This window comes from Lagenorhynchus albirostris, chromosome 2 (assembly GCF_949774975.1).
Source record: "Lagenorhynchus albirostris chromosome 2, mLagAlb1.1, whole genome shotgun sequence".
Taxonomy (NCBI): Eukaryota; Metazoa; Chordata; class Mammalia; order Artiodactyla; family Delphinidae; genus Lagenorhynchus; species Lagenorhynchus albirostris.
In genome coordinates this window covers 163840171-164396383 of record NC_083096.1, presented here as the reverse complement: position 1 = coordinate 164396383, position 556213 = coordinate 163840171, and the positions used below count along the sequence as shown (strand labels likewise).

Below are 556213 nucleotides of genomic sequence, written 5' to 3'. Positions count from 1 at the left end.
GTTGTGGCCTCTCCCATTGCGGAGCACAGGCTCCGGACGCGCAGGCTCAGCGGCCATGGCTCACGGGCCCAGCCGCTCTGCGGCATGTGGGATCTTCTCGGACCGGGGCACGAACCCGTATCCCCTGCATCGGCAGGCGGACTCTCAACCACTGTGCCACCAGGGAAACCCCAGCTAGGATTCTGGATGAAAGCTAGGTATTGCCAGTTAGATGCACTTGGGTAAGATTTACAAGGTGGAAATGAGGAAGAGACCATTTTCCTGCACTTTGGCCATTTCTACTGGCCAATAGGGTCATCACTGGAGACATGGGGTTTTCCTGCAGCAGTCTTTCCATTTCCAGTCTCCAGCTCCATGAGTTGGGAAGGCAGCTGTAGCAACAGTGGCCACCAATGGAGAGCTACCCAATCCTAGCTTTCTGACCCCTGAATCTTAATTGTAGAGAAGTATGACTATGTTCTTGAAATTAGTGATTCTTGAGTTGACCTCTGATTCTCTCTCCTCCAGATTTTCAATGATTTACAATGATTTTGTAAGCATTCAATTTCCTGAAATTAATTGCTTTCTGCTTTAAACATCTAGAAAGATTTCTGTTGCCTGTGCTGAAAACTGACTGAGAAGGTATGATATTAAAATTAAAATACTCAGTTCCCACTATCTCTGCCTTCTAGGTAGACCCTCTATATTCATCTGATGATTACATTAGAATCCCTCACATGGAAATCTGAGCATCTGATGTTCTTGCCTTTAGCCCCTCCCAGACAGCTCTGCAGCTTTCCAGGCACAGGGTGAACCCGACCAGGTCCCTGGTAGAGAGAAAGCCAAGTGTTAGACCAGAGAGCAAGTCCCGGGAATCACGTGAAGCTTGGAAAGTGCCATTGCAGCAACCAAGGGACCCAAGGTACCATCTCAGCATTAGCTCTTGAGAGACAGGACAGCCTAGTTCCTCCCCTGCTCATGGCAGTGTGCTTTAAAGCTCTGAAATGGGAGTAAGAATACTAGTCCTAATTCACAGAGTTTTGTAAACTATACAGTACTACACAAATATAAGAGGCTACATAGTATCTGGACTGGTTGTTCTTAAAGTATGGAGGTCTCTGAGCCACTATCAGGGAGTAAGTGAAATTAAAAATAATATTAATGCAGCATTTTATTTTTTTACCCTTATTCTCTCAGAAAGTGTGGTGTTTTCCAGAGACTCTGTGATGCCATCGTTGTTCTGATGGCTAACTGGAATATATGCTGGTGTATTCTTTATTTTTAAAATTTCTGTTTTAATTTCTAAAAGAGAAAATATTAATAGCTGTAATCCATATAAACAAAAGTTCTTTGGGGATCCTAAATAATTTTTAGGAGTGTTAAAGGATCCTGAAATAAAAACATTTGAGAACCGCTGACTTAGGCCCTTGTGTATAACCATTCTCGTACTATCTGTAATGGCCCCCACTCTAACCATTTCTGGTTGCCTGATTCCCACTCATGGTCATAACCCTGCCATGTCCAGCACTCTTCTACTAGGATGCCTTTCTATTTTGATTAACATACTTGAGACAGTATGTTCTTGCACAGATGTCTAGTAGCATTTGTCTTGGCACAGCCTTGGGACGCCATATAACTGTGACCTGTCTTCATGGGCAACACTAAACCCACAGCCCAGCCCCTTGCTTTACTTTCCTTTCTGGCTGGACTCATCTGGGATACCTGGTTTCTGCCCCTGCTTTCACCCTATTTAATATTAATCTCACCCACTTTGGCCCCCTGTTCCTACTTGTTGTTCCCCTCCTGTTCAAGTGGCCACCTGCTATGGGGATCATTGCCAGCTGCCCACAGCTAAACTGAGCCATCCCCACCCCTTAGCCCTGTCCAGTTGGGTAGCTTGAGCTGGGTCAGACTGAAGCCTCTTGGAAGTTTCCTGCCAACCACATAATGGATTAATACTTGCTTTTAATTTTGACTATAACTTCCACCAAAAATGTTGTTATCTGTGTATTTGTACTCTATAACTAGATTTAAAATTAAAACATAAACTGTTAGCACTGAATATTTCTTGTGGGTAGGATTAAAGAGACTTAGTTTCTATGTTGTATGTATCTGTAAAGTTTGCTTTTTTTTTTTTTTACTATAGTGAGAATATATACAGGTTAAGAACAAAGGCTCTGGAAAGAGATTGTGTCTGATCTCCCAGAACTCCCTGGCTATCCCACCACTGTGTGACACTGGACAGGTCAAGTACTTTCTCAGTGCCTCATTTTTCTCACCTTTAAAATGGAGATTTTTTTTTTGCAATACGCGGGCCTCTCACCGCTGCGGCCTCTCCCGTTACAGAGCACAGGCTCCTGACGCGCAGGCCCAGCAGCCATGGCTCACGGGCCCAGCTGCTCCGCAGCATGTGGGATCCTCCCGGACCAGGGCACGAACCCATGTCCCCTGCATCGGCAGGCGGACTCCCAACCACTGCGCCACCAGGGAAGCCCTAAAAAGGAGATTTTAAAAACCACTTATCGAAGAAGAAGGAGGAGGAGGGGGAGAGGGAAGGAGAGAAGGAGAAGAAAGCCCTTATAGGGTTGTATGAGCATTAAATATATGTAAAGTGCTTAGAATTATGTCAGATATCTATCTATATAAGTGATTAAAAATCAAAATAGAATGGAGAAATAGAAGGTACATTATGAAGCTTTCATGAGTTTAGAGATACAGAAAAACATTATAATAAACCATAGGTCTGATCTTTATCAGGAAACTTGAGAAGATGAGAAGCTATTAATCTAAGTGCTTTAGAGAATGCCAACACCGGATTATCCATCCTCCTTTGTTTAGAAAGATAAGGAAGAAGGCTAGTGAATTTTTACATAGGAGTTACTGTAAAATTTAAGACAGATCCAAATGGCTTCCAAATCATGTCATTATAAAAAGACTGTCTCAGTCTTTTAATTAAAAAGACAAAGAGCTTTTCTATAATGTTGGAGTGTTTGTTTTAATGATTCCAGGAAGTATTTACTTGTAACCCTGAGGCTAATAATTCTTATTATAGAAAACTACATTTTTTTTAGAAAGCTATATTTTAAAAAGAATGTTTGTTGTAGAAAACAGTGGTTATTCATTTAAAACTGTAAACTATTTTTGTTATAGAAGGTTAATTTTATTCCAGTTTGGTGATAAATTAACCCCCTATGACCTCACTGATCTAGATCTAATTAACTTGACAACTATAAAAGTCTAGGCAGAGTCTCTTAAATTTGATAATGCATGTAAATACTTTCCTTCATGTGAAAAAGTTATCTTATAAAAGATTAAATATAAAACTCTAACAGATTAACTTTAAAAAGCAATACAAAGAATGAAATTCTGATACATGCTACAACACGGATGAGCTTTGAAAACATTATGTCAACTGAAATAAGTCAAACACAAAGAACAAACACTGTATGATTCCACCTGGTGAGGTGCCTAGAATAGGCAAATTCACAGAGACAGAAAGAATAGAGGTTACCAAGGTTACCAGGAGCTGGGGGAAGGGAGAATGGGGACTTATTGTTTATTGGTACAGAGTTTCTGTTTGGGATGATGAAAAAGTTCTGGAAATAGATAGTGGTGATGGCATACAACCTTGACAATATACTTAATGCCACTGAATTCGTCACTTAAAAACAGTTAAAATGGCAACTTTTATGTTATGCATATTTTACCACAATAAAAAAATACTATGCAAAAAAAAGCAGTTCAAAGGAAACAATGTAATATTTTCTAAAAGACAACTAACCTGGATTAAAACATCAATGACATGAAAAATCCAAAAAGGTAGAGGAATTGCTCTAGATTTAAAGAAAATAGAGGGAATTCCTGGAGGTCCAGTGGTTAGGACTTGGCCCTTTCACTGCTGTGGGCCCAGGTTAAATCCCTGGTCGAGGAATTAAGATTCCACAAGCCACGCGGTGCAGCCAAAAACTAAATAAATAAAAGAGAATAGAGAGACCCCAAAACCAAGTGCAATGAGTGAACTTTAATTCAATTCTGATCCGGAAAAAAATCCATAAAATATATTCTTGTATCAATTGAGGAAATTTGAACATGAACTTGAAATTAGAAGATATTATAGAATATATATTAACTTTCTTAGATGTGGTAATAGTATTGCATTTATGTAGACGAGTGTTGTTATCCTCCGGAGATACATGAATTATTCACTATTTAAAGGCTAAAGGGCCATGATATCTATGGCTTTCAAATAGTTCATAAAATTTTTTAAATGCAGAGAGAAATTAAAGCAAATGTAGCAGGACTTTCCTGGTAGCGCAGTGGTTTAGAATCTGCCTGCCAACGCAGGGTGCACGGGTTCGATCCCTGGTCCGGGAAGATCCCACATACCACAGAGCAACTAAGCCTGCGCGCCACAACTACTGAAGCCAGCGCGCCTAGAGCCCGTGCTCCGCAACAAGAGAAGCCACCACAATGAGAAGCCCGCACACCACAACGAAGAATAGCCCCCACTCTCCACAGCTAGAGAAAGCCTGCGCAGCAACGAAGACCCAACGCAGCCAAAAATAAATAAATGAAATTTTTAAAAAATAAAGCAAATGTAGCAAAAGGTTAGCAGTTGTTGAATTTAGAGGAAGGGTAGATGTGTGCTCATTGTTTTATTCTTTCAACTATCGTGCATATTTGAGAATACTAGAAAAATCCAGAATCTTGATATTTCATCACAGGGAGAACAGTGTTTGTAGGGAACACTTGCTAGTTGTGTTCACCCAGCACACATAGCCCTCTTCCTGTAACAGCACTTCCATTTACCTTCTGGGCATTACCCTCCCCCAGTGTATGCCCACTTACTCTAAATTTCAGTCTAGGTGTCCTCTCCTTCCCTGAACCAAGGGGGTAGGTGCACAGCCCATGTCAGGTCAATCAAACGCTCCCTTGTAAGAATTTAACCCAGGGTAGATTAACACAAGGCACACCTGAGAGTGCCTGGAGGTACCGCTCAGCACTTCCTGCTTCCCAACTCCCTAGAGCTACCCTGTGTGCTTTTTCTGAGGCTTGCCATTTAGCTTTTGCCTCAGTGAGCTAACCCATTCTTTCCAATAAAATATTGTTGTTGTCATGAAGACCAGAATTGGTCACTGATTTTGACCAGTGAACCATTTTAACACCAATCCAATGTTTTTTTACAAAAAACAAACACACAAAAAGCAAACAAAAACAAAAAAACACCTACAGAAGAAAGAACACCTACAGAGAAAATGCCTAGCATGAAAAATCAATTGCTTTTATAGGAGGGTTAAAATCTTCCAGGCCGGAGACAAATTACAATTGTGAAGTGAGCTGTGAACCATAAAAACAATTTAAAAATTCAGAGTTTGAACAAGTGAAAGGTGAGAGACATATTAAATTTACTCTCTCCCTGGAATGCAGTCTCACTTTACTACCAAAGTAGGCAATGGGAGTGAAAGCAAGCGGAAAGCAGGAAAAGCTTCACCGCCTCAGCAGAGGATGGAATCTCGCGATAATATGGCTGCCGTTTACCAAGCGCCCACCGCCCTAGGCACCGAGTTAGTCCTTCATATCCGTCACCTCACTGAATTCTCCCAACGGCAAATTTATTATCTATTATTTGGCTGTATATACTCTGATTATCTGCACTACAAAAACCTGGGGCTCAAGATTGTTAAATCTCTAAGTCGTAGACCTAGAAGGAGGAGGGGCAGGATCCAAACTCAGACGTGTGACTACAGCACTGGGGCCGTAGCACCAGGAGGGCGAGCGAGCTCCAGCTTCCTGGTCCAGCCTCAGATCAGCATCCCAGCGGCCTAAGCCCCTCCCCTTCAAGTTCCTGAGCCAATCCAGAGAGCGGTCAATAGATGCTGAGAGACTCTGCTTCTCTCCACCCACTCTGGACCCAAGAGCCTCCTTTGCAGACACCTTCCACAGCACCCAGTTCCTGGCTCTCAAGGGTCTCCTGAGTCACCTCTGCTACCCGCAAGAACTGGGTCCGGGGGAGCCGTAGCCACCTCTGTGCCACACACTCCCAAGTTATGGCACCTGCTAACCCCCGCTTCGCCGTGTTAACTTCATCGACAGAAAGTAGATTTCTCCCACTCCCATTCGCCTTGACCTAGTAAAGCCTAAAGGATATAAGCATGGCTTTTGGAGCCAGATACACCTAGGTTCAAGTCCCTGCATCACCACTGCCTGCCCGTGTGTAAGTTTCTTCATCTTCAGGCTCCCAACCTAAAATTACGAATGATAACCCTATCTTTATAGCAGGCTTGTTGTGAGGATAAGATGCACTAACCTATAGAAAGCATCTAGCACAGTGCATGGCCCTTTGTAAGCACTTGATAAACAACAGTTCTTATTTTCTTACTTTCATTGTTATCCCCACACTGTAGTCTGTCCAGCCTTTCAACTCCGATTTTGTACTTTGGGGTCTAGATCTCCTGCCTTCTCTTGTCAATTTTTTTTTTCTTCTCTCTCTAGAAGTGAATCCAAACCCTGGGAGGGTTCCCAGTTCAATGGTGGGTCTTCTTCATTTAGACAGATCTTCCAGAAACAAGAATTTAGCTTGCCTGACGTTTTCATTTATAAAACTTATTTCCAGGTAAAGTTTTGCTGCAATGCCCACCAGTTTTCATCTAGAACTTGAATGTAGGTGATTATGACCCTGGGAGCACCAGTAAAGGATGGAGAGGTCACGAGGTGGGGCTGGAGCCTGGGCCTCAAGTCAGCTGGGCCTGACCCTGCTCTTGCTGGCTGTGAGGCGTGCACACTACTTCTCAACTCCGAACCTTAATTTCCTCAGCTATAACATGAAGAGTCTGGCTCTTAAGGAATCCACGAGATAGCAACTGGAAAGCCCATGTGCCTGGCACAGAGTAGGCAAGGGTAATGTCAGTTTCCTTTCCCCTAGCAGACCATCACTGTCCTGAAGTACTACCATTAGCATCCTAAAAGAGAGGTCCCACCCCTAAGGAAGCAAGGCTTCCCCTCTCCTATTGCATTTTCTGCCTTTTCCCTAGTCACTCCTTTTGCTTCTCTGAACCTTAGTCATTCTGCAGTTGGGGGTGGGGCAACACAGGAAAGAGAGGCGGTTCCTGGGACTCAGCCACCTGCAAAGTGGCCCTGCTCAGATGCCATCTGGTCAGGAGCCAGACTTGCTGCTTAGAAAAGCACATACGTTCTGAGCACTACTACCTAAGGGAAAACTCTGAGACACTTCAAAAACAGCAGTAAAGATGATTAAAGAGTTAGAGAAAAGGGCCTGTGAGGAAAGTCTATAGAACCTAGATTGTTAGGTTAAGGAAGTGAAGGCAGGAGGGGAAGCCTGGGCTTCTGAGAAACAAGTTTCCAAAGAGACGAAGCCAAACAAAATAAAATACGTACAGTGGTAGGTCAATGTTGTAGATTGGGAGGGGTGAGTGGTGGGTGACAGTGGAAGGGTCTTGGCAGGTCCACTGAGGCAGGACCTGAAGTCGGGGGATTTCTGTAAGAAAAAGAATGCAAAATTATTACCACAAAATAGCTAGGGCCCTTCCTGGGCTTTGAATGGTATATGCTGGTGAGGGACCCTGAAGCTCTGTTGATTTCACCTCTAATCAAGTAAATTTACTTCCAATCGATGGTGTGACAAGTGAGCTGGTAACAGATCTGAGAAACGGTCACAAAGCTTGATTGTTCTGCAAACTCTGCCTGGCAATGCCTTCTTCCCCTAACTAATGCCTTTTTAGCCTGCAAAACGCAATGCCAGCCTGCTCTCCTCTCAGACATCTTACCAGATGCAGCCCTTCCCCGCCACAGTGGTTCAGTGCCTCCCCTTCACGTGTGCACCGGTCGTCTGTCACACACTGCACTTATATTGACCACTCTACCTGTGCATTAGTTATCTAATGCTGCATAACACATGTCTCTAAAACGTAATGGCTTAGAACCATAGGCATTATCTCACCATTTCTGTGGATCAGGCGTCCGGGCATGGTTTGTCTTAAGGCTCAGCTGGAAGAGATCGGCTTCCCAGCTCACATGATTGTTGGCAGGATTCAGTTCCTCATAGGCTGTTGGACTGAGGCCTCAATTCCTCAAGAGCTGCTGGCCGGAGGCCTCCCTCAGTTCCTTGCCATGTAGACCTCTCCGTCAAGCAAGCATGGCAGCTGGCTTCATCAGAGTGAGCAGAGGAGAGGGCAAGAGACAGAGTGGCAGCAAAGTGACAGTCACAGTCCTTTGTAACCTAATCACAGAGGTGACATCCTATCACTTTGGTCATATTCCATTCATTAGAAACAACTCACTAGGTCCAGCTCACACTCACATGCAGGGAATTACACAAAGTCATAAATACCAGCAGGTGGGGGTCATTTGGAACCTTGTCCGAAGCTGCCTACTACAAATGTCACTCCTGCTCCATCTTGTCACTGCCTGTTGTCCTGCCTGTCCCTGCCAGTCCATTATGAGTGCTTTGAAGACAGGAACCACAATTTACTCACATCTTAGTGCCCCTTAGTGACTAGCACAGGCCTCTGGGGCTTGTTAAGTGAATGGATAATGAGTAAATGAATGACTGGTTATTCCCTGTAGCAGAAATGGAACCAAAGGCAAGAGTATCATTTTAATTAAGAGAGTGTGCTATTTATTACCTTTTCACCCAGTCACTGCATTTCTAGAAAATTAAGGAAATAATCAGGAAAGTAATTACAAGGATATATTTAGAAGTTTGTAAGTTAGTTGCAAGGATGGTCTATAGAATTGTTTATAACAGCAAACATCCCCCTCAAAAACAAAAACAACTAACCTGTAAACTACCTGAATGTCCAATAATAAAGGATTGATTAAATGCATTATGTTACAGTCCTACAATGGATATTCTGAAGTCATTAAGGTGAAAAATATTGAACAGTAGTAAATGACAGGGAAAGATGTACATATATATAGATGTAGGTATATATAATATTGTACATTATTTTAATATTGTATAATGCACATTATTTATTGTACATCTAGAAAGCAGTTTACAAAGCAGTGTATGTATTTCACATAGAAATATACACATAGAAAAAGTGTATAAAAAAATATATACACAAAAAAATATATATATACACATAGAAAAATATACACATAGAAAAAGTCTGGAAGGATTTAATCAGTTTTGAATGGCCATGAGGTTCAGATAAACTGATTTTAAATTGCTTAAACAAACAGGTATGTGTTGCTTTTTTTGTTTGTTTTTTTCACATAACAAGATGTCTGAAAGTAGGCAGCCTCTGGCCTTGGTTCTCTCTGGCTCAGTATCACCGCAGTTCTTTAGGCCTTCCCCTCATGCTTGCCACCTCATGGTCATAAGATGGCTGTCCCAGCTCCAGGAATCACATACACATTCAAAGAAGGAAGAACAGCTAAGGGGAAGCTCCAGTCATGACTAACTCTTTACTAGGAAAGCAAAAGTTTCTCCAGAAGTCCCCCACTATACTTCCCTAACTCTCTCATTGGCTGAGTGACATGGACATTCCCAGCTACAAGGGAGGCTGGTGACACTAGAAACAGAAATTTCATGATTGGCTTCAAAAGTCATGATGTATACCCTAGTTACACAACTACCTAAACAAACTTGAAGGTCTGTTAGCAAAGAAGGGAGCAGGGACATTGGGTAGGCAACTAGATCTTGCCCCCTTTAGATAGGACATGCTGTCCACTTTGTCACTGTCACTATCACCTCACTCCTTCTAGTCTTACACCTGGATTGCTCTACTCAGTTAATCATCTGCTAGTCCCTGAGGGCATCTGAGCTTTCAACACTTGAATATAAAACTCAAGATTAGGGGGCTTCCCTGGTGGCGCAGTGGTTGAGAATCTGCCTGCCAATGCAGGGGACACGGGCTCGAGCCCTGGTCTGGGAATATCCCACATGCTGTGGAGCAACTGGGCCCGTGAGCCACCATTACTGAGCCTGCGCATCTGGAGCCTGTGCTCCGCAACAAGAGAGGCCGCGATAGTGAGAGGCCCGCGCACCGTGATGAAGAGTGGCCCCGCTTGCCACAACTAGAGAAAGCCCTCACACAGAAATGAAGACACAACACAGCCATAACTAAATAAATAAATAGATTTAAATCATACGGGCTTCTAAGAAGACCTCTGCTTAAAAAAAAAATCCAAAAAAACCTCAAGATTAGAAAATGTGACAAAATTGCTAGCTGTCCTTCATTATTCATAACTTCCTTCTTTCTTCTGGTAACAAAGCAACCTTCAACCCAAGAACTAGCAGGGCATATGGCTGCCCAGCTCAAGATCATATCTTCCAGCCTCCCTTGTGGCTAGCTGGGTGTGACCATGCAAGTGCTCACCATTGGAAAGTGACTAGAATTGATATGAGCATCACTTCTTCTACATCATATCCTAAAAGGAAATGTTAGCCATCTATGCCCTCTTTTCCCCCTTTCCCACAGGCTGGGAATGTAGATGTACTGGTGGAGAGCTTGCTTCAACAATGTTCTAGGAGAAGGCAGAGCAACAAGATAGAGGGGACCCGTGTCCTTAAAATGACCACGTGGGGCAGAGCCACTTACTCACCACTGGACTCATGCTGACCCACTCATAGGCTTAAAGAGATAAAACAACAACAACAACAGCTATTAAACGAGATATGTATTTTTAGAGTATCCTGTGTTTTTTTTATCTCTTTATTAAAACAGCTATTCCGTTCCCCAACTAATATAGAAAACAAACCACATTATACTAATGTTTGTCGTTAATAGTTGAAAAGGGGGTTGGAGCTAAGTTGAAAAAAGAGAAGAATCAAATAAGTGCTGGAATAGGAGAAGATGTTTTTGTAAAGAGGTCTTGGAAAATACAAAGGCCTTCATTACCGGAGGAGGCACCTGAACTATTAACAGGCAGGACATTGATGGAGCTTGGTCAGAAGCCCTGCTGGGCTCTGCTTTGACCTAGAATGGAATTAATATGGTTGGGGCTGAACCTAAATAAATCTAAATAAAGACCAGGGTGAACCTGAACAGCCTGAATGGCACAAAGACCCATCGTTCAAGAAGGGTCTGTGCAGTTATGAATTAGGTGACAGGGTCATCAGTCAGGGTCTTTAGGTTGGAAGCAACAGAAGGCAACTGTGACTCTCTCAAATAAAACAAAACCAAAAAGGAATTTATTAGAAGGACACGGAGGAGGTCAAAGAATCTACAGAAGATCTTGAGAGCCAAGTTCCAGGAAAGAACAAGATCCAGGTAAGCTCTGGGAATCCCGCTGGCAGAAACTTCTAATTTCTCAGCATTAGAAGTCAGAATCACCTGGAGGGCTTGTTAAAACAGAGATTTCTGGGGCCTACCCCCAGAATTTCTGATTCAGCTGATCAAGTGTGGGACCCTGGAATCCGTATTTCTAACATTTTCCCAGATGCTGATGCTGGTGGGCCAGGGGTCGCATATGAGAACCATTTTTCTGGGTAAACACATCAAATGATTCAGCACCGACTGCCTTCCATCTCCGTGTCCCCACTCAAGATTCCAAAGTTCTGAGAAAGTCTAGTTGACTCAGAGTTGAGTCACTCCTGTGGTCAGAGGGATAGAGTCCTGTGACTGGCAGCCCTTTGAGTCTCACATGGGTTGGGGGCAGTGGGGGGCTGGGAGGGAAGTTCCCCAAAGGAAGTCTTGCTGGTCAGACAATAGAAGACAGCCAAGCTGAATGCACAACTCTCAACATCTGGAGCAAGATCTGCTGCAGCAACTTCTCTCAGCACAGACAGTTCCAGAGGAGAAAACTTTTTAAAAAGAAAAGAAAGAAGGGAAGGAAAATGTGGACTCTTGGACAGTTATCTTTATTCAAACTTCATTCTCTTTTCCAGCCCAAGATAGGAGACTCCTGCCCCCTAGAGGCCAGAAATCAATTCCACAGCCGTCTTGGTGACTTAGAGAAGCCCCGAGGAGGCAGTGGACTTTGCACTGGGGACAATTTTGACCAGTTAGGCCACGGCCCAGGACAATGTGTCATCATGCATGCTGTAGCTTTTCTCAGCCGCAGAGAGACTGACACCAACAGATATTTCCTTAAAAAGCCTAAACATATTTTTGCATTATATTTTATATGCTCACAATGAATTTTTTCCTTCAGAAAAACTTAGAGAAAAAAAATTTGTTAACCTAAGTAACCAAGCCTATACTTCCGTAAGTCTGTATTGCTGTCTATCAAATTTTCTTAAAATGAAGCTCACTTGAGCTTATAAACCAATATGATATGATGATTTAACATAGCAACATGGAGTGTGTTAAAAACATCATGTTTGTATTTACACAGCAATCAATGTCATATGCCATATTAACAGGATAAAGGACAAAAATACATGATTATCTCAATAGATGCATAAAAAACATTTGACAAAATCCAATACTCTTTCATGATAAAAACACTCAACAGACTAGGAAGAGAAGGGATCTTTCTCAACCTGATAAATGTCACCTACAAAAACCCCACAGATAACACCATACTTAATAGTGAAAAACTGAATATTTTCCCTTAAGATCAGTTGTAAAGATTAGTGGTTGCCAGGGGCTGGGGGAGGGGGAAACAGGAATTTACTAATGGGTACAGGGTTTCTTTTTGGGGTGATCTGAAATTAGATAGTAACAATGGTTGCACAACCTTGTGAATGAATGTACTAAAAACCACTGAATTATTCACTTTAAAATGGTAAGTTTTGTGATATGTGAATTATATCTCAAATAAAATTGTTATTAAAAATATATATTTACATGGGGGCAACTATTGATTGTGTAGCTAGAAGTGGGGAGAAATCCCATGATCCCTGGAAGCTTGTTTGGGACAGAAGGAGAATTATTTGTCATAATATTCTCTTTAACTTCCCAAAAACTGGTTACAAGGGAGCCCAGTTGAAGAATTTAGTTTTGTTAAAGAAAAAAAAAACAAACCCTATAATTGTCAGGTATACTTGCTCCTTTGTTTCAAAGGGCACTTTAGTGTTCCCTGGGTCAGTTTCAGCCTGAGGTTTAGCCTGGGGTCTAGAACAGAGAAGAAAATACTTCACCTTATAGAGTAAGAAGTTTTAGAACAGACTGCTGGAGACTAGAATGGAGCTGGAGGCTGGAGGAGATGGTAGCAAGCTGACTCCCAAGGAGGGATAGAGCCCGAAAGAAATTCCTCTTGGCAGTAATGGCCCATGAACTTTTAGGACAGTGATGTCTTATAGATAACTCTAAGTGGGTGCCTCTACTGTGCTGAAATTCTCCCTGTGTGTCACTAAAGCCTCAGTAGAACCTGCTAAATGTTAGGAATACTTGGAGAAATGAAGGAATCAACAGCTTGTCCAGAAGGGGCTGAGAAAGCCTGCCAGAAAAAAAAAAAATAGCACCAAAGGAAAAAGAGTAACAATGAGAAACAAACTATTTCTTGGGCTAGCCTGGGGGGTGCGGCTCCAAATCCACTGAATCCCTTGGCTAAAATCACAGGAATTATGGGGAGAGGCCTGGAGACCAAGTTAAGGATGGTTTTGGCTACATGTAAGAAAAAAACCAATTCATGATCACTTAACCAATAAGGAAATGTTATTGTTTCACAGAATGAGAAATCCTAGATTAGATTGGCTTCAGGGCTGGTTAATTCAGTAGTTTAATGATGTCATCAAGGGCCCAAAGTTCTTTGCCTCTTGCTGCTCTGCTATCCACAGCTGTTGGCTTATCTTCAGGCCATCATAGATCCAGCTACCCTGATTGCATATTAAAGTGAATCCATGTCTTGATTAGAACGCTTTTGATTACAAACATCAGAAATCCAACCTAGATGAGCTTAAGGAAAATAGGAATCCAAGGGGACTTCAGGCATATCTGAATCCAGGAGGGCATCAGAACTTTCTTTCTTTCCATCTTTCGGGCTTATTTGACTCTGCTTGGCGTCACTCTCAGACAGGAGATGGCTGCTGGCATGCCAAATCTTCAATGCCATGTATCTCATGCTGAGCGTGAGAGACAGAGACAGAGAGACCTTTTTTCTAATGTCCATTTGACAAATTTCATGAAGGGATTCTGATTAAGTCACTGGCCCATCCCTATCCCTGGATCAATCACTAGAGACACAGGACAAAAACCTTGGATTGGCCAGCCTTGGGTCTTCTGTCCACCCCTGGGACTTAGAGTCAGAACCACCCAAGCCACAAGGACTGAGCTGCATTTGGGGGAGGAGGAATGCTTCTCCATTGGAAGACAGTCTGAGCAATGAAAGTGTGTCTGCCATTTGCCAGAAGGCTGTCAGACATGAGTACGTGGGATTCCAATGCGAACTAAGGTTTAATACGCACCCTCCGAGAAACCAGAAGGGAAGGGTGAAAGGAACTGGAAATTTTGGGGGGCCTACCATGTGCTTTCCCAAGGTCGCAGAGCTAGGACATGGTGGAGCCTGGATTTAAATCCATGCCTTTTTAGTTCCAAAATCCATGCACTTAGCACTGGGGGGACTGAGCAAAGGCAGAGGGGCCACGACAGAGAAGAGCTGTGCTGTTGAGACAGAGAAAGCTGTCCAGCAGACACCATGGCGGAGCACTTAACCCAGCCTGGATATGAATCAGGGAAGTCTTTCTGGAGGAGGAGATATTTGAACCGAGGCTTAAGGGACAGTAGGTGTTTGTCAAAGGAATAAAGGAGAGAAGCAAGAAAAGAGGTTGTCTGGCTAGGCAGGGGAGGTCACAGAGGCCAGAGTTTCGGCTTTGGACACTGTCTCCATGAGATAGGGGCTTTCTTATCCTGTCTCCTCCCAGCTCTGCCCCCATGCCATCACACCACAACAAGCCATCCTTGTTCTGACAAACATAGTTATTCAAGTGGGGATTTCCAGAGATATTCTCATAGTGGTTGGGACAGTGGTCTGTGTTCTGCCATCTACATCCTGTGTGACGATTACCTAGTCATTTCCCCTCTCTGGGATAGAACTACCTTATCCATGGAGTTGTAGCGGGCAAATTGACTGTGGAGATGGTTGTACATATCTGTGACTATACTAGAAACCATTGAATTATACACTTTAAATAGGTGAATGTGAATTCTATCTCAATAAAGCTGGGAGTTGTTTTTTAATTGTAGTGGGCACGGTGATGGGGGAAGTTTGGCCTAAGGGCTGCAGAGCTGTTGCAGTCAAGGCTCTGTTACTTTATAGCCAGGTGGCTTTATGTACATTTTTCTTTTTACTTTATCTCTCGGCACCTCATTTTCCTCATTGTAAGAGGGGAATTATGTCGTTATCTTGTTTAGGTGGTGAAGGAACAGATGCAGTCGGGGGCTGGAATGCTTAGAATTCTGGCTCCATCACTGACAATCTCTCTGTGCCTGCACATCCTCATCTATTTAATGGAGATAATAGTGCCTCATTTATTGCATCGTTGGGAAGATTGTACACTTTGATACCTAGCGTTGATACCTATAAAGTTCTTAGACCTATGTCTGGCATGTGGGTCAATAGTTCATAAAAATGGTAGCTAGTTTATTATCTCTATTTCATAACCTGGATTCCACTTGGGATCTTCTAGACAAGGTTTAATTGCCCACCCAAACCTAGTACTGGACTCCCTGAGGACGGGGGATTCCCCATACCTGAGCCTTTTCCTAGAGGTAGTACACAATTCCGAGGGTGGTCTTCCAGCCCATGTTCCTCTTTTCTAAAAATGCCTTTCCCATAGAAGTGAGCTTCAGCAGTCCCCAGCCATAACTGAATGAATAGGGGTGGATCCCCTCATCCAAGCTGGACCAGTCAACTTCTCTCTTCCAGATATTTGGACTCTGGGATGTGTTAGCAGGTGATGCTGAAGCTGAGAGGTGACATTGGCTGGACAGCCATTTTGCACCATGTGAATGGGAATGGCAAGAACTCAGAGAGAGAACCGTGGAAGACTCACAAAGAGTGACAAGAAACCTCAGAGGGAGAAGGAGAGAATGGTTCTGCCAGGAATCCTGGTGCATTTCCATTCAGTCAATCAACAAATTTATTGAGCACCTACTATGTGCCATGCCCAGGGATATAGCAGTGAACAAGAGGACAAATTCCTGCCTTCAGGTACCATGGGACACTGCTGAAAGGTTTTGTACAGGGAAACAACACAATCTTATTACATTTTTAAAAGATTGCTCTGGCTGTTGTGTGAGGGGGACAAAGGAAGTGGGGGGGGACAAAGGAAGAAGCAGAGAGAATGTCGCAACCACCCAGGCAAGAGCTGAAGATGGCTAGGCTAGGGTGGTGTGGAGGGAGTGGTGAGCAAAAGTGGGAGTTTGGTTCTATTTAGAAGTTTCCAGTTCCTGGTTCTAGTTCCTCATGAGACCTGTCTACACCCTGCCCCCAAGTGTTCATCTAGATTTCCCCCTTCCTTCCTCCCCCATGATGTTTTTCTTGCTTTGGTTAGTGTGTGACAAGGATTCTGTTATTTGCAACTGAACCATTCCTGACTAAGACACCTTGGCTCTTCAGGCTGGTCTAATTCACCACTGTCTAGAACATGACCAGTTTCATTTTCCCTGTGTTAAGGAAAGTGTTTTCTCTTATAAGTAACCCACATAGGAATTAACAACCTCCTGAAGGAAACTTTTCTTCCAGAGAACTTTCAAAGGAAGCAAAGATTTATTTTATGATGTGAGAAAAATGCTTGTATCATATGCCGCCTCCAGTTATGCCCACAACATCAGATAAGGGGACAACAGTTGCTAAAATATGGAGCTGATTATACTCCAGGCCTTGTCCTAAAAGCTTTATACGTATTGGACTTCCCTGGTGGTGCAGTGGTTAAGAATACACCTGCCAATGCACAGGACACGGGTTCGAGCCCTGGTCAAGGAAGATCTCACATACTGCAGAGCAACTAAGCCCGTGAGCCACAACTACTGAGCCTGCGTGCCACAACTACTGAAGCCAGCATGCCTAGAGCCCGTGCTCCGCGACAAGAGAAGCCACCACAATGAGAAGCCTGAGTACCACAATGAAGAGTAGCTCCCGCTCAACACAACTAGAGAAAAGCCTGCACCCAGCAGCGAAGACCCAATGCAGCCATAAATAAATAAATAAATAATATTTTTAAAAATAATAATTATTTTTTAAAAAAGCTTTGTACATATTAACTCATTTAAGCCTCAGAGCAACCCTGTATAAGGTAGGCTGTCATTGTTCTTATTTTACAGATCTATCATTGCTCCCATTGTACAGATGGGAAAACTGAGGCACAGAAGGTTCAGTAAGTGTCTAAGATCACAAAACTAGTAAGTGATAGATCTGTGATTCAACCCAGGCATTCGAGTTCCATGCTCTTAGTCAGTGTTTCTTAACTAGGAGCACTGATGGCTTTTTAGGTGGGATGGTTCTTTGCTGTACAGAACTGTCCATCTCACTCTTGTGGTTAGTTTAGTGTCCCTGGCTTTGCATACATGAACTCAGTTTAATCCTCTTGATGACCCTATGAGTTAGGTATTGTTATTCTCATCCCCATTCTACAGAAAACTGAAACCCAGGGAGGTTCGTAGCTTACCCTGAGTTACCCAGCTCATAACAGGGGAAGCCAGCATTTGAACCCAAGCAGTCTGACTCCAGGTCCTGTGCTTTTAACCATCCTGCTATCCTGCCTCACTAAGAGTTAACAGACTAGACTAGGTATGGGGTGCCCTGGCCAGATAGGACCTCTAAGTAGAGTCCAGCAGGCCTTTTAGAGTGGGCTCGGCAGCTCAAAGGAGCCACTACAGGCTGGAAAGGCAAAGACTGGCAGGAACCAGTGACCCTTTCCTCATGCAGGACTGGCCAGCAGGTAAGGGGGAAAGTGGTATGATTAGAAAAAGTCTAACCTGTAAAGGACACAGTCCGGGAATGGGATAACCAAGGAGTCGGTATCAGGAATCCACAGCAGAGTGAGGCCAAAGGAATGTCAGGAACGCTGGACTGCTGGGTGAGTGCCTTGTCTTCCCCCACTTGTTTTTTCTTCAGCTCCTCCACCTGCAGCTGGTCCTTCCCTTAAAGGTATAAAGTTGCCAGGGACATCCTGGGCACTCCTTTGCCTGTAACTCTGTACTTTCAGACTCCCAGATATGCTCACACATGGTTCATGGCAGGGCTAATTAGTACCATTTTGGATAAAGCCACTGGTGACTAATACCAAGAATCAAATCTTCTGGCTCTATAATCCCACTCCAAAAATAACTTGACAAAAACCGAAAGCCAGGGGCCTGGAGATATTGGTGGCTGCCATCCCTGTCCTTGTACCTTTAAGCCAACTGCACATCACAAGCTACAGAGTCTGAAAAGCAAAATTGTGAAAAGCAGGACACCACCCAGGACACCCACTGTCCATTGCCCAGGACACCACCTCACTTTGTTTTGTTTGTTTGTTTTTGCGGTATGTGGGCCGCTCTGGACTCACAGGCTCAGCGGCCATGGCTCACGGGCCTAGCCGCTCCGCGGCATGTGAAAACTTCCCGGACCGGGGCACAAACCCGTGTCCCCTGCATCGGCAGGCGGACTCTCAACCACTGCGCCACCAGGGAAGCCCATTTTGAATTCAACCTTCTCCTCTTTAACTGAAGTTCAGCTCTGGGGCCTGGCCCTGACCCTTAACTCTGACTTCCATTTTCTGCCCTTTGAACTTTTGGGGATTTTAACTCAGACTCTCTGCTCTGGTTCCTCTTATTTCTGCCCGCTTCAGGAGGAATGCCCCATCCAAGCTCAGATCTTTAGGACCTATGCCTTGGTGAGCAATCACTTGTTTGCAAGTAGAAGAAACCCACTCAAACTAAAAAGAACGTATTATGAGAGCCCAGAGGTCTTACAGAACCCAAGGTCATAATTGCAGTCATGTAATAGGATGTTGAAATGGGGCCTTTCCCCACCTCTGTTTCTACAGAGAGGCCAGTACATGGATATCATATCCCAAAGTGAATGTGAGGCTACCTCCTACATAGAAGTTACAGAGGAAAAGTATAGAATCAGCTTTATTACCATTTTCAGACCTCTCAGCCAGATCAAAGATATTAAAAAGTGGTCCGAATGCAGAAAGGGGAGATTTGATGAAGAGATATCTTTGGAGAGAGCCGTTGTCTGTACTGTTGTTCCCACCATCTTACCAGCCCAGGGTGGAAGGGAGAGAGGTGGAGAGGAACAGCATACATTATTTCAAACCTAGGGAGGCAGTTCTTCAAGAGCAGGGTGCCTCTCCACACTGTGGCCTGGGGCCTGACTTCTCCCTAAGAAACCCTGAAGATGAGAGATGCCTCACCAACTACTTGGGCAACACTTATCAAGAACTTTCCATGTGCTAGGCACTGTTTTCTGTGCTTTCCCTATATTAACTCATTTAATCCTCCCAACAACCCTGGATGGTTAGTGCTGTATTTTGAAATGTGATGCTCTCACTCACCAACATATTGTGAATATTTTCCCATGTCAATAAATATTCTTCTGCCACATGGATTTAATGGCCACATGGTCTTCCTTTGCACAGCTGCAAGCCCTCATGGCTAAGCACATGGGTTCTGGAGTCAGCCTGCCTATTTTCAAATCCCATCTCTTCCAGTTACATATGGTAGAGGACCATTTTTAGAAAGGAAATGAATGTATGTAACCCGTGACTTGGCAGCCTGGATGTCCCCCACAACTCCAGCCCACTAGGGTCACCTGTCACTGCATTAATATTCCTTGAACATCTAGCATCTTCCAGAAACTAGAGATACAACAATGAATGAGACAGATGTATTCCCTAACTTCAGAGAGTTTATACTCTAGTAAGGGAGACAGGTAGTAGCCAGTAAAAATGCCAAAGAAGAATGCAAAATCATGTAAATGATAGATTCAATGAAGTGAAAAAAGCAAGGGGCTGCTGAGATGGAGCAAACAGTAATTCTTGGGAAGTTAAGTAAAATTGGCTTGAACTCCCAGATCCTGGAGTGTGGGCGACTCAAGAGTCCCTCTCAATATCGCTAACGATGTGATGGGGCATGGAGGACAGTGGATCTATGGCTTCTGGCCTACTCTAGCTCCACTTCCCTTCTCTTGGTTACTTAACTCCTTGTCATTTGATAATTTCCTGGGATGAACAAGCAGGACATCAAGAATCACGATGCTGTTTGTTCTTGGATTAAATCCTCCTCGTCTCAAGACATGTTTTGCCAACCAAGTCCTTGCAGGTCTTTGCAAACCCATGAAGCTTCTCTTTGGACATTATCTCATCCCAACCTCCCTCTCCCATTTTACAGATGGAGAAACTGAGTCTCATCATCTTCAATAATTTTCTAGAGAAATTTCAGCTTCTCCTCTGATTTGGAAAGTTTTCATGAGAAAATGCATATTCAAAGAGACATAGAAATTGATCTGAAAGTTCATCAAATGTTTATCTCAAGCTGTTAAATCATCATCATCATTCAGGGTACTTCCACATTCCAGATCTACAAGTGTCAAAGCCAAGGGAACTGAACAAGTTATATAGAAATCGATGTCTCAGAAAAGAGAAGTAGCTGCAGTGGACAGGAAGAACAACATCCTCAATTTTCAGGATATTTACAAAGTGTGTGTATGTGTTTTTCTTTCTAAGTTCCCTCTTCAAAGAAACGATCCCTCCTCAGTCCTGATGAACTTTTACTTATTGGCACACCCTGTTCACCTATGCTGTGAAAGGAACAAAAACTAAGTCAACTATGAGACACTTAGAATAATTATAATGGTCAGTGCTGGCAAAGATGTGACAAAACCAGTATTTACACAATTTGCTGGTGACATTGTAACTGACATAGCCCTTTTAAAAGCTTTTTTTTTTTTAAGATGGAGAGCACAATTTTATTCTAAAAATAGATCTCAGTAACAATGAAATACCAAAAGCTGGTCATTATAATAAAAAAGGTAACAGGAATTTGCTTTAATTTTTTTCCTGAAAAATACAAAATTATCACTATAATATACTGCCAACTCTCATTTATCTGTATTTGAATTATTCATTTTATAGATTATCCAAGGACATTTTAAAATCATAGATTGGATTCTGCCTAATATTTAGACATATACTTAGATTGATTTTATCCTCAAGTAAACACATTCTCAAAGAATGCAAACAAAATTGAACATTTGCTTAAATAAACATAATTAGGAAGATAAAGTGATGTTGAGGAAATGTTCTCCAAAGTGAAATTCTGGTTTGCATCACTGTTTTCCTCAATTTTTGCAGATAACCAAAAAAAAAAAAAATGGCTGCGTTGAAGTGCTGGTATTTGAAAGTAACAAATTATACAACTTACATGCAGAGGAAAGAGATAACTAAATTATTTCAAACCCAAAGCATAGGAAACTTTATAGGCAAATAACGACATTCAGTACTTAAAAAGTGGTTTTAGGGCTTCCCTGGTGGCGCAGTGGTTGAGAGTCCGCCTGCCGATTCAGGGGACACGGGTTCGTGCCCCACTCCGGGAAGATCCCACGTGCCGCGGAGCGGCTGGGCCCGTGAGTCATGGCTGCTGGGCCTGCGCGTCCGGAGCCTGTGCTCCGCAGCGGGAGAGGCCGCGACAGTGAGAGGCACGCGTACCGCAAAAAAAAAAAAAAAAAATGCTGTCTCCCCAAATCTTTGAGTAAAATGGACAGTGAAGCAGCCCCACAATCCCTGGCTTGATAAACACAGCATTCATCAGTAGCTCAGAATTCTAAGTGTTGTTTTGGAAATCATATGATGGGCTTTTTTTTTTTCTTTTAATTTAAGTGTGTTTCCATTACACCAAACATTTCCAGATATAGAAAGAAGCTCTACAGCTCTTAAAAATATTCACCAAATATGAAATTAACAGCTAAGTATGAAATGAAGCAGTGTGCAGTGGTGAGAATATTCTCATGGTACCAAATAATCCAACTTATTATTTAATACTGACAACTAAGTCTTTAAAACATTAGCATGTTAAATATTGCAATTCACTGAAATTATATCAACTGTCATGGAATGCTCAAAAGAAGTTATTAATAAAAATACAGCCTCTCCAACAGCTCTCTAACAGAGTTAAGCCCAGGTATTTTTTCTGGGTTTATCTGGTTTTTTTCTGGGGTTTTTGTTTTTGTTTTTGATATGTGTTTTGTTTCTAAACCAAGTACTAAGTTTTGGGAATTACCTGGTGGTCCAGTGGTGGTTAGGACTCTGCACTTCCACTGCAAGGGACACGGGTTCCATCCTGGTCAGGGAACTAAGATCCCACAAGCCTCGTGGCAAACACACACACACACACACACACACACACATCAAGTACTAAGCTTTAAAACATATAAAATACTGATGCATTCTGAAGAGACATTGAAACTAAAATTATGCTTAAAACCTGGTTTGGGGCTTCCCTGTTGGCACAGTGGTTAAGAATCCACCTGCCAATGCAGGGGACACGGGTTCAAGCCCTGGTCTGGGAAGATCCCACATGCCACGAAGCAACTAAGCCCATGCACCACAACTACTGAGCCTGAGCTCTAGAGCCCATGCGCCACAACTACTGAGCCCACATGCCACAACTACTGAAGCCTGCGTGCCTAGAGCCCATGCTCCGCAACAAGAGAAGCCACCACAATGAGAAGCCTGCGCACCGCAACGAAGAGTAGCCCCCACTCACCACAACTAGAGGAAGCCCGCTCACAGCAACGAAGGCCCAACACAGACAAAAAAAAAAGTCAAACCAGGGACTTTCTTGTCAGTCCAGTGGTTAAGACTCTGCGCTTCCACTGCAGGGGGCACGGGTTCCATCCCTGGTCGGGGAACTGGGATCCTGCATGTCGCGTGGCAAAAAAACCCAAAAAGCACCCACACACACAAAAAATCCAAATCCTTTTTGCCTTTAGTAATCGTGAGGAAGCTTTACACATTCATATAATACATTGTACATTACATGCACTGGCTCGTTAATACTATTTTCAAGAAGAGAATATTGTTTTAAACTAACAATAAAACAAAGTTAATTGACTGGGCTGCATCAATCTTTCTTCTTTCTGTTGGTTCTTGGATTTCCTTAAATGATGGCATCATGTTCACAGATGGGTCTATAACAAATGCCTCTTCTTGAATAGTACATTTTGCATCCAATGTAAAGCATAGATTAAATTCCATAATTTAATATAATACTACCAACAAAGCTGCCAGTATCAAATTTTGATCTTTTATTTTCTTTAGAGTTAAGAGTTGCTGTAATTGTTACCGATGAAGAAACAAATGTCACGTAACTACTGTGGGTTGTAGTCATTGTGGGTGTTGATTGACATCCGGGATGTTTTTCAAAACACTTGTTATTTTGGGTGTAGACTCTAAGGTGGTGGAAGTTATATCTGTTGAGACCCCTGTTGTCATTTTAGATGTTACTATGGGTTTCACCGGTGGTGACTGTCCCATTCTTTGAGACTGAGGAAACTGGAGTCGTTGATGGTTTCATAACGCGGTTGGAAGATTCATTTGCATGGCTGAAAGCCACCCGTGGGGTCTTCCCTGTTGAGTTAGCATTGGAGTTTTCTAGAGACAGCGCTCTTTGTGCTTCGCGACCCTCTGGGTCTGTGCGGTCCATGGCGGCCTGCGGCAGCGGCAGCGCTAACCTGCATCACCGCCCCAAGTTGCATCACCGCCCAGACACCTCGCACCAGTCCTGCTGTTCCGAGAGGACGACATGGCGCCCCACGTGTCCCCAACTGAGGTGGCCATTGCGCTGATGAGAGCAGCCGCTTTGCTCAACTGAGCCCCGCTGCGCGTTTCCTCTCGCAGCCTGTTCCCTCCCTCCCAGTACGCCCCCACTCCCCCGCTCCCCCAACCTCCCATTTCCCCTCACCTCCCCCCACCCCCAGGATCACCAAATAGGGCGCGGGTGCCGTTTTAAGAGAGCTGGGCCCTTTTAAAAGCAATTTGGCAATCTATTTTAGGAGGCGGTAATTCCTCCCCTGGAACTTTATCCTAATAAAATCATCTAAAGAGACAAAAACTAAAGTAGCAAAAACTTGAAAACAACTTACGTATCAAAGGTGTTTTGAGTGCTCACTTTGGAACAAACTCGTGTTATACACGAGACACAGATGATCTCATTTCGTTCTCAAAAAAATTCTAGGCAGCATATGCTATTTTACCCCTCATATACCAAATGGGGAAACTGAAGCTACAGGAAATACTGTGGTTTGGCCAGAGCTCAACAAAGTTAAAGCTGGGGTTGGCACCCAAGCCATCTGCCTCCAGAGTCACATGCTTCACCACTGCATTTTGCTGCCTCTGCCAGGTCTCTGTCTTTAGTGACCCTTTGCTTCACTGCAGTTTCCTGTTCCCAGACCCTTGCTGATATCTTGATCTGATAAGAGGCTCATGAAAAGCTTCCGCAAGGGATGACAGGTAGTTGAGGAGTGATAATGATACAGAGCTCCTTTCCCTTCTTCAGAGCTGTGTGGAGCAGGGGCAGTGAGCAGCCATTTCTGGAGCCTCCAAAAGGCGCTGGGGTCTGTAGATAGGTAATCTCATTAGAACCTCCCAGCTCCATTGCAGGGGATCATTAGGCTCTTTGACAGGTGTGGAAACTGAGGCTCAGAGAAGGGCGGTGACCAGCTCAAGGTCACACAGCAAGAAAGTGATAATGGATCCAGAATCCTAGCCCAGGGTGTCTGATTGTAGAACCCACCCTCCTTCTCCCGGCTGTCTCTTTGACAGAGACTCAAAACAAAATTACTGTAGTGGACTCGGCATGGGGAATGTTGGGCTGGTGCAGGTGGGGAGGATGTTTGGTAGATAGGTCTAGGGGACACTGACCCAGCTCCAGTAGCAGATCCAGGACAGGAAGTTAGGCAGTCCCAGGTCTGGGATCCAATGGGTCCCTCCTCGGATCCCAGACCTTGGCAGATGCTTGACTAGTGCAACTAAGAAGAAGGTCATATGCAAAGTCTGAAGCTACGTTCTTGTGCAAGTGGAGAACTACACAGGGAAACAGAGGCAGAATCCCAGTCAAGGACTGGGGTCAACACGGCAGAAGGAGAAGCCTGCAGCACCATGGGTCTAGGGGTCCCCCGAAGCATCTGCCAACTTTATGGCCTTTTCCAGTTCACAGCTTTTTTCCCCACAAGAGAGAAGGGGAAAGGGACAATGACAACAGCTGACTCATCTCAGGGAAATCACCCTCCTGCCTGCCCCCCCAACCCAGAGGCAAACGAATACAGAAGACAACTTTATGCACTGTTGGTGGGAATGTAAATTGGTGCAGCCACTATGGGAAACAGTATGGAGTTGCCTCAAAAAATTAAAAATGGATCTACCATATGGTCCAGTGATTCTACTCCTGGTGTTTACCCAAAGAAAACAAAAACAGTAATCCAAAAAGATGTATGCACCCCTAGGTTCATTGCAACATTATTTACAATAGCCAAGATATGGAAGCAACCTAAATGTCCATCAATAGAAGAATGGATAATAAAAGATGTGGTATATATATGCAATGGAATATTACTCAGCCATAAAAAAGAATGAAATTGTACCATTAACAACAACATTGGTGGACCTAGAGGGTACTATGCTAAGTGAAATAAGTCAGACAGAGAAAGACAAGTACTGTATGATCTCACTTATACAGTAACAAACACAGTAAAATAGAAACAGAGTTGTAGATACAGAGAGCAAACTGGTGGTTACCAGGAAGGAGTGGGGGGTTGGGCAAAAGAGGTGAAGGGGATTAAGAGATACAAACCTCCAGTTATAGAATAAACAAGCCATGGGGAGGTAATACACAGCATAAGGAACATAGTCAATAATATTGTTGTAATTTTGCATGGTAACAGATGGTTACTGGACTTGCGGTGATCATTTTGTAGTGGATTTAATTGTTGGATTACTATTTTCTTGACCAAAAACTAACATAATATTGTACATCGACTATGCTTCAATTAAAAAAAAAATGTTCCTAGAACCTCCCATCCCACTTACCCACACGCCCTGCCCTTGCTGGGCTTGGCCCGGGGGCTGAGCTGGGTGGTCATAGAGTAGGGGCCTCAAAGGGAGGAGCTAGGAGAGCTGAGGAAGCTGGTCAAGAGGAAGAAAACCTCCCTGTCATGGACTTATTCACCCCCGAATATTATCACATGAATCAAGAAGCTCTGTCCACATCTCCAAGCCTCTTGCCCCTGTTCTCTTAAGCCAGTGGCCCAGTTTTCTCCTTTCCTATATAGCTCTCAAGGACCAGGAAAAGGACTGTACCAGCAGGGGACAAATAAGGAAGGGGTAAGGTTCAGCTCTCTTACCCCTGTTGCCCACACCACCCCTGCCCCCACCAAGAGCTGCTGTGCCCTGGGTTACTTCCCCAGTAATGAGAAAATCTAGAGTGCCTCGGAGATGAAGTCTTCTCGGGGGGGAAGGCACCTCAGGATCAATGAGTCACTCCCCTGAGTGCAGAATGAAGTATTGAGACGTGTGGTTCTAAGAACCTTGTAAGAACAGATCAGACTCACCTTAGAAAGGAGCCAAACCAAGCTGTGGCCAAGACCGTCCACACCAGAAGCACTGTCTCCCATGCTTGGCCCCAGTTGGAGTCTGAGGAAGGCAGGGTAGGAAGGATGAGAAGCACGTAAATATTGAGTACCTACGGTGTGCCACGAGCTGTACTCATCTCATTTCATCCTTGCTGCTACTCCAAGAACTCAAGATTCTTAACTTTCCCCATTTCACAGGTGAAAATGGTATTAGTTCAGATTCTTTGCAGTGGAATCAACAATCCACTGAAGTGAGTGCTTCCGGAAAGGGGGTGGGTGGGGTGAAAAAGGGGTATTAATTTAAAGGATCGGAGACTATGACCTGGAAACACATGGATTAGTACTCACCATGCATTAGATATAGTTCTATGCACTTTTATTTAATCATTATGGCAACCCCATGAAGTAGGTATTAATGTCATTCCCACTTTACAGATGAGAATGAGGGCACAGAGAAGTTAAATAACTCAGCTAGTAAATGATAGGGCCAGAATCTGAACCAAGGTAACCGGGAACCAGAGACTATGCCCTTAGCCATTACACCAGTGGTTACCTAGCTGCCTAGCTAGCTGTCTGATAGCTGACTGGGCCTAAGAAATAATCTGGAATGAGGGCTTTATTCTTCTCTCTGGCTGTAGACCAGCTCTCTCTGGTGGAAAATGACCATAGCCAGCTCCTGATTTCCTAGCTCCTCCATTTAAGAGGCCAATCAGACTAAGACTGGAATTCCAAATTTCTGGAGAAGAGACTCTGATTGGCCCATTATGGTTCAGATCCATACCCCTGGTCCAATCAGTTGAGACAGGGTTGGGGGATGGGGACAGGGTCACGTAATACAGAAGCCCCATCACAGGAAATATGTGGAGATGGGAGGGACAATTACCAGAAAATGGGGAGGTTGCACTGAGAGGTCACCCAAAAGTTTTCCACTACAGGAAAATGAGACTCAGGAAGACTGGATAATTTGCCCAAGGTCACTGGTAGCAAAGGATGAAGCTCAGATTCGAGCCCAGGTTGATTTGTGTCCAAATTTAAGTCCTTTCCTCCACAGCATACAACCTCCCCACAAAAGTGAAAAATCTTGGTTAGATGCATAAGGTAAGTTCACAAGGGAATTTTCACTCAATCACTATTTGTTAAGCACCTGTTATGTATCCAGCACTGTTCTAGACAGTGGGGTTACATGGTGAGTAAAACAGACAAAAGTCCCTGTTCTCATGAACCTGACATTCAAAGTGATACAACTGAATAAGAATAGAGGCCTGTCTTGGAGAAAAGCTCCTTTGGTTGCTGCCCCAGGTGGTGTGGAACATGGAAAGAACTTGGAATTTGACATCTGTCACAGACATTGACTCCTTCTAGACATTTCCCCAGGGACTGCAAACATGAAACCAATTCTTCACCTTTCCCTGTACAGTCATCCCTTGTTATCTGCTGGGGATTTGGTTCTAGGACAACCACCACCCCACCCCTGCAACTCAAATACCAAAATCTGTAAAGTATTTGCATGTAACCTATGCGCATCCTCTGGTATACTTTAAATCATCTCTAGATTACTTATAATATCTAACACACTGTAAATGCTATTTAAATAATTGTAAATACAATGTAAATGCTATGTAACTAGTTTTTCTTTTTGGAACCTCCTGGAATTGTTTTTTTCGAATATGTTTGATCCATGGTCGGTTGAATCGGTGGATGTGGAACCTGCAGATATGGAGGGAGGGCCAACTGTATCCACACCCTTTGCTGTGATATTTCACAGTGCTCTCTCACTCTGATGCTGGCCTTGGTCATGTGACTTGCTTTGGACAATAGGGTATCAGCAGATGTGATGCAAGTTGGGCCTTAAAAAGCACTTGTGTGATAGGGTTTGCCCCCTCTTCTGCCTCTGCAATTACCCAGGAGAACATGCCAGAAGTAACCCACTGGAGGAGCAGAACCAGAGAGCCTAGTCCTCCCAGCCAAGGTTAGACTAGATCAGCCAAAAACCAGCCAATCTCCAGACATGTGAGCAAGTCCAACCAAAATCAGCAGAGCTGCCTAACTGACCACCAGATGTATGAGCTGATTGTTACATGCTTTGGAAGCATGTGATTGTTTGCTATGTACTATTATTTCGGCGATAGATAACTGATAAACACCCCCTAACACTGTATTAATTTCCTCTGTGGCCTTGATGGAAAGGTAACTCCAAATGACCCATCCCACTAAAAAAGCCATTTTCCTATCCTCACCCTGGAGGACAGGGCCATGATGGAAACTAACCCCATCAAACACCTTATGTCCTGAGAATTTGAATTTGGAGGCAGTACAGCCAAAATAGGAGATCTCGCTGGAGGTCATTCATCATGCTGGTGGTGGCAGCACTCAAGTGTAAATATGTCTCCAACATGATCCTGGACCCTCCATCTCTCCTTTGCTTCCTGTCTGTCCCCAGACTTGCTTCTACAGCTCCCCATAAATTCTTTGAGCCTTGCCCACATCCCTCCAATAAATTCTCTTTTGCTGAAAATTGACAGAGGTGGTGTCTGTTGCTTGTAGCCAAGAACTCTAACTGCTACTCTGCCAGCTAGACCCAAATTCAAGTCCCAGTCCTACTAATTAGCAGCAATCATTGTGCAGGGACTCGATGAATAGGTGACCTCTCAAGAGATCATTTAGCCCTGGTGTCACCCAAGAACCACAGGGAAATGAGAGCAGCAGTGTCAGGGGCTCTGAGTGCCAACCCCCATTCTGCAGTGGAAGGGAGCAATTATCTCCTCTCCCGACATCTAGGCAGCTGGAGTCTGACTAGGTGACTGACCCATGCTTGCTTCATGGGATGCTCCCACCTGGGTCTTTGAATCTTGGGGGACAGTCTCAAAGACAAGGGAACAGCTGGAACAGTCACAGTGGGGACAGTGCCGGTGGCATTGTCCTCACAAGCTAGTTCCTAGAGCATGGACTTGGCTCCATGAGCTGCCCACCCTCCTGTTTCCTGGGTCTGGTTCTCCTGCTTTTCTTTCAGCTCTGGGACCCATCCAATGCCCTTCCAATAAATTTCATTCCTAAGTCAGTTTCAGTTACTTGCATCCAAAAACTCTGGTGTAGTAAGGATGATGCCCATTTTACAGAGGAGGAAATGACACTGGCTTGGAATTTGTTTACTTGACCTAGACTTCTAACAGACTAGATTTTGAGCTCTTTGAGGACAGAGCTCTTTGATTCATCTTTATTTCACCATCTCCCAGAACAGAGTCTGGCAATGAGCAGGAACTTTGTGCATTTTTTGGAAAAGAGGAAGGAAGAAAGGAAAGGAAGGAGGAAAACAGAGAGAGGGAGGTAAGAAGGAAAGACAGATGTAAAAGGAAGAAAAGGAAAAAGAAAACTTCCCTCCCACCCCTATAAGTTCAGGCAAACTGTCAGCCTTTTCAGATCCATTTCCAAAGGCTTCCAAAGGAAGCAGTTGAGGTTTCTAGAACTGCACACCCAGAAATGGCACAATCCCAACACTTCCCCCATCTCAGAGGACAGCAGAGTGAAAGCAAGAAAGGGCAGGTTTTGGAGTCAGATTTGGAATTTATCTCCCTGCTGGTTGTATGACCTCGGAACAAACCTCAGTATTCTGATTCAAAAATGAGCATGTGCGTCTGTGGTTTTAAGAGACGTAAAGTGCCTACAGAACGAGGTGCAGGGATTTAATGGTGAACAGACACAGACAAAGCCCTTGCTCCCCTGGAGCTTACAGACTAATAGTGGTTGTGTTGGGGACAACAAGTATTAATCAAATGAATAGACAAGTAAACGGAAAATTGGAATTGTGTTAGCACTACCTAGGTGAAATGCAGAGTCTATAATGGAATTCACTGACAGTTTATAATGGGAGAATTCGATCTAGTCCAGGAGGTTGAATAGGGTCCGTGGGAAATATAAAAGATGAGTTAGAGGTCTGGCAGACTGCACAGAGTATGCCCTGGTTAAATGATGAGAAATAACATGGCAAGTTTGAGGAACAAAAAGAAGTAAAAGACCAATAGATTCTTGAAGGGAGGCAGGACTAGAGAAATAGACAGGGAGCAGACCCCACAAAGCCTTAGCTACCATGGGAAGGGTTTTGGTCTCTCTCATAAGAGCAATGGAAAGCCAGTGAAGTGTTCTGAGTGGGTGAGTTAAATGATCAGATTTGCATTTTGGAAAAATAACCCTGGCAATGGTATGGAGAACAAACTGGAGATAGGTCATAATGGACCCAAGAGACTGGTTTAGGTGGCCAATGCAGAAGTCCAGGCAAGAAGAGTTTACAGTTTAGACAGAGGTGGCGGCTTGGAGTGGAAGATGAGAAGACTGAGAGAAATCAATGAATTTAAGATCAAGAAGGTAAAATGGAAAAAACTCAGTCAAACTCCACTGAAAGGGTTTTGACAAATAATAGGTACCATTCCCATTCAGTGGAGGGTATTTTTGTTTTTGTTTGTTGCTTGGTTTTAATGATGGTTGTTGCTACAAATAAAATTCCATCAAATAAATAGAAAAGAAAAGACTCAGTCAAAGATTGGATTGAGAGGAGGGAGAGGATGGACATTAAGGATGATTGTCCAGGTTTCTGGCTGCCATAACTGGAGGGATGGTGGGGCCATTTACTGACTTGGGGCCTGGTTTGGAGAGAAGCTTTGAGACATCTTGAATTTGGAGGGCCATCAAGATAGCCAAGTGGAGATGTCAGGTGGGCATTTAGATAAATTGGTCTGGACTCAGAGGTGTTTGGGCTAGAGATGTGGATAGATAACCATAGTTAGTAATTATGCCTTGGACTCAGTGGGCTTGCCTGGGGAGAGAATATAGAGTGAGGATAGAAGAAGTCTAGAGCTGAAACTTGAGAAACAATATTTAAAGTCAAGTAAAGCAGAGAGGGGTGGGGGAGGGAAGGACTGGGAGTTTGGGATTAGCAAATGCAAGCTAGTGTATATAGGACGGATAAACAATGAGGTCCTACTGTATAGCACAGGGAACTATATTTGATATCCTATAATAAACCATAATGGAAAAGAATATGAAAAAGAATATGTATTTGTGTAACTGAATCACTTTTCTGTACAGCAGAAATTAACACAACATTGCAAACCAACTATACTTCAATAAAATGAAAGAAAGAAAGAAAGAAAGAAAGAAAGGAAGGAAGGAAGGAAGGAAGGAAGGAAGAAAGAAAGAAAGAAAGAAAGAAAGAAAGAAAGAAAGAAAGAAAGAAAGAAAGAAAGAAAGAAAGAAAGAAAGAAAGAAAGAAAGAAAGAAAGAAAGAAAGAGAAAGAAAGAAAGAAAAGCCATGGGACTTTCCTGGAGGTCCAGTGGTTAAAACTTCATGCTTCCACTGCAGGGGTGCAGGTTCAATCCCTGGTCAGGGAACTAGGAACCTACATGCTGCTTGCGTAGCCAAAAAAAAAGAAAGAAAGAAGAAAAGAAAAGCCAAGAAAAATACATAAATAAAGTCAGGTAAAGAAGGCTGAATCTGCAAAAGATACAAAAGAGTAGCCAGACAGATGGTGGACAAAGCAGAGAGAATAGATACTTACTGCCTTTGCCTTCCAGCATGCACTCCATGGTAGGCAGAATAAGGTCTCCCCCTTACCCCATTTCCCTGGCCCAAAGATGTCCATGTTCGAATTCCTGGACTCTGTGAATATGTTACCCTACATGGTGAAAGGAGCTGCACAGATATGCTTAAATTAAGGATTTTTGAATAGGGAGATTACCCTGGATTATCCAGGTGGACCCAATGAAATCACAAGGGTCCTTATATAAGGGAGGAAAGAGGGTCAGAGTCAGAGAAAGAAACTTAACAACAGAACCAGGAGCTGGAGTGATGTGGCCATAAGCCAAGGAGCTAGAAAAAGGAAGGGGAGGGATTCTCCCCTAGGAACACAACCTGCCAACACCTTGGTTTTAGCCCCATGAGACCCATTTCAGACTTCTGACCTCCAGAACTATAAGAGAATAAATTGTGTTGTGTGAAGCCACTGCGTTTGTGGTAACTTGTTACATACAGCAGGAAATCAATACGTGACCCCTCTTCTTTTGACAACAGTACCCCAATTTTGCTTTGGGGAAAGCAGCTCAATTCTAAGCCTATATACTCCAAAGAAGCTAACTCTAAGCTGGGGCTCCAATGGTGGGGTAGGTGACATAGCCTAAGCCAGTCTCCCATCCCACCCCCTCCCCCGCCAGCCACATCGATCAATCAGGCATATGATCCCAGCCAGCCCCATCAGAGCAAATCTCGGGATTTACGCTAGGGCTGCTGGGGGAAAGGGCCTCACTCCTCTTTGCTGAATGTGAAGGAGGAAGCACGCAGCCCTGGGAGCCACTGGCAGCCATCTCACAACCAGGGGAGAGAGACTGAGAACCGAGTCCATATGGAATAGTACGGCTGAGAGAGGGAAGAAAAAGAGTAACCGGATCCTAACACAGGGCTGCTGTTCACCTGGTACGCACTGGAATGGCTGGTTATTGTTGAAATATTTCTGTTGGTAAGTAAATGCTGCCCAGACCCCCCTGGGAATAGGAGTGACTTTGCCACTTCCTCCTAGCCACCCTTCTGCAATCCCTGAACTTCCCCATGATCCGGTAACTGAAGAATTAATGTCAGAACCAGCAGGGGACTTCCAGGACACTCCCTCTTACTGTTCTGAGGGTCAATGACAAAGCACGGCCAGTTGTTAAATATTTTGAATGTCATTCCAGTACTCATACTATGGTTTGAACCCCTCTATTCAACTGGGTCCAAACATCTACTCCTGGACTATTCTGGAGTTACTGAGACAATATGTTCTTTTGATGGTGTTGTTGAAACCAGTAGAAGTCAAGGTTTCTGTCACTTGGTAACCCAAAGAGACGCCACACTTTTCCAACCGCTCTCCACTCCCTGCCGTGCGCTGCTGCCCTGAGCTCTGGGCTCCTACTAAGCTAGTGCCGCCATCTCCTTCCCATCATGATCATCTACCGGGACCTCATCAACCATGATGAGATGATCTCTGATATCTACAAGATCCGGGAGGTCACGGGGGTGGGGTGGGGGGCTGTATCTGCAGGTGGAGGGGAAGATAGTAGGACAGAGGGTAACACTGATGACTTGCTCATTGGTGGAAATGCCTCCGCTGAAGGCTGGGAGGGCGAAGGTACCAAAAGCACAGTAATCACTGGTGTGGGTATTGTTATGAACCGTCACTTGTAGGAAACCAGCTTCACAAGAGAAGCCTACAAAAAGTACATCAGGGACTTCCCTGGTGGGTCAGTGGTTAAGAATCCGCCTGCCGATGCTAGGGACAGGGGTTCGAGCACTGGACCGGGAAGATCCCACATGCCACTGAGCAACTAAGCCCGTGCGCCACAACTACTGAGCCTGCACTCTAGAGCCCACGAGCCACAACTACTGAAGCCCACGCACCTAGAGCCTGTGCTCCACAACAAGAGAAGCCACCGCAATGAGAAGCCTGCGCACCACAACGAAGAGTAGCCCCCGCTCGCCTCAACTAGAGAAAGCCCACGCACAGCAACGAAGATCCAATGCAGCCAAAAATAAATAAATAAATTTATTTTTTTTAAAAAAAGTACATCAAAATTATATGAAGTCAATCAAAGGGAAACTTGAAGAACAGAGATCAGAAAGAGTAAAACCTTTACAACAGGGGCTACAGAACAAATCAAACACATCCTTGCTAATTTCAAAAACGATCAGTTCTTTACTGGTGAAAACATAAGTCCAGATGGCATGGCTGCTCTGCTGCACTACCGTGAGGATGGTGTGACCCCATGTATGATTTTCTTTAGGGAAGGCTTAGGGATGGAAAAATGTGAACAGATTTGGCTGTTACTTCAGATCTATCACCTATCGTCATAACTGGCTGGCTGCTGCCTTTCATCCACACAACACCAGGACTTAGACAAATGGGACTGATGTCACCTTGAACTCTTCATTTATTTTGACATTGTTTTATTTGGAGTAGAGGCATTGTTTTTGAGGAAGAAAACCACAAAACATGTCATGTAGGTTGTCTAAAAAACGAAATGCATTTAAACTAAACAAAAAACAAACAATAAAAGAGACCCCACAAACACCAGGAGATGTGAGGTCACAGAAGCCAGGTGATAAGAGTTTTAAGAAGAAAGGAATGGTTAACAGAGTCAAATGCTGCTGAGAAGTGGAAACACTGAAACCTCATAAACGTGTAAACCATTTGAGCCCAGGGCAAGTGCTCCCAGAGGTGGTTCCTCTCCCCTCTAGTCTCCTACAGCTCCATGCAGAAATATTCATATAGGTTAGATTTAGCTGCATGTAACAGGAAATCCAAAACAGCAGAGACTTAAACAAGAGAGAATTTTATTTCTCTCTCAAATAGAAGTGGCCCAGAAGTAGGCAATAGAGGGCGGGGATGGTACGCCACCAGTATCACGGGCCCAGGCTCCTTGTATCATTCTCTTCTACCATCACGGCAAAGAACTTCCATTTTCAAGGTCACTTCAAGGCCAAAGACAGCCGTTGGAGTACCAAATTCCAGGTGAGAAGAGAAAGGAGGCACAGGCAGAAGAGGCTCACTTAGCTGAGTCAACTCCCTTGAAGTAACATTTCCAGAAGTCCTATCAGCTCTTTCACTTACATCTCTAAAGTAAGTCAGAAAGAGAAAGACAAGTATCGTATATTACTTATATGTGGAATCTAGAAAAATGGTACAGATGAACTTATTTGCAAAGCAGAAATAGAGTCACAGATGTAGAACACAAACTTATGGTTACCAAGGGGGGAAGGAGGGGTGGGATGAACTGGGAGACTGAGACTGACATATACACAGTACTATATATAACATAGATAACTAATGAGAACCTACTGTATAGAATACTGTGTATACTGCACAGGGAACTCTGCTCAATACTCTGTAGTGACCTAAATGGGAAGGAAATCTAAAAAACAGTGGATATATGTATATGTATAACTGACTCACTTTGCTATACAGCAGAAACTAACACAACATTGTAAAGCAAGTACACTCCATAAAAACCTTTTACTTACATCTCATTAGCTGGAACTTAGTCACAAGGCTGGCTCCCCGAGGCTGTAAGGAAGTATAGTCTTTAAGCTGGATGCATTGTTACTGCCAATAACATAGGGGTTCTGGGACTTCCCTGGTGGTACAGTGGTTAAGAATCTGTCTGCCAATGCAGGGGACACGCGTTCGAGCCCTGGTCTGGGAAGATCCCACATGCAGCAGAGCAACTAAGCCCGTGCTCCACCACTACTGAGCCTGCGCTCCAAAGCCCGCGCGCCACACCACTGAGCCCACGTGCCACAACTACTGAAGCCCGCGTGCCTAGAGCCACCACACCGCAACGAAGAGTAGCCCCTGCTCGCCACAACTAGAGAAAGCATGCACGGCACCGAAGACCCAATGCAGCCAAAAATAAATAAATTTATTTTTTAAAAATAGGGGTTCTGTTTTGGAGTAGGGAGAGAATAGATATTAGGTAACCGGCAATATTGCCGCAATTAACTGCTCACATTCGATGGCCCATGTAATGGTCCTTGACAGGTTACAAAATGGTTTTGTCTCCATTGCCTCCCCCTCACCTTCTAACACATCGCTGCAGTAGTTGTCATCACCCCCATTTTTACAATTGGAGAAAATGAGGCTCAGAGATAGCCATTCAGTTACCTAAGGCCAAACAACTAGTGATGACAGAAGTGGGAGACAAATCTAGATCTAACTCCAAGGCCAGGGTTCTTTCGCATTCCCCATCTTGCCTTCCTGAACAATTTTTGGCTGCTGCTGTAATTAGAATTCATTCGTTGTGAAACATCCATAATGTTGCAGGCCGTGAGATCAAGTATTGCTATAAACAATGAAACAATGAACTGCAGAGAGCAATGACCATCTCCTCCGTTTCTAGTCTCCCCCTCCCTCTCCCTAGTGCCCACAGGGTACATAATAAGCCAGGGCACTATAAGTTACTGCCCTCCCTGGACAATGCCCAGCCTGGGGCAACATCAGTGCCAGTTGAGGAGATACGGTAGGGGTATCAGCAGTTAATCTGAGGAGAAATGGGCTTCCTGTCATCCAAGAACAACCGATTTGCATTCCAAGTGTCAAATCATCCTCTCCCTAGGAGAGAGAAAAGAACCAACATTTACTATATCCATTTTACAAATAAGGAAACCGAGGCTGGGGAGGTGAAGTGATTCACCCAGGATTGCACAGCCAGTGACGGAGCTGAGATTCAAAAGATTTGTAGCATTGGCTAATTTCTGTGGTGTAAATACTCAGTCAAGCTACCAACATGACATCTCTGAACACAGAGTTGGGAAGAGATGCTCACAGTAGACCCTCACAAGCCAGGATGACCCAGCTCTAGCACCACTGAATAGCAGACATAACATACTATTGCATTTTTAACACATCTGCCACTTGCTGGAGTGTGAAGGCAGAGACTTTATCTTTTTCTGTCCCCACAGCACATGGCAGAGTGCTACCTATGATGGGCAATCATTAAACATTGGGGAATGAAAGAAGGAAACCCATTCTCTTTTTTTGAAACTAATTTTTATTGGAGTATAGTTGATTTACACTGTGGTGTTAGTTTCTGCTGTGCAGCAAAGTGAATCAGTTATCCATATACATATATCCACTCTTTTTTAGATTCTAGTCCCATATAGGTCATTACAGAGTACTGAGTAGAGTTCCCTGTGCTATACAGTAGGTTCTCATTAGTTATCTATTTTATATATAGTAGTGTGTATATATCAAACCCAATCTCCCAATTTATCCCTCCCACCCCCCTTCCCCCACTTGGTAACCATAAGTTTGTTTTCTACATCTGTGACCCTACTTCTGTTTTGTAAATAGGTTCATTTGTGGCATTTTTTTAGATTCCACATATAAACGGTATCATATAATATTTATCTTTCTCTGACTTACTTCACTCAGTCTGACAATCTCTAGGTCTATCCATGTGGCTGCAGATGGCATTATTTCATTCTTTTTTGTGGCTGAGTACTATTCCATTGTGTATATACATATATATATGCCCACACCCATTTTCTTTTCACGAGGCCATGCTGCCTCAGACAGCCACATGTACCAAAAATATTACATACGTATAGAATATTACTGACTAAGCTCTTTCACACACAGTAACTCAGGCAGAGTTTGTTGACTCCATGGCAGGCAACCCCACCTTGAACATGCTGGACCCACTGTAAGTACAGCTCCTTTGGAAGTCTGAATTTCTCTCCCCTCACCTCACTTCTTCCTATCCCATCCTCCCCCCACTTTTTTCCAACTTTTGTGTGTGTGTGTTAACATAAAATTGACTATTGTAGCCATTTTTTTGGGTCATTTTGTAATTTGATTTATTAAGTTTTGCAAAGGAATTTTATTGCTTTTTATGGAAATTTAATCTTGATCTTCATACCTAGAATCTATTATAATTTTTAATACTTTTAAAATTATTAATATTAGTTTACTCAATCCCTCACTTTATTTCCTGCTGTTTTGCTGCTCGGACGTTTTGGACTTTTAAATTATTTTAGATAGCTCTTCTTCTCACTCCCAGAGGAAAATGACCTGCTCTTGCAATAATCCTCTGGCATTATTCTGATTTCTTTTAACTCAATAAGGGGTCTATTCAAAGGAAATTGAAGTCCTGACATTGAATTCTAAAACAATTCTCCCTTTGACACTTTATCCAATTCTTTTTTTTAAATTTTATTTTATTTATTTTTTTATACAGCAGGTCCTTATTAGTCATCCATTTTATACACATCAGTGTATACATGTCAATCCCAATCACCCAATTCATCACACCAACGCCCCCACCCCACTGCCGCTTTACATCCTTGGTGTCCATATGTTTGTTGTCTACATCTGTGTCTCAATTTCTGCCCTGCAAACAGGTTCATTTTTCTAGGTTCCACATACATGCGTTAATATACGATATTTATTTTTCTCTTTCTGACTTACTTCACTCTGAATGACAGTCTCTAGATCCATACACGTTTCTACAAATGACCCAATTTTGTTCCTTTTTATGGCTGAGTAATATTCCATTGTATATACTGCACCACATCTTCTTTATCCATTCGTCTGTCAATGGGCATCTGGGTTGCTTCCATGACCTGGCTATTGTAATTAGTGCTGCAATGAACATTGGGGTGTATGTATCTTTTTGAATTATGGTTTTCTCTGGGTATATGCCAAGTAGTGGGATTGCTGGATCATATGGTAATTCTATTTTTAGTTTTTTAAGGAACCTCCATACTGTTCTCCATAGTGGCTATATCAATTTACATTCCCACCAACAGTTCAAGAGGGTTCACTTTCTCCACACCCTCTCCAGCACTTGTTGTTTATAGCTCTTCTGATGATGCCCATTCTAACTGGTGTGAGGTGATACCTCATTGTAGTTTTGATTTGCATTTCTCTAATAATTAGTGATGTTGAGCAGCTTTTCATGTGCTTCTTGGCCATCTGTATGTCTTCTTTGGAGAAATGTTCATTTAGGTCTTCTGCCCATTTTTGGACTGCGTTGTTTGTTTTTTTAATATTGAGCTGCATGAGCTGTTGATATATTTTGGAGATTAATCCTTTGTCCATTGATTTGTTTGCAATTACTTTCTCCCATTCTGAGGGTTGTCTTTTTGTCTTGTTTATGGTTTCCTTTGCTGTGCAAAAGCTTAGAAGTTTCATTAGGTCTCATTTGTTTATTTTTGTTTTTATTTCCATTACTCTAGGAGGTGGATCAAGAAAGATCTTGCTGTGATTTATGTCAAAGAGTGTTCTTCCTGTGTTTTCCTCTAAGAGTTTTATAGGGTCCGGTCTTACATTTAGATCTCTAATCCATTTTGAGTTTATTTTTGTGTTTGGTGTTAGGGAGTGTTCTAATTTCATTCTTTTACATGTAGCTGTCCAGTTTTCCCAGCACCACTTATTGAAGAGACTGTCTTTTCTCCATTGTATATCCTTGCCTCCTTTGTCATAGATTAGTTGACCATAGGTGTGTGGGTTTATCTCTGGGCTTTCTATGCTGTTCCATTGATCTATGTTTCTGTTTTTGTGCCAGTACCATATTGTCTTGATTACTGTAGCTTTGTACTATAGTCTGAAGTCAGGGAGTCTGATTCCTCCAGCTCCGTTTTTTTCCCTCAAGACTGCTTTGACTATTTGGGGTCTTTTGTGTTTCCATACAAATTTTAAGATTTTTGGTTCTAGTTCCATTAAAAATGCCATTGGTATTTTGATAGGGATTGCAATGAATCTGTAGATTGCTTTGGGTAGTATAGTCATTTTCACAATATTGATTCTTCCAATCCAAGAACATGGTATACCTCTCCATCTGTTGGTATCATTTTTAATTTCTTTCAGCAGTGTCTGGTAGTTTTCTGCATACAGGTCTTTTGTCTCCCTAGGTAGGTTTATTCCTAGGTATTTTATTCTTATTGTTGCAATGGTAAATGGGAGTGGTTCCTTAATTTCTCTTTCAGATTTTTCATCATTAGTGTATAGGAATGCAGGAGATTTCTGTGCATTAATTTTGTATCCTGCAACTTTACCAAATTCATTGATTAGCTCTAGTAGTTTTCTGGTGGCATCTTCAGGATTCTCTATGTATAGTGTCAACTGCAAACAGTGACAGTTTTACTTCTTCTTTTCCAATTTGGATTCCTTTTATTTCTTTTTCTTCTCTGATTGCCATGGCTAGGACTTCCAAAACTATGTTGAATAATAGTGGCAAGAGTGGACGTCCTTGTCTTGTCCCTGATCTTAGAGGAAATGCTTTCAGTTTTTCACCATTGAGAATGATGTTGGCTGTGGGTTTGTCGTATATGGCCTTTATTATGTTGAAGTAGGTTCCCCCTATGCCCACTTTCTGGAGAGTTTTTATCATAAATGGGTGTTGAATTTTGTCAAAAGCTTTTTCTGCATCTCTTGAGACGATCATATGGTTTTTATTCTTCAGTCTGTTAATAAGGTTTATCACCTTGATCGATTTGCGTATATTGAAGAATCCTTGCATCACTGGGATAAATCCCACCTGATCATGGTGTATGATCCTTTTAATGTGTTGTTGGATTCTGTTTGCTAGTATTTTGTTGAGGATTTTTGTATCTATATCCATCAGTGATATTGGTCTGTAATTTTCTTTTTTTGTAGTATCTTTGCATGGTTTTTGTATCAGGGTGATAATGGCCTCATAGAATGAGTTCGAGAGTGTTCCTTCCTCTGCAATTTTTTGGAAGAGTTTGAGAAGGATGAGTGTTATCTCTTCTCTAAATGTTTGATAAAATTCACCTGTGAGGGCTTCCCTGGTGGCACAGTGGTTGAGAGTCCACCTGCTGATGCAGGGGACACGGGTTCGTGCCCCGGTCCGGTAAGATCCCACATGCCGCGGAGCAGCTGGGCCCGTGAGCCATGGCTGCTGAACCTGCGGGTCCAGAGCCTGTGCTCCACAATGGGAGGGGCCACAGCAGTGGGAGGCCCGCGTACCACAAAAAAAAAAAAAAAATTCACCTGTGAAGCTATCTGGTCCTGGACTTTTTTTTGTTGGAAGATTTTTAATCAAAGTTTCAATTAAATTACTTGTGATTGGTCTGTTCATAGTTTCTATTTCTTCCTGGTTCAGTCTTGGAACGTTATACCTTTCTAAGAATTTGTCCATTTCTTCCAGGTTGCCCATTTTATTGGCATAGGGTTGCTTGTAGTAGTCTCTTAGGATGCTTTGTATTTCTGCGGTGTCGTAATTTCTCCTTTTTCATTTCTAATTTTATTGATTTGAGTCCTCTCCCTCTTTTTCTTGATGAGTCTGGCTAATGGTTTATCAATTTTGTGTATCTTCTCAAAGAACCAACTTTTAGTTTTATTGATTTTTGCTATTGTTTTCTTTGTTTCTATTTCATTTATTTCTGCTCTGATCTTTATGATTTCTTTCCTTCTGCTAACTTTGGGCTTTGTTTGTTCTTTTTACTCTAATTCCTTTAGGTGTAAGGTTAGATTGTTTATTTGAAATTTTTCTTATTTCTTGAGGTAGGCTTGTATAGCTATAAACTTCCCTCTTAGAACTGCTTTTGCTGCATCCTATAGGTTTTGGATCGTTGTGTTTTCATTGTCATTTGTCTCTAGGTATCTTTTGATTTCCTCTTTGGTTTCTTCAGTGATCTCTTGGTTATTAGTAACATATTATTTAGCCTCCTTGTGTTTGTGTTTTTTACTTTTTTTCCCTGTAATTCATTTCTAATCCCATAGTGTTGTGGTCCAAAAAGATGCTTGATATGATTTCAATTTTCTTAAATTTACTGTGGCTTGATTTGTGACCCAAGATGTGATCTCTCCTGGAGAATGTTCCATGAAAACTTGAGAAGAAAGTGTAATCTGCTGTCTTTGGATGGAATGTCCTATAAATATCAATTAAATCTATCTGGTCGATTGTGTCTTTTAAAGCTTCTGTTTCCTTATTTATTTCCATTTTGGATGATCTGTCCATTGGTGTAAGTGAGGTGTTAAAATCCCCCACTATTATTGTGTTACTGTCGATTTCCTCTTTTATAGCTTTTAGCAGTTGCCTTATGTATTGTGGTGCGCCTATGTTGGGTGCATATATATTTATAATTGTTTTATCTTCTTCCTGGATTGATCCCTTGATCATTATGTAGTGTCCTTCCTTGTCTCTTGTAACATTCTTTATTTTAAAGTCTATTTTATCTGATATGAGTATTGCTACTCCAGCTTTCTTTTGATTTCCATTTGCATGGAATATCTTTTTCCATTTCACTTTCAGTCTGTATGTGTCCCTAGGTCTGAAGTGGGTCTCTTGTAGACAGCATATAGATGGGTCTTGTTTTTGTATCCATTCAGCAAGCCTGTGTCTTTTGGTTGGAGCCTTTAATCCATTCACATTTAAGGTAATTATCAATATGTATGTTCCTAGTACCATTTTCTTAATTGTTTTGGGTTTGTTTCTGTAGGTCCTTTTCTTCTCTTGTGTTTCCCACTTAGAGAAGTTCCTTTAGCATTTGTTGTAGAGCTGGTTTGGTGGTGCTGAATTCTCTTAGCTTTTGCTTGTCTGTAAAGCTTTTGATTTCTCCATCGAATCTGAATGAGATCCTTGCCAGGTGGAGTAATCTTGGTTGTAGGTTCTTCCCTTTCATCACTTTAAGTATATCATGCCACTCCCTTCTCGCTTGCAAAGTTTCTGCTGTGAAATCAGCTGTTAACCTTATGGGAGTTCCCTTGTGTGTTATTTGTTGTTTTTCCCTTGCTGCTTTCAATAATTTTTTCTGTCTTTACTTTTTGCCAGTTTGATTACTATGTGTCTCGGCATGTTTCTCTTTGGGTTTATCCTGCCTGGGACTCTCTGTGCTTCCTGGACTTGGGTGGCTATTTCCTTTCCCATGTTAGGGAAGTTTTTGACTAAAATCTCTTCAGATATTTTCTCGGGTCCTTTCTCTCTCTCTTCTCCTTCTGGGACCCCTATAATGCGAATGTTGTTGTGCTTAATGTTGTCCCAGAGGTCTCTTAGGCTGTCTTCATTTCTTTTCATTCTTTTTTCTTTATTCTGTTCCACGGCAGTGAATTCCACCATTCTGTCTTCCAGGTCACTTATCCGTTCTTCTGCCTCAGTTATTCTGCTATTGATTCCTTCTAATGTAGTTTTCATTTCAGTTATTGCATTTTTCATCTCTGTTTGTTTGTTCTTTAATTCTTCTAGGTCTTTGTTAAACATTTCTGGCATTTTCTTGATCTTTGCCTCCATTCTTTTTCCGAGGTCCTGGATCATCTTCACTATCATTATTCTGAATTTTTTTTCTGGAAGGTTGCCTATCTCCACTTCATTTAGTTGTTTTTCTGAGGTTTTATCTTGTTCCTTCATCTTGTACATAGCCCTCTGCCTTTTGATCTTGTTTATATTTCTGTGAATGTGGTTTTTGTTCCACAGGCTGCAGGATTGTATTTCTTGCTTCTGCTTTCTTCCCTCTGGTGGATGAGGCTATCTAAGAGGCTTGTGAAAGTTTCCTGATGGGAGGGACTGGTGTTGGGTAGAGCTGGCTGTTGCACTGGTGGGCATAGTTCAGTAAAACTTTAATCTGGTTGTCTGCTGATGGGTGGGGCTGGGTTCCCTCCCTGTTGGTTGTTTGGCCTGAGGCGACCCAACACTGAAGCCTACCTGGGCTCTTTGCTGGGCCTAATGGCGGACTCTGCGAGGGCTAATGCCAAGGAGTACTTCCCAGAACTTCTGCTGCCAGTGTCCTTGTCCCCACGGTGAGCCACAGCCACTGCCCACCTCTGCAGGAGACCCTCCAACACTAGCAAGTAGGTCTGGTTCAGTCTCCCCTGGAGTCACTGCTCCTTCCCCTGGGTCCTGATGCGTACACTACTTTGTGTGTGCCCTCCAAGAGTGGAGTCTCTGTTTCCCCCAGTCCTGTCGAAGTCCTGCAATCAAATCCCACTAGCCTTCAAAGTCTGATTCTCTAGGGATTCTTCCTCCCGTTGCCAGACCCCCAGGTTGGGAACCTGACGTGGGGCTCAGAACCTTCACTCTAATGGGTGGATTTCTGTGGTATAAGTGTTCTCCAGTTTGTGAGTCACCCACCCAGCAGTTATGGGATTTGCTTTTACTGTGATTGCACCCCTTGTACCATCTCATTGCAGCTTCTCCTTTGTCTCTGGATGTGGAGTATCTTTTTTGGTGAGTTCCAGTGTCCTCCTGTCGATGATTGTCCAGCAGCTAGCTGTGATTCTGGTGTTTTCACAAGAGGGAGTGAGAGCACGTCCTTCTACTCTGCCATCTTGGTTCCTAATCTCAGCCATTTTTAAAAAAATAACTTTTCTTTTTTTTCCTTTAATAAATTTATTTATTTATTTATTTTTGGTTGCGTTTGGTCTTTGTTGCTGTGCGTGGGCTTTCTCTAGTTGCAGCGAGAGGGGGCTACTCTTCGTTGTGGTGCACGGGCTTCTCATTGTGGTGGTTTCTCTTGTTGCGGACCATGGGCTTTACGTGTGTGGGCTTCAGTAGCTGTGGCACATGGGCTGAAGAGCGCAGGCTCAGTAGTTGTGGTGCATGGGCTTAGTTGCTCCATGGCATGTGGGATCTTCCTGGACCAGGGCTCGAACCCGTGTCCCCTGCATTGGCAGGCAGATTCTTAACCACTGTGCCACTAGGGAAGCCCTACTGTAACCATTTTTAAGTGTACAGTTTAGTGACACTTACAGATTATTGTGCACCGATCACCACCATCCAACTCTAAAACTTTTTCATCTTCCCAAACTGAAACTCCAAAGCCATTAAACACTAATTCCCCATTCCCCTCTCCCCCACCCTTTGTAACCACCATTCTACTTTCTGTTTCTATGAACTTACTGCTCTAGGCACCTCATACAAGTGGAATCATACAGTATATTTTTTTTGACTGGCTTATTTCACTTATTATAATGTCCTCAAGGTTCATCCACACTGTAGCATGTGTAAGAATTTCTTTCCTTTTATTTTTTAAGGAATTTTTTCTTTTTTTTAATTTTAATTTTTTAAATTTATTTATTTTTGGCTGCATTGGGTCTTCATCACTGCGTGCGGGCTCTCTCCAGTCGCGGCGAGGGGGGCCACTCTTCATTGTGGTGCACAGGCTTCTCATTGTGGTGGCCTCTCTCATCGCAGAGCACAGGCTCTAGGCGCGTGAGCTCAGCTGTAGTGGTTCACAGGCTCCAGAGCGCAGGCTCAGCAGCTGTGGCACATGGGCCCAGCTGCTCTGTGGCATGTGGGATCCTCCCGGACCAAGGCTCATACCCATGTCACCTGCATTGGCAGGCAGACTCCCAACCACTGTGCCACGGGGGAAGCCCAAGAATTTCCTTCCTTTTTACGGCTGAATAATATTCCATGGTATGTATACACTACATTTTGTTTACCCATTCATCCCTCAGTGGACACTGGGGTTGCTTCCATCTTTGGCTATTTTAAATATTGCTGCTATGAACCGTGGTGTTAAAGTCCCTGCTTTCAGTTCTTTTGGATATATAACCAGAAGTGGAATTACAGAGTCGTATGGTAATTCTGTGTTTACATTTTTGAGGAACTACATGCTGTTTTCCACAGCAGCTGCATTGTTTTACATTCCAACCAGCAATGCGCAGGATTCCATTTCTCCACAGCATTGCCAACTCTTGTTATCTTCTGTTTTCATCTCATCATGGTTTTGATTTGTATTTCCCTAGCGATCAGTGATAATGAGCATTTTTTCACGTGCTTGTTAGCCATCTGTATATATTCTATGGAGAAATGTCTATTCAAGTCCTTTAACCCATTTCTTAAATGACTTGTCTGTTTTTTATTGTTGAGTTGTAGGAGCTCTTTATATTCTGCATATAAATCTCTTATCAGATATATGATTTGCAAATAATTTCTCCCATTCAATGGGTTGCCTTTTAACACTGTTGATAGTGTCCTTTAATACCCCATCCTTTCTTTTAAGGAACTGATTCATCATTTCCTTCCCAAGGCCAAAATCCCCTGACTCACGCATGTGGCAGGTCTTCTTAAAACACTCTCTGAATGTATTTTATTTTATTTTATTTTTGTTTATTTATTTATTTATTTTTGGCTGCATTGGGTCTTCATTGCTGTGAGCGGGCTTTCTCTAGTTGTGGTGAGCAGGGGTTACTCTTCGTTGCAGTGCACTGGCTTGTTACTGCGGTGGCTTCTCTTGTTGTGGAGCACAGGCTCTAGGCACGTGGGCTTCAGTAGTTGTGGCTCACAGGCTCTAGAACGCAGGCTCAGTAGTTGTGGCACACAGACTTAGTTGCTCCACAGCATGTGGGATCTTCCCGGACCCGAGCTCGAACCCACGTCCCCTGCATTGGCAGGTGGATTCATAACCACTGCACCACCAGAGAAGCTCTCTGAATGTATTTTAGAATGACCTGGGAAGTTAAATAAAAAGAAAGCCAGGCTGGGCTTCCCTGGTGGCGCAGTGGTTGAGAGTCCGCCTGCCGATGCAGAGGACACGGGTTCGTGCCCCGGTCCGGGAGGATCCCACATGCCGCGGAGCGGCTGGTCCCGTGAGCCATGGCCGCTGAGCCTGCGCGTCCGGAGCCTGTGCTCCGCAACGGGAGAGGCCACGACAGTGAGAGGCCCCCCGCGTACCGCAAAAAAAAAAAGAAAGAAAGAAAGCCAGGCTAATCACACTCTGTTCCTCTTGTTAAAAAACGAAATTTAACTGAGTAGATTATAAAGATCTTGTTGGCTTTATTCAATGATTCATGAATCAGGCAGCACCCCATCTAACAGACAGAAAGGAGCTGTACAAAAAGAAAGATTTTTATAGGCAGAAGGGAGCAGGGACAAGGAAGTTTTACTACAGAAAGCAGATTGTTTGTGGCAAGGTCACCTTCCTTTAGGGGCCAGGGAAGGCAAGGGTGTATCAGGCAGATGACCTCGCTAGTGCTGTTTAGGTAATTTCAGATTGACTGGTTTAAGATTCCATTCCTGGGAGAGGTTGAAACTGCAATCAAGTTAGGTATTAAGTCTTGGTTTGGTGACTTGGGGTTTAACATAAGTTACTCCATTTTGGGTCTGTTGTCTTGTTTTTAACACTCTTTTTAACAGTTTCACAATTCTAAGGAAAATTCATATGAATATGCAATATGAACTTCATGAAAAGGTGTCAGGGAGGTGGGAGGAGATGGGGAGAGTGGAAAAGGAGGCTGCATGGAGAACAACACAATCTATCAGGACAGGATGTAGCGTTTACTAAGTACTTATTCTGTGCCAGGCACTGTTCTAAGCAATTTTAAATCCTCGAAACCACCCTATTTTGTTGACAGTAAAATTATTCCCATTTTACAGATGAAGAAACAGAGGCCCAAACAGGTTAAATCACAGACTAGGTGGAGCCAGGAATTGAACCCTGGCCCTGCAGACCCAGTGGCTACTTTACCGATCACAGTGTGACACTTTGTAGGCTTTGGAGTCGGAATTAATCTGCATTCAAACTCAAATGACTAACAAGAACATGATTACAAACCCATTAGTAATCTGACAGAAATTCAAACTGAAAACAAGTTTTCACTTTACACTTACCAGCAGTTTGAAAGTTGGACAACATCAAGTGTGGGTGAAGATTTGGGGAAATAGAAACTCATGTCATTATGGGTGGGAGCATAGCCTGGTGCAGCCGTTCCAGAAGAGAATCGGCAGCTCTTTACCCAGTTAAGTATAAGTGTCACCACTGGGTGTACATTCGGGGACATTCTTACACTGGTCCATAGGGGAACATCTGGAAGGCTCTCCTCACAGCATCATTTGTAGAAAAGGGAGTTGAAGGCAATCGAAGTGTCCATTGCCAGGGGAATAGGTAAGTAAAATGTAGATGCACATGATGGAGGACAAGACAGATGTTTACATCAATGAACCAGATGCACACACTTTAACATGGTTACATCGTAAAAGCAATGCTGAGTGGGAAAAAAAATGAGAAACAGAATGAGGTCCATAGCCCAATTTACGTAAATCATACCTTTTATGTAAATTTTAAATGAATATGCATGAAAAATAACACTACATTTTCCAAGGGTACATAAAAGTCAAAGATATTGAACGTGCTAGAGCTACCATGGAGGATGGGACTGGAGAATGGTGATGAAGGGAAATAACATGCGTTCAGATGGAAAAATGGATGTGAGAAGTGTCTTGCAAAATGGAGGTAAAAAAAGGATCTACGCATCTCAGTTCTACCAAGTTATTGCTATGTGGCCTTGGATAAGTCATTTCCCTCCTTGATACTTGTTTTTCTTATCTGGAAAATAGGAAGATATGAGCCTGCACATCCTATGTCATGAAGGATGTCTGCAGAGGAAGTCAATGTGATAGAATGGAAAGTGCATGCCCCTTGGACATGACCCAGCTGATTGCTGTGTGGCCTTGGGGAAGCACTTTACTCTCTCAGCTTCTGTTTTAAATGAGGTGGTCTCAGGCCTCACTGAGAAGGGGACATTTGAGAAAGGTCTTGGAGGCGAGGGAGTGAGTCGTAGGGATATGTGGGGGGAAGAGTAATTCAGGCAGAGGAAAGAGTCAGTTCCAACCACAGGAAAGGACACGACGTTCCTTTCACAGTGCCTGCCACGCGGTCTGTGCTCAGCAGCTGTTGACTATTCACTCACCCCTTCCCCTCCTCTTGCAGAAATGTCAGGATCCAGGTGACCTTCTAGCTTCAGTAACAATGGCACTCTGGCTTCAGAAGCTCTTTGTAACACTGCGTTCACATATACCATCCACTGCAGGAGTGCCCTCTCTAACTGACCACAGAAGCCTCAGCCTGGAAAAAAGTCATTGCTGCTGGGGCTTCGGCCTGCATGGGGAGCACAGGAGCCCTCAGACTGCAAGGCAGACCCTTCACCAACTGCTATTCCCCTCAAGAGACCCCTACCCCAGCACACATCAAAGCTAGGACAGTACCTAGAGGGGCTTGAGTGAGGGTACAGTCAAACAGGGAGAGGAAAGAAGGGAAGGGACCCATATTTACTGAGGCAGATCTGGGTTTGAATATTATTCTGCTGCTTGCTGGCTCATGTACACTTACAAATCACTGAAGCCCTCTAAGCCTCAATTCCCCCATCTGTAAAATGAGCATGAAAAATATCATTTCTGTACAGTAGTTGTGAGGACTCAGTGAGATAAGATTTGTGAAAGTGGCAAGCAAATATCTGGGGCTCACCAAAAAGGAAGCCCTTTCCTTCTGTACCAAGTACCTGGGAGGCATCCACTGCCTTATTCAGTCAGCTCAGGTCCTTATTTATTTTATTCATTTCTGTGGGGATTGAATCACTTAACTTTCAAGGAGGGTGTGAGGTTACAGTGAGGCAGTAGACAAAAACTGTGGTTAGCATAGTTACTGGACCAAAACAGGTACTCCATAGGTATTTGTTGGATACCTAGATGGACAGGTGGATGGATGGATGGATGGATGGATGGATGGATGGATAGATGACTGGGTAGATGGGATGATGGCTTGCTGATAGGGAAAACATGATTTGTATTACAGAAATACCAAGTCTGCACAAAAACCAGGTGTTTTAACAAGAGGGTTTTATTATATCTGTTTGTGGCCTCAGGTCTTAAGCACAGATATAGCATAGATGAGTAAAAATAGGCATAAATGTGCCCAGTTCTAGTCAGCTGTGACCTACACTTACCACTCTTGTGTCTACAATTCATCTGGATGAGGTAAGGGGCCAGGTCTTGCCTGAGAGAATGTTCTCTAAGTGAGATCACTGGTGGTTCCCCGGGGTCAAGGCTGAGATCAGGGGAAAATGCAGGGTGAGGACTTCGTGATGTCCAACATGGGTTGGAAATCCTGATTGGTGATGTTTCATTAAAAGAATTATAACTCAGCTTTTCCGGTAATCCTGTCACCGTTGCAAGAAGGGAGAGACACAAGTGCATTCCACGCTATGTAACTTCTGCAATCACATGGCCCCTCTGAGCCCCATGTTCCTCTTAGTAAGATGGAGGAACTGGACCCTACCAGCTTCAAAAGGTTCTGATTCTCTGAAAATCCCTGACATCTTTTTTTAAATATGGATGTAGAACTCCAGAAAAATATATATTAAATTCCTTCCTTGTCTGTCTGTAGAGAGTCCTCTTAAACCCTTTCACAATAAGTGCATGTATACGTCAATGTGTGCTTATGCTACTCCCTGGGGAAGCAGGAAGCTTTGGAGATAGACAGCTCATTTCTAGGCGTCACATGAGAAATGTGGATACACTGATTATGATTCAGTTCCTGCAACTATACTTCGATTAAAACAAAGAAAGATTCAGTTCCTGCCCCCAGGGTAGGAAAGAATACATTGAAATGGATAAACTTCAATAGTTTTTAGGGTATAAAAAAGTTGCACCCTCCCAGACCTAAAATGCTGCTAGGTCAATTAACCTGTCTAGAGGAATTCAGGAAGGCTGCCTCGAAGAGGTGTTCTGGGCTGGGTCAAAAAGAAGAGAAAGCATCTGAGAAGGTCACAACCAGGCAGAGGTCACAGGGGCAGTAAAGGTGGTTGTATTCAGAGTGGTGAGGCAATCATCAGAGCCGTAGCATGAGCTACAACCTAAAATTACTACCTCCCCTGGGCCTGGATGGGAGTGAGACCCTGGCTTGTGTGTTGGAGCAACATTCTGAGAGAAGCAAGGGGGCAATCACAAGATACCATCTCGGAACTGCCTGTCTCTTTATTGAGCACTTACTGAATGCAGATCCTGTGTACTTTATATACTTAGCAATGTTTCCTAAAGTGTGCTATGCAACTTGTGGGGCATATGAGGTGACTGTAAACAGGACACCAAGAGCATTTTGATTTTCATTTTTTCTTTTTTTTTAAATAAATTTATTTATTCTATTTTATTTATTTATTTTTGGCTGCGTTGGGTCTTCATTGCTGCACGCGGGCTTTCTCTTACTTGCGGCAAGCGGAGGTTACTCTTTGTTGCAGTGCACGGGCTTCTCATTGCAGTGGCTTCTCTTGTTGCAGAGCATGGGTTCTAGGTGCGCAGGCTTCAGTAATTGTGGCTTGCGGGCTCAGTAGTTGTGGCACGCGGGCTCTAGAGCGCAGGCTCAGTAGTTGTGACGCATGCTCTGCGGCATGTGAGATCTTCCCGGACCAGGGCTTGAACCTGTGTCGCCTGCATTGGCAGGCGGATTCTTAACCACTGCGCCACCAGGGAAGTCCCTTGATTTTAATATTTGTGTTTTGTGTTTATTTTTACCTTCTATGTGTGGCAGGTGGCATTTGTTTTCATTTACAATTTAGTTCTAAAGCATTCTTTTAAACAGGTGAAAGTTTTAAAAAGTGACTCGATTTAGAGAAATATATTTCTTGAGTAAACATACAGATGGTACATGGATATTGCAAAATTTACGAGGGGAGTACACAAACGGCTGAAATTCAAGAAACAATGTGCTTTAGCATACAAGCATTTATCTCATTCAGAACTCTTTCGGTTGCAAGTAATAGATAATCACTCAAATCAGCTTAAGCAAAATAAGAGAATGTATCCTAAAAGGGAATCTCACAAGGACCCGAAGGAAGCAGCGCAGATGTTGAGCTTCGAGAAGGGCTGGGCCTGCAGGAAGGGAGCCAGCAGGCCCCTGGAAGCACGGCCCCTCCTCGCTCCAGGCCCCTGCGGTTCCCCTGGTCTCTGCCTTGCTCTGCACACCTCTGTCTTCTCTCTGAGCAGAGCCGTTTTCTCTACTACATTCATGCAGGTGCCTCCCTCAACCCTGACCCGCTGGCCACACTCACACACCTCACACACACACACACGCACACCTCTCACACACACACACTCACACATACACGCAGACACACACCTCACACATACACACGCGCACACACACCTCACACACAAGCACACACATACACACGCGCACACACACCTCACACACAAACATGCAGACACACACCTCACACACTCACACATACACGCAGACACACACCTCACACATACACACGCGCGCGCACACCTCACACACACATACACGCACACACACCTCACACACATACACACGCGCACACACACCTCACACACAAACATGCAGACACACACCTCACACACACTCACACATACATGCAGACACACACACACACCTCACACAGACATGCAGACACACACCTCACACACTCACACATACATGCAGACACACACACACCTCACACACATACACATGCAGACACACACACCTCACACACACACCTCACACACACACGCACACACACCTCACACATACACACACACCCCTCACACACAGACATGCAGACACACACACCTCACACACACACGCAGACACACACACACACAGCTCCAGAGTTTAAATGTGTTCCGGTAAGTGGCCTGCAGAGCCTGAAAGAGCATCCCTGAATCTTGCTGCTTATTCCCAAGCGAGAACCTGACTGGCCCCACTAGAGACAGATGCTCACCTCTCATCCCTTCAGCTCCTATCGGAGGGTCGGGGGAACAAATTCTCAGAAGAAGGGAGAATCTGGGATGAGCAGTCAGCCTGACCTAGAGGTATCTGCTCCTCATAACTCTATGAGGTAGGAAACTCAGTTCACAGGCCCTGGGCAGGAAGTGACAAAGCCACAGCTTGAACCTGGGTCTGTGTGACACCGAAGTTCAAGTCCGCTGCACTATCCACCTAGTCACCACCTGCTAAGTCCAGCCCACAACTGCCACCCCAGACCCAAGCAGGTCTCTGGCCCATTGGGAGGCATTTATCAAAATCAGCCCAGTATGCGGGAAACGAGGATCCCAGCTTTGTGGGGTCACTGGCTGGAAGGGAAGACGATTTCTGGAAACCAGGGAAGGCTCCTCCTAGCCCCTGGGTCTGAGGCTGTCAGGTTCACACTGCAGGTGCTCAGGGTGCGAGAGGAGGCTCAGGTATCTAGAACTCCTCAAGAGAAGTTTTCACCTCTCTTCTGCACCCAGAACTCAAAGTGCCTGCCTGCCCTTGGGATTCTAGTTGCTCTTCTCAGCTCGTGGCAGCTAAGTCAGAGGGGCCTCTCAGAGGTGAGGTGGGGAGGGGAGCTACGGACTCCTTCCACTTGGAGGCCTTCCTGCAGGTACTTCTCAGCCTAACTGCCCTTTCCCACGGAAGCCTCTGGGCATCGCAGTGGCCTGGAGGGCCCCAATTTGGCTTTGAGGGGACTTTGCCCACCCACAGTGGGTGGCTGTGCTGCAGGAGTTACTTCTTCAGGGTCCCTTGTTGAGACAGAAGGTGGATGTGGGTGTTGTGTCTCTCCCGCTGCCCCAGAGCTGCCCCAGGCCTGAGGTGAGGCCTGTGCGGAAACACACATCTGCCCCAGGAGACAGGCTCCCCATCCTAGCTTTCGGTCTATGCATGTTTTATCTTCTCTGGTCATCACTCAATACAGGTTGTTGCATGACTCGGGAGAGGGTTCCACCAAGCCACTTCCCCTGAGAGTGCCACAAAGACCTTGTGCCTTTAGGTAGAGACTGGGCGGCACCATCCTAGCTTAAAAGTCTATCCCAAAGACGGTGCCACGCAGCGAGGGGAGCGTCCCTTTTCCAAAACCCCTTCTCTGACTTTTTAGTGATAAAGGGAGTGGTTGCCCAAAACTTTAGGACTTACTCATTTGGGACTGCTGTCCTGGTAGGATGAACTGGGTGGCTCAGTGTCAACCCCCAAGGACTGCCCCTGGCCCTGACATTCCTTCCAGAGCTGTCAGACTCAGGCGCTCGGGATGAGGTTACCAACCAAGGTTATTATGGCATGTGCCCAAAGGTGGCTGAAAGGGCTCATTCAAGTTCTGGATTTCCCAGCAGTCTGGCTCTACCCAGTATCGACACCTTGGTGAGGTAGCCTCCATACCTAATGGGCCACCAGTGCCCAGGGAGCAGATGCCAGGGCCGCATCAGATACCCCTTCCTCCCCCAGGTCCCTCCATGATGTCCATGGAGGATAAGCCTCTGGGCTCCAAACAATCTGGGCCTAATCTTTGAGGGAATTGACAGGGACCTGTTTGAGCGGCATGACCACTTCGGTGCCTGTCTCCGTGGTGAGCCGGGAGCATTTCCGGCTGCTGCGCATACTGTAAAACTTCTCCGTTAGGTGCTTACGGAACTTCTTGGTGAGGAAACAGTAGATGATGGGGTCTAAGACACAGTTGGTACTAAGGAGGCAGAGAGTGATCTGATGTGCATCGTTAATAGCCTGGTGGGAGTTGCTCTTCTGGAAGTCCAGCTCAGCCAGGGTCCAGGGCAGCTGTACAATGTGGTGGGGCACAAAGCAGATGATGAACACAGCCAGCACCGTGCAGACCATCCAGAGCGCCCGGCACTTGATCTCTGCATTGCGCTGCATCTGCATCGGCTGCGTGAGCAGCGTGACGATGATGACCAGGTTGCAAAAGAGGATGATGAGGAAGACGAGGAAGAAGCTGAACACGAGGAAGACGTGGATGATGAGGACTGGGATACTGCCCTTCTTGTAGTGCTCAAAGCAGCGTGTGATGTTGCCTGAGCCCGTCTTGTTGGGCACTGTGTTGGTGGAGTCCAGGATGAGGTAGTAGGATGCAGCGACCACAATGGCCACCCAGATGATCAGGGACAAAAGGATGCCACGCTTGCGGGTGGTGACCTGAACGGTCTTGATGGGCTGTGTTACAGCCTGGAAGCGGTTATAAGTGATGACGGCCAAAAAGGCCACTGAGCAGTAGGTGTTAATGAAGAAGAAGCAGCCAGCGAGGTTGCACAGGAATTCAGGAAGAATCCAGTTGCCCTCGTTGTAGTAGTAGAGGATCCACAGGGGCAGAGTGACCAGGAAGAGCAGGTCAGCCATGGTGAGATTCACCATGAAGATCTTTATCTCGTTGAATTTCTTGGAAGGGTACAGGTGGGCAAAGACCCACAGCACATAGCTGTTGGCGAGGACCCCCAACACAAAGATGATGCTGTAAAAAATTGGGAAGAGGGTGTATCGGAACTCAGAATCCACACGAGAGGAATCATTTGCCTCCATCACGGTGGGCTGGAGTGGGCAGCTGGTCATAGGATCCTACCTGTGCCTGGAAGACCACACAGAGATTCCGGTTAATGAAGGGCTAACAAGGGACTATCTGATTTACTCAGTTCCAAGACTCTCATTTTGCACATTTTAAACACTCTAAAATTGGTGGCATTTTCCAATTAATTGGCATTTTTTTCTTCCTACATAAAATAATGGTGTGTTTTTTAAATGAATGGCCTCTGACATTCAATAAAATCAGTGGCAGTTCAGTTTCTTTTCTCTTGTTCCATTTAAAAATATACTTTTTTATTCTTTAGCTTGTTTTGACTTAGAGTTTTAGATAATCTATTCCTGGTGATGAAACAGATGGAAATTAAATTTTTTTTAATTTAAATTCTATGGTTTTTAATTTCTGACAAAATTTGAATATTGGTCTAGTGATAAAATTTGAGATAAAAATTTTGATGGTAAAATGCCTTATGTTAAAAAATAATTCACATGCCCATACAAAATCTAGAAAGTACACAGATGTATATTAGAGTCACCCAGAGAATGAAATAGTAGCTATATATTAGAAAGAATGAGTTAGATCTGATTGTACTGCCATGTAAAGTTGTCCCTGGATAATATTGTTAAGTAAAACAAAACAAAACAAAAAAGTTGGTATGACCCCGTTATGTACTTGTATATGATATAGAAAATGATCTAGAAGGATACCCCTCAAAGCGATGACAGTGGTGAAACCTCTGGAAAGGTGAAGTGGGCTTGGTGGGAAGTATAATTACTTTACATTTTTTTTTTGTTTGTTTAAACTTTTTAGGAGTGTGCATTGCTTTAGTAATTAAAATTTTTTAAGTATAATTTTAAAAGAAAAGTATACAATGGAGAAGCCCAACAGACAATACTTTAACCAAGTAAACAAGAGTAGCATCATCATTAGTAAGACATGTCAACATCATGTACCCCTGGTACGATGTACTGACAACGACACAACACCACTTGTGGTATTCTTGCCAAAAATGCATAATCTCAATTTAGCCATGAGAAAACATCAGACAAAGCCAAATTGTGCAACATTCTACAAAATGACTGATCAATAGTGTCAAGGTCACGAAAGACAAGGAAAGACTGAGGAACTATCATAGATCAGAGGATATAAAGGAGACATAGGACAACTAAGTGCAAAGTGGGATGCTGGATTGTACCCGGGAACAGAAATATTGTTAGGGGAAAACTGGTGAAGTTCAAATAAGGTCTATAATTTAGATAATACTGTAAACATGTTCATTTCCTGGTTTTGATCATTGTACTATGGTTTTATAAATTGAGAATGCTGGGTAAAGGGCATATAATGAACTCTTTGTACTATTTTGCAACTTTTTTGAAGGCCTAATATTATTCCAAAACAAAAAGGTGTTTGTTTTAAGTACAGTTGACCCTTGAACAACACAGGTTTGAACTCTGTGGGTCCACTTATACATGGATTTTTTTTTTGATTAATACAATACAATACAATACAAAAATACAATACTACACGACCCATGGTTGGATGAATCCACAGATACGGAACCCCACAGAAGGAGAGACAACTGTAAAGTTATAAGAAGATTTTCAACTGCGGGGAGGGTGGCGCCCCTAATTCCTGTGTTGTTCAAGATTCAACTATATATGAAAGAAGATTAAAAGTAGCCATAATCGCACTACCCAAAGTCTGGTTCATTTTCAACAGTTCTTTGTCCCCATCCACTGTCCAGAAAAACCAGTTCCTCCCTCCCCGCTTGTCCCTCCCACTATGTTGCCATCACATGAGCCTGGAAGCCCCTCTTATGTTTGTGTTGCAGCTGAGGGGAATGGGATGGCAAGAGACTCGGGATTAAGCAAGGCCCAAGGCTCATCATATATCATAGTAGAGTGAAAAGAGCAGGGAATAGGCAGTGAGAAGCAAGGAAGACAATTAACACTTAAGAGCACCTCTTTTGGAGCCAGGCACCCTGCTCAGTGCTTCCACACACACTATCTTTGAGTCTCGCGAAAGCCCTTTGAGATAGGAAGTAAGATCCCCATTTTACAGAATAGGAAACGGAGTATAGGGTGGTTATGTGACTTGTCCAAGGTCACACAGCATTAAGGGATGGAGCCAGGATCTCAAATCTAGCTCTGTCTTCATATGTTCATTCATACATTCAACCAAAAATATTTCTGAGCACCAACTGCGTGTCAGGCTCACTGCCAAACACAGGAGACGCAGGGTGAACATGACCGACAGGACCCTGCCTTCAGGGAACTTAGAGTCTCGTGGGGGCGATAGACAAAAGCAGTGTAAACAAACATAGCTGCTATACAAAGAAAATAGGGTGCTGACATGGAGAAGAAAACAGAGATCTACTTTTTTAATATAAATTTATTTATTTATTTATTATTTATTTTTGGCTGCATTGGGTCTTTGTTGCTGCACACGGGCTTTCTCTAGTTGTGGCGAGCAGGGGCTACTCTTCTTTGCAGTGAGCGGGCTTCTCATTGCAGTGGCTACTCTTGTTGTGGAGTACGGGCTCTAGGCACATGGGCTTCAGTAATTGCAGCACATGGGCTCGGTAATTGTGGCTCACGGGCTCTCGAGCGCAGGGTCAGTAGTTGTGGCACATGGGCTTAGTTGCTTTGTGGCATGTGGGATCTTCCCCGACCAGGGATCAAACCCGTGTACCCTGCATTGGCAAGCAGATTCTTAACCACTGCGCCACCAGGGAAGTCCCAAGATATCCATTGAGGCCTGAAAGAAGAGCCTAGGAAGAGAGTTCCAGGCAGAGGGATCTGCATGAGTCTAGCACTATGGCAGGAAAGAGATTGGTAGGTTCCAGGAACTGGAAAAAAGGCCACCTGATGGTCCTTGCCCTGACCTCTGGCTGCCACTCCACCCTCATCTCATGCCACCTTCTCACCAGGTTCCAGCCAAAATGGACTTCCCAGGTGGGTCTTCAAACTCACCCAGAACTCTCCTGCTTCAGCCTGCACACATACCATGCCACTGCCTTGAACATGCTTCCCTATCCACACCCCACTGCCACCTGGCCAACTCCAACTCATGTTTCAGACCTTAGCTGAATTTCACTTCTTCAGGGAGGTCTTCAATGACCTCCAGGTCAGGTCAAGTCCCATCTCAAAGCTCCCTATACTTCTTAAATCTTAGCACAATTGTAATCGTATTCATGTTTGTATGATCGTTTCACACTCTCCCACTTGACTGTGAGCACTGGCAGATCAAGGACCTTGTCTGCCTAATCAACACTATTCCCAGCACCATGAATCAATAAATAAAAGGAATGGGTAATAAGCCTTGTTAATTACACCCACCCCTTAGGGAGCCCCAGAACAGTGGAAACACTTGAAGAAGTCTATAGATACTTACAGGTGAGTTTAAAGAAACCACTGGCTGTAATTTGAATTTTTCTCTTGATTGAGAAAAATTTTGTTCTTTGTTCTATTTAGTATATGGTGGTGGTTTGTCTATGTTAATTAAATAAATGTAGGTTCAATTATTCCAAGAAATCATTGCGATTCCTTTAAAAACAAAAAACTCACCCTCAAGTTGCATTGTGAATTACATAGTTGATTTGAATTACATACTTTTATTCTGCTTCCTCAGCAGCAAATTGCTAGCTTCTACTCAGCTGGGATCTTTTCCACTCCTAAAGGTGACCCTGCCATCTGATCCCAAAGGTGTAGGACAATAACTCTCAAAGGGTGGTCCATGTAAATGAGGGATGAGAGAGGAGGTCTATCCCTGAAAACTTTCAGGGAATCCATGAGGTCAAAATGATCATCATAATAATACCAAGACATTATTTGTCTTCTTCACTGAGTTGACTGACCTTTGCGCTGACAGTACAAAAGGGTGAGCAAAACTGCTGGCTCCTTAGCACCAGTCAAGGCAGGGACGCCAAACTATCATAGGAGTCATATTCTTAATAGCTACGCATTCAGCGTAAAAAAAAAAAAAAGCCAATTTCACTTTATTTTTTTATTATTTTTTTTTAATAAATTTTAAAATTCTTATTATTTTTGGCTGCATTAAGTCTTTGTTGCTGAACACAGGCTTTCTCTAGTTGTGGCAAGCGGGGGCTACTCTTTGTCGCAGTGAGCGGGCTTCTCATTGCGGTGGCTTCTCTTGTTGTGGACCATGGGCTCTAGGCACGTGGGCTTCAGTAGTTGTAGCACATGGGCTCAGTAGTTGCGGCTCGAGGGCTCTTCCCGGACCAGGGCTTGAACCCGTGTTCCCTGCATTGGCAGACAGATTCTTAACCGCTGTGCCACCAGGGAAGCCCAGTACACATCCTTTTAATAATCTGTGTATCGGAATGGGAAATACACGTGAAACATCTCTGCTGCAAACTGGAGTGGTTGTCTTCAGAAAAAGACCCAATGCCACTGTTTGAGCTGTGAGCTGAGCTGTTTTTTGGATCATCATTATCACTTGAAAAAATGACTGGCAAACTATGGCTTTTCAGAGACTTGGGTATCTGGCAGACTTTTTCTCAAAAAGTCACTATAGAAATAAAGCGATCCTGTCACTTCAAGTAAAACCGATGATGGGATTTTGCTGCCATGATTAAAATTTGAACTTCCAAGAAAAGATTAAAATGTTTGGAAAATCTGTATCTGCCAGCATGAGCTTGACAGCTTTCCAATAGCCAAAGAATTTTCTGATGTGATTGGTAGTGATATTAATTAATACAATTGTTTGATATCTTATAATGAAAAGTCAATATCTGGAAGACCTGTATATCTCAGTGAACCAATATTTTCCAAATGAGGAAAGCATGATGTTTCAAAATTACATAGAGGCAAAAGATTCAAAGGGCAAGATAGACCAATACATTGCCTTGTTCACGGATGACAAAAAGTTTGTTGATATGATTCAGTATACATTGCAACTAACTTTTAAGAAACTACCATTTGTGGAGTTCTGATGTAGAATCAAAGAAGAGTATCACCAATTATCTGAAAAAGCCATTAAAATATTCCTCCCTTTACAAATACACATACATCTGTGTGAGGGCAGATTTTCTTCATATACTTTAACCAAAACAACATATCATAATAGACTGAGTGCGGAAGTGAATATGAGAATCCAGCTGTCTTCTATTAAACCCAACATTAAAGAGATGGGCAAAAAAAAAATGTAAATCAGTGTTACTCTTCTCCCTAAATTGTTTATGTTTTGAAAACTTTAGTTATTTTCCACTAAAAACATTATTTATGTTAACATGAAACGAGTTTATTATTGGTTTTTACATTTAAAAACAAAAATTTTTAGAATGTCTTAGTTTTCATTTTGAAGACGGTAAATATTGTTAGGTATACCCATGTAAACAAAAGTTCTCTGGGGCCCTCAATAATTTTTAAGAATATAAAGAGATCCTGAGGCCAGAAAATTTGAAGATCAATGCTCCACAGTCTCAGTTCACCACCCCGCCCCGTCCCCCCATTTCCTTTGAGCCTAAGACGCCCATTCATCTGGGACTGGCCTTGTTTCTTTTTCCTGCTGGACCCTTGTGCCTTAGGGAACCCTGTTCCTGGGGCCTGAGAGGCGGGGGTGGGGAGCAGCCCACAGCTGGGAGGTGTGTGGTGCTCACTCTGGGTCTTTGAGGAAGTCACATCCCTATCTACCCCCAACACCCTATCCCCACCCCTAAGTAAGTCCTGTCCTCTTCTTGGGTTTAGGCTCCAGCACAGTGGAGTAGGGACAACTGTCCTCCAGAAACTATCCTTCTCCAGGCAAAGGACTCCACTCAGGACATCCTCCTGGTCCCTGCCCCTTATGCCACCCCTGCCCAGGCCTGTTGAGAAAGTCTTCCCATGAGGATCAGGATTTGAATAAGGCTCATGAGGTGCTCACCTGGGTACAAAATTTAAGGGAGCGCCCAAAACCTCAGTAATCAAGATAAATAATATTTGGATGCAATCATTTGAAGAATCAAAATCAGTATTACTGATGCTTCCTTTTGCCCCAGGCTCTAATACGGCCCTGCCTGGCACTATTATGATCCTGTCTTCATTTAAACTTTTGGTATTTTGTTCATCATGGATTTCGAGGGGTTTGGGAGGTTTTTTTTTGGTATTAATTGATTTAAAAAAAAAATAGTCTCACCATGTGAATGGGGCACACACAGAATAGCCCAGCTCACCCATTCAGTCACTCATTCATGCCTTCTCTGGACAAGCTCACTGCTGCTGGCCTGGGCAGAGTCCTGAGGCTTCTGAGAACAGACCTCGTCTTTGTCCTTCAGTGGCTCACAGGCCATTTTGCAAGAGAGAGATTCAGAAATAGATAGGTGCTTAGTGTTAGGATGGTGGAGGTTCTAGATGTCAGGGTCATTCTGAGTGTGCCCGTGACCCAGACTTGACGGTCAGGAACGACTCCTGCTTATGCTGAAGGAAGACAAGGAGTCAGCCAGATACAGCTGGGAGAGAGGAAGACGTCTGGAAGAACAGGAGAGGATGTGCCTTGTTCTCAGGGAACTTGAGAAGTTTGGTTTGGCTAAAACTTAAAAGGTGGGTGGGGTGGTGGTGAGGAGAGACAGGACCTACAAAGCAAGCATCAGTCAACTGAAGTAGAGTCTTGCATACTAGGCTAAAGGAGTTTGTATTTGATTCTGCTGGAAATGGGGAGTCATTGAAGGATGTGGAGTTTCAGGTTTATGGAATATGGCTTTGACTGTTGTGTACAGAATGAATTGGAGGGGCCTCAGGTCAGAGGCAGGGAGATAACAAAGAGATAACTGCAACTGTCCAGAGCACCAAAGGGAAGCTTGGAACATGGCAGAGAGGATGGAAATGGATGGCTGTGAGAATGATTTGGGAGATAGAATGGACAGAACTTAGAGATGCACGGGATAGTGGTTGAGAGAAAGGGAGGAGACACGGATGGCCAGGTTGTCTGGCCCAGATGAATGGAGCTGGGTGGCGTCTGTCTTCACGGAGATGACACTGAGGAGGAAGAGTGTGGGGTGTAGAGGATGAACTTCGTAGGGGCCATATCACAGGTGGAGTGCCTGAGAAACACCCAGGAGGATCCAGGGTTAAACCCTGAAGAGCCCAACATTAGAAGAGAATGGACATCCCTGGCAGTCCAATTGTTAATACTCTGCACTTCCCTTTCGACAAAATTCAACACCCATTTATGATAAAAACCCTCCAGAAAGTAGGCATAGAGGGAACCTACCTCAACATAATACAGGCCAAATATGACAAACCCACAGCCAACATCATTCTCAATGGTGAAAAACTGAAACCATTTCCTCTAAGATCAGGAAGAAGACAAGGTTGTCCACTCTCACTATTATTCAACATAGTTTTGGAAGTCCTAGCCATGGCAATCAGAGAAGAAAAAGAAATAAAAGGAATCCAAATTGGAAAAGAAGAAGTAAAACTGTCACTGTTTGCAGATGACATGATACAATACATAGAGACTCTTAAAGATGCCACCAGAAAACTACTAGAGCTTATCAATGAATTTAGTAAAGTAGCCGGATACAAAATTAATGCACAGAAATCTCTTGCATTCCTATACACTAATGATGAAAAATCTGAAAGAGAAATTAAGGAAACACTTCCATTTACCACTGCAACAAAAAGAATAAAATACCTAGGAATAAACCTACCTAAGGAGACAAAAGACCTGTATGCAGAAAACTATAAGACACTGATGAAAGAAATTAAAGATGATACAAACAGATGGAGAGATATACCACGTTCTTGGATTCTTGGAAGAATCAACATTGTGAAAATGACTATACTCCCCAAAGCAATCTACAGATTCAATTCAATCCCTAACAAACTACCAATGGCATTTTTCACAGAAATAGAACAAAAAATTTCACAATTTGTATGGAAACACAAAAGACCCCGAATAGCCAAAACAATCTTGAGAAAGAAAAACGGAGCTGGAGGAATCAGGCTCCCTGACTTCAGACTATACTACAAAGCTACAGTAATCAAGACAATATGGTACTGGCACAAAAACAGAAATATAGATCAATGGAACAGGATAGAAAGCCCAGAGATAAGCCCACGCACATATGGTCACCTTATTTTTGTTAAAGGAGGCAAGAATATACAATGGAGAAAAGACAGCCTCTTCAATAAGTGGTGCTGGGAAAACTGGACAGCTGCATGTAAAAGAATGAAATTAGAACACTCCCTAACACCATACACAAAAATAAACTCAAAATGGATTAAAGACCTAAATGTAAGGCCAGACACTATAAAACTCTTAGAGGAAAACATAGGCAGAACACTCTATGACATAAATCACAGCAAGATCCTTTTTGACCCACCTCCTTGAGAAATGAAAATAAAAACAAAAATAAACAAATGGGACCTAATGAAACTTCAAAACTTTTGCACAGCAAAGGAAACCATAAGCAAGATGAAAAGACAATCCTCAGAATGGGAGAAAATATTTGCAAATGAAGCAACTGACAAAGGATTAATCTCCAAAATTTACAGGCAGCTCATGCAGCTCAGTATCAAAAAAACAAACAACCTAATCCAAAAATGGGCAGCAGACCTAAATAGACATTTCTCCAAAGAAGATATACAGATTGCCAACAAACACATGAAAGAATGCTCAACATCACTAATCATTAGAGAAATGCAAACCAAAACACAATGAGGTATCACCTCACACCGGTCAGAATGACCATCATCAAAAAATCTACAAACAATAAATGCTAGAGAGGGTGTGGAGAAAAGGGAACCCTCTTGCACTGTTGGTGGGAATGTAAATTGATACAGCCACTATGGAGAACAGTATGGAGGTTCCTTAAAAATCTAAAAATAGAACTACCATACAACCCAGCAATCCCACTACTGGACATATACCCTGAGAAAACCATAATTCAAAAAGAGTCATGTACCACCATTTTCATTGCAGGTAGGAACAGGATGGTCAAGATGGAGGAGGAGGACCAGGGGACCACCACGCAAGACCCAACAGAAGAAAGTTTCAAGAGTGTGGCAGCAAGTGGCCAACGGTGTGAAAAGCCTCAGCGAGATCCAGCACAATGAAGACAGGAAAGCAAACATTGCACAGAGCCACTCAGAAATCTATCTCCCTGATCAGACGGACAGTAGTTTCCTAAGTATGCGTTCAGGAGTGAATGAGAGGCAAGGAAGTGGAATGTCAAATTCTCGTTTGAGAAGCTGAGTTAAGCAAATAAAGGCTGTGTGTGGACCTTGTGTGTATCTTGATTTAAACAACCTAACTGTAAAATATATATATATATATATATATATATATATATATATATTTGTTAGACAACTGGGAGAACTCAAACACAAAGTATTAGATGGATTTAAGAAATCGATGCTGGGAATTCCCTGGCAGTCCAGTGGTTAGGACTCAGCACTGGTCGGGGAACAAACATCCCGCAAGCTGCAAGGCACAGCCAGAAAAAAAAAGAGAAGAAATTGATGCTAATTTTGTGAGGCTGTGATCGTGATATATTGGTTATATACTTTTAGATTTTTAATTCCTTATCTATTATACACACATACTGAGGAATTTATAGGTAGGATTACACAATATCTCAGTTTTGCTCTAAAATATTCCAGGAAAAACATGCCAGTGTGCTAATCTCAAATGAGAAGCAGGAACCCAACCTGAGACAATGTGTACTCAGGTCCTTCCGAACCCAGGGCCTCCCCAGTCCACACGGCCCTCACAGGAGGCCCAGCAGAGGTAGGCCTCTTCCTTCCAGATACAGGACAAGAATCAGTGTGGACGTCTTGGGCGGAACCCCTGCCTTTGCCAGTAGCCTCGTCCTTGGCACCTCCGATACCCACTACTTCTGCTGCCTTCTCTCCAGTCACAGGTCCCACAGGTCTCTCCAGTCACAGGTCCCACAGGTGCCAAGTTGTCTCCCACTCCCTTGGCCTTCATCCTAAACATAATCCCTTTGAACCAACAGATCCTTGAAATCACCCAAAATGTAACCAGTCTAGTCTCCTCTGGGTCTGGGGGCTCATACATCCACGCCTTCATTCATGCTCCCCTCCCTCTCTCTGCCCAGCTGACTACTGATCATCCTTTAAAGCTGTTCAGGCCTCCTGTCCTCCAGGTAGTTTTTCCTAAGCCTCTCCGACTCTTTCACATCCTGCCTCTCCCCCAAGACCCGGTTAAGTGCCCATCCCCTGGGCTCCCAAAGCTCACTGAAATTGCCTGTGTGTGTCCTTCTGCCACTAGGCCTTAGCTTCTTGAGGAATGAGCCCATGTCCATTCATTCACCTGACATCCTTCTGACTGCCCAGCACTGTGTTGGGGACACTGTGGGAATAAAACAGGCAAGATTCTGGCCCTTGAGGAGCTTATACTCTAGTCATGGAAAACAGACAAAAATAAGTACAGAGATAAATGAACAAGGTAATTTCAAATTGTGATGAATTCAATAAAAGAAATAAAAATAGTGACATGATGAAGATTGGATAGAGGGCTACTTAAAATAGAGTGACCAGGGAAGGCTTCTCAGAGGAGGTGACATATAAATGAAACTAGAGGCAGATATACCATGAAGCCAAGGAATTAAGCTTTAAGACCCCTTCCTAGGCCTTGTTCCTAATTGTATATTTATAATTTTGTGTCTCTTAAAGAGGGGCCCACATATTGTATAAGCTTCAGAGTCCTACAAAACCTGTGTCTTCCCCTGGCTAAAATCTAAAACGTGAAAAGGAACAAGTCAAGAGAAAATCTAGAAGAAGCATATTCCAGGCACAGGGTGTCACGTGCAAAGGGCCTGCAGTGGGAATAAGTTCATCATATTCTGAGCTAAAAATAAATGTGTCACGTTCAGGGAACTGAAAGGTCACTGTCCCCAGAGAAATGGGAAGAGTAAGATGAGATCTGAGGGCAACAGACCCCAAATCACTCCTACGCCATGGTAAGGAGTTTGGGTTTTATTCTGTAAACATCAGAGGGCCTGGACTATGTCAAGCACATGAGCAGCAGGATCTCTCTCTCCAGCTGCTGGGCAGAGAATAGAGGGTAGGGGACAAGAGTGGAAGCAGAGAGACTATGTCAGAGGCAAGAGATGGTGGTGACGTGGACCAGAAAGTAGCATTTCCAATTCCTCTCTCCATCCCCAGCACCCAGCACAAGCTTGGCCAGAGTAGGAGCTTAACAAACATTTGTCTAGTGAACAAATATCTAGCAACTAGCAAGATTGACTCTTTTGTGAGGGCTGCAAGAGGGCTGACCCAAGAAGATGGTAGAGGCCTGATCTCTCCAGTGACAAGAGCACCAGTGGCTGCCTGCTCCCCAGAGCAGCCTCCAGGCAAGGCAGAGTGAGCCCTCTACAACCTCATTTACTCAAAGTGTGGTCCTTGCACCAGCAGCAGCAACATCACCTGTGAGCTTGTTAGAAATGTAGAACCTGACTCTACCTCAGGCCTGCTGTTCCAGCATCTGTATTTTAACAAGATTCCCCAGTGATTCACGCGCACACTGAATGTTGAGCAGTGCTGTGCCTCCACACGCTGTCAGCCACATACTTGCCTGTTCTAACACCTTCCATGGCTCCCCATTGCCTAGGACCAAGTGCAAGCTCCTTCCCCATCTCATCTCCCACCAGCCTCTACTACCACTCACCCTCTACTCCAGCCACAATGAACTTCTTGCTGCTTCTCTAAAAACTATTTCTCCTCAAACCTCTGTGCCTTTGCACATGCTGTGGCCCCTACTGAGAATGCCTTTTGCCTATTGCTTTACCTAGCAAAATCTTACTCATCTTTGAAGACCTAATCTAAAGAGTGCTTCCTCCGGGATGCCTTCTCTCTTTGCCCCAGGCAGAATGAGTTGCCTCCTTCTCTGGGTTGCCATGGTACTGGGCACATTCCTCAGCATAGCATCTGACACTGTATGTTGTAAATATTGATTTCTGTGCCCTTCCTCGCCAGGCTGAGAGCTTCTTGAGGGCAGAGACTAGATCATTTTTATCTCTTTATCTTCAGTGTCAGACATTAAAGACAAAATGAATGAATGACCAAGCCCTGACAATTATTCAGAGGAAACTAGTATGAAGGAAAGGGGTCCAGTCTCTCTGGGGAGAAAAGGCAGGGTAGGGAAAAGGCCTCTGGAGTCAGAAAGACCTGGGTTCTTAACTGGCTCTGCCATTTACTTGCTGTGTGACCTTGGGCAAGTGACTTCACCTCTCTGAGCCTCAGTTTCTTCATCTGCAAAATCTTATAAGCCAAACTATGTTTCCAAAGATAAGCATGCAAAGTAGCCACAAATGGCCAGGACTTCCTCTCACTATTGGCCCAGTCACTTGGAGCCAGGGGAGGGGACTGTGGATCACCAGTGACCCCAGGGACTCTAACCCACATACTGGCTTTCCTGCCAGCTCTGGACAGGGTGTTGGGCTAATGCCAACAAAGCTTTCAACGCCTCAGGAAGGGAAGGAGCATTCGGAGGGAGAAGGAAGAGGAGACTCAGACCACTCAACTTAACACGTGGGCAGGGCTCCCTGATTGATCAAGGCCAGGCAGCAGGCCCAGGCCCAGCATTTAGCTGGGGGGTGGGCTAGGGGGGCATAAATATTTATGGAGACAAGAAGAATTCTACCATCTGTATCTCCCACCCTCTGCCCTGCAGAGTATTCAGTCCCATCCCCCACTGACTGCCATTCCCATACTGTCTGCAAACAATCCCATCCCCTTAGGGGACCTAGAGAAAGGGCTCCCATCCTCAGCTGGACAGTCAGAGGGACCACTGAGATCTGGGCAGAAGGAATTACGTGCTGATGACTTCCCCAGTGTGGACTGTGGGTTGGGACGTTGGGTTTACCAGTCAGACTGGCTCCTAACATTTGTGGGGCCATTTGGGGTCAAGAGTACAAATGTCTAAATATTTATAAGCTATAAATCAGTCATATCTAACTTCATGCACATTCCATGAATCAGCAGCTCCTCGCAGCCTGGCAAGCCTGGGAGCATGGGAGGGACACTGGCTCCAAGTGGGCACTCCCTCCGGGATCCAAGGACTCCGTGCCCTGTGGGGGAGGGCATGACTGGAGGGGAGCCAGAGCCAGCCCACCTAAGCTCAGGGCACTGGGCATCATTCACTGATTAAATGAACAGACACCTCTTACCCATGATCGTATTTCCTCCTCAAATCAGCCTTGCAAGGTGAGTTTTACAAAATTTTTCCAGCAAAAAAAATGAGGTCAGAGAAGGAAACAGACTTGTCCACAGTCACATAGCTGGGAAGTGGCCAGTGAGATTTTGAACTCCAAGGCCCATCCTGTCTCTCCCAGGCCGAGCTGTGGCCCCTGGTAGAAGCAAACGACTCCTTGGCCAACTCATCCACTCACAGACCTGTCCTATTGCCTGAGAACAGGCGCTTCAGAGGCTGCAAGGCCCCGGGAAGAGTTGCCTTCGACCTGGGGCCCTGCTTTTACCTTTGCTCCCCAAAGTGGGGAATTGAACAGGGCAAAGGCAGGGGAGGGACTGCTCTGCATTCATCTAACTCCTGCCAGGCAGCGTTGAAGCTGGAATCAAATCCTTGTTCAAACATTAAACTCACCCCATGACTCTGTGTCTCTGTCTCTTCACTGGTAAAATGAGGATTTAAAAATGAGCCTAAGAGAAAAGGAAATTAAGAAAGTAATCCCATTTATGATACCATCAAAAAGAATAAAATACTTAGGAATAAACTTAACCAAGGAGGCAAAAAAGTTGTACACTGAAAACTGCAAAATATTGCTGAAAGGAATTAAAGAAGACACAAATAAATGGAAAGACATCCTGCGGTCATGGATTGGAAGATTTAATATTGCTAAAATGTCCATACTACCCAAAGTGATCTACAGATTCAATACCCTATTAAAATCCCAATGGCATTTTTTGTAGAAATAGAAAAAATAATCCTAAAATTCATAAGGAATCTCAAAGTACCCCCGGGAGTCAAAACAATCTTGAGAAAGAAAAACAAAGCTGGAGGCCTCACACTTAATGATTTCAAAACATATTACAAAGTACAATAATCAAAAGAGTGTGGTATTGACATAAAAACAGACATGAAGACCAACGGAACACAATAGAGAGCCCAGAAATGAATCCCTACATATATGGTCAAATGATCTTTGACAAAGGTGCCAAGACTACACAATGAGGAAAGGATAGTCTCTTCAACAAATGGTATTTGGAAAACTGAATATTCACATGCAAAAGCATGAAGATGGACCCTTATCTTAAACCACATACAAAAATTAACTCAAAATGGATTAAAGACCTAAACATAAGACTGGAAACTATAAGATTCCTAGAGGAAAACCTAGAGGGAAATCATCATGACATTGGAATTGGCAATGATTACTTGGGTATGATACCAAAAGCACAGGTAACAAAAGGAAAAATAAACATTTGGAACTATATCAAACTTAAAAACTTCTGTGTAGTAAAGGAAACAATCAACAGAGTAAAAGCCAACCTACCAAACTGTAGAAAATATTTGCAAATAATATAAGGGATTAATATTCAGAATATATAAAGAACTCTTACAACTCAATAACAACAAAAAAAATTTTAAATGGGCAAAGGACTTGAAGAAACATTTCTCCAAAGATATACAAATGGCCAACAAGCATATGAAAAGATGGGGAGGGATGGATTGCAAGTTTGGGATTAGCAGATGCAAACTATTATATATAGAATGGATAAACAACAAGGTCCTACTATATAGCACAGGGAACTATATTCAATATCCTGTGATAAACTATAATGGAAAATAATATGGAAAATAATGTATATATATATATATACATATATATGTATAACTAAATCACTGTGCTATAGAGCAGAAATCAACACAACATTATAAATCAACTATACTTCAATAAACTAAATTTTTTTTTAATTGCCAAGAGGCAGGGGGGAAAAAAAGCATATGAAAAGATGCTCAACATCACTAATCATCAGGGAAATGCAAATCAAAACCACAATAAGATATCACCCATTAGGATGGCCTCAATCATAAAAGTAGAAAATAACAAGTGTTAGTGAGGATGTGGAGAAATTGGAACACTTATGCACTCACTGTCGGTGGGAATATAAAATGATGCAGCCACTATGGAAAACAGTGTGGAGGTTCCACAAAAAATTAAAAATAGAACTCCCAAATGATCCAGAAATCTCACTTCTGGGTATATTTCCAAAAAAAAAGTGAAAACAGGATCTTGAAGAAGTATTTGTATACCCAGGTTCACAGCAGCACTAGTTACAATAGCCAGGAGATAGAAGCAACCTAAATGTCCATCAACAGATGAATGGATAAACAAAATGTGGTATAATGGAATACTATGCAGCCTTAAAAAGGAAGGAAATCCTGTCCTATGCTACAACATGGATGAAACTTGAGGATATTAATAAGTGAAATAAAACAATCACAAAAAGACAAATCCTGAATGATTCTACTTATATGAGGTTTCTAAAGTAATCAAACTCACAGAAACAGAAAATAGAACGGTGGTTGCCAGGGGCTGGAGGGAGGGAGAAACAGGGAGTTGATGTTCAATGTGTACAGAGATTCAGTCATGCAAGATGAAAAAGTTCCAGAGATCTGTGGTATAACATGCATATAGTTAACAATACTTTAAAATTGTTAAAAGGGCGAATCCCTCTTACATGTTTTTTACCACAATAAAAACAATTTTTAACGGGTCTCAGAGATGGCAGATTTGAAAATACATTGTATAATTTTAACTCGGAATCATATGGCTCAGCTTTTTTATTTAATAGTTGTGTGACATTTGGTAAAACTGCTTCCCCTCTTTGGGTCTCATCTATAAAATGAGGACAATAACACATCTACCCTATAGAGCTTTTTGTGAGCACCCAGCAAGATAAAGGATATAAAGTATTTGGGAAAGGACAGTGGTTAAGATCACAGACTCTGGCGTCAGACAAACCTCCGTTCAAATCCTGTCTCTGTCCTGGCTTCACGACCATGGTCAAGCTTATCCTTCTCTGAGCCTCAGGTCCTTCCCCTGTAAATGGAGCTGATAATATTTCAAGCACATAGCTCCCAGCATGGTGCGAAGATTCAATGAATAATGTAACACAATTTCAGGTATTCATGAGCAACAGCTCTAAAAAGCTGTATCTACAGGGAATCCAGAAAATCAGCTGATTAGATCAGATCAAACGTTTCTCAAAATAGCACCACTGTCATTGCAACCGTTCACATCTAGCTCATCCCAAGTTTACCCCAGCTTGAAGCCACCTATATCAAGCTTCCAGATATATCATTAACCCTGAAAACTTCTGGGAACCAGTCACATCTTTTTATGGCAGCTAGAGACAGTTGGCAAAATGCTATCAGCCGATTCTCGCCTAAGACAATTTCACCTCCATAAGCCTCTGTTCATTCATCTGTTTAAAAAAAAGAATCCTAACACCACATCATAGCATTTTTGTAAGGATTAAATGGAAAATGCCTGATCTATAATAAGAGCTCAGTGAATGCTAGCTACTGTTAGTCTTACTTCTCTTGCCCCAGAAAGGGTTAGAGGCGCCACCTTTGGTTCCCGTAACAAATCACACTGCATTATAATGGCTGTTGATTTCTCTTTCCGTTCTGGGCTGGGAACTCCCTGGGTACAGGTTCTCAGGCATTACACACACACACACACACACACACACACACACGCACACGCGCACACGCGCACACACACACACACATACACACAGAGTCACATTGTCCCTCATCCTTCACTTCCAAACCTCTCACACCAGCTTCAGCCACTCCCAGCCCTTAGATTCCCTGGGACCAATAACACACCATAGTTCAGGGACTTCCCTGACGGTCCAGTGGTTGGGACTCCGTGCTTCCACTGCAGGGGGCACGGGTTCAATCCTCGGGGAACTAGGATCCTGCATGCCATACGGCGGCCAAAAAGTATAAATAAATAAATAAATAAAATAAAGGTTTAAAACACCATAGTTTAATCATTTCCCTTCTGTGAGTCCTAGTTTTCACATCAATAAAACAGAAATGATATGAACATTGACCTCACAGTATAGCTTTGAGGTTGAAAGCAGGTAAACTTCTAACATGCTCAATAAGTGAGTTACCTCCTATTCTGGCCTCCCCTGATGCTTGACATTTGTGCCCTGGCTTGGCCATGCCTCTGTGCTTCTGGTCATATCCTCTAAAAATTCCCCTCATGGAGTGGTTTCACTACCATTTGTCCAGGAAACAGAAGGATTTGAGGGGCAAATAAAGGGAGCAAGTTTCCTGACCTCTGGGGAATTCTGCACTAGGCTCTACATGGTTTCCAGTACAAGGAGGCTAGCACCACGCTAGGTACATTTATTGGTGGATGAATGGAGCTCATTGTCCGGGAAGAGGTCAGGGACAGGGTCTAGGGCCCCAGAGATGGGGGATGGCCTGGGCATCAGAGTTTCCCAACTTTCTTTCTCACTTGGGGCCCACCTGATCCCAGGTTTATATATTATATTGATGAGACTCAGTCTCTGCTCATCTGATCTAGGACATCCCTGTGGAGTTGGGGGACCCTGAGCCTGGCCTGAGTCTCTCCTTCTGGATCCAAGATACCCAGGTAGTATCTGTCTGTGAGTCACCCTCCCCCACTTCTTGCCTCCTGGAAGTCAGCCAGGGCAGGGAAGAGGAAGCACCCAAGGAGGTGCTTCTTCCTCTGGGTTTCCCCAGCAAGGGCACACCTCTGTTATACCAGGAATCATTCTGACATCTTCAGGGGCTGGCCCAAGGGAAAATGTAGGTTGCAGGACACAGGCCCTGCGGTCACACAGACTCAGATCTGCACCTGGCTCTGCTCTTTCCTAGCTGATCTTCAGCCCTTGAAGCCTCTCTTTCTTCATTTGCAAAATGGTGATAATAGAACCTTCCTCATAGGGTAAGTTATAAGTGCAAAATGAAGCAACTGATGCACGAGGTTATTGATCAAAAACTGTGAGCTCCTCCCTCCCCCTCAGAAAATGTTTGTTGAATGAATGAATGAATGAGCAAACAAATCAGCAATGTACCAAAGCAGCCACATATCTCCTCCTTTGGAAGCAGCAACCAAGGGTGGCTGAAGAGAAATACGAATTACGATCAGGAATTACGATCAGAGGATCTGGGCTCTGATCTCACCCACCACCTAGAGTGAGTCTCTCCCCAGTTCTAAGCCTTGGGATCTTCATCTGCACACACCCCTCCCCAACCAAACCTCAAACACTATTGCGAAAAGGAAGATGGTTGGGTGTGGTAAAGGGTTTGGTCAAGAGTAAGGCATTTGGGGAATTGAAACGGACTTTATAAACTGAAGAGATCTGCAGAAATTTTTGACATGCTTCTCCCATCAGCCAGCTGAGCTCAGCTCCAAACTTAGACCCTGAAGGTCCCCTCCTGTAGAATTAAGAAGGGGGGAGGGGCTGCCGAGTGGTGGTCTTCCCCCCAGATAGTCTCCCCCACCACCATCTCATTCACACACACACACACACGCACACACACACACACACTCTAAGCACCTGGAACACAGCTGTGTATTCAGTCAAGAGCTAAATCAGAGCTTCCTGAATGCTTGGGGAGAGACTCCGCTGGTCCCCTCATTCTCTACAGATGAGCAAGTGTCTGGGCAGCAGCCTCCATTCACCACACCCACATCTGGACCTGCCAGTGAAGGACAGGGACTACCAGCCTGTGCTCTGTCCCTACCCCCTGGAACCTGCTGGGGAAGCAGGTTGTGAGCCAGGCACTTTGTACCAGCAACCTGGTTATCCTCTTCATCATCCCCCTGGAAAAACCCAGCAACTAGTGAATTCCTAAGTACGCAGCGCCGTACCAGACCCTTTACCTCTCCTGATCTTCAGGCTGGGGAGACAGCGTTATCCTTATTTGACAATTTGGGAAACGGAGGCACAGAGCGGGAATGTGACATGGTCAAGGCCACACAGCTAGTAAAGCAGATGGCTTCCAGCCCCTGAGATCTAGGTAGCCCCCTCTCATCACCTTCACCACTTCCAAGTGAGGTCTCTGAGGTCACTTCAGCACTGCCTTGGCCTTAGAGAACCAAAGAGGGAAGTAAATTCCCTGGGAAAGTTTGGTCACGAGGAATTCCTTTTAAGCAAGAGCCTCTGGGCCTGAAGAAGATGCCAAAACATTCCCTTAAAAGCAGAAACACTGGGACTTCCCTGGTGGTGCAGTGGCTAAGAATCTGCCTGTCAATGCAGGGGACAAGGGTTCAAGCCCTGGTCCGGGAAGATCCCAGTTGCCGCAGAGCAACTAAGCCCGAGCGCCACAACTACTGAGCCTGCGCTCTAGAGCCTGCGAGCCACAGCTACTGAGCCCGCGTGCCACAACTACTGAAACCCACGCGCCTAGAGTCCAAGCTCCACAACAAGAGAAGCCACCGCAGTGAGGAGCCTGTGGGCTGCAACAAAGAGTAGCCCCCGCTCACCGCAACTAGAGAAAGCCTTGCGCAGTAAGGAAGACCCAACGCAGCTAAAAATGAATTAATTAATTAATTTTAAAAATTAAAAATAAACTCCAAAACAGAAGCACTTGTTTGCTTAGACACAGTCTAGGGGCCATGACCTTGGTCTCCTGAGGACATTGTAACACACCTCCTCCTGGCCCTGCCAGGCCTGGGACGCCTCTTACCTGTCCCGGGGCAGCGGCCGCCTCTGTCAGGTCTGAGTATCTGTCTGCAGCCCCGGCCTCTGTGCTGTCTGGAATCGCAGAAGTGAGGAAACAGAGCACATCCCTGCCAAGTCACCCACAGGAGGAAACGTCATGACCCCAGGGCCCCTCCACAGAAACCTCAGAGTTGGGTCACCCAGGCCCTGGGCGCTGCTCAGACGTTTCTCGCAGAGAAAGGGGCAGGGTGGGGTGTGGGCAGCGGCCACCGAGCCGGGAGCTGGGGAGGAGGCAGAGAAGAAGCAGACAGGGAGAGAGCAAGAGGGGTGAGAGCGTGCATTCGAGACAGCACAAGTATGAGGGAGAGGGGAGAGGAGACGTGAGCGAGAAAACAGAATAAGAGAGAGAGTCAGGGGAAAGGAGAGATGGAGGAGACAGGCACACACAGAGAGACAAACGTAAACACAGAGAGAGAGCATGAGAGGAATGAGATTTGAGGACAAAAACCAAGGGAGTTACAGAGAAAAAGATGAGACAGTAAGAGCGCCTGTGTGTGTGTGTGTGTGTGTGTGTGTGTGTGTGTGCGCGCGCGCGCGTGCATGAGCATGAGAGAAAAGACAAAAGAAAGGGAGAGAAGGAGGAAAGGGAGAGGCAGCTGGAATATAAAGAGGATGAGGAGAAGGGAGGAACTCGGGACAGCTGCTGTGGTCAGTGCCATGGCCCGGCTGGGCTCCCCTGGCGACCAAGGAGCACCAAGGCCAAGGAACCGATGGGGACAGAGCCCTGCGGGGCTGGGATTGCCGGGGAGGAGGGCTCTCAAGACCCGGGGCAGGAGTTTGGCAGCGAGTGAGTTGGAGGGAATAGGTGAGGGTGAGTAGGTGTGGGCAACTGAGCAGGTGAACGCAGGTGAGTCTGTCAGTGAGCCTGTGCGTGTGTGAGTGTGCATGTGTGTGAGCGTGCGTGCGTGCGTGTGTGTGTGCATGTGTGAGAGCGTGTGTGTGAGTGTGTGTGAGCGTGCGTGTGTGTGAGCGTGCATGTGTGTGAGTGTGCGTGCGTGCGTGTGAGTGTGCATGCGTGTGTGTCTGTGAAATTCCGGTGGTGGAGGCTTTTTGTGTGAACAGAGGTGAGAGATGGGCCCAAGTTCCCTGCCTCAGTTTCCAGTCTATTTATCCACGCATTCATTTAACCAATAAACGTTTATTGAGCCCTGCAGGCACCGGGCACTGCAGAGGACACTGTCTAAGGAAGCAAGCCCCTCAGCTGAGAGCCAACCCAAAAGCCTCCCACTCAGGGCGGGAGACAGGTCTAGACAGGACCGGGGTCCCACAGCCGGGCAGGTGCAAAGCAGAGGTGGTAGTACGGGCTCCTGACGCCCCATGCAGGGTCCGGCCTCAGCTCTGCCCTGGGTGTCTGGACTGGCCCCCTCCTGCTCTTTGGGACCCCACTGCTGCTCCTTATCAAAGCCAAAAATGGACCTCAAAGGACAAACCACCTTTAACATGTGAAGAACTAGAGCCAAAATCTGCCCCCTCCCCCAGCTGCACCCCCATCACACACAGGTGGACACACTCAAACCACCTAAGCACACAACCCTTGCACACTCACGTACACTCAGTACACACCATCATGCAGAGATACCCAGTCATAATTACATCTCCCTACTCACCTGCACACTCACAAGCTCAGGTGTCACATCTGTCATGCCCTCACTCACAACTGCCCAGCGTCACCTCCTTCCTCGTGCTCATTCACACACTCTCCTCAGATCCTAAGATGTGGCCCAGGCCTCCTGGGAGGGACTTTGAAAAGGCCCAGTTTGGTCATCCTTTCTCATCTCCCTTGGAAGCATTTTGAGCCTTGAGCACCTGACACAGGAGAGAACGTGGTGGTCTGTTCATCACGTTCAACCTTCACACAAACTATCCACCAGAGCTGAGGCCCTAGCTCTGCTCCCCAACCCAGATCCTCTTCTCCCAAACTGGCTTCACCTTCTCAGCCATCCCCCAGCCACCACGTTCCAGAGGCACAGAGGGACCTCCAGGATCAACCTTGACCACAGACTGAAGGACACCTGGCTCAACTCCAGACTCACGCCTGGTTTTCAATAGTCCCTCATGTATGTGCACGGAGCAATCGCAGTTCAGCACTCTTTGAGATTATCAATAATCAGGGCAGGTAGGCAGAGGTTATTATCCGCATTTTACAGATGAGGAAACTGAGGTTGACTCCTCTCTCTCACACCCACGTCATTCTGTTACCAATTCTGTCAGTCCTACTTTAAAATATATCCAAATCTGAATCTAATAAAGCCTTTAGATCCAAACTTCAGTTTGTAGGAAATACAGGCACCAGAGGAACAAATTAAAGGGCATTTCAGGGAAGCAATCTGCCAAATCCAGAATGTGAGACCAGGACAATCTACAGGAGAACTGACCCAGTTCCTTCGACAACCACGGCGGGGGGAGGAATGGCGAGGGGGCTTTTAATCTAGGAATCCCTAGATTAAAAGAGACTTAAGAGATATAAAAATCAAATGCAGGGACTTCCCTGGCGGTCCAGTGGTTAAGACCATTCTTCCACCGCAGGGGACACGGGTTCCATCCCTGGTCAGGGAACTAAGATCCTGCATGCTGTGCAGCGCAGACAAAAAAAAAAAAAAAAAAAATCAAATGCAACCTGTGGGTCTTGTTTGGAACCCGGATCAGTCAAGTCAACTGTAAAAAGATACATGTATCAGTTAGGGTCCTGGAAAGAGATGGCACACTCAACGTGGGCAATCTGAGGAGAAAGGGATTACTTAAAGAGACGCGGGCAGGTCTAGAGAACCAAAAGGAATAGTGTAGTCGTCCAAGGCTGCCAAGAGTGGGGTGCCCTTTTCATCTGAAGGGCTGAGGAGAGGGGGCAGTTGCTGGAACACAAAGAGGGTAGCTATTTGGAAAAGGCTGCCTGACAAGAGTTGTGACCTTGCGTAGGCAGTTGTAGCTGGTCGTCAATGACCAGGCAGAGGGGGAACCAGGACATAAATACCCAAATCTCTCTCTTCTTCCACCCTCTGGTTTCTTACCAGTGCCTCCCATTGGCTGAGCCCAACCAGAAGCAAAGGAGATGGATAATGTTGTCCATACAGATCAGCCTCTGGGGGCACAGGGTTGGGTGGAGATGGGTGGAGAGTGGATCTGGAGGGGAAAACAGAAGATATCCAGGACAGACACATTTGAGAAAATCAGGGAGAATTTCATATGGGCAGGATTTTAGATGGTTCTAAGGGATTTAAAAAATTTTATTAGAGCATAATGGTGGTGTGGTTATATAAGGAAATGTTCATATATATGGAAATATTTAGGGATGAAATTACAGGGAAATGGTTTAAAATATTACAGTAAAATAAGGGGAGAGAGAGAGAGGAGGTGAAGGGAGGGAAGGGAAGGATGAAAGGAACGAAGGAAAGAAAAAGAGAAAGAGAGGCAAAATATTGAATCTAGAGAGTGGGTATTTTGTAGGCTGAATAATGGTCCTCAGAAATATCAGGTCCTAATCTCTGGAACCTGTACATGTTACCTTATGTGGCAAAGATTTTGCATGTACAATTGAATTACTGCTCTTGAAATGAGGAGATTATCCCAGATTATCCAACTGAGCCTTAATGCAATCACCAGCACCTGAGTAAGAGAGGAAAACTTGATACAGACAGAAAAGAAGGCAATGTGGCCACAGAGGCAGAGTGATATGGCCACTAGCCAGGAACACCAGCAGCTACCAGAAGCTGGAAGAGGCAAGGAATGGCCTCCGCCCTAGAGCCTCTGGAGAGAACGCCAAAAAGAAAAAAAAAAGAAACTGATTTTGGAATTCTGGCCTCCAGAATTGTAAGAGAATAAACGTGTGTTGTTTTAAGCTGCCAAGCTTGCAGTCATTTGTTACAGCAGCTGTAGGAAACTAATACAGGCGCACAGGGATTTATTATACTCTTCCCTCTCTTCTTGTGTGTTTGGAAACTTTTCTAATAAAGTTGTGTTTGTGCGTGCTCAATTCACAACACTACCTATGAAATAGTCTTGCCAAGGAAAAAGAAACAGAATCAGCAAGTTCAACCACCAGTTTACAGGAAATAGAGAAGAGGAACAGATCATAGGGTACCCTCAGCAAATTCAGACAGCAGTGAACGCACAGAACAAGCAACCTGGTTTCTTCAACAAATAAATTATAAGGGAAAAAAAAGATGATGGAAGAACCTATAGATTATGAGAATTAAGAGGCATAGCAACAAAATTGCTGTGTGTGAGCCTTTTTGGGATTCTGATTCAAACAAACTAGACAGAAAGTGAGAGAGAGAGAGAAGCAAAGAAAGAGAAACTTATGAGACAATCAGAAATTTGAACACATCAGATATTCAATTATATTAAGGAATTAATGTTGATGGTTAGGTTAATGACTTCACAGTTATGTTAAAAAGAATTCTTATCCTTTAGAGAAACATATGAAATATTTACCGATGAAATTAGGTATTTGGGATTTGCTTCAAAATAAAATGGGACGTACCTCAGCTGAAAAAAATGGGTTGATAATTGTTGAAGTTGGCTGATAGTACGTGGGGATCCATTACACCATTAAGTGCACTCTTGTATGTATTTGTAATTTTTTATAAGAAAAGGGGTTTTTTGTTGTTTGTTCTTTAAAGTAATTCAACACTTGTTTAGATTTTAGAGGTGAGAACAACAGTGAAAAAGAAAATTGTCTCAATGCTATATAATGAATAATTGTGTCTTGGGATGGACTTTTCTTATGATAGCATCTCATTAGGATGTTAGGTGCTGTATCTCATACAACATAAATGGAAGTAAAAACATTGTAACCTGGAAAATTCTGTTAAATGAAAGAAAAGAATAACAATAAAGATGCTGACGTCAATGATGTATAAACTGAGTGTGAATAAATTAGTCTCATGAAACTTGAGAGTGTAAAGAAGCACTCTCAAAATTATAAAATAGTAAATTATTGTCCAAAATGATTATGTCAGTAACCAAAAGAATAAATTAAACCGAATCACTTTGCTGCACACCTGAAACTAACACAACATTGTAAATCAACTATACTTCAATTTAAAAAATAAAATAAAATAATTTTTTAAAAGGATGAATTAAATGTTATAAGCAGGCATTTGACTCTAGCAGTCATTCTCACCAGGGGCTACTTTGCCCTCCAAGGACATTTGTCAATGTCTGGACGCATTTTTGGTTGTCACAAGTGGCAGGGGAGGAGGGGACTGGGGTGCTGCTGACATCTAGTGGGTAGAGACCAGCAAGGCTGCCAACCAACCTACAATGTACAGAACAGTCCCTACAACAAAAACATTTCTTTGGGTCAACATGTTAATAGTGCTGAGGTTGAGAAACTCAGGATTATATCATCTACATTCTAAAGAGTTTATATATTCAAGTAGGCCTAAAAAAACCTTTTGACGGAATTCCCTGCAGGCCAGTGGTTAGGACTCCAAGTTCTCACTGCCGAGGACCCAGATTCAGTCCCTGGTCGGGGAATTAAAATCCCACAAGACATGCAGCCAAAAAAATATATTTTGGGAATCTTATCATCAGGAAAATAAGGGATTGCTTATTTAAAGAGTGGCCTTGGGACTTCCCTGGTGGTCCAGTGGTAAAGAATCCACCTTCCAATGCAGGGGACACTGGTTCAATCCCTGCTCGGGGAACTAAGATCCCACATGCCGCAGGGCAACTAAGCCTGCGTGCCACAACTACTGAGCTCTCACGCCTCAACTAGAGAGCCCATGTGCAGCAAACTACAGAGCCCACGTGCCCTGGAGCCCACGTGCCACAACTAGAGAGAAGCCCAAGCGCCACAACGAAGAACCCGAGCGCCCCAATGAAAATATTCCTCGTGCCACAATGAGCCACTTGCCGCAACTAAGACCCGACACAGCCAAAAGAATTAATTGATTTTTTTTAAAGTTATGAAGATTGGAAAGGAAAAGCAGAACTGTCATTTTCACATGCAATATGATTTACAGAAAAATTAAAGCAATTCCATGGACAAATTATTAGAATCAACAAAAGACTTCAGCAAGATTTCTGGATATAAAATCAATAATAAAAATCAATCATGTTCCAGGAATTCCCTAGCGGTCCAGTGGTTAGGACTCGGTGTTTTCACTGCCATAGCCCAGGTTCAATTCCACAAGCTGCACGGCACAGCCAAACAAACAAACAAACGAAATCAATCATGTTCCTATAAACAAGCAATAAACAGAAAATGTCATTTTCAAGACACAATTTATGATACCAAGAAAACTGTCTTGGCCAAAGATACGTGTAAGGTCTTGATGGAGGAAATTATAAAATTATTGAAAAACAACTAAGAACTAGATGAATGGATAGATGTAAAATATTCATGCATGGGACTGTCAGTATCATAAAGATGGAAGTTCTTCCCGATTTAATCAATAAATTCAGTGCCAGTTCAATCAAAATCCCAATAGATGTTAATTAACTAGATGGTGGGAATCCTTTTACAATGTTAGGGTTAGGGTTAGGGTTTACTATGATGTACACCTTAAATATCTTACAATTGCATTTGTCAATTATACCTGAATAAAGCTAGGGAAAAAATAGCATATGTAAAGCACTCAAAAAAAAAATCCCAAAAGAGTTCTGCAAGGAACTTTACAAGCTGATCCTAAAACTCCAAGTGAAAAAGCACAGAGCCAAGAAATTTCTGAAGTACAATGAGAACATGCAAACAATAAGGACACATGATAGAATTTCCCCTATGATGTATCGAGTCTTATTATAAAGTTATAGTAGTAAGAGAGGGTAGTATTGAGTATTAACAAAGGGACAAGGAGATAGACCAAAGGAAGAGAATAGAGATCCCAGAAAGAGAGATCACAAATAGAGATCACATATATGGAACCTTGATACATATGACAGAGCTGCCATTACAGATCAATTAAAGAAGAGTAGATCTTGGTGCAAACCACTGGCTATCCATTAGGGGAAAAAAATAATAAAATTAGATTCCTACCTCGCACTATATCCAGAATTAAATTCCAACTGGCATAAAGACCTAACTATGAAAAGCAAAATATAAAAAGCTTTGGGAGAAAATAGGGGACAATACGAGCTAAGGGTCTGGGAAATTTTCTTAAATTAAGACATAGAAATTATAAATAACAAAGAAAACTTTGATAAATATGACCATATAAAGTTTAAAACTGTGTATATCAAAAGATACTATAAAAATAGTAAAGAGACAAGCCACAGACCAGGAGAAGATATTTGTATCATATATATCAAAGAATATTCAGGCATAACATAATATAAATTTCTAAAAATCAAAAACAAGACAAGCCCAATAGAAAAATGGGTAAAAGAAGAAGTAGGCAATTTACAGAAGAAAAAGACTGAAGGCTAAGAAACCATAAAAATATGGCTAACATTTCAAAAAATCAGGAGTTCAAATTAAAACAACCAACCACCAGATTGGAAAAAATGAAAGTCTGCCAAATCCAAGTATTGGGAAGGATGTAAAAAAAAAAAAATAGAAACCCTGGGCTTCCCTGGTGGCGCAGTGGTTGAGAGTCCGCCTGCTCATGCAGGGGACACGGTTTCGTGCCCCGGTCCGGGAAGATCCCACATGCCGCGGAGCGGCTGGGCCCGTGAGCCATGGCCACTGAGCCTGCGCGTCCGGAGCCTGTGCTCCGCAACGGGAGAGACCACAACAGTGAGAAGTCAGCGTACCGCAAAAAAAAAAAAAAAAGAAACCCTCATTACACTGATAAAAAGAAACTACAAATGGCACCACCATTTTGGAAATTAATTTCATAATAAAGTTGAAAATGCACATTATTCCTAGTTACATACTGGAAATATTAATATTTGTATGTTTCTCAATGTAATCCTATACATATGTAAAAATGAACAGAGCTACATGTAATAACCTGGACAATAAACATAATGCTTAACTAGAAAAGCAAGTTGCAGCAGGATGCATACAGCATGATACTATTTCCTAAGACTTTAAACATTATTATTATTAGTGGACACACTACATATGCATCAACATATAAAGACAAATTCAGGTTATGATTACCTCTGGGGAGAGAGGGAGGGAGCAGATTTAGTGAGGATACACAGGAGATTCCTATTATATCTGTAATATTCTAGTTAACTCAGCAGTAGGTGCACAGGAATTTGTAGTACGTATTTATACATATAACCTAAGTCTGAGATTTGCCTAGATAATTTGGAGAATAAGTCAAGAAAATGCCACATTGTATATCAAGATTCACTATAAAGTTGAAGTAATTAAGACAGGATGGGGAATTCCCTGGCGATCCGGTGGTTAGGAGTCTGCACTTTCACTGCGGAGGGCCCAGGTTCAATCCCTGCTCAGGGAACTAAGATTCTGCAAGTCAGCCATGCACGCACGGACAGAAAAAAAGCACAAAGATAGACAAATAGCGCAAATGAACAGAAGAGAGAAAGAATCACTGGAGGAGGGGGATTACTACAAAACCAGAGGCCTCAGAACCCATAAGTCACTTGGGCAGCAGGTTCACTATGAGAGCCCTCTCGGGGGTGGCCAGCCCTGATGCTTGGCAGCCCTGAATCCTCTTACTCCTCCTCATCATAACCTCAGTTTCTCTCTCTGACTCTCTCTCTCTCTTTCTCATTTACTCATCCTCCCTCAAACTCTGCCTCTTAACCACTGGGCCCCCTGAGCCTCAGATTCTTCATTTGTAAAGCAGGAATGACACCGCCAACCTCATCATGGCATTACGTCTGTAAAGGACAGTGCCAGGCAGCTAGTCCTCATTCTCCTCCCTCCTCTCCCCCTTCTTCTCCCTCATCCTCTCCCTCCTCTGGTCAGGGCTGAGTCCCACCTGCTCCCCCTTTTCAGCCTGGGCACACCTTTGACAGCAGTGAGAACTGCTCCCCTCCACCAGCTTGTAAGAGGGGTCACCTCATCCTGCACTGGATCCTGAAAGGAACACTCAGGGGTGTGGTGGGGCCCCCAGGAGTGAGATAAGGGGGAGAAGATCCAGGTCCAGCAGAATCAAGGGCAAGGGTCTCCCTGAGGATTTAGGGCAGGAGTGGACTTAGGTCTTAGGTTGGACGGAGCCTTAGACCTTCCGGCCCCACTCCTCACCCGGGCAGATAGAGGAGGGGGAGGACATGGGAAGCCCCCAGAGTCTGGGCACTGCACTTGGAACTCTTGCTGCTAGACTGCCCTGTGACTGTTGTTAAAAGAGAGGTCAGGGCTTCCCTGGTGGCGCAGTGGTTGAGAGTGTGCCTGCCGATGCAGGGGACACGGGTTCGTGCCCTGGTCCGGGAGGATCCCACATGCCGTGGAGCGGCTGGGTCCGTGAGCCATGGCCTCTGAACCTGCGTGTCCGGAGCCTGTGCCTCGCAACGGGAGAGGCCGCAGCAGTGAGAGGCCCGTGTACCGCAAAAAAAAAAAAAAAAAAAAAGAGAGGTCAGGAATTCCCTGGCAGTCCAGTGGTTAGGACTCCACACTTTCATGGCTGGGGCCCCAGGAACATGCGTACAATCCCGGGTCAGGGGAAAAACATCCCACAAGCCACAAGGGCAGCAAAAAAAAAGAGAGATCTCCAAGGGGCCACTCGGGGGGTTTCCTCCAGACAGCAAAATTGGGTGTTTTGAGAACAAGGATCAGAGGGAGTCTTTTCACTGTGTGTCCTTTTATATCTACTGAACTTTTGACTTGCTCATTTGTTACCTCTTTAAAAAAAATTTTTGTTTTTTAATAAATAATAAAGAAGTGGAGGGACTTCCCTGGTGGCGCAGCGGTTAAGAATCTGCCTGCCCCAGAGGGCAGACAGCAGAAGCAAGAAGAACTACAATCCTGCAGCTTGTGGAACAAAAACCACATTCACAGAAAGATAGACAAGATGAAAAGACAGAAGGCTATGTACCAGATGAAGGAACAAGATAAAACCCCAGAAAAACAACTAAATGAAGTGGAGATAGGCAACCTTCCAGAAAAAAATTCAGAATAATGATAGTGAAGATGATACAGGACCTCGGAAAAATAATGCAGGCAAAGATCAAGAGGATGCAAGAAACGTTTAACAAAGACCTAGAAGAATTAAAGAAAAAACACCTAGAAGAATTAAAGAACAAACAAACAGAGATGAACAATGCAATAACTGAAATGAAAAATACACTAGAAGGAATCAATAGCAGAAAAACTGAGGCAGAAGAACGGATAAGGGACCTGGAAGACAGAATGGTGGAATTCAATGCCGCGGAACAGAATAAAGAAAAAAGAATGAAAAGAAATGAAGACAGCCTAAGAGAATTTTGGGACAACATTAAACACAACAATATTCGCATTATAGGGGTCCCAGAAGGAGAAGAGAGAGAGAAAGACCCGAGAAAATATTGGAAGAGATTATAGTCGAAAACTTCTCTAACATGGGAAAGGAAATAGCCACCCAAGTCCAGGAAGCGCAGAGAGTCCCAGGCAGGATAAACTCAAAGAGAAACACGCCGAGACACATAGTAATCAAATTGACAAAAATTAAAGACAAAAAAATTATTGAAAACAGCAAGAGAAAATTGACAACTAACATACAAGGGAACTCCCATAAGGTTAACAGCTGATTTCTCAGCAGAATTGCTACAAGCCAAAAGGGAGTGGCATGATATATTTAAAGTGATGAAAGGAAAGAACCTACAACCAAGATTACTCTACCCGACAAGGATCTCATTCAGATTCAATGGAGAAATCAAAAACTTTACAGATAAGCAAAAGCTAAGAGAATTCAGCACCACCAAACCAGCTCTACAACAAATGCTAAAGGAACTTCTCTAAGTGGGAAACACAAGAGAAGAAAAGGACCTACAAAAACAAACCCAGAACAATTAAGAAAATGATAATAGGAACATACATATCAATAATACCTTAAACGTGAATGGATTAAATGCTTCAACCAAAAGACATGGGCTTGCTGAATGGATACAAAAACAGGACCCATATATATGTATGGGTATGTCTACAAGAGACCCACTACAGACCTAGGGACACTTACAGACTGAAAGTGAGGGGATGGAAAAAGATATTCCATGCAAATGGAAATCAAAAGAAAGCTGGAGTAGCAATACTCATATCAGATATAATAGACTTTAAAATAAAGAATGTTACAAGAGACAAGGAAGGAAAACCAGTCAAAGATACTACAAAAGAAGAAAATTGCAGACCAATCTCACTGATGAATATAGATGCAAAAATCCTCAACAAAATACTAGCAAACAGAATCCAACAACACATTAAAAGGATCATACACCATGATCAAATGGGATTTATCCCAGGGATGCAAGGATTCTTCAATATATGCAAATCAATCAATGTGATACACCATATTAACAAATTGAAGAATAAAAACCATATGATCATCTCACTAGATGCAGAAAAAGCTTTTGACAAAATTCAACACTGATTTATGATAAAAACTCTCCAGAAAGTGGGCATAGGGGGAACCTACTTCAACATAATAAAGGCCATATACGACAAACCCACAGCAAAAAAAAAAAAAAAAAGAATAAAATACCTAGGAATAAACCTACCTAGGGAGACAAAAGACCTGTATGCAGAAAACTACAAGACACTGATGAAAGAAATTAAAGATGATACAAACAGATGGAGAGACATCTTGGATTGGAAGAATCAACATTGTGAAAATGACTATACTACCCAAAGCAATATACAGATTCAGTGCAATCCCTATCAAATTACCAATCGCATATTTTACAGAACTAAAACAAAAAAATCTTAAAATTTGTATGGAGACATAAAAGACCCTGAATAGCCAAAGCGATCTTGAGGGAAAAGAAAGGAGCTGGAGGAATCAGACTCCCTGACTTCAGACTATAGTACAAAGCTACAGTAATCAAGACAATATGGTACTGGCACAAAAACAGAAACATAGATCAATGGAACAAGATAGAAAGCCCAGAGATAAACCCACACACCTATGGTCAACTAATCTATGACAAAGGAGGCAAGGATATACAATGGAGAAAAGACAGTCTCTTCAATAAGTGGTGCTGGGAAAACTAGACAGCTACATGTAAAAGAATGAAATTAGAACACTCCCTAACACCAGACACAAAAATAAAGTCAAAATGGATTAGAGACCTAAATGTAAGACCGGACACTATAAAACTCTTAGAGGAAAACATAGGAAGAACACTCTTTGACATAAATCACAGCAAGATCTTTTTTGATCTACCTCCTAGAGTAAAGGAAATAAAAACAAAAATAAACAAATGGAGAAAAAAAAAAAGAATCCGCTTGCCAGTGCAGGGGACATGGATTCAAGCCCTGGTCCGGGAACCGCAGAGCAACTAAGCCCGTGCACCACAACTACTGAGCCTGCACTCTAGAGCCTGTGAGCCACAACTACTGAGCCCATGTGCCACAACTACCGAAGTCTGTGCGCCTAGAGCCCGTGTGCTGCAACAAGAGAAGCCCCGCAATGAGAAGCCCACACACCCCAACAAAGAGTAGCCCCCGCTGGCCGTAACTAGAGAAAGTCCGCTCGCAGCAACAACGACCAACACAGCAATAATTAATTAATTTAAAAAGAAAGAAGAAGTGGAGTCTGAGGTCAGACTTACTTATGTCTAAATCCCGCTGCTGCCTCCTAGCTGTGGCATATCGGGGAAGTTTCTTAACCTCTCTGAGCCTATATCGAAACATAGCTGCAAAATGAGGATAATGGTATCTATCTACTTCATAAAGGTATCACATAATTAAATAAGAATAATACTTGCAAAATCAGTGAGCGGTATGTCTGACTCACAGTAGGCATGTGATAAATGCTAGCCAGTTTTTTTTTTATCATCAGCTTGTGTGGAGTCCCAGGGCCATCAGGAAGCTGCACTCAGACCGCTGGGAAAGGTGGCCCCTTGCATCATGCTCCATGATGTGACCCAGACCCCCAGCTCTGCTCCTGGCTGCCCCCCAGTACACAAACAGGGTCCAACGCAGGGGAGGTGAGAAGTGGGGAGAATGCTGCTGACTGGGCCCCAGCCCCTGCCCCAGCTGAGCAGTACCACCCAAGGATCTTGGGGACCTGTTTCGGGATGTGAGGAGTTTCTATGATATGTATGTGTGACCGCATGGGTGTGTGTGTGTGTGTGTGCGTGTGTGTGTGGAGAGGTTTGTTTGCCGTGAGTGAGTGGAGGGTCTTTCAAGTCTGGGCTTCTTGTGTCCTGCAAGGGTTCATGTGTTCTGTGCATCAGTGCTATCGTACATGTTGTATGTCTATAAGGATGTATATTTCATCCTGTGAGTTACAACATACATCCTACAAGGGACTATTGTGTCAATTGTGACTGTGTGTATTGCGTGTAGTGGGTGGGGTCAGTGGATGTCAAGGGTCTGTTGTATGACGTGTATTTGTGAGGGGCCATGAACGGTGTCTGCGGGTGATGAGGGTGTGTTTTCTGTGAAGTGTGTGAGGGAATGCCACGTCTGTTGGTGATTGTGTGTGTTAAATGTCTATGAGGGGTGAAAGGATGTGTGCTGTGTCTGTGAGTGATAAAGGGGGTTGTGTGTCCATGAGGGGTGCTGACGGCGGGGGGTGGGGGGGAGTCTGACATAACCCAGCTGGGCGGACCCCTCCGGAGCCTGACCCGCCTCAAGGATTATGCAGAGCAGCCAGACAAAGTAGCCAAACCTGACCCTGTCCCCCAGGCCACCAGCCTCTTACCTGAGGAACTGCAGGGACAGTGGTCTAGGAGGCGACAAGAGGCCGAGGGGGAGTTTGGGGCCGCCGAGAGCATGTTTCCTGCCGGCTTCTCAGGGAGCTCAGGAAGCGAGGAAGGAACAGGAAGGAGGCAGAAGGCGGGCCCAGACCCAGGTGCGTGACTCACTTGAGGCTGCAGTCCCCGGTTAGCAGTGGCGGATGAAGGATTAGGGAAGCCCTGCCTGTAGGCTCTGCTGGGTGAGCACAAGGCCAGGAAGCCAGCTCCTTGGGTGGGGCCCCAATTCCAAGGTCACCAAGAATACTCACACCCAGCCGGGACACGCGCTCTCTCTCTCGCTCTCTCTCTCTGCACATCAGCTCAGCCAGCAACACTGGGCTGGTCCATCTAATGCAGAGCCCCTCTGGGAGGAAGGGCCGGGCCTGGGCTGGTAGAGAAGGGAGGAACGGGGTTCCTGGTCTGAGGGGGAGATGGGCCCTGACCTAGGGAGGGCTCAGCCCTGTTTCAGGAGCCCGAGCTTCAGTGGGAGCTGCCCCAATCCAGCGAGCCCCACGGTGCTAGAAAACGCCCAAAGCTGCTTTCAGAAGATACCCCTGTCTGAGAGGACGCACAGCCAGTCTTGCCCACAGGAAGCCACGGTCCAATGGGTGTGACAACCTGCCCACAAGTGCCCCCAGCCAAGGAGGAGACGGCCTGCCCTCAGGGATGCCCAGTCTGTCAGGAAAGAGAAAATTCTGCCTCCTGAAGCCAGCCCCGTGTGAGGGGAGATGCAGCATCCCGGCTCTCCTGACCCCCAGTCTGAGAGGGAAGATAGATCCTTGCTCTGAGGAGTACCTAGTCTGACCATGGCAAAGCACCAGAGTTCTGTCAAAGCCTAGGACTGTGCCTGGACTCCGACTGCGCATTCTGCACTGAGAGCTACTCCTTATCTCCACCTCCATCTCCCTGAAATATCAGATTGGGCTTAGCAGGAAGCAGAGGTGTCAGGCCACAGAGAGAAGCAAACTGGACCCTGGCATAGGTGGACATTCTCAAACACCAACTCTAAGAATCTACGAGACCGGGCTTTGACTGCTGCCTCTGGTCTTCAGCTGTAGCCCGCTCAGAGCCTCAGCGTCCTGGGTCAGTAACAGCCACACATATTCCCTCTGTTAGACCTGGCATGACACCTGGGCACAAAATAGGAACTCGGTAAGTGAAAATCACTTTATTTACCCAAGTTCCTGCCTGGTGTCCCAGAACTGGAAGTCAAATCCTTTCTCCACATCAGACTCAGTCGGAGAACTTGTTAAAAATGAAGGTTTAAAACAAAAGCAGTGGCTTCCCTTGTGGCGCAGTGGTTGAGCCCACCTGCCGATGCAGGGGACACGGGTTCGTGCCCCAGTCCGGGAAGATCCCACATGCCGCAGAGCGGCTGGGCCCGTGAGCCATGGCCACTGAGCCTGCGCGTCCAGAGCCTGTGCTCCGCAACGGGAGAGGCCACAACAGTGAGAGGCCCGCGTACCGAAAAAGAAAAAAAGAAAAAAAAAAAAGCAGGTTCTCAGATTTTACTTCAAGAGAGATTCTGAATCAGCAGTGCTAGTCATGGGGCCAAGGAAATGAATTTTTAACAAGCACCCAGGTGATTCCAAGGTAGGACGTCAGAGCAGGCTTGGAGGGAGCCAGGGACTGGGCAAGGAGAGCCCCATTACCTAAGAGCTCTTTCTAGCCATGCTTACCTGCTCTGAGCCACAGGTGTAGGGCGAGGATTTTGGCATCTGTAGCAGAACCCAAGCTCTCCCCACCCCCTACCTCCCGGTGGACTGGCTGTCCCTGCCTGACGTTCCAGTGCTGGTGGGGTTAACCCAGGAGCTCGTTAAAGATCCAGCTGTCTGTCTCCTCCAGCCTGAATCCTGAATTAGAATCTTCAGGGAGACCAGAGAATGTTTTTTTGTGGGTTTTTTTAAATATTTATTTATTATTTATTTTATTTATTTATTTTGGTTGTGCCGGGTCTTAGTTGTGGCATGGCGGAACCTTCATTGTGGCACGCGGGCTTCTTAGTTGCGGCACGCATGTGGGATCTAGTTCTGCGACCAGGGATCAAACCCAGGTCCCCTGCGCTGGGATCGCGGAGTCTTCCCCACTGGACCACCAGGGAAGTCCCGAGAATGTTTTTTAACAAGTTTCCCAGGCGTCCTCCATTTTCTGCTCTTCCACCCAATCTTGGAGCAGGGACCACCCTGCCGGAGGAGGGGACGGAGAGGAGTACCCACTATGCACCCCGCTGTGCTGGGCAGAGGGTTCCCTAATCTTAACCCTCAGGGCAACAGATTTAAGAGATGATGGGAGCTGAGGCTCAGAGAAGTTTCAAGACTCCAGTCTACCTGACACCAAACACAGGCCTGTCACCTCCACTTGCAAGGTTTGTTCTTTCTACAATAGACAGAATCTTACTTGAGTTCACGGAACAGGGACAGAGGAGCTATTTTTACCCTCATTTCGCTAAAGAAGAGGAAGCTAAAGCCCACAGAGGCAAAATGACTGGCCAGGATTACAAAGCCAGTCAGGGGCAGAGCAGGCGCTTGGCAAGGTGACTCCCAGGCCCTTCTGAGCTCTTTCCTCAGGGCCGCCGGACGTTCCCACTATTCCTAAATCAAAGAATGAGGAGTGTGGATGACCTCCAGCAAGGGGACAGATGAAACAGATGTGCTAGGATGAATGCGGGGCTGCAGAAAGGGAGAAGGAAAGAGAGGGCGAACCCTGCTTCCCTGAGGTTCCAGCCAGTGCAGGCCCAGACTCAACCACGCCCCCGCCACCACACACACACACACACACACACACACACACACACACACACACACACACACACACACTCGCACTCCAACCTCCACTGGGGCCTGTGAGAAGGGCTGGAAGGGGGGGCCCAGCTGTGGTGGTCCCAGACTGACACTGAGAGGCCAGCCACGGGGGTGGGATGTCTGGACTGATGCGTTTGGTGATTATACCTCGTTTTAAAGGGACAATTCCCACTTGACACGTGAGGAAGCTGAGGCCTAAATGCCCGGCTGCTACCCCTACCCATCTGGCTCAGCCCACGGTAGCCCACAGGCAGCAATGAGCTGCCCTCTGGGAGGTGTGAGAGTGCTGGGATCGTCCCCATTATTCACAGCAAACCACAGGAAGAGGAGTGAAGTGTCTCATCCAGCCTTCCGCTCTTTCTGGGCCCTGGCGCTCCTCCAGCCAGCCTTCCCTGCCCGAGGAGCCCCTCAACCTTGAAGGGGGTGAACCAGTGGAGTCATCTTGAGCAACGCAGCTGGTTGTCATCTTGAGCACCCTGGAGTCATCTTGAGCAACGCAGCTGGTTCAATGCCCAATGTACATTGCCCAACGCACACCTCTCTCGCAGGCCAGGTCATCGCTGAAAAGATGGCTCTGAGCAGGGTTATGGGAATGGGCTGGGACCACTGCTGACTTTCCAAGTGGGTCTGTGGCTACCGTGTGCCAGAAAGGAAACGGGAAGGCGTTAGGCCGTCTGGGAAAAGGGGATGTCACGGCTGAAACCCAAATTCCTTATTATGACTTTCTCATCTCCCTGGTCTCACCTCACCCCACTTCTCTGCTCCAGGCGTGACAAAGGGCGTTCAGTTCCAAGAATGTGCTATGCTCTTACTTCCAGGTCTTTGCACACACTGTTCCCTCTGATGGGAACATCTTCCCCTCAAGTCCTAACTCACCTATGCTGGGCAATCTCCCTTTCTTCCTTCCTTGCCAACAAGACTTTACTGGAAACAGTTGGTGTCCAGTCCCAAGGGGCAAGTCCTGGTCTAGGGCCTGCCCATTAACCTTTGCTGTTTTCCCAAATTTACAGTTAGAGGTGGCCACGTCACGCATTTTGGGGCCAACGACACCTTTGGGGGAAAGTCTTGCTTCATGGATGACTCCTTTCGCTTGGCAATTGATATGGGGTGTGGTGCAAGCACCACCTTCTGAGACTCTACACCTGGAAGACGACAAGCCCTCCTGAGAGGAGGGAGAAGCTGAGTAAGAGCCTGGTTCCTCGGTGTCACCGTTGAGGTCATGAACAACACCTGAAACTGCCTGCCGCCAGACTTATGTGAGAAAACAGGCCCAAATCGTTTATGCTAGTTATTCCCTGCAGCTGAAAACATCCGACTTTGAAAAGGTCACCTCCTCCAGGAAACACTCCCTGGCCGCTAAGAACAGGATCAAAGGCCCCCTCCTCGAAGCGGTGGACGCATCGCGCCTCTCATGATCTTTGCACCGGTTCACCATCCACACACCCCAGTAGGATGTGGTCGGCAGCAGGGACCCGTGGTGTTCACCACTTTATCCCAAAGCCAGCGTATTTGTTGAGTGCCTAAGCATACCAGTAGCTGATCACTGGTACAACCTCCTGGAGGACAAAGACAGGGCCTGGCCCTCACGAGCTTGCAGAGCTCTAAGAAAGGGGTGGGTGTGTACACACACGCCCTGGAGGGAGGTGGGCGGCACCTCCCTGGCCAGGACGATCAGCATTCCCTCACGACAGGTGTCATTCCGCCACGGGTGACTAAACAGTTCCCTCTCTCTGCCTCGGTCAGGTTTTAGCTAGAACCCCTCCCACCCACCCGCTGTGGTCTAATCACCTGCAGTTTGGACTCGCTTAGCTGCACTGGGAAGGACAGTAAGACACCCAAGCTTCTGTCCCCTCCCATAGAAAAGCAAGTCAAAGTTGCAGGATCTCTTGATACAAGACATTGTACCTCTGTGATTACTGGACATCTTTACTCATCTACAAAACAATGCAAAAGTCTGGCTTCAAGTCACCCAGCTTCTCCTGTCTTCACATTTTAGGTGTCACCTTTCTAGTTTTCACCTTATGTCCCTCCCAAGGGCTGGTCCTGTCTCTCACAGCCAGCACGACACTGGAGTATACACCGTAAGCAGGATGCTTCCATACGTTATTTCATTTAATCCTCAAAATAATCAGTATTTTCATTTTGCACAGAAATAATCCTGGCAACACCCACTGAGCACTATGGTAGTTACCTTACATATGCTGTACCTAATCCTCCCTGAAAGCTGCCAGTGATCTATATTCCCATTTGCAGATGAAGAAATTAAGGTTCAGCAAGTAAGGGGTCAGAAGCCAGGTCCATGCAACTCCAAAGCATTTTGCGGATGGGCCAAGCCCGACAAGAGACTCACCCGTGGAAAACTACCTGAGCGACAGTACACCAGTGGTTCGGGTATAAAAATTTATTACACATACAGAATATTACCACTAACAAACGCAGACAGGCTGGGACACAGTGGTACTGCAGGGAGGATGGCTAGCTCTTTGGAAAGTGAACAGGTTTGGGTGGCTTGGAGCCTCATGCCACACGGATTGGCCAGTCAGACGGGAAAGCACATGCCAAACACCACGGGACGTCAGGACATCGAGTGACTGCTCTGTGTGTCCAATGCCTTCCCATCTGATCTGGGGCTTCGAAGGACGCCACACCCAGAAGCAAGCAACTGAAGGAAAGGGGCTTCCTAAGGTGGCCCAGGCTTGTCTCTGAAGTCATGGCAACACCATTTTAAGCAATATGTTTAATTGGATGATTTCCACAAACTATACACGAGGTTTCTAACCATCACAATTCAGTGAAGTACAAAACATTAAGTTACAGGCTGCGGGAAGAGAAGGCAGCACCAATGGTGGCACCTTCCAGATCCCGGTTGGTCTAGGGGTAGGGGTAGGTTTCTTTTTAAACCGAGCCCCTCATTTCAATGTACAAAAGAATTACTCTGATTGATATTAAATTGTATTGAAAACAAAATGGACTAAAAAGCAAATACTACTCTATGTTGGGGTGAAAATGGGAGGAAAGAATGAGTCCTTCAAAGCAGGAGGGGAGACAGGTGAGGGAAGGTTCTGTGGCTGTGACCCCAGGCGGTCACTCACGCTGCTCCATTTTTACTTTGGGTGGTCTCAGGAAGGTCCTGTTCTTCTTCTCTTTCTTTCCTTTTGTATTTGCTTGGAAGTTTCGCCAGCTGTCCACACGACCATCTCGACTTTCCTAAGCACAGAAGAGGTTTGAGGTGAGGAAACCAGTGAGGGAAAGGAAGGGCCTGCTCTGCCGTCCCCCTTGTAGCCCAGCTCGGCCCAGCCCAGTCCTCTGGAATAATCCAAGAGTAGAACAGAGCAAGAGCTTTTCTGCCCCTTCCATGGGCCCAGGAAAGGGTCATACCACCCCTAGAAGGCAAGATAAGCCACAGGCTGGAAAGGAGGATGAGACGAATAATACAACAAAGCCATCGTTTGCTGGGAGCCTCTGGGCTAGACACTTACTGCACGCTCTTTCTAACCCTCACAAAAAGCTGCGGTGTGTCGTGCCACTGGTATTTCACAAACGAAGACACCAGGGCTCAGAGGTTGCATCCTTTTCTCAAAGCCATCTGGCTTGCCAGCAGTACAGCCGCTCTTTCCCCCGCCCCTTCCTTCTGCCCCTTAAAATCTGGATGGAGGCGTGAGGCCAGCACAATGCCCGGCCAGCTGTGCTGGGAGGGCCACTGGGATCCCTCCCCCTCACCGAGGGGCCTACTCATTTTCTCTCTGTGCATTCACTCAGTGGGACAGAAACAAAGCCATCATCGTTGGTTAGCCAATCCTTACCCTGAGTCCTAAATCTTACAGAAGATAAGACCAAATGGTGCTCAATCCAGGAAACTGGTTGAGCCCCTGAAGGATATAACCAGGATGTCAAAGAGGAATCAAGCCTTAAGTCTCTCTGCAGGCAGGACACCGGGGTCACAAGAACCTCGGTTTCTACTAACAGACCTCTAAATAGGGCACTACTCCACGTTTACCCCCTAAATTAGAGGTGCCAACCACTGTTCCTGAGCCCACTTGCAGCTGTGCCTATCATGCCCTTGCCAAGCTACAGAGCGCAGAGGTGGCTGAGCCAGGACTCAGTCCCCAAAGCCCCCGCTCTTCCCCACATAAGCCATTTCCCCGACCGTCCACCCCAGTCAGTCCTGGCAATGCCCAGGAATCAAGCTTCCATGCTGGGAAGTTTTCTTACTCTGGAATAAGAGTCCCTGGCCACCTTGGAAACTTACCTCAAAATTTTTCTGCCACTCCCTTTCTCGTTTGGCTTTTTCTTGAGCTTCAATCTCTTCTTCCCTTTGTCGCTTCCTAGGAGGAAAACCAGGCCATAGGATTTACATGATACCTGGAGACTGTGTTAACCATACAAGTTAGGCATTTCCCCACAAAAGCAAGCGTATAAGGTAAAACAATTCCCTAGAGTTCTCCAAAGACGGCTGTCTGGAAAGGGCTCAAAGCACTGCACAAATGTCATTCTAAAACATGCAGATGAGACTGTGGGGCAAGATACAGATACCCCTGTCACAGAGAGAGACAGACAAGGTCGTCAAAGCCCAGCCAACAATAATCGGAGGTTCCAGGCCCAGTCCCTGCCATCTCAAGAACCCAGGCCACCTTACTTCAGTAGAGTGACCATGACAATAGCAGAGGTTCTTGTTCAAGAGGATCTCTGGACAAAACCCGACCCTAAAACAAGGCCATTTCACACAACCCCAGCTAGCAAAACCTAGTTATTGCTAAACACCAATCAGCAATACAAAATACATCAACTAAATTAACCCAAGATTTCTGATGAGCAAAGGGAAATCATACTTTCCAGCAACAAATATATTGTAAGTGATTACACTGTACAACACTACAAACTCACCAAAGCTGCAGCCACTAGTCACACAAAAGGCTCTGGCCTGAATAACTGCCTACTTCACTCCAGGAAATCAGGAAGAAAACACACAGCACTCTTGATTATAAACTCCCTAAGGACAGGCCTATTCAGTATTTCCCAAAAGTCAGAGAGAATTCCTTACCCTAGTGATTCAAAAGTTTGGCTGTTTCAGATAACTATTTTAGACAGTCTCTTAAACGATGTACTGTAACAATTCCCTCACCAGGAAAATCTCCGAAGACCATCTTGGTTAATCTAGGTATTCAGACATGGCTTAAACGAATATACTAATATATACCTTTCATGCATCTCTTTGGCTTCTCTCTCTTTCCTTTTAATTTCCAGCTCAGCAAAGAGTTTCATGGTCTGTTTGTATACTGCTTGTTTGAACTACAAAAAAATTAAGAAGAAAACAAAGTAAATATTTTACCAGCAATTTGAATCGAATATTTTTAGATGGAGCCCAGGACAAAAGCAGATTAGACCAGCAAGGAAAAAAGACTCTCCAGAGAGAACCACTTCAGGATGCTGGCTCTCTCCTGGGAGATAAATAACACATCCTCCTATGAGCTCTTTCCACTTTCACCATTCAGATGATACAGAGAAGCCTTGCTCTGGTAAAAAGCACCAATTAAGAGAAAAAAAAAATTTTACCCACTTATCACAACCATTGAAATTTTGGAGGTCCCTTTCTTCCAAAGAACTTCCAAAAATAACTTTCATTCTTTCTTTTCACGCATATTTTATAATTACTCTGAGCTAGGCACCAAGAGAGGTACTGGAGATATGCAGGTGCTATCAGACTAGTCTCAGGAGTCTCCCAACTGTGGCAGAGATACTAGTTGTCCCCTATCCTCGCCCCATGACGTGTTCTACCTTCTTGTACACTCCCTTATCTTAAAGCACATGGCCACCCAGCGCAAAAGCTTGTATTTCTCAGGCTTCTCTGTAGCTAGGCGTGGCCATGTAACTTGTGTTAGCTAATGAGCTATAAGGAAAAGTGATGTAGCAACTTTCTGGAGTGTTCTTAGAGGGAGCACACTTATCCCTCCCGCCCTATTCCTCTATCCTGCTGTTTGTACATGGGTGAGGTGATGACACATCCCGGACTGTGAGAATGGAGGCAACACACTTGTTGGCAGAGCCACAGAAAGGAGGACACTGAGTCCTTGAGTGACACGCAGTCCAGCAGCCATTTTCCCAAAGAATTACTACACAGGAGAGAAAAGTCACTGACTTGTTCAAACCACTGTCATCTGGGGCCTCAGTTGTATGCAGCTGAGCTTATATTCTGACTCTTACATTGGCAGAAACAGGTAACACAGCATTAGATAGAAAACAAAACTCTTATCTTTAAAACTTTTTCCCCCAAATATATTTTAAATATACAAAGAAATATAAAAAATAACCCATCATGCAGATTTCATATGATTTATATCCGAAAATCAGAGACAATGGAGCAAGAGTGACATATGAAAAAAGGGGAAGTAAAGGAATCCCCAAATTAATGTCACTTCTCTTTAATACTGTTACCTCCCAGGCACTGCTCAATGAAAGCAATGCTGACAAACTCCAGCCCCTAATGAGGACAAACATCAAAGAGATGAAGGAATCTGTAATGAATATTTCAATATTTTTAAAAGCTCCTGGATGAACAGTTTCTGGTGATTTTAATTTTTTATATTTTTCTGCTTTTTCCAAATTTTCTAGCATTAGCATGTGTTCCTTTATAAGCAGGAAAAAAAGACAACTAAAAAAAGTTAAGGTTCTTAACAACTTAGGAGGAGCAAGGAATATTTATAAGAGGGTCTTCAGAAAAGACTAAAAAGGATAATTAAAGGGAAGGGAAAGTAAGGCTGAGGAGAAAAAAAAACTACAATACTGGAATGGAGTAAACCCCAAACAAGTGGCTAGTGGAAAAGATGGCCTAACAGTTCTCAAGCAGTGTCACCAAACAAAGAGGGGACCAGCTGCTGTTAGTAAAATCACTGATGGAAGAAGTTGATAGGAAGTTTCCAGTGAGCAGTTTCCAGCAGCAGTAAGACAGCTGCTCCTCTATAAATCTTTTAAAATAAGCATGGGGATTAAGTTATTTACTGACCTAACTTGAGGCAAGATTAAGACGACTTAAAATTTTTCAGGCCAGTGAGGCAATCAGACACAAATACATAAGTAGAATCTCTCTCTTAACCAATCTCCACTGAAGAACCCACAGGATTAACAGATGCTCGGGACTTCCCTGGTGGTGCAGTGGTTAAAATCTGCACTCCCAACGCAGGGGGCCCAGGTTCAATCCCTGGTCAGGGAACTAGATCCCACATGCATGCCACAACTAAGAGTTTGCATGCCACAACTAAGGGGGCTGCAAGCCGCAACTAAGACCTGGCGCAACCAAATAAAAATTAAAAAAAAAAAACAACAGATGCTTGCCATTTCCCTGGAAGCACATTATTACCTGCAGCACAATGGGTACCCATGGCTGTAGACAGCTGTTTACCAAGAGTCATTTGTGGTTGCTCCCAAAGCTGTCTATCCCAGTTGCAATTACTACTGTACTTATGTGATTTAAACATCACAGAAATTGATGAGTGTGGTTATAAAAATAAATGCTTGTTGGTTCTTTTAAAACTAAGTGGAATGCTTTAGAAAGAGTCAAACACAGGTCCCTAAAAATAACCGCTGTGGAATTAGGTACAGGTGAGACATCTGGAAAAGACTGAAAAAACAATCTAGGATTCTGCTCTTGCTTTGCTTCACAGGTACCTAAGTTTTCAATGTTCTTCAAAAGAAATTAAAAGCAGAAACTATGGATAATGCTCTGTGTGTTTTATAAAATAAAGTCTACTGCGAACTCCAATGAGCACACAAACCCTCAAAGGAAAGGCCATAGCCCTATGTCCAAAAAAAGGTGGATTTTTCAAAAAGGAGAATGAATATACACTTTAATATTTTAAGTGAAAATGTTTCTAGCACGTATGCAACATTCCTTAAGCTTCCCTCTCTTTAACCCACCAATCAGTGAACCCATTCACACGAGATGAGGTGGTTTTTCCCATATTTAACTTACCAGCTCAGGATCATCCTCCTCCACATTTGTAGGCTTTCCTTCCTTCTTTAATTGCTTTTTTCGCTCTTTCACCTAAAAAGAATTTTTTTCCATCAAAAAATGAGCGCTCATACTTTGAGAATATCCATTAAGCTGCACACATAGAATATGTGCATTTTTCTACAGGTATAACAAAAAGTTTGCATTGAGAAAAGATGAGCCACTCCCCTCCCCTCCAAAACAGCAACGCAATCAAAGAACACTAGGAACCAGGGGTCCTTTCTCTAACCTCATCTAAAATCCAACACAAGGGGACCGGCTGGGGAGTTGTCCCCAACTTATCAGATCCTAGGCCAGATCCAAAGAGCCTCTGATACATTGAACAGATTATGCATTTATCTTTCATGGCTTGTGGTTATGTGTTTATAGCAAAAAAAAAAAAAAGTACATTTGTCAAGTTTTAAAGAAGCTACAGAATTTGCAGCATCCAATATGATTGTTTTCTGGCATTTCTGCAACGGCATTCTGGATACTTTTCAGTGAAACCTCCTTAAACCAATGATCTTCACAACACATTAACTGATGTTTTCATCACTTTGGCCACCATTGAGATTCCCCCCAAAAATAAATATATCCATTCACAAAAGAATGACATTACTCCATTAAATTACCATCCAGTCCGGCAAAAAGCCAAGTGCCTTCCAAGCTCAAAAAGGCCCTACTGCCACCCTGTGGTCAGAAAGCCTGAGGGTGGCTCCTTTACAGGTAAAATACAGAGGAAGGGTAACTATCACAATAATTCAGGGACAAATTGTCAGGTTCTTTTCTGGTTTCTACCGGAATTTGGCCCTCAAATTCCAACACAGGACCAGCAAGACACAGTTACGGCAGTCTGTCTCTTCTTTTTACTCATGTCCCTCATCTAAATTGGCCTCGTTACTATTATTGGTTATATAGTTGTTACAGATTCCAAAGCTCTTCAAAGAAAAGGTCACATCCATATTCACTCCCAATTGAAACTGCTCTTAAAGAACAGCCTCAAGATTCTTGCCCTAGCAAGTAAAAAAATACAACAAAGACCTTTCTTACCTCAAGGAAGCTATCTTAACATTTCCCACCACTCGGGAGATTTAGGTAATGGAAAAAAATAAAGACAGCTAAAACTGAATTTATTTCAATTGAGTCCTTCCCAACCCTATTATTAATACAGACATGTATCTCGTTCTATTTTTTTTTTAAATATTTACTCATATCCCCTTGCCAGCCTTTCTCAAGCCCTCGTTTCAACCCTTTCACAGAGACAAGAATAAAAGTCCAGGGTCAAGCAGCACCACGGCTGCTCCACTGTTCCACTTTCAGAATGGGGTACTGCGATGAGAGAGCAAGAAAAACCCTCTTTCCACAACAAGGGACTGCTAGGGAAAGAGGTAGGAGCAGCGTCCTGGCCACTTATCCTGAGCTCTAGGAGCGAATGCCAGATTCAGGCACGCACTGTTCACCACCACAGCAAAGTGGTGGAGACCACAGGAGCAATCAGGCCCATCAGGCCAGTCAGGCATTGCTATGTTAATGCTAACATTTACCCTCCTACAAGGCAAGGCGCCCAAGGCTTACTAATACTTCCTGTAAACACAGCAGCACTATAAATACTTACGGTGTGTTCCACGTATTCTTTTCCTGCCTGAATTACATCCAGGGCCCTCTTCTTTTGTTCCTGATCCAGTAGCAACTTGTAAGCTTTGTCCACAGCTAATGCAAAACATTGAAATTAACTGTTTCTGCAAACACCCTCTCAAAGTCTGAACTATACTCAGGCAGTGTAAATGGACTTGTGCCGTCTAAAAGCATTCCCTACTTTGTTAAATCATTTACTGTTGTTAAACTACTTTAAAAACATACAACTACAGCAATGATTTTCCTTGAGAGCCTTGGAAAAAAATTAAATATATGCTCAAGGTTAAATACACCACATCTAGATTTAACTCAGTGATCAAATTCTTCCAATTATTTTTTATGTTCAAAGGAAAAAAAATGATCCTATGCAGTAACAATCTTTGTTGGCACATAAAAGTTTTAACAAACCAAAGTTAAGGTCTATTTCTAAACAGCAACATTCTGCTTTGAATGACAACCGTTCTACTGAAAACCACAGCTTCTTCATGACCAGAAGACAAAACTGTAACATTCTTTTCTTGATCCAGGACTAGGAACAGTTAGTCCCGAGCACTGACAATATGTTACTCAGAAGCAGGTAAATATACAAATACCTTCAAAAGCCTTTTGTGCTCTGTCAGCATCATCTTGATTTTTGTCAGGATGCACCAATATGGATAACTAGAATAAGAGAAGATAAGCTTTGTCAATAAGAGGAACGTTTAGTAACTCTTCGCCTGCACTGTGCCTCTTTACAACCAAAAGCTCTTATTAGGGCAAAAACTGCCAGCCAGAAGCATTTTTAAAAAATTAATAAATATCATAAAATGCCCAGAAGTGTTAGTCCTTAATAAAATTCAAGTACCAACAGGTAACTGCACAGATGGAAAACATTTATTTGAGAACAAATGTAAGCCTAGCATTATGAAGATGTTGTGATAATTTGGGAGGGGGAAGGAAAGAACAAAAAGTACCAAGTTCCTTCTATGTTTCTTACATGGAGCACTAGAGAGGATTAAACAGGTCTGAGATATCACCTCTTTCCTAAAAGAACTTCTAATATCGAGCAGTGGCTCTCAGTTCTGGCTGCGTTCCAACCCTGTGCAGATTGTTAGGCATACAGAGGTCTACTTTCCAGCCTGAGACCTTCTGAATCAGTCTCTGGCATCTGTACTTTTCAAACCTCTACTAGACTGGATATCAGATGATGGTAAGGAATTAGTGTTAATTTGTTAGGTGTGACAAGTAGTTTTGCAAGAATATGTCCTTTTTTTACTTTGGTGGGATAACTGCTTAAGTACTTAGGGGTGAAGTATCATAGTGTCTGTAATTTACAGTTCTGCCAAAAATACATATATAGTTAACGAAGGGAACTAACTGTTGCATATAGATGGTGAATATATGGGCTTTCATTGTTTTATTCTTTCTTTTTAAAATATAACAAAAATTTCTTATAACAAAAAGTTAAGCAAAAACCTCCATAGGTGATCCTTTCAGACAGCCAGGGTTAAGGACCACTGACCTACTGTCACCGACAGCCAGGGCTAAGGACCACTGACCTACCGTCACTGACAGCCAGGGTTAAGAACCACTGACCTACTGTCACCGACAGACAGAAACAGTCTGAACAGAGGGACTGTCCTCGGGGATGACATCAAGTAGGGATCTACTGCTAAATCCAGCATTACTGGAGCCAAAATCCTGGGCTCCAATTTCAACTTCAATCACCTGCTAGCTGTGAGACCGTGAGCAATTCACTTGATCTATCTCCGCCTCAGTTTCTTCCTCTCTAAGTGGGACAATACTGTATACCTGTATCTCACTGGGTTGTTGTAAGGATGAAATGAGATAATGAGTAAAGAACTTAGCATACTAACACACAATGGCAACAGCTAGCACATGAAGAGGACATACCATAGGCCAAGACCTACTCTAAGTGCTTTAGGTGTGTTGCCTCATTCAAATCCTTATAAAAACCCCAGGGGCAGCCACCATCATTACATGCATTTTACAAATGAGGTAACAGGGCATAGGAAGGTTGAAAGTAACTTGCCAGAGCTCACACTGCTTGTAAGAGGTACAGCCAAGACAGAAACTCAAGTCATACAGCTCCAGCACCCACACTCTTAACTATTAGGCTCTATTAATGACTAAATAAGAACTCTTATTGAGTTCTTCATATAGCTACATAAATAGTCTAAAAGTTTTGGCTATGAATTTGAATGACTGCTTATTGAATTGGGAAAGACTTCTAATGCATTACATTAGAAAACTTGAAATTTTAGAAGGGGAAAAAGCTGAATATAAGTGCAGAGAAGAAGTCAGGAAGCAAAAAAGCTATGAAGTTATATAATGGGAAATGACTGAGTAGGCAAAGATAAAAACACCATGGCTTAATAGTAGATCAGAAGATGATCATGAGTCAGCAATGTGGGGGCAATGACTATTGAAAAAGCAAGCATAACACTGGATATTAACAAGTCTGTCATGCAGGAGCTGAGAATTATATTCAGCACTGGTCAGGCCCTATTAAAATATGAAGTATATAAAAGATATAAGTTGAGGAAAGTTAAAAAAAAAGACATGAAATATACAGAAAATCCAATTTGCAAAGACATTACAGGGAGTATGATTATTCAACTCATAGAAGAAAAGGCTGGGGGGTTATTCAGCTGTCAAAACTGGAAGGGTGTTTTAAAAGGCTACTATAAAACTCTGCAGCTTGAGTTATTAAATATTAGAATGGGCAAGAATCAGAGGTTGTGGATCTCCTTTCCCAGAGAACTTTCTGAAAGCACTCTATATTAAACCAAGTATCTTGAGTATTCACATAAGTTTGCAAAAGATAAAATTATTGAGGAATAGAACTTTAAAAATAAAATCATTTAACACTGTTAAATGAACTTAAAAATAAAACACTGTTATGAATCTCCTAGAAGCCAGGGGATTTGATAAGTATGACTCCATGTAAGCTCTACTACTCTACCTTGTACTTCTCTCTCTTAATTAAGGAACTGGAGAGATTCTATTTGGATGTAAAATTCATCCTATTCACAGGTAAGCTATGGTCATTAAATTATTTAAGATTTGTATGTCACTGTAAGATTTTTTTCAGAGTTACATAGCCTTAAAAAAAAAAAAAAGATTAAATTTTGGCCCAAAAGTCATAATAGAATGCCCTGATAATAACCCTCAAGTCCTAAGAGAATCATGCACTCAATACATTTTTAAAAGGTTCAAACTCCACCTATTACAGGAATATAGTATCATACCTGCCGAAACCTCTTTTTTATTTCTTCATCTGTCACTTCAGGATCTATCTGAAGAACCTGGAAGAATCAAAATCAAAACTGTAGGGCTTCCCTGGTGGCGCAGTGGTTGAGAGTCCACCTGCCGTTGCAGGGGACATGGGTTCGTGCCCGGGTCCAGGAGGATCCCACATGCCGCGGAGCGGCTGGGCCCGTGAGCCATGGCCGCTGAGCCTGCGCGTCCAGAGCCTGTGCTCCGCAACGGGAGAGGCCACAACAGTGAGAGGCCCACGTACCGCAAAACAAACAAACAACAACAACAACAAAATCAAAACTGTAAAAGAGATTAAAAGAATTTAGATTTAGATTTAAGAGATGCCCAATAATTATACATTTTATAATCAGCATCTAGAACAGTACTCAGCATTCTATAATAGTACCTGACATACAGTTCTAAAAAATGTTCAAGAAATATAAATGAGTAAACCAATAACAGAATAATAGCTGTAGTGTTTCAGGTTCTCAAATTAATTCAGTGGTTTCTTTCACTCCATCAGAAAAATAATAAATTACCCTACACCTAGGGACATGTTTACAGACCATGAGAAAAATGTTGCCTTTCTCCTTCATTCATTAAGAAAAGCACCCACCCTCTACTTACCTTTGCAAATGTGGAGAAAGTACAGCAACTCAACATGGAAATAATTAGGCTGGCTACCTGATTTTTTTTTTTTTTTAATGAGGGAGAACTGTAGATCTTCAAATAAAGCCCCCCCACAGCTGATTTTCATCTCAATCGAGAAATGTCCACGTGGCTCGACGTTATAATTTACATGGCTCAACAGTTCTCAACCCAGAGTGGAAATCTGAGAGCCATGCCAGGGGTTCACTCCAGGAAAGTCTGATTCCAGCTCAGTAGAACTTAGTAGAATTGGGTTCGGTCAAATGACAGCAAAGTCTGTATTTTTTGAGCAACACTGTTTTAAAGATAAGTTTTATCATTCTTCTCCAACCTGGGTATCCTGGTGTTGACATTCGTCATCAAGGATTCTGATTCCCTCACCACAAAAACACACATTCATTCAAACATTTACATAGCAGCTACTACCTGCTGAACATGCTGCTATACACTGGAAATGCAAAGATAAATAAGCAGGGGAAACATTTTTTAAATTACCATATAATAAGAGTTTTTCAAAGAAGGCTTTATTATAAGACATACAATTAAACCAGAGGATTTCATAGTGTAGTCCATGGATTCAACATAGCACCTAACTTTTATGTACTTAGTATTCAAGGTGTGAAGAAGGTGCTGAAGGGCAGAGGGTAAGAAGGTCTGATAGAAATTCAGAAGAGCAGGCCCCACTTCAGTGTGACTGAATCAGAATCAACATTTCAACAAGATCCCCAGGTGATCTCAATCATATTACAGTTTGAGATGCACTGGTAAGGAATGATGACAGAGGTCAGAAATAAGTGCACTTGAAGTTAATAGAACTGATGATCAGTTATTAAAGGGGGCAAAGAGGAAAAAAAAAAAGTAAGAAATCTTGAAAAATACATACCAGGGGCTTCCCTGGTGGCACAGTGGTTAAGAATACGCCTGCCAGTGCAGGGGACACGGGTTCGAACCCTGGTCCGGGAAGATCCCACATGCCGCGGAGCAACTAAGCCCATGCGCCACAACTACTGAGCCTGTGCTCTAAAACCCGCAAGCCAGAACTACTGAGCTGCATGCCACAACTACTGAAGCCCATGCCCCTAGAGCCTGTGCTCCGCAACGAGAAGCCACCGCAATGAGAAACCCGTGCACTGCAACAAAGAGTAGCCCCCACTTGCCACAACTAGAGAAAGCCCGTGCGCAGCAACAAAGACCCAACACAGCCAAAAATAAAATAAATTTATATAACAAAAAGAAAACTACATACCAGAGAAATTAAAACTGAAAAGTAATCTGCCAAGCTTAGTCAGATGTTTAGAGTCTTAGAAAAACTTGACAACAAGTAATGTCAAGATTTATAGCAAGCTTTCAACACATTCAAACAGCCCACCTACAGCCGCAGTTATTGGTAGGCAATGAAGCTGAATCACCCCTGCATTCAATAGACTTTTGAAGGTTACTACAAGAGCATACCCATTCTCAAATGTCAGGCATACAACTGGGGTGAGGGAAAAGGAAGAACTTTAAAACAAAGATTTTCAAGAGTGAGCGCGCCCCATCATACCTTCCCAAGGGAGAAAGGAACCGGGGAAAAGTCCCTCAAAAGAAAAAATGCAGCCACATTACGATTTACAGACAAAGGGAGGTAACTGTACACACACAAATATTCAGAGGAGAACCCTACCTTTCCTTGGTTCTGGGGAAAAGGAATGTGCTAGAGCAAACCGAAGTCCAACAAACCCAACAAGGTATTCAAAATGAATGTGAAAGGATGGAAATCATCCCACCTTCACACACAAAAAAAAGTCTCAATAAAGCTATAGCCTAGAACTGATCATGCCAAATGTAATTCATAAACCTTGACTGGTTCCCAGGTTAAAAAATAAAATAGCTATAATTGAGATTTTTTTTTTAGGACAATTGGAGTCATCTGAGTGTGGACTTTATGCCAGATGACGTTGCTGAACTGCAGTAATGTGGTTTTTCCTAGGTGTGGTAAGGCGTTGTGGTTATGTGGAAATGTGTTCTTGTTTTGAGGAGATGCATGCTAAAGTACTTAGGCATGAAGCATCAATGTCTGCAGCTTACTTTCAGATGATTTGGCAAAAATGAAGAGGGTATGTATAAATATACACAAACACACACACAACAAAAGTTATTTTTCCAAGGGTCATATCATATGTGTACTGATCACTAGCAACATATATTCACTGAGTGCCTTCAAAGCTAGCTAATCCGACTCCTCTTCTACCGTTAAGAGTTGGAGGTGCCATGTGTGGCCATGAAACACAGTGAAGACAATGGGCCTATACCTGCAGCCCAAACCCCTTTGAAGCCAGTTTTATACATTCAGTACAAACTTATGGAGCACCTGGGATTGCTAGATCCTGTGCTCACTATTGTCCTCATAGAATTTAAGGTCCACAAGGGAAAGAACAGACAAGTCACAAATAATTCTTACCAAAATGATAAATACCATATAACCAATATGGCTCTAAGGAAGCACACAGGTCTGTTCAGATTCTTGGAAGATTTTTCTGAACTCTCACTGTGTCTCAGGCTTTGGGGATACTGCAAAGGAAAATCCACAGTCTTGGACCTCAGAGAGTTAATAAATCATCACACAGAAACAAAAATGCTTGACTGTGGCATTTATATAAGTTCCTGAACTCAAATAAACCGCCATAGTCTCCTTTAGGATCTTCTGCTTGAAAGAGGAATCCAGTCTTGGGTCACATCTGAACTCTCTGACCTGTTAATAATGTGCAAGTTCCAGAATCCTGTGAGATAAACACCTTTCTTTCCAACGTGCTAAACAGAAAACCAAGTCTGTGGTGCTGCCTTCTGGGGCTTTAAAGTTAAATAGAAGGACTTCCCTGGTGGTCCAGTGGTAAAGGATCCACCTTACAATGCAGGGGACACAGGTTTGATCCCAGGTCAGGGAAATAAGATCCCACATGCTGCAGGGCAACTAAGTCCACGCGCCACAACTACTGAGCTCACGCACCTCAACTAGAGCCCGCGTGCCGCAAACTACAGAGCCCACTTGCCCTGGAGCCTGCGCGCCACAACTAGAGAGAGAAAACCTGCACTCCACAACTAGAGAGAAGCCTTCGCGCCGCATCCCGCCTGCTGCAAAAATAAATAAATAAATAAATAAATAAAATCTTTATAAAAAATAAAGTTAAACAGAAAAAAGCAACACGAAAAAGGCAGGGCTGAGCAGGCGCACAGGTTCATGCAAGCTTATGGAAGGAAGTAGGGGAGGGCCCTTAACCTAAGAACAATTGTAGAATGCATAAGAAAGATGTTTAGAAAATGGCTGAAGGTTAGAAATGCATCCAAATAGTGCAGTGATGGCAGGAAGCGGGGGAAAATGCCCCCTGGATTAGGATTCCTGTAATAAGACCCATCAGAGTCCCTTTTCTATCTGCTGCTCAGGAAGATGGTATATAGGACAACTACTCGCATTTCAATTTATAGCCAAGAGGACAGCTATTACTGCATCACTTCTCCTAGTAGGAAAAAACCAGTCTGCTTACCTCTGGAGAAAAGCCTGATTCATTTAGATGTCTCAGTAGTTGTTGCATGAAAAAACAGAAGTTACTTATTTCCTAAATTGCTAGGAACACCTAATCCTGACTTAGGGTCAAAAACCAACTTTGTAAGAAGACAACTGGCGGGGGCTTGGGGCTAAATTAGGAGTTTGGGATTAACAGATACACACTACCATATATAAAACAGATAAACAACAAGTACCTACTATATGGCACAAGGAACTATATTCAATATCTTGTAATAACCTAAAATGGAAAAGAATCTGAAAAAGAATACACACACACACACACGTATATATAGTATAACTGAATCACTTTGCTGTACACCTGAAACTAGCACAACATTGCATACCAACTATACTTCAATTAAAAAAAAGACAATGACACCCATCCTATAAAGTGGCCAGCAGATCTGTATGAAAGAGAAAAGACAAAAGTTCTAACGGACAGTCATGGATGGAGTCCTGCTCACTCAAACACAATGTGGCACCTCCCCAAGTTTGTCAACCTTACCATATTCTTTACACATTCAAACACACTTCCGGGAAATTCCCTGGTGGTCCAGTGGTTAGGACTCCGAGCTCTCACTGCCAACCGCCCAGGTTCAATGCCTGGTCAGGAAACTAAGACCCCACATGCCATGAGGTGAAAAAAATAAATAAAATTAAAAAACAAACACACTTCCTATAATCAGGACAGGAGCTATGGGGCAGTAAGTTCCAGACCACATTAACTGGTAGGACAGTAAAATCCTAGCATTCATACTGGTCCCAACAATCTGTTACTCCTCATCAACAGGTCTCCACAGGAAACACTAATTATCTTAAATAAACGGGTAAGTTATATGATCATGTGTCCCCTTTTCACAGTACATACTATCTCAATTTAAAAATATGACTAGGGACTTCCCTGGTGGTGCAGTGGATAAGACTCCATGCTCCCAATGCAGGGGGCCAGGGTTCGATCCCTGGTCTGGGAACTAGATCCCATATGCATGCTGCAACTAAGAGTTTGCATGCCACAACTAAGGAGCCCGCGTGCCTCAACTACAGACCCAGTGCAACCAAATAAATAAATATTAAAATATATATATATATATGACTAAACAGAAAGGACATACCATCAAATTCTTTATCACCTTTCAAACATATTATGTCCCCCTACGCCCTCCCCAAAATCATATCTAAATACTCTTTAAGCTTTTCGTCTTCCTCTTCCCTTTCAAATATGTTAAGTGGGGCCAGGCGAAGTAGACATCTACTTTGGGTGAGGAGTCAAGATGGCCCAGAGCAGAGTGTCAGAGCCCATCTGGGACAAAGAAGACAGTAACCACACGAGGAGTGTCGGCTAGTCATGTGGTGCTGGAGCCCCAACAGGGTGAGAAGAGCATCCACAGAGGGGTAACTTGACATAAAAGTGCCGAAGTGGGTTGAGGAGGGCACCTCCATGGACAGGTGGCCTGCCATAGGGTGTTAGAACCTAAGCAGAGTGAGACTGTCAATATGGGAGGGCACAGGGTGCAGGAGCCCAAGCAAGGACATCTCCACAAAGCCCAAGCCTAGCATGGGGTGTGGAAGCCTGTGCCTGGTGAGGTGGGTGCCCATGTAGGAGAGCATCCAATATAACAGGGCAGCCCAACTTGAGGGGTAGGAGCCCAAGTACAACTGGCACAGACAGTTGAACATGAGCAGAGCGAAGAGGACCTCCATGCAGGGGGGGACCTGGAATGTGGAGTCAGAACCCAATAAAGATGAGGAGGGTGTTCCCAGAGGAAGGTAGCCTGACACAGGGTGTCAAAACCAGAGCAGGGTAGGAAGGAAGCATGCCTGCTTGGTGGGGAGGATGCTGGAGCCCAAGAGGGACGAAGAGAGCTCTTGGGGGTGGAGGGCAGGCACAGGGAGGCAGAGCCAGGTGAGAAACATACCCACACCAAAGGGTGACCTGGCATTGGAGTTTAGAGTTCAGGTGTGGGGAGAAAGGTTTTTGCACAGTGAGGCAACCTGGTGTTGGTGTCAGAGTGAAGCAGGGTGAGGAGGTCATTCACATGAGGGAAGGAATGGCAATGGGAGATCGAGATCAGAGTCATACAGGAGGATCAATTAAGTAAATATATATATTAAAGACAGTGGGAGTCAGATTTCTCAGAGAAGGGAACTATGAACATGGAAAGGAAAAAAACCCTAGAATAAACCCTGTGATGTTGGATTGAACTTTTATGTAATACGTGTATGTGTATGTACACACACACACACTCCTTAGCTCTGTCTACCAATAGAGTCTGGGAGTAGTGACATCCCAATGGCAATGGGTATACCTAGCATCCAAATCTTGATTTCTAAATATCATTCTTCATTAAAAGGAATCAGAACTCCTCAAAGAAATGGTTAATTCCAGGCTGGGTCAGGAAAAGTACAAGAGTGCCTAGTAATCAAAGAATGATGAAGACATATCAAAAAGACAGGAAAGGCTTAAAAGTAACCTACTGGTCAAATTTGGGACATTTGAGCATCGAAATAAGTAATATCAAATTATAACCCACTGAATAAAATAGGAAACCCCAAGTCTATACTGACAAATGAATAAACTGAAACTTTGATAAGGACAGTATATTCACACATTCTCAAAGTACCTCCTCATAAAATACTTATCAATTACAAAGAGGAAAAAAGTTAACTTCATGAAGAAACCTAGTAGGCACCTCTTTAAGTGATCAAGTAATATCATTAATAACAGGATAAATCAAAATCACGTACCACTTTACAGGTTACAAAGAGAAAAATGCAGTACCACTTCTATGCTATTCCTGTCAACATTGCATAAACTGAATCTAATGTGAAGAAACATCAAACAAACTCAAGTTGAGAAAGATGCTACAAAATAACTGGCCTGTAATCTTCAGAAATGCCAAGGTCATGAAAGTCAAGGAAAGACTGAGGAACTGTTCCAGACTGAGGGAGACTAATGAGACATGACAACAAAATGTAACAGAGATTCCACACTGGATCGTTTTGCTATAAAGGACATCATTGAAACAATTAGCTAGTTTGAATGGGGTCTGAGGATCACATAGTAAAATAAATGCATCAACATGTATTTCCTAAAAAAAAAAAAAAAAAAAAACCTTTATTTCCTGGTTTTAATTGTGATATTGTGGTTCAGTAGGAGAACGTTGTTCGTTGGAAAATACACTAAAGTATTTCAGGGAGATGGGGTGTCATATTGACAACTTACTTGCAACCTTTCTGCAAATCTGAGATCGTTTTAAAATGAAAAATATTCTTCAAAAAAACAGAAACAATTGGTGAATCTTTTTTTTTTTTTTTTTGCGGTACGCGGGCCTCTCACTGTTGTGGCCTCTCCCGTTGCGGAGCACAGGCTCCAGACGCACAGGCTCAGCGGCCATGGCTCACAGGCCCAGCCACTCTGCGGCATGTGAGATCTTCCCAGTCCGGGACACGAACCCGTGTCCCCTGCATCGGCAGGTGGACTCTCAACCACTGCGCCACCAAGGAAGCTCCCAATTGGTGAATCTTGAAAATACTATACTAAGTGAAATAAGCCAGACATAAACAAATATTGTATTAGGCACCTGGAATAGGCATTCATGGACAAAAAGCAGAATAGAGCTTACCAGGGGTTGGGGGTAGGAGGACTGGAGAGTTATTATTTTATGGGTTTGAAGTTTCAGTTTGGAATGATGAAAAACTTCTAGAAATGGACAGGGATGATGATTGCACAACACTGTGAATGTACTTAATGCCACTTAACTGTATGCCTAGAAATGGTTCAAATGGTTAATTTTACGTTATGCATACTTTACCACAATAAAATGAAGTGGAGAAAAGGTTTTTTTTTTATAAGTGCTCAATAAGTGTTTTTTATAAGATGTAACAACATTCATTTCAAAGTTGTTTATAATTGTGACAATTAGAAACTAGTTTAATTATTGTACAATAAAGGAATTGTTGAAATAATAATTGAGACTTTAAAAAGTGTATAAAAATAGTTTATGTAACAATACAGCATTTAAAATAGCATGGGAATAGATAACTAATAAGAACCTGCTGTATAAAAATAAATAAATAAAATAAAATTCAAAAAAATAAATAAATAAAATAAAATAGCATGGGGCTTCCTGGGTGGTGCAGTGGTTTAGAATCCACCTGCCAATTCAGGGAACAGGAGTTCGAGCCCTGGTCTGGGAAGATCCCACATGCCTCGGAGCAACTAAGCCTGTGTGCCACAACTACTGAGCCTGCACTCTAGAGCCAGTGAGCCACAACTACTAAAGCCTGCACATCTAGAGCCCGCGCACCACAACAAGAGAAGCTCCCCCCCCACAAAAAAAGAGTAGCCCCAACTCACTGCAACTAGAGAAAGCCCACACGCAGCAATGAAGACCCAACACAGTCAAAAATTTAAATAAATAAAAATTTATATTTTTAAAAAATAAAATAAAATAAAACAGCATGAACTGCATGACCCTCTTTGTTTCTAAATAAAACTAAAAAGAGTTGGAGCATAAACAGGTGTTTTCTTAGGTACGATTATACATGATTTTTATTCTTGCTTTTTCTGTATTTCTAATTTTTATTAGAAATATGATTTACTTTTATAATCAGGAAATATTTAAAGTTATAAAACTAAGGAAGCTAAAAATTGTATTTGCTTGTCTATAATCTTGTGAACATTTTTGGGTTGTTAGGTTTTTTTTTATTGTGGTGAAACAGAAAAGTTTTAACTAACAAATTAAATCAAAGACCCTAAATTTACCAAGGCTAGCTATTCCTTCACATTTGAAAATAAATCCATATATATTTGGGATACTAAAAGATGAGAGCAAGCTCTGCTCACAATAAACCACCCAAGTTCAACTCCAACTATGCATAGTACAAATTAGGTGTGTGTTTTGAGGTAAGTCTGCCTGCAGTAAAGCTCCCTATCAAGGGCCACAGCAACATCAGATACCTCACCTCAAATGGGTTCAAATTGAAGTAGGAGGAACCAGGACGAGTCAATCTTTCAATCTGATTTTTGGACGTTAGAACTGAATCTCTCTTCTCTATTTGTTTCACCTAAAATAAAGGGGATAAAAACCTCATTAGTAAAGCTCAGTAATGAACTCTGAATTGTCATCTTAACAAGTTACTCACAGACATGTTCAGTAAACATTTATTTGCGTGTCTACACGTTCAAGGTATTTTGCTAAACACTTTGAGAAATAATTACAACAGCTACCATTTACTGAATTTTAATATAATGTAAAAACTTTACAGGTGTTTATTCCTCTCAACAATCCTATATGGTAAGTACCACTATTATCCCCGTTTCGCAGATAAGAAAACTGAGAGGTCAACTGACTTGTAACCAGCCAACCTGTAAGCCAGATTTTTTCCCAATCACCCAATTTATAAACCAGAATTTTAAGCCCAACAGTTTGACGCCACAGCAAGGCAGCAAGAAGATTCAAAAATAAATAAGTCACAGCCACTGCCTTCAAAGAGCTTCCCCTCTAATGATGAACGATGTACTTGTCAATGTTCACATTAATTTACAACTTTTTAAGACAATTACACTGAAATATACACCCAAAGCAGCACTAAAAAAGTGTGTGGGAGGGAGCAAATAACTCCGCCTTTCTAACTCTAATAGCTAGAAAAATCCCTGACCTGAACACAATGCTAAAGAGAACAAGCACCAGGTAGTCCCAGGAAAACATCCTTGGTGCCACTGTCAGAACTGAAATTTTAGTTGGAATGAATCTCTGGCATGTTATATATACCATCTTTATTTCTATGGCCAAAATGGATTTGGAAAGGATCTCAGTAACATAAAAAGCTAATCCATTTCAGCATCTTCCCTCTTCACTCTTTTGTAAAATAGCACGCCCCTCCCCCCACTCTCTTTTTCCCACTCATTTTTCCTCATAGCACTTATCACTACCTGACAGTATATTGTACATCTATTCATTATTTATCCTTCTCAATAGAATGAAAGCTCTATGAAGACAGGACTTTTCTCTCTGTTGTTCACTACCATTTCTCCAGGACCTAAACAGTACACTAGACCATATCAGATGCTCAATAAATATTATTAATGATGATTAAAGGGTCCTCCTTTAGACACTTTATCTCATTAAATTAAACAAAACAGGATTGCTTTTTTTTTTTTAACTAAGAGTAATTAAAACAAGTTCCACTATAACTGCTGAGTACTCATGAGAAGCCAGTAAACTGGTACTAGTGCATTAACACTTTCAAGTGAATTAGACATTCTGAAAGCACAGACTATAAATGGACATATTAATTTGTTTTTAAACTTAATATTTTGGAGAAACCACTATGTAACAAGCCCTGTCACAACTACCAGAGATAAAAGATGAAACGTGACATGGTGCTTTACTCTCAGTAACTCACAGCCAGGTGGGGAGCAACTCCATTCCTCAAATCCATGCCAACCTAAAGAGGTCCACTTTCAGCCTTATTTTAACTCTTACAAAGATGCTTCTGCTTTATATTTCATGAAACTTTCTTATACATTAAACCCTTTAACCCTCATTAAAACTCTTGTTTTAATATTAACTTTCGTTCTACAAACGTGGAAATTGAGGATTGCAAAATCAATGGCTTGAAAGAATTCTGTCACAGTCACGTTAACTGCCTTACACGAATCCAATCCGAGGTCCTCTGACTCCAAAAGCCATTCTTTTCTTCATTTATTCATTCATTCGTTTACTCAACAAATATTTATTAAGCAACTACTACGTTCTACGCGCTGGAGATGTGATAGTAAACGAGGCTCACACCAAACTCACTCCCTCCCAACATGATACCGAGCTGTCATCTGCTCTAAGACCCAGCACAAATTATTTCACCTCCCTAAACCTCAGGTTTGTCATCTGTAAAAGGGAGATAACGCCTACACGGCAAAATGCACAGTGCCTAGCGTTCGCTAATGGCAGAAATAACTACCAGGAAAACTCACTACAGATAACTAAGAGTAGAGAGTGCTTCCGTTGAGAATAAAAACGGGGGCCAACCCGGTTAAGCCGCCCCCAGGAAGGCCCAGCCTCCCAGCCGCTGCCAGCCCCCGACTACGCGGACCTGGGGAACTCTGCGCGCGCCCAAGCACTTGGTTGGCCACGATCGCCGCCTCCCCGCAGACGCCGGACCCCCGCCCCTTTCTGTCGTCCAGGGGATCTCCGCGCCGCAATATTAGGAAGAAATGCACACACACTCCCGAAGCCCCCACCGCCCCAAAGGCCAGAGAGGAGGAGCTGCCCAACGATCCACGCCAGAAGGACCACTGCCTTCGCCGGCTGGGAGCGTAGCTCCAGCGGGGTCGCCCCGTTGCCGCCATCCCTCACTCTGTGTTCACCTCACTGTAGAAGGTCATAAATGCCTCCTCCGTGCTACCGCCGCCACCCGAAGCCCCGCTCTCTCCTGGAGCCGCCATTTCCCCGGCCCAGCCACCATGTGACTCTTCTGCGCAAGCGCTACCTCACGTCTTCTTACAGGTCCGCCTCTCCCCCTTGTGACTCTTAAAGGGCTCGAAGCCCAGCCAGACGCCTCCAATCTAAGTAAACCGAGGTTTACTTTTCTTTAAACCGAGGTTAAATACACGTGACATACAATTAACCATTTTAAAGTGAACAATTCAGTGGCCTTTAGTGCATTCACAGTGTTGTGCAACCATCACCTCTATCTAGTTACAGAACAGTTGCATGGCCCCAAAAGGATACCCGGCACCTGATCAACATTTCGTACGCATATTTCCCAACCCCTGGCAACAACCAATCTGTGTATTGTCCTTATGGACTTACTTACTCTGGACATTTCATATAAATGCAGTCATACAACATGTGACCTTTTGTGTCTGGCTTCATTCGCTTTAACATAATGTTTTCCAGGTTCATTCAAGGCATAGCATACATTATTTCATTATTTTTTATGGCTTAATAGTATTCCATCACATGTGTATAACACTGTTTGTTCATTTGTCAGCTGATGGACATTTGGGTTGTTTCCATCTTTTGGCTACTGTGAATTGGTGCTGCTATGAACATGTGTTGAGTACCAGTTTTCTATTTGAGGGGTACAATTTCCTAGAAAGGAATTTGGTAATTCTATATTTAACTTTTTGAGCAACTGCCAAGCTGTTTTCCACAGCGGCTGAACAATTTTACATTCCTACCAGCGATGTAGGAGGTTTACAATTTCTCCACATCCTCACCAATGCTTGTTATTTTCCATTTTTTTAAATTACAGCCATCCTAGTACCTAGATGGATCTTTTGCACAAACTCAGCAAGACCCTCCACTGGATGTCCAGCCAGGACATAATCAAGAAACAATAGTATCTGAGAACTAGAAACAGTTTCTGAAATGGGAATGGCACTTAAATATCTAGAAACACAAAAAATTATTATTACTAGATAGTGGGCTTATGGGTGATTATTATTTCTAGCCTTCTGCTTTCGTGTTTTTCCAGCTTTTCTAAAATGAACATTTGAAAATACGCCCTGCAGCTATTTCCTCCCATTTAACTCATACAAACCAGGGCTGGTATTTTTCCAACCAAAAGATGATCAATAAAAACTGTTCAACAATTTCATGGAAAGCAAAGAAGATATTTTTATAATCATGAATAAGATCTGGCCCAACCCTCTCAACTGAAGGAGAAAAAGAGTGGGCCCAGAGGGAGAAAATGACCTAGGCAAAGGCTATAAACTACTATTATCTTGTTCACGTTTGTTAGATGGCTTAAGGAAGGTCAAGGCAAAGCCGTCCCTAGACTCCTGCCTATGCTCTTTTCCACTTCATTGCACCACATTGCCAAAAGTCCTGTTATCAAGCCCATTTGATAACATATCAATACATTTTGCAAATATTAATTCAGTGCCTACTTGATTGATCAAGGTCCTAATAACTTCGTAAGCTCAAAGGTGCAAGAACAAAACAGGGGGCTATGATAGAATGACGAAGGAGGTCAGAGAAGTTTTCTCTGAGCTGACGTTTAAGCTGAGACTTGAGAGTGAAATGTCAGTGCAACAAAAGAACATTGACCATATACACATACATTCCCAACCCTAAATGACTAAGTCAGGGCATCCTGGACATAGCCGCCCACCCCCACCCCCATATTACCCATCTTATTGATGCTAATAGTCCAGGAAAGGGAAAGCTTCCTTTGGGTGCTTAATAAAAACAACCTTAGGATTGGAATCGTGAGGTGGGGATGGACGTCACGCCTAATTCTCATAGACCCGAGAGCCAAAATCTTGACTTCTGCCCCTCTGTTCTAGCTTTTCTATCTCCTCCATTATTTTTCTCCAGTCCTTTGACCCTGGAGCCCTTGCTAGGGGTTGGCTAAGAATAGGCCCGCCTCTAGGCCAGGATTCGCTGCAAACTACAGAAACCCCGCCTCTCCCTCTCGTGATTCGCTACTCCCAGGTTCATCCCGCCTCTCCAGCGAAACGATTGGCGGCCTGGCCTGCAGCGCCCTTAGCTCCTGCGAAGCTTGCACCTCCGGTCACTGGAGGGGTGCTGCACTGACAGCAATGGCAGCCACGGCATTGGCGGCGCGGACGCGGTTCGGCGTGTGGAGCGTCTGGGCCATGCAGGGCCGGGGCTTCGGCTCGGAATCGGTACGCCGCCGGCGGTGCATGTTGCCCCAGCCCTGAGCGCAGATCCCCTCTCTGCCGCCCTCACCTTTACCAATACCCCCGTCGCTTTCCGCAGGCAGACAATCTCGGCTCCAGTGCGGGCGCGGTCCGGGACGCCGGTGGAGCCTTCGGAAAAAAAGAGCAGGCCGAAGAGGAGCGATACTTCCGGTGAGGCCCACGGGACCCCGAATCCAGCCCTATATCTCTCACGGCCTTCCAGTCCTTCAACTGTCAGTCGCCCCACCCATCCCTCCCTGGCGTCCTGGGGCGCCCCATCCCCCAGTAGAACTCCCGGCCCCTGAACCCATTACACCCAACACTTGAGGACCCGACTCTCGCCACCTGTAGGGCGCTTCCCGTGCGCTGCCGAATCCCAAGGCCTCCACGCCCAAGCCGTTTCCACCTGCGGGTCTTCAGAACTCGCCAACCACCGCTCATCTGTTCCTGAATCTTTTACCATCCCCACCCGTGGAGTTTACCCCGCATCATGCCAAACGCCCCCCAAATTCCTCCCAGAGTGTCTAGATCCGACGGTTCCAATACATGCAGACCCCCTGAGCCTGACTCCCTCGGCCCTCACCCACCCATCACCCCAGGCCTCAGCTTTGCTAGCCCCGCGTGGATGGATTCCCTGACTCCTCAGACCCTCTCAGCCATTTCTAGACACCCCCCCGCCCACCTCTCCAACTGGCCTGAGCGAGTGGGTCCTAGAGCATGTAGCAGCTGCTCATGGCTGAAACCCCATCCCCCACTCCTCGAAGACTTGGCCTGCTCCACCCAGCCCAGCTTTTAGGAGTATGGTGTGGACTGGGCCTACCTATCCTGTTTACCAACCTCGAGTTATCTTACAGTGACTTCTGTCCACAGTGAGGAGCAGCGTGGAACTAATCTAGCTTCTGCTTCTCCTTGACCTATCTTTTCTCTTCCACCCTCTCTTGCTCACTCTTAAGAATTACCACCATAGCACCTGCCATACCAGAGAGACAAGGTGCAGCCCTTAGAGATCATCTAATTGGCCTCCTGCATTGTACAGTTATGGAAAACAGAGGCCCATATGTGGCCGAACCAACATTTGAATCATCCCTTCTTGAGACCTAAACTTGGACTGCCAAGTACTGCGAGAGACCGCTTCTCCCCCCCCCCCCCACGCCTTCATTTTGGCCTTTACAGTGGGTCTTGCAGTTCTCAGGTAAAGAAAGCCCTAGATTAACTGGGATAGGACACATATATTTGTCCTTTAACTATGCCCCTTCGTATATCCCACCCCCACCTTTTGCTCTTTTTCCTCCCAAAAGGGATTCTGTTCTCTGGGTTGTTCCTCTAATAAGTCCCCCAGTTAGGGACTTAAGTCATACCTCTCTGGAGTTTTCTACTGAATCTGACAGGAATCCATCATTAGCGGTGGAATTTCAGGCACTAGCACCAGGAAGATGGAATCATTTTGGTCATCTCCTAAAAATGATACACCTTAAGGTGGAGTATTCTTAATATGGGGCTTGAGAGGGTAGAAGAGGATGACCAGCCAGACTCCCATGGGATTGGGACTCCTGTTCTTTGCCTTAGGTATTTCAGATTATGCTTAGAGGTCTCTTTGGGGTGAAGGATTGGGATTAAACCAAGAGCCACTATGTCCTTGTAGAGCTCGTGCTAAAGAACAGCTGGCAGCCTTGAAGAAACACCATGAAAATGAGATCTCTCATCACATGAAGGAGATTGAGCACCTGCAGAAAGAAATTGAGCGGCACAAGCAGTCAATCAAGAAACTAAAACGTGATGATGATTAAGTGCACACAGTTCCCTATAGCATGGCTACCTGTTATTGCCCACTTCTCTTAAACCAGACATAGTTCTGGTTTAATTAATATCTGTGTGCTTCCAACAAATTATAATAAATTGTCATCAGTGAACTGTGTCTAATGCCTTCTATCTGAAGAGGGGTAGGGGGATACACTACTGAACCACTAAAATGAATCAGACAGGGTACCAGCAGTAGGGAACTTGGAGACAAAGCACAGTGTGATAAGTGCTGTGCAACATGGGGGGACCAATGTGACATGGAGAATGGAAAGGCCCCTTTCCCTGTCGGACACTAGTCAAGAGGTCTTCAGAGAAAGCTTCTTAAGGAATAAACCTCAATCCAAAGCGTAAGGTCAAGAGCAGCCTGGAAAACAGGAGTGATTGCTTAAAAAGGTGTAATTCAAGGCACCATCAATAATCACACCATTTTGCATTTATAAAATGGAGTAAACAGCTCTTCATATGAACTAGTTATCCTTGTTCTAATTATCCTTGCGCAGGTTGAGAAGGCTGGAATTAGAAATCATGTGTTGCCTTGGCATCCAGGTGTTTTGACTCCTAATCAAATCTGTTAACAGCACAGAATCAGAATTATTTCTTAGGCTATATTTTGCTTTGCCGAGTATGCTCTTGATTCAAATTAGACTTTAAGGCCTTGTTTAGCTAAATTATTATACAAACTACTTGTGTAATTCGTCCAGACAAAAAACAAAACAAAACTTCAAGTGACCTATTGGCCATTGGCAAGACATTTTCAATTCTCCAGTTCAGTAGATCATTTGCCCCAGAATTGTGACGAGTCTTTTGTTGTAAGACCCTATTACACAAAAGCCTTTAGGGCCACTGAGTGATAACAGCTTGGATAAGTCATTGACCCTGCCCTTGCAGACCAGAAACAATGGCTGTTTCCAAAACTTGTCCATGATGCTACTGATGAAAAGCTTATTTATGGTACTCTTGAGGTATGAGTGCTGAGATTCTAGTGGCCAGCAACAAAATGACCTCAAAGATGAAGTGCAAGAAATGATTATATTAAGTCATATACCTTTTTTAAAATTTTAGAACACTACAAAATTTGAAAAGTTTAAGAATTGGTTGAGGAACAAGTAATATCTTCCATTTCGCATTTTTGTGACCAAAGAAAGGCATACAAAATCTCCTAAGTTTGGCGATTCCCTGGCAGTCTAGTGGTTAGTACTCCCTGCTTTCACTGCCATGGGCCCAGGTTCGATCCCTGATGGGGGAACTAAGATCCCGCAAGCGACGTGGCCAAAAACAAAACAAAACAACCTCTTAAGTTTGAAGATGACAGTGTTTTCATGACTTACAATCAATAATTTCCTTATTGGGAATGATGTTCCTGAGTTGATTCCTCAATAGCAGTGTACCATCTGCTCTTGTCCTATATTTTAAATAAAAATCAGTCTAATGATGATTGAAGCAAAAAGTTGGAACTTTAACGTGAAAATGAGGAATCGTGAGTTTGAATTCTTAAAAAGGTTAAATGAATTTTTGGAGCAGCCTAATTTAAGACTACCTGAGCTTTATGGGACTTCCTGGTGGTCCAGTGGGTAAGACTCTGCACTCCCAGTGCAGGAGCCTGGGTTCAATCCTTGTTCGGGGAACACATCCCATATGCATCCCGCAACTAAGAGTCCGCATGCCACAGCGAACATCCCGCATGCTGCAACTAAGACCCGGCAAAAACCTAAATAATTTTTTTTTTTTTAAACTGGGACTTCCTGGTGGCACAGTGGTTAAGAATCTGCCTGCTAATGCAGGGGACATGGGTTCAATCCCTGGTCCGGGAAGAGCCCACATGCCGCGGAGCAACTAAGCCCATGCACCACAACTACTGAGCCCGTGAGCAACAACTACGCTCATTTAATCTCATGATATTTCTGGTAAATAGGTTCATACCATTAGCTTAATTTTATAACCAAAGTAACAGAAGCAGGGAATAGTGAATAACTTTCTCAAGGTCACACAACCAGGTTTGTGCTGAGCAAGAACTTTACTTCAGAACTCCTGCTCCCACAGTCTTGAGTTGCAGTTCCAGTGTAGCGGTTCAGCTTCCTGTTAACTACCTCCTCACTGTGGGACAGGTTGGGGGTGGTGGGACTTGCCTGGACAATTGGGGACGACCCTGGGTTGTTCCACTATTCTTGAATATGCATTGCTGCATACCCTATGTATTCCATTTTCAGATTTCTGAAACGTATTTATTAAAAATTATATTTAGGGGACTTCCCTGGTGGCTCAGCGGTTAAGAATCCGCCTGCCGATGCAGGGGACACGGGTTCAATCCCTGGTCCGGGAAGATCCCACGTGCCGCACAGCAACTAAGCCCGTGCACCACAACTACTGAGCCTGAGCTCTGGAGCCCATGAGCCACAACTGCTGAGCCTGCATGCCACAACCACTGAAGCCTGCTTGCCTAGAACCTGTGCTTTGCAACAAGAGAAGCCACTGCAGTGAGAAGCCTGCACACCGCAAGGAAGAGTAGCCCCCGTTCGCTGCAACTAGAGAAAGCCCGTGCGCAGCAACGGAGACCCAATGTAGCCAAAAATAAATTAATTAAAAAAAAAAAAAGACTGAGTGACAGCATCCGAAGAAGCCTGGCATTGAGAGAGACCCTTGGTTCCTGGGGAACTGACAATACTTCAGCCTTTCTATCTGGAGCCTGGAGGGAGCAATGGGGGAGGAGGAGGAAGTGTGGTGAGTTCTATGAATCTTCCCAGGGCTGAGTTGGCCATTTGTAAGCTGAATCAGTCACCGTTTCCTACTTCTTAGTCCTTCCTTCCTCCTTCCTTCTTTCCAGCCTCTCTCCCTCCTTTGCTCCTTTCCCTCTTCTTTTTAGGTGCAGTCCTTTATTAGAGCAGAAAACTCCTAAACCACTTGTATCCTACTTGCAGGAATTGGAAACACTGGAAAGGAACAAAAAGCTTCAGAGCAGGCAAAGGAACAAAGAAGTACAAGGAGATGTACGCCAACACTTCACATGTTGGTGCCACCCGACACAACCTCTCAATTAGCAGATGCCACAGGTACCTCCTTGCTCATCAGTCTTTTTATTAACTTGAGGTAAAATTCACATAACATAAAATGAATCATTATCCATTTAAAGTGTAAAATTCAGTGGCATTTAGTATATTCACAGTGTTGTGCAAACATTGCCTCTATTTAGTTTGAGACACTTTCATCACCCCAAAAGGAAATTCCATACCCATTAAGCTGTCACTCTCCATTTACCCCTCCACCCAGCCCCTGGCAACCGCTAGTCTGATTTCTGTTTCCATAGACTTGACTTGCCTGTTCTGAATGTCACATGCAAATAGAATCATACAATGTGTGACATTTTGTGTCTAGCTTCTTTCACTTAGAATAAGGTTTTCAAGGTTCATCCATGTAGCATGTTTTAGTACTTCACTCCATTTTTTATTTCTTTTATTTTTTTTTTATTTTTTTGCGGTACGCGGGCCTCTCACTGTTGTGGCCTCTCCCGTTGCGGAGCACAGGCTCCGGATGCGCAGGCTCAGCGGCCATGGCTCACAGGCCCAGCAGCTCTGCGGCATGTGGGATCTTCCCGGACCGGAGCACGAACCCGTGTCCCCTGCATCGGCAGGCGGACTCTCAACCACTGCGCCACAGGGAAGCCCCTTCACTCCATTTTTTAAATGGCAGAATAATATTCCATTGTATGGATATACCACACTTTTGACTATCCATTCATCAATTGATAGACATTTGGCTTGTTTCCACCTTTTGGCTGTCGTGAATAGTGCTGCTAAAAACATTCCTGTACGAGTATTTGTTTGGACACCTGTTTTCAATTCTTTTGGATACATATCTAGGAGTGAAATTGCTGGGTCATAGGGTAATTCTATGTTTAACTTAGTGAGGAACTGCCAAGTTGTTTATCCACAGTGGTATTTTGCATCTCCACCAGCAATGTACAGAGTTCCAGTTTGTCCACATCTCTACTACCACTTGTTATATCTGACTTTTTGACTCTAGCTATCCTAATGTGTGTAAAGTGGTAGCTCATTGGGCTTCCCTGGTGGTGCAGTGATTGAGAGTCCGCCTGCCGATGCAGGGGACACAGGCTCGTGCCCCGGTCTGGGAAGATCCCACATGCTGTGGAGCGGCTAGGCCTGTGAGCCATGGCCGCTAAGCCTGCGTGTCAGGAGCCTGTGCTCCGCAACGGGAGAGGTCACAACAGTGAGAGGCCCGCGTACAGCAAAAAAAAAAAAAAAAAAAAAAGTGGTAGCTCATTGTGGTTTTGATTTGCATTTTCCTGATGACTAATGATATTGGCCAATAGGCTGTTTGTATATCTTCTTTGAATAAACACCCATTCAAGTCCTTTGCCTATTTTGAATTGGATTGTGTTCTTGTTCAGTTTCCAGAATTCTTTATTTTATTTATTTTTTATATAGATTTTACTTATTTATTTATTTATTGGCTGTGTTGGGTCTTCCGTTGCTGTGCATGGGCTGTCTCTAGTTGCGGCGAGCGGGGGCTACTCTTCGTTGCGGTTCGAGGGCTTCTCATTGCAGTGGCTTCTCTTGTTGCAGAGTACAGGCTCTAGGCACGCAGCCTTCAGTAGTTGTGGCACACGGGCTTCAGTAGTTGTGGCTCACGGGCTCTAGAGCGTGGGCTCAGTAGTTGTGGCACACAGGCTTAGTTGAACCGTGGCATGTGGGATCTTCCTGGACCAAGGCTCAAACCCGTGTCCCCTGCATTGGCAGGCGGATTCTTAACCACTGCGCCACCAGGGAAGCCCCCAGAATTCCTTATATACTCTGGATACTAGATATATAATTAGCAAAAATTTTCTCCCATTCTGTGATTTTAGATGAGGTCCTGGGAGTGGGACCCTCATGACGGGATTAGTGCCTTTATAAGAAGAGACACCAGAGAGCTTGCTTGCTCACTCTCTGCCATCTGTGGACACAGGGAGAAGACAGCCATTTGCAAGCCAGGAAGAGAGCTCTCCCCAGTACATGAACATGCTGGCACCTTATCTTGGACTTCCAGGCTCCAGAACTGTGACAAAATTAATTTCGGTTTTTTAAGCTACCCGGTCTATGATATTTTGTTATGGCAGCCCGGCCTAAGGAAGGCATCAATAACATTCACAGAAATAAACTTCTAAAAGTTTTTACAATTAGCATCAAGAGAAATGTATTTGTTTATAGCCTTTGACTCATGGATTTGCTTCTAGAAATTTAACCTGGGGAACTAATCAGGAATATAATGCAATATTTTGTATGTAAGAGTTTTATCTCATTTTGATATAAAGTAGTGAAAAATGTCCAGCAATAGGTATTAATGAACAAATTATATGACACATGAACATTCTGCAACCATTAAAAATTATGTTTAAGGGGAATTCCTTGGCAGTCCAGTGGCTAGGGCTTCGCACTTTCACTGCCATGGCCCGGGTTCAACTCCTGGTCAGGAAACAGATCCCGCAAGCCCCACAATGTGGTCAAAAAAAAAAGAAAGAAAGAAAGAAAGAAATGTTTAAGGACACTTATTTGAAAAGATATATGCACCTCTATGTTCATTGCAGCATTGTTTACAATAGCCAAGATATGGAAACAACCTCAGTGCCCGTCAATGGATGAATGGATAAAGATGTTGTATAAACATACAATGGAATACCATAAAAAAAGGAGAAAAAAAAAAGGAGAAATCTTGTTACTTGCAACAACATGGGTGGACATTGAGGGCATTATGCTAAGTGAAGTAAGTCAGATGGAGAAAGACAAATACCATATTATTTCACTTCTATGTGGAATATTAAAAAACAGAAATAAATGAACAAACAAAACAAACACATAGAGAACAGATTGGTGGTTACCAGAGGGGAAGGAGGGTGGGGGAAGGGACAAATGGGTAAAGGGGGTCAACTGTATGGTGACAGATGGAAACTACACTTTTGGTGGTGAGCATGCTATGGTATATGCAGAAGTCAAATTATAATGTTGTATGCATGAAACATAATGTTATAAACCAATTTTACCTCAATTTAAAAAAAAAAGAGGACTTCCCTGGTGGTGCAGTGGTTGAGAATCCGCCTGCTAATGCAGGGGACACGGGTTCGAGACCTGGTCCAGGAAGATCCCACATGCCACAGAACAACAAAGCCTGTGCGCCACAACTACTGAGCCTGTACTCTAGAGCCCGTGAGCCACAACTACTGAGCCCGCGTACCACAACTACTGAAGCCCGCGTGCCTAGAGCCAGTGCTCTGCAACAAGAGAAGCCACCACAATGAGAAGCTGGTGCACCGCAACGAAAAGTAGCCCCCACTCGCCGCAACTAAAGAAAGCCCGCGCGCAGCAACAAAGACCCAACAGCCAAAAATAAGTAAGTAAATAAATAAGTTTATTTTAAAAAATTACTAAAAACAACATGACCTATCAGTAAAATCACGTTATTATGAATTTTTTAAAAATTAAGGAATATTTAATATTTTGAAAATTATCACGAAATGTAGTAAGTGGAAAAAGCAGGCTACACAACCATACATAATTTATATACCGTAAATATAAGCATAGGTTAAAGAATAAATATATAATAGTAATATATTATATATAATAAATAAATATATGCAAAAAATAAAAGCCAATATGTTAACATTGATTCTCTCTTGGTAGTAGGATTAGAATTTCGAAGGGATTTCCCCCACCACCCCCCGCTCTTCAAAAGGATCTTTTTTTTTAAGTTACAAACGTAATACATCTTGGCTTTTAAACAATTATTAAACAAGTGTAGTGTATGAAGTCTTATAATTTCTCTATTATCCCTTTATCTCAGAGGTAACTGGACCCTAAAAGTTTGTTGCAAACTGCACATCCTTCCAGACTTTTGTTGCCTCTGTGTAATCACGAACATATCTATGACATCATTCTAAATGTATCACTGTGCAACTTGTTTTTTGTTTCTTTGTTTTAACCTAACATTAAATCCAGCACACCTGGGCTTCCCTGCTGGCACACTGGTTAAGAATCCGCCTGCCAGTGCAGGGGACACGGGTTAGTTCCCTGGTCCGGGAAGATCTCACATGCTGCAGAGCAAATAAGCCCGTGCGCCACAACTACTGAGCCTGCGCTCTAGAGCCCACAAGCCACAACTACTGAGCCTGCGTGCTGCAACTACTGAAGCCTGCGCCCCTAGAGCCCGTGCTCCTACAACAAGAGAAGCCATCGCAGTGAGAAGCCCGCGCACCGCAATGAAGAGTAGCCCCCGCTCGCCCGCCGCAACTAGAGAAAGCCCGCGTGCAGCAACGAAGACCCAACACAGCCCCCAAAAATAATTAATTAAAGAAATAGAAAAAAAAATTTTAAGCATATTTATAAAAAAATAAAATCCAGCACACCTTTTCATTTCACGTAGAGCACCTATTGAACACGTAGAGCACCTACAACAGAGCACGTAGAGCGGTCTCCTTCTGCTTCTTTGCCGCGTTATGTTCCACAAAAAAAAAAAAGGAGAGGTGGAGGAATATCATTTCGGGTTATTTGTTTGTGGTACGCAGGCCTCTCACTGTTGTAGCCTCTCCCGTTGCGGAGCACAGGCTCCGGACGCGCAGGCTCAGCGGCCATGGCCCACGGGCCCAGCCGCTCCGCGGCATGTGGGATCTTCCCAGACCGGGGCACGAACCCGTGTCTCCTGCATCGGCAGGCGGACTCTCAACCACTGCGCCACCAGGGAAGCGCTCGGGTTATTTCTTTTGTTTCTTTACACTTTTCTGTATTTTCCAATCTTCTGCAATAATGTGTGTCACATAATTTGGAAGGGAAAAACATGAACTAAAACCAAAAGTTCATTAAAAGAAGAAAAGGAAAGAGGAAAAAAAGAAATGGAAAGCGAATGGGGTAGTCCGCGCCCCCTCCCACAGGGGCGGTATCGGGCGGAGGGAGGGGCGGGCCGCCGCAGTCCTTACCAATCAGAGCCCGGTTGATAAGCAGAGCAAGGAGAATTTGTAGACACCCCCCGCCCAGCAATCAGCCTGGGGGTTTAGCTTCCCTAACCAGCCTGGAAACCAGCCTGGGCCTAGCCTGAGTGCCGCTGCGGGCTGCTATTGGCTGCCAGATAACCCCGCCCATCTTCCTGCTCATTGGCCGCCGTGGTTTTCATAAGAGGGGCCTGTTGCTGAGCAAAAAGAAGTAAGTGCCGCTGCTTTTGCTAAGGAAAGACTTTTAGGCTGCAAACGTACTGGGCGCCCTTGGGTCAAAAAAGCAACATTGCTAACCATCGTTTATTCAGTCCCCACTAAATGCCAGGCTTCCTGATCCAAATTTTTTAATTTAATGGTGATAACCACCTTTCTTGAACACCCAACAACCTACCAGTCACTGACCTAGGTACTTTAAAATAAGAACAACAGTAACAATTTAAACGATAATTACAGTTTACTGAACACTTAACCTGCATCAAGCCTTGTTAAGGGATTTGTATGTATCAACTCTCATCCTCACAATAGTCCCTGTGAAGGTAAATGTTATTGCCCCATTTTACATAACAGGAAGCAAGTTCAGAGAGGTGAAATGACTTGCCTAGGTTCACACAGCTATAAAGTATAAGAATTGGACCCTCAACTCTGATATCCTGCTTCCAAGTACAACTTTTGGGGGGGGGTAACGAAAGGCTTTTGAGGGTAGGAAGAGGTGGAACAGGTTGATGACAAGGTCCTGGGGCATTGCTCCAGTGACAGGCCTCAGGGTGATTGTCTGAGAATAGGATATCTGGAGCCTCTAGGCCTGGAGGAGAGGGGTAAAGAGGGTGAGCAAAACACCAGAGCAAGAACACTTCTTTCTGGAAATGTGAGACTCCTGGCGCAGTCTGTTGTGGCGCAGGTGGCCCTGGACTGGGGGCCCGGACCCCAAGGTTCTAAATACTGCTCTGTGGCCAACTGCCTGGGGAACCTTGGGCAAATGCCTTCTCTCTGGACCCCAGGATTCCTGCCTGTAAGATGAGAGTAAGCCAAAACAAGGGGATGTGTATTCGGGCTGGGGGTCTTTGGGGAGTCTGGTTCCTGGTGGCAGCAGGGGAACCCTCAGCAACCACACAATCTTTACCCAGCTGTTGCCTGACCTCTTTTCAGGACCTGACGATTCTGTGAACTGAAAAATCCACCTTTTTCCCCAGCCCGTTCTGAGCTATAGCAGAGTCCTGCCTGCAGGGTGCGCTGAGGGCTCACAGCCGACAAAACCAAACTGGAGCTCGTCGGGTTTTTTGTTTTATTTATTAAGAGGGGCGAATTTTTGAAACCTTTTTGAAGATTTCTGTCCTCAGGACACAATCGATGAACCTGAATTATATGTATTGCCCAACATCAGTTCTTTCCACAGTGGCTCTGGAGCTAATTTCAATTCCTTTGTTTTCCGGATGAGGAAAAAGATTCCAAGAGATGAAAAAAAATTCACTTTGGGTCACATAGCTAAAACCTAGCACCCTAGTTGCCTGACTCCTGGGCAGTGCTCTTAGGAGAGACTTGGCTCTGTTTTCAAGAGTCTGTGGCTGTTGTGCCCCCTAATGCACAACTCCTGGGTACAGTTTCAATTTTGGTTGTATAGCTTGACAGCTCAGGACCTGTCAGCCAGAAGGACCTCCCTCAGCACCTAGCAAAATGCCTGCTTAATGAGTAATTAAATGAATGAATGTATGAATGAGCCACAGAGGTTGAGTCTGCTTTGGTTTTATCAAATAAACCAGCTGGAGTTGGGTTTCTTTCCTGAAATTCCCCCAAGGCAGAAATTAAATTCTGTGATGGGAGGGGAGCGCGTGGCAAAACAATAAGAACTCAGAAAATTACATCTGGACTGATAAATCAAAGCCCCAGATCTGGTCAGGGTACAAGAATATTCTACTATAGTAAAGTGATCCCAGAATTGGGGATTCGAAAATTAATTTAGGAAGAATAAATACAGAACAGATGAGAATCCCATTAGGGTTAAAATCTGCGAGAGGGTCTGAAGCTAAAGAAACCTCAGAAACATTTCAAATCCAACCTAGATGTATCTTCAGGACTGGAATGTGATTGAGGAATAAAAAGAGCTTTGGCCAATCAGTGGCCTCAACACAGCTGATGCAAGAGTGGAGAGTATGGCAACAGGAGGTGGATCTTTCCGAGCCAAAAATACAAGGCATGGAGGAGGGGAGGAACAAACCCAGGCAATGTCACCTGGCCATGTCCTCCTGGGCTGAAAGCTTCCCCGCTGGACTTCCAGAGCCCAGCACAGTGCCTGGTACACACTAGATGGTCAATAAATGTTTAGTGAATGAAAGAGAGAGGGAAGAAGCCGGAGCCCTAACCAGCAGTTTTGCTCTGAGTGGAGTTAGTTCAGGGATTCATCTTTTCACTGGCTCCTTTTGCTCAGATTCCAACTGCCCTAGCCACCTTCAGATGATAATTTGGCTTTTCATGGAGGCTGTCCTATAAAGAGGGATGTACTGCCCCATCAATTATAGGCCACTTGACAATTATGTTTCTCACTCCCAATTAATATATTGGAATTCTGCTTTATGCATCAGTTCCTTGTGCCAGCCTGCTTCTTACATATTCAGGTCTTTCATCAGTGGTGCAGTGGAATTTCTGCTTTGGAGTCATCCCTAACTAGGTTTGAATCCTTACTCAACATATTACTAAGCCGTCTGAACTTTGTCAACACACCTCTTTAGCTTCAGTAACCTCATCTGTCAAATGGGCCATAATGCCTACTTCATGAGATTGTGGTGAGAGTTACATGAGATAACAGATGTATCCTGGACTGTTGTTGGAGCTCAGTAAATGGTAGTATCTGTGTCCCTTCTGAGCTTTCTTTCCAAGGAATTGTGGGTCACAAAATCTCATCCATTGAGAATATCAGTATCTCTTGCTTTTCACAAATTCACTAACTTTGTAAGTGAAGCCTTGGGAATGATTTAGTCGCTTCCTTGAAGGTTATAAAGGGTCATTCTACAAAGGAGAGCAACTCATATTCATTAATTCAAAAGTATTTCCTGAGGACTTACTACACGCCAGTGGGGGTAGAGAGACACAGTTCCTGCCTTAAAGGAGTTCTGACACAGTCTGATGCAGTCAAAAGAAGACATTGTATGACCTTGATACAAAGTTTTACTTTTCTGAACTCGAGCTTCCTCACTTTGCAAAAGTGGTCAATAACATATTCCATTGTTAGTTGGAGAGAAGGGGTAAGGCATTCAGACCCCATAACAATGCTGCTTCAAATTTGAAGGCCAGTGGTACAAAAAGGTAGAAACAATGTGTTGAGGAGTTGAACAGTGGGAGAGATTATTTTCAGCTGAGCTGAAGAAGCAATACTGTCTATAGGAAGTAGAATTTTGAAGCCTTCATTCAGGCCACAGTTACCAATAAAGGCATTGATTGCTGGGTTGGAGTTCAGTGGCCAGAGCTTTGCAGAGAAAGGCTTGAAGATCAAACAAGGAACATGAAGGTGGCCGTGATAGGGCTAGAAAGGTAAACTGAGGCAGATCTTGGCAGATATTGAATGTCAATCTACAGGTTTGACCTTTATTCTGTAGCTGATGAAATACCAGTAAAGCTGATCTAAACATTGACATTACAGAGTAGATTTTGAAAATAAAAGCTGAATCTGACATATTGGGGTGGGGGGGTGATTTCAAGGGGAATTCAATTCAAAGGAAGATTTAGTCAACAAGAACATGTTATTGGCAGGACATTGTGCTAGGTGGCATAGGGCAGAAGACAAAGATGTTAAGGTGTGGACCCTGTCCTCAAGAAGCTTATAATCAAAAGGGTCAGATAAGACATGTACACAGAATAATACAACCCAAGGTAGACTGTGTTAAGTGTTATAATAGAACCCCAGCCCAAGTGCCTGAGCTCAGCAGAGGGTGAGATTAATTTACTTCCCCCAAGAGACTGGAGGCAGGAGACCAAGTCAGAGGGTCGTCTTTGGAATCCTAAGCCTAGACCCAGGAAGTCTCAGAGGCGATGTCGGAGGTCATCCAGTCCACTTTTGCTCCTGTCGGGATTCTCTGTCCCAAGTAAACAGTAACTTTAAAACTGAAACAAAAAGTGGAGCTCTGAAGAAAAACTGTGAAGAGGCTGTGGGAAGGGAAAAGAAGAAGACGAATTCAGCTTTGAGGTGCTGAGGTGCTGGTAGAAGCGACTTACTTCCAAATGGAGAGTTGAAGGCCAGGAAATGGATGAGATCAGGGAGGGAGAGTGTGCCTGGAGAGAGGAAAGATGAAAACAGTAACTAGGGGAACACCCACGTTCCAGGAGTGGGGAGGAGAAAGAGGAGTCAGAGAAGGAGTGGCCAGAGAGAGGTGAGAAAAAAAAAACAACAGTAGAATACCTTGTTACAAAGTTTTTAGAAGAGGGGTATGGAAGACAGGGTGGGAGGCCCCAAGGGAGCAGAAGAGGGGAAACTGCAGCAATAGGGACTGAGGTTAGACCAGAGGTTGCCATGGACCTTTCAATGAATGAAGGCTTTTCCAGAGACTCCACAAATAAGCTGGATTCCCTGTGTCTGGTACATTTTAAGATGGAGTCTTCCCGGAGGCCAGAGGAACCGGGCTATGTGCTCTGATCTCCAAAGATCTGGCGGTCAGCTCTGTAATTAGCACTACCTCTCCTAACCCGAACCAGTCCCTCCAGGAACTGAAAAGCTGAAGAACATACTTGAGAGGGATTTCACACCCGGCTCTCTGGCCCAGCCCGGTGAAGTCCCCTTTCGTCATGCAGCTTTAATGACTCTCCGGATTGTCACTCTCGTCTGGTATTGCCAGCAATCTGACCAAACCCTCTTGCAAAAGTTTGCAGCATTCGTCCGGGGCGGACTACAGCAACCAGAGTTCCCGGGCGCTTCCTGGTGCCGATTGGCTGAGCCGTAGGCTCCAGAGGGAGGTGTCGCCCCGCCTCCCCAGGAAACAGGCATCTGATTGGCTGCGGCGCGGGGCTTTTGTGTCCCCGCCCTTCCCCAGGGACCGCGGCGGACAGAGCGGAGCTGCTGGTGTCAGACCCCGGAGAGCGCTGGCAGTTCCGCGGTGGGGATGCTGAGGAGCGCTGGGTTTGCGAGCAGCCGTGGCCACTGCGGACTTCCGAGGCGCTCCGGGCCGTGAAAACCCCTGCGCCGCGGCCAATCCCAGGCTCCCGAGGCCATTCACCATCCAGAAGCCAGACGAGCGGGGAGTCCAGCGCAGCGGCGGCCGTTCCCGGATCCTGGGCTTTCAGAGCCTTCTGGAACCCCGAGAGACACCGCGGGGCTCTAGAACCTCCCCAGCGGCCCGCAGTCCCGGCTTCCTGCGCGCGTCGGTCCGAAAGCCCCTCGGGTGCACGGGCGGTCGGCGAGCCGCGGCTGGGTCCTGGCGCACACCATGATCGTTGCGGACTCCGAGTGCCGCGCCGAGCTGAAGGGCTACCTACCCGGGGCCGGAGAGGTAAGCAGCGGTCGAGCGACGCCACTCTTCCCTTGAACCCAGAGCCGCGTCCGAGCTTTGGGCTGTCGCGAGCCAAGTCTGTGAGCTAACCCCCACCCGGCTCGGGGAGGGGGAGTGGAGCGCGCAAGCCGGAGTGGGGTTGCATCAACTGGCAGCTTCGGCTCCCTCCGCCTCCTGCCCCTACCCCCGGGGCTGTAGAGCCCTCCAAGGCTCCTTTGGACTCCTGGCCAACGAGAGGGGAGCCTTCTCGACGTTATCTTGGGTTTGGGCCCTAGTCGAGGGAGTCTTCAAGTCCAGGCAAATCCCGGCGCAGCGGCCCGACCACTCCTCCTCCCCGCCCCCTTCCGCAGATCCTTTCCTCTAGGCTGGGGCTAGAGGAACTGTTTCTAGGTAGGATATGTACCCGCTGCAGTGCCCCCGCTCGGGGATTGGAGCACTTGGGGCTGGCCAACGGAGGTCGACCTCGTCCCCCGCCCCCACCTGCACCCCCGATTTGGATTGGGGGCGTGGGCGCTTCGGGGCCTTGGCGGGCTGCCGGGTACGCCGCGGCCAAAGCACGGGGGAGAGGGGGAAAACCCTGGCCGCGACACCAGAAGCCAAGCGCCGATTTGGCTGTGCCCTACTAAGTGGTCTGACGTCCCAGAAGTTTGTTTTGGAGGGACTGTCTTTGCAGTGAGGCTGGGAATACGGCTGGACCCAATCTGACACCCCCTCCCCCATTACCACCGCCACGGACAATGGCCATCTTATTTATTACGCACCTACTGGATGCCAGGCTCCGGCTTTGCCTTTTCGCTGAGTCCTCAGGATTAAACTAGCAAAATATGAGCTATACCATTAATAGTAGCCCCAATCTACGGGATGAGAAAATTGACGCCCAGGAGGGGCTATAGAGAGGCTTCCTTCACTAACCCAGCAGAATAGCTCATTCTTTGGCTCGGGTGTCTCTAGGATTTCCAAGTGTGCTTCACACAACGGAGAGTTTTGCTTGTTTCTTGAGTTTACAGACATGGAGCCTGGCGCAAGTGTCTTACTGGGGTTGGGAGTCAGACAAGTGCTAGTCCTGAACTGTGACCCTGGGGAAAACAGCTGCACTTCTCTGAGCAGCACGGTTTCCGGGGGTCCCCGGTTTTCTGTTAGCTTGTCACCTTTCCCTATCATGGTTTAGGAGCCCGAAGTGGAGGGACGAATACTGCTCCTGCCACTTCTCAGTTGCGGGACTTTGACCAAGCTACCTTATTCTGTCTGTTTCCTTCTTTATGGAAATAATTTTATTTATTGGAGCACCTGGGCACTAGAGCAGGCATGCTCCGGGTTCATGTGGCAGCCTTCCCACTTACTTGCTGTGTGACCTTGGCCAAGTGATCACTTCTGTGATCAGCAACTTCCTCCTGTGGAGATTTGGACATATTTCCAAAGGACTGTTGGGAGAATTAACTGAGAATACATGCAAAGGCCAACGCACAGTGCCTAGAGCATAGCAACTACGTCCTGTATCAAACACGCTAGCTATTTTTAGATTGTGGCCACAGCACATATTTCCCTCTCCCCAGAGTGTCTCACAAGGGGGTGTCCGAGCCCACGCCTCCTGCCTGAGGTGAGAATTGGTCCATCCCTCTTTGGGACAGTGTCTGGGAAGTGACCTGGGGAGAAGAGTGTGCCCCTGGTGGACTGGGAAGGCTCTGAGGGTGTGGCCTTTAGGTGGAAGCCAGCTGTCAACAGCAGGCGGGGGTGGGGGGAAGCTGGTGATATCTGACCCCTTTCTACAGATTCTCTCTCAAGAAAAGAGGACCTTGGGAAAATTCTGTTTTAAGCAGGATCTTTAGAAGACAGTAGGGTGCTGAACTTACAGAGCTGGGTGCCCAAGGCCCAAGGGAAGTTGGACAAGTATGAACAAGGAATATACAGTCCCCTCAACTCCCATCACTTCGCCACACATGCTTTCACCGGGTCAAGGCCTTCAGATGCTTCACTCTAGTACTGGTGGTATGTTCTCAGAGCCCTCTTGGGCTCTAGAATCACTTCCTGAAACATCACTGCCTCAGGGAAGTCTTTCCTTCCCCACCAGATAATTCCCCTCTGCATACCTGCTTCCTGTTCCCCTTCTCCATTGCAGGAGCTATTATCCCAATTACAGTATAACAGTTGTGTAATCAGGAATTTCTTGTCTGTCTCCTTTGCTAGACTAGAAACACTCTGTAGGTCCCACCCCCAGCACTGTTCTTAGTACCTAATAGGTGCTGGTAACTATTTGCCCCTTGTTGGCTTAGCTGACCCTTGTGAACTGTGCAAGCTTTGAAGTCAGATCTGAGCTCCAAAAGAACCTCAGTGAGCTGTCTCTGAAAAAGGGATAAGAAGACGTATTTCCCTCCAGGTGGTTGTGAGAAATCGGCCAGATCATGGTGGGCATATGAGTTTATATGCACCACTCACACACCCCTCCCTGCAAGGCTGGAGATCAGAGGTTGCTTGGGCTCTGTCTCCCTCTCAGGTGTAAACCCAGGCAAGAATCTTGAGTTCAGCAGCCCACGGGGAGGGGAGTCTCTGCCCCTTCCCAGCTGGCAGAGTGACTTCGAAGGTCTCCGTAGCTGAGTCCTGGAGGTTGCAGGCTCTGGATAGGATACCAAGAATAAAGGCTGGGGCTACTCCAAGAGGCTGATCTGGGTGGTGGACAGGACCCTTGCAAGCCAGACTGAGCTGAATTCAAATCTCAGGTTGGCCTCTTGTCAGCTGGTGCTTAACCTTTGGAACCTTAATCTTTCCTTGTGTGCAGAAGAGACCCCCACCCCCACCCCCAAACTGATGAAGATTAGATGCAACCAGTGTGCTAGTGAAACGTAATATGGAAGCTGATATGAAAGGTAACTTTTAGTGAGCGCTTAAATCAAGAGCCAGGCACTGAGCTCTGAGGTGATTATCCTCTCTTTACAACTTGCCTGAAGCCCTCGCAGTTGAGTGGCCACCCAGACGGCTGTCTGACCTCAGTGTTCCTGCTGCCCTGTGTGGTCCCCTCAGTTGGAACTCATTGGTTTTCCCTCTGCCCCATCCTAGCTGTGTGTTGCCTGGGGTAGGTCACCCGCCCCCTCTGGTTTTCCTTTCTTTATCCACATAGTCAGGGTGGGGATCTTGCCTTTATCAGGTGTGCTGAACCTGCACTGTCCTATATGGTAGCCCTTAGCCACATGTGGCTATTGAAATGTAGATAAATCAGATTTTTTAAAATTAAAAATTCAGTTTTTTAGTTGCACTAGTCATACTTCAAATGCTCAGCCACTGTGGCTAGGGGCTACCATATTTATTGGACAGCGCAGATAAAGAATATTTCATCATAGCACAAAGTTTTATTGGACTCACTGTGCTAAACTCTGGGATAACAACAGAGAACTAGATCCAGTGTGTGCTCTCAAGGTAAGAAACAAGGCAGGATGACAAGGGCTGTGATTGGGGCAGTGGATCCCCTGGGAACGTAGACGGAGAAGGAGCTTCTCATTCCTGGTGAACCTCAGAGGCAAAGCCTTGGGGCTTCTGAGACCTTGAGAACTTTAGAGAATAGGAAGTTTCTGCAGTTGAGGAAACCTGATTTGTATCCTAACTCTGCTACCTCCTTCCTGGCTGAGTGACCGGAAGTGACTTGACCTCTCTGAACCTTATTCCCCATCTGTAAAATGGGAGCTCTGGTTGTAGAACTCCCTTAAAGTGCACATGAAATAAATGCTTCGCCAATGGTAATCAGCGTTGTTACCCACCATTATTATTATTGCCTTCCTACCCCAGGAAGTAGGGGAGGGCTGATTTGGAGGTGTCATCTTTTGGTGGTGGGCCCCTGCCCCGTCTGCTTCCTCTCAAGTTTTGGGTGTCTAGGTTGGGGAGGCATTCAGGGTACTGGAGCTCTGGATTAGAATCTGCTTGATCTTGCCTTCAGGGCTTTGCACTTTCTATTACATCTGACAGGAATGCTGGTTCCCTAGATCTTTACAGGCCCTTTACAGGCCCATCAACTCATTCAGATATTTGATATTTAGATATCAACTTAAAGGTTGTCTCCTCAGTGGCTTTCCCTGTCTACTAGGACTGAAATATTGCACACACTCCCCCACCCATTCATATAATCTATGATTTGACATCCTATTCATCATTTGTTTGATTGTCTTTCTCCTTTAGATCGTAAATTCTGGGAAAGCTAAGATTTTGTCTTTTCACTCCTGTACTCTTGCTACCTGCCATGTAGTCATCAAAAATATTTGTTGAGTGAACAGATTAATTCTGGTTTCGCCTGGAAAGCACTTAACACAGTGCCTTATAATTGAGAAAGTGATCAATAAATGGTGTGAAACAATGGCCCTCCCTCCCTGGCAAATTATGCTGGGCCGCACCCAATTAAATTAGAATTGCTGGGCCTTGGCATTGGTATTTTTTAAAAAGCTTCTCAAAGGGATTCTAAATGTGCAGCTTGGGTTGAGAGGCCCTTGTTTGAAATAACAATGAGGTTAATGATCTCTGACTTGTTAAGTGCTTGCTGTGACAGATGTACTGAGCTAAGGCCTATACAGGCAGTACCTCATTACATCCTCATGACTACCCAGTGACAGTAGGTACTATTACCCCGTAATCTGGTGAGGAAACTGAGGCTCACATAGCTAGCAGATAATAGGTGGTGGAGTTGTCATCTGAGCCCAGGCAGCTTGTGTCAAGAGCCCCTATCTTTTAACAGTATTCTATCATCATCATCATCTTCTTCATCAGGGCTGATAATGTTGGTAGATCCAGACCTATCATTTAGAGACCCACAGGCATCAGTTTCTTCCCTTGACAGCTCCTGGGGCAGATTTTAGAGTGGGAAGGGATTCCCAAAGCTGTTCACTGTCCCTCGCTAGTACCCTGGTGGGCCCTCCCTGTCCCACACCCCCCAACTCCCCCAGTTCCTTCCTGCCTTTCCCCACCACACCTGGCTGTGGTTTTCTATCTGTCCTTAGGTCCCCTGAGGGGGAGGCCCAGTTTGTGGAGTCAGCAATCCTTATCTCCCAGACAGAGCTGTTAGGTTTTTTTTCTCTTTGGTGAGGGAGGAGGGAAGGTGAAACGGGAGTGCTTGGGGACTGTGGTGGTTTCTATGCTGGACTTGGACCAGGCTGGCCTGGTAGATCCCAGAAGTATGGGCTGAAAGGGGCCTAAGCAGTCAGCCCAGCTACCTTCTTTGTCCAAGATTAAGGCCCAGAGAGCTTAGGTTACTTTCTCAGAGTCACACAGCAAGTTAGTGGCAGCAGAATTGGTACTCATGCCTGGGACTTTTGTACCCTTGTTCTTTCCTTTGTGGTCTTTCAGAGCCCCAGAGCTCTGCCTCCCTCAGGGGGTTTTTGGCTATGTGAAAAGGAAGGTTCAATTATAATCTTTAGTCCCTGGACACTTGAGGATTAGCAGGAAGTCTAAATTTGAATGAGGAGGGGAGAGTTAGGAGGACACCGTCTCTGTCCAGTGAGGGTATGACTCTGGTTTGGATAAACTGTTTCTAAGGCCAGTGCTGAGAGCCCCCTCTCAGGTAGCAAAACAAATGGATACAAAAAACTGGTGGTTTCCATAGAGTCTCCAATACAGCCACGTCAGAATAGCTGCTACCATCAGCGTTGTACCGCCCTGCCCTCCACGCCTCTCTGCTTTCTCTGTTTTCTTCATTCACAGACTAGTGTGAATGACCTGGTACCGTTCTCCACAGAATGTGATCTGGTAGTAGGGAGACCTATCTCAGACAATTAGAAGGCAACGTTTCCAGAAGCAAAAGCGTTGGGAATTGGGGGGTCACAGATGAGGATCAGAAGAAAGGTTCTTAGACCCTGGAAGACAGAGTTAGCTCTGCAAAAGGTGTGACCAGTGTGAGCACGGCGGGCCTGAGCCACTAATGGTCTGGGAGGCTACAGGAGGCAGAGGCAGGGTTTTAAGCCAGTGATGAGATTTGCACTTGAGGAAGTTCACTCTGGCTACAGCAAGTTTGCCCTCTTTAGAAACCACCAGTGTCATGTACTCACTAGATCTGCTCCTGGTCCCAGAGGTGGGGTTGGGGGAGAATGTTTTATTTATTCATTCGTTCTGTTAACTTGGTAGAGGATGGATAGGAGAGGGCGGGGCTGTGGAGGCAGGGATACCATCGGTGAGGCTGTGGGTTTGAGAGGGGCTGAAGCTGCATCATAGGAATCTAGGGGACTTGGTGACCTGGCTTCAGGATACGAACAAGGGGGCTTCTCCTATAGGTTCTCCAGGGCTGCCGAGAAGGTGGCCTCCTGGAAATGTGCAACACGGTGGCTGTATATTTCCCTTGGGGCTATATAGTGGGCTCCTGTGTCCCTTCCCAGTTCCTGAAGAACTCAGCCTGTGGGGTAAGCTCTCTTGGTCGCTTTACCCTTTCTTCACCCACCAAACTGGTATATATTTCCACCTGACTGCTTCATGCAAGGTGAGCCAGAAAGGTGATTTTAAAAGCTCAGTGTGGGGGACTTCTCTGGTGGTCCAGTGGTGAAGACTCTGCGCCCCCAATGCAGGGGGCCCGGGTTCGATCCCTGGTTGAGGAGCTAAGATCCTGGATTTCGCATGGTGCAGCCTAAAAAAAAAAAAAACTTAGTGTGACCCCTCGGATAGGAGGAGAAAACTGGAGAGAGAACTATCTTCTTAGTCCTCGCTTTTACCTCCATCTAACCATGATGTGCTTCCTTCTAGGAGCAGAGGGAGAGCCGGGTTCGGCGAGGCCCTCGAGGGCCCAGTGCCTTCATTCCAGTGGAGGAGGTAAGCTTGAAAGGGGTTAGGAATTGTTGTGGGTCCCTGGGAAGAAAGGACATGGGGCATTGAGTGTGTGTGGGGCTTTGCTGGTCTCTTGAAATTGCAGGTTTGAAACTACCCCTTCAGGTTCTTGACCCATTTAATCCACAAAACAGCTCTTTGAGGCAAGCATGTCAACCCCATCTTGCTGGGAAGAAACATGCTCAAAGAGATAAAGTGATAATAACACAGCCAGGTAATGAGCAAACTTGTGATTCCCAGAACAAGACTTGCATTTCCTTAAGAAGATAGAACTATGCATGTTTATCTTCTCATCCTTGACTGTGCGTGTATTAAAGTTTTTTTCGACTTCAAAAGTAATATGTGTTCATTATTTTTAAATTTCCAACGTTTCAGAAAGCTTTAGTCTCTTACAATCCCACTCCCACAGAGATAATCGCTGTTAACCATTTGCCACTGTTTTCCAGACTTTTTTTCATACGGAGCCAAGGTCATAGTTTATAACATGGTTCTGTTGTTGTTGTTTATTTGGGTTTTTGGTGTGGTTTTTTTTTTGGTTGTTATGTTTTATTTTTTCACTTAATGCAACAGAGACACCTTTCATCTACTGAGTCAGGTCATCCATTCATTTATTTAACAGATATCTATTGAATGATTAATGTGTGTCAGGCACTGTTCTAGGTGCTGGGGATACAGCAGAGAACAAGAAAGACAAAAATCCTTGCCATCGTGGAACTGACACTCCAGTGTGTGCCTGGTGGTGGGGGAAACTTCAAAACCCATGAACAGGCAAATTAAAAAATAATAGTTTCCTTCTTTTTCTTTGGCCTTCAGTGAACAAAGACAAATGTTTCCTTGTCCTCCTTGTTCTCCTAAATGTGTAGGCCAAGCAGTTAATGAGCTGTTAACAAACGTCTAAACCCTTCAGTTCCTTCCACCCTTTGTAAGTGGAAAACACACAACCACCCGCTGATTATTTACGTAGCCCAGAATTTTAAGCTCAAATATTGTTCTTATCTTTTATTTTTTCATTTATAAATAACCACTCCTCTTCTGTAATAAAGGAAAGAAATAGGCTTTGGGCTTAATCAGGAATTGAATCCTGGTTCTGTCATTTACCAGATCTGTAACCTTGAGCACAGAATGAAATCTCTCTGGGTCTTGATTCCCTCATGTGTCAGTGGGGGAAAATAATAGTATTCACCTCACAGGGTAACTGGGAAGAATCAGTGAGATAATGCAGGCGGGGAACGCTCCTAACTCAGACCTGGCACGGAGAAATCACTCAGGAAATGTGAACTATTTTGTACCCACCTCCAATGACTGCATGGATTTGCACTATTAGAATAGAAGCTCTGTGGGGAATTCCCTGGCAGTCCAGTGGTTAGGATCCTGCGCTTTCATTGCTGAGGGCCTGGGTTCAATCCCTGGTTGGGGAACTAAGAGCCCGCAAGCCACCCGGCACAGCCAAAAAAAGAATAGAAGCTCTATGAAAGCAGGAGAAGCCGTACTTTAATCTCTGTGCCTCCTATCTAAAATTGGAGAAAACAGGTCTCTAATTTCATAGTTGTGAGCAGTAAATAAGTTAATATATGTAAAGTGTTTGAACAGTGCTTGGCACTTAGCGAGCATTATATAAGTATCAACCAGTATTATATAAAGTGTCTAATAAGTATTTGTTTAATTATTTAATGCAATATCTTTTCCTCCCCTGTTCTCCTTTTTTTGGACATGGTGGTTGTCTTCAGTTCCTTGCTATTAAAATCCCAATGAATGCAATGAATATGTTGGTCTCTTTGGTGGGGAGGGCAGGAGGGGAAGCCATCCCTTCCTCACCTCTGCTTGGCAGGTCCTTCGGGAGGGAGCCGAGAGCCTCGAGCAACACCTGGGGCTGGAGGCGCTGATGTCCTCCGGGAGGGTGGACAACCTGGCAGTGGTGATGGGCCTGCACCCCGACTACTTTACCAGCTTTTGGCGCCTGCACTACCTGCTGCTGCACACGGATGGGCCCTTGGCCAATTCCTGGCGCCACTACATCGCCATCATGGTGAGCCTGTCTGAGCCTGGCTTTTGTAGGGGTGGACACATTGGGGGATTCGGTGCTCAGATCTCTCTGCTGGGGGCTTGATTCCACAAACAAGGAGGAGAGGCAGCATAAAGCAAAACCCTGGCTTTATCTGACCATCGATCGAATTTTAGATTTTGAAGAGAGGCCTATTTAATGCCTGCTTTGCAGATTGGGAAACTGAGGCACATAGGAGTCAGTTGACCTGCCCAAGGGAGGACAACAAACCAGGGGCAAAGCTGGGGTTAGAACCTAAGTTTCCTGCCTCTCAGGCGACAGTGAGGCTCGTGATGTTCCCTCCATGGGGTACCCACCGAGCAGGGCACAGAAAGAAGCGGGTGACCTGGGCTCTGTCCACCACCTCCAGGCCGCCGCCCGCCACCAGTGCTCCTACCTGGTGGGCTCCCACATGGCTGAGTTTCTGCAGACTGGCGGTGACCCTGAGTGGCTGCTTGGCCTCCACCGTGCCCCCGAGAAGCTGCGCAAGCTCAGCGAGATCAACAAGCTGCTGGCTCATCGGCCGTGGCTCATCACCAAGGAGCACATCCAGGTGCGGTGGGCAGAGAGGCGGGTCCCCGAGGGAGCACGGGGGCCGGGCTGGGGCATGGCAGGCAGCCCAGGGCAGGCACTGAGCAGGTCTGGCCTTTCCTTTTCTCTCCAGGCCTTGCTGAAGACAGGCGAGCACAGCTGGTCCCTGGCCGAGCTCATCCAGGCCCTGGTCCTGCTCACCCACTGCCACTCGCTAGCCTCCTTCGTGTTCGGCTGTGGCATCCTCCCTGAGGGGGACCCCGAGGGAAGCCCCGCCCCCCAGGCCCCTTCACCCCCCAGTGAGCAGAGCACGCCCCCCAGCAGGGACCCACTGAACCACTCTGGGGTAAGTCACGGGCTTCAGTCTTGGTGGGAGAGGAAGCTGGCATGGCCCCTGGTCCTTGGGTAGAAGACAGCGCCTCCCTATCTGAAGCTGCTTCCCTAACGCACGCTGAGAGGCCTTAGAAAAGTTATTTGATTTTGAAACCCAGTTTCCTCATCTGGGAAATGAGGATAAAGACTCGCACTTCATAAAGGGTTGTGAGGATGAGATGAAATAACCATGTGACTGGCCTCAGCATGGAGCCCCGTGGGCTTAAAGTCACTGACTTTTAGAACTTTAAAAATACGAAGTTTGCCTCTCATTCTATAAAGTGGCTTATTTGTTTGTATTTTAAAAATACAGATACTTTAAAAAGCCCTTTCCTGTGAGGGAAGTTGATGCTCAGAGAAGCCGTGTCTATTCTCTAGCTCTTAAACATCACTTTGGGAAGCACAGGCCATGTGAGCTGTCCAGTGCAGGGGCTGTCACAGAGGAGGCACGGGGCCTTTACGGTCGTTCAGGAAGGCCCGGCATGTGGGAAAGACGTGTGGGGTTTCTGGGGCCCAGGGAGGAAGAGTAGATGGCCACCACCAGGTCTCTCCTGCAGGGCTTTGAGGCTGCCCGCGACGTGGAAGCTTTGATGGAGCGCATGAGGCAGCTGCAGGAGAGCCTGCTGCGGGATGAGGGGGCCTCCCAGGAGGAGATGGAGAGCCGCTTTGAGCTGGAGAAGTCAGAGAGCCTGCTGGTGACCCCCTCAGGTACAGGGTCACAGGTGTCCAGGTTCAGGGGCCGCCCCCTCCTTACATCATCTCTGCTGGGAAGCAGGTACCTCCATGCGCTGCACCTCTGCAGCCACGTCCCAGCCACCACAGGCCTGATTTACCTCCTCCCCCAGGCCTGGCTCCTGCCGAAGTCCTGGTCCCACTCGATGTGGTGAGGGGCTTTCTCTGGCCCCCTACTCTGCATTTCCCAGCCCCCTAATGGTGATTAACCAGGAGTGGAGGCCACTGTGCTCCATGCCTTGGCCTCACCATGACCTCTTTCTGACGTCCTCAGCGGACATCCTGGAGCCCTCTCCAAACTCAGACATGCTATGCTTTGTGGAAGACCCCACTTTCGGATATGAGGACTTCACCCGGCGGGGGACTCAGGCGCCCCCCACCTTCCGCGCCCAGGTAGGCTCTCCCCACTGGTCTTACTATTGCTTTGCAAACAAGCAGGGGTGGGTGGTTTGTGTAGTTAGAGATTTGGGTACCTTCTCTCCCTCAGGATTGCACGAGGGAAGTGGGAGACCCTGGATGTGAAGGGACCCACCTGTGCCCTAAGCTCAGGGGGTCCTGATCACAAGGAGGAAGTCACCACCAAGCTGCATCCTCCTCAGCTTCTCGGGTCCAGACCAAGCAGCGGGTTAGATCTGTGGGGTGGAGAGACACATTATGGAGAGCCAAGGTGTGCTCCAGAGGATGGCGTCTCTCCGGCTAGCCTTGGGCCCCAAACATTCTCCTCACTGACCCCTTCCCACGTTCCTCAGGATTATACCTGGGAGGACCATGGCTATTCACTGATCCAGCGGCTCTACCCCGAGGGTGGGCAGCTGCTGGATGAGAAGTTCCAGGCAGCCTATAGCCTCACCTACAACACCATTGCCATGCACAGCGGAGTAGATACCTCCATGCTCCGCAGGGCCATCTGGAATTACATCCACTGCGTCTTTGGCATCAGGTGAGTGCAAGACCGGGGCATGAGTGTATTGCAAGCCCTCAATCTGAGCTCACAATTGTTTCCTTTTTCTGTTTGTTTTTCTTTCCCTTTCTTCCTGCCTATATTGTTTTTCAAAGCAAATGTATTTCTTTGCTGATTATAAAAGGTAATAGCCATGCTCACCTTTTGAAACTCTTTAATCCGACCCCCAGAGATAACTAGGGAGATTTTATATATATGTGTGTGTGTATGTATGTGTATGTGTATGTGTGTGTGTATATATATATATAGAGAGAGAGAGAGAGAGAGAGTTATATTTGTATTTTCATTCCAAGTAGCATTTCTTCTCATAATAAATAAAACAATAGAAATGCCAACAGTAGGGGATTTTAAATAATGACATATCCATTCAGTGAAATATTATGCAGCTATTAAAAATTATAATAGTGGCTTATTTATATTGCCATGGGAAAATGGTCAAAATGTATTGAAAGAAAAGAAAGCTGGCTACCAACCAGAATCTTCTTTTTGTTCCTTTTTTTTTTCTTTAAACTAAAAGTGTGTACATGCATGGAAAATGTGTGGAAGGCTGTACCGTAAAATGTTATTTGATAATGGCTGTCTCTGTATAGTGTATGATGGACTACATTTTCATTCTGTTACCTAAGTATTTTCTGATCTTTTTTGAGTAAGTTTTTTTTTAATTGATGGAATCATACTTGATATATTCTGCAACTTGCATTTTTTACCTAATAATCTATTGTGAACCACCTTCCTTGTTGGTGTGAATAGATCTTGCATGCTTTTTAGCCACTGTATAGTGTTGTTGTGGATGAAGTGTAACTATCCAACCATTTCCCTATTGTTGGATATTTAGGTGGTTTGCAGTTTTTCACTATTACAAATACCATGTGCAATGACTAGTTTTATACCTAAGTCCTTTTTTAAAAAAAAATTAATTAATGTATTTATTTTGGCTGCGTTGGGTCTTCGTTGCTGCACGTCGGCTTTCTCTAGTTGCAGCGAGTGGGAGCTATTCTTTGTTGCGATGTGCTGGCTTCTCACTGTGGTGGCTTCTCTTGTTGCGGAACACGGGCTCAGTAATTGCAGCATGTGGGCTAAGTAGTTGGGGCTCGCGGGCTCTAGAACTCAGGCTCAGTAGTTGTGACGCACGGGCTTAGTTGCTCCGCGGCATGTGGGATCTTCCCAGACCAGGGCTCGAACCCATGTCCCCTGCATTGGCAGGCGGATTCTTAACCACTGTGCCACCAGGGAAGCCCTATACCTAAGTCCTTGTAGGTAAACCCTAGATGTGAAATTACTTGTCAAAAATATACACAGAACAATTTTTTTATTTTTACAAACCTCACTCTGATAATGTTGTGGCAAATTTAAAGAATTAAAGAAAGAAACCATTTCCCAAAATTCTACTACTCCACAACCACATCCACATTCTGAGATGTTTTCCTCTATTGCTTTTTTTCTTTCTTATGTAGTTGCTTTTGTATAGTTGAAATTATAATTGTTATTTCGTTTTTTAAAAGATATGCTTGATGTTTGTAAAGAGCCAGATTTTTAGTAAATTTAGGAAACAGATAACAAAAAGAAGAAACTAAAAATCACCCATAATCCCACCTGCTCTTATTATTGTCAAATATTTCTTTCCTGTCTTTTTTCCATGCACAAATGACCAAAACACATATAATTTTACAAAAATAAGACTTTCTTGTCTACTGTATTTATTTTACTCAGTTTAATCAAATGAGAGCATGTTTTAGAGAACACGTGATTTTTTTTTCTTGCTTTTCTAGTTTAGCTATTATTCCAAGCATCAAAAAAAAAAATCCCCAAAGTTTTAAAAAGGTACATGTTCCTTGTAGAAAAATGTGCATTTCTGTGCATTACTAGCTGTAAATCATATTTCACTGAGTGGGTTGAGCTGTGCTTAATTGGCCAGCCTCCTTCTGGCCAACCTCCTTGGCAGGTTTCTAAGTCAGGGAAGGCCAAAGATGGACGGGCATCTTAGGGTGTGTGTGGCACAGGCTAGTTCCTGCCCAGCTGCCAGGTCCAGGCTCCTCCACTCTCCAACATGGCCCTCACTCCTAAACCTTTGTCTACCAAATCTGTCCTCTAGTCTAAAACTGGTCTTCTGGGACTTCCCTGGCGGTCCAGTAGTTAAAACTGTGCTTCTACCGCAGGGGGCACGGGTTCGATCCCTGGTCGGGGAACTAAGGGCCCACGTGCCGCGTGGCGTGGCCAAAAAAAAAAAATTTTTTTTTAATTTAAAAAAAAGTAAAGAAAAATTAAACCAGTCTTCCTCATCCACATTGATCTGTGATGACTCACTGGCTCACTGGACTAGGGAGTGACAAAGTGGCTTCTAGACTTGTCACCAACTTGCTCTTTGACTTTGAACAAGCTAATTGCCTTCCCCAGGCCTTAGTTTGCCCATCTGTAAAATGACTACCGGCTCCTTTTTCTCTTTCCCTCTTCCTTCTCCAGGGTAAATATTTGCATTGATCTCCTGCCCCATCTTCCAAGCATGGCCTCAGCTGTAAAGTAGTGACTATGACCTTGGAGTCAGGCAGAGCTGAGTTTGAATCCCATTCCCAGATGTGTGACCTAGGTGACTTCACTTCTCTGAACCTCAGTTTCATCTGTAAAATTGAGGCTGATGAAATACAATAAATTGTATGCAATAGTTTTGTATACAGTAGTGTACAGTAGTTTTGAGGATGCCATGAATACATGTTCACATGGTCAGTACAGCATGCTCACCCTCTGTGCATTCCCCTACGAGTCCAGTGGCCTGTGATAATATGACATCAGCTGTTTTTCTAAGAGGAATGAAGTTTCTAGTTGCTTCCTACCTTCTGCCTTTTCTTGCCACTCTCTGTTCCTCCTTCTGCAGGGTGGGACTGGGGAGAGGAGATACTTGTGGGAGCAGAGGGTAAGTGATGCTACTGGGGCCTTTCCATCCAGATATGACGACTATGACTACGGAGAGGTGAACCAGCTCCTGGAGCGGAACCTCAAGGTCTATATCAAGACAGTGGCCTGCTATCCAGAGAAGACCACCCGAAGAATGTACAACCACTTCTGGAGGCACTTCCGCCACTCAGAGAAGGTGAGGCTCTCAGGGTAGGAGCAGGACGGAAGCAGACAGCCTGGCCCATGGAGGAGGCAAGGGGTCGGGACCCAGTGAGGTGCCCCAGACTAAGTCTGTTCTGGGGCACCTGGGTGTATTGTCCTGGGTTCATGTCCTACTCCACTGTGTGGTTTCAGACTCCATTTACTCACCTGTAAAGTAGGAGTGTGCTTCCCAGGGTCCTCAGTGGCAGCCAGAAGGACCTGGGTTCAAATCATAACCCTGTTACCTGGTAGTCATGTGACCTTGGGCAGGTCATTTTGCCTCTCTGAGCTTGTTTTCTTTACAATAGGAATAAAAACTGCCTGCCTTTCCAGGTTGCTGGGAGGATGAAATAAGAAAATGAATGTAAACCTCTGATCCCAAATAGATGTCAGGGGTAGCTATTGTGTTTAGTTTCGGGGGATGAAGAGATTAGCCGTGATAGGGATAAATGTGCTTGAAATTCTAACACAGTCCTTGCACCAAGTTGCTTAGAGCCTTAGGAAAGGTCAAGGCATCTCTGTAGGAAAGGGGAGGATGAGGGACTTCCGTGACAGTCAGGTGGTTAAGACTCTGTGCTCCCAAGGCAGGGGGCACAGGTTCAATCCCTGGTCAGGGAACTAAGATCCTGCATGGCCAAAAAAAAAAAAAAAAGAATGGGGAAGGATGAGTGGTCAGGGATAGTGGCAGTCTGGGAGGGAAGGGGATGGCGAGGAGTGACATCAGTTGCCAACAAGCCCTTGTTCTGCGCCCCAGGTCCACGTGAACTTGCTGCTTCTGGAGGCCCGCATGCAAGCCGCCCTGCTCTATGCCCTCCGTGCCATCACCCGCTACATGACCTGACTCGTGTGCAGGACCTGGGCCTGGAGCAGCTGACCCTGGAGGCATCCTTCTCCCTGCAAGGACTTCTCTGTCTGGAGACAGACCCTAAGCCTGCCTGTCCCACGCCCACCCACCCTATTCTGGTGGTGGGCCTGTGTGTGATGTGCAGCCCCTGAGCCACACCCTCCTTCTCACTGGAATGGACAGGATCATTGCACTGACTCTGGGATCTCAGCTCTGCCCCTGGGAGCTGGAAGAGGACTAGCAAATCTCCAGGCGCCAAGGCCCTTCTTCCTGCCCCTACCCCCAGAGGCCAAGGGCACAGGAAGGAAAATGGGCTGAGCTCAGACTTGTGGGCCAGCAGGCAGGGGCCCGGGCAGCACAAGTACTTTGGCCTTCCTGGCCTGGGAAGTCCCTGGCTGGCCCCCAAGGGAGAGGGGCAAACACCTCCAGGGACTGACACTCCAAGCGGCTTTGCCTTTCCTCCTGCTTCCTCATTCTCAGACTTCATTACCTCCCACCTGCCATTCATCCATCAATGTGAAAGTCAGGGTCACAGCTGGTTTGTGCGTCTGGCTCCCCAAAAGCCTGTTCTGTTAGGCAGCCTGCAGGCCTCTCGTCCCCTGGTTGCCCCAGTCCTAGTTCAGTTCCTTTGACCTCCTTTGTTTGCCCTTTTACCCTTTTCTCCCACACCTGGTGGTATGAGGCCCCAGGAGAGAGACCAAGCACATCAAAAAGCAGATTATCTCTAGAGAGTCTGGACTCTCTGTTGGTCATTTTGCCTTTAGAAGAGGGAGTATTATATTATACATTCTCTGTATTTCGGTTTTTTATGGGTGAGGTTCTTCAGGGCCTCAACCCTAGAGCCATAGTCAGTGTCTGAGAGAAGGACAGGGAAAAATCTGTCCTCCCCAGAGCTGCACCTGCTCTGCAGAAGCTGGCATCCCACTTTGCTATCTCCCATGGCTCTGCCACAAACATTTGCCAAAAAAGCAAGCCTTTCTAGGTGGTTTAGGTGGTACATGGCTCAGGGGGAGAGGCAGGAGACCCCAGGGTTCTTGTGTGGGCCCTGGCACTGGCCAGGTGACCTCCATTTCCACAGTTGCAGACTGAGGGGTAGTTTCTGAGATATTTGAGCCTTCACTCAGATTCTGAGGGCAGCAGCCAACTGCAATCCTTGCAGGATCTTGAGGGCTTCTGGGGAGCCCCCCCCTCTTGTAGTCAGTCTCTCCAGGCTACCTACCAAGGACCTCCCCACCCCCATCCCAATTTCTGTCCCTTCTCCTCGGTTTTAGGTGGATTGCTTGAAGGCAGAAGCAGCCGAGGACTGATCCCAGGCACTTTCTGTAGCAAACGAGCTGTGAATTATGACTTCCCTTGCCCTTCTTCCGGCAGTATGTGCCTCCCCTCTGACCAGTTGGGAGGTGACTGAAGAAAGGCAAGGGCCAAGCTGCTGCTGCTTCTGACCCTCCCCTCTGGGGTGGGGCAGGAGAGGAGCCTGGTCATTGTGCCACATTTCATACCCGTGCAGGCATGGGCAAGCGGCTGGCACCCCCTTCAGGCCTCAAAGCCCTCCCTGCAATGAAGCTGGGCAGGAGAGAAGAGGCCCCAGCATTGGGGTTTGGATTCCAGAGGGGACAAGATGACTGTACGTGTCCCCGGGTGGGTGGGGAGGAGTATTCAGTGTTCAAGTGCAGAAATCTTTGCCTTTGCTACCAGTTCTGTATGATGAGAAATAAAAGTTCGCTGAGGTTTTGTTTTGTACTTCTTGTTAATGGGCTGTTTTTCCATTTCCTAAGGGTCATAGTTCACCTCTTGGCATAAGCAGGGAGCTGTGATTGCATCATGGACCTGACCTGCCAGCCCTTACCCTGCTAAGCACTTGTGCCCACGACCGTAGGGTTGGGAGTGGTTGGCACTAAAAGTCTACTTTTGTCCCTTGGGTGTCCAGCCCTGCCACTCATCTGTGGCTGGCCTGGCATTGTGGAATAATAATGGCCATCTTATTTTTCTCATTATGCCTGGCCCCGGGCTGGGTACTTGGAGTCATTTCTCTGAATCCGCAGCAAAATCCTGTAAGGGAATTGAGACTCAGAGGTCAAGTGACATTGCTGAGGCCACATCAGTGGTCCATGGTGGAACCAGGATTACAACTGGGGTCAACTTGATCCTGAGGCCTTGGCCTGTGGCAGAGGGAGGATGTTTGAGAATTTCTGGGGGACCCTTTGTTTCTCCTGCCTCATCACATTACTGTTACTTGCTTCTCATCCTTCCCTCCCCAGCACCAAGGAGACAGATCCAGGCATAAGGAGTTAGATGTGACTCCAAGTTGTACCAGTGCCATTTAGTAGCTGTGTGACCTTGGTCAAGCTTCTTAGCTTCTCTGGGCACTAGGAACTCTAGCAAGCTTATCAGAAAAACCACATCATGACTAAGAGCTAAGACCTCTCCTGCTGGCTTCCCACTTCCTCTAAGTACTGCTGTCATAAAATGAAAACTGGGTCTCCTCCAGGAAGCCTCCCCTGATTGACTCTCCTGTACCCTTCCCCTTAGATTCTGGTCCTGACTTAGTCATTTATTATCCCTGGGAGGGGGAGGGTTGATTAATTTCACTGTGTCTCAAGTTTGCCAAAAATAAAAACGAGGGCAAAACATTTTCTTTTCCAGGTAGCATCATTGAGTGACTGTTGCCAGATGTTTTCAAAAGTAATCTCTCCATCTTCACAGCAACCCTGTGAGAAAAGCGTGGTGGTCCCATTTTACAGATGTGGAAAAGGAACCTCAAGTGAGAGTCTAGGGAACACTAACATAACAGACAGACCCAGGTTCAAATTCCAACTTTGACATTTAATGTTTGACCGTAAGCAAGTTACTTCAATTCTCCTTCCTCAATTTCCTTATCTATGCAACAGAATTAATACTTAGGGTCACAGGAGAGTTGTGTGGATTAAATAATGCATGAAAAGCACCTCGCACAGTTCAGGTACCTTGAACTAGTGAGCCATTCGGTATTCAGACATCTGCCCAACATCATGAAAGTGAGATAGAATTTGAATCCTTGTTAGTCTGACTCCAGAGCATTACTCTTTTTTTTTTTTTTTTGGACATGCCGCACAGGATGTGGGATCTTAGTTCTCCAACCAGGGATTGAACCCATGCCCCCTGCAGTGGAAGCACAGAGTCTTAACTGCTGGACTGCCAGGGAAGTCCCATCCAGAGCATTACTCTTGTCCCCAAACTCCCTATGCCCTCAGTCTGTATTTCTAAAAATCATGTTCAAGCTGATTTGCATGTGGAATTGAAAACTCTTGGCTCCAGTTTGGATCCAGTGAATCTGTTTTAGACTTCTGCAACCTGCAATCCAGGACCTGGGCATGTCTACCCAGGTTGGAGTTAGTAGAAGTTTCTGGTGACTTGATTCTTGGTTGGTTTGACATTTGAAGCCATGCTTGGATTGAGGGCTGCTGAGAGTGGGTAGAAACAGGAGCTGGGTGAGTGAGTCTCCTCCATCAGGTTTCGAACATTCACCAGAGCCCTAGGACAAGTGGAACGGAGAAGTTGCTCACAAACTTTTTGTGCTTTAGAATCTCCTAGAGGACACGTGTTTAGGAGTAGAGCTCAGAAATGTGCAACTTCAACAGCTTCCCTGCTGTTCTGATGCCAAGGTCATTCTTCCATTTAACACCAGATGTTGTGCTCCTAATATGTAAATGCCCTGAATACAGAACAGTGAACATGACAGGCATGGCTCCTGCCTTCTTGGGATTTATTATCTAGTAAAGGAGTCAGACATTAGATCATTATACAACTAATTATTGCAATTATAATTGTGATCAGCACCTCAAAGGAGAGACGTGAGGTGCTGTCAGAGTATTTACAATGTAGCATCATCAGAGGCTTTTCTTCCAAAGAAATACGTTGGGCTTCTGCAGAAACTAAAACACATCGAAGAAGAGCAGTTTCCCACCCACTGAAGCACCTTTTTGGAACCTGAAGCCTCCATGGAACAGTTAGAAAACTGCTAATCTACATTCCTCTGTAACAGATTCTGTCGTGTGCAACCCAGACTGTAGCACGCATTCCTTCCCACACCCCCACTCCACTGGGAGTGTTGGTTGCTGAAGGATCTCAGCTGAGTGGCTCTCTGGGAACTGCCCAGTTGAAGGGAGCAGCCAAGCTCACAGTTATGCCCCTCCAGGCACTCTGGTCCGCCTCCAGTGACTCGTCAATGGGAGAGGAGTATGCAAAGACCTGACCCCTTTGCTTCCATTCAAAACAACTCAAGGATTGTCCCAGCTGTACTGCTCCCTTCATGATCAGCTGAGGCCAATGTTGCAGCTGCATTGCAGCCCAACTTCTGCCCAGTCCTGCTTCTCACTGTCCTATGATACTGATCCCCACTAAACCTCCCGTATGCAAATTTCCATCTGAGTCTGCTCACCAAGGATCCTAAGACACTCTTATTACAGATGGTGAAAATAAAGACCCGAGAGGAGAAATTTCTTGCTTGTGGTCTCACAAGCCTGAACCTTCAGATCCTCGTCATAGTTTGTCACCACCCTGTGTCAGAGGCCTACAACTTCCGGTCACAACTTTCTCTTCCTGAGGTTGGAGGCGACAGCTGCAATGCTGAAAAGGCCAGAAAAGGTCCTCACTCCCATCGCCACTCCCATGGCTGGAGACCTTGGGCAAGTCACTTGCCATCTCTGGGGAGAAGGTTAAGTACACTCACTGCCTGAATGCTTTACCTTCTCTTAAGTCAGCCTGTGTCATGGTTCTGAGAAAAACCATGTCTCAGCTGGTTATAGCAGAAGAATTTCTTTCCCCTCCTGTCTGAATCACCTCTGACCTCAATGTTGGTTCCTCTTCAGGGAAGCCTTGAGCTTCTGCCCCAATTCCGAGTTTGTAAACTCACATTCCAGGGAGGAACCCCTTTTCTTGGCTCATGCCAAAATTATCAAGTGTTTACTTTGTCACAGACCCTGCTGGATGCCGGCAGTTCAGCAATGAATAAGACAGATACAGTCCTGGCCCTCATGGACTTTAAAATCCAGTGTTAAAGACAAACATCATACAAATACTTGTGATGAGTCCTGGACAGGGGAAAAAACAGCACAGGAAGCCATGAGAGCGTGCGGCAGAGGAAACGTTCCCAGAGAAATACCTCGGACATGAAGGATGAGAGAGGACCGGGCAAGGATGGGAGGGGAGAAAGGCGTGCAGAGCAAAAAAGATTTCTGGCAGAGGAAACAGCATGGGAGAAAATTCGAAGCAGGAAGGCAGCCTGGCAGGGCAGAGGGAGCAGAGAGAATATGAGGAAGGGTGAGGTAAGAAGAAAGCCTAGGGCAGATCTGGCATATTAAGAATTCTGGACTTTACCCTGTTAGCAATGGGAAGTCTTCAAAGGAGATTTTATTTATTACAAAACAGATGTTGTGGACTGAATGTTCATGTCCTTCTCAAATTCATATGTTGAAATCCTAATCCTCAGTGTGATGTTATTTGAAGATGGGGCCTTTGGGAGGTAATTAGGTAATGAGTGTGTACCCCTCATGATGGGATTAGTGCCCTTTTAAGAAGAGACAGGAGAGAGCTTGTTTTCTCTCTCACTTTCACTCCACTGTGTGAGGACACAACGAGGATGAGGGCTCTCATCAGGAACCCAACTGGCTGGTACCTTGATCTTGGACTTCCCAGCCTCCAGAACTGTGAGAAATAAATGTTGTTTATGCCACTCAGTCTAAGATATTTTTGTTATAGCGGCCCAAACTAAGGCAATAGACAGCATTTATTAGAAGAAGGAGTGAAGAAAGTAGTAAGACTAATTTAGGACGGCCTACATGCCAGGTCCTCCACTAAGTAATTCACAAGCATGACATCATTTCATCCTCACAACAGCCCTATAGAGCCTAGTATTGTCTCCCTTTTACAGATGGACATGATGGAATGGAGACTAAAAATCCCCTCAACCGGACTTCCCTGGTGGTGTAGTGGTTGGGAATCCGCCTGCCAATGCAGGCAACACAGTTGGAGCCCTGGTCAGGGAGGATCCCACGTGCCATGGGGTGGTTGGGCCTGTGTGCCATGGCTACTGAGCCTGCGCTCTAGAGCCCACGAGTCACAACTACTGAGCCCGCGAGCCATAACTACTGAGCCCGCGTGCCACAACTGCTGAGGCCCCCACCCCACACTGAGAGGCCACCGTGGTGCGAGGCCCTCGCACCGCGGCAGGGAGTGGCTCCCACTCTCCACAACTAGAGAAAGCCTGCACGCAGCAATGAAGACCCAATGCAGCCAAAAAGAAAGAAAGAAAGAAATTTATTAAAAAGGAAAAAAATCCCCTCAACCAAAAATGTTTCTCTGGTTCCCCAAATCCACCCTGAGTATACATCTTCCTCCTTTGACCTAAGCTTACCTAGCGCCTCTGTTTTAGGAAGGCGTTTTTTATGTCTAATATTATAACCATTGTGGGGCTCACTCATCTCCCCACTCGACTGCAAGCCCCAAGAAGGCAGAGGATTTTTGTCTAGCATGTTCACTGCTTTATCTCCAGAGCCCAGAGCAGGACCTGGCATGTGGTAGGGGCTGAATAAATAAAATAGGTGTGAAATATATGTTCGTATCCACCAGGAGGCCTGGTCTAGTGCTGGATATGGGCAACAGTGCTACAGAAATAACAGCCTCCCCGTGTTTTGGACTCAGCCTCTGCTCTGGCTAGTTGTCTGTTCCGTAGCCAGCTCTCAGACTCTCAGCGTCAATCTGGTGTCGGGGAGAGAGCTTGGACTTTGGAACGAGTCAGACAAGGCTCAAATCTGAGTGCAAGTCCATCTGGAATGAGGCAGAGCGTAAGTAAACAGAACCAAGTACCTATATGACCTTTGATAACTTTCTTTAATTTCCTCATCTATAAAATGGGAACATTACCATCAAAAATTATTAGTGTCAAGATCAAATGAGAAAATGTTCATAGAGTACCTGTTTAGTTAATTTACTTCCACCCTTCAACGGAAGACAGGGATTGGGTCAATGTTATTATTTCAGATGAATAGCCTCAATTTCCTCATATGTGAAATGGGAGTTGTGAAATGCAAGATAATATAGAATTCCCACTACCTAGACTGCTCCTCTCCCAGGCCTGTGTGGGGGCTAGCTCTTTCTAAACCTTCAGTCCTTACCCTCCATATCATCTCGTCAGAGTTCTGACCTGATCCCTGTTTTTCAACCTAATTCCACCCCTTTTCTCTTCAGCACCTTTCATAATCTTTATTGCTTCTTGCCTGTCTCCTTGTTAGCTGTTGTACCCCCACTGTCTGCCATCGTGTTAGAGTTAAGTGCTCAATTTATGTGTGTTGATTGCATTAAATACTTATTGATCACTTATTCACCAACCAGGGACTGTTTTTGGCAATCCTAACCACAACCCTGGGACATAGGCAGGCAGGGATTTCACCCATTTTACAGCCGTGGAAGCTGAGGTCTAGCAATATTAATATTGCCCAGGAATCTGCCAAGCAAATTAGCAGGAGTTCTAGACTCTTCGACCCGTGCTCTTTCTACCCACTCCTCCAATGGGGAAGGAGCATTGGAGGCCTAGGAATTGGAGGCGGTAATATTTAGGTGAGTTACTTCCCTTCCTAAGCCTTAGTCTTCCCAACTCTAAAATGGGTAGAATAATCCTTGTCCTGACTGGTGGTTAAGGTGAGAATCAGCTGAAATAGTGGGCTGAAAGCATTTAAACTGAAAGCACTGTACTCATTTACGGAGGATTTTTGTTTTAATATGCAGAATCAATATTGACTTCAAAGATAAATCACTGTGGGCTGCGGAAGCCAGGGAACTTTCCTAGAAGTGGCAGCATTTCAGCTAGGACTTAAAGATAGGTAAGATTTGGGGAAGATTTGGGGGAAACAAAGCTCAGAGCCAAAGTCATAGACCAACAAAAGCAGGACCCTCCAGACTCTCTGGGTTTTACTTTCTTCCCTTCGAGGTTGGTATTCTCCTCTAATGTGCATTTCTTTACCCTGTTCTATTTTTCCTTTCAAATAAAACTCATTAAAGTATAAGTTGCATGCAATAAAATGCATACTTTCTAAATGCACACAGTTCCATGAGTTCTGACAAAAGTATACACCTACGTAACTGCCACCCAAATCAAATTCCCTTGTGGTGCTTTGCAGTGAGTCCCCCAATCCCCTATCTTGTGTCGCCCAGACACCTACTCTCTGCTTTCTGTCACTACAGGTTAGTTTGTCGTTGTTGTTCTTAATCACTCATTTCTTTATTAGTAAATCACGAAGTTTTGCATTCAAAAATTAGAACAAAAACATAAATGCAACAAAATGTATTACTTCACTAGGCTTAGGACAATATTTCATTCTAGGCATTTGCTAATGAATATAGTAGTCATTAGATAATTTGACAATAACTAACTGGAGAAAAGAATTAGTAATAGGGCTTCCCTGGTGACGCAGTTGTTGAGAGTCCGCCTGCCGATGCAGGGGACACGGGTTCGTGCCCCGGTCCGGGAAGATCCCACATGCCGCGGAGCGGCTGGGCCCGTGAACCATGGCCGCTGAGCCTGCGCGTCCGGAGCCTGTGCTCCGCAACGGGAGAGGCCACAATGGGAGAGGCCCGCGTACAGCAAAACAAAAAACAAAAAAACAAAAAAACTATACCTACAAAGTTACAAGAGGTACGTGGATAATTTGATTGCTCCTTGAGAGATGATGGCTTACATGTAAGGCAATATTTTAAATTTAGTTTAAGTATTTTTAAAGAAAAGACATTTTTAAGAAAAAGAATTGGACTTCCCTGGTTGTGCAGTGGTAAGAATCTGCCTGCCAATTCAGGGGACACGGGTTTGAGCCATGGTCCGGGAAGATCCACATGTCCCAGAGCAACTAAGCCCATGAGCCACAACTACTGAGCCCGGGTGCCACAACTACTGAAGCTCGCGTGCCTGGAGCTCGTGCTCTGCAAAAAAAAGAAGCCACCGCAACGAGAAGCCCGCGCACTACAGCGAAGAGTAGCCCCCACTCACTGCAACTAGAGAAAGCCCACGTGGAGCAACAAAGACCCAACACAGCCAAAAATAAAAATAAATTTATTTTTTTAAAAAGGAAGAAATGAGGGAAATGATAAAGTTTTGTTTCAGGGTCTCTTCTTGTTGAATAAGAAGAAAATCATTATATCAAAGAAAGAGTAAATCATCAGGAGAAGTGTCTGCTCTAAATTTAAGACAGTTAATGATGAAACAATACCTGGCCCATTTTATTGGGCTAAATTACAGCAACTCCTTGTTTAAAAAAATAATGGGCTTCCTTGGTGGCGCAGTGGTTGAGAGTCCGCCTGCCGTTGCAGGGGACATGGGTTCATGCGCCTGTCTGGGAAGATTCCACATGCCGCGGAGTGGCTGGGCCCGTGAGCCATGGCTGCTGGGCCTGCGCGTCCGGAGCCTGTGCTACGCAACGGGAGAGGCCACACAGTTAGAGGAAAAAACAAGATTTAAGGGACTTCCCTGGTGGTCCAGTGGCTAAGACTCCGTGCTCCCAATGCAGGGGGTCCAGGTTCTATCCCTGATCAGGGAACTAGATCCCACATGCCGCAACTAAATGATCCTGCATGCCACAACTAAAGATCCCACATGCCGCAACTGACACCCAGCACAGCCAAATAAATAAATAGGTAAATAAATAAATAAAATAAAATAAGATTTAGTACAGGGAATTAGATACATAGTTATATCCTAAAAGAGAATAAAGGTGAAAAAAGAAAGATGCTGAGGTAACCCAGAGACTAAAAAACTGTAGAAAGAAGTTACAACCTCTCAATTAGGAGGACAAAAGGCAAAAAGTGGTGTTCCCAGAACATTGGGGCTCAGAGGAGGGATGACCACATAACTGGCAGCAACTCTTTTTTTATTTTTTACTTTTGTATATTTATTTTATTGAAGTATAGTTGATGTAAAACATTGTGTTAATTTCTGCTGTACAGCAAAGTGATTCAGTTATACATAAATACCTATATGTATGTATACATTCTTTTTCATATTCTTTTCCTTTACGGTTTATCACAGGATATTGAATATAGTTCCCTGTGCTATACAGTAGGACCTCTTTTTTTCCCATAAGTTTATTTATTTATTTATTTATTTATTTATGGCTGTGTTGGGTCTTCGTTGCTACTCGCGGGCTTTCTCTAGTTGCAGCGAGCGGGGCCTACTCTTCCTTGTAGAGGGGGGCTACTCTTCCTTGCGGTACGTGGGCTTCTCATTGTGGTGGCTTCTCTTGTTGCAGAGCACGGGCTCTAGGCGTGCGGGCTTCAGTAGCCGTGGCACGCGGGCTCAGTAGTTGTGGCTCGCGGGCTCTGGAGCGCAGGCTCAGTAGTTGTGACGCACGGGCTTAGTTGCCCTGCGGCATGTGGGATCTTCTCGGACCAGGGCTCCAACCCTTGTGCCTTGCATTGGCAGGCAGATTCTTAACCACTGCGCCACCAAAGAAGTCCCAGGACCTTGTTGTTTATCCATTCTATATATAATAGTTTGCATCTGTTAACCCCAAACTCCCAGTCCATCCCTCTCGCTCCCACCTCCCCCTTGGCAACCACAAGTCTGTTCTCTATGTCTGAGGGTCTGTTTCTGTTTCGTAGATAAGTTCATTTGCGTCATATTTTAGATTCCGCATGTAAGTGATATCATATGGTATTTGTCTTTCTCTGACTGTGTTCACTTAGTATGATAATCTCTAGGTCCATCCATGTTGCTGAATAATGGCATTATTTCATTGTTTTTTATGGCTGAGTAATACAGCAACTCTTTTTTCTTTTTTTAGCTTTTTTTAATTTTTGAATTTTATTTATTTTTTTATACAGCAGGTTCAATTTTATACACATCAGTGTATACATGTCAATCCCAATCGCCCAATTCATCACACCACCTTTATTTTTAGTTTTTAAAATGTGAAAAATCAACAAATTACATAAGAAAGAAAACCAAATTGTCTTCTCATTGTTCTAATCACATCAAACAGGGGTTAAGTCATCTCCGCAAACATAGCCTTGTATATGTAATTCTCCTACTTGAACATCTTTGATGGACCTATTTTGCCATTCCTTTTAAAAAGTTTTGCATTCAAGTACAGATTAGTTGTGCCTGTTCTATAATTTCATATAAGTGGAATTATAGAGTATATATATTTTTGTGTATGGTTTCTTTTGTTCAGCCTAATGTTTTTAAAGTTTATTCATGAGTTTTCTATATTGGGAGGTCATTCCTTTTTATAGCTGAGTGCTACTTCATTGTATGAATATACCCCAGGCCGTTCCTCTGTTTTTCAGTTGAACATTTGCCTTATTTTCAGTTTGGAGCTACTTATATTAATCTGCTATGAATATTCAGTTATAAATCCTTTTGTGGACATAAATTTGCATTCCTCTTGGGTAAATACCTAGAAGTGGAATTGCTGGGTTGTATGACAAATGTATGTTTAACTTCACAAAAAACTGCCCAACTGTTTTCTAAAGAGTTTGTACTGTTTCACACTCTCACCAACAGTGTTCAAGAGCACGTGTTGCTCCACATCTACTATAACACTTGGTATAATTTGGTCTTTTTCATTTTAGTCATTCTAATAGGTCTGTCACGGCATCAAAACTTTTACAGTGAGCCATACTGAGGTAGAATTTGCATACAATAAAATTTACCCATTTAAAATGTACAGCTCATTGAGTTTTGACCAAGGTATACAGTCACCTAACCATCACCAACATCATGATATGGAATATTTTAATCTCCCCTCAAAAGTTCCTTGAGTTCTTTTAATATCAGTCCCTTCTCCCAATCCCATCCCCTAAGAACCACTGGTTTTGCTTTGCCACTATACTTTTGATTTTTCTAGAATTTCATATAAAAGGAAGTATTCATGATGCAAGCTTTTGTGGCCGGCTTCTTTCAGTTAGCATAATGCTTTTGAGATTCATCATGCTGTTGTGTGTATCAGTAGTTTATTCCTTTTTATTGCCAAATACAATATTATTGCATGAATACATCACAATTTGTTTACCTATTCACCAGTTAATGGATATTTGATTTGTTTGTAGTTTTGGCTATTATAAAATGAATAAAGCTACTATTTGTGTGGGCATAGATTTTTATTTCTCTTAGGTAAAACCATAGGCATGAAATTGTTGGGACATGTGGTAAATGTATATTTATTTATTCATTTATTTTTAATGGTAATAGCCACTATAGAGAACAGTATGGAAGTGCCTTTTTAATATATATATTTATTTATTTATTTATTTGGTTGCGCCATGTCTTAGCTGCGGCAGGCGGGCCCCTAGGTTGTGGCATGCGAAATTCTTAGTTGCTGCATGCACGTGGGACCTATTTCCCTGACCAGGGATTGAACCCAGGCCCCCTGCATTGGGAGCATGGAGTCCTATCCACTGCGCCACCAGGGAAGTCACTGTATATTTAATTTTATAAGAAATTTCTGGGGCTTCCCTGGTGGCACAGTGGTTAAGAATCCGCCTGCCAATGCAGGGCACACAGGTTCGAGCCCTGGTTGGGGAAGATCCCACATGTCGCAGAGCAACGAAGCCCGTGCACCACAACTACTGAGCCTGCGCTCTAGAGCCCACGAGACACAACTACTGAGCCCACGTGCCACAAGTACTGAAGCCTGCGTGCCTAGAGCCTGTGCTCTGCAACAAGGGAAGCCACTGCAATGAGAAGCCCGCGCACCACAATGAACAGTAGCCCCTGCTCGCCACAACTAGAGAAAGCCCTCACCCAGCAACGAAGACCCAACTCAGCCAAAAATAATAAATAAATAAATAAATTTATTTTTAAAAAATCCACCCCTAGAGAGTACTACTGTTATTCTTTTGTAGAATTTATCTTCTAGATCTTCCTTCTATGTCGAAATATGCTAACAAAATGGCAACATAGTAAACAGTCTGTTTTACAATCTGTTTCCCCCCTCCGCAGTATATTGTGGAGTCTGTTCCATTAAATCAGTGGTTCTCACCCTGGAATGACTTTGCCGCTCCCCCTGCCACCCCCCGGGCATCTGGCAAAGTCTGGAGACATGTTTCAGTTGTCACAAGTGGGCAGGTGCTACTAGCATCTGGTGGATAGAGGCCAGGGATGCTGCCCTACAAGGCACAGGACAGTCCTTTACAACAAAGAATTATCCAATCCAGAAAATCAATAGTCCCATGATTGAGAAATCCTGAATTAAATAATGTACATAACGTGTTCAATTCAACACTTGGCACATATCAACTGCTCAGTAAATGAAAAACAAATAACTTTGGGGAAAATATGTTTTCAGGAACAGGAATATGAATTTGGCAGATCCAGATTCCCCATGGTCCTTTTCCCAAATATCTAGCCACAAAGTTGCTACGAAGTGAGGAGTTTCACGATGAAGTGGTGTTATCTCCACAAATTCCCCAGAAACCAAAAGGTGAGGAATACGTCCAAGACAGGACACCGGAGGCCTTGGACATTGGACTCCTCTGCTGGGGGGAAGGAAGAGATGGTGCACACATTTCCCCTCCCCCACCAGGCAGCGTCTCCCTCGGTTGGAGTTCCAGCTGCTGTCTGGGTTGGTGCAAAGACCTCTGGGATGTCCCAGATCCAGAATTTACAGCCCATGGGCTCCTCCCAGTTTGCAGGAGTGCTGGGAAGACACATTCCAGGTCAGCAGAAATTAAGTGGGGCACCCCCCACCAGGGAGGTGTCACGTGTCTGATTACACAGGTAGGATAAACTGAAGAGGGGCAAACCACAGTCCAGGGGAAAGCGGGGCCAAAGCAGAATTTGATTCAATTCAACACAGCCAAGCATTTAGCAACGTTCACTGTATTCCTACTGTGTGCCAGGCACTGTCTTTCTCCAGTATGGGACGCTGTTTGGAATAGTGGTTAGGAGCATAGCCGATTTAGAAAAGCACATTTGAGTCCCAGATCTGCTAGCACTAGGTATTTGCACTTCATAAGGCACATCATGACACACATAGTATATGTTCAGTAAATTATGTAAGAGTATTTCAGGTCTCACAAAAAGCTGTGAGGTAAGGACCACCATCATCCCTATTTTACAAAAGAATAAATCAAAGCTCAAAGAGGGGAAGGGCTTTTCCTAATGTCACAGGACTGATTAAGTGGCAGGGGATTGCTGTGACAGACTTTCAGGAAATAGAAAGAGGAATAAGATGCAGTCCTTTTCTTCAAGAAGCTTAGAGTCTCATAGGGAGGTAAAGACAGGTAAAAGTCTAATTCCAAGCAAAGAGACGATAAGAGAAGTGCTAATAAAGAGCATTCAGGTGGGGTAGGGCAGGGCGGAGGTCAATTCCAGGTGGGGGCAATCAGGAAGACTTCATGGAGGAAATGGTAACTGAGTCGGTGTTCTTTGAAGATGAGTAAGCTTAAAAGTAGACAGCCAGACTCTTCCTTCAGAGTGAGGTCCTGAGATGTATAACTACTGGGTTGGGCCACAGGATGTGTGCCTTTGGGAGCAGGAACAGATGGTCTGGCTGAGAACATTAATAAATTGGGGCAAGACTGCTTGTTTGATGGAAATGGACAGCGGTATGTTCAAAATAGTTAAAAACTGGAAGTGCATGGCATCAACTGATCAGCATGGATACTGAGTTGTAAACAGCCCCCATGGCCACACTGTTGGGGACAAACTGAGTACCATGCTAAATATCCTGGAAAGGATGTCCGCATTTACCTACCCAGCCTCCTTTATACTTTTTGGAAACTGCACACTCCTATTATGCTTTAGAGATTCACTTATCCTACTCTGATTCTGTATAGTTCTGGTAGGCCCAACCCCACCTTTATATCTCCAGACGTGGGCACACAATGAAGTCTGGTCTAGCCAATTAGAGCGCAACAGTGACTGGTACAAAGATGGACATATAACCCAAGCTGGGTCAGTGAGAATCCTCCCCAGCACATTTGTTGGAACTCTTGGGAAAAAAGAAGCTGTGTTTCACTAGGGAGGCTAGGAGAAAGGAAAGGAAAGAGGGAGCCAGACAGACACGGAGGTAGAGTTAGAGAGAGAAATTCTTTTTTTTTTTTTTGCGGTCCGCGGGCCTCTCACTGTTGTGACCTCTCCCGTTGCGGAGCACAGGCTCCGGACGCGCAGGCCCAGTGGCCATGGCTCACGGGCCCAGCCGCTCCGGGCATGTGGGATCCTCCCGGACTGGGGCACGAACCCGTGTCCCCTGCATTGGCAGGCGGACTCTTAACCACTGCGCCACCAGGGAAGCCCGAGAAATTCTTTATGAATGTTTTTGAGTCTCTAGATCCAGAGATGCCTGAAGTCTTCACCTAATCCTCTTCAGTTACATGAGGTTGGTTTTTTGGCCCTTGCAACTAGAATTCTGACTGATACAGTTATAAGAGGTCTCAAATGTCATTCTCAGGAGTTCTACATAGACTCTAGAGAGACATGAAAGCGAGGGGAAAACAGCCAGCAAGAAAGTAAAAGAAGGCGATGTAACAATTACTGAAGGAAGCTCCCTAGAGGGTAAAGAGATTCCAAGTGTGGGAAGGGAGAGGGAGTGCCTCCCAATCCCTCTTCTCAGGGAAAGAGGGCACCTGAGTTCTTGCCTTGAGTTAAAGAGACAGAGAATCCAAGAAATTAGTTTGCCATCACCCATTGCTTTCTCTCTGAGCCAGAACTTAAATACTGCTATGAATCTGATTTTAAGCGGGCCAAGACAAACTAGAAAGGCTTCGGTATGTGGCAGAACTTAAAATGTCATTCAGCCATTAAAATCATGTTATGAATGAATGTGTATGATCATAGAAGGTATATTCAGTGTTTCATTAAGTGATAAATCAAGTTAAAAAACAGTATGTATAGTACAATATGATCTCATTTTTTTGTTTTGTTTAAAATATTTTCATAAGTTTGTAAGAAATAGACCTGAAAGACATTGTAACAGAATGTTGTTACTTACCCCAAATCTCTTTCTTCTTTCCTCTTTGTTCATTGAACTCCAAGTTTGTCCAGGTATTCACCTCCTAGGGAATGTGTCCCCATCCAGAACTGAGCTGAAGATTTAACTCTAAGGCAGTCAAGATAATGCTAGTGATAGTTTTAGGGGCAGCCATGCATCTGATCTTGTTCTGGCCAATAAGACAGGAAGGAGAGTCTGCTGGAGGGCTTCCGGGAACGGTTTCTAGAAAAGAAAAGAAAAGAAAAGAAAGAAGAAAGAAAGAAAGAAAGAATGAAAGAAAGAAAGAAAGGAAGGAAGGAAGGAAGAAAGGAAGGAAGAGAGAAAGAGAGAAAGAAAGAGAGAGAGAGAGAGAAAGAAAGAAAGAAAGAGAGAGAGAGAGAAAGAAAGAAAGAGAGAGAGAGAGAGAGAAAGAGAGAAAGAAAGGAAGGAAGGCAGGAAGGAAGGAAGGAAGGAAGGAAGGGAGAGAGGGAAAGAGAGAGAAAGAAAGAGGAAGGAAGGAAGGAAGAAAGGAAGAAAGAAAAGAAAGAAAGAAAGAAAAGAAAGGAAGGAAGGAAGAAAGAAAGAAAGGAAGAAAGAAAGAAAGAAGGAAGGAAGGAAGGAAGGAAGAAGGAAGGAAGGAAGGAAGGAAGGAAGGAAGGAAGGAAGGAAGAAGGAAGGAAGGAAGGAAGAAGGAAGGAAGGAAGAAGGAAGGAAGGAAGGAAGAAAGAAAGAAAGAAAGAAGGAAGGAAGGAAGGAAGGAAAGAAAGAAAAGAGGAGAATGTGGAAAAACTGGAACCCTCATATACAGCTGCTAGGAATGTAAAATGACGCTGCCACGTTGGAAAAGAGTCAGGCAATTCCTCAAAAGGTAAAACACAGAGTTACCATATGACCCAGAAATTCTACTTTTTGGTATATACCCAAGAGAGATGAAAACATCTGTTTACACAAAAAGTTATACACAAATGTTCACAGCAGCATTATGTATAATAGCCAAAACAACCCAAATATCCATCAACTAATGAAAGGATAAAGAAAATCCATATAATGGAAGATTATTCAGCAATATAAAGGAATAAAGTACTGACAAATTTTACATGAATGAACCTTGAAAACATTACACTAAGTGAAAGAAGTCAGTCACAAAAGAGCACATTTTTTATGATTCCATTTACATGAAATATCCCGAATAGGCAAATCTATAGGGACAGAAAGTAGATTTGTTGTTGTCTAGGGTGGGGACTGGGGAGCATATGGGGGGGAAATAGTGAGTGATGGCTAATAGGTGCTAAATTTCCTTTTGGGGTGATAAAATATTCTAAAATTGATTGTGGTGATGGTTGCAAAAATCTGTGAATATACTAAAAACCATTGACTTATTTATTTTAAATGGGTGAATTTAAAATAAAGCTCTCAATAAAGCTGCTATTTAAAAAAGAGAGAAAGAGATACTTAAAGGAATTCTTTCTTTGTTCCACTACAATCTTTTGGAGCTCGACATTATGTCTGGATGCAGTGCTTGGAACTGTGGAGCTAAAAACAGAAATTGATCTAAATGTTGAGAGCGGTGGAATTATTTATTAAGTTCTTACAATGTAGCAGGTACTGTACTTAACATTTTATATGCATAATATCATTTGTTTCTCACAAAAATATCTGTAAGGTGAGTAAAAACTGAGGGCAGAGAGGAAGAGTAACCTACTCTAAGACAGAGCTGATAAAAGGTGGAGGCGTGATTTGGATATAGGGCCCAGGATTTTTTTTTTTTTAGTAGTTATTTATTTATTTAGGTTGCGCCAGGTCTTAGTTGCGGCATGTGGAATCTTTAGTTGTGGCATGTGGGCTCATAGTTGCAGGCATGCGGACTTCTTAGTTGTGGCATGCATGCAGGATCTAGTTCCCTGACCAGGGATTGAACCCGGGCCCCCTGCATTGGGAGCTTGGAGTCTTAGCCAAGAGGACCACCAGGGAATTCCCTCACATGCGGTTTTAAGATACAGTACAAAGAGATCCTATGTACCCTTTACCTGGTTTCTCCCAGTAGTAACATTTTGCAAAACTATAGGAACACTATCACAACATTGATACAGCCAAGACACAGAACATTCCATCACCACAAGGATTCCTCACATTGCCTTTTTATAGCCACACACAGTTCCCTCCTGCCTCTATCCCCTCCTTAACCCCTGGCATTAGTAATCTGATCCCCATTTCTATAATTTTGTCATTTCAAGAGTGTTATACAAATGAATTGTACCAAGTGTAACCTTTTTATTGGCCGCGTGGCATGCGGGATCTTAGTTCCCCAATCAGGGATCGAACCCATGCCCCCTGCATTGGGAGCGTGGAGTCTTAACCACTGGACTGCCAGGGAAGTCCCAAATGTAACTTTTTGAGTTCGGCTTTTTCTACTTAGCATAATTCTCTGGAAGTCCATCCAGGGCATTGTGTGTATCAATATTTTATTTCCTTTCACTGTTGAGTAGTACTCCAAGCTGAGTGGTATTCCATAGATACACCATGGTTTAACTATTCACCTACTTAAGGACATCTGGGTGGTTTCCAGTTTTTAGCTACTACCAATAGAGCTGCTCTAAACATTCACGTACACGTTTCTGTCTTAGAAGTTTTCATTTCTCTGGGATAAATGCACAGGTTTGCAACTGCTGGGTTGTATAGTGGTTGTGAACTTAGTTTTTAAGAAACTGCCAAACTCTTTCCCAGAGTTCAGAGGCCAGGATTTTAATTACAATATTCTATTGCCTGTAAATGAGCTTTAGTAATAGTACCTTTTTTTAAAACCCCACAAGTTATTTTTAATTAAAAAACAATATTCACTGGGCCTTTACACATGGGAACACATGCAACAAAGACTGCTGAGCTGCTGGCCTGGGAGGGGCTGAAGTGCTTAGTCTTTTCTCCAGCACGTGGTCTCTGGGGGCCCCCAGGTGCCAGGGTCAGTAAAACATGCTCTGGGCTCACCAAGTCCACTGGAAGGCCCTGCTCTGCCCTGGTGTGGTTGGAATTTGCCCTTTTCTGAATCAGGGCCCTTTTGAGTGTAAGTAACAGAAATCTGCTAAGCTTTAGGCTAAAAAGGGGAGTCAATTATGAAGATACAGGAAGTGCAGCTGAGCAGTGCAGAGAACTGCTAGGAAATAGAAAGTTCCTTAGATCCAATCAACTAGTCTAGGGGCCAGGCCCATGGTGCAAGCGTGACTGCAGGCAAACAAAATCATTAAGATCTCCAGCTCAGGAGTCCATTGACTTGGACTGATTCTACCACTTACAAGCTGTGTGATTCTACCACTTACAAGCTGTGTGATTTGGGGCAAGTTATGTAACCTCTCAGTACCTCAGTCTTCTTATCTTAAATTGAGGTAATAATAGTATCTAAATTATTGGGTTGATATGGGGATTAAAGGAGCTAATCTCTGTAAAATGCTCTAAAATAGTGCCTGGCCTGTAGCCAGTGCTAAGGTTAGTTATTATATTATTATTATTCCAGTATTAAATGAGAAGGCTCTTAAACTATAGCACAGTGTCTGGCAAGAGTTCAATAAATGTTAGCTCTTAGTATTATTTTGGAACAATTTTACCGAGATACAATTCACATACCATACGAGCGTACAATTCAATGGTTTTCAGTATGTTCACAGAGTTGTGCAATCGTCACCACAATAAATTCTAGAACATTTTCACTACTCCCCCCACAAAAAACCCTGCATCATCTCTTAGCCATCACCCCCCAAGCCTCACATCCTCCCAATCCTAAGCAACCACTGATATAATTTCTGTCCCTCTAGATGTGCCTATTCCAATTATTTCATATAAATGGAACCATACAATATGTAGTCCTTTGTGATCAGCTTCTTTCACTTAGCATAATGTTTTCAAGGTTCATCCACATTGTAGCATGTGTCAATACTTTGTTTCTTTTTATTGTCAAGTAGTATTCCATTGTGTGGGTATATACCACAAGTATTCATTTTTATAATTAGTAAGACAACCACAGCCTTGGATTAGGTTCCTATTGCAATTGCAACAAATGACCACAAATTTAGTGACTTAAAAAAAAACAGAAATGTACTCTTTTACAGTTCTGGCAGCCAGAAGTCAGAAATGATGAGTCTTATAGGGCTAAAATCAAGGTTTGGCAGAGCTGATTTCTTTTGGAGGCTCCAGGGAAAAATTCATTCCTTGCCTCTTCCATCTTCTGGGGGCAGCTTGCATTCTTTGACCTGCTGTCACATCACTCAAATCTCTGCTTTTGTCATCACGTTGCCTACTCCTCTTTTTTTTTTTTTTTTTTTCTGCGGTACACAGGCCTCTCACTGTTGTGGCCTCTCCCGTTGCGGAGCACAGGCTCCGGACATGCAGGCTCAGCGGCCAGGGCTCACGGGCCCAGCCGCTCTGCAGCATGTGGGATCTTCCGGGACCGGGGCACGAACCCGTGTCCCCAGTATTGGCAGGCGGAGTCTCCAACCACTGCGCCACCAGGGAAGCCCGCCTACTCCTCTTTTGCAGTCAAATATTCCTCTATCTCCCTCTCATAAGGATACTTGTGTTTACATTTAAGGCATACCTGGATAATCTCTCCATCTCAGTATCCTTAACTTAATCACATCTACAAAGTCTCTTTGGCTATATATGGTAACATTCACAGGTTCCAGAGATTAGGATCTGCATGTCTTTGGGGACCAATTTTTGACCTACCACACCCCTTGGTTAAAAGTGTCTCTTTCGGGCTTCCCTGGTGGCACAGTGGTTGAGAGTCCGCCTGCCGATACAGGGGACACGGGTTCGTGCCCCGGTCCGGGAGGATCCCACATGCCGTGGAGCGGCTGGGCCTGTGAGCCATGGCCGCTGGGCCTGCGCGTCTGGAGCCTGTGCTCCGCAACGGGAGAGGCCACAGAAGTGAGAGGCCCACGTACCACAAAAAAAAAAAAAAAAAAGTGTCTCTTTCTCTTCTAATAGTAGGAAATAAATCCAGTAATCAACAGAATAGAAATGATACAACTGCCCTTGGGCATGTATCTGTGAGAGTGATACCGATTGCTTTTTCACCACTTCTGGCTGAGTGGAAAAGTGACACTATAGTGTAAACCCTCAGCTCCGGAGGGGCAATTTCAGTTTGAAGTGGAGAAAGAGGCAGATTGGGGGCAGGATCCTAATAACAACTTATGGAGTGTTTTCCATGTTTCAGGAAATTTACACCTTTTATCTTGAAAAGACAATTTTGTGAGGTGGGCATTACATAGAATAAGGACATTGAAACCTAGCGAGGGTAAGCCATCCGTCCAAGGTCACAAGGACAATAGGCAACAGAGTCAGAATCTGAACTCAGGTCTGTACAATGTGGACACCAAAAGCTCAGACCCTGGCCAAAATGTCAAGCTGCCTCTTGAGAAATAGAGGCTCCCCAGCCTCTATTTCCCTCTTCATGACATTGGCCCTGGGTGGTTGTTAGACCAGACTAACAACCAGGAGATGTTGTCTACAACTCAAGCACCCCAGTTCAGTCATCTGTGACGCCTCAGGGACCAGAGTTCACAGTCTGCGCTTGACACCGTCATCAGGGCTTTGACAAGCAACATGTTTGTCAGACATGATGTCCTTTCAAGGCTCAACCAAACAGCCCCAGCCTGTCTGCATTGACCAGCAGAACAGGCCCCGGGCTGAGTCACTGCCCAGGTTGTTTCACAACCTGTTTATGCACCGAGAGCTCAGAGGCAGGGAAGGTCACCATGGGTGGCTAATGTCTTCTTGAGCTCCTGAACAGAAGGGTGACTCCCACTGACAGGGGCAAGGAGAGCTTGGCTCACCCTGTGCAGCCCCAGTCCTCACCCAGAGGTTTCTTCAGTGTCTTCTAGGCTCACTCTTTGACCTTAGGTACAATCCTGAGCCAAGGGAAGTTTCAACAAGGCTCAATTCCTCATCTGTAAAATGGGAAATGTACACATGTTTAAATTATTGTGCACTCGACATGCACCATATAATTTAATATTTATAGCAAACCAGTGAGATGCTATTATTTCATTTTACAAATGCAGGTACTGAGCATCAGAGATGTTACAACCCACAGTTAGTTAGCGCAGGGTCAAGAATAGACCCCAGGGACTTCCCTGGTGGTCCGAGTTGATGAGATTCGCCTTCCAATGCAGGGGGTGCGGGTTCCATCCCTGGTCGAGGAGCTAAGATCCCACATGCCTCGCAGCCAAAAAACCAAAACATAAAACAGAAGCAATACTGTAACAAATTCAATAAAGACTTTAAAAAAAGACATATCAATACATCATACATATCATACATACATCATACATATCATACATACATCATACATATCATACATATCATACATACATCATACATACATCATACATATCATACATCAAAAAATATATATATTTAAAATAAAAATAAAAAATCGACCCCAAATCTGTATGACTAGAGAGCTTGGGTTCAGAAGGAAATAGCAAGAGTAAAGTCTGGCCACTGTTCAGGGATTGACATTCTATGCTGACTCGTTTAGGCAAGTCCCTTCTGCTCGCTGGGGCCTTGGCTTCCCCATCCATTCTGTGGGGTCGGGGAGAGGGAGCTGATCCCTTTTTCTGTTTTGGCTGCACCACTCAGCTTGCAGGATCTTAGTTCCCTGACCAGGGATCAAACCTGGGCCCTGGCAGTGAAAGCACTGAGTCCTAACCCCTGGGAATTCCTGGAGTTGATCACTTTTAAGTCTATGATCCTATGCTTTCATGTCAGCGGGGCTTTCCCTAAATCACCCCTTGGGCATGGTCTCTTTCCTGAACAGCCCATTCTGGGGGAAGAGCAGACAACAGTGGTGAAGGAGTCTTCCAACTTGGAGACTTCTCAGAAAGTCTCATCTCTTGCTTACAATTTTTTCATGGCTTCCATTGAGCCACGTCCACATCCGTAAGATTGGGATGACCATAGTACCAGCAATCCAGTCACAGTACATACCACTGTGCTAGGTGTGTCATATACATGTCTCTTTATCTTCATAGTGGCCATAGGAGAGGATGTCACTGCTTGAGGTCATCGGCTTTTGGAGGTGGAGTTGGCATCTCAGCCTAGGTGGGGTATGTCTGCCTCTTTCTCCTTTGCCGCACTGCCCCTCCTCTTACCTCTTACGCCTGATGGTGGGAGACTGGACTGAAATGAATGAAAAATACTTGGTGAACTTTACATTGCTGTGCACATGTGAACTATTAAGTGTCATTACTGGTTTTCTTTTTCCCACTGTAGTGGCGACTGGGATCTGAGTCTTCCACCATTTTTGCATCCACAAAGAATGCCAAGGTGGGACTTTCTATGGGTTCTTGGTGCGTAATTGCTGACTAATACAAGTCTATCCACGAAGGACAAATGGGGGAATCAATCAACGATACTGGCCAAGCAGGAAGGACAACAATGTCCTTGGGAATTAGCTCCCTGGTTGACTTGGTCATTACCAAGGACCTTGTGCCCACTTCCTCCTTCATTTATTCTCAGCTTTTCTCTGCCATCATGATTTTTGTCATTGTCACAGTCTCACTCTTTCCCCCAAGGGAATGGGAAGATAGAACCCTAAGAGCAAGTAGAAAAGCCAGTGACACACAATTCCTTATCAGTTCACCTATTCCGACCTCCATTCTCACTTCCTTCCCACCTGTGGGGGCGTGTCATTAGGGGTCACACACCTGTCTTGTCACCCCTGACGGCCTCATCCTCCAGCAGGGCTTCTCCTGGATTTCTGTTGTTCTTACTGGGTGTAACATTCTATTCACTCTTCTTTGCTTCCTCATGGGGTTAATTCTCTCTCCTACTCTGTTTTTTGATTTACCAATATTCACTGTGTACAAACCCTGTGGTTAAAGTTGCTTTGACTCCCCAATTTCTCAAAATGGAGAAAGTAACTTTTTCCTAAATATTTGAACTTTTTTCTAAAATATTAGAACTTCACACAATAAGCAGGAAATGCTCTTGTAACCAGAAAAAAACCCGAAATTTTGTTCATTATTTTAATCAATTTTATTGCGATAGATATACGTACAATTCGAATGCACCCATTTAAATGTACAGCCTGATGCGTTTTGACAAATATACACACCTCAGTAACCGCCACCACAGTTAAGATAAAGAATATTTCCATATTCCAAAAAAGTTCCCTTGTATCTCTTTGCAATCAATCCTTCCCGTTCCTTAATCCAGGCAAGCAGAGATCTCATTTATTTCACTATAGATTAGTTTTGTCTGTTTCAGAATATCTTATAAATGGAATCACAAATTATATATTCTTTTGTGTCCGGTTTCTTTCACTCAGAATGTTTTTAGATTTGTCTATCAGCACTTTTTTCTTTTTTCTTTTTTTTTTTGCGGTACGCGGGCCTCTCACTGTTGGGGCCTCTCCCGTTGCGGAGCACAGGCTCCGAATGCGCAGGCTCAGCGGCCATGGCTCACGGGCCCAGCGGCTCCGCGGCTGTGGGATCTTCCCAGACCGGGGCACAAACCCGTGTCCCCTGCATCGGCAGGCGGACTCTCAACCACTGCGCCAACAGGGAAGCCCTGTTCTTTTTTTTTTAATTGCTGAATACTATTGTGTTGTATGAATATATCCCAATTTGTTTATCCATTTACCTATGGATGGACGTTTGGTTTGTTTAAAGCTTTTTTTTCTTTTTAAGTAACACACGCTCATCAAAAATTGGGAAAACAGGGACAAATGGAGGGGAAAATAATCCCTGGTCTCATTAACCAAAACCAATTATTCTTAGCATTAGAGTGTTTTGGTTTTTTCCTCTGTGCACGGATGCTTTGGAGACTATATAGTTAAAAACATATCACACGTAGGATTTTGTAACTGCCCTTTTTTAGTTGACAATATAAGTATTTTTCACATTATTTCTTTTGTAACCATTTTTCATGGTATGTAATGTTTTATCACTAAAATGTAGGCTCTGTCGGGGTGTGGATTTAGGTTGTCTTGCATATATTCGTATTCTAAGAGCCCAGTACAATGCCCACCCGGCTTGCAGTGCACCCATAATAAGTATTGACTAAACTATGCCACAGCTTGCCTTGCTGTGTCAGTATAGAGACGTGCCAATTCTCCTTAACATTTTCATTTGTCCCATTTTTAATGTTTATGCCCTGCCTCCTCAACCAAACTATTTGAAGGCACTGTCTGAAAATATTTATTACACGCTCAGCACGTTGTATGTGCCATCTGTACTCTTCACAGCAATCCTGTCAAGTGGATCATCTCCCTGTTTTACAGATTAAGAAACAAACTCAGAGAAATTAAGTGACTGGCTCAAGGCCACACACCAGTATGCAGCTGAGTCCAGATATGACCCATGTTTATTTGGTTTTAACCCATATTTAATAGAGTCTGAATTCCACAATCATAATTGGAATAGTTAAAATTATTATTGATACTTGCTATTTGCCAAGTGAATCAGTCCATTCTCATGACAACCTTAAAGGGAAGTACTAGTTTCTCCCCATTGGAGAAATGAGAACACAAGCCTCACAGAGGCAAAGTACGTTGCCCAAGCTTACATGGCTAGACAGTGATAGGATTTTAACCCAAGTAGCCTGATGCCAAGGCCCATCTTAAATGCTAAGCACTAGTGTGTTAACCCAGGCCCTTTTGCTTCTCCATGGAACTCCCTTGGGCTTCTTTATCTCCTCTGGGCTGTACATAGAGTGTTCCCCCAGGAAAGGTTTGAGTTGATAGTGTATATGATGGCATATGATCCTCTGACCTAAAGAAGGGGTTAATGATGATGAATCTTAGGGGACCAGAAACAAAACCTTTTACTTCCAAAGATACCACGTGGCAGACTCACAATTCTCGCAGCTATGAGACTGGAAGGACACCACCTGCTTTAGAAGGCAGGTGTGAGGAGTAAATGAGTGATCCAGATTCACAGAAAGTGCTTACCCCAGAGCCTGGTACGGTACCCAGTAAGCCCACACTAAAGGTGAGCTGTTCAAGGGCCTCTGTCTAGGAAATTCGAGACCCAGTGGGTTAATTATCCTCAGATAGAAAACAACACTGACTTCCCCAGACAGACCTGAGAGGGGAGAAACCCAAACAGACAGTTACAGTTCAGCTAAAATAGAGCTAATCTTTAATCTTTTATGGATATGTGTAATACATTAACTATTATAACCTATCCCCTTGAGGCACCTCGACACCTGGTCAACCAGAGGCTGGGGTTGGGTTGGCTGGGCTAAGTGGAAAGGAGCAAGTAAATAGGACAATTACCCTTTTGCAACAGACTTTCTTAGGTCTCCGCCTTGAGATTAAGAGGATGAAATGGCTGATGCTGCCTGTCGTACGAGGGTGGGGTAGGAAGGTGAACCCTTGAGTCAGCAGCCAGTGAAGAATACTAGGCACAGAATAACCTGGGGTGTTTTACATGTCTCTCTGCAAACCAAACTCCGTAAGAGCCAGAATTGTATTATTTATTATTTGTCGTTGGGTGTTTGCTCATGATGGTTACTATTAATAATGGTGTTGGGGTTTTCATAATAGGAAAAAATCCAAAGGTGAAGAATTACTAAGGCTACGTGTCTCTATGAATTATGAAATTGTAAGTTTCAACTACCATATTTTTTCAACTCTAAGATGTACTTTGTGTCCATGTTTATCAGGCTTTGTCTTATAATACATATGTACATGTATATGGAGGTGTTTCTCAACCGCCTGGAACTCTGTTCTTAAGTAAATGCTGTGGCTTAAGAGTGGCTAGTGTTCAAGAATCGAGGCGATGTAACAGTTCAATCTCCCACTCCAGGCAAGAATTCTTTCTACCATAATCTCTGCTTCAATATTTCCACTGGAAAGGAGTTTACTTCTCATCCAAGCAGTCCTTTTCATTACTAGACATCATCACAATGACCAATTGCTCCTTACATGGAGCCGAAATCTGTCTCCCTATGACTTCTACCCAGCAGTTCTAGTCCTGTCCTCTGGAACTACTCAAAATTAGTTAAATTTTTCTTAGGATGCAGAGTGGCTTAGGACTGTAAGCAAAATCTCTGGAGGCAGACAGTCTGGGTTTTAATCCTGACTCTACCAGTTACGAGCAAGTAACTTGGTTTCTGTTCCCTCAAGCACCATTGTTGTGAGGTTTAAATGAGATAAATATGTACAAAGTATCTGGCACCTGATTCTCAATAAATGTAAACTATTCCTCTTCCCCCCTCTTCCCCTGGCTTTGTTATAATTTTATATACTTTAAGATAGATGTTATGTTCCACACTTCCAAGTCTTTTCCAAATTAAATATTTCCCAGTTCCTAAACCATTCTCCTCATGATAACTCTGATTCATTGCATACCAACAACATACAGTATGTGCCAGGCACTGCCGAAGGCCTAAGAGTTTAAATAACTTGCCTAGGGCCTCATAAGCAGTAGCCAGGATTCAAACCTAGATCTGTCTGGCTCTAAAGCCATACCTTCAAATCTAGATCCCATAGCAGTGCTGTTCAGTAGAATGTAATGTGAGCCACATATGCAATTTTACATATACTAGCCCCATTTTAAAAAATAATGAGAAACAGGTGAAATTAAATTTAATAATAATTTAATAATATTTTATTAAACCCTAGCTATCAAAATATCATTTCAACCTCTAATCAATATATAAAATTATCAAGATATTTCACATTTTTTTCATAGTAAGTCTTCAAAATCCGGTGTGTATCTTACACTGATAGCTTATCTCAGTTTGAACAAGCCACATTTCAAGTGCTCGTGGCTGTAAACTGGTAAGCAGGCAGTGTGTCACCTAGTCAAATGTGTTGTGAAGAAAAATACAGCACAGTATGGGGGAAGACAGGGCAGATAGTGGATTACAATTTGAAATACGTGATCACGGAAAGCCCCCCTAATAAAGATTTGAGCAGAGACCAAAAGGAAACAAGGGAGTGAATCCTGCAGTTCAGTGGAAAGGAGAGCTCCAGGCAGACTGCATAACAATTAAGATGGGAGCATCCTTGACATGTTCTAGTAAGAGCGGAGTAGAGTAGATGGGGCGGGGGCAGGCACAGATGGAGATGGTCAGAGAGGTAACAGGTGATGAGGGTGGATCGTGTAGCCATAATGAGGGCTTTGGCTTTTACTCTGACTGGAGGAATAGCATTAACTTATGAGGATGCTGGAGACAATTAGGTTGAAAAGAAACAGTCATACCTTTTCCAAAGGGCTATGCATATAGGAAGCAGCCATTCCTGGGGAAACACTAGTTTGTAACACTAAGGTTGATATCCTAGCATTGCAGATAACACAGGGGTAGATCTATTTAATTTCTATCAGGCCATTCTAGAAAGCTGAGTGTGTGCTACAAACCATGTTGATGGTCTGCAGGTCTGATGAAGACTGGCCAAGGGCTAGTCTTAATCCTTTGAGCCCAGCCTAGTGATGGGTTAGGAAACAATGTATGGACTTCTCTCCTCCTTTGTTGCCACTAATTGTAATAATTGGGGAACTTAACTGTGGAGAAAGAGCCCATGAATTCAGAAGGTAGCATGGTAGAGAGATAGGTTTCTGAATGAAAGAACTGAATTTGAACCTGAGTCCTGCCATTTGCTGGTGATTTGGCTTTGGGCAAGTCTCTTCACCTCTCTGAACCTCTTTTTCCTCCTCTGTAAAGTGGAGATGGTAATATCTACCTTTTAGCAGTATTTGACATATTTATACATATATAAAGTTGGGTATATTAACTGTTCAATAATTGGTAGTTATCGTGATGTGTTCAACAAGATTTCTGAACACCCACTACATGTAAAACACATTGTTATAGAATGTTTTTGTCCCCCTGCCAAATCCTTACATTGAAACCCTACTCCCCAATGTGACAGTATTAGGAGGTAGGGCCTTTGGGAGTGGTTAGGGTTAGATGAGGTCAAGAGGGAAGTGCCCTCGTAAATGGGATTAGCGCTCTTATAAGAGTCCTGAGGGAGTTTGCTTTGCTCTGGTTTTCACCATGTGAGGATACAAGAAGTTGGCAACCTGCAACCCAAAACAGGGCTCTCACCAGAACCCAACCATGTTGGCACCCCAATCTCAGACTTCCAGCCTCCAGAACTGTGAAAAATAAATTTCTGTGGTTTATAAGCCACCTTGTTTATGATATTTTGTTATAGCAGCCTGAGCTAAGATACACAGAAAATACATGATTCCTCCCTTCAAGATGTTTATAATCTATCTAGGGAGATGAGACATGCACAAAATATATTCAATAAGATAGAATGTGCTTGCTCAAATGAGAAATATAAAGTGGAATAATAATAGCTACCATTTATTGATTGCCTACAATAAGCCAGGAACTATGCTAAGTGTTTCATAAATATCTCATTTTATTTTTGCAACCTCCCTCTTAGAAAGTACTATTTTTAACTCTATTTTATAAAAAAGGAAGCTGAGGCTCAGAGAGGGGAAGTGCATTGCCCAAGGTTGCACAGCTGGGTACTGGCAAAAGACGGAAGTGAGTTCCATCCTAAGCTCCAGGCCTCACATCCTTATCACAGAAACCCATCCCTATAGCTCCTAAGCCTTGTCCAAGTTTTACCATATTGTTTGCCCATTTCTTACCCATTATTATTTTTTTAATTTGATTTAATGCTACTTTTCAAATGCCAGCTATAATTTGGGCAAATGTTATAGGAATGTTTTCAAAAATGTGAATGAGTGGGAGATATTGTGGGTTACAGCAGGGGAACTGGAGTAAGAAGGGGCTGTATAGTGTAGAAATTAAGAGCATGGGTTCTGAAGTCAGCGGCTTAAATTTGTATCCCAGCCTCTCAACTCCCTCTGGTGTTATTTTACATTTTGTTGCCTAAGTTTCGCCATCTATAAAATTACCGTAATTATACTCGGGTCATAGGGCTGTTATGAATATCAACTTTAAATTTCTGACACTTTGTTCATAAAGGATTTTTTTTTGCATTAAATTTGTAAAATATTGCATTAAAAATTTTTTGTTACTGAGTTTTTTGGTGCCCCCTTAAATTTTTTCCCTCCAGGAGAGTGCCTCAATCACCTCACTCTAGCTCACTCTTTGCCTGCATTTTATATGCTTGAACATAAGCAGGGTTCAATAAATATTCATTGAATTTACTTATCTCCCAATATTTTTAAATTGAGGTAAAATAAACACAGAACAGTGAACAAATACTAAATGTATTACTGAGCTCCCCAATTGTTCAGAACAGTTTGCTAAGCAGTAAAAGGTGTCTTTCCTTTTTATCTTCACGTACCCAACCAAAAGAAGTTTTGTTTTACAACAATCTCTTCTCTTTTTCTGCAGCTCTCATCCCCAAGCTCTCTTTTCCCCCTGTCAGTTCAAGAGATTTCCTGGACATCTCCAGGTCGTCACACCAGAAAAAAATAAATATTTTCCTGGAGGACGGCCTATGACGTCAAGGTTCCCTGTAACTCCCAGACGAACGTTCGAAAGCAAGCCGCCAGCTTCTCCGAAGCATCGCAGTTTGCGCATGCGCTTCTGCTTGCCGGACAGCAGAGCGGATTTTTATGCCCTCTCGGCACCCTTACGTCGCGGAGTGGTGGTGTTAGAGGTTTGAGCAACGAAACCTTATTTGCCGGAAGTGGGAAGAAGAGAGGGAAGTCTAACCCTCTCCCAGGGTCTTCAAGTTTAGGGCTGGGGGCTGATTGTCGCTAAAAAGCTCAGAGGTGCTCTGGTGGATACAATTCCTCGCTTTGCAAAAAGAGGCTAGAACGCGCGCTGAGGTGTGTGTGTGTTTTTTGTTTTTTAATTTATTTAATTTATTTTTGGCTGCGCTGGGTCCTCATTGCTGCGCATGGGCTTCTCTCCGTCGCAATGCGCAGGCTTCTAACTGCGGTGGCCCCTCCTTGCAGAGCACGGGCTCCAAGCGCTCGGGCCCCAGCAGTTGTGGCACACGGGCTCAGCAGCCGTGGCTTGTGGGCTCCAGAGCGCAGGCTTAGCAGCCGCGGCAAACAGACCCAGTTGCTCCGCGGCATGCGGGACCCCCCCCCGGACCAGGGATCGAACCCGCGTCCCCCGCATTGGCAGGCGGACCCCCAACCACTGCGCCACCAGGGAAGCCCTGAGGTGTGTTTTTGGTGTAAGTGGGCACGCGTTGACGCTGGCTTAAGAGGACCAAAACCATCAATTAAAAGAATTTCCGTTTGGCTAGCTTTAAAAGGCGTTTGATTCAGAGAGGTGGAACGCATAGATTTTAGTCTGGTCTAGGTTCGGCTACCGACCTACTGTGTGTCCTTGGGCTCCTCCCCAAGTCTCAATATCCTCATCTATAAATTGAGGGGTAGACAAGATTCTTTAAGTCACCTTTCAATCCGTCTATTATTGCAGGTCCGTTTTGTCGTCTGAGCAACAAAGCCTTGGGGGTTAAATATCGTTGGCCCCGTTTTAGAAGGAAGACATTGAGTTCCAGGGTGAGAGACTTAGTTATTGCACAGAAAACGGTTAGAGATTTTAGACCTGGAGACTAAAAGATTATGCTGTAACTCCATGATCAGGCCTCCTTTGTGTATTTCTGTATCATCAGTTCCTGAAACTGGCCTATAGCAGTTACTCAAAAAGTTTTGAATGGATGGATGAATGAATCTTTTCATGTCAAGGCCAATGACCCAAGCAGATCTGGTGTCTCTCCACCTCTCTGATGTATTAACAAGTATAACTCTTCTCCAGGTGTATCCTGTGTTTACTTGACAGGGGACTCCGAGTCCAGTTCTGTCGTTTTCAACTTAAACAGGTAACATGGAGGCACCTCCAGTCACCATGATGCCTGTCACCGGGGGCACCATTAACATGATGGAGTACCTGCTGCAGGGTGAGTGAACCAGGGAGCTTGTTTTCCTCTTTTCTGTTCAGCTTCCGCGGAGATGAGAAGCTGTTCTACAAAGGCAGCCTGCATAATTTCTGGCACCTTTTTTTTTTTTCAATTAACCCTTAATTATGGTCACAAATACATAACATTAAATTTACCATATTAAACATTTTTAAGCATACAGTTCAGTAGTGTTAAGTATTTCACATTGTTGTATAGCCGATCTCTGGAACTTTTTCATCTTGCAGAATTGAAATTCTATTCCCGTTAAACACTAATTCCTCCTTTCCCCTCCCTGCAGCCCTTGGCAACAACCTTTCTACTTTCTGTTTCTAATTTTGACTACTTTAGATAACCTCACATGAGTGGAATCATTACAGTATTTGTCGTTTTATCACTGGCTGATTTCACTTAGTATAATGTCCTCGATGTTAACCCATATTGTAGCATGTGACAGGATCTCCTTTTAAAGGCTGAATAATGTTCCATTGTATATATGTACCACATTTTCTTTATCCATTCATCTGTCAGACATTTGGGTTGCTTCCACCTCTTGGTTATCGTGGATAATGCTCAGTGAACATGGGTGTGCAAATATCTCTTCAAGATCCTGCTTCGAATTCTCTCAGATAAATACCCAGAAGTGAGATTAATGGATCATATGGTAATTCTATGATACTGTTAACTAGCTCCATTTTATAGATCAGGAAATAGAAGTGAAGTAACTTTCCCAGATGAGAAAACTCAAGACCCAGAGGGGGTAATGATTTTCAGGACGTCATACAATGTTTAGTGCAAGAGTTTAGACTTTAATTCAGATCATCCATTTAGTAACTTACTGTGAACAAAATAGGGTTGTTAATTTTCACTCCTCAGGCTGCACCTCCTTCAGGCTTTCCCATCTCAGTAAGTGCCACTGTCATTCACCAGTTGCTTGAGCCATACATTCAGGAGTCAATGTACATTTTTTACTTTACCCCCACATGTAGTCCATTTCTAATCCTATTCATTTTACTTCCAAAATATGTATTAAATAAGTCTTTTCTCAACCTGCAGTACCACACCCTGGTTTATCATCCTTTGCCTGAACTATTTTAGTAACCCTGTACTTATTACATTGCTTCCACTTTTTTTTTCATTGCTTCCACTTTTGATCGTCTTTCTCTTCTCACACAACAGCTAGTAGTCTTTTTTAAAAAATTGTTTTAGTATTAAAAATATTCAAACATAAAGAAAGTGGGGGCTTCCCTGGTGGCGCAGTGGTTGAGAGTCTGCCTGCCGATGCAGGGGACACGGGTTCGTGCCCCGGTCCGGGAAGATCCCGCGTGCCGCGGAGTGGCTGGGCCTGTGAGCCATGGCCTCTGAGCCTGCGCGCGTCCGGAGCCTGTGCTCCGCAACGGGAGGGGCCACAACAGTGGGAGGCCCGCATACCGCAAAAAAAAAAAAAAAAAAAAAAAAAAACACATAAAGAAAGTGGAGACTAATATAACGAACACGCCATTTCTGTCATCCAGATTTCAGTTTCTGTCATTTTGCCATATTTGCTTTCTCTTTTTTCTTTTGCTGTTTTTAAAGACAGTTTCAGGGACTTCCCTGGCGGTCCGGTGGTTAAGATTCTGCGCTTCCACTTCAGGGGGTGCGGGTTTGACCCCTGGTTGGGGAACTAAGCTCCCACATGCCTTGCAGCCAAAAAATTTTTTTAAAAAAACGACAGTTTCAGATATAACATTTTACCCCAAAACATTTTCAGTATGCATCTCTAAAAAATAAGAAACAAGGATATTTTCCTTCATAACCCCAATACCATCATTATTATCTAAAAAATTAATAATGTATTTTTAATATCATCTAATATCTAGTCCATATTCAAAAGTTTCCCCCTATCTTGCTCCCAAAATGTGTTTTGTATCCAGGATATAATCATGTTTCATGCATTACATTTGATAACTGTGTCTCTTAAGCCTCTTTTAACTTGGACCAGTCTCCCCTCACTCCCACTTTTTTTCCCATGACCACGTCTTGTTGAAGAGTCTATACCAGTTTTCCTGGAATGATCTTTTTAAAATGTAAATCCAGTCATCTCTTTCCCTGTTGTGTGGAGAATAAAATGTGGAGCTAATAGCTTCCCAATGGCCTTAGAATAGAATACAGCCTTTAGCATGAGCTGTTCATAAGACCTGTGTGCTTTGGCCCATCCCAAATCCTCAGTTCATTATCATCTTCCATCTTGCTTACCACACTTCAGCCACACTGATATCCCTTCATTTCTTTGAATTCCCCAGGCCCTTTCCTGGGCCTTTGCATTGTTTCCTCTGCCCTTATACTTTGTTCCAGCCCTTCAAATAGCCATTTTATTTTTATCCCTTAGTCCTCAGCTCAGTTGTCCTTCCCTTTGACAGACCTTCTCTGACTACTCCAAGCCCTCAGAGAGGTCTCCTCTTCTCCACCCCCATCAGTTCCTCTCTCCCATCTCCCTTTTATTTCCCTGTATTTCTGTTTAATTGTTTACGTATTCATTTTTTGTTTCCCCCACTAAACTGTAATCTCTGTGAGGGCTGGACCCCCTACTTCCTAGCATGATGCCTGGCACAGTATTCAGTAAGTATATGTTGAAGGAACCAGCACTTACAAAGCTCCTTAAATGTTTCAAGTATGAAAAAACACATGTCTGACACTGTCCTGAATGTAGGACACAACGTATCCAATGTAGGACCCATTCCTTGCTCCCGTCGTCATCTGTCCTATGATCACAGGGACCTGATCTGTTGCTTTCCCTCCAACACTACCCATTTCCAAAAATGTAGTCATTTGAGTCCCACTGTCAATATTTACCATAGTTACAGTAGTATATTTTTATTTACTTTAACAGATTTAGTCAATAAATGAATATGTTCCTAGCATTGGAGTAAGTATCAGCAGTAGAGGAAGAAATATGTTAAAAAGTCAGTACATAATTGATATATTGAAATATGACTAAAAAATTGAGGTGCTAATGCTAAAAAGTAAACAGGGAAGTGGAAAGAGATTGGAAGGAGATAATGCTATTTTATTTAGGGCAATGAGAAAAGTGATCTCTGATAAAGTGACATTTGAGCAAAGATCTGAACAAAGTGATGGGGTGAGATATGCAGGTGTCTGAGAGAAGAACATTCTAAGCGTAGGGACTAAGGGAAGGGTCTCTGAAGAGAAATACATTGTCAGACACTTGGCATTTTTAGGAAACAGCAGGAAAATCACTGTGGTTGGAGAGAGTGATCTGGGAGATAGTAGAAGGAAATAATCAACATCAGGTAGCAGAGATCACAATTTATAGGGCCTTGTAGACTGTGGTAAAGAATTTGGGATTTATTCTGAGTGACATGGGAAGCCATTGGAGGGTTCTGAGCAGAGAAGTGTCATTATCTGCCTTATGTCCTAAAAACCAGCTGGCTGTTGTATGGAGGAGAGAAGAAAAAAGCAAGGATAGAAGCAGGGTACTGCAAAGACCAAGCAAGAAATGATGGAGACTTGGACTAGGTGGAAATGATTGGGTAAACTGGATTCTGCATATATTTAAAAAATGCAGAGCGGATGTAGGATGTGAGAGAAAGAAAGGAGTCAAAGCTGATTATGTGGTTTTTGGTTGGGCATCTGGAAGCAGAGAGTTGCCATTTACTATGATGGGGAAAACTGCAGGAGGAGTAAGATTGTGGAGGAAAAATCAACAGGTTGATATTGAACATGTTAACATCTTAAGAGAAAGAAAGGAGTCAAAGCTGATTATGTGGTTTTTGGTTGGGCATCTGGAAGCAGAGAGTTGCCATTTACTATGATGGGGAAAACTGCAGGAGGAGTAAGATTGTGGAGGAAAAATCAACAGGTTGATATTGAACATGTTAAGATGAAGATGTCTTAGGCATCCAAGTGGAGAAGTTAGGTAGACAGTTGGATGTATGAGTCTGTAGTTCATGAGATATAAATATGGTAGTCCTCAGAGCATAAATGATACTTAAAACCATAGGGCTGGGCTTCCCTGGTGGCGCAGTGGTTGAGAGTCCGCCTGCCGATGCAGGGGACACGGGTTCGTGCCCCGGTCCGGGAAGATCCCACATGCCGCGGAGCAGCTGTGCCCGTGAGCCATGGCCGCTGAGCCTACGCGTCCGGAGCCTGTGCTCCGCGATGGGAGAGGCCACAACAGTGAGAGGCCCGCGTATCGCAAAAAAACCCCAAAAAAACAAACAAAAAAAAACCCATAGGGCTGAATTAGGTCACTGAGGGAGGAAGAGATTTTTGATAGAGACAAAGACCAGGATTGAGTCCTAGGATCCTCCAATATTTTGGGAAGATGAAGACCCAGCAGAGATGACTTAAAAGGAATGGTCAGTGAATTAGGTGAAGAACCAAGAGAGATTTGTGTCCCAGAGGCCAAGGGAAGAATAGATTTCAAAATAGGTATAATATAACAACCATGTGAAATGCTGCCAGGAGGAAGAATAAGATGAGAACAGAGGACAGTGTATTTCTCTGAAGCAGTTCATTCTCTTTTACTTAAATATATTACATAAAAAGGAAATGTTATATTTTTTCTATCAATGGAAAACTTTTGTTTTCTGAGATTAGAAGATAATTTTTAAAATAAATGACAGAACAGTATTATTTTTCTAGGTAGATACTGTTGCCTCTTAAGGCCCAAAGCCCACTGGAGGTTAGCATTGTTAGAGAAGGCCTAACTATTCTAGTACCAAATAAGACAATGGAAAAAATTGAAAAGGGATTAACTTGTTATATAATATCTTGGCAGTATAACCCCTCTAACATCTCATATATTGGGCCTGTGCACAAAACACTGCACTAAACTGTTCTGATTTTTCATTTAAGTTTTTTCAATCTTTTGCTATTTCCATTACCCAGAATGAAAGATGGGACTCAATGGTACTTTTTTCCTTCTTCAGGAAGTGTTTTAGATCACAGCTTGGAAAGCCTCATCCACCGCCTTCGTGGTTTGTGTGACAACATGGAACCGGAGACTTTCCTTGACCATGAGATGGTATTCCTCCTTAAGGGCCAGCAGGCCAGTCCGTTTGTTCTAAGGGCTCGACGCTCTATGGATAGGGCAGGGGCACCCTGGCATCTGCGCTACCTGGGACAGCCAGAAATGGGAGACAAGAACCGCCATGCCCTGGTGCGTAACTGCGTGGACATTGCAACATCTGAGAACCTTACTGACTTCCTGATGGAAATGGGTTTCCGCATGGACCATGAGTTTGTTGCCAGGGGACACCTGTTCCGTAAGGGCATCATGAAGATCGTGGTGTACAAGATCTTCCGCATCTTGACACCAGGGAACACAGACAACACTGAGGCCTTGTCACTCTCCTACCTTGTGGAACTAAGTGTTGTTGCACCAGCTGGGCAGGATGTGGTGTCTGATGACATGAGGAACTTTGCAGAGCAGCTGAAACCTCTGGTTCACCTAGAGAAAATAGACCCCAAAAGGCTCATGTGACAAGGCAGTCTGTCCACCACTGGGGCTTGTCCTCAGCTGTTAGAAAAAAAGAAGATGTTATAATTGCCCCATTTCACCACTGCTAGCCAGGCATTCTTCCCTCAGGAAGGAGGACAATGAGAACTTAGTTGGTTCTTTGCACTGTTTTCCTCATATGGCCAGTTCACTTTTGTGACAGCCTTTCTAAATTAAAGGCTAAGGATGACATGGAGAATCTAGATAATCCCTCTGCATAAAGAGGGGAAACTGGAATAAAATAGCTTTGGGGAATAAAAATCTTTTAATTGTTTTGCCATTTGTGTGTAAGGTTTGTAAAACAGAGACTGAGTTTGTATTGTGCAGTAATAAAGGCTATAAAGAGAAATGTCTATCATTCTGATTCTTTACCCCATTACCCTGCTAATTTGGGATAGACTCATCAACTGGAACAAAAATATGACAGTTTTTTGTTTTAATTTTGATAGAGGTGATAGTTTACCTTTCATAAAAGTAGCACATGGGCTTCCCTGGTGGCGCAGTGGTTGAGAGTCCGCCTGCCGATGCAGGGGACATGGGTTCGTGCCCCGGTCCGGGAAGATCCCACATGCCACGGAGCGGCTGGGCCCGTGACCCATGGCCGCTGAGCCTGTGCGTCTGGAGCCTGTGCTCCGCAACGGGAAAGACCGCAACAGTGAGAGGCCCGCGTACCGCAAAAGAAAAAAAAAAAAAGTAGCACATATTTGTTATTGAAAAAAATTTAAATTCTGACAAAAATAAGAAAAATAACCTGTAATCCTGTTATTCAAAGAGGTATACTATTTATTTTGTTTTATATCCTTCTAGTCTTTATTTTTGGAAATTTATGTATATGAGATATATTTATTTTAGAAAAATATTGTATATATACTGGTTTGTAATCTTTTTTTGTTTAATTTATCATTAACATCTTTCTGGGACATTAGGCATCTGGGACAATGTTTTTCTGAGGTTTTTTAAAATTAATTAATTAATTATTTGGTTGCTCCTGGTCTTAATTTCAGCAGGCGTGTTACTTAGTCGCAGTTCCAGGGCTCCTTAGTTGCGGCACATGGGCTCCTTAGTTGCAGCAGGCGGGCTCCTTAGTTGTGGCATGTGAACTCAGTTGCGGCATGCATGTGGGATCTAGTTCCCTGACCAGGGATTGAACCTGGGCCCCTTGCATTGGGAACATGGAGTTTTATCCGCTGTGCCACCAGGGAAGTCCCTCTTCTGTTAAAAAAACCTTTTTTTTCTTATTATTATGTGTCAGCGCTATCCTAAGTGCTTTAGGTATGTTTACTAATTTAATCCTCGCAACAGACCCATTTTTTACAGGGAAACTGAGGTACAGAGAGAGTAATTAGCTTTCCCTGAGCTATACAGCTACAAATTAGCAGAGCTTGTATTTAAATACTGATAATTGTAACTGCTATTTGTATCCTATCATTTGGATTTTCCGTAACTTAATTGATTCCCTACTTTGGGAATTTTAGTTTGATCCCAATTTTTTGCTTTTATAAACTGTCCTGTGATGCTAGTGTTTTTAATTAAATTTCTGTTGTCATCCATGATGATTCTTCAGGATAAATTCTAGGGAACTGCTGAGTCAAAGAGTGTGCCTTGTTTTAAGTCTTCCACCATGCATTGCCAGATGCCTTCCAGAAATGTCCCAGTTTTCACTCCTACCAGTTTTCCAACACAGTTGCCAAAGGTGGGTGTGACGGTGAAAACTTATTTTTCCCATTTGATGATAAATGGTGACTGGTTTTAATTTTCTTTTAAAAATACTCATCAGGGCTTCCCTGGTGGCGCAGTGGTTGAGAGTCCGCCTGCCGATGCAGGGGACACGGGTTCGTGCCCCGGTCTGGGAAGATCCCACATGCCGCGGAGCGGCTGGGCCCGTGAGCCATGGCCGCTGAGCCTGCGCGTCCGGAGCCTGTGCTCCGCTACGGGAGAGGCCACAGCAGTGAGAGGCCCGCGTACTGAAAGAAAAAAAAAAAAATACTCATCAATGAGGTTTAAATTTTTATATGTTTATTGGACATTTTTTTCTTATGTGAATTCCCTTTTCTTCATTGTCTTTATTAATTTGTAAACAGCTTTTATATAATTTCCCATTTATCATTTGACTTCTAATGGATTTTTAAAAATAATAGTTCTGAGTGGGATAAATGTTGATCATTTTAATACTTATAGAGTTTTTTTTTTAAATTTTTGGCTGCGTTGGGTCTTCGTTGCTGCATGCGGGCTTTCTCTAGTTGTGGCGAGTGGGGGCTACTCTTCGTTGCGGTGCACGGGCTTCTCATTTCGGAGCATGGGCTCTAGGCACACGGGCTTCAGTAGTTGTGGCACGCAGGCTCAGTAGTTGTGGCTCGAGGGCTCTAGAGCACAGGCTCAGTAGTTGTGGCACACGGGCTTAGTTGCTCTGCGGCATGTGGGATCTTCCCGGACTAGGGCTTGAACCCGTGTCCCCTGCATTGGCAGGTGGATTCTAAACCACTGTGCCACCAGGGAAGCCCACTTGTAGAGTTTGGCCTTTTAAAAATTGTTGGTCACTCAAAATTTTCATTTTCTTCTGGAACCTCCACTGAGATAATACCCCAGTTGAGGTATTACATTGGATAGATCAAAATTCTCTTTGGACCTCGGTTTGCCACTCGAAAGATCATATGAATACTCTGTTAAGAGGTTTTGGGCAAGTAACAGAAAACCTATCCAAAGCTGCCTTAAACGGTAAGGATGGTGTTATCTCATTTAAGGGTAAGTTCAAAGATAGGGTAGCTTCCAAGTTGGTTAGCTGGTTATTTCTCTGGCTCTGGGATCCTTTTCTTGGCTTTCCCTTGCATATTTTCAAGATAGCTTTTACGCCCTTCAGTTGCAGATTTCATGAGTAAGTCTTGTTCCTCCTTTCATAGCATATTAGTAGGATGATTCAAGTAAGGCCCCTTTCTTATTTTGTAGTCTTCCACTTTATTCCTAAACTCTACTCTCATTCTATCCTATAGGCACCCATTCTGATCTGTTCAATGTATGTCTGTCATGCTTGTCTTGTAAAATATGTAGAGTTATGTAAGTATGTTCAATCCACATAAATGATATTATGCCATAAATGTTCCATTTTGGGACTTCCCTGCTGGCTCAGCAGTTAATCTGCCTGCCAATGCACGGGACACTTGTTCAAGCCCTGGTCAGGGAAGATCCCACATGCTGTGGAGCAACTAAGCCCGCAAGCCACAACTACTGAGCCTGCGTGCCACAACTACTGAAGCCCGCGCACCTAGAGCCGATGCTCCACAACAAGAGAAGCCACGGCAATGAGAAGCCCATGCACCACAACGAAGAGTAGCCCTTGCTCGCCGCAACTAGAGAAAGCCCACGCACAGCAACAGACCCAACGCAGCCAAAAATAAATAAATGTTCTTTTTCTTACTTTTTAAAATTATTATTGCTTTTGTGATATTCTCTTATTGCTATACGTAAACCTAACTTACAACTTTGAACTTGCATATGCTTTCATGTTAACAGTAATATTAGTACTTAAATAGTGCTTAACTCTGTTTCAGATGGTTTAAATGTTTTAACTCATACTTCTCCCAACAACCCTATGAGGTAGATATTATTACTCCCATTTTGTAGATAAGAATGAGGCCTTGGGGCTTCCCTGGTGGCGCAGTGGTTGAGAGTCCGCCTGCCAATGCAGGGGACACGGGTTCGTGCCCCGGTCTGGGAAGATCCCACATGCCGCGGAGCAGCTGGGCCCGTGAGCCATGGCCGCTGAGCCTGCGCATCCAGAGCCTGTGCTCCGCAACGGGAGAGGCCACAAAAGTGAGAGGCCCGCGTATCTCAAAAAAAAAAAAAGGAATGAGGCGCAGATTACTCAAATTTTACTTCTATTGTAAGTGGTGGAGCCTGAATTTCAACTCCAGCGGCCTAGCTCCAGGTATATAACCACTGTTCATCCACCATGTTTTACTCATTCACTCTTTTGATGATAGAACTCTAGATTGCCTTCAACTCTCGATTACTATTAAAAATGCAAAAATAGGGACTTCCCTGGCGGTCCAGTGGTTAAGACTCCACGCTTCCACCGCAGGGGGCATGGGTTCGATCCCTGGTCAGAGAACTAAGGATCCCGCATGCCATGCTGCACAGTGGCAAAAAAAAAAAAAAGCAAAAATAAGCAAGTTTGTACACTGACGTGAATATTCCTCTGAACTATGCAATTGGGCGTGCTCAATTTGCCAAAAATGGCCAGGTTACTTTTCAGAATGGCTGTGCTAATCCCTGTCACCAGTACACAAGAACTCATAACCACCAATCTTCGGTGTTAGCATCTTTCTCATTTTTTCCAGTTTTCTTTTCCTTTTTTTATGTTTTTATATATGGCAAATTATTTAAGTCAATAAATTTTTAAGGAATTTCACACGTTCTGATTCCTTCCACTGCCGATCACCTTAGTTCCTCCAGTGTCTGAGTCATACTCTTCAAGATAGCCCTTTCAAAAAGAATTTTTCCTCAGTCCACAGTTGTCATGTCAGTCAGTCAGTCTCCCATTCTTTTAGTTGGGCTTCTTTGATCTCCAGTGGAATATGGACATACTTCAAAATTCCCCACCTGTGATCTTTGGGATCCAATTTCCTCAAGCAATTTACTTTTGGACCATGTTTAGGGTCAGAGGAAATGGATCTGCCTGCTTCTGAATTTTAGACACCCTCTAAACATGCATTAAGTTCAAATCATATTCACTCCTAAGCTATCATAGCTTAGAACAGTACAGATCGTTGGGATATGCCAATACCTTTTTGAAGTCCAGACACTGTGTTCTCAAGATAAAAACCTAAAAAAGGAAGTCATCTTTGTTTCATGTCAACATGAGAGTACTAAATCAGCGTAGCTGATAATTTCCCACATATCTTAAGCTTTTAAATTATCAATTCTATAGTCCTGGAAGCAACCTTTGTGTTTATCAATACCCCCACCACTTGAATCTGTTTCAGGTACCATGTTCCTTCTTATCTGTATCAAAACTCATGCTGAACAATGAGTTCTAGGTTGCAAAAGAGGATTTATTTTTGCACCCATCTATAAGTCTTTGTCTACAGATTAACAAAAACAAGCATAAGTGCTATTAATTTTTGCCAGTCTGGTGGAAGTAAAGTGGCAGCTCTTGGCTGTCTTGATTTGCATTTCTCTGATTATAATTAAATTTGAGCCTTTTTTTTCTTTTTTGTTTTTTTGTATGCTTAGTATGTGAAACTAAGGTATTTATATATCCTTTGCTTATTTTCCTATTTGATTTCCTGTCTTGTTGATTTGTAGGAATTCTTTGTATATTCTAGACCTTCTTTTATTTGTTTTAAACACTGCAAATACTTTCTCCCAGTGCCTATTTATATCCTTTGCCTACTTTTTTAAAATTTGATTTCCTCTCTTCTTAGTTTGTAGGAATTGTGTGTATATTCTAGACATTATTCCGTGTTTGTTTTAAACATTGCAAATACCTTCTCCCAGTCTGCAACCTTCGTGTTAACTTTGTGATGTCATTAATTAAGCAGATGTCCTAAATTTTGACCTTAGAATTTGGAGTCTTGTTTAGGAAGTCTTTATTTACACCTGGGTAACAGATTTTCCTGTATTTTCTAATATTAGCTTTATAGTTTTAACTTTCACATTTATGTCTTTAATCCATCTGGAGTCCACTTTTAACATAGTTTCAAGTAAAAATTCAGCTTTTTTCTCTATACAGTGAATTTGTTTTTATATAACTGTCAGAAAAACAATCTTTCCAGTGTTTTGTGATGCCACCTTTATCACATATTAAGTTCCCATGTATATACTTTATTTATAAGCTCTCCATTCTATTCCATTGATCCTTTTCTTTGTTTCAGTGCCAGCAACACAATATTTTTATTACTGTGGTTTCGTGGTAGAGCCAGTTCTACCAGTAGGGCAGGTCTCCCTACTTTTATTTCCCTCTGAAAATAGACTTAGCTTTCATAGACCTTTATTCTTTCATATTCATTTTAGAGTGGGTTTTAGTTTCTCAACATTACTACTGGAATTTTTATTGGAATTTCATTGAACACATATAGATTAATTTGGGGGAGAACTGACATCTTTGCATGGAACACTCCCTCACCAGAATTCAATGGGGCAGGCTTCCTTCACCTCTTTCAGGTCTTTGCTGAAACATCAGGAAGGCCTTCCCTGACCATCCTAAATTAAGTAGCACCCTCACTCCTCATCACTCTTTCTTTCTCTTATTTAATCTTTTTCATAGCATTTATTACTATCCAACTTTAGATTATTTAATCACTGCTTCTCTGCTAAAGATGTAAGATTCGTGAGGATAGGTGCCCTGTTTTGTTCTCTGCTGCACCCCTAGTACCCAGAACAATGCCTGGCGTATGGTGGCCACTCTGAATATTTGTTAAACAAATGAATAAAATCTTTACACTCCTGAAGTTATTTGAATTATGACATTTATTCAGGCCTTCTAATGTCCCTGAATGGAGTTTAGTTTTTTTTCCTTGATAAACTTCTTAGGCATTGCTTTGTGGTAAGGGAAGTTTGCCTGCCATTCCAGTAAACAATAAATGTTGCCTGCCATCAAGGCATCAGGCACTACAGCCACCTCCCCACACCCACAACAGTGCACCCTGAGGAGAATTCAGGATAGAGGAAAATAGGAAATATTCTGTGCTCTGGATACTGGCCCTAGAGAGTTAAGCTGCACATCTAAGGAAAAATTTCAGTGAGCCCAGAATCTTGCACCTTCCCATATGTAGAAAAGCTCTAAAATCACTAACTTGAGATGTTTGTCTTTTGTGATTAGCAGCAATCTTTTGATGTTCGTCTACATGGTTTTTCAGCAAAAACTCTCCTATATATCCTGGCTCCTTCCTTACCTCTTTGGAGTAGTTCCTCAGAGCTATCTGAGAGGCTGTCTCCCAGGCTCTAGTCCTCAGGTCCCGAATAAAACTTAACTTGCAACTTTTAGGTCGTGCGTTTTTCTTCAGTCCACAGTTTTTAGGCCAATTACTATAGACCAGGAGTTGGCAAACTACACCTGGGCATGTCAGCCTGTGCTCTGGTTTTGTAAATAAAATTTTATTGGAACATCCACATTCATTCATTTAACACTGTCTATGGCTGCTTTTGTTCAACAGTGACAGAGTTGAATGGCTGCGACAGAGACCACATGACCTGCCAAACAGAAACTATTTACTGTTTGCTCTTTACAGAAAGAGTTTGCAGATATTTGCTATAGACTTTAGTTGCTACTGTAGATTGTGTTATATTTTTTATTACATTTTTAAGGTGGTTATTCCTAATAGAGAAGAACACTATTGAATTTTGTAAGATGATTTCTATTCTTGCAAACTTGACAATAACTCTTTTATAGTTCTGATAGTTTGCCTGTTGATTATATTGTGTTTTCCATATAGACTATCATATCATTGGCAAGAATGGCAAGCAAAAGAGTACATACATCTTTCACTTTTTCTCATCTAAAAGAATTGGCCAGACTCTCCGAGACTCTAGCTAACACTAATAATGGGCATCCACGACTTAGTCCTGACCTTAATGCTACTGCATCAAGTTTCTCTAAGTATGAAAAAAAATCATAATTTTTACCCTTTGGTCCATCAATGTGGTGAGTTATATTGAGAGATTTTCTGCTGTTGGGCCACCCTAGTACTCCTGGGATAACTCCTATGCATCATGATTTTATCCTTTAAATGCCCTGTTGGTTTGAGCACCTATTATTTTGTTTAGGGTATTTGCTCCGTGGACTACCTTAATTGCCATCCAGAGATCTATGCAATGTGACTACTCCCTATTTTTCCAACCTCTCTGCTGGAACTACAAGCTAAGCATTATGCTAGACACTGGGTTACAGCACAGGCTAAGATACAGTCCCTGTCTTTAATAGCTCCCATTATAATGGCAGAAACAGACATTTATACAGTTTGTGTAGTCACCAAAGGTATGCAAACAAAGGGCTCCTTCCCAAAACAAATGAATCTTTAGCACTGAACAAGAAAGTCTGCTTCCTTTTTCTTGGATGTAACTCAATACTCTTGCTTATGTATTATCTTCCTTAATACCCTTTCACTTTTGCCTTTTCCACTCATCTCTGGCTATGTGACACCTACACAACCAAAAAGCAAGATCAAATAATGGAAAGCATGTAACACAGTGCTTAAGGGCTCAGATTTGAGAGACAAATAGGTTCCAGTCCTAGCTATGCCATTTACTAGCTATGTGACCTTGGACATATGCAGCACCTTCCAGAGAATCCATTTCCTCGCCTGTCAAATTTAGAATAATAATAATACATTCACAAAGAGGATACAATGAACAGACCTTTGTGAAGGCTTTCAACACAGGGCCTGACAAACCGCCAGGATTTTCCCTTTCTATCCTTCTGTGATCATTCCTGGAACACAAGAAGGTCACAAAGTCTCTTTCCTGTGACTTCTGAAATTTGATGGTAGCTAAGTAGCATCACTTGTTTTACATTTCATCATGTTCCCTATACAGTAATTCTTTGTATATCTTGGCTTCTAGTGCTACTATTTAAGAGCTATTTGTATATTGGGCAAGTTATTTAAACTCTCAGAATATCTAGTTTCTCATCTATAAAACAAGCATAATTACAAGAGTATTTCATAGAGTTGTCATATGAATTAAATGATCAATATGCATAAAGGCCTAGCACAGTGCTTGGCATATAAGTGCTTAACACTTGATAGCTGTTTTCAATTTTAGTAGTATTAATAAGGCTATATGCTTCTTAAGGGGAGAAATTGTGTTTTGTAATATAGTATAACGGCTAAGAGCACAGACTCTGGAGTCTTCAGTTCAAATCTGAACACCACAAATATGTTGCTCAAGCTGGGTAAATCTCTCTAGGCCTCAGTCTTCTTATCTGCAAAATGGGGATGATTTAAAAAAAAAACACAACCGTTCCTGGAGGTTGTTGTAGAGATTAAAGGAGATAATACACTTACTTGGCATTTAGCAGAGTGCCTGACATAAATACTGATTTATTGAGCAATTATTTTGTGCCAGGTTATGTGCTAAATGTTTTATTTAGCCTTGTTCTAAATATTTTTTTCTGTGAACCCCATAACCCCTGCTTAGTACTACTCACATACTAACCTTTCAAATATTTATTGAATGAATGAGTGAGTGAATTAGTGAATGCTGACTTGTAGACCATAAGAATCTTGCCTGCATTAGCTGGTTTGTCCCAGGTTAACACTCCTCATTCCTCTGCGATGAGTTAGTGTATAAGCCATGAGGTTCAGCATCTGTAAAAAGCAGGAGAGCATGGAAAGGGGGTAGATTTTAGACCCTGACTCTTTTACTCTAGAGAAATCACTCATCCTTTAGTGCTTGGATTTATTTCTCAGAACTGGTAAAATGAATTATAAAATGTTGCTGTAGGCAAAAGTGATAAAATTTACATTTAAGGTCATGGAGAACATAGAGAAAGGAACACCCCTTTGGAGGAAAGAAAAATCAATGCAACTGTTCTTGAGGGCAGTTAGCCTAAGGAAATAATTAAGGATTGTGCACAAAGGTATAGTATAAGGCATCTTATACTACATCACCATGTTAGTGATGTGTATAAATCAAACAATGGAAATAATCTAGATGTCTCATTAAAGGAAGTGGAATAATTAAATGATACTTCATCCACAAAATGGCTGCATGGATATCGTGCAGCCATTTAAAAAAAAGAAAGTGTGTGGAAAATGAATTTAGCAACATGGAAAAATGTGCCAGCTCGTTAACTTATTGACTTTGTGACCTGAGGCAAATTACTTCTCTGCTTCGGTCTCATCATTAAATGGGAGTACTAATATTGCCTTCCTTATAGAATTATCATGAGGACTAAATGAATCATTACTTGTAAAACTACTTGGGGGCTTCCCTGGTGGCGCAGTGGTTGAGAGTTCGCCTGCAGATGCAGGGGACACGGGTTCGTGCCCCAGTCTGGGAGGATCCCACGTGCCGCGGAGCGGCTGGGACCGTGGGCCGCTGAGCCTGCGCGTCCCGAGCCTGTGCTCCACAACGGGAGAGGCCACAACAGTGAGAGGACTGCGTACCGCAAAAAAAAAAAAAACTACTTGGAATTGTACCTGACCCATAGTAAACATTATGTAGACATGAGCTATAATTATTATGTGGGGGGAAAAAAAGTTTAAAAACAACGTGTATGGTATGCCATATATATATATATATATTTTTTTTTTTTTTTTTTTTTTTTTTTCCCCACACCTTGCAGGATCTTAGTTCCCCAACTGGGTATCGAAACTGTGTCCCGGGCGCAGGAACGTGGCGGCTCCGTGTCACCGGAGCCGGAGCGCGCAGCCCCATCCCGGCTGTCGGGGGGTCGGGCGGCCCGGGCGATGGCGCCACGTGGTTCATGTATGTGCTGAGCTGGCTGTCGCTCTTCAGCCAGGTGGCCTTCATCACGCTGGCCATTGCAGCCGGACTCTATTACCTGGCAGAATTGCTAGAAGAATACACGGCGGCCACCAGCAGGATCATAGAATATAGGGTCTGGTTCTCCACAGCTGTGCTGATTGGCCTCTGTGTTTTTGAGCGTTTCCCCACCTACATGATTGGCGTAGGCCTCTTCCTGGTCTACCTGGTCTACTTTGGCCTCCTCCAGACCTTCCCTTTCATCATGCTCACCTCGCCTAACTTCATCCTGTCCTGTGGGCTACTGGTGGTGAATCATTACCTAGCGTTTCAGTTTTTTGCAGAGGAATATTATCCTTTCTCAGAGGTCCTGGCCTATTTCACTTTCTGTCTGTGGATAATCCCGTTTGCGTTCTTTGTGTCACCGTCGGCTGGGGAGAACGTCCTGCCTGCCACCATGCAGCCTGGAGATGATGTGGTCTCCAATCACTTCGCCAAAGGCAAGCGGGGCAAACGCTTAGGGATCCTGGTTGTCTTCTCCTTCATCAAAGGGGCCATTCTACCCAGTCGGCAGAAGATATGCTGACCTTCTGCAGAGGGGATACCGGGGCAAGATCAGGAGAGTCAGGCCTCTGGGCCTCTGCACTAGGTGGGGGCCGGGAGCTGGAAGGCACCTTTCCCCAGCCCTGGCCCTCCTTCCCTCGACTGCCCCAGAAGCCCCCATCCCCACCGTCCTCAGGAGGCTCAGCTTAGCTCAGATCTGATACTGCCAGAGGCTGAGACCTCAGAGGGCGCCAGGGAGGATGTGGTGCCTGCTTAGCCAGGAGGCCATGGTCCACCTGGGTGTGCAGAAGCTGAGCTCCTGTGGCCCTCCCGCCCCCTCTTGTGATGGGTCAGGAGTTCTGGCTCAGCCAGGGCAGGCAGGGCAGGGGCTGTGAAGCTGGAGAGCAGACAGGGATAATTGCTATGGGCAGATGGCAGTGGGGAGGGGCCGTGGCTTAGCCTTTGCAAGAGAAAGTTTTTGCTGTTGAACTGTGATTTCTGTCCAAGTGCTGATTCCCGTTTGAATAGATTCTAGGTGACCCTGTTTGCCTTAATACCCTGAAAAAAAAAAAAAAAGAAAAGAAAGAAACTGTGTCCCCTGCAGTGGAAGCATGGAGTCCTAACCACTGGACCACCAGGGAATTCCCTGGTGTGCTATTTTTTATAAAACATGTCCTATAGAGAAAATGGTGTGAGGGTACGTACTTCAAAATGTAATGGTCTTTGTTTGGTGTTGGAAATAAGCTGTACTTTTTATTGTTTCTGCCTGTCTTTTTTTTTTTTTAAATGATGAATGCATATTTCTTATGTAACTGAAAAGTAATAATAGTTAAAAAAAAACAGTAAGAGATCATTGCTTTCGTAGGGGAGTAATGGGTATCTGGACTTTTTCACCCTGTCTGTGCTCTGCTTTTTTTTTTTTTTTTATTTGTGGCTGCATTGGGTCTTCGTTGCTGCGTGGGCTTTTCTCTGGTTGCGGCCAGCAGGGGGTCTACTCTTCCTTGCGGTGCGCGGGCTTCTCATTGCAATGGCTTCCCTTGTGGAGCACTAGCTCTAGGCATGCGGGCTCAGTAGTTGTGGCACTCAGGCTCAGTAGTTGTGGTTCGCAAGCTCAGTAGTTGTGGTGCACGGACTTAATTGCTCCACAGTATGTGGGATCTTCCCGGACCAGGGCTTGAACCCATGTCCCCTGCATTGGCAGGTGGATTCTTAACCACTGCACCACCAGGGAAGCCCCAAACCACTTGACTTTAAAATTGGTTCATATGAAATATTTTTCTAGCTCCTAAGTTATTAAAATTGTGATACCAAGTTCTTGTTTTAGATGCAGTGAAATGGGTATTCTACTGTTTCCTTGGCATTATAAATTAGTGAAAACCTACCGGAAAACAATTTGGAAGTAACTATCAAGAACCATCAAATCCTCATACCCTTTGATCCAACATTCCCACTTCTGGTAATCCAGGCTGAGGAAATAAGCAAAAATTTGAGGAAATGTACATATATTTCATAATAAAACACTTAAAACAACCTAAATGTTCAGCAAAAGAGAAGTGGTTAAGTAAATTCTGCCATATCCACTGGATGAAATATTATGCAGCCATTAAAAATATTATTATGAGGACTCTACAGCAACATGAAAATATGCTTATGACATAATTTAAATTAGGTTAGCATGTTACAAATGATATGTACACTATTACTACTATTTTTAAAACTGTATATTAAGGAAAGATAAGGAAAATGCACCAAAATGATAGCAGTTGTATTGTAAGCTATGGGTAATTTTCCTTTTTGTTTTAGTAGTCTAATTGGACTTTTCTAAAAATAATTTATTTCATTAATTAATTAATTTTATTTTTGGCTGCGTTGGGTCTTCGTTGCGTTGTGCGGGCTCCTCATTGTGGTGGCTTCTCTTGTTGCGGAGCACAGGCTCTAGGCGTGTGGGCTTCAGTAGTTGCGATTCATGGGCTCAGTGGTTGTGGCTCATGGGCTCTAGAGCGTAGGCTCAGTAGTTGTGGTGCACAGGCTTAGTTGCTCCGTGGCATGTGGGATCTTCCCGGACCGGGGCTCGAACCCGTGTCCCCTGCATTGGCAGGCAGATTCTTAACCACTGTGCCACCAGGGAAGCCCTAATTGGACTTTATTGCTTTTATCTTTTAAAAATTAGTTTATTTTAAATGGATAAAATCCTTGGGAATTCCCTGGCAGTCCAGTGGTTAAGACTCCACACTTTCACTGCTGAGGGCACAGGTTCAGTCCCTGGTGGGGGAGCTAAGATCCCGCAAGCCGCACTGCCAAAAATAAAATAAAAGGATAAAATCCATGTAAAAGCTATATAAGAAAGTTAGTCTTACTTCATCTTCCCCTGTACCCTGTTTATTCATCAACTTCTGATTATTTCAAACATTGAATTTATCTTTACAGAAGATGAAGATTTCCTACTGATGAGGATATTCAGAAGAATGTGTCATAGACCCTGAAGAAATTTCTAAATTGAGTACCCCAAAAATGTTCTGGAGAGTGGAAGCATCCTTGGAATAAGTGCACTGCCTCCAAGGTAATGACAACTTGAAGTAAACAACATTCATTTGTACGTATAAGGTGTGTCCTGTTTTTAAAGAACCAGGCATAATAGTGTTGTGGGCCCCAGACTGACCTTAAACTGGGACCACTCCTGAAATTCAGTCCTTATTAGATGTACCTGATAAGATAGGTGGCCTACAGGTAATAATCAATGTTAACCATTTATTAAGCACTTACTGTGTTCTGGGCACTGTGCTAAAAAAACGCAAAAACTGTCGCATCTTAAACTCCTTCAGCAATCTTTTGAGACAGACATTATTATCTTCATTTTACTGGTAAGGAAGCTGTGACTCATGGAGAAACATGGCCAAGGTCACAGCTGTGAGAGGTAGAACTAGATTTTAACCTAGGTTGTCTGACTCAAGGCTCACTTGCTATGCAGTCCTGCTCTTATTACTTGCATTAGTTTATCGGGGTGGGGATGGAGGGCTATAGTGATGAGGAAGAAGAGAAAAGCTTGCATAGGGAAGACAGCCTGATGTCTGTGTATGACATTAGTCCCAACGTGAGCCTTGAGGACATGTCTGTATCAGATTCATGTAGAGAAAGGGGTTGTAGGTTAAAGCTTTTTCCTGTTCCATTCCAGTTCTCATGCAGAGCTACTCTGGGGTCCAGGGGACAAATATGTGACAAAGTAGAGCAGGGTCTCTTCTACTCTTTTTTTTTCAGTATAGTTGATTTACAATATTGTGTTAATTTCAGGTATACAGCAAAGTGATTCAGTCATTTTATATATATATATATATATATATGTATGTATGTATTCTTTTTCAGATTCTTTTCCCTGTATATAGCAAAGAGATTCAGTCATATATACATATATATTCTTTTTCAGATTCTTTTCCGTTATAGGTTATTACAAAATATTGAGTATATTTCTCTGTGCTGTACAGTAGGTCCTCATTTGTTACCTATTTTATATATAGTAGTATGTATATATTAATTCCAGTCTCCTAATTTATTCCCCCCCTTTCCCCTTTAGTAACTATAAATTTGTTTTCTATGTCTCTGGGTCTATTTCTGTTTTGTATATAAGCTCATTTGTATCTTTTTTTTTTGTTAGATTCCACATATAAATGATATCATATGATATTTGTCTTCCTCTGTCTGGCTTACTTCACTTAGTATGATAATCTCTAGGTCCGTCCATGTTGCTGCAAATGGCATTATTTCATTCTTTTTATGGCTAAGTAATATATATATATATATATATATATATATATATATATATATCTCACATCATCTTCTACTCTTTGAAATACACTCCACTTTGTTACAACTTAGATTTTGAGGGATTGTTCTGTTACTTTGAGGTAGACACAAAAGAGGATACAAGAGCAGCAGAGTTCTTGAATGCAACAGTCTTCAGTGTGTCTCTCTCTTGAGTCATAGTGCTCCAGTCTGGATAGGTGGCATCCAGATGCTATGTCTGGAGCACAGTTGTCATCCTAGAATGTTCCTTACAGCCACTTGGGAATTCTCTTTGCTTCTCTCCTGTGTTGACTCTCCTGTTTCCTGAATCCCATAACTTTCTTTCTCTTTTCTAAAAAAAAAAAATGTAGATTTAACTGACATATGACATTGTATTAATTCAGGTATACAACATAATGATTCAATATATGTATACATTCAAAATGATCACAGTAAGTTTAGTTAACATCCATCACTGCACAATTTTTTTCCCTTGTGATGAGAACTTTTATCATCTACTCCATAACTTTCTCTATCTTTTTTTGCCCTCTAGTTTTGGTGGCCATGTTTTATGAAAGAATGCACTAGAAGTAAGTTCTTCTCTTGTTGCAGAGCACAGGCTCTAGGCATGTGGGCTTCAGTAGTTGTGGCACGCAGCCTCAGTAGTTGTGGCACACGAGCTTAGTTGCTCCGCGGCATGTGGGATCTTCCCGGACCAGGGATCGAACCCATGTCCCCTGCATTGGCAGGCAGATTCTCAACCACTATGCCACCAGAGAAGTCCGAAGTAAGGTTTTTTAACACTTTGTATATCTTTTTTTTTTTTTTTTTTTTTTTTGGCCAGGCCGTGCAGCTTGCAGGATCTTAGTTCCCAGACCAGGGATTGTACCAAGGCCCAAGCAGTGAAAGCGCCAAGTCCTAACCATCGAACCACTAGGGAATTCCCAACACCTTGTATATCTGATTTTGTCTTATCTATATGTTTTAATGATGGTATTGATAGTTTAACAGGGTATAGGATCCTAGGTTGAAAATCATCATCTTTCAGAAATTTTGAAGGTATTCTTCCCTTCTCTTCTACTTCTAGGTCTGAAGGTCTGAAGCCACTCTGATCCCTGAACCTCTATCTGGGACCAGTTTCTTATCTTCTTAGGAGATTACAGGATCTTGTCTTTGTCAACAGTGTTCTGATATTTCACAGTGTGTGGGTCTTAATGTGGGTCTATTCTCATTTATTGTCCTGGGTACTCCTTATTTTATGATTTCCTCAACTCTTTTTTTATATATTCTCTTTTTATGAAACTTTTATTCAACTGTTGCACTTCCTTGACTGGTTCTCTAATTTTCATATCTTTTTTCCTTCTAGTTTCCATATCTGTGTCTTTTTGCTCTACTTCTAGGCAATTTCCTCAACCTTATCTTCCATTCTTTCTATTGGGCTCTTGCTTCTGCTTTCATGTTTTTTTCATTTCAAAGAACTTTTTTTCCCTTCTGAATGTTCTTTATCATTGTTTATTGCTATTTTTTTCATATATTCAGATATCTTTTCTTCTAGTTGAGGCTATGCATGATAGTTTTAAAAATTTTATTTTCTCGGGCTTCCCTGGTGGCGCAGTGGTTGGGAGTCCGCCTGCCGATGCGGGGGACGCGGGTTCGTGCCCCGGTCCGGGAGGATCCCGCATGCCGCGGAGTGGCTGAGCCCGGGGGCTGTGGCCGCTGAGCCTGCGCGTCTGGAGCCTGTGCTCCGCAGCGGGAGAGGCCGCAGCAGTGAGAGGCCCGTGTACCGCAAAAAAAAAAAAAATTAGTTTTCTCTGCAATGTCTCAGTTTCTTTCAAGTTTCTTTCTTCTCTTTGTTTTCATCTCTTTCTTTCCTGTTAGAGGAAATCCTCGTGTCCCATAATCCTTGGCTTTCTGCTCATGAATAAAAGTAGGGGACTAAAAGCTGATTGGAAACTCTGTGCATGAAGGGGAGAATCATTGACCATGAGGTCATTTGTCCATGAACCAATGACCATGAGGGACCATTAGCTGGAAGACTTCAGTGTCATTATCTTTACATCTTTCATATTGGGCTTCATTTTCCCCAAAGAAGAAGATACATCTTCCCAGGAGGTAAAGGTTGGCTACCAGAATTCCGGGAGCAGAGTGTGGAAAAAGTCTACAGATTGCCTCTTTTTCGGTATGATGCTCTTAACTGTTCCTGGTGACCTGTATTACTCCAGAGATTGTTTTACTCTCTCAAGAGAATACCCCCCATACTTCTGCTGAGGTGGTGGAGGGGCAGTCACCTGGAGGGTACGGTGAGGGAAGCCAACTGACCTTCAACTAGTCCTTCTTAGTTTAGCTGTTCTTCACCCCCACCTCCAGGGATACCACTGGTTAATTCTTGAACATATCCAGGCTGCTTCTCAGCTTTCTCCAGTTTCTGGTCCAGGATTCCACATTCTTGGGTCTGCCGGGCCTTTTAACACTCATTCATTTGCTTTCTCACCTGCAAAATTCTGTTGTATTTATTACCCCCTCTCCCTTTCCTTATTCTTTAAAATAATCCTTTACTGAAGTTTTAGTGTGATGGGACTGGGAGGGGAGGAAGTGGAAAGGAAAATTACATGCATGAGAAATTATATTCACTGTCTTTATCCAGAACTCTTTAATTTTTTTGTTTTGTTTTTATGGAATTATACCACATTCTACTATTTACACACAGGCAATTTACTTGGATTTCTCTGTGCTTCATCAGCAAAATGGGAGAAATGATGGTATCTACTTTATACTATTGTGAAGATTAAGCAAAATACCATACTTAATTGTTTTTAAGAAACACATTCTTTCCAGATTTTTATATCTCTGGAGTCAGAATGTTAACACAGGTCCAAGTATCTTGTAAACATTCAGTAAACAATTATCTTAGGTTCAGTGAATATGGTAATACATGTAACACACTGCGCAGAGAGCCTGAAACAAGGTGTGCAATAAACATGGAAGACAGGATTATTATTATGCACACTAAACCATACTTAATATTCCAAAACCTGCTTGTCCTACTTAATACAATCTTGTGTCCATTCTTCTGCCTTAGTAGAAAGAGATCTACCTTACTCTCTTTAAAGTTACATGATATTCCATAGAATCGATGTTCCATTTAATCACTCTTCCATGGATGGACATTTTTTTTTTCAAATTTTTTCCTGAAATACCAATAGTAAGCACTCTAGTAATATATCCTTATAGACATGTGTTAGTATTTCTGTATGATAAAGACCTAGAAGTGGAATCACTCTATCACACTCATATGGAAAGTGTCTAATAGGAATTTCCAGAGTAAAAGAGGCATGTGAGTGATTAATCAGGATCCTGATTTAGGTAGGCATCTGTAATTGTGGAAAGCACACGAGACTTAAAGACAAAAGACCTAAATCCCAATGGTAGCTCTACCGCTTATCTGGGGAAATATTGTTTGTTCTTTCATTTATTCAAAAGTATGTACTGAATTCTACTTGCTCTGTGCCAGACACAGCGTTAGAGACTAGGAATACAGAGATGAGTAAGACACAGTCCTCGCCCTCAAGAAATTTACAGTAATCGGTGAGAAGATGGACAAAGAAACAGATGCCACTTGCTCTCTGTGTGACCTTGGGAAGTTGCTTAACCTCCTGAATGTCTGTTTCTTTTTCTGTAAAATGGGTGATAGTCCTTATACCATAGGGTTTTTGTGAAGATTACATGAAATAATGTATGAGTGCCCTGTACGGTTCCTGGCACAGAGTGTGCACTCAATAAATGGAAGCTATCATTATTGTTTTAGTAATATGATAATTGTAATAAATAATTTGTTATAGTTGCTGTGATAGAAGCTGCTATGTGTTCTACCTCTCTGAACTCACTTCAACAGTATTAAATGAATTGTTAAGAGACAGTAGCATAGCATATTCAAAGTGGCACTAGGTAGAGACTTCCCTGGCGATCCAGTGGTTAAGACTCCATGCTACCAATGCAGGGGGCTTGAGTTCTATCCTTGGTCAGGGAACTAAGATCCCACATGCCGCGGGGCGCAGCCAAAAAACCAAACAAACAAAAGTGGCACTAGGTGAATATTAGTTTCATTTTTGGCCTTTTATGTTGGGACAAAGGGTAAATAAGCAGATGGAAACGCAAACATCCATATGTTTGAACACAGCAATGATCTTCCCAGTCCCTGTGTCACAGAGCCAATTCTGGGCACTTCCTTAGCTACATAGATTTCACTTCTGGCTATATCTGAACGTCTGGAATGAGGCTGCATACCTCCCTGCCCACAGCCACAAATAATCACGGAGACAGGATGTTCATATGTCCCACAGATGATGGCTGCCTGCTGCAAGGGATTCTTTTCTCCCAGTTTACAAAGCACAGCACAGCTTGTGCCCCCATCCTTAATGGGGGTCACTTATTTGCTTGACACTGACTTTTATGAAATTGTTTCTTTTCTTTCGCACACAGACGTAAAACAAGAATTAAAGGAGGGACTTCCCTGGTGGCGCAGCAGTTGAGAATCCGCCTGCCAATGCAGCGGACACGGGTTTGAGCCTGGTCCGGGAAGATGCCGCGGAGCAACTAAGCCCATGCACCACAACCACTGAGTCTGCGCTCTAGAGCCTGTGAGCCACAACTACTGAGCCCGAATGCCACAACTACTGAAGCCCACGCGCCTAGAGCCCATGCTCCGCAACAAGAGAAGCCACCACAATGAGAAGCCCGCGCACCCCAAAGAAGAGTAGCCCCAGCTCACCACAACTAGAGAAAGCCCGCATGCAGCAACAAAGACCCAATGCAGCCAAAAATAAATAATTAATTAATTTTTAAAAAAAAGAATTAAAAGAGGTATATCTTGATACCAAAAATTCTCAGCTTTAGCTACTAATTAAATTTAAAGATAATTCTAGAGGCAAATTTAAGCACAATGAAATGATAGAAAAGAGCAGCATAAATATTTGGGGTGGACTCTCTATTTAGAGGTTAACTAGTGTTTAATGACTAGATACATTGTTTTGTTTTATTTTCTCCCCCTGTTTCTTTACTCCCCCTAGAGGGTTTTTAAAGCACCTATATTTATTTCTCCTGTCTGGATATGTACCTAGCTATGCAGATCATACCACATTCCCCTGGATTTTTACAAACTGACTCTCCTTGCAGAGGTGGTGTGGTGCAATGGTCTAGAGCCCAAGTTTTGGAGTCAGGCAGACCTGGGTTTGAATTATAGCTCTTCCATTTACTAGCGCTGGGATCTCAGGCAAAAATTTCTAAAGCTCAGTTTCCTCAGCTGTAAATGGGCAATATTAATATCAATACTATGATATTAGCTTTCTAGAATGAACATGGGTTAAAAGAGATAATACATGTAAACTCCTCTACACGGTCTCACAGTGTGGGCTTTTAGTTTGTAGTTACGATCATTTGTAATTTCATTAAGGTGCCTCATGCAGTGCTTGGCACGTAGTTAACGCTCAAAACCTGGCAGCTGTTATGATAAGTTACCTATGGTTTCTAACTGCCAGGATTATGGCTCTGTTACTTAACTTTTTTTGGTTTTTTTGGCTGTGTTGGGTCTTCGTTGCTGCGTGCGGGCTTTCTCTAGTTGTGGCGAGCGGGGACTACTCTCCTTTGTGGTGCGTGGGCTTCTCACTGTGGTGGCTTCTCTTGTTTCAGAGCTCAGGTTCTAGGCGCATGGGCTTCAGTAGTTGTGGCACGCGGGCTCTAGAGCGCAGGCTCAGTAGTTGTGGCGCACGGGCTTAGTTGCTCCGCGGCATGTGGGATCTTCCCAGACCAGGGCTCGAACCCTTGTCCCCTGCATTGGCAGGTGGATTCTTAACCACTGTGCCACCAGGGAAGCCCTGTTATTTACCTTTTTAAATTTGTTAGTGACTGGGACTTCCCTGGTGGTCCAGTGGTTAAGACTGTGTGCTTCCATTACAGGGGGCATGGGTTTGAACCCTGGTCAAGGAACTAAGACCCCACATGCCACGCGGCCACAAAAACAAATGAAACAAAACAAACAAACAAAAAACCTATAAATTTGTTAGTGATTAACATGATCTTTAGCCTAGTACCTGGAAACTTTTCTCATCATCTCTGTAACTCTGACAATGCCGCGCACCATTCCTAGCACACAGTAGGCACTCAGTACATCGCTGTCGAACCATATTCAGTTGAACTGAACATCTATTCAGACATTAGGACAGGAGCTGTGTCACTAAATAGCTGTCATTCCAAAACAGACAGCTAAACCTGACACAGACATGCTTGCATAGTTTGTAAGCCATTATTTCAACTTCCTGCATTGCAGGCATCTCAGTTAATATTCCATTCCACTCACATGACCCTTTGAAGGAACATAAAAACTAATAGAAATATCTAGTTTAGCAGCTAAGAGAATGAGCTTTGGTCTAGGGAGATCCAGGCTTACATCCTGGCTCCAGCACCGTCTAGTGGGTCAGTTACTTCATCTCTCTTAGAACCTCAGTTTTCTCATCTGTGAAAAGGGGATAATCATAGCGCCTGTTTCATCAGGTTATGGTGAGACTAGTGCCTTCCATGTGCTGTTCTCTTTCCTGGAACAGTGTTCCCCTGAGTTTCGCTCCTGCCTTTTCGGCTTGACTGTCACTTTTTCTGGAAAGCCTTCTCTGCCACCCATGATAGGTTGGGTTCACTGTTGTACTCTCACTCCAGTGTCTGCCAATTACCCTTTGTAATTACTTCTTCAGCTACTCAATTCCTTTCTGGGTTGTGAGCTTCCACAGGATAGGGATGGTGTCTGTCTCATTCATTCCTGTGTCTCCAGTGCCTAACAGTCCCTTGATACATAATATTTTGGGTGGACTATATTTGTTAACTGAATGAAATCATGAGATAATAATACACATAAACACAGAGCCTAACATTTAGCAAGCTCTCAATAAATGGCCCATATAATTATCAACAACACAGTATTGATGCTGAGTTTATTCACCTTGAGAAAACTAATATAGTGAGAAAAGCAGCAAATTAGAGATAGGTGTTGTGAATCTAGTTCTGTATCTCGTTTGACATATGTCCTTGGCCAAATCTTAATTCTTCTCATTTTTCCACTATTAAAATAAACATAAGAAATTCACCCTGGCGGGCTTCCCTGGTGGCGCAGTGGTTGAGAGTCCGCCTGCCGATGCAGGGGACACGGGTTCGTGCCCCGGTCCGGGAAGATCCCACATGCTGCGGAGCGGCTGGGCCCATGAGCCATGGCCGCTGAGCCTGCGCGTCCGGGGCCTGTGCTCCGCAACAGGAGAGGCCACAGCAGTGAGAGGCCTGAGTACCGCAACAGAAAAAAAAAAAAAAAAGGAAATTCACCCTGGCGTCCTGCTTAGCTTGGTCTTTGTAAAGTCTGCCCTTTGCCAGACCACACCTGACAGGCTATCCTATGTATGCCCAGAGTTTCTAGATAGGGATCCTATAATGCCCTAGCACTCCTCTGCTTTCTCAGCTGCTCACTGTTGACCCGTGACCCTAATCCATCTGACCCTGTCTAGCCCCTCAGTTTGTTGGCTACCAGCTACCTGTTGGCTACCTCCCAGCTTCCAGCCTTGAACTACATTCATCCTCACGATAAAGTCCAAAATCCTTAAGGTGCTAGCTGGAGCTTCATCTTCTTCCCACCTTTCCCTTCACTGTCCTCCAGCCACCAGACTTTCCTGAAGTGCCCTGGAGGCACTAATCTCCCTGAATCAGGCTTTTAGACCTGCCAGTTCCTCTGCTGGGAGCATCGTCCCCACTCTATTAGGCTAACCCCTACTCAACCTTCATGTTTCAGCTTCAATATCACTTCTTCAGGGAGCATTAAGTGGCTCCCTTGAAAGAAATTAGATTTCCCTGTTATATGCCATCTTCCTTGTAGATCTGGTGTGATATATAGTCAGAGCTTCACATTATAAAAACAGAAGTTAAGAATCGACTTACATGTGAAATTTCTGTTTTTAATGCTGGCAAGTAATTTAAAAATTGTAACACACTGAGGGCCAACCAAAATATCTGTAGGTTAGTGACCGCCTGTGGCCTGCCTGTTTGCAACCTGACCTGTTCAACCTTTGGCTATACTTGGTAACTATTCTTGTGTTAATCATCACTCTATTTATTAACTGTCCACTCCATGCCAGGCACTGTGGTTGGTGCTTTACATAGATGAGTTCATGTAATATCCAAAACCACCTGTGAGGCCAATAGAGTTCAGAGAGGTTAAGACACTTGCCCAAGGTCACAGTTTGTAAGTGGTGCAGCCAGGTATTAAAGGTCTTTTCTTGACACACAGTAGTTTCTTGCACTACCGTGTGTCGAGAAACAATTTGTCAGGGACTTCCCTGGTGGTGCAGTGGTTAAGAATCTGCCTGCCATTGCAGAGGACACGGGTTCGAACCCTGGTCCGGGAAGATCCCACATGCCTGGGAGCAACTAAGCCCATGCGCCACAACTACTGAGCCTGCGCTCTAGAGCCCGTTAGCCACAACTACTGAGCCCGCGTGCCACAACTACTGAAGCATGCGTGCCTAAAGCCCATGCTCCGCAACAAGAGAAGGCACCGCAATGAGAAGCCCGCGCACCACAATGAAGAATAGCCCCTGCTCGCTGCAACTAGAGAAAGCCCGTGTGCAGCAACGAAGACCCAATGCAGCCAAAAATAAACAAGTAAATAAATTTATTTTTAAAAAGTAATTATTTAAAAAAAAACCAATTTGTCAGTTTAGAATGGGAGAGGCTTCTGCAGGTTTGCCTAACAACAACTCTTAATATTGGTTGTGTGCTCACTAAGTGCCAGGCAGTGTGCTACACACTTTATAAATTTATTTTATAGTAGCGGGGACTACTCTTCGTTGCGGTGCACAGGCTTCTCATTGTGGTGGCTTCTCTTGTTGTGGAGCACGGGTTTTAGGCACGCGGGCTTCAGTAGTTGTGGCACGCAGGCTTTAGAGCACAGGCTCAGTAGTTGTGGCGCACGGGCTTAGTTACTCCACAGCATGTGGGATCTTCCCGGACCAGGGCTCGAACCCGTGTCCCATGAATCGGCAGGCGGATTCTTAACCACTGCGCAACCAGGGAAGCCCCAGCTACACACTTTAAATGATCCGATTCAATCCTCACATCTATTCAAAGGAGCTACTATTATCTCCACTTCATAGATGAGGAACCTGAGGTATAGACTGGTCTCTGATTTACCCAAGAGTCAGAATTCAAACCCAGACAATCTGAGACCACAGTCCCCACACTTAGGAACTCCTATCACCGGTTTGTGTTTGTAGCAGAGTAGTGGTCTGACGGGCAAAAAGAAAAATGTATAAGTCCCTGTTTCTCCAATCCAGAGTCCCACAGAGGACTCATTTGAGAGAGGGATCCGCGTGGGTTATTTCCATGAACCTGCTGTTGACAGATGTGGCCTGCAGGTGGCAGCAACATCCACAGCCTCAATTCTGCAATGTTCAAAGAAAGGTTAAGGAAGCTTTATATAGTCAGACTCACTCATTTGCATTTTACTGAGTGATTGGCCCAGTTAATTCTTTGCCAGTTAATTGGACTTGGTTCTCAGCCCAGTAAGGACTGTCAGGATTTGGGAGCCCTTCACAGTTTGTGAAAGAAAAGATCTCAGGATTTGAAACTATGGTGAAGTCATTCAGTCCAGCAACCATTGTGGTGATTTTAAACTGTGTTAGGTGGAACTGGGTTTCAGTAGTCCCCAACACATATTGAGATCTTAGCTTTTTTTTTTTCTTAATATTTATTTATCTATTTATTTAGCTGCATCAGGTCTTAGTTGAGGCACTCAGGATCTTTCATTAGGCATGTGGGATCTAGTTCCCTAACCAGGGATTGAACCCAGGCCCCCTGCATTGGGAGTGCAGAGTCTTAGCCACTGCACCACCAGGGAAGTCCTGAGATCTTAGCTTTTTAAAAAAATTCCCTATTTTGTTTTTGTTTTTAAGGTACAGTAATGTGTACATTTAAGGAAAAATTCAATAGCACAAAAGGGTATACAGTTTAGAGTCAGTTTCTCTATCACGTTCAAATCACATGATTTTCCCACCCCAGAGAAAAGCTTGTGTATTCTTCCAGGTATAGAATATGGATATAAGAGAATATGCATCTATCCTTTGAAAAAAATAAATGATAACCTAAAACTATAAAGTTCCAGAAGAAAACTTAGGGGGAACATTTTGTGATCTCAGGTTAGGCAAAGATTTCTCAGATATGACATGATTCACAAGGTGGGGGGGAAAGGACAAATTAGACTTTATCAAAATTTTAAAATTCTGCTCTGTGAAAGATATTGTTAAGAGAATGAAAAGACAAACCACAGACTGGGAGAAAACATTTGCAAATTGCATATCTGATAAAGGTCTTGTACCTAGAATATATGAAGAACTCTCACAACTCAATAATAAGAAAATAACCCAGTAAAAGAATGGGCACGGGACTTCCCTGGTGGTCCAGTGGTTAAGAATCCACCTTCCAATGCAGAGGACGTGGGTTTGATCCCTGGTCAGGGAACTAAGGTTCCCACGTGCCTCAGGGCAACTAAGCCCGTGTGCTCTAGAGCCGTTGCGCGCAGCCAGAGAGAAGTCTGCGCGCTGCAACAAAGATCCCGTGTGCCGCAACTAAGACCCAATGCAGCCAAATAAATAAATTTTAATAAGAAAGGCACAAGACTAATAAAAATACTTCGCTAAAGAAGATGTACAGATAGGGATTTCCCTGGTGATCCTGCCTGGCATGCTGCAAGGCCAAAAAAAAAAAAAAAGAGGCTGAATATTGTTATGCATTAGGGAAATGCATATTTTGCTGAGATACCACTACACACATGTTGGAATGGCTGAAAACAAATACTAATTATTTTCAAAAAAACTGACAATTCCAAATGCTGATAAGCATGCAGAGCAAGTGGCGCTCTCAGTTCTTGCTGGTGGAAATGCAAAATGGTGTGAACATTTTATTAAAGAGTTTGGTTGTTTTTTTAATAATGTTGGACATACATTTACCATACAACTCAGCAATCCCATGCCTAGTTCTTTACCTGAAAGAAATAAAAACCTATGTTTACACAAAAATCTGTATACAGATGTTTATAGGAGCTTTATTCACAGTCAACAAAAACTGAAAACCATCCCAATGCCCTAAAACTGGTAAATGGAAAAACAAACCATGGTACATCACTGCAATGGAATACTATTCAGCAGTAGAAAGGAACAAAATACTGAGACATGAGACAACATGGATGAATCACACACGCGTTATTCTAAGTGAAAGTACCCAGACTCAGAAAGCTATTTGTTTTTTATTACATTTATATGACTTTCTGGAAAAACCCAAATTATAGGAACAGAAAACAGATCAGTAGATGCCATGGGTTGGGTAAGGAGGAGAGGCTGACTACAAAAGATAGCACAAGGGGATATTCCGGGGTGATGGAACAGTTCTTACCTAAATGATTATGGTGGTGGTTACACAGGTATATGCATTTGTCTCATAGAGCTGAACACCAAAAAGAATGAAATTTACAGGGTCCAATCCCTGGTTGGGGTACTAAGATCCCATAAGCCGCATGGCGCCCCCCAAAAACCCCACAAACAAAACCCAATACTTCACTTCCCCACCAAAGCCATTGATTTCAGGTTGGCATAATAGTAGTTGTTGATATAAATAAATTGTTTTTCCTTACCGAAAAAAAGAGTATTTTGCACACTGCTCTGCCCCATGCTTGCTTTTTTTTTAATAGAGAACTATTTCAAGAAGCAGATAAAAAGAGGTTTATGTAACATCCAAGTACCTTTCACCAACTTTGTCAAATCTTAACCTTTTGCCTTATTTCCTTAGTTTTTTTTAAGAAAAAAAATAAGAGAGATGTGTTAAGCCCCAATGTATCCTCTCTTTCACCCAATCTTTTCCTTCCTCCTCAAGAAGTAATCACCTACCTGAATATTTTATTTCCACACATGATTTTATATTTTTACAATGTATATATGAACTTTTAAACAGTACATAGTGTTGCTTGGCACGTTGTAAAATTTTATATACATGGTATCAAGCTGTATCTATCTACAGCTTTCTTCTCCCCTCAACATTTTGTTTTATCCATGTTGATAACCAGTAGCTTGAGTTTATTCATTTTAACTGTTTTGAATTATTCTGTATTATGAATATATCACAATTAATTTGCCCATAATCCAGTAGATGGATATTTAGATTGTCTCCATTTTTTTTTCCATTTCAAACAGTGCTACAATGAACATTCCTGCACCTGCATCCTGTGTCAATGTTCATTGTTGAAAATTTGGAAGCTTAAAAAAACAAAAAGATGAAAACTAATATTGCCTTCCATAACAGTTATTATTAATATTTTTTGAGCATTAAACCAGGTACAATGCTGGGTACTTTATGGGTTACTTTAATTCTCACACCAACCTATATATTAGGTACTATTATGTTTCCTATGGTACAACGAGAAAACTGAATTTTTTTTTTTTTTTAGTAAAAGGTGAAAAATTTATTCGATCTGAAGAGAAACAGGAGTGTGGAGGCTGAATCTTAACAAGTTTAAATAACTTAGCCAATTGCACACAGAAAGGGACAGAACAACTCTCTATTGCCAAAGCCTGTGCTGTTAAATTAACATTATGTTCCAGTAGTGCCCCAAAGCCCCAAATCCAGAAATATTAATAGTTAGAAATAGTCTTTATGGTTAATTGGTCTCTCAGAAGACAAGAGAGGCCACCTTCCAGCTAAAAATTATATCAGGAGTATCATACATATGCAGAAAATTATACATACCCCACTGATTAATTTTTACAAACTGAATATATTCATGTAACCAGCACCCAGATCAAAAACCAGAGTATTACCAGCATTTAAAAAATGTCCTTTCACCCTCTTCCAGACACTGTTCTTCCACTTGGAAGGGTAGCTGCTGTCCCAACTTTCAACAGACTATTTTTGCCTGCTTTGTGTTTTATTTATGTGAAAGCATACAGTATACACTACTTGGTCTGGCTTCTTTCACTTAATATTATTTGTGAGAATCATCCATATGGTTGAGTATAGTGTTTATAGGGCACAAAAGGCATATGGCACAATGTACATTTTGCAAAGAATTATGAGCACCACTGAGATTGTAGCCAGCCATTACTGAAGACTAGGTGATAGACTGGATCGAATGTAGAGCATGGGCAAATCTGAGTCTTGCAGGGGATGGTGTGGGACCTCTTTTGCCTTCTGTCATCTCAGCCTTACCTTAGATTCTAGATGAAGCTGCAGAAAACAGTACAGTGGGAGCCTACCCAGAAGTGGGAGGGGAGTTGATGCCCCTGGGCCATCCTAAACAATGGGGGATGGGAGTCAATGGATAAATGCTTCTTCATGGCAGTCCTTAGGTGGACCATGCTGAGAAGCATTCTAGGAAATCCTCAGATGGCTTTGGTAGGATCTAGCCCCAGGTACCCACAGCAGTGAACACCTTGGTAATGCATCTTTTGTGTTGGCCTTTCTTCTTTCCCTATTTTACCCTGTACTTTCACATTAAATCCCTGGGATCACATTCCAAGTAAATTACCTGCAACTAGTAGTTGTCTTGGTTCTGTTTTCTGGCGGGAGTCCTAATTAAGACATATGTAAAATACCTGGTTCATGGTAGATGTTCAAGAAAAAGTAGCAGTTGTTTGTTATTTGTTTGTTTGTTTGTGGTTTTTTGGGATGCATTGGGTCTTAATTGCGGCACGTGGGATCTTTCATTGAAGCATGCGGGCTTCTCACTAGTTGTGGCAGGCAAGGGCTGCCAGAGTGCAAGGGCTCAGTAGTTGCACAGCACGGGCTTAGTTGCCCCATGGTATGTGAGATCTTAGTTCCCAGACCAGAGCTCGAACCCGCTTCCCCTGCATTGGAAGGCGGACTCTTAACCACTGGACCACCAGGGAAGTCCCAGCAGTTTTATTATTACTACTTTACTGCTACTACTACTGTTACCACCATTATTAGTTACCTGGAATTTCACAATTGCCATCCCTATTAGTTCCCTTCTTCATGGATGATACTGAAGCTTCACAGTTAGAGCTTCTATGCAGTGATTTTTGCTTTTTTCCTAGGGTACTAGGAAGCCATTGAAGAATTTTCTTTCTTTTTTTAAAACAATTTTTTAAAAATATTTATTTATTTATTTTGGCTGCACCAGGTCTTAGTTTCAGCACACTGGATCTTTGTTGCAGCATGCGGGATCTTTTAGCTGCAGCAGGCGAACTCTTAGTTGTGGCATGCAGGATCTAGTTCCCCGACCAGGGATGGAACCCAGGCCCCTTGCATTGGGAGCTCAGAGTCTTAATCACTGGACAATTTTTTGACTATATTATTTTTCAACTTTAGTGGAGTATCAATGGCAAACAATAAATAGCATATATTTAAAGTGTGTAGTTTGATGAGTTTTGATTTTTTTTTGTTTTTGCCGTGCTGCGGCAAAAACCATAAGCACAAACCTTGAAACCATAAGCACAGTCAAGATAATTAACACAATTAATTACTGTGTTATTGTGTGAATTAAAAATATTACTTGCCGTATCAGTAAACAAAGGGTGTTGCAGCCATCAAACCATCACATTACAGCCTCCTGGATGGTGAGCCCCAAGGGAACTCAGGATAGAAACAGGATGCCCGCCATCTAGCATGCTGAGGAAACTCAGGATGAGAAAGCACAGGATGCTGCCCCCAGATACCTGAGGTGCATACCAAAGGAATGATTTCAGTGAGCCCAGACTCTTTCATCTCTCCATATATAGAAAAATGCTAAATTCCTTAACTTGAGACATCTGGTTTTCTTTAATTAACCATAATCTTTTGATGTTCCTACTACCTGGTCTTTGTTGCAAAAACTCCTATATATCCTGGGTCTCCCCTTACCTCTTCAGAGCAGCCTCTCAGAGTTATCTGAGATGTTGTGTCCCGGGCATAAGTCCTCAGTTTTGTACACCAAATAAAACATAACTCTCAACTTTTAGGTTGTGTATTTCTTTTTTCAGTTGACATCTGTCACCCCAAAAGTTTCCTCATCCCTTTTATTTATTATTATTATTTTTACTTTGGGGGATCTTAGTTCCCCAGCTGGGAATGGAACCCACACTCCCTGTAGTGGAAGCGCAGAGTCTTAACCACTGGACCGCCAAGGAAGTTCCTCCTCATCCCCTTTATTATCCCTCCCTGTCATGCTTCTGCCTCGTTGGTCCCCAGGCAACCACTCGATCTGCTTTTGTCACGATAATTCCTAGAATTTATGTAAGTGCAATCATAGAGAATATACTCTTTTATGTCTGACTTCTTTCTTTCTTTTTTTTTTTAATATCTATCTATTTATTTATTTTTGGCTGCATTGGGTCTACGTTGCTGCGCACGGGCTTTCTCTAGTTGTGGCGAGCAGGGGCTACTCTTTGTCCTGGTGCTCGGGCTTCTCACTGTGGTGGTGCACGGGCTTTAGTAGTTGTGGCACGCGGGCTCTAGAGCGCAGGCTCAGTAGTTGTGGCACATGGGCTTAGTTGCTCCACGGCATGTTGGATCTTCCCGGACCAGGGCTCGAACCCGTGTCCCCTGCATTGGCAAGCTCATTCTTAACCACTGTGCCACCAGGGAGGTCCCTGTCTGACTTCTTTCACTCGGTATAATTATTTTAAGATTCATCATGATGTTACATGTATTAGTAGCTCATTCCTTTTTATTACCGAAGAGTATTCCATTGCGGAAATATCCATTTGCATTGTGAAGAACATTTGAGTTGTTTCCAGTCTTTGGCTAGTAACAAAGCTGCTATGAACATTCATGTTCAAGTCTTTGTGCAGATGTATGCTTTCATTTGTCTTGGGTAAATACCTATAGTCAGTAAATGGCTGGGCCATATGGTAGGTATATATTTAATTTTTAAAGAAACTGACAAACTGTTTCCCAGAGTGGTTGTAGCATCTTAACAATCCAGCCAGCAGTGAGTAAGAATTCCCATTGCTCTACATTCTCACTAACGCTTGATACTGCCAGTCTATTTTATGTTAGCCAATCCAGTGGGTGTGTAACGTTATCTTGCTGTGGTTTTAATTTGCATTTCCTTAACATCTTTTTTTTTTAATAAATTCATTTATTTTATTTTTGGCTGCGTTGGGTCTTCGTTGCTGCGCGCGGGCTTTCTCTAGTTGGGGCGAACGGGGGCTACTCTTCATTGCAGTGCGGGGGCTTCTCATTGCGGTGGCTTCTCTTGTCGCGGAGCACAGGCTGTAGGTGCACAGACTTCAGTAGTTGTGGCTCGTGGGCTCTAGAGCGCAGGCTCAGTAGTTGTGGTGCATGGGCCTAGCTGCTCCGTGGCACGTGGGATCTTCCAGGGCCAGGGCTCAAACCCATGTCCCCTACATTGGCAGGCGGATTCTTAACCACTGCGCCACCAGGGAAGCCCTCCTTAACATCTTTTATGTGTTTATTTGCCGTACATTTATCGTCTTTGGTAAAGTGTCTCTGTTCATTTTTTTTAAACTAGGTTGTTTGTCTTGAGTTGAAAGAGTTCTTTGTGTGTTCTAGATACTAGTCCTTTGTTGGCTATAGGTTTTGATGCTCTTTCATCCAGGTCTGCAGCTTGTCTTTTCATTTTCATTAACTGTGTTTTAAAGTGCAAAAGTGTTAATTTTGATGATGTGCAGCTTATCAGTTTTTCTCCTTTATGGATTGTGTGTTTGAAAGTCATATGGATTTCCTCCTGTGTTTTCCTCTAAAAGTTTTGTAGCTTTAGGTTTTACACTTAGGTCTAACTTGGGTTGTGACACAATGTGTTTGGCATTTAGAAAGATCCTCTGGCAGCAGGAAGGAAGGTGTTTGGACGGTGACTGCCTGGAGGCCTGAAACTAGAGAAACTTGGAAAGGTGATGGTACCTCCCCTTGGAAAGGTGGTAGTGGAAAAACTGGTAAGGAACTGGGATGTAAAATGACTGGACTTAATAGGCTGAAGGAGATAAAAATGATTCCTGGGTTTCTTCCTTATGCACAAAATTGAGGGTAACTTGCTTCTAAGTTTACTGCACTTCAGTAACTGGCCCTCAATAGCTTTTTCCTTTGCGGAGATTATAACTGAACTTTAGCCAGACAGGGACTGGGCACAGATTTCTATAACAGCACACCTTCATCAGCTCCCTCCTTAGGCACTCCCTGAAACCCAGCATTGAACTCTGTCCTCCCAAGTCCAAAGACCTTTGCCCTCCTGCATAGCAGGAAAGGTGTCCAAGCTCTTTTACAAGAAGGGGCGGCGCATGCCCAGAGAGGCCGTGTGGGGCCGGCCGCCCAGAACTAAGGGCGAGAGGTTCCCGCCATTTTGTCCGGCCCGCGGCACAGCTGGCTCCTCCTGGAACTACAAGTCCCATGAGCCCCCGCGGCGGCACTTCCTACCCCTCACTGTCCCGCCGGCTCCCTTCCCCCCCCCCACCCCCCCTCCCCGGGGGCCGAAGTCTCTGGCTGCAGCCTGGCGGCCGGCAGGCCAGGTAGGATTTCCGGGGGAAACCACTGAGGAGGCGGCGGCGACGCCCCGGGTGAGTTCGGCAGGCAAGGGAAAGTGAGCGGAAAGTGCACAGAGTCGGGCTGCGGGCGCCTGGTAGGCTCGGGCCACGCTTTCAGGTCCGCGAGAGGGTGGCGGTGCGGGCCGGGGTAACGGCCGGGCCGGGGTAACGGCCGGGCGGTGGTCGCTTCGAGCCAGGGCGGGGCGGGCGGTGGCCGCCGCCTCCTCCTCGGCCCTCCCACAACCGTCCGCCTTGGCTTCTCCGCCTGCGGCGCGCCTCGCTCAGGCTCGCCCTCTCCGCCCACCGCGACTTGGCTGGGCCCTTTTGTCTCGGCTGCTTTGCGCCCCTTTGTGCCCGGGCGTGGAGTCGCCTCCTCGGGGGAGCCCGCCGGGCCAGTCCCTGACAGGGTCCGGTCGCTGACAGGGGATCCGGTTACGATAACCAGATCGGGTCAAAGTCCACTTTTCAAACCTGTCTTCCCTCATACCTCTGCATCCCAGCTGGGCAGATCGGAGGCTTCGGAGCCAAGGCGAGGCGGACGGGGTTTCTATTGAAACCTCGAGGTTATTGTCCAACTCTTAAACGTTAGTCCCGGTTGGCTTCAGGGCACTAATCTCCAGGCATTTTTCTGGAGGGGGGATGGGCCTATGGGAAAGAAGTGAGCCCCCCTCCCCAGGAAACCGGGAAGGGATCGAATTTGCTTCGAAGTCCGTATGGGTCGCTGCTGTGATCGAGGAATCAGAACCGGTGCGGATGGTCAGAATGGTAGTTCACATACCGCTAGAATCTCGGAGGAGAGAAAGTGATTTATAGGGCGGCGAGCAGCCTCTTCATCCATTGCACGCAGAAAAAGACCACAGTACTTCATCCAGCCGCCCAGTTCCACGCCCTGTATTCCCCTCAAATCCATTTTCACTTCTGCTGAAAACGCAAAGTTGAAAGCAAATGTCCATTAATAGAAGGATCTGCTTTATAAAGAAACCAGAAACCTAGTGGCTTCTAGAAAGCTACAGAAGTAATCGAAATCAAGCCAGTTTGAGGGAGGAGAGGTAGTAGATCCTTACTGCAACTGGTGAATTTTGTGGGTTTGATCACATTTTGTTAGTGGCATCTTCGTGTATGTCCCGTTGGAAGACTAGGTTCAGCTTAAGGTAAAGCTTTTAAAATAAAAGCCATTGCAGATACTTCTCTTGAAAAATACGTTAGTCTTTCAAGTCTCTGAAATGAGGACAACCAGGTCCCTTTACATGAATCAGGGAAGGTTATTTAAGTTATATAGGTAAAATTCCCACCCTAGTCACGTAGGCAAATAAACCCCTTTGTACTTTATTACTTTGTTTGATATCTCTTAATGCAAGTGATTTACTCTGAGAATCTCTGATTGTGTTAGTAATATTGTGTAGGGATGATAGTGCTATCGGTGCTTTTTTTTTTTTTTTTTTTTTTTTGTGGTCTCCCTGCCTGGCTTGAGGGATCTTAGTTCCCGGATGAGGAATTGAACCTGTGCCCCCTGCAGTGGAAGTATGGAGTCCTAACCACTGGACCACCAGGGAATTCCCACAGTGCTATTTTTGAAAACTGTTCATATATGTTATATAATTGAATTTTCACTGTGCAGTTCTGTGAGGTGGTGGTTCTCTCATTTTACAGCTGTAAAATGTTAAATTGACAGCCTCTGAAATGTTAACTGACTTGCCGGGGGTCACACAGTTAACCTGGATAGGAAATAGTAGGGTAAACCGTATTCCAAATCCAGGGCTCTATCTGTTACCTCACGCCTATTGCAGTTATTTATCATAACACTATCAACAGCTTGTGATTCACTGAAATTTAAATATTGGAGAAAAGTATGGAAATATTTTCAGTCAGAGCCCCTGATTTATAAGGAACTGGACTTTCTAGGACCACAGACCATTGCCATACTGAACATCGGTTCCGTCACCTTGTCTTATGGTATGCTGTGTTACCTTGTGCCCAGGCAGAATGGCAACTTTATGGAGCCCTGGAGGTGGGGAAGGGTGGTGAGTTATTGGGCTGTGGTTTTGACTAATGGTTATTGAAAGTTTTATTTACTAAAAGGGTTTAACTAATCTTTGCTTAAAGGTATATTAAGAAATATATTGGAGAACGTATATACGGCAGCGTCAGCCGCTGAAAATAACAGAAGGAACTGATATTCAGACATTTTTCTAGCCAGAGAGTCAAAACTCAAGAAAATGCTTTCTTAGTTTTTGCTTTTAATAAAAACTTTTGATCAATTTCAAACTTGCAGTTTAAGCCTGGGTTTATGTCAGTACATGCCATGAATGTGACATCAGAAATAAAAACCTACTTCACCTCCCTTACTTAAATTCTTCTTAGGTAAAATGCATTACATGCCAGTGGAATTGAGTCAATACAATTAGTATAGCCTTTCTAACTAGTAGAAGCCTGTTTTAAATCTTTTATTATGCCATCATAATGGGAAGGAGCTTTTTTCCTTCGTGTTTTTTGCTGTTGATCTGCTGTATTTTCAAATCAATTCAGTCAACAAATATTTATTGAAAGCCTGTTGTGTGTTCTTTTTTTAAGAAGGGAAGTTATTTTAAGAAGGGAAGTTATTTATTTTATTTATTTATTTGTTTATGGCTGCGTTGGGGCTTTCTCTAGTTGTGTTGAGCTTCGTTGCCATGCACAAGCTACTCATTGCAGTGGCTTCTCTTGTTGCTGAGCACAGGCTCTAGGCACGCAGGCTTCGGTAGCTGTAGCTCGCGGGCCCTAGACCGCAGGCTCAGTAGTTGTGGCGCGCACGGGCTTAGTTGCTCCGCGGCATGTGGGATCTTCCCAGACCAGGGCTTGGACCCGTGTCCCCTGCATTGGCGGGAGGATTCTTAACCACTGAGCCACCAGGCAAACCCCACCTGTTGTGTTTTAAGCACCTTTGTAGTCCCTGAGGACAAAGCAGTGAGAACAAGTCTTTTTTCTCTGGGGCTTACAAACTGATTAGGTTTGAAAGGGAGGAGTAAGACTGTAAATAAGTACTAAATAAATCCCCTCTTATTTACTGTGCAATTTTGATCAGTAAGCTCTTTGAACTTTAGTTTTCTCATCTTTAACATGGGTGTAATGATTCCTGCTCTACCTAGCTTGTGGAATTGTTTCCAGAATCGAGTAGGATAAAAATTTGGTTGCACTGTACCCTTCACATTCCTGTGGTAAGTTATTGTTACTGCTCTTAGAAAAGGAAAAGGAACATTGGGGAAATGTTGTTTATAAAGAAAGACAAGGCTTCCCTGGTGGCTCAGTGGTTAAGAATCCGCCTGCCAATGCAGGGGACATGGGTTTGAGCCCTGGCCCTGGAAGATCCCACATGCTGCGGAGCAACTAGGCCCGTGCGCCACAACTACTGAGCCTGCGCTCTAGAGCCCGCGAGCCACAACTACTGAGCCTGCGTGCCACAATTACTGAAGCCCGCAGGCCTAGAGCCCGTGCTCTGCAACAAGAGAAGCCACAACAATGAAGGGTCTGCGCACTGCAGCGAAGAGTGGCCCCTGCTCGCCGCTACTAGAGAAAACCCGTGCACAGCAACGAAGACCTAACACAGCCAAAAATAAAAAACAAACAAATAATTAATTAATTTTTTAAAAAAAGAAAGACAGAGTAGTTGCATTCTCTGTTCTGAGAGAGTCTGATGTCCCATTGTTAAACCTTCTGTGAGTGTTAGTCACATCTTCACATGGGCTATCACAGCCCTTCATGTAGACCTTTTTAAATAGCACTTATCAAATAAGACCATTATTATTCTATATTGTCACAGTTAACTGCCTTAATGTCAGGGACCATGCCCTAGTCTACATCCTTACTGCTTGGCACACAGTTCCAGGTATTTCATTGGAACTTTATAAATGTTTGGTGAATGAGTGAATGAGTAACAGAAGTGGGCAGGAGCAGTTGAGTGCCAAAATTGTTCAGCACATTTTTTTGTTTTGCCCATCATGTGCTAGGACCTGGGTTATGTTCTGGCGGTACAAAGATGTGAAGGTATATAGCTCCCGCCTTAAAGCTTACAACATTACAACACCTAGTAGTCTGGTGAGTATTAAATAGGGATGTGTTATACTATAGGTAAGGGACTGAATGATTCTGTTTTGGTAGACAGTGAAGGAAGGCATTACAGAGGAAGTGATTTTGGAGCTTGTTCTTGAGGGATTAATAAGAGCAGTTACTATTAAGGTTATTCCAGCCAGAGGGGGCAGTTTGAGCATAGGAATGGAGATGCTGAAGTATAAGGTGTGTGTCTGGTGTGGCTAGAGGATATTGCAGTGGGTTTTTACATTTTTTGGTTCAGGTACCCCCTCTAGAAAATTTGAGAATAGCAATAGATTTTCACCCCAGAAAACTGCATATAAGGAGACATATGCTGGGACTTCCCTGGTGGTCCAGTGGTTAAGACTCCACACTCCCAATGCATGGGGCCTGGGTTCAATCCCTGGTCAGGGAACTAGATCCTGCATGCCGCAACTAAAAGCCTACATGCCACAACTAAAGATCCCACATGCCGCAACTGAAAGATCTCACATCCACAACTAAGACCGGTGCAGCCAAATAAATAAATACATAATTAAATATTTTTTAAGAAAGGAAACATATACATATCATTCTAGAAAGTTGTGGAATACTTAGGGATCTCTGGACCAGTGGGGCTGAGAAGTTGAAAAGTGCAATGGCCGGTGAAAGGAAAGATCGATGGCTGGGTGCTGAGAAGGATTCAGAATGCTTGTTAAAGACTTCAGGCTATGGGAATTCCCTGGCAGTCCAGTGGTTAGCAGTCGGCACTTTCACTGCTGTGGCCTGGGTTCAGTCCCTTGTTGGGGAACTAAGATCCCGCAAGCTGTGTGGTGGCACGGCCAAAAGAAGACTTCAGGCTTTATGTTTAAGGAATTGCTAAACCATCAAAAGTTTTTAAGCAGGAAATTGACATAAGCTGATCTGTTTTGAGGTAATTGCTTGCTACCTTAGAGGGTTTAGGAGCATATTTAGAGTAAGTGCTAAATAGGAGGCAGGATTGAGGGCCTTTTTTTGATTTTGTTTTGATTTTAAAGAATGGGAGAGACTTGACATGTTTGAAGGTAAAGGAAAAGGAGCCAGCAGAGAGCTAGATATTGAAGATCTGCGCAAAAGAAAAGGAAGATAATAGAGAAACATTGGGAGGAAATAAAATCAAAGCTCATAGAGAGGTGAGCCTTGAAAATGAAACATGAAGAAGGGATGGGAGAAGATATATTTGAAGTGACGGAGGTGGACATTGAAATTGGAGTAAGTTACCAACAGCCTATTTTGTACCCAGACACTGATCTAGGTACTTTTCTATGTGCTATTTCATTTAATTTTACAAAAATTCTGTAGATTGGGTGGGCATTCCCATTTGACAGCTGAAGGAGGTATGGCTCAGAGAGATTAAATTTCCCAAAGGCACTTTTAAGTAATTGAAGAGATCTGGAACCCAGATATATTTTGACTTCAAAGTTTAGAATAATAATTTCTGCCTTGTAGGGTCTGTTAATGCCTGATGACTTCTTTGTTTAAAATCTTTCTGAATGAATGAGTTAAGTTATCTGCAGAATGATCAAAGAATATAGTGGGCTAGAGGACTTCAGAGAGTGTTAAAAGTTTGGAATAGCAGTCATGGAAAATGTAAGGGAGCCCACCAGAGATGAGCAAAAGGGCTGCTGAACCTCAGTTAGGGCCCCACCAAGGTCAGACAAATTAGCCAGCCGGCCATCCATTCTGTCTCCTCCATTCTCAGACATTTCTTGAATACAGTACTGTTGATGTGGGCCTTAGAAAAAGACAAACTATGTTGTAATGGGAGGCTCGGAGCAAGTCACAAGTCTTATGCTTCAGTTTTCTCATCTCTAAAAGGGTCTGGTTTAGTTGATTTCTCAAATTCTAGGATTTTTATGGTATTCCGAGGAGTTCAGGAAAGGAAGTGTGTTTAGTGACTGATTTTTAGGGAAGAGATGATTGAAACCATACAGCTTTCAGATTCAAGCTTGGTTTTCAGTTGAACTTCTCTATTGTGTTAAAAGCACCAGGTGTTTGTTTTGACAATCTGAAAGTTCTGACATAGTTACTCAATGCAATGTATTTACTACCTTTGGAGTCTGAAAACCTGCGTTCTAGTTCCAGCTCCATCACTTCTTAGCTGTGACTCTCCAAGTCAGCTGACCTCCTTGAACTTTAAGTTTCCTCATTTATAAAACAGAGTTAGTAACTATTTCTTCAAAAGTGTCAGATGGGATAACGTATATGAGAAGTCTTTGTAGACTGTATAGTGTTTAGTAAATATGAGAAAAGATATGATTATAGCTGGCAAAGAAAAAGGGATTAGTACTGTGATCAGTGCTGTACAAGGGAGTGAGAACTGGTTTAAAGTGCATCCTTCACTTCCAGGGTACTGAGTGGTAAGGGAAACCTCTCAGGGTATGTACTATCAGTGCACTGAATTTAGAAATTTGTTTGTAGTATATGATGTTGCTGGATGTTTTTTCAGGTATACATTAAAATCAAATCTTGAATCATATCTGTGACTTAAAAAAAACCCCTCCATTGTTAAAGATTCTCTGCATTTATTCTCTCAAATGTGAACTTGTTAGCCAAATTTCCAGGAATATTTTTAAAATAGTTGTTGACTGTATTTTATTTAAGGGTAGATAACAATTTTATGATTATCTCACAGAACTTAAGTACATTGCTTCATTTGTTTGTTTCCTTTGTGCATGGCTAATTCTGATGGAACTCAACAAAATCTCTTATAGAGAACTGTCTTAGCCCGCCTTGACCCTGCAGATATCTAGCAGATAACCAACGTACTTGATTCTATCTACCCAGCTACCTGTTCTCTTCTTTGCACTTAGGTTGGAAGTACAGTGTCAAAAACTGGCTTAGAAGGTTAATGATTCATCCTTACCTTGAGTGATCCCAGAGCACTTTGTCCATGTCTTTGCAGGGCACTTTTCCCTCTGTAGCTTATTTACCTCTTTATTCTCCCCACTAAACAGTGTCTGTTTATGAAAATAAACTGAACTAAGGGAAATTCCCTGGCGGTCCAGTTGTCAGGACTTGGTGCTTTTACTGCAGTAGGCCCAGGTTCAATTCCTGGTCCAAGAACTAAGATCTGGCAAGCCACACAGCGCAGCCAAATTAAAAAAAAAAAATTAAAGAACAACTGAACAAAGGATTCCTATATTGTTGGCTTCAATTTATTTAACCATTGTGAATAATATTTCCACATAGGTCTCTGTACGTGTAACTTTTTTTTTAATGAAATTACTGCCATATTCAATATCCTGTGATAAGCCATAATGGAAAAGGATATGAAAAAGAATGTATATATATGTATAACTGAGTCACTTTTCTGTACAGCAGTAATTAACACAACGCTGTAATTCAAGTACACATCAATAAAAAATAAATTAAAAAAATGAAATTACTGGATCACCAGGTATGAACATTTACACAGTGCTTGATTTTTAAAATATTTTATTTATTTTTTTCATTTCATTTCATTTATTTATTTTGGCCACGCCGCACAGCTTGCGGCACAGCTTGTGGGAGTTCCCCGACGAGGGGTTGAACCTGGGCCACAGTAGTGAAAGCCCGGAATCCTAACCACTAGGCCAGCAGGGAACTCCTTTATTTTACTTCTTTAAAAAATCTTTTTTTTATTAAAATAGAATTGATTTAAAATATCTCATGTCAGATGTACAGCATATATATCCTTTTTCAGATTCTTTTACCTTATAAGTTATTACATAATATTGAGTATAGTTCCCTGTGCTATACAGTAGGTCCTTGTTGACTTTTTTTTTAAATTAATTAATTAATTTATTTTTGGCTGCGTTGGGTCTTCATTGCTGCACACAGGCTTTCTCTAGTTTGTGGTGAGCGGGGGCTACTCTTCGTTGCGGTGCGCAGGCTTCTTATTGTGGTGGCTTCTCTTGTTGCGATGCACAGGCTCTAGGCACACGGGCTTCAGTAGCTGTGGCACTTGGGCTCAGTAGTTGTGGCTCACGGGCTCTAGAGCGCAGGCTCAGTAGTTGTGGCACATGGGCTTAGTTGCTCCTTGGCATGTGGGATCTTCCCGGACCACGGCTCAAACCCATGTCCCCTGCATTGGCAAGCGGATTCTCAACCACTGTGCCACCAGGGAAGTCCATGAGATATTCATTTTTATTTTTGTTTTGTTTTGTACAGAAATCTAAATATTTCATGCCGTAGCTCTTCACTGGTTCCTTTGTAATTTCTTCCATCATTAGAAAATTGTTTCTCCATAGGTGGAGCAAATATTAATTTCTCAACTTCTGTTTCTCCCATTCTTTTTTCTTTTTTTTTTGAAAAATTAATTTTGAGGTGTGGGAAAAAACGTTTGTTTTTTTTTAATTTTTGAATTTTATTTTATTTATTTTTTTATACAGCAGGTTCTTATTAGTCATCCATTTTATACACATCAGTGTATACATGTCGATCCCAATCTCCCAATTCATCACACCAACACCAACACCACCCCGCCGCTTTCCCCCCTTGGTGTCCATACATTTGTTCTCTGCATCTGTGTCTCAATTTCTGCCCTGCAAACCGGTTCATCTGTACCATTTTTCTAGGTTCCACATATATGCGTTAATATACGGTATTTGTTTTTCTCTTTCTGACTTACTTCACTCTGTATGACAGTCTCTAGATCCATCCACGTCTCACCAAATGATCCAGTATCGTTCCTTTTTATGGCTGAGTAATATTCCTTTGTATATAATGTACTACATCTTCTTTATCCATTTGCTGTTGATGGGCATTTAGGTTGCTTCCATGACCTGGCTAATGTAAACAGTGCTGCAGTGAACATTGGGGTGCATGTGTCGTTTTGAATTATGGTTTTCTTAGGGTATATGCCCAGTAGTGGGATTGCTGGGTCATATGGTAGTTCTATTTTTAGTCTTTTTGTTGGTTTTTTTTTTTTTTTTTGGCGGTACGCGGGCCTCTCACTGCCGTGGCCCTCCCGTTGTGGAGCACAGGTTCCAGACGCACAGGCTCAGCACCCATGGCTTACGGGCCCAGCCGCTCCGCGGCATGTGGGATCCTCCCAGACAGGGGCAGAAACCCGTGTCCCCTGCATTGGCAGGCGGACTCTCAACCACAGCGCCACCAGGGAAGCCCCTATTTTTAGTTTTTTAAGGAACCTCCATACTGTTCTCCATAGTGGCTGTATCAATTTACATCCCCACCACCAGTGCAAGAGGGTTCCCTTTTCTCCACACCCTCTCCAGCGTTTATTGTTTGTAGATTTTTTGATGATGGCCATTCTGACCAGCGTGAAGTTAATTTTTTTCTTAATGCTATCCAGTTATTTCTTTTTTAAAAAATATTTATTTATTTATTTGGTTGTTCTGGGCCTTAGTTTCAGCATGCAGGATCTAGTTCCCTGACCAGGGATCAAACCCGGGCCCCCTGCCTTGGGAGCACAGAGTCTTAACCACTGGACCACCAGGGAAGTCCTGTATCCAGTTATTTCTAGTAGCATTGTTTCGTGAGGACATTTTAAGCTTTGGAGGACACTAAATTGAAGTGTTCTTATTAAACTTGCACTACTAATATCCACCTAGGTCACTAGAAATTAAAAATCTTTATAAGGGATCAAGGATATTAAAAAAAATATGAAGTATTTTTCTCACATTCGTGTTGATGATGTATTTTATTCTTATTTACCTCAGAATGGGTTTCATAGAAAATAGTAGTTCTTTGGGTGGGTTGATTGTCTATTAATCAAGGTTAAAAAGTAGAGCCCTGAAATACTTTTTCCCCTCTTCCTGTGGGTGACAGGTAGAAAGGAGGCGAGTTCCTAAGGAGGGTAGCCTTACCTGTCTTCCCCTCCCTCATGGATAAACCCCTTTTAAAAATACTGCCAGTAGAAACTAACACACCATTGTAAAGCAGTTATACTCCGATAAAGATGTTAAAAAAAAAAATACTGCCAGTAGATACCAAAGAATAACTGGATAGAACCAGTCAGAAGGTATGAAGAGTACTTTCCTTTTATTTGCACACACTTAGCTTAGCCTCCCGTCCCTTCCTCTGAATTTACATTTGAGGGAGAGCATTAGGATTCAGGATATGGGTGCATCTTTGCTGTATTTAAAAAAGACACAATTTTTTTAAAATTAATTTATTTATTTGGCTGCATTGGGTCTCAGTTGCGGCACATGGGATCTTTGTTGCAGCATGCAGGATCTTTCATTGTGGCGCGGGGGCTTCAGAGCATGCGGGCTCAGTAGTTGCAGCATGTGGGCTCCAGAACACACAGGCTTAGTTGCCCTGTGGCCTGTGGGATCTTATTTCCCAGACCAGGGATTGAACCCGCGTCTCCTACATCGGAAGGCAGATTCTTAACCACTGGACCACCAGGGAAGTCCCACAATGTTTCTTACCTATTGGTGATACCATTAAGATTGCCTATTTTACAAACAGTCTTTTACATGTTCTATGTGCTTACATAAAATCCCAGAGATAATTGGCTTCTGGGATATCTTTGTATAATTGGGAGAGGGGCTTTGTCCTTCCACTGTAGGCACAGACCACTAAGACCGTTCTGTTAAACAAATATGCATTTGCATATTATGGCATAAGATAAGTAAGAAGTCTGCTTCTCTGCAACTGCATTAATGATTGCAAACTTTTTCAAACTGTAAAATTTACCATTTTATCCTTTCTTTAGTGTATAATTCAGTGGTATTAAGTACATTCACAGTGTCGTGCAGCCATCACCAATATCCATTTCCAGAACTTTTTCGGCATCCCACACTCTGTACCCGTTAAATAACTCTCCATTGTCCTCCCCCCTCAACCCCGGTAACCTCTGTTCTGCTTTTTATTTTCTATGAATTTGCCTATTCTAGGTGCCACATATAAGTTGAATCATAATATTTGACCTTTTGTGTCTGTGTTTATTTATTTATTTATTTTGCGGTACGCGGGCCTCTCACTGTTGTGGCCTCTCCCGTTGCGGAGCACAGGCTCCGGACGCGCAGGCTCAGCGGGCATGGCTCACGGGCCCAGCCGCGCCGTGGCATGTGGGATCCTCCCAGACCGGCGCACGACCTGCGTCCCCTGCATTGGCAGGCGGACTCTCAACCACTGCACCACCAGGGAAGCCCTATTTCTTTATATTTTTAAAACTGTCTCCTCTTTGTGCTTACATTTGTTTTATTTTGTAGAAAATCAGAAGCTTCTCTCTAGCCTCTTAACTCTCTGGAGAAGAGCAAGCATTTAACTATCTTCAGGGTGCTTATATTAAGAATTATTAATAAAAGGTTTAGAGGATTTGGTAACTAAAATATTTTAGTATGTGCTAGTGCTTTTGGAGGGCAGAACAGAAAGGAAAATATTAAGGAGCAGTTGTTGAGCAACTTCTTCTTTTTAATTAAAAGAGATTAAAAGGGTTAACCTACTGGGACTTCCCTGGTGGTCCAGTGGGTAGGACTCCGTGCTCCCAATGCAGGGGGCCTGGGGTTCGATCCCTGGTCGGGGAACTAGATCCCTCATGCATGCTGCAACTAAGGAGTCCGCATGCCACAATGAAGATCCCGAATGCTGCAACTAAGACCCAGCACAGCCAAAATAAATTTTTTAAAAAAAGGGTTAACCTATTAAACATCAGTTATGCCACATTAAGTTCCTATAAATAGTGATCCTCAATATTATTTCATGAAAAAATATTCATACGTGATATCGTATGATCCAGGGATACATGAAACTTTTTTAAAAATTTTTTTGAAGTATAGTTGATTTACAATATTGTGTTAATTTCTTCTGTACAGCAGAGTGACTCAGTATATACATATATATCTTTTTCATATTCTTTTCCTTATGGTTTATCATAAGATATTGAATATAGTTTTCTATACAGTAGGACCTTGATGTAATCCATCCTGTATATAATAGTTTACATTTGCTAATCCCAAACTTCCGGTCTTTCCCTCCCCCACTCCCTCTCCCGCTTGGCAACCACAAGTCTGTTCTCTGTGTCTGTGAGTCTGTTTTTGTTTTGTAGATATGTTCATTTGTGTTGTATTTTAGATTCCACATATAAGTGATATTATATGGTATTTGTCTTTCTCCTTCTGACTGACTTTGTTTAGTATGATAATCTCTAGGTCCATCCATGTTGCTGCAAATGGCATTATTTCATTCTTTCTAATGGCTGAGTGATATTTCATTGTATATATGTACCACATCTTCTTTATCCATTCATCTGTCGATGGACATTTAGGTTGTTTCCATGTGTTGGCTGTTGGAAATAGTGCTGCTATGAACATAGGAGGTGCATGTATCTTATGAAACTATTTTTTAAAATTCATTTGTCAGTCTTTCCATTGACCATTTTTACTTCATTTCTAACACTGTATAGATATATTTAACCAAACTTCATCTATTAAAGGGAAACTTTTCTTGCCTAAAACACAACTTTAGTCTCAAGTATTCCAGGAGAAGAAATAAGATGATTAATTCTGATTCTGCAAATCTTAAAAATAATTTTTTTTTTTTTGGTCATGCTGTTCCGGATCTTAGTTCCCTGACCGGGGATCAGACCCATGCTCCCTCCAATGGAGGTGTGGAGTGCTAACCACTGGACCGCCAGGAAATTCCCTAAAAATAATTTATGATTGTAAAGGAAATATACAATAAAAATTCAGATAGTATATAAGTACATAAAATAAAAAGCAAAAGTCCTTATCACCCTACTCTCTCTCTCTTATTCCCACTCCTGTCCCCTCCAAACTTCCACTGAGAACCCTTTTGGTGTGTAGCCTTATAATCCTACCTTTCGTTATGCAACTTGTTTCTTTTTTTCATTCAACAATATGTTGAGTATATCCTTTAATGTCAGGACATAGTAGATCTTTGAATGTCTTCATGGTATTCAATGTATGAAGGTTTCATTCTTTAGCCATTTTCCTGTTGACAGACATTTCAGGTATCTCGAGTTTTTGCCATTATAAATAATACTGCCACAATATCTTTTTGAGTCTAGTATATCTGTACTTTAGAAGTGGAATTGCCGGGTCAAAGGTTTACAAATTTGATTGGTACTGCCAAAGTGTCCTCCAAAAAGACACATCAAATTACCTGTTAATTTATGAGAATACTTTTCTATGCATTAGTATTATTTTTCTCTTGAATTTTTGAATTTTATTTATTTTTTTATACAGCAGGTTCTTATTAGTCATCCATTTTATACATACTAGTGTATATATGTCAACCCCGATCTCCCAATTCATCCCACCACCGCCACCACCCACTGCCGCTTTTTTTTTTTTCCACTGCCGCTTTTGTTTCTTGAATACCATCAATACTGGATATTTTATTCTTTTTTTTTGCAGCTTTATTGAGATATGATTGACAAATAAATAGTGTATGTATTTAGGGTATACAGTGTGATATTTTGATGTACATATACTTTGTGAAATGGTTACCACATCAAGCTAATTAACATATCCATCACCTCACACAGTTACCAGCGTGCACACATGTGTGTTGAAAACATTTGAGATCTACTCTCAGCAAATTTAAAGTATACAATACATTATTATTAACTGTAGTCATCATGCTGTACTTTAGGTCTCCAGAACTTACTTATCTTATACCCTTTGATCAATATCTTTCCTTTTCTCCTTCCTCTCTCCGCCAAACTGAATAGTTTAAATCTTCAAATTTTTAGCCATTCTGATAGGCAAGAAAAATAAAAATAAAATTCACTTTACATTGGCATTTTCCTTATTAATAATCAGGTTGAACATATTTTCATCTTTATTAACCATTTGTATTTCTTCAATGAATTCCCTCTCATCATTCCCATTTATTTGTTCATGTGTCTTCATCACATAACTATTTTAAAAGTCAAATTGACAACAAATATGAATTTCATTTCTTTATATTTTCAGTTTGGGGATAAAGTTATTTTTGGAGATTTTATAAATAGTATTTTCATCATAGTTAATGTTCACTGCCAAAATTGTTTTTTAAGAAGATTTGATATATCACTGAATACTGTAGCTTTTAAAAATATGTTTTGTTCTGGGGGATTTTCTCAAAATGTGATATACATAATGCTAGTGCTACATTTTTCTGGGTGTAGATTTTGTCATGGCTATTTGAATTGCCCTTGCTGAGGTCTGTCCTTTATAACTCACTAATGATATTTCCTGAGAGTACTTTTGGTTATCAGTAAGCCACACCTCTGTTTCAAAGCTGATTCATACTGCTTAGTGTGAATGGACTTAGACAGAAGGACTGTTTAACTAGGAGGAGGTTACAGTTTTTGTTTTTTTTTAATACATTTATTTATTTGTTTATTTTTGCTGCATTGGGTCTTCATTGCTGCACGCGGGCTTTCTCTAGTTGCGGCGAGCGGGGGCTACACTTCATTGCAGTGCGCAAGCTTCTTGTTGCGGAGCGTGGGCTCTAGGGTGCGCAGGCTTCAGTGGTTGTGGCACTCAGGCTCAGTAATTGTGGCTCGCAGGCTCTAGAGCGCAGGCTCAGTAGTTGTGGCCCACGGGCTTACTTGCTCTGCGGCAATGTGGAATCTTCCCGGACCAGGGCTCGAACCCGTGTGCCCTGCATCAGGAGGCGGATTCTTAACCACTGCGCCACCAGGGAAGTCCCTACAGTTTTTCTTAAAAAGGGAAATTACCCCCATTTTTATGTCTTTACCCTTAAGTAATATGTTAGATGTTCATTATTTGTGCTTAAAATTAAGTAATCTTTTTGCAAGTGTAATTTTTATTGAACAGACCTTTTAAAAGACATTTGTAAAACTGTTGTACTGAGAGCATGATTGTAAATCTCTATTTTAAATTTTTCAATATTTTTTATTTCTGCTAAAATCCCATTTATATTTTTAACTTATCTGTAAATCTCTTTATAATGTTTCATTTTTCTGATAAGGCAAAAACAAATGAAGTTCTTTGTGAACCAACTATTTGTAGCTGCCAAATTTCTATGTAGTATTAACAAAAATAGTTAAGAAATGGCAAAGAAAGTTATTTTAAGGAACTAGAAGTTTTCCAATTTCCAGTCAAAGGGGTAGATTCTGTGGTGACAGATAATAATGGTACATGTAGATTACAGTGTTAATTCCTTACATTAAGGTAGTAGCATCTGTCTGAGCAATTGTAGATCACTCTGGAAGAGCAGTTGATACACTGTTTCTTAATTTTGTTTATTTCTGTAATGGTGTGCTTTCCGGTCAAGTCCAAGGAATAAATGGAAATGATACTTTAAATTGTCCCTTCTCTGCCAATGTAAATTGGTTTCACCATCTTGATAATATTTGTAGATATTATGTATTCTGGTCAAGCTTAGACTCATGACAGCTAAAATCTGCTTTGAGTTTTGATTTGGAACTAAAATCAAGGAGTGGGGTGAGCTTTAGCATTACATGGAAGTCCAGCCCTATTTCTCATGTGGTTAAAAAGGAAAGGGCGGGGGAACCCTTTTCTTTGCTATCTGTATTTACATTATTGCATGTATATTATATTAATACCTATTTGTTAACATGACCATCTCTTTTTCTTTACTGGTGTTGCTTTTTAAGTTTAAAGACCATAAACTTACTTCTCTTTGTACACTGTCTGGCACGGTACTTGGCATCTATCAATAATTGGTTCTTAATAGCCACTTGCTTAGCTGAACAGTTATTAAGTACTTACTGTATGCAGGCACAGCTCATTTTTTACTGTTTTTTTTTTTAACAAATACTATTTCATGATATTCTCACAACTCTTTGAGGTCAGGTATTATTAATCCCACTTGAAGCCAAAAGGACAAGGAGATTAAATTCTGCAGTATTATCTTTTGTGACCAAAATGACTAATCAGTTTTGTGTGAGTGAATGATATTTAAAACTAATTTATGCTGATTTGTTCAATGGAGAATAATCTGAGTTCTCTTAACCATCTACCCAGTAAATGTTTGTTCTTTAGTTTTTGCCTGAATAATTATATTCACTTGTTGTGCTTTCTCAGGAGGAAGAAGGTTATTTTGCAGAGCACGGGTCTAGCATTTTGGAAGTGCCATAAAAAGGAATAGAAAAGGCAGAAAGATAATCTTTTCATTCTTGATGGTTCATACATTGGTAGACTCATTTATATCTGTATTTACAACTTGTGGCTATCTTGGACACACAAAGTGAAACAAAGAATGAAGGCTATTACTAGGGTGATTGGGATAAAGAACCATTTTTGCTTTTAATATCAGAAGTTATTAGTCTACAGTACACGCTTATGTGTTTCTCTCACTAGATTGACCTAGCCATGGTTATTAAAGTTGAGGAAGCTGGTACACATGAACGGTTTTGCTAAAGCTGGGAAGGGGATAGTTGTATTTCACGATTTTCATACACTACTGTTAATACCATCAAGACTATGGCTACCATTAGCAACAGCAGCATTAAATATCTATTAGGTAAACTATAGATCAAGGCTTTTACTTTTGCAGATATAAAATAAAACTAAAATTACTTTTCTTATTATTTGCCCTAGATTTTATGGACATTGTCACAGATACAACTTAAATGTAAACCAAATTGACAAATCTGGTTTTCATATACCTCTAAAATTTTATTTTAAAATCTGCTTGATATTAAAAAAAAAAAAAGATGGTTTTGGCTCGGAAGTAGAAACATTATAGTCGATTGTCCTTTGTAAATCCACTTTTATCTATGTGTGGCCCAGCACATCCTTGTATTGATGAATGGCTGATGTTTAAAGCAGTGTTCATGCAAAACAAGATTTTTAGCATTTGATGAAGTAATTTAACTGATTTGTTGTTTGGCTAGTTTCATTTGTAATCAGTGCTTTCATGGAATAAAAAAATCCACCAATATATTTCTTACCCTTTTCTGAATATGCAGAACCAGAAGGGGACTTTGGAGGGATTTGTTAGAAGAATTTGGAGATGATGGTGGGGTGTGGAATAGTATTGGGAAGAGGATGAAGAGCATACAAGGATTCGTGAAAAGAGGGGTGGTGTCTTGGGATTTGACTGCCTTTCCTTCTTTCTTGTCCTGCCATTTTTTATGGCGGGAGCAACTTTCCAGTTTTTGCAAATTGAAATGAACCCATTCACGTATCAGGGGTTTGCCATATTTTTTAGAAACGTCCTGCTGTTAGTATGCATTTGTTCATAATCCCCTAGTTGAATTTTTATATGATGTTAAAACCACTTGGCGGGATTCCCCGGTGGAGCAGTGGTTAAGAATCTGCCTGCCAATGCAGGGGACACAGGTTCAAGCCCTGGTCCGGGAAGATCCCACATGCCGTGGAGCAACTAAGCCCGTGTTCCTAGAGCCTCTGCTCCACAACAAGAGAAGCCACCACAATGAGAAGCCCGCGCACTGCAACGAAGAATAGCCCCTGCTCGATGTGACTAGAGAAAACCTGCGTGCAGCAACGAAGACCCAACGTAGCCAAAAATAAATAAATAAATTTATCTATTAAAAAAAAAAAACACTTGGCAGTTTAGCTGGTGAAGAATCTTCTAAGACATATTAGACTAGTGGCTGTGCTTTTTTTGTTGCTTTAAATAATTCTAATTATCTTACAATTTTAGATAGAGGAAACCTGTATTGATCAGGACTTTTAACATACGAATCTCTTGCACAAGGGAATTCCTCAGCTCTTTGGTTTAGCAGAGTGTAAACCTCTTACAGATCTTAAATCAGTTAACATTCCTTGATTTAGGATCAAGCAACATCGTATATGGTTTAAATGCAAACTCAGAAGTCAGGCTGCCTGGATTAAAAAATCCTGGCTTCACTATTTATTAGGTAATTGACCTTGGATAAGCTACTTAACCTTCCATATACCCTAAGTTCATCTTAAAATGGGGATGGTAATATCTACCTTATGGTTATGTTGAAGATTAAGGTCATATAGCAGGCAAGTAGCCTATTCAAGTCCTGAGAGGTACCAGTTCAAGTACCTTTGACTTTTTTTTTTTTTTGGTTGACAAGTTTTCTTTACTTGTTTTGGTCAGTTTGACTTTTAAATGCTTTTTCCTGGTTTCCTCGTAGTTAGATAAACTATACTACTTTATTTCCTTTATTATTTTTATTTTATTAAAAAAATATTTATTTAGGCTGTGCTGGGTCTTAGTTGCGGCACACGGGATCTTTAGTTGTGGCATGTGAGCTCTTAGTTGTGGCATGCATGTGGCATCTAGTTCCCTGACCAGGGATCAAACCCTGGCCCCCTGCATTGGCAAGGTGGAGTCTTTCCCGCTGGACCAACAGGGAAGTCCCGGAAAAAGGGTTTCTAATGGACCCTGAGACTACATAATTTCCTCTAGCAGGATATATACATTTTGAGAGATTGTTTGCTGTTCCGGTCAAGCCAGGACTGAAAGCAAGAAGACAGTGAAACAATATTTTACAAATGCTAAAAGAAAATACCTGTCAATTTAGAGTTGTATACCCACTAAAATCATATTTCAGAAATAAGTCTAGGGACTTCCCTGGTGGTCCAGTGGTTAAGACTCCATGCTCCCAATGCAGGGGGCCCAGGTTTGATCCCTGGTCAAGGAACTAGATCCCGCACGCTGCAACCAAAGGAGCCTGCATGCCACAACGAAGATCCTACACGCAGCAATGAAGATCCCACGTGCCGAAACTAAGACCCGGCACAGCCAAATAGTTAAATAAAATAAATAAATATTTTAAAAAAATAAGTCTAAAAGAAGGAAAATTTCAAACAAAGAAACTGAGAAAATATATTGCCACAGAACCTCACCAAAGGAACTTCTAGAGGATGTACTTCAGGTCGAAGGAAGAATGCTTCTTGGAAACAAGGTCAGAGATGCAAAGAGGAATGATGAGCGAAGGATATGATGTCCGCTGGGGAAAATCTTAAGAACGATTGACCTAATAAAACAATAATAACATATTATTTGTGGATGTAAAAATGGAAAGTACTCAAATATAAGTAGGGAAGGGGTTTGAAGTAAAAGCATTCCAAGAGTTCTTGTTTAATTAAGAAGGAGAGTAAAGATATTAACTTTAGACTTCAGGTAAAGTATTCATTTTTGCCTTTCAGGGGTGACAATAAAAAAGTAGAAATAGAAAGAATTAAAATAAATAGAAATTAGTAGAAAAATGGATGAGAAAAAAATCCAACAGAAGGCAAAAGAAAAAGAAGACTGCAAAGTGGAAGAAATAAAAAATGGAAAATAAAATGGTAGAAAGGGATACAGATATCTCTTATTCACAATAAAAATAAATTAGATCAGGTTTCCCCCAGAACTCTCTGTTTAAAAGACCAAGATGGTCCAATTAGAGAAGTAATAAAGAAGTCCTAAATAAATGGGAGACACATATGATATTCATGGATTGAAAGTCAGTATTATAAAGATGACAGTTCTCCCCAGTTTGTATTTTAGGTTGAATGTAATTCTAATAAAAGTTCCAAGAAGTTTTTTTCATGGAACTTGACACTTTGATGGAGCAGCTACGATACTTCTGAAGACAAAATGGGGAAACTTGCCCTACCTGATTACAGGACTCATTGTAAAACCGTAATCGTTATACAAGGTGGTTTTGGTCCTGTGATCAAGAAATAGACCTGTAGGGCTTCCCTCGTGGCACAGTGATTGAGAGTCCGCCTGCCGATGCAGGGGACACGGGTTCATGCCCCGGTCCGCGAGGATCCCACATGCTAAGCGGGGCTGGGCCCGTGAGCCATGGCCGCTGAGCCTGCGCATCCGGAGTCTGAGCTCCGCAACGGGAGAGGCCACAACAGTGAGAGGCCTGTGTACCGCAAAAAAATATATTTATTTATTTATTTATTTTTGGCTGCGTTGGGTCTTTGTTGTTGGGTCTTCATTGCTGCGCGCGGGCTTTCTCTAGTGGCGAGCAGGGGCTTCTCTTCGTTGTGGTGCGTGGGCTTCTCGTTGCGGTGGCTTCTCTTGTTTCCGAGCTCAGGCTCTAGGTGCGCAGACTTCAGTACTTGTGGCTCGCGGGCTCTGGAGCACAGGCTCAGTAGTTGCGGCGCAAGAGCTTAGTTGCTCCACGGCATGTGGGATCTTCCTGGACCAGGGCTCGAACCCGTATCCCCTGCATTGGCAGGCAGATTCTTTTTTTTTAACATCTTTATTGGAGTATAATTGCTTTACAATGGTGCGTTAGTTTCTGCTTTATAACAAAGTGAATCAGTTATGCATATACATATGTTCCCATATCTCTTCCCTCTTGCGTCTCCCTCCCTCCCACCCTCCCTATCCCACACCTCTAGGTGGTCACAAAGCACCGAGCTGATCTCCCTGTGCTATGCAGCTGCTTCCCACTAGCTACCACTAGGTATCTGTTTTACATTTGGTAGTGTATATATGTCCATGTCACTCTCTCACTTTTTCCCAGTTTACCCTTCCCCTTCCCCATGTCCTCAAGTCCGTTCTCTAGTAGGTCTGCGTCTTTAGCCCCTAGGTTCTTCATGACCTTTTTGTCTTTTTTTTTTTTAGATTCCATATATATGTGTTAGCATACTGTATTTGTTTTTCTCTTTCTGACTTATTTCACTCTGTATGACAGACTCTAGGTCCATCCACCTCACTACAAATAACTCAATTTCGTTTCTTTTTATGGTTGAGAAGTATTCCATTGTATACATGTGCCACATCTTCTTTATCCATTCATCTGTCAATGGACACTTAGGTTGCTTCCATGTCCTGGCTATTGTAAATAGAGCTGCAATGAACATTTTGGTACATGACTCTTTGAATTATGGTTTTCTCAGGGTATATGCCCAGTAGTGGGATTGCTGGGTCATATGGTAGTTCTATTTTTAGTTTTTTAAGGAACCTCCATACTGTTCTCCATAGTGGCTGTATCAATTTACATTCCCACCACCAGTGCAAGAGGGTTCCCTTTTCTCCACACCCTCTCCAGCATTTATTGTTTGTGGATTTTTTGATGACGGCCATTCTGACCAGTGTGAGATGATATCTCATTGTAGTTTTGATTTGCATTTCTCTAATGATTAATGATGTTGAGCATTCTTTCATGTGTTTGTTGGCAATCTGTATATCTTCTTTGGAGAAATGTCTATTTATGTCTTCTGCCCATTTTTGGATTGGGTTGTTTGTTTTTTTAATATTGAGTTGCATGAGCTGCTTGTAAATTTTGGAGATTAATCCTTTGTCAGTTGCTTCATTTGCAAATATTTTCTCCCATTCTGAGGGTTGTCTTTTTGTCTTGTTTATGGTTTCCTTTGCTGTGCAAAAACTTTGAAGTTTCATTAGGTCCCATTTGTTTATTTTTGTTTTTATTTCCATTTATCTAGGAGGTGGGTCAAAAAGGATCTTGCTGTGATTTATGTCATAGAGTGTTCTGCCTATGTTTTCCTCTAATAAGAGTTTTATAGTGTCTGGCCTTACATTTAGGTCTTTAATCCATTTTGAGTTTATTTTTGTGTATGGTGTTAGGGAGTGTTCTAATTTCATTCTTTTACATGCAGCTGTCCAGTTTTCCCAGCACCACTTATTGAAGAGGCTTTCTTTTCTCCATTGTATATTCTTGCCTCCTTTATCAAAGATAAGGTTACCATATGTGCGTGGGTTTATCTCTGGGCTTTCTATCCTATTCCATAGATCTATATTTCTGTTTTTGTGCCAGTACCATACTGGCTTGATTACTGTAGCTTTGTATTATAGTCTGAAGTCAGGGAGCCTGATTCCTCCAGCTCCGTTTTTCTTTCTCAAGATTGCTTTGGCTATTCGGGGTCTTTCGTGTTTCCATACAAATTGTGAAATTTTTTGTTCTAGTTCTGTGAAAAATTGACAGGCAGATTCTTAACCACTGCGCCACCCGGGAAGTCCAGAACATGAAGTTTTATCTGTTTTGTTTTTTCTTCCAGTTTTATTGAGGTATAATTGACATATAGCACTGTGTTAAGTGTTAGGCATACTGTATAATGATTTGACTTAAATACATCATGAAATGATTACCTCAATAAGTTTAGTGAACATCCATCATCACATGTGAATACAAAAGTAAAGAAAAGGAAAAAGATCTTTTTCCTTGTGATGAGAACTCTTAGGATTTACTCTTAACAACTTTCATATATAACATAGAGCAGTGTTAACAATATTTATCACGTTTTATGTCACATCCCTAGTACTTATTTATCTTCCAACTAGAAGTTTGTACCTTTTGACTGACTACAACCAGACCCCCCCGCCACCCGCTACCCCAGCCTCTGGTAATCACAAATCTGATCTCTTTTTCTGTGAGTTTGTTTATTTTTTGAAGTATAATTGACCTATAACAGTATGTTTCTGTTACACAACATAGTGATTTGATATTTCTATACATTTCAAAATGATCACCACAATAAGTCTAGTTACTGTCTGTCACCATATGAAGATATTACATAATTATATTGACTGTATTCCCCAATGGTACATTTCATACCCGTAACTCATTTGTTTTATAGCTGGAAATTTTTACCTCTTAATCTTCCTCACCTATTTCTCTCCTCCCCACACCTCCCTCCCATCTGGCAACCACCTGTTTGTTCTCTGTATCTATGATTCTGTCTGTTTTGTTCTGTTTGTTCCTTTATTTTGCTTTTTAGATTCCTCATATAAGTGAACTCATATATTATTTATCTTTCTCTGTCTGACTTATTTCACTTCTCATTAAAGTCTCTTGTCCCAACCACGTTGTCACAAATGGCAAGATTTCTTTTTTTTTTTTTTGTGGTACATGGGCCTCTCACTGTTGTGGCCTCTCCCATTGTGGAGCACAGGCTCCAGACGCGCAGGCTCAGTGGACATGGCTCACGGGCCCAGCCACTCCGCGGCATGTGGGATCTTCCCGGACCGGGGCACGAACCCGTGTCCCCTGCATCGGCAGGCGGACTCTCAACCACTGTGCCACCAGGGAAGCCCTCATTATTTTTTATAGGTGATTAATATTCCAGTGTGTGTGTGTGTGTCTGTGTCTGTGTGTGTGTGTGTGTACCACATCTTCTTTATCCATTCATCTATTGATGGGCACTTAGGTTGCTTCCATATCTTGGCTGTTGTAAATAATGCTGCAACGAACATAGGGGTATATATCTTTTCTAATTAGTGTTTTTGTTTTCTTTGGATAAATAACCAAGAGTAGGAATTGCTGGATCACATGGTAGCTCTGTTTTTAATTTTTTGAGGAATCTCCATACTGTTTTCCATAGTGGCTGCACCAACTTACATTCCCACCAATAGTGCATGAGGGTTCCCTTTTCTCCATATCTTTGCCAACACTTGTTATTTGTTGTCTTTTTGTTAATAGCCATCCTGACAGGTGTGAAGCGCTGTCTCATTGTGATTTTGATTTGCATTTCCCTGATGATTAGTGATGTTGAACATCTTTTCATGTACTTGTTGGCCATCTATATGTCTTCTTTGGAGAAATATCTATTGAGATCCTCTGCCCATTTTTTAATCGAGTTTTTTTTTTGATGTTGAGTTGTATGAGTTCTTTGTATATTTTGGATATTAATCTCTTACAGAATATTTTGTTTGCAAATTTCTTCTCTCAGTAGGCAGCATTTTCGTTTTGTTGATAGTTTCCTTTGCTGTGCAAAAGCTTTTTAGTTTGATAAAAAACATATTACTGGGCTTCCCTGGTGGCACAGTGGTTGAGAGTCCACCTGCCGATGCAGGGGACACGGGTTCGTGCCCCGGTCTGGGAAGATCCCACATGCCGCGGAGCGGCTGAGCCCGTGAGCCATGGCCACTGAGCCTGTGCGTCCAGAGCCTGTGCTCTGCAACGGGAGAGGCCACAACAGTGGGAGGCCCGCGAACTGCAAAAAAAACAAAAAACAAAAACATATTACTAAGACCAGTGTTACGGAGTGTACTCCGTGTGTTTTCTTCTAGAATTTTTATGGTTTCAAGTCTTACTTTTAAGCCTTTAATCTGTTTTGAATTTATTTTTGTGCATGGTGTGAGAAAGTAGTCCAGTTTGATTCTTTTGCATATAACTGTCCAGTTTTCCCAGCACCATTATTGAAGAGGCTGTCTTTTCCCTATTGTGTATTCTTGCCTCCTTTGGCGTAGATTAATTGCCCAAGAAGCGTGGGTTCACTTCTGGGCTCTCTATTTTGTTCCACTGATATATGTGTCTGTTTTTCTGCCAGTGCCATACTGCTTTGATTAGCTTTGTATTATAGTTTGAAATCAGGGAGTGTGATATGTTCAGCTTTGTTCTTCTTTCTCAAGACAATTTTGGCTATTCGGGGTCTTTTGTTTCCATACAAATTTTCGAATTATTTGTTCCAGTTCTGTGAAAAATGCCATGGGTATTTTGGTAGGGATTGCACTGAATCTGTAGATTGCCTTGAGTAGTATGGTCATTTTAACAGTATTAATTCTTCCAATCCATGAGCATGGTGTATCTTTCCATCTGTTTTTGTTGTCTTCAGTTTTTCATCAGGGTCTTATAGTATTTCAAGTATAGGTCTTTTACCTCCTTAGTTAGATTTATTCCTAGGAATTTATTCTTTTTGTCGCTACTGTAAATGGGATTGCTTTCTTAATTTCTCTTTCTGATATTTCATTGCTAGTGTAAAGAAATGCAACAGATTTCTGTATATTTTGTATCCTGCAACTTTACTGAATTTGCTGGTGAGTTCTGGTAGTTTTTTGTTGGTGTCTTTAGGATTTTCTATGTATAATATCATGTCATCTGCAAACAGGGACAGTTTTACTTCTTCCTTTCCAATTTGGATTCCTTTTATTTCTATTTCTTGTCTGATTGCTGTGGCTTGGACTTCCAATCTATGTTGAATAAAAGCAGTGAGAGTGGGCATCCTTGTCTTGTTCCTGATCTTAGAGGAAATGCTTTCAGCTTTTCACTGTTAAGTATGATGTTAGCTGTGGGCTTGTCAAAACTGGCCTTTATTATGTTGAGGTACGTTCCTTCTACATCCACTTTGTGGAGAGTTTTTATCATAAGCAGATGTTGAATTTTGTCAAAAACTTTTTCTGCATCTATTGAGATGATTTTTATTCTTCAGTTTGTTAATGTGATGCATCACATTGATTGATTTGCAGACATTGAACCATCCTGCATTCTGGGATAAATTCCACTTGATCATGGTATATGATCCTTTTAATGTATTGTTGAATTTGGTTTGCTAATATTTTTGAGGATTTTTGCATCTATGTTCAGTGATATTGGCCTGTAATTTTCTTTTTTTGTGATATCTTTGTCTGGTTTTGGTATCAGGATGTGGCTGGCCTCATAGAATGAATTCGGAAGCATTTCTTCCTCAGCAATTGTTTGGAATAGTTTGAGAAGGGTAGGTATTAACTCTTCTCTAAACATTTGGTAGAGTTTACCTGTGAAGCCTTCTGGTCCTGGACTTTTGTTTGTTGGGAATTTTTTAAAATCACTGACTCAGTTTCATTACTAGTAACTGGTCTGTTTATATTTTCTATTTCTTTCTGATAATCTGTCTTGGGAGATTGTACATTTCTAGGAATTTGTCCATTTCTTCTATGTTGTCCATTTATGGTACATAATTGTTTGTGATAATATCTTATTGCCCCAATTATCGAAGGCAGGTGAGGAACAGGAATTAGGAATCAAAGAGTTTGGTTTTTACAGTATAACATGTTTGAGAGACTTACTAGATTTCTAAGTAAAAGTATTGTGTAGACTGTGAATATACCAGTCTGAAGTTCAAGGAAGAGATTCAATCTGGAAATAGGAATTTGGGAGTCATCTATATATATATAGCATTTAAAGCTATAGAAGTGGATAAGATGACTAGTCAGGGTTCATATTTGGGGTGTTACTACATCTCTAGGAGGATTTAGATATTTAGGGGGATGGTTTTGGGTGTCATAATAACTGAGGCGGCAATGGGCACTTAATGTGCTGGGGTAAAGAATACTAAGTGACGATTGCTAAATGTCCTGCAATGTATGGGACATTACTCAATAAAGAATTGTCTCAGCCAAAATGCCAGTGATGTTCTAGGGAAGGAGAGAGTGAAAATAGTAAAGAGATGAGATTCAGGGGCCAAATCTGGAGCTCTGCAATGTTTAGAGGTCAGGAAGAAGAGGAGGTTCCTGCAAGAGACTACCTCAGTTGAAGTAGGAAGAAAACAAGGACTCTAAGAGTTGCATAGACCCCAGTTTAGGGAACACTTTAACAATTAATTACTGGAGCTGTGGTACCTAGATTAAAGAGGAATAAGTCCAGAGGCAGTGAGACTATTTTGGATTCTGTTGTGTCTTCAGGCAGTGGAGATGAAGAGATGGATATGAAATATGTTTTGGAAATATCTCATATGATGTGGAGGATGAGATTTGTCGTTTGGGCAACTAGGTAGGTGGTGGTAAGGTAGGAAATTGCAGGAAGGGGAAGGAGTAAGGATGAGTGGGAGGTAGATAATGACTTGTTTTGTGCATGTTGAATGGAAGTTTATGGATATCTAAGTGGAGATGTTTAGTGAGTTGTGTGTGTGTGTGTGTATATATATATATATTTGGAGCTCATTCATTCAAAATATATTTGTTATTGAGCACTTACTATTTTCCAGGTACTATTCTAGGTGTTATAGAGATATAGCAGTGAACAAAAATAGGCAAAATACTTTTCCTGAAAGAGCTTGTATTTTAGTGAGAGGAGATGATAAACACAATTTAAAAAGTAAATTTATACAATATGTAGAAGATAAGTGCTCTCTGAAATATAAAGCTGGGAAAAGAGATAAAGCAGGGGTAGAATGGGGTGATACTGGTGATTGCGATTTAAAGTAGGATGATAGGGACTTCCCTGGTGGTCCAGTGGTTAAGAATCTGCCTTCCAATGCAGGGGATGCGGGTTCGATCCCTGGTCAGGGAACTAAGATCCCACATGCCGTGGGGCAACTAGGCCATGTGCCCCAACTACTGAGGCCGCGTGCCCCAACTAGAGAACCTGCGCACTGCAACTACTGAGCTGCACGCTCTGGAGCCCACACACCACAACTAGAGAGAAGCCCACGCACCACAACGAAAGATCCCACATGCTGCAAGGAAGATCCTGCATGCCGCAACTAAGACCTGAAGCAGCCAAATAAATAAATAAATATATTTTTTTAAAAAGTAGGATGTTAAAGGAAGGCTTCACTAAGAAGGCAACACTTGAGCAAAGAACTAAAGGAATTGAGGAATGAATATCTGGGGAATGAGCATTCCAGAGTGAATAGCAAGTGTAAAGGCCTTGAGCATGCCTGGCAGATTCAAGGAACAGCAAGGAGGCTCACCTGCCTGATGTTTTAGTGAGGGAGGGAGAGCGTAGTTGAGCATGATGGGGGTATGTGAACATGGTCATCTGTTGAAAGTACTTTGGGACTTCCCTGGTGGTCCAGTGGTTAAGAATCCACCTTCCAATGCAGGGGATGTGGGTTCGATCCCTTGTCGGGGAACTAAGATCCCACATGCCGCAGGGCAACTAAACCTGCGTGCCGCAACTAGAGAGAAGCCATGCACCACAACTACTGAGCCTGTATGCTCTAGAGCCTGCACACTACAACTACTGAGCCTGCGTGCCACAACTAAAGAAAAGCCTGCAACGAAGAGCCTGCACACTGCAACGAAGACCCAGTGTGGTCAAAAAATAAAAAATAAATTTAAAAATTAAAAAAAAAGAAAGTACTTTGGCTTTTATCCTGAGCTTTTGAGAGGGATCTGAACTGAGCATATGTATAGGTTTGGGCATCTTCTGCACGTAGATGGTTAGAGAAGCCATGGGAATATTTCTGTCTTGCACATGGATTCATTTAGAGGGAGACACAAAGTAGTCTCATTTTCTGCAAAGACTACACAGGATTCTTCAGCAAGATACCCTTCTGTTTGTGATTCTCTGAGGACAGGGGTGTGTTTGTTTTATTTTATCTTTGCCAGGTCTTAGTTGCAGCATGCGGACTCCTTAGTTGTGGCATGCATGCAGGATCTAGTTCCCCAACCAGGGATCGAACCTGGGCCCCCTGCATTGGGAGCATGGAGTCTTACCCACTGGGCCACCAGGGAAGTCCCAGGGGTGTTTTTTGTTTGTTTGTTTTTTATTTATGTTCTTGGCTGCGTTGGGTCTTAGTTGCAGCATGTGGGATATCTTTTGTTGTGGCATGCGGGCTTCTCTCTAGTTGTAGTGCACGTGTTTCTCTCTAGTTGTGGTGTACGGGTTTTCTCACTCTAGTTGTGGCATCAGGCTCCATGGCATGTGGGCTCTGTAGTTGTGGCGTGCAGGCTCCAGAGCGCATGGGCTCTGTAGTTTGCAGCACATGGACTCTCTCGTTGAGGTGCGTAAGCTCAGTGGTTGTGGCACACGTGGGCTTAGTTGCCCTGCGGCATGTGGAATCTTAGTTCCCCCACCAGGGATCAAACCAGTGTTCCCTGCATTGGAAGGCGTAGTCTTTACCACTAGACCACCAGGGACGACCCCCCAGGGTGTTTTAATTGAAACTTTACATCAGCTAACCCAGGATCATCATCCCTATTATCTAGTGATAATGTGATTAACAGTTGAGGTACTACTGATTCTCCCTTCTCAATCTGCCTGTAAATCCTGTTACTTTCATTAACCATTTCAGATATTCAATTTTTTGTTATTATTGCCCTTTCACTTGTTTACCAGATATTTATCCAGTGCCAAGTACATATGAAAAAAACGTGCTAACCTCAGATCTGTTGGCATGAGAGGTTGGATGGAGCTTTGTTTACACAAATGAACACACTGTATTGAGGTTTCTAATGACTGTTGCCCATATTAGTGACAATTTTCTAATTTCTTTTGTACTTGTTCTTAGAAGGTTAACATTCTACTAATTTGACTTCCCAGCTAGTTTTAGTGGTTGCTCTGGGGATTACAATTCACATTTTACCTTAAAACAATCTAGTTTAGATTAATACCAACTTAATTTCAGTAGTGTACAAAAAAATTTCTCCAGTGTAGCTTGACTCCTTCTCCCCTTCTTGGTGCTTTATTCTCATATAAATTATATATTTATATATTACAAGCCCATTAACATGGTTTTATAGTTACTGCTTTATGCATTGTTTTTTAAATTAGATAGGAGAAGAAATAAAAAATACATTTATACTGTCTTCTTCTTTTGGGAGGGGTGTGCCAGCTGTCATGTGGGATCTTAGTTCCCTGACCAGGGATTGAACCTCTGCCCCCTAAAGTGGAAGCACAGAGTTTTAACTGCTGGACCACCAGGGAAGTCCCTATACTGTCTTCTTTATTTTTATATTTATCTATGTAGTTGCCTTACTGGTACTCTATTTCTTCCTGTGGATTCTAGTTACTGTCTGGTTTCTCTTTATGTCAGCATAAAAGTCTCCCTTTAGTATTTCTTGTAGGCATGTCTGCTAGTAATGAATGCTTTATGTTTTTGTTTATCTGGGAATGTCATAATTTCTCCTTTGTTTTAGAAGCATAGTTTTGCTGGATATAGAATTCTTAGTTGACAGTCTTTCTCTTTCAGCACTTGAACATAAGTATGGATCACTTTGTGTTTATCCTACATAGACTTTATTTAGCTTCTTGGATGTGTTTTTCATCATATTTGGGCACTTATTGGCCATTATTTCTTTCTTTTTTTTTTTTTTTTTGGTGGTATGCGGGCCTCTCACTGTTGTGGCCTCTCCCATTGCGGAGCACAGGCTCCGGACGCACAGGCTCAGCGGCCATGGCTCACGGGCCCAGCCGCTCCATGGCATGTGGGATCCTCCCAGATCGGGGCACGAACCCACGTCCCCTGCATTGGCAGGAGAACTCTCAACCACTGTGCCACCAGGGAAGCCCGCCATTATTTCTTCATCCTCCCATTTGCTTGTTTGTATGCTTGGTGGTTTGTATACTTGATAATTTGTTCTCTGAGGCTCTGTTCATTTTTCTTCATGCTTTTTTCTTTCTGTTCCTCATATTGGATAATCTCAATTAACCTATCTTAGAGTTTGCTGATTCTTCTGCCTGCTCAAATCTGCTGTTGAGCCTATCTAGAAAAATCTATTTCTTTCTTTTTTAAATATAATTTCTGTCTCTGTTGAGATTCTCTATCTAATGAGGCATCATTCTCATACTTTAATTCTTTTTTTTAAAATTTATTTTAATTTATTTTTGGCTGCATTGAGTGTTACTGCACGCGGGCTATCTCTAGTTGTGGCGAGCAGGGGCTACTCTTTGTTGTGGTGCATGGGCTTCTCATTGCGGTGGCTTCTCTTGTTGCAGAGCACGGGCTCTAGGCGCACGGGCTTCAGTAGTTGTGGCTCACGGGCTCTAGAGTGCAGGCTCAGTAGTTGTGGTCCATGGGCTTAGTTGCTCCATCACAGCATGTGGGATCTTCCCGGACTAGGGCTCGAACCTGTGTCCCCTGCATTGGCAGGCAGATACTTAACCACTGCGCCACCAGGGAAGTCCCTCATACTTTAATTCTTTAGGCATGGTTCCCTTTAGTTCTTTGAATTTTTGCTTGTGTGTTCTTAGTTCCCAGACCAGGGATCAAACCTGGGCCCTCTGCAGTGAAAGCGCAGAGTCCTAACCACTGGACCGCCAGGGAATTCCCTTCTTTGTAATATTTATAATACCTTATTTAAAGTCTTTGTCTAGGGCTTCCCTGGTGGCGCAGTGGTTAAGAATCCGCCTGCCAATGCAGGGGACATGGGGTCGAGCCCTGGTCTGGGAAGATCCCACATGCTGTGGAGCAACTAAGCCCGTGTGCCACAACTACTGAGCCCGCATGCCACAACTACTGAAGCCTGCACTCCTAGAGCCCGTGCTCCGCAACAAGAGAAGCCACCACAATGAGAAGCCCACACACCACAACAAAGAGTAACCCCCACTCGCCGCAACTAGAGAAAGCCCACGCACAGCAACGAAGACCCCAATGCAGCCAAAAAATAATTAAATAAATTAATTTTTAAAAAAGTCTTTGTCCATTAAGTCCAACATCTAAGCTTCCTCAGATACAGTTTTATTGATTGCTTTCTTCCTCCTATATATGCACCATACTTTCCTGTTGATGTGTCTTATTTTTGTATTGAAAAGTGAGCATTTAAAATAATGTGGCGGGGGCTTCCTTGGTGGCGCAGTGGTTGGGAGTCCGCCTGCCGATGCAGGGGACGCGGGTTCGTGTCCTGGTCTGGGAAGATCCCACATGCCACGGAGCGGCTGGGCCCCTGAGCCATGGCTGCTGGGCCTGCGCGTCTGGAGCCTGTTGCTCCGCAACGGGAGAGGGCCACAGCAGTGAGAGGCCCGCGTACCGCAAAAAGAAAAATAATAATAATAATGTGGCAGGACTTCCCTGGTGGTCCAGTGGTGAGGAATCTGCCTTACATTGAAGGGGACGCAGGTTCGATCTCTGGTCAGGGAACTAAGATCCCACATGCCGTGGGGCAACTGAGCCTGTGCGCCACGGCTACTGAGCTCACACGCCTCAACTAGAGAGCCTGTATGCTGCAAACTACAGAACCCACACGCTCTGGAACCTACACACCACAACTAAAGAGAAGCCTGCGCGCCACAACGAAAGATCCCATGTGCCGCAACTAAGACCCGAGACAGCCAAAAATAAATAGAATAAAATAAATAAAATGATAAATAAATCTTTTTAAAAATTAAAATAAAATAAAATAATGTGGCAAGTCTGCAAATCAGATTCCCCTCCTTCCTGTGGGTTTCTCATTGCTGTTTGTTGAGTGACTTCCCTGGACTAAATCTGTAGAGCCTGTATTCTTTGTTTTGTGCAGACGTTGAAGTGCCTGCTTGGTTGACTTAGTGGTTAGCTAATGATTAGACAGAAATTTCCTTAAATGCCTTGAACCAATAAGTTTTCTAGCCTTTGCCGAGGGTACTCTGTGTATATTGCAGTATGCCATCAATGTTCCTGCAGGCAATTTACAACTTTGCCTTAGCCATCACTTTCTGCTTGCACAGACCTCAAGGTCACCCAGAGGTGAGAGATTAGGGCCTTCTTAAGACTTTCCCTGAGCCCATAAATGCATGTGTCCTTCTAGATATCCAAGAATATGTCAGCTTTTCAAAGCCCCTTATAGACGTCTCATTCCTGAACATTCAAATTTTTTGGTCAGTGTCCTGTTAGCCCTAACTGGTATCATCACTGCCTTAGGCAGTTGGGATGTTAAACAGTTGCCACTGATTATTTTTGAAAAATGTGCTAAGGATAAGGTTGTTCACACACAACAAGCTCTGAGTCAGGTCAAATAAAGTAACTCTGAGAATGGAACTTCTTGGTGCTAATCAGATCAGATAGTAACAGTTCTCTGGGCATGGGGTTTTTGGGGAGCTCCAAATTTGTTCTGCCCCCTCCAGTGGTTGCTAGGCTGCTGTTTTTAATAACTAATGTTGTGAGGCTCTTGGTTTTCAAGGCTGCCAGAAAGCTAGGGGAGGAGAAGGAGATGGGAATCAGGCAAGTTAAAATGCCATAAAACTCACTGTACTTACCAAGATTCAGGCATTTTCTTTTTTTTTTTTTAATTATAGTAAAATATACATAATATAAAGTTTACCATTTTAACATTTTTTAAGGGTACAGTTCAGTGCCATTAAATACATTCACATTGTTGTGCAGCTGTTACTACCATCCATTTACAGAACTTTTTCATCTTCCCAAACTGAAACTCTACCCATTAAACAACTCCTCCCCCTACCCCTGGCAACCGCCATCCAACTCTCTGCCTGTATGAATTTGGCTAGTCTGGGTACTTCATGGAAGTGCAGTCATACAGTATTTATCCTTTTGTGTCTGGCTTATTTCAGTTAGCATAATCATCCATGTTGTAGTATATGTCAGAATTTCATTCCTTATTAAGGCTGAATAATACATACCACATTTTATTTACCTATTCACCCACTGATGGATATTTGGATTGTTTCCACCTTTTGGCTATTGTCAATAATGCTGCTGTGAACATAGGTGTACAAGTATCTGTTTGATTTCCTGCTTTCAATTCTTTGGGGTATATACCCAGGAGTAGACTTGATGAATCATATGGTAATTGTTTTTAATTTAAAAATTTTTTGAGGAAGTACTATTCTGTTTTCCCAGCAGCTGCATCATTTTATATTCCCACCACTAATGCACAAGTGTTCTAATTTCTCCACATCCTCCTGACACTTGTTATTTTCTGTTTTTAATTTGGATAATGTCAAGTTTATCTATTTTTTTCTTTTGGTGTCATAACTAAGAAACCATTGCCTAATCCAAGGTCATAAATTTATGCCTATGTTTTCTTTTAAGAGCTTTCTAGTTTTAGCTCCTACATTTAGATCTTTTATCTATTTTGAGTTAGTTTTTTCAAAGTACCTTTTAAATTAAATTAAATTTTATTTTATTTTTTGGCCATGCCGTGCAGCATGTGGGATCTTAGTTCCCCGACCAGGGATCAAACCCGTGCCCCCTGCAGTGGAAGTGTGGAGTCTTAACCACTGGACCACCAGGGAAGTCCTATTTTGAGTTAATTTTTGTATTTTCTATTTCATTAATTTCCACTCTAATCCTTATTATTTCCTTCCTTTTGATTTATTTTGTTTTTCTTCTATTATCTTACAGTAAACTATTGTGTTGTTGATTTCAGATCTTTCTTCTTTTTTAATGTAGTATTTACAGCTATAAATTTCCCTCTAAGCACTGCTTTAGCTGCATCCCATAAGTTTTGGTATTTTGCATCATTTTCATTCGTCTCATCTACTTCTTTATATATGTTGAGAGAGTAGCTGGAGGGCCTCTCTTCCTGGGGAATACTTAGAAGAGGAAGATTAGTACTTTGTCTCCTGCTGCTGCAACTGGTTGGTCTCAGGGTTACAACTAATAATTGTTACCTCTTTCCACTCTCCATTTCAGATTCCCCTTGCCCTCAGCTACCATCTCTGCCAGTCTCAATGGCTTTACTTAGTGGTATGACCCAAACCCTCATTCCTGAGGGATCTGAACCACTGGTTACCATGCTTTTCTCAGGTTAGAGTTTCCAACTTGTCTGTTTACTGTACTGTCAGAATTGGGAAAGAGAATACCAGTAGGCACCAAAGTGGATCATCTGAATTTTAAATATATTTTCATTGTGGTGTAGAATAGCAACCCTCTTTCTGATAATGAGGATTAGTTACCCCTACCAAGATGATAGTTCCTCTTCTTGCCTGATGATCCCTGGATACGAGGACTCCACAATGCCCAGGTGACAGCTGTAGCTTATAGCCTCTTGGGACTCTTGTCTACTGTGGAAGTGTTCCTTTTTTGGTGACCAAGATCTTTAACTCTGCAGAACCCAGAGTTGCAGAGATAGGAAACAAAAATTCCCCAGGTGGGTCTTTGGGATTGATAATAAACAGGGTATGCTATTTCTACCCACCCCCCCGCCCCATTTCTCACATCCATGTATTTTTCCCATTTTGAAGACCACTAGCATATAAAGGTCTTTGATTTGGTGTATATATTGCACCCTGGAAGATGGTACTCTTTTGTCATACAATACGTCATTGAGTTGGTGCTTCAGCTGTGCCTTCATCAGGCCATTCCAGTGCTCTTTTAGGTTAGCAGATTCTAGGTGTTGTTGTATATATACCACCAGTAGATCCCATGGTCCTGGGCCCTCTCTTGCACTTTACTACAGAGTGGGTCCCTTGTCATGAAATGATGTTATGTAGGATGATGCTTACTGGTAGATTAAACATTTCCTTAACTCTCATGTACTGTTCACTGCAGCCCTGAGGGCAGGAAAGGCAAATGTACAGCCAGAATATGTCCCTATTTCTTTCTTTTTTTTTTTTAAATTAATTAATTAATTTGGCTGCTCCAGGTCTTAGTTACAGCATGCAGGATCTTTGTTGCAGCATGAGGGATCTAGCTCCCTGACCAGGGATCAAACCCGGGCCATTTGCATTGGGAGCATGGAGCCTTAACAGCTGGACCACCAGGGAAGTCCCCCTGTTTCTTTCAGAATAAATTGTTCACCTTTTCAGGGTGGAAGGGGCCAAATACAGTCAGCTTGCCATCCAAAGGCTGGTTGGTTTCCTTGAAAGATGTCATACTGGAAGCTTTGTGTTTGTCTCTGTTGCTGGCCATTCGGGCTTTTGGTGGCATCAGTAGCTAGAGCATACTTGGTAAGTAGGACTTCATACTGTTGTCTATGCATAGAGTATATCTCTGCCACATGACCACCTTCTTTCAGGTGCTCATTTTTCTAGCACTGGGGAGGCCATGACAAAAGATGGCTGATGTAAACTGGTTGAGTCATTGTCTACTTGGTTGTTTTGTGCTTTTTTCATGGTAGATGTTCTCTGATGACTGTTAACATGTGATATGAAGATCTTCAAATGTGTCTATTCTTGTATCCTCCCGTGTGCCTCTACCTTAAGACCTCCTTCCCCTAATTTTCTTTTTTTTTCCCCCTAATTTTCTAATCGTTCTCCTTTTATGCCCCCTGACCAGCACATCAGGACATTTACCTGTGAGTCCACATATATTTTAACCTCAAACCAATTCTTTGTCTGCACAAAGTAGACAGTCTGCCTGAAGCTCTGCCCATTGGGCACTGTCCTTCAGCGCCAACCCCGAGTGAGGCTGTGGTGCAACCACTGTCCATTTTTGACTTGGACCCAGTTACAGCCATCTGTGAAGAAGGTGAGGGTTTTTCCTTTGTCAGCTGGCTGTGAGGGCCCCCCAGTATGGCCAAAGGTATATGCTAATGAAGGGGCACTTTGCAACAATGGTAGATGATATGAGGGTTTGGGCTATCTGCTCATGCTCGTGACTTCTGGTCCTACTTGTGCTAGATACTGGATGTATCACCTTCATCTTAATGCTGAATTATTGCTGGGTCCACCCAACCCTATGACTTGGTATGTCTCATAGAACCTAGGTCATGGTGGGTAATTCTGGATAAATGGTCACTTGGTGTCACATCATCAGGTGTTCTGTATATGCTAGGACCCAGTAGCATGCCAGGAGTTGTTTCGCAGAAGGCATACAATTTTCCACTGAAAATGGAATGGCCTTGCTCCAGATCCCAGGGGTCTGCATAGTGATTCTCCCACTGGGGCTTGCCATAATACCATAGCATTTGCCAGATTGTTTGCCTCACCATCCAGACCTGCAGAGTCCTTTACTGTTCTGGAAACTGGTAACTTTTTGTGTCACCTGATATAAAAGCCAGAACAGTATTCTTGGGTGTCATGCTTCCCTCTTAATGGTGGGAGGTGCAAGATGCAGTTGGTTACTTGGATGCCTTTACTTGAATGGCATGTTTTACCAAGCCCCTGACTACTGGACCTATAAAAATTTTACTGATGAATGGGTGCCTGAATCTCTGTAGCATTTATCTTTCACCCTCTGGAGTCCACGTGTTCTGTCAAGGCCTTCAGTGTGCTATCCACCTCCTGTTCATCTGGCCCAATTAGCGTGATGTTATTAATATAGTAGGTCAGTGTGATATTCTACAAGAAGTCTATATTATCATAAGACTATATTACATGAGACAGTAGCAAAATTGACATGGTCCTGTAAAAGTATGCTATAATCCATTCCATGTGAATGTGAATTGTTTCTGATCCTACTTTCTTGACGGGATAAGAGAAAAAGAACTTATTCCTTCTATCTTTGACAGTGTACTATGCTCCTGGGGCTGTGTTAATTGGCTCTAGCAAAGATACGACATCTGGCACGGCAGCTGCAGTTGTGGCTACTATTAGATTGAGTTTGTGGTAATCTACCTTCCTCCAGGATTTATCTGGTTTCTGCCGGGACCACACTGGTAAATCCTGCATCCTCTGGGGGTGTAGCACTAATTTCTGCCATCTCCCCTCCCTTGCCCCCAGAATACAATATTGTTTTCTTTTGTGTTTATTATCTTGGAAGGTGGGATGGGGCACCCACCTTTAGAGGCTTCCTTCCACTTGGCCTTCTCCAGTATAACTCCTATCCCATAGGCCAAGGACTCACTAACTTCCAGGTATGTCTATTTCAATTATACATTCAGGGTCCAGGGAAGTGACCACCAGGATGGTTCACACACCCAGTGGGCCCATCGTGAACTGGATCTTGGCCAGGGCTCAGTTTATTTCCTGGTCCTCATAAGTCCATGATTATACTTCCAGACTCCAGGTGTCAATGTCAACCTGTCCTTAAAATGTTAGCATTCCCGTTTACGCAGTTTACTGTTACCTGAGTAAATGACCGTAGACAGAGCTGACTACATAATTTGCATGCTGAATACACCTGGATTGAGAGTGGGCGAGGGAAATTGCCCACCAAAAGTACGTGGCACTCCTAGCCCAGGCAGGGAAAGGATGGCCAGCTGGGACCAGAGGGAGTGGCCAAGAGGCCGCTCCTGGGAAGACAGGAAGAGGTGGACTGTGTGTGAGCTGAGGCTTCAAGCCCCCAGCACATGCTTCATTTTCCCCCTCAGATTTCACTTATGGAGCAGAAATTCATAGATAAAATTATTAAGAATTTTAATACAGTGACTGCAGAGCATTAAACTTCAAGTGCAGGGACCTTCTGAGTATGGAGTCCATAAGACCTATAGTATATGGGTCTCTTAGGCCATAGGTTTCTCAGGGAATTGTTATACTTGCTTTGGTGTTGCAGGTTCTTTTCTCTTGGGTACCTGGCCTCCTTCAGTCGAAGGGGTCAGGATCTGAAACTGGCTCATGTTCAGACACTGGGCATGGATTCTGATATTTTTTTATTGAGGGGACTGACCTCAGCATCCAGATCTTCCATCCCTGATTTCTTTTGATGTTACAGATGGAGAAGTGCTCTTATTAGCTGCTTGTCTATTTTGCTTCATAAATACACCATGCTTTATTAACTATCTCTACAAATCTGTGAGTTGGATTCCTTTGACTGCCACTCTGACTTTGCTGATCTTTATAGTAAGTGTCTCCATCTGGCTTCAATCATTAAGTACCATGGCCTGGTCTCCTTTGTTTTAGGGTCCTATCATCACCGTTGCTATCAGTGGCATTAGGGGTTTTTTTTGTTTTATACATCTTTTTCTTTTTTTGGTTGTGTTGGGTCTTCATTGCTGCGCGCGGGCTTTCTCCAGTTGCGGCGAGCGGGGGCTGCTCTTCGTTACGGTACACTGGCTTCTCATTGCAGTGGCTTCTCTCGTTGCGGAGCATGGGCTCTAGGTGCGTGGGCTTCAGTAGTTGTGGCACGTGGGCTCAGTAGTTGTGGCTCGGGGGCTACAGAGCACAGGCTCAGTAGCTGTGGCGCATGGGCTTAGTTGCTCTGTGGCATGTGGGATCTTCCCAGACCAGGGATCGAAGCCGTGTCCCCTGCATTGGCAGGCGGATTCTTAATCACTGCACCACCAGGGAAGTCCCAGTGGCATTAGTTTTATAACAAATTCTCTATGGAGAACAGCTTTTAAACTTCTTAATGATGCTGGTGCCCCTCTCACCAGCACATTCCTTATAGTATCCTCCCAGCCATTTCGAGGAACATAATACTTTTTTCTGACCACTTCAGCAAGCCAACTTCACTAAGTGAGCCTTTTAATCCCTTCCTCCCCTGTCTGCCACTGCAGTTTTGTCATTGCTACTTATCATGGGCCGTGACTTTTCCAGCTTTTAGGAACCATCCTAGTGATAAGTTCATACCATATTCTGAGGTTTTTGCCAGGGTGTTAAATCCTGTATCTTCGGAGAGTGATCAGTAACTTTATGTTCTGGTTCTGATGTTCAAGCACCCTCAGAATTCACATTTGCTCTCACTTAGCCCCTGCCAGTACATACTGGCTAAGTCTTGCAGCTCCCTTGGGTTATAATTCCTTTGTGACCTTATCAGGCACAAAATATCTGGGCTGGGTTATGCCCTGACCTACTACAAGTTAGGAGGCATGGAGGTGGCAGATCCTGAGGGGACATTGTTTACTGAACAGGGTGGGGAGGCCTCTGCATTATCTTCAAGTGCGGGAAGAGTGCCAGCTCTTACAGAGAGGGTGAGCCAGTTTCGCAGTTTCAAGGGCACTACTGCATTCAAGATATTGGAGGGGCATCAACTCAGTTGTCTCCATCGCATGTATGAGGGTCTCGTTCTTTCCCAGTCAGGGGCCTGGCGTGGCATAGCATACCTCCCTTGGCTGAGAGTTAACCTTCCTTGGTGCTCGGCTACTCTGTTGATTAACTCTTGGGCCTGGTCTCCAGCTTTTTCTCTCCTCCTGCTGCCACAGAAAAGAGCCTCTTTATAAACTACCAGGAGGCCCTGGGGTGTTCATATTTGACTTTCTTTTTTTTAATTACTTATTGATGCTTACTTACTTACTTATTTAGGCTGCGCCACACAGCTTGTGGGATTTTAGTTCCCAACCAGGGATTGAACCCCGGCCCTTGCCAGTGAAAGCATGGAGTCCTGACCGCTGGACTGCCAGGGAATTCCCCATATTTGACTTTCAGTTGACTGTTAATCACTCTTAGCTTTTTGTTATCTTCTTCTAGAGCATCAGTTAAGTTTAGTAATAGCCGTTCAATTCCATTGTCATTATAGTTATTTCCCCCTTACTCTTCAAGTACCTCATCAATCCAATCAACTAGATCATTCTGTCCATAGATAGATCATCATTATTCACCACTAGTGAAAGTTTAAGAATTGTACCAGCACCTTGTGCCAGGGATTATCTGGTTACCTACCACCACCAGTGGGGTCCTCAGTGCTATCTAGTCTGTGAGCGATTCAACTCCAAAACCCCTTCACAGTCCTAATTTTCTCAGATCACTGCCAGCCCCCACTGTTAATAGGTTATATTCTCTGAAAAGCAGACTCTGAATTGGAGTTTAGTATTCAAATTGTTAACTAAGGAGTGCCCTTGGGATCAAAACTATGAAAGAGATAAAAAAGCAGGATTGGGCAGATTCGATCCTTGTTTTGATTAAGAGTGAGGGAGGTTGAATATCTATACTTATTCGACTTTTTTCAAAATTTTTTTGTTTTATTTTAATACTTGAGCATTCTTAACTTACTGAACTACTTTCTACTTTCTTCAGGCAAAACCAATTCCTTCATTCTATGATATCCTCATATGCTTTCCCAGATGTTTATGTGAGTTTTGTGAGTTTTGTTCGTTTGGGGTTTTTTTTGCCTAAAAGTTTGGCTTTTTGCTGCTCTCTCTCCTTCCCTCCCTTCTTCCCTCTCCCCTTCCCCACCCCTCCCTTTTTCCCTTTGTCCCCCCTCCCTAAAAAATAAAAAAAAATTTTTTTAACTTGCTTTTTTCCTTACACTCCAGTAAATTCAAGATGGAGATTGGAAAGGGAACTTATATCTGTACCTCAACCCCCTTAAAATAAATCCCAGTTGGCAATGTTCTCACTTAATAAGTTGTACATTTCTATAATGTTCTAGTTTTAAACTATGATCAGTTATACTGAATTGGGTTTATTTTTTAAGAAATATAAAAGGTGATGGATTTTATGTTTTAAGTATATCATTTACTTTTTTCTCTTTTTAGAAACTATATACCACCTCCCTAAACTGGTTAATAGTGGCATGGAAGATCCATTTGGTGAGTATCACCTACATTTTTCTTAGTAAATGATATTTGTGTTTTATCCTTACCTCCATTAAAGCTTTGAGAATAAATTGATTTTTTTTCATGTTTAGTGTGCTAAGCTCTCTAGTTTATCAGTTCTCAAACTTTTTGGCCTCAGGATCCCTTTATACTCTGAAGTATAATTGAGGACCCCAAAGAGCTTTGTTTGTATGATTTATATCTATTGATATTTACTATATTACAAATTAAAATAGACATTTAAAGATATTAATTCATTTCAAAATAACATTAATAAACCCATTATATGTTACATAAATAAAATTTTTTAATGAAAAATAACTCCCCAAATAAAAAAGAGTAACAAGAAGAGTGGCATTGTTTTACATTTTGCAAATCTCTTTAATGTCTGGTTTAATAGAAGACAGCTGGATTCACATATCTGCTTCTGCATTTAATCTGTTTTGTTATCACATACCCTGTAGACTCTGGAGAATTGACTGATTGGAGCTAATGAGAGTGAAAAGGCAAATAACACTTTTGTAATATAAAAAGTAATTCTGACATTGCTATGCATCATCTCTAGTAGTTCCTAGACCACACTTTGAGACCTAATGCTCTAGAATGTTAGTTACTTCAAATACAGCAAAGAACCAGTTGGCAAGTTAAAATAATAAGTTTTAAATTCTGTAACAACATGGTTAAGGGAGTATAAATCTAGATACACAAAGGTTTTGTATCTACCTTTTTGACTAAAAAGTCAGTCACTGTGTATTGAACTCTGTTTTCCTATTGACTGCAGTTTCAAAGAGCGATATGGTCTGAGATAGTTAGTAGGCCATTTTGAACACTTGTGCCTTGGGGTGTTTATTGAAGCTTTTTGAAAATTATTGATGTTTCTTTAGTATCTGTAGAGTTATATCCGTGCTTTAAAAAGTTTCTCTGTAGGAGAGAAATGGTATTTCTACCATGTTTTAAAATTCTCTAAGATGAGACATCTTAGCTGCTTTCCAGGCTTTTATTTTATTTTTTATCATTGTGTTCTGAATCCACAGCATTTTATTTATTTATTTATTTATTTTTGGCTGCGTTGGGTCTTCATTGCTGTGCACAGGCTTTCTCTAGTTGCGGTGAGTGGGGGCTAGTTGCAGTGCATAGGCTTCTCATTGCGGTGGCTTCTCTTGTTGCGGAGCACAGGCTCTAGGCACGTGGGCTTCAGTAGTCATGGTGCACGGGCTTAGTTGCTCCGCGGCATGTGGGATCTTCCCAGGCCAGGGATTGAACCCGTGTCCGCTGCATTGGCAGGCGGATTCCTAACCACTGCGCCACCAGGGAAGTCCCCAGGCTTTTAAACTATTAAGCTACTCACCTTGCCTACATGTTATTGGAAATGCTTTTAAAAATTTTTCCTGTGGTCATCTAGAAAGCCCTTTAGGGGAAAAATTCACAATTCCAGTGTCATTGCTGTACAGCTTCATTAGAATTGTTGAACCACAGCTGAAACAAGCCTTCTATTACTTTTTAGTTCCCCCCGATACGATTTAGAATTTTAAAAGTAAAGGTGGTGTGTAAAAACTTAAGAAGGCGCCTTTCCATTATCTTAAGTTGCAGGAAACTTTGTAGTTTTTTAGGTTTAACACATTGTATATCCTTAAATTTACATTAATCACTATGCTAATGAGTATGTAAAACATTCTTGTACATTGATGCATATTGTACCTCCCACAATTAAAAGCGTAACAGCCAAAAAAAAAACAAACCCACATATTATACACTTGGAAGACTAGTTAGGACGTACTTCCCACTTTATATGCATCAGCAAAAAAAAAAGCAACCAGAGAAAGTTTTCCTTGTTAATAACCTCATTATGCTAGAGGCAGGTTTTGTTTTTGTTTTTTTAAAAGATAGGTACTTTTATTTTTTTTATTTATTATTATTTTGTTTTTGGCTGCGTTGGGTCTTCGTTGCTGCGCGCGGGCTTTCTCTAGTTGTGGTGAGGAGGGGGGCTACTCTTTGTTGCAGTGCACTGGGCTTCTCACTGTGGTGGCTTCTCTTGTGGAGCAAGGGCTCCAGGCATGCAGGCTTCAGTAGTTGTGGTGCATGGGCTTAGTTGCTCCGCGGCATGTGGGATCTTCCCGGACCAGGGATCAAAGTCGTGTCCCCTGCATTGGCGGGTGGATTCTTAACCACTGCGCCACCATGGAAGTCCCAAGGGGCAGGTTTTTTTTTTTTTTTTTTTTTTTGTGGTACGCGGGCCTCTCACAGTTGTGGCCTCTCCCGTTGCGGAGCACAGGCTCCGGACGCGCAGGCTCAGCAGCCATGGCTTACGGGCCCAGCCGCTCCGCGGCATGTGGGGTCTTCCCAGACTGGGGCACGAACCCGTGTCCCCATCGGCAGGCGGACTCTCAACCACTGCGCCACCAGGGAAGCCCAAGAGGCAGGTTTTGATTCGAGCATTTTGTGCTTCTTCACCAAATGGGGAAAAGTCTGAATCTCATTTTATGGCAGTGTAACTTGAAGTAGTAGTGTAAAAAAGGTTCCAAGTTTATATTCTACTCATGCACAGTTACTGTAGATGACTGAAATTAGGCTCTTTGGGCACCTGGTACAAGTAAGTAATCAGATAGCTCAGATTAATAGCTTGTTGTCTTGCTTTGAAAAGACTGTTGTTGAAAACCTTGCCAGATCAGAATTTCTCCTCTGATTTTAATGACCCTAAATGGCTTCTTTAGGAGTTTGGCTTTTTTCACCCTGTAGTGTACCTTGCATCTAGCTCATCAGTGAAATCCTTATTTTGAACACTAGAGGGCAGTCAGTACGTTATTCATAAATTTGCAGTTTCTTTACAAATTAATTCTTAAGGGCGTTATTTATGAACAATTTGATGAATCGAGTTGATATAGTTGCCTGGTGACAAATCCTAAAGAACATGTTCATATGATAAACTAGCGTAACGTACGACAACTCCAAAGGCTTTTATGGGAAACATTTTTTTTTCTGCTGAGTGACCTCCTTACCTCACCTAACTTAAACATAACTTAAATGGAATTTAATCTAATTAATTAAACTTATTATTAAGCTAATTAAATTCAACTTAAATTAAATTTAAATATAATTTAAATTTACTAGAGAATACCAAAGGGAAAGTTGCTATGGAAGTTATAGTTGGCTAGTAGTCAGTTGAAATATAAATTAATATGTGCTTTTGATCACTAATATGAGAAAAGGTTTGTCTTCTGTGCTAGTGAGAGGATTTTTTCCTCTTATACTTTTATTTATTTATTTATTTATTATTTTTGGCTGCATTGGGTCTTTGTTGCTGTGCACGGGCTTTCTCTAGTTGCTGTGAGCGGGGGCTGCTCTTTGTTGCGGTACGCAGGCTTCTCATTGCGGTGGCTTCTCTTGTTGCAGAGCACGGGCTCTAGGCGCGCGGGCTTCAGTAGTTGCAGCACGGTGGGCTCAGTAGTTGTGGCTCTTGGGCTCTAGAGCGCAGGCTTAGTAGTTGTGGCGCACAGGCTTAGTTGCTCCACGGCATGTGGGATCTTCCCAGACCAGGGCTCGAACCCGTGTCCTCTGCACTGGCGGGCGGATTCTTAACCACTGCGCCACCAGGGAAGCCCTTATACTTTATTTTTATTTTTTTAATTTAATTTGGTTATATTCCCTGTGTTGTACAATATATCCTTGTAGCTTATTTTATGCATAATAGTTTGTAGGGTTTTTTTTTTAATTGCTCACAAAACATACATATGATAAGAATCTGGTTTATTGAGTTATGGTCCACTCAGTGCCATTTGAAAAGGAAAAGAATTCTGAATGTAAAAACATTTGTTTCTAAGAAGATGGAGCCCCTGGAAGATGGTTGAGAATTTTGTTACAGTTAGGTTAACTAACAGTTATCTAGATACATTGGAAAAGAATTATTTGTTGCATTCTGAAAATTAAAGTGAGATTTTTACCCATCACATTCTAGTGGGACAGACCTAAGGCCTCTAGGACCTTTCTTACATGGACAGATGTTTACACATTTTATTATATAATATTCTAAAATCACATTTGTTAATGCCACCACTGATCTCACCAGAAAAGTCTTTAAATATTGGGAAGTTGGCAGGCTCACTCTAGTGGATATGTTTTCCAAAATTAGAATTTTCTCTTGAAAGCTTGACATATATCACTGGCAACAAGTACTGTCAGTTTTATTTGTAGTGACAAGCTCCATTCATTTTTGAGAAAATATCTGTGAAATATCTAAGCTTGAACAAAATGGTTTGTCATTCAGTCTTTCCAGTAAAAGCGGTACTTCATGAAACAAACTGGCCAGTTCAGCTTGCAGCTCAATTACACAGGTGCCTTAACTGAAGGTAACCATTGTACTTACCATTTCATCATGCAAAATAGTAAAAAGACACATAGAGGGCTTGAGATTCATTAAAACTAAGAATAGTTTTTACGGCTTTATCAAGGATATTCTTAAATTGGCATTATTTTTAACTGTAATTATGTAGTGGTGAAGATTATGCGTCCTACTACAGTTTGGTGCTACTGCCTTGATATGTGTGAAGGTGCCAGCAGTTTTGCTCACCATTGCTTTTGTACCCTTAGTACCAGTGTCAACATGATGAAAAAGGCAACTAATTCTTTAGTATTATTAAGTATATCATTGTACCTCTAGGGTCCTGAAAGGATCTTGGGGGATACCCAGACATCAGTGGACCATACCTGCTTCAGTTTCCTAATTTTCAGAGTCTCTTCTGTGGAAGTCATGGACAGAGTCAAGACTTAGTCCTGGAAATTGTTTTGGGCAGGGCTTCAATCTTGGACACTTGGCAGAAGTATGGTCAGAGAGAGTGAGCTGCTCTGTGGTCTCTCCTAAGTTGATCATGACCTACCTGAAGCTTTTAGGAATAAGTTAAAGAACACTTCTGTGGGTGAAATGAGTGTTCTGAGCTCATTAGGCAGCTCAGTATTTTGAGAAGAAATTCACCAGCATTTAGTCAAGATGAGCTCACCTGGGCACTATCTTCTTATCTTTAAAAAGAGAGTAAATGGCAGCAGTGACAATAGCCTTTAGTATGTCTGTTGAGTCACACTGCTCCAATATGGACAGGTGTCTCCCTGTGTGTGGTACACAGCTGTCATCCTGGGGTATTCTTATTCACCTGGGAACTCTGCTTCTCTCCTGTGTTGGCTCTTTTGTTTCCTAAATCCCATGTCTTCTGTTTTCTTTCTTTTTTTTTAATATTTATTTATTTATTTATTTATTTATGGCTCCGTCAGGTCTTATTTGTGGCGCTTGGGCTTAGTTGCCCCACAGCATGTGGGATCTTAGTTCCCTGACCAGGGACAAACCTGCGTCCCCTGCTTTGGAAGGTGGATTCCTAACCACTGAACCACCAGGGAACTCCCTCTTCTTTCTTGATTGCCAATAGCTGCTTGATGATGGACTCCTGAAATAGTTCTCTAATTTTCATCTCTTTTTTTCTTTAGCTCTACCTCCTGAAAGATTTCTTTATCTTTATATTCTATTAAATTTTTCTTTTCAGGCTTCCCTGGTGGCGCGGTGGTTGAGAGTCCGCCTGCCCATGCAGGGGCCACGGGTTCATGCCCCAGTCTGGGAAGATCCCACATGCCGTGGAGCGGCTGGGCCTGTGAGCCATGGCCGCTGAGCCTGCGCGTCCGGAGCCTGAGCTCCGCAACGGGAGAGGCCACAACAGTGAGAGGCCCGCGTACGGCAAAAAAAAAAAAATTCTTTTCTACTATTATGTTTTTTAATTTCTAGGAGTTCTTTTTTTTTTAAGATTTTTTTTTGATGTGGACCATTTTTAAAGTCTTTATTGAATTTGTTACAATATTGCTTCTGCTTTATGTTTTGGTTTTTTAGCCTCAAGGCCACTTCTGATCTTAGCTCCCTGACCAGGGATCGAACCCACACCCCCTGCATTGGAAGGCGAAGTCTTAACCACTGGACCGCCAGGGAAGTCCCTAGGAGGTCTTTTTTATTCTCTGAATACTTCTTTCATAATATTCTTTATTGTTTCAACAGATTTACTTTGCCCTGCATAGGCTCTTTTCCCCCAAAGTTGTTTTCCTTTGTTTGTTTTGATCTCTCTTATTTAAGAGTTTTCCTCTGAAGTCTAGTAATAATTAGCTGTCTGCTTGTGATTAAGAGTGGTGAGCTTTAAATTAGAAGCTTTAAATGCATAGGCTGGTTGCCTTTGGGCCTTACTATAGTGTGAGCTTCTTGTCCCTATTGTTGAGGAACATGTCTGTTATCAGTATCAGGGTTCAAGGGGCGGAGTCTTCTCATCACTGGATGGTAAAGGGTGATGAAGACTGGGAGGGTTGCTGCATTCAGTATTCACTATGTTCACTCAATTCCCCTCAGTTTTTCATGCTCTGTTCCCACCGTCAACCGCCTTTTGAGTCCCCCAGTCCAGAGACCATTTGTTTCATCCCTTCCAGAAAACAGGCCTCCAGAATTCTGCCAGGGTTGGTATGGGACAGACATTCAAGGTCATGGAGTGGGGAAGGTGGTAAAGGAATCAAACAGCTTTTACCCTGATTCTCCTTATTTTATTCCCTTTCCTTTCAAAGGGACCTGGTAGAATACAGTGGAAGTATTCATTGTTAATTTATATTGGTATAAGCTACTAGTTTTCTTTTTTAAAGTAAGAGCTACACTGTACATAAGTGCTGGGGGAAGACAGGGTCCAGAGAAAATACGTATACATTTTAAGCTACTGTGATGCTTCATACCCCGCTACTTTTAAAAATGGCTTATTCCTGCTTCTGCTTTCTTCCTCCCTTCTCAAATGTTTATGGGTTAACAGCCATTCTCTCTGTAGCACACCCAGGAAAAGGGACTGAAACCCTGGCATATGAAACTTCTTCTAAAAGGTTTTTTGGGGTAGGAGAGGATCTGTATATACTAAATTGCCTTCTCAAAATGTTTTAAATTTTCTAACAACTTCATTAAGTTTCTATATACCCTCCCTTCCACAGAAGAGAGCACAGTTTGTTGAAAAAAAAGTTTTTGGTTGTGTTTGATGAAATAATTATTTAATGAGATAGATTGTTGTTGTGAAGCCTGAATTTCAAGCTAGGTGCAAAGGCTTTATTCATATGCATGGTATTCTGGGAACAGATTAAACAGATTAAACAAGGTAATATCACCTTTAGATTAGAATTTGTATCACATAGGAAATATGAGAATCAGTTTGTTGAAGTGGAAAACAGAAACCATATCCTAAACAAATAAAGTCAATTGTTTTCTTCCTATTCTGAATCTGAATTTATAAATCATTATTATGTTTTAAAGGGGGTTTTCCTAACCTTTCAAGGACATTTGTTAAGGAACCATGCTCAAGACTAATGCATTTCACTTAAGTTCACGGGAAAATTTTTTGTGATGTTATCATGTTATTAGTACTTGAAGCTCAAAATATGCTAATAACACAGCCCTTCCCTCCCTTCTCTTTAAGAATGAAGGCAAAATATGAACTTAATTAGTTTTGAGATTCTTAAGGTGTAGGAGATAAATTCCTCTGGAATTAAACAATGCCAAAAATGATGTTACTTCTATTTTTTTCCCTGTGGTGTTCAATAGAAATTTAATATAGCATTATTATATGTATATTAAATATCTTCTGTCATCTTATTTTCTGATAAGAGTATAACTTATGAAGGGCAAGATCTTTTTACTGTTATATCCTACTGCTTAATAGTAGGCAATATTTGTATGTATTTCTTATAGTGGTTTTAAATTTTCAGCATAAGATAGAATTAACAATCTTAAGGGAAATAGAGTGCATAGAACACCAGTTTATAGTAGAACACTATGAACTTTAATAACACAGATGCTCTATAATTATTTTTTTCTGTCAATAGGAAAAGATGAGCCATCTTTGTAGTCATGCAAGCCTGAAAAGTAGTGATGCTGACATTCTGGACCATCTCCCATATCGTCTCACCACTTTTCATCACTTCTGATTGCTACTTACTCCCTAGAAAATCATAGAAAGTATGATAGGTGGACTAAATGTGTAGATGATTTTCCATCTGAATTTATTTCTGCATACTGAGCCCTTCATCAATGTGTCTTGGACAGGGTTTTCCATGGTGGTCCAGGGGTTAAGACTCACGCTCCCAATGCAGGGGGCTGGGGTTCAAGCCCTGGTCAGGGAACTAGATCCTGCATGCATGCCGCAACTAAGACCCAGCACAGCCAAAATAAATAAATAAATATATATATTTTTTTAAATGTGTCTTGGACACTACATAGGCAATGATTGTAAGAATGAAAATTAAAAGGGAGGGATAGTGGGAATTCCCTGGTGGCCCAGTGGTTAGGACTCTGAGCTTTTGCTACCATAGGCCTGAGTTCAATCCCTGGTCAGAGAACTAAGTAAGATACCCAGTAGCTGCGCAGCACGGCAAAAAAAAGAAAAAAAAAAAAAAAAGGAAGGATAGAAGGTTTTCACTTATCATTTTGTATCTTCCTGTGTGGTTTGCATTTTCATCTATATACATATATTACTTTTGGTTTTTTAAATGTAAAAAGGGATTTTATCTGGATTGTAGGGTTATGGGTGTTTTAGTTCCTTCTTTGTATTCCTCAGTGTCAAAAATTAAAATATGTAAAATTATTTCTTAAAGGAGGTAAAAGAATAAAAGGGTATTGTTAAAGGGTATTAAAGACTATCATGGTCATTCTACATTCACAGCTTACCTGCTACACCTAAAATTACCACTTTACATCTCTACTTAATAACGTGTCCTTTTAAATATATATATGTTTTATTCTTCCTATGAACTGTCAATAGATTCAGCCTACCCTACCAAACTCCATCATAGTTGACTTGTTGCTCATCCATTCATTTGTTCACTAAACACTAAGCAAAATCAACAAAGCAGTATATCCTAACAGTTAAGCCCTCAGGCTCTGGAGTAAGCAAACTTGGTTTCAGATCCCAGTTCTGCCACTTTGTGGCTGTGTCCTTTTGGGCAAGACAGTTACTCTCTAATCTTAAGTTTATCCCTAAAGTACGGATATGAATTTTACCTTTCCCACAAGGTTGCTATAAAAATTAAATGGGGACTTCCCTGGTGGCACAGTGGTTAAGAATCTGCCTGCTTGGGACTTCCCTGGTGGCACAGTGGTTGAGAATCGGCCTGCAAATGCAGGGGACACGGGTTCGAGCCCTGGTCCAGGAAATCCCACATGCCGTGGAGCAACTAAGCCCGTGCACCACAACTACTGAGCCTGCACTCTAGAGCCCGCGTGCCACAACTACTGAAGCCCGCATGCCTAGAACCTGAGCTCTGCAACAAGAGAAGCCACCGCAATGAGAAGCCCATGCACCACAACGAAGAGTAGCCCTCGCTCACCTCAACTAGAGAAAGCCCACATGCAGCAACGAAGACCCAACAACAAAGACCCAATGCAGCCATAAATAAATAAATAAATAAAATTTTAAAAAGGAAAAAAAAAGAATGTGCTTGCCATGCAGGGGATACGGGTTTGAGCCCTGGTCTGGGAAGATCCCACGTGCTGCGGAGCACCTAAGCCTGTGTGCCACAAATACTGAGCCTGTGCTCTAGAGCCCGCGAGCCACAACTACTGAAGCCTGCACACCTAAAGCCCGTGCTCCATAACAAGAGAAGCCACCGCAATGAGAACACACCACAACGAAGAGTAGCCCCTGCTCGCCACAACTAAAGCCCGCATGCAGCAATGAAGACCTGATGCAGCCAAAAATAAATAAATAAATAAATTTTTATTAAAAAGAATTAAATGAATTAGTACTTATAATGTGCTTAGCATTGTAACCACATAGTGAACATACAGTAGCTGTAATATTGTTATTAATTATGATCACTAGTAAGATGTAATCTCTGTTCTTATGGAGCTTTTGGTCTGTGTTAAGCAGTTGCAAGGTGCTCCTTAGAATTCCTTTTTTAAAAAAATAAGTCAGGTTAATTGAGATACAATTTATATACAATAAAATTTACCCTTTTTAAGTATATAATAGTTCTTTTTTTTGACAAACACGTAAAATCATGTAACTACCACCGCAATCAAGATGAAGAGTACTTCCTTCCATACCAAAATTTCCCTGCTTACCTTTTGTAGTCAGAATTATACAATATGCAGCCTTTCTTTTTTCTTTTTTCTTTTTTTTTTTGCGGTACACGGGCCTCTCACTGTTGTGGCCTCTCCCGCTGCAGAGCACAGGCTCCGGACACTCAGGCTCAGCGGCCATGGCTCACGGGCCCAGCCACTCCGCGGCATGTGGGATCTTCCCGGACCGGGGCACGAACCCATGTTCCCTGCATCAGCAGGCGGACTCTCAACCACTGCGCCACCAGGGAAGCCCCAATATGTAGCCTTTTGTCTGATTTTTCACTTAGCATAAAGCTGTCAAGATTCATACATGTTGTTGCATGTATCAGTAGTTCATTCCTTTCATGGCTTTTTTTTCATATTTTTTTTGGTTTTATTTTTTAGTAGATCTTTATTGGAGTATAATTGCTTCACAATACTGTGTTAGTTTCTGTTGCACAACAAAGCGAATCAGCCATATGCATACAGATGTCCCCATATCCCCTCCCTCTTGAGTCTCCCTCCCATCCTCCCTATCCCACCCCCTAGGTCATCGCAAAGCACCGAGCCGATCTCCCTGTGCTGTGCTGCTGCTTTCCACCAGCCAACTATTCTACATTCGGTAGTGTATATATGTTGATGCTACTCTCACTTCGCCCCAGCTTCCCCCTCCCACCCCATGTCCTCAAGTCCATTTTATATGTCTACCTCTTTATTCCTGCCCTGCAACTAGGTTCATCAGTACCATTTTTTTTTTTTTTAGATTCCATATATATGTGTTAGCATACGGTATTTGTTTTTCTCTTTCTGACTTACTTCACTCTGTATGACAGACTCTAGGTCCATCCACCTCACTACAAATAACTCAATTTCATTTCTTTTTATGGCTGAGTAATATTCTATTGTATATATGTGCCACATCTTTATCCATTCATCTGTCGATGAACATTTAGGTTAGTTCCATGTCCTGGCTATTGAAAATAGTGCTGCAATGTACATTGTGGTACATGTCTCTCTTTTTTTTTAATTTATTTATTTTATTTATTGATTTTTGGCTGTGTTGGGTCTTCATTGTTATGCACAAGCTTTCTCTAGTTGCAGCGAGTGGGGGCTACTCTTCGTTGTGGTGCACAGGCTTCTCATTGCAGTGGCTTCTCTTTCTGCAGAGCACTGGCTCTAGGCACGCGGGCTCAGTAGTTGTGGCTCACGGGCTCTAGAGCGCAGGCTCAGTAGCTGTGGCACACGGACTTAGTTGCTCCACAGCATGTGGGATCTTCCCGGACCAGGCAGGGCTCGAACCCGTGTCCCCTGCATTGGCAGGCAGATTCTTAACCACTGTGCCACCAGGGAAGCCCTACATGTCTCTTTTTGAATTATGGTTTTCTCAGGGTATGTGCCCAGTAGTGGGATTGCTGGGTCATACGGTAGTTCTATTTTTAGTTTTTTAAGGAACCTCCATACTGTTTTCCATAGTGGTTCTATCAATTTACATTCCCACCAACAGTGCAGGAGGGTTCCCTTTTCACCACACCCTTTCCAGCATTTATTGTTTCTAGATTTTTTGATAATGGCCATTCTGACCAGTGTGAAGTGATACCTCATTGTAGTTTTGATTTGCATTTCTCTAATAATTAGTGATGTTGAGCATCTTTTCATGTGCCTCTTGGCCATCTGTATGTCTTCCTTGGTGAAATGTCTATTTAGGTCTTCCTCCCATTTTTAAATTGGATTGTTTTTTTTTTTGATATTGAGCTCCATGAGCTGTTTGTATATTTTGGAGATTAATCCTTTGTCTGTTGTTTCATTTGCAAATATTTTCTCCCATCCTGAGGGTTGTCTTTTTGTCTTGTTTATGGTTTCCTTTGCTGTGCAAAAGCTTTTAAGTTTAATTTTCCATAATGTCATAAAGTTGGAATCATACAGTAGCTTTTTCATACGTAGCGGGTTTTTTTGTTTTTTTTTTTTTTACACGTGGGCCTCTCACTGTTGTGGCCTCTCCCGTTGCGGAGCACAGGCTCCGGACACGCAGGCTCAGCGGCCATGGCTCATGGGCCCAGCCGCTCCGCGGCATGTGGGATCTTCCCAGACCGGGGCACGAACCCGTGTCCCCTGCATCGGCAGGCAGACTCTCAACCGCTGCGCCACCAGGGAAGCCCCCATACGTAGCTTTTTCAGATTGACTTCTGTCACCTAGTAGTATGCATTTAAGGTTCCTCTTTTCGTGGCTTGATAGCTCTTTTCTTTTTAGCACTGAAAAATATTCCATTGTTTGGATGTATCATGGCTTATTTATCCTTTACCTACTGAAGAGCATCTTGGTTGCTTCCAAATTATGGCAGTTATGAATAAAGTTGCTATAAACATCTGTGTGTAGGTTTTGTGTGGATATAAGTTTTCAATTATTTGGGTAAATACCAAGGGTACAGTTGGAATGTATGGTAAGTGTATGTTTAGTTTTTTAAGAAACTGCCAGATTGTCTTCCTGAGTGGCTGTACTATTTGGTGTTCCCATCAGCAATGAATGAGAGCTCCTGTTGCTCCAGCATTTGGTGCTGTCAGTGTTTTGGATTTTGGCCATTCTAATAGGTGTATAGCGGTATCTCATTGTGGTTTTAATATGCAGTTTCCTCATGACTAATAATATTGAGTAACTTTTCATGTGTTTATTTGCCCTGCATATCTTTTCTCTGATGAAATGTCTGTTCAGATCTTGATCTTTTTAAAAATTGGCTTATTTTCTTATTATTGAGTTGTGAGAGTTTTTTTGTTTTTTTGCGGTATGCGGGCCTCTCACTGCTGTGGCCTCTCCCGCTGCGGAGCACAGGCTCCGGACGCGCAGGCTCAGCGGCCATGGCTCACGGGCCCAGCCGCTCCACAGCACGTGGGATCTTCCCGGACCGGGGCACGAACCCGTGTCCCCTGCATCGGCAGGCGGACTCTCAGCCACTGTGCCACCAGGGAAGCCCGTGAGAGTTTTTTACATGGTCCACATACAAGTTCTTTATAAGTGTTACTACACAAATGTTTTTTTCCCAGCCTGTGGTTTGTCTTATTAGCAGACGTTTTTAATCGATGAAGTCCATTTTTTTCTTTTTTGGTTAGTGTTCCTTATCTTCTAAGAAATCTTTGTTCAATTCAGGGTCAGAAAGATATTTTTGTTTTTCCTTCAAGATGTTTTATCTTTTTAGGTTTTACATTTAGGTCAATGATTCTTTTCGAGTTAACTTTTGTATATGGTATGAAGTTGAAAATATTCTCCTTTGTCCACTGCATACTTTTACACCTTTATTAATAAATTCCTGATTAAATAGGTAATTTTCTAGGGAAATATAATTTACTAAAGTGACTCAAGACATGAAAATCCCATATAGACTAACAGGCATGGTCGAAATGTTAAAATGTATCTAAGCCCAGTGAGTTGTTTTTTGTTTTTCTTTTTCTTTTTTTGGCTGTGTCGGGTCTTAGTTGCAGCACACGGGATCTTTGTTGAGGCATGTGCTATCCTTTGTTGCAGCACACGGGCTCTTCATTGTGGTGCATAGGCCTCTCTCTAGTTGTGGCAGCGGGTTTTCTCTCTCTAGTTGTGGCGCGCAGGCTCCAGGGTGCATGGGCTCTGTAGTTTGTGGCACATGGGCTCTCTTGTTGAGGTGCATGAGCTCAGTAGTTGTGGCATGTGGGCTTAGTTGCTCTGTGGCATGTGAGATCTTAGTTCCCTTACCAGGAATCAAACCCGTGTCCCCTGCATTGAAAGGTGGATTCTTTACCGCTGGACCACTAGGGAAGTCCCCCAGTGATTCTTATGGACAGTTTCATTAATTGTTTGAAGAAGCAAATAATTATAATGCTATATCACACACTGTAGAGAAAAAGAAAGTACACTCATTTATTTTATAAAATCTTGATAACTGAGAGCTGACAAAGATAGTGCAAAAAGAAAATTGAAATTTTTCCTATCTCGCTTAATGAATATAGTTGTAGAAAGTCTGTATAAAGTACTTGCAGATTAAATTCAACAAGTCATTATTATATTTTTTTCTGATTTCAAAAACAATACATATTTCCTCTGGAAAATATAAAGTGGTGTAAAGTAGAAAAATTTAAGTCACACTTGATCTTTCCACCCTGTGGTAACTACTGATAATATTTTGATATATTTACTTCCATGTTTTTTTCTAGAGCAGTTATCTATATAGTTATAGATAACTATATTACTATAGCTATATAGTTATTTTAACATACTGATTAGAACTGCTTTTTTCCCCATTGGATATGTCAGATCTCTCAGTATATTAAAAGAATATAACCAAGAGGAATTCTTTCAAGATCTAAGTATTATATTAAGGAAACTATAAATAATAACACATTAGTACATTGATAAGTCAAAAAAACAGGAGGAAAACGATATGCTTATCTCTACTGATCACAAAAATTTTTGATAAAGTTCAACTATTCCACTCAAAGCTTTTATTACACTAAGAATAGAATAATTTATTTTTATTCTAAAATATTTAAATAATAACAAGAACCTATATTTCTACTCAATTGATTTTAAAATTGGTAACATTAGGGCATATTTATAAAAGTTAGTTATAATCTCCTTTGACCACTACTCTCCAGTGACAACCCATAACATGAATGTTGTGTATATCCTTTTAGTTCATTTTTTTCTTTTATAATGTGCTTGCATAATCCTTTAATATGATAAAGAATAGCTATCTGAAACCAAGAGACACTAGCACACTTACCAGTGAAATACTGAAGAAATGTCCACTAGAGCAAGAACAAGACAAGAATGCCCACTGTTACTTTATTTAACATTATTTTGGGGGTTCTTAGTGCAGTAAGATGAGCAATCATTAGAGGTATGTTTCCAATAACAAACAATAAGTATATAGTTGTTGGCTAGTATTATTCTCTCTTCAGAAAAATATTCCCAAAAGGATCAACTGAAAAAGAATTCAGTAACATGGCTGATAAATACAAACTAAATGTTCAGAAATGAATCATTAAAATTTTTATATCTATTAGAATAAATTTTTTTTTTTTTTTTTTTGCGGTACGCGGGCCTCTCACTGTTGTGGCCTCTCCCGTTGCGGAACACAGGCTCCGGACGCGCAGGCTTAGCGGCCATGGTTCACGGGCCCAGCTGCTCTGCAGCACGTGGGATCCTCCCAGACCGGGGCACGAACCCATGTCCCCTGCAAAGGCAGGCGGACTCCCAACCACTGCGCCACCAGGGAAGCCCAAGAAAAGTACATAACTTATAAAACTAGAAATTTGCTATCATAGATAAGTAAATAAAGGCGTTACATCAAGAAATAAGAAAATTTATGAGTGTCCATCTACCCAATTTACTTAAAGAAATAACCTTGATAAACAGCAGTGTGCACAGCACAGTGTATTGGCATATTCAGATTTAAAAGTGTGTATTATTTTTATTAAAGAAAAGAAAACTTTAAAGTTCTTGAAATTTTTATGGTTTAATAGTAAGTGGTGAGTGGGACTTCCTTGCCGGTCCAGTGGTTAAGACTCTGCACTGTTGCAGGGGCCATGGGTTCAATTCCTGGTCGAGGAACTAAGATCCCGCAAGCCCCATGGCATGGCCAAAATAAAAATATAAATAAATGTTTTTCTTCAACTTTACTTCAAATTCAGGTTAAGTATGATCAGTGGGATCTAAAAGCTGGTAATAAAACTTATATGAACATTTCCCATTAGGCGGTGGACCATTAGTTTCAAAACAACCTCAGTGGTTGGCTTCTTGGCCCTCTAGAGTTCTATCATACTAAAAATGGCCTTTCATGATAGAGCTTTGACTTGATTCAAAGGCAGGATAGGTTTTACAAGATTGCAACATGAAACATCAGTGGAGTCCAAAACACGCACAGATGTGCACACACGTACACACCCCGTAATGGAGGCTTCCATTAAAAGAGGGGGATAGTAGTATAATGGACTATCTTGTGGAATGATGTTGATGGCCTTCAGTTCCTCATTGAAGATTTGTGTGTGTGTGTGTGCGTGTGTGTGTGTATGTGTTTAATATTTATTTATTCTGGCTGCATCAGATCTTAGTTGCGGCATGCAGGATCTTCGTTGTGGCATACAGGCTCTTAGGCATGGTTTGCAGTCTTCTTGGTTGCGGCATGCAGATTCTTAGCTGTGGCATGCAAACTCTTTAGTTGCGTCATGCGTGCAGGATCTAGTTCCCCGACCAGGGATCGAACCCAGGCCCCCTGCATTGGGAGTGCGGAGTCTTACCCAGTGGACCACCAGGGAAGTCCCAAAGAGTTGTGTTTTGTTTTTTCCTCATCAAACTAGTGTGTGTATCTCTTGGTAGCCAGAGTGATATCACATCAGATTGCAGTCTGTAGCTACAGCTTTCTTTTTTTTCACTGCATGAGAATATTAAATAAATACTACATTTTACTTGACTATTCAAACATTATAAAATTTCAGATTTAGGTTTCTTTTGATGATTGTGTATCTTCTGTTTTTCTTCTTTGATCTCCCAAAAGAATTTAAATGGTGTAAAGCAGATGGGTCTAGCAGCTTTATTTTGTCCATTTTACACCCCTCCCCCCACCCTAGGTCAGTCTTTTCCCTCTTCAGTATAGAGCTGGATAATCAAAGGGCTTGAATAGCAAGAACCCGTAAGAATTATGTCTTAAATAGTAAAGGAGAAAAGTGGCACCAAAGAAAAGACATTCTTGCTGGGGTGAAGCGCTTTGGTGTGTGCTTGTTACTTCTAGTTATAATCTCATAATGCATCCAGGGCCAGTAGCTTAACATTGGTTACAGTGAAGTCCAGTTGGTTTTGCTTGATAATTTATTGTCATACTCACTACATACCCTAACCAATCAAAAGGTGAAAAAGCGGATGGGTGGGTGATTGGCTGGCTGAGTGATTCATTAATTCATTTAATAAATTTTCCCAGGCACATTGCCCTAGCTGCCATGAAGGACAAAAAAAACAAACAAAAAAAAGAATAAGATATACTTTCACCAAATGACCCAACAATCCCACTACTGGGTATATACCTAGAGAAAACCATAATTTAAAAATACACGTGCACCCCAATGTTCATAGCAGCGCTGTTTACAATAGCTAGGACATGGAAGCAAGCTAAATGTCCATCAACAGAGGAATGGATAAAGAAGATGTGGTGCATATATAAATGGAATATTACTCAGCCATAAAAAGGAATGAAATTGGTTCATTTATAGAGATGTGGATGGACCTAGAGAGTGTCATACAGAGTGAAGTAAGTCAGAAAGAGAAAAGCAAATAACATATAATAAGGCATATGTGAAGAATCTAGAAAAATGGTATAGGTGATCTTATTTGCAAAGCAGAAGTAGAGACATAGACGTAGAGAACAAATGTATGGATACCAAGGGAGAAAGGGGTGGAGAGGCAGGAATTGGGAGACTGGGATTGACAAATATACATTACTGATGCTATGTATAAAATAGACAACTGATGGGAACATACTGTATAGCACAGGGAACTCTACCTAATGCACTGTGGTAACCTAAATGGGAGGGAAGTCCAAAAGGGAGGGGATATCTGTATGTGTGGCTGATTTATTTTGTTGTGCAGTGGAGGCTAACAGAATATTGTAAAGCAGCCATACTCCAATAAAAATTAATTTTAAAAAAAGAATAAGATATAGTTTCATCACTCAGAGAGGAGATTAAAAACTATTAATGCTAGGCAGAATGAGTAAGTGTTTTTATACAGATAAAAATAATTGTGTTATTGGAATTTCATGCCATGTTATTCAACATGACGTACTTAAGGAAATTATTAAAACAAAACTTGCTTTATAGCATCTATATTGCCTTTTCTATATCTGTGTTGTTTGAACAGTTTAATACTGATGACTTTAAGTAGAGTTTTTTTGTTTTAATTGTTTTTGTCTCGTATCTAACAGGAAAATTTGGTGAACATGGAGAAATAGGAAAAACTAGGGGCTCCTAAGTACCTTAGGGAGTATGGTACTCCCTAAGGAGTACATGGTGGTGAAGCACACTTGTACATTGCTAATAATGATTGCTCCCAGTAGCATACATGTGGGTTAAAGGTGTAACCCTGTGCTTCAGTAATTTGGGTTTCTCATGCAGTATTGGGACTGAAGTATTTTTGTTCTAGATTTGGTTTGAGGGGTAGTAAAAATGTCTGTATCCCATATAGCCAACTTCTCTTGATTCTAGACCTTTCACTTATTTTCTAAGTAATTCCTTTAGAAATTGATTTTGAGATAAGAAACATCGTTCTTTTTGGTAGTCATACTGGAAATATCGGGGTAAGCTAAGAGAACAAATTGTTGGTGTTTTTAATTTTAACATTGTCATTTTGGGCAATTCACATAACTGTTCTGTACCTGAATTTTACTTTTGTTAAAGTACTACCTCCTGGGCTTCCCTGGTGGTGCAGTGGTTGAGAATCTACCTGCTAATGCAGGGGACACAGGTTCGAGCCCTGGTCTGGGAAGATCCCACATGCCGTGGAGCAACTATGCCCGAGAGCCACAACTACTGAGCCTGCGCGTCTGGAGCCTGTGCTCCTCAACAAGAGAGGCCACGATAGTGAGAGGCCCGTGCACCGCGATGAAGTGGCCCCCGCTTGCCACAACTAGAGAAAGCCCTCGCACAGAAATGAAGACCCAACACAGCCCTAAATAAATAAATAGATAGATAAATAAATAAATAAAGTACTACCTCCTAAAGTTTTTATAAGGTTAAAAATAAATGTTCTTATCTAAACACCTAGGAGGTATTGTGTGAATTCAAAGTCCATTTCGTAGTACAAACTATCTTGTAGTAGTTGGGAGTGGAGATTCACATCCAGATTACTTAGATATGAACCTTAGCTTTGCCGTTTATTAGCTATGAACTCCTTGGACAGGTTTACCCCTGGGTGACTTAGTTTCCTCAACCACTAAATGGGGATAATAAATGGTATCCTTCTTATAGCCTTGTTGTAAGAATTAGACAAAACAAAACACTTAGAATAGTCCCTGGCATTATAATACATGGTCGATTAATGTTAGCTATTATTATCCGTAGAGAATGGGGAGAAGGAATGCATAGGAAGTTGAACTTAATTTACCTTTTCTAAGCTTTAGCTTTCTTTTTTCGTCAGATCTTTTGTTAGAGATGTTCATATGTAACAGTAAATCATTTTGAGTTTAGTATTATTTTCTTTATGTTTTGATTTTTTTGATGGAAACTTTTACCATTTAATGAAATGATCAGAAACCAGAAAACAGGAATGAAGGGGAGAAGAAGCAGAGACCAGAAATCAGCTTTGAGTGATTAAAAACTCGTGGTGCTACTTTAGTCCTTTTGTTTCTCTTAGGAACTAGAAGAAAAGTAGAGCTATTTTTTTAAATCAGTTTTTTATAAGTCTAAAAGCAACAGTAATTAAAAGATTATGTCACTGTAAGCATCTATGGAAGTGAATTTATAGTAACATGTAACCCATAGCTAAGTTAGCAAGATAATCTCAATTATATCTGTCTTTTTCTTTCCTGTTTGTCATGAAACTGTTCAGCGATTTATTATAATATGTTCAGTACCTACAGGCCTGGCATGTTTCCCAAAACAAATACTCCATAACCTGAAAGGAACACTTAACAAGCTAAACTAGTGAAAGATCTTACTTTCCCTTTGCCTCCCTCCATTTAAAAAAATATTTATTGAATGCCTTCTATGTGCTGAGAAGTATGTTACTAGCTGAGGATATAAAGACAATCTGTTCAAAGAATGTAGGAGAGACAAATAAGTAAGTAGATAATTTTAACAAAAGTGATTTATACCCCTATATGTAGAGGTATATACAGGGTGATTTCAGAGTACTGAAGGGGTGCATAATTCAGTCTTAAGTATAGAAAGGTAGATGTTCAAGGAGCGATTCCTAGAGGAAGTGAAACATAAACTGAATTTTAAAGGAGTGGGAGTTAGCCAGAATAAAGAATGGAGGGAGAGGACATTTTAGGCAGCTAGAAGAGCAGATGCATAGATAGATAGACCTGGGCAAATATATCATCGTTTAAGAATTCCAAGTGGTTTGGAATAGGACTTAAAAGACAGCAGGCATGGGAGAGTGGTGAGAGAAAAGGTTAGACAGAAAGATAGGCATTAGTGCAGCAACATGGATGGACCTAGAGATTGTCATACTGAGTGAAGTAAGACACACAGAGAAAGACAAATATTTGATATCACTTATATGTGGAATCTAAAAAAATGGTACAAATGAACTTATTTACAAAACAGAAACAGAGTCACAGATGTAGAAAACAAACTTATGGTTACCAAGAGGGAAGGGGGGGAGGGATAAATTGGGAGATTGGGATTGACATACACACACTGCTGTATATAAAATAACTAATAAGAACCTACTGTATAACACTGGGAACTCTACTCAATACTCTGTAATGGCCTGTATGGGAAAAGAATCTAAAAAAGAGTGGATATATGTATAACTGATTCACTTTGCTGTATACCTGAAACTAACGCAACATTGTAAATCAACTATACTCCAGTAAAAATTAAACAAAAAAAAGAAAGAAAGATAGACATTGGGCCAGGTCTTGAAGGATTTTTAATAAGCTATGAAGAGTCCTGTCAGATTTGTGTTTTTGTAAAGGTCATGGTGGTACCACTGTTGAGAATAGATCAGAAAGGGACAAAACTGGAGTCAGGTAAGAAGGAAATTATTACTGTCCCAAACACACATAAAAGGATGTCACATTTGAAAGCTGTGATCCACAAATAAATTCTGTCAGACTGGGATTTATAAATAGAAGACTTTTTGTCCCAAGTGAATAAATCCCAGAAGAATCATTTTAGCCCTTTATCTTTTTTTTCTTTTCATTCACTACAAATCAACACAACAAACTTGGTTGTCAGCAATTTGGATTTTAGGATAGGTGGTATTCTGAAGCCTCTTGGTGCCTAGGCCTGGGAACAAGATGAGAATGGGTAAAGTGTTTAATAGCTAATTGGATCCATTTGGGGCTTTTTCAACAAAGGAACTTATTTTTAGACTGAAAAAACAGTAATCAGATTTGCATCTTAGATGGTTTTATTTGGTGACTACATTTTTATAGACCCGGTAGCACTAATAAAGATTAGCTTTTCAGAAAGGTTAAACTAGGATTGGGCTCATTGCTTTAACATAGACAGATGAGCAAAGGGACAGGTTGTTCATATTTTCTCTGACCTCATACATTGTTTTCCTAAAGTGTTAAGGTGTTTCACTGTTACTTTTTTTATTTTATTTTACAAGATTTAGAAGCAAAGGTATGTATAATCCAAAACACTATTTCTCTTTGAATTTAGAAATTATATACATAGCCTTTCTTTTCTCCTGTACCTCACCTCCTAGGTTCTGTGGTTGTGAAAGTTTGAGAATTTTGAGGGAAGAGAATGGTATAAAAGAGATGGGTATTTCTTACATGGAAAACAAAGAATAAAGTACATTTGAATTACTGGCTGGAACAAGTTTGATAGAAACACCATTCATTTATATGGTCATCCTTGGTTCTTTTGTAGAATTACTGCTGACTCACAGTGTAACCAGGTGTTCATTACTCAGAATTTTTATTTAGTAGAAGATGAAGTCTGTATTCTCCTGCACGTGTACCAGAAAAGAATGTTTAAGGAGATTTCTTGTTAGAAATTTCTGAATAACTTTTACAAATGTTATAGCTATCATCAGACTTATTGTATTTCCACTGGATATGTGGCTGAGTGTTGGTAATATTTGGATTTCTTTCTCACTGTCTGAAAGTGAAACTGAGAACCAAATGAGTTAGAAAGAGTTATGAAAGAGAGAAGGAAGGAGAGACGTGGCATCGACTAGTAGTCATCTCTGAGTCATCAGCAATGAATGCCACTTTACTGGAGAACATTCAGTGTTTCAAAACCCTGTGACGGGCAGCTCCTTGATTTCTGACTGGTTAGTTTCTACACATCATTGATACCTCCAGGTTCCTTAGTAGACAGAGGCCACTTGGGACTTAGTTTTTATGAATATCATGTGGTTTTATTAAATTTTTTTTTCTTTAAGATTAAGATTTCTCAATCACTTTCACTGTAACTACATGAAAAAATACTATTTGGGGTAGATAGAATATTAAATGGATGGCCAGTAAGATGGAGGTTGTTAATTTTCAATTGGTAACAAATGGATATAATTCTCAATAGATCTTTAAATTGAAATAAAACCATCCTTCCCTGAGCTTTGAGTTGTTATTAATAGTCAAAGACTTTACTTGAGTGTTACTAGGAAAAGAAACAGTAATTCAACTGTTAAAGTAAGAGTATCAAAGATTGTGAGTATAAATAGCTCAATAGTTTGTGACTGAATAAAAGGAAACTTTTTTTTTTTAACTGTCAATGTTCCTTCGGAGTATACTGCCTCTAGTAGTTAGTGTTTAGTCATTGGTGCCATGGAAAATAGATACCACATGCTGATGAAATACTCTGTTTTGCATTGTTACTGGAAGACTTGTAAGTGTACTTTAAAAATACTTTGGGTTTGGCCTGTCTGATAGAACTTTGTGCAGTGATGGAAATGTTCTAGATCTGCATCGTGCAATGTGGTGGCCATGTGTGCAATGTGGCTAGTACAACTGAGAAACTGAATTGCAAATTGTGTTTAATATAAATGTATTAAATATTAATATACATATAAATAATCATTCGTAACTAGTGACCACAGTATTAGACAGCACATCTTTAAATATTTGAGAACTGAGCAGCCCGTTTGATAACCCTTACTTCACTGACCAGTCATTAAAATATACTGTAGTTGTAATTAATATTTACTTTTAGTACGTTAATTGAGGAATGTGTTGTTTACTTCAGGTCTTTGTTTATATGTCATCTTCCCAATGAGGCCCTTCTGCTTGCACAGTTTATAATTTAGCACCCTCTTTCTCAGCCCATTGTATTCCCTTTCCCTGAGTAATTTTTTTTCTATAGCACTTATCACCGTCTACCATACTAGAAAGAAGGCATAGATTTTTCCCTCTTTGTATCCAGTCAGTGTTTCCAACACCTAGAACAGTAACTGATACTTTAGAGGTGCTCAGGACATTTTTTGTGGAATGAATAAATGAGGATTGTGGTTTCCCAATGATAATACCCCAATTCATTAAGCACTTATTTTGCATTCTATGGCAAACATTGAGTTGGATTAGCTATATAAAGTGCACCATGGCCACTGTTCTCTTCCGTAATAAAACATTTCTTGGAACCATTATTTGAAACAGAACACTGAATTAGTTGTCATTAGTTTGACTCTGCTGTAGAATTTCAGAACCTGAAGGGAGCTTGGCAATAATTTGATTCAGGTGCCTGATGTCACATAGTGGATTAAAGTTTGATAAATGTCATTTGTATCCTCTTCTCATTTCCCTTTTTCCCTCATCCACACAACCTGTGAATCTTTTTGCTCAATTTTTTTTCCACTTCTTCTCATCTCCATTCAGCTAGTTCTTTTTTCTTAATTAGGATTTTTAAATATTTATTTATTTATTTATTTTTGGCTGCGTTGGGTCTTCGTTGCGGTGCATGGGCTTCTCATTGCCATGGCTTCTCTTGTTGCAGAGCACAGGCTTTAGGTGTGCAGGCTTCAGTAGTTGTGGTGTGCGGGCTCAGTAGTTGTTGCTCGCGGGCTCTAGAGCGCAGGCTCAGTAGTTGTGGTGCACGGGCTTAGTTGCTCCGCAGCATGTGGGATATTCCTGGACCAGGGCTCGAACCCGTGTGCCCTGCGTTGGCAGGAGGATTCTTAACCACTGAGCCACCAGGGAAGTACCCATTCAGCTAATTCTCATTTTCATCTACGCCTACCTTTTCCACTGACTCTACTGTACTCTGAGGAACTACCTAATCCCTTAACCCAACCAGAGAGAAATGTTTCATCTTTCTTAACTGAAACTTTCCTGCTTACTATAATTTTTATAACTAACTCCTCAGTTCTAGAAACATCTCCTGACCACTAGGGCATCCTTAAGAATTTATTGTCTTCAAAACAAAAACTTTAAGAGAAAGCAAAAAGAATTTCTGTAGCTCCAATTTCCTAGCCTGAGGTCTCTTATTCCATGGATCTGAAAGCAGTCCTGCTGGCATAATTTCAGTTTCTTTCTCCCATAAACACAGTCCAACATACTGTAGGTTTGTAAACATATACATTACTTCATGCCTGCCATATGTATAGCCACTGTGATGTAAAGGCATAGCAGAACCTCCCCATTTTTTCCTAAGGAATGGTGGTACTTAAATGTAAGCATTCGGTGGAGGGGAGGAGTCATTTATATGAAGAATCTAAGTGAGGTGAGAAGGAGCCAAATATATTAAGCACTTTCAGTCATCAGACTATAATTTAGAGATTTCTCTTATTTGATCCTCACAAAAACTCTGAGTAATTATCTCTATCTCATATAAGTTAAGTAATTGTTCAGTCACCTAATCAGCAAATGGAAAAGCTGAAATTTTACATAGTTATGTATATGTAACTCCAAAGCCTCGAAAGCTTTCCTCCGTTGGTAAGCCATGCTTCCTTCTGGAAGTGGGGGTAGGCAGGGGACAAGAGTTACAGTATTTGATGTAGAATAGGTGGCACGTGTGTTCATTTTTTGCCTCCAATGAGCCAGCCACAGAAAGAAACCAGTGTCGTTGGGAGTAAGAGGGATGAGTATCTGGTGGTACCAGTGGCTCCCCCTTAACTTTAATCTCTGTCTTTCAGCCTGTTCTTCCGGCTCGTTCACATGGAGTAGAAGTGCTTTCTGCTGAGGATCTTGAGCCTAGCAGTCGTGATTATATGAGGGTTTATGTAAACATTCACCTGACACATTTGTCTTCTTTGAAAGTTATTACGACTTGCAAAGCAGTAAATTCTCAAAAACCATCATAAGCATGCCATTTTTTCACAGAGAATTGAGAGTTTCACAGTAGTTCTCAAGATTGTTTGGAATGATAAACTAGTCTATGGTCTTGACATTTCTTCCAGCCTTCGTCTGTGGCACTTTTTGCCTTAACTGTCTTTTGCTACCAGATTCTGTGAGCAAAGCTTAAAGTTGAGGAATGCTGTTTCTTCCCTTGTCCTCAAGGTTAATAAATACTTTTTGCATGTCCACCGTGCACTGAGTCCTGCCAGGCACTGAGGGCTTAAGTGTAGGCACATCATGGTTCCTGCCCAGCAGAGAAGTCAGAAGATCATTGCAGTTTAGGGTGATACATCCGGCACCATCAGTCATGAGCAGCTCTTTACCTCTACAGTCTTATCTCTTGCTGCCCTTACCTTTTTCTCACCTCTGTTATTCCTTCTATGACTGACTCTCTCAGATTTTAGAAGTCACTTAATTCAAGATATTTTCTGTCATCTCAGGAGAAAGCTAGATGCCCCCAGCCCCATCAATATGTGTTTGTGTAGCACCTAGGTACTTATCATGCTCTATTGTTGATCCTACTTATTTGAACTGTAATCACCTTAAGGACAAAAACTATTCTTTTTAGTTCCAGAGCATTGCTGGGCACATAATCAGTGATCAGGAAATCTTTGTCTGAATTCTGCTTGAGTGACTAAGAAAAGACTCTTAATAGTGGAAGCAACATTTGAGCCAATTCTTAAAGGATGGGTAGGAGTTCCCTAGATGGATCTGGGAAAGAAATTCCAGGCCAAGGGAGTGGTTTGTACAAATAGATGAGACAATGAAGAGTTTACAAGTGACTAGCAAGGCTTTCTAATTTCCACATGGAATATGAGACAAAGGTTATTAATTGTAGGATTTTATTTCCTATTCAGAGCCAGCCAGACTAGATTAGAGTTAGATGGTGGAATAAAGAATAGAAAACTGCTCCCACCCTCGATTATATATAAAGAAGCTGAAAATTAGTCTTTTACTTGAATATGTATCCGTGTGACCTGTTAATAATTTCTGTTGGTCAGCCTTTCCAAGAGGAAAGTGACTTTCTTCCCAACCTCGCACTAGAGCTCACCTCCTTGAGACATCTCAGACTTAAAGTGGTATGCTGAATTAAGCTGAGGGAGATGTAATTGAAATAGCGAAGAGTTTACTCTCCTAGGTAAGCCAATTTATATAGGTACCTCAGCATAAAATTACATTTAAATGGAAGCATTATACTTTTGTGATTGATCTTGTAAACTGTTTATTGACAATATAAAGCATGTTCTCATGTTAGTGTCTGATGTGCTGGCCAACAAAAAGTTTTGGAATTGTAAGTGTCACTAAAGGTTTTGAATGTTCAGCAGTGTTTGTTTAGAAACAGTTCTTCGATAAAATGAGACTGCTTGGGGGCTTCAATTGCTATCTAAATCTAAGCTGTAACTTAGATTCCTTTGCATATTAAACTTTATAAGGCCTTTTTTGCTCTTTCCCTAAATAAAATAGGAAGAGATTCACAAATTTTAATCTGTTACTTGCCCCATTCCTTGAGGCAATAAGCTGTGGAAGAAAAGTACTCTAAAAAGAGAGTATCTTATTAGGTGACACTTAAGAGAGAGTTGTCTACTTCTTATAAAGTTGAAGTGAGAGTTACCTTTGCATTTCTAAAATGTAATACATGGAAAACTAGAATGAACACAAGGCCTTATTGTTAAATTTTAAAGCCATTAGTAGGCCAATACTTTCCCCTCTCCCTGCTTGTCTGCTTTTGTCAGCACAAAGTAAATATTGATTGTTAAAATGAAACTGAAACATGCTGATTAGGGAACATGTGTTGGTTTGGTCCATAGGTGACAGAATTAGAATCTCTGAGAGATTTGTCATTGTTGTAGAGTGTGGACTTCCCTGGGAAATGAATATATCTTTAGGAAATAAATATTTCCTTGGCCATTTATACAAGAGCCAGAGTGAGTCCTGGAGTTAGAATCAGGAGGCTTGGGTTTTAGTCCTGGCTCTGAGCAAAGCATTTAACCTCTTGAACCCTCAATTTCCTTCTTCCGTAAAGAATAGGAGATTGAGCCAAATGATCACTAAGAATCCTTTTTCTAATCTTTGAGTTTATTCCTGCTTTCAAATACCCAAGATCAGCAGTGAGCCAAGTCAAGTTGGACATTTAAATTTGGCAGGTGGTAAACAGCAGCCATATGAGGATCCTTAAATCTATCTGTTCTACTCTTGTATAATTCTGTCAACATGAACTAGATTCTGTAATACTGTTTCTGGGCTCTGTGTGTGTGTGTGTGTGTGTGTGTATGTGTGTTTAATGTGCCTGGTTTGAACTAATTCATGATAATACACACATCTGGGCTGTTCCATCTGTTTAATGTTTCTGTGCACGAACCTGATTGTGTTCACACTTCCTCCTTGGCCTGCTTCCAGTTTGCTCTCTGGATTCATGGTACAGAAATGTCATCCTCTTCCGTTTCTGACTAACCTCCTTGTAATGACTGGGTTTTCTGCCATGTACCATTGTCTGGCTGCCCCTGACCTGCCCTCTCCTTTTTTGACTTGTTTTTTTTTTTTTTTTTTTTTTTTACTGTAACAGCTGTGATAGGTATTGCTTGCATTTATTGAGAGCTTTCCATGTGTCAGGCACATTACAAAGTACTTTATTTCTGTTCATGTCATTTAATGCCTTGTACTGGTAAGTATTGTTATGCCCACTTTACAAATGAGGAAACTGAGGCTCAGGGAGGTGAAATAACTTGCCTAGTGTTAACAGCTAGTAATAGATCTGGAATTAAAATTTTAGTCTGCCTCCAAAGTTCATCTTCTTAAACAATATGCTGTATTGTCTGCATGATGATGATAACTACAATATGCTGAGCACCTGCTAGGTGCTGGGCAATGCATTTGCCACCTTTTGCTTCCCCATTTTACAGTAGTGGGTGGTGCTCTTGCACATGATCTGCTTTTAGGCTAATAAATGTAAGGGCCAGCTTAGAAGGAATTTGACATTCTTAGATTGGCGCATTCTTTTAAAGGAAAATTTCGCTGTTTTTTTCCTTTTATCCTTTCCTATTTTAATGGTCAATATCATAATTTTTTTTACTATTACCAGTACTAACAACTGAGTTTTGCCCAAGTGTACACTTTTTTTTTCTTACTGATGCCTTAGCATTGTCGTTTTCTTATTCCTTACCTTTGCTACTTTTTTAATCAAAAGCAGATAATAGAGATAAGGTAATGGGGAAAGAGGAGCAGGTGCTAAGGAAAGGCAAAGGAAAAATCCAGATACTAGAAATCTTTCCGAAATCTCAATTTGGAGAACAAAGTTTTAAACTAAAAGCTCAGTTTTAGGGGTAGCTGTCATTTGTTAATGGAATATTAGGCCTTTGACAAACACAGGATTTAACCTCAGTAGCCTTATTCTCATCTGATAGTAGGGTAAGTAATATATTCTTCACAATGCCTGTTTATTTGTGGTGATAATTAAAGGACATAGACAGTATAAAACTCCTTAATACAGTGCTCAGAATTGTTAGTTCCCCCTTTACCTTCAGATGTTAAATTCATCAAGCTATATCCTTAATATTTATGTATATGACTGTATATAAATTAGTTATATCTGAATAAAAAAAAAATCAGCATGCAGGCTGGCCCTTCCATTGCTGCATGTGGTTAGCTGATACTGCCTGTGTATTATATGCAGCACGTAGGGCTACTCCCTATAGTTTTGTATTCCTCAAGATCATTATTGAACTTCAGCAGAAAGAGAAATATTGCATAATACCTTAAAATATTCATTTCTAGTTTACTATTTTAGTAAGCAAAATTTTCAGAAATATTTCTTTTTATTTTTAGAAAAGGTATATTTAATTCTAAAATATTGTTCCTAATGTTATTAATTCCCAATACACAGATCTTATTCTGCTCTGAGTATGCCACTCACAGGTACGAAATACAGTTTTAGAGCAAGCAGTGAAATGTCAGAATGGTCTAATTTTGAGATAAGCTTGTATCTAAAATGTACCTTTGAATGGACTTCTGCTCCCATCAGCTTGCTTACGCATAACCCTGATGTTTTTTGTGTGATTAAATTTACAAATTCTTTGGTAGACTCTTGAGCAGCCTCCCTTTCTTCGTGACTGTGAGTCTGGAAAGTTGTAACCCAGCTCAGTGTCAGAAAAAGTAGGTGTGGACTTTGAGGGCTGTGCCGCTCAGCAGCTAGAATGTGGTTGGCAGTCTCCTCCCCTTCCTGCACTTGAGCTCTTCACAGTGTGCACTCTGGAATGACAGGCATTCCTATGTGAAGAGAGCCAGCGTGAAGACATATTTGTGAGAAACACCAGTGCCTTGTCCGGGATACAGGGAAACAGAAACTCCTGCGGATTAACTGACTTCCTGCCATTTCCTGATGTCTGGCGGTGACACTGAGAGAGAAGTGCATGTCCCCTCCTTACGTGGATTTATCGTTTAAGAAAAGTTCGCTTTGGTCGGGGACGATTTGTTGTTGTGAGACACATGAGACAACATAATCATGGGGCAAGCTGACATCTCCAGACCGGTAAATCCAGATGGAGTTGGTGAGTAATAGAACGCAAAGAAACAAAATCTTGACAGAGGCAAGGCAGATCTGTAGGTGAAGTTGACTATTTTATAGGAATTTGAATATGAGGATTTTGATGTTTTTAACTTTGGGATGTTTATCACTTTGTGAAGAATAAATGAAAAATAAGTTAATTTTTCATTCAGTTATATTAATTTACCACTCATAGTTGTGTTTTACTGTATCCTTTTGGACTTTTTAAAGACAATATTGCTAGTAAACCATCTGTTAATTTCCTGCCCTTGCAGAACATAAGTGCTACAGGAACTCGTGTTTAGAAATCAATGGTGTTTTACTGCTCTTTTGCAGGACTTGGGCAGCTGATATATACGTGTGGTATAGCATTAGAATTGTTGACTTCTATAAACAGGACCTGTTTTGTTTTGTTTTGTTTTGTTGGCTGCAGCATGCGGGATCTTAGTTCCCCCGACCAGTTCCACCAGGCCCCCTGAAGTGAAGCACAGAGTCCTAACCACTGGACCACCAGGGAATTCCCGACAGGACCATTTTTGAGATTTGACTTAATTTTTTAGACTCAGTTATACATTTTCCAAATAAGTCTCAGGCTTTTTCCATTGTGCTGGTGTTTCCGTTTCTCATAAGGCAATACTTGGTATAAACATTGCTGAAGGCAGTGCTTTGCGTTTGAAGTGTTATTGTCTCAGAGATAGCTGGAGACCAGGCTGATAAGTGTAGCCAGGGTTTCAAAGCATGTAAGTGAAATGGAAGTCCACTGTCACTAAAAGACTCATTTTCCCAACCTTGTGGGGTTTTGTATAAAATGAAGATAGAAAGGTGGGAAAGATAGATTTAAGTGGATGCTCATTAAAGGCTTCCTAAATATAAACAAAGTGGGGAAAAGCCTGTGAATCATTCCTTGACATTATACTTTTTTTTTTTTTTTAAGATTCATACCTTCTTATACCTTCTCTTTGATTTATGAAGCAGCAGAAAACATGTTCAGTCCCAGGGTGCTTTTTTTTTCCCCCAGAAATGAAAAATGTTAGTGACTTTAAAGAAAACCATAAAGTGTGGGAACACAGGTAACACGCCCAAATGTGTCTCATGATTTAATGTAATTTCATTTCTAAAGGTATGTTTTCCCCTGAGAACTTTCCAGATGAAATTCCTACAAAGTACTTTTCATATTTTATTGAAAATGAAGCACATGGATCGCAAAGTGAGTCATTCAGCCACAGATTTTTAGGACTGAAATCAGAACTTGACTTACTTTACTTTGATCACCAGGGCTGGGTCCATATCAATTCAGTAGCTCAGTTGTTTTGTTTTGTTTTTATTCCCTTAATGAAATCGTTCTTATTGGGTTGGCCGAAAAATTCATACGATGTTAATGGAAAAACCCAAATGAACTTTTTGGCTAACCCAATGGCTAGAAAAGGGTATAGAGGAAAATATAAAGGACCCTCTGGGGCCTCTACTCAGCTTGAGATGAAATTAAAAACAGAGTTATATCCCACCCCACCCCTCTCTCTATGCCTACATTCCCTTATGATGGCATTTTGCTTGTTTGCTCCCAGAGGTAACCACTCTCCTGAATTTGGTAAATTCCCTTTTGGGCCACTAAATTCTCCTGTGGTTTCTACTACAAAGGTGGTTCTCTGTTAACAAGTCAGGATGTAAATCATGCTAGGCATTTATCTATGAGATGGAAATGAAAGGTCTTTGAAAAGCAAGAAATGGGTAAGCATGTACAGCGTACTAATGAGTGGTAATATTTATGAAGAATGCTCATTTAATATCTATATACTAGACAAAAAATTTCATCTCAACAGATAAAGTTTCAAATTTTTTCTGCCTATTAAAAAAAAGTAGGGCTCATCATTCATCAATTTTTCCTTCTACAAATAATCCTAATAAAAGTCCTGTGAAGTGGGGAGTTCCCTGGTGGCCTAGTGGTTAGGATTCTGGGCTTCCACTGCCACATCGCAGGTTCAATCCCTGGTCTGGGAACTGAGATCCTGCAAGCCGTGCAGCACAGCCAAAAACAAGATTTACTGAGATAAAACTTTCAAATAATACTTTGTAGTTCTCAATCAACATAAAAAGCTGTTTCTGTGTTCACTAGAATCCTTTACTATGTATCATATTAAAACAAACAGCTAAAAAAAAAAACAGCTGATTTAGCACATGTCCTTAAATTAGGCACAAGACCAAAGATATTTATTTATTTATTTAGCTGAGCCGGGTCTTAGTTGCGGCACACGGGATCTTTAGTTGCAGCATGCGAACCCTTAGTTGCAGCATGCATGTGGGATCAAGTTCCCTGACCGGGGATCGAACCCAGCCCCCTACATTGGGAGCATGGAGTCTTAGCCACTGGACCACCAGGGAAGTACCAAGAATTTTAGTGAACCATTTAAGCTGGAACTTTCCTTCTCTCTCTAACTTTCCATTCCCTCTCTCTAGCTCTTTTTTTTTTTTCCCCATCATATACCTTTCACTCAATAATTAGCCTCTTTTTTCCCCACTTTTCCTTTGTATAAGAATATATTGCTTTAAAAGATGTCATATTGTAATACGGGAGTTCCCAATCCCCCGGCCGCATAGCAATATCCCCTCATTCATATTACTGCCTGAACCATCCCCCACGCACCCCCCCATCCATGGAAAAGTTGTCTTCCACGAAACTGGTCCCTGGTGGCAAAAAGGTTGGGGACCACTGTTGTAATATTTCCTCTTTCCTTCATTCCTTTTCCATCAGTATTCGATTCATTTTACTCTGAAATTTGTTGTTATGTGTTCTCCCACATGAGAATAGGAGTGGTTTTGGAAAAGGTGCTTTAGAAATAATTGTTGTTTGGAGGCAAAGTTAGTAAGGAGATTGCTGGATGAATAAATTTTAATATAGCTATAGAACAATATTAACATAGAAATAAATAATAGATGGATTAATTAAAAATAAACTTCTTCATGAGACTTGAAAGAAGAACACTTGGCATTATTTGGTCACCAGAATTATCAGAGACATTTCTCATACCTATCTAGATCTAAAAATAAATGCTTCTGAGAAAGAAGGAACAGGTATACTTTCTTCATGTAATCCAGGAATCAAGAGAAAGTGTTAGGGGTCTGTCATGTACTCCTTAAAGGATTTTCTGTTGAATACCAATCAAAAATTATTATTCCCTCTTTCTGCTTCAGTAGATTTTCTGAATGGCCTATTGTCACAACAGTATATTCCCTCTTTCTACTTGCAGGTTAATTTTGATAGGTTTAAAGTTTTTTTCCATGAGAGAATATATTTTCTGGCACCTCACCTTAAAACCTTTCTCTCAACTTAGAACTTTTATCAAAAAAGTATACATATCAAATTGCCAGAGTAAAGCAGCATCACTTCTTGACGCAGTTACGGTCAAAGATCTCTTTTCCCAGAGTTGGAACCTCAGACCTAATTGTACCTGCAGGTACAGAGAGAGACCTTCTCCCTGGCTATCTTCTTGAGTGCTTTGCCCAGTTCTATTTCCCAAAGGTCAGAACTATGCAGTATTTCCAAGGGAAGTTATGGGCCTGCTCTAGACAAAGCCTGCTTTGTTCATTAGTGGCAGGTTTTGCTTTCTGTAATTTTGTTGCAGTTTTCTAAAACAGTTTTTTAAATTCAATAATAATCCTCTTTCAGAAGGCAAAAATGAGTATAAGTACAATAGTGTAAGTACCATAAATTAGTGTTCTCCATTTACAGAATTCTAATGCTGTTAAAATGATTGTATAAAAGCAAGATCTGTTTCAAGCTGGATGGGCATAAAAGATAATTAAACAGAACCATTAGATTATAAAAGTAATTGGCCACAATATATTTAAGTCAAACCATTATGCCATATACCTTAAACTTAAAAAAAAAAAAGATAATTGGTACCTCTTGATAATGGAGTATGTATCTCGTTGCACAAAGCTATGTATTTTTAAGTTTCGGACAATAACTGATTGTTAAAAGTTTTGGGGGTAAAATGAGAGAACTTTATACACTTTAAATCTACACATTTTTTAAGACCCGACAAGGTATAAGAAATAGGTGTGGAACTAAGACAGTCCCAGTAATTTTGTTGCTTATTACTAAGCCTAGTGAAGGGGAGTGGGTAGTGAAGGCTATCTTGAAAACTAAGTTATCTGTCAACTACAATTGCCTGTGCCTTACCTTGCCTTCCAACGTGAATGACTAATTGGTTGTAAATCAGATTCTCAAATGAACTAGGTTTACCGTCTAACCCTGTTTTATCCCTTATCTCTAGCAAGTAATGTAGGTATAACATGTATCTGTAGCAAATAGTTTATCTGAAGATGAAAAGTGCTAAGTTATTTTTTAATAATACTATACATTTATTTTAAAATCACCTCAGAAATTCACCTGGAACAACTAAACTTGAACTAAAAAACATTGAATTAAATGTTGACCAGGAAAAAACTTAGGGTTGAAGAAAGAAACTGCTAGAACTCTGCATAATATGTGAAATAAGAAACAAGCCTCTGAAATGTGAGGTGCTAGCTACAACTTGGAGGAGGGAGTAAGTAGTTTAAACACCAGGGCATAGTTTCACGGTACTTCTCAAACTGGAAACTCCAAACTGTAATTAGTTATCTTCCTCTCCTAACTCCACCCCCTCCAAAAAACACCAAGACCTCCAACTCTGTGAATTGCTTTCCTAGTGGCCTGCGGCTGCATGACTTCCTTGGAACACACAATCCTAAAACTATAGCCAGCATTCTACACCCTGTTTTCTGGCAAACAAAGGGAAACAAGGAGGGAAAAGCCACCTTGTTTTGGTTCTCATTGGAAAACAGAATGGGACCATGAGGACATTTTAAATTCCATACTGAGTTTAAATAGAAACAGTGGGGTATCCAAATGTGACTCCAAGCCTGTATTTCTTCTGTCAAATTGGAAATGGGGGCTTCCCTGGTGGCTCAGTGGTTAAGAATCAGCCTGCCAGTGCAGGGGACACGGGTTTGAGCCCTGGTCCATGAAGATCCCACATGCCGCGGAGCAAGGCCGTTCACCACAACTACTGAGCCTGCACTCTAGAGCCCGCAAGCCACAACTACTGAGCCTGCATGCCACAACTACTGAAGCTGCGTGCCTAGAGCCTGTACTCTGCAACAAGAGAAGCCACCGCAAGGAGAAGCCCGCGCACGGCAACGAAGAGTAGCCCCTGCTTGCCGCAACTAGAGAAAGCACGTGCGCAGCAACAAAGACCCAGTGCAGCCAAAAATAAATTAATTAATTTTTAAAAATTGGAAATGGGAGGGAGATGGTCATAAATCAGAATTGTTGAGAACAAATATTTGGTTGATGTGCAGGTTTGCTTATGAACAGTTTCAAATTCACCTCCCTAAGCCTTTTATTTATGAGTACAGAAACAATATTTGAGGTGTAATTGTATCATTAAGAATAAAAAAGATCGGGACTTCCCTGGTGGCGCAGTGGTTGAGAGTCCGTCTGCCGATGCAGGGGACATGGGTTCGTGCCCCGGACCGGGAAGATCTCACATGCCGCAGAGTGGCTGGGCCTGTGAGCCATGGCCGCTGAGCCTGTGCCTCCGGAGCCTGTGCTCCGCAACGGGAGAGGCCACAACAGTGAGAGGCCCGCGTACCACCAAAATAAAATAAAATAAAAAAGATGGTTTCTCAATACCTGAGTATACTTTTTCTTGTATAATTTATTCATCCATCAGTTTCTCTTTCTTTCTATTGCAGTTTTCTAAGTGATGCAATTGAATTTTCTTAAAGTCAGACAAAAATTCACAGTAGGAAGCCTGAATAGTTCCAGTGGATCCAAGAATGCTACGGAGATTAGTGGCTTCAATTAGATCTAATCAGCCACTGCTCTCAAGAATTTATGCATACTTTAAAACCCTTTATTCCACAGCTGAAAAGTTTACACCTGGTGAATTTAGATTACCGTTAAACTTGGTCTCTAGCTCCTTTAGCACAAGATTGTACTCATGGTGAACAAGGGCGGTATTCTTAAAAGAATGTAGGACTAGAAACTGTTGTTTGGGTGATCCAAACCTACTTACTTTAACGTGTGTCACTACTCCAAGAAAATGTCCTTGAATGGTTTAATTTGCTTAATACTTCAGACTATGATTTTTATGTAGGAAATAATTCTTTTTTTTTTTTTTTTTGGCTGCATTGGGTCTTTGTTGCTGAGCGCAGGCTTTCTCTAGTTGTGGCGAGCGAGGGCTACTCTTCGTTGCAGTGCGTGGGTTTCTCGCTGCCGTGGCTTGTCTTGTTGTGGAGCACGGGCTCTAAGCACGTGGGCTTCAGTAGTTGTGGCACGCGGGCTCAGTAGCTGTGCCTCGCGGGCTCTAGAGCGCAAGCTCAGTAGTTGTGGCACACGAGCTTAGTCGCTCCGCAGCATGTGAGATCTTCCTGGACCAGGGCTCGAACCCGTGTCCCCTGCATTGGCAGGTGGATTCTTAACCACTGTGCCACCAGAGAAGCCCGGAAATAATTCATTTTTATAGGAACCTAATGTTTAGAAAGAATTGCTTTCTTTTATGTACTTATATATATGCTGGACTTTATTAACTGTTATGATTTGAAAGCTCCCACTTTCAAAGTAAATTTGTTTTTATTCCAATTATAAAAGCCATACATGTTCACTGTAAAATAAAAAAACACACACACACAAAATAAAAGAAGCTAGAAGAAGCACAGATATCCTGTAGTCCTATCATCAAATTATATTTACATTTTCGTTTAGTTCTTTGCATTCTCCCTTTTTTTTGAATTTTTGAATTTTATTTTTTTTATACAGAAGGTTCTTATTAGTTATCTATTTTATACATATTAGTGTATATATGTCAATTCCGATTTCCCAATTCATCCCACCACCAACACTGCTCCCCCCTGCCCGCCACTTTACCCCCTTGGTGTCCATACGTTTGTTCTCTACATCTGTATCTCTTTTTTTGCCCTGGAAACCGGTTCATCTGTACCATTTTTCTAGGTTCCACATATATGCGTTAATATATGATATTTGTTTTTCTGACTTGCTTTACTCTATATGACAGTCTCTAGATCCATCCACGTCTCTACAAATGCCCCAGTTTCGTCCCTGTCTGAGTAATATTCCATTGTATATATGTACCACATCTTCTTTATCCATTCATCTGTCGATGGACATTTAGGTTGCTTCCGTGACTTGGCTGTTGTAAATAGTGCTGCAATGAACATTGGAGTGCATGTGTCTTTTTGAATTATGGTTTTCTCAGGGTATATGCCCAGTAGTGGTATTGCTGGGTCATAAGGTAATTCTATTTTTAGTTTTTTAAGGAACTTCCATACTGTTCTCCATAGTGGCTGTGTCACTTTACATTCCAACCAACAGTGCAAGAGGGTTCCGTTTTCTCCACACCCTCTCCAGCATTTATTGTTTCTAGATTTTCTTATGATGCCCATTCTAACTGGTGTGAGGTGATACCTCATTGTAGTTTTGATTTGCAGTTCTCTAATAATTAGTGATGTTGAGCAGCTTTTCATGTGCTTCTTGGCCATCTGTATGTCATCTTTGGAGAAATGTCTATTTAGGTCTGCTCATTTTTCGATTGGGTTGTTTGTTTTGTTAATATCGAGCTGCATGAGCTGTTTATATATTTTGGAGATTAATCCTTTGTCCGTTGATTCATTTGCAAATATTTTCTCCCATTCTAAGGGTTGTCTTTTCGTCTTGTTTGTAGTTTCCTTTGCTTTGCAAAAGATTCTAAGTTTCATTAGGTCCCATTTGTTTATTTTTGTTTCTATTTCCATAACTCTAGGAGGTGGATCAAAAAAGATCTTGCTGTGACTTACGTCAAAAAGTGTTCTTCCTATGTTTTCCTGTAAGAGTTTTATAATGTCCAGTCTTACGTTTAGTTCTCTAACCCATTTTGAGCTTATTTTTGTGTATGGTGTTAAGGAGTGTTCTAATATCATTCTTTTACATGTAGCTGTCCAGTTTTCCCAGCGCCACTTATTGAAGAGATTGTCTTCTCTCCATTGTATATCCTTGCCTCCTTTGTTGTAGATTAGTTGACCATAGGTGCGTGGGTTTATCTCTGGGCTTTCTGTCCTGTTCCATTGATGTATATTTCTGTTTTTGTGCCAGTACCATATTGTCTTGATTACTGTAGCTTTGTAGTATAGTCTGAAGTCAGGGAGTCTGATTCCTCCAGCTCCGTTTTTTTCCCTCAAGGCTGCTTGGGCTATTGGGGGTCTTTTGTGTCTCCATACAGATTTTAAGATTTTTTTGTTCTAGTTCTGTAAAACATGCCACTGGTAATTTGATAGGGATTGCATTGAATCTGTAGATTGCTTTGGGTGGTATAGTCATTTTCACAATATTGATTCTTCCAATCCAAGAACATGGTATATCTCTCCATCTGTTTGTGTCATCTTTTTTTTTTTTTTTTCTTTTTTTGCGGTACGCGGGCCTCTCACTGTTGTGGCCTCTCCCATCGCAGAGCACAGGCTCCAGACGCGCAGGCTCAGTGGCCATGGCTCACGGGCCCAGCCGCTCTGCAGCATGTGGGATCCTCCCAGACCGGGACACAAACCCATGTCCCCTGCATCAGCAGGTGGACTCTCAACCACTGCGCCACCAGGGAAGCCCCTGTTTATGTCATCTTCGATTTCTTTCATCAGTGTCTTATAGTTTTCTGAGTGCAGGTCTTTTACCTCCTTAGGTAGGTTTATTCCTAGGTATTTTATTCTTTTTGTTGCAATGGTGAATGGGATTGTTTCCTTAATTTCTCTTTCTGATCTTTCGTTGTTAGTGTATAGGAATGCAAGAAATTTCTGTGCATTAATTTTGTATCCTGCGACTTTACCAGATTCATTGATTAGCTCTAGTAGCTTTCTGGTGGCATCTTTAGGATTCTCTATGTATAGTATCATGTCATCTGCAAACAGTGACAGTTTGACTTCTTCTTTTCCAATTTGTATTCCTTTTATTTCTTTTTCTTCTCTGATTGCCGTGGCTAGGACTTCCGAAACTGTGTTGAATAATAGTGGCGAGAATGGACACCCTTGTCTTGTTCCTGGTCTTAGAGGAAATGCTTTCAGTTTTTCACCATTGCGAATGATGTTTGCTGTGGATATGTCATATATGGCCTTTATTATGTTGAGGTAGGTTCCCTCTGTGCCCACTCTCTGGAGAGTTCTTATCATAAATGGGTGTTGAATTTTGTCAAAAACTTTTTCTGCATCTATTGAGATGATCATATGTTATTTCTTCTTCAATTTGTTAATATGGTATATCACATTGATTGATTTGAGTATTTTGAAGAATCCTTGCATCCCTGGGATAAATCCCACTTGATCATGGTGTATGATCCTTTTAATGTGTTTTTGGATTCTGTTTTCTAGTATTTTGTTGAGGATTTTTGCATCTATATTCATCAGTGATATTGGTCTGTAATTTTCTTTTTTTGTAGTATCTTTGTCTGGTTTTGGTATCAGGGTGATGGTGGCCTCATAGAATGAATTTGGGAGTGTTCTTTCCTCTGCAATTTTTTAGAAGACTTTGAGAAGAATGGGTGTTAACTCTTCTCTAAATGTTTGATAGAATCCAGCTGTGAAGCCATCTGGTCCTGGACTTTTGTTTGTTGGAAGATTTTTAATCACAGTTTCAATTTCATTACTTGTGATTGGTCTGTTCATATTTTCTGTTTCTTCCTGGTTCAGTCTTGGAAGGTTATACGTTTCTAAGAATTTGTCCATTTCTTCCAGGTTGTCCGTTTTATTGGCATAGATCTGCTTGTAGTAGTCTCTTAGGATGCTTTGTATTTCTGAAGTGTCCCTCGTAACTTCTCCTTTTTCATTTCTAATTTTATTGATTTGAGTCCTCTCCCTGTTTTTCTTGTTGAGTCTGGCTAAAGGTTTATCAATTTTGTTTATCTTCTCAACGAACCAGCTTTTAGTTTTATTCACTTTGCTATACTTTGTTTCTATTTCATTTATTTCTGCTCTGATCTTTATGATTTCTTTCCTTCTCCTAACTTTGGGTTTTGTTTGTTCTTCTATCTCTAGTTCCTTTAGGTGTAAGGTTAGATTGTTTATTTGAGAGTTTTCTTGTTTCTTGAGGTAGGCTTGTATTGCTATAAACTTCCCTCTTAGAACCGCTTTTGCTGCATCCCATAGGTTTTGGATCGTCGTGTTTTTGTTGTAATTTGTCTCTAGATATTTTTTGATTTCTTCAGTGATCCCTTGGTTATCTAGTAACGTATTGTTTAGCCTCCATGTGTTTACGTTTTTTTCCCTGTAATTGATTTCTGGTCTCATAGCATTGTGGTCAGAAAAGATGCTTGATATGATTTCAGTTTTCATAAATTTACCAAGACTTGATTCGTGACCCAAGATGTGATCTGTCCTGGAGAATATTCTGTGTGCACTTGAGAAGAAAATGTAATCTGCTGTTTTTGGATGGAATGTCCTATAAATATCAATTAAATCTATCTGGTCTATGGTGTCATTTAAAACTTGTGTTTCCTTATTAATTTTCTGTCGGATGATCTGTCCATTGGTGTAAGTGAAGTGTTAAAGTCCCCCACTATTATTGTGTTACTGTCGTTTTCTTCATTTCTAGCTGTTAGCAGTTGCCTTGTGTATTGAGGTGCTCCTATGTTGGGTGCATATATATTTATAATTATCATATCTTCTTCTTGGATTGATCCCATGATCATTATGTTGTGTCCTTCCTTGTCTCCTGTAACATTCTTTATTTTAGAGTCTATTTTATCTGATATGAGTATTGTTACTCCAGCTTTCTTTTGATTTCCATTTGCATGGAATATCTTTTTCATCCCCTCACTTTCAGTCTGAATGTGTCCCAAGGTCTGAAGTGTGTCTCTTGTAGACAGCATATAGATGGGTCTTGTTTTTGTATCCATTCAGCGAGCCTGTGTCTTTTGGTTGGAGCATTTAATCCATTCACGTTTAAGGTAATTATCAATATGTATGTTCCTATTACCATTTTCTTAATGTTATGGGTTTGTTTTTGTAGGTCCTTTTCTTCTCTTGTGTTTCCCACTTAGAGAAGTTCCTTTAGCATTTGTTGTAGAGCTGGTTTGGTGGTGCTGAATTCTCTTAGCTTTTGCTTGTCTGTTAAACTTTTGATTTCTCTGTCGATTCTGAATGATATCCTTGCCGGGTAGAGTAATCTTGGTTGTAGGTTCTTAACTTTCATTGCCTTAAATATATCATACCACTCTCTTCTGGCTTATAGAGTTTCTGCTGAGAAATCAGCTGTTAACCTTATGGGAGTTCCCTTGTATGTTGTCATTTTTCCCTTGCTGCTTTTAATAATTTTTCTTTGGCTTTAATTTTTGTCAGTTTGATTACTATGTGTCTTGGCATGTTTCTCCTTGGGTTTAACGTGCCTGGGACTCTCTGCGCTTCCTGGACTTGGGTGGCTATTTCCTTTCCCATGTTAGGGAAATTTTCAGCCATAATCTCTTCACATATTTTCTCGGGTCCTTTCTCTCATCTCCTTCTGGGACACCTATAATGCGAATGTTGTTATGTTTAATATTGTCCCAGAGGTCTCTTATCTCTTAGGCTGTCTTCATTTCTTTTCATTCTTTTTTCTTTATTCTGTTCTGCTGCAGTGAATTCCACCCTTCTGTCTTCCAGGTCACTTATTCTTCTGCCTCAGTTATTCTGCTATTGATTCCTTCTAGTGTATTTTTCATGTCAGTTATTGTATTGTTCATCTCTGTTTGTTTGTTCTTTAATTCTTCTAGGTCTTTGTTAAACATTTCTTGCATCTTCTTGATCTTTGCCTCCATTCTTTATCCGAGGTCCTGGATCATCTTCACTATCATTATTCTGAATTCTTTTTCTGGAAAGTTGCCTATCTCCACTTCATTTAGTTGTTTTTCTGGGGTTTTATGTTGTTTCGTCATCTGGTACAAAGTCTTCTGCCTTTTCATTTTGTCTAACTTTCTGTGAATATCCCATTCTCCTTTTTAATGTATATTATAGTTTAGGTAATGCAGTGCATGTAACTTCCTACTGTATTTTTTTTTTTTTTTTGCATTATGCGGGCCTCTCACTGTTGTGGCCTCTCCCATTGCGGAGCACAGGCTCTGGACGCACAGGCTCAGCGGCCATAGCTCACGGGCCCAGCCGCTCCGCGGCATGTGGGATCTTCCCAGACCGGGGCACGAACCCATGTCCCCTGCATCGGCAGGTGCACTCTCAACCACTGCGCCACCAGGGAAGCCCCCTACTCTGTTTTTAACCTGTATTTGAAAAAATATGTTCATGGCCCTGGCCCCTATTCTAGTTCTAAATAATACCTAGTTAGGGACTTCCCTGGTGACCAGTGTTTAAGAATCTTCATTCCAATGCAAGGGACATGGGTTCAGTCCCTGGTTGGGGAACAAAGATCCCACATGCCACAGGGCAACTAAGCCCGCACACTGTAGAGCCCACATGCCACAACTAGAGAGAGCCTCCGCGCCACAACAAAAGATCTCACATGCCGCAGCAAAGATCCCACGTGCCACAACTAAGACCCAACGTAGCCATATGAATAAATAAATAAATGTTTTAAAAAAAAATAATAGGGACTTCCCTGGCGGTCCAGTGGTTGAGACTTTGCCTTTCAATGCATGGGGTACGTGTCCCATCCCTGGTCAGGGAGCTAAGATCCCACATGCCTCATGGCCAATAAATGAAAACAGAAAACAGAAGCCATATTGTAACAAATTCAATAAAGACTTCAAAAATGGTCCACATCAAAAAATAAATAAATAGAGACTTCCCTGGTGGTGCAGTGGTTAAGAATCCGCCTGCCAATGCAGGGGATACGGGTTCAATCCCTGGTCCGGAAAGATCCCACATGCCACGGAGCAACTAAGCCCGTGTGCCACAGCTACTGAAGTGACCTGCATGCTGCAACTACTGAGCCCACATGCTGCAACAACTGAAGCCCAAGTGCTTAGAGCCCATACTCCACAACAGGAGAAGCCACCGCAATGAGAAGCCCATGCACCGCAACGAAGAGTAGCCCCCGCTTGCTGTAACTAGAGAAAGCCCGCACATAGCAACGAAGACCCAACGCAACCAAAAATAAAGAAGGGAAGAAGGGAAGAAAGGAAGGAAGGAAGGAAGGAAGGAAGGGAGGGAGGGAGGGAGGGAGGGAGGGAGGGAGGGAGAAAGAAAGAGAATTAGGTTACGTGCAGAGAATGTCTGCCTGTCTCTTTTAACATGCAGAAGTTTTCCAGATAGTAATCTGGAATTGCATTTAACAAGCTGACTAATCATAAGAATTGCCTGAGAAATTTTTAAAAACAGATTTTTAGGTCCCAGCTCCTGGAGATTCTGTGTTTTGAAAAGGCAACTGGGCTGATTCCAAATATTTGGAACAGATTTGGGTGTCACGGAAATAATGTTCTGTTTGTCATGAAAGTGAGGAGGGGAGAAGGGGAAGGAAAGGAGAATGTGAGAATATAAGAATATGAATGAATGAATTTGGGATGATAACTGGGTCAGGACTTGGTGTGGCTGAACCTCACTGCCTGATGCAAGAGGCATACCAGTTTCTAAAAGCTTTATGGACATGAAGATTAAACACATTTTCATAAAGCGTCAAAGAAAAAAAGTACTGCTCTCTTTGCTTTTTGTTTTCAGTGCCTTGATGGCAGATGCATTCATTTTTATCGTAAGCTGTTGGTATTTTCCACACACACTGTGACTTAATAGAAACTGAACTTATTTTGAGTTCGTATGCTAGCAGGTGTAAATATGTTTGAAAGGATATCATGATTTTCTTGTTTTGAATGTATAAGAGAAAGGACAGATAAATTTGTTGTTCAATATAATGAAGAACTAAAAGGGTTGAACTAAATCCTACTTTAGAAGGTCATTAGATATCCAGGAAGTTAGTGGAAGCAGGCTAGATTGGATATATTTCATTTTAGGACTTTACAGACAGGAACTTTTCTGTGAATATGTTACCACCTAACATTCCTAAAGTTTTTGGCTATTTTTCTTTGTAAAAGCGTCACATAGCGCTAATAACCTTTACTTTCATACTGTTAGTTTGGGGTTTTGTTTGTTTTGGTTTGGGTTTTGTTTTTTTATATTATCTTCCCTATTACTTTTAACCAAACAGGCATTTTCCTGTGTGTCTTTTGGAACTCAGTGAATTTCACTCAGTGGGTGGGTTAGCAAGAGATTTAAAGTTTCAGTCCTTCCTTGTCTCTGTAAGGAAGGCTACTCTTTGAGAATGAACAACTTATGATACTTATCTCCATTTCTGAAAGTGTTATCATTAACGTATGTTAAATATCAATGTTATGATATCATGAATGCTCTGAAATGTGTCCAGGTCTCATTGACATTCCACAATTGGTAGAATACTGTCTTAGTTAAAGCACTCACTCTTAAAAACAGTACCATGTGTTTACCCTAGTGCCACTCTTGGTGATCCATCCTGGGGTACCATTGAGGGGAAATTGTTAGGATAGGAGTTATTCTACGTCTCTAGCAACTAAACTTGAAAAAATATGATCCAATGTTATAACCATGTTCTATTGCATTTCATGTAAAGAATTAAAGTAGTTGAGACCCAAGATGCCCTCAAGTAAAGAAAAGAGTCACTGTCCTCTGTCATCTTCATCTGTTGCACTTCAGGAACCAGACCCCTGTTTTGCCTATGTCATCTTAGGCATAGCAAAGTAATGCATCAGCAGCCATTGCTGCAGTTGCTCTGATAATTACTGTTGTGTAAATCTTACCTTTATCAACGGACTTCCCTAGACTCAGCATCTATGAACTGAAAAAAGATTGAATTTGTCAAGTGTTTCTTTAAAAAAATTAATGCTTGTTGATTGTGTATTTTCTCTTATGAAAAAATATCTATTGAATTAAGAGGGGTTTTTTTAAGAGTATATATTATGCCCCTTTGTCCCCCCCACCTCCAAATGCATTATTTGCTTCAAATGTGAAATTGTTTACAATAAACATGTTAACTTATTACATGTGATTATACAGTATGTGGTCCTTGATGTATTTCTATAAAGTAAAGGTCCCAATTTAATTCCAGGATTGTTATTCCACATGACTCTTTTTTTTCTTCTCCTCTAGACTTCTCCAAAGAACGCTGGGACAGTAGGTGGAGTGCAAAGTTGTATTGTGTTGCCTTCCTGCTTTTTTTGTTGCCTTCCTGCTTTTTTTTATTATTCTTGGCCCAGTCTTGGCTGCTCCTTTCTCTGCCACTAAAGCTCACTCACTAAACCCTGCATGTGTGGTCATTATGAGGGACTCATGGCCTTTCATTTCGATCCTGCACATTTATCATGTCAGTTATGTTTCTTGTCAAATCTTTAGAATCAGGATTGTCCCTAAAGCAATATTGTAATAAGCAAACTGAAATCTCATCTCTACTTTCAAAAAAGTTTTCCTTTATTTTGAAGCACTAATACCCCTGCCTCACCCCGCCCCCCAAGCCCCTTCCAATACTCCAAAACTACCTAAGGTCTTTTTTGCGAAGGGAGAAAATAATCTGATAACATATACAAGTAAGGTGTTAATACTTAAGTGTTACCCCCCTCCCTGAACTATTTATATCCTGAAAAAGGAGGGCAAGGGAGGGCAGTGTTTAACAGAGAATAATGACTCACTCACCGATGGTAGAATTCTCTACTTCAATGACACAAGAGATAGTGGTGTTAGCTGAGACAGGCCTTCCCCCATGCCAAGAGGATGAGCATAGCAACAGCAATAGCCTACATTGGGGCAAGATCTCATGCACATTGGGAAGATATCCACATTTGTGCGTGTGTGTGCCTTTAAGAGACTTGAGCTGGTTATGATCATCTCATTGAATTTTTGTCCTAAAATGATGTCAGCTCCGTTTGGTTCCTTTTCCTCCTTAGTAATTTATCTGTTATGGATTTTGATGTTTGGTGTCCATGTGATGTCAAGGAGTCTGTCTGCATGATTATTTTATCATTGCTCTGATCCTTTCCAACTACCACAGGAAGAGAGGGGAAGGGACATTTTCAAGATTGTGCTGAAATAATAAATTGGCTGTTCTCTTCCCTTTCTCCCTCTCACCATGCAACAGAAGAAGCAGGTCAGCCCACTGCAGACCCAGGCATGGTCATAGACAGTGTGGAAGCAGGAGACACAACACCTCCTACCAAAAGGAAGAGCAAGTTCTCAGGGTTTGGCAAGATCTTCAAGCCCTGGAAATGGCGGAAAAAAAAAAGCGATAAATTCAAAGAGACATCAGAAGGTGAGATGTTAAGATTTAAATATATGTTCTGAGTTAGAGAATTCCCCATTGAAGGTACCTAACTTTTTCATTCTCTTCCCAAGTTTCTATAACCCCCTGTTTGAAAAGGGAATTGAATCTTTTAATTAAAAAAACAAGTGGTCACTCACTAAGCCATATATGCTATATCCTCATTCCTAGGTTGGTATTTTGATAGGGTTCATGTTTATCAGTTGAGTGGTGAATGGAGCTCCTGAACTACAGCAGATATAAGATGCTTCTTTTTTTCTATTCTGGCCACTTCCTCCCAGAAGTAGTTCATCCATAAGTATCTTACTATTGCGATTTCCATTAAAAAAGGAGGGAATTCTCTGGCGGTCCAGTGGGTTAGGACTCCTCGCTCTCATTGCCAAGGGCCCGGGTGGCGGGCCAAAAATTAAAAAAAAGGAAAAGCTAAACTTATGAAAGGATAGTCCTTTTTGGAAATGATATTTTCCCAATAGTACAGGTTGTGAATGAAATTAAGTTTTTAAATTCAAAGTTAGTTTTTGTGTTCTTTTCTTTCCTAAGAATAGAAGATTGAATCACTTTATTCTTTTACCTAAGGAGGTGAATTTTATCTGCCACATTTCTGAGTGTTTTTTTCCAATTTAATGTTAGTTTTAGAGCGAAAAATATCTATGCGAAAACCGAGAGAAGAGCTGGTTAAAAGAGGGGTTCTGTTGGAAGACCCTGAGCAGGGTGAGTTTGCAAATAGCATATGCCTGTCTCTGTACACTTGGTCTTTGGTTCTGCTAAGTATTTGAATTTCCTTTCTTTATTATTGCTGTTGTTGAGAGGGAAGGGGGCTTAAAAAAACTGTTCATGCATCTAGAATATATATTTTTCTAACTTCTGTTATAAAAGAAAAAGGCAATGCGGTAGAAAAGTCTGCAAAAGCACTGAACAGACAGTTCACTGAAGAGTACATACAAATGCCCAATAAACAAAAAGGTGGGTTTTTTACTTCATTAGTAATTAAGGGATACAAATTAAAACCAAAGTAAAATAGCTCTACGTATAAACTAGAAAACCTAAAATTAATCAGATGACCAACAACAAGAGTTGATGAGGGTATGAAATAAGTGGAATTCACATACACCTATTGATGCAAGTGTTAAAGTGGAAGAATCACCTTGAAAAAAAGTTTAGCATAATCTATGAAAGCTGGAGATATGTAAACCTATGTGCAGTCTTTGGTATATACGCAACAAAAATACGTATACGTGTGTATCAGGAGATATGTATAAATATGCTCATAGCAGCAATATTTATTAACAGCAGAGCAAAATTGGAAACAACCCAAATGTCCATCAATAGTAAAATATATACATAATTTGTGACACATTGATAAAATGAAATATTATATAGCAATGCAAACAAACTATACCTACATGCTTTAATATGAATGTCGTAAGTAATACTGAGCAATTGAAGTCAGTCATGAAAGAATATATATTGTATCATTTCTGTAAGTGTGAAGAAAAAACAGTGTTAGGAAAAAAAAAAAGAGTTTAGTGAGCTGTGTTAAGGAGAAAACTGGCCACCTCACAAAGAAGGGCCTAATGGCAGCAATGACTCTTACAAGATAGGAAATAATTAAAAGTTAAATGTGAGTTGAGACTGAACTGAGGAATAAAAAGTTCTTCTTGCCCTTTTACTAATTTTTGCTTACAAATTCACTCCAAACATGCTTTTAAAAGATACTTTCTCCCAGTAAATGATCTAAAAAAGTGATTGTTTAGAAAAGTGGGTTGATTCTCCTGATTATCAAAAGAAAATGGAAACTAACTTTTTGGACTAAAGCTCAGGGGGTTTTAGTGAATGAACTGTTGAAATAAATGCCTTCAAAACAGAAAAAAAAAGAAAAAGGAAAAACTGTTTGGAGATGCATGCTTATGTGGTTAAACTATAATAACACAAAGCAAGGATTATCATAAGAGTTAGGAGAGTGATTGATTGCTTTGTGGGGGAAGGAAAGGGATGTTACTAGGGAGAGAGAGAGGCTTCAGAGAGCTCTGAAAACATTTTATTTCCTAATGTCCATGATGATCACACAAGTGTTTTCCTTGTAATATATGTCTTTGAAATTTACATTTCTATTTTGTACATTTTTCTCTACTGGCATTAAACTTGACAATGAAAAATACTAAATAATGATAAGATATTTCTATGGAATTCAGTGGCATACCATCTATATTTGATTTAAGAAGGCATTTTTTGTATAATTTTTAAAGATTACTTTCCATTTACAGTTATTACAAAATATTGGCTATATTCCCCGTGTTGTACAATACATCCTTGAGCCTGTCTTACACTCAGTAGTTTGTACCTCCCACTTCCCCACCCCTTTATTGCATATAATTGGGCATATATTTTTTGTGGGAATGAAAATATCTAATGAAGAAAAAGATATTAAAACATAAATGAGAATAATTGATTTTTTTGTTTAAGGAATCTCAGCTTAGGGGGTAAACATAAGGGGTAAACCCCTTCCAATAATTGCTGCCTAATTTTCTGTATTAAAGTCCATTTTCTTGCTGAGGAATAAAAAAAGCTTCCTTCACCCTTCCTTCCAAGCACCTACCTTATCTGGCTGCGGTCTTTAGCTCTGGAATTGCAGTTGAGTGGTTGGTGAAGGATCCTTAGGACAACCATTCTCTGTCTCTTTGTACATCCTCAGCTTTGTGCCAGCTGCAGTACTGTGTCATTTCCTTTTTTTTTAAATACCAAATTTGTCTCCAGGCCCATATTGCTGCCCTAATATTTCTTGTTTGTCTGTCATAAAGATCATGTTTTGGTATTTCAACACTCACTGCTGGTTTAATAATGTCAGGACTTTCTCTAATGTATGACTTTTATGAAGCAGCTTATCAGAAGAGTAAGGCTGTAGTACATTGGTTGCATTTCATTTCTCTTCATTAGAATTACTTAGCATGAGACAAAATATGAAAGCCAAGTTTTTGTTTGTTTGTTTTTTGTGGTATGCGGGCCTCTCACTGCTGTGGCCTCTCCCGTTGTGGAGCACAGGCTCCGGACACGCAGGCTCAGCGGCCACGGCTCACGGGCCCAGCCGCTCCACGGCATGTGGGATCTTCCCGGACCGGGGCACGAACCCGTGTCCCCTGCATTGGCAGGCGGACTCTCAACCACTGCGCCACCAGGGAAGCCCTGAAAGCCAAATTTTAAAAATATATCCTTTGGTTGGTGGAAGAAAGGAACCAAACCGATGAAATACTATACTCTTTAGGTTTTGAACCATTTGAATATATTGCTTGTTTGCAAAATTTAATTAAATTATGTATTTATTGTCTCAACTATATAAAAGCTTAAGTAGAAAAAACAAGCTTGAAGGAAAAATACTAAAATATTATTAGCATTGGTTATTTCTGGATGTTGGAATAGGAATGTAGGGGATTTTTTTTCTTGCTATTTTTCTAAATTTTCTAAATTTTCATGAGTCTACCTGTTTTTTTACAGTAGGACACAAAAACTTCTAGGTATTTAGGTGGGTAACTACAGTTATAATGCCTCTGTTGCAACGTCTTTGGCCATTGTTTTTTGATAATAGCCATTCCTCACCCTATGCCCTCTCCTACCTCTCACCTTTCTTGCTCACTCACCAAACCCCATACATGACTTCTTTCTTGTTTTTCACCTTCATTCAGTCTTTTTTGCCATATGCTTCCTATTGGCTCTTGATCCAAGTTGTTTACAGCTTAGAAGCAAGCTCAGAGGTCCAGTTGCTAAGTGAATTGTAGCCATTGGACAAGATGTCCCTCTGCCAACCAGAGAACTGACCTAAACTGTACTCTGTAAGAAGAAACTAAGAGGACTTCCCTGGCGGCACAGTGGTTGAGAATCCGCCTACCAATGCAGGGGACATGGGTTCGATCCCTGGCCCAGAAAGATCCCACATGCTGCGGAGCAGCTAAGCCCTTGAGCCACAACTACTGAGCCTGCACTCTAGAGCCCGCAAGCCAAGAGTACTGAGCCTGCGTGCCACAACTGCTGAAGCCCGCACGCCTAGAGCCCATGCTCCACAACAAGAGAAGCCACCGCAATGAGAAGCCCACGCGCCGCAACGAAGAGTAGCGCCCGCTAGCCGCAACTAGAGAAAGCCCGCGTGCAGCAACAAAGACCCAACACAGCCAAAAATAAATAAATAAATAAATAAATATTTTTTTTAAAAAAGAAGAAACTAAGAGATGGGCCTCACAGCCTGGCTTACATATCTCCAGTTTAGGCTAAAAGCAGTATTTGAACCTTGCAGTTCTTTTCATACTCAGAGATGGCTTTTGGCTTGATTATGGTTCTGACTTGACTATATTATAAAATATGTAATGGATTTTCTGAGTTGGGGGTTGAGAGGCACTCATAGATGTTGAGGCCAGATTCTAATTCTATTCTATTCTGTTAGCATTTAGCACAAACCCTTTGCATTAAACATAAGAAGTTTGGGACTTCCCTGGTGGCACAGTGGTTAAGAATCCACCTGCCAATGCAGGGGACATGGGTTTGAGCCCTGGTCCGGGAAGATCCCACATGCCGTGGAGCAACTGAGCCTGTGCACCACGACTACTGAGCCTGCGCTCCAGAGCCCGCAAGCCACAACTATTGAGTCCACGTGCCACAACTACTGAAGCCCACACGTCACAACTACTGAAGCCCATGGGCCTAGAGCTCGTGCTCAGCAATAAGAGAAGCCACTGCAATGAGAAGCCCGCACACCACAATGAAGAGTAGCCCCAGCTCGCTGCAACTAGAGAAAGCCCGTGCACAGCAACAAAGACCCAACGCAGCTAAAAATAAATAAATGAATTTATTTTTTTAAAATATATGTATATATAAGAAGTTTTACTTCAAAGTAGACAGTCCTGATTAAGTAACTTGCAAGATGACTGATCACTTTTGCTGGTATGTGCTGAGTAGAAACTAATTAATAATGTGTCTTTACCTTTCACTGTATGTTTTTTAAAAGTAGGGGCTTTGGGCTTCCCTAGTAGCACAGTGGTTAAGAATCTGCCTGTCAATGCAGGGGACATGGGTTCGAGCCCTGGTCCGGGAAGATTCCACATGCCACTGAGCAACTAAGCCCGTGCACCACAACTACTGAGCCTGCGCTCTAGAGCCCGCGAGCCACAACTACTGAAGCCCACGTGCCTAGAGCCCGTGCTTCGCAGCAGGAGAAGCCACTGCAATGAGAAGCCTGTGCACTGCAACAAAAGAGTAGCCCCCGCTCGCCGCAACTAGAGAAAGCCTGCACGCAGCAACGAAGACCCAATGCTGCCAAAAATAAATAAATATTTTTTAAAAAAGAAAGAAAGTAGGGGCTTTGAAATGATTCATTGCTTTACATTCTAGAAAGTCCTGTTTTTGTTAAAGGTGCGCTATATTAACATAAGCAGTAACTTACAACATTTACATAGTTGTTGTCATCTTGCCCCTTCCTCTGTTTTAAAATTTAACAAATAGTTGTCAGAATACTTTCACTTTAGAAGTACATTTTTCATTCAGTGCTCATTTGCCTTAGACTTATACTACTTTTAGCCCAAGCTCCACCTCTTTCTGAGACTGTATGAAGAATGATACTGTCTAATCTCTTAGTAGGAAGTGGTGGGTTGGGGTGAGGGAGTCTGGTCTATGAGAACTCGAGGGACTAACTCAAGAGACACTAAAATGAAGAGTGTCTCCCTATGGAAAACAAAGAGAGTAACTAGAGAGCAAATAGTTCCAGTTCCCATGACACTAGGAGGTGAGACAGTTTTCAGTCTCTAACGTCAGTGTTTCAGTTCTCTCCTCCAAAGGAAACCTCAGCAGTAACTGGGAACACTTGTCTAATTCCTCCATAAAAGGATCTTGCCTACAAGTTTAATAGCGATGAGTGTTCATCCCAAAGCCTGCAGCCTAGTGATCATTCCTGAAGTTTAGCTTATAGGAATTCATCATGTGTACCGTGTTTTACCTTTGATGTGTCTATCAGTTCTCCCCCTTGCTGTCCACTCCTAATGCCCTCAGGCACCCTCTGCTATTTCTCACCTACATTCTGCTCATTATTAGTTTTCCTATTCCAATCACTGCCTAATCCATCCTTCTCACAGCTCTCAGAATTAACTTTCTAAAAGACAGAGCAGATCATATCTCTCTCTACTTTAATTCTTTGGCTTCCTGTTTCCTACAGGATTCAGTCCAGGCTCTTTTACATGGTGCTTGGCACCCTTCATAGGCTGGCTTTTGCTTGCCTTTCCATTCCTATTAACTTTTTCTTATGTGCATCTGTTCTCCTGCCAGGACAAACTAATTGTCAGTTCCCAAACATGTCGAATAATTTCACACCTTCATACATGCTATTTCTTCTTCCTACATGGTCTTTGCTCATCTTGTCATCGAGTGGCAGGCTCCTACTCCTCCTTTAAGACTCAGTTTAGCTACGACTTTCTGTGAAGCTTTTCTAACCCCATTCCCACCCCCAAGAAAATTGTTTCTTCATTTGTACCATAGCACATCACTCATAATAGCTCTTAACATTTAGCATTGTAATTATTTGTGTGAAATAAATCTGTCTTATTCATGTAGCAAAGCACCCGGCACATAATAGACAATCAAATGTTTATTGGAAAAAGAACTACTTATTTTCATTACTACTATAAAATCTAAATAATAAGCTAAAACAGGAAGAGGGTTGGATAAAGGGGATAAGAAAGGTTAGAAATTGCCAACTCTTCTCCCTACCTGACCACACCAGTCCATCAGTTTGCTCTTTCTTTTGGACCTTGCAGGTGGTGAGGATCCAGGGAAGTTGAGCCATGCCACGTTAAAGAATGGCCATACCACCCCCATAGGGAGTGCCAGATCTTCTAGTCCAGTCCAAGTAGAGGAAGAACCAAGAAGAATAGCAAGTCTTAAGAAGCCTATTCCAGAAGAGGACCCAAAGAAGCGACTAGGTAATTAACTCTGAATTTTTTGCGGTTCGCGGGCCTCTCACTGCTGTGGCCCCTCCCTTTGTGGAGCACAGGCTCCGGACGCGCAGGCCCAGGCCCAGCAGGCTTGGCTCACGGGCCCAGCCGCCCCGCGGCACATGGGATCCTCCCGGACCGGGGCATGAACCCATGTCCCCTGCATCGGCAGGCGGACTCTCAACCACTGCGCCACCAGGGAAGCCCAACTCTGAATTTTTTAGTTTAAGAGCCATGGATCAGTCATTCTAATTTACTTCGGGGGTTTACAAGAGCCAGGGGAGAAATAAAATCCAGAGGGACTTCTGTTCTCCTCTAGCAGTTCCTCACCTAGTTGCCACTTTAAGTACAATTTCTCCCCTCATTCTTGTATTCACAAAATACCTAAATGTGTGATTCTCAAGGACGGAAGAGGATGTTAAATATCAGATAACTGTAGGACTTTTTCAAGCTACACATTCCTCCTCCTCCACCCAAGGGACTCTGTGTCCAGTTGCCTGGCTCTTGTATGAAGAATCACTACCATAACAAGTCTGTCTTATGATTGAGAAAGTGTCACATACCTTAAGTATGTTGAGGTTGGGAAACTTTGTCCGTAAACCAATCTATACATTAAATAATGGATGGAATTGACCGTAAGCTATGGGTGTGTTAGCTTTTTCAGTCTGTCTTGTAACTCTTTCCTTTTAAATCACATCTGTTATTACACAGGCTCAACTGGAAACCAGCCTAATTCTGAAGCAGAGTCCATTCCTGAGAATGTACCCAAACAGCCTTTACTTCCCCCTAAAAGACACTTGTCCTCTTCTCACGAAGCAAATGAAGGGCAAGCAAAGGATGCCACTTCCTCTGGCAGCACAGCAAGACCACTCTCCTCCACGCCCACCACTGCCATCACCACAGCACCTGCTGCCACCACGGCTGCCACAAACCCAGCAAAAACTGTTAATTCCTCTGTCCCCCCTTCCCAAGCACCCAGGACTCTGCCTGCTTCTTCTGCCAGCACTAACACTACTGCTACCCTGAGCCTCACTCATACAGTTCCTGCCAAGCAGCCCCCTATCCCTCCCCCTAAACCAGCTCACAGAAATAGCAACCCTGTCATTGGTAAGTAAGTCTTTAGATTTCCATTGTTTGGGGTTTGGTTTGGTTTTAGACAGTTGTTGGGTTTTTTTGGGTTTTTTTGCGGTACGCGGGCCTCTCACTGTTGTGGCCTTTCCCGTTGCGGAGCACAGGCTCCAGACGCGCAGGCTCAGCAGCCATGGCTCACGGGCCCAGCCGCTCCGCGGCATGTGGGATCTTCCCGGACCGGGGCACGAACCCGTGTCCCCTGCATCGGCAGGCGGACTCTCAACCACCAGGGAAGGCTAAGACAGTTGTTTTATTGGATAACTGGTACAATATTGATTTGGTCTGTGAGAGAGTTCTCCATAGCTTGTCCTTATGAATGCCCTCAATATAGAAAAAAGCCTTGAAAATGAGGCAGATGGCTATAAATGGAAACAGTGGGGTTAAATATCACTAAAATTAGGTTCAAGTTTTGGGGGATTAATATTTATTTTCCTAAAACAATGTTTCTGAACTACTGTTTGTAGTTGGGGGACTGTACGTGTGAAGACCACAATGGGTTTGATCTGCTTGGAGAAAAGGGTTTTTTCTTTAACCTACTTTAAACTGCCAATGCCTTCCTTCAGCATAAATCCAGTAGATAAAAAGATGATTGTATAGGTGCCAGTGTAACTTGCGATTCCGTGTCTGGCATAGTACATTCATGGGGAACTGCAAAGATATTTAAATTATCCTGATAAAATCATGTTTTGTCTCAGGAGAGTTAAGAATGCTACTTTTAATAAAATAAGTGGTGGAAGAATGAAAGCAGGGAAGATAACCAGTAACTTTTTATTGGTTTAGTAAATTTTTTATATTTACCTGAATATATTATAGTATATTTAGGTCAGTTTTCCTTATATAAATTTAGAGGAATTTTAAGAAAGGGAGGAGAGGAAAAAAGGTAGTTTTTCAAGAAAAATGATATTAGGCTTAGTACTGCTTAAAGTTTTTGTTAATGATTGGAGAAGCAAAAAGTGTGCTCATCAAATGGCTGATTAACCAAATTGTATGGAGTGACTAGAACCTTGAAAAACAGGCTTAGAGTTCATTGTGACTATAGCAGGTTGGAGGAGCTTGATAAAAACAGGATGAAGGTTATTATTATTATTATCACTACCTTGGATGGATAGTGCTGTGTTGACTTATCTCTGAGGACTGAGGAGCTTTCATATACTTATTTTCAAAACCTTGTGAAGTTCTATCTATTTTATCTATTATATAGTTAGGGCAATAAGAATGTGAAGAAGTTGTGATTGACTCAGGTTGCAGTTAGTGAAAGATAGAAACCAAACACAACCTTTTCAACTCTGGAGTACAGACCTCTGTCCTGTATACTTGTGTTCTCAACCTGTTGTCTAAACAGGGGTTCTCATCATGGTCACCTGGAGGGCTTGTTAAAACACAGAGTGCTGGGCTCTGCCCTTAGAGTTTCCAATTCAGTAAGTCTGGGGTAGTGCCTGAGAAGTTGCATTTCTGATGAGTTCCCAGATGATGCTGATGCTCTGTATATGGGGACCACACATCGAGAACCACTGCTCTAAACCAGTAGTACTCCACCCTTTTCAGGGTAAGACAATATTAAAAAATGATAATATGTGTACTGTATCCTGGGCTAAACTGCGGAGGCCACTCTTGGCCTCAGATGAATAGCCCAAAGCAATAGGCCCTGTGACTGAGGGACCAACATCAGTCCACAAGTGGTCCTCGGCAGAAAGAGAAAAATAGGATAGTTCACAGAGTTTTTATTAAGGTTAAGTAGACTTGATTTAAAGAACTATCCTTTAGGGAGTTCCCTGCTGGCCTAGTAGTTAGGATTCCGAGCTTTCACTGCCATGGCCTGGGTTTAATCCCAGGTCGAGGAACTGAGATCCCACAAGCTGCACGACATAGCCCCAAAAAAATAAATAAATAAAAGGACTATCCTTTATTCTGAAATTATGGACCTTCCTAATTCTTTGGTGTTAAAAGACCATTTCTTCCATGAAGGGGTTGTGTTCATAAGTGGTTTACTGAATATCAAGCCTTAGTTGAGGGAATTCACTGGCAGTCCAGTGGTTAGGGTGCCATGTTTCCACTGCTGGGAACCTGGGTTCAATCCCTGGCTGAGAACTAAGATCCCACAAGCCACGCAGCACGGCCAAAAAAAAAAAGAAGCCTTAGTTGAAAATAATAAAAATTGACAACCTGAGATTGGTTGAGAATCTTTTTAATAGTATTGGTCCATGAAACCCAAACATTTGGAAACCAATGTTTAGACATTGCTATGTCTACTAACGGGCATAATAGTATTAGGACTAATTAGTAGTGTTGGGACTAAGGAAGGACCACCATAAATAACTGAACAGATGAAGGGAATTTGTAACCCCTCCAATGAACATTTTGGCATCTTTCCCACGGAACTACAGCCAAATGCCATTGGGTATTTGTACCAGAGGGTATGTGTACCAGAGGTCATTTCCTTTACTTTTCAGGTATATGTTTTCCATAAATTACCAAAGGTAATTTACTTTATCAATTCAAATGTTAAAATACTCAAATTTGGTCTTGTCAGGGGTGGGTTTTGTTGTAGATGGAATAGCTAACCACTGTTTTTAGACAGACAGCAAAAATCCAGTCTACCAAAAAATACCTTTTATTGATCCTGAAATTCACATTTTTCGAATCCTTTTTTATATGTGTATGCAGTATTTTTCTAGAAGGACCTTTTAAAATTTTACTTATGAAGAGTGACATTAAAGCATTATCAGATTAGCTAGACTTTTACTTTGAATGCTGCCAATGGAATGGGATTTAGTGCAGTTAAATTTTTAATTTAGGGAAACTTGAAGTGTTGCTCTCTAGGTAAGACATATAAAACCTTTGAAAACAAGTGAGGGGTTTGGGTAGAGGGTTGGAGGTTGGTAACCGAGAGAACTACTATTTAATTATTTTGCAAGGTTGACCTTTTGTGATGTGTTGATCCACTTCTTTTTTTTTTTTTTTTTTTTTTTTGCGGTATGCGGGCCTCTCACTGTTGCGGCCTCTCCCGCTGCGGAGCACAGGCTCCGGACGCGCAGGCTCAGCGGCCATGGCTTACGGGCCTAGCCGCTCCGCGGCATGTGGGATCTTCCCGGACCGGGGCACGAACCCGTGTCCCCTGCATCGGCAGGCGGACTCTCAACCACTGCACCACCAGGGAAACCCGATCCACTTCTTAGAAGCCATTTGGAGCTCTCCAAAGGGACTTTGTGGAATCAACACCTGAGACGTTGTGGGCTTTGGGGGATCACATAGGGATATATACTGTCATGATACAGGGTAGGGGCCTCTCATCTAGTAAACATGTATTGAGGACCCACTATGTGCCAGGCACTGTGCCCCACCCTGTGAATATGCTGATAGAGACAAGGGGTGCCCTGTTGTCAAGGAGCCCATAGGGTAGTGAAGAGTGGAGATGACAGATTGGACATAAAGGACAAGAAGAGGTGTGGACACTAATAAGAAACAAAGTCAGTGGGATCCAGATGATGGAGCCTCATAATGAGTCCCGGGAACTAGCTGAGTCCTTACCAGTTTGTAGTATGATCTTGGGCAAGTCACATAACTTCTGTGGCCTCAGTTTTTGCTTCTGTAAAATGGTAAAGATGATCTCTTGTATAAGAAGAATATGAAGTCAAGGATAGAAAAGCACCTTGCTTTCTTCAAAGGCCTCTGCGTTTGCTATAAAAATCCAAGATATCATTGATAGTTTAATAATAAAGTGCTCTGATATCTAGATATCATTATTTATCAGTATATGGTAACAATGCCTGATAGTGTTTGTTTTTTTGTTTCAATCTGCATGTTTAAATTTTTTAATGGAGTACTGTTAGACAAAAGAATTTACTAGCCACATTTTTTTTGTTTTTTTTATATTAACTTTATCTACACCAAGATCAAGTCATAAAAAATTGTCATGTCTATTATCATAGTAAAGAAGTAAGAAGTTTCTCATCAAAATATTAAGGTAGTGGTCTTCCTACACCTCTGTATATTTATTAGGGCTTCTATATATTTAAATATTAATTTTGTTTCAGGATTAGATAGCTAGGGAATGGCAAAGCCATGAAATGGTATAATTTGCCCAAAAGATTAAGACTGAGCTCAGCTCTAATTCTAGGCCCTGGGCTGGCCCCTCAAAGCACTGTAAAGCCATCTTAAACTGAGGTGTTGCTTTCTCTTTTCCAGCTGAACTATCCCAAGCAATAAACAGTGGCACATTGTTATCAAAGCTGTCCCCACCTTTACCACCTAAGAGAGGCATTCCATCAACTTTGGTACCCACCTCAGAGTCTGCTGCTGCCACTGCCACCACCACAAAAGCACCAAGTGATCAGAAAGAGAAGAGCACATGCTCTGTGGGCTCCGAACCCCTGCTGATGATCCCCCCTACCGCCCCATCCCCCCCACTGCCTGCTCATATACCTCCAGAACCCCCTCGGTCCCCTCCATTCCCTGCTAAGACTTTTCAAGTTGTGCCAGAAAATGAGTTTCCACCTTCCTTAGACCTACCCCGGGAGGTTCCCCAGCAGGAAAGTCAGAAAAGGGAAGTACCCAAGAGGATGTTGGACCACAGCTTTGGGGAGCCCCATGTACCCTCTAGGCTGCCCCAAGTCCCACTGCATATCCGAATCCAGCAGGCCCTGGCCAGCCCACTCCCCATGACTCCTCCCTTGGAAGGCTCTCATAGAGCTCATTCATTGCTCTTCGAGAACAGTGACAACTTTTCTGAGGACAGCAGTACCCTGGGTCGGACCAGGTCACTTCCCATCACTATTGAAATGCTGAAAGTGTGAGTGCCTTTAAAGCTTGCTTCTTGTTCCCTCTTTACTGTAGCTAGTCCTTCTTGGAAAAAATTACTTATAGAGAGAAAATGTGAATAAATTTAAATTAAGAAGAATACTCAACAAATAGGACATGTTCTTGAATTTGAACTTTTACTCTCCTGATTTCTATAACATTGTTTCCATGGCAGAAATTTCCATGATGATACAAAAATTACAAACTTCTGTACTTGAAAATTAAAATCACTGTGTATTTTTATATGATATATGGGAAGCAGTGTAACATGGTGCTTATGAACATTGACCTTGGAGTAAGATGGCTCTGGGTTCAAATCCCAGCTCTGCCTCTGATTTACTAGCGTGCAGTAGTGTATGTTACTTAATCTTCCTGCTCTTCAGTTGTCTAACCTGTAAACAGAAATAATACCTACCTCATAGGCTTGCGAGAATGAAATTAGACAAATCTGAAAGCTCTAGTGCCTGGCACAGAACCTGGTAGAGAGAGACAGAGAGAAGCCTAGAGAAAAAGAAGGGAGCTCTGAAAGATAGCTCAGTATTCCAGCCCCACAGACTGAAACTGCTCATCTTTTCTCTCCCTCATCTGTCCCCAAACACTCAATCTGTTCACAGTAGCATTGGTACTTATACCTATTTTGTCTGTCTTTTTAAAATTCAGACAAATTGTGACTGAAGATTAACACTTCTTGGCAAGTTGGAAATCTGTCTTACTAATAACTAAAAGAATTGTTACAGAGTTGTTGCAGTATCCTAGTTTTTGGTTTTTTTGCCATAATCTTTTGTACTTCCTGGTATTATTTATTTTGCATTATTTATTTTGAGACAGTTTAGGAATTTGAAGTAGACTAAGTCATAGTTTTATGCCTCCAGAGTGTAAAGCAAAGAAGTTAGTTTTCATCCGTACTTCTCTTTGCTTCCTTGGTTTAGGAAATGGGTTAAGTATTTTTATTGAGTATCTTCCATGAGCCAAGTACTGTGTTAGATGCTGTGTGATCTTCTCATTCAATCAGACCAAGGCAAACTTGCATTTTATGTATTGATCATCAGGGCCCTATGTGCAAGACACTAGTGCATTCTAGAATTTGTCTATTTCATTCTCAGAACAAACCAACAAGGTAGGTATCATTCACATTTACAGAAAAATTAAATAACAAGCTAGTAAATAAGTTGTAGATCTGGGATTTGAACCCAGAGCCCTTTAGATTAATAGCTGCTAAAAAGTTTCTTAGCAAGAATGTAAAAATTAAGGGAAATAACTATAAATTATTTCGTTTATGGACTTTTTCATGGTTATTCAGTAGTTTGCCTTGCAAATCAGTTATTCTTTATGTCTCTGAAAGGAAAACGTAAAATGTAATTATGTTAATTTGTTAGTCCAGACGATGAAGAAGAGGAGGAGCAGATCCACATAATTGCATTCGATGCAGATGTAGCATCTACCTCAGTCATTCCTAAACTACCGCAGTGTCTGCAGGAGGAAGAAGAAGGGAAAGAGAGTGACTCTGATTCAGAAGGTCCTATTCAATACCGAGATGAAGAGGATGAAGATGAAAGCCATCATAGTAAGAAAGGGAGGGAAAGAGAAGGAGAAAGTTCTCTTACCGATAAAGCTGTGTGCTGGTCTTAGCAAGTGTAAGATGCATGGAAGCAGGCACCCTCTCCCATCGAGTCGTCTGGCTGACTGCTCTTGGAAGGCTCTATGAAAGACTCTTGTCCCTGCTGTTCCCATTGTTATAACAAGCCAGTGAGAGGGAGCCCAGTAGGTTGAGTCAATCAGTTTTTTATGTGTTCGGTTTTGATTTAAAAATTATTTACCTTGATGGTGTTAAAGAATGTGGAGTAAAGGAAAGTTGGTATTTGGGCTTTGTGGAAAAGACAAAAATGATGCACTCCTTCAGCCTAGTGAGCTTCCTGTGTTCATGGGGCAAAGAAAAAAAAACATGTGCATGTACACACATCTGTGAATAATAGAATCCTGATTCCTAAAAGTGGAAAGCAGCTTTAAGAGTAGGAACCTTATGAGGTGTGTTAGTGCAAATGCCTCTGTGTTGTAATTCAGAGGCTGTCCCCTGCTTAGACCATCCCTCCTCTAGCAACTCTTATTAAGAAGAAAAATGTAGACAGAGAACTGGTAGAAGGGAAAAGATATTTTTAGCCCGTCTGAGGCCATCTGCTAAAAAGATTTTTAGATGTCCTCAGCTTTACCCCCACCTCCCTGTTAGGTGGATCATCAGAGGCCAGCTAGAAAGCTGGGATTATGATATTGTTTATTCAGACTCTTACCTAGCTCCAGGTGAGGCTGAGCTTTAAGCTCCTACATGTTTTTCTTTCCCTTGTACAAAGGTGCTCTGGCCAACAAAGTGAAGAGGAAAGACACACTGGCAATGAAGTTGAACCACAGACCCAGTGAACCTGAAATGAACGTGAATTCTTGGCCTCGAAAAAGCAAGGAGGAGTGGAATGAAATACGGCACCAGATTGGGAACACGCTCATCCGGTAGGCCTTTTCTTAGAATAGATTGATTTGATTTGATTATGCCAGTACATGTCTTAGAGATGTACTTTGTGGTGGAGCATGCAGGTATCTTTATTTTTTTAATTTTAGAAATAGCATAATTTTTAAAAATACATATTGTACACAGATGGGTATCTTCTAAGAGTTTGGAAATTAAGGAACTAGATGGCTCTCAGAGCTTTAAACCATGAGATAGATCTCACAGCTTTACACCATAAGATAAACATAAGTATGTTTTTTTTTAAAGTTTCTAAGGATTTAGGTGGCTCCCAGGACAGCAAGCCTCTTCTGGCTTGCTCAACCATGAGGTGCCAGCCCAGTTAAAAATCACACACATAATTTCCATTGTATCTATTTCACATGTTCCATGTAACTGCCTCCTTTCAACGTGTTAGTATGTTTTTCAAGTCAGCTGGAACCAAAAGCATAGAGAGACTGAATGCAGGCCAGCTTCCTGCATATGCACTATACGTAGAGTCTAGGTATACAGACAAGTGTTTGCCCACCTCAGATGTTCCTCTCGGAAAGTGGAACTCCTGGTGTATTCCTTAAAAACAAATAAGGATGCCTGTTAATTAAAATATATTCTCCTCTCCTACCTCAGACACCTGGCTTTGCTGATGGCAATCTTAATGCAGAACTGTGGCCCTCTGAGTGTCAGCAAGAGACCATCAAGATTAGGAATTAGTTAAGAATGGGGATTTTTTTTTCTTTTAGTTTTATTGAGATACATTTGACATACAGCACTGTATAAGTTTAAGGCATAGAGCATAATGATTTGACTTGCATACATCATGAAATGATGACCACAATAAGCTTAATGAACATCCATCGTCTCCTATAGATACAAAATAAAAGAAACAGGAAGAAAAAGATATTTTCCTTGTGATGAGAACTCTTAGGCTTTACTCTTTTAACAACTTTGATATATAACATACATGTTAATTATATTAATCATGTTGTACATTACATCCCTAGTATGTATTTATTTTATAACTGGAAGTTCGTACCTTTTGACCACCTTCATCCAGTTCCCCCTGTCCACCCCCTGCCTCTGGTAACCACAGATCTGATCTCTTTTTCTGAGTTTGTTTGTTTGGTTTTTGGAGTATAATAGACCTACAATACTATATTAGTTCCTGGTGCACAACACAGTGGTTTGATATTTCTATACATTGCAAAATGATCACCACAATAAGTCTAGTTACCATCTGTCACCATACAAAGATATTACATTATTATTGACTATATTCCCACACTGTATATTTCATCCAAGAATGGGGATCTTTAATAATAGATTCCTTGGGCTTCCCTGGTGGTGCAGTGGTTGAGAGTCTGCCTGCCGATGCAGGGGACACGGGTTCGTGCCCTGGTCCGGGAAGATCCCACATGCCATGGAGCGGCTGGGCCCGTGAGCCACGGCCGCTGAGCCTGCGCGTCCGGAGCCTGTGCTCCACAACGAGAGAGGCCACAACAGTGAGAGGCCCGCGTACCGCCAAAAAAAAAAATAATAATAATAATAATAGATTCCTTTGGCTTTATTGCAATGCTAGTTGCTCATCTTTGAGTGTTTTTTTTCCCAGGTCATAATCGTCTTAGAAGAGCTTGTTGGACACTAGCAATGAATAGTCTAAAATTAAAATGTAGAAATACAAGAAATTAACATTTACAATAACAATTTACAATACCATCAAAACTCTTTAAATACCTGTGGATAAACCTGATGAAAGATTGTGTAAGACCTATGCACTGAAAAGTATAAAATAATGCTGAAGAAAGTAAAGAAGACCTAAATATATGGAGACAAATAACATATTCATGGATCAGAAGTCTCAGTATTATCAAGACATCAGTAGATTTAATGCCGTTCCAATCAAAATACCCCCAGTAGGCTTTAATTGACAAACTGATTCTAAAATTGTTACGGAAATATAAAGCAACTGTGAAAAAGAACAGGACTGGAGGACTAACACTGTCTTATTTTAGGACATATTATAAAGCTAAAGTAACCTAAACAGTATGGTATTGACGTAAAGGTAGGATAGACAAAGAAGTCAATGGAACAGAAGAGAGAGCCCAGAAATAGACCCACCCATATATGTGCAACTCATTTATGACAAAGGTACAAAGACAATTTCATTAAGAAGGGATGGTCTTTTCAACAAATGGTCCTGGCACAAAAATAACTTCAATTCATTCAGTGTATCATATAAAAAATTAACTCAAAATGGATCATAGACTTAAATATGAGAGCTAAAACTGTAAAATTTCTAGAATATGGGTTAAAGAAAGATTTCATAGATATGATCTCAAAGCATGGTTCTTAAGAGAAAAACATTGGTAAATTGCACTTCATCAAAATTAAAATTTTTTGTTCTGTGAAAGACACTGTTTAAAAATAAAAAAATAAAAATAAGCCACAAACTGGGAGAAAAATATTTGCAAACCATGTATCTGATAAAGGTCTTATATCTAGAATATATGAAGAACTCTCCAAACTCAGTAAGAAACAACCCACTTTTTAAACGGTGGGGGAAGACTCTGCCCTCCCAATGCAGGGGGCCCGGCATGTGGAAGATCCCACATGCAGCACAGTAACTGAGCCCATGTGCCACCACTACTGAGCCTGCGCTCTTGAGCTGCGTGCCACAGCTACCGAAGCCCGCGCACCTAGAGCCGGTGCTCTGCAGCAAGAGAAGCTACTGCAATAAGAAACCCGCACACTGCAATGAAGAGTATCCCCTGCTCGCCACAACTAGAGAAAGCCGGCGCACAGCAGCGAAGACCCAACGCAGCCAAAAATAAATAAGTAAATAAATAAATTTATTTTTAAAAATAAAATAAATAATAAAAGACTGATAATATTAAGAGTTGCTGGGGCTTCCCTGGTGGCGCAGTGGTTGAGAGTCTGCCTGCTAATGCAGGGGACACGGGTTCAAGCCCTGGTCTGGGAGGATCCCACATGCCACGTAGCAACTAGGCCCATGAGCCACAACTACTGAGCCTGCGCGTCTGGAGCCTGTGCTCCGCAACAGGAGAGGCCGCGATAGTGAGAGGCCCGCGCACTGCGATGAAGAGTGGCCCCCGCTTGCCACAACTAGAGAAAGGCCTTGCACAGAAACGGAAACCCAACACAGCAAAAATAAATAAATAAAAATTAATTTTAAAAAAGAGTAGCTGAGGATGAGGCCCAGCTGTATTCTCACACAGTGGTGGTAAAATAGACTGGGAGCGTAAAATAGACTATTGGAAAACAATTTGTAAGTCTCTTTAAAAAAATCAAACAACATATGATCTAGCCATTCCATTATTTCTAATAGTCCCCCAAAATAGAAACAACCTAAATGTCCATCAAAACATAAATGGATGAATATGAACATAGTCCTGTGATGGAATACTACAGAGTAGTAAACAGGAATGAACTATTTATAATGCCACTACTTGGGTGGATCTCAGTAATTATCCTGAGTGAAAGAAGCTAGGCAAAAAAAAAAAAGAGTACATACTGTATGATTTTATATAAAATTTTAGAAAATGAAAACTAATTTATAGTTACATAAAACAGATCAGTGGCTGCCTCGGGGCAGGGTGGTTGAGAGTAAATAAAGCAGATGAGTGTTTGCTTGGAGGCAGGGAGATAGAGATTACAAAGGAAATGAAATTTTGTCAGGGAGGTTGTAGTGGGTAGAGTTGTATGTTCCAAAATAAATCCTAATCTCTGGTACCTTTGAATGTGACCTTATTTGGACAGAGGGTCTGTGTAGATATAATCAACTTAAGATGAGGTCATACTGGATTTGGTAGGCTCTAATCCAATGACTGGTGTCCTCATAAGAGGAGGGAAATTGGGATGGATAGACACAGACACACACAGAGATCGCTGTGTGACTAAGGCAGATACTGGAATGATGCATCTACAAGCTAAAGAACGCCAAGGACTGCTGGCAACCACCAGAATCTCGGAGAGAGGCATGGGACAAATTCTCCCTCTGAACCTTCAGAAGGAACCAACCTTTCTAACACCTTGATTGTGGACTTCTGGACTCCAGAGCTGTGAGAGAATAAATGTCTCACAAAGTGAATGTTATAAGCCATTCACTTTGTAGTAATTTGTTACAGCAGCCCTAGGAAATCAGTCCAAGGGTGATAGACATGTTCCTTACCATGACTGTGGTGATGATTTTTTTTTTTAAGATTTTTACCCTGAGGAGCTAAATCGTTTAAATGCACTCTTTTTTTTTAATATATTTATTCATTTATTTATTTTTGGCTGCTGTGTTGGGTCACCATTGCTGCGTGTAGGCTTTCTCTAGTTGTGGCGAGCGGGGGCTACTCTTCATTGTGGTATGCAGGCTTCTCGTTGCTGTGGCTTCTCTTTGTTGCAGAGCACGGGCTCTAGGCACGCAGGCTTCTGTAGTTGTGGCACACAGGCTCCATAGTTGTGGCTCACAGGCTCTAGAGCTCAGGCTCAGTAGTTGTGGCGCACGGGCTTAGTTGCTCCGCGGTATGTGGGATCTTCCCAGACCAGGGCTCAAACCCGTGTCCCCTACATTGACAGGCAGATTCCTAACCTCTCCACCACCAGGGAAGTCCTGGTGATGATTTTATAGGGACATACCTATGTCAAAATATCAAATCATGCAATTTATTGTATGTCACTTATACCTTCGTAAAGCTGTGGTGGTGTTTTTTTTAATGAACATTGAAAAAAGAAACGCTTTGAAATACATAAAGTTGTAAATTGTATATAAAATGGGGGTGGGAGTTTTCCATGCAACTAAAGAGTTACTGGCACATCGTTCAAATACTGTCAGAGCTATACATTAAAAGTAAGAAATGAAGAACTTTCTGATTCTAGAAATGACAAGTTGTCGTTGGTGAATAACATCTCAGAACTGGGAATGAGATGAGAAACTTCATCAGGTATTTCAGAGACGACTGAAATTAAAATCATAGGTTTTACAGAATATAACTCCAAGAGAGACAACTTTAAATTCCAGTAGTTCCTAAAACACTGGTTTAAAAATCAAAAGAGAGGCTTCCCTGGTGGCGCAGTGGTTGAGAGTCCACCTGCCGATGCAGGAGACACAGGTTCGTGCCCTGGTCTGGGAAGATCCCACATGCCGTGGAGCGGCTGGGCCCGTGGGCCATGGCCGCTGGGCCTGCGCGTCCGGAGCCTGTGCTCCGCAGCGGGAGAGGCCACAACAGTGAGAGGCCCATGTACCGCCAAAAAAAAAAAAAAGAAGATTCCACCTCCCAACGCAAGAGACACGGGTTTGAGCCCTGATCTGGGAAGATCCCACATGCCACGGAGCAACTAAGCCCGTGTGCCACAACTACTGAGCCCATGTGCCACAACTACTGAAGCCTGCGCACCCTAGAGCCCACGCTCTACAACAAGAGAAGCCACTGCAATGAGAAGCCTGTGCACCACAACAAAGAGTAGACCCCGCTCGCCGCAACTAGAAAAAGCCCGCGTGCGGCAACGAAGACCCAACACAGCCAAAAATAAATAAATAAATATATTAAATAAATAAATCAAAATCAAAAGAGGACTTCCCTGGCCGTCCAGTGGTTAAGACTCCACGCTTCCAATGCAGGGGGCGCAGGTTCAGTCCCTGGTTGAGGAAGTAAGATCCCACATGCTGCACAGCCAAAAAAAATAAAACAAAATAAATAAAATAAAAATAAAAAGAGGAACATCAGAGTCATATGGGAAGCATTACACACACACACACACACACACACACACACACACAGTCTCAGTCCTCATTCTGGTTTCCTAAATGAGAATTTTTATTAACATCTTTGAGGATCTGTGTTAACCCATATGCTGAAGGAGCAAATCTGTTTGGTTGCCACCAGAACAGTCCAAATCTTCATTTTACACATGAGTAACTCAAGGTCTAACTGAGCTTTTTTGTGGTGATAGGGCTTGCTGGTATCAAAGCTAGAACTAGAATCCTGGCCTCCTGTTTGCCTGTACAATTCCTTTTTATGTTGTAATATCTGTATTAACACTTTCAGTGTGAAAAGTGTTTTATAAACACTTTTCATAACGTGTTTCAAAAGTGTTTCATAAACAGATCTTTATAAACAGGACCGGGAGACTTAACATTGACAATATTCTTATTTATCTCCTTTTTAGACGACTGAGTCAAAGACCGACACCAGAAGAACTAGAACAACGAAACATACTACAACGTGAGTCCAGCTATGGAAATGAAGTCGTATAGATTTTCTTTGTGTGTTTCTGACTTTAATATACATGACAGAAAAGAGAAGCATTTTTCAACAAGGGCCAAGGAGAGAGTATTCTAGCCAAGGAAGGAGTATTCATACTTTTTACCCCTGAAGGAACATAGTTCCCCCCAAGCTTCCTTTACAAGATATCATTATGATATTGTTTAGTGTACTGGGATACTCCAGAAAATTGTATTTTAATTTTCTCATAGTATCCTGCACCTACCTTGGGCATTTGAGAGGTTTTGACAGCGTGTGCTGCCCAACTTTTCTCTGCCTTAAGAGAGGCAAGGTAGTGGTTGTATATTTGGAGTGGACCTTCCTATTCCTAGTGTCTGAGAGCTGGGACCCAGAGCAAGTCTCAAATGCAGCGGTTGTTCTGCCTTTTTCATCTCTTAAGGCTTTCATACCTCCAAAGTCAGAAAATAGGACCATGTATTTAATTTGCTTTCTGTTTATGTAAATGACTAACTGAAATAGCATTCTAATCCAGTACAGATTTATTTTTCCCGATTATAGGGTGAAATTTGTCCTTAAATACCTCCACAGTGAAGAGGATTAGGCTTCATAGGGTTACAAGTGTGGGAGCCTTTATACACTTATCATGTGAAACCTAGTGTGAGCTCCATTCTCCATTGTTAGTGGTTACTCTTGAGCAAAGATCTGCGAAGTTTTTCTTCCAGGGCACATAGTAAATATTTTCAACTTTGCAGGCCAAAGAGCACAAGGAAGCTATTATGTAGGTACTTATCAAACCATTCAAAATGTAACCATTTAAAAATGTAAAGGCCATTCTTAGCTCATGGGCAGGAAAAGTACAGGCAGCTGGCCAGATTTGATACCATAGTTGGCTGACCCATGCTCTTAAGTATTTGACTACACCAGTTGACAAGAAAATTGTCTTGATTAACCAGTCCCAAAGTAAGTATTTTATTCTGACTTGGAGCCTGTAAGAAATATCTGTGTATGGGACTTCCCTGGAAGTCCAGTGGTTAAGACTCCAGGCTTCCACTGTAGGGGGCCTGGGTTCAATCCCTGGTCAGGGAACTAAGATCCTACATGTCATGGGGTGCGGCCAAAAAAAAAAAAAAAGAAATATCAGTGTGTAATTACTGAAACGTTTGATATGCAGAGTGCCATTTTGAAGTAATATTCTTTGTTTGTGGCTGTCAACTGTAGCTAAAAATGAAGCTGATCGTCAGGCAGAAAAACGAGAGATTAAACGTCGGCTCACGAGAAAGGTACGCTGTCTCCGTCTGTCCACTCACTGTGTGTCTTGTATTTGAATGACCTATTTGACTGGAAAGAAATAAATTTGACTTGAATTGCCAAAGACTGCTGTGAAAATAGAACACATGATGAAAATACAGAAAACACAGCATTATAAGAACTTTTTTTTCCCCATTTTTACTGTTTAAAGAAAGCCTGGCACAAGAAGGTGCTCAATAAATGTTTGCACAAGTTTTGACCTTTTATTTGGTAGACCTGGGATTTTGGTGTAGACTATAAAAGCTGTTGATGTATGGAAGCGGTAACAGGAGGAGTGTGTAGAATTCAATTTTGCAAGGCAAACTGGTGGTTTTCTAAACAGAGAAGGAACTGAACTTGACCCTTAGTAACACCTGAAAAGTATGAAAACCAAATAGGATTTTCTCATTGGTCCCAAATCAGGGTAGAATCTTTTCTGTACCAAACTTGTGTTAACCCTTAAACTCCGGGATTAAGCCCTTTTTCCTTTCCCTCCCTCCATAATAGTTGGTGATTACCTCCTGTAGATTCTTGGAGTTGGTCTGAGTTCTCTAGACATTTCTTAAAATGTATAAGAATCCCCAGGAGAGCAAGGAATCTAGGCATTTTCCTCCTGATTTTTCCCACTTCTCCCCTTCCCCAGGACCAGAGGAATTATCCTTGATAGATTGGGGGTGGCTAGAGGCCATCACTGGACTTAATGCCTTCAGATTGAGCAAGTTACCTGATTGTTCAACCTTTAATCATCATTTGTTACAGAATCTGATATCTTGGGCATTATTCATGGTGAAAGGAAATTCACCCTTAATATTACCCATTAATAGATACTGCTTTCATATTAAATGTATTCACTTTCTAATGTATTAGATATGAATTTGTAGCCCTGACCCTTTTGCTACCCAAAATGTGGTCCACGGAGCAGAAGCATTGGCATCACCTGGAGTTTGTAAGAGATGCAGAATCTCAGGCCCCACCCCAGATCCGCTTAGTCAGAATCTACACTTTAACCACATCCCCAAATGGTTTGTATGCATGTTGAAGTTTGAGAAGCACTGGTTATACTGGTTTATAGCAATGGTTCTCTGTCTTGGCTGTGCACTGTGGAGCTTAAAGAAACAAACAAACAATCTCCTGATACCCAGAATCTCTGAAGATGGACCCAGGGATCAGTCACATTTAAAGGTCCCCAGCTGATTCCGATGTGCACTGAAAGGTTGAAGCTCTGAGTTAGAGGCAGTTTGAATGCATGATTGATGCCTAACTCCTGGCATAGTGAACTGAGAGCCTCCATTTCTTTCAGCTCAGTCAAAGGCCAACTGTGGCTGAACTACTCGCCAGGAAGATTCTGAGGTTTAATGAATACGTGGAGGTAACAGATGCTCATGATTATGACCGGCGAGCTGACAAACCTTGGACCAAACTGACCCCTGCTGACAAGGTGTCTGTCGTCTGTCTGTCTCTCTTTCTTTATTTGAAGGGTACAAGACATTAACTAGAAGGGGGAACCATAACAAAATTTCTACTTCTCGTATAATGTTAAATATCTAAGGTACAAAATACCAAGATGTACCAACCAAAACTTTATACTAATGACTTCACCACCACCACCAAAACTGAAACAGAAGAAAATCCCTGCTACATCACAGAGTACAAAAATCTGGAAATACAACACATTTTTAAACAGTGGTTATGTTTGGTTGGAGGGAGTTTGGATGGAATATTTTAGTAATTACCCATATTTCACTTTTATAACAGGAAAAGCACTTTTACATGCTGTGGAAACTATAAAAAGTACAATATCTCTTTGGAGGTCTTCAAGTGTTTCGATTTAACTGGAGATTTCAGGTTTATTATGAGATGAAGGGTGTCAGGAAAGGCAATATGCATCAGGCTCAGAGCTTCACTCAATGTGTTGACCTGGCTTCCTCCCTCCCTCTGGGTTGCCTTCCGGGGATCGCAGTCACTCCCAGAGTTAAGCACAGTAGAGACTAGATGGCAGATACACTGCTGTACTCTAGCAGACAGAAGTTGCTGAAGCGTTTTTGTTTCTACTCTGCAGGCCGCCATAAGAAAAGAATTAAATGAATTTAAAAGCTCAGAGATGGAAGTTCATGAGGAGAGCAAACATTTTACACGGTAAGACCCAAATACTGTGAGCTAAGTAGAGCTCCACCAGAAAGCAAATGTAGCAGAGTTGTTCAGCTAGGAAGAACTCTAATGACATAGTTAAAAGAACAACACTCAGTGTTAATTGCAAGAAGACTACGTTAAGAGAAACAGATGAGCACTAAGAGGCATAGTTCATGCCTTATTGAATATGGCATTTTATGTATATTATCTTATTTAATCCTTGCAGCAAACATACCAGGTGTGTTCATATCCCCATTTTCTTGATGAGGAAGTAGACTCAAATAGGTTAAGTAACGTGCTTGACTTGCACAACCAGGATGTGGGGAAAGGAATGAATGACTAAAAGCCACTGGGTGCTCTCTTCTCTGCACTTCACTGTCCCAGGTTATGGATGAGGAACTGTTGCTGAGCTAGACAACAGCCTGCCCTCTCTGGTTTCAGTCCTTTCTAGCACACTTGATCTTACCAATTTAGTGTATAAACATCATGAAACAAGCCAAGAAGCATTTTGATTTGGAATTACTGTTGTGATTAAGGACCCAGCCCATACCTAAAGACTCAGCGAGCCACAAATGGAATCAGTGAAAGTATCTAGGTGACTCCCAGAACATTTATAAAAGGAGGCTAAATGAAAGAAGTTATAATGACAATTACAGTTTGCTGTAAAAAAAAAAAAAAGGAAGAAGCAAAATTGGAAATAAAATATTGTTAAACATTTGTTCGATCACAGTACAGACAAATGGTTATTTTAACTACAGAATTTTTTTGTACTGAACTCTGACAGGATTAGAGAAGGCAGATTCTTTAAACAATAGTAACACCATTCAGGGTGCTGTAATATGAACTCAAATAACAAACCATACTTGCCAGCAAGGAGATTATAGTCTAATCCAGGAAGAGACCTATGTACCACTGTGTACAATCCATATGATAAATGCCTTAGTCATTCTGAGGCCTGAATCTGTCAGGTTTCGTATCCCAACTCCACCATTTCCTGGCTATGTCAGTGTTAGCTATTTTTTTAAAATAAATTTATTTATTTGTTTGTTTATTTATGGCTGCGTTGGGTCTTCGTTGCTGCACGCGGGCTTTCTCTAGTTGCAGTGAGCGGGGGCTACTCTTCGTCGTGGTGCGTGGGCTTCTTATTGCAGTGGCTTCTCTAGTTACAGAACACGGGCTCTAGGCGCACAGGCTTCAGTAGTTGTGGAACATGGGCTCAGTAGTTGTGGCATGCGGGCTCAGTAGTTGTGGCTTTCAGGCCCTAGAGCACAGGCTCAGTAATTGTGGCGCATGAGCTTAGTTGCTCTGCAGCATGTGGGATCTTCCAGGACCAGGGCTCGAACCCGTGTCCCCTCATTGGCAGGCACATTCTTAACCACTGCGCCACCAGGGAAGTCCAGTGTTAGCTCTTTTTATTAGTAGTAGTATTAGTAGTAAAGTACCATATTGAGCAACAATACAAGAAAGTCAGAGAGAAGGTGACATTTAGGCTGCATCTTAAATTATGTAAAATAATTTATTTGGACAGGAAGGAAGGAAGGAACATTGTAAGCAGAACTGCCAGCTTTAGCAAGACTTTGGGAGGCAGGAAAATGCGTGTTCTGAGTAATAGAACATGTAGCTGGAGCAGAGGATGGATGGGGGCAGCATGGTGAAGGTGAGACTAGCAAGATGGGTTACAGTCGTGTTCTGAAGAGCTTTGACTCATGCTAGGATATTGGAACCATTGGAGTTCTGTGTATTTGGGGAAAAGCCCTGGTGGAACTGTGGAAGGTGATTTGGAAGAATGACGAGACCAGCAGCAGGGAGACCAATTAGGAAGCAACTAAAATAGAGTGAGCACGCTGCTAGCTCAGACCAGGGAAGATAAGTTTGAAAGACATTTCAAGCATAGAATCAACAAGATTTGGCAATCTGTTGATTCCAAGGATGAACTAAAGGAAGTAATCAAAATGAGTCCTTAGATTTCCAACGTGATTTTTGAAGACTGTTTAGTTAATAAGGAGTTCAGGACATTTATTCGGTGAATATTCGGCACCCACTACCTGATGGATACAGTGCTAGGTGCTTGGGATATAGCAGAGAACAAGATAAAGTCCCTGTCCTCAGGGAGCTTTTATTCTAAAAGAGGAAGGCAGACAGTGAACAAACTAGAAAGTCAATTATATATGTTGAGTCTGATGAGCCTGTGACACATGGAGGGGGAGCTGCCTAGAAGACAGTTGGATATTCAGCCTAGAGTCCAGGGAGAAACGCAAGGCATAAAGATTCAAATTTACGAAAAAAGATAGTAGTCCTTAAGGAGAAAAGTGTTTTGTATTTAAAGGGTGGACAGAGGAAAATGAACCAGGAAAACATTGAGGAAAAGCAATTGAAAAAGAGGGAAAACTAGGGAAAAGATAGTGTTACAGAAGTCAAAAGAAGAGAGTTTCCAGAAGGAAGGAAGAGGATCAGGAGTATCGGCTGCTACAGAAACGTTAGGTAGGATTAGAGTGGAGGACAGGTGACTTTTTCAGTTGGAACATTCATTTCATTACTTTTAAGATAATACAGTTGACCTGTGAACAAGGCAGGAGTTGGGGCTCCCACAACCCTCTGAACAGTTGAAAATCCACATATAATTTATAGCTCCCCTCCATATATGTGGCACCTTGGTATCCATGGTTCCACTTCCTAAACAGGCTATTCAGTCATGTAGTTCTGTGGTATTTACTATTGAAAAAAGTCCACGTACAATTGGACTCGCACAGTTCTAACCCTTGTTGTTCAAGGGTCAATTGTAATAGCAAAGAAATCTACGATATTTGGTAACTCGGCTCTTTTTGATCATCCGTTTTAGCTACCACCGTCCATGATGCTGAAGTTTGAGAGAGGATCTAAGCAACCCCCTAAAACAGGGCTGCCTTGCTGCTTCAGTCTCCAGAGCGACATGGAGGGAACTTCAGTACTTCTCAGCGCAGCCAGAATTGAGTCCTCTGGGATATAGTTCTGGGGTGAACAGCACTTCTGTGAATGTAGCATTTCACTGGAATGGATTCTCATACGCTGCCTTGGGCAAAGCTGAACACTTTGTCAGTGCTTTTGAACCTTTTAATATTGCAGCGTACCTGAGGGCTCTTCCCTCACCAGCCACCAATGTTCTGAGTCACTTGCAGGTTCCAGGGTTTATTGGCCGCACCTCACCCTCACCCACGATGACTGCCTGTGCTGAGGCACAGTTTGCACGATTAGGCTTACCTGCCCTGTCCTGTTGTGAGACCCACCTGTGTAGGCGCTAAATTCTAGCCATCACATCTAGTTGGTGGTGGGGGAAACCTTCTGGAGGCCCCCAGCCTTCTGGAAAAAGTGGCCCCCACCTCCAGGGGAAGCCTTCATACCACACTGGCATGTCAGCTGAAAGCACTGCACTATACCTCTTCTGACACAGCAGGACAGTCCTCTTCAGGCAGTCCAGCCCAAGAGAAGCTCAGGATCTGACATGTTCTTCTTTTTGGCACAAGTCATTCTGACTTTTATCTGTAAAAAAAAGACAGAAATCTTGAAGAAATGATGGGAACTTCTGTTTTTCCTGTCTGTTGAACAGTCTGAGCTGCAACCAGATTCCAAGTTGGGAAAATGAGAAAGCATATATGTTTTCTATATATAAAAGCAAAACCAAAAAAGGCCTTTACATTGAGGCTAACTTGGCAGAAAACTGACTCATGGCTTAAATTTTATAGGCTATTGTACTTTTGTTGTACCAAATGATACCCTAACTCATTCTAACCAAGAGATGTGTTTTCCCCCATAAAACAGAGTTGCAGCAACTCTGGGAGCACTTGTGTGCTGTCAGCCCCACACTTCCAGCCAGAACACAGCAAGGTCCTGGGGATGTGGAGTGCTAGATAGAAAAAGGTCTTTGGAGAAGCAGTTAGGAGGGGCAAGATCATGACCCACTGCTCCTCTCTTTTCCTCAGTACTGTTTGCCTTCTCCTGCTGTGTGCTTTGTCTTAACTCCCAACACTGATCTTCCTGCTGACCCTCTCTGGGAGCTTCCACCTCACTCACTCCTCTTCCAAGCTGTAGCCAGTGCAGCTGGTGCCTGGGCATTGACTCAGGCCCCACTCCTTTTTGTATGTGTAATATATGTTAATATGATTTCCTAAAACAGAAGATTCAGTTGCTTTCTTTGAATTTTTACTGAAAACCATACAGCCTTACTATTTCCCTCTAATTCCTGTACATTCTAAGTGGAAGGGAAAAAAATAGTTTCTACTTAACTGATGAATGTGGCTTTTTCCCTTTAATGTTCAGAAAATTGTGGCTATCTTATAGATTTCTTCTGATTTCTTCTGCAGTCCATGTTGTTCTGTATGTGATCTTTACGTGGATTTTTCTCTTTTCCTCCTTTCATGTCCATGTAAGATTTGCTGAACAATCAGAATATCAGGTTAAAACAAAGCTAAAGTGACCTTAAAAGGTATATCTTCCCTCCATATGGGGAATAGGGAGGTATTTGGATTTCTCAGTAAATGTCAAGTGCTTTATGGCTGTGGAGATACACTGGGCCCACATCTCCTTCAAATTCATTAACATTTGGTATGACCAAGGGAAGATAAGTGACAATTCTACAAAGTTGTTAGAGGTCTGTATATAAGGTGGCCACACATTAAGTGTTAACTTCTTCTAACCTTTCTGTCTTGTTGTTTTGGAAACTATTTGGCTTATGCCAGCATCCTCTGTGGCTTCAGATGACATTTTTCAAACCCCTTTCACCGCCTTCCTTTCCCTTAATGTGCCAAGCTTGAAACAGGATTTGATTTCCCGAGCTACTTGTCTGCTTTCTATGTGCCACCAAGGAATCTAGTTCATCTTTCATCTCATTCATGTTCTTTTGAAGCAAGATACTTTGGGAGTCAAGTCTTTCAGGTGTTTATATAAATATATATATAAAGAGGATTTTGTGTTCTCTTTCCGTGTAAGTAACAATTCACAATCATAATGTAAAGAAGAAATAAAAGCCTGTTGTATTGTACTTCAAGATGCTTCCCTGATGTACAGAATCTCCTTGTAAAATAAATAATTGCATTGTAAATCAGTCTTCCTATCAATGTTAATTATTAATGTATTTTAGAATTAAAAAAAGTTATACTATTCTGGTATGTAGTGTTTATTTTTTATGTTCTACCTCACTCCAAATGATTTAAGGTTGCTTAAAAATGCTCCCTAAGGGACTTCCCTGGCAATCCAATGGTTAAGACTCCGTGCTCCCAGTGCAGGGGGCATGGTTCAATCCCTGGCGGGGGAACTAAGATCTGCAAGCTGCACAGCGTGGCAAAAAAAAAAAAAAAATCCCTAAAATATTGCTAGACACCCTAAATGAGAAGTAGATGAGGGGGAAAAATTATAGTAAGAACATTAAATGTAACCAGAGATGAAGGTGAGTGATGTTTGTGTCTGTCTGTACAGAATTGTGGAAAAAGAATAAGCTGCAGAAGGGAAAGCCAACTATGAACCCCACACTGTGTAGCAGGTGCAGCTGTAGGTTTTATTAATCCCACCTAGACTGGGAGGTAAGTGAAAGTACACTCATTTTACCAGTGAAGAACTTGAGAGATGAAGTTACCTCCCCAAAGTCAAAGATAATTATGTAATCACTCTTTACATATATTCAAGGAAAAGCAATTGCATCCTAATCAGTTGTCCCTGCAAGGACTTACTGTGTCTGGACCACATATAATTAGACCTCAGGCTGACATCACAATAGGACAGATCGTAGCTTATGTACTCCTCTCTGGCAAGCAGCCCAGTTTCATTCGAGGTGGCCCCACCAATGACTCACTTTGTACTTGTCACTTCAGAGGCTGGCCTTGATATTTGTACCACCCTTTACCAAGGGTTAAGAGAAACCATGAGTCAGAACTGCTCATGCCATTGGCCTCCACCTGCTCCCATATTTTCCTTCTACTAGCCCTCCAAAGAGGCCTCAAACTGCCATTACCCTTTTGAGGTCACGCATTGTCTCTAGAAGGGTATTTTGAAGGTACACATTGCCCAGTGTTTGCTGAAACAATGAATTTAGCGTCCATAAGGATTTTGATTACTGTACCCCAGGAGAGAGAGGACTACAATTGCAGAGAATGGGTTTGGAAAACCACCATCAGAAAGGGCAAGTCCAGTGGATATTGAATGGGAGGGGGTGGGATAGGAAGTCTACTTATAAAAGTTGAGAATGTACAACAAAAGCCAGGTGCTGAAACCAAAACACAGCCTAAACGACTGTTTCAATTCCATCTGTAAGAGGCGTGAAGGGAAGAGAAGGAAACACCAGCAGCCTGGACCGCTTGCTCCATCTTTCTCCTCTGTGGGTACCATTAATTTCTTCCCCCAAGAATTTTTGCCTCCTTCATAAAGCATAGAGGTCATATGAAAGGAACAAACACCCTCAACTTCTCTGCATCTGGTACTGAGGAGACACACACACACCATTAATTCATTTATTTGATCAGCGTTTATTTCCTTCCTGCCCCACCAAGAAAAACAACCTTCCCCTGTTGCTCTATCACCTACTTTTCCCATACTCCCTTCACATAATCTATTCTAACATTAAACAACTTAAATTCCTGTACAGTCCAAGCAGTTGAACTAAATGAGTGACAGAGGAAAAAGAAGCAATGCAGATGTAAACATTGCATTGATTGACATTGACATTGACATTCATGTAGGACCTCTGGTCTATACATGCTGTTTTCCATTTCTAAAGCCATGTTCACTAAACTCATTAAAATATAAACTAAAACCAAAATAAAATGGCTTTCCCTGAGGTTACCAGTGTCTTCTTACTTAACTGCCACATCCAAGGCCTGTTTTCAGCTCAAAACGTATCCGACTACTCTGCAGCATGTGATGCTCTGGGCCATGTTCTAATCCTCAAAACTTCTTCTTTGACTAGTCAGACACCACTCACTCTCCTGGTTCTCCTCTGATCATGCTTTCTCTGTCCCCCGGCTTCTTCCCTGACCACCATTTAAATGTTGGGTTTTCATGTCCTCTCATCACTCTCCCTGCTCTTCCAACATGACTTCAGTCACCACTCTTATTCTGACAACTTCTACATCTTTATTTACAACTCGGATTTCTTGCTTGGAGTCCAACCCTATATCCAATTACCCTGTAGACATATATATACACACATGTTCTCAAGGTACACACCTCCAGGCTTCCTTTTCAAGGGGGTGCTGAGAGAGGGGTCGCAATGAGTGAGACTTCAGCAGCGTTTGCAGCAGTTCACAATTCAATAAACAGTGAGGTTAACAACAACAAAATAACTTACATTCACCTCCTATGCAGACATTACTCACCACCCCTACCACCTACTTTCTCAGTTATCAGAGTTAGAGACCACAATATGTTCAGCATCCCAAATCTGAAACTTTGATATTATCTGCAAGTTTCTCTCTTACCTCGCAGGTCCAGTAGGACAATAAAGTCTGTACATTCTCTACCTCAGAAATGTCTCTCAATTCCTTTATCTCCTCTTGCCTTGTTTACCATTCAAGTTCAAAGCCAACATAATTTGGGCTTCCCTGGCAGTGGGCAGTGGTTGAGAGTCCGCCTGCCGATGCAGGGGACACGGGTTCGTGCCCCGGTCCGGGAAGATCCCACATGCCGCGGAGGGGCTGGGCCGGTGAGCCGTGGCCGCTGAGCCTGCGCGTCCGGAGCCTGTGCTCCGCAACGGGAGAGGCCACAACAGTGAGAGGCCCGCGTACCGAAAAAAAAAAAAAAAAGCCAACATAATTTAATGGGACTTTATAACCTCCAGTCTCTCCAATCTATCCTCCGACTTTGCCACTAGAGTTACCTTTCTAAAATGCAGAGATAGGGACTTCCCTGGCGGTCCAGTAGTTAAGACTCCGCACTTCCACTGCAGGGACACAGGTTCAATCCCTGGTCTGGGAACTACGATCCCACATGCCCTGTGGCACAGCCAAAAAAAGATAAAATGCAAAGATAGAGCAATCCTTTACTTCAAAACTATTGACCTCTAGTTACCGGCAAGATAAAATTTAAACTTTGTCTGGACCACAAGATACTTTGTATTCAGCTCTTGCCTATTTCTCAGGCTCATGAAAAGCCCAGGCAGTTCTCCCTTTGATGTTCCTAATCAAGCTGACCTCTCACCCTTCCCGGGAGACCACAGGCCTGCTAGTTTCCTCACTTGGAACGCTGTCATCGTCCACACTCCACCCTTTTACTATTCCTTCAAGTTTTAGCTCAGATTTTAACTCCCCAGGAAAACCCTCTCAGCCTTTAGCCAATTGTTCAGTTGCTCTGTCCTCAGAATACATTATTCATGCCACACAGAGCTTATCAAATAGTAGTATAATTTGCTGTCATGTCTATTTCCCCCACTGTGAGTGCTCAAGGACAGAAAAAGTGGTTCATCTCAATCCCCAGTGTCTAGCACAATGCCTAGCAAATTAAGTCATATTCACCAAGTAAATGTTGAATGAGTGAGTGAAAGGCAACTGAATACTCGCAATATCACCAGAAAAGTAGCAGAATTATTTGTCTCTCTTCCTCTAAACTACTGGTTCTCAAACATTTTTGTTTCGTGACCCCTTCATAATTTAAAAAATTACTCAGAACCCCAAAAAACTTTCTATCTGTTGGTGATATCTATTGACACTTACTGTACTAAGATTAAAACTGAGAAAATTTTAAAATATTTATGATACATTTCAAAATAATAATTCATTACAGGTTAATTAACAATATGTTTGTATGAAAAATAACTATTTTCCAAAAATAGAGAAGAGTGGCATTGTTTTACATTTTTTGCAAATCTCTTTACTGTCTGGTTTAATTGAAGGCAACTCAGTTCTCATATCTGCTCTTGCATTCAACCTGTTACTATACGGTGTTTTGGTTTAAGTAAATGTAGAAAATCCAGTCCCACACAAGATATATAGTTGGTAAAGATGTCAGCCATTCTTTCAAATAAAACAGTATTCCATGAAAAACGTGGCTTTTTCAGCTCACAACTCAAACAATGTCAGAAGTGCTTTTCCTGCAGATCAGCTTTTCACATGCAGCATAAATGCTCTATGTGTACTTCTCACTTTGTCACATAGAATATTAAAAAGACAGATACTCAGGACTTCCCTGGTGGCGCAGTGGTTAAGAATCTGCCTACCAATGCAGGGGACATGGGTTCGAGCCCTGGTCCGGGAAGATCCCACATGCCGTGGAGCAACTAAGCCCGTGTGCCACAACTACTGAGCCTGCGCTCTAGAGCCCGTGAGCCACAGCTACTGAGCCCACACGCCTAGAGCTTGTGCTCCGCAACAAGAGAAGCCACCGCAATGAGAAACCCGCACACCACAACGAAGAGTAGCCCCTGCTCATCACAACTAGAGAAAGCCGTGCATAGCAACGAAGACCCAACACAGCCAAATAATTAAGTAATAAAAGACAGATACTCAAAAGGCAAGAATTAGTAAAATTAATGATTTTTACTTCTTCATCAAGGACGTCCTTCGGTGAAACTGACTTTTTTTTTAATTTTAAATTTGTGTTGATGAAGAATACAATGACCACCAGTACAGTTTGGTGACAGGGCTTTGAAGCAAACTAAGACACCAGCAGTTTAACCCACATTTTCATTTTACATCAGTGTAGAATCAACATAGTGAAGGAGGCAGAAAAAGTCTAAGTATTATTATGAAATAGTTTTGACCTCAGGGACCCCACAGTTGGCCAACTACACTTAGAGAACCACTGCTCTGGGCCTGTTTTGCATCTTAAAACCTGGGTAATAGGGCTTCCCTGGTTGCACAGTGGTTAAGAATCTGCCTGCCAATTCAGGGAACACAGGTTCGAGTCCTGGTCCGGGAAGATCCCACATGCCGCAGAGCAACTAAGCCTGTGCACCGCAACTACTAAGCCTGCGCTCTAGAGCCCACGAGCCACAGCTACTGAAGCCCGTGAACCTAGAGCCCGTGCTCCACAACAAGAGAAGCCACCGCAGTGAGAACCCCGTGCACCGCAATGAAGAGTAGCCCCCACTCGCCACAACTAGAGAAAGCCTGCGCGCAGCAAGGAAGACCCAACACAGCCAAAAATAAGTGCAAGAAAGAAAGAAAATGCATGCTATTAAAAAAAATTTTTTTAACTGGGTAATAATACCAATGTCTTAGAATTGCTGTGATGGTAAATAATGTATTTAAAGCACCCAGCACAAAATCTTATAGGAAGAACACCATAAATGTTTCTACTCGTTATAGCAGAGCTGTGATGGCTCTACGTCAATTTATCTAAATAACATTTATTCGGAATTCTATCGCATTTGCAATATTTCACATGTAACATTTATCTTCAGGATTCTTTGCTTGCCTTCTTTATATTAGGTGTCTATATGTGTTAAAATACACGTAACATAAAATCTACCAGTTTAACCATTTTTAAGTGTACAGTTTAGTACTTCCGACTTATTTACCAACGCCATTTATCAAATGTTTATTTCACACGTAACAGGGTAGATTCAATCCCTTTTGAGACTGCATTTCTCTAGATGCCTTTTTCTTTTTCTGTTTTTTTTTTCAGACAAGGCTTAAATGCCTTTTCTATTCAGAACACTTATTAATCCAAAGGTTTTTTGACTTTATTTAACGGCTTATCCTCCAGATTGGTGAACTGATCGTAGAGCCGTAAATACCCTATGCAGCAATTACCCATCAGCCTAAATACTTCAAAACCTCTTTCTGTAACTTGCACTTTCAAGGTCCCGCGCGAAGTCTCTAGTATCGCGAGATGCCTCTACGCCAGGTAGGGGTGGGGCTTAACCTGCGGTGGAGTCCCAGCACCCTTAGCGAATTTCTAACTCCCTAACTGCGCATGACGCGGCGCAGGCGCAGTAGAGATTTCGTGACTTCCGAGGGCTTCGGAAGGTATAAATACCGACGCCTTGAGACTGTTTGGTCTTTTCGGGGAAGGCTGTTGTCGTCCTCGTTGGGTGATTGGTGAGTGTGATTAGATGCCTGCTTCTTCAGCGTTTTGTCTGGTACTGGGTCCGCCACTCAACCTTTTCTTTGGGGATCATACTATTTAGAATGATTCCGAATCTTCGGCGTCCATGCTGACTACCCTTACTCGCAAAAATAGGGCCGGGTCGGGTGTGGGCGGGGGAGGCCTCGCCGGTCGCGGGTCTTGGCCGTAACCAAGGGTCGCTAGCGCGGGAATTCCCAGGCCTGCAGGGCGCGACCCTCCGCGCCCACAAGCTAAGTGCGCAGCACCCGCCCTCATTTCCTGTTGCGCCATTATGCTGCTTCCTAGGAGGCGCGTTAGCGTCTTCAGTGGAGTTGAATGCGGGCCATTTTGTTCCCGATTCGGGTTATTCTTAATTCTGGTGCCTTTTATTTTTTCTTTTGGGGCAATTTTTTTATTTCAGGCGATCGGGTTAAAGGTAGGAGCCTTTACTGGCGTCATAACGGCTGTTATTTGCTGTTCTTGGGCAGCAAGCTAATCGCCTGTTGGGGTTCCTAGATGTCGTTGGAGTGCTTGGTTGAAAATTCAGATTATTGATGTGTCTACTTGTTAGTCTTGCGCTCAACTCTTGTAGCCACTTTGGGGTGATTGGGATTTACTCCCTTATAGATACTCCTGCGAAGTAGCTGTCAACTTGGTGAAGTTAATCTTTAAAGTATAGTGACCAACGTGGATACCCCGGGAGGTCACTCTCCCCGGGCTCTGTCCTGGTGGCGTATGGGAGCATAGGGCTCTGCCCCATGATGTACAGTCCCTTTCCACAACGTTGGAGATGAAGCTGGGCCTTGAGTCTGCGCCTGCATATTCCTACAGCTTCTCAGAGTCCTGTGGACGATGACTGAGGAGACAAACCATGCAGGAAACAGCTCTCTAGAGCAGCATATCTGAATCTAGGTTGATCTGAAGTGAATGAAAAATTTATTTTAATCAGTTTCGGTGTACTGCTGGATTAAAGCTCTTACCTGCTTTGTTTTGCAGCATTCGTTTGGGATTCCAAATAATTTGATTCGGGGTAAGTAAATCTACGAATTCCTTTTGGCATATCAGTGTTTGCCTGCCAACATTTTGCATAAGACATTTGATCATTTTGAGCTCAGTTCCATTTCATGAAGATGCTGCCGTTCAATGCATCTAGATATTTTGCTACTTTTTTTTGTAGGCATGTTGACAGTTTCTTAGATGTATGCTCATATTCCAGGAAGATGGCTTTTTAAAGTTTATCTTCACATCTTTAATACTCACGATAGAGGAGAGATTTCTGTTTTGCAAATGGAACAATTTTGAATGACTTAACCAAAGACAGCAAAGCTGTCAGATGAGCCATGTAATGTGTGTACCCTCTCGATCTTTCCAGGGGGACTAAGGGTTTGGTCTCTTGTACAGTTCCTTTCTGTGATGTGGGGGGTTAAGTTGCGCTAGCATATGTCTACAATGACAGTAACTATGACAGATAAAGCATAACTTTTGGAAGTTATTAGAAACAGTTGCTAATCCTGGTGGACTTGAACTTCCCTCGAGTGTACATGTAGTATGGGATGAGGGGAAATGAAATGTCTTGAAAACGGGTACAGTAAGTCCTTTACATACAAACCTTAAGATGCGAACATGTCCAATCACGTAAGTTAATTCAGGTGTCTGGTGTACATTGTCACACGCGTGCATCCTCTACAAGTGGTTGTGTTTTAGTATACTTTACAGTACTGTATGGAGTACAGTAGGACAGTATCTGTATTTTAAGCCCAGGATGTCTGGAAACAAGCATAAAAGCAGCAGTGACATAGGTGGTACTGCTGAAGAATGAAAGAGATTCATGATGCAGGAAGTGGTAAGGGGGTTTTCTTTATTTGAGGAGGCACTGCTGGTTTTTGAGGCAGAGGACCCGGACATAGAATGGTACACGAAAGTTGCAGCAACCATTCAGAATGCAATGCAGTGCTACTGTGTCATCTGATGAGAAGAAGAGCTAGTACCCAGATATCACTGGATCATTTTTTCAGGGGGGTAGATAGAGTTGAATCCAGCAAGGGACCAGAACCTGTGCCATCAGTGTCAGGCATGAGTGAAATTGCAGCTTGCCCTCCATCTCCTGTTGCTAATGATCCTTCAGCTCTGCCATCTCCCACCGCCTCTCCCTCCCGTCAGTAACTCATGGCCTGTTCACTCGAGGCCAGCCCCTGTATGCTAGCTGTTGTACTTTTCAAGGTACTGTAAGATTTAAAATGTTTACTTTATTTCTTTGTGTTTGTTTTTTATGTATTTGTGTGAAAAGTATTATAAACCTATTACAGTACAGTACTATATAGTCGATCGTGTTAATTGGGTACCTGGGCTAACTTTGTTGTACTTTGTCCGCTCTCAGAACGAAACTTGCCCGTATGGGAACTTAAAGTAACTGTTCAGTCAGACATTCCAATGTGGATACCCCGGGAGGTCACTCTCCCCGGGCTCTGTCCTGGTGGCGTATGGGAGCATAGGGCTCTGCCCCATGATGTACAGTCCCTTTCCACAACGTTGGAGATGAAGCTGGGCCTTGAGTCTGCGCCTGCATATTCCTACAGCTTCTCAGAGTCCTGTGGACAATGACTGAGGAGACAAACCATGCAGAGAGACATCTAGTATACCAAAATTTAAAAGTGAAATAAGATTGTTATGTATGAATCTAATTCTTTTTTTTGTCGTTTCATTCAGGAGAGAAGAGGAGCCTTACCTGACTTGTGCAGTTAACAATGCTTTGGGGGCCTTTATTTGGCAGGGAGATTAGTAAAGTGAGTAATTCACTATTTTTGGAAGATCAGCCTGGGCAATTTGAAAATGTTAAGTTTCAGCACAATGTTTAACCCTGGAATTGCACCTTAAAAACCAGCAGAGTAATAGTGTTCTGTTAACCAGGTGCCTTTTGAAATTTAGAAGGAATTCCAGAAGACACTTGTGTGGGCAGGTCTGTGGACAGTATAGTGACCTGGGAGTCCCAAGAGACCCTTTCAGGTTTCCTGTGAGGTGGAAACTTGATGTACTGATACTAAGATCTTGGCCATTCTCAAGTAAACTGGATTTTCTTAAAAGTGGAAAGCAGATGCCCATGAGAATCTACATGTCTTAATAAAGAGATCCATGTCAGTTTCTAATGTACTCGGGTGAATTACAATAAAGGTGACTATATACATAATTGTGTGGTTCTTTTTTTTGGCCGCACCATGTGGCTTGCAGGATCATAAGTCCCCCAACCAGGGATCAGACCTGGTCCCCCTTCAGTGAAAACACCAGGGAATTCCCTATGTGTTTTTTTCTATGCAAATATGACTGCTAAATGAGTATTCTATAAATGAAGCTGCTTGTTCAAGCAGTTAATACCTGATTGATTAAAGGCCCTGAGCTCTTGCGTTTAATGTTGGCATTTGTGTACTACTACTTGGGAAAATGCATGTATCCTAACCAAGTGTAAATAGGTAACTTAAGATATGGTCTTAGAGACTTATACATTAGGCCACTGGACATGGGTGTTGAATGAGAGGTCTTCATGCTGATGAGACCTAACCATTGTACAAGATTTGGTGCAGATGTTAAAAAGTTAAAAGCAGCTGTTGGGGTAGTTAACCCTCTGCTTCTGTGTCAAAGAGCTATGCTTGAGTCACAGTAGGACTTTGTCAAGCCTGTGTACAGGCTGCCAGCGTTATAGGGAAGTCATAAGATGAAGGTTGGGGACTAGCGGGGAACCATCTAGAAGGTCTAGATCTTGAGTGGGGCTATTAAGTGAATTTTACAAGATGGGGAGGTAGAATAACCCACTTAGAATCCATTGGGGTCAGGTTTAAGGGGGGGATTTGGGGGTTTGGTGGGTTGTGGCCCAGACACATGGAATGTCCAGATGTACAGTTTTACAGCGTTCAGGGACGAGAGGGTAAAGAATAGGAGCTAGTTTGTGGCTATGATTATTGGAGAACCTCGGTTGCTTTACCTGAGCAAGTAGCAACACTTTTAGTGCTTACCTGTGCCAGGCTCTTCTAAGCACTTGGCATGTGTTAGTCACAGCCCTGAAGTGGGTATTAATCTGTCTGCTTTGATAGGAAAACCCAGGAGGAGAAAGGCTAAATAATTGCCCAAATCCACAACTAGGAAGTGGACTGGTCCTGTATCCCCAGGGTTAGCCCTGTGTCCAGCGCACATCTTGGCATTCCCACATAAACAGTCTTTGGATGGTAGATGCACAGTAAAGTGTGAACAATGTTTTTAGTGTAAATTCTCAGGGTAGGGCTGGGTGCTAGGTGGGGAATACATCCATTTCTGGTGTCCAAGTGTAGCTGAAGCAAAGCTGTCAGCAAGTATTCTAGGTCACACCCTTTGCCAAACTTCAGGTTGCAACATACGTACCTGTAGACTTTTTACAAACAGGTTATTCTGGCTTTTTTCTCCATGTAGGCCTCAATAGTCATAGCAGTAGTTGCTAAAGTGAGACTGCCTGGGTTTGAATCCTGATACCACTTGTCCCTGTGACCTTGGGCAAGCTACTTAACCTCTCTGCCTCAGTTTCCTTATGCATAGAATGGGGACAATAAAAGTACCTCTTGGAGTTGCAATGAGAATTTAGAGTTAATATTTGTAAAAAAGCTTAGAGTCTCGGGCTCCCCTGGTGGTGCAGTGGTTGAGAGTCCGCCTGCCGATGCAGGGGACATGTGTCCGTGCCCCGGTCTGGGAAGATCCCACATGCTGCAGAGTGGCTGGGCCCATGACCCATGGCCGCTGAGCCTGCGCGTCCGGAACCTGTGCTCCGCAGCGGGAGAGGCCACAACAGTGAGAGGCCTGCGTACCGGAAAAAAAAAGCTTACAGTCTTAAAAGTACAGTGAGCTTGTGAGAAAATTCTCTGACTTAAAAGCAAACAACTAGGGATATAGTATCCATTAAAGTTTTGTTTAATAAAGTCTGCCACCACAGATAAATGATATACTAAACCAGGCTTATCTCACTCAGAACCCTACCTATTTGGGAGAGAAAAGGGGAGAAGATGGAGGGATTAGTATTGCCCAAGATCACCGAACTAGTAATAGAACCAGGATTTGAACCCCAAAACCGTATCATGATATACTGTTACCTTTCAACAAGGCAGCGTGGTAAGATACGTACATTATTTCGTCTAATATTCTATGTACCCCTGTAAAGTAGGTACCCTTTGTGCCCATTTTGCAGAGGAGACTGAAGTTGGAGTTGAGGAATTTGCACGAGTTATATAGCCAGTAAGTGGCAGAACACGCATCTGAGCAAGGCAATTGACTGCAGAGCCTGTGCTCAACCCACATCGTACCATGCCTTGAGAAAATTAGCTATTTACACTTTGTATTCAGCTAATTAGTACCCACTACACCATAAAAACTCGGTTTCAGTTGTAACAAATTATAAACCTACTATGTGCCTATGTCTGCTTGGCTCTGGATAATACTAAGACATGAGTGCACTTTCTTGGGGAGCGGGAGCCCTTCCTGGCTGTTACTTCTGTCTTTCACCATTTTCTGTCTTTATGCATGTCTTTCCCTCTGATGGATGGGATCTTAGTTCCCCAACCAACCAGGAATCAAATCTGGGCCCCTGCAGTGGAGTCTTAACCACTAGACAGCCAGGGAAGTCCCAGAACCTGTGTCTTTATGATGGTATCTGACATTTGATGAGGATTTACTATGTGCTAGGCATTCTTTAATCCTTACAACAGCCCTATGCAGGGCAGGGACATTTTTTATGTCCATGTTATAGAAAAGGAAGACAATCAAGGTTAGATTATTTGCCCAAGGTCACACATCTTTAGATGAAGGTCTGCATCTTTAGAGCCTGAACTCAGCCACCATTCTCACCTCCCCTTCCCTAAGCACCCATAATGGCTTCTCTCAGAGGTAAGGTGGGCACCTTGAGCATTCCATCATGGTAACGTTATTAGCATTCTGATGTGCTTATTTTTTAGTTGATGTCCATCTAACCTACTAGTTGAGTTATCCTTAAAGAATGGGACCATATATGTATGCTCAGGACCTAGTACTGGGCCTGGCACATGGCAAACGCTGGTTGATGACTTTATTATTCTTCTGTGTTCTATTTCATTGATTTCTGTTTTGATCTTTATTATGTTCTTTTGTTTATTTTGGGTTTAGTTTGCTCTTCTTTTCCTAGTTCCCTAAGGCAGAAGCTGATTAATTTGAGACATTTTCTTCATTTCTAGTTTAGGCATTTAGTGCTATTAGTTTCTCCCAAATACTCCTCTAACAATATTCCACAAGTAAAAAACAAAACAAACAAACAAAAATATTCCAGAAGTTCTGCTATGTTATGTTTTCATTTTAATTCAGTTCAAAATACTTTGAAATTACCTTTTGATTTCTTCTTTGACCTGTGGACTATGTAAAAGTGTGTTTTTATTGTTTTTATATTTATTTATTTAGGCCACGCCAGGCGGCTTGCAGGATCTTAGTTCCCCGACCAGGTATTGAACCCAGGCCACAGCAGTGAAAGTGCTGAGTCCTAACCAGTGGACTGCCAGGGAATTCCCAAAAGTGTGTTTTTAAATATTTGGGAGTTTTCCAAAGATCTTTCTGTTATTTGTTTCTACTTTCATTCCATTGTGGCCTAAGTATATGTTTACTTTGTATGATTGAATCATCTTAAATTTAACAAGACTTTTTCTATAACCTAGTATAGCCTATCTTGGGAAATGTTTCATGTGCACTTAAAAGGCACGAGTATGGGGCTTCCCTGGTGGCGCAGTGGTTGAGAGTCCGCCTGCCGATGCAGGGGACACGGGTTCATGCCCCGGTCCGGGAAGATCCCACATGCCATGGAGCGGCTGGGCCCGTGAGCCATAGCCCCTGGGCCTGCGCGTCCGGAGCCTGTGCTCCGCAACGGGAGAGGCCACGGCAGTGAGAGGCCCGCGTACCGCAAAAAAAAAAAAAAAAAAAAAAAAGGCATGAGTATGTAACTGTTGTCCGAAAAAATCAAGGTGGAGTGTGAAGAATGGTTAAGTGTTCCATAAATGTCAATCAGTTCAAATTGATTGAAAGTGTTGTTCAAGTCTATTCTATCCTTGCTGGTTTTCTTCCTACCTGTCCTATCAGTAATATTGAGAGTGGGTTATTGAAATCTCCAGCTATAGTTGTTGATTTGTCTGTTTCTTCTAGAAGTTCTATCAGTTTTTACTTCACGTTTTTTTTTTTTTTTTTTTTTTTTTTTTTTTTTTTTTTGCGGTACGCGGACCTCTCACTGTTGTTGCTTCTCCCGTTGCGGAGCACAGGCTCAGCAGCCATGGCTCACGGGCCCAGTCGCTCCGCGGCATGTGGGATTTTCCCGGACCAGGGCACAAACCCGTGTCCCCTACATCGGCAGGCGGACTCTCAACCACTGCGCCACCAGGGAAGCCCTACTTCACGTATTTTGAAGCTCTGTTATTCGTTGCATATACTGAGGATTGTGCATTTTGATTGACTCCTTTACCATTGTGAAATTACCTTCTTTATTTCAATAATACTCTTTGCTCTGAAATCTACTTTGCTATTAATATAGCTGCTCCAGCTTTCTTTTGACTAGTGTTACCAGAGTATGTCTTTTTCTGTCTTTTTACTTTTAATCTATTCTTTCTATCTTTTTACTTTTAATCTTGAACAACGTGGGAGTGCTACTGAAAATCCCCATATAACTTCACAGTTGGCCCTCCGTATCTGTGATTCTGCAACCATGGATTTAACCAACCTTAGATCGTGTAGGACTGTAGTACGTAGTACGTATTTATTGAAAAAAATCTGAGTATAAGTGGACCTGCATAGTTCAAACCTGAGTTGTTCAAGGGTCAACTGTATTTATGTTTAATGTGTATATCTTGTAGGCAGTATGTGGTTGGGTCTTGCTTTTTTTTTTTTTTTTTTGCTGTACACGGGCCTCTCACTGTTGTGGCCTCTCCCGTTGCAGAGCACAGGCTCCGGACGCGCAGGCCCAGCGGCCATGGCTCACGGGCCCAGCCACTCCGCGGCATGTGGGATCTTCCCGGACCGGGGCACGAACCCGTGTCCCCTGCATCGGCAGGCGGACTCTCAACCACTGCGCCACCAGGGAAGCCCGGGTCTTGCTTTTTCTATTTATTATGACAATCTCTGCCTTTCTTTTGGAGCGTTCAGACCACATTTATTTTACTTTTTTTAAAGCTTTTTTTTTTTGTATTTATTTATTTGGCTACATCGGGTCTTAGCTGTGGCATGTGGGATCTTTAGCTGCAACGTGCAAACTCTTAGTTGCGGCACGCATGTGGGTCTATTTCCCTATCCGGGGATCGAGCCCGGGCCCCCTACATTGGAAGTGTGGAGTTTTAGCCACTGGACCACCAGGGAAGTCCCAAGACCACATTTATTTTTAATCACAGATCTGTAGGTTTATAGTTTGAACATTTTTTAGCCATTATTTCTTCATGTATTTTATGTCCCCAGTTCCTCCTTATTTTCAGGGTCTCCAATTACCTGTAGAGTAGGCTACTTATTAAAGTTATTCCATAGTTCACTAATACTATTTTCACTTAAAAAATTTTTTTCTATGTTTCATTTTGGATAGTTTCTTTTGCTGTGCATCAAGTTCACTAATCGTTGCTTTTCCAGTATCTAATCTATTGTTAATGCTATCCAGTGTATTTATAATCTTAGATATTGTCGAGAGAGAAACTCACTTTGGGTCTTTTTATATCTTCCATGTCTCCACTTAGCTTTTGGACATATGTCATACAGTTATTTATTTTTTTTAATGTCTTTTTTTTTTTAATGTTTTTAGTTCTTTTATTTATTTATTTATTTTTGGCTGCGTTGGGTCTTCGTTGCTGTGCACAGGCTTTCTCTAGTTGCGGCCAGCGGGGGCTACTCTTCGTTGCAGTGCGCGGGATTCTCATTGCAGTGGCCTCTCTTGTTGCGGAGCACGGTCTCTAGGCTCCCAGGCTTCAGTAGTTGTGGCATGTGGGCTCAGTAGTTGTGGCTCATGGGCTTAGTTGCTCTGCGGCATGTGGGATCTTCCCGGACCAGGGATCGAAACCACGTTCCCTGCATTGGCAGGCGGATTCTTAACCACTGCACCACCAGGAAAGCCCTGCCACACAGTAATAATAACTTTTAATATCGTTTACTTCTAGTTCTATCATCTGTGTCATTTCTGGGTTGGATTCAATTGATTGTTCTCCTTACTATGGTTTGTGTTCAATAAATAAAATACAACAATAATAGAGTGTGAAAAAATGAATATTTGCATTCAAAGAAGGAAAAGATAATTAGGGCTTAGGAAGGCTTCATGGAGATGGCAACTGAATTGAGCCTTAAAATATACATATCAAGAATTCAGCTAGTCAGGAGAGAAGGCACCTGGTAAGAGAGGTGAGAAAGGTAAGAAAGGAGGAATGAGCATGGGCATGCTCAGAGTTCAGTGCAGACGCCAAGGGGGAAATAGGAAACCAACAGCTTGGGGCATTTGCCACCTGGTGCTCCTAGCACAGCACTGAAGAAATATTTGAGTCTTTAAAGATTTTTAAGCAGGGCAAAGCCTCACAGCCATGATTTAGGGAGATTAACCTTGGGATCTTGGTGGAATGAAATGAAGGGGGAAAGGATGAGGGGTGGGAGCAGAGGCCAGGTGGGTGGTGCTTTAGACCAGAGGGGCAGAAATAAAAGATGGAGAGGAGAGGGAAGAATCAGAAAAGATGTGAAAGTTTGAATCTGTACTTCTCGGAGAACCTTAACCTTGGCTTGAAGGATGAAGGGGGTGGTGGGGGGGGGTCTAGATCCAAGGAAAATGAGTTTTATTTGGAATATTGAGTCTTCTGGGTAGAGCCGTAGGACTAAAACTTAGGGTAGAGGTCAGAACCAGACCAGGTGGGCTGCCCTCTCAGTTAAAAGGCGATGGCTCGGCCCTAAAGAAGATTTCTGATCTCCTTCTACCACTTGTATGATGACCCCAGAGAAAACTTGCTTAACCTCTTTGAACCTCATTTTTTTTCATTTTCCAACTGTCAAGGGTTTTGTGAGGAACCAATGAAGTAATGGACGGATGTGTTTCTGTAGTTGAAGTAAGAGGTTTTACAAAATACGTGATGATAGTTATTTTTATAATTACATCAAGCCATGTGAATGAGTAAGATCTTGGAGGAAGACAGCAGAGACAGATCAGAGATCCCAGGGTTAAAACTTGGAGGAATTTCACAGTGTAACATCCAAAAGAGGAGTCCCTGATGGAGGCAGAAGTAAACTTGAAGAGGTGAGAAACCTTAAAGATGGGGAGTGCTTTGGGGTGGGCTCTGTGTAGAAGAAACTCAGTTGGTAAACACTCATCAAAAGTGTCTATCTAGGGCTTCCCTGGTGGCGCAGAGGTTGAGAGTCCGCCTGCCGATGCAGGGGACACGGGTTCGTGCCGCGGTCCGGGGAGATCCCACATGCCGTGGAGCGGCCGGAGCCTGTGCTCTGCAACGGGAGAGGCCACAACAGTGAGAGGCCCGCGTACCGCAAAAAAAAAAAAAAAAAAAAAAAAAAAGTGTCTATCTAGAGTTCAGGTATGATAGAATGACCTTCAGAGTCAGAATCAACATGAAATGGAGAAAATATCCTTCTGCAGAGGCCACGCCTTTGACCTGGGAAACCCCCAGACACAACCAAAAGCCCTGCAAGGTCACCACAGGGAACTTGAAATCCTGAAGAACTGTTTGTATCCTGTCCTGAAGAAGGAGTGGAGTGTGTTAACAAGACAGGGTAGTCGGCTTGGCGCCTGTTTTCCATCACTAGCTCCCAACCTCAGTTCACACCCTCATCTTTTTTGTCTGGCCTCCCTCCCCCACCCTTGGTTTCCCCTTCCCCCAAGTCCATTCTCTGCATTCTCCATTTTGTTCTAAAACAAAACTCTGCTTCTGTCACTCACGTGCTTAAATCCGTTCCATAGTTCCCCATTTCCCCAGGGAAGAGGCTGCCTCCTTAGACAATACACTGAATCCATGGTCTGTCTCTCCCTCTCCAGTTCCTCCGCATGGCACCCTCTGCCCCAGTCAGACCTTGGCAGTTTCCCACAACCACCACAGGCTCCCATCGCTCCCTGTCAGTGCACGGGATGCTTCTCCTAGGATGCCCTGCCGTTTTAGGCTTAACCTGGAAAGCCTTTGTTAAGCCCCGGCTGAGCCAGATAACCTTGTGCGTACCGTTGTCACACCCTGAGTAGTTGCTGATAGTCCTATTTCTCATCTTTCTCTGATGGAGAGCCTCTTGAGAGCAGGGAGGATCCGAATCTCTTTTGTCCGTACAGTCCCTTCCACACTAGATTCTCCCAAACAAACCTTGATTTCAAGTAGTCTTTCTGGTTGTCAGTCCTCTTGTCCCAATTTGGGGTCTTCAAAATACACACCCACTGTACCCTTGCCAGGGCGGAGAGAGCCTGGTTAGGAGCGCCTTAGCCAGAGCGCGCCACTCGCACTTCCCGGGGCGGCCGCCAGGGGCCGCCGGGCTCTTTGTTTTCTTTTCTGGCCCGGGGTCGGGGCCGGAGGCCTGTAGAGCGCATGCTCTGGGGCAGTTCGCGGCCGGGCCGGGGAGCGGAGGAGTTCCTTGTGGCCGACCTGCAGCGAGGTAGGTCGCGCCCGTCACGCGCGGAGGGTCGGGGCGGAGGGCGGCGCGCGGGCACCGGCGGTCGGCGGCGGGTCGGGCCCGTTGCCTGCGCGCGCCCGTGTCGCGCGGCGCCGGCGCCACGTGAAGCCGAGTGGCTGAGAGGTGCGGGCGCGCGAGTCTCCGGCCCCGCGGGGCCCCCCGGAGCCTGCCGGGCCCCGCCTCGCCCGAGCGAGGGCCGCGCGGCCCCTCTGCAGCCGCGCCTCGCACGCCTGGCCCGCGCCGCCCGCGGGGGCGGGAGATTCAAACGGCCCTAGCGCGGCCGGCCAGGTTGCGCGCGGCCGCGGTGACCTCCCGCCAGCGGTGCGCCGACCAGCGCGCCTCCCGGGCCGGGGCGGCAGCTCCGGCGGGGCCGCGTTTCCGGAGCGGGAAAGTGATTAAGTCTAGCACTGGTTTGGAGAATGCGGTTTGCAGAGTGGGGCGGAACCCTGTCCGGCGAGGGTCTGCTTTTAGGAGGGTAGGCTGCTGAGGGTCTACGCGGAGAGCGAAATCTCAGCGTCAACAGGCACCGTCACGATGACTGTTGACCGGTTGGAGAGGTGTGCCGGGAACTCCGCACCAACTCATCTGTCAACAGATTATTTACTGGCTGTCCACTCCGTGCCCCGTGTGCAAGGCTGGGGAACATGGTGAAAGGGCCCCGTGTGGCCTTGGCGGAGCTCGCGGTCTCCCTGGGGAGGCCCATGTGGGGCCACACTTACGATCCAGGGCGATCCCTGAAGTGTGCCCGTGGATCCGGGGCGCTGCTGGCGGATATTAACAGAGGTGCGCCAACCAAGTGTGACTTGGGTGCCCCAGCAGAAGCTGAGTGTACGGAGTGTGGAGGGGAACTCGGAGGTTCACCCAAGGCTGCGCAGGAGGGTTAGGTATGGCTTTCCAGCCGAGGTTACTCTTGGCCCGGGTTTTGAAGGAACAATGGAGTTATCCAGGCAGACTGAGGATGGGCGGGGTTAGGGTGATCCTGGCAGGGAACACAGCACATGCAAAAGCATGAAGGTGTAGTTGAGTGTTATCATCAGGGGTACCACGGTGTTTGGTTGGAGCACAGGGTACAAGGAGGGGAAGAGCAACATATTCCTGCAGGGGCTGGGTCTCAAAAGGTCTGGAGTGCAAGACCAAGGAGCACTGGGTGGGGTGGAGAAGGCAGCGATGGTTTCACCCAAAAAGGGCATCAGAATGGAGTCTGGAAAGATGAACTAGGAGTTCTACATGCTCCTGTTGGCGAAAACATCCCAAGAGCAGGAATAGTGTTCAGCTTGGCAACTTCCTAGTTGGGTACCCTTGGGCCACCCACCCAATCCCCATGGGCCTTGTTTCCCTTACCTGTAAGGTGAAGATAAGAGGCTTGTGGTGAGGATTACTAATACCCTATTATTTCCATAAAGCTGTGGTTGTAACATCTGGTGGAAGATGTGGCCCCTTTCCCCTGGGAAAAATGAATGCACTTAAGCCGAGGCTCAGCTCCCTATGTAAGGGGGATCCTCCAGTAAGGAGTTCCTGGGTGAAGTCTACCAGCTCTGTGCCTGACATGAGGCAGGAGCTCAGCAAATGTTTGTTGACAGATGAGCCTCTCTCCTCTCTTCCCTCCTGGGGACTTTCTTTTTTTTTTTTGAATTTTATTTTATTTATTTTGTTATACAGCAGGGTCTTATTCTGTATTTTATACATATTAGTGTATACATGTCAATCCCAACCTCCCAATTCATCCCCCCACCACCACTCCCCCCACCACTTTCCCCCCTTGGTGTCCATAGTTTGTTCTCTACATCTGTGTCTCTATATCTGCCCTGCAAACCGGTTCATCTGTACCATTTTTCTAGGTTCCACATATATGCGTTAATATCTGATACTTGTTTTTCTCTTTGTGACTTACTGCATTCTGTATGACAGTCTCTAGATCCATCCACGTGTCTGCAAATGACCCAATTTCCTTCCTTTTTATGGCTGAGTAATATTCCATAGCGTATATGTACCACATCTTTATCCATTCATCTGTCGATGGGAATTTAGGTTGCTTCCATGACCTGGCTATTGTAAATAGTGCTGCAGTGAACATTGGGGTGCATGTGTCTTTTTGAATTATGGTTTTCTCAGGGTATATGCCCAGTAGTGGGATTGCTGGGTCATATGGTAATTCTATGTTTAGTTTTTTAAGGAACCTCCATACCTTTCTCCATAGTGGCGGTATCAATTTACATTCCCACCAACAGTGCAAGAGGGTTCCCTTTTCTCCACACCGTCTCCAGCATTTGTTGTTTGTAGATTTTCTGATGATACCCATTCTAACTGGTGTGAGGTGATACCTCATTGTAGTTTTGATTTGCATTTCTCTAATGATTAGTGATGTTGAGCAGCTTTTCATGTGCTTCTTGGCCATCGGTATGTCTTCTTTGGAGAAATGTCTATTTAGGTCTTCTGCCCATTTTCTGATTCGGCTGTTTGTTTTTTTAACATTGAGCTGCATGAGCTGTTTATATATTTTGGAGATTAATCCTTTGTCCATTGATTCATTTGCAAATATTTTCTCCCATTCTGAGGGTTGTCTTTTCGTCTTGTTTGTAGTTTGCTTTGCAAAAGCTTTTAAATTTCATTAGGTCCCATTTGTTTATTTTTGGTTTTATTTCCATAACTCTAGGAGGTGGATCAAAAAAGATCTTGCTGTGATTTATGTCAAAGAGTGTTCTTCCTATGTTTTCCTCTAAGAGTTTTATAATGTCCAGTCTTATGTTTAGGTCTCTAGTCCATTTTTTTTTTTTTTTTTTTTTTTTGCGATACCCGGGCCTCTCACTGTTGTGGCCTCTCCCGTTGCGGAGCACAGGCTCCGGACGCGCAGGCTCAGCGGCCATGGCTCACGAGTGCAGCCGCTCCGCAGCATGTGGGATCTTTCCGGACCGGGGCATGAACCCGTGTCCCCTGCCTCGGCAGGTGGACTCTCAACCACTGTGCCACCAGGGAAGCCCTCTAATCCATTTTGAGCTTATTTTTGTGTATGGTGTTAGGGAGTGTTCTAGTTTCATTCTTTTACATGTAGCTGTGCAGTTTTCCCAGCACCACTTATTGAAGAGATTGTCTTTTCTCCATTGTATATCCTTGCCTCCTTTGTCATAGATTAGTTGATCATAGGTGTGTGGGTTAATCTCTGGGCTTTCTATCCTGTTCCGTTGATCTATATTTCTGTTTTTGTGCCAGTACCATATTGTCTTGATTACTGTAGCTTTGTAGTATAGTCTGAAGTCAGGGAGTCTGATTCCTCCAGCTCCGTTTTTTTCCCTCAAGACTGCTTGGGCTATTTGGGGTCTTTGTGTCTCCATACAAATTTTAAGATTTTTTGTTCTAGTTCTGTAAAAAATGCCACTGGTAATTTGATAGGGATTGCATTGAATCTGTAGATTGTTCTGGGTAGTATAGTCATTTTCACAATATTGATTCTTCCAATCCAAGAACATGGTATATCTCTCCATCTGTTTGTGTCATCTTTGATTTCTTTCATCAGTGTCTTATAGTTTTCTGAGTACAGGTCTTTCACCTCCTTAGGTAGGTTTATTCCTAGGTATTTTATTCTTTTTGTTGCAATGGTGAATGGGATTGTTTCCTTAATTTCTCTTTTTGATCTTTTGTTGTGAGTATATAGGAATGCAAGAGATTTCTGTGCATTAATTTTGTATCCTGCAACTTTACAAATTCATTGATTAGTAGTTTTCTGGTGGCATCTTTAGGATTCTCTATGTATAATATCATGTCATCTGCAAACAGTGACAGTTTGACTTCTTCTTTTCCAATTTGTATTCCTTTTATTTCTTTTTCTTCTCTGATTGCCGTGGCTGGGACTTCCAAAACTATGCTGAATAATAGTGGTGAGAATGGACATCCTTGTCTTGTTCCTGATCTTAGAGGAAATGCTTTCAGTTTTTCACCATTGAGAATGATGTTTGCTGTGGGTCTGTCGTATATGGCCTTTATTATGTTGAGGTAGGTTCCCCCTATGCCCACTTTCTGGAGAGTTTTTATCATAAATGGAAGTTGAATTTTGTCAGACGGTTTTTTTGCATCTACTGAGATGATTATATGGTTTTTCTTGTTCAATTTGTTAATATGGTGTATCACATTGATTGATTTGTGTATATTGAAGAATCCTTGCATCCCTGGGATAAATCCCACTTGATCATGGTGTATGATCCTTTTAATGTGTTGTTGGATTCTGTTTGCTAGTATTTTGCTGAGGATTTTTGCATCTATACTCATCAGTGATATTGGTCTGTAATTTTCTTTTTTTGTAGTATCTTTGTCTGGTTTTGGTATCAGGGTGATGGTGGCCTCATAGAATGAGTTTGGGAGTGTTCCTTCCTCTGCAATTTTTTGGAAGAGTTTGAGAAGGATGAGTGTTAGCTCTTCTCTAAATGTTTGATAGAATTCACCTGTGAAGCCATCTGGTCCTGGACTTTTGTTTGTTGGAAGATTTTTAATCACAGTTTCAATTTCATTACTTGTGATTGGTCTGTTCATATTTTCTGTTTCTTCCTGGTTCAGTCTTGGAAAGTTATACCTTTCTAAGAATTTGTCCATTTCTTCCAGGTTGTCCATTCTATTGACATAGAGTTGCTTGTAGTAGTCTCTTAGGATGCTTTGTATTTCTGCGGTGTCTGTTGTAACTTCTCCTTTTTCATTTCTAATTTTATTGACTTGAGTCCTCTCCCTGTTTTTCTTGATGAATCTGGCTAAAGGTTTATCAATTTTGTTTATCTTCTCAACGAACCAGCCTTTAGTTTTATTCATTTTGCTGTTGTTTTCTTCGTTTCTATTTCATTTATTTCTGCTCTGATCTTTTTTTTTTTTTTTTTTTTTGCGGTACGCGGGCCTCTCACTGTTGTGGCATCTCCCGTTGCGGAGCACAGGCTCCAGACGCGCAGGCTCAGTGGCCATGGCTCACGGGCCTAGCCACTCCACGGCATGTGGGATCTTCCCAGACCGGGGCATGAACCCGTGTCCCCTGCATCGGCAGGCGGACTCTCAACCACTACGCCACCAGGGAAGCCCTCTGCTCTGATCTTTATGATTTCTTTCCTTCTACTAACTTTGGGTTTTGTTTATTCTTCTTTCTCTAGTTCCTTTAGCTGTAAGATTAGATTGTTCATTTGAGATTTTTCTTGTTTCTTGAGGTAGGCTTGTATTGCTATAAACTTCCCTCTTAGAACTGCTTTTGCTGCATCCCATTGGTTTTGGATCATCGTGTTTTCGTTGTAATTTGTCTCTAGATATTTTTTGATTTCCTCTTTGATTTCTTCAGTGATCTTTTGGTTATTTAGTAACGTATTGTTTAGCCTCCATGTGTTTGTGTTTTTTTCCCTGTAATTGATTTCTAATCTCATAGCATTGTGGTCCGAAAAGATGCTTGATATGATTTCAATTTTCTTAAATTTACCGAGGCTTGATTTGTGATGCAAGGTGGGATCTATCCTGAAGAATGTTCCATGTGCACTTGAGAAGAAAGTTAATCTGCTGTTTTTGGATGGAATGTCCTATAAATATCAATTAAATCTATCTCATCTATTGTGTCATTTAAAGCTTGTGTTTCCTTATTAATTTTGTGTTTGGATGATCTGTCCATTGGTGTGAGGTGTTAAAGTCCCCAACTATTATTGTGTTACTGTCGATTTCCTTTTTTATAGATGTTAGCAGTTGCCTTACGTATTGAGGTGCTCCTCTGTTGGGTGCATATATATTTATAATTGTTATATCTTCTTCTGGGATTGATTCCTTGATCATTATGTAGTGTCCTTCCTTGTCTCTTGTAACATTCTTTATTTTAAAGTCTATTTTATCTGATATGAGTATTGCTGCTCCAGATTTATTTGCATGGAATATCTTTTTCCATCCCTCCTGGGGACTTTTCTCACAAAGAGATTCTTTAGCCATTGCGTCTGGTGGGCAAGTGTCTGTCTCCTGATGTCGGGGTGGGTGGGGACAGCTGCTGTGGGCAGAGAGGGCTCTGTCTCCCTTTGCAGAGATGAGGTCACAGCAGGTCACCGCAGGAACACCACGGCCCTGGTAGACTGTCTAGTCTGCTGTGCCTTCATTCACCAAATGAGGAAACTGAGGCCCAGAGAGAAGGGGGGAGGGGGGATGCTCTCGTCCTAGTGGTGAGTGGTTGGGAGACCTGGGCTGCCATCCCACCTCTGTGGCCTGGGGCACCTTCCTCTGAGCCTCTACTTTCTTATCTGTAAAGCCAGGATGATCACACCTCCAAGGGCAGGTGTGAATGTCCTAGGAGAGGCTGGCACACCTTAGGTGCCTATTGGTGGAAGTTGTCTCTGTATCTGACTTACTGGATTGTATCTCACTCTTCTCCCAGACTGTAAACTCCTTGAAGATGGAAGCTGTGTTTGTCTGTTGGGGAGTGCAGGGTAGGGACAAAAGACTACTACTTATTCTTAGCCCAGGTACTCAGTGTCTGGCTAAGAAAACACACCCAGAGCGGTTAGAGAGGGAGTCTGTCAAAGGACTGATGTGTACGGTAGAGGATATGCAGGTGGGTCATGGGTACAGGGCTCCACCTTTTAGAAGGTGCCCTCTCATCTTCCACCCTGCCTCGGCGATTGCTCACAGCAGCACCCTGCAGTGCCTGGAGTCCTCTGTTTGAGAGATGAAGACTGTCAGGCTCAAAGGGAACTCAGGTGTGTTGGACTTGAAAGCCAGTGCTCTCTTCACCACAGCACGGAGTTGTACCCGTCGTCCTTCCATACATCTTTCAGCAGATTTGTCACCCACGTGGCCCACCCTCCCAGGCCCTAGCTGCCTCCGAGCTCCTCTCTGCTCTCACTATCCTGTCCCCCTCAGCAGGCTGCTGCCCTCTGCTCCTTGCCTTTGGCCAAGCTCATAGAGGATCCTGGGGAGGCCTGTCCAGGCTGCCTTGACCCCTGCCTGGATCACGGCCTGCCTTTAGCCAACCATTCTTGTTTTGTTTTTGTTTTTAATTATCAGGTATACCTGGATTCTATTCCTGGCTCTCCTTTCTGATGGTATGAACTTAAGCAAGTAAATTGACTTCTCTGAGCCTCAGTTCCCTCAACTGTGAAATAGGAGTGACAGTGCCTCCTTCAGCTTGTTGTGAGAAGTTAAAGGTTGTTGGCATATGGAAAGTAGGTGAGACCAGTGTCCCCGAGAGACTCATTTTAAGGAGCAGATTGATATGGTGGATAGACAGGTAAATTTAAATAATCGTGATCTAAAAGTCTGCCCTAATTTCTCTGTGAGAATGATTCCTTTAGGATTGAGAGAGGGATCAGAGGTGGCTTACCAATGGAGGTGACTTTGAGCAGAACTTCTTCTAGTAGGATAGGGATGGGATGGTACAGAGATGCACATGGTATGGAGAGAATAGTAGGCAGTCTAAGATTGTGTGAGAAGAGAAGGGACGATGTGACAGATAAGGTAGGAGGCCAAAAGTCATGTTAGTATCAGACCCTGGAGGTCTTTAGTACCAGGTTAAGAAATGTGGGCAGAGGGCGCCACTGAGGAGTCTGAGCAAGGAAGCAGCTTGTTTCAGGTTTGAGGTTTAAAAAGATCATGAATGGCTTGTAGAGCGGGATGGCGATGGGGGTGGGCAGTAGGGAGATGAGAGACAAGCTTCTGTCTTTTCTGGGGGAGAGAGTATGAGGGAGAGTTCTCAGACAGGCTGAGGGACTGGGGAGTGTGGGGAGGAAGTAGGTAGGGGCACCAGCCCTGGGGTCTGAGTGACTAGGTACTTGGTACAGATCTTGATTTCCTCGTCCAGTCTTGGGTAAGACACTTTACCTTTTTGAGCCTCAGTTTCCTCGTCTGTAAGGTGGGATCAGTGTGGTTAGCTTGCAGTGAGATGCCCCAGAATATTAGCCCAAAACACAGGTGGCTAAGGAGATATTGCCTGGGTCTGTTCCAACCCACACTAACACTTTTTTTTTTTGGTTAATGACCCATGACACCAAATACCTCATATAGCCTTTATTTTTCTCCACCCCAGGCCTTGCCCACAGGTCAACCCAACATCAGCAGCGATGTGCTGATATTATCCTGTTCCCTTTTTTCTCACTTCTGGCTGTAAGTACTTTTCCATGCTACTACACAGTCTCCCTCCCCAGCACAGCTAACTGGTACAGGTCATTCTGATGAACTGACGGGAAATATGCCCTTGGCGGGACAGGGCCCCGGACACAGTGAACTGGCTGGCAACCTGGCCAGGGGTACAAGAAACAGTGGATACCTGTTACGTCCCACACTCCTTAACCCATCCAGCTCTGCCTACCTAACATCCCTTCTTGGTCTGCTCCCACGCACTTCACACTTAACAAAAACGCCTGGTGAGGTGGACCTCTCAGTCTCTCCTCTCCTGTTTGTCCCACAGTGTTCTCAGTAACTGGAAGTCGACCATCTACTTATTCACTTAAGCCAAAGCCTGGGGGTCCTTGTGTTTGGCCAAGTTCATGGGGGATCAGGGAGGCTGGGTTTTTTAGGATGAAAAAGTCATTCTGGCTTCCTCCCTCACCCTCATTCCCCACATCTAATCCGCCAGCAAAGCAAGCCTGTCTCCTAAATTGATCTGTTTTGTCTACTTTTCTCTCTTGCCTCAGACCAAATCAAGTCGCCGACTTCTCTCACTTGGATGCCTGCAATCTCCTCCTCTTCCAAACCACTGCATTTTCTCTACAGTAGCCAGAACAATCGTTAAGACATTTTTCTTAAAACTCTTCTGTTTTCCCTACTAGGCCTTGTACGATCCATCGCCTGCTCCCCTTGTGCCGTGTGATCCATCGCTGTCCACCTACAGCCCTGCTGGCCTCCCCAGGTTCCTGAGCACATCACATGCTTTTGTCCGGGTCTTCCCCTGCTAGCTTTCTCTTGCTAGTATTTCAAGCCTTAGCCCAAATGTTACCTATCTGACCTATATCTCCTCCCCCGTCCCAGTTTTTCTCGCTTTTTTTTTTACTGTGGTAAAATACACATAACATAAAATTGACCATTTTAACCATTTTTAATTGTATATAGTTCAGTGGCATTAAGTACGTTTACAGTGTTGTGCCTTACCTATCCTTCACACAACACCATCTGTAATAATACTCTGTGTGTGTGTGTGTGTGTGTGTGTGTGTGTGTGTGTGTGTGTGTGTGTCTTTCCCACGAGAATTAAGCTCCATGAGAACAGGGAGAGGGTTAGTTTTCTTTTTCCTTGCTACACCTGGCAGTGGTAATAGGCATTCATGGAATGAATGAGTACATGCTGCTATGTATTGAGTACTTACTGTGTGCTTGGCACTCCAAAGTCCTTTACAAACATTTCATTCAGTCTTTTTTTTTTTTTTTTTTTTTTTGGTTGTGCTGGGTCTTCGTTGCTGGGCACGGGCTTTCTCTGATTGCGGCAAGCGGGGGTTAGTCTTTGTTGTGGTGTGCGGGCTTTTCATTGCGGTGGCTTCTCTTGTTACGGAGCACGGGCTCTAAGCACACGGGCTTCAGTAGTTGTGGCACGTGGGCTCAGTAGCTGCGGCTTGCAGGCTTTAGAGCACAGGCTCAGTAGTTGTGGCGCACGGGCTTAGTTGCTCCGCGGCATGTGGGATCTTCCCGGACCAGGGATTAAACCCGTGTCCCCTGCATTGGCAGGCGGATTCTTAACCACTGCACCACCAGGGAAGTGCTTCATTTAGTCTTGACAACAGCCCTGGAAATGGTCATTGCCTCCCTTTTTACAGATGAGGGTACAGCTCAGAGAGGTTAAAGCTGCTAGAGAGGGACTTCCCTGGTGGCGCAGTGGTTGAGAATCTGCCTGCCAATGCAGGGGACACAGGTTCGAACCCTGGTCTGGGAAGATCCCACATGCCGCGGAGCAACTAAGCCCGCGTACCACAACTACTGAAGCCTGTGCGCCTAGAGCCCATGCTCTGCAACAAGAGAAGCCACCGCACTGAGAAGCCCGCACACCGCAACAAAGAGTAGCCCCCGCTCGCCGCAACTAGAGAAAGCCCGCGCGCAGCAACAAAGACCCAACGCAGACAAAAGTAAATAAATAAAATAAATAAATTTTAAAAAAAAAGCTGCCATAGAGGTCAACCATGGTCACAGAAGCAGGGCTGAACAAACCACAGCTCTGGCAGATGAATCCAATTCCCTTTATCCTAAGGAATGTGCATTTCTAATGTGGGAAAAGGGGTTTCAAAGAGGCTACTTGGAGGGGAGGAGTTCAACCCTGGGAGAATAGAAGTTGGGTGAAACACAGAAATGCCTCAACAGAGTCAAAACTGGGCCAGTCACAACACGTAGAAGCTCAACCTGCAGAGGCTCAACCTACACAGCCTTGACGGATTGTAGGCCTTTGGCTATTTCACCATCTTCGGTACTTTGTTCTCTTCCCCCAGGATAGTCAGCAGAAATGGCCTGGAAATTCCAGGCCACTCCCTTTGTGTTCATATACCATGGAATGCGGAGCTGGAGAGGCTGAGGCTCTAGGACCTACTGGAAGAAAGGAAGGGAGGGAGGGAGGAAGAATGGGGTGCTGTTTAGGCCCACAGAGGAGCCTGAGAAGGTCTCTTGGAGTTCTCTTTCCATTTGTAGCCTTGGGTAGAGTCTCCATCCCTTTTCCGTAGAATGGAGGAGAGGTGGGTTAGATTAGATTAGAGCTGTGCCTGAGCAGCACCTGGGACAGACCCTAAGTGTTATAACACCAGCATTGATTTATTGAGCACTTACTATGTTATTACTTTTACAGTATTAGCTCAATTAGTCATAGGCGTCACAACAGGGTGTGGGTACTATTATTATCCCCGTTTTACTGAGGAGGAAACTGAATCATGAAGAGATTAAATAACTTTGTCCAAGGTCAAACAGCTAGAAAGCAGCTGAGCACATATTCTGGCTCCTCTTAACCACCACTTGCTCTACCACTTTTGCATCTGGGTAGCTGCAAATTGCCCTCATTAGAGTTTGGGAGCCTAAGGCTTAGACAACTGAACTGTCTTTCATAACCTTAAAGACCAGGGCTCAATAAAGATTTATTTCCAAAGCTGCTTATGTGGGGGGGAAAAGGCTTTCGACACAATTTGGGCTGGATTGGAATTGAGATAGCCGCGGAGAAAGTCAGTTCTCAGAGGTCTTGAGGAGACAAGGCAGCAGCAGTTAGTTTAAGGAGTGAAGGGCTCAGGGCTGAGGCTATCAGCTGCCCGGGATCGTGCTAGGTGCAACAGCCCTTCTTGTCACCCATAGGTGATTTCCTTTCCCCCTTTTGTAACACCGTCTGTTTGTGTGAGTGTGTATACAGTGTTTGTCTCTTGTTGGACTGCTTAGAGGAAAGCCAAGTTCCTCCCAGGAGTGGTGGCATTTTGGATCAAAGGGCACAGATGGTTTGGTGTGCTTTTATTTAATGAGAACAGCTTTGTGTGTGTGTGGTCTGATTATGGCAGTTATGTATAACCAAAGTTACTAGTGGTTATGTTGGGGTTGGGAGGAGTTGTGAGGGATACTTCACTTAATGTTCTTCAATGTTTTAATTTTTTATAATAAAATTTTAAAAATACATGTAATGTTTCTTGTAGCTTCGATAATATAGGTAAACTACAAAGAAAGAAGTAGAAGTTGTCCATAATCCCATTTTCCAGAGGTTACCATTATCAATATTGAATGTATTTCCTTCCACACATTTTTATATGTGTATGCTTTTTCTTTTCCACAAATAGGATGATGGGCTGTTTTTCAATCTGTTTATATTACTTGGCAATGATTCAGTAAATAAATCTCTGAAAGCATCACTTTTAATGGCTTCGTCCTGTTTTATCATCAATATACCACATATTATCTAGCCAGTCCCCTACTCCTGAGTGTATGGGTTGCTCCATTTTTTGTTGTTTTTTTAATGTTATGAAGAATACAGTAGAGAATATTTGTGGATCCTAATCTTTGGGTGTATTTATTATTTGGTTCTTCTCAGATAAATTCTGAGAAGTGGAATTGCTGGGCATTTCTTCTCACTTTTTTTTGTAGAGTTTTTGATGAATATTGCCTAATTAGAGCAGGAAAATGATTGCCATTTCTGACATGGAGTATTTGCCTGGGTTTTTCAGGACAGGAAGATGCCACCCAAGCGTATAACTAAGAGAAGGTCACCCCCCGAAGATGCCCTCCCCAAAAGCAAGAAGGTGAAGGGTAAGTTGGCCTTGGCCTCTACTTCAGTATGGGTGGCCTCTTGGCACCCCCAGAATCTGGAACTGGGCTCCCTGAGATTTGAAGCTGAGGGGCCTGGAAGTCCAGGAACTCCACCCAGCTGGAGAGTCTCCTGTAGCTCACTGAATCCCACCCTCTGGGAATCTTAAAGGGGCAGAGACTTGCCTAAAAGCACTCAGATACTGGCAAAAAACTAGACCCTAGGGCTTTGCCCCAGGCAGCATGGTTAAGACCATTGACCTCCAGACTGGGTTCAAGTCCTGGCTCTGCCACTTTCTAGCTACATATAGCTTTGAGCAAATCACTAACCTCACTGAGCTTGGACTACTACCCCATTCATAAAATGGGCAACCTCACTGGGCTGTCCTGAGGAAAATGAGATCATGTCCTGGTAGCACTGGAGGGAGGTGGCTGTGGTCTCCTCTCTCCTTGGACCCTGGAGGGAGTCAGGGAGGAGAGAGAGCCACCCCCAATCTGGGAGGGGGGAATATGGACCCACACTCAGACACTGTCTGTCTTTTGCAGACCCTGGTAACCAGGCAGTGAGGGTCGTTGCCTCCCGCCGCGTTCCAGGCGCCCGCTCCTGCCAAGGTGCCTGCGGGCCGAGCCCTCCTGACCAGAAAGCCCGACCAGGTGGCTGCTTGCCCAGCGCACCCGCACCCTCTGCGCAGCCGCAGCAGACCTGGCAGCCTGGCCACACCCCCCAGGGGGAGGGGCTGGACGCCATTGGCTGTCCGGGGCTACGGGCGGTCGCTGTTGGCCACCAGATGGCCCTGTGCCGCACACTGGTTGGCGTGTTCCTCTCTACAAAAGCCTGTGCGGGCTCTTAACTCCTACCCCTTCCTTTTCAGCTGCCTGTCCGCTCCCACATAGGAGCGGAGTGGGGGTCAGTGTACCTATGTCCAGGGGTTAAGTCACAGCCTGAGGATGCACTGCAAACTCTACTAATTATTCTGTGACCTTCTCTGAGACTCTGTTCCCTTTTCTGTAAAGTGGGATCCTAAGAATGGAAGGTCTCTAGCATAATGTGAGGGGCTGCAAGGCAGTCTAACACTAGTAAGCAGTCGGTAAAGGGGTAGACGTTATTATGCCCTGATAGTATGGTTCCCGACCAAGAACAACCTATCAGGAAAACTAGCTTGTGTCCCCACTGTTCTTTAGCCCTCTCCACCAAGATTCATTTGCCGATATTGAGTGTCTCGTTTCCATTTCCTTCCACTCACATTAATAATGTGATCAGTTTTTAATCTGCACAAAAACCCTATGAGATAAGTACTTTTGTTAGCCTCGTTTCACAGATGAGGAAACTTAGGCTTGGAGAGGTCAGATGGTCTGTGGCAGGGCAGGGGCTTGAACCCAGGTCTGTGTGATCACAGAGCCTGTGCAGTGACCTCTTCTCTCTCCCATCATCCTACACACTCAGGGGCTGTCTCCTTCACCCCTCAGTCTCACATAGGTCCCACAACACAGAACCGGGTTTGGTGCTGACGCTGGGCCAGGGCGACGTGGGCCAGCTGGGGCTGGGCGAGAATGTGATGGAGAGGAAGAAGCCAGCCCTGGTGCCCATTCTAGAGGACATCGTGCAAGCTGAGGCTGGGGGCATGCACACTGTGTGTCTAAGCAAAAGTGGCCAGGTAGGTTGGGCGTGGCACAGGATGGGACAGGGCCTGGGGTTAGTAAGGGGCTTGGGGAAGGAGCTTTGAACCACACGCATTACTCTGTGGAGATGGAGCTGGCTAGACAAGCAGGGATTGGCCTAAACAAGAACGGACGGAGAGGCCAGGCCTTGCACTAATGGGGGCATCCTGGGCACAGGTCTACTCCTTCGGCTGCAATGATGAGGGTGCCCTGGGAAGGGACACATCAGTGGAGGGCTCAGAGATGGTCCCTGGGAAAGTGGAACTGCAAGAGAAGGTGGTACAGGTGTCAGCAGGAGACAGTCACACAGCGGCCCTCACCGAGGATGGCCGTGTCTTCCTTTGGGGCTCCTTCCGGGTAAGACTGGGTCTGGAAGACGTCATGGGGGCTGGTGGGCAGAATTAACTGGTGGGGCCCCAAAGATAACCCATCATGAGACCCCTGTTTTACTTACTGGGGAAATCAAGGCCCTGGGCAGAGCTTGGGCCCAGACCCAGGTTTCTGGCTTCTTCATCCAGGCCTGTCCACACCACTGCTGTTCCCTGGACTCTGATGTTATGATGTGTGCGTCTTGGGAAAGGGGTGGGTCAAGGATGCCTTTGGGCTGAGGCTAAGCCAGGAAGCCTACTGACCCATCTCCCTGCCTTCAACCTCCCCCCCGCCTTCCCAGCCTTCTTCCACACTTCTCAGGGGTTTGGGGGCACATCTCAGAACTTCCAGGACGGGAGAGTGTGGTTTAAAAAGCAGATACAGCATTAAAATTGTTTTTGGTACTTTAGTATTCAATTTATTTTGAAATGTCAAAAATAAAGGAATCTGATGTTTCCTCATTGGGGCTGGTTTTAAATTTTTTTATTGATAATTTCAAACACATAAAAGTAAGCAGAATACTATATTGAACTCTATCTGCTTGCCCCAACAATTATCAGCTTATGACCAAACTTGTTTCATCTTTACTCCCTTCCGTTCCCCAACTCCTTTGTTATTTTAATGCAAATCACAGACCATGTATGATTTCATTCGTAAGTATTGCACTATGTGGCCTGGCTCCTGCCCACTTCTCCATCTCCATCTGGCACCAGTGCCCTTCACCAGACAGCTCCGTGGCTGACTGCAAAGCTGGATCTGGCTGGTATGAGGCAGGAAGAACTGGCTGAAAACTCTTCCGCCCCTCCCTTCCAGGACAATAATGGTGTGATCGGGCTCTTGGAGCCCATGAAAAAGAGCATGGTGCCTGTGCAGGTGCAGCTGAGTACGCCCGTGGTGAAGGTGGCCTCAGGTGAGTCTGCAGGTACTCACTCTGGGCAGGAGTTGGAGAACCTTTTTGGGGGGCTGGCCCAGCCTTGGCCCTTACAGACAAGCCCTGCATCCCTTGCCTTCCTCTCACCCTCAGGAAACGACCACTTGGTGATGCTGACAGTTGATGGCGACCTCTGTACTTTGGGCTGCGGGGAGCAGGGCCAACTGGGCCGCGTGCCTGAATTATTTGCTAATCGTGGTGGCCGGCAGGGCCTCGGTAGGTGGCTTAGGTCCCTCTGGCGGGGCAAGTTGGCAAGCCACCCCCGGTGAAGGTCAGAGGTAGAAGGGATTCTCTGTGTTCAGGCTTGTATCAGGTGGACGTGCGGTGGTAGTTAAGGACTCAGATTCTAGAGCCAGACTACCCCAGGTTTGAATCATGGCTCTACCAGCTACTGGCTGTGGGCCCCTGGACATAGTTTCCTCATCTCTAAACCCACCTACCTCTAAACCTACCTCACTGTTTTGTTGTGAAGTTAAATGAGTTTGCATAAAAGACTGTCTGGCACATGGTAAGTTCCAGGTAAATGTTACCCCTATGGCTGTGAGAGTCTGAGTGAGGCACTTGGACTCTCCTGGCCTCAGTTTCCTCTTCTGTATAATAGGGACAAGAGTCCCTGCCTAGCCTCCCTGCGAGGGCTTTAGCAGTGAAGGAGAAACAGATGGGGCAGAGAGGAGAGGCTGTGTGTGTCTGCCACTGACCCTGGCCTGCTCTCTGCCTGCAGAACGACTCCTGGTCCCCAAGTGTGTGATGCTGAAATCCAGGGGAAGCCGGGGCCATGTCAGATTCCAGGATGCCTTCTGTGGTGCCTACTTCACCTTTGCCATCTCCTCTGAGGGCCATGTATATGGCTTTGGCCTCTCCAACTACCATCAGCTAGGTGAGTCCCAAGCCCATCGTCCAGGGTCTCCCAGAGTGACCTGGGCTCCAGTCCTGCCTCCACCCCTCATTCATTGTGCACCCTTGGTGGGGTCACCTAACCCCTCAGAGCCTCAGTTTTCTCATCTGTAAAATGAGAATATAAATACCCTGGTGTGGGGTGGGGGCCACACTGGGAGGGGAAGAAGAAGGCAGCTCCTTGGACACCCTCACGCCTAACAGCTCTGTCCTGGCCTCTTCCCCCAGGAACCCCAGGCACAGAATCTTGCTTTGTACCTCAGAACCTGACATCCTTCAAGAACTCCACGAAGTCCTGGGTGGGCTTCTCTGGTGGCCAGCACCATACAGTCTGCATGGATTCAGAAGGTAGGGCCTCCTGGTCCATCTCTGGGTTGGAGGTGGAGTGTTCCCTGGGCACAGGCCTGGCCACACACTGGAGATCGCGGTGCTCGGAACCTGGGCCTGCTCCATGGACTGGGCTGGCTGTGGGTCCACGAGGGTCGCCCCCGTCCCCCAGCGTCCTGGTGTTCTTCCACGTGTGAGTTCAATGGGGGCCTGGGGGGGTTCCTCCCAGGCCTCCCCCAAAACTGAAAAGGACACTTCAGACCTCACCACCCTAGGAATGGGGGACCAGCTCCCACAGATATAAGTGCTAAATGGCCTACCCGGAGCATGCCCTCTGCTACTCCTCGTCTCTCTGCCTCCTCCACAGGAAGAGCATACAGCCTGGGCCGGGCTGAGTATGGGCGGCTGGGCCTTGGGGAAGGTGCCGAGGAGAAGAGCGTACCCACCCTCATCTCCAGGCTGCCCGCCGTCTCCTCGGTGGCTTGTGGGGCCTCTGTGGGATATGCTGTGACCAAGGATGGTGAGTGGGGCTGCCCACAGTCGGTCTGGTTGGAGTCTGGTGGTCGTGGTTCTTACCGAAGTGCCCAGTAGCCTCTGATGTCCACCATCAGATGGAGCTGAGGTGTGGAGAACACTGTTTGTGGTGATATTGCTTTTGGCCTGATTGTCAGAAGCTCTGGCTTTGATGACAAAATGGGTAAACACGTTATTTTAATAGAAGTGATTTGTTCTGTAGAGGAGAAAAACAGCAAAGGGAGATATATCACTGAGGCCCAGACAAGCAGTAGGACTTGAACCCATGTCTCCAGACTCCTAACTCAGGCTTCTGTTTACATTTTATACCATGGTGACCCTTTTTATTTACAACCTAGTAGGTGCTGGCTTCCCAGGGGGTTGTACTTAGAATTTTATTAGAGAAAGAGGGGTTAGTAGTTGGGGTCCTGGCAAGTACAGCAGAGGAGGGTGTGGACAAGTGGTCACCAAAGCCTGAGTGGAACAGCCATGGAGGCCTTGAGAAATCCGGCTGGCAGAGGTGCTTGACCTGGGATTATCTGGGAAGAGTTCCTGAGGAAGTGGGGCTTGTACTGCACCGTGAAGGTTCAGTCCTTTATGATAAGCAAAGGAGGGCATCCAGAGCAGTCTCAAAGGCAGGTGGTCCTGGGAATGGAGGTGATATGGGGGTTTGGGAAATGGCCAGTGATTGACGGGCCTTGAATGCCACGCCTAGGAGCAGGCAGAAGTTTTTGGCAGTGTGTAAGGACTGCGGTCTCTGGTTGACAGAGCTCTTCTTTGTCCATCATCTCCTTGCTTCCTCCCATCTTCCCTTAACGCCCGGAGGCTGGGACGTTGCCAGGCTGCCACAGGCCCAGGCCAAAATCCACCCTCGTGTGCCAGGCTTCTCACACTACAGAAAGGTGGGGCTTGGGACCCTGGAGATACAGCTGCCCGTATTTCTGTCCTTTGTAGGTCGTGTTTTTGCCTGGGGCATGGGCACCAACTACCAGCTGGGCACAGGACAGGAAGAGGATGTCTGGAGCCCCGTGGAGATGACAGGCAAACAGTTGGAGAACCGTGTGGTCTTATCTGTGTCCAGCGGGGGCCAGCACACAGTCTTACTAGTCAAGGACAAGGAACAGAGTTGATGAAGCGTCTGAGGGCCTGGTTTCCGGCCCCCCCACCTCCCTCCTGGAACAAGGAAGCCATGATGTCTACATATTCCAGCAGGCCTCTTCTAGCTCCAAGTACTCTGTCATCTCCTGCCTTTTTCCCATCAGCAGAACAGAATGCTTCTCTTTTTTTTCCCTCCTTTCCCGGAATCATCCTGGGACCTACAGGATGAGGGTGGGATAGATGGAAGAGGGGAGGGGGGTTTAATCAGAAGGAACATTGCTGACCCCACAGCTATGTGGTTAGACCTTTCCCCCTCATCCCTATTTCCCATGGTCCTGGCTGACCCTGGTTTTGCCTATCAAAAACCAAAACTTCCTCTCCTGCGTGTTTGGTGCCCATACTCTGAGAAGTCGGGGCTCTGCCAAGCCCTGCTCTAGTCACGTGCCACTCTTCCTGTCCTTCACAACCCACAGACAGACAAATGGTACCGTCCTGAGACCCAGCTGTCATGGACCTACGCCTGGGGAAACTGGAGAAGGGGCAGGGCTACCCAGCCATGGGCAACCCCAAGCCAAATATTTGGCCCTGAACAGGTGCCCATGGGGCAAAAAGAAAAACAGTGATCCTCCGCTTGATCAAGAAAAAAGCCAATCAGCCTTTCTCCCAGAAGCACAAAGCATTCTGCCCTTCAGGCCTTGTCTGCCCACCCATCCAACCTGCCTCACCTGCAAGCCAAGGGCCTGAAATCCAGAAAGGAAGCTATGCCTGCAGGGCGGGACCTTGGGGAGAGGGGAAGGAGGGCTTTATAAGCAAACTTACAGCAATATTGAGAGTGAAGGGAGGGCAGGGAAGAGGGTTGGAGGGGCAGAGACTGGTCCCCAGAAAGGGAAGCAGTAGCTTGTACAGAGGCTGAAAAAATAGAAGAGAATATTGATTTTTTTTTTAATGTAAAGTATTTTGGAGGGGAGAGTGAAATCTTTTAACACTTTGAATAAATTTAGAGTTTTATAAAACAGGCCACTTGTTTTCTACATGCTCCCTGCTTTTTTAAGGGTGCACCTGCTGTGTTGGGATGGGCAGAATAACCCCATGCCTGTAGCCCTGGTGAAGACTAGGGCTTCAGTGATGTCAAGAGGTCCTGGTGTGTGCCAGTCAGCTGGGGTTTTTTTTTGTTTTTTTGTTTTTTGTATGGAACAGTGGCTGTTCTAGACAAATAAAAAAAAGTTGATTGATTTTTGTTAGGTATTTATGTTTCAGGAATCACTGGATTTTTAAAAAAATTATACTGTATATTGTGTGAGACATGGGATGGATCTTTTAATATCCTAATCCCAAACCAAGATTTTTGAGTACAGTACATCTCTAGAAATACTTATGCTAAGTTTAATGATGTACTGTATCATTTCAAAAGCTAGTATAAATGATTAAACATGATTAACTGCACAGTAACAACTTAATGCATAATGATGTAGATTTTCACAGGCATTTGAGCAACCAAATCATATAGAGCTGACCTGTCCAGTATGGTGGTCAGTACCTACATGTGGCTGTTTACATTTAATTTAAATTTGTAAAAATGTAAAATGGACTTCCTCGGCTGCACTAGCCACATTTCAAGTCCTCAGTAGTCAGAAGTGTCTAGCGCCTATGGTTCTGGGCTATGCAAATACAGAAATTTATAGAACATTTCCATAACTGCAGAAAGTTACAGTGAACAGTGCTGATATAGGAGGTTTGTATATTAGAGCAGGAAAGTTTTACTAGCACCAGGAGGATTCTTCCATATCAGTGACTCTTGGAAAAATGAATATGATGTAAAATAACTTAAAATGTATTCTGCGATTGTTTTTTTTCCTTGAACTTTTAGTTTTGATGCATGTACTATCCTGATTAGAAATTGACTTCTTAGAAGGGAAAAATCACACTTTTGATTTTAGTATTTTCTTTGTGAAGAAGCACCTGTGTGTCTGCTCTTCCCACACCCACTCCACCCAAAAAAGTCCAGTTGGATTAGATTTACTGAAGTTTTCCCTTTTGACAATATAGCAGGTTGAAAGTGCCCTATCCTTAAAAACAGCTCTTGTGGATTGGGACTTAAAGGGGCCAGGCATTGTGCCGAGCACTTTGCATACAATAATAGCTCATTTGATCGCCTTGTGAAGTGGGAATTGCTGTCCCTCAGGAAAAAGTCCCTGAGAGTTCAAGTGTCTAGCTTGAGGCCAAGCTACCAAGTGGCACAGACTAGGCTAGAATTTAAATCAGCCTCCACCCGAGCCCAGAACCTCAGTTTCTTTTCCTTGTATTGAACATAAGAGTTATAAAGCTCTCTGTAGGTGCTTTACATATGTTAGAACAGTTTCAGGCACATAGCAAAGGCCCCACAAGCCTCTGCTGTTATGACCGTTGAACATTTTAAAGTTCCCTGTAGTTAATAATTGCCTTGTTTTTCACATGCTTAGTTTTTTGGTGTAAGTATCATTTATTCGGTGTTCATATCGCTATCAGAAGTGTAAATCCCCTTTTCTGTGTTCAAACACATCAGGTATTCTCAATTTTACCTTTTCTCCCATCCTCCTCCAACCTGAATTGGTTACCCCAAAACAAATGTAATCACCCCATATGGCTCAGCTATAAATAATATTTGCAAAGTCATAATAATGTAAATGTTAAGTGTTTTGACAAATTATAGTCAGAAGATGGAGAAGTGTGTATGTATGGGGGCAGTCCCTAAAATATCTGGGGCTTCCCTGGTGGCGCAGTGGTTGAGAATCCGCCTGCTAATGCAGGGGACACGGGTTTAAGCCCTCGTCCGGGAAGATCCCACATGCCGCGGAGCAACTAGGCCCGTGCGCCACAACTACTGAGCCTGCGCGTCTGGAGCCTGTGCTCCGCAACAAGAGAGGCCGCGATAGTGAGAGGCCCGCGCACCACAATTAAGAGTGGCCCCCGCTTGCCACAACTAGAGTAAGCCCTTGCACAGAAATGAAGACGCAACACACCAAAAATAATTAATAAACTCCTACCCACAACATCTTCTTAAAAATAAATAAATAAATAAAATATCTGAAACTACAAATGAATAGAAAGTATACTATTTAGGGCTTCCCTGGTGGTGCAGTGGTTGAGAGTCCGCCTGCCGATGCAGGGGACACGGGTTCGTGCCCCGGTCCGGGAAGATCCCCCGTGCCGCGGAGCGGCTGGGCCCGTGAGCCGTGGCCGCTGAGCCTGCGCGTCTGGAGCCTGTGCTCTGCAGCGGGAGAGGCCACAGCAGTGAGAGGCCCGCATACCGAAAAAGAAAAAGAAAGTATACTATTTAGAAATACACAGATTTTAGGGAAAAGATTTGGAAGTGGTTGCCTCAAGGGACTGGAAGTTGGGAATAGGGATAGATGGGGTAAGGGACAACTGTTTATCGTTTGACATAAATTCAAAATTTTTTTTTCAGTGCCTACCATATCCCAGACATGGTTGTGGGAATTTGATTAGAAAGCGTGAACAAGGAATCCTGTCTGATAAAGCTTACATTCTAAATTAAAAATAAACATTTAAAAATCTTCCATAAGTAAAATAATTTTTTTTTTTTTTTTTTTTTTTTTTTTTTTGCGGTACGCGGGCCTCTCACTGCTGTGGCCTCTCCCGTTGCAGAGCACAGGCTCCGGACACGCAAGCTCAGTGGCTATGGCTCACGGGCCCAGCCTCCGCGGCATGTGGGATCCTCCCAGACCGGGGCACGAACCCTTGTCCCCTGCATCGACAGGCGGACTCTCAACCACTGCACCACCAGGGAAGCCCAGTAAAATAAATTTTAAAAATGGTAAGCAAAGAGCACAGCACAGGGGCTGGCAAATAGTACTAAATAAAAGAGTTACCAGTTACAATTTGAAGGCCTCCAACTGCCATGTTGGAGAACTTACTGGAAGCCAGGCATTAGGGCAAGTGTTTTTCCCTACTTCTCATTTTATCCTCACAACAAACATGGTATGAGGTAAGCACTGTTATTATCCACGTTAGTCTCAGAGTTTAAATAACCTGCCAAAATAATTAGTGAGAGGGGACTGGGATTTGGGCTCCGTTTGTTCAAATCTATAGCCAAAGCACCCAACCACTACACTACTATGGCAGTGGATAGGATAAAGCTGGAATTTGGCAACTTGTGGTTGGATCCAAGACTTTAGACTCATGAGTGCCTGACTTTGGGGCCCAACATCCCAAGTTTGGGGTGTATAAGCTGGTAAGGAAGGGCCGAGGTGGCCTATACCAACCCAGAGGGAGCCCCAGAAATGGATCCTCAGGCACTTGCGATGACCTTCACTATGGGAGATGACAATTACCACCTACAGAAGCTTCACATTCTGAGAAATGGGTATCAAACTGAGGCTAAAGCCTGGGACACTCCCAGATTAGGAGTCGAATTGTCAGGATTATCCGTGTTTACTTGAGGGCCTTCTATAGCAGGTCACTGTTCCGGGACAGGTTAGAACTGGCAGTTTGGATTAGTGTAGGGGATGTGGACGCAAGAAAGTGACAAGACTTGGGGATTGATTTGACTGGTTGAGAAGACAGGGTTACCCCAATTTACACTCACTTTAACTCTACCCTCCCCGCACCCCGGGGCTATACACGGGAATGGTGAAAGAATCCCATTGCAGCGTCAACAGAAATGTCTTGCAAACTGGGAAATGCGGGGTGAAGGGGTGGCTGGGGCGGGCCAGTCGGTAATTTGCCTGACGTCACACAGAGTTAGTGGGACTGAATCGTCCAGGTTCCCAAAGGGGATCTTTCACTTGTTAAAAAAAAATGTGCTTATACTTGCAATTTTTTACAACGAGCGTAAAATTACTTCTGTAATTTTATATGTACGTGTGTGTTTAAATAAAATCAGAAAGAAACCCGAGAAAGCCCCTCACCCGCGCCACTCACCATCCAACGCCAGGCAGTGTCTGCCCCGCCCCATCCTGCAGGCTCCAGTCTTGAGACCCGCCCACAGGGATCCCGCAAGACCCCCGAGCGGCAAGTGGGCGCGGCCCTGGGCGCCGAGTTGCGGAGCGTGCGCAGAAGGCGTCGGAGGCGCATGCTCTGTGGAGGTTCCGGCTCGGCGGCCCGGCGTCCGCGCTAGCCTCTGTGGCCGGCGAAGTCCTGGCGGGGCCTCGGGCATGGCGGCAAGCCTGTGGATGGGCGACGTGAGTGAGGGCGGCCGCCCGGGTCTGCGGAGCAGGAATCTTAGTGTCACGAGGGAGAAAGGGACTGAGGAGGAGGGTCCTCGGATCCCAAAAGGGTGGAAGTGAATGGGCGGGGGAGTTCTCTTAGGTGACTCCAAAGCGGGTCCCAGCATCTAGGTGAAGGGGCTGATTCGGAGTGGGAGGGGCCCTGGGGCCCCGCCTGGGTTCACGCCAGGGAAAGAGGGTGGGTCTTTGGGCGGATAGAATGAGAGGAATCCCAAGGATTGAAGAGCGCCCGTGGTTGTAGGACTGGAGGGATGGGGTTCCTAAATCCAAAGGGGAGACTTCCTCAAAGGAGTAAATTTGAAGGGAAGGAAGGCAGGGGACTGGGAACGCAGGCTTCAGATCACACCGCAGACGGAAGCCTCTTCACCCCACCCCACTCCCGCCCGCAGCGTGCAGCAAACCCCGGGCAGAGGGGGAGGGGCTCCGGATGCGGGAATGAGGAGCCTGGATGCTGACCTGAGCCGCTCTGCTCTTGTGTTTACGCAGCTGGAACCCTACATGGATGAGAACTTCATCTCCAGAGCCTTTGCCACCATGGGGGAGACCGTGATGAGCGTCAAAATTATCCGAAACCGCCTCACTGGGTATGTTCTCTCCTTCCGTCTCAGCCTCAGGTCTCCTCAGTAGATCGCGCTGCAAGTGTCATTCAGGAGAAGGTAAACATCGCAAGAGTCGGGGCTTCTCACCCCTAATAATGTTATTGTAATGATATAAGCATTTGGGGGTTTGTTAAGAGGACGTATAGCGTATTGCTGACTCGAGCCAGACTGGTTTTGAAAGCTCTGTCTACTGTGTGACCTTGATCAAGTTATTTAACCTCTTCCTCTTCACCTTGCCTGTAAAAATGGAGATAATAAAAGCACCTACCTCATAGAGTTCTGGTGAGGATTAAGTGCCACTAATTCACATTCAGCGTTTAGAACGATGTCTGGCATATGGTATATGCTTGGTAAATATAAACAGATTATGATCTGCTAGGTAATAAGCACTTTAAAATCACAAAAACCTCTGAGCTAAGTACTGTTATTAGAGAAGCTTAACAACTGTCTTAAAGTTACACAGCTTTTAAATGAGAAGCCAGGACTGTAACTCAGCTCTGTTCTCAAAGCTCATGAGTGCCCTTAACTCTTATGTGAATAAGATGCTACCTATGTGCTGCTGTTCTAGATTCCCTGGATACATGGCTGAAACTAGCCAGACGTAGTCCCTCCTCTCGTGGAGTTTACTACATGCTAATGGGGGAATGAGGTAATAAATAAGTATACAAAACGAAATGCAGAGAATACTTTCAGATAGAAGTGCTCTATTGCCTCCAGTTTCTTCTTTCTCTCTTAGGAGCTTAGGTTTCCTTAGGGTTCTAGTTAGAAATAACAGGATTCCTTTATCAATTTGACAGTGTTTATTGAGCATCTACTCTGTGCCAAGTACTAAAGCAGCTTGCTAAAATGTCAAATAGTTGAAAAATACAGGTGAGAGATACGAAATGTGGCCAGGTTTTTGGCTGTTTGGTGAACAGGTACTTTGTGTATTCAGAACCCCGGTACCCAGGGACGGATTTTCTGACTGGTAGAGCATGCTGGCCTAAATGTTTTTCTTCTTGTCCCTGCAGACAGAAAACCCCGATAATCAGCTACTGGCATGAAAATACATTCTGTAATACTTTATTCTTTTTAAAACAGTGATATAGGTTCTCATATTTTAATCTTCATTAAGAATTGGAATTATCCTTTCATACCATTGATTACTAAACTCTAGCTGATTTTTTATGGTGGCATTTACAGACACATTACATGTGCATTCTGTGTCATATGACAAAGACTTTGAAGTGGCGTATAAGAATACTGTAAAATAAATAAACGTAAATTAAAAACCAGGAACTGAGAAAATACAGGAAAAAGGTAAGACCCAGGAAAAAATAATATGCAGCAGAGCATAGTGCTTAAGAATATAGTGATTGGGGACTTCCCTGGTGGCGCAGTGGATAAGAATCCGCCTGCCAATGCAGGGGACGTGGGTTGGATCCCTGGTCTGGGAAGATCCCACATGCCACGGAGCAGCTAAGCTTGTGCACCACAACTACTGAGCCCGCATGCCTAGAGCCCGTGTTCCTCAACAAGACAAGCCCCCGCTTGATGCAACTAGAGAAAGCCGGTGTGCAACAACGGAGACCCAATGCAGCCAAGAATAAATAAAATTAAAGCTTAAATAAAAAAGGAAGGATATAGTGATTGGTTGCAAAACAATGTGAATGTACTTAATACCACAGAACTGTATACTTAAAAATGGTTAAAATGGTACATTTTATGTTTTGTATACTCAACGACAATTTTTAAAATTCAACAAAGAAAAAAAAAGAATGCAGTCATATGTGGAGCAGCCATGTCTCTCATCACTGGTGGGACTATAAAATGGTATGACCCCTGGGGACAAGTGTCTGGCAGTTTTCTTTTTTCTTTTTTTTTTTTTTGGCCATGCCGCACGGCTTGCAGGATCTTAGTTCCCCAACCGGGGATTGAACCTGGGCCCTGTCAGCGAAAACATCGAGTCCTAACCACTGGACCACCAGGGAATTCCCTGGCAGTTTCTTAAATACACCTACCACCATATGGCACAACAAGTGTAGTCCTAGGTATTTATATATATATATATATATATATATATATTTAAAACATCCATTTATTTATTTGGCTGCGCTGGGTCTTAGTTGCCATGTGTGAGATCTTCATCGTGGCATGTGGGCTCTTTTTTTTTTTTTCTTTCATTTCCCTGACCAGGGATTGAACTTGGGCCCCCTGCATTGGGAGTGGGGAATCTTAACCACTGGCCCACTGGGGAAGTCCCTAGTCCTAGGTGTTTACCCAAGAGAAATGAAAACATGCATCTACCAGAAAAAGGACTTGAAAAAGGATGTGCGTAGCACATTGGACAGTGGCCCCAAACTGCAGTCCAAGTATCCATGAATAGGTAAATAGATAAATAAATACTGGTATATTCATACAATAAAATACCACTTAGCAATAAAAAGGGACAGACTACTAATATAGTGACAACATGAATGAATCTTAAAAACATTATGCTAAATTAAAGAAGCCTTACTGCATTTACATAAAGTTCTAAAATACACAAAATTAATCTGGTGGAAAGAACTCAGCATCTTGAAGAATATGTGCATTTCATTGCATGTAAATTTAACCTTAAAAGGAAAAAACTAAATCATTGAACTCTAGTTAATAATAAGCATGTTAAAGTAATTGAGGGAAGTATACCAATATCTGCAACTTACTTCGAAATGTATCAGAAAATAAGGATGATAAATGGGTAGGGGCATGGATGGATGGATAGTTATGTGATAAAGTAGGTATAATAAAATGTTAATTGTAGGTGGTGGGTATATATATATGGTGTTTGCTATGCAATTCTTTCAATTTTTATATTTGGAATTCTTCAAAATAAAATGTTCAGACTGTCCTGAATTCAAATCCAGCCTTTGGCACATACCAGCTGTGTGGTTTAAGGCATATTGTATAATCCTAAATCTCAGTCTCCACATCGAAATAGGAGCAATGGTTTCATTCCCTCACAGAGTTATGTGAGGATTAGATGAGATGGTGCATGTGAAGTGGCTAGCACAGTGCTTGGACCGCAGTGGGTGCTCAGTAATGCTCAGCTCTTACTGGTGGTGGTCTTTATATCTGTGAGCCTTAAGATTCTAGCACACACAAGACAGAAGGCACAGAGTTGGCCCACCATTCCTCTAAGCGTCAACATTTATGGAGCTCATAGACTGTGTTCTGAGATCCTTGGGCTCAGGTACTGCCCTTACCCATACCTTTTGGCTTGGTGTCCAGAAGGTTATTTGAACTGAGTATCATAGTTCCAGAGAAGTCTGGTTTATTTCACTGGTGATAGCTTTAAGGAGGCAGTTGAGGAAAATTAACTGTTTTCAGTATAAATCTCTTAGGGGGAAGGGATGTCAGAGGATCTAGCCACATCCTCCTACATATGTCTCTTAGTGATGCTTTAAAAAATAGAACACTAGGAATCTCACAGACATCCCCCAATTAGGTAAGGTCCATAGATTTACGTTGTCCAAATAGATTTCAAGTTTCTAAATAGGAACCATGTTCTTCAACTCTGTATCAGCCTGGCCGGTGGTAGGTAATCCAAAAAACCTTTTAAATTATGAAAAGTTTAAAACAAATGTAGAAAGAAGAGTACAATGAAATCTCATACAGCCACCCCCAAATTTCTTTTTCTTTTTTTTGTAAATTTATTTATTTACTTTATTTTTGGCTGCCTTGGATCTTCCTTGCTGCCGCGGGCTTTCTCTGGTTGCGGCGAGCAGGGGCTACTCTTCGTTGTGGTGTGCGGGCTTCTCATTGCGGTGGCTTCTCTTGTTGCAGAGCACGGGCTGTAGGCGTGCGGGCTTCAGTAGCTGTGGCATGTGGGCTCCATAGTTGTGGTGCATGGGCTTACTCACTCCGTGGCATGTGGGATCTTCCCGGACCAGGGCTCGAACCCATGTCCCCTGCACTGGCAGGCAGATTCTTAACCACTGTGCAGGGAAGTCCCTCAACACCTAATTTCAAAAATTGTTAATATGTTGCCATATTTTTCTTATCTACCTGTCTATAAAGATAGATTTAGATAGGTAGATTTTTTTTTTGCTGAACCATATGAAAGTAAATTACAGGCATTATGACATTTCACTGCTAAATATTTGAATATACATTGCCAATAACTGGACATTCTGTTACATACCAACAATGCTCATATCACATTAACAAAATTAATGATTCCCTAATACCACATAATGGTCAGTCTACATTTAAATTTTTATGATTGTCCCCAGAATACATTTTATAGCTTTTTTTTTTGTTTTTTTTTTTGTTTTTTTTTTAATGAATTAGGATCCAGTCAGAGATCAGATCCTGTATTGCATTTAGTTCTTTTGTCTCTTTTTAATGTGGAAAAGCCCACTTCTTTCTTTTCTCAGAGCACTGACTTTTTAAAGACGTAAGATTGCCTTACATAAGGTTCTACATTCTGGATTCTGGTCCTGCATTCTGGATTTGTTTCCTTGTGGTGGTGTTTTACTTGTTCTGTTCCTAATATTTCCTATAAACTGGACATTAGATCTAAAGGTTTGATTGGATTGCATAGTAAACATTAATAGTATGGGCTCTGATTAGAAAAGGATTTTTTCCTCCCTTCAGGCCCAGGCTCAGTCTCTCATCTGGGTATCACATCTTTAACCATTCTCTTTTTCTGTTTTCTTTCCAGGATCCCAGCTGGCTACTGCTTTGTAGAATTCGCAGATTTGGCCACAGCTGAGAAGTGTTTGCATAAAATCAACGGGAAACCCCTTCCAGGAGCCACACCTGTAAGGACGCTGAGATAATGATGATGTCACCATTTTTATCGTTATTGATAACTCATTTATTGAATCCCAACTGTATATTGTATTTAATCCTGTAACAACCCTAAACAGTAGGCGTTGTTATCTTTGACAGACCAGGAAACTGAATCACAGGGAAACGGAATAACTTACCCAAGGCAACACAGGTAGTAAGTAGCAGAGCCAGGATGCAAACTGAAGATTGGTTGCCTCTAAAATCCATTCCCTTTTCACTCTGCACTGCTGCCTCCATAACGGAAGACTTGAAACTCTAGACCTCTTGCTTGAGAAAGCAGAACAGGCTGGCAGCAGTGAGGACACTGTCAAGAGAGCCAATTCTGCTCTTCGCACAGTTACTTAGCTTACAGCTGCACCGCGTTGGCACACCTGGGCTCATAGGGCCACGGAGCTGGCAGTGCTCTTAGCGGTCATCCGTGCAACCCCCTCCTTTTATACAGGAGAAAAAGCTGAGGCTTAGAGAGGGGGAGATATTTTGGCCAAGGTAATTTATTTCAGTTTTTTTCGAATATTGTTTGACTCTTAAAACACCTTTCTCTGTTTTAGTTTGTTTGCTTTTGAATTTCCAGGCAAAACGTTTTAAACTGAACTATGCCACTTATGGGAAACAGCCAGATAACAGGTAAGTACAGAGTAGCCACAAGGTAGCTTCAAGTCCCAGGAAATGTCTAGATAGAGACAAGATGCGTCACTGTGCTGGTCACTCCCAAAGAGGAGAATGGGGAGCTGAGTTTGGCCCTGCTTTGCCTCCCTCCTAAGGTCGACCCCCTCCCATCCCTATTGGTGGACGCTTCCAGTTTGCTTCCAGTCAGGGCCCATGTCTTCTCTATATTTGGTCCCTCCCCTAGTCCCATGACTGCTCACAGTATTGACATTTTATTCAGTAAGAATCAACCTGTTGTAGCAACATAAATTGATTGAGCATTCCAGACTGCTGTCTGAAAGCTTGAAAACAATGTATCAAAAGCTTTAGATAGAGTTGTACCCTTTGAACCTGTAATTCTGCTTTTCAGAGTTTATTCATTGATGTGTGTAAAGGTTAGCCTTGAAAGTGTTCATTGATATCATATGATATCACAGTGGAATCTCAAGAAAGGATACAGATGAACTTATTTACAAAACAGAAGTAGAGCCATAGACTTAGAAAACTAACTTATGATTCCTAGGGGATAAGGGGAGGGAGGGATAAATTGGGAGATTGGGATTGACATATACACACTACTATTTATAAATAGATAACTAATAAAAACCTACTGTGTAGCACAGGGAACTCTACTCAGTACTCTGTAATGGCCTATATAGGGAAAGAATCTAAAAAAAGAGTGGATATATGTATATGGATAACTGATTCACTTCACTGTACACCAGAAACTAGCACAACATTGTAAATCAACTATACTCCATTAAAAATTGTAAAAGAAAGTATTCATTGAAGTGTTACATATAGTGGGCAAAATTGGGGGAAAACCCAAGTAATCTAATAATAGGGAAGGGGTTTAAATTACAATATGTTCATTATTTGGAATGCTGTGTATCTGTTAATGTACCATAGCAGAATACTCATATGTTAAGACGTTGGTGAGATGCTAAAAGTGAAAAAAATGCTAGAAACAAAACGAGTCGTATCCAATTTTTGTAAATTCAAAAGAAGAAGCCAAAGAAAAAAGAAGTATATATCAAAGTGTTCTTAGTGATTGCCTTTGAGTGGTTGGGTTATTGGTAATTTTAGTTTTCTTTTTCCTTTTGTGTATTCTGACTTTAACTTGAAATAAAATAATAATGTTTGCTTTTTTTTTTTCTTAAAGAATTGTTCTAGAACAGGGGTTGGCAAACTGTGGCCTAATTTTGTTATCACCTGCAAGATAAAGATGGTTTTTACTTTTTTTTTTTTTTTTTTGGCTGTGCCGTGCGGCTTGTGGGATCCTAGTTCCCCAACCAGGGATTGAACCTGGGCCCTTGGCAGTGAGAGTGTGGAGTCCTAACCACTGGACTGCCAGGGAACTCCCTTTACATATTTACTTATGTATGTATGTATGCATGCATACCATGCCATGCCACGCCACGTGGCATGCGGGATCTTAGTTCCCTGACAGGGATCGAACCCACGCCCCTCTGTGGTGGAAGCGTGGAGTCTTAAGAACTGGACCACCAGGGAAGTCCCCTCTTTACATTTTTAAAGGATTGTGAAAACAGACAAAGAAAGAGCAATAGAGACCAGAGGTGTCCCCAAAGAGCCTGAAATATTTACTATATGGCCTTCATAGAAAAAGTTTGCTGACGCCTGTCCTAAAAGTTGAGGCATTTCATGTTAGCACATCTTGAGGAGAGAAGGTTCAGTTCTCATTTTCCCTCTGCCTTTCACCATTTGAATTGAAAATATGCGGTGAATACAGAATCTGTAGTTTTATGTTTTGAGCACCTCTGACGTGTGCCCCTGTCTGCACTCATGTAATGCTTGAAGCCAGACAGGCATTATACAGTGGGTGAGCGACTTGGGGCGGGGGACTCCTTCCGTAACTCTTCTGCCAGGACTGCCAGATGAAACAGATTAGGACCTGGTCAAGGACCCATCAGATGTGTTGTTGCCTAAGGCGGCCCAGAAAAGATTTGCCTAGAATGGGCCAAAAGAGCTCATCAGAACAAAAGTTTTGGTCTTTGTCTCTGAATTTTGTTCTCTCTTCTCAGCCCCGAGTACTCCCTCTTTGTGGGGGACCTGACCCCAGATGTGGATGATGGCATGCTGTATGAATTCTTCGTCAAAGTCTACCCTTCCTGTCGGGGAGGCAAGGTGGTTTTGGACCAGACAGGAGTGTCTAAGTAAGGCCTTCGTTTTATTGATGCCTACCCTGTTGGTTGCAGCATTTATCTCATAGATGGAGGTGTGGTAACGAGGCCCTGTTGCATTGTGGTTAAGAGCACAGGCTCTGGAGCTAAACTGCCTGGTATGAATCCCAGCCTCAGTACTGCCCAGGGATTATGCAGCAGACAAGTTACTGAACCTCTGACCTTGTTTCCTCATCTGTGAAACGGGACTGATTAATAGTTTCTGCATCTCTCGTGGGGTGGTTTAAGGATTGAATGATGTAATATAAATGAATCAATAGGAAATGCTTTATAGGTGTTTCTTCTTTTATTTATTATTGTTACTTTAAAAGTGGAAAGGGCCTCCCTGGTGGCGCAGTGGTTGAGAGTCCGCCTGCCGATGCAGGGGACACGGGTTCGTGCCCCCGTCCGGGAGGATCCCACGTGCCGCAGAGCGGCTGGGCCCGTGAGCCATGGCCGCTGGGTCTGCGCGTCCGGAGCCTGTGCTCCGCAGCGGGAGAGGCCACAACACTGAGAGGCCCGCGTACGGCAAAAAAAAAAAAAAAAAAAAAAAAAAAGTGGAAAGACCTCAGGAAAGGTTTATATGTATATATATTCTTTTTCATATTCTTTTCCATTATGGTTTATTATAGGATATTTATATAGTTTCCTGTGCTGTACAGTAGGACCTTGTTTATCTATTTTATATATAGTAGTTTGTATCTGCTAATCTCAAACTTCCAATTTATCCCTCCCCCACCCTCTTTCACCTTTGGTAACCATAAGTTTGTTTTCTATGTTTGTGAGTCTGTTTCTGTTTTGTAAATAAGCTCATCTGTATCATATTTTAGATTCCACATATAAGTGAGATCATACAATATTTGTCAGGAAAAGTTCTTTCTTGATCTGAGTACTAGTTATGAGCTTGGGCTTTGAATTTGAATCCTGCTTCTACTACGACTTTGGGCAAGCTATTAAACCTCTCTGAACTTTGGTTCTGTCTTCAGTAGGATGTGGATACTCCCTTCATCAAGTTGTTGGACAGTTTAATGAGATGATCCTGGGAAAATGCTCAGCACAGTGCCTGGGAAGTAATAAATGGTTATTAAATGTTAGTTATCATTCATTTACCCCCCAAGTGGAATATGCGTTCAGGAGAGCAGGAACCTCACCTGCTTGTGACTGCTGGGTCCCAGTGCCTCGTGTAATACCGAACATACTCGGTAAATATTTGCTGAATGACTTTCTATGACTGTTACTACTGCTGCTACTACCATAATGATAATAATAATACTTTCAAGTAGATTGGGAGGTGAGCTACTATTTGGGAAGAAACCCTATCAGGACGGTATGGAAGAGACTGATGAGCTGAAAGTGGGAATTGTGCAGATCTTGGGATCCTCCAGTGCTTGAATCTCACGTGGCTCTGTGGCACCCCTCTGCTCATGGGGCTCTCAGCCCTGCCCATGTGGTTTGATGGACTCTCTCCCTTCTCAGCCCCTTTTCCATTCTTAGGCTTTACCTCCATCACACTTGTGATCCAAATAGTGTGTGTTTTTCTTCTGCAGGGGCTATGGTTTTGTGAAATTCACAGATGAGCTGGAACAGAAGCGAGCCCTGACAGAGTGCCAGGGAGCAGTTGGACTGGGGTCTAAACCAGTGCGTCTGAGTGTGGCGATCCCTAAAGCGTGAGTTCTGCGCTGGCGTGGGGGCCAGGGAGGGCTTCTGGACTGATCCCCACCCACACATGCCTCGTCTGTTGTTGATAATCAGGGCGTCCACGTGCTGAATGGGAGGCTGCCAGGAGATTCAGTTCAGGCCACAAATAATGAGTGCCTGATATTTGCCAGGCTGGGTGCTAGAGATGAGCTAGCATAACCCTGCCCCTCCAGAAGCTCGTAGCTGGGGAGAGAGCTATGACTGGGGGAGGCAGATGCATTCAGACGTCGCTGGTAGCAATGCTGGAAGAGCAGTTTGGGTCTGCAAACTTAATGTCCCTGCTCTTTGCCCAGTAGTGCTGCTGTTAAAATTTATCCATACAGTTAATAAGAATTGAGCAGAAAGAAGAAAGTTACACTTTTTAGCCAATTTTAGCCTTTTTTATATCAGTGAAACCTACAGACCTCTTATGAGTGTCCCTTGCTATGGGAGTGGCTAAGAATTCATGATATAGGGAACATGATATAGGGAATTCCCACAAGCTGCGTGGTGCGGCCAAAAAAATTAATGATACAAACACAAGAGAATATGTACATCACTATTGTACCTGTCACTCTGTGCAGAAAACCCTTCTTTCCTTACAACTCCAAGCAGGTTTTTTACTCAGATGTAAGACAGTTTTTCTCTGCATATAATCTTCCATCCTTTGGCTCAAGCAATGGTTCTGAACTAGGGGTCATTGGAACACCTGAAGACAGATTTGGTTATCACAACTGGGGGAGAGGTGCTGCTGGCATCTAATGAGTACAGGCCAGGGATGCTACTAAACATCCTACAGTGCACAGGACAGCCCCTGTGACAAAGAGCAATCTGCCCCCGCCATCCAAATGTCAATTTTGCCAAGGCTGAGAAACTCCGTGTTAAAAGTAGAAAAGTGGCTGCACTCTTAGGGCAGAACTTCCAAATGGCCATGTTTTTTAAAGCAGCAAAAGATTTGGAGGCTCTTTGCGGTTTAACAATGTTTAATACATGGAAGATCAGCTTGAGTGATTCCCCTCCTTCAAATATTATTTGTTTTGAGCCATATTGTTTAAAATATTTATTTATTTATTTATTGACTGCATCAGGTCTTAGTTGCGGCGCACGGGATCTCTAGTTGTGGCATGCAGGCTCAGTAGTTGCGGCGTGTGAGCTCTGTATTTGTGGCACACAGGCTCAGTAGTTGTGGTGCGTGGGCTTAGTTGCTGTGTGGCATGTGGGATCCTAGTGCCCCAACCAGGGATTGAACTGTCCTCCCCTGCATTGCAAGACCAGTTCTTAACCAGTGGACCACCAGGGAAGTCCCTGAGCTCTATTGTGTATATAAAAGCATTAAAGAAAATATTTAAAAGAAAGGAATGTTCTCATTACTCTAAAATGACTGCTTATAATTTCTCAGTTCCTTTCCAGGCTTCTCCATAAGCTTCTGTGATGTATAAATATAGATATAGATGTAGATGTAAAAACACACACACTACATATATTTGGGTCAATTTACATGTGGTAGATTCATTTCTTTATTCATTAATAAAAAAAAATTTATTTATTTATTCATTCATTCATTTGGCTTCATCGAATCTTAGTTGCGGCTCATGGGCTCTTCATTGCAGCACGCAGGCTTCACTCTAGTTGTGGCCCTCAGGCTCCCGAGCACGCGGGCTCAGTAGTTGCAGCACACAGGCTCTAGAGCACGAGGGCTTAGTTGCCTGTGGCATGTGGGATCTTAGTTCCCCGACCAGGGATCAAACCCGTGTCCCCAGCATTGGATGGTGGATCCTTAACCACTGGACCATTGGATGGTGGATCCTTAACCACTGGACCACCAGGGAAGTCCCTCTTTATTCATTTTTAAATTACAATAACAGTGCTCACTCTTTTTCTTCCCCAGTTTACTCATTATACACACTTTGCCATTGAGTTGCACAGTCGTCGTCATTGTAATATTTTTAATAGCTGCAAGATATTGTTTTGATTGTATATTCTGTCTAGCAGTTCCTCTGATGTTCACTATTTTGGTTGTTTCTGCTGTGTCACCATTTATTCAGTCAACCATAATGAGTCCCTACAACTGCAGCCCCACCCTAGACTTTGAAGTTGTAGCTATAAACGAGAGAAAATCCCTTCTGCAGGGAGCTTATGTTCTGTTACATCTGTTTCTTCACTGAACATTGTCAGTATTTGATGCCTGCCTGTGGGGAGTGGTCCTCAAGCACTGGGAATTGAAGGTGATAAGAGTTCCCTTCGAGAGTTAGCCTGTAAGAGCTGAGTGTGGAGAAACAGAAGAGAAGTGTGCAGACGCAGGCCAGAGAGACTGTACCTCTAGTGACCTGAACATGTCAGGAGGGAGGTGGACTCCTTGGACACATGGCCGGGGTGGGGGGTTAGCATGGAGGCGAATGTTAGCAGTTTCCAGCCTGGCAGTGGGCGGGGAGAGGGAATCTGTGCCGTCAAACTTCATCAAGCCACCCCGTCAGGAGGTGATGCTAAGGAAATCAGATATGGTCTGTCTAACTGCTCTGGCTGAGTCCTGCTCACCAGGCAGACATTAAACTCACAAGGAACTTGGGAAGAGCTCATCACACGTGGTTTTTTACGTTTTTGAAAGCAGTGGATCCTTTGCAGGTTTGACATTCTGTCTTTGGTTAGCAGTGGCTGGGATAGCCATGCAATCAGAGAAGAAAGCTTTCTGCTGACCCTAGGCCTCAGCCTTGATTGGTGAATGCAGGAAGTGGGGGACAGGCAAGGGGTCTTGAGTCTGTCAGGGCAGGAGCTGTATGTAGTGGTGTGGTGGTAGGAGTGTGAGCCTTGGAGTTAAATTTGGCTTCATTCCTCTGTGTAGTCTTGGGTAAATCACTTAACTTTTCAGAGGCTCAGTGTTCTCATCTGTAAAATGGGAATAATAAATAATAGCTGTATCACAGAGCTTTGCAGGACTTAAAATAGGAAACTATGTATGAAAAATAATGGGCATGGGGACTTCTCTGGTGGTCCAATGGTAAAGAATCCCCCTTACAATGCAGGGGACACAGGTTCGATCCCTGGTCAGGGAAATAAGATACCACATGCCACGGGGCAACTAAGCCCGTGCGCCACAACTACTGAGCTCACGTGCAGCAACTAGAGCCCGCGTGCACCAAACTACAGAGTGCACGCACTCTGGAACCTGCGCACCACAACTGCAGAGCCCACGTGCCCTGGAACCTGTGCGCCACAACTAGAGAAGAGAAAACCCCCACACCACAACTAGAGAGAAGCCCGCGCACCGCAACGGAAGATCCTGCATGCCTCAGCGAAGATCCTGCGTGCCGCAACTAAGACCCAAAGCAGCCAAAAATAAATAAATCTTTAAAAAAAAAAATAATGGGCACAAATCTCAAGTACCTACTCCATAAACGGTAGCTTTGACTACAGTTCCAGGCTACTAAAACGCTTCTCTTATGTTTTTGCAGGGAAAAGGTGATAAGATATTTTGTAATTTAAAATGCTTCTTGGATCATTATAAATCCAGATCCTCCAGGCTATGTTCACCTGAGCCTTTGTGGCTGGCAGAAAAACAGCCCTCTAAGATCTTGAGAAGGGGAAAAGTCAGTACTAACAAGGTTTGACAAGAGAGACAAACCTAACCGTTGAAAACTCCCATCTTTTTTTTTTGTTTTTGGCCGTGCTGCATAGCCCACAGGATCCCAGTTCCCCGACCAGGGATCGAACCCAGGCCCTTGGCAGTGAAAGTGTGCAGTCCCAACCACTCGACCACCAGGGAATTCCTGAAAGTTCCTATCGTTAAAGCTAGGCTCTGGGACCAGACTGCGTGGGTTTGAATCTATTATTCGCTGTGTGACTTTGGACAAATGATGTAACCTCTCTGTACCTCAGTTTTCTCATCTGTAAAATAGGAATAATGGTATATTTACTGCATAGCACCATTGTAGGGATTAAATGAGTTAATCTGCGTAAAACACTCAGAACAGTCCCTGATCATATAGTGTTATGGAAATGTTTGCTTATTTGTTTATTTCTTTCTTCTTTTAAGGAGCCGTGTGAAGCCAGTGGAATATAGTCAAATGTACAGTTACAGCTACAACCAGTATTACCAGCAGTACCAGAACTACTATGCCCAGTGGGGCTATGACCAGAACACAGGCAGCTACAGCTACAGTTATCCCCAGTATGGCTATACCCAGAGCACCATGCAGGTAACCGTGATTTGGCCGGTCTGGGCCTCTTGGGTTACATCATCCTGTAGAGACCTGGGTGATTCTCCAGGATGGGATGGGTAAGGATGGGAGCTTGGGCTTCAGAAAAAAACAGAAGGAAAGATGAAGCAGCTTAATTCCTCTTATTAAAAATAAACAATCCTAGTCATGGGCCAGGATTTCACCATGCTTCTCACCCACCTCTCTGGTCTCTTGGCAGACATACGAAGAAGTTGGAGATGATGCATTGGAAGGTAAGAAAGGAGTCCCTTCACTCAGTGCGTAAAATGTGAGTGTCACCCGAGGGGGTAGTGCAGATCTCAAAGCACCCTGGGGAGCAACTGACAGGGGAGGGAGCCCTGACAGGATATAGGTCTGTAGCAAAGACACCATTGCCTTATATTTGTTTCAGTTTGTAAAATTCATTTTTTTCATTTCATGTTTTAATTTTTTCCCATATATCTTTAAATTACATGTTTTTCTCACTCAAGTAATAGTTATTGAAAGTTTGAAAAATACAGTAAAGTATTATGAAGAAACTGAAAATCACCCCTGATTTTTCTACATAGTAATAGCCATTATTACTTTTTTAAATTAAAAGTTTATTATGATTTTTACTGAATTTAACAGAAGAAAAAGAAAGGAAAACCAGAGGAATTGCTAACCTTTAGACAAATGTTTTTTTCAAATGAGATATTCGTACTTCTTAAAGGAGTCTCTAAGGTTTGCAAAATTATAAAAAACAAGATTTTTTCAACATGTTTCTGAACAGATGTTAGGTTTAAGGTTTAAAGAAGTAAAATAACAGTTGTCATAAAATCAGACATTGATTTCTAAGTAAATAAAACTTTATGTCAGATAGATTTTAAACTTTGAGTCTTTTTCTAAGTCTGTTTTAAGAATTATTCTTTAAGAGAAGGTCAGGGGCTTCCCTGGTGGCGCAATGGTTAAGAATCCACCTGCCAATGCAGGGGACACGGGTTCGAGCCCTAGTCCAGGAATACCCACATGCCATGGAGTAACTAAGCCCGTGCGCCACAACTACTGAGCCTGCACTCTAGAGCCCGTGAGCCACAACTACTGAAGCCTGCGTGCCACAACTACAGAAGCCTGTGTGCCTAGAGCCCGTGCTCCACAGCAAGAGAAGCCACTGCAGTGAGAAGCCCACGCACTGCAGAGTAGCCCCCGCTCACCACAACTAGAGAAGGCCTGCGCACAGCAACAAAGACCCAACACAGCCAAAAATAATAAATAAATGAAATAAATAAATTCATTTTAAAACAAAAAAAGGAAAGAGAAGGTCATAGGAAAAGTGTGATCTGTAAGCAAAATATCCTTTAACGGAAACATCTGCAGGCAAAAAACAAACTTGTCTACTTTGTAGCATTTTTTTTTTCAAATTTAATTTTTATTTTCAAATTGGGAGGTAAGCTTATTTAAATATTAATGGGAAAATTGCTAAGAGGAACAAGAGCGCAATTATGTATTTAGAGGGATTCATACAAATGATTAAACTGTTGACCAGCAGAAGAAACATCTTCTATTGGATAAAGCAAATCTGTTAGTGGGAGGGACAGCTATTATCATATTAATATCTATTGGGAGAAATGCCATATAATTCATTAAAATGTTTTAAAAAACTATACCTATAGGAATATTATATATACTTCATAGCATTTTAAAGCACTCTCACTTATGTGCTGTCATCTAATTCTGGCAGCAGTGACCCTAGGGGTGGGCTGAGCAGGACATTGAGCTCCAGTTGGCGGATGGGGAGCTGGCGATCCTCGCTTTCTTCTCAGGGTTACACAGTGAGTTAGAAGCAAGGTTGAACCTGGGGTCCCTGTCTTTCTATCCTCAGTCTCTCACCGTGTCCTGCAGGAAGCATTGCATTGCCTCCTTTTTAAAGAAATTATCCTGATTGTAATAATATTTGTGTATAACGCCTTAGAATTTTTCTATTTCTTTCTCGTCCATTAATAGTATAATAATAGCCAACATATTTTGTGCCAGGCACTGCTGCCTGTCAACACTTTGATGAGTAGGCACTGTTATAAACCCCATTCTACAGAAAAGAAAAACTGAAGCTTAGGTAGTTAATAATAGCTAACAGGTTGTACTATATGCAGGGCATTGTTCTAAGCACTTTACATGTATTAACTCATTTTACCTTCACTACGGCTTTGAGGTAAGTACCACAATTATCTTGATTTTACAGAGGCGAAAACAGGTAGAGAAGTTAAATTACTTGTTCAAGGTCAGCATAGTTGCAAGAGGTGGACTGTCTTGGAACCCCTGCAGTCTTGCCCCAGACTTCATGCTCTTTACCACAGAGTTATAATTTCTCCCTTTTTTTTTTTCTTGGCCACCTCGCATGGCTTGCGGGATCTTACTTCCCCCACCAGGTGTTGAACCCGCACCTTTGGCAGTGAAAGCGTGGAGTCCTAACCACTGGACCGCCAGGGAATTCCCTAACACCTCCCATTTCAACCTAATAGCCACACAGTGATGGGACACCGCAGGGACTGTCATCCTTCTTCATCTATCCCTTGGCTCAACAGGCCATCCTCCAGGCCCAGTCTCCAGAGTGAGGAAGGGCGCTTTATTGTACGTGTGTCCATAGAGTTCCACACACCCAAATGCCTGCCCTTGGGGATTCTCCGGTGGTCCAGTGGTTAGGACTCGGGGCTTTCACTGCCGTGGCCTGGGTTCTGTCCCTGGTCGGGGAACTAAGATCCTGCAAACCATGTGGCACGGCCAAAACAACCCCAAACAAACAAACAAATGAAAAACAACAAGAAAACAAATGCCTGCCCTTGGTGGATCCCTTTGCTAGTCTGTTCCCATATGCTGATACCTGCACTGAGTGGAGTGACTAGAGTTTCCATATGGAGACGCTGTACGTGCTCAAAGCCTCAACTCATAATTTAGATTAAAATTACAAGAGAAAGAAATATCCCTCTGGTGGCAGAAACGGACACAGTACTTATGTGAAAAGATTCACCACTGACTGGTTGATTCAGCACTCACTGGTTGATTCTTAAGAGTAGCTGAGGGCTTCCCTGGTGGCGCAGTGGTTGAGAGTCCGCCTGCCGATGCGGGGGACACGGGTTCATGCCCCGGTCCGGGAGGATCCCACATGCCGTGGAGCGGCTGGGCCCGTGAGCCATGGCCGCTGAGCCTGTGCGTCCGGAGCCTGTGCTCCACAACGGGAGAGGCCACAGCAGTGAGAGGCCCACAAAAAAAAAAAAAAGAAGAGTAGCCAAGAAAACTGGAAACAATTTACAGAAGAAGGGACTTCCCTGGTGGCACAGTGGTTAAGAATCCGCCTGCCAATGCAGGGGACACAGGTTCGAGCCCTGGTCCGGGAAGATCCCACATGCTGCGGAGCAACTAAGCCCTTGAGCCACAACTACTGAGCCTGCGTGCCTAGAGCACGTGCTCTGCAACAAGAGAAGCCACGGCAATGAGAAGCCCGCGCACCGCAACGATGAGTAGTGTGCGCTCGCCTCAACTAGAGAAAGTCTGCTCGCAGCAATGAAGACTCAATGCAGCCAAAAATAAACAAATATATAAAAAAAGGGGAAAAAATATAGAAAAGAAGCACAAATGGCCTATAAACCACAAGAAAAAAGAATTTAAACATACATTATTTGTCAGTCAAGGTTCTCCAGAGAAACAGAGCCAATAGGATATACGTATCTATAATCTGTAAGGTGGGCCAGCAAGCTGGAAACTCAGGCAGAATTTCTGTATTACTGCCTAGAAGTAGAATTCCTTCTTTGGGAAACCTTGAGTTTAAGGCCTTAAGGCCTTTAATTGATTGGCTAAGGCCCACCCATGTTATTGAGAGTAATCTTTACTTAAAGTCAGTTGATTTGTTGATGTTAACGACATCTACAAAATATCTTCATCTAGACTGGTGTTTCACCAAACTGGGCACCAGTAACCTAACCAAGTTGACACATAAAATGTAACCATCACACTGCTAATACTAGTAATCAAATACAAATTAAAATATACTATGTTTCTGTAAAGAATTCTTATAATGTTCATGTCCATTGAATCAATTTTACCTGAAAGATTTTATCCCAAAATGATATCAGTACAGATAAATATCTAATAATAGGGGATTTGTTAAACAAATACAGTAAGGTTTTTGTTTGTTTTAATAAAATTATTTATTTATTTTTGGCTGCGTTGGGTCTTAGTTGCTGCGCCCGGGCTTCCTCTAGTTGCAGAGAGAGGGCTACTCTTCATTGCGGTGCGCGGGCTTCTCATTGCAGTGGCTTCTCGTTGTGGAGCACGGGCTCTAGGTGCGCGGGCTTCAGTAGTTGTGGCACACGGGCTCAGTAGTTGTGGCTTGCGGGCTCTTGAGTGCAGGCTCAGTAGTTGTGGCGCACGGGCTTAGTTGCTCCGCGGCATGTGGGATCTTCCTGGACCAGGGCTTGAACCCGTGTCCCCTGCATTGGCAGGTGGATTCTTAACCACTGCGCCAACAGGGAAGTCCGGTAAGGTTTTTCTTAAGATTTTTTGTTTGTTTTATTAAATCATGTCTTTCTCTAATAATATTGACATAGGAAAATGTTCTCAATGGAAAAAGTCCTGAAATAGGATATACAGGAAGATCCCAGTTAGGGATTTGTGTTTTTTATTTTGGGGAATATAATTCACATAACATAAAATTCACCCTTTTAAAGTGTAGAATTCAGTAGTTTTTAGAATAGTCACAAAGTCTTGCAGCCATTACCACTAATTCCAGAAGAAACCCTGTGAAACCCCTAGCAGTCACTCTCCAATATCCTTTCCCTGGCAACCACTCATCTACTTTGGATTTACCAATCCTGGACATTTTAAATAAATGGAATCATGTATGATGTGTGGTCCTTTGTGAATGGCTTCTTTCACTTCTTTCACTTAGTGTTTTCAAGATTCATCTATGTTGTAGCATGTCATTCATTTCTTTTTATGGTTGAATAATATTCCATTGTATGGATATCCATTTTGTTGATGGACATTTGGGTTGTTTCCACTTTTGGTATCATGAATAATGCTGCTATGAACATGCGTGTATAAGTTTTTGTGTGGATATAGAAAAGTCTTCAGTACTCTTGGGTATATACCTAGGAGTGCATTGCTGGATCATGTAGTAAACTCTTTTTAACCATTTGAGAAATGGCCAAACTTTTCCAAAAGGGCTTGGAACATTTCCATTCCCAGTAGCATAAGAGAATTCCAGTTTCTCTACATCCTCACCAACAGTCGTTATTTTTCATTTTAACTATCTTAGTGGCTTTGAAGTGGTATCTCATTATGGTTAGAGTTGCACTTCTCTGACGGCTAATGACGTTGAGCATACTTTCGTATGTTTATCGGCCACGTGTATATCTTTTTTTGAGAAATGTCTATTCAAGTTTTTTGCCCATTTTTAAATTGGGTTGTCTTTTTGTTGAGTTGTAAAAATTCTTTCTATTTTTTTCTAGTAGCTTTTATCTTTGAAGATTGTTTAGGCTGTTTTGGGTGCCTTGCATTTCCATACAGATTTAATGATCAGCTTGTCAATTTCTGCAACAACAAAAAAAGGCAGCTGCGATTTTGATAGGGATCGCATTGAATCTGTAGATCACTTTGGGGAGTATTGCCATCTTAACAATACAGGTCTTCCTCGACTTAACATTAAGTCAAAAATGCATTTAATACACCTAACCTACCGAACGTCATAGTTTAGCCTAGCTTAAACAGGCTCAGAACACTTAACATTAACCTACAGTTGGGCAAAATCATCTAACATAAACCCTATTTTATGATCAACTGTTGATTTTCTCAATTTATTGAATACTGTAATCCTAGTGAAAAACAACAGTTTCAGTGTATTACTTGTTTACCCTCGTGATCATGTGACTGCTGCTGCCCAGCGTCACAAGAATATTGTACTACACATCGCTAGCCCGGGAAAAGATCAAAATTCAGTTTCTACTGAATGTGTGTCACTTTTTTACCATCGTAAAGTTGAAAAATCGTGAGTTAAACCATCATTAAGTCGAGGACCATCTGTATTTGTCTTCCAGTAAGAGTACGTGGGATTTCTTTATTAAGGTCTTTAATTTCTCCAGTTAATTTTAAAATGTTTTAATGAATGGGTGTGTACATTTTATTTTTTAAATTAATTTATGGCCACACCCTAGGCATGCGGAACTTCCCCAACCAGGGATCGAACCCATGCCCCCTGCTTTGGAAGCACGGAGTCTTAACCACCAGGGAAGGCCTGGGTGTGTGCATTTTTGTTTTTGTTTTTGTTTTTTGCGGTACGCGGGCCCCTCACTGTTGTGGCGTCTCCCGCTGTGGAGCACAGGCTCCGGACGTGCAGGCTCAGCGGCCATGGCTCACGGGCCCAGCCACTCCGCACCATGTGGGATCTTCCCGGACTGGGGCACGAACCCGTGTCCCCTGCATCAGCAGGCGGACTCTCAACCACTGCGCCACCAGGGAAGCCCTGGGTGTGTGCATTTTAAACCAACAGTACTGAAAGGAAAATATAAAATGTTATCAGTCATAGTAACTGAGGATTCTTTTAAACTTTTTGAATTGTGAAATATAAGTACATGGAAAAGTAGACAAAACATGTATAGTTTGATATGTAATGATGAAATGCCCATGAAACCTTCATTCAGGTCAAGTGGAAACATTGCCAACATTCCCAGAGTCACAACCCCCAACCCCGCTAAGGAAAACTACTTACTGTATTGGGTTTTGTGGGGACAAAACTCTTTATAGTTTTATCACATAGATATGCATCCCTAAGTAGCAGGGTTTGGTTTTGCTTGTTTTTGAACTTCAGTGCCATTGTACTGTCTGTACTGTCTTGGTTCTTTCATTCAATACTCAGCATTTTATTTGTGAGACTCATCCAAGTTGGATGCAGCTGAGGTTCATCTTCAGTTCCCTCCTAAGGGTAGTTTACTTGTTAGGGGTTTTAAAAAAAAAGAAAACTATTATGTATTTTGTCATGATTTCTAGTGAACAAATGCCACTATTGCAATCAAGAAAGACGAGTTTAAAAATACAGGGCTTGGTGTTTCAGCTCCTGTATTTGAACATAGCTCTTTCATTAGACATTCATTGTTCTTGATTATTTTGTTGATCAGACTTTCCAAACCCCAACTGAAAAACAGGACCACACCAGAAAATCCGGTGCATGTGACAGCTAGAGATATGTGTAGTGTTTAATAAATGTGGAGTAACAGCCGCCATTATTTGAGTTCTAATTACATGTGTTACATTCTGAGTACAGGTGACCCTTGATCAGCTCAACAGTTAGGGGCGCCTACCAACCTCACAAGTCAAAAATCCACATGTAACCTAGAGTCAGCCCTCCCTATCCTGTTCCTCCACATCTTCAGATTCAACCAACTGTGGATAGTGTAATACTGTAGCATTTACTCTTGAAAAAATCCGCATACAAGTGGACCCACGCGGTTCACACTCATGCTGTTCAAGTGTGAACCATGCATTACCCTGTTTTCATCCTCATAGAAAGCCTGCAAGGCAGTGCTGTCAGCCCACGCGAGGAAGGAGGGTACTGAGTCTCTTGTGGCTGCTGAGTGCTTCTCCCCTCTGCGCCCCCTGAACCCATCCTTGCTTCTCTTCCAGACCCCATGCCACAGCTGGATGTGACTGAGGCCAACAAGGAGTTCATGGAGCAGAGCGAGGAGCTGTACGACGCGCTGATGGACTGCCACTGGCAGCCCCTGGACACAGTGTCTTCAGAGATCCCCGCCGTGATGTAGCCAGGACAAGACACAAGCCAGAGTGGGCTTTGTGAGGGAGCTAAGAGACTCCTTTTTTAAAAAAAGATTACTTCAAGAACTTTTACCTTTTTTGAAATTTGTAAGATTTTAGTAATCAACTGTTTCCTGAAATTATGAATACTTCCTGGGATACTGCTGCCTTCATTTGAGCCATTTGAGTTTGAAAATGAAGGGACCAGCTGTTAGGAGAGGGATGAATGAGGTTCCATTTTATCTCTGAACAATAATCATTTATCCAGGTAGGGTTGTCTACACTCCTGGGGATTAAGGATTAACCACCAAAGTTACTAAAACCAACTTCTTAGGTGACAGGCACATTACTCCTTAAGGTTCTCTTGAGGTCAGAGTGCATGGACTGCCTGCAGGAATGGTGCCAAATGGTGGGCAATTATCTGCTTTCAGGTATTCCCCTCCCCCAATAAACTTGCTTCCAGTCTGGTGGCTAGGCAGAGTTCATTATTCAGACTGGGGTGGAAGTGGCCCATTGAGAGACGTGTTGGGGCCAGCTTAATCTAGACCAAAAGTCCTGGATTGTTTTAGGTAAAGCCTGTACCATCTGTGCCAAGCCCACCTGTTAGTAGATATTAATCCATTTATATATAGGAACCGGTAATTCAGAAATATAACCTGACCATGAGGTCAACCATCACCAAACCATATTTTGATACCAACCTTACACATCTCTGTATTTATTTTCCAAATAAATTAGGAGATCCCATTTAACTTACCACAAGGACCCTCCTGAAAAGCCTTACCTATAGCTTCGTGCTAGGAAACGGGGGGGGGCACCCCACCGCCGGAGGTGGAGTATGCTGCCCCAGGACGTTAAGTACCAGTCCTGCGCTCAGCCTGAATTCTCACTCAGCAAGAGTAATACAATTGCAATTATAGAACTGATCGTTTTGTTCCTTTCTGAGATCAACCTTTTCTTCAGATATTGAGACTATAATTCATTCTGAGTCTTACAGAGTATTTAAATAGGGAATAACCAACAATCTGAGGGACATCAAGAAAACTGACACAAACATACATCCAGGAATCTTTTATTGGTCACTTGTATGCCAGGTACCAGCATCAGAAAGAAAAAAAGGTGTTTCCACCTCAAAGAGCCCCTTGTCTCTTCATTTGCCTCTTCCTGTAGTGTTTCTCTCCTGAAAAAGAAGTGTACACCAGTGTGTTAATAATGCCCCAATTAATCAATGCCACCCAGGTTTTCCTAAGGGCTGGTCTCAGTCCCATATCCGCATTTATCATCCATAGATGTCCACTCAGATTAGGTTTCATCCTGGACCAGTCACAGCCTGAAAAAATACCTTGAGCTAGAATAGAACCACTCTCCCAGGAGAGGGGTGGGTAAGACTCCAAGGTTACCAAAACCAATAAGCATGAGCTCAAGCCATTACTGCATTCACAGTAGTCAGCCCTCGCTGTAAAGACACAGGGCTGTCCCTTCTGCCACATTCTACTCTGCAGGTGTGTTCTTGGCATTTAGCATAGGCAAATCCAGCAGACCAAGTCACACTGTGAACATTTATTTTTTGTCCTACGGTTATGAAGAGCCAACAAATACAGCACACAAGGCCAGATGTAAATGATATATAAAAAAACGACTTTTACACACAGACCTGAGTAGCCTTATTATCTACTGGCTACACTGCTTAGGGTGATACCAGTGAAATACTAATGGAAGCTGCAAGGAAGTTGTGTGAAAGCTTCTGGCAGACATTCAACTCACCCAACTCTGTAGATCCACAATCGCAGAAGGCGGCAGCTTTACTGGTAACAGATCTTAGGAGGGAAAAAAAAGAACACTCGATCAGGAGTCAAGAAAGCTATGGATAAACCCCTCCCAAATACAGAAATATTAGTCAGCAATCACTATACCAGCTGCCCAGTTAAGCCTAAGATTATCCCATTTTACAGGAGAGGAGGCAAAAAGTTCCAAGAGAATTCAACCTTGTTTGAAACTAGCCCACATGCTATATAAACAGACACCATGAGCATAGCTTCAGTACTACTATTCCTCCTCTTACGACCACCAAGACCAAGGTTCAGATCTGATGGGAAAGGGAACCGGAGGGTCAGGCTGTCTTCAACATCCAACTTTACCTTATTCTAAAGCATGGCTCCAGCAACAAGCTGGTCTTTTCAGATACTTCAGTATCAGGCACTGCCAGTAAAACGTGGGGGCAACCTGCAGAAAAAAAGTGTGGAAGCTCTAAACCAAAAAGTTGATCCATACACAGAAGCTGACTTTTTTGATGGAAGCACATGGACTCAGGTGGAAGGCTCCCAGCCCAGGTCCTGAGGTACTATGGGAAAGGCGAGTGGCAGCTGCAGGTATTATGCTGACCCGTGCTGTCAAAGTCTCTCCAAGTTGCTCTTGCATGCAGTTGGAGAGCCCATGGCCACAAGCCATAGCCCTTGGGAACATGCTGTACTGACCCACTAGGTAGCTCCCAAATTACATCCCTACAGAAAACCTACCAGGTCCTGAGGCTGCTGTGTTCCATCACTGTCATGACCCCAGTCTTCACTCACCAGAAAGGTCAACTTCAGTCATCCTGGAATCTTCAATCTGGCACAGCTAAAAGGAGAACACAATTGTCCTGAATGATCTTAATCGTTCCCTTCATTTGGTCTTCAGAACTACCGTTTTTTGACTAGCCTTTGGTCCTAAGTACTGATGCCATAAGCTTTTCAGGGCAATGACCCAAAGCACGACCAAGATCTGCAGCACCTGCCACGGGATTTTCCCAGTACAGATATCTAACCCACCCCCATCTACCCCTCCATGCTGGTTCTTGGTCTCTGCAAGCTACTTCTCAAAAACCTTATTCTGTTAACTCTGTATGCATGACCCCATCAGTGGAACATTTCTGCTGGCCTCTGGAAACGTGTCAACTCTAATAAAGGTCTCTGGCTATACCTGAGAAATGGCAGGTACAGTGGGAGCTGTCTTTTCCTGAAATGTTGCAGATCAGTTACAGCAAACAGAACAGCGACCGTCAAGGAAAACTGTCACTCTGGGCTCCTTTTTGACCACAGCAGCTATGTGGAAGCAGCTGCAGCTTCGACAAGGGCCACAGGGTAATCCAGGTCACAGGGCAGGCCCAACACTGTGTAGCCCTCAGACTCACCTAAATCCTGTACATCAGGACTTATCACCAATTCATTCTGGAGACTAAAAAAAGAGAACAAACATCATATAGGTCCCAATCACCACTTTGTTTTACTATATGCCAGTCTTGTGTCTCGTTTATCTTCACTGGACAATTTTATCATCCCCATTTTTTATAAGACTTAGACTAAGTTACTTACCAAAAGTTGTCTATCAATGGAAAAACTGAAAAACCTAGGATTCAAAATAGTATCTGAATGACTAAAGCCCGTCCTCCGGAAAACCTTGTCTTTATACCCACCAAGGTGACTTCCTTAACATGTGCTGTGCAGCCAGATAATTTAGATGAAGGCACGGAAGGCACCTGCCCAAGATCACCGAGCAGCTAGCTGTCACAGGCCTATTCAAGGTCTGGCTGACTCCATCACGTGGTCTCCCCCCAAATTAAGCCACTTCAGTCCCAGAACTGCCGTGCTCCCGGCGGCCTGCCCGCGTTACTCACCCGTCACACCGGAGCACAAGGCCCTGCGGACCGAGGGGGGAGCAGGGCGCGGCCCTCACAGGTTCCGGCTCCTTTCACTGCGCATGCGGCCAATGTGGCCTTCCGGACCTTGATCCGACCAGGTCGGCAGGCCAGGGTCCTCCGTGCTGCGCTCAACATCCCCCAACCTCGGGAAGCAGGTCCGGCGAGTGTGGCGGCGGTGGCGCCGAGGCTAAGGCCGGGTACGGCGGAGGATGGGCGTAAACCTTAGCAGAGAACGCGAAGAGCCAAGAGAACAAGAACGCGGTAACCGGAGAAAAAGGTAGGTGCTCGCCGAGAAGGGGTTTATATAGGTCCCGCCCTTCGCGGCCGCGCCTGACAGTTGGAGCTGCGCGCCGCGCAGACTGCTGGGAATTGTAGTTCTTTCGCCACCAGCGCGGGCCGCGTGTCTGGCTCCCAGCCCCAAGCGCGTGCGGGGCGAGACCCTTTTCACTCAGATGGAGATACCTTGTGGTTTCTTCCGGACCGGAAGAGGTTCCTCCTCCTTCCTTCAGCATTCAGTGAATGTCCAATACCGGGCACTGGGCTCACAGATACCGCTGTGCCATCTGGAGTTCAGTCCGGGGAAGACTTTCAACATCGAGAAGTTAACCGTTAACCCTGTGAGCTGAGAAAGGGCTGCGTTCAGACCGCCGTGGGCACGTGGAGGAGCAACGACTGAGTGATTTCGGGGAGGAGCTCTGTGAGGTCTTCTCGGAGAGGGATCTTGGGGAGGGCTTCCTTCCCAAAAGTAAGAGGCGACTGATTACTCATGAGATGAATGCATTATTTATTCAAGCCTCATCTCTTCCGCTGATAGATAAATTTTATTGAGTGCGTGCTAAGTACACTGTGCTCCATTATCTCAGCTAGTTTTCATTAACCCAGTGTGTGGGTATTATAATTATGCCTTTTTCACACAAGGAAACTGAGAAATGGATCACACAGCTAGCAAGTGAGGTAAGGACTGGAATGCGGAAGTTCATCTCAAACAGCACACTCATAATCACTGTGCCATGTGCACGTTTTGTCCATAGAATGAATAAGCGTCAATATAAAAACGTAGTAATTGTCAAGAATTAAGCACCTATTCTGTGCTTAATCTATTCATCAGTTTTCATCCTTACATACACTTTAAAACGTTTTTATCCTTACTTACACTTTAAGAAGTGTTACTATTATTCCCATTTTGTGGAGAAGGCGACAGACTGTATGAGGGTTAAGAAACTTTCTGATGACTTCCAAATGTGTTTCCGCTTTTCTTCTGAGCTCCAGACTTGATATCCTGCTGCTTCCGTGACATCTACACTTGGATGCCTATTTATTAATAGGCTTCTCAGAACACAGTCTTTCCTCCTCTAGACCTGCTTTTCCCCATCTCAGTAAGTCCTTAGGGTGACCCAGGACCCCTCTTCTTCTAATATGCCACTTCCAATGCATCAGCAAATCCTGTGTTCACCTTTAAGATGCGTCAAGAATCTGACTATTTCTGGACTTCCCTGGTGGTCCAGTGGTTAAAAATCCGCCTGCCAATGCAGGGGACACCGATTTGGGAGGATCTCACATGCCGCGGAGCAACTAAGCCCGTGAGTCACAACTACTGAGCCCGCGTGCCACAACTACTGAAGCCCGCGCGCCTAGAGCCCGAGCTCCGAAACAAGTGAAGCCACTGAAATGAGAAGCCCGCGCACTGCAATGAAGAGTAGCCCCCGCTCACTGCAACTAGAGAAAGCTTGCGCAAAGCAACGAAGACCCAACCCAGCCATAAATAAATAAATGTGAAAAAAATGAAACTGTAAGTCTCTAAAATAATGAGACTAAGGCTCATTTAGCTCTTATATTTAGATCTATGATACATTTTGAGTTAATTTTTGTGTATCATGTGAGGCAGGAATCAAGGTTTGGTTTTTTATTTATTGCGTATTGCCTATCCAATTGTTCCACCTTCAATTTTGTAAAAGATCATCTTTTTCCATCTAATTGCTTTGGCAATCAGTTGACCATGGGCTTCCCTGGTGGTGCAGTGGTTGAGGGTCCGCCTGTCAATGCGGGGGACATGGGTTCATGCCCCGGTAAGGGAAGATCCCACATTTGGAATAAAAGTTGAAGTCCCCATGATTGGCCTCTGAAGCCACAGGTGATTGCTCTCATTGCTCACCACTTGCTCCCCATTCATTCAGCTCCCTCTCTCTGGCCTCTGCTCTTGGCATATCCCTTACCTGCTCCAACCTCAGGGCCTTCACTCTTGCTGTTCTTCCTGCCTGGAACTGTCCTCGCTGTATATCACAGACAGCCACGCTGCTCGCTCCCTCTCTTCCCCTGTTTTTCTGTTCAGATGTCACCTCCTCGGACCACCCTATTTTTTTTTTTTTGGAAGATTTTTTTTGATTTTGATGTGGACCATTTTTAAAGTCTTGATTGAACTGGTTACAATATTGCTTCTGTTTTATGATTTGGGGTTTTTTTTCGCTGCAAGGACTGTGGGATCTTATCTCCCCAACCAGGGATCAAACCTGCGCCCCCTACATTGGAAGGCAAAATCTTAACCACTGGACCACCAGGGAAATCCCCGGACCACCCTATTTTGATATAGCACCCTGCCACCCTTCAAGCTATGGCTTGTTACTTATAACACTTATTGCTCCCTGTCATCACATTTTATATGAGTTTATTTTCTGTCTTCCCCATTACAAGTGAGCTCTTCAAGAAAAGGAATTGTGTCTTTTTTCCCCACGGCTGTTTAAGTGCCAAGTATGTAAAAGATGGCCAGCATTTATTGAAATAATTACTAAGTGAATGAATTAATGAATGAATAAAACTTGGCCAAGGCCACATAGCTAGTAAGCATCATTTGGAACTAAAACTAAGATCTGTCTAATGCAAATGTGCACGTGCTACGATACACAGTAACCCCAGAACTATCCTGTGAGGTGGGTGCCATGATGTGCCTCACTTAGCAGAAGGGGAAGCAGGGTTGGAGAAGGGAAATGACTTGCCCCCTGCGTCACATAGGGAGTCCATGGCAAAGTCAGCTGACATCTGGATTCCAGCACCAGGTGCAGTCAGGGACAGGCACATGACCCCAACCCGCAGCAGGAACGTCTAGGAGAGGAAGTTCAAGGAGTCCGATGCTGACAGTGCACTCTGCCCACATGCTGACTGCAAAGGCTTCTGGGACATCTGGGTTCAAACTGCCTTTCAAGCTGTTTCATGCCTCTGCCTTTGCCCAGCTGCCCCAGCATGGAGTGCGCTTCCTCCCTGACCTCCCCGGCTCCCACTTGTTCTTGGAGACCCAACTTCAGCTTCACCTTCTCCAAGAGGTCTTCTCTGACCCCGTAGCTCCCTCAGTCCAGCTCTGTTGTGGTGTTTGAATGAATAAATGAGTGAATGAATGAACGAATAGCATTTATCCACTTTTATTCATTCATTCATTCAACCATAAATATTTACCAAGTTCTACTTTGTGCCAAGCACTGAGGATACAGCCACTGGTCCTTGTTCTCAAGAGGCCTGAGCCTAGAAGGGAGACAGTGGACAAAAGGGCCTGTGACCTCACTGGCCAGTGAAGTAGGGGTTAGTTACCCTTTGACGAGCAGAAGGGGAGTGTTCCTGGCAGAGGGCTGAGAAGAGGCAAGATGTTCAGCATGGCTGGAGCACCAGTGGTGGGTAAAGAAAGGCGGGGGTGGAATGGGCGGAGGAAGATCTGCACAGCCCTGACGCAAAAACTGTTTTTCCAGCTGAACAGAGCAAGGTGATAAGAACATCCCGATGGAAGAATTAGTGGGGCAGGTGGGAGTGGGGCAGACCTTCCTGGTTTGGGCAGAGCTGGCCGGGCGGGTTCCTTCCCCAACACACATACCCTAGCTGATGCCCCCCCGCCACCCTGGAGGTGGAGGCAAGCAGAGACTTGGGACCCTTCAGGCTAGTGCAGGTGACCAAAAGCCAGGATTACTAGGAGACCTAACAGAATGTCTTCTCACAGATTTGCTTAGAGTTAGCCACAAGAAAACCTGGGCCTTCCCAGGTCCCCAAACTGTCCAGCCAGAAACAGACTTGCAGCTAGTCTGTCTTCGTGCTGAGTGATCTTGGGCTGGTTACTTAACTTCTCTGAGCATCAGTTTTCTCATCTGTAAAAAACACTGGGCAGGGGGGCTTCCCTGGTGGCGCAGTGGTTGAGAGTCCACCTGCCGATGCAGGGGACACGGGTTCGTGGCCCGGTCTGGGAGGATCCCACATGCCGCAGAGCGGCTGGGCCCGTGAGCCATGGCCGCTGAGCCTGCGCATCCGGAGCCTGTGCTCTGCAACGGGAGAGGCCACAACAGTGAGAGGCCCGCGTACCGCAAAAAACAAAAAAACAAACAAAAAAAACCCACTGGGCAGGGACTTCCCTGGTGGTCCAGTAGTTAAGAATCCGCCTTCCAATGCAGGGGACATGGGTTCAATCCCTGGTCGGGGAATTAAGATCCCACGTGCCGCGGGCAACTAAGCCTGCACACTCTAGAGCCGGCACACTGCAACTAGAAAGAAGCCCGCGTGCCACAACGAAGACCCAATGCAGCCAAATAAATAAATATTAAACAACAACAACAGCAACACTGGGCAGACTAACACCTACTCACAAGGTTGTGTAAGGAGGAAATGTGATGATATGATGGTTTGCATTAGTGAGAACTGCTTCCCACTGCCAATTTGCCACAACAAGTTAAACTGGTAACACCCGCCCACAGTGGGATAGTGGGATTAAACCAACAGGCAAGCTGTTTGGGACCGACCGGAGCTCCAGCCTTTATGTCCTGGGTGTCAAGAAGGCCAGACTGGAAAGAGTGGAGTACATCTTGAATGCAGATGTACCTGCTTTACCCTTGCCCCTAATCCAAGTGGGACCTGACCACTTAGCCCTGGTCCTTTGGGAACTTGCTTTGCGGTCCCCTTTTGTGACATCAAGGGGTAATGAAGAGTGAGACAAATCTGGATGTGAGGCCCAGCCCTACTGTGACCCGAGACGAGCCACACATCTGAGCTTCAGTCTCCTCAGCTCTAAAATGGGCACACTCTGGCCTTCTCAAAGGGTTGCTGTCCCAGAGCATAAGGAACTGACCATCTCACCTCATTAATGTTAGCTGTCCAGTTCACAAGCAAACTGCACTCCCTCTGGAATCGCAGTGGTCTGCTGCCTGTGTGCAAGTCCCTCTCTGGGCCCTGGGGCCCTGTGCAGGCAGGAGGGGAGGAAGCAGTGGGTGCTGTTGAACGTTGACCCTGAACACTGAACGGGAGGCCCCAGGCCAGGGCCAGTGGGGGTCCAGGAAAGGGGCACCTTGCGGGGAAAGAGCACCTATAAACCAACTTTCTTCAGGGGTGTCTCCGGGTCCAGCAGCAGCAGGGGCCCGACTGGGGGACTAATAGAGAGTGGGGCTGCAGAGAGAAGCCACCCCAACGGATGAATACAGTGGACGCTCTGGTGCTGCTGGTCCCAGGCCAGTGCACGTTTGGTTATCGGTCCTCCCTAGTCCTTCTCCCCACATTATCTAGGTTAATCTCTTCATCCTTGAAGTAAGGGCTATATCTCCATTTTACAGAGGAGGAAACTGAGGCTCGGAGCAAGGAAGTGACTTGTCCAGGTGTTTCCACCGGGCCCGGTGGTTTCCTCGGGGTCCGGGCCCACCCCCGGTGCTGAAGACGCCCCAGGTTCTCCAGTCCCGGGTCTGGGTGGCTCAGCGGCCGCCCTGAGGCGGGGGCGGGGCCCTGCGACTGGGCGGGGGCGGGGCCGCATAGTTGGTGGCTGGGCCCCGGGAGGCCAGACGTCCGACATGGAGGCGGGGGGCTGCCGCTACCAGTTTCGGATCGCGCTGCTGGGGGACGCGGCCGTGGGCAAGACATCGCTGCTGCGGCGCTACATGGCGGGCGCGCCTGGGATCCCGGAACCCGAACCGGAGCTCGAGTCGGTGCCCACGGTGGGCGTCGAGTTCTACAGCCGCACTCTGCAGCTGCGGGCCGGGCCGCGCGTGAAGCTGCAGCTCTGGGACACGGCGGGCCAAGAGCGCTTCAGGTGCGCGGTGGGTGGGAGGTGGGGCGGGGAGGGACGAGAAGGGGCTGGCGTGAGGGGCCTCTGGCTGGGGCGGGGTCAGTACTGGTCCACCTGGGCATGGGGATCCCTCAGAGGGGTCAGCCTCAGTGGCCCAAGTAGAGAGCTGGGGGTCTCTGCCCTGGGCCTGGGTCCTTCACTCTTGAGTCCTTCATCCTACACATAACAGCAGGTTGGGACTTCCCTGGCGGTCCAGTAGTTAAGAAACCGCCTTCCAACGCAGGGGGCACGGGTTCGATCCCTGGTGGGGGAACTAAGATCCCGCATGACTCCTGGCGCGGCCAAACAAACCAAAAACACAAAAAACAAACAAACAAAAATAAAGACCTGGCGCCCTCCCCAGAGGGATGTTCGATATTGAAACTTGGAGGCATGAATGACCTGGGTGCTGAGAGAGCCCACAAGAGGTCAGAGAGGGAGGTGTAAAGGAGATGTGAGAGGAAGAGAGATTCGTGTTGGCCATGAAGGATGTGTAGGAGTTTGCCAGGCAGAGAGTGGGGAAAAAAAGGCCTGAGATCAGGAAAACATGAGGCTTCCTCTAGGAATGGAGGAATGGTCAGGAGTGTACGGGAATCAAACTGCTGACTAACTGGGGAGCACACAGTCACTTGGGAGAGACAGATACGGGGAAAGAGAAGCACAGGGCAGTGTGAAATGAGCTTTGGGGGTGTGAGGCAGTCAGTGTACAGAGGGTGTGGTCTTGCATCGGGTGTCTTGAAGGCATAAGCCCCTCCCAACTTACTCCCTCCCACCGTCAGGTGCATCACCAGGTCCTTTTACCGGAATGTGGTGGGTGTCCTGCTGGTCTTTGATGTGACAAACAGGAAGTCCTTTGAACACATCCAAGACTGGCACCAGGAGGTCATGGCCACTCAGGGCCCCGACAAGGCGATCTTCCTGCTGGTTGGCCACAAGAGTGACCTGCAGAGCACCCGTTGTGTCTCGGCCCAGGAGGCAGAGGAGCTGGCTGCTTCCCTGGGCATGGCCTTCATGGAGACCTCCGCCAAAAATAACTGCAACGTGGACCTGGCCTTCAACACCCTCACTGATGCCATCCAGCAGGCCCTGCAGCGGGGGGACATCAAACTGGAGGAGGACTGGGGGGGTGTCCGGCTCATCCAGAACACCCAAATCCCCAGGCCCCCCAGCAGCACACAGCACCCGGGCCCATGCAAGTGTTGACTCTGGGAGGGAAAGGGTTAAAGCAGTGTGGACCTCATAAGTGGTGGTGAGATGGGGAGTGTTAGTATCTCTCTGGAGGGCATATGGCAGAATCTATCCTGAGGGTTAATATAAACAGTATCCTGGTACAGTCTTGTCTCCTGGATTTGGGGGTCTCAAGAGCTCAGCCCCTTTCTACTAGAAAGATCTAAGAGGCCAGGTGTGCAACTTCCTGTCCTTGAGCCTGTTTCCTCCATGGTCAGAGAAACTCATAGAAGATCCTGCCTCACAGGGGGTTGTGGGCACGAATGAGATGATGAATGGGCTACGCTCAGCCAGAGCCTCCCACACAATGAGACTCGAATGGCAAGAACTGTCATCACTGCTCTTTCCTCCCTTGTCCGGGATGTGGCCATTTCTGGCAGCGTCCCTGGGCTCAGATGCTGAACCACTCAGCGTTTGGACGCTGCTGCACAGGCCAGGACAGGTGCAGGGAATTTCAGGCTGAGCCAGCCTTGGAGCCTCCTTAGGTCCTCAGGTTTGGATGAGAAAGTGTGCCCTCAAACGCAGGTTGCTGCCCAGTGCCCCTACTCCAAAGCCAGGGACTGGATCTGGATCTGAGAGGCAGGGATGAATATGAACAGCTCATCTGTTGGGCACACGGTGGACACTGTGATTAGCCACCAAGATCTCCCCTCCTCCCCACTGCACCTCCCAGCTGCTGGGAGTGCTGCCTGGTGGTGGAGCTCAGTTTAATCTCTCTGGGAACTGCCCACCCATCCGGGGCAGCCCACAATCCAGCGTCAATCTGTTCGATCTATTGTGGGGCGGGGGCACTATTCAAAGGCCTGGCCCTCTTGTCTCAACTCTGGACAACTCTGAAGGAAAAACCCAGCTTCATCACTCTCCATGGGGTCACTTGAGGCCACTGTTACGACAACATCACAGCTAAATTCTCATGCTCAATCCTTTCTTCCCTTCCTCCCCGCAAGCAAGTATTGACCTCAAGAATCCCCTTGTAAAAGTCTGCACACTGAGTTCCCGCTCAGAATCTGCCTCCTGGGGAACTTAAGCTGCAGCAGAAACTGCTAGGCACAAGATGTCCAGCAGCAATGCAAGAAGGCTTCATGGAAGGAAGGATCTCAGCAGGTGTAGAGGGGGTATCTTGGGGGTGTCATTGTGCCAGCAGGCATGGGCAGGGCATGGGCAGTTGCCACAGCAAAAAGAGCACAACCGGGCTTCCCTGGTGGCGCAGTGGTTGAGAGTCTGCCTGCCGACGCAGGGGACACGGGTTCGTGCCCTGGTCCGGGAGGATCCCACATGCTGCGGAGCGGCTGGGCCCGTGAGCCATGGCCGCTGAGCCTGCGCGTCCGGAGCCTGTGCTCCGCAACGGGAGAGGCCACAACAGTGAGAGGCCCGCGTACCGCAAAAAAAAAAAAAAAAAAATGCTTTAAAATGAGCATCGGGAATTCCCTGGCGGTCCAGTGGTTAGGACTCTGGGCTTTCACTGCCGCGGGCCCCAGTTCAATCCCTGGTCGGGAAACTAAGATTCTGCAAGCTGCATGTGTGGCCAAAAAATAAATAAATAAAATAAAATGAGCATCTACTCTGATCTGGGTTCTGGGAATACAACAGTGAACATGACAGAAAAGCAGTCCTAGGGTCTAGGGGAAGAGAAAAAACCTGTAAGTGGAACTAAATGATTTCCAGTTGTAAGTGCTATGAAGACCACAGATCTGGAAGATGGGCCTGAGGGTGATGGGGGCCTCCTTTAGAGCAGGTGGTCAAGGAAGGCCTCTCTCAAGAGATGGCCTTTGATCTGAGACCTGGAGGAGGAGGAGGAAGAGCTGAGCTAAGAGTAGAGATCTAGGCAGAAGGAACAGTATCCAGCATTGATTGGGCACTTCTTATAGTATTATTATTCCATTTTACTGATGTTGAGACTGAGGCCTAGAGAAGTTAAATGAAACCAGTAAGTGAGGGAGGAGCCCTGAGGCAAGGGAGAGCTGGGCTCTTTCTAGGAATTGACTGGAGAGCTGAGTGCTAGGATGAAGTGAAGAAGCAGGAACTGACCCTCAACTTGGTCTGTGTTTTCTCATCTCCCAGAGCTTCCCCGGACAGGAGTACAGGTCTACTAAACTGAAGCTTGTTTGGGAGATGAGCAGCTGGTCCTGAGGATGGTGGTGGGGATTTGGCTGTCAGGTGCTCAAAAAAAAAAAAAAAAAATCCCCAAGTCCCTGGAGAAAGAAAGAAAAAACTGAGCTTCTCCCCTCTCAGAATCCTGGCCGACTGTGGAAGAACCAGCCTGAAGGCCCTGCCCACCCAGGGCAAGGTCCACCAACAAGGACGAGATGTTGCCCGTTGTTTCCAACTGCCTCCCTTGAGGAATGTTCAGCAGACTGTAGTCACACATCTCTCTCAGCCTCAGTTTCCCATCTATAAAATGGGGATAATAATAGTTTATGTCTCACAGGGTTGTTGTGAAGATTAATGTATTATGTGAATTCCTACAATATGTATGGGCTCACACGCTGTGACCTATTTCTATTGCTTATTATATTATTATTACTATTACTATTATTTCTATGACTTATTATTAACCGTGAAGCAACCTTGTAAGGTCAGGCTGATCTTGTACATTTCAAAGACAGGAACCTAAAGTCCAGGAGGGGAAACTGACGTGGCTCAGTCAGTAAACCCCAGGCCAGCTCAGTGTTCCAACAGCCTTGTCCACCACCTCAGGCCAGGCCCAGAAGGTCCTACCTTATGCTTTAAGGCTGTGATCCCACACTCACAAGCACCATCAGTGCGGCAAAACCTCTGGAGACTGTAAATGGCTTTAATGAGAGTGATTCTGACCCAGCAGTAGGAAGCAGCCCTGCCCAGCCCACTAACTAGAGGAAAGGCACAGAATAGGACTGGAGAATGGGGAAGTGGCCGAGAGGGGCATGCCCTCCTGAGGGCTGCCCACTGTTCAGAAGTAGGCGCCCTCTCTCCTGGGAACAGGCCCCGCACCCCGTTTGCCATCACTGTCATGGTTCAGGCTCCGCGGTCTTTAGTGTAGATTGTGCCACCCATCTTGAGGGTCTCAGGCCTGTAGGGTGTGATTTAGCAACCACATTGCCCCAGGGGATCTTTTTAAAATACAGATTTGACCTGCCTGCCGCCCTCCTAGAATCCTTCCCTGGCTCCCCATGCCTACAGGGTAAAATCCGAACCCTTTCCCCCCAGTCCAATCTGATCTGGTCCTACAGCATCTCCACCCACTTTGCCCAGGTTCCCAACCACCTGCAGCCCTGGGCTTTGCACATGCGGTTTCCTTTGCAGGGAAGGCCCCAACACTTTCCCCTCTCCCTGTATTATCTGATCTGCCTGCACCACTCAGAAAAAGATCACCTCCTAACCATCGCCATTATCCCAGCTGCCAAAAACAGGGCAAGCTTTGTGGTCAAAACTGGTTTTGAATCTCAGCTCTACTATGTACAGCTGTGGGACCCTGGGGAACCCACTTCATCTCTGTAAGCCTCAGTGGACTCATCTGTAAGTTGGGGATAATAATACCTAACTCAAAGGTTTTAGAAAGGATTAGATGACAAATCAAAGGCAGTACTTGTCACACACAGGAATTCACAAGATGGACGTCCCCTTCTTCCCCTGAGGGTTTTACTATTAATCACTTTTAGGGAACAGAGACTACCAAAGTACACACTTTGGGGAAATAACAAGGATTCCAGACTCTAACAAAGCTCTTAAAAGATCCTGACCCCCTTCCAGAGATACGGGCTGGGCTCTGCTTTCTTACCAAGAGTGGAGTTCCAGAATCGTCCCTTCAGGTCTATCCCCAGGTTATTCTGAGCAAGCAAAGCTAGCTCTCCAAGGCAGCACCCTGGCCAAATCCTCCAACCATAGCAGCATGGACAAGGTCAGGCTACCTGGCCTCCAAGGCTTTCCATGAGCTGCTTCCTCAGCCTGAAAACCTTGCAATCCAGGCTTGAATCCATCCCCTTTGCCCTTTAGAAGGAACAGAGCCAAAAGTCTGCCACCCATGGGGCCCTTTCTGACAACAAGGCCTGCTCTGGGAGCCACTGAAACCTAGTGGATGAAGAGGGAAGACCCATCCCACCCACGATGCACAGGCTGGAACGGAAGCAATCTAGGTGGGAACCCAGATCTATCCTCTGCCTCTGAGCCTCAGTCTCTTCATGGTAAAATAAGAATGAGTCCTACCTCACAGTTTTGTTAGAGCATTAAATATGACGACGTGTGTTAAGTGCCTAATAAATGTTAAGTTCCTTCTGCCAACAAGCCCCCTCTGTGTCTTTCATGTGTCCTTCCCGTGCCTGGAATGACCTTCCTCCATATCTGTTAAAACTCTGTTCACCCTTCAAGGCTTAGTCCAGCCTAACATATCAGTTCCTTCTCTGAGCCTTCAGGGCACTAACTTGAGTTGGCTCTCTTTGCAGATTTCAGGCACTGTTGTACCTTTTTGCCCCACTAGAGGGTAGCTCTTCAAGGCCAGGGCTGATTCCCTTGGGGAGGCTGCCTTTGGCAGGGGAACACGGGGCTTTTTAATACCATTAGGGAAAATTTAAAACATAACCAAGAGTAAAGAAACTAACGCAGATGTAGAGAACGGACGTGTGGACACGGGGTGGGGGCGGGGAGGGCGGGGCGGGAAGGGGAGGGTGGGATGAACTGGGAGATTAGGCTTGACATAAATACGCTACCACGTGTAAAATAGCTAGCTAGTGGGAACCTGCTGTATAGCACAGGGAACTCAGTTTGGTGCTCTGTGATGACCTAGATGGGTGGGATGTGCAGGGGAGGGAGGTCCAAGAGGAAGGAGATATATGTATACATATAGCTGATTCACTTCACTGTACAGCAGAGACTAACATGACATTGTAAAGCAATCATACTCCAATAAAAAAAAAAACTAGTATAAAGTAGTTTGAAGAACTTCTTGTACTCATAACTCAGCTTCAACAAATACCAGCAGGAATGGCCAGTCTTGTTTTACCCTCCCTTCTCTTTATTAATGTTATTCTTAGGATCCTCGCCCTGGAGGGGGAACTAGTGCTCGGTCTGTGGTTGACAGGTGTGGGAGGATTTCTCCAGGGCCCCTGGCTGGGACATGTCCCATGGAAGTCCCAGTGTTGGGAGAGGCAAGCCTCACACTGCACAGCCCTCCCTCCTGTAGGTACAGACCTAGGGCTGGGACTCAGGCCAGCAGAGAGAAAAAAGGACATCCTTGCATATGGGGGCTGTGGTCTGCCGCCCACGGTCTTTCAAGCTACACCTGGGGACTTCTCAGGATCGGTATAGGACCAGGGCCTCTATTTTGTGGAAGTCCTGCTTCTGTCCTGAAGGGACTCAGTTCTGGATGGTGGTTTCAAATGGCACTCTGTCCCAGAGGCTTCACTAAGCCTGGGTCTGGGCATAACCTGGGGAGCCTAGACCCAAAAGCCCCTGATTGCCTTTGGGTTCTGGCTCTACGTCTCTCACTGCAAGTCTGAGCCAGCCCCAGACCACGTGGTTTATGCTTCGGCTCTGGGCTCGCTTCTCCTCCTGGCTGGTCTCCTGCACCACATGGATCCTCTCTGGCAGTACCAGTTCCACATCCTCCTCCTAGGAGGCCCAAGTGTGGACAAACCATCCTTGCTGAGACACTACGTGGAGGGCATCTTTGTCGAGGGCGTCGCCCAGGCAGTGGCGGTGGACTTCTCAGTGCCCTTCATGGAGGCAGAGCCTGGGGGTCCAGCTGGCCAGGAAAGGTCACCACCCACCCCTGAGGGGGAGAGCCCACCCATCAGGAAGAGAAGGGGCGTTGGTGGCCATGACAAAGATGAACTCTGGACCAAGAGCACAGGTCTGAGTCCTGGCCTACCCTGTGACCACGGGCAGGCCACATGATCTCTCCAGACCTCGATATCCTTACCTGTAAAATAAGAGGCTACACTGGTGACTCTGAGGGCCTTTCCTAACTAGAGGGAACTGTGAGAGCTTAGTCCAGCTCTGTCCTCCTCCTCCCTGCTTCACCTCATGCAAGAGGGGCCCTCTCCAGGATGGCTTCCTCATCCCAGATGGCTTCTTCTGTGTCCTCAAAACTCACCCCCGTTTTTGTGACCACCTCCTACACCTGCCTTTTGGTTCATTCTTTCTCAGGAAAACCTCAAGCCTTATTCCTTTACCTTCAGTCCAAATTAACTGCAGCCAACTTCTTGGCTGGTCCCCCTCCTGCCTGCTTCCAATTCCACTGGCAGCCAGAGCAAGGTTTTTAACATGTAGATATAATCACGTCAATCCTCCGTCTAAAACTTTACTGGCTCCCCATTACCTGTGCAGTGGTTTTCAAACGTTTTGTTTATATGCCTGCTTTTAGCGTCAGAATCTTCTTGTCAGACGGGATCTTTCTCACAGCCCTGAAATCCTCCACAAGTAAAAGAGAGATTGCTCAGGCTGAAGAGAGGTGGGAAGCCCAGAGCCAGCCTACTGGGCCTCCCACACTATGTACCACCTCCCCCCGCCCCCCGCAAGACACACGCATGGCGGCCTCCAAAGCATGAGCACTGGACCCCATCACTAGGCCTGAGGGCTGCCCACCCCCAAGCTTACCCTGCTCATCTCCGGCCATTCTCTCCTCACGTGGCACCTTGTGCTTTAGCCACAGTGATGCAGTGACTTCTTTACACCTCCGGACCTTTGCAGGCGCTGTCATTCCCACCTCTGTCCCCACAGGACCTGGTGAGATAGTTTAGAGCACAGTTAAGAGTGCAGGTTCTGGAGTCAGAGGGACTTGGTTGAAATCTCAGCACCAACACTACTACCTGTGTGATCTTTTTTTAAAATTAATTAATTAATTAATTTTTGGCTGTGTTGGGTCTTCGTTGCTGTGTGCGGGCTTTCTCTAGTTGTGGCAAGTGGGGCCTACTCTTTGTTGCAGTGCGCGGGCTTCTCATTGCAGTGGCCTCTCTTGTTGCAGAGCACGGGCTCTAGGTGCGCAGGCTTCAATAGTTGTGGCACGTGGGTTCAGTAGTTGTGGCGCACGGGCTTAGTTGCTTCGCGGCATGTGGGATCTTCCCGGACCAGGGCTCGAACAGGGAAGAACAGGGAAGAATCCGCCTGCCTGGTTGGCAGGCGGATTCTTAACCACTGCACCACCAGGGAAGTCCTACCTGTGTGATCTTGAGTAAATTACTTAAACTCTAAATTTTAGTTTCCTCATTGGAAAATGGGATTAAATGAGATATTGCAAACAAAGTGCTTGACAAACACTTGTTTCTTCAGGTCTGTTGGGAAAACAAGCTTATCCACAGAAGGTGCTTAGCATAAAACATGGCACTTAATACGGACTCTTACCAAGACCCTCCCAACACTGGAGCACAGGAATTCACCAGCCCTGCCACCCCTTGGGCTCCTCAGCATGTATTAAGTCCTACGTGTGCTCAGACTATGCTGGGCTCCGGGAATCAGGTGGGCCTGGTTACTTAGCAAGATAGAGGGCGTCGTGCCCAGGGCGAGGGGCTGAGCTGCCCCAGGCACCGAGTCAGAAGACTCCCCACAAATCACCGGGTGACACCCCACTCTCCAGTACCCCCACCTCCAGTAACCACTTAAACAGCTGTCGGATTTCCCCCTTCTCTCCATTTCGTCACAAATACCTCAGTCCAGGCAACAACCTTCTCAGGAACCTCTGCTTCCACAAATGCCCTCTCTTCCCCCTCCACTGTCTGGCCAGAATGAGCTTTTCAAAACATCAACCTGAACGATCATGCTTCTGCTTAAAATCCTTCAATGGCTCCTGCTACTTTTGGGTAAAGGCCACTCTTTGCTGGGGCCTACGAAAGACACTGCAGGACCTGGCCCGTCTTGCCTCATCACACGGCATCGGGGCTGGCATACGTGCAGCTCTCTCTCCTTGAAAGTGATCCCCACGCCTTCCCCTGGGTTCCTCAAATTACAGCTCTACTGCTCAGACGCCCTCCCCAGCCCTGGGAGTCTCTTCTTTGCAGCCCTGGTCATGGAAGCAGTTTTCCTTTCACTCAGTGGCAGGTCGCTCCCTGTTTTCATTCATCATTGCAGGCCATGCCTGGCATGGGCAGGGGCAGAGCTTATAAATACTCGCTGAATGAACAAGCCTCTCAGTATACATACAGGACAAGACGACTAGCTGGATGAAGCCATTCACCTGTCACGCAGCTGATCAAGAACTGAGGTCTTTTGACTCTACCTAGCTCTTTGCATTAAACTGCCCTGATTCCCCTGTCCCCTTCTGTCCTCAGTGCAGGATTCAAAACTAATTCTGGATTCCTTCCTGGCTGCCAAGGCCAATGACTCGCTCCTACTGCAGGAACTTGGCAGAAGGCCTTTTGCGGCTTGGTAATCACCAACAGAACATCCTTTGAGAGCGTCCCCCAGCGGCATCGGGAGGTTCTGGAGAAAGCAAAACCCTCCAGTATCTTCTTTCTGGTGGTAGGCCACAAGAGTGACCTGGTGGTTGAGGGAGAGGTGATGCCGGGGGGAGGGGAGAAGCTGGCTGCCTCTTGGGGTGCTCACTACGTTGAGACCTCAACCGAAAGCAAGGGTGACATCAGCACAGCTTTCAAGCTGCTCACTCAAGAGATCTAAGAGCTGTGAAGAGAGGGGTCATGGAGCCAAACCCAGGGTGGGAGGGAGTGAAAAGCAGGGTCCCACCACAGACCAAGCCTCAGGAGGCAGAGGCCCGAACCACGGCAAGGTGGATGTATCCATGCTGGTGGCCCCTGGGTGGAACAGCTACACTCCCTGAAGCCCACGGAACCCTCACAATCCACAAGGGCTCTGCCAGGAACATAACAGGATGATGCTAGCTGCCACTGAAGGTCATGACCCTGAGGTCTCAAGGGGCCTGGTTTCCTCTGCACGATGGTAAAAATACTAGGATCAGGGACACCAACAGCTGAGAACAGAGAGAAACCTGCACAGAAAGGCCTTTCCCCAAGTCTACTGCCATCCTTTCTTAGAGTCAAGGATGAACTCCAGAAGGTCCGGAAGAGCAGGTCAGGAAAGGATTTCCCCAAATCAGGAGCCTCTTCAGGATGGGGCTCATGACAGAAGGTCACCCTGCTCGATTCTTATGGCAGACAATCTGGACTAAAAGTCCTACTGATGGTAAGGCCTTCCTTGGAGTAAAATAATGGAAAAGTTCCTGGGTTTTTTCCTCCATCACAGAAATGAATAATGGTGCTGCCATCTGCTGACTAGAGAGCTACATCCAGCCTTGCTTACCCTCCTCTGGCATTTCAAAGGCTGTAAGCCATGCACCCTGTGTCTTTCAATTAATAACTTCTTTATTCTGGAAAAGCAAATGAAAGTCATATTCATATAAACACTGACATTACAAAGTACAGGGAAAAGGGGGAGGGAGAAGGAAACAAAAACCTCTACAAATCCTGCTAATACTCTCTCACCAAACAAGACCATAATGCTTTTCCCCAATTCAATCACTTATATAATAAACCACAAATAACATCTTCTCTGGAAGATACACTGCTCCTCTTTGAGATGGCAGGAAAAAGGGACCGGAAGTTGGGGTAGGAGGCTTTATTCTTTTGGCAGATCCTCTCAGTCATTATAGATATTGCTGCACTGTTAATAAAAAATATATGCTTCTCTGTAAAGCATTAAAAAAAAAAATCCAAGGATGAGATGGCTGAGGTCTCAGCTCAAGTATCTCCAAATACATTGTTGTCCATTCCCTGACCTTTCCGTGTGTTATTTCTTGGTTGTTTTCCGGATCAATGCCATTCTCTGAAAGGAGAGAGAAATAAGCAATTACACAGGTTAGAGTCAGGAACTTTCCAGGACATCCACGTGTGGCTACCAGGTAGCATGGTCTACACCACAGGCTGGACTCCTCAGGAACCTACAGGTACAGGGAAGCTCAGCAGTTCCTTCTAACTCAAGCACAGTCTGCGGGGCCCTAACACAAGTTTCCACAGGCCAGTGGACCCATTTCATTGACCAAAAGACCCCAAAAGCCCTATACTAGCAGGATGGCAAAAACAGTTAAAAGCAGAAGGTGACAGCTCCCGCCTTTTGGGGATTTAAGGGACAGGCCATCAAAACATGTGCTTTCTAGGCTTACCCCCTTCCCCTAATCTCCTTCTCTGATGATGGAAAAAATAAGGAAGAGGGCTCTGTTTTGAGCCTGTTGCCAACACGCAAAGGGAGCTGACATTCCTCACTTGATAGCCTGCAATGAAGGAAACTGACCCTAACAATTTCCACCATAACCCATCAGGGAAACATTCAGATCATGGGTTTCAAATCTTACTATTACCAGCCACTGGCCAAATTAATGACTTGCTTTGCTCACCCTTTTTGACTAAGAGATTGTTTGAACATTATGATATTGGTTGATTGATAAATAAATAAATAGGGCTGAAAAGTGGATAATTTGAGAGCCGAACCAAATGACCATCTACTGCCTGGAGGGACTTCCTTCTGAACAACACTGCAGTCCTTCAATTCCGGCTATTGGCGGTCTCCTTGTAGGGCTTCCTCTGTGAGCTCTGTAAACATACCCACTCCAGAGATCCCAGGCTACGGAAAAGCGAGGTACACTCAGCCAGAACTGCCCGACTGTGGAACATCAAGCTTGGAAAAAGCCCACTTTTCAAATCAGAGTAGCCAGTTAAACTAAGACTTGTCAAATGGAGGCCAACATTGCCATGAGACTGACCAATGACTGGGACAGCTTGTTCCCCAGTAGAAGTGGAGACAGGTTCTCTTACTGACCCCTCAGTTCTGCAGTAAGAGGGACGGAGAACAAAGGTTAAGCTGGGGCAGAGGCCAGACGGCTGGCAGAGAAGCTTGGGTGCTACCTCCTAGCACAAGTACAGCATATTTCTGCTTTGCTTAAACTGCCCTCTAGTCGGAGGGCCCTAGATGATGTTCAAATCAGCAACAATGAAGGAAGATTTCTTTAAAGAGATGTGGAGGGGGCGAGTTCCATACAGGTTAGAAAAACCTAGAATCAACAGCTTTAAGTGGCACCCATTAGAGTTGAGAGAAAAAACTGAGACCCCATATGGGAACAAAAAAGCACCTAGGAAAAATCTGGCTGATCTCCCGTACAGCCCTGCTGCCTCTTGCCCTCTCTGACATTTGGAGGAAATGACAACCACAGTGATGGTAGCTGTGTGCATTCTCTCTGAGACACAGCTCAAGGGATCAGCTGTGGCTGGCCCGAGACTCTGAAGCCTTCTCACCTGTTTGTGAGCTTCTGTGGTGCAAGCTTTTTTGTAGGGTCGTATTTCTTCAGAGCCAAACCCTGGGATCCACATGTTCCACTGGCGTTCTGTAAGGAAGAAGCCCACACAGAGATAAGGGGACCAGGAAGGCAGTGTCAAGGTGCAGTGTGACCCTCAGACAAGGGTCAGGGAGGACTAATCTGGGCAATCAACTGTACTAATTAACAGTAACTCTGCAGAGGGGCTCTATGGGACACAAATGGGGGAATCACATATGGTACCTCCAAGGTTTTAAAGGACACTATTTGACCTTCTGGCAAAGAAATAAGAGGTAAATGCATCAAAACTTTGAGTGTGGAGCCCTAAGGTTTCCATGCGGCTCTTCAGGAAAGGAAAGTTATTTGTTTCTTCAATAAAAAGTTATTTGTTTCTTCTGTCTTACCCCTATGCTCAAGGTAACCCCTCTCAAACTGAAAGGAGGAGTAGGAAGAGAAAGGCATTCTTTGCAATCTGGAGTTAAGAGCCAAGCCCCAGTTCTGCTGCTTCACTGTGGAGCAATATGACGTTGGTCTCAGTTTCTTCACCTTTTATATGGTAGTAACAACAGAAATAACCACCTGATAGGATGGTTGAGAGGCTTCAATGGCATAATGCAATCCCAGAGCCTGGGATAAATACATAGAGAGACAGATACAGACACAGGTATGTCCACGCCACAGCTCCATGTCCTTGTGCCACTGGATATGACCATCCCTGTAAGACTGTCACTACAAGTTATCAGAGGGCAGAGATTTGGTTTTTCCACTTTTTCAGTAACTGGCATAGCCACATGGCCCCCTAAATCCACATATAAAAGTGTACTCGACTTCCCTAGTGGCACAGTGGTTAAGAATCCACCTGCCAATGCAGGGGACACGGGTTCGAGCCCTGGTCCGGGGAGATCCCACATGCTGCAGAGCAACTAAGCCCACGTGCCACAACTACTGAGCCTGCGCTCTAGAGCCCATGAGCCTCAACTACTGAGCCCACATGCCACAACTACTGAAGCCCGCGCGCCTAGAGCTCGTGCTCAGCAACAAGAGAAGCCACCTCAATGAGAAGCCTGCGCACCGCAACGAAGAGTAGCCCCCACTTGCCGCAACTAGAGAATGCCCATACACAACAACGAAGATCCAACACAGCCCAAAAAAAAAAAGTGTACTGCACTTTAAGTACATCCAATATAAAAAAAAAATTATACTTACACAAGATTATTTAGGGAACAAATCTCTACTCAAAAGGAGTTACAATGGGGACTCCTTTATCATGCTCCCCTAGAGCACTGAAAACATTTGTTTTGCAAATTTGATTTGCCCCAGACAGGCACTTACTTAAAATCAAATTGAATATTAGTGGTTTTATAGTTATACTTTGTGTCTAATGCATAGCAAATATTGTGTGAATGAATGATTCATTGTTGGTTCTAGAATAATTTTATATACAGCTCTCTTCCAATATTGCTTTGAAAATAAAAATGAAACTTTCTGCTAATAATTTGTTGTCAGTACTTGAAAGTGACACTAAGATTATTCTCTGGGAATTACACTTTACAATCAACACAAAGTGGATCAGGATATGGATATGCAAAGTCACTTTAAAGAGAGTGGCTACCAGGCATGAATGCAAACATGTAAGTACGTGTAACTATATATTTAAATAAGTGTGTACAGTTGACCTTTGAACAAGGCAGGGGTCAGGGGCGCCAACCCTCCCTGTACTTGAAAATCTGCGTATAACTTATAGTCAGCCCTCCAACCATGCTGTTCCTCCATATTCACAGATTTAACCAACTGTGGATTAGGTAGTACTGCAGAATTTCCTACGGAAAAAAATCACCAATAAGTGGACCGTGTGCAGTTCAAACTCGTGTTGTTCAAGGGTTAACTGTATTTATATTTTATATAATATTAATAGAATAGCAACAACATTTAGTGAATAAAATGTGTAATAAAATGGCTGGGACAAAGCAGCATTGTGCAAAGCATTCTATGTTCATTATCTCATTTAACTTTCATATTTATGAAGAAAGATCCTGTCTCAAAAATACACATATTGAATATACTGAAGATACATTCTTGCAAGGAAACATTACGTGCATAATTGACTCAGTAATTCTGAAAAGTAATTACCATGAAAAGTAATCAAATGATCTTTACTTCAGACAAATCAAATGGAACATATGTCAGGTGTAATCACAATATAAATATTCATGCACTGTATAGCATTTATGGTAATATATATGGTAACATATGTGTATGTGTAATATGTGTGTATTTACATATACATGTTTATAATAGATTCTGATTAAAATATATCGTGGGGACTTCCCTAGTAGTCCAGCGGTTAAGACTCCACACTCCCAATGCAGGGGGCCTGGGTTCAATCCCTGGTCGGGGAACTAGATCCCACATGCCACAACTCAGAGCCTGCATGCCGCAACAAAAATATACCGCATGCTGCAACTAAGACCCGGCACAGACAAATAAATAAATAAATATTTTTTAAGAAAGAAATGTTATTAAAAATATATATATATTGTGGAAATGCAAAAAATATATATATATATATATACACATATTGAACACATATTCAAGTAAAATAGGTTAGGAGATACATAAGTTAATCAGTTTAGTAACCCTGAACATTTACATTCAATTAAACCTAAAGATAATGAACTAGTATGAATATATACTCTACAAATAAATATGCTTAATGTAAAAAAAACACACAGAAATAAAGAAAGACCATGTCAATCAGAAGGGGAGGTTATTCAACTATTCAAGTATAGAAAATAGCCGGGTCAGAAGCAAACACTTGGCAGTGCCCATCCCAGCCCATCCAGAAGAGAGCCATCAAGAGTTTACAGCCTCGCTGGCAAGCTTATCCTTGCTGGGCGCGGGGCAGGGAAGTTGTGGGCAGCAGGCCTAGATGGTTAACACCAGGTTCCCTAATTCCCCAAACCCTGATCCCGGGCCTCCCACATGCTGCGGAGCGGCTGGGCCCGTGAGCCATGGCCGCTGAGCCTGCGCGTCCAGAGCCTGTGCTCCACAGCAGAAGAGGCCACAACAGTGAGAGGCCTGCGTACCGCAAAAAAAAAAACACTCTCAGCCCCAGCCACCACCTGACTTCAATCACATGAGAGATCCTTAGCAAAGCTGCCCAGCCCACCCCCAGGCCCATGAACAAAATGAACAACTGTTACTGTTTTAAGCCATGTTTGTTACACAATAATAAATAATTGAAATGGCTGTCTTTTGCTATTAATATCAGCAATGTTAACCAGAAGTGTGTTATTTATCCCACCTCCACTACCAGCGCCTCCTGGAGCAGTATCTCCCTGACACTGGGAAGGAAGCTTTCAGCCATGGGCTGATCTGCACTCAATCCCTTAATATCTTCTGCCTCATTCCCTTGGCCTGACTGTCTTTGTAGTCACAGACTGTCCCCTTTCTTTTGATCACACTGCAACCAATGTAGGGGGGTAGCTTATTCATTTCCAAGTGATTACAATTATCAATGTTAGATGAGTATCTCCCAGAAAAACCCAAGCTCAAATTTAGTGTCTATTAAGTAGAACAGCAGAATACAAAATTATATGTACATTATGGATATAATGTTCTTGAGAAAAATACATCAATAAGCTAAAAACTGGAAGGAAAATACCATTATATGTATGGTAGAGATATAATAGCTACATTTACTAAGCTCTTACTTTGTGCCAGTCACTTTACGAACATAACCCATAATCCTCACAACGACCCTGTAAGGAGGGTATTATGATCCCCGCTATAGAAATGAGGAAACCAGCTCTAAGAGAAAGTAAGTAGGAAGGATGAGGTGGTACAGTTAGAAAGTGGCACACCCAATGCTAGGGTTCATTCCCCCTACCATGCATGGATTTCTCTTTCCTGTTTAATGCTACTATGGCCTGAATACATAAATCCCAGAGCCCAGAAGTCTGATCCTGGCATGAAGGTTCCTGGAGGAGCAATAGTGTGGATACCTCAGGGAGAAACGAGACCACATACCTAGATGCAGCTGGACATCTTTCACCTCCAGGGTGCTGGACTTGCGATGCCGAGCAAGCTGGCACGCTGCTGTCACCACGCTCTCGATAAAATCATCAGCAATCTGCAGCAGCATCTGGGGGAAAAAAAGTGGGGGAGAGTAACCACGACACTGGCAGGGTAGGCTCCTGTTGCTTGGACAACTGTATCTGCTTGAATCACATATTCAGTCAGGTTTTCTAACAGAAGGCCTGGAATCAGCATTTGAGCGAAGGTGGGGAAGAGGAGTGAGGACCACAAGAGAAACACATTAGCTCATTAACCAGGTTGAGAGAAACTCACACCCTTCTGAGGATGTACTTTCCGTACTTTCTACCTAGCAGCGATCAACCAGCCCAACCCCTACCCTCTCCGCATCTTCTTATGAATTAGGTAGGAAAATAAATGTGAATCATTAAATCCTCACTCCCTCGTATTCTCTTAAAGCATTTTTATTTCCATTATCTCACCTAGTCCTTATAATTATCCTGTGAAAAAAATGGGGCACAGATTTTACCCTAACTCCATAGAGGAGGATGCTAAGATTCAGGGAGATTAACTTGTTCATGGCCATGTAACTATTAAGCAGCAAAACCAGGATTCAACCTCAAGGTTCTGAGTCCAAAACCTGGATTCTTTCCAGTTTATTATCAATTATTCCTAGATTGTGTGAAGAGCAAAATCAGAATTCTGAAGTTAAAAATCTACATTAAAAAAACGGAAATTTTGATCAGTGAATACCTTCCTCATGGCTTCCTCTGCTGACCAGAAAAATAAAATAAAATAAAAGTACAACCATAGTTATAAACATTCCTTGTTCTGCTGGACTATCAATGCATTGTCATCTTTCCTACAGAACCAAATGGATACCATCTAAAGGAAAGATTTCTAATTAAACATGGCAGATCAACTCTAAAAATGACCTCCTCTCCTTCCCTACACCCATTAAAATAACAACAAAGGAAAAAAACAAAAGACATATAAATCCACAAAGACAAAAAGATAGGAGAGAAAACCTTAATGGACAAGATATTCCAATAAACTTTTAAAGTAAATTTTTGTTAAAGAGGTAACAAAGGAAGAATGGGAACTGACCTAGCAGACAGAAGGTATAACACAAATGCACGCAGAGGGGACGCCAATGAGAACGAACTGATTTGCCCTTTGCAACTCCTAAGAGATCCAGGATTTGAATGTGTCATTAACCACAGAAGACTGGACTGAGGTATGGAACTAAAAACTGGACAATTGTTACATGTCTGTACAGAGTAGTCCCCCAACCCCCACACTTCAAAAGCAGCCAAGTGACTTCCCACACGTACCTGACCCAGAACACAGTCGGTTTACTCCCCAGAAAAACTGAACAGGAGTGGCTATGGATGAGAGTACACCAGACACAGCAGAGACAAGGGAAAGACACAGTCCCTTTCTCTTGCCTTGCTTCCGGGATGTTAGAAGCTAGAGATAAACCCTCCAGATAGGAGACAAAGGATTTTTCTCTGCATATACTAAATGATTCCAGAGGAAAGACTTACAGATACTGATTAGGGAAATGCCCCATTAAGAAGGTTGACTATGGACAAATTATTCTGAAGTGAAGCCAGTAGTATGCTGGAGCCAGATTAGATGAGGTCATGAAGGCCAATTGCATGCATTTCTTCCCAATCCTGCATTCAGTGACAACATGTTGATAGCTTAAAATAGGGCATAGTGAGAATATTTACACCACAGAAATCAGGAAATGCTGAAAGTCAGAGTCTTTTTCTCCACAGAGCTGGTTGTTAAACATTTACCAATACATGACTGGGCGAAGACCATCAGTCAGTAAGTTCTGCTTCAAATCAGGCTTTTAGTGGCTCATTCTTTAAGAATGGATAGCCAGAATCACCAGACATTTGAAGAAAGTCTCCAACACTAAAAGGAAAATAAACAAACCAAAGGGGAAAAAAGGGACCCAGAGGAAACAAAGACAATGCAGGGAAAAGAAGAAAATGTCAAACAACGTAATTAATATCCTTAGAGAGAAAAATAAGATACTACAACTGTAAAATAAGAACAGAATGGCTTAGGGAAAAAAAAAGTCAACAAGAAAAAGTTCATGGAAATTAAAATTTTTATTATAAAAGAAAGTTAAAATTTAGAAGACAAACTAAGGAAAATCTCCCCAGCAAGTAGAATTTAGAATTACAAAGAAATGAAAAAAGAGAAAAGATAAAAAAACCTAAGAGGATCAATGCAGAAGATCCAACATCCAACCGTCATTACACACAGAAAGAAAAAAAGCAGAGAAGAAATTATCAAAAAACTAAGATTAAAAAAATGGAACCTTCATACACAGCTGGTGGGAATGTAAAAGGATGGAATGCTTTATAAAAACAGGAAGTTCCTCAAAGGAAAAACACAGAGTTACAATATGACTCACCAATTCCAGTCCTAGATATATATCCAAGAGAAATGAAAATGCATGCCCACAGAAAAACTTGTACATGAATTAAGAAAAAGAAAGAGGGGCTTCCCTGGTGGTGCAGTGGTTAGGAATCTGCCTGCCAATGCAGGGGACACGAGTTCGAGCCCTGGTCCGGTAAGATCCCACATGCCATGGAGCAACTAAGCCCCTGTGCCACAACTACTGAGCTTGCGCTCTAGAGCCCGCGAGCCACAACTACTGAGCCTGCGTGCCACAACTACTGAAGCCTGTGCGCCTAGAGCCCATGCTCCGCAATGAGAAGCCTGCACACCACAACGAAGAGTAGCCCCCGCTCACCGCAACTAGAGAAAAGCCTGCATGAAGACCCAATGCAGGGCTTCCCTGGTGGTGCAGTGGTTGAGAGTCTGCCTGCCGATGCAGGGGACACGGGTTCGTGCCCGAGTCCGGGAGGATCCCACATGCCGCAGAGCGGCTGGGCCCGTGAGCCTTGGCCGCTGAGCCTGTGTGTCTGGAGCCTGTGCTCCGCAACAGGAGAGGCCACAGCAGTGAGAGGCCCGCGTACCACGAAAAAAAAAAAGACCCAATGCAGCCAAAAATTAAAATTAAAAAAAAAGAATATTACTTAGAAATACAGAGGAATGTTCTAGAAACAATTAAAATTGTTGAAAGTGACTGCCTGTGAGTAGCAGCCTATACCCTTTTTGACAGGCAAAAGTAGCAATGCTGTTAGGTATAAAGTGCTAGGCATTCTCCAAGGTGATTTGTATAAGTTATTCATGGGACCCTGACAATAACCCTGTAGATAAATAATGTCATACCTTACCAACACAAGAGGAAGCTGAGTCTCAGAAAAGTTAACTGACCCACCGACAGAGCCAAGTCTCAAATTCAGACTTGTCTGCCTCTATAATCTGTGCTCTTAATGGCTATTCTATACTATTTCTCAGGGACACAGTCTCTAGGGTACCCAATCCCAACTTACCTCCTCCACATCTTCATCCAGTTGCTCATTAGGATCCACTTCTCTTACTAAGTCTTGTAATTTCTTCTTGGTCAATACCTAAAGTTAATTGGGAGAACATTTTTTTCAGCCAAGTAGCAAAGAAACAAACACCTCATTACTCTATAATGAAAGGCTATCAATTTGTTGGGTTTGGTTTCTACTTTCCAAAGAATTATCAGTCTGGCTTACTTGGTGCTATTACTACAAGACTATAGTCTCAAGACAGAAGTAGCCTAGGGAAAGGCAGAAAGAGCAATATGGAAGAGAGGCCAACATCTGTCAGGTAGTTTTAGTAAACTCTACATTAATTTGCAATTTTCTGACCACCACAAGTTGTACAGTGCCCCTGCTGCCTTTGGACAAGCTCTTCTACCCTTCTTCCTACCTGCTCAGCTCACAGTGCCTCCTTTCTGATGCTCTCCCAGCCCACCCAGGTGAAAGCAACCACTTCCTCCTTTGGTCTCCACTGTACCCTGTGTACCCTTCTATCATTGTGTACATTTATAAACTTGCCTGTTTCTGACTTAATAGGCTGAAGGCTCCTTGAGGGCAGGGAACACGTGTTCATCTCTGTATAACTAAATATCGATATTTGTGAAAGTATGTACAACTATGATCCCTCTTTCATAAAGGAAATGTTATACCACATATATACGCCACTAAATAAGGATCAAAAGACATACACTAAAATGCTAACCATAGTTATTTTGGGGTGGTGGTAGAATTGGGGGCTATTATTCTTTCTCTTTTTCCAAAGTTTCACGATAAGCATTGCATGACATTGGAAATAAGGAAAAAATAATAATTTTTAAAATAAATATTTGTTAATAATGTCTCAGATCTATCCATTCAACCATCACTTAATTCAAGCCTTTGCCACATATCTTGATTTACTGCAAAAGTCTTAGACTTGCTGTTCCTCCCAGTCTGCCCCCTTTCATACCTTTCTTGTCCCCTTACTGTCAAGTTAATCCTCCTAAGATATACAACTTTTATTATGTTACTTTCAAGCTTATTAAATATTTGCAAAGATTGTTTATTGACTAAAAGTTCCAACGGAAACTGACTAGCATAGGCCTAGTATGTTCTGCCGTAATCCTACCTATACAATTTTATCTCCTGCTCTTCTCCAACACCACACCCATCATGGGTTGGTCTCCTGAATACCTGCCCAACCCTTCCCATTCATCATTGCTAGTTCCTCCCCCATTCTCTTGAACTGTTGTCTCCTCATCCTATTCTACCCAGCCTACAAGGTCCAAGTCAAGAGAGTATACTTATTTCTTATGGCTCTGGAGGACAGAATCAGGATCATGGGTAGAAAGAGGGGGTCAGATTTTAGAATCACTGCAGAAAATAAAGGCAGCAGCTAGATGAACTAGGAGAAAAGACTGGAGGCAAGACTACTTTTATTACAGGAATAATGAATAATGAATCCATTAATTATTTAACTATTTTATTTTATTTAACAGGTATATAGCATATATATTTATATATAAAAACCTGTCACAGGCAAGCTGTTGTGTCAGTGCATGTATATATGGATGTATGTATATGTATATGCATACACACACTTAAATACTACAAAGTAAAAACTGATAAATGTACATGATATTTCGATAAAGAACTTGAGAAGTCTGAGCGGAAGAGGCAGCAGCTGAGATGGACATCTCTCAGAGTGTTATTGCTTCAAAGAACAGATAAGAGGTGCCCACAGAGAACAAAAAGCAGATGATACCTGATTGTTTTCAGGGCTGAGACGCCCTCCTGTCCCAGGAGTGCCTGGGATCTTTACCACTGTAGTGCTATTGGCCATGGAGCCTTGTGGAGGGGTGCTAGCTGGTTCCGGTTTTATTGATGAGAAATTGGACAGGTTGATTAGGGCTGAGGGGCCAAACTGGTTCATAATCTGCCGCGCTTTGGACTTCAGCTCATAGAGCTTATCGAGATCTTGTTTCTTTTTGGAGCTATGAGGACCAAGGCCAATCAACTGTAGAAGAAAAACAAGAGAATTAGCTCTGGAAGTACATGTAATAAAGGATGAGTTTTAAAAGTAAAATTCTATGAGGCCTGTCAGACTTTGAAGGGTCTTCATTTGATACCTGCACATTGAAAATGGAGGGAATGAAGAATGTTCATTGCTCTCACCTGATATTTAGAAACCATCTCTTCTCCAAAAGCTAAATAAAATAGTCCACACAAGTGAAATAAAGAAGTAAATGAAATGAGGAATCTTATGTACAAAAATAAACTAGAATGAGCAAGACATTTTTGAAGACTTTGTAAAAATAGAATACTTGGTTAATTGTAAAAATAGAATACTTGGTTAAGTACTACATGCATTATTTTTGAACATCAAATAATGCTAAACTCAAATAAATCATGGCACAATCACATACTTGAAACCTAGTCACAAAACTTCAGAAAACAGATTAGTTCATTTTGGTGTTTCAAAACATGCTTAAGTCTATGTCAGGGCCTAATAAACACAGTTTTTAGCAATTGTTAAAAGTAAGCTCTTCACTGTCATCAAGGGCAAATTTTCTCTGAGTGTTAGCAATCTTTAAATACATGCAGAGTCCCTAGGCTGGAGTAGCCAAGACTTCTAAATTTTAGAGCCATGAGGCTGACTCCGTGGACATCAGCTTTGGTGTCATCAAGATCAGAAGCACATTCAGGAAGTTCCACCCACAGTGACCTCAAGGAGCTTACTTACAGCTATCTGAGTGTCTAGATCTTTAATTACATCAGCAACGGCTGTGAGCCCGGTGAAACGAGAGGCAGCCATTTTCAAAAACTACCTGTAAATGAACAACTGGCATCAAGCACCACCCTTGCCACAGAACCATTTCAGTTGCATGGCCTGCACATCTTCAATGACCAGAATGCAGGCAAACTGACTGTGGAGAACATTTCCTTATTCCAACTGGGCACCAAGAAAAACATCTCCATTTCTTTCATATACAACTTTTAAAATTAATGATGACAATAGTAACATTAAGACTCTCTTCCAATAAAATGAATGTACTATTGTTAGAGATAAGCTAGCAGCATATGAAATACTTTATTGGCCAAAACTGTGGAATTTGAACCTGCAAGAATCATGGCAATGTTTTCAGAACTTGATAAAGCTTAGCAACCTGAATGAGTATCTGTATCTTGCCCCTACTGCTGAGTTCCTCTCCAACAAATTGTCTAACTCTCTAATACAAGAAATCATCTTCTCCTGGTTTACCCTTAATAAAAGCAACTAACTACGCACTGGTTAAATGATCAAGAGAAACTTGTTGGCCAAGATCCCGCTGAGGGGGGCAGCACAGCATCAGGATTACTTTTTTTTAAAACCATATGTGGTCCACGTCTCCTTTTCCCTTACCCACAAATCTTACCAATGGAAGAAATGGGAAAGGAAAAGATTGTTAACATGGTAACAGTTGCCCTAATGTTATAAAAGCAAACTATTTTCCCAGATCAAGTCCTATGAAAAAGCCTTATTAAAGATTATCAGTAGTGGGCTTCCCTGGTGGCGCAGTGGTTGAGAGTCCGCCTGCCGATGCAGGGGACACGGGTTCGTGCCCCGGTCCGGGAAGATCCCACATACCGCGGAGCGGCTGGGCCCGTGAGCCATGGCCGCTGAGCCTGCGTGTCCGGAGCCTGTGCTCCGCAACGGGAGAGGCCACAACAGTGAGAGGCCCGCGTACACACACACAAAAAAAAGATTATCAGTATGAACATAAGCCACCACAATGAGAAACCCACGCACTGCAATGAAGAGTAGCCCCTGCTCGCCACAACTAGAGAAAGCCCGTGCGCACCAATGAAGACCCAATGCAGCCAAAAATACATAAATAAATTTATAAGAAAATAAATAAAATAAAATTTAAACAGTTGATCAATCTGGAATGGGGGGAGTAATATACTCCTCCTTTCACACACTCCTCCATTCCAGATGGATCAGATATTTAAATTTTAAATATAAAATCATTTACTAGATAAAATATAGAATATCTTTATTTTTTATTTATTATTTTTTTAAATTTATTTTTGGCTGTGTTGGGTCTTCGTTGCTGCACGCAGGCTTTCTCCTGTTGTGGAGCATGGGCCCTAGGGCACACGGGCTTCAGTACTTGTGGCACGTGGGCTCAGTAGTTGTGGCTCACGGGCTCTAGAGCGCAGGCTCAGCATTGTGGTGCACGGGCTTAGTTGCTCCGCGGCATGTGGGATTTTCCTGGACCAGGGATCAAACCAATGTCCCCTGCATTGGCAGGTGCATTCTTAAGCACTGCACCACCAGGGAAGTCCCTATTTTTTTAAAGATTTATTTAGTATTTATTTATTTAATTTATTTTTGGCTGCATTGGGTCTTCGTTGTGGCACACGGGATCTTCGTTGAGGCGTGTGGGATCTTTCCTTGTGGTGTGTGGGCTTCTCTCTAGCTGTGGCGTGTGGGTTTTCTCTTCTCTAGTTGTGGTGCGCAGGCTCCAGGGCGCATGGGCTCTGTAGTTAGTGGCATGCAGGCTCTAGTTGAGGCGCACGAGCTCAGTAGTTGTGGCATGCGGGCTTAGTTGTCCTGCAGCATGTGGGATCTTCGTTCCCTGCCCAGGGATCAAACCCGTGTCCCCTGCAGCATAAGGTGGATTCTTTACCACTGGACCACCAGGGAAGTCCCTAGAATATCTTTAAAAAATATTCAGAAACCTAAACTTAACACTTTATACAAAAATTAACTCAAAATGGATCACAGACTTAAATGTAAAATGTACAACTATAAAACTTTTAGGAAAAAACAGGAGAAAATCTTTGGGCTCTAGCTAGGCAAACCAAAAGCATGATCTGATCAATAAAAGGAAAAACTGATAAATTGGCCCTCATCAAATTTTAAAAGTTCTCTCTGTGAAAGCCCATGTAGAAAGGATGAAAAGACAAGCTACAGACTAGAAGAAACTACATACCCAAAAAAAGACAAACTACATATCCAACAAAAGACTAGTATCTAGAATGCATTAAGAACTCTCAAAACTCAATAGTTAAAAAAAATTAATTCAATTAGAAAGTGGACAAAAGACACACCAGACATTTCACCAAGGAGGATACACAGATAGCAAATAAGCAAATTGAAAGACGTTCAATCAAAAAAATTAGTCATTAAAGAAAAGCAAATTAAAACTACAATGAGATATAACTACACAACTATCAGAATAGCTAAAATAAAAAATAGTGACAACACCAAATGCTCACGAGGATGCAGAGAAATTGGATCACTCACACACTGCTAGTGGGAATGTAAATGGTATAGCTACTCTGTAAAACAGTTTGCAGTTTCTTAAAAATCTAAGCATGTACTGTCACAGAGGAGCCTAAAAAGACATGAAGACTAAATGGAAAAACTAAGATCTGAATAAACTATGGACTTCAGTTAATAGTAATGTATCAGGGACTTCCCTGGTGGTCCAGTGGTTAAGAATCCACCTTCCAATGCAGGGGCCCTGGGTTTCGAACTGTGATCAGGGAAGTAGGATCCCACATGCTGCAGGGCAACTAAGCCCACGCATCGCAACTACTGAGCCTGCATACCATAACTAGAGAGCTCGTGCACCGCAACTACTGAGTCTGCATGCTCTGGAGCTCGCGTGCCACAACTAAAGAGAAGTCTGTGTGCACAATGAAAGATCCTGCGTGCCGCAACGAAAGATCCCGCGTGCCACAACTAAGACCTGATGCAGCCAAAGATAAAATAAATAAATAAATATTAAAAATAATAATGATAATAATAATTTATCAAACGTGGTTAATTAGTTGTAATGAACATACTATACTAATGTAAGATGTTAATAATGGAGAAACTGGGTGCAGGGTATATGGGAACCCTGTACTATCTTCCCAAATTTCCTGTAAATCTAACACTGCTATCTCAGCAGGTTAAATAAATAAATAAATGGATTTTAAAAACTGCTCTAGGAAAGAGTTTATTTAAAAAAATGAAAAAAGGAAAAAGAAGACCAAATCACGAATACACAAAACAACAGGAATGAATCTTAAAATATTTAGGTGAAAAATAAGCCAGTCTCAAAAGAATACATACTATATGATTCCATTTATATGAAATTTTAATATCTAATGATCTAAAAACAAATCTCTAGTGACAGATGGGACAGAGATTGACTGCACAGGGGCAGGTTGGAAGTTTCTGAGGTGATATAAACATTCTATACCTTAAGTGGGGGAATGCTTACACAGCTGCTATATTTATCAAAACTCACAGAACTATATGTTTACAATGTATACATTTTATTGTATGCAAATTATACCTCAATAAAGTGGATTTGGGAAAAAAGAAAAAACACGCAACTACTGTATGACCCAGCGATTGCAATCCTAGGCATTTATCCTAGAGAAATGAAAACTTATGTTTACACAAAAACCTGTACACGAATGCTCATAGCTTTATTTGCAATAATCAAAAACTGTAATCAATTCAGATGTCCCTTAATAGGTAAATCATTAAACAAACTGTGGTATATCCACACCATGGAATACTACTCAGCAAGAAAAAGAAATGAACTACTGATATGCACAACTTGGATGAACTTCCAGAGAATTATGCTGAGCAAAAGCCAATTCAAAAAGAGTCCATATTGGGGCCTCCCTGGTAGTGCAGTGGTTAAGAATCCGCCTGCCAATGCAGGGGACAGGGGTTCGAGCCCTGGTCCAGGAAGATCCCACATGCCGCAGAGCAACTAAGCCTGTGTGCCACAACTACTGAGCCTGCGCTCTAGAGCCTGCAAGACACAACTACTGAAGCCCACGTGTCTAGAGCTGGTGCTCCGCAACAAGAGAAGCCACTACAATTAGAAGCCCGTGCACTGCAACAAAGAGTAGCCCCCGCTCGCTGCAACTAGAGAAAACCCATGCGCAGCAACGAAGACCCAACGCAGCCAAAAATAATAAATAAATAAAAGAGTCCATATTGTATGACTCCAGTTATGTAACATTTTTGTTTTCCTTTATTTAAAAATTAATTAACTAATTAATTAGGTTGCACCAGGTCTTAGTTGCGGCAGGCAGGCTCCTTAGTTGCAGCACGTGGGCTCCATAGTTGTGGCAGGCAGGCTCCTTAGTTGTGGCATGCGAACTCTTAGTTGCAACATGCATGTGGGATCTAATTCCCTAACCAGGGATCGAACCCGGGCCCCCTGCTTTGGGAGTGTGAAGTCTTATCCACTGCACCACCAGGGAAGTCCCCTATATAACATTTTTAAAATGGCAAATTTTACAAACAGAAGACAGATTAGTGAGGTTGTCAGGGACTGGGTGGGAGGGAGGGAGGTGTGGTTATAAAAGGCAATATGAGGGGCGCTTGTGATGGAATTGTTCAATATCTTGATAGTGATGATGGATAAATGAACCTATAAAAAGTGATGAAATTGTATAGGACTTAGTACTCATACACATATAAGCAAACAAGTGCAAGTAAAACGGGAAATCTGAATAAGATTGTTGGGTTGTATCAATGTTGATATCCTGCTTCTCAAATTATACAACAGTTTTGCAAAATGTTACCGTTGGGGGAAACTGGTGGTGCAAAGTGCAAGGGATCTCTGTATTATTTCTTTTTTTTTTTGCGGTACGCGGGCCTCTCACTGCTGTGGCCTCTCCCGTTGCAGAGCACAGGCTCCAGACGCACAGCCTCAGCGGCAATGGCTCACGGGACTAGCCGCTCCGCAGCATGTGGGATCTTCCTGGACCGAGGCACGAACCCGTGTCCCCTGCATCGGCAGGTGGACTCTCAACCACTGCGTCACCAGGGAAGCCCTGTATTATTTCTTACAGATTCATATAAATCTACAGTTATCTCAATTTTTAAAAATTGGAAAAACAATATTCTCAAGAATAAATATTACCCTTCTAAGGATGACTTTACAAAGCTCAGGAGCCATAAAAGAAAAGACTAATATGTTTAATTACACAAACATAAAAATGTCTGCATGGCAACAAACATAACAAACAAAGTTAAAGGACAAAAGACAAACTAGCAAAAATATATGCAAGATATATCAAAGGACTAATTTCTTTTATATATAAAAAATAACTACAAATCATTAAGTACCAACTACCCAATAGAAATATTGTGAAGGGCTTCCCTGGTGGCGCAGTGGTTGAGAGTGTGCCTGCCGATGCAGGGGACACGGGTTCGTGCCCCGGTCTGGGAAGATCCCACATGCCACGGAGCGGCTGGGCCCGTGAGCCATGGCCGCTGAGCCTGCGCGTCTGGAGCCTGTGCTCCGCAACGGGAGAGGCCGCAACAATGAGAGGCCCGTGTACCGCAAAAAAAAAAAAAAAAAAAAAAAGAAATTCAAATGGTTCTTAAAATAATGAAGTGATCCTTATTCTCATTCATAATAAAAATGCAAATTAAAACTACAACGTACTATTTATTCCCCATTTGGCAATGATGAAAAAGTTTTATAGGGACTTCCCTGGTGGTCCAGTGGCTAAGCCTCCACACTCCCAATGCAGGGGGCCTGGGTTCGATCCCTGGTCAGGGAACTAGATCCCACATGCTGCAACTAAGAGTTTTTCTTTTTTTTTAAACATCTTTGTTGGAGTTATAATTGCTTTACAATGGTGGTTGCAACTAAGAGTTTGCATGCTGCGACAAAGATGCCGCATGCCGCAACTAAGACCTGGCACAGCCAAATAAAAAAATAAAAAATAAAATAAAATAAATAGTTTTATACATATTGTGTTTGAAAATTTTATGGAGCAATAATCATTTCATAAGTTGCTGGAGTGGGGGAATATAAATTAGTTACAGGTCTCTATAAAGAGCTACTTGGCTGTATCTACCAAAATAAGAAAAGCATATATTGTTTTAATCCCATAGTTCTATTTTTAGCAATTTATATTATAATTGAACTTGTATGTGAATAGAATACTATACATACAAGGAATTTCAACCTAAATGTCCATCAAAAGTGATATAGTTAAATAAACTACAATATAACTATATAATGTAATAGACTGAAAAAGAATGAGACTCATGAAAATATTATGCTAAGTGAAAGAAACCAGTCACAAAAGACTACATATTGTAGGATTCCATTTATATGAAATGTCCAGAATAGACAAATCTATAGAGACAAAAAGTAGATTAGTGGTTGCTAGGGCTGAGGAGTGGGGGAGAGGAATAGGGACTGACTTCTAATGTTTATGGAGTTTCTTTTAGGAGTGACAAAAATAATCTAGAATAGATTGTGGTGATGGTTGCACAATCCTGTTTGTAGCAAAAAACCACTGAACTGTATACTTTAAAATGATGAATTGTATAGTATGTGAATGTCTCAATAAACCTGTTTCTAAAAAATGAGGAAGCTCATGAAATGACCTTCAAGATACCCTGTTCATTTAAAATGCAAGGTTCAGAATAGTGAGGATAGGGACTTCCCTGGTGGCGCAGTGGTTAAGAATCTGCCTGGGGCTTCTCTGGTGGCGCAGTGGTTGAGAGTCCACCTGCCGATGCAGGGGACACGGGTTCGTGCCCCGGTCCGGTAGGATCCCACATGCCACGGAGCCACTGGGCCCATGAGCCATGACCGCTGAGCCTGCGCGTCCGGAGCCTGTGCTCCGCAACGGGAGAGGCCACAACAGTGAGAGGGCCGCGTACCGCAAAAAAAAAAAAAAAAAAGACACATAATTACAAATGTATAAATTATTCCTGGAAAGATACATAAGAAGCTGAAAACAATGGTTGTCTTGAGGGGGATAGGAGAATGGTAGTACCTGGGGTGGTCCATGGAACCAAGGTGCGAGACTTATCTTTCATTGTATACCCCAAATTCTGTAATATGTGCATATGTAACCTATGAAAAAAATTAAAATAAACTACTATCTGGTTTGTTTCCACTGAAGAAATAGGTAATACTGACCCCTGTTTTTAAAATATAACAAAAAATATAGCAGTAGCAACAAAAATAAACCTTGACCTTTATTTCACACCTTATACAAAATATCAATAAATTAAAAACTGATCACAGACTTAAATGTGAAAATGTAAAACTATAAAACTTTTAGAAAACGTACGAGAAAATCTCCCTGACTTTGGGTCAGACAGAGTTTTTAGATACAACACCAAAAGCACAATCCACAAAAGAAAGAAATTGATAAAGTGGACTTAATCACAAAATAAAACTTCTGCCCTGCAAATGAAAACAAAAGACAAGTCTGAGACTAAGAGAGAATATTTACAAATCACGCATCTGACAACTTGTATCCAGGATATATATATAAAAGACTCTCAAAATTCAATAAGAAAACAACTCAATTAAAAAAATGGGTAAAAGATCTGAACTGATCCTTCAGCAAAGATTTACAGATGGAAAATAAACACATGAAAAGATGCCCAATATCATTATTCATTAGGGAAATGCAAAAGAAAACCACAATGAGATACCACTAAGTACCTATTAAAATAACTAAAATTAAAAATAATATAGGGCTTCCCTGGTGGCGCAGTAGTTGAGAGTCCACCTGCCGATGCAGGGGACACGGGTTCGCGCCCTGGTCTGGGAAGATCCCACATGCCGCGGAGCAGCTGAGCCCATGAGCCATGGCCGCTGAGCCTGCGTGTCCGGAGCCTGTGCTCCGCAACAGGAGAGGCCACAACAGTAAGAGGCCCGCGTACCGCAAAATAAATAAATAAATAAATAAATAAAATAAAATTAAGTCCATATATACAGATTTCAAAGTTTGTCTTCTGCCTCCAAAACACCTGTGTCACAGTGCAGGCTATAAACACTGCTGATGTACTACCTCCAAAGCACTTTGGGGCTTTCCACAAACACCTTTGGTCAAAAGTAGTATGTTCTATGTTCACATCAACTTTAACACAATGATCTTCTGATCAGGTACTTACTTAGAAATCCTATTCTAATAATTCAATTGATGCTAGAGCCACAAATGAGTGAAATAAGTAGTACAATTTGCAAATGTAGATGAGGATAACTCAGGAACAAACTATTATTAATTAAACCATCAAGTATTTTGAAATGGTGGTACGGCCATGCTTTACCTCATAATTTGGTGTAAGTTTTGACCACTTGCATTTAGTATAGGCACTTGCAAACAGTTTAGGCAAACCCACTGGGAACAAAGTTATTGCAGTTTCCCCAATCATCTAGTTCATGTTACAATAATTGTAAAGTTAATCCAATTTAAGCCCCTGTTCTTCAAATTGGTCCTTCTTGGCCTCCTAAATTTAAAATTAAATATGTCTTACTCCAATGTGAGGGAAAGTTCTATTCAGGTCCCATTTTTCTATCTTGAATATCTATGCTTCTTTAAAACACAGGAATTCAGTTCTCTTCAAATACTACACTATATAAATACCCTAATAAGTTATAGTACTTGATAGTAAGAGGAGTCTTTAGGAGGAGGGAGTGCTTTCATTCAACGCCATGCTTTGTATAACTATTACCTCTATTTTGCTGATGAGCAAGCTGAGACATGGCGAGGAATCCACTTAGAAAAACAGAAAAAAGTTTTAGTCAAACTCATAACTGGGTTTGACTGTGGCTGAGCCACTTAGTAGCATGGGATTTCAGGCAAGGCACTTAACCCTTCTGCACTGATTTCCTTACCTGTACAATGGGACTAACAATATCTAACTTGTGCGGCTGTAAGTGATAATTAAATGATTTAATATTTGAAAAGTGCTTATGATGATATCTGGTTAGTCTTTTTTTTTATTGGAATAAAATTGCTTTACAATGTTGTGTTAGTTTCTGCTGTATAATGAAGTGAATCAGTATTTGTATACCTATATCCCCTCCCTCTTGGACCTCCCTCCCCCCTCCCCTCCCATAGTCTGAGTAAGTTTCAGTAAAAGATATTACTGAAGAATGAAAGTGACTGGTCCAAGTTTCTCCACCATCCTTATCTAAAAGCAGCCATCTTCCCTAAATGCTTATGCTAAAAATAAAGGGTACATTTTACTTATTTGTGACTTTCTAAATGACTTACTATATTGTTGAGGGGGAAGGAGCTTCATTTAAAAGTTTCCTAACTCGTAAGTGACATTCATTGTATCAATGTCAATACAGTTAACAAGACCCAAAATAAAATACTAGAATTTGTAAAAACTTCCCTCTTGAGTTTGAAGTTAGAGCAAAGATTCTAGAAGCATGTTTTCAAGGAATATTAACCAAGCATCTCCTATCTACTATGCAGAGCAGGGTACTGTATCAAAATCATGATCTAATCAATCATTGCCTCACTGTAATCCTAAACCTTCTTTGGACTTTAGCCTCCTTATATGTAAAATACGAGTTTAAAAAAGATTATCTTTCCGGGTCCTTCCATCTCTGCCATCCTCGTTTTTTGAGATGCAGAGATCTGTGCTCAGAGTTGGGTGGAATGGGATTTAAAGCACTTATCAAGTATATAGCTGAGTTCAAACTGCTTCAACTTTACAGCAGTGCTTCGCCAGAACGAAGCAGAAAACGAAGATGCTTCCAAGTGGGCTTCCTAGATTGTATCCGACACAAGATAAGCCTGCCAAAAGCCAAGCAGGCAGCGCAAAGGAGTCGTCTTTCCCTGAACACATCCTTTACCACCCTCGGTTCACCCAATATGAGGGAAAAAAAAAAAAAAAAGGATCACTATATTTTTTCCGAACTCTCTCCCTTTCCCTTGGAGGCTGATCTCCTCACCTCCATTGCCCCTTATAGTCTCCGCTTTTAGGAGCCAGTGTCCTCACAGCCCTGTTCCCTCAGGTACTTCGGAGTCTCCAAGCCCCGATCCCGTCCCCACAGAAGCCCGTCTTCACTGCCCGCTCCTGTTCTTCCCAAACCCAAGTGTTCTCTTACTGCTCCTGCCTCTCAGGAACCTAAGTCTTCGCCGCCCTGTTTCTGAATCCTTAGAAACCTGGGTCTTCACTGTCCCGCTCCTACCGCTTAGCAGCCCAAGTCCTCACGGCTCCGCTTTTACCTCTCAGGAGCCCGTGGCTTCACGCCCCGTTCTCTTCCGACCCTCTCCTCTTCGGAGCACTGGTCCTCACAATCCTGTCCCTCTCAGCCCACTTTCCCTCGGGTGCCGGCTAACTCCGTCCCCTTTCCCTAAGTCCCGCCTGGAGCCCAGGTCCCCACAGCCGCGTCTTCTCCGAGCCCCGAGCCCCTCAGTCCCGTCCCAAGAGCCCGATTCCTAACAGCCCCGTCTCCTCCACAATCTGGCTCTTGAAACACTGACCACTGTGGGTCTGGGTCCTGACTCCCTCCTCCCACTCTTCTTCCTTAACTGCCAGGGCCCAAGACTCACAGGCAGCAGCGTCTATCTCCCCATGATATGCGGAGACTGCCCCAGTGAAGCGCTCGTCTCAGCAGCCGGTCCGACTGCTCGGCCCTCCCCGAGTACTTCCGGCACCGCTCCCCGCCTCCAACCCGGAAACGCGCGGCTCTTCCGGCCGGCGGGCGCGCGCCTGGCTTGCACAGGCGCGGACCGCCCTCCGACACGTGGTCGATATTCATCGCTGTCGGTCAGCTCTGGCAGTTGGGCTTTTTCCTGTTTGGTAGTGTGAGCAAGCTCTGCGCCTTCTACCCGGCGTTACGAACCCAGCGCTAGCTATTTCTCCCCAAAATAGCCTGTTGTATATATTGCTAGCGTGACCGGTAACACGCCCTCGGATGGCCTAGAGGTCGCCATTTTTGGTTAGTGTCTTTGTCGTGATATGAGGACGGTAATATCTCCTGGGACCAACATTCCATAGATATCCTATTGGACCCCAACAGGAAAAACCTGGGGACAAGAGAGACCGGTTGTGGTTGTGATTTGGCAGTTAATAATAATTGAGCAATTGCTGTCTACCAGGAAATTTCCTATACACCTTACCTCCGATAAGTCAGTCATTTAATGATTTAAAGGAAACCTGTGAGAGGGACTTCCCTGGTCGTCCAGTGGTTAAGACTCCGCGCTTCCACTGCGGGGGGCGCGGGTTCAATCCCTGGTCGGGGAATTAAGATCCTGCATGCCGCGCGGCGCAGTCAGTAAATAAATAAATAAATAAATGAAACCTGTGAGAGATTAGGCAAGTTCTAACTAATAAGTGAAAACTCTCAACTTGAACTCAGAATTCTCACTCTGACCATTAAACTGATGGCTTTCGCTTGACTGTCAATGGTGAGAACTGCTGTTTACTAACTGTGCTAGATGCTAGGGTTGTAAAGAAGACCCGATTCCAGCCTGAGTCCCTTCTGGAGCCCGGGTCCTCACACTAAGATGGACAAGAACCCAAGAACCCACAGACATAAAGGAATGTACAAAGGGCTGGGACAGCAAAGAGTGAGCAGCAGTGTCAGCAGGAAAAGCTGCCTCCTACCTGGATTGGTGTAGCAACTTGCTCTCCCTGTCTTTATATCTTGCCATCCTCATCCCACCAAATTCCCAATCCACTCTTAACCCTGCCACAGATCCAAATTCACAGATTCCAGGCCCCTTCACCACTAAGCTCTAAGTTATCTTCCTAGTCTTATTTCTCTGCCACTGCTCTCTTCATTATCCTAAGGGTCTGGCATACCATTTTTGTTTTTGCACTCCATCTTTTTAAGACCCAGTTTACTTTTTTTGCTTTTATTTTTTATACAATTTTTAAAAGTTACACTCCATTTACAGTTATTACAAAATATTGGCTATGTATTTCCCATGTTGTACAATACATCCTTGTAGCCTATCTCTTACACCCAACAGTTTGTATGTCCCACTTCCCCACCCCTAAATTGCCCCTCCCCACTCCCCACTGGTAACCACTAGTTCTCTAAATCTGTGAATCTGCTTTTTCATTATATTCACTAGTTTGTTGTATTTTTTAGATTCCCCATATAAGTGACATCATACAGTATTTGTCTTTGTCTGACTTATTTCACTTAGCATAATGCCCTCCAAGTTCATGTTGCTGCAAATGGCAAAATTTCATTCTTTTATATATAAATATAAATATATTTCTTTTTTATCCATTCATCTGTTGATGGACACTTAAGTTGCTTCCATATGTTGGCAATTGTAAATAATGCTGCTATGAACATTGTGGCGCATGTATATTTTCACATTATTCTTGTTTTTTTCAGATGTATACCGAGGGATGGAATTGCTGGGTCGTATGATAGTTCTGTTTTTAGTTTTTTGAGAAACCTCCATAGCGTTTTCCACAGTGCACCACTACAGGTGGGAGGCAAGATAAACACAAAACTGTTAATAGTAGTTTGGGAAAAGCATTCTCACATTTCTGTACTGTATCAATTTCTTTACAATTAGCACAAAGTTTTTATATTAAAAATGAAGTATACATGAATGATTCCATTTTTATGCCTTTCTGGAAAAGGCAAAACTACAGGGCCAGAAAAAAGGTTGCCAGGTTTGGGAATGGGGGGAGGAGTTGACTAGAAAAGGGGACAAAGGAATTTTGGGGGATGATAGAAATGTTTTGATTGATTGTGGTAACAGATACATGTCTGTTCAAGTTTGTTAAAACTCACAGAACTGTATGATAAAAAAATGTGAACTTATGGGCTTCCCTGGTGGCTCAGTGGTTAAGAATCCACCTGCCAACGCAGGGGACACGGGTTCCAGTCCTGGTCTGGGAAGATCCCACATGCCGCGGAGCAGCTAAGCCCATGCGCCACAACTACTGAGCCTGCACTCTAGAGCCCGTGAGCCACAACTACTGAGCCCACGTGCCACAACTACTGAAGCCCACGCGCCTAGAGCCTGTGCTCCGCAAGAAGAGAAGCCACCGCAATGAGAAGCCTGCACACCGCAAGGAAGAGTAGCCCCTGCTCACTGCAACTGGAGAAACCCCGCGTGCAGCAACGAAGACTCAACGCAGCCAAAAAAAAAAAAAAAAGGTGAATTTACTGTATATAAATTATACCTCAAGAAACCTGACTTTAAGAAATGAAATAGAGAAAATATAGAAAGCACGGACTATATTTTTAAAATAATTTTAATTGCACAAGTAATAAAATGCACAATAATAAAATAATCTATGCTTTTTAAAAATGAGAACATTAAGGTAAATCTAAAGTTTTGTGTGTCTCTGCCCTCATCCAGATTCCCTCTCTCCCTCCTTTCCAGAGGTAATTGATATGTGTTAATAATAGAAACATGTAGCCATTGAAAATAAAGCAGTAGGTTTTGTGTGCACACGTATGCTCTTTATTACGGTATCATGCAGTACCGTATTCAACGCCTCCTTCATTCAATTTTTTTATACCTGTTGATAAAGCGCAGTATTACTTTGTTTCCGTTAATGGTGTCATGCTGTAACTTATTCTGCAACTTTTATCAGTCAATTTTTTTGATGTCTAATTCACTCTTTAGAAGTACAGCAGATGGCATTCCACTTTATGAACCCACCACATTCTGCTCTTTCATTGTTGTGTAGGTGAAGATTAATTAGCTCCCAGTTTTTTGCTCTTACAGGGATCCGGTGCCTCCAGTGCTCACGTGCTGGGGCAGCTTCAGGGTGGACGGCTAGGAGTGGCACAAGTTTGTGCATTTTCAATTTTAACAGGATGGGATTTGTGCCTTCCCCAGATAGGCACCCACAGCTGCGGGGAAGTAGGTCTTGCAGAGCCCCAGACCAGCTGTAAGCCGTCACGGTTCCCTCCCACAAACCCCTCCTGCCCGCCCCTCCCTCTGCACCCGCCGGCATCTTCCCAGCAAGCACTGCGCATATTTGCATATAACTCAAGTGTTAGATTTACTTTTAAATGAAAATCCAAAAATAAACGATAGAATCTCTTTATGAAGCCTTCTCTCCGGCTCAGAAGTCCCTTCAGTTACACCCTCAATTTCGGGAACTCTGAGTAGAAAATTGCATCGACTTTGTTTTCACCTTTATCATAAAAGGGATTTGCCGACACTGCCACCGTGCTGTTCTCGTTAGTGAGGTAAAAAGGGCTTCTGTCGTGAGTGACACACGTGGGGCAGCTCGTTTGTTCTTCGTGCGGAATCGACATCAAGAGATTTCGGAAGCATAATTTTTTGAAAATCGGGCAGCTAGTGATCGTTGGTCCTGGCGCCCCTCCTTTGCGGTATGAAAATGCAGAGTACTTTGATTTTACTAGGTAAAGTAATATAAACGTATTTTTCGTAAGCGTGTGGGTTATTATTTTTTCAGCCGAACCGAGCTCGAGTTCTGGTCTGAGGAAATCCAGTATGTCGTGGAGTAGGAATCGCGTGCGCCGCGATTGGTGAGCCCACGTGCTGAAACTATTGAAGCCCATGCATCTAGAGCCTGTGTTTTGCAACAGCTAAAACCAGCGCAACACCAAGTCCGCGCACCGCAACAAAAAGTAGCACTGGGTTTTCACAGCAGCGCAAGCCCGAGCGCAAGCAGCCAAAAATAAATAAATAATTTGTAAAAAAAAAAAAAAAATCTCGTGATAAATTCTTTTTATGGTGTACGATGTTTAGTTTTCAGAAATCTAGGGGAGGTGTCGGGGTTGTGAACTGTTTGTGAAGACTGCTTTCACAAGTAAACAATTGATTTTTTTTTTTCTAAATAGCAGAAGCAGGTACTTTTCTCCTTTCACAAGTTAGGAACGTAAGCAACGAAAATGATATATTTGTCCGTGAGTGCACTGCTCTAAGCCGAGAAAAAGATTTTCCGTACCCTTTGCAGTTGTTTGTCTGCAAAAGCGATGGAATTATCATGCAAAAAGTATTTTGTAAAAATTTATCCCGTTGAGAAATTGGGATTGACATGTATGCATAAACAGTAGTATGTATGGAACAGGTAACTAATAAGAACCTGCTGTACAAAAAAAAAAAATCCCCTCCTTTTTTTTTTACCAGATGTACGTATCGCTTTGTAAAGCTGTGTTGATGTTCATATAGCTTTTGTCGTTTAAAAACGTAGAGGCAATACCTTAAAACACCAGTGAAGTAGCGCTTTCTTACTGCTGATAGCAACAACCTTTCTGGAGAGCAATTGGGCAAGAGACATAAAAATCTAAAACCTTCAAAAAAATTCGTGTCTCAAGAATACGTTCTCCCATGAGATTTAGGGAATTCCCCCACAGTTCAAGGGTTACGACGGTTCGCTGCCACTGCAGCTGGCGCAGGTTAGATCCCTGGCCGGGAAACTAAGATTCTGCCGCCCAATGGGGACGAAAAGAAAAGAGAAAGATTTAGCTACAAGGATTCATTAATTCTAACAAATGTATCGTGTACTCATATGTAGTGGTCCCTCCATATCCGTGCAGGATGGGAAAGGTGGTTCCAGGATCTGCCGTTGGATACCAAAATCCGTACATATACAAGTGCTTTATATAAAGCGGCTTACGGACTTCCCTCATGGCGCAGTGGTTAAGAATTCGCCTGCCACTGCTGAGGACACGGGTTCAAGCCCTGGGCCAGAAAGATCCTACATTGCCGCAGAGCAAGTAAGCCCGTGTGCTACAACTACTGAGCCTGCACGCGCAGCCTGTACTCAGCAACAAGAGAAGCCACCGCAATGAGAATCCTGCACGCCACAACAAAGAGTAGCCACTGCTCGCCGCAACTAGAGAAAAGCCCGCACACAGTAAGAAAGACCCAATGCAGCCAAAAGCAAAACAAAACAAAAAACGGCCTAGTGTTTGCATGTAACCTATGCACATCCTCCAGTTATATTTTAAATCATCTCTAGATTACTTATAATACCTAATACAATGTAAATGCTATGTAAAATAGTTGCAGGGAGGTGGCAGATTCAAGTTTTGCTTTTTGGAATTTTGGAACTTTCTGGATTTTTTTTTTTTTTTAAATCCATGGTTGGTTGAACCTGTGGATGCAAAACCTGGGGATACAGAGGGCTGGCTGTATTATTTTGCTCACTTAACAAATGAGAAAACAGAAGCTCTGAGAGGCCCAGATCACAGAGCTAGAAAGTAGCAGTCAAGAGGTGAGCTCAGGTCTTCTGAGAGGAATCCTTTGCTCTCACAGCACAGAATACCCAAGGAGGATGTCAACTAGAGTGGCATCTGTTAGAGAAGGAAAATTTATTAGGAAAGTGAAGCTTTTTTCATTTTACTTACCCGTATTTTCCAGTTTTCTAAGAAAATATGGAGTACACGAAAAGATTAGAGAAATAATGAGGACACATAGTCACTGGAATACAAATGATGAAAAACAAAATCAGACTCACAAAGAAGCCAGTCACAGAAGACCATATATTATATGATTCCTTTTACACAAGATGTTCGGAAGAGGCAAATCTACAGAGACAGAAAGTAGGTTAGAGATTGCCTGGGACTGGAGTTGAGAGCAGGGACTGACTACAAATGGGCATGAGGGATCTTTTTGGGGTGAAGGAAATGTTCTAAAAGTAAATTATGTTGCACAACTTTATAAATTTACTAAAATCATTGAATTGTACACTTAAAATGGATAAGTTTTATGATATGTAAATTATATTTTAATAAAGCTGTAAAAAAAATTAAGGGCTAAAAGGAGAAAAGTTCACTCAGCTAGGAGCCTGAGAATATATAATCAGTTTATGGAATAAGTTCCCTACTTTAGAAACTTTAAAAAAAATAAATTTATTTATTTTTGGCTGCGTTTGGTCTTCGTTGCTGCGCGCGGGCTTTCTCTAGTTGCGGCGAGCAGGGGCTACTCTTCCTTGCAGTGATCGGGCTTACTGTGGTGACTTCTCGTTGCGGAGCACGGACTCTAGGGTGTGCGAACTTCAGTAATTGTGGTACATGGGCTCAGTAGTTGTGGTGCATGGGCTTAGTTGCTCCGTGGCATGTGGGATCTTCCCAGACCAGGGATCGAACCAGTGTCCCCTGCGTTGGCAGGCGGATTCTTAACCATTGCACCATGAGGGAAGTCCCTAAGAAACTTGACTTAAGTAGATTTCTTGTATTTTGAGCTTCTGTGTGTTAGCTGAAAACTTTTCACTCACTCATTAAAACCCTTTAATGGCACCTAACTAGCTTGGGTTAACATCCTGTAAATTTTGAGTGACCCACCACCTTCTTTGTTCTCAGGGCTCAAGCCACACTGGTCTTCTTTCGGTTTCTCCGAAGCCACTACTCTCCTCAACTTAGGACCTCCAGAAATTTCTCTCCTCCACCTGGAAATACTCTTTCTCAACGGCCTGTCTTCCTCTCCCCTTCTCCCAAAGTGGCTAACTCCTCCTCGTTCTGCATATGTCAGTTCAAATGTCACTTCCTCAGAGAGGGCTTCCTTGATCCCTCCAACCCTCACTAGGTTAGCTCCCCTACACTCTATTACACTCTTTCATAGCACCATATACTTCTCTGCAGAACATTATCATGATTGTTATTAATGTATTAGTTGCAAAGTTAATTGTTCAATATCTATATTCCCCAGCCAGATGTCACGTACGTGAGGGCAGGGAACTTATTTATGTCTTATAGACCACTTGTGTCCATGGTTTCTGGTGTAGTACCTGGCACATAATAGACATTCAATACATTTGTAGAGCATTTCACAATCCATGAAGTTCTTGTGTATATACAATTACATTGGCCACTATTTACTAAGCACCTACTATGTCCTAGGATATAGGAGTAAACAAGATAGCGTGTTTCTGTCCATTCTAGAGAGTTGACTGTACTCTCCTATGTAGGACAAAACAGTCTTCTTATTTTACGGGTAATGAAGATTACACCACTTTCAAGAAAGTAGCAGACCCTTCTGAAATTAAAATAGAATTACTTCAAATAATATCAGAGACTCCCAACTGGATGGGTTTACTGCAGGCGGGTGGGGGAAGAGGAGATGGTTCAGGGAGATGGATTTTGAGAGGCTAGGAAGCTTTGGTATTTTGAAGGATGGAAGAGAAGAGGGTGTCAATTTGTCAGAAGAGAAGAGGAAGTTTCCATCCTTCAGATGGGCAGAGGCCAGCATGGCTCCTTTCTTTTTTTTTTTTTTGCAGTACGCGGGCCCCTCACTGCTGTGGCCTCTCCTGCTGCGGAGCACAGGCTCCGGACGCGCAGGCTCAGCAGCCACGGCTCACAGGCCCAGCCGCTCCGCGGCATGTGGGACCTTCCCAGACCGGGGCACGAACCCGTGTCCCCTGCATCGGCAGGCGGACTCTCAACCACTGCGCCACCAGGGAAGCCCGGCTCCTTTCTTGATACCAACCAAATCTGGTTCCTGAGATCCCCTGTCTCGGATGTTGGGATCAGTGACCACTGATAAGAAATGAAGGTCACACAAAAATTGTAGTCTATACACTAACTGAAAAGGAAATTAAGAAAATAATTTCATTTACAATAATATCAAAAAGAATAAAATACTTAGGAATAAATTTAACCAAGGAGGTGAAATGTAGCCAAGGAGGAGTGTAACTTGTACATTACAACTACAAAACATTGCTGAAAGAAATTAAAGAAGGCAGAAACAAATGGAAAGACATTCCATGTTCACAGGTTGAAAGACTTAATCTTGTTAAGATGCCAGTACTAGCCAAAACAAACTGTGGATTCAATGCAATCCCTATAAAAATCCCAATGACATTTTTTACAGAAATATTTAGAAAAACCCATCCTAAAATTCATTTGGATTCTCAAGGGACCCTGAATACCCAAAACACTCTTGAAAAAGAACAAAGCTGGAGGACTAAACTTCCCGATTTCAAAACTTACTACAAAGCAAACTAAAAATTTTGTGGTATTGGTATAAAAACAGACATATAGACCAATGGAATACAAGAGAGAGTCCAGAAATAAATTGTGGCATCAAATGATTTTTGATAAAAGTGCCAAGACCATGCAATGGAGAAAGGACAGTTTTTTCAGCAAATAGTGTTGGGAAAACTGGATATCCACATGCAAAAGAATGAAGTTGAAATTTTACCTTAAACCACATACAAAAAATAACTCAGATCAAAGATCTAAACTTAAGAGCTAAAACTATAAGGTGCTTAGAAGAAAACAGGAGAAAAGTTTTATGACATTGCGTTTCGTAATGATTTCTTAAATATGACACCAAAAGCACAGGCAACAAAAGAAAACATAAGTAAATTGGACTTCATCAGAATTTACAACTTTTGTGTATCAATAACCACTACAGAATGGGAGAAATTATTTTCTCTGTCCCAGACCAACTTTTTCCTCTTCTATGGTGTCACCTCCTGCCCATGCCAGAGGATGAAACTCTAGGGCTGTCAGGACCAGGCCTTGAGTGGAATCTGCAGCAGGCCTGCTGTGGTGGGACCAGCTGAAGAATTAATGCCTGAGCTGGAGGAGCAGTGGGCTCCCCTACCAGCCTGCTGTGGCCTTCCCAGTACGCGGGCCCAGGGCCCAGTGTGACCAGAACAGCGAATTTGGAAGAGGAGGAGGAAATCCTTTTGTTTGATATCTCTGGAGTTGTAAATGTTGATAACCAATTAAAAACAAAAACAAACAAACAAACAAAACTTCAGGCATCCTCTGGACTCTACATTATCCATCTGTGAAGAGTTATGCCCTATGGGTCCGCAGAGTGGGCAGCCTCTGGTCTCTCTTCCCAGGTATCTACTTCCAGCTGGGAACACTGTCTCCAGCTGCCTGGCCAGCTATTAACTCTGCAATTTCAACATGTCCACAACTCAATTCATAATTTTTATCCCTACTTCCCCTTAGATTCCCATCCCCCCATCAAACCCGCTTCTCCTCTTGTTTCCTCCATCTCAGTGAATGGCACCTCCATCACTTAGTCACCTCCAAAAGACCCCTTTAAGACCACCTCCTGAATCCCCACCGTCATCACCTGTTCTGTTATATTACAGCCAGAACCTCCTAATTGGTCTTTTGACTTCCTGTCATGCTGCCTTCTTCTTTTTTTTTTAATATTTATTTATTTTGGCTGCGCCAGGTCTTAGTTGCGGCATGTGAGATCTTCGTTGCAGCATGTGGGGTCTTTTAGTTGCAGCATGTGGGCTTTCTTAGTTGTGGCATTCAGACTCCTAGTTGCAGCATGCATGCGGGATCTAGTTCCCTGACCAGGGATCGAACCCTGGCCCCTACGTTGGGAGCGCAGAGTCTTACCCACTGGACCACCGGGGAAGTCCCCTGTCATGCTGCCTTCTCGTCTTCATTCTTTTTTTAAAATTTATTTTATTTATTTTTATTTTTGTCTGCGTTGGGTCTTCGTTGCTGCGTGCGGGCTTTCTCTAGTTGCGGCGAGTGGGGGTTACTCTTCATTGAGGTGCGCGGGCTTCTCACTGAGGTGGCTTCTCTTGTTGTGGAGCATGGGCTCTAGACGAGCGGGCTTCAGTAGTTGTGGCACGTGGGCTCAGTAGTTGTGGCTCTCAGGGTCTAGAGCTCAGGCTCAGTAGTTGTGGTGCACGGGCTTAGTTGCTCTGAAGCATGTGGGAATCTTCCTGAACCAGGGTTCGAACCCATGTCCCCTTCATTGGCAGGCAGATTCTTAACCACTGCACCACAGGGAAGCCCTCACCTTCATTCTCAACTCCTCCAATGGCCTTCCTTTCCCTTAGAATTAACCTTGTGCTTCTCATCGTGGTCTACAAGACCCTGCATGAGCTGGCACTGGGATCTTCTTTTGACTCCTTTTTTTTCTGTCACTCTGCTCCAGCCTGACTGGCCTTCTCCAAGTTCCTCCAACACATGGATTTCACAGCCTTTGCCTGTGCTGTTTCCCCATAGAATCCTGGAATGTTCTGCTTCCAGATCTTCAGCTGGCTCCTTCTCATCCTCCATGCCTTAGCTCCTGAGCCAGGCCTTTCCTGTTCTCACTGTGTCTAGTTATATCCCCTCCCCAGTCACTGTCTCACTCACATCTCCTTTATAGCCCTTACTGACACCTGGCATATCCTGTCCCTTGTCTATATCCACTTCCCTCCTCTCTCCCCCACTTCCCCTCTTTTTCTACCCCCCCACAATGTATACACTGCAATAGAACGTCTATGAGAACAGAGACAAAATCTATTTTATTCACACGGGACTCCCAGCCCCTGGAACATTGCCTGGTACATAGAGAGCACTCAAAAATCTGTGTTTACTAAAGACTGCCTGCACTTTTGTGTCTACCTCCCCACCCCTCGCAGCTCACCCCACCCTCTGTATCACATTCTCGGAAGCCAGAAGCCACTAATAGATGGGGACTGAATCTGGAAGGGAGGAAGTTCCGCCCGTGGGTGCAAACAAAATATATTGGGGATGAATCCAGATACAGTTAAGTGAATCACCTCCTGCCCACACCAGCCCCCCCCCCCACTGTCCTCCACCATCACCAAAGCAAAAGGCTAACTTGCTGGTTTTGGAGCCAGAGAGGATAAAATTCAAGTCCTGCTGGCTCTGTGACCTTGAATCAGTCTCTGCCTTGGCTTCAGTTTCCTCATCTGTAAAAGGAACACGATAATGGTACCTCATTCACAGGGAGGTTGGGAAGAGTAAATGTGGTAATCCACCCTCACAGAGGGACTGGGAATCATATCTGGAATGTAATAAGCACTCAAGAAATGCCAGCTGGTATTATTATTAATACTCCAACTGGCACCACTCACCTGCCTTTTAGAATAGAGCCCAGTCAGCTGCCTCCATTGGCTACAGGACCTTAGTTAAGGCCTCTCTGGGCCTCAGTCTCCCCATCTGTGGCAGGGACTATTAGTAGCTACACTTATGAGTACATGCTCTCTACCAGGTGCTTGGCATATGCACTGTTATGCCCACTAGAGTGTAAGCTCCCTCAGCTCATGACCAGCTTCCTGCCCAGTGCCAGGGACATCATAGGCATGCCCAAAACCTCGCTCTTCACCGTCTCTTATTTTCTTTAAATTATCTTATTTTATTTTATTCATTTTTAATTTTTAAAATTGTGGTTAAAATATACTTAACATAAAATTTATCATTTTAACCATTTTTAAGTGTACAGTTCAGCGGCATTAAGTACATTCACATTGTTGTGCAATCATCACCACCATCCATTTCTAGAACTTTTTCATCATCCTCAGTTGAAACTCTCACTAAACACTAACTTCCCAAACCCCCCTTCCCTCGGCCCCTGGTAACCACTATTTTACTTTCTGTCTCTATGAATCTGACTATTTTAGTTACTTCAAATAAGTGGACAGAGCCTGGAATTAGGACGGATCCATTGGGAGTGGCAGCTCTGCAACTTCTTAGACTTGCAACCTGAGGCTGTGCCACTTAATTTTACTGAGCCTGTTTTGCCTCTACTGAGAAATAGGGATAACACTCCCTACCTGGAAAGGAAATTTCCTGCCTGGAATTTTATCTATGGAAAGGCTCCTAGCACACTGCAGACACAGAGAAAGGGCTTAAGCAATGTTAGTTTCTTTTCCCTTCAATCCTATGAGCAGCTAGTCTCAGGAAATCATAATGGTTAGGCCATAGCATAGACTGAGGTCAAGAGCTCACATTCTGGTTCTACCACATACCAACTATGCGACCTCAGTTTTCCTATCTGTAAAATGGGGACACTGCTAGTACCTACCTTGTGGGGATTCCATAAGTTAATAACAAGTGTTTAAAATGGCCTGGGGGTCTTGCCTGGTGGCGTGGTGGTTAAGAATCCGCCTGCCAGACGTAGAGAATGGACTTGAAGACACGGGGAGGGGGAGGGGTAAGCCTGGGACGAAGTAAGAGAGTGGCATGGACATATACACACTACCAAACGTAAAATAGATAGCTACTGGGAAGCAGCCGCATAGCACAGTGAAATCAGCTTGGTGATTTGTGACCACCTAGAGGGGTGGGATAGGGAGGGTGGGAGGAAGACGAAAGAGGGAGGGGATATGGGGATATATGTATACGTATAGCTGACTCACTTTGTTATACAGCAGAAACTAACACACCATTGTAAAGCAATTATACTCCAATAAAGATATTAAAAAATAATAATAATGAACATTGCTTTGCAATCAAATCTCAAAAAAAAAAAAAATAAGAATCTGCCTGCCAATGCAGGGGACACAGGTTCGAGCCCTGGTCCAGGAATATCCTACATGCCGTGGAGCAACTAAGCCCCTGCGCCACAACAACTGCACCTGCATGCCACAACTACTGAAGCCCATACGCCTAGAGCCCGTGCTCTGCAATGAGAAGCCACCACAGTGAGAAGCCCGCGCAGTGCAAAGAAGAGTAGCCCCTGCTTGCTGCAACTAGAGAAAGCCTGCGCACAGCAACGAAGACCCAACACAGCCAAAAGTAAAATAAGTTAAATAAATTAAAATAAATAAATAAGTTAAATGGCCTGGCACTTAGTAAGCTTTAGCTGTTATTATTCATGCTGCTGTTGTTGTTACTTGGCTTGAAATAAACATAGTCAAGAGCCAGCAGAGCTGTAGTTCTTCCACCTGGCTGTCCATTAGAGTCATTGAGGGACATTTTAGAAAATTTTCATGGCCAGGCTCTAGCTTCACAGATTCCACTTGAATTTATCTGGGGTGGGACTCTGGTATGAGTATTTTATAAGATCTCCCCAAGTGATTCTATGTGCAACCAGGGATAGGAGGGCCACAATGGTGGGGTAACTAGGAGCATGGGCTCTGCAGTGCAACTGCCTAAGTTCAAATACAACACAGCCAACAAATAGATATATGAATGTGGGAAAGTTTTTTTTTTTTTTTCTTTTTTGGCTGCGTAGCTTGCACAGGATCTTAGTTTCCTGACCAGGGATTGAACCTGGGCCCTCGGCAGTGAAAGCACAGAGTCCTAACCACTGGACTGCCAGGGAATTCTCTGAATGTGGGAATGTTCTTAATCTCTCACGTTACACTGGGTTAATAACAGGACCTGGGAGGTTATATAGATCTAATGTGCTTAGAGCAAGCTCTCAGCAGGTCTGGGTACCACTGTCCCTCAGTTTCCCTGCTGTTTTCAAACTGATTGCAGCCACTGTGGGCCTTGTCCAGTTCATACCCACAGTGTCCCCAAGGGGGCCTGGAAGCCTTGAACATCCCACACGGAGGCCTCTCCTAACCCTGCCAGCTACCCCAAAAGTTATTTTTGGCCCTTCCACTGTTCATCTTTTTTAGTCACCCAAAATGAACAGAATTATCTCTCAAACAAAATTGTCTGCTCAGAAATCAGAGAGACCCCAAGAATGCTAGAGGGGAGGATAGAACCAGACTGGCCATTCAAGTATGTCTCATATTGAAAAGAAGAAGGAAAAGGGAATTCCCTGGCGGTCCAGTGGTTAGGACTCTGCACTCTCATGCTCTCACTGCCAAGGGAGGGTGTGGGTTCAATCCCTGTCAGGGAACTAAGACTCTGCAAGCTGCTCAGCCCAGCCAAAAAAGAGGGAGAGGGAGGGGGATGCGGTGGGGTGAGGGTGAGGTGGGGTGTGGGAAGAGGAGAAGAAAAATTATTCTCTTCAATGTTTAGGAAACAGTGTTTAAGGGGAAAAGAAGAATAACACAGATTGCACATTCAAGACAATTCTTCAAGCTAAAGGAAAAAAATGCATAGAAAAAAGATTGGAAGGAAATATACCACATGTTAAATACGTGGGGTATTTTTCCTGCTTCTCCATCCTTTTATGCATTTTACAATTTTCTGCAGTGAACAGGTAATTACAGGAAAAACAATTAAGTGAAAAAATATAAAAGGAAAGCCTTCACATGACCTTTTCGCCTCTTAAAATAATCATCTTTTTGCCTATGCCTTAGTTCCTTCTTTTTGTCAAAAAATTTTAAAGAATTTTCTCCACTCACTGTTTCTGCTACTTCTCCCACTTACCATTTGATTCACTCCAATCTGGCCTCCTCCCTAACCTCAGAGGTGACCCACCCTGGAAGGATCAGCAATATCCTCTTAGCTGCTAAGTCCAATGACTTCTCCTTTTTCCTTGCCTGATCTCTCTGCAGTATCTGGCATTGTTGGTGCCATCTTCTTCTTCTTTTTTTAAAAAAATATTTATTTATTTAGGCTGCTCCAGGTCTTAGTTGTGGCATGCGGGATCTTTAGTTGCGGAGTGTGGGCTCTTTTAGTTGCAGCATGGGACTTAGTTGCAGCATGCAGACTCTTAGTTGTGTCATAAGGACTTCTTAGTTGGGGCACACATGCGGGATCTTGTTCTCCCACCAGGGATCAAATGTTGGCCCCCTGCACTAGGAACCCGGAGTCTTACTCAATGGACCACCAGAGAAGTCCTGCCATCCATCCTCTTCTGGAAGCGCCCTGCCTGCTCTCTGGGCTTCTTTTCTCTTCTCTGTCCAGGGAGCTAAGCATTCTTACCACTTCTGGTTGGTTCCTTCAGGTTCCTCAAGGCCTAATGTTCCCCAGGTTTGGGCCCCACATTGCCTGCACACTCTTCCTGGATGACCCATCCACTCTTGGCCTCTGTGGCCCATCTACATTGACAGGTCCCAAAATCCAGTCCTGGACTCTTGCCTCAGACCAGTCAATCCAACTTCCTCTGGATGCCTTCATTTAGATGTCCCTCAAACACCGCAGACTCAACAAGTCCAAATGGACTCATTATTTCTACTTTCCCTCAATCCCCAACAAACTCTTCCTGCTTTGTTCCTTCACTTGGGGTCATCCTTGTCCCTTTCTCTCACTCCCTGCATTTGCTTGGTCACTAAGACCTGTTGGTTCCAATTTGGAACTGTGTCTGGAGCACAGCCATGAACTCTGCCCTGCATGAGCCCCTCTCTCTCTTGTGGGGGTGATCCTAGCAAGATGATCCTAGTTTCCCTCACATAGTTTCCTTTTCCTGGTCTTTCTCCTCTCCAGTCCGTATCATAGTTTTTCGGATCATTCATTCATTCGATCAACAAACATTTGCTGTGCACCAAACTCTACAGGTTGACACAAAATAGATAAATAAAAAATCCAGGGGCTTTCACATTGTGGGGATTGCTATGAAGGTAAGCTGGGGGGTTGAGAGAAAATGACTAGGACATGGATGGGAGTTCTCTCAGACATGGTGCCCTGAATAGTCCCCCAAATGAACCTGACAGAATAGTCCCCCAAATGAACCTGCCCTGGTAGAACTGGGAGCAACAATGATAGGGAAGAAGGTGACTGGGGACCCCACTTTAAGGTTGGGAGCCAGTGAAGGTCTGTGAGGAAGGATAGATGAGAGTGAGCTCTGAACACCTGAGGGAGGAGCTTCCCAGCTAGGGGGAAGAGCCAGTGACAAGGCCCTGAGAAAAGTTCCAGGCACAAAGAGAGTATCCAGAGCACAGTGAGTGAGGGGCAGAGGAGGGCAGGAAGGAGATCACACAGGGTGGCCCTAGTGAGAGGTATGGATTTTATTCTAAGTGCAATAGGAAGCTACTGAAGGGTTTTTAACAGGGAAGTCACATAATTTGACGTTATTTCTTTAAAGGGTTACTCCCTTTAGGTGCCTAGGGCGGTTAACATTTGCAAGTGGGTGGATAGGGGTGCTGAGTACTAGAAAATGACTTCAGTGGTCCAGATAAGTCCTGTGGGCTGGGGCTGGGTGTTAGCACTACAGCTGAAGAGGACTTAAACTTCCCTTGGGTCCCCACTCCTTGTAGGATATCTCCTTACCCCTTATGAGAACCATCTGGTTCCAGCCCCCCTCTTCAGCCACATTTCCCTGTATTTCTTTGTACATGTTGTTTTTGGAATGCTCTTCCCCACTTTTCCCTTTGATGAACTCCTACTCATTGTTTGAGACCAGGCATAAATGCCTCCTCCTCTGTGAAGCCTTTCAGGAGTCCTCCAGGGAGAGTCTTTTGCAATTTTTCTGTGCTTTGTTTATATCTCTATGATAACACCTATCACACTGTACTGTCTTGTATGTTTACAATTCTGTCTCTGAAGAAGTAGACCGAGAACTTCTGGAAGGCAGGGACAGGGTTTTGGTCAATGAGTGCATGATGTATAATCAAAAGATATAGATGATCTTGCTATGAAATAGTTCACAAAGGTCAGGAGTCCACTCATGACCAGCCCCTATTATATTCAAAATCACCTACTAATGTGTAAGTCTCCTTATTTGATCCTGGAAACAGTCCTCAGAGGTGGGCACAGTGGGAAAATCATCTCTATTTTACAGATGAGGGACTTGTGACTTGGCCAAGATCCCTGGGCTGCGATAACCAAGCCTAGAATCCAGGTTGTCTGACCCCCAAATCCTATTCTATTGTTCGACTCCTGGGTTGCTTACCTGTTCTTGAATCAAGAACCTGTAAAACTTCCTGTCACCTCGTCATGACAGAGGGGACAGAGATCAGAGATGTGACTCATAGGAAGGGGCAAGATGGGGAAGCAATTCTCTCTCCCCTTCGAAAACAGTGCCTGCATGCCACTACCTCATTCGTTCTTAATAACGGTAGCAACCATATGAGTGGTTATGACCATGTACTCTGCAGAAAGAAGGGCCTGAGTTTACATCCTGGCTATACCATTTATAAGTTTTGTGACCTTGAGGGATTAGTTAACGTCTCTTGGCCTCCTGTATTTTATCTGTAAAACGGGAGTGAAAAGAAGCTATTTAGTAGAGATGCCAAGAAGATTATATGAGACAAAGGCATCTTCCCTAAGGCCTGGCCATAGAAAGGTCTTAACACTTGCTAATTACTATTACTGGCCCCAGGAACTTTCCTAAGCATTTTCAAGGATCATTTCTCTTAACACTTAACAACAACCTAATTCCTAGGCAAAATAGGGGCTTAGAGCTGTTCAGTAACCCCCGAAGAATTTATGACTTGAACCCAGAACAAACCTCACAACCAGAAAAGGCTTGACAAACATGCATGGGTGAGAACGCAGAGTTTGCTTACTGACTCTATCCTGAACCAGATCTTTGATTCCAAAATGATAGTTGTATCATCACTTCTGAAAGTCTGATGAACGTAAGCTTCATAACCGGATTTGAGGAAGTAAGAGGGGCAGAGTCCTCCAAGGGGAGTCCTGCCTTTGAGAGACATGCCTTTGCCCCCGATTGCGAATGAGGTGAGACTTTAATTTAGGCCTCGTTTTCCTCACCCGTAAAGTGGGGTTAGAAAAGTTATCAGGATCCCTGGAGTCCCTCCCAACACTAATTTTCCAGGGCAGGAGATTCTTGCTCTGATAAAGGCCCCAAACCCTCCGGCTGAAGTTCATCCTCCGCGGGGCCGGCAATAGGGACGCGTCCCCTTTAAGGAGCCAACTCGCCGGCGGCGGCGGCCGGAAGTGTTGAAGCTGGGCCTAGCGGCGGCGGTGGCGGTAGCGGCCGTGGCGGCGTCTGCGCATGCTCCGTCGCCCGCCCGCCCTGGCCGCTCGCCGCCCGCCCGCCCGACGGAGACGGTGAGGAGGGGGAGGGGTGGGCGCGCGGGCGCGGGCGCGGGGTGGGGTGGGGGCGGGGGGGCGGGCGCGGGGGCCGCGCGGCGGCCGGCGAGGGCGGGCGGGCGCGCAGGGGGCGGGGGGCTCCTGCCTCCGCGGGCGCCTCCCCACGCCCTGTGCGTGCCGCCGCCGCCGCCGGGGAGCGAGCGGACGTCGCGGCGCCGCGGGGGGGTGGGGGGACGCTGCCGCTGGGTCCGCCCGAGCAGCCGGGCCGCCCCCAGCGCGGCCGGCCGCGGCGCCCGGGTCCGGACCCCGGCCGAGAGCGGCCGGGGGCCGGCGAGCCTGGCGTTGGGGGGCCCCGGAGCCCCGGACCGAGGGGCCCGGAAGTCCTCGGCCGAGGGACCTGGAGGGGCCGGAGCGACTCCGGGCTGGGAGGCCCGAACGCCCAGGACCCTGGGGAGGGGTCCGGGGATCCAGGGGTATCCCCAGAGGCGGGATCCAGGGAGCACCAGGCCCTTCGATGAGGAGCTGGGGAGAGGCCTGGGTCGAGCTGGGGAGAGGCCTGGGTCGCGCTCAGGCTAGGGAATAGTGGTGAAAGTGGGGCGAAGGGTGAAGGAAGCCCGCTGCCCGCCCGAGAGTATCCCTGGGAGCCTTGGGGTGGGGAGCAAGAGCAGAGAGTGGGTTGCTGAAGAAAGGAGGGTCCACGTTTCACCCGGGGGCGCGTTAGAGGCCTCGGCCATTCAGTCCAGGGGGAAAGAAGCAGGTGCTTCCCCGAAGGCGTGGTGACAGGTCCGGTAGTGGGAGCAGGGGACAAGGAAGAAGAGCTCTAAGGGGAAGTGAGCAGGCCCCTACCGTCCCCTAGATGAGGGGGCGGTAAGAAGACACCTCAGAGCCTCCAGAGGAAGGAATGAGAAGGGTCCAGATCTGTGAGAGAATAACAGCTGGGAGTACCTCCTGATATTATAGGTGGAGAGCAGGGTGATCTGGTCTGTCGCGGGTGGGGAGACCCGTGTTTTTGAGGACGGGAGAGAAGATAATTGGTGGGAAGAAGGCTAAAGTACCCTTGCTTTCTAAAATGACAGGGGAATTGGCCTGCTGTCTTCTAATTGAGGGGCAGGAGAGGTGAGGGCAGACTCTTGCTTGAAGGTCCTGGAGTGTGATCCACCCAGACTAAGGCACAAGTCTTGACTTAGGGATCAAGGGAAGGCTTGGCCGTCTAAGAAGCTGGAGGAGGCCTGCATTCTCTTCTCAAGATGTGAGAAATTCAAAAACCCTTCCTAACAGACACAGCAGGGGCCTTAACTGGTGTCTGTTTAGGAGAACCTGGAAGTGGCATTTTCCTCCTTAACCTGGAGGATTAGGAAAAGGGAGGATCAGCTATTTCGAGTCTCACAGAGGATTCTTTTCTCTCTTGGGGAGACTTCTTCATTAAATGGACTGACTCCCCTAATTTGTCAGCCTTTTATCAATTATGTGTATTTAAATTAGTCTACTGACTTGATGACTTTTGTCATTAGTTGTTAGTCAACCACTTATTCATATTTACTTCAACAAACATATTGAATAGCCAACTTGTACTCAACTTCATTGGGATAGTTTGGGCTGTATTTTGGTCTTGTCCTAAGCAGAAGTCTCCTCAACTATAGTACGGTGACCCTTCAAAAAACCCTTTTACTGTCAAGCAGATTTGGAAAAGAATACAATAAAATTCCTAGTAATGAAAACTGAAAAGATTGAAATTTAAAACTTAATTTAAAAAAAGAATAGGGCTTCCCTTGTGGCGCAGTGGTTGAGAGTCCGCCTGCCGATGCAGGGGACATGAGTTTGTGCCCCAGTCCGGGAAGATCCCACATGCCGTGGAGCGGCTGGGCCCGTGAGCCACGGCCGCTGGGCCTGCGTGTCCGGAGCCTGTGCTCCGCAACAGGGGAGGCCACAACAGTGAGAGGCCCGCGTACTGCAGAATAAACAATAGATTTGTCACACTTGAAGAGAAAAATCATGAAAGGGAAGATAGACATGAAAAAACAAAACATTCACACACCCACAAAAAACCCTTTTATGCTATTGCTTCCCTAAACACCTACGTAGTGGTCACCAATATGTGACTTATCCCAAACTTCATTTGCCCTGGCACTTTTCCTCACAGTGGTCCTATGTAGTGATCTTACTGGCTTCATTACATCTGGTAGCACCCTGGATCACCTACTAAATACATGAGGAGGAATAAAGGGAAAAAAAAATCCAGGAGTTTTGGCCTCATGTAATAATAAAGTTTTAACTTGGAAATTTCTTAAGCATAGACCACACAGTCTACAAAAATTACAGTGAAGTATGGAATAAATACATTTTGGAGTTAGAAAATTTCAGGATATCTAGTATTTCTGTTAGTCCATTTCAACTACCAACTCTGATGTTCCTATGATCATGTGACACTTATGCTTACATCTTGCCATGTTTTAAACGATTTTCAGGACACAAAGTGAATTTAATCCAGAGTAAGTCAGATTATCATATGTTTAGTTTTTTGATAGTTTATGTGAGTAGTCGTGCTTACTTTCAAGGTGTCTTATTTGTCTTTGAAAATAGCTACAAATAATTCTTCCTTTGCACTTAAGTTTGACATATTTCCTTCATGTGTGCTCCTAGAATTACAGAGTGTTGTGTGATTCCACAATGAATACTCTAAGTCCCCTTCCATGAAATACCCAAAGGAGCAACTCACTCATCTTGCCTTAGGAGTTTTGGTTGCTATAAACAGGAGCTACTTTTCAGTTTACACTCAGCTCGAAGAGATGACCTTGCAATTAGCCAGTGTAGTCTGTAGAGCTGATTCGGGTTACTTGCTAGGAATATGGTATTTAGGATAATAAGAGATATTCAACCCAAACTTGCTTCTCTAAAGAATGTAAGAATTGCCATGTTGGACCAGACCTGTGTCTCTGACTGATACTGAGAGAGATATCGTGGATGATTATAATTATCTTCGCTGATAAATTCTCAGAAGGTTAGAGAAGCAGCCAGAACCTTCCTCTTGAGTTCTGAGGTGTGTGGGGGGTAAGGAGTATATGAGTTCTTATTGAGGAAAGTATTAATCAAGAAGTTAGTCTACCACTTATTCAGAGTATTGTAGAGAGGACTCAACCTTAGGGTAGAAGGTTGAACTAGAAGCATCCTAATTCTGCTTCTCTAACCCATTAATTTACCTATGCTATTAATTTTTTAACATTTAAACCATTTTTTTTGAAATAAATTCCCTACGATTGTTACATGCTAAAGTATTACATCTTTTAAATTCATTAAATATGTAACAGAATAGTGCTTGACAACAAACAAGTGTCCGACAGTTGTTAGCTGTGATTATTTTAATTCACCCTACATTTCTTTTTTCACCCTACATTTTTATGGTTCAAACTTTGACGATATCTATTGGTTCAATTATTCTAGGATTTGATGGCATTTTATACTTCATCATATCCGTTTTGGCTTTTTCTAAACTCAAGGGTCCTAATCATTTAGGTTCTATTGCTGGCAGCCAGCCACACCAGTCCACTGATTCTCTAATCCCCACCCCCGCCAGTTTTAAACCTTCAATTTACATAAGTTTATTTATTTATTTATTTATTTATTTTTGCGGTACGCGGGCCTCTCACTGTTGTGGCCTCTCCCGTTGCGGAGCACAGGCTCCGGACGCGCAGGCTCAGCGGCCATGGCTCACGGGCCCAGCTGCTCCGCGGCATGTGGGATCTTCCCGGACCGGGGCACGAACCCGTGTCCCCTGCATCGGCAGGCGGACTCTCAACCACTGCACCACCAGGGAAGCCCAACATAAGTTTAGATTGTATATTGTAGTATCTTGCAATTACTTTTTTTCTGTACTATGTGACAGTGTCACACATCTCTTTCCCTCTGTAGCTCCTTAAGAGCAGATAACATCCCTTTTCATATCCAGGGAGCCTAAGTCTGTGTCCGATGTGGAGTAGGGACTCAGTACATATTGGCCATAATGATGGGCAGTAAGCAAGGCAGCTTAGCCTGAGCTGTCTAAGCAAATTTATATCCCCTCAGTTAAAGATGAGAAAATTCTAGAAGTCTTTTAGGGTAAAGTGAGTTACTCATTGCCCAAAAATTTATTACATACATGCTATGTGCCAGATTTTCTTAGGAAGTTTTAGGTAGGCAGTTTTGTAAATAGAAGTCTGATATTTGAAAACTATTTATTACACTCGAGAGTCCTGGGCACTGAGCTAGCACAGGGGAGCCTGTTGAAAAAGAAAAGCTATCCTTTCTCTGCCAGGATGTACTCTGAGGGGGAGAGGCTGACAAAGGGGGTTGATGGTTGTGACGGGGATGCTGCAGGCGCTGAGGAAGCAAGAAGACCCTCTCAGATCTAGTCAGGGATGTCACAGATGGCCTCTCTGAGGAAGCGATGTTTTAAATAAGTCATAAAAGTTCAGCAGTGACTTGCCAAAGAGGAAAGAGAAGAGAATTCCCGGTAGAGCAAACAAGTGTGAAGGCTCAGGTGAGGAAATATGGCGTAGTTGAGAAATTGGAAAAAATGCAATGGCAGGAGCCCACAATGTGAGAGGAAGAACTGTGAGAAATGAGGCTAGCAGGGTGGGCAGGGGACAGATTTGGTGGGTTTTGAAAGCCATATTAGGGTCTTTGCACCTTAATAGCAGCAAAGGGAATGCACTGAAGGATTTTTAAGTGGGGGAAAATGGCCTTTAGTAAGATGACTTTGCTCTGTAGATAATGAATTGGAGATCAAGACCAGAGATTAGGGTACTGATGAGAAGCAGCTGGAAAAATCCAGGTAACAGTGTGGTGGCTCAGAGTATGATGATGGCAGCACAGATGGAGAGTGGGGGTTGGTTAAAAGAGATATATAGGTGATAGAATGGATAGGATTTGGTGGTTGGTTGGATTTAGAAAGAGAAGAAAGAGGAGTCAAAAATAGCTCCTTAGTTTCTGGCTTGAGAAAATGGGTGGAGGGTAGCACCATTTATTGAGGCAGGAAACATAGGAGCAGGTTTGAGAGGGAACAGGCTTTCAGTTTAAGGTGCCTACAAGATATTTTAAGAGGCTTTTAGATATAGGAGGTGTTGAATCCAGGAAAAAAGTTTGAATGTGAGAATCATAAAGGACAGAAGTCTAAGTCATATATGAGGAATTTTAACTAGGTCAAACACAAACAAAAATTGATTGAACCAATGTATGTCACTGCCTATGATGAGCAAGGCTGTGGGAGACAAGATTTTTATTTTTTATTTTTAATTAAAAAAAATTTTTGGCTGTGCCACAGCATGAAAGAAGCAAGATTTTTAGATAAGCAGCACCTGTCCTCACAGAGAGTATAGTGTAGTCATGGAGGTAGATGTCTATTCAGTTAACTGCAGTGCAAGGCACAGTGTGATAAACACTAGAGGAGAGCTGCAAGCAAGTATTGGGGGACCTCAGAAAAGAAAGTGGTTTGGCAGTGGCTTTGTGGAGGAGTGAGCTTTGAGCTGGACCTTGAAGGGAGAAGGAGATGCGGGAGAAAGGAGTTTTGGGCTTATGGAATAACAAAGGTAGAGAAACCTGAAAGTACATATTACATGTTCAGAAATCTGTGGGAGGTTGGTGTGGCTGGATCTTAAGATTCTTGGGATACTGTAGTTGCAGATGAAACTGGGAAAATTTGGGGGCCAAATGAGGGAGATTTTGAGTGCCATGTTAAATGTGTGTATTATAGGCAAACAATTGCTGTGGCAGAGCTGAAATGTGGATTCGGTCATCTGAGTACTAGTTACATATTCACACTTGCATCCATTGTCTGTCTAAGCACAGTTCAGCACAGTCCTAATCATCTTCAAGTACTCACATATCTAAGTAAATGGAGTGTTCTTATCCATATTCTCTTAAGTGACTCTTTTCAGCTGTGAAGACTAACAGCTGCAGAATAACTTGGGGCCCTCTGAGTTTTCATTAAGATTGAGATAATGCTTTGAGTTACTTTAGAGTCAAGGAGTTTGTGGTACTGGACAGTGGTTTCCCTAACAGCTCCGCAGGGGAGATGTCAGGCAAGACCCTATCTCCATTCAATATGAGGCAAAGAGGTATTAAGACGTTCCTGGAGGTCATACAGTTGGATTCAGCATCTATTAAAAAACCACACGATGCGAACCATCTTTCTTTTTCCCATACAACTTAGTTTAGTTAGCAGATACTTATTAGTATCTGCTTATTAGTATCTACTCACAAAGGACAGAGCACTTGATGAGGTATAAAGGCTGGTTGCAAAGAAAACAGATGATTCTTACTTCCTAGGAGCTTAGTTTGGGATGGAACTAGTGGTGTGCTGTAAACCAGCTCTCTAGAAGAAAAAATACCCTGATTTGTAATGTTTGTCAATTTCTGTGGTGTATATTCTCCCAGCAACTGATTTCAAGCTACCAACTTGATGTCACTAAACTTGGAGTTGGGAAGAGATGTGCACAGTTGGTTCTCAGGAGCTGGTAGAGCTGGCTCCAGCACACCACGGGGTGAATCACACATACTAAGAAAAACTACAATAACAAGTGAGTACTAAGGCATTTCTGGAAAGATCAGAGCCTATGTCAGCCCCTTCTCACGGTTCCCATCTTTTTCAGAGGACCATGATCTGCAGGATGCCCTGGGAATTAATAGTTATTATCTTGGTGTTCCTTTCCTATGGTTGCCATCTTTTCAAACCAGACAAAGTTACTGGTGCTTCTTGTTTCTGACAGCAGCTCCAGCTATCTGACTTCATGTGAAAGATGGCTAATGCGGAAGTGAGTGTCCCAGTGGGGGATGTGGTTGTGGTACCCACTGAAGGAAGTGAAGGGGAGAACGCTGAAGATACCAAAACCCAAGTGATCTTGCAGTTACAGCCTGTGCAACAAGGGTAAGTGACTAGAGATTTGAATATTTTGAAAAATTTGGGAGGTTCAAAGAGTGAGGAAATTATAACTTTAAGGTGATTTAGCATAATGGAACATTCAACATCAAACTCTCAGAGCTAAGTTTTCATCTCTATAATGTATTGTGTGCTATATTTGTCATTCAGTACTTACTACAACAGTTTGCTCTTTCCTTGTCTCTCTCCGTCTTCTCTACTGTGAGTTCCTTGGGGGTAAGTTACATGGTTCCCTCATCTTACTTATCCACACTGTTTAGCATAAGGCCTTGGTACATGTTTACCAAAAGACAGTGTATTTAGAGTCAGAGGAGACTAGGCAACTGTAAAATTATTCCTACCAGAAGTTCTCTGGACCCTCGTGGATGGGCAAATTACTAAGCTTAGTCTATCAAAAAAATATTTATCAACCACCTACGATTACACAACGTATTTCAAAGGTGTTGAAAGAAATATAGCACATGGTTCCAACCATCATGGAGCTTGTAGTCTAGTTGTGCAAGGCAAAAATACATGTTTATAAATAAAGAGATCACTTACATGGCAAAACCTAAGAAGTGCAGAGTGGCATGGTTAGGATGTGCTTTTGAATTCAGAGGATCACTGTGAATTTGAAAGAAGATATAAGATTTTTTGATGGTCTTGAAAGTTAAATGGGAACTAGATCTGCAGAGGGAAGCGGGGGGTAGTTATTTAAAATAATTTTTTTTTTATTTTTAAAGTTTTTTTTTTTGTCAAATATAGTTTTTTTGGTTTTTTGGTTTTTTTTGGCTTTGCCGCGTGGCACGTGGGATCTTAGTTCCCTGACTAGGGGTGGAACCCATGCCCCCTGCATTAGAAGCATGGAGTCTTAACCACTGGACTGCCAGGGAAGTCCCAGGGGGGTAGTTATTTTATTTTGGGGAATGTATAAAAGATTCTTCAAGGATCAGAAGTGTTCTTGGGCAAACATATACAGTTGGCCCTCTGTATCTGTAGGTTCCACATCCACAGATTCAACCAACCTTGGATAAAAAATATTAAAAAAAGAAAAAAATCCAGAAAGTTTGAAAAAGCAAAATTGAATTTGCCACATGAAAGCAACTATTTACATAACATTTACATTGTATTAGATATTATAAGTAATCTAGAGATGATTTAAAGTATATGGGAGGGACTTCCCTGGTGACTCAGTGGTTAAGAATCTACCTGCCAATGCAGGGGACACAGCTTCGCTCCCTGGTCTGGGAAGATCCCACTTGCTGTGGAGCAACTAAGCCCGTACGCCACAACTACTGAGCCTGCACTCTAGAGGCTGCGAGCCACAACTACTGAGCCCGTGCACCACAACTACTGAAGCCCGTGTGCCCTAGAGCCCACGTGCTGCAACTACTTAGCCTGTGCTCTAGAGCTCACGAGCCACAACTACTAAGCCCATGGGCCACAACTACTGAAGCCCGCTTGCTCTAGGGCCCGCGTGGCACAGCTACCTAGCCTGTGTGTTGCAAATACTGAAGCCCACGTGCCTAGAGCCTGTGCTCCGCAACAAGAGAAGCAACTGCAATGAGAAGCCTGTGCACCTCAATGAAGAGTAGCCCCTGCTCGCCACAACTAGAGAAAGCCCATGCACAGCAATAAAGACCTAACACAGCCAAAAATAAAATAAAAAATTTTAATAAAAAATTTAAAAAATAAAGTATATGGGAGGATGTGTGTAGGTTATATACAAATATTCAGTACTATGCCATTTTATAAGGGACTTGAACATCTGTGGATTTTGGTATTTGCAGGGGGGTCCTAGAAGCAATCCCCCACTGATACCAAGGGATGGCTGTTCTCCAATTCCAGTCTACTAAGTAATGTACCTTGCCTTAAAAATTTCTGGAGAAAAACAGTTAACCTATCTTGATAATTTAAAAAGCTTTTTAGTATAGGAAATTTCAAATATACCCCAAAATAAAGAAAATATAATGAACCCCCATGTAAGCATCCATCACCCAGCGTCAACAGTTATCAACACATGGCCAGTCCTTTTTTTTTTTTCACATGGCCAGTCTTATTTCATCTCTATATCCACCCACTCCTGAATTTTTTTGAAGCAAATCCCAGACATTAGTATGTATCTGTAAAAGATAAGGACTTTTTAGTTTTTAAAATATAAACATAGTTTGCTGACATTTCTGAATATTGTTGAGCATGAAGGAAATATTCTAAGGTCTATAAGGGAAAGTTGATATAAATAATGCCTAACATATAGCCTATAGAGTGGTTTAAATTTTTATTGGCACCAACAGATTATGCATGCTTATTCAAACTCAGTTGTTTGGTAATTTTGTTTGATACACATACACATACTTGTAGTTGTTACCTTTTGAAGTAGGGTAACATCAGGAAGAATTAAAGGGCAGGTTTTTTTTTTTTTTTTTTTTTGCATTACGTGGGCCTCTCACTGTTGTGGCCTCTCACTGTTGTGGCCTCTCCCGTTGTGGAGCACAGGCTCCGGACGCGAAAGCTCAGCAGCCATGGCTCACGGGCCCAGCCTCTCCGCGTCATGTGGGATCTTCCCGGACCGGGGCACGAACCCATATCCCCTGCATCGGCAGGGGGACTCTCAACCACTGCGCCACCAGGGAAGCCCAAGGGCAGGTTCTTTAGTTCTCCGCAGCTTTATTTTCTTTTTCTTTTTCTTTTTTTTTTTTTTAGAATTTATTTTCTTATGGAGTCATCATTTCTTCTGTCTTTCCTAAAGTACTCCAGTTGTCATTTGTCCTATCCCCAGTAGAGACAGAAGAAACTTCTCTGCTACTTAGAGACTTAATTCTTTTGAAGATTTGGTTCCACTTATTTTTCTGTTTGTCTTTTTTATTTTCCAAATGATATTGCCTTTTCTGGAAACCTCTCATTGCTTGCTTAGGTAGAGGATCTTTGTACAACATATATTGACTCCCCACTCCACTGTTTACACTGAATTTTAGTGCATGAGCTAGTGAATAAACATTTTGAGGTATTACATTCTTTTTTTTTTGAGGTATTGCATTTTGAGATGCCTGTCAGTTGATTTTTCTAGTTGTATTATTTTATTATTTGAATATTTTATTGCATTTTAGCCTCATTTTATAAAAATGAGCAGGGTACAAAAGCAGTGATTCTAGTGATAAGAAATACTGGTCTCATAATTTTAATACACTTGGAAATCATCAGGTGTCAGTCTTCAGCCTCATCACACTTAACCTGCTTGGCTACAGTTCAAGTATGAAGGAGAGAAACAATCAAAGACTATATATGAATTGCTGGGAATAAATTGGTAAAGATTATATTTAAAAGGCAAGAAATAATTAGGGATTTTATATAAGTATTTTTAGATTTCAATATATAATTCCTCTTGTCCATCTTTTTAGCTTTTACATATATGACATTTAATACTGTCTCAAATTTTCATCATATACACATTTTCAGGAATACATTGTGAAGCAAAAGTAGAGTGTCTGGTAACAGTCTTTTAATATGAATACATAGAACCTGATGTGTAAGGTGATAATTTCATAATAATACTAGATTGGTTTTTTCTTTTTATAAATTTATTTATTTTTGGCTGTGTTGGGTCTTCAATATTGCACGCGGGCTTTCTCTAGTTGCGGCGAGCAGGGGCTACTCTTTGTTTTGGTGCGTGGGCTTCTCATTGCAGTGGCTTCTCTTGTTGTGGAGCATGGGCTCTAGGTGCATGGGCTTCAGTAGTTGTGGCATGCAGGCTCAGTAGTTGCATGGGCTTAGTTGCTTCGCGGCATGTAGGATCTTCCCGGACCAGGGATGGAACCCGTGTCCCCTGTATTGGCAGGCGGATTCTTAACCACTGTGCCACCAGGGAAGTCCCTAGATTGGTTTTAAAATATGTCCACATTCAACTTTTTTAAAAAAACATAGATACTGAGGTACTCAGGTACTAAGAAGACTTTTAATTCTGGGGGTTTTTCAACAAAGAAGGCTTGTTCAGCCTATGCTTTCTCTTTAAAAACAAAAAAAGATGGTTATTAACTTTTTCAAATAAAACCTTTAAAACATACTTAAAAAGTCCTCAGGAGGAATGAAGGTACTAAGATTCCATCACCATTCTTGGCTTTCTAATTCATTTTGGATTCATAACAGAGTTTTTAACGAGATCAGGGACTGGTGATTTTAGTATTACATAAATTTACTCAGTGTGCTGAGTGGAATAGTTCAATTTGAGGAGTAGTGACCTTACTTTCCTTATCATGCTCATATCCCTCCCTAGTAGTAAGTTTTTTTTTTTTTTTTTTTTTTTCTGTGCTACGCGGGCCTCTCACTGTTGTGGCCTCTCCCACTCCGGACGCGCAGGCTCAGCGGCCATGGCCCACGGGCCTAGCCGCTCTGCGGCATGTGGGATCTTCCCGCACCCGGGCACGAACCCGAGTCCCCTGCATCGGCAGGCGGACTCTCAACCACTGCGCCACCAGGGAAGCCCCCAGTAGTAAGTTTAAGGCCTTAGGAAGCTGTATAAACTCTTTCAGATCTGTAGGGTACCCATTAGTTTATGTAATAATCCCACATTCCATTCAATTAATCAGAATATCTTTCCTTATCATTCAAGATAAAAAGAACTTAACTCTGTGGATTTTCAGTTTTCAGTGAATTAGAATACAATGATGTAGACTTAACTTTAAAACTCTAGTAAACATAATTTTACCTCACTTCGATTATTCGTAAGGTATGTCGGTATCTCATAACGCCTTAACATTTTAAACATCTTTTATGATTTTTTACCATAATCATAGTAGGTATAGAGAATTAGGCTAAATCCATCACTATCCTGAGTTGCTTTAGAAAGATTTTCCCTGATAAAATCTTGTTTGACCGTAAAAATATAGACTATTCCCTGACTTCCCACCCCAAGTGCAATTTTCTGGTTGTTGAAATTATGTATAGACAAGAATTTATTCTTTTAAAGAATTTTGCACATACTGGTCAAGTTAGAATGAGCTTATCAAATTTACTTGAAGCAGTGGTTTTTTTTTTTTTGGCCACGCTGCAGCTTGCCAGATCTTAGTTCCCTGACCAGGGATCGAACCTGGGCCCCTGGCAGTGAGAGCGCCGTGTCCTAACCACTGGACTACCACGGAATTCCAGAAGCAGCAGTTTCTCATGTGTATCACATTCCTCATTCATTTACCGGTCATTTATTATGTGCTGTGCCATGTTCCAGTTAGCACACGACATGCCAGGTATACAAAATGAATGAATAAAATGTAGTCTCTGCTCTCAGGGACATTTTTTTTTTTTTTTTTGCATGTGGCTTGCGGGATCTCAGCTTGAACCCGGGCCATGGTAGTGAAAGCCTGGACTCCTAACGACTAGGCCACCAGGGAACTCCCTCTCAGGGACCTTTTTAGACTATGCCCAAGGAGAGAGAGAGACAGGTAAACAAGTATATAGTATGAAGTGTTATAGTTGTTGTGACTAAAGTACAGTTGCATCACAAAGAGGAAGTGGGTGATTATACTGGAGGATTGAGATGGAAGGAAAAGCATCATACAGGCTACTCATTGAAAAACAAAAGATGGGGAAGGATGTTCTGGGAAGAGGGAGAAGAGCAAAAATAGACGGTGTAAAAAAAGGTGGCAATTTTGGGAACTACAAATAGTTTGGTATGATTGGGGCTTGGATTGTCTGGTGGGATTTGGTGAGAGATGAAACCAGGGGCCAGATCTTGGAGGGACTTAAATATGATATTAAGGATTTGGGTCTTTATTTTAGAAGCATGGAGAGGATTCTTGAAGGGTTTGGAGGAGAGTGTTACATGATCACTGTGGAAGGAATATAGAAGATCAGGTAGATGCAAGGAGACCAGTTCAGACTTAGAGATGATGCAGCCTGAATTAAGGCGGTAGTAGTGGAAATAGACAGGGAGGACGGCTGGTGTTAAGGAGATGCATCTGGCAGGACTTGGTGACTATGTGGGAGTTGAGGAGGAGGAAAAGGGAGAAATTCAGTGTAATTCCCAGGCTTCTGTTTTAGGCTGCTGTGTGCTGGGTGGAGCCATTACAAGGATGGGGAATATAGGAAGAAGAGTAGTTTGGGAGGTGGGAGAGGAAAGAGAACTTGGTTATTTTAGACATAATGAATTCAATAAAGTCCTATGGGATATCCAAATGTATGTATTTATTTATTTAGCAGTTAGTTGTGTCCTGGTGTGGAATTCAGAAGGGAGGTCTGTGCTAGAGGTGTCACCATGCAGGTGGCTAATCACTGATGCAAAGGAGATTATTCAGGCAGTGCTTTAGGGTAGCAAGTGCAATAATTAACATGTTAGGTTTATTATGGAAATTGAACAAAGGATGTCAATGTATCATGTTAGGTATTCTGAGCCCATTTCTTAGAAGGTTGAAACGTTTTGGAGAGAGATTTTCCTTAAGTGGTACCTCTAGTTACTGCTAGTTACTTTGGGCATAATGGCTCTCTTACTTTTTTTTTTTTTTAACGAGGTTCTGCTCATGTCTGTAGTTTGATTATGGTGACTTAAAAAATGCTAAAGTGTAAAAATGACTAAAGTTCCTAGATTCCGACAAGGGACATCAATTCTGTGGTCAGCAGGTTCTTCCTGGTTTGAACTAACAGTATTACTTTTTAGTCTTATTTGGATAAATCTACAATGTGACTTAATCTTATACTTGAAGCAGCACTTTATGTCATGAGCTTTTAAAGTTAGGAAGGGAAAAGTCTGGTGTAGAAGAGTAGCAAGTGGCGGTGTAAATACAGTAGCAAGAGGAACTTTCCTTTGGGGTGAGGAAAGTTGTTGATTCATTTCCATGGTAGTAGCTGCTAAGCAGTCCCGGGCAGCTTAGAATTCAAATACATTGGGGCACTAATCAAAGCACTAACATCGAGTTGTAAAGTATATTATTTTATTCCTTTTGAGATAGATTAAAACAAATTTTTTAACCCCATGCTGTGAATATTAATTTTTTCATGATTTATGTAGTTTGTTTATCGATGGACACTTTTACAACAGGATTTATGAAGCCGGATCCGAGAACAACACGGCAGTTGTGGCAGTAGAAACTCACACGATACACAAAATTGAAGAAGGGATTGGTAAGTCTTTTTGTTGTTCTAGTGCTTTTTTTTTTTGGCCGTACCTCGAGGTATGCAGAACCCGTGCCCCCTGCAGTGGAAGCGGGGAGTCTTAACCACTGGACCACCAGGGAAACCCTGTTCTAGTACTTTTGACCTTAGCTTCCTTGGTTGAGATTTCTTGCCTCTTGTGCCTTATTTTTCCCCCCTACCCAGTGCTGTAGCCATCAATCTGATGATGGCACATCTAGAGACACCGCTGCCTAAGATGCTAGGGCTGTCTGTTGATGTTTAACGTGAATTTGCTAGGGTTGCTGAAAAGATTTTTCATCAATAGAAATCCCTCAAAGAAATTGGAGCCTCAAGGTTGAACTCTGTCATTAGGGAAGTTGCTGATGAGGTGTTGATTGTAAGGCAGTGAGTGGAAAGAAACTGAAGTAAGACAAACCTGAGTTTAAATCCCACGTTCTCACTGCTTAGCTGTGTGTCCTTGGGAAAGTCCCTTCACCTTTCTGAGTCCTACACAGGGACAATAGGAAACAATCACTGCCTCACAGGATTGTTTTTAAGAACTAAAAAAGATTAAGTCTATAAAAGCACACAGCACAGCGTCTGGCACATAGTGGGAGCTTGGTAAGAGAGCTGTTATGCCAAACTTCTTCCAGAAGATTCCTAAACAGTACCAACCAGTGTGAACTATTAGCCCCTCAGAGGAACCAGGAGACTAGAGATTCTGAATTAAGCTTTGGGGAAGAGTATTTGATAAATAAATGATATTTTTTCCATTTTCAAGATGCAAGCACTATAGAAGCAAATGAGGATATGGAAATTGCTTACCCCATAACTTGTGGGGAGAGCAAAGCCATTCTCCTTTGGAAGAAGTTTGTATGCCCAGGAATAAATGTAAAGTGTGTCAAGGTAATTGTCTTTTCTCCTCGCTGGGGCCTATTTTGGGTCTCCTTGTTTTCAAAGGGTATGGTTTTAGTGCCTCTTCTCTCTCTTCCACCATGTCAATGTTTTTAATTTTGTGGTGTCCCTTTGTGTCACAGTAAAAAAAAAAAAAAAATAGGGACTTTAGAGTGAAATTGACCTGGATTCAAGTCCCACCAGAATATAAGTCCTTTGAGAGCTGAGAATTTGTCTATCTTGTTCACCATTGTATCCCCAACACCTAGAATAGGGCTTGGCATATTTATCAGTAAATATTTGTTGAATGAATGGAGTCCCATCTCTATCACTGACTAGCTAGGTGACCTTGATCAAGTTATTTAATATTTCAGAGCCTCATATGTTAAAATACAAATAATTATATACACACACAGTAAGGTTGCTAGAAGAGGAAGTGAGATCATATATGTAAAATGCCTTACACTGGTGTGTAATTTGGTAGAGTTTATTAAAAATTACTACTGATAAAAATAAGTAATCTTCATGAGAGCACAATATGGAAATAATTGCTTATTCTGTCTCCACTGGTAGCCACAGCTGACCTATGTAGATAGTAGTCACCATCAGTGGCATCATCCTAGAATCATTAAGAATTACAGAGCTTCGAGGCTTTGTAGTGCTGTTGGTTTCTACCATCCTTATTCTTTCTACCAGATCCTGAATCTTGTCATTAGGGCTGGATAGATTACTTCAGTTTAAATAGCCTTTGCAACATTGGACCCGTCTGCTTGATTCAGGGCATAAATGGATTTTAGATCCTAATCAGTATATTAATCTCTGACCCTCCTTGTGTCTTCTGTAGCTTCGTACCAGGACAGGGCACTGTGTCCAGAGAAGGATCATCTTCTCTAGCACAATAGGGTGGGAGGATGGAGAATACAAGGCTATGACTAAAGATGTCTGTCATTTGGGTATTTTTTGTTCATAACAAGTAGAGTTATGTCTTTCTTTCCCTCTTGGCCTGCCTAAATTAACATTGGATTATTTTGGACTTTACTTTTTACATTAGTTTAATGATCAGTTGATCAGCCCCAAGCATTTTGTTCATCTGGCTGGCAAGTCCACCCTGAAGGACTGGAAGAGAGCTATTCGTCTGGGTGGAATCATGCTCAGGTGAGCTCTGATAGCAAGTTCATACCTTTCAGCTGACTGTGGGGCACTTAATCATGGTGGAATCCAGAGAATCCAGTCTTCTTAATTTGAATTTTTATTCTGTCTGAAGGATTGGCTTAAACAATTCATGTATTATTTGACCTTCATCGACTTGTTCTTAAAATCCCTGTGAGAGAAGAAAAATTGAATTAAATTGACTCTTCCCAGCATCTAGGACAAATTCTTCTGATGTCAGAATGTTGGGCAGGATCTTCTCTGGGCAGAGAAGCTCAGGAGTAGATGACAGTCCAGCTTGAGATCACTCAGCATAGGCAGAGCTAAGCCTGGTGCTAAGAAAGCTTGACAACAACGGAGATGTGGGCTGATGGACAAATCCTGGGATAATCTGGTAGAGTAGAAGGGTGCTGTTTGTAAGTAACAATTATGCACAGCGAATGCAATCCTTGCCGTCACTGTACCATTGAAATAAACTTTATTTGTTTTTAAAAAATATTTATTTACTTAGGCTGCGCCTGGTCTTAGTTGCGGCGTGCAGACTCTTAGTTGCGGCATGCATATGGGATCTAGTTCCCCAACCAGGGATCGAACCCGGGCCCCCTGCATTGGCAGCGTGGAGTCTTACCCACTGCACCACCAGGGAAGTCCCAGAAATAAACTTTAGAATGTATAGTATCCCCACTCCCATCTCTTTATGCAGCAAGTTTATCATTGTAATCCACCCCTCTCCTCGGTGAAATTAACATTAGTTGGTGTTTCTTGAGCACTCAGCTATTGATAGAAAATTTTAAAATGTGGTTAAGAATTAAAATTTCCCCACAGAACATGTATCATGAGCCTTAAAAACCTCTTACCTTTTGTCTTTAATTTTTTTAAGGAATCTGTCTTAAGAGAAATCTATAGTGCTTGTAGAGATTCAAGTATAAAAGTGTTCATTGCAACATAATTTATGATGGTGAAAATTACAGTCTGCTTTAATATACAATCAGGGTGTATCTAAAGTAAATTATGGCTCATCTAAATGTATATGAGTTTATACTATGGTGCATTATGAGGTCATTAAAATATTTCTAAAGAGTTTTTACATGGAAAATGCTTATGATGTAATGTAAGGAAGAAAACAAAATGTAATATCAATTAATATAGTTGTTTTAAAAAACACACATATATAAGTAAATTTAGTAGAAAAAATATGCTGAAATGTTGATATGATCTCTGTGTTGGATATTTTTTTAAAGAGCAGTTGTTTTCTTTATAGTTTTCTGTATTTTCCACAGAAAATGTTTTTTTCTTTACGTATGATTTTTATAGTCAGAGGCATAATTTAAAAAAATTCATTCCAGATGATTTGTGTGCATTAATCAGTAGTTGAATGAAATTGGGGGTGAATACCTTTAACTTTCTTTTTTTTTTTTTGTTCTTGGCTTGTTTTACTTGCCCAGAAAAACAAGTGTATGCCAACTTTCCCCAAATGTAAAAGACTCAGAGTGTCTAAAAAATCTTTAGTGAAAGCCAAGTAACATTATAACATAGAGTTTACTGTAATTAAAATACCTCATGGCTTTGCTCATGGCCTATAATAGCGTCTTGTGAATCTAGTTATAAGGACATTTTATAGTGGGGGTTTAGTATAATCAACTTTGCTCTGTATTTATAGGAGAGTTATCTCTTTTTTTTTTTTTAAAGGAAAGAAATGTGCTGAAGTTTTATGTCTCCAGAAGTGGCAACAGATCTTGCTGGTCTACAAGTACTAATACATCAGAATCTAATCACAAAATTCTAATCCCCCTGTGGCATTTCTCATTTGTGCTGGGATATGAGTTAGTCTTTTCCCCTTTTGGGCTTTGTTTCAATAAGATTCTATGGGGGAATTTAGCTATTGTCAGGAGTATATGTCTAAAACTTAGTGATAACGGGAAATACAAGAGAGTACTCATAATGAGTAGAGGAAGGAGGGAAGAGGAGTACTTGTAAATGTGGGCAGGACCAATGAACATTTTATAGCCCCAATTAGAATTTCTGCAACCTAATGACTTTTAATACTATTAGGTTTCATTAACATATAGAAGGGACTCAGCACTTTGTCTCTATTTGTCCCTTCAAGATGAAGTGCAGGCTGAATTGGTACTTCTTGTCTCTCTTTGCACAGGAAAATGATGGACTCCGGACAGATTGATTTTTACCAACATGACAAGGTTTGCTCCAATACCTGCAGAAGCACCAAATTTGATCTTCTGATCAGCAGTGCAAGAGCTCCAGTGCCAGGACAGCAGACAAGTGTGGTGCAGACACCCACTTCGGCCGATGGTAGGGGGTAGGAAACCACCTGAAAACCCACTGTGTTTTTCAGTAGCACTTTTCCCCTCATTTCTTCTTTGTGTTTCTTTTTTCAATTCTCGAGAGCGTTAATGTAAGGTATGGTAATCTTGGGTGGGAGTCCATGCTTTAGAAAGAACTCTCCTTGTTTTCTCCCAAATGATTCCTATTGGCCAGACCTCCTTCCTTGTTTCTTTATTACAGTGCATGGTAAACGTTAGAAAGGTGATCCAAATAATGCTTATTTAACAGTCTCACTTTGGTGCCACTTGACATATCTTTGAAATCAGATTGTTTTAAAAATCCTTTGCTCTTCTAGTGGCAAGGCAAGCGGGTGGATTAGAACGGAGAACGGGTTTTCAGCTGTTGAACTGAGATGTATCAAAGACAGTGTGTCATTGGCTGGGCTAGACTCTGGAGACTGCTGTAAGGATCAAAGAGCTCTGTCTGTAAGGAATTCAGATAAGCAAGCTGAGGCTTCTTCACAAATGAGATAGGATGGGCACACACTTAACTTCAGTATTGTTGAGCTTGGGACAAGGGCTCTCTAGGAAAGATATAGCCATATGAGGTTATTATTAAGGATTTAGTTCAGCTGGAGACTTAGCACAGCTAAAATTCCTAGATAGAATATGTCTAAACTACTTCCAGGAGACTTATAAATATGCCTGACAGAGACACAAGAACGCTAAAGGATGTAAGGGAAGTATTGTGCTTTAAAAATGACTTATCAAGGTTTCTTTTGGTCAGTCCTAATGTTCTGTGAGTAACCACTGGGTGAGTAGAGGCCAAATTTCTTGGAACCTAAGTTCCTTTCAGGAAAGTGTACAATATCTAGCAGTTTGAATATTTGGTGGTGTGACACTTTCACTTGAAAAGTGAAAAATGCTGTGAAATTATCTACTTCCTTTTCATTTTGCCGAAACTTCTTTACTTGATCATCCATATTGATATTACTTGTTTGCTTGATTATTGATATCCTTCAATGTGGAGAGTCCACACTTGTCTATATTTCTGTCTGGATCAGTTTGATTTTTCTCAATTCTCTTTGTTTAAAACCTTAATATAAAATTGATAGCAGTAGTTTTTTCCTCTGTGAATCTGCTATTCATGGATCTCTTATCTGATTTATTTTGGTCTCATTTCTCTTGCTTTCTTTTACATAGCCTGATAAATAAATTACAGCAACTTCATGAATTCTAGATGGTTAGTATCAAACATGCTTGTAGTAGGGCTCTTGACTATAATTTTCTTTTAAATTATTTCAAGTCCTCCTCATCCTCACCAAGTCTGGGGCCTGCAGCCTGGCAATCGTGCCCACCTTCTGTCTCTTTCGAAAACATAACTGCTCAGAAAGCAGATTGCTCTTTTGTGATTTTGTAAGTTATCTTTCACTTTCTTTTTTTATTTATTTATTTATTTTTATTTATTTATTTATTTTTGCGGTATGCAGGCCTCTCACTGTTGTGGCCTCTCCCGTTGCGGAGCACAGGCTCCGGACGCGCAGGCTCAGCGGCCATGGCTCACGGGCCCAGCCGCTCCGCGGCATGTGGGATCTTCCCAGACTGGGGCACGAACCCGCGTCCCCTGCATCAGCAGGCGGACTCTCAACCACTGTGCCACCAGGGAAGCCCCTATCTTTCACTTTCTATTCAAAGTAAGAAGAAAGCATTTTCTTTTGCAAGGCAGGTTTTATTTAGGAAATCCAATATTCATCCTGGATTACCTAGGATTCTAGTTTTTAAATATAGGGACATGCAGGCAAAAGGTTAGAAAGTTAAATAACAGGATCTCTTTGGCTGTCTGAGATAGAGGATAGTTGTGACTTTTTCATAAAATTCACGGGCCTTCCCTCTAATGGACTGCTTTTAGGTAGCATCACACAGATTGCCATCTCAGAAGAGAGCATGGAAGAGGCAGGGCTGGAATGGAACTCGGCTCTCACTGCTGCTGTCAGCATGGCCACAGAGGAGGGCATGAAGAAAGACTCAGAGGAAATTTCAGGTACTTTCTATGGGGCTCAGATTTCTTGTAAGGTTTTGTGACTCTTATCACCATTACGATTATGGACACAGAAGGCCTCTTCATTACTTGTGCTGGTTTTTCTTATGCATATTAATACTAATTACAGCTGCAAACACCTTATTTTAATCCAAGCAATAGCCCTGTAAAGTCAGATTTTATGAAGCAATTGAGACTCAGAAAGGGTCAGCACCCTGCCTAAGACCAGTCACACAACTAATAATTCAGCTGTTTAACTGAATTCATCTGTTTAACTCTGAAGTCCATGCTTTTTATCCTGTCACACTGACTCCAACTTTGGCCCATTTGTTAGAGAAACCAAGCTGCAAGATGTTAGAAGAAAAAATTAGGTAGCAGGTGGTGTAGAGGATGGTGATTAATGATGATTCACTTAGAGGGGACAGGAGAAGCTTCACATCATCCTTCATTCATTAATTTATTTAACAAATATTTATTGCTGCCTGTTTTTAGCTGGTACTGTTGCTAGATCTAGATAGATGAAAAGACATAGCTTCTGCCCCCAGGGAGCTTATAACCCCACCTATTCAAGTGTTTTATTGTTTTTTGGTTTTTTTTTTTAAATATTTATTTATTTTGGCTGCGCCGGGTCTTAGTTGCGGCACGTGGGATCTTCGTTGCAGCATGTGGACTTCTTAGTTGCAGCATGTGAACTCTTAGTTGCGGCATGCATGCGGGATCTAGTTCCCCGACCAGGATTAAACCCAAACCCCCCTGCATTGGGAGCATGGAGTCTTACCCACTGGACCACCAGGGAAGTCCCTTTATTTTGGTTTTTTAAGTATAGGATTAGAGGGAGTATATCTTTAACTTAATTTAATTTCTTTATTACTTAACATTTAAAATATTATGTATTATTTAATTTTAAATTAAATTATTTAAATAAATGCTTTAGTATTTATTAAATATTTAATTTAATATTTTTATTGGTGGAAGATACCTGTTCCCTGTAGCCAGAGGCATGACAAATTGAGGCAATTATCACAAGTCCCTATTTTGCTGCAGAGTTCAAATAATTAGATACCAACTCAGGGAGGCAGCTAGTGTTCCAAAGGCTTTTTTTCTTTTCCCAGAAATAGCCCAATAAGAAATCATTTTGAGGGGGGTTCCTTGGTTGCCTAGTGGTTAGGATTCTGGGCTTTCACTGTTGTGGCCCGTTTTCAATCTCTGGTCAGGGAACTGAGATCCTACAAGCTGCGCAGCACGGAAAAAAAAAATCATTTTGAATCAAAATAATTTTGAATTTAACATTGAAGAGATATGCTTAAGTATATGTAGTGTCCCTTGTTTACCCTCTGTCTTATCCCTCTTTTGCCAGAGGACACTTTGATGTTCTGGAAAGGAATAGCTGATGTAGGACTGATGGAAGAGGTTGTCTGCAATATACAGAAGGAAATAGAGGAGCTACTCAGGGGAGTTCAGCAGCGGCTTATCCAGGCTCCCTTCCAGGTCACAGGTAAACACACTAATCCCAACAATAGCGGTCATTGTAGGCAGATCATGTTAGCCTCATGAAACACTGAGGTATAGGTATTATTATCCTCATTTTACAGAATAGGAAACTAAGGCTCATAAAAAGTTACTATCCAAAGTTCATAACTAGGGCTTTTTATTTTGAATTGTAAAATTTTTTTTTTTATTGAGATATAGTTGATTTACAATATTGTGTTAGTTTCAGGTGTACAGCGAAGTGATTCAGTTATATGTGTGTGTGTGTGTGTGTGTGTGTGTGTGTGTGTGTGTGTTTAAATTTATTTTTATTTAATTTATTTTATTTTTGGCTGTGTTGGGTCTTCGTTGCTGCACGTGGGCATTCTCTAGTTGAGGCGAGTGGGGCTACTCTTTGTTGTGGTGCGTGGACTTCTCATTGTGGTGGCTTCTCTTGTTGCGGAGCATAGGCTCTAGGCGTGTGGGCTTCAGTAGTTGTGGCACGTGGGCTTCAGTAGTTTTGGCTCATGGGCTCTAGAGCGCAGGCTCAGTAGTCGTGGCACACGGGCTTAGTTGCTCCGCAGCATGTGGGATCTTCCCGGACCAGGGCTTGAACCCGTGTCCCCTGCAATTTCAGGCGGATTCTTAACTACTGTGCCACCAGGGAAGCTCCTATGTGTATTTTTTCAAATTATTTTCCATTATAGGTTATTAGAAGATATTGAATATAGTTCCCTGTGCTATACAGTAGATCCTTGTTGCTTATGTATTTTATACATAGTAGTGTGTATCTGTTAATCCCATACTCCTAATTTATCCCTTCCTCACTTCCCCTTTGGTAACCATAAGTTTTTTTTCTATGTCTGTGAGTCTGTTTCTGTTTTGTAAATAAATTCATTTGTATTATTTTTTGCTTCCACATGTAAGTGTAATTTGTCTTTCTCTTACTTAGTATGTTGTTCTCTAGGTCCATCCACCTTGCTGCAAATGGCAATATTTCATTCTGTTTTTATAGCTAAGTAATATTCCTTTGGATATGTATACCACATCTTCTCTGTCCATTCATCTGATTGATGGACACTTAGGTTGCTTCCATGTCTTGGTTACTGTAAATTGTAAATTGCTGCTATGAACACTGGAGTGCGTGTATCTTTTCAAGTTAGAATTTTCATCTTTTCTGGATATATGCCCAGGAGTGGGATTACTGGATCATATATGGTAGCTCTATTTTTAGCATAACTAGGTTTTGAACTCAGGTCTGGCATTGCTTTTTCCACAGGTAATTTTTGCCTTGTAAATGGTGCCAGAAAGCAATCTCTCTCTCTCTCTCTCTCTCTCGATATAGATACAAAGTAGATATATAGAGTCTGAAAATTGGAGAAATCCACCTGGTTTTAGACAGTTCTCATATTCTGTTAGTTTAAAGCCTCCAGAACGATTGTCTGCATTCCAGGCAGAGGGAACAAAGATCTTGAAGTTACGATGAACCTGGTGGGTTCAAAGAATTAGAGAAGCACTGACGTGGCTCCAGTGGACTAAGTAATGGAGAGAGTGGTAGGTGATGAGGTTGCACATGAGCAGAGGGGACAGTTTAAATAAGCTTTGGTCAGAACTTTGGGTTTTATTTTAAGGTGATGGTAAGCCATCATAGTGATTTTGAGCAGGGGAGTAAAGTGATCAGATATATTTATATATTTTTAATATAGTTTTTAAATTTTTATATCTTTTTTTTTTTTTTTTTTTTTGGTATGTGGGCCTCTCACTGTTGTGGCCTCTCCCGTTGCGGAGCACAGGCTCCGGACGTGCAGGCTCAGCGGCCATGGCTCATGGGCCCAGCCGCTCCGCGGCATGTGGGCTCTTCGGGACTGGGGCACGAACCCGTGTCCCCTGCATCAGCAGGCGGACTCTCAACCACTGCGCCACCAGGGAAGCCCTAATTTTTATATCTTTAATGGAAGCAAACTCATTAATATTTTCAAGATTATTTCTTCACTTGTTTGTAATTGATTTATCACGTTTGACAATTTCTAATGACCCCATGACAGTCTTAACTAATTTTAAAAATTTTTATTTTATTTATTTATTTATTTTTGGCTGTGTTGGGTCTTCGTTGCTGCACGTGGGGTTTCTCTAGTTTGCGGCAAGCAGGGGCTACTCTTCGCTGCAGTGTGTGGGCTTCTCATTGTGGTGGCTTCTCTTGTTGCGGAGCACAGGCTCTAGGCACACGGGCTTAGTTGCTCCGCAGCATGTGGGATCTTCCCAGACCAGGAAGCGAACCTGTCCCCTGCATTGGCAGACGGATTCTTAACCACTGCACCACCAGGGAAGTCCCTCAGATTTATTTATATTTTTAAAAGATCACTGTGGTTGCTGTGGGGAGAATAGATTATATGGGGCAAGAGTAGAAACAAGAAGACCAGTTGGGAAACTCTTGAAGGAATTAGTCCAGGCAAGAGATGATGGTAGCGTGGATTAGAGTGGGTAGTGGTAGACCTGGGAAGAAGGGATCATATTGGGCTTATATTTTGAATGTGGAACTGACAAGTCTTGCTGATGGATTGGATGTAGGGTGAAAAAGAAAGAAATCCAGGATGACTCATATATTTTTGGTCTGAGCTGTGAGCGGTGGTAAAATTTCCTGAGATGAAGACCACTGGGAGAAGAAATCAGAATTGGTTTTTGACTTGTTTAGTTGAGATGCTTATGAGGGCTTCAAATGGAGAAGTCATTTGGCTCAACAGAAGTATTAATCTGTAATGCAGGAAAGAGGTCTGGGCTGGAGATCTACATGTGGAAATTCTTAGCATGTCCATGATATTCAAAACCATGGAACTGGATGAGACAACTGTAGAAGAGAGTTGTAGGTGGAAAAGTGGTCTGAGTTAAGGAAGTAATGACCAGTTACTGACAGCTCTTTCAAGAAGTTTTGTTTAAAGGGGAACAGAGGGACTTCCCCTGGAGGTCCAGTGGTTAGGACTCCGTGCTTCCACTGCAGGGGGCACGGGTTCAATCCCTGGTCAGAGAACTAAGATCTTACATGCCGTGTGGTGCAGCCCCCCCCCCCAAAAAATAATAATAATAAAGGGGATATACTTAGATAGATAATAGATAGATAGATAATAGATAGATAGATAATAGATTAATATTATTAGATTAATATTAATATTAATAATTAGATTAATATTAATAGATAATAGATTAATAGATAATACTATTAATAATATTGCATGTCATTTCCCATGTTTGGCACTTAAAATATGATGTTTCTAATCTTCATATCTATCTTGCAGAGTAAGTATTATTAGTCGCATTTGTTTCAGATGAGAAAACTAAGGACGGAAATGACTTACCCAAGGTCACACAGATAGGCAACATCAAAACCAAGGTTCAAACTTAGCTCTGTCTAGTAGAATGACCATATTTTCTAAGACAAGTCAGAACCTATAACCAGATGCAAGATTTTTTTCCTTATTTTTGTATTTATTTATATGGAAACATGTATAAAGATATAACAATTAAATAATAATTAGTTACACATGTGATAAATCTTTGTTAAAATATTTTGAAAATGCTATTAGTATTCTAATTTCTGGATTGGTTTTTTTTTTTCCCTATTTTTTTTTTTTTTTTTTGCTGTACATGGACCTTTCACTGTTGTGGCCTCTCCCGTTGTGGAGCACAGGCTCCGGGCGCACAGGCTCAGCGGCCATGGCTTACGGGCCCAGCCGCTCCGCAGCATGTGGGATCTTCCCGGACCGGGGCACGAACCCGTGTCCCCTGCATCAGCAGGCGGACTCACAACCACTGCGCCACCAGGGAAGCCCGGGATTGTTTTATATTTATAAGCAGCACAATAGGGAGTTGGTGGAACATTTCTGTTTTAACTGGACAGACATGTCTTTTGTTTTAAATAGATGCTGCTGTTCTCAACAATGTAGCACATACATTTGGCCTAATGGACACAGTCAAGAAGGTTTTAGACAACAGAAGGAACCAAGTAGAGCAGGGAGAAGAGCAGTTTCTCTATACTCTGACAGGTATGTGTAACTTCTCTCTTTTCTTAGGTGATATTATACTAATATCCTTGAGTCTTGCCATTCCTTTGTTGACTTCTGTTGGGACTGGATTGGCTTGCTGCTTCTTTCTTTCCTTCCTTCCTCCCTTCCTCTGTCCTTTCTTCCTTCTCTCTCTGTCTCTCTTTCTGTCTCTCTCTCTCTCTTTCTTTCTTTCAACTCACATAGTATCAGATTTGGCTTTTTCTTTGTACATAGTCCTAGGTGAGGTGGAGTGGTGGGAAGCAGAGGAAGCACAAAGGAAAAGAAAAGAAAGCCAGCAACATGATCCTCCTTCTATATCTTTGGAGGATTAAGATGTCTGCTAGATCGCTCCATTAGTCCAGTAATATAAGTGGCAGAAGAAAAAAATTGGCCTTTGTCTTTTTTACATTATTAATACTGAGTCTTTTGATATACATTTAGCACTTTCATTATTTCTGGTAATCAGAAATTATGAGCACATGGATAATTTAACTCTTTTTAATAAGTACTTTGTGCTGGTCTCCAAGCTAGGTTTTAGAAATAAAATGTTGAATAAGGTAGCCTCAGTCTCTTGAGGGCTTTCAAGGAACTGAAGGGAAAGCAGACTTAGAAATAAGTGCAAAAAGTAGTCAGTTTTGTAACAGAGGCATATAGCAGGTATAGTGGTGGAACAAAGGGAGTTATCATTTTTACCCAGAAAAGAATCAAGAGAAGCTTTTGGAGGAGGTAAGGCAGTGAAAGATGCAAAACAAGTTGGAGGTATGGATTATCAGTCTTAAATGACATAGAATATATTATAATAGTCGGTCATGAAGACGAGAGGCAAGAAAGATCATTTGGTAAGAGAAGAACAATTTAGGTTGTTTTAAACTTATTTTTATGCCCAGTTTATATTTTAAATTCGGTTTACCAGGTATTCTCAGAGATGCCCTTTTTCATTTGATCTTTCTAGGAATATTATAGGCTGTTTCCTTATTTTACAGATAACCCAGTAGAGGCACAGAGAGGATAAATGATTTGCCTGGGACCACATCACTCCTTGACAGTGAAGCCCAGAGTAGAACTCTGTCTTCTTATTTATAGTCCAATGCTGTCTTCCACCTTGAAACTTTACACCATCTGAAAAATGGTTTTTGTTAGAAATGTAGGCTTCTGGTCCCTTGTCCATATCATTTTAGTTATAACCACAGTGTACATAAAGTTGTGTTTTCTGCTTTTTTCACTGTGACATACTAATATTTTTCCAAGTTGCTACACAGTATTTTACCTAGACATTCTTTTAAGGATGAATTTAAATTTTCTTCAGTAGCTTATTTTGTTGCAGTGAACTTGTATGAATATAACTTTTCTTCTTATGTTCTCTTAAACTACTTCACAATATGAATACCATTTAAGCTTGAGGTTAAATGGTATTGATAATTTGTTTATGGAGTCTTGTGACCTACTGTCAAATTTTCAAGAAGATTATACCAATTTACATCACAAGTTTGAGCTCACCAACAATGGGCATTGTTTTTTACAATACACCCTGATTTAACTTTTTAAAAATTATAGATTTGGTATCTTGTTTAGGTTCACATTTCTTTGATTACTACTAAAGTTGGAAAAAATGCATTATCTTATAACCGTAAACGGCAATGTTTTAAAGTTTTTGAATGTGTTCTTTATCACTCCCTACTCCTTTTATTCCAAACAAGGAGTTGGCTTGCTCTGGGTGTTCCACAGTGAGCAAGGTGCTCTACAGGTGTGACTGGTTATTTATTGGATGCTTATCAGGTGCTAAGCAATAGAGAAGTTCTGGTGTAGAACCAGACTCACCAGTGGTCATCAAGGTTGGATTGGACCCTTGGGAGAGGGATAGTGATAGATGTATTGGGGTGGAAAAGCCACCAAGTTGACTCTCTGTAACATGCTCTGTAACCGTAAGGAAGTCGCTTTATCTCTCTGGATCTATGTCAAAATGAATGTGTTAGAACTCTTAAGACCTCCTTCAGTTCTGTAATTCTTAGGGACTTCCTCTATAACTTTCTGTAGACTTCTCTGGGGGCTAATGGTAGACTAAAGCCATCTGGGTCACCAGCAAGTGATCCTGCCTTGAAGGACAGTTTGGGAATCACTGCTTTTCAGAGTGGCCATTGTAGCTCCTTTGTGGGTCCATGGCAGTTGCAAAGGGATTATGCAGATATTATTTTCATCTGTAGAGCCAGGCAGGGCATATATAAGCTGGTAGACCAACTGGAGACTTCTTTGGTTTGCATTTTGGTGACAGGTAACAAAATGCCACAGGAGCTTCTAGAGTTGAGCTATAGTAGGATCACAGCACGAAAAGATTCTGAATTATTGACCTGTCTATAATCACACAATGACATGTAGTAACTGGAGGGATTTTAAAGACCATCCAGTCTAGTTTCTTCTTGAAAACAATGAAATGACTTGCCTGAGGCTACATAGTAGCAAAACCAGGGCAAGACCCCAGGTCTCCTCACTCCCAGTTTACTGTTCCCAAGATTATACTTCTCTCCACACAAAGTCTGTCTTTTTTCCATAGACTTGGAACGCCAGTTGGAAGAGCAGAAGAAGCAAGCTCAGGATCACAGGCTGAAATCCCAGACGGTTCAAAATGTGGTATTGATGCCTGTGAGCACTCCTAAGCCTCCCAAAAGGCCCCGGCTCCAGCGGCCAGCCTCTACCACCGTCCTGAGCCCTTCTCCTCCTGTCCAGCAGCCTCAGTTCACAGTCATCTCACCCATCACCATCACCCCCGTGGGTCAGTCATTTTCCATGGGCAATATTCCAGTGGCCACCCTCAGCCAGGGCTCCAGTCCTGTGACTGTCCACGCACTTCCTTCTGGCCCTCAGCTCTTCCGTTATGCCACAGTGGTCTCATCTGCCAAGAGCAGCTCACCAGACACAGTGACCATCCACCCTTCATCTAGCCTGGCACTGCTAAGCTCCACCGCCATGCAGGATGGGAGTACCCTTGGCAACATGACCACCATGGTGAGCCCTGTGGAGTTGGTGGCCATGGAGTCTGGCCTGACCTCAGCCATCCAGGCTGTTGAAAGCACCTCAGAGGATGGGCAGACCATCATTGAGATTGACCCAGCCCCAGACCCAGAGGCTGAGGATACTGAGGGCAAAGCAGTCATTTTGGAGACAGAACTGAGGACTGAGGAGAAAGTCGTGGCTGAGATGGAAGAACACCAGCATCAAGTTCACAATGTGGAGATTGTGGTCTTAGAGGATTAACTGGGGGTCTCGGGGCCAGGAGATATGTTTTGGTTTGGAATTTTAATTATTTGTTTATTTTTATCATTGTCCCACTCATTTCCACATAGGATCCTTTTTTTTAAAAACAAAACCTTGTTGTTGTAACTGAACAGGTTGGGTCCCTTCCACCCCCTCATTGAAAAATGGACAAAACAAGCTGCCCTTCCGAAAGTTGAGAGTAGGTCACTCAATGTCCTAATCCTCTTACACCAAGAAAGTGATTTCTTTTGGGGGAGGCATCAAGATAACCAGAAACCCTATCCAGAAAGCCCTTTCCAGGCTAGTCTGTCTGTGTATGCATGTGGTTTTATTCTCATAAAGGTGCATTGACCAAACCAGGGAACACAAATCTGACCCTGGACGGCAACCCACTCACACGTGGATGCAGAAGGATACTTTACTCTGTATCCTGGAAGGGGCCCTCAGAGGCCAATGCAAAAGTCTGAAACAAAAGTAAGTTGCACTCTGCTTGGAGGGGAAGGTGGCATACCAGCAGCGGCTTATAAAGGGAAGTGCTTTGGCCAGGATGGGGCAAGGAAATTATCTTACTTCCAGAAGTGCAACTGATGCCTCTTAATATCTCTGAGGGTTACTACCATGGCTGCCATTTTGAGGCAAGGCCAGTGTTAAGAAGAAGGGTACATTTCCACCGAGCAAGTGGCGTCAGAGGCCTGTGGCTTGGCAGAAATAGAAATCCAGAGACGTCACAGCTGTGCTTTGGGGTTCAGGTTCACCTTGCCCCCCACTTTGTCAAAACACTTACCCTCCTAGTCCATTCATTTGCAAACTGTGTGATGTGGTGTAAATTGCTCTGGTTCTTGGACTGTGGCTGTTCTCGGGGTGGGGCTCCAAGGCCATCATTTTTATTGCATGACTCCAGGAGCAGGAGAGTTCCTCTTCCAGACCAGCTGCCCTTTTTTTGTGGGGCCCTTTTTTGGCTTTGGAACCAAAAGCAGCCATTCATTTGGTGCTTCCTCTGTTCTACCCTCTGTTCCTCAGTGGTTAATGGCATCTGTCTCCTGGATCCCACGCTCTTCAGATTTTTGGCTGATTCAGAGAACAGTGACAGGTGCCTGCCTGCCTTCATCCCCTTTTAGATTCATATATACCATTTATACCACAGATGTTTCTGTGAGATATTGAGCTCATAAAAAAACCTTAGGTTTGGCAACACCCCACCCTATCCCGAGGCACCGACTAGATGTCTCCTCCTGAGCGAGCTGGACTCCCTGGGAAAGAAGCATTGTCTGCAACATTATATTATAGGAAATGTACCAGGAATGTAATAATAATATCTTTTGGGGGGTTATTTTGTTTTCTTCTTTTTTTTTAATGTTTTTGTATATTTAGAGATGGGCCCATTTTCCATGCTGTGATTCCTTCTCTTTGACCATCTTCAGTGTCTGGGGCAAGAGTGGAGTCTGTTTTTTGTTTCTTTGATTGCATTGTTTACTGCACTAGGAAAAATATAGGGAAACTGCAGACAATTTAAAAGAAAAATAGGTCAAAAAAGAAAGCATACACTTTAGGAGTGGGAGAGTTTTTTTTTTTAATTAAATACAAAACTTTAACCTGTAGTTTCCTTTTTTTTTTTTGAAGGCACCCACCTGAAGCTATGTTTCTTCCAACAGATGTTGGAAACCCTGTTGTTAAGCAAGTGAAAACTGCATCCTGCCATCCCTCAGATAGCTGTGTATAGCTGGAGAAGCCCTCTAACTTGAAAGGGTCAATCTTAAAAGCCTTATGGGTGAGATTTCTGAACCCCATACTGTTGTGGTTTTCAGCTTTAAAATTGGGGTTTTATTTTTCTTTTCAAAATATCTAATAGACATAGCAATCAGTTTAGAACAAACCTTTGGCCCTTTATATATCTTTAGTGAAGGAAGTGGCTTTTATTTCTTGCTTCTTTAGGTTGTCTGTTGGTACATAAACAAAAACAAAATTTCTGCCTAAGCCTAAAACTACTACTTGAACCTAGAAAGGCACAAGTCATCTCTATTGCGGTTTTTAGGGACACTTTTATCTTTCCCAGAGACAAGAGGCTCAAATCAGGACAGAGGAGGAGCCCTGGAGAACACCTACCCACTAGCTCAGGTTCCTTTCTTTCCTCCATCAGAGCTGTTTGGTAGTGTTTTAAAGTAGTGTGAGCGTCATGCTTCCAAAGTCAAGAGATCACCTCCTAAAGACAGAGCCTGTTTACTTTCACTACCTGAATATTCCAGCTGGTGGAAATACATGAGCTTTGTTGTTTTCCTGGTCTTCCAGTAGCCTGTCATTATTGCTAGATGCTATGCACCCATTCTTGAGTGTGGGTTTCCTCACAACCCTGGTCTACATCTCAGACAGGGTGAGGCACATGCAAGACACTGGTATATACACAAGCAGTTACAATGAATCATTCCTCAGGCTGAGTTGGCAGTAGCCATCTAATCTTTCTGTTCATTCATTAAATAAACATTTGTAAGTACCATCTATGTGCCAGGCTTTGTGCTAGGCACTGGCAGTACAGAGATGAAGGCTCAGTCCATGCACTCAAGGGATTCATTCTCCAGAGGTTGTCTGGAGTTAAGAACTATATTTCAATATAATAATTGGTTTCCTTTGTAATGCTATGTATTTTATTTCATGCGTTGATGAACATTGTTCCGAGAGTTGGTCCGTAGGTTTCAGAAGGCTACCAAAGTTACAAAATGGTTAAGCCTTTCTCTAGTGAGATACTGAAATCATCATATTGGGGTAAGTGCAGTGGTAGAGCTATTGGCTGGGAGAAGAGAGAACAAGGGGTCAAGCATCTAACCCAGCTTGGAGGCAGGGGTCAGCAAATATTGGAGTACTTCCTGGAGAAGATGTATACCTAACCTGATTTAGGAGAGACCATTTTTGGCTACTTGTTTTGCATTCCATTTTCAAGTAGTTGCACTTATTTATACAAGAGGGGAAAAAAATCCTAAGTCTCTTGTTGCTTCTGTCTCCAGAGCTAGGCAGAGTCAGCAGCTCAGGCAGTCTCTTCTGAGAGCAACGCACTGGTGAAAGCCCAGTCATGTGTCAGTTTCTCTGAGCTTCCATCAGATGAATCCAGGGCAGGTAAATGCCCCAAACCTTCCTGTCATCTGGTTTCCACAAAGGCCTCAGAGTCAACTCTTGCCTTGGCCATGTCCCTGTCTGACCCCCGCTTTCCTGTTCTCTTCCCCTTTTCAATTTCCAGGTTCCATCCCTGCCCCCCTCCCCAAATTAAAACAAAAACTCCCTGGCGTTCTGAAGTAAAAAAGGGACAATAGATTTGAATATTTAAGATTTAAAGCTACTTCATATGAAGTTTCTTTCATGCTTCTGTCCATATTTGGGAAGGAGGACCAGAGTTAATCCAAATACCTTGGAAATTAATATTCAGTTTAGGTGGTCTGAGACACCCTTTAGTGGTGGCATTTTAATCCATTTCATGAAAGCATTAAAGGTAAGTCTGTATGGTGGGAAGTACTGGTAACACTTGATGATAAAGATAGTAAAATCAAGCATGAAATATGGAACTACTAGTTCATTGAGTTATAATTGGTCCACCACTATCAAGGCGGTAGCAAGGACAAAGAAAAGGTTGAATTCTCAAAATACGCACGAGTTTGTGATTCACTTTGGGTAATACTCCTGAGGAAATAGTCCTCTCTGAGACAAAAATTCAGATTCTAGGCTAGCCCCTGCATTTTCAGTCAACTTAACCTAGTACAATTGATCACAGATCCCTCACACCTTGGATGCCTCCTCCCTGGGATATTCTTGTGTAGTCTGTAATGTACTACAATGACAACCAAGGTGGTTGCCCTAAACAAGGGATCAGTTCTTCTAGATTGGAACTCTCTGCCCCTGGTATTTCTCTTCTTAGCCTTTATTCAGTCATTTCTAGGTTTCCTTCCCAATCCTGGAACACCTTTCTTAGTCCTGAGCTATGCAATTTCACTTCCCCTAGAAGGTTCTACTTTCCTTGAACATCCTTATCGTACTCCTGCCTCTCTAGCCCTTGCTTTGGGGAACCAAATGTGACTTAGTTCCCAAATTCTGCCATGTTAGTAACTGCCTTTCTGCTATGTCAGTAACTCAACTCTTGAGACAATCACTTCTTCCCAAGAAACCCCCAAGACCCAAACCTCAGCATACATCCATAGACTGCAGTCTTCACTGCCTAGAACAGCCTTCTTCATCCATCACCTGAATTGAAGCACCTTTGAGATGTGCTTGTAAGTTCCCCAGAACACACAGATTGTAAAACCTATCTTTTACACCTGATTGATTCTCTACCTATGGTCCATGGCCCAGGCTAAGACATGCCTGTTTCCTGGATAAATTATTTCAGCCCAGTATGATTCCTACTACCTCTTCTGTTATGTCTTATGAGCCTCCCAACCTGAAGACTCCTGGTGCTCTCTCAACCTAAAGTAGGCCACATCCTACTTTGAAATTGCCTCTGGGTTCTCCTCCTGTATCTATAGTTTCCAATTCTGTACCTTTACTAGTATTGGGCTTATAATATGGTATATATGGGTTGATTTCTCTAGTTTGAGAACAAGAGCGGACATTAGTATTGGATCACATATAAAGGAAAATGTGAGGCTGGGTAATGACCCAGAAGGAAAGATGGGTTCCTCATTGGGCTTTGTAGGAGCGTCTGTAAGAGGGGGTGTGGGGGATGTTACCTGCATTTCAAAGTATAAGTTTTTTTTTAAATTAATTAATTAATTTAGGCTGTGCTGGGTCTTTGATGCGGCACATGGGCTTCTCTAGTTGTGGTACGTGGGATCTTAGTTCCCCGACCAGGGGTCGAACCCGGGCCCCCTGCATTGGGAGCACGTAGTCTTAACCACTGGACCACCAGGGAAGTCCCCTCAAAGTATAAGTTTTTTTAAAAAAAAACTTCTCTGCTGTTTTCTCTAAAGAAATCTACGTATTGTAGAGCAAATTGGAAGCCCACAGCTCTGATTCAGCCTTAAGATTTACTTTGGCCCACATTTTAGTTTTATTTTAACTTTTTATTGAAGTATAAATGCATACAGGAAAGTGCACAAATCACTGTACAATTTGATAAACTGAACATACCCATGAAATCAGCTTTCAGATCAAGGGAAAAAAAAAAAAGTCACCAGCACCTCACCCAGACAGGGCAACCTCTATCTAGCTCTCTAACATCATATCTTAGTTTTACCTATTTTGAACTCTTTAGGGACTGGCTTTTTTCCTCTCAACATTATGTTGTAAGATTCACCCATAATGTTGTGTGAAGTGTAGTTGATTGCTTCCCATTGCTGTGTAGAGACTGTTATTATTTAATATGCCACAGCTGATCCATTCTAATAATGGGCACTTGGGTAGCTTACAGTTTGGGGCTATTATAAATAATGCCTCTGAACTTTTTTTTGGGCCACACCGTGCAGCTTGCAGGATCTTAGTTCCCCGACCAGGGGTTGAACCTGGGCCCTTGGCAGTGAAAACAACAAACCCTAACCACTGGACCTCCAGGGAATGCCCACCTCTGAACATTCTTGTACGTGTCTTTTGACGAACATATATATGAATTATGCCTACGACAGTTCACATGAAAAATTCAAGATAAAGTTTTTCTTAAAACAACAACAACAACAACAAAAAACCCCACAAAGCCCAGAAGATCTGACAACACTGGGTCCACATTTCCTCACAGCAACACCTGACTGGAACTGAGGCCTGTCTTAGGTGGGCCGTGGCTTCTTCACGTACTGTCACTCCCTATTACAAACCCAGATCTACTTATTTTTGGTAGCTTATTTTTTTCATTCAATAATCTCAAGCACACTCTTCCCCCCAGCTAACTGCAAAGCTTATTACCTCATTTCCTTCAGGTCTCTATCCACATGTTACCTTATCAGAGAGCACCTCCCTGACCACCCACCCTATGAAAAGTGGCAACTTCCTCCTGCACTATGCTTCCTATTTTCCTTTACCCTGCTTTATTTTTCTTTCTTTTACTTATCACCTGACATACATGTATTTTTTTCTCCCCCAAGTAGAATCGAAGCTCCATGAGAGCAGGGACCATTCTCGTCTCTTAGTCACTGCTGTTTCTACAGTCCCTGGAACAGTGCCTGGCATGTAGCGGAAACTGGATAGATATTTGATGCATGAATAATAAGAAGAACAATAATAACCAATACTTACTGAAGGGTAACTATGTACCAAGCATTTTTCTAAGCACTTTACATATGTTAATCCATTTGATCCTCAGGACAATCCTATGTGGTGAAGAGCATTATTTACTTCATTTTACAATGGGAAACTAACACTTATATTCTACTCTAAACAATAGCTACATTTGAAACGTTGTATACGGATCAAATTTATTAAACAGAGTCTTTAAATGTACTAGAGAAGCTTAATACCTAAAAGGAAACTTTCAACAAACCATTTTATTAGGATGATGTTTTGCTGATAACATGTTTAGTCGCTACTTAGGTTGTTTTGTTTACAGTCCAGTTCACCGTCTCTCCACAGTACTGCAGAGGGAGTGGTGGAGGGAGGGAACTTCCAGTTACCTGAGAAAGGATTTTAGAACCCAGATCATCTGTCCTGTCCATCAGTCACAGGAAGTACTGATTTATCACTTTGTTAAAAGTGGTCTTGTCTTGTTTGAGATGACATTGATGTCAGGGTCCCTGGTTAGAACTCCTTCATTTGTTCGCTAAGCTCCTACTGTGTAGAGCCCAACCCCATGTGCTTTGTTACACAGGGAACCTATTCCATAGAACATTGATAATATTGTAAAACCTTTGCCCACTGAGCAAAAAGATATTCCCCTGCTCTAGGAACAAAAATGGAACCACTATGCCTCAGAAATGCTAAGTTAACATTTCCATGACTGAGACATTCTGGTAAGCCTTTCTGAGCAAACTGGACAGGGCTTCTCATATTCTTGCCTCTCACATTCTGTAGCTGCCACCCAAGGACCGAAAGGGAAGGATTTATCTATAAAACATTGTCACAAATAGTTTAGATGCACATTCACTGGTTTAACTATTTTTTCTTGGCACAGACTTAAAATTGAACCAGCGCTTTCTGGGGCTCCCTGGCTTCATTTCCCCTTGGCACTATCTCCAGAAATCTTGTTTACACTCCATTTTTCTCTCTGGCCTATTGTCTTAGATTGAGACTGTAAGCTGTTTCCTAGCACAGTGCTGCTCAGACTTTTAGATCCCATGGATCAATAAAAGAGATTAAAAAAAAAAAGGTCTTAGGAACCAACATGGGGTTCTCTGCATTACATTTTACCAAATAAGGATATTTTAAAAAATGGCTAATTTTTACTGGCATCATTTGGGAAGAAAGGGCATTTTCACATCAAAAAAGTTAGGAGGGAAATAATCTCAGAATAAAGAACAGTCTTCTGCATTGAGAAAATTTAGCTTTATGAAAAGCTCATTACATTATCATTACCTTTCTTATCTCTTGGGGGACTGGTGAAAATTTCAGCTTTCACCTCTAGACTCTAAGTTGAAACTTCAAGGCTCCTTTCCTGCTGGCTCTTTCTTGGTTCTTGTTCTTTTCTGCCCTTGACGACATCTCCAACAGGGTCCCTTGTATATACACAGCTGCGGATTCCTAGTGTCCTTCGGCCACCTGGTCCAGCTGTAGGTCTTTTCTTCCTTTAGCTTTGTTCTCACGTTGCTCTTTTCAAAACTCCATTCAGCAAGTCATAAAACACACCTGCAAGTTAAAAGCCAACCATCAGTTTATCTTGGGATCTCCACAGTGCCTTTCCTTTAACATTCAATTAAGTTAGTTAAATCTGCACATTTGACTTTTTAACCCCACCAGGTTTTCATTAATAAAATGCGGATTGACATTACTAGGGAGAATTTTGAAAATGAATGAGATAAATTAATTCAACAAACATTTACTTAGAGTTGGATTATAAAGATTAATAATAAAAAAGTTCTTTGTCGTCTAAGCAGTCATAGATTTATTAAAGAGGCAATATATAAGTTGAGAGTTGGTTCTCTTAATCTGGAGTCCGTGGGATGGATGGGCTTGGGGAAGGGAGTGCTTAATGAGATTGTAGGCAAAAATTTGGGTGTATGTTCCTTTTTCTGAGAAGTTTCATTATTCTCATTAGATTTTCAACTGAGTCCAAGACTTCTAAAGGGAAAATATTCATGTAAACTTTTTTTTTTATAAATTTATTTTTGGCTGTGTTGGGTCTTCGTTGCTGCATGAGGGCTTTCTCTAGTTGCAGCAAGCAGGGGCTACTCTTTGTTGTGGTGCGCAGGCTTCTCCGGTGGCTTCTTTTGTTGCGGAGCACAGTCTCTAGGAACGCGGCTTTCAGTAGTTGTGGTGCATGGGTCTAGTTTAGTTGCTCCGTGGCATGTGGGATCTTCCCGGACCAGACTCGAACCCGTGTCCCCTGCATTGGCAGGTGGATTCTTAACCACTGGGCCACCTGGGAAGCCCAAACAGATAGTTGTGTTTTTTGTTTGTTTTTTTTTTTTTTGCGCGGGCCTCTCACTGTTGCGGCCTCTCCCGTTGTGGAGCACAGGCTCCGGATGCGCAGGCTCAGCGGCCATGGCTCACAGGCCCAGCCGCTCCATGGCATGTGGGATCTTCCCGGACTGGGGCACGAGCCCGCCTACCCTGCATCGGCAGGCGGACTCTCAACCACTGCGCCACCAGGGAAGCCCCAAACAGATAGTTTTAATACACTAAGTTACCATAAGGAAATGTGACCGATACTATGGGTGAACAAAGAATAGAACACTTTCTTTCTGCTTGAGGGAAAAAAATATGGTTTCATTGATCAGGGTCTCAAAGGACAGATAGGAATTGGGGAGGGGGGATGGCAAGGACATTTGAGGCAGAAAGAACTGCATGTGCAAAGTCATGGGTTCCAGAACAAAATGTGTATTTGAGAAAAATGCAATGTGGCTGGAGCATGGAGTGCGTGGTGAGAAATATACAGGGCTAGGGAGTGACAAGCTGTGAAAACTGTGTGGACTACAGAGAACCAGCAGAAATCTTTAAAAATAGGTTTTTACACTGTCAGTTGTGTGAAGTATATAAACATTTCTCAAAGGAGGTCCCTTCTATTCCTGCCTTACTAAGGGAGTGACTTGGGCAGCGAGGTCTGCTGTTGCTGAAGGCTGGAAAAGTTTGAGAACCAGAGCTCTAGGGCCCAGCCCAGGCCATAGCAAAATTCTGAAGAGTACGTAAAATCTGTCCTCCTTTCCTGCTTCTTTTCACTTTATCCCCACTGCCCCCTTCATATATCCAGAAGGATCTGCTTGGTTTCTACCTTCCAGAATTCTAAAATGGTTGAACTAGAAGGAACCTCAGAAGTTATTTTGGTCCAACTTCCCTATTTTACAGTCTTGGAAATAGACTGCGATTAGGAAGGGATTTACTCTCCGTGTCTCCCCTTCCATCTCTGGTTTGGTGCTGGGCCTGTTGCTCTCCTCCTGTTGCTCTCCTCTTCTTTTTGTTTTGTTTTGTTTTGCTTGGCTGCGTCACTAACCAGGGATCACAGTGGAATGGAAGCGTGGAGTCTTAACCACTGGACCGCCAGGGAAGTCCCACCCTCCTCTTCTGAGGAAATCCCAGGGACTCCTTTGGCTTCAACTAACATCCCCATACCAGAGACTCTAAGGTTTGTATTTCCAGCTTGATGTTACTCTCTAAGCCCAAACCTTTTCATTGTCTACAGAACATTCCTATCTGATGTTTTATGTTCTTCTGAAACCCAACATGTCCAAAGATAAATTGACGATCACAAAATCTCCTCTAGGATTGCCCACATTAGAAAATGGCACCTTACCCACCGAATCGCTCAAATCAAACTACTAGATATTATGTTGATATCTCCTTCTTTAATGCCCTCCCCACAATCCAATCAATCACTAAGACCTCTCATTTTGCCTCCTAAAATGTCCATTTTGTCCACTTCACTCTGTCTTCATCATCACTATAATAGACCATTATCTTTTGCCTGGACTTGCTGCAATATTCTTCTAACTCCTAGTCTACTCTTTTCTCCCTGAATCTACTTCCCACACTGCAGTCAGAGTGAACCTAAAACATAAATCTAAGAATGCTGTGCTTCTATTAACCCTTTACTAACTGATCATCGTTTGTAGCTAACAACTAAAGGCCCTATTTTTCTCTTTTCTGCCCAATTCTTGAGTCTCATCTGGTGCCACCCTCTCTCTCATTATGCACCAGTCACGTTGGCCTTTTTTTCAGTTCTTCACCAGTACCAAGATCCTTCCCCGCCTGGGGCCTTTGCACATATTGTCTCTCACATCCCTTCCCTCCTTGTCTGGTCAATTTCTGGTCATCTTTCAGGTTCTAGCTGAAGCTCAGGACTTCAGGGAAAACTTCTTGGTCCTCTGACTAAGTGAGGTCCGTCTGTGCTTTCTCATTGCACTGTAACAACTGTGAGTGAATAACTATTTTTTTAATAAATAAATTAATTTTTGGCTGTGTTGGATCTTCATTGCTGTGTGCCAGCCTTCTCTAGTTGCGGCGAGCGGGGGCTACTCTTCGTTGCGGTGTGTGGACTTATTGCAGTGGATTCTCTTGTTGTGGAGCACGGGCTCTAGGTGCACAGGCTTTAGTAGTTGTGGCACGTGGGCTCAGTAGTTGTGGCACACGGGCTTAGTTGCTCCATGGCATGTGGGATCTTCCTGGACCAGGGCTTAAACCTGTGTCCCCTGCATTGGCAGGCAGATTCTTAACCACTTTACCACCAGGGAAGCCCAGAAGTGAACTCTTAAGACTTTCTCTCTAGCACATTGCCTGGCCTTCAATAAATGCTTGTTAGAAGAAGGATTGAGTGCTTTATGCACCTAGTGGCAGAGATGAACTAGAACCCAAACTCATTTCTGATATGGTATTCTTTTCTCAAACCATGAGCGGTCTGCCCCCTAAGATGATATCCCACACTCCAGACTTCCTCTCCCTCTTCCCAGTGATTAAATGTATCAGTCTTGTGTGTTCTGTTCAGGGGCCTATTAAAGCCAATCTGGTGAACTGATCCAGGTTTAGAGACTACCCTTCCCCCAGGATGTCTGCGTTTTAACTGGGAAATCCTGTAGGACAGAAAGTAATCTCAAAGGAACTAATCAAAATTTCAGGCACTATAAAAATATTGGAAGGAGGGAATTTTCACTATCATCCCTTAATGGGATTATAGGAAAGAAGTTTACAATGTACCAGATTTACTTTAATGTTTTTTTAAATTTTTTTGAACTTTATCTTTGTAGCAAACCTGTTAGGTAGATTTTATTATCCCCTTTATCAAATGAGGGAATCTCTGAAAGGTTTAGTAATTTACCTAATGTCGCCAATCTGTTGGGGAGGCCAGTGTTTAGTCACTCCCCCTCCCCGATTATGACTCCTGGTCTAATCCTTTTTTCACCATACCACTGCCGCCTTCAAGGGTAAGTGTAGGCAACTGCTTACAGTTTACACATAAATCTGGGCCATGGGGTTAACTGGTTAACTTATATTAAAAAAAAAAAAGGATTACTATGTTTCTTCTCTTCCCTTGGTGGGATCTACGCTCTGAACCTGGACTCTGCCAGAAGTCTATCACATTTGGTGCCTGACCTTATTCATTCCAACCGTAAATGTGATTATGGGCAGAAAAAATGCGTTGAGCACTTTAAGCAAAATTATGATGCAAAATCCAAGATGCTGTTATTTATTTTACTACTGAGTCCACCCAAGCCTCCTGTATCCAGGGAGGGGATGGTATCAAGTTGACACTTGAGTGCATTATTTATCTGTTTACTACTATTTGCAATAACAAAAGCTATTAGGAGATGGACTGTCCTGGGATCAAATATCCCTGCAGGAGTCAGGTTTGCCTCTGATTAAAAATGCTTCTGCCCATCCATCTTTTAGATCGCCTCAGGATTCTGGTTCCTGAACACAGGATTTCTCTTGGGGGTGGAGGGACACTATTATGTTCCTCTCAGTGTCAGGCAAACCTCACTATTTAATAGCTTTGTGACCTTGGGCACATGACTTAACCTCTCTGTTTCCTCAGTTATAAAACGGATTGGCTGACAGCTACATTGAAGATGCTGAAAGCCTTTAATATGTTTGAAAGCACCTAACAACAAAGCCTAGTCTACAGCAGGTATTCAAATAGCATTTATTTCCTTTCTTCCCCAGTAAGGACTCGTTGAAGGAACATGTAAAATTTTGTGTGGATGTGTGAAGTGTGTTTTTCTTGGAAATAAAGTCCACAGTTAAACAGATTATCATGGGGGCCAGCGACATCCCTAAAAAAGAATTGTGGATTCTCCTCCCGGCAACGCCGAAGGGTGAATCTCTTTCTCAGGGGACCGGATGTTTTCTGGATATTTTTGTTCTCTGGGCCCTCTTTCTGTAGCCTGCTAACAGAGGAGGATAACCAGGTGAGGGGGTGTCTTTCTCAGGGCAGGGCCCCCTTGAACTTTCCCTGAGGGCTCTGTGACTCCTGTTCGTGTTCCCCCCCATATGGGGGTGGGGTGCCATCTGCAAGTGGGAAGCAGGTTTATTTTAAGGCCTCTCAGCCTTCGGGGTTCGCTTCTTCACTGAAAACCCAGCTTTTGTGGGTTCCCACAAGCTAGAGCTACTCCCTTCCCTCCAGCTGTTAGTCAAAACCTCGTGGTGCGACCCTGGCCGCCCCCACCCTCCTAGGCCCCAATCCCAAGGCGGTGGGGGCGGGGAGGCCGCGCGCGCCGCTTCCGCTCCTCCAGCCCACCAGAGGGCGCTGCGGCCCCACCTCTGCCTTCCCGGAGTGCTTCGCGCCGGGCCCCTTCAGCGTGGGTGAGCGAATGTGAGAGTCAGCGTCGCGCCGTGCGCGCCGTCCGCCTCCGCTGCTCGGCGCCCTTATTTCGGCTGCGAGGCGCGGGCGCGCGCGTAAAGGCATAGAGACGGGCGTTGAGCTGTCGGGCTAGAGCGTCGCCGAGTCGGAGCCGGAGCCCGAGCCGCGCGCTGTGTCTCCGCTGCGTCCGCCGAGGCCCCCGAGTGTCAGGGACAAAAGCCGCCGCTGCGCCGCCTGCTCCCGTCGCCGGGGCTCATCCGCTGCCGCCGCCACCCTGAGGAGAGTCCGCCGCCGTCGCCACCCGTGAGGATCCGAGAGCCATGTCGGCCAGCAGCCTCTTGGAGCAGGTACAGGCCCGGCCCGCATGCCTCGGCCATTGTGTGAGGCGAGAGGGAGCCCGACTAGGCCCGGGCCCGCCGCCCCCGGTCGGGCCGAGCTGAGGCGGCGCCTTTAGCGGGCCTCATTTTGAGGCTCTCAGGCCGGCCGCGCCCAGCGCCTCGCCCTCGGCCCGCTCTCCCCGCTCCTCACTGGGCCTCGGAGACCGCCGGCCGCGCCGCGTCCCCTCCTCTCAGCGGGCCTCGTTTTTCTCGTTTCCTTTCCCTTCTTTGAAGCCCTGGTCCCCTCGCGTTGTTTGTGGCGCGGCCCCCCTCCTCCCCCTTGGCCCCGCCAGCGTCGCGCTTCCCCCGCCTCCCATCTTCAGCCTCCCCCTCACCCCATTCCTGACGCCTCTCCTTAGGCCTGCGCCTTTATTCCCGTCTCGGTCCCGGCTTTAATTTGTCTCTCCTTTTCCGTTTTTTCTTCGGACGATGTGCTGCTCGGCGACGTTTTCTTCCCCCGCAGAGACCAAAAGGTCAAGGAAACAAAGGTGAGCCCAGCTCCGCCGGTGCCCCTGGCGGGCGGGGGACCCCGTGTGGGGGGGGCGGGGTCTCCGGGAAGCGCCCCGGGGAGAGGACCTTTCGGAAGCCGCTTAGTTTGCAGGTGCCTCACAGTTAAGTATTTGACCCTTTTCGGTGTGTTCCTGTAGCTGGCGAACAGCTTTGTAGTGAACAAGGAGTAATTCATTAGGGGTGGGGGTGGATTCGGTTTTGAAATGTCCCAGGTCCTTAGTTTCCTGTAGGTCTTAGAAGGCCTTTGTTTTTCATCCTCGTGGATCACACTCTGGAAGTGCTCACATGTGATGGGGGAGGGGAAGCGGGAGGGAATAGAAATCTAGAGGAGCCAATAAAATGACCTTTTTAGATCAACTTGCTCTGGGTGGAGGGAGACATTTTTACTGACGAATGTTTCTCAGCATTCATTCTCATCGTTATCCTTTCGAAACGCAAACTTATTTGCTCTGTGTAGTATGGTTTTTATCTGGTTAGGAGGTATTTGATTAGTTTGGGAGGTGGATTGTACGATTGAGACACTCCTAATTTGAATTTTTTCTCCTTTAGTACAAAATGGATCTGTACATCAAAAGGATGGATTAAATGATGATGATTTTGAACCTTACTTGAGTCCACAGGCAAGGCCCGTGAGTAGTTAACCATTTTCATGCTTGATCAGAGGATGCAGTATACCATTATTCTTTCTCTGCTCTATCAATAAGTTTCATTTTCAGGGGATGACTTTCTTAATATCAGTCAATATGTTATAAAACCAGTTGCTACAAATGTCATAGGCCCTTAAGGATCTTATCTCTGTTGTGAGCAAACATACCATTCTCTGAGGCTAGTACTGATAACATTTTACAGTGTACTAACAGCAACACTTGCTTGAGTAGTTCTTCCTCCTTAGCAAGAATGTAACAATGTAAAACTTAAGAATACTTTCTGGTGTTAAATGTTTTCACCTCCCAGACATTTTTCTTTTAGGAAAATTGGATTCATACGTGATGGGAAAAACTAACATAAAATCACCTGAACTTTATTCAGTGCTGCAGAACTGAGTATCTTCGTTTTGTCTAGTCACTAGTTAGTGGGTTCTTAGGTTATCAGAACTATTTTGGAGCTGGGTACTCTTTCAAGTTGAGCTCCATCTTCATCTGTAAAGAGCAATTTTGTATATATCTGGCTTCTTAGGGGAGCTGTATTTACAAAATGGAGTTGAAGGAAAATAAAACACTGTTGAGAACAGAGATCAAGAATGATGGAATTCCAGTTTTTGCAATGTAATCTGTCTTCTAATGTGAAGATTAGTTGCATGTAGGTCCATATATGACCATGAACTGTGCACAGAGACTTCTTTGATTCAGCAGTTCTTTTGTGTTACTATCTTGCATCCCAAAGACAGTCACAAAGTTGTAACTAATAAGTATAACTCACCAGACTAATAAACCAAAAGGAAAATTGACAACTCATCCAGAATATCCTAAAAGATGAAAAAGTTTGTGGAACATTTATATAAATTCTGAACAGATGGTGTATGATATTCATAACAGTCTTGAATAACTTGACAGTGCGTGCGCATGTTTGGGCCTAATGCTTACATAAAACTTTTTGATCCCTTGTGTAGAATTTTCTGAATTGAAAGTGTAGAAACCGCTTAAGCAAGTGATTGGAAGAAAGTTTTTGCAGAAGACAACCAGTTAATCAGGAAAAGTAGGGAAGGAAGTGGAGGAATGAACTATTAATGGGTTCTTGCTCTTGAGGTAGTTTGCTTACATAATCATTATAACAAGGAGAGTGGGAGCATTTGGAAACATAATTCTAGGTAGTTCTTGTGAAACATTGTGTAATTCAGATTTTTGAGCTCGGGGGCATGTGGGAACCTGCCAGTTCAGGTGTAGGCATTTAGCTCTATAGTGGCATAACCTGTGATATTAAATGTGTTTGTTTTTTATTTGTTAAGTAAGCTAAAGCTTTCTTAAGCTTTTGAAAAATTTGTGGGGGAGTTTGTTTTTTATTTAAGTAAGTTAAAGCTTAAATATTTTTGAAAAATTTGGGGGGAAATATAAATTTTGGTTGAATAGACATAATCTGAGACTCTCTGTAGTCTGTCAAGGCTGTTTCATCTACTTTTTAACCAGTTTTTTATTTTAATTTTTGAATTTTATTTACTTTTATTCAGATTCTTATTTAACCAGTTTTTCATCACCTTATATTGGAATAATTCTTCAGGCTTAATCTATTAAGGGTGGTCTGAATTTCTTATTCATAATGGATTTGGGGCTGTTAAAATTATAACACTGTCTTCGAGAAATAGACTTCTCTTAAACTTGAGAGTATATGTGAAAGAGTTAGGTTTTTAAAAGAAAATTTAGAATTGGCAGAGAGAAGCACCACCATTTTATCAAACTATATTAGTTGAAATATTTAATTTTCAGGAGATGTGTTTTAGTGGCTAGGAAGAAGTACTGTTGGCTTTGGTAATACAAACTTAAGGCCTGACATAGTTATGGTCATCCAAGTCTCCTACGAACAAAACTCCCTATTGACTAGTTAGTGGATTCTTAGATACCAGAGCTGTTTTGAAGTTAAAGTAGTCTATTTTTGAGTTGAGCTGAGTCTATATCTATAAAAACCAATTCTATATATCTCTGGCTTCTTATTTAAGGGAGTACTTTGTGAGTTACTAGGATTTATGAAAAAGAACTGTCAGCATAAATGAAAGTAAGAATGTTTCTGCAATGTAATCTATCTTCTAATGTGAAGACTAGTTGAGTATAACTTTATTTCTGGTTGTCGTTCTGAAGGATGATTCCTTTTATAAAGATGTGGACTGTACTGTCTTTAGAATTATATTCCTGTTTTTAATGAAAAAGTTAGGTGTGCATTTTAGCTTACGGCCTTAACTTTTATAGGTGAAGCAAAACAGGTAGCAACATTTTTTTTGGTTTTGAATCCACTGGAAGCCACTGTGCATTTTCTTTCCAGGTTATAATTAAATAGTGGCATCTCTTGATGTTCCCAGATGGTTTGCCAGGAGGCTTTACTATAGAGTAGGTGTACTGAACCTTGATTTTTGGTTTATGGTTGAGGAATGGCTGCACAGATTTTTGGGGTAGAACTTGAAATTTCCAGTTATTTTTGTTTTATCTATTATATAGTAAGTTTTAATAGGAAACTCTTGTGAGTACTTTTTCTTTCTGCCAATATTCCCACTCACTTCAGTCCAGAGATAGTGGTTTTAATGAAGGCATCATCTCAGTACATCTATAGAGGAAGACTTAAACTTAGTGAGATGACGGGTTTTCCCTTTTCTGAATTGTAGCACTAAAAGGTAAGGCTGGTATTCACTGTATGTCAGTTTAATTTTAAATGTTTAAGCAGTTCAATTATTAAACCAAAATATTATCTAAGTCTATAAAAATAGCAAGTTTATGGGAAGAGACCATCTGAAAAGGTCACTCTCCTTTTTTATGGTAATGACTGAAATATTTGAATTGTGTGAATAATTGGGAGAGGAAATGTTCTGGTCGTTTTATATATTTTTGTGTTTAGTTTTAATTAACCCTTTTTTCTTCTTCCACAGAATAATGCATATACTGCCATGTCAGATTCCTACTTACCCAGTTACTACAGTCCCTCCATTGGCTTCTCCTATTCTTTGGGTGAAGCTGCTTGGTCTACTGGGGGTGACACAGCCATGCCCTATCTAACTTCTTATGGACAGCTGAGCAACGGAGAGCCTCACTTCCTACCAGATGCAATGTTCGGACAACCAGGAGCCCTGGGTAGCACTCCATTTCTTGGTCAGCATGGTTTTAATTTCTTTCCCAGTGGGATTGACTTCTCAGCTTGGGGAAATAACAGTTCTCAGGGACAGTCTACTCAGAGCTCTGGATATAGTAGCAATTATGCTTATGCACCTAGCTCCTTAGGTGGAGCCATGATTGATGGACAGTCAGCTTTTGCCAGTGAGACCCTCAATAAGGCTCCTGGCATGAATACTATAGACCAGGGGATGGCAGCCCTGAAGTTGGGTAGCACAGAAGTTGCAAGCAATGTTCCAAAAGTTGTAGGCTCTGCTGTTGGTAGCGGGTCCATTACTAGTAACATCGTGGCTTCCAATAGTTTGCCTCCAGCTACCATTGCTCCTCCAAAACCAGCGTCTTGGGCTGATATTGCTAGCAAGCCTGCAAAACAGCAACCCAAGTTGAAGACCAAGAATGGCATTGCAGGGTCAAGTCTTCCACCACCTCCAATAAAACATAACATGGATATTGGAACTTGGGATAACAAGGGTCCTGTGGCAAAAACTCCCTCACAGGCTTTGGTTCAGAACATAGGTCAGCAGCCAACCCAGGGGTCTCCCCAGCCTGTAGGTCAGCAGGCTAACAGTAGCCCACCAGCGGCTCAGGCATCAGTAGGGCAACAGACACAGCCATTGCCCCCACCACCACCACAGCCTGCCCAGCTCTCAGTGCAGCAACAGGCAGCTCAGCCAACCCGCTGGGTAGCACCTCGGAACCGTGGCAGTGGGTTCGGTCATAATGGGGTGGATGGTAATGGAGTAGGACAGTCTCAGGCTGGATCTGGATCTACTCCTTCAGAACCTCACCCAGTGTTGGAGAAGCTGCGGTCCATTAATAACTATAACCCCAAGGATTTTGACTGGAATCTGAAACATGGCCGGGTTTTCATCATTAAGAGCTACTCTGAGGACGATATCCACCGTTCCATTAAGTATAATATCTGGTGCAGCACAGAGCATGGTAACAAGAGACTGGATGCTGCTTATCGCTCCATGAACGGGAAGGGCCCCGTTTACTTACTTTTCAGTGTCAACGGCAGTGGACACTTCTGTGGCGTTGCAGAAATGAAATCTGCTGTGGACTACAACACATGTGCAGGTGTGTGGTCCCAGGACAAGTGGAAGGGTCGTTTTGATGTCAGGTGGATTTTTGTGAAGGACGTTCCCAATAGCCAGTTGCGACACATTCGCCTAGAGAACAACGAGAATAAACCAGTGACCAACTCCAGGGACACTCAGGAAGTGCCTCTGGAAAAGGCTAAGCAGGTGTTGAAAATCATAGCCAGCTACAAGCACACCACTTCCATTTTTGATGACTTCTCACACTATGAGAAACGCCAAGAGGAAGAAGAAAGTGTTAAAAAGGTAACCAGCTTACCCTTCTTAAGACTTTAAAGGAAGGAGAAGGAACTAGAGAGAACAGGAGAAGTATTACACTGAGCCATTAATAAAAGCTTTGTAAATAACACAAGTATCACTTAACAGTTCAAGCCTTAATGGAGGATAATTGGTCTTATTATTTGAACCTTAGTGTGAAAGAATATGGGAACATTAGTGGAGGACAGAAATGTGGGCTTAAGTTAAAGCAGAAACAAACTTAGAGAAACTGGCTTTACATGATGCAGAAAGAGGTGAAGAATGAGTCTGAAAAAAACACAGAGGGAATAATTGAAGTGATAGAAACGTAGAAATGAAAGTAGGAGAAGATTGAGGCTGTAATGTGGCAGAGAAAAAGATAATTCTGTCGGAATTAACTTTTGGCCTTGCTGGGGTACTGTAGTTATTTTCAAGAGTTGGTGTGTCACGAAGCCCTGACATTTCTGCCTGCCTGCTGACAACTGGTAGTGTTAAGAGGATGTTTTTCAGACCTTTCTTCCTTCTGTCTTTTGTAGTGTTCTGGTTAATCACTTTTTTTTTTCAAAATCTTTTTCCCATTAGAAAAGGTAATTATATAAAACTTGGAAAGCAGATCATCCAAAAGAGCTGGCTTCTTGTTCTTAACATTTGGTTGTATTCCTAAAGATTCACTTTCTCTTTTCCTCTGTAACAAGTGGGAATCTTGGGCAGAGTGATAGGGAATAGTTCCAAAGTAAAGAGTTGAATTTATTTGAAAGGGTTGGTAATGCTTGATCCCATGTATTGAGTGTAAACTCTAGGACCATAAGAAAATGATAAAATAGTGGTTGGGGCAGATCATATTATCCAGAAGTCAGACATGTTGAAGTATAGGAAGTAGGTGAAAAGATAATGGCAAGGAGAAAATGTTTTTAAAACATATGTATATATTAATGATAGAATCCTGAGTGGTTAGCTTCAGATGTAAAATAAACAACGTAACAGACTTAATGTAAATACATTTTCCTTGAATTTGTCATAAATTCATAGGGATCTTACGTAATTGATCTAGGACCTGAGGCACTTGTTATGCCTTTATAAAGACTTATTCCTTTGAGCAGTGGGAGGAAGACTGCTCAGAGAAGTAAGTTTGCTCTGGTAGATTCTTGACCTCCATAACACAGAATCAGAGGTCCATAGTTGTCTAACTAAAGCTGGATGATTGACTTTTATTTTTGGCTGCATTGTGTCTTCGTTGCTGCTTGCGGGCTTCCTCTAGTTGCGGTGAGCGGCCTTCTCATTGCAGTGGCTTCTCTTGTTGTGGAGCATGGGCTCTAGGCGTGCGGGCTCTAGGGCACAGGCTCAGTAGTTGTGGCGCACGGGCTTAGTTGCTCCGCAGCATGTGGAATCTTCCCGGACAAGGGCTCGAACCCATGTCCCTTCCATTGGCAGGTGGATTCTTAACCCCTGAGCCACCAGGGAAGCCCAGGATGGTTGACTCTTTATCTTCCAGTGTGTACAGACAGATAAGAAATAGAGGTATGCTTGTCAGTGATGCTGAAAGTATTGGGGAGATAGAGCCAGGTTACTGGAAAGTTGGCTGTCAGAAAAAACTTGGTACTTTTTAGTTCTTTAAACTCTTTCCTTTCCCAGAGTTTAACAGTTTAACTTAAAATCCTCCAGAATCTATAGAAAAAAGATACTTGATTATTTTTGCCAAACATCTGAAGGGCTCTAAAGATGTCTTAACAGGTTTCTGTTTCTAGAGGAACAAGGAAGGAGGCTGTGGCCTTTTAGGCATCATGTAGTGGCATAGCAGATTATGAACGTGTGTGGGGGCATCCAGGTGCTTGGTTTAACTACTTGAAATATGCATAGTATTTGTTGCATACTAAGAATCTGCTTACTTTCATATGCAAAGTTCTGTCCTACATCTTGTGATTTAAAAGCAGGAAGGCAAAGATAGGAGTATTTTTTGGAATGTGCAGCATAGCCGCTAAGATAAATTTGTATTTGTTAGAACTAGTGGGAAAGCTTGTGTTTAAAAGTGAAGTAGCAAGTCTGAGGATTGTTAATTTGTGTGCACTTTTAATCAAGTATATATCTGTATTCACTTGAGTGGTTCAGTGAATGATAAAACTTCATAAGTAGGTGTAAGATTCATTGACTAGCCTTGTGTTTTCAGTGAGTGTAATAATAATCAAGGTTTAGGGTCTTTGTTAAGCTAACTAATGGCTCTTAAAACCGTTCTGTAAAGACTTTTGATGAATGAGTATCCTAATTGTTCTGAGGCTGGTGAACAAACCACCAAAGGTAAAAACTTAAAAGCTTCAATTATACTTGTGTCAGATTACTTTTTAGTTTACTTTCTTTAAGAAGAGCTTGCTGGGGTTTCAGGAAGGTCCCTATGATTGCTTCCAAACCCAGCTACCCTTTCAGTCAGTATTGCCTTACTCCTGTGTTGCCCACTGTTACCCTTTAACATCCTTACATAACTGACTGTAAACTGTTCTTCCAGTTTTTAATTAGGCTTCCAAGACAAAACAAGTTTCATGATAATGGGACTGATAGCTCATTGAAGCATTGACTCTCTTAAGTGGGGTGTTTGTGTATGTGCCTTGGTATTATTTACAAGATTGAAAAAAATCTTCCAGCCAGATGGAAACTCAGTCAGTAGGGAAATACTTAAAACTTCATCCTGAAAATGATGTCACAGCTGTTCTAAAGTTCCGTGATTGGGCATGTTTCTTGGCAGAACACACTGAAGCAGAACTACAGCCATTTTTGCCTTGTTCTGTCACATGATCTAATTCAATACCATAGAACCTTCAAGATCTGTCTGGCTTGGATATTTTGGATCTGTCTGGCTTGACACTTCCAGCAAATTTTAGTGACTTCATTTACTTCGTTGTATACTTTAGATACTATTTTGTAAACTGCTTTCTGCATTTATTTAGAACTTTCCTCTAATTGTTATTCTGTGACATCACTTTTTAAAAATTTATTTTATTTTTGTTTGCATTGGGTCTGCGTTGCTGCGCGCGGGCTTTTCTCTGGTTGTGGCGAGCGGGGGCTACTCTTCCTTGCCGTGTGCAGGCTTCTCGTTGCAGTGGCTTCTCTTGTTGAGGAGCATGGGCTCTAGGTGTGTGGGCTTCAGTAGTTGTGGCTCACGGGCTCTAGAGCGCAGCCTCAGTAGTTGTGGTGCACGGACTTAGTTGCTCCGCGGCATGTGGGATCTTCCCAGACCAGGGCTCAAACCTGTGTCCCCTGCATTGGCAGGTGGATTCTTAACCGCTGAGCCACCAGGGAAGCCCTGTGACATCACTTTTTAAAAAAAATTTTATTTAATTTATTCTTTTATACAGCAGGTTCTTATTAGTTATCTATCTTATGCATATTAGTGTATATAGCTGTGACATCACTTTTGATGGCTTCATAGTATTCTATCAAAAATTTATTGTAATTTACCAGTCCGTGTTACTGAATAGCTTCTTTATAATTTTTTTTCCAGCTAAAATAACAGTTGTAAACATCCTAAGGTATAAATATTGATTCACACCTATCCTTAAGTGCTGTGTCAAAGGATATATGCTTTTTTTTTTTTTTTTCCGGTACTCGGGCCTCTCACTGTTGTAGCCTCTCCAGTTGCAGAGCACAGGCTCCGGACGTGCAGGCTCAGCGGCCATTTCTCACGGGCCCAGCCGCTGTGCAGCATGTGGGATCTTCCCGGACCGGGGCATGAACCCGTGTCCCCTGCATTGGCAGGTGGACTCTCAACCACTGCGCCACCAGGGAAGCCCAGGATATATGCTTTTTGAAGGTCTTGCCTGTGCTATATATTGCCATATGAGCTTTTTTCTTAAAATTTTTTTTTGTTGTTATTACTGTCAGCTATTCAGAAGATGATGGCAGTCAGTTAATCTTTTTCTCTGTCTCAACTTTGGAATAGTGGGACATAAAGGGAGAGGTACTCCCTGCAATAGTGGTTTTTTTTTTTTTTAAAGAAACCTCATAAAATGTTGGTTTAGTTCCCCCCCACACACACAGTATTTATTTATTTGGTTGTTCCCGGTCTTAGTTGCAGCAGGCAGGCTCCTTAGTTGTGGCTCCAGGGCTCCTTAGTTTGCCACACGTGCGCTCCTCATTTGTGGCATGCGAACTCTTAGTTGCAGCATGCATGTGGGTCTAGTTCCCTGAACCCGGGCCCCCTGCATTAGGAGTGCGGAGTCCTATCCACTGTGCCACCAGGGAAGTCCCTAGTTGGTTTAGTTTTGTCTTATCTTTCTAGCTTTTTAACTCTAGGTAAAAATAAGATAGTCTAGTAGGGGAGACTAAGGGCTGTGTAATTCTCTTAATGTCTAGCCCAACATTAGACTCAATCAGGCACTTGGGTAAAGATTTTTCTGAATAACTGGAAAGCTAAGGGGAGATTGAGGAGAGACAGATCTAGAGTAAATATTACTATAGTGACAACAGCTTAAGGTGTATATTTTTAAAAATTTCATTGCTATTAAGTGAGAATAGCAGGATTTTTTTTTTGGACTGAATTATTTAATTAGGTTCTTTGTAAGAAGTTTAGAACACTACTTTGTGAGGATAAATTGCGTTTGTAAGAGCGAACACAGAGGGGAGGTAACCCTAGAGTTGAGGAACAGCTTTTTGTTTGTTTGTTTGTTTTTGTTTTGAGGAACAGCTTTGATTCTTCGCAGAATTTGTCAGTCCACAGCTTTCTGATCAACCTTCCGCTGCTCTGTAATCTCGTATTTCTCTCTGTGTCGAAGATCTCACCTTCCTGGTGCCTGGGCTTACGCAGTTTCTTCTTGAAGTAAGCATCAGTGAGATGTTCTGGGATTTTCACACCACTGATATCAGTTTTGGTGGAAGTGGCAATGACAAATTTCTGGTGTGTTCTCCGCAGAGGAACTTGATTGAGGGACAGAGGCCCAGTCACAAGTAGCAAGCCACTGCTCAGCTGCTTCAGGAAAATGACCCTCTTGGCTCTGTGGCGCCCAATGAGGATAATCAGAATGGTCCCAGGAGTGATGCTAGCGTGCAGTTTTCTCACATGCTTACTGAAGGGTTTTTTGCCGTGACTCAACAGCTTTCGAGGCACATCTTCAGTAGGATAATACCTAGGCATTTTGTGAAGTGTAACCACCCAGGTACCACTATTCTTGTCACCACCAGCTGGTTTTGTGACAATAGCAAGAAGCTTCACCTTCTTTTTCTTTTCAACCTTGGATTTAGCTGCTGAATACATCTCTAGTACAAGGCCTTTCTGGAATACATAGCCGATCGGGAATATCTGCCAATTCCTCTGACCAGGACAGGGTTTTGGCTGCATTGGGGCTTCCCCTTCTTAACCTGCTTCACCTTTTTAACCTTGCCACCAGCATCAGCCTTCTTGGCTTCAGGTTTTTCCTCCTTAGTATCTGGCTTCTCAGCCTTTTCACCCGCCATCTTGCAAGATGGGAAAAAGAACTCAGCATTTCTTTACCTTTAGGATTATTCTGATTTTCAGGCAGAAGACCTAAAAATGGTGACTTGGAGTGTGTTTGGACATACTGAAAATTTATTACGGTGTTTAAGAATTGAGATGAAGCTATTTATCTTTTCTTGGAACAACTTTACTGTGTGCTAGACACTACAGAGAAACCACAAATGTATTGTCAGGGAGCCTTATATTAGTGACAAGTAACAATACAAAATGAAAAGTGTTTTCTCAAGGTATGCACAAGGTGCCAGTTTGGAAGCTTGAAGATTGCCTAACCCAGCTTGGGGTGTGGGTTGATTGATCATAGAAGAATCCTGCAAGAAGTGATCTCTGAGCTGAGCCTTGGAAGATGTATAGAAGATAGCCAGAGGTGTTTTGAGAAGAGTGAACATGGTTCAGAACAGCCCAAATCTGTATAGATAATAACACTGTAGAAATAATAAGTTGGAATAGGAATTCCTGTACAGTTCAAGAACAAGTCTAATGGGAGTTTGTGGAATGGGTTTCCAGGAAGGGAAGTTTGGAGATTAGATTAGGAAAAGGGAGTTAAATGAAATGTTTATGCAGTTAGTTGGATATAGAAGGAGTCTACTGAGAGAGATACAAAGTTGGCTTAAAATAAAGTACTAGAGTTTAAGAGAATGAGGAGTAAGATCTAATTTGAGTTAGGATGGCGGAGGTCTTTGATGTAAGCTTCAGTGAAAGGCAATGGGAAACTTGTAAAGGTGAACCAGTACTTCGTAATAATAGGTATCATTACTGTATATATATATATAGCTCACTTCTTCCTGCACTGTGCTTTATACATGTTATCTTATTTCTCATCGTAGTGTTTAGCTTAGTAGAGATGATTTATAAGGGGGAATATGATAGCTGTTATCAAATGATTTTTCATGCTAGTGACAGCACTGGAACCAATAGGTAAAGGTTATAGGGAGGGAGATTTTTGTAAAGGGGGAACTTTCTAAAAATGGAGTCTTAGTCACAGGAGGGTTTCAAGAAGAGACTAAAAGAACTTTTATTAGGTAAATTGTAGAGAAGATTCACACATGGGGTAGTTTAGATCAGAGAAACCGAGGAGTAAAAGAGGATTAGGTGGCCCAAGATAACATTTGAGGTTCATGGAGAGGAATTGATGGTACAAAACAGGTCTTTTTAGTAAGACCTTATTTTTGTTTGTGTTCTGTAATTTCTGACCTAAATACTAATTACATATAAAACATAAGAAAGGACTTGAGAACAGAAGGAGATAGATGACAGATAGGATTTGTGGATTCTCAGTGAATCGTAGTATAGATTAGGTATTTGGGTAGTTATTAATATATTTACTGTGTATTATTGAAAAAAATTATTACCTAAAATGTAATAAAGATTTAGCAAAGGAACATAGAAGTGATTACTTGAGAAATGTTTCCTTTAAAAAAAAAATCTAGTTTTCCTATAGTGTTGGCATAAGTAATATTTCTCTTATATAAGGAAGTTTTTTTTTTCCCTTACAGCCATCTTTTTCCTCCTAACCCTTTAATTTGGGCATTTAGTCCCTTGTTTATAAATGTTTGAGGTAATCATCTTGGCTCCATTTTCAACTTCAGAAAAAAATTTAAAATATCCAAGTTTTAGTGATACAAAAATCAGAAGAAAGAAACATCACTTTAGCCAAATATATTGTTTTCTTACTATTAAATCTTTAGGAAATAAATGACCATGCAGTATTGTTCTTTCCATTTAACATTACTCCACTCCACCACTGTTTTAAATTGCTTCTTCAGAGCTAGTGAGTGGGCATCCTGTTTTAATCAGGATGGCAAACCTGAACGTTTTGTAAAATTCTAAGGCCGTCTATGTTGTCTTCTGTCTTGCAGATAAATTTACTTGTTTTTCTGCCAGTAGGATTGAGGGAATTCTATTTGTATTACTCACCACCTTCCTTGCTTTGTGGATAAAATGCCTTTCTGTAGCCTTGTTAAAGGAGGACCAAAAGAGAATAGGTGATACTGAATTTGGATCTCTTTGAAGCATGTCCTTTGTTTGTATCCATCTTTCAACAAATGTTTTGTGGTTTTTTTAAATTTAATTTTATTTTTGGCTGCATTGGGTCTTCTTTGCTGCACGTGGACTTTTCTCTGGTTGTGGCGAGCGGGGGCTACCACTCTTCATTGTGGTGCGAAGGCTTCTCATTGTGGTGGCTTCTCTTGCTGGGAGCCCGTGCTCTAGGCATGTGGGCTTCAGTAGTTGTGGCCTACGGGCTCAGTAGTTGTGGCTCGCAGGCTCTAGAGCACAGGCTTAGTAGTTGTGGCCCATGGGCCTTAGTTGCTCCATGGCATGTGGGATCTTCCCGGACCAGGGCTTGAACCCATGTCTCCTGCATTGGCAGGCGGACCACCAGGGAAGCCCCCAGATGTTTGTGTTAATTGCTAGGATAGAACAGATAAACAAGGCACCATCTTTGGCTTAGGACCAGATAGTGTTGCTAGGTGGACAACAAAATGGATAAAATATGAGATAAGAGCTGTAATAGAGGGATGAAGAAATATTTTGGCTTTCTGGAGAAGTGATAAATTTGGGGAAATTAAGAAAGTCTTCATGGGGGAAAGAACATTTGATCTATATCAAATAGAATGAGTAACTGGGTAATCAGCACTTAAATGATAGCACAGTGCTTGGCACATGGTATACATAAAAGTTTAGCTATCTCATGTAATGTATCATTCTCATATTTTAGATGAGGAAGCAGGCTCGAAGAGGTTATTTGTACAAGGTCTCATAGCTAACAAGTGGTGGAGTTGGTAATTCAATGTCCAAGTCCAATAATGTGCTAGAGCTAGCTAATTGTGAGCCAGTTGTTTAGCTTTCAAGAATTTTAGCAAGCTAGTTGTTAAGCACAGTCAAATTGCATAAACTTAAAAATTAAATACGGGCTTCCCTGGTGGCGCAGTGGTTGAGAGTCTGCCTGCCGATGCAGGGGGCACGGGTTCGTGCCCCGGTCCGGGAAGATCCCACATGCCGCGGAGCGGCTGGGCCCGTGAGCCATGGCCGCTGAGCCTGTGCGTCTGGAGCCTGTGCTCCGCAACGGGAGAAGCCACAACAGTGAGAGGCCCCCGTACCGCAAAAAAAAAAATTAAATACATTGTATTAAAAGGTGTTTTAAATGCCTTTCTATTTACATTGAATTACGTTGTATACTACAGTTAGTAATATGTTACAGTTAAACTACATAAACTTAGAATACCATTATGATTACAATTAAACTGTAATATTTAAATTCATCACTCTTAAAGTTATTATGTTTGTATCAGTATATAATGTTGTGCTTTTGCACATGTCTTCTCAGCCCCACTGTATTCCTGTATTCCACTGGTAGTTTGAGGTCAGCCATGTTATTGACACCACGGAAATTGGCAAATGCTATATACAAATCAGGACTTGATTTTTCTTGATTGTCTAGACTTAAAGGGATGGAGAAAATATTAATATAGATTTACCACAAGGCATGTGGGATCTTAGTTCCCCGACCAGGGATTGAGCCTGTGCCCCCTCCAGTGGAAGAGCGGAGTTCTAACCACTCAGGGAATTCCCTTAATGCAGATTAAACTTAAGTGTGTCATGTCTGTATCCCTGACATATTTTGAATGAAACAAAATTTGAAGAATTAGTCTTCCAGAATTTGAAAATTATTATCCAGTTTAGCAAGGAAGTTGCTCAAATTGACAAGCCAGTGAAGTTCTGACATATGTCTTTGTTATTTCACTTTTGTCTTTAAGTCATTAGTATCAATAAATGAAAATACGTTGGAACTCCACCCAAAGCCAGTCTCTCTCTAGTCCCAAAGCCCATGGACCACTGTGTGATATGTGGAGTTTGCCAGATAGAAAACTGGGTCTTGTGAAATGAGAAGTTTAATATGGAAAGAATAAGTGATAAAGCTGGAGAGGTTGGTTGGGCCTGGTATAAGAAGGGCTTTGGATTTTTATCCTGTACTTATGTTTTTAGATTGTAAGGGAGGATAGTCAGTGTAGAGTGACAGTTTAGAGGATGGGAAGGATGAAATACTTACTGAGCACTGACTTCGTTAGGTACTTTCATAGTTTTACTTTAATCCCCACACCAACTCCCGGAGGCAGTATCCCATATTTATAGGTAGGAAAATGGAAACTCAGGTTAGCAACTTACCTGAAGTCATCTATTAAATGAGGAGAGAGAGGTGTAGGTGACTCAAATACCAAATGAGAGTCTTTTACAATAGTTGGGAGAAAGACAGAGCCTGTATCAAGATAGTGGGAATGGGGAAGTTACAGTTGAAAAATGTGGTAGAAATATTTGCTGATTAGTTACTTAAAAAAAAACAGAGAATGTGGGATGAGCAGCAGGTTAGGGTTTGGAGATGTGTTGGCTTTTGGAAATAGTATTTGGGGTGCTTGTAGGACAGAAAGGTGATAGTAGGATCTGGAGCTCAGGAGAGATCTGTTGATAGAAATTTGGGAGTTTCCAGCTCTCAGTATAGGTAAAGGCATGGATGAGTTTAAGATTCTTCAAGAATATTGGTAATAAAAATAATGGCTGAAATTATTGCTCATTCTGTAGTGTCTAATATGCACCTGTCCTGAATACATTATTTAAAAAATAAATATTTGTTTTTGGCTGCATTGGGTCTGCATTGCTGCGTGTGGGCTTTCTCTAGTTGTGGTGAGCGGGGGCTACTCCTTGTTGTGCTGCGCGGGCTTCTCATTGTGGTGGCTTTTCTTGTTGCGGAGCATGGGCTCTAGGCGCACGGGCTTCAGTAGTTGTGGCACGTGGGCTCAGTAGTTGTGGCACACAGGCTTTAGTTGCTCTGCGGCATGTGGGATCTTCCCGGGACAGGGATCGAACTCATGTTCCTGCATTGGCAGGTGGATTCTTAACCACTGCGCTACCAGGGAGGTCCCTGAATACATTTTTTTATGTACGTTTTCATTTAATTCTATCATTGTGAGGTATGTACAGCTATTTCAGTTTTACAGATGAAGGCACTGAAGCACAGAAAAGAGTATATTCTTTTTGCACAGTTGCCCAAACTAAGAAAGCAGAGCTGATGTTCTACTTCAGTGCGGTTCCAGAGCCAACATGCATTGAGAGAAGAGGGCCAAAGAAAGAACCCCCTGCAATAACACAGTTTAAGGGATGGATTAAAGAGGGACCAAGTGAAAGGGTTTGAGAGGGAGTACTTGGAGCTTTAGAAAGAGAACAAGGAAAGGGCTATATCTTGAGTAGAATTTCAAGCAGTGGGGTATAATCAACTTATTCAGAGACTGTAGAGAGGTAGCAGATGACTGCAAATGCCAACAACTATCTGAATAAAAGTAACATGAGAGTGCTTTGTTAGGGGTTTGAAGGTTTTGGTCTCCATACATCATTCAACAGACTGTGCATTTGTTGTTTCTATAGTGCTCCAGCCCTTCACAACCTGTGAAGTTTTCTAAGCTGTCTGTTCCAAGTCTTTCAGGGATTTAATGAAGTAAGACCAGCTTCTGTTTAGTTAGTACGGGCTGTTTTGTTGAATTAGACCATATAACAATGTCTGAAATGCAGTTGGGTATTAAAAATGTCAGTATTCTGTTTTTGCTATGGCTAAAGATTGATCCAGAGGGGACTGCTGTTTTTCCAGACTTAAACATTTTGGGACAAGGGGTAGTTAGCGATTCTAGAATCATTTAGTATTTACTCTGAATAGTTTAAATCAAGAATTACTCAGATGTGAACCGTTCTGCTTCCCTGCCAGAAGTAAAGATTAGTCCTATGACAGTTTTCAAACTTTTAAAAAGTGGAATTGTTTTTTCTCCTCCAAACAAAACCTTACTCAGAGCCCCGTGAATGGCTAATTTCACACGCTCAGCTCTCTTTTTTTCCCTGGGTGATCTTCGAAGCATCTCCTCTATGAAGCATAATTTGGAATCCACTGGATGACAGGAATTTTTCAAAAAATGGAATAATGGTGCATGGAGGTGGAGTTGGGGGTGGGGGAATCTATTTTGAAATTGAAGAAATGCAAGGAATCTGCAGCTTCAGCATCTCATTTAGGTGTATTGGTTATTTAGTCTTGGAGGAAGGGAAGGATTAGAAAAACATCTCACAGCAGCTGGCGATGCTACAGCATTGGCTTTGACTGCCTTAGTTTAAGGAACTGTATGATAAAGGACTGACACCTGCACTATATAGGAGTTTCATGTAGAGGAGGAAAAGCTCTGTTCCCTGAATTAGGGAAAACAAAAGATCTCTTTCTTCACCATTGAAATCTGCAAGTCTGCAATTGAGGAAGAAGAGTGTGGTAGGCTCAGATCATCCTTTCTGCCTTTCTCCACAGAAACAGGTAATTCAATTTAAATTTGCATCCTGCTGCCACCACCTCCAAAGCAAATTTTTCTAGTTATAACAACTAGACAGTATAGACTAACAACTAGCTCAATAGTGTGCCCTAATGCTTTTCATCCCTTGCTGAATAAGCAATTCCTAATTGAACTGATTTAACTCCAGTTAGCCATAGGGAGGAAATATAAGTGAAACAGTAGAGTATAGTGGATATTAAAATGCTCATTTTGGGCTTCCCTGGTGGCGCAGTGGTTGAGAGTCCACCTGCCGATGCAGGGGACACGGGTTCGTGCCCCGGTACGGGAAGATCCCACATGCCGTGGAGCGGCTGGGCCCGTGAGCCATGGCCGCTGAGCCTGCCCGTCCAGAGCCTGTGCTCTGCAACGGGAGAGGCCGCAACAGTGAGAGGCCAGCGTACCACAAAAAAAAAAAGTGCTCATTTTACAGGATGAGACCAAGTACAGAAGAAGAGAATAGCAAGACCAGAGTTGAGTCATTTTTATGGAAGACTGGCTTTGAGTTGGGTCTAGAAGGATGTATATAGGAAAAGATTGTGGAAAGAAAGATGAAGGAAGAAAATGGCTTCAAGTTTAAGCTGTTGGGTATGTGGGGAGCGGGAAGAGGCAGGCAGTTGCTCTTTCCAACTCATTTGCATTTACTGCTGTTGTAATACCTGGTGGTTCTTATGAGGTATTTAATACTCTGCTACATGTGTCAAAGCTAAAAATTTGGACAGATCACTTGTGTAATATGTGAAGCCATTTAGAAAAGGTAGACTTACATGTAAGCTTTTGACTTCATGTGGACCTTTTGCGCAATCAGGGTATAGATAGCATATAGAGCTTTTAAACTGTTTGCATGTTAAAAAAATTTGCAATGTGCAAATTTTATATTAGCATTTTGCAAATTTTCCGTGTGCATTTGGTTTTCATTGTAATAACCAAATCATAAAATGTGTAGACAGTAAAAGAAAACTCACTCATAGTTCCTCTACCCTGACAAAACCAGTCATCATTTTGGCTTATTTTCCGACACAAGTTAGTGGTTTATACAATTATAATCATATTCTGTGTAGTATTTTATCCTGCTTTTCCCCCTTAATACTTCAGGTATTTACCCATATTTAGCCATTTTTTGCATTTATACATAAGGCACTTTCCATATCTTATCTCTGATCCCTTGTAACAATCCTGTAGAATAAGATTATTTTCTTTTTTCTTCTTTTTTTTTGGCCCCGCTGCTTGGCTTGCGGGATCTTAGTTCCCTGACAAACTCGGGGCCCCCTGCAGTGGAAGCTTCCAAGTCCTAACCACGGGACCGCCAGGGAGTCCCCAAGATTATCTTCATTTTACAGTTAGGGAACTGAGATTCAGAAAGGAGTAATTTTGTTAAGATCACTAGCTAGGTTGTAGAAGAGCTGGAATTCGTTTTGCCCCAAAGCTTTTCTGTTCTTAGGCCTTGCTGCATCTTCACATTTATCATTTAAAATAACTAACTGCAGTGTTCTATTATCTACTAATGCTTGTAGTCAGTCAACTCTTTGTTGGCTATATGAGGAGAGCATAATTGGTTGAAACTTAAACCTTCATTTAAGCACTTAGGTTTAAAACTCCCTCATCACAAGCATCAAAAGGGAGCAGATTGGATCTACTCTACCTAACCTTGTGAGAGAGTTGCTGCTAATGACAGGCAGCAAGAGTAAGGGAGAACACAAATGGTTCTGAATAATTACTCTGGAAGGTTAAGGTTATAAAATCGAATGGGAAGGTTTTAGGCTACCTAACTCTTTTTGTACACAGACTGCAAGACCTCATTTTAGTGGCAGAACTAGAGCCCTAGACAAGTTCTTGGGTAATTCAAAATCATTTATGACAAATGTTACCGTACTTGCAGTCCGTAAGCCTGCAAAGGGGTCCCCGGGGAGGGGAGCAGGGTGGACATGGTGTGAGAGCTTCAGAGTATAAATTCCAAAAAAAATGGTAACAACAAGTTAAAGCAAACTTTGAGTCACCTGGAAAGTATTTACAAAAATACTGATAACTAGGTTTACCCCTAGATTTACTAAACTGAAATTTTATTTAGTAAGCTCCCTAGGTAGTTCTTAAAAGGATTAGAAGCAGTTGAAGAGAAGTTTCCCAGTTTGTACAGGTTACCATCTGAGAGTTACTTACATGCAGATTCTTGTGTTTCCTCACCTACTGAGTGGGCACCTTTGGAGTTGAGGCTTTGGAATCTGCATTTTATCAGCCCTGTAGGTGATTCTCTTGTATTTAAATTATAAATGTCATTAGGTAGTGTTTTGTATGTCCCCCACCTCAAATTCCTCATGCTTATTTTTCCTGTAAGTTTCTTCCTTTGCTCTGTAGTCTTCCTTCCAGTCTCTGCCTGCTAGTCTCAAGACTTCATCTTTTTTTTTTGAGATGTTGAGTTCATTTTTATTATTAATCAGAACCATATGAAACTGCCATATTTCTGGGTCAGAAAAGACTTCATCTTTAGAAGCAATGTTAGAATTCACAATGTGTCTGATAAGTCTGGCTGTACCTTTTTATACTGTGGCCTACCTTAAGGCTGAAAGGGTCTTTTGAGTAGTGTTTTTCATCAGCTATCAATATTATGAGCCTCTAGTGAATTGCTTGTATTGTTTGTTCATTAAAAGGTGCAGATGTCTTTGGCTGAATATCCTCCGTGTTACTTGTTATAATCTACTCCTCAGAGGCATTATGGCTACTTCTAAGAGGCTTTAATGTTTTAAGTTTTACATTATTTTATTGTATCCTTTTGTGAGCACATTAATTGTTTAGAGTTGTTAGATAATTTTAAGCAATAAGATTTAGTGGCTACTAACCATCCTGAAGTTGCCTGAAGATGTTAACCGAGTTGTTTTTTTTAAATTTATATATTTTATTTTATTTATTTTTGGCTGCGTTGGGTCTCTGTTGCTGTGTGCGGGTTTTCTCTAGTTGTGGCGAGTGGGGGCTACTCTTCATTGCGGTGCACGGGCCTCTCATTGCAGTGGCTTCCTTTGTTGCGGAGCACGGGCTCTAGGCGTGTGGGCTTCAGTAGTTGTGACATGTGGGCTCAGTAGTTGTGGCTCGCGGGCTCTAGAGTGCAGGCTCAGTAGTTGTGGCACGTGGGCTTAGTTGCTCCACAGCATGTGGGATCTTCCCGGACCAGGGCTCGAACCTGTGTTCCCTGCATCGGTAGGTGGAATCTCAACCACTGCGCCACCAGGGAAGCCCATGGCAGGCAGATTTTTAACCACTGTGCCACCAGGGAAGCCCGTTAACTGATTTTTAAAGGTAATTAGTTTTTTGGGATGTGGGAAGGGATTCTGTTATTCTATTAAGTATATTACGTATGATGGGCCTTTTAAAAAGTTTAGGTGTATATATACATTAGGTAGATATTATTAATAAGCATGAATCCTAGATTCTGTTTCCTTGTTAGCATAGTATTGAAAAGGCTAGGAGCTCAGAAGATGGTGTCATATCTGCCACTATCAGTGATTTGAGTAAGTAAACTTTTGAGCCTCAGTATTTTATGAAAACGGGGGAAAAAACTTACTGGGTTATTAGGATTAAATGTATATATACAAGTGAAGTACTTGCATACAGGTCTTTTATGAGTGATTGTTGTGATCCATAATCTCAGGCATATAAATGTATATATATACACATAAATACACCTTCATTTATTTTACATCAGTCATCACATTCTTCAGTAACTTTTGGCATGATACTTAATAATGCTACTGAGTTTCCATTTTGGGGTCCCACCCTTGGAATAGACTGAGGAGGGCACAAGACGAAAGGGCGATCAGTTAAAAGGAGTCTGTGGCAAAGTCGTATTGAGAGGGTACAGTAGCTTGGACTAGAGAGGTATTAATGGAGGTGTTGAGGATGGTTCGACTGGAAATTTTTGAAGGTGGAACTGGAGGTTATATTATTTATCAGATATCTGGAAAGCATATTCAGTGATTGCTTCATTCTTTCTGAACCTACTGTCAAATGCTGGGAGTGGGGGGGGGATTTGACTGACAAGCTATTAAAAAACCTTATTTGTTTAATTGTATTCGGAAGTGTTTTCAGAAATTGATTTTATTGTGAAATTAGTTTTTGTTCAAATGTAGTTCTTACTGGAGAGCCAAGGAGTGATTCAAAGAATAACTGAAAAAATTTTAATGTATCTGTCTTACCGTTTGTTCTGTTACTAGTTAAGACTTATGATTCAGGGCCTGAAAACAGTAGATTATCCAGGCTTTTACTTCTGACCTTGTTAGTGAAATGTATATAGGAGTTCAGCTACTAACTAACAATCTTGGAAAAGAATTTGATGGTAGGAAAAGTTATTAGTTAAATGCATTTACTTCATCCTAGTGCTCCTATGCCAGTTCCCAGAAATTTATTTCAAGTAAGTGTCCATTTCTGCACCTAGAAAATCTTAAAAGGGAGGGAATATATGTGTGTTTGTGTGTGTGTGTATAACTCATATTCATAGCATCAGAGACTGTTATGATTGATCAAGGAGTTCACTGGCAGTTCAGTGGTTAGGACTCCGCGCTTTGACTGACGTGGCTCCGGGTTCAATCCCTGGTCAGGGAACTAAGATGTCACAGGCCTCACAGCACAGTGCCCCCCCAAAAAAGATTGATTTCATAAGCCATATAAAGCATTGAAAGTCATATTAGTATAATCCTATTTTTTCATGTTAAACTATGTAAGCATTGTCTTATTTTCAGCCAGGGACCCTGAAATTTGTGTTCTTTTCTATCAGGGACCATGGGGATATAAGAAAACTTACTTGAGGGCTATTAAGTGAATTTTATCTGAGGGGTAGACATCAGATTTTAAAGTTAATAAAATTCTATCCGACAAATAAATATATGTGTGCCTGTTGTGTTTTATGGCCCACTTCAAAGTGGGGAGAGGGATGGTAGTAGAAATGAGAAAGGATATTAAGCTAAATAGAGGAAAAATTAAGCAGATTTATATCATAGGAAGAGATTTCAAATGTGCAGACTTTAAGTAACATTGCCACCTTGTGGCTTTTAGGATATTTCCTCTAGAGATGAACTTTTGCATTTTATAGTTATAGATATAAGGTGAGGAGGGACTAAGATGTGATGGGTGAATGGTGTGAGTATTAACCTCTGGTTGTTTAAGTGACAGACCAGATATTGAAGCCTAGAAACTTCTTCCCCTGGTTTATACATTCTTAGTTAATATCTTTAAATTTATTTTTATTTTGTAAAAAATTTTTTTAGTCTCTACAATGAACAATGAGATTGTGGACTGATTTAAAGATTAGGATGAATGTCCTAGTGAGAATTTTGTGATGAGGTGTGAATTCAGTAAAATCTTGCTCTGCTGTTTTCCTTTTTTCTTTATTACCATCACAGTATCCTCAAGCTTTAGGAATGCTTCTTCCCTTCCTTTTAGCATTTGGTCTGTTTTTTTGGTTAACTGGGACTTTATGATTAATTGTGTGTTTGTGCTTGAGGATCTTATGCAGGAGCTTAACCTAGACTAGCCAGTCCAGCCTGTTCCTACCACAAATCTCACTGTAGCTTCCTTGAACATGGCACTAGGTTAAAAAAGGTAGTAGGTAGGCTGCAACATGACACCACCACCACGGGGAAAGCCAGTTTGCTGCACCACTTCCCCTGCTACGGTGGGTTAGTAGCATCTTCATGTATAAAAGCCGGAGTGTCCAACAAGACACAAATGCATGTTGTGTTTATGGCAGTTCCAGCTGGGACTTGGACCCATTGGAGGTCCCAGCTTTTTTTTATGTGTTCTGCTCTTTCCTTTTATTGTGTATCTTGTCATCATTCTTCTGTCCCCCACCCTCCCAACCCCAGCTTTTTCTTTATTAAATATTACCAAGGTAGGACTGGTTAATTAGAAATGTTAATAAATACATCTGACAAGTGAAGTCTTTCGACCATAAATTGTCAAAGCAATTTAGTGGAATTCCCAGTGGTAATAGGAAATAGTCACAAAAGTGAAAGAAAAGACCTGTAAGAGAAGTCTTTTATGGAAACCTAAAAGGTTTTAATGTCCCAAAGTGGTTAAAATAACGGTGCTTGTGTTAGAATCTTCTCTGTGTCATTTTTTTTCTCATTTTAGAAGACTTGTAAAAAGCTGATAGGCAGATTTTTTTCTTTTGCTAAAATACCCTCATGTTTGGTGATTTTAGTGTAGGTATGAGGAAATAAACACATTTCAAAGTTTCATGAGTTGTTAAACACAACTTTTTATTTTTATTTTTGGATGTGTAGGGTCTTCGTTGCTGCAAGCGGGCTTTCTCTAGTTGCGGCAAGCAGGGGCTACTCTTTGTTGCGGTGTGTGGGCTTCTCATTGCGGTGGCTTCTCTTCTAGCGGAGCATGGGCTCTAGGCATGCGGGCTTCGGTGGTTGCAGCATGCGGGCTTAGTAGTTGCAGCACACGGGCCCTAGAGCGCTCGGGCTTCAGTAGTTGTGGTGTGCGGGCTCAGTAGTTCTGGCTTGTGAGTTCTAGAGCGCAGGCTCAGTAGTTGTGGCACATGGGCTTAGTTGCTCCATGGCATGTGGGATCTTCCTGAACCAGGGATCGAACCTGTGTCTCCTGCATTGGCAGGTGGATTCTTAACCATTGCACCACCAGGGAAGTCCCAAATATAACTTTTTAATGCAGCCAATTTTTGCAGAAGAATTAAAAGAATTATCCCCCAATTTATTAACATTTTACTTTGAAATAATTTCAGACTTGGAGAAATTTAAAGAATAGTGCAAAGGACTCCCACATACTCTTCACCCAGATTTACCAATGTAATATTTTGCTACATTTGCTGCATCTTCTCTTTGGAGATATGTGTGAAATTTTTTTCTGAACCATTTGAGAGTAAGTTCCAAGACATCATGACCTTTTCTCCTAAATATTTTGCTGTGTAGTTTGTAGTTCCTAAGAACAAGAACATGCATTTATGAGCACGATGCAGTTTTCAAAATCGGGAAATTTAACATTCACAATACGATTATCTGATCTACAGATCTTATTCATATTTGTACCAGTTGTCTTAATGTCCTTGGTAGCAATTTTTTGGTGGCGGGGGGGGGTTTCCAGGGTCCAGTCCAGGATCTTTCAGTTTTATGTCTTTTTAGTCTCTTAATCTGCAGTTATACACACATACTCACACACCAACATCCCACCCATTCATCCCTTTTGTTTGTTTATGATATGACATTTCTGAAGAGTATATGCTATTTATTTTTGTAGATGTCGCTGCTTGTCTGAGGTTTCCTTTCCTCATTGTGTATATTCAGATTATGCTTTTCTGGCAGGAATACTACATAAGTGACTTTGTGTCCTCAGTGCATCACAGTAGGAAGTATAAGATGGTCTGTTTATGCCGTTATTAGTAATGTTTACTTTGATCACTTATTTAAGGTATCCTGGTTCTCCACTTAAAGGTACTATTTTCCTTTTAATAAGTGGGAAAATAGTTTGAGACTCTATATAAATCTTTTTCCTCATCACATTTTTTAAACATCTTTATTGCAGTGTAATTGCTTTACAATGGTGTGTTAGTTTCTGCTTTATAATAAAGTGAATCAGTTATTCTCATCAAATTTTCACCCTTTAGATTTAGCATCCATTGCCAGTTCTTGCCCAATAAAGATATTACTGTGATAGTTGTTTACTTATCATTAAGGTTGTGTAATGCTCAAATTGGGTGATGGCAGGCCCTTCAAGCAGGATCCTCTGATTCATTCCCGTTTTCAACCAATTTTTTTTTTTTTTTTTTTTGGCTGTGCTGCGTGGCTTTTGGGATCTTAGTTCCCTGACCAGGAGTTGAACTTGTGCCCCCTGCAGTGGAAGCTCAGAGTCCTAACCACTGGACTTCTGGGGAATTCTCCCAAGTGTTCTTTTTGTTTGGTTTTTATTTTTTTTAATATTTGTTTATTTGGTTTTGCCGGGTCTTAGTTTTGGCACGTGGGTTCATTAGTTGCAGCTTGCTGGCTCCTTAGTTGAGGCTTGTGGGTTCCTTAGTTGTGGCATGCATGTGGGATTTAGTTCTTGACCAGGGATCGAACCTGGGCCCCCTGCTTTGGGAGCGTGGAGTCTTCTATCCACTGCATCACCAGGGAAGTCCCTTTTTTTTTTTCTTTTTTAATAAAAATGTTTAAAATAGCTAGTATTTAAAATCTTGTGAATTGTTTACAGTTTTATTATTGGTGCCAAATTCATTTTACTTTTCAAGATGGTATGATGTGAATGCTTAAGTATCTTTATAATCTCTGAGAAGATGGATATTATCTTTATCATTTGTAAATATATAAGCTTATTTTTTTGTGTACACATCAAAATTGTATCTGGAAATAGAAGAGCAGTTTAATCAGCTTGCTGAATTGTATCAATGTAATATTTTCTTGATGTTGATCAGGAGATTAAGGCAGCTAATGCCATTTGTTGTTTGCATGTAATTTCCATAATTTAAGCTTCTGTCACACAGGTTTACATTAGGGCAAGGTGGTACTTGCCCTCTTGGTATAATTGTGTAGCTAAGATTCAGGAATAGTTTTTTTTTTTTTTTTTTTGCGGTACACGGGCCTCTCACTGTTGTGGCTTCTCCCGTTGCGGAGCACAGGCTCCGGACGCGCAGGCTCAGTGGCCATGGCTCATGGGCCCAGCTGCTCTGCGGCATGTGGGATCTTCCCGGACCGGGGCACGAACCCATGTCCCCTGCATCAGCAGGCAGACTCTCAATCACTGCGCCACCAGGCAAGCCCTAGTTTTTTCTTTTTTTATGAATTTATTTAATTTTTGGCTGCATTGGGTCTTTGCTGCTGCGCGCGGGCTTTCTCTAGTTGCGGCTAGCGGGGGCTGCTCCTCGTTGTGGTGCGCGGGCTTCTCATTGCGGTGGCTTCTCGTTGTGGAGCACGGGCTCTAGGCGCATGGGCTTCGGTAGTTGTGGTTCGGGGGCTCTAGAGTGCAGGCTCAGTAGCCGTGGTGCACCAGCTTAATTGCTCCGCGGCACGTGGGATCTTCCCAGACCAGGGCTCGAACCTGTGTCCCCTGCATTGGCAGGCGGATTCTTAACCACTGCACCACCAGGGAAGCCCCAGGAATAGTTTTATGTTATGTTTGAGGCAAAATTGAACACAGGTGGATTTAGTATTACATTATAGAGGAACAAACTTTGTGTTTAAAAATGAGATGACTTAATAAGTGCAATTTCACAGTGCTATTTTGCATTTCTTTTGACTAAATATTTTAAATGCTGTTACTAAGCATTGTGATGAACTTACAAGTGTGTATTTCTATTTGTTTGTTTTGACGAGCTGCCTGGCGTGTGGGGAACTAAGGTCCCCTGATCAGGAATAGAACCAGTGCCCCCCCCCTGCAGTGGAAGCGTGGAGTCCTAACCACCGGACCACCAGGGAATTCCCATAAGTGTGTTTCTTAGGGAAAAATGGATTTGGCAAAGTCTAGGTTTTCTAATTTAATGGTACAATTTGGAGCATGTAAGTTTATTTGTATTCCTGGGGTTACATTACATTAAAATAATAGGCAGAATTTTTTCTCCAGTTTTTTTTTGTTTTTCTGCTAGTCCGTTTTGTTTTTTGATGTATTTCAAAGAAATTGTCATTATCAGTATACTTCACCCCTAAACGTTTCAGCATGCGTATCATTAACTAGAGCTCAGTATTTGTTTTACGTATTTTTTGAGTTAAATAAAATGCACAAATTTTAAGTGTGTATTTGCTGAGTGCTGACAAATGTACCCATCTGTGTAACCCAAACCCCAATGAAGATATAGAACATTACCATCCTAGAAATTTCCACCCCCACCCCACCCCAGACAACTACTGTTCTAATTTTGTCCCCACCGTAGATTCATTTTCCGTTATAAAACTTTACATAATTGGAATCATACAGTGTGTATTCTTTTGTCTGAGGCTTCTTTCATTCATCATAATGTCTTTGAGAACTGCTTCTCTTTTAGATCTGCAATTCCTTCCTTCCGTCCGTCCGTCTGTCCGTCCGTCCGTCTTTGTTGCTGCACATGGGCTTTCTCTAGTCTGGCAAGCGGGGGCTACTCTTCATTGCGGTGCGTGAGCTTCTCATTTTGGTGGCTTCTCTTGTTGCGGAGCACGGGCTCTATCTGGGCTCGTGAGCTTCAGTAGTTGTGGTGCACGGGCTTAGTTGCTCCGCGGCATGTGGGATCTTCCCAGACCAGGGCTTGAACCTGTGTCCCCTGCATTGACAGGCGGATTCTTAACCACTGCGCCACCAGGGAAGCCCTAGATCTTCAATTCTTGAATTCAGAGCAAGGAGGGTGCTCCCAGACCCATAAAAAAAACAGATCTATATGTGCTAAAATTTAATAATCTGTAAGACATATTAAGTGACGGGAAAAAAAGCAAAATGAAGTGTGTTTTGTATGCTGCTTGTGAAAAGAAAAAACAAAAGATGTAATAAGTTTTTATATGCTTAAAATAACTCAGGAAGGACACAAGAAACTGGTAACAGAAGTTGCCTCTAGGGATTTCTCCCATTTTTATTGAGATATAATTGACATACAACATTGTTAAAGGTGTACTACAACATAATGATTTGATATATGTATTTATTGTGAAATGCTTACCACAATAAGTTTAGTTAACATCCATCACCATTTTTTTTCTTGTGATGAGAACCAGAATTTTACATAAAAGTCAACTGTAGCCTGTTATCCACTGCTAAACTCATAAATGTTTGTGAGTGAGCTTAGCTAAAGAACTGTTCTTTGCTTTCTAGGAGCTTTTGGTTGAGTTGGGACTAATTTTATATGAAATAAGTCAATACAATTTGATTTTCAATTGTGGATGCAGATTTAGAAGCACCTTGAAAACTGCAGTGGTTGAGGAAGTCTCAGAGAAGGAAGGGGTTTTGAAGTGTACCCCAGGGCCAGAAGGCCAGGCATTCTTGGCTTTTAAAAGCATGGGAATGAGATTTAATCAAGAAACACAAAGAAAAGAGTCCATATTTCCTGAAACTAAAGGTAGATTTTGATTAGCAATAGAAGAGAGGTTAGATAAATAGTATCCATCCAAATTAAGAAAGACTGAACGAGGTAGATGAGTTTTTGATTGATAGGAGAACCTACTCCTATCACAGCACAGGGGGAACTGTATATTCAGTATCTTGTAATAACCTGTAACAGAAAGGAATCTGAAAAAGAATATGTATATGTATGTATAACTGAATCACTTTGCTGTATACCTGAAACTAACACAACATTGTAACTCAACTACAATTTTTTAAAAAAAGATTGATATGAGAATCTAGGTGCTTTTGTAAGTTTCATTTTGGTCAATGCCAGAGGGTTTTGGTTTTTTTTTTAGTTGTGATTTTCCTATTATAAACAATATATTAATTATCAAAACTTTGGGAGAGTTATAGAAAGGGGAGGGTCAGTACTGCAGCCCAGGAACATCAAAACTTTTGAGGTCCCTTTTATGTTGGATTGAATTTCTTTTTCTTATTCTTGAATTGAGTTTGATTTCCAGAAACAGTGTGTGGGTGAATTGTTTTATTAAATTAATTTTATAAAGGTTGAAGTTTCAAAATGACTTATTTTGAAAATATCCCAGATCCTTGTATGTTGGTGAGTTTATCTCTGAATTCCTGATATGTGAAGTGGGACATCACAAAAAGATAACTGTTCCTTCTGAAATTTACTGTTTTTATATCCTTGGAGTAGTTTAGTGGTGGTAGTCAGTTCGTCACAGAGCCTCACTTAACTTTGTTGACTTTTACGTAAATATTTGTAATGACATGGTGTAGGTAAAGAGCCATATAGCCATGGATTTGAATCTTGGTTCTTAGGTAACCTTGGTCAGTTAACTTTTTTGAGCTTTAGTTTTCTTATCTCTGAAGCAGGAATAGTATAGTCCTTGTAAGGTGGTTATTAAGATCATTATGTACAGTGCCTGGAACATGGAAGCCCATAAGTAGTATTTGCTGTTCTTTCTTAATAGGAATCATGTTTAACTTCAGAACCATAGTTACCATAAGGTGAATGGGAGCAAATGACTCTATTCATGTGGCTTGATGAATCGAGTCTAAGTTCAGGTCTGTGTGCTTGCTCCTAACCACTTAATGCTTTTGCTTTTTTTGCTTTTGGTTTTGCTTTTAAAAGGCATGTGGATTGAGTCATATTTTTAAAAATCCCAGTAAGTGAGGTAGTGTGTGAAATGGAATGCTGTTTGGGGTACATTTAGGAAAGGCTCGTAAAGAATGATTCTTAATAAGGAAGGAGCATTTAGATCTATTTCAGGGAAAATGTAAGAATTGCATTCAGTTTTCAAAATCCACTTCTGAGTGGATTTTAAACTCTCCCTAGGGGAAAAGGATGATTTTCTTGCCTGCTATGGACTAAGAGCTTTCTATATGTCGACTCATTAATTCTCCCACAGCCCAGATACATATCCTCACTTTATTTAAAAAAAAGGAAATTAAGGCCTATGAATATGGTTAAGGCCTTGGGACTAATATGGGATGACTCTAGAACTGTTAGGGCTTACGCTGCTTCCCTGCTGCAGGCCATTGATAGATATATGTTTGAGTTACTTAGGCCCATATTTTGGGGAGACTGACACATATTAGCGTAAACCAACTATAATAGGAAAACAAATGTGTTTAGTCAGTTAAGAATTTTAAAGTCAAAGAAAAATAATTTTGTATTAATTGGGGTGCTTGAGTGCAAGTACTTTGGTTTAAAATATAAGAAGTAAAAGTTTTTATTTGTGGGGAATATTCTATTTAGCACAAATAATTAAATTTCTGTTGAGTTATTCTATGAAGTTGTAATTCTTAAACATGTTCAGATAAGTTTTAACTAACCATTTCAATTTTTTTTTAACTTATAGGAACGTCAAGGTCGTGGGAAATAAGAGGCAGTTCTGCACAGACTGCAGCAACGGTTGCGTCTGCATATCCTAAGAGGAAAAAAATTGACCTTCAAGAGAATTAGGACTTTTTTCTTAATTTCATTGACTTCAGAGACGATTGCAGACTTGCAGTTTAAGTATTGGAATTTCACAAAAGACATAGGACTTAACTGGAAAATGAAAAAAAAAAGAAAAAGAAAAAACTAAACAAAAAATCCCTCTAGGTAGTTTAGGTGAAAAATGTCCCTTTTATTTTGGCTTTGGTTGTGATTTCAGAGCATAATGCTTTGTTTTTTTGTCTTTTTACTATGTTTTTCGGATTTTAAAGTCCGTAAGTGCATACAGTTTTCTCTAATTTTTAAACCCTTTCCTCCCCCCATTTTGACATTTGCACTTGGAGAACACTTGAGTTTTGAAGGTTTTGGGCATCCACCCCAGAAAGTGGGAATTTGTTTTTTCCCTTCTGAACTGGAAGAACATTTTTATGAAGAATTTTTGTCTTGGAGAATTTAACAGTGTTACCCAAGGTTGTGTCTTTAAGGGTGGTTCATTTTCTCTGACCCTTTGTTATTCAAAGTAAAATACTAGGAGTCCTAAGAAATGTTCTGTTCTTGTACATTATACTGATTAAGTCAGGATTAATTTGATTTCAAAGCTAAGAACAGTGGTAAAAACTTGTTTACAGAAATGCATTTTGGAAGAGAAAAATATTGTAAAACGTGTAGTGAATGTTTCTTCAGTTTCTTGTTCAGCCAATGAGGAAAGGGCATTGCCTTTCTTTTTACCATTAATCACTTCTCAATAAACGTGAGATCCTGTTGAGCATCACTTCTAGTACCATTTATTAGTATTATTTGAATCTGCTATATTTTATGAAAGCTTTGGAGTATAAGGAGTTTTAAGAGGTGAGACAGCAACCATTTTTAGAAAGTTCACTGAGATGGAATAGTTCAGGCTTGCTTTGGTACCCAGGGTTGGATAACCATGACCTCTGCAAAGCAAGATGGGCCAATATTCATAATGCTTTATTTCTGGATATTTCCCTGAGAAGGTAGAGCCACTGCTATGCTAAATTGTTCAACAAATATTTGATCGTGAGTGCTTATTAGGTGCCAGGCATTGTGCTAATAACCTTGAGGAAACCTGGCCACATATCTTACGTGCAGAGTAGGTAGAGCCCAGTGTCGAGGTTTTAAGTGTTTAATCTGAAATATGACTTATTTAGGCAGGATTCCATGTGGTCCAAGAATAAGAAATTCCAATGGGCTTGAATCTTTGTGAACCATATAACCGTAATGTTAATTGATTCATCCTTGTTTATTTCCTAAGGTTTGGAGCTTCTCTGCCTTAAAGATTTTTAGCCCTTAAGATGTCCCAATTTTGGAGATTTAGTTAAATGTGTAAAAACTTCTGTAGTAAGAAAGGGTTCTGAAACTGGATTATAATAGTGTTGGACCCTGTTTTGCCCACAGATTACTTATTCATCCTATTCTACACAGCCCAGGCTACTAAATCAAGGGTGCGATAAAATTAATAAATGTTGATTTTGTAATTAGCGTTATTGTTGACACTTTGAGTTGAGAACTTTTCTCTGCCTATCTGAAGCACCGCACAATATACCTAGATATTCCTATTTGCTAAGCTTTTTGAAGTATATTCCCCCCAGATTGGGGAGTCCTTTGTGCTTTCATCGGTTTGAAGATGCCCAATTTTGAATTGGAAATGTAGCATTTATTGCTTTCAATTTTAGCTGAAACTTCTGTGACTTCTACAGGACTCCCATGGGCTTGATGGAGGTTTAGTATTTCACCTTTGAAAGAGAAAAAAATATCCGGAGAAAAGCAAATTCAAAATCAGTTTTACCTAGATTTTCCTACCTTGTATTCAAGTTGGATATGAGATTATTCAATATGCTTTTTTACAATTTGAAATGCTAGTGCCTCAGTATTTAAGCCAGTCCTTCCCAGTCTTTATTTTTACATCACATAGAAACTACTGGTGTGGCTTTGAGGACAAGCTGAAAGGAATTTGGAGCCCTTAAAAAGGCTGCTCACCCAGCTGTCCCTGAGTGAGTGTTGAGGGAGGCAGGGTGTTGAATTTGTGTATTTTTTTAAAAACCATACTGGCCTTGTATAAAAAAATTAGATAATATTCACTCTTAAAGAGTTGGTCCAGAAGTTGGTTTGGTGAAGATCCCAAAATGCAGCTCAACTAGTTCTCTTATTTGCTAACAACAACTTTGCCAGTGGAAAGTGTTGACTTTTGACTATTTGCCCTTAATGCTTTGTTCTGTCATTTGTGAATGTAAGACTTTGGATAGCCATGCTTGTTTACTGTTCTCCTTTATTGAATATGAGGGGAAACTGAACAATCTCACAACGTGCCATCAGTGTTAAATTCAAAGCATTTTTTAAACCTTTAATATCAAAAAGTGTATAAGTCTTATATTCACTAGATTTAATCTTAGTTACACTTGATTGGCTACCTTCCCCCAACATGTTCCATTTAAAAAAAAACTTATTTTGCAGAAATGGTGTGAAGAGTTCTCATACACCCTTCACTCAGCTTCCCTCAAATGTTAACATTTTACATACCATGGAATGATTTTCAAAAACAGTAAATATTGATACAGTACTATTAACTATCTATAGACCATATTTGGATTGTGCCGGTTGTTCAAGGAATGTCTCTTTTCTAGCTCAGCATCCAGTCCAGGATCCCACAGTATGGTTAGTTGTCTCTAGTCTGTAGACTGCAAGTTCTTCAGTCTTCATCTTTTATGATTTTGACACTTTTGGAGAGTACTGACCAGTTGTTTATGGAGTGCCCCTCGAGTTGAATTTGTCTAATACTTTCTCACTATTATATTGAAATTATTTTTTTGTAAGAATACTGCAAAAATCATATATGGCCTTCTTAGTGCATTATATCAGGGTACATGATGTCCATATGTATTATTACTGGTGATGTTAACTTTGATCACATTAAGGTAGTATTTGCTGTATTTCTCCACTGTAAAGTTATTGTTTCCCTTTGTAATGAATTAAGTAACTTGTGGAGGAATATAATTTTAAACTATCAATCTTTGGTTCACTAATTTTGACGTCTTTGAATTGTTATTCCCCGGAACAAATACTGCTGTGGCGTTTGCCTAATGTTAATTCATTATGTCTATTATTTCTTCTACATTCATACTAATTAGAATTCTGCTATAAGGAGGAGCTGTCCCTTCTCCCCATTTTATTTATTCAGTGATATCAGTATGGACTTTGTATTTTATTCCATAGGTCAATGCTATCATTTAATTTCTTGCTCAGATTGTCCCACCTTTGGCCATTGGGACCTCCTTCAAGTTGGCTCCTGTGTCTTTTTGACATGCCCCTGATGTTTTTTGGAGCCCTTCTGTAAGATGTTCTTGGCTAGTCTTGTATTTTCAGTGCCCCAGCCCCATTTTTCAAAAGGAACAAAGGTTCCTTTTATTGGAGAATATTTAGAAACCAATCGTTGATTTCTTTTTTAAAGCAACATTTTAAATAGCAACAGATTATTAAAGTGGAGTTTTTATTACTCCTGTAGGTGAAGAATTATTTAGCCTAATCAAAACACCTAACCACTTCATCTCTTCCTCCACTTTTGTAGAGCTTTTATACCAGTCTTCTGGAGTTGTGGAGAGGGCTTTTCACCTGGCATAATACTTCACCTAGAGTGAGGTCCAATGAATGTAGGTTGGTTTGCACCCTTCCATAATTTCTATCTTTAGCCTTGTAAATAGAGACCCAAAATGTTGGCCTCGTTTCCAACGCATCTAAACTGTTCTAGGGGTTCAGAGCTTTTTCTACCTGTGAAAAAATAAATGGTCATATACTGAAGTTTTCTGTTTTTCATTAGGGAGCAGATAGCACTTGAATATTGCCGCTTTTATTTGAAAAACAATTTTTCTGGAGAAGTAATCTTGTGTCATGAATGTAGGGCCCTTCCCTCTGAAAATGAAAGTGAGAGTAAAAGTGTCCCTAGGATTCAGATATGATAAAGCCAGTTTACAATCATTTTTGTTTTTTGCCTTGGGTAGTATTGCTACTTAAGACTGTATCACTCACTGCTAGTGGTTTCTGGGCAGCTGGTGGAACTCCTTACCCCTGAGAAGCCATTCTTTGCAACTAATAATTTCAGCTGCAGGGTTTTTTGCACGTGGAAAGCTGACATGGCTGTGGGGTAAGACATCCATAGCGAGACTAAGTGGGTTGGAGAAGGTCCCACAAACCTGCTTACAGGTTTCCTGATCTGGCTCTGTAGCCCCGCCTACTGGAGAGTTTAGGGTGGCCCCGCCTGCCCTGCCCCGTCCAGCAGCTGGGCTCGGTGACTGGACGGCGCGAGCACGTCGGCGGCCATGCATGGTGGCCACTGCATCGTGACCCGCAGGGAGGCAAACCTCTGTCCTGCTAACGTGATTCTCTCCATACTCCCGCGACCCCGTCAACTCTAGCCCGCTGCAGCCTGGGGGGCCGCTCAGCATACCCGTTCATTTTGTGTGCTTTTCCCTTGCCCTATTTTACCGCGAAAAATGTGGGTTTAAGACGGTGTCGCCATTGCCTTTGCACCTGCGCAAAAGCCTCTCCCAGTGCCAAACCCTTTACCTTCATAGGTGAGCTTAGGTCTCCTATGGGACGGGGAGCTGGAATTTCACGCTATCCTGCTCGCAGGGCAAAGATGACATTAGTGCCATGCGTGGCTTGTTGCTCTCCTTTTAAAATAATGATCGACCGCGTGGCTGGCTAAAGTTTGTAAAACTGTTACTGTGGCCCCACCTGCTGGCCATAGGCAACGTTCACGTGCTCAAAAAAGAAAGTTACTTTGGAGTTGCCTTTTAAGGGGAAGCTCCCTGAAGAAACTCCCAATTTTGCTGCTTTGTCCAGTTTTTCGTGTTAGTGTATTCATCTGCTTTTCCCATCTATTCATTCATTCTGTATTTTGTGAGCCCCTGTTGGTGCTATTGGGCACTGGGGGAAAGGGAAATGAATAATATTCTTGTCCTCGGAATTTAGTTTAAGGATTACACTGTAATACGGTTTAGAGTTGGGGAAATACAGGGTAGGAAGAGAAGAGGGGCATCTACCCAGCAGATTGCTATTTCAATATTGGATCTTCCTTCCTAGCTTTTTCTTAATCAGTGGAAACCACGAGCTCCTTGCCTCTTTATCTTCCTTCGCAGTTTCCGCTCTCCTAGGTACTCTGCTCCATCATTGAGATGTCTGATTGGGCAAGTCAGGGAGTTACTCTGTGCACATACTTCCTCATTGGAAAGAGGAAATGACCTCTGATGCCACTTGATGTATGATTTTTGCAGGGATTTAAATTCATTTTAACTACTAGTGCTTTTCTAATTAAAACCACCAGTCCAGACGGTTACATATAGAATAAAACAATATATATATCTTGGTATAACACTTTGTTATCTATCCTTCTAAACCTTTTAAAAATGCTTTATGATACATGTAAATTCAGTATATAGTATATAGCATGTGTGTATTCCTGAAAGCAACCCATATAATTTTAAGTTATTTTACAAAAATGGAATAATACAAGACCATCTACAGTGTCCCCTCCTCCCCCCATCACAATTCCATGAATTTCTATTTTGGTCTGCTTGAGAAGGACCCAGGTCTTCTGTAACAACTTAATATGGCTGGCCTTCTAGGATCCTGGAGTGAGCAGTGCCCCAAGGGCCTAGGTCTCTGTCATCAACAGCTACCTGGCAGAACCCTGACCTTTTCATCTTGTTCTTCTTAAGCACTGGGACCCAAACTTTTCCAGACTTCTGTTTCCCCAAAGCCTTTCAATGTGAAGAGTTTCTGTTTCTCTTCAGTGTGAAGAGTTTCTAGGCACTCTGTTTTTAGAGGCATGTCATTCCAAATCAAGGCATTTTGCTGCAGAAGTATAGGACATGTCCTGGGCGTGCGGGAAGAGTAAGCTGGCCAGGAGTGGATAGGGGAGTGCTGCTAAATGCCAGGCAGAATTCTAGGCACCGCGGCGATAGCAGAAAGCTAAGAGCTCCTGCCTTCAATGGGACTTCAATTCTGGTGGAGAGACAGACACATTTGTCATGTGTGATGAGTACTATAGAGAAAAGTAACACAAGATAAATGAGGCTGGAAGAGTCATGCTAACAAATTCAGAGAGGTGAGTGATGAAGACAAGCTGGGTAAGGCTTTGAGAGGGAAGCACTCACTTTTGAGAAAAGTGTATCATCACCTTTTCATTTTACCTCACCTTACCGCACCTGTCTTCTTTCCCAGATTAAATCCATGGTCCATCATAATCCCCCTCTCACCTCGTCTTCACCATCATCCCCTTGCCCCTTACTCTTGCTTCATCTATTTTAACTGACAAACCACAATCCTGGTTACATATAACTGCATCTACCCGCACCTCTGCAGTTTAGAGTGGTTGGAGAAAACATTCAACCAGTGTCTTAAATTCATGATCAGCAACCTCAGGAGGGGGGATCATCAACATTTGCCCCATTTGTTCAGTTTCCTCCTTACAAGACAACCATTTCATACCTTCTTCCTTTCCTCAAACCTCCAACACCTTGTATTCCACCTTTACTCTCAATGACTTGACTGAGAAAAAATAAAGCAATCAGAACGAGACATAACCTACTCCTTCCACTACGTGTACTTACCTCACCTCACATAATTGTAGATCGATGTTTCTTAAAGCCTGGTCTCTGGGCCAGCTGTATCAGCACCACCGGAGAACTTGTCAGAAATGCAAATTCTTGGGTCCCACTTAAGACCTACTGAATCAAATTCTGAGGGTGGGGCCCAGCAATCTGTGCTTTTTTTTTTTTTTTAATCTGTGCTTTTATAAGTGCTCCAGGTGATTCTGATGAAGCTTAGTTTGCGAACCAATGCCCTTGGGACTATGCATGTTTCTGTCTAGAAAGAGGCCCTTCATTTGTGCACCAGACCTTCGTCTCTCAGCAACTAAGGAACATGGCTCCATGAAATCTCCCTCTTCCACATCCCAATTTCACCTCTATTGGATCATTCCCATCAGCGTAAAAATGTGCCGCTGTTTCTCCCATTTCTTCCTTCAGTTACCACCCGTTTCTCTATTCCTCTTTGCAGCAAGACCCCAAAGAGGAAGCTGTTACTCACTGGCTCCATTTCTTCTTCATTCTCTCTAAACAACTCCAGTCAGGCTTTCATCCTCTGCTTTCCGGTGGAACTGATCATGTCAAGGTCACTGGTGACCTCACATGGTTAATTCTCAGCCTTTATTTAACCTATAAATGGCATGTGATCTCCTTGATATACTTTCTTCACTTGGATTCGAGCACAGCATTCCTCCTGATTTTCCTCCTGTTTTACTGGTTGTTCCTGCTTAGTCTCCTTGGTTGGTTCCTCCTCTGCTTTTTGTCCTCTTGATGCCAGAGTGATCCAGGGCTTAGTCCTCGACCCTCTACACTCTAAATTTCATCCAGTCCTGCGGCTTTAAACACCAACCATGTGTCAACAACTCCCAAATGTAGAGTCAGTCCAGGTCTGTCTCCTGAACTCTGGTATATTCAGTTGCCAGCTCAGCCTCTCCACTAATGGCTCACCAACATCTCAAACCCAACACTTACAAACCTAAACTCCTTCCTTCCTCATCTGCCCCATCTCTTGTAATAAATTCATCTCTCCCATTTCTCAGGCCAAATCCTGAGAGTAATGTTTGATTCCCTATCTCACATCATTTTTGGCAGCAAATCTTACTGGTTGACCACTTCTCTCCGTATCTATGGTGAAGTTACCATCCTTTCTCACCTATATGACTGCACCAATCTCTTAGCTGGTCTCTACTTGCACTTTTGCTTCTTACAGTCAATCCTCCACACAGCAATAAAGGGAGCCTGTGAAAATGTACATCAGATCATATTTCTGAGCTCAGACTTTCTCCTGGCTCCCGTCTCACTCAGAGTAAAGGCCAGAGCCTTCGACGCCTCACCAATCATTATGCCATCTGACCCTCCCATTTCCACTTTCATCTCACTGTTCTTATCTGCTCCACTCACCTTGTCCTCCCCGCTACCCTTCAAATGAGCCAGGTTCCTGTCAGAGGGTCTGCACCCTAGCTGGCTCTTCCACCTGGAATACCCTTCCCTCATATGTCTGCAGGGCAGCCTATTCCCATTCATTCTCCCATCTCCTGCGCTGCCTGCCTCCCTTGCTCTGGGAGTAGGCAGCGGTGGACCTGAGATTCCATTCACCGCACATCTGTCTCTCTCTACTCTGAAGTGGGCAGTCAAGAAAGCTAATAAAAAGCTGTCACACAATTTTTAAAAAATTGAATGAATCGGCAATTCATGGTTAACAGAATTTTAAAGATATAGTTTCTATTCTCCAGTTCCAACTCCTGCTTCCCTAGAGTGACAGAACACTGACCTGGGAGTCAGAAGTCTTGGATCAATCCTAGGCCTGGCTCTGTCACTAAGGAGCTCTGTGACCTGTGGCAGGCAAGTCATTAGGCTTGCTCAGCCCAGGAAGTGAGGGAACTAGGACTAAATGATCTATAAGGTTGACCCTCCAGTCCTGTCAACCCTACTTCCAAAATACATCCCAACACTGTCAGTGTTTCTCATCCCCACTGCCACTACCTCCTCTCCGTGCTGTTTTTATTTCCTGCATGGGCTACTGCATCAGCCTCCTTTCTCATCTCCTCCTTTCACTCTTGTCCTTTAATCCACCTTCCACATAGCTGCCTAAGTGAATGTACAAGTATGAATCAGGGCATGCCCATTTCTCTCTTGAGCCCTCCAGCAGCTTCCTGCTGCACTTAGAATCACCCCTGTGCTCCTTACCCTGGCCTACAGGGCCCCTCGCCATCTGGCTCTGTGCTCCCTCCACCTCATCTGGTTTCATCCACAGTGGTTTCCAACCCCTCAAGTATGCCAAGCTCATTCCTGCCTTGGCAGTCCTTTGTTTTGCTTGCACATTCTTCCTCCTGTGTTCTCCTGGTGGATTTCCTCTCATATTTTTAGGACTCAGCTTCAGTGTCATTTCCTGAGTGTGAGCTTCCTTTCCTGATCACCTTATCTAAAGCCAGTTCTCCCTTGTTATTTTAAAATTAAGCTCCCTACTTATTTTCTGTTTTCATCATAACATTTATCACAGTGTAACATTATTTTAAACCATGCAATATTCACACAATGGAATACCATACAACTGTAAAAAAGATAGAAATCTATGTATTGATATAGAACGATTTCTTAAGATATATTGTTAAGTGAAAAAGATCCCAAGGTGCAGTGCAGAGTGTATAGAATACCACCATCTGTATAATAAGGCTGGGGGGTGGGCGGGGAGAATATATCTGCTTGTATATTCGTATGTTATCTCTGGATGGGTACAGAAGAAACCGATAACATTGCTGGCCTCTATGGAGGGGACTAGGTGGCTAGGGGCAGGAGTGGGGGGCTTTTCACTGTGCACCTTTTTGTATTTTGAATCATATAGTGTACCACCTATTAAAAATAAATAAGTAAATATTAAAAGTTGTGTACTTGCTTTGTTTCCTATCTCCTCAAAGAGAACATAAACATCATGAGAGTGTATACCATGTCCTGTCTTGTTCCCTGTTATGTCCTCAGCACTTAACACAATGCCTGGCACCTAATAGTGCTCAATAAGTAATTATGGGATGAATGAATGAAGGCCTCTTCCTGCTCTCACACTGTGATTCTAATCTTAGGGCTTCAAGAATATAAGACATGATATGGGGATATAGGTATATGTATAGCTGATTCACTTTGTTATAAAGCAGAAACTAACACACCATTGTAAAGCAATTATACTCCAATAAAGATGTTTTAAAAATAAATAAAATTAAAAAAAAAAAGAGATTCTAGGACTGGCCATTTAGAGGCACCAAAAGAGAATTGTTTTGCAGTGTGGTATACTGTTTTTCTTTGTTGTTATCAATAAGCTTTAAAAAAAAAAAGTGAGGGGGAGTGTGTGGCGGGTGAAATATGGAGGACCTGCCTGCCACAGACGTGCTTCCCAAGCAAGAGCCCAAGTGCCAGAAGAGGACAATGTCCTGCTTAGACCATGACCCAATCATGGCCTCTGCAGATGTCAGCCTGAGGGACAGGCAAAGAAGCCCCCTTTCCTGAGGCCTCAAAACGTTCAGGATCACAGCTCCTACCACACTCTAGTTCTAAGATTGTCTTCTTCTCTAGATTGTGAATTTTTTGAGGCCAGGAACTGCGTCTGTCTTGCTCACCAGTATACTTAGAGCCTGGCATAGAAGTGACAAAAGAATGAACTGAAAGACAGAATTTGAGTTGAAAGCCCGAAATCAGGCTCTGTCATACCCCATCTAGCCAGGAGGTGGCACCAAAGGAGCATTTTCTGAGGCGTCAGTTCTGCCCAAGCCCACATTCTGGGGGGCAGAGTCCTATTTTGACCAGGGGAGGGGGTAGCTGATTTTTGACAAATTTACTAAGCAGCTCTACTAGGCACTGAAGGTTGTAAGAAGAGATAGCTGGGCCAGGGAGACAGAAGCCTCACACAGAAATCAACACTGTACCGGAAGACAAGTGCTATTCTGGCCCTTAGGAGCTCCGATAAGGGAGGATTAAGTTTGAGTCATTTAGGAAAAGTTCACAGAGGAAGTGACATCTGAACTGGGCCTTGAAAATGAGGAGGATTTATGCAGTTGGAGGACATTCTAGGTAGAGCGAATGGATTCATGGGAAATTGGGAGACTGGTGAATTGCCAAGAATGGCTGGGTTATCCCAGTTCGGTGGGAGATAAAGAAAACATTCTGCTCTGAGAGTTTACATTTTTGGTGAAAGGACAAAAGACTTATGGAATTAATGAAATGCATAGCAGCTCAAGAAATAGTCAATGGATTGAGATTTATGTGTCAGGTAAGTAGTAGAGGCTCAATAAATATGTTGTTGAATGAATGAATCATGGGACTGTGGTGATTTCTTTGCTAAATCACATGTCCTTGCTGATGCTTTAAGACTGTGTTTGCTAAGATTCTTTCCTCCTGTGTCTGAAGCTCTTCACAGACAGCTTTTCTTTCCCTTAAAGACAAGAAAAGCCTGACCCGAAAGGGGAAAGGATTGCAATTAACCTGTGAGGTCCCTGGTGTCTAGAGCCTTCCTTATTAGAGGATTCCCAAGTCTTGTCCCTGGAACATAGTCTCCTTCCTTAGGGATGAGAAAATAGTAATCATCACTTATATTTTTATAGCAGCTGATGTCATCCATCGCATCCATATTGATAAACCCACTGAATTTCTATCCTCGTTCTTAGTGCAGAGGACTCCTCTCTCGAAACAGTCTCCTTCCTACTTGTGCGACCCCATCCTCTCCAGTTTACCACGTGCCTCTCTCCTCTTCTTGGTTTCTTCTGCTGGCTGCTTCCATTCCTCTCTGTAGCCATTTAAGGTTGAGTTAGGCCCTAGCCTCCTCTTGCTTTATCCTCTCCCTGGGTGATCTCATTCTTCCCCGTGGTTTCAACTACCATCTAGATGTCAACCGTCCTCGGAGTTGTCGTAGCTCTCCTCTGAGCTCTAGCCCACACATCCAACAGCCTACTTGCCTTTTTCGTTTGGATGTTTCTTGGGCATCTTAATCTCAGCACGTATAAAAACTCCGCATCTTCCCCACCTATTCCTCTATCATGGTGAAGGGCCGCATCACCCAGCCTGTCTAGTCAGCCAGAAGCCTGTGTGTGTGTGAGTCATCCTTGACTCAAGTCCTGATCATTCCGCCCCCTCACTCTCTCCTGAATCTTTCCACTGCCTTCCATTCACATCACTACCGTCACCTCCAGCTGCTCCCTCTGCAGGCCATTCTCTCCTCAGTAGCCAAAGTGACATTTTAAAAATGCAAATAGATCATGCCACGACTCAACGTTCTTCAAACCCTCGCATTTCTTTGCTGTCCTTATCGTTGTTGTTTTCCCTCCATTTCCTTCATATAAAGTCCTTGCCCTTTAACCATGACCTTCAAGACCCTGCATGCTCTGGCTGATGCCCACCTCTCAGGCTCCATCTCATGCTGGACTTCCCTCCACTCTACTTCAGCCAGTAGGAATTTCATTTAAGCATTCATTCAATCATTCATTCAGGCAACCAGGTATTTCTAGAGTGCCTCACTGGTGCTAGGAATGGTACTAGGAGACTGGGTGTGAACAAGGTGAATGTCTCTGCCCTCAAGACCCCTCCTGAGCTTCCTCTTCCTGCTTCAGGCTGCTCCCTCTGCCACAACTCTCCCCTCACACTCACATGCTCTGCTCCCCTCAACTACTAACCCTGGTTCATCATTCAGGTCAAAATTAAACCTCATTTCCTCTCTGAAGCTCTCCTGGGGCTTCCAGGCTCAGTTAGGACCCCTGTTAACAGACCCCAGGGTTCTGACCTTGCCTTCTTTATGCATGCCTGTTTCCCCTGCTAGACCAGAGGCTCCATGAGAATAAAAACCAGGTCTGCTGTGTTCACCAGTGCCTGGCACTATGCCTGGCTCACGTCATGATCTCAACACATATGAAGAAAAGGCCATGGCCATTTCATTTGGATCTGCTCTTTTATTATTTATTTACTTACTTATTTATTGGCTGCACAGCTTGTGGAATCTTAGTTCCCCGACCAGGGATCACACCTGAGCCCTTGGCAGTGAGAGTGTGGAGCCTTGCCACTGGACCACCAGGGAATGCCCTGGATCTGCTCTTTTAGAGTATTTGAGGATGACATCTTAAATGCTCACAGACCGGGCCACCCTAGTTACAGCCTTGCACATTCCAGTCTACCAGGCTCCAATGTTATTTTTTAAAAGAGGCCATTGAGGGCTTCCCTGGTGGCGCAGTGGTTGAGAGTCCGCCTGCCGATGCAGGGGACGCAGGTTCGTGCCCCGGTCCAGGAAGATACCACATGCCGCGGAGCGGCTGGGCCTGTGAGCCATGGCCGCTGAGCTTGCGTGTCCGGAGCCTGTGCTCCGCAACGGGAGAGGCCACAACAGTGAGAGGCCCGCGTACCGCAAAAATAAATAAATAAATAAATAAATAAATAATAAATAAAAGAGGCCATTGACCCCGACATCACCCTGGTTCAAGAAAGCAAATACCCAGGCTGCACAGAGATTTGCTGCTATAGCGTTTCATGCAGTCAGCTTGTCCTACAGAAAGGCGGTCAGGGGTGTCAGACAAAGAACAGGGCTTTCCATTGGGATTCTAGCTTCCAGTCTTGGCCACTTGCTAGTTGTGTGAACACGTCATTCAACGTTTCTGCCCCTCAGCTTTCCCACCTGCGGGAAAGATGGGCATAATCATATGTGCACTTCTGGGCTGATGAGAGGAGTTCATGAGCTGTCACAGAGGACCTCCATGCCATTAATGTCAGCTTCCTTCCTAACCGTGAGGCAGTGCAAGTTAGTGGTTAGCAGTCTGGGTTCTGGGTCAGATAGACCAGGGTCTGAGTCCTGGCTTTGTCACTTCTTAGTAAGCTGAACTTGGGGAAGTCACGTGACATCACTGAGTCTCAGTGTGCTTACGCGGAAAATGGGGACAAGTCGTACCCGCATCCAGAGTTGTTGTAAGCGCTTATGTGAAGCTCATGTGTATAAAGGGCTCAGCCTGGTACGTTGTAGGTGCTCAATAGATGTGCACAGCATCATGACGGAGACAGTCAAGGGGACAGAGAAAGTGGGTCTGATCCTCATTGGTGAGGTCATTTGGGAACTATTTATCGAGCATCTAATTTGTGGAGCGTCCTATGTGGGGAACCATTTGAAATGGACCTCCCACCCCAAGTCTAGAATAAGACAGAAAACATAAATAAGAAAGCTTTCATGGGACTTCCCTGGTGGTCCAGTGGTTAAGACTTTGCCTTCCAGGGACTTCCCTGGTGGTGCAGCGGTTAAAAATCCACCTGCCAATGCAGGGGACACGGGTTCAATCCCTGGTCCGGGAAGATCCCACATGCAGAGCCCGTGCGCCACAACTACTGAGCCTGCACTCTGGAGTCCGTGCTCCCCGACAAGAGAAGCCACTGCAATGAGAAGCCTGTGCACTGCAACGAAGTGTAGCCTCTGCTCTCCACAACTAGAGAAAGCCCGCACGCAGCAACGAAGACCCAACGCAGCCAAAAATAAAATAAATACATACATACATACTAAAAAAAAAAAAAAGACTTCGCCTTCCAATGCAGAGGGTGTGGTTTCGATCCCTGGTTGGGGAGCTAAAATCCCACGTGCCTCATGGCCAAAAAACCAAAACATAAAACAGAAGCATTATCATAACAAATTCAATAGAGACTTTAAAAATGGTCCACGTCAAAAAAATCTTAAAAAAAAAGGAAAGCTTTCATGTGCAAAGTGATAAAAGTTATTAAAAAAAATCGAGACTCAAAAAGTTGTTGAATGAAAGAAGCTAGGAGCAAAAGAGTCCATACCACATGATTCTATTTTTGTGAAGTTCTACAACTGGTGATGGAGAGCAGAAGCATGATTCCCACTGGGGTACTGGCTGGGAAAGGCATGAGGGAGTTTCTGGAAATGTTCTGTCTTGATCTGGGTAGTGGATGCCTGGGCGTATGCAAAATATGTAAAAATTCATCCAACAGTACACTTAAGATTTGTGGAAATCTCTTTTTTTTTTTTTTTTGGAAATCTCTTTTTAAAAAAAAAAAAAAATTATTTATTTTATTTATTTATTTGGCTGCCCCAGGTCTTAGCTGAGGCGCGTGGGCTCCTCGTTGCCGTGTGCGGGATCTTCAGTTGCGGCATGCGGGATCTAGTTCCCTGACCAGGGATCGAACCCGGGCCTGCTGCACTGAGAGCGTGGAGTCTTAACCACTGGACCACCAGGGAAGTCCCAAGATTTGTGGAAATCTCACATACAGTAAACTGTATGTAAATTATATTTTAAAAAATTGCACCAGAGGAGTTTAGAGAAGGGAGCGATTTCTTCCAGCTAAGTGGACAAGGCAGGCTGCATGGCCTGGAGAAGGAACTGCAAGGGGGAAAACGGCCACTTTCTCTCTCTGTGGCTCAATAACAGAGCACCTAAACAAAACACTTAAATGGAGTCAGGAATCGTCAGTAAGTGGTTGTGGAGATTATATACTCCCTGTTTACTCTGAAAAAAAAGTTTGGGATTATATATTGCAAAAGTCATAGTCAGGGAGGTAATTATCAAGTGTAACATGAGTGTTTGATCTATTTTGGGCCTCATTGCTAGCTCTCCTGGCCCTTCATTCCCTTTGGCTAATGCGATTGAGAGTTGTTTTGCTGGTTCTCTTCTATCAGCGGTGGCTGGATGATGGGAGGGAACAGATAGGGGAACACAGAGGGGAATGATAAGTCACATCTCTGCTGGGCTTCCCTGTTCACAAAGCACCTGTGTGCACAGCGTCTCACTTGATGACAGCAATCTAGGAGGGAGGGAGGGTATCAGTCACGATTATCGATGGCAAGCAACAGAAACCAATTCTGGGCAGCTTAAGCAGAGGACCAGCGTATTGGAAGGTTATCAAATAGCTCACAGAATCAAAGGAGAACTGGAGAACTAGGGTCAGAAAACAGGCGGGAATCAAGGGAGGCTCATTCAAGCCTGTGTATTTGAGGGTGTCTTTGTTTCAGCAGTTTAACTATCACAGTTACATTTGGGAATGACTGAGACAGATTTTCAAGGAAGCGGTAGTGTGGACATGGTAAGAAATTTGACCAGCAGAGAAGGGAGTTTCCAGGAGGGAATCACTGGATGAGCAAAGGCAGGGTAGTAGGAAAGAACGGTGAAGGTGTGCTTGGGGGACACAGTTTGTTGCAAGGGAGCAGTGAGTTAAAGCTGGGAAGGGAGGTGGAAGGTGTGTCGTGGAGAGCCTTGCACGTCTGGGAGATGAGCTGGTACTTGAACCAGCAGACAGTAAGGATCCTTGGAGGTTTTTGAGCAAGGGAACAAGGGGTTCTCTTTCCACTTTAGGAAGAATAACCCAGTACCCACAAGAGGACTGTGTGAAGCAGGAAGTCTGGACCTAGGCCAGCTGACATAGTAAGTAACACTGTCACCTCCTCCCAAGAGACAGAGGATGAGGACCCAGAGAGGGCTTTGGTACCTGGGTCATTGGGAACCACGGAGAAGGCAGTTTCAGGAGTGTGGTCAGGCCAGTGTTGGGGACTGAGTGAGCGTGAGGATGTGGGGTTTCAGGCGGATGAGAACACAGGCCCCAAGTCCAAGCTCTCTACCACCTGCCCCAGCCCACCACTGCCCTCGGCTCCGCTGGGCGTCCCACTCCTCCTAACTTCCCCTGCCTCAGAGCTGAGTCCTTCTGGATTTTGCTCTTCCCTTCTGTTCCCCCAGCTTGACAGAGAATCTTAGCATCTGAAGAGACCTTAGATGGACACGCAGAGGCTTGGGGAAGGGAAGGGACTAGACAAGACATGGCCAGGAATAGGCAGAGCCGGTAGTGAAACTCCATCTCCTCTGCCCTGTTCAGGGCCCTGACTAGACACGTCTCTACTGAGATGCCGTCCCTGACTGAGCCCTGTCATTCGGTTATTTCAGAGCCTCGTGGTGGCATGTATTCAGTTTGCATTGCATATTCCATGGGTGATTTAAAACTCCTCCTTCCGTGTGTCTTCCAGTGAGACCCTACAGAGGCCTATTTCCTCGTCCTTGGCATCTCCTCTAGAACAAGTCCAGGACTCTTCATGAGGGGCTCCTGGGCCCTGGGGTTGAGGCCTTCTCTGCCTCTCAAGCTGGGGAGATTGCTGAGCACAGACCCTGCAGCCTCCAGTCTGATCCCCAAAGACAGTGCCCAGCGTGAGACCATGAAATTAGCAGGAGGCCCTGACGGAAGGCTTGAGCCATGCTTCTGCTCCTTGGAAGTCCCTCTAGGGACCCCTTCACCCTCCAGGGGAAGCCTAGCACTGCCCCCAGGCTGTACAGGCCTGGGATGAAGCAGCGTCCCTCCAGAGCATCCTTAGGGGCCCAGGACACCTTTTATGTTAATTCTTCAGCTTGTGATTCCAGGATCATGTGAGTAGTGTAAAGTCAAACTATAAACATGGGTTTGGGGAATTCCCTGGAGGTCTAGTGATTAGGACTCCCGCGCTTTCACTGCCGAGGGCCCAGGTTCCATCCCTCGTTGGAGAACAAAGATCCCACAAGTCACGTGGTGCGTCCAAAAAAACCGAAAACCAAACGAACAAACCTGCGCTTGGATTATAAATTCTCAGGGAAATACCCACCTTCCTACTCTAACGCAGGCCGAGACATACACATTTCCTTGTTTTCCTGTGCCAGAGGGGAGATTTTTCCTCACCTCCTCTTCCACCGAGGGTGTAGTCCTTGGAGGGTCCTCCTTATCCTGTATCGTTAGAACCTGGACCCAGCTACCCCTTGCTATCTCTTAACTCATCTCCCCACCCTGGGAATCTTTTTTTTTTCCTAATATTTATTTGGCTGCGCCAGGTCTTGGTTGTGGCACGCAGGATCTTCATTGCAGCATGCATGCTCCTTTAGTTGCAGCATGCAGGATCTAGTTCCCTGACCAGGGATCAAACCTGGGCCCCCTGCATTGGGAACGTGCAGTCTTAACCACTGGACCACCAGGGAAGTCCCCCTACCCTCGAATCTTCCTCTGCTATTCTTCAACTTCGCCCTGAATGAATCTTAGTAAAGCGTGGTTCTGATCATGCCCAAGAACCTTCAGTGGCTCCCCATGGATTAGAAATGTAACACGTCATTAACTAAGTAGCATTTCAGGCCTCGATAGCAGGGCCTCAACCCACCTTCACAGTCTCATCCCCTGTTACTCCCAGCAGAGAGGCCACCAGGCAGGCAGAGCAGTAACTCAGGGGGCACCAGGGAAAAGTGCCGGCCACTTGTGGCTGGGCACTTGGGGCCACTTGCCTGGCAAAACGATGCCCCCTTCCCACCCTCTGTCACTCACATTCTCCTCAGACTTTGCCCACTTTATTCATAACATAGCAGGGATGGGGAAAATTGCTATTTTTAAAAAGCTGCCTGAAATGGTAAATTTTATGTTATGTATATTCAACGAGAAAAAAAAAAGCTGCCAGATTTCATTTCTTCTTGGTGGAAGACCACCTTATATATTTATTCAGTTATTTAACGTTTCAGTCACATTTACTTTTCGCTTTTAGTGTGCTCACAGAAAATTAGGGTACCTTAAACAGTTTAACGGCAATTTTCGTAAGCAAAGTTACATTCCATCTCTAAGTCAAATTGGTCAAAGCTCCAGTATTTACAAAACGTGACAGACAAGATGCTACACAAAACCATTGCATCTGAAGATCTTTTCTTTTGTTCTCAAAGATCACTGGAAAAGAAAGCATGGTCTGCTGAAGACTACCTTTTCTGGGACAATATTCCTACTTGGCCTCCCATGGTGCCAAGCGAGTCTCAGGATGAATGGGGAGAGAGAAGCTGAGACCAAAAGGGCTAAATACTTTGCACCAGGAGATAAAGGGCGAGTCTTCTGGCTGGTTGTTTTGTTGTTGCTGTTGTTTGCTTTTGTTTGGTTATAGATGCTGTTCTGGTTCTTTCTCTGGAGGACCCAAGAAATGGGTGTGGGGCACAGTTTGGACACAGAAAAGAAAGGGCAGGGACGGAAGGGCTTCATCTGAGCAGGGAAGGCCCCACTAACGTGGCAGGGGCTGGAGGGGAGGCTGAGGGACCAGAGGGGCATGGCTGAGAAGCCTGAAGGTGCCCCTCGTTTGAGTTTGCTGGTAGGACATCAGTCTCCAGTTTGCGTTGACTGAATTGCTATTTCCTCATGACTTACACAAGCCGTCAGCAAGGCTTCTTAGTGCCACAACTAGCCTGGGGCTGGTGTTGCCTTGCGCAATGAAGGGAAGAACAGAGGCTCTCTCTGGGTGGAGGCGATTGGGAGGGTGGCAGCAGCCTGAAAAAGTGATTACAAGGCAGCCTGGAATGATCAGGAAGCAACCAGAGCTGCTGTGCTGATTACACGGAAACAAGACATGTGATTATGGTTTGGTTTCAGAGAGCCGGGTTTTGATTCCTGGGTGTACCTTACAAGCTGTGTGACCTTGAGCAATTTAACTAACCTCCTTGAGCCTCCATTTTACTCTTTGTTAAATGAGAAAAACAGTCCCTACCTCACAGGACTGTCATGGGGATTAAATGAGATACAGCAGTCCCCCCTCAACCGTGGTTTCATTTTCTGAGGTTTCAGTTACCCATGGTCAATCATGGTCTGAAAATATTAAATGGAAAATTCCAGAAATAAACAATTCATAAGTCGTAAATTGTGCACTGTTCTGAGTTGCATGATGAAATCTCGTGCGGTCCAGCTCCGTCCTGCCCGTGAATCATCCCTTTGTCCAGCGCATCCTGCCCGTTACTCACTCGGTAGCTGCCTCGGTTATCAGATTGACTGTCGAGGTGTCCCGGTGCTTGTGTTAAGTAACCCTTATTTTACCTAATACTGGCCCCAAAGCTCAAGAGTTGTGGCGCTGGCACTTCAGATATGCTGAAGAGAAGCCATAAAGTGCTTCTTTTAAGTGAAAGTTGAAAGTTCTAAACTTAAGGAAAGAAAAAAAAATCGTATGCTGAGGTTGCTAAGACCTACAGTAAGAACGAATCGTCTATCCATGAAATTGTGAAGAAGGAAAAAGGAATTTGTGCTACCTTATTTATTTATTTATTTATTTTATTTTTTTGCGGTACGCGGGCCTCTCACTGTTGTGGCCTCTCCCGTTGCGGAGCACAGGCTCCGGAAGCGCAGGCTCAGCGGCCATGGCTCACGGGCCCAGCCGCTGCGCGGCATGTGGGATCCTCCCGGACTGGGGCCCGAACCCGTGTCCCCTGCATCAGAAGGAGGACTCTCAACCACTGTGCCACCAGGGAAGCCCATGTGCTGCTACCTTTTTAAAAATATTTATTTATTTATTTATTTGGCTGAGTCGGGTGTTAGCTGCAGCACGTGGGATCTTCGTTGCCGCATGTGGCATGCTGGCTCTTTTAGTTGCGACATGCTTGCGGGCTCTAGTTCCCTGACCAGGGATCATATCTGGCCCCCCTGCATCGGGAGCGTGGAGTCTTAACCACTGGACCACCAGGAAAGTCCCCAAATTTGTGCTACCTTTGCTGTTGCACCTCAAACTGCAAAAGTTGTGGTCACAATGCATGATAAGTGTTTAGTTAAGATGAAAAAAAGCATTAAATTTGTACAATAAGATATTTTGAGAGAGATAGACCACATTCACCTAACTTTTATTGCAAAATGTCATTATAATTGTTCTATTATTGTTAATTTTTTTTGTTGGTTTGTGTTTTTGAATTTTATTTTGTTATTTTATACAGCAGGTTCTTCTTAGTCATCAATTTTATACACATCAGTGTATACCTGTCGATCCCAGTCTCCTAGTTCATCACACCACCATCTCCTCCCCCCCGCCCCCCCTGCCCCGCGGCTTTCCCCGCTTGGTGTCCATACGTTTGTTCTCTACATCTGTGTCTCAGTTTCTGTCCTGCAAACCGGTTCATCTGTATCATTTTTCTAGGTTCCACATACATGTGTTAATGTTGTTAATTTTTTTAAAAAAATATTTATTTATTTTCCTTATTTTTTTTGGCTGCGTCGGGTCTTAGTTGCGGCACACAGGATCTTTGTTGAGGCATGCGGGATCTTTTTTTCCTTATGGCACACAGTCTCTTTGCCGCGTGCTGGCTTCCCTCTAGTTGCAGTGCTTGGGCTTCTCTCTAGTTGTGGCGTGTGGGTTTTCTCTCTCTAGTTGTGGCACGCAGGCACCAGGGCATGTGGGCTCTGTAGTTTGCGGCACGCGGGCTCTAATTGAGGTATGCGAGCTCAGTAGTTGTGGCGTGTGGGCTTAGTTGCCCTGCAGAGTGTGGGATCTTATTTCCCTGACCAGGGATTGAACCTGCGTCCCTTGCATTGGAAGGTGGATTCTTTACCACTGGACCACCAGGGAAGTCCCTGTTGTTGTTAATTTCTTACTAAGCCTAATTTGTTTACTTTTTTGTTTGTTTGTTTTGGCTGCACGGGCTCTTTTTTGCGGGCTTCTCTCTAATTGCGGTGGGCGGGCTTCTCTAGTTATGGCCCGAGGGTTTCTCTGTAGTTGCGGCAGGCAGGTTCAGTTGCCCCGTGGCATGTGGGATCTTAGTTCCCTGACCTGGGATTGAATCTGCGTCCCCTGCACTGGAAGGCAGACTCTTGACCACTGGACCACCAGGGAAGTCCCACTATGCCTAATTCATAAATTAAACTTTATCATAAGTATGTATATATAGGAAAAAACATAGTATATATCTGGTTTGGTACTATCCTCAGTTTCAAGCATCCACTGGGGGTATTGGAACGTACCTCCCAAGGACAAGTGGGGACTGCTGTGCCGTATGTATAATGCGTGTCATGTAGACTTCAATTCAACCATATGAAATTGCTGTTTTGTGTTCAAATATGGTTGAGAGGTAAACTCATATGGTTTGACCTAATAAGGACCCAACAAACACAGGACATTATTTTTATTGTTGTTGGTATTGTTATTATTATTAAGTACTTCCTCTACAGAAATATTGGCAAGAAGACTGGAGTTCTTGCAGTTGTTCAGAAGGAGAGATGGAACAATTTGGATGTGATATTAAAGGGAAGGGGAGGGCTTCCCTGCTGACACAGTGGTTAAGAGTCCACCTGCCAATGCAGGGGACACGGGTTCGAGCCCTGATCCTGGAAGATCCCACATGCCACGGAGCAGCTAAGCCTGTGCACCACAACTACTGAGCCTGCACTCTAGAGCCCGCGAGCCACAACTACTGAGCCCACGCGCCTACAGCCCCCGCTCCGCAGCAAGAGAAGCCACCACAATGAGAAACCTGCGCACCGCAATGAAGAGTAGCCCCTGCTCACTGCAACTAGAGAAAGCCCGCGCGCAGCAAACAAGACCCAACACAGCCAGAAATAAATAAATAAAATATATTTTTTTAAAAAAAAGAGAAGGGGAGCCAGGCATATCAGAAAATGGGACTCTCAGGTGACAACTGGTACCATCTTGATAACAATTTCTCTCACTTGGTCCATTCACTAAATGTACCTTGGCCTTTAGGTTCTTCTAACCTGTGTTTCCCTTTCAAATCCCCAGCCCCTCTGCAGATTCTACCTGGACCATAATCTGATGAGGGGGCTAGTGGAAGCAGGTGACGAAGAGTCTGGGCTGCAGAGAGGAACCAGGGCGGGGTCCGGGTGGGGTCTCCAGGAGACAGGTGGGAGAGGCCTGTCTTCCTCTGGCCGCAGCTCTCCCTGACAGCAGGGCCAGTGGGCGTAAAGGGCTGCGGGCTTCAGGAGGGCACTGGAGGCTGCAGAGAGAGGAGGCCTTTTCCGGGATGCAGGCAAAGGGCCAGGAGCCAGCCCTCTGGAGAGAGCAGCACGGTCGGGTCCCTCTCACTCTCACTGTGGAAAGAGAGAAGGGAGAGATGGGCAACTTGCGAGGCTCCTTGGGAGCTCTGTGTTCATTTTCGCAGACACTTGAAGAGCAAGATGAGTCTTGTTTCCAAGTGCAGTGGAGGAAGGGCACCCAGCCTACATCCTCCCAGCCCCTCTCCATGTCCCCTACTGGTGTCTCGGCCACTTCAGCAGGACTGGCAGCAGGAGTTGTACTGATTTCTAAGAAAAGGAAAATAGCTTTGTTGGATTTTTTCTGCTTATTATAAAAGATTTAGACAGCTGCATAAAGATTATCTATCTATCTATCATCTATCTATCTATCATCATTTATCTATAAAGTAAACAAGATCATGGCATCATTCCATCATCCAGATATAGCCCCTGTTAGCATTTTGGTGACAAGATTTTCACACTTTGTTTTCTTATGCTTTCATATCCAGGTGACCCAGAAGTCAGCTGGGGTCTTAAGATGAAGATAAGGTGGGCTTGAACCCTTCCTCCCATGCCCATTGGAAATTCCAATTCCCTCCTCAGAACTGAGTTACCCCAGGGAGCCTACATGAGCCCAGTCACATCTGGCTCCTACCTTGCCAACTCCACCGAAATTCTTTTATTATTATTATTTTTAATGTATTTATTTATTTTTGGCTGCGTTGGGTCTTCGTTGCTGCGCCCGGGCTTTCTCTAGTTGCGGCGAGTGGGGGCTATTCTTCATTGCGGTGCGTGGGCTTCTCATTGCGGTGGCTTCTCTTGTTGCGGAGCACGGGCTCTAGGCGCACCGGCTCAGTAGCTGTGGCTTGCGGGTTCAGTTGCTCCCCTGCATGTGGGATCTTCCTGGACCAGGGCTTGAACCGGTGTCGCCTGCATTGGCAGGTGGATCCTTAACCACTGCGCCACCAGGGAAGCCCTCCACCGGAATTCTTAGTCTCTGCTCTGTATCCTTTTGGCTGTTCTCGTGTGTAACTCCTGGGGCAACAGGACCAGATGGTGACTGAGACCTGGAATTTAGCTCCTTTCCTCCATTTCCAGAAACACTCCCTTCATAAGAAGCCAGGTATATACATATTGCAAACATTACTAAGGTAGGAAGGACAATCATGGGGAATACAACCATTTAAAATTGAATGTTGGGAACTTCCCTGGTGTCCAGTGGCTATGACCCTGTGCTCCCAATGCAGGGGTCCTGGGTTCAATCCCTGGTCAGGGAACTAGATCCCACATGCATACCGCAACTAAGAGTTCACATGTCGCAACTTAAGATCCTGCATGCTGCAACCAAAGATTCCGCGTAGATCCCACATGCCGCAATGAAGATCCCACACGTGGTAACGAAGATTCTGCATGCTGTAGCTAAGACCCGGCGCAGCCAAATAAATAAATAAATAAATATTTTAAAAAATACAAATAAAATTGAATGTTGACAAGCTGTTAAGAAAAGTCCTTGGATCCTCTCTCAGGGCGCCCATCCCACCCTCCTTCCTTTCCTTGTTCCTTCCACAGTTCATGTTATTCTTGTTTTTTTTAAATAAATTTGTTTATTTATTTATTAATTTAATTTTTGGCTGCGTTGGGTCTTCGTTGCTGCGCGTGGGCTTTCTCTAGTTGTGGCGAGTGGGGGCTACTCTTCGTTGCGGTGCACGGGCTCCAGGTGCGCAGGCTCAGTAGTTGCAGCATGCGGGCCCTAGAGCGCAGGCTCAGGAGTTGTGGCGCATGGCCTTAGTTGCTCCGCGACATGTGGGATATTCCTGGACCAGGGCTTGAACCCGTGTCCCCTGCACTGGCAGGTGGATTCTTAACCACTGCGCCACCAGGGAAGTCCCTCCCTCATGTTGTTCTTAATGCATCTCTCTCACAGGCTGGTCTGAGAGTTAATGCCCTTGGGTGCACACTTTCCTCCTCAAGTGGTTTATCAAAGTGTGATCTTACAGAGAGACAATTCTTTCCCCAAGGAACCTGCTGCCATCTGTTAAGATGACAATTCTTTCCATCCTGCTAGACACATCTCTTTTTCTTTTAAACAAAAATGAGCTCATTCTATACATCCTCTATGACAACGGAACTGATAGTTTTTCCTCCATTTTACAAAAGAGGAAACTGAAATGAGTCTTGCCTGTTGCCTAAAAGCTGCTCTACCCAGCTCTTCACCTGGCCTGGACTTCAGGGCAGGGAGAGCTATGCCCTGGGGTTGTACACACTTGTAAACATCTCTAATTAATGTGCTTAATATTGTGTTTCTTTTTAAAAATATTTATTTATTTATTTATAGTTGGTTGCACCGGGTCCTAGTTGCGGCAGGCGGGGCTCCTTAGTTGCGGCCTGTGGGCTCCTTAATTGTGGCATGTGAACTCTTAGTTGTGGCAGGCATGTAGGATCTAGTTTCCTGACCAGGGATTGAACCCAGGCCCCTTGCATTGGGAGTGTGGAGTCTTAACCACTGTGCCACCAGGGAAGTCCCTTTTGTTTCTCATTAGTTTCATCTTCCCTTCAGAATGTAAACTCAGTGTGGTCACAGGCTGTGCATTTTGCTCACTGCTCTGTCTTCAGAACTAAGCACAGAATAGGCTGTTTCTTCAGAGAAATGGAGTCAACAGGATGTGTATATGTAGAGAGAAATAGTTATTTTAAGGAATTAGCTCAGGTGATTATGAGGGCTGGCAAGTCGAAACCCTTGGGTTGGGCTGGCAGGCTGGAGACCCAGGGAAGAGCAGTTCGAGTCTGAAGTCTGTCAAGTTAGAGAATTCCTTTTTTGCTTAGGGGAGGTTAGTCTTCTGTTCAGTTCAGTCCTTCAGCTGATTGGATGAGACCCACTCACATTATGGAGGGCAATCTACTTTACCCAAAGTCTGCCAACTTACATGTTAATCTCATCCAAAAACACCCTC

The 556213-nt window shown here is 43.1% G+C and overlaps 13 protein-coding genes, 2 long non-coding RNA genes, 8 other non-coding genes and 2 pseudogenes across 65 annotated transcripts; 15 read left to right on the top strand and 10 right to left on the bottom strand.

Annotated features, from left to right (window-relative positions):
- The first annotated feature begins 33406 nt into the window (after window positions 1-33406).
- On the top strand, window positions 33407-34315 carry LOC132515583 (translationally-controlled tumor protein-like; annotated as a pseudogene).
- A 16962-nt stretch (window positions 34316-51277) lies between these two features.
- PTAFR (platelet activating factor receptor) lies at window positions 51278-88504 on the bottom strand. Of its 6 annotated transcripts, none has more exons than XM_060140872.1 (5): window positions 88372-88504; window positions 52262-55025; window positions 52110-52217; window positions 51974-52047; window positions 51278-51904 (listed from the first exon to the last, which is right to left on the bottom strand). In XM_060140872.1, exon 2 carries the CDS (start codon window positions 55007-55009, stop codon window positions 53951-53953), a length of 1059 nt encoding a protein of 352 aa, XP_059996855.1. In that variant the 5' UTR covers window positions 55010-55025; window positions 88372-88504; the 3' UTR covers window positions 51278-51904; window positions 51974-52047; window positions 52110-52217; window positions 52262-53950. The 6 variants fall into 6 exon arrangements, with proteins under 6 accessions (XP_059996855.1, XP_059996853.1, XP_059996851.1 ...); XM_060140870.1 differs by adding an exon at window positions 74643-74745 and having other exon boundaries at window positions 51974-52217; window positions 88372-88430; XM_060140868.1 differs by having other exon boundaries at window positions 51974-52217.
- A 5088-nt stretch (window positions 88505-93592) lies between these two features.
- Window positions 93593-115757, bottom strand: DNAJC8 (DnaJ heat shock protein family (Hsp40) member C8). Its single transcript, XM_060140867.1, has 9 exons — window positions 115648-115757; window positions 113244-113345; window positions 104077-104133; window positions 101419-101485; window positions 100806-100900; window positions 99173-99244; window positions 96404-96495; window positions 95456-95531; window positions 93593-94413 (listed from the first exon to the last, which is right to left on the bottom strand). Exons 1-9 carry the CDS (start codon window positions 115723-115725, stop codon window positions 94291-94293), a joined length of 762 nt encoding a protein of 253 aa, XP_059996850.1. The 5' UTR covers window positions 115726-115757; the 3' UTR covers window positions 93593-94290.
- A 1999-nt stretch (window positions 115758-117756) lies between these two features.
- On the top strand, window positions 117757-124900 carry ATP5IF1 (ATP synthase inhibitory factor subunit 1). Of its 4 annotated transcripts, none has more exons than XM_060140862.1 (4): window positions 117757-117915; window positions 118010-118101; window positions 122646-122777; window positions 124690-124900. In XM_060140862.1, the coding sequence occupies exons 1-4, from the start codon at window positions 117829-117831 to the stop codon at window positions 124886-124888; spliced, it is 510 nt and encodes a 169-aa protein (XP_059996845.1). In that variant the 5' UTR covers window positions 117757-117828; the 3' UTR covers window positions 124889-124900. The 4 variants fall into 4 exon arrangements, with proteins under 4 accessions (XP_059996845.1, XP_059996848.1, XP_059996847.1 ...); XM_060140865.1 differs by having other exon boundaries at window positions 124589-124900; XM_060140864.1 differs by lacking the exons at window positions 122646-122777; window positions 124690-124900 and adding an exon at window positions 119573-119840.
- Window positions 124901-132726: 7826 nt separating this feature from the next.
- Window positions 132727-150249, top strand: SESN2 (sestrin 2). Of its 2 annotated transcripts, XM_060140860.1 has the most exons (10): window positions 132727-133173; window positions 139876-139941; window positions 141785-141982; window positions 142368-142550; window positions 142662-142874; window positions 143458-143608; window positions 143907-144025; window positions 144382-144572; window positions 147534-147678; window positions 148438-150249. In XM_060140860.1, the coding sequence occupies exons 1-10, from the start codon at window positions 133111-133113 to the stop codon at window positions 148522-148524; spliced, it is 1416 nt and encodes a 471-aa protein (XP_059996843.1). In that variant the 5' UTR covers window positions 132727-133110; the 3' UTR covers window positions 148525-150249. The 2 variants fall into 2 exon arrangements, with proteins under 2 accessions (XP_059996843.1, XP_059996844.1); XM_060140861.1 differs by lacking the exon at window positions 148438-150249 and having other exon boundaries at window positions 147463-147558.
- A 28809-nt stretch (window positions 150250-179058) lies between these two features.
- Window positions 179059-186152, top strand: MED18 (mediator complex subunit 18). 3 transcript variants are annotated; one of them, XM_060142736.1, is made up of 3 exons: window positions 179059-179221; window positions 180165-180306; window positions 185235-186152. In XM_060142736.1, the coding sequence occupies exons 2-3, from the start codon at window positions 180234-180236 to the stop codon at window positions 185786-185788; spliced, it is 627 nt and encodes a 208-aa protein (XP_059998719.1). In that variant the 5' UTR covers window positions 179059-179221; window positions 180165-180233; the 3' UTR covers window positions 185789-186152. The 3 variants fall into 3 exon arrangements, with proteins under 3 accessions (XP_059998719.1, XP_059998720.1, XP_059998721.1); XM_060142737.1 differs by lacking the exon at window positions 179059-179221 and adding an exon at window positions 179274-179564; XM_060142738.1 differs by lacking the exons at window positions 179059-179221; window positions 180165-180306 and adding an exon at window positions 182141-182901.
- Window positions 186153-190786: 4634 nt separating this feature from the next.
- LOC132516607 (small nucleolar RNA SNORA40) lies at window positions 190787-190912 on the bottom strand. Its single transcript, XR_009539426.1, has one exon. It is a non-coding gene; the product is annotated as a small nucleolar RNA SNORA40 (small nucleolar RNA).
- A 5314-nt stretch (window positions 190913-196226) lies between these two features.
- On the top strand, window positions 196227-197289 carry LOC132516315 (protein TEX261-like). The gene has a single exon (XM_060142735.1). The coding sequence runs from the start codon at window positions 196227-196229 to the stop codon at window positions 196809-196811; it is 585 nt and encodes a 194-aa protein (XP_059998718.1). The 3' UTR covers window positions 196812-197289.
- Window positions 197290-218002: 20713 nt separating this feature from the next.
- PHACTR4 (phosphatase and actin regulator 4) lies at window positions 218003-334711 on the top strand. Of its 11 annotated transcripts, none has more exons than XM_060140839.1 (16): window positions 218003-218127; window positions 258161-258215; window positions 258622-258675; window positions 303386-303413; window positions 304368-304538; window positions 305178-305258; window positions 311336-311500; window positions 312224-312619; window positions 316829-317432; window positions 318817-319004; window positions 319786-319939; window positions 326106-326161; window positions 327380-327441; window positions 328749-328886; window positions 329508-329584; window positions 332418-334711. In XM_060140839.1, exons 2-16 carry the CDS (start codon window positions 258183-258185, stop codon window positions 332431-332433), a joined length of 2223 nt encoding a protein of 740 aa, XP_059996822.1. In that variant the 5' UTR covers window positions 218003-218127; window positions 258161-258182; the 3' UTR covers window positions 332434-334711. The 11 variants fall into 11 exon arrangements, with proteins under 11 accessions (XP_059996822.1, XP_059996821.1, XP_059996826.1 ...); XM_060140838.1 differs by having other exon boundaries at window positions 258161-258224; XM_060140842.1 differs by having other exon boundaries at window positions 218060-218127; window positions 303386-303409.
- Window positions 334712-341027: 6316 nt separating this feature from the next.
- Window positions 341028-343769, top strand: LOC132515035 (uncharacterized). The gene is made up of 2 exons (XR_009539022.1): window positions 341028-341615; window positions 343292-343769. It is a non-coding gene; the product is annotated as an uncharacterized LOC132515035 (long non-coding RNA).
- On the top strand, window positions 341268-341471 carry LOC132516549 (small nucleolar RNA SNORA73 family). The gene has a single exon (XR_009539375.1). It is a non-coding gene; the product is annotated as a small nucleolar RNA SNORA73 family (small nucleolar RNA).
- On the top strand, window positions 343013-343217 carry LOC132516551 (small nucleolar RNA SNORA73 family). The gene has a single exon (XR_009539377.1). It is a non-coding gene; the product is annotated as a small nucleolar RNA SNORA73 family (small nucleolar RNA).
- Window positions 343770-352110: 8341 nt separating the features above from the next.
- Window positions 352111-371416, top strand: RCC1 (regulator of chromosome condensation 1). Of its 9 annotated transcripts, none has more exons than XM_060140854.1 (11): window positions 352111-352201; window positions 364314-364395; window positions 364939-365046; window positions 365860-366047; window positions 366229-366408; window positions 367234-367330; window positions 367445-367567; window positions 368073-368228; window positions 368474-368593; window positions 368940-369092; window positions 370040-371416. In XM_060140854.1, the coding sequence occupies exons 2-11, from the start codon at window positions 364323-364325 to the stop codon at window positions 370213-370215; spliced, it is 1374 nt and encodes a 457-aa protein (XP_059996837.1). In that variant the 5' UTR covers window positions 352111-352201; window positions 364314-364322; the 3' UTR covers window positions 370216-371416. The 9 variants fall into 9 exon arrangements, with proteins under 9 accessions (XP_059996837.1, XP_059996842.1, XP_059996836.1 ...); XM_060140853.1 differs by lacking the exon at window positions 352111-352201 and adding an exon at window positions 352576-352866; XM_060140852.1 differs by lacking the exon at window positions 352111-352201 and adding an exon at window positions 359303-359438.
- Window positions 371417-375224: 3808 nt separating this feature from the next.
- TRNAU1AP (tRNA selenocysteine 1 associated protein 1) lies at window positions 375225-398052 on the top strand. 2 transcript variants are annotated; one of them, XM_060140836.1, is made up of 9 exons: window positions 375225-375363; window positions 375895-375992; window positions 380692-380791; window positions 381394-381446; window positions 383510-383641; window positions 385195-385314; window positions 389355-389517; window positions 389738-389771; window positions 397168-398052. In XM_060140836.1, the coding sequence occupies exons 1-9, from the start codon at window positions 375337-375339 to the stop codon at window positions 397302-397304; spliced, it is 864 nt and encodes a 287-aa protein (XP_059996819.1). In that variant the 5' UTR covers window positions 375225-375336; the 3' UTR covers window positions 397305-398052. The 2 variants fall into 2 exon arrangements, with proteins under 2 accessions (XP_059996819.1, XP_059996820.1); XM_060140837.1 differs by lacking the exon at window positions 385195-385314.
- A 300-nt stretch (window positions 398053-398352) lies between these two features.
- On the bottom strand, window positions 398353-401102 carry LOC132515034 (uncharacterized). Of its 3 annotated transcripts, XR_009539020.1 has the most exons (6): window positions 400635-401102; window positions 400466-400509; window positions 399813-399912; window positions 399435-399519; window positions 399061-399113; window positions 398353-398476 (listed from the first exon to the last, which is right to left on the bottom strand). It is a non-coding gene; the product is annotated as an uncharacterized LOC132515034 (long non-coding RNA). The 3 variants fall into 3 exon arrangements; XR_009539019.1 differs by having other exon boundaries at window positions 400466-401102; XR_009539021.1 differs by lacking the exons at window positions 400466-400509; window positions 400635-401102 and adding an exon at window positions 400255-400451.
- On the bottom strand, window positions 398547-398620 carry LOC132516619 (small nucleolar RNA SNORD99). The gene has a single exon (XR_009539437.1). It is a non-coding gene; the product is annotated as a small nucleolar RNA SNORD99 (small nucleolar RNA).
- LOC132516594 (small nucleolar RNA SNORA61) lies at window positions 399281-399407 on the bottom strand. The gene has a single exon (XR_009539416.1). It is a non-coding gene; the product is annotated as a small nucleolar RNA SNORA61 (small nucleolar RNA).
- Window positions 399636-399763, bottom strand: LOC132516589 (small nucleolar RNA SNORA44). The gene has a single exon (XR_009539412.1). It is a non-coding gene; the product is annotated as a small nucleolar RNA SNORA44 (small nucleolar RNA).
- Window positions 400279-400413, bottom strand: LOC132516571 (small nucleolar RNA SNORA16B/SNORA16A family). The gene has a single exon (XR_009539396.1). It is a non-coding gene; the product is annotated as a small nucleolar RNA SNORA16B/SNORA16A family (small nucleolar RNA).
- A 5669-nt stretch (window positions 401103-406771) lies between the features above and the next one.
- RAB42 (RAB42, member RAS oncogene family) lies at window positions 406772-408305 on the top strand. The gene is made up of 2 exons (XM_060142734.1): window positions 406772-407012; window positions 407807-408305. Exons 1-2 carry the CDS (start codon window positions 406774-406776, stop codon window positions 408228-408230), a joined length of 663 nt encoding a protein of 220 aa, XP_059998717.1. The 5' UTR covers window positions 406772-406773; the 3' UTR covers window positions 408231-408305.
- Window positions 408306-417520: 9215 nt separating this feature from the next.
- On the bottom strand, window positions 417521-440392 carry TAF12 (TATA-box binding protein associated factor 12). 2 transcript variants are annotated; one of them, XM_060140833.1, is made up of 7 exons: window positions 440271-440373; window positions 429676-429760; window positions 428698-428949; window positions 426939-427016; window positions 423511-423625; window positions 419462-419550; window positions 417521-417998 (listed from the first exon to the last, which is right to left on the bottom strand). In XM_060140833.1, exons 2-7 carry the CDS (start codon window positions 429745-429747, stop codon window positions 417963-417965), a joined length of 642 nt encoding a protein of 213 aa, XP_059996816.1. In that variant the 5' UTR covers window positions 429748-429760; window positions 440271-440373; the 3' UTR covers window positions 417521-417962. The 2 variants fall into 2 exon arrangements, with proteins under 2 accessions (XP_059996816.1, XP_059996818.1); XM_060140835.1 differs by lacking the exon at window positions 429676-429760 and having other exon boundaries at window positions 440271-440392.
- Window positions 440393-443898: 3506 nt separating this feature from the next.
- LOC132516605 (U11 spliceosomal RNA) lies at window positions 443899-444032 on the top strand. Its single transcript, XR_009539424.1, has one exon. It is a non-coding gene; the product is annotated as a U11 spliceosomal RNA (small nuclear RNA).
- Window positions 444033-458108: 14076 nt separating this feature from the next.
- Window positions 458109-489547, top strand: GMEB1 (glucocorticoid modulatory element binding protein 1). Of its 10 annotated transcripts, none has more exons than XM_060140822.1 (11): window positions 458141-458191; window positions 464582-464724; window positions 464914-465071; window positions 472057-472169; window positions 472942-473066; window positions 474106-474209; window positions 476356-476513; window positions 478395-478526; window positions 479881-480018; window positions 483905-484027; window positions 486576-489547. In XM_060140822.1, exons 3-11 carry the CDS (start codon window positions 464944-464946, stop codon window positions 487274-487276), a joined length of 1722 nt encoding a protein of 573 aa, XP_059996805.1. In that variant the 5' UTR covers window positions 458141-458191; window positions 464582-464724; window positions 464914-464943; the 3' UTR covers window positions 487277-489547. The 10 variants fall into 10 exon arrangements, with proteins under 10 accessions (XP_059996809.1, XP_059996812.1, XP_059996805.1 ...); XM_060140823.1 differs by lacking the exon at window positions 458141-458191 and adding an exon at window positions 462048-462686; XM_060140825.1 differs by lacking the exon at window positions 458141-458191 and adding an exon at window positions 462965-462980.
- Window positions 489548-500229: 10682 nt separating this feature from the next.
- YTHDF2 (YTH N6-methyladenosine RNA binding protein F2) lies at window positions 500230-531715 on the top strand. The gene is made up of 6 exons (XM_060140832.1): window positions 500230-500467; window positions 500961-500985; window positions 501557-501636; window positions 504576-506162; window positions 526600-526733; window positions 530867-531715. Exons 1-6 carry the CDS (start codon window positions 500441-500443, stop codon window positions 530937-530939), a joined length of 1926 nt encoding a protein of 641 aa, XP_059996815.1. The 5' UTR covers window positions 500230-500440; the 3' UTR covers window positions 530940-531715.
- LOC132516313 (large ribosomal subunit protein eL6-like) lies at window positions 510708-511602 on the bottom strand (annotated as a pseudogene).
- Window positions 531716-556213: the final 24498 nt, after the last annotated feature.

Coding starts and splice junctions, on each gene's coding strand:
- PTAFR (XM_060140868.1), bottom strand. CDS start 55,009: ATGACCAGCTGCCCACTCCAGCCCACCGTGATGGAGGCAAATGATTCC.
- DNAJC8 (XM_060140867.1), bottom strand. CDS start 115,725: ATGGCGGCTCCAGGAGAGAGCGGGGCTTCGGGTGGCGGCGGTAGCACG. Junction 104,134..113,243: donor TCAATTTGAACCCATTTGAG/GTGAGGTATCTG, acceptor TGATTCTTCCAG/GTTCTTCAGATAGATCCTGA. Junction 95,532..96,403: donor GCCAAAGAGATGCATGAAAG/GTATATATTAGT, acceptor TTTTCCTCCTAG/GAAGCGACAAAGGGAAGAAG.
- ATP5IF1 (XM_060140862.1), top strand. CDS start 117,829: ATGGCAGCCACGGCATTGGCGGCGCGGACGCGGTTCGGCGTGTGGAGC. Junction 118,102..122,645: donor GAAGAGGAGCGATACTTCCG/GTGAGGCCCACG, acceptor TCCTACTTGCAG/GAATTGGAAACACTGGAAAG. Junction 122,778..124,689: donor TCAATTAGCAGATGCCACAG/GTACCTCCTTGC, acceptor CTGTGGACACAG/GGAGAAGACAGCCATTTGCA.
- SESN2 (XM_060140860.1), top strand. CDS start 133,111: ATGATCGTTGCGGACTCCGAGTGCCGCGCCGAGCTGAAGGGCTACCTA. Junction 141,983..142,367: donor GCCACTACATCGCCATCATG/GTGAGCCTGTCT, acceptor CACCACCTCCAG/GCCGCCGCCCGCCACCAGTG. Junction 142,875..143,457: donor ACCCACTGAACCACTCTGGG/GTAAGTCACGGG, acceptor TCTCTCCTGCAG/GGCTTTGAGGCTGCCCGCGA.
- MED18 (XM_060142736.1), top strand. CDS start 180,234: ATGGAGGCACCTCCAGTCACCATGATGCCTGTCACCGGGGGCACCATT. Junction 180,307..185,234: donor GATGGAGTACCTGCTGCAGG/GTGAGTGAACCA, acceptor TTCCTTCTTCAG/GAAGTGTTTTAGATCACAGC.
- LOC132516315 (XM_060142735.1), top strand. CDS start 196,227: ATGTATGTGCTGAGCTGGCTGTCGCTCTTCAGCCAGGTGGCCTTCATC.
- PHACTR4 (XM_060140838.1), top strand. CDS start 258,183: ATGATATCCTCATATGCTTTCCCAGATGTTTATGTGAGTTTT. Junction 303,414..304,367: donor AAAGAACGCTGGGACAGTAG/GTGGAGTGCAAA, acceptor ACCATGCAACAG/AAGAAGCAGGTCAGCCCACT. Junction 311,501..312,223: donor GGACCCAAAGAAGCGACTAG/GTAATTAACTCT, acceptor GTTATTACACAG/GCTCAACTGGAAACCAGCCT.
- RCC1 (XM_060140852.1), top strand. Junction 368,229..368,473: donor CTCCAACTACCATCAGCTAG/GTGAGTCCCAAG, acceptor CTCTTCCCCCAG/GAACCCCAGGCACAGAATCT. Junction 369,093..370,039: donor ATATGCTGTGACCAAGGATG/GTGAGTGGGGCT, acceptor TGTCCTTTGTAG/GTCGTGTTTTTGCCTGGGGC.
- TRNAU1AP (XM_060140836.1), top strand. CDS start 375,337: ATGGCGGCAAGCCTGTGGATGGGCGAC. Junction 375,364..375,894: donor CAAGCCTGTGGATGGGCGAC/GTGAGTGAGGGC, acceptor GTGTTTACGCAG/CTGGAACCCTACATGGATGA. Junction 375,993..380,691: donor ATCCGAAACCGCCTCACTGG/GTATGTTCTCTC, acceptor TTTTCTTTCCAG/GATCCCAGCTGGCTACTGCT.
- RAB42 (XM_060142734.1), top strand. CDS start 406,774: ATGGAGGCGGGGGGCTGCCGCTACCAGTTTCGGATCGCGCTGCTGGGG. Junction 407,013..407,806: donor GCGGGCCAAGAGCGCTTCAG/GTGCGCGGTGGG, acceptor TCCCACCGTCAG/GTGCATCACCAGGTCCTTTT.
- TAF12 (XM_060140833.1), bottom strand. CDS start 429,747: ATGGCTGCCTCTCGTTTCACCGGGCTCACAGCCGTTGCTGATGTAATT. Junction 419,551..423,510: donor AGATGTCCAGCTGCATCTAG/GTATGTGGTCTC, acceptor TCTTCCTTACAG/AACGCCAGTGGAACATGTGG. Junction 417,999..419,461: donor CCACAGAAGCTCACAAACAG/GTGAGAAGGCTT, acceptor CTCTCCTTTCAG/AGAATGGCATTGATCCGGAA.
- GMEB1 (XM_060140826.1), top strand. CDS start 464,944: ATGGCTAATGCGGAAGTGAGTGTCCCAGTGGGGGATGTGGTTGTGGTA. Junction 476,514..478,394: donor GACACCCACTTCGGCCGATG/GTAGGGGGTAGG, acceptor GACTGCTTTTAG/GTAGCATCACACAGATTGCC. Junction 478,527..479,880: donor AGACTCAGAGGAAATTTCAG/GTACTTTCTATG, acceptor CTCTTTTGCCAG/AGGACACTTTGATGTTCTGG.
- YTHDF2 (XM_060140832.1), top strand. CDS start 500,441: ATGTCGGCCAGCAGCCTCTTGGAGCAG. Junction 506,163..526,599: donor AAGAAGAAAGTGTTAAAAAG/GTAACCAGCTTA, acceptor TGCGGAGCACAG/GCTCCGGACGCGCAGGCTCA. Junction 526,734..530,866: donor CTCAATCACTGCGCCACCAG/GCAAGCCCTAGT, acceptor TTTAACTTATAG/GAACGTCAAGGTCGTGGGAA.